This window comes from Odocoileus virginianus, chromosome 5 (genome assembly GCF_023699985.2).
Source record: "Odocoileus virginianus isolate 20LAN1187 ecotype Illinois chromosome 5, Ovbor_1.2, whole genome shotgun sequence".
Taxonomy (NCBI): Eukaryota; Metazoa; Chordata; class Mammalia; order Artiodactyla; family Cervidae; genus Odocoileus; species Odocoileus virginianus.
Genome location: NC_069678.1, coordinates 24,264,446 through 24,791,630, shown reverse-complemented (window position 1 = coordinate 24,791,630; position 527,185 = coordinate 24,264,446). Strand labels below are relative to the sequence as shown.

The window sequence follows — 527,185 nt, the reverse complement described above, 5'->3', positions numbered from 1 at the left end:
CATCCCGTAAGACCCAGTGGAGCTGTCTTCTGTTTGATGCCCCATTCCAATTATTTGCTGTGTACCAGCCACCCCAAAACTTACTGGAATAAAAGAAGGCCAACAAGGATGGCTTGTCCCTCCTCCACAATGTCTGGCATTCCAGCAAACGATTTGGAAGTCAGAGGCCTTTTAAAACCAAGTTTCAGAATGCTTATAGTGTTACTTTTGTCGCATTCTATCACTCAACACAGTCACAAGATTCAAGAGTGGACAGACTGTGCTTCTCATTGGAAAGTAAAGGTGTAATTTGCTCAGTCGTGTCAACTCTTTTGCGACCCCTTGCAGTGGCGCCTGCCAGGTTCCTCTGTCCATGGAATTCTCCAGGCAAAAATACTGGAGAGGGTAGCCATTGCCTTCTCCAAGGTATCTTCCTTGACTCAGGGATCAAACCTGGGTCTCCTGCGTTGCAGACAGATTCTTTACCATCTGAGCCAGCAGGTGGCAAAGAATTGGGAAGGTTCTTTTCCGACACAGAGAGGGTTGCACTTTCTCCTTTGCTCAGCCCTGTACCTTGGTTTCTCTACCTCCACCTGGTTCTGGCTGAACCGTGTGACTGTTTAACCCACTGGCTTCCACTCTACATCCTGCTCTGCCAGCAGCATTGTATTTACAAGGCCTGGCAAAGCTCACATCAGATATTATACAAGAAGTGCTTAATGAGCACTTCTCAAATGGAGGGGTCTGTTTTCAGTTAAATTTCAAACAAAAACTCTTCAACAAAGGTATATAACCCCTACCCCAAGCATAGCCCCCTATGCTGTGTGGAAGAGCAGTGTTTGTGAGCAGAGGGCATGGTGACCGGGAGAAGGTAGACTCAGACCTCTCAGTAAGAGGGACCACCAGAGGCCACAGGCCACAGTGTTTCCAGGGCGAGTAATCAGACAAATGCCAATAACGATCGGGCACCAACCTGGGCTATGGAAGGCTCAGGCCATCCTGCTGTCATTCTCCTCTGTTACTGCCATCTCAGCCTTTCCTGGAATCCAGTCACATGTGTCCAACAGCCTAAGGGACATCTACCTAGATGTCTAATAGATGCTCTACCCACGTGACTAAAATACCAAGAACTTAAGTGCCCCCCTCCTTCAGCCCCCATCTGCTCTTCATCGGCTTTCCTATCTCAGGCCGTGGTACCTCCTTGCCCCAGTTTCTCAAACCCCAAGCTTGTGATCTTCTCAGTCTATCCTGCATCCAGTCAGCAAGCCCTTCTGACTCCACCTTCAAGTTCCATTCCAGACTCAGCACCGATCCCGCCTGTTCTGTTGCATCCGTGTCCTTCCTGATTTCCTTTCTCCCAAGCTCACCTCTCTTCAGGTCTCCCCTCAGCAGTCAGAGGGATCCTTTAAATGAGGAAATATGGCCATGTTCCTGCTCTACTCAAACCCACTACTGGTATCTCCTCACATCGAAACTCCAAAGGAATTGCTGAAGCTCCCAAAGCCCTACATGGAGAGCCCACAGCCACATCTCTGCCCTAATTTCCCCCCGTACCATGCTCGCAGTTTCCACTTCAAATGCACTCTGCATTTCCCTCAAGCATATTCTGACTCAGACCTCTCCACTTGTTGCCTCCTCTTATTGGCATCTTCTTCCCTAGATATTCTTCATAATTCACTCAGGACTTGGCTCAAATGTCACTTCATTGGAGATGCCCTTCTTCCTGAGCAGTCACCTTCCATCCCTTCATCCTGCTTATTTGTCTTCCTACTACCTATCACCATCGAAGTTACATTATTTGTGTGTTTATTGTCTGTTTCCTTCCATGAGAATGTCTACCGTGTTTACTGCTACATTTCCAGCACTCAGAACAGTGTCTGGCATTATAGAAGGCACTAAATAAGTATTGGTGGAATTAATGAAGAAATTAATGATGCTCTTGGAAGACAAGGACCACAGTGCTCTTGCCTGTAGAACTCAGATGAGGTCTTAGGACCCCTCTGATCTGTGCTCCAAGTGACCACTAACAATCTAAAAGTATTTTGGTTCAAGAAATGAAAATGATATTCCATCCCTGAACTCAACTGTGGGATGCTTTTGGTTTGGTTTCGTTTCTTTACAACAAGAAACAAATTTTGTCTCCATATCCCCCATACCTAACAATGTCTGAAACTAACAGGTACCTGATAAGTGTTTACTGAACTCATGCTCAGTAAACTCAAAGTACGGAGGATGCCTTAATGACTAGTAAAAAATTAACTAGTGAACTAGTAGCCCCAGTTTGATTCTGCTAATACTACATTGACACCAAATATGTATCCAACATAATGCGTCAGGCATCATGTTTCTCCCCTGTCTTCTCCGTGGCTCAAGGATTTGAAAGAAACGAGGAGGAGGTCCTCATGGTTAACCAGCTGGCTCCAGGGAAAAGTGAACCTGGATCCTCTTACCTTCGTTAGCACAGCCCTTCCCCAGGCACAGACTGGAATGATGTGGAGGGTTACTCTATGCCCGGATCTCTCCCCGAATTGAATTGAGGGAGATAAGAAATAGTGCTGTCTTTATCCTGTGCTTGCATATGTAACTTCTAAGGAAATTAATGTTTGAGTTTGTCACAAAAGCCCTTAATCGACATTTGGCATCTCCTGTCTTCGGATGTTAACACTCAGTCACTCCGGTGGTGTGATCATTTGGGAGGCCCCAAGAGACTGCTTTCTGAGTTACTTTGCGCCAGAATGACCCTACTGATGCTAAATAAGAGCAAAGTGAAACAGGGAATGCTGCTTTGTGTTTGTAAAACTTCTTCCAACCCAGGTTTTCCAAGCATGGTGCAAACATTAAGAGAAGTTATTATCCCCACTCTACATAGAGAAACGTTTGATTTCTTTAGTAATAGCCTCTTATAGCAGTTTCCAGATGTAATTACATTGGTTAGAAATGCCAACTTGAGCAATGAAATTATCAGCACATTACATGAAACAAATAAAGGAAAACAATACTCCCTAGAACATACCAAGTACAAAAGGAGTGTCCTCCACATCCTGACTCCCACTCTAATGGGGGGTAAAACACCAGCATTGCTGTAATGAGAAAATTTGCTGCATCTTTTGTGGGTTATGATCGGATGTTTTAACATCACTTGAACACACATGAATAGGAGGCTCCCTCAGGAGTATGGAGAAGGCTGCCGCCTGCCCCTCAGACATTCATTCTCTGAGTGAAATAACGAGCAAATAAACTTTTACCAGGCACCACTCTGCTCCTGGTGCTAGATGCATTCACATACCCAATTTCCTTCAGTCACCATCACAATTCATTTTGGAGAACCCTGGAACTGTGACTTGATCTTGGACTCCAGGCTTGGTGTCCTTTCCACCGGCTGCAATGCCAAGGCCAGGACAGGACTCACTACCTTCCTCCCAAGCAAATCCAGTTCCTCATTTCTTCAGCATCCCCAGGGGGCAGAAAGCCAGCCCTCCAGGACTGCAAGGAGTCTGCCTGAGTCACTGACGTGCTCAGCTCATAAGAACATGCTGAGGGGTAGACATGACAGGCACCTCCTCACTGTCACAGGCCTTCAGCACCCATCTAGATTCCAGGATCTTTCCTTGCCTAGCAGAAGGGTTGGGAGTGTGGGCTAAGAGGTCCAGTTAGCCAGGTCTGAAGCCAGTTTATCCACTTACGAGCTGTGTAACCTTGGTCCCTGACTTAACCTTGTTGTGCCTCAGTTTCTTCACTGATGAATGGGTTTAATAATACCTACCTCACATTGTTGTTATAGGAATTGAATGTATCACTCGGTATTTGGTTACAGAGATGCTGTTCAATCAGAAGAAATATAACCAAAAGGATGACCTTGGAAAGGTTTCCAGTACTACCTAAATTTCCCAGTTATAGGCAGAGTTCAACATTCTAAATAAAGCCATAAGCAATGACTGGGTTCCTTTGCTTTCCACACCCTCCTTCTTTTTCCCAAGACCTTTTTCTCCTTGATGTATTAATAGCTGCCTACAGATAATATTAATAAACCAGTCATAGTCTCTAGATGCTATTCCATCCCTGACCTACTCCTGTCTCTATGAGATGGGAAATTGTTCTCTGAAGACAGAAATGTGCTTATGTAAGTGCATGTACACATTCTCATCCCCTTCGGCAATAATGCCTTAAGGAAAAAAAATGTGTTTTTCAAGATGTGGCCATAAAGCTATTTGGTAGGACCTTATAATCTCAGGGCCAGGAGAAAAAAGAAATAGCACACAAAGGGAAATTTCCACCACTGTTACAGAACCGCGGCAGCAAAGAAGCTGTTTCCCAAACAACATAATCACTAAGCCACGTGACCTTTGCTGCCATGTGACAAGCGAGAAATCCTCTAAATTAAATTGGTCGGAATGGCGAACCTGAGAGGCGCCCCCTGACTGAGACCTCCGGCGGCAGGGCAGAGGGCCAGGCTGGGAAATCAAGCAGAATTGAAGTTCCCCTGAGAGAGCAGTAAAGAATTGAATGGTTCGAATGGTAGGTGTTTATAAGTTTTGCCAAGTCTCCTCTTGCTGACAGACTGTGGCTTCTCAATTGAGTATTCCACTTATGTTCTGTGCTTCTGCTTCTGTGCTGTGGCCTTGCAAAATTGTAATGTAATCACAGTTTGTTTCCGTCCTCTGAACCTGTACCAGAAGGTAACTCCCAGCTGTATGTGTGTGTGTGTGTTGGGATTAAAGATAAAACAGGTTCAGAGGCTCATGATACTCAAGTGCACTTCTTTTAAAATAAGGCATTTGGGCAGAGCAGATCTGGGCTCCAGATGTAGCTGGGAAGAAGAATAGGTGACCCCTCTCTGACCTTATTTACATCTGGCCAAGCTGGAGCTCGGAGGCTGTTCACAAATGGTTTAAGAGGAGTGAGGCAATGTCCTCCATGCTTGTCCCTCCCCATCCCCATGTACCATTTTGAGTCTCCAATTTAGTAGAATACTGACTTGGAATGGATCACACCCAAAGTCAAATTCCAAGAAAGGACCACATAAGAGTGCATGAGAGGAACACAACTTTGGAGTCAGCGTCCCTGCCTAAGATGCAGGGGAGAGGATGGAGTCCAACTCGGCATCCCTCTTTGGGGGAATGGCTCTGGTATAGTCAGGGTTCCAACAAGAAACAGATGGCAATCTTAGTGGGGTAGTTGAGAAGAATCTATTGAAGGGACTGTGATCAAAGATGTGAGCGAAGTTAAGAGAAAAGAGGTGGTGAGGTATCTGGGCTTGGGTAAGCAGTGCCTCCCCTAGTCCAGAAGGGCAAAAGTAGTGAGCCTTCCGCAGAACCTAGGGAGACTGGTGACTTGGGGAGAGGGTGGGCTTTCATAGAGGAACCGGCCTCTGCCAACCTGCACGAGAGGATCCCAGGGGAAATTCCAGTTCTTCTCTGCCTTTGAGTCTCTGTCACGACCTCCCACTCACCAAACTCAGTAGGAATCAAGAGGGCAAAGGAGTCTGTATGATGCATGAAGGTTTATCCAAGACGAGTGGTGTGCGGGTCTACAGGGGCAAATGGAGACTATGGAGCATCATTCTTCTCCTTAAGGTCCTGGCCCATTGGGACAATCTGAGAATCCTCACTGAAGTCAAGTCAAGTAACTTGATTAGGCTCATCCCTGTGAGGCTATCAAGGGCTGTTCCGTCTTGTCTCACAGCCCACCAGAATGTTGACAAGTTTGTGGTTCCACCAGTAGCAACTGGGACATTTTGCAACACAGCAGCCAGTGCAGAAGGGGCAGTGAACACTGTGACCAGTAGGAGTGAATGATCCTGCTGGAGTGGCCTTCTGCAGGGCCAGCACTTTCTGAACCTGGCTACAAAGGACACATGCAATCTTCCAGGTCCCCAGAAAGGACATCTTTTGAGCAATGACCAGAACCGACATATACGTGCCCTAAAAGAACCTCTGACATTCTGGTGATGTGGGACTAGGACTCAGCGAACTTTCGTAAAGAGCCATGTGGTCATATTTTGTGCTTTGTGAGCTATATGTTCTCTATTGTAACTGTTCAGTTCTCTCATTGTAGCACAAAAACAGCTACAGACAAGTGAACAAATGAGCATGCTGTGTTCCGATAAAACTTTACAATAGGTGGTGGGCTGGATCTGACCTTCAAGTAATAGTTTGCTGACTACTGGCTGACTCTTCTGAGATTTAGGGGGCTCATATAATCCTGCCCTTATGGGTAACCACAAGATAGTGAGGTAGGGGTCATATCTGTTTTACATATTGGCATTTTTAAATTTCCTTTAGATTGTTACCAAATGAAAATGGGAGCCATGTCTTATTGCTCTATTTGTAAGGCTTCCTCAGACAGCCATTTTGCTTTTTTGCATTTCTTTTTCTTGGGAATGGTCTTGATCCCAGTCTCCTGTGCAATGTCATGAACCTCCATCCATAGTTTATCAGGCACTCTGTCTATCAAATCTAGTCCCTTAAATCTATTTCTCACTTCCACTGTATAATCATGAGGGATTTGATTTAGATCATACCTTAATGGTCTAGTGGTTTTCCCCACTTTCTTCAATTTAAGTCTGTATTTGGCAATCAAGAGTTCATGATCTGAGCCACAGTCAGCTCCCAGTCTTGTTTTTGCTGACTGTATAGAGCTTCTCCATCTTTGGCTGCAAAGAATATAATCAATCTGATTTCGCTGTTGACCATCTGGTGATGTCCATGTGTAGAGTCTTCTCTTGTGTTGTTGGAAGAGGGTATTTGCTATTACCAGTGTGTTCTCTTGGTGAAACTCTATTAGCATTTGCCCTGCTTCATTCTCTACTCCAAGGCCAGGTTTGCCTGTTATTCCAGGTGTTTCTTAACTTCCTACTTCTGCATCCCAGTCCGCTATAATGAAAAAGACATCTTTTTTGGGTGTTAGTTCTAAAAGGTCTTGTAGGTCTTCATAGAACCATTCAACTTCAGCTTCTTCAGTGTTACTGGTCGAGATATAGACTTGGATTACTGTGATACTGAATGGTTTGCCTTGGAAATGAACAGAGATCATTCTGTCGTTTTTGAGATTGTATCCAAGTACTGCGTTTCATACTCTTTTGTTGACTATGATGGCTACTCTATTTCTTCTAAGGGATTCCTGCCCACAGTAGTAGATATAATGCTCATCTGAGTTAAATTCACCATTCCAGTCCATCTTAGTTCGCTGATTCCTAGAATGTCGACATTCACTTTTGCCATCTCCTGTTTGACAACTTCCAATTTGCCTTGATTCATGGACCTAACATTCCAGGTTCCTACGCAATATTGCTCTTTACAGCTTCAGACCTTGCTTCTATCACCAGTCACATCCACAGCTGGGTGTTGTATTTGCTTTGCGCCATCCTTTCATTCTTTCTGGAGTTATTTCTCCACTGATCTCCACTAGCATATTGGTCACCTACTGACCTGGGGAGTTCAGCTTTCAGTATCCTATCTTTTTGCCTTTTCATGCTGTTCATAGGATTCTCAATGCAAGAATACTGAAGTGGTTTGCCATCCCCTTCTCCAGTGGACCACCTATGGTCAGACCTCTCCACCATGACTCATCCATCTTGAGCGGCCCCACACGACCCAGCTTAGTTTCACTGATTTAGACAAGGCTGTGGTCCGTGTGATCAGATTGGCTAGTTATCTGTGATCCTGGTTTCAGTCGGTCTGCCCTCTAATGCTATGAGAAGAAGAAAAGTGAAAAGCAAAGGAGAAAAGGAAAGATATACCCATTTGAATGCAGGGTTCCAGAGAATAGCAAGGAGAGATAAGAAAGCCTTCCTCATCAATCAATGCAAAGAAATAGAGGAAAACAATAGAATGGGAAAGACTAGAGATCTCTTCAAGAAAACTGGAGACACCAAGGGAACATTTCATGCAAAGATGGGCTCACTAAAGGACAGAAATGGTACGGACCTAACAGAAGCAGAAGATATTAAGAAGAAGTGGCAAGAATACACAGAAGAACTGTACAAAAAAAGTCTTCATGACCCAGATAATCATGATGGTGTCATCACTCATCTAGAACCAGCCATCCTGGAATGTGAAGTCAAGGGGGCCTTAGGAAGCATCACTACGAACAAAGCTAGTGGAGGTGATGGAATTCCAGTTGAGCTATTTCAAATCCTAGAAGATGATGCAGTGAAAGTGCTGCACTCAATAAGCCAGCAAATTTGGAAAACTCTGCAGTGGCCATGGGACTGGAAGAGGTCAGTTTTCATTCCAATCCCAAAGAAAGGCAATGCCAAAGAATGCTCAAACTACCGCACAATTGCACTCATCTCACATGCTAGTAAAGTAATGCTCAAAATTCACCAAGCCAGGCTTCAGCAATACATGAACTGTGAACTTCCAGATGTTCAAACTGGTTTTAGAAAAGGCAGAGGAACCAGAGATCGAATTGCCAACATCTGCTGGATCATCAAAAAAGTAAGAGAGTTCCAGAAAAACATCTATTTCTGCTTTATTGACTATGCCAAAGCCTTTGACTGTGTAGATCACAATATACTGTGGAAAATTCTGAAAGAGATGGGAATACCAGACCACCTGACCTACCTCTTGGGAAACCTGTATGCAGGCAGGAAGCAATAGTTAGAACTGGACATGGAAAAACAGACTGGTTCCAAATAGGAAAAGGAGTACTTCAAGGCTGTATATTGTCACCCTGCTTATTTAACTTCTATGCAGAGTACATCATGAGAAACACTGGGCTGGAAGAAGCACAAGCTGGAATCAAGATCGCCAGGAGAAATATCAATAACCTCAGATACGCAGATGACACCACCCTTATGGCAGAAGGTGAAGAAGAACTAAATAAAGAGCCTCTTGAAAGTGAGAGAGGAGAGTGAAAATGTTGGCTTAAAACTCAACATTCGGAGAACTAAGATCATGGCATCTGGTCCCATCACTTCATGGCAAATAGATGGGGAAACAGTGGAAACAGTGGCTGACTTTACTTTTGGGGGATCCAAAAGTCACGGCTGATGGTGACTGCAATCATGAAATTAAAAGACGCTTACCTGTTGGAAGGAAAGTTATGACCAACCTAGACAGCATATTAAAAAGCAGAGACATTACTTTGTCAGCAAAGGTCCGTCTAGTCAAAGCTATGGTTTATCCAGTAGTCATGTATGGATGTGAGAGTTGGACTATGAAGAAAACTGAGTGCGGAAGAATTGATGCTTTTGAACAGCGGTGTTGGAGAAGACTCTGGAGAGTCCGTTGGACTGCAAGGAGATCCAACCAGTCCATCCTAAGGGAGATCAGTCCTGGGTGTTCATTGGAAGGACTGAAGGTGAAGCTGAAACTCCAATACTTTGGCCACCTGATGTGAAGAGCTGACTCATTTGAAAAGACCCTGATGCTAGGAAAGATTGAGGGTGGGAGGAGAAGGGGATGGCAGAGGATGAGATCGTTGGATCACATCACCAACTCAATGGACATGAGTTTGGGTAAACTCCAGGAGTTGGACAGGGAGGCCTGGCATGCTGTGGTTCATGGGGTCCCAAAGAGTCGGACACGTCTGAGTGGCTGAACTGAACTGCACTGAATCAAACTACCATTTACTTAAGGAAAACACAAAAGCACCCTTCCACTGCTTTGTTGGCTGGATTCCCATCATCACAAAGACGCCTCAGGCTACGTGGAAGGCACTCGTGCTTTTGCTTTTCACTTGTAAAGGAGGGTAGTGGTCAAACTTTCTACCATGTGTGTCCTTTCTCAGTCACTCAGTCATGTCCAGCTTTTTGTGATCCAATGTACTGTAGCTCTCTAGGTTCCTCTGTCCATGGGATTCTCCAGACAAGAATACTGGAGTGGGTTGCCATTTCCTCCTCCAGGGGATCTTTCCAACCCAGGGATCAAACCCATATCTTCCAAGCCTCCTACATTGGCAGATGGATTCTTTACCACTGAAACTATTTGCTCTTTTCCTCTCCAGCTCTCTTCACCTTATGCAAATAGATTTATATAGTCCTGGATCTGCATTAGTGGTTGGGATGTGAAGACTAGTGTCTCACAGCCAATTGCAAAGTTATCTTTTATGAGAGCACTAATGATAGCAGGTGCACCATAAATACCCCGCAGGTGGGAGGGAGGGAAATAGAAAAGGAACTTATGCAAGATCATAAAAACAGAGTTGCTGATTCATTTTGCTGCACACCTGAAACTACACAACATTGTAAATCAACTATACTCCAGTAAAAATTTAAAATAACAAAACAGAGTTGCAAAAAAAATTTTTTTTCTGGAGTTTTTAAGGCCATATGTGACAAATAGAAAACCGAATACCCAACCCCATAAGTTGAGCATATGTTAGGAATAAACACCTAATTCACGTGTTGTGGTTAAACACTCATCCAGGGAGTCTCATTAGCAAACGCATTAATTAGGATCCTATTTACTTTCCTACTGTCAACAGTTGTTTGTTTGAGCTAACCTATTCTACCTTCATTAAGGTAAAGTAGTACCATTCAGTGCATGAAACTGTCTCAAGTTTATGAGAAATTTAAGACCCATACAGAGTTTCTGTTTCTCTACCTATCTTCTGATTAGTCAACATTTTACATATATGAACAAGGCAGGAGGTTCAACTTAATGTGAACTGCAATGGAACCTCAATGAAACTGCAATGTATCCTTCTGTGGCTACTCATTCATTCATTTATGTAATCCTGGGTATTAAGGATGCCCAGAACAATAAGTTCAGGTCAGTTCAGTCGCTCAGTCATGTCTGACTCTTTTAGACCCCATAAACTGCTGCATGCCAGGCCTCCTGTCCATCACCAACTCCGGGAGTTTACCCAAACTCATATCCATTGAGTCAGGGATGCCATCCAGCCATCTCATCCTCTGTTGTCCTCTTTTCCTGCCTTCAATGTTTCCCAACATCAGAGTCTTTTCCAATGAGTCAGTTCTTTGCATCAGGTGGCCAAAGTATTGGAGTTTCAGCTTCACTTTCAGTCCTTCCAATGAACACCCAGGACTGATCTCCCTTAGGATGGACTGGTTGGATCTCCTTGCAGTCCAACGGACTCTCCAGAGTCTTCTCCAACACCACCGTTCAAAAGCATCAATTCTTCCGCACTCAGTTTTCTTTATAGTCCAACTCTCACATCCATACATGACTACTGGATAAACCATAGCTTTGACTAGACGGACCTTTGCTGACAAAGTAATGTCTCTGCTTTTTAATATGCTGTCTAGGTTGGTCATAACTTTCCTTCCAACAGGTAAGCATCTTTTAATTTCATGGTTGCAGTCACCATCAGCCATGACTTTTGGATCCCCCAAAAGTAAAGTCAGCCACTGTTTCCACTGTTTCCCCATCTATTTGCCATGAAGTGATGGGACCAGATGCCATGATCTTAGTTCTCCGAATGTTGAGTTTTAAGCCAACATTTTCACTCACCTCTCTCACTTTCAAGAGGCTCTTTATTTAGTTCTTCTTCACCTTCTGCCATAAGGGTGGTGTCATCTGCGTATCTGAGGTTATTGATATTTCTCCTGGCAATCTTGATTCCAGCTTGTGCTTCTTCCAGCCCAGTGTTTCTCATGATGTACTCTGCATAGAAGTTAAATAAGCAGGGTGACAATATACAGCCTTGAAGTACTCCTTTTCCTATTTGGAACCAGTCTGTTTTTCCATGTCCAGTTCTAACTATTGCTTCCTGCCTGCATACAGGTTTCCCAAGAGGTAGGTCAGGTGGTCTGGTATTCCCATCTCTTTCAGAATTTTCCACAGTATATTGTGATCTACACAGTCAAAGGCTTTGGCATAGTCAATAAAGCAGAAATAGATGTTTTTCTGGAACTCTCTTACTTTTTTTGGTGATCCAGCAGATGTTGGCAATTCGATCTCTGGTTCCTCTGCCTTTTCTAAAACCAGTTTGAACATCTGGAAGTTCACAGTTCATGTATTGCTGAAGCCTGGCTTGGTGAATTTTGAGCATTACTTTACTAGCATGTGAGATGAGTGCAATTGTGTGGTAGTTTGAGCATTCTTTGGCATTGCCTTTCTTAGGGATTGGAATGAAAACTGACCTCTTCCAGTCCCATGGCCACTGCAGAGTTTTCCAAATTTGCTGGCATATTGAGTGCAGCACTTTCACTGCATCATCTTTTAGGATTTGAAATAGCTCAACTGGAATTCCATCACCTCCACTAGCTTTGTTCGTAGTGATGCTTCCTAAGGCCCCCTTGACTTCACATTCCAGGATGGCTGGTTCTAGATGAGTGATGACACCATCATGATTATCTGGGTCATGAAGACTTTTTTTGTACAGTTCTTCTGTGTATTCTTGCCACTTCTTCTTAATATCTTCTGCTTCTGTTAGGTCCGTACCATTTCTGTCCTTTAGTGAGCCCATCTTTGCATGAAATGTTCCCTTGGTGTCTCCAGTTTTCTTGAAGAGATCTCTAGTCTTTCCCATTCTATTGTTTTCCTCTATTTCTTTGCATTGATTGATGAGGAAGGCTTTCTTATCTCTCCTTGCTATTCTCTGGAACCCTGCATTCAAATGGGTATATCTTTCCTTTTCTTCTTTGCTTTTCACTTCTCTGCTTCTCACAGCTATTTGTAAGGCCTCCTCAGACAGCCATTTTGCCTTTTTGCATTTCTTTTTCTTGGGAATGGTCTTGATCCCTGTCTCCTGTGCAATGTCACGAACCTTCATCCATAGTTCATCAGGCACTCTGTCTATCAGATCTAGTCCCTTAAATCTATTTCTCACTTCCACTGTATAATCATAAGGGATTTGATTTAGGTCATACCTGAATGATCTAGTGGTTTTCCCCACTTTCTTCAATTTAAGTCTGCATTTGACAATAAGGAGTTCATGATCTGAGCCACAGTCAGCTCCCAGTCTTGTTTTTGCTGACTGTATAGAGCTTCTCCATCTTTGGCTGCAAAGAATATAATCAATCTGATTTCGTTGTTGACCATCTGGTGATGTCCATGTGTAGAGTCTTCTCTTGTGTTGGTGGAAGAGAGTGTTTACTATACATTTGACCATAAAATCTTAAAATGACAGAGTTCTTATCCTTCTTACAACAGAAACAAACTTATTGGGGATGGTGGAGTTTAGGGGGCCCAAAGATTCTAGCATATATTTCAGCACTAGTTGCTTGAAGTATCTATGATCGAGCATCACAAACAAGACATAACCTCCATTTCTAGGTCACTGAATTTATTCAGTAAATATATAGTGTGCATTCACTGAATACCCAGCAGAGGTGAATCCAAATCTGAATGCTGTTACTTCATCCAGTCCTTTTTGAGCCTTCCTGCAGATGGTTTTGCAAGCTTTTTAGAAGGTATGTATTTGATACTTGTTTGACAGTCCTCACAGAATCAGAAACAAGGTCCCCGAACACTGACACTCATCTGTCTGTGTTTGTGCCACATTTTGCCATGTCTTACTTTGACATGACTAGCCAAGAGGATGCAAAAAAGAAAAATTGTAGTTTATTGATAGGCAATTGATCAAATATTGTTCTCACTTTTAATTGCATCTTTTTATTTTTTAAAGGACAATATTTAATTCTTCATAAAGCCTGTGGTCCAAGTATTCCTATTGTGATAAATTATATCACAATATATCTCTTCTCTCACCTTTTTCTGCTGCTCTCTGGCATAACCTAGATCTTGCCTTCTGCCCTTGTGACCCCGGGTGTATGTCTGTTATTCAGAGCACTAAGTGAAGGTCAACAAGTTACTATAAAAAACCAGACAAATGAAAGAAAACCTTACTTTTTCTCAGTGATTTCTGGCCTGAAAGCACAGTGATTCATTTTACACTGGCAGAACAAATTACTGTATGTCAGCCTATGTATGGCAATATATACAATAAATGAGTCAGACTAACAGTAATATTAAATTGTTCAGGTGCAAGTATATTTAAAATTCTATGAAATAAAAAAGGCACAATCCTTGTTCTTCTGCTAAAATTAATTCTTATGAATAGTATAACATGAACACACACCATGAAAAATACTAGACTTTAGATCAAACAACTAATGTAACTATAATTGATAGGTGGCAGATAGTTATTGAAAAACAAATTACTTACTTTCGTGCTGTTTCTCAATTTCTCACTTACTTTGAAGAATACTGTTTTAGTTCTAAATGAGCTATGAGCATAAATATTAATAGTAGAAGATATTTTCAGCTGTGGGTCTTGAACTACCAATGAACAGTATTATTGATACCATCAGCTGTGAATTAAAAGCTCTTTTAGTAATAAAACTGGCAGATTTTCTGTTCAGACTGACACTATTCCAAGATTACAGGCATAAGTGACATCCCTTCAGTAACACTGTACTAAGATATATCATAGAATCTGAGAAAGCATCTGATAGTTAGAGGAAGCATTAAGTCAAACATGGAAAAAGTACATTCCAACTGCTACAGATGTCTTCAGCAAAACTGTACGGGATTTTCAGTTGATGGAAAATTCAGCATAAAAGGACCATTTGATGAATTAGATTGTCTCCTTAAAAAACATCAGCCAGGTTTCTGTGTGATGTGATTCTTTGTTTTGAACTTGCTAATAGGAGATGAGGTATCAATATCAGTCCTCATTCAGCTATTATTCCCCTCTCAGTCATCTTTAAGAGAATCCTGTGGGAGAGAAGGAGTTTTTAGATACCATTTTAAACTCTCTTTGGGAAGATGAGGCAGTGGGCTAAAGATATGGATCTGACAAAAGTGCTTGAGAATTAGAGAGCTCAAAATCTGATTCTATGATTGCATGAGCTCATTCTAGCCTGAGTGTGTGGCAGAATTAGCAATATTGAATAATATAGTTACACAGCACAAAAACTGTTTGATTTGGGTAGCAGGTTAAGACACTAGAGAACAGAACTCAGGTGATCAGTCAAGGGGCAAAGATTGCACTAGCAAATCCAGCACATGGAATGTGATTCCTAGTTGCCAAAAATAAGTAAATTAATAAACACCAAATCTGAAATTAAAAGTGTCAATAACTGAAAGAATGTTGGTTATATATCACCTCCAGTCCTTTTACCCTACATCCATTATTTTTGCAAATAAAGAGACCAAAGACAAAAGAGGAAAAGTGATTCCTCTGGTTGTATTGTTTTCATTCATTTGTTCATTCAATAATTACTTAATGAACGCCTATGATGAACAAGGTGGGATGCTAAATAGTAGGCAGAAGGAGATCTGTTACTGAATCAAACGGGTCCGCCTGTCTGCACACAGTAAAGCCGATCTACTGACACTGGATTGTGGTGAAGGAAAGGGCAGCCAGCATTTACTGGAGGGAACCAAGCAAGGAGCTCAGGACAGCTAGTGCTCAAAAGGCCTGAACTCCTCAATGGCTTTCAGGAAAAGGATTCTAAAAACAGAGAAAGGGAGAGGGCTGTGGGTGTATGATCAATCCATGAACATCCTTCTGTTGGCTGATGGTGAGGTAATTAGGAGTCAACTGTATCCAGTCTAGGGTCTACGTGCTTGTGGGCAGCATACAGTGCATTAACGTCTTCCACCTCGTGGGGGTTTCAGTCTCTGCAAAACAGTTGAGAGGATGTGGCTCAGGATATCACGTAGAGCCCCTGAGGAAACGTCTTTGACTGTTTAACGACTAAACTATTATTGTTTGTCTTGCTTGACTGTCTTCCTTTCTTTCTTCATTTTCTCACCCCTCTGATTAAATTTATTTTTGGAACTGGTTGATGGCCAAGGAGGCTAAACTTCAGACATGGGGGTATCTGGCCCAGAAAGGCCCTATAGGGTCCTGCTCGGCTACAGATTCAGCTTTGTGTATCCTGGAGCTTATATATTAATAGTTTTAAGAAAATAATGTAATATTAGGTCAAAAAGTAAGTACTTATGTAGAGTAAAAGATATTAAAGTGGACTTCCCAGGTAATGCTAGTGATAAAGACCCTGCCTGCCAATGCAGGAGATGCAAGAGATACGGGTTTGATCCCTGGGTCGGGAAGATCCCTTGGAGAAGGAAATGGTAACCCACTCTAGTATTCTTGCCTGGGAAATACCATGGACAGAGAAGCCTGGGGGGCTATAGTCCATGGAGTCTCAAAGAATGGACACAACTGAACAACTGAGCACACCCACACAATCAGTCATCATAAGCATCACAAAATCCAGAAAAATAGCATATCATTTCTATTAATTAACTGCCTATGACACTTTTATAGTATCTTCTGACAATTTTGGCTGCCTATTTGTCCATCACCTTTTCAATGACAATAATTTTACAGTATTTTCTGTAGGGAGGAGAAATATTAATATCTTAGGCTTTCCTTCAGCATCATTGATCAAAATCTGCTTCTGATAATTGGCAATTTGAAATTATTTTTTTCAGCTTCACAACTCATTATTAGCTATGTAATATATTAAATATCAGAATTATTATCAAATTTGGGAAAACATATATCAAGGAGAGACCTTCTCATTTGATTTAATTCCAGCAATGGGAACAAAACCCTCTATGATTTTATACAGCTAGTGATTGGAAGAATTTTTCATAACTAACTTCTGGCACTATATAGTTCAAACCTAGTTTCTTTTCTACTACCCCCTTACTTCCTCTGCTTGAAGCTGTAGTAACACACTCATTTCAAAACACACACTCTGGTCCTTCATCATTATATCCCAACTCTAGATGAGTGCACTCAGAAGGCAGTAGGATCCTGGCTAGAAGCTATTCTTAGACTGGATCAGCAAGCAATAACTTTGTGAGATAAAAAAGTGAATGTGAACCACATAAACATCTCTCATTAAACCAAAATTAAATATCTATGCAACTCAACTCTCCCTTGATAAACAAGAAAGATCAGCCCCAAATTATTTATCATCTGCCAAGCAAATTTTCCAAGAATTACAAGTTAGAGAACAGTATCTTGTCCTTTAGACAACTTCTGCACCCTCTGGAACCCTGTCACCCTTCTATAACCCACCTGTTACTGCCTTGTATTGATCACTCTCCATCAACAGGCTCTGGGCTAAGGGCTAAACATGGTGTGTTGCATTTCATCCATCTGACAACCTTCTTGTTTGAGATTCTCAATCTCTTTCCAAATGTGGGAAGTGATGCTTAAGGAAGTTTAAATGCTCTGTGGGATATACAGATATTAAGTAGTGAAATGGAATTTGCGATAAAGACTTTCTGACTTCAAAGCTTGTTTTGGACTTACTATGGGCTTCCCTCGTAGCTCAGTTGGTAAAGAATCTGCCTGCATTGCAGGAGACCTGGGTTCAATCCCTGGGTTGGGAAGATCCCCTGGAGAAGGGAAAGGCTACCGACTCCAGTATTCTGGCCTGGAGAATTCCATGGACTGTACAGTCCATGGGGTCGCAAAGAGTTGGACACGACTGAGCAACTTGCATTTTCACTTTTCATGTGTCAGGCACAGTTAAAGCTACAGGAGATGTATCAGTAAAGATGATACGGTTCCTGTCCTCACAAAAGAAAGGCTAGCAAGGAACAACAGCAAAACGCAGGCATGTCATCTATCATGGGTGGTGAGGGCTGTGAGAAACTGTTCATCCCCAGCTGTCACAGCCCCCATGAGCATTCTGATGCACTCTAGACTTTTTGTTACTTGAAAGTGAAAGTGTCAGTCACTCAGTTGTGCCCGACTCTTTGCGAACCCATGGACTGTAGCTCACCAGGCTCCTCTGTCCATGGAATTCTCCATGCAAGAATACTGAAATGGGTAGCCATTTCTTCGGGGGATCTTCCCATCCCAGGGATTGAACCCAGGTCTCCTGCATTGCAGGTGGATTCTTTACTGTCTGAGGCACGAGGTGTTCCCTCGTACACAAATATTCACATCTCAGGGCTTTTGTGTTTGATGTTTTCTTTCCCTTAGAACAATCTCCTCCTAGTTTCCATATAGTTTATTCCTTATCTTGCTGAGGTCTCTGCTCAGATATCCTTTCCTTAAAGAGAGCTTTGACCAACTGCCTGCCTTTTCACTATAATCTACCTCTGCTTTAGTTTTCTTCATATCACTGAGCACTGCCTGTGTGCATGAGTTTACATACACTTACTCATTGTTCAGCATTGACTTTCCCACCAGAATTTCTCCTTCATGAGATCAGGGTTTTGTTTTATTGTCTCTTCTGTCTCCAGTGCTCAGAACAACATCCTGGGCATTGTAAGTGACCAGTGAATATCTGAGAATAAATGGATGTGCCTCTTGTGTGGTCTGATGTCATGAATGGTCAGTGAGACAGGCTGTCCCTGAAAAGCAAAAGCAAAAGTAAAAGAAAGATACAAGTCTCTGTCAACCTGTCTTTCCACTAAAGTCTTTCCATCTACAGTCTGAGTTGTTAAGGGTCCCAGCGAAGCCTCCTGATTCTACAAGACAATATTCTTCTTCTTGGTCAGGTAAACTCTCTCCCTGTAAGAGGGCCAGATTTGAGACCCAAACTGGGATTCTCGGCAACACATTCGGTCCTCACACAGACTTTAGTCCTTTGCCGTAAGTCACACGTATCTCTTCTTGACAGCATCTGACTCTTAAGATACACTTATTGTGTTTCTCTGGGAAGCAGTTTGTGATATTTAGAACAACTTTATCTACCATGTAATAAAGTAGACATGTGCTATGGGAAAAAAGGCTAAGCTGGGTCATAAATGCCTACTGGAAGTGGGACTAAGGATTTACTTGACTAAAAAGCTGGCTTTGAAACTATTGTTTCTTGGGCCTTATAATGACATCCTCCTAGTAATAACACGTTTATCAAAGGGAATGTGTTCCAATGAAACCCTTAAAGACAACCATTCATCAGAGGAGTAATGATCTATAAAGTGGCAGGGAGTGATCCAGCGTTAGTGACTAGTAAGTCACTTCCATTTCCCGAAGTTCCCAAAGAGCAGAGTGGGTTCAGCGAGGCCCATGTAACAGAAGCACCGCTGAAGCTCCACTCCCCAGTTTAGGTCTCAGACTCATCCCCTACAGGCACGGCTGCCAAGAATCTGTGTTACAAAACAACAAAATGCCTTTACCTTTTGGAACAATGTTGTACTTCATAGATACTGAATGCTCCTGAAATTGTTATTGGTGAAATCTTATCTCTTGGCATTTGACCCAACCCTACTGGGAAAATGTATTTACATTGCATAGGCGTAGATACTGACTTAAAAGCTTCATTTGGGGGAAGGCTCTCCACCACCCCGCAGCACTACAGAAACCCTTCCATGCCCTGCAGTGGTCAGGTTCTGCCTTTACAAGCTCACAGGTAGAGCCCTTATCTCCCCGGGCTGCGCCACATTCAGTCATAAGGATGGGAACAGCTAGTGGTCCCTGTCTGCCCTCACCCTATTCTCATGGCTGGGCAAGGACTACCTTCTTGATAAATTCCCTGCATCTTCAGATGTTGCCTGTTCACCGTAACCTCAAATGTGTTTAGACATCAACTGGAATTGAATATTTGCCAAATTCTTTACCATCTAAGACTAGAAATTCTCTAGTGATGTGAAGTCGCTCAGTCGTGTCCGACTCTTTGCGGCCCCATGGACTAAAGCCGTGGGCTCCTCCATGCATGGAATTTTCCAGGCAAGAGTACTGGAGTGGGTTGCCATTTCCTTCTCCAGGATATCTTCCCAACCCAGGGCGCGAACCCAGGTCTCCCACATTGCAGGCAAACACTTTACCGCCTGAGCCGCCAGGGGAGTACCTTCAGCAGAGGAGCACTTCTCTAAGCCCACTCTAAACCCTGATCTTTATAGCGAAAGAGCTCTAAGCAACTCTTATTTACTGAGCCCTTTACCGTGTCCCAGAGAGGTTGGCGTAAAGCAGGCAAAGGACAGAAAGGTACCAAGTGAGGTCAAACAGGTGGTTAGGGGCCAGATCAAGAAGAAATTGATCATGAGGATTTGGGACATCTCCTTTTGCACTAGGTCACAAAACTGGTTATGGACAAAGCTGGGACTCAAATCCAGGCCCGTCTGACCCCACTGTCCAAACTTTTTAACAGTGATGATGTATCCCTAACTGTAGTAATTACACATTGGTCGCCGATAGACATTTCCAAGTTTTATTTGTACTTTATTCTTATTTTTATTCTTATTTCTGTTTCCAGTCTATTTTCTCATTTCTTTACATCCCTTCATTGACAGATTTCTTGAATATCTCTACCCATTGCTTCCCAATTCTCACCACCCTCTTGTTTGCTGTCTTTTTAAAATCTGTCCTCTAATCTCAACAATCTTTTATGAAACCCCTTTCTCAAAAAGTTCCAGTGTGATTATTGCACTTCAGCTCTGGTGGGATTTCTTAGTCCTCATTTTTCTGTGTCTCTACAGCATTTCATCCCCTTCCCTTGCAGAAAGTCTCTTCTCGTTTGGCTTCTATGACATGGCAACTCCCCCTCCTTTCGTCTGCTCTTCTGTTCTGCCCTTAAATGCATGACTGTTGGGTTCTCTTCCCAACACTCTTCTCTAGGTCATCATTTTCTTTACTTCGGCTACCACCAAGACGTAGATGATTCCTACTCTTTGAACTCTGTCCTGAATTCGTCAATTGTAATTGATCCCTGGACCAAATTCTCCTTTCCTTCCCAGTTCATTGTTCCACTACATTTCTTATTTCTACTAAAGGCAATGTAATTATTCTAGTGACTCAGGCTGGAAAACCTACTCATCTTAGACACTCTGCTCATTTCTCACAGCGAAACACTCATCAATGCTGTATCTGTCTATTTCTCTTATCATCTCTCTTTTATTCCACTGCAAGCATCCTAATTTTTATTCTCATTATCTCTCACCTGGCTTATTGAACATATTTTTCTGCTTTCCTATAAACTGACATGAGAGTAGTCTTTCAAATATTTAAGTGATGAGCACATATTCCACTCCCCTGAAAAGTGAAAGTGGAAATGTCTCAGTTGTGTCCAACTCTTTGTGACCCCACCAATTGTAGGACACCAGGCTCCTCTGTCCTTTGGGATTCTCTAGGCAAGAGTATTGGAGTGGGTTACCGTTTCCCTCTGCAGGAAATCTTCCCGACCCAGGGATCGAACCTGGGTCTTCCACATTGCAGGCAGATTCTTTACCATCTGAGCCACCAAGGAAGCCCCCACTCCCCTACTATAAAACAAACAAACACTCCAGTTCATCCTCACTGCCCTCATAACGAAATCTAGACTCTTAACTGATAATTTGTATAACAATCAGGACAGGCTGTAATCTACTAAAGTAATAAACAATCGCCAATGTCAGAGTACCTTAAAATAATGCATTTATTTCTCATTCATGCAGTTTGATATGGGTTCAAATGGCCCTACAAGAATGCTGACCTCCATGTGGTACCTCAGTGTTGAATTTTCATGTTAACACATATTTTTGTTTAAATTCTCAGGCTTCAGAGTTAAGGTCATCTATCCAATAAACCTTTTCTGACCCCTAAAGAATATGTTAGGTCCCCTGTAACATGTCTGCATAGACCCTGCATTTATTGTATTTCCATGAATTTTTCCTTTGGTACTATAATTGCTTTTTGCATTGTGATCTTACCCTCAGAAAACTGAAATTTCCTTGAAAGTTAATAGCATATCTTATTTATAGTGTCACCCATCTAATAGGTGCTCAGTAAAAATTGGTTCAATAACAGCATTGTCTAACAAATAAAGTGCAGGTTTTTGGCTTTACCATAATCTTGACTCCTACCACCTTATCAGAGTTGTTTGTTATGTGTCTTCATGAACCTTATTTTATCATATAATTCTGTTACTTAATATTTCCACTACATGCCCCACATTTTCCCATCCTTGTGTCTTTGTTTTCACTGCTTCCTTATCCTGGAAGCTTTCCTAACAACATTTTTAAAAATTTTCAAGTCCTACAGATATTTCAAAGACCAGCTCTAAAGACAATGCTCTTTGCATCCTGAAATAATGTCTTCCTACTCTGAATACCTGTCAAATTTTACTCATAGCCTATAATACCACTTTATCATACAAAGTGCTCAGTAAAGGTTTGTGGGATGAATGTTGAATGTTCTACAGAGTATAAAATCCTTTCCATTTCTTCCCCACCTCAGAAATAAAAAGTGAACATCAAAAATCTATGAAATATTCAATACTCTATTCAGTCCCTATTAACAAGCTGCTGGAACAGTGACCCTAGAGTGCAGAAATATCTGTGAAACTTTAAATGAATTATCAGCAATCAACATTTTGCCAAGGAAAACCAATAGGTATATCTATTTGTCGTTTTGCCTTATTCTTTCTTCTTGTTGGATTTATTAATGCCCATATCATCAGAGCTATAATAAGCCTTAAAATTAATGTCTGATGTCTTTTGTAGCTTAAGACTTAATTTATTCCTCAAGCCTTAGACTCTGGCACAATTAGGTTTTGATACATGGACATTTCTGCTTACTCGGGACTTAGTACTAAAGGACTCCACATTTTGAACGGCCTCATAAATATATATTGAATTTAATTTTCTAACATGCAAAACCCATTTTCCTGTTGTTTGGAGGTTTTTCAAGCTTGGGGTAGAGCAAGTTTCTATAAGTATTTTTGTTGTGTGCCATTAATTAGTTCATAAATCAACATGTCTTAGAATTGCACAGATTACCCTAAAGCCAATACACTTAGCATCGAAACATTCAACTGCATTCTTCAATCTCACCTAGGTCTTGAAAGGATTTTGTCCTAAGCAATTAAGATTGCTAGAGTCTCTTGGACATTAATAAGAAGTTAATGATACTACAACAGTTTTTTTACTGAATTTCTTTTTTTAATGTTACTATATTTTGTTTTTTGTTATAAAATTTTATTTATAAAATTATGAGCCACTAATTTTCCAGAGAGTAACAATCAAGTGTTACTATTGTAAGTTACACAATGACCTAAGTTTTCAAAAATAATCAGTGGAGAAAAATAGAGAAAATACTGATGAACTAAAAGATAAAAAGTTAATGTCTCCCAAGCTTCTCCTACCCAGAAACAGCCACAATTAAAATGCATATATTTTATTTCATCTCTTGGGCCTTTGTTTTTTCTCCCTTATTTTTGGTCTAAATGCCTTTGTGCTTTGTTACCCACACTCATGTGTTGGTCGTCATGCATATTTTTGATGAGACTGTGAAACTGTGAATTCTCTCACTAGGATCATAGAGGTGAGTTGGAGCGAGACATTCAGAGAATAAGAACTCTCTTACACTGGATAGTCTCCATCATCTCTAGTTTCACCCAACAACAAATGGGTCTGACTCCATCACATCCTTCCTGGGTGTAGCCCCTCTCCCCTCACCTGGGCACATGCGATGACTATGCACAGAGGCCATGCACACATCTCAGCCTTTCCTGGCCTGATTTTCACTTCTGAATTGATAGCTTCATTGCAAGTAGGTTAACCTGGAGACAGATTTCTTTCTTTTTCTTCACCTCCAGCTCCCAAGCTCTTAAAGCGTTAAATAAAACCAAAATGGTAATCACTGATTATCCTTCAGGGTGCTGGTCATTATAAACAAGTATGCATGTGTTCCACATATTGCGTCTGGTTAAATACCCCACCTCCCCCTCACCTGCCTTCCTGGAGTATGATTTGGGCCTGAAAAGCTCAATAATGCAAATCAGTTTAATAAAAGCATAGAAGATTAGGCCCATTCTCATTTAAGGTTATCCCCAAAATAGAGGCCCAAGTTTTCTTGACATCTAGGCCCACATAAAACTTGCTTTCTAATTTATGAAATAAATTCCCAAACTTATAAAACTGATTATTTTTCTTAGAGAAGGTAAAACTGATATTTTATCTTCAATCATCCACTAAGATATATTATTCTCATTAAAGATTAAAAACAAAAGGAAGCAGAAAACAGAAACATTTGAAATAAAGATTTGCCAAGTGTGAGCCAACAGAAACTTCTTCATGAGAGACACCAGCCAGGATGGCTGCAGTATGGGGTTGGTTGAAAGAGATTGACATGCAAGATGGAACAGGAGAAAGAAGAATGGGGGAGAATTGTAGGGGAGCAGAGCAAGGCATGTTTCGCAGTATTCAAACAGTTGGTTGAACAGAGAGATACATGAGAGTCTTCAGAAAAAAAAGCTGATAGACCATGGGAAGGCAAATATTATAGTGCAGGGTGCCATATGTCAATAATTAAAAGAAGAGGAGAAAGAAACTGAAGGGGCAGAGTGAAGAGACTGATGAAGAAGTAAAAGTGAGAGGCAGTAGATGGGGGAAATTCCCTAGCGTTATGTACACTTCTATACGTGAGAGCTGGCTTGGGATGCTGCCCTTCACATTCTTACCCAGGCCTTGAAAGAGGAACTTCATTAAGGAAGAAAAGCACTTGTCTTATCTTCAGTTCAGCTGGAAGTATAACTTTTCACTATGGCCTATGAGGAAACCCATGGTGCAGATGCTATAATATCTCCTCTTACATTTTCCCATATATTCAGCATCTTCTTTTTAAATATAATTCTCACTCTTTAGGTAAAAAAGAAATAATTTTCTAAGCCAGAGAGGCCTCCTTAAGTGACAGAGCCATATAAAATAAACAAGGGGAAAAAATTACTATGACCTGTGGGGAATCATGAATCCATTCAGCTAGGCAGCCACTCTTTATCTGTTCATTTATTGCCTGTTCTTTATTCTTTGTTGCTGTTGTTCAGTTACTAAGTCATGTCTGATTCTTTGCAACCCCATGGACTCCAGCATGCCAGGCTTCCCTGTCCTTTACCATCTCCTAGAGCTTGCTCAAACTTATGTCCATTGAGTTAGTGATGCTATCCAACCGTCTTTGTTCTTTATCAACTCTTACTTATTCATTCTTTTGTAAAATTAATTTTTATTTGAGTACAGTTGTGTTAGCTTCTGCTATACAGTAAAGTGAATCAGTTATACATGTACATATATTCCCTCTTTTTAAGATTCTTATCCCATATGCATCATTACAGAGTATTGAATAGAGTTCCCTGTGCTATATAGTAGTTCTTATTAGTTCTCTATTTCATGTATAGTAGTGTGTATATGTCAACCCCAATCTCCCAGTTTATTCCTCGCCCGCCCCCTGATTTTTCCCTTGGTAACCATAAATTTCCCTATTCCATAAAGGCACTGATATTAAGAATGAACCATCAAAGGATGAAGACTTTATCCTCAAGGATTTTACTCTCTAGAATATAATCACATTTCTATTCTGGTTAAAACAACAACAACACAAGTTCTTTGTTTTTATCTTAATCCTGAGGTTCCTAAGGTTATAAAACACACATGCATGCACGCACTCATATATACACACACACACCCCTCTTCTGAGCAATAATCTAATTACTTTTATCAATTTAAGAGGAAAAAATTACATTTGTACATTTTGCAGAGTTCAACAGGTTTTCTTTCACTAGAAGAAATTAATCATGCCCAGCTCCCAGCCTTGCATTGCCTGACATGCAGTGAGTAGCTGACTTTTATTCCCCTTTCTCTTCCCCCTTTAAGGACTGTCTTACAGGTGTTCACAGCCACCCACCCTGTGAGGTAAGCTGAATAGGGTTTGATCACTCTCAGTAACATGAATAAAAGTCTAAGACTAACCAAAGTAACAGAGTTGGCAAATCCATGACCATGGACTCCTAATCCAAGAACTCCTAATCCAGTATTCTTTATACTCAACATGTGAACACCTATTCCTAAGACTAATATGCGTATCTGCTCAGTCCTGTCCGACTGTTTGTGACCCCATGGACTGTAGCCCACCAGGCTCTTCTGTCCATCGAATTTTCCAGGGAGGAATACTGGAGTGGGTTGCCATTTCCTCCTCCAGGGGATCTTCCCGACCCAGGTATCAAGCCTAGTCTCTATTGGCAAGCAGCTTCTTTTATCACTGAGCTACCTGGGAAGCCTCAGGTTTGCAATGCAAAAGAAAATCCTGTTTGGAGTTGAATAGTTAGAACTGTTACATCACAGTGATTTTTCTGAGCCTGCTTCTGGATAACTGACCACTTTCAGCTCATGCTTATGTGATCTCTTTAGCACATTAGATCCTCTACTGTGACAGCAACAAGAACTTTGGTTTGCTGGCGTCTCAGAAATCCCTGTCATATTTAGGGAGTTTGGGATGGACATGTACACACTGCTATATTTAAAGTGGATTATCAACAAGCACCTCATGGAACTCTGGTCAATGTTATATGGCAGCCTAGGTGGGAGGGGAGTTTGGGGAGAATGGATACACAAGTATGACTGAGTCCCTTTGCTGTTTGACAGAAGCTATCACAAAATTGTTAATCATCTATACCCCAATACAAAATAAAAAGTTAAAAACAAAAAAGAAAGAAATCACATATCAGATGGAAAGGGAGCACTTTCTCAGTGACAACCATTGCCATAACTTTCTTATGCCATCAACATAAAAACCAAAGTTCTCAGTTCAGTTCAGTTTAGTCACTCAGTCACGTCCAACTCTTTGTGACCCCATGGACCACAGCACACCAGGCTTCCCTGTCCATCACCAACTCCTGGAGCTTGCTCAAACTCATGTCCATCGAGTTGGTGATACGATCCAGCCATGTCATCCTCTGTTGTCCTCCTCCTTTGCCTTCAATCTTTCCCAGCATCAGAGTCTTTTCCAGTGAGTCAGTTCTTCGCATCAGGTGGCCAAAGTATTGGAGTTTCAGCTTCACCTTCAGTCCTTCCCATGAGTATTCAGGACTGATTTCCTTTAGGATGGACTGGTTTGATCTTCTTGCAGTCCAAGTGACTCTCTAGAGTCTTCTCCAACACCACAGTTCTTCGGCACTTACCTTTCTTTATAGCCCAACTATCACTTCCATACATGACTACTGGAAAAACCATAGCTTTGACTAGACAGACCTTTGTTGGCAAAGTAATATCTCTGCTTTTTAATGTGGTATCTGAAAGTGAAAGTGAAAATGACGTCGCTCAGTCGTGTCTGACTCTTTGTGATCCCGTGGACTGTAGCCTACCAGGCTCCTCTGTCCATGGGATTCTCCAGGCAAGAATACTGGAGTGGGTTGCCATTTCCTTCTCCAGGGGATCTTCCCAACCCAGGGATCAAGCTTGGGTCTCCTGCATTTGGGTAGATGCTTTAACCTCTGAGCCACCAGGGAAGCCCTTAATGTGGTATCTAGGTTTTTTTTAATATGGTGTAGTAGCTTGTCTTCCAAGAAGCAAACATCTTTTAATTTCATGGCTGCAATCACCAACTGCAGTGATTTTGGAGCCCCCAAAAATAAAGTCTCTCACTGTTGTTTCCCCATCTATTTGCCATGAAGTGATGGGACCAGATGCCATGATCTTAGTTTTTTGAATGTGAAAACTCAAAGCCAGCTTCTTCACTCTCTTCTTTCACTTTCATCAAGAGGCTTTTTAGTTCCTCTTCACTTTCTGCCATAAGGATGGTGTCATCTGCGTATATGAGGTTATTGACATTTCTCCCAGCAATCTTGATTCCAGCTTGTGCTTCTTCCAGCCCAGCATTTCCCATGATGTACTCTGCATAGAAGTTAAATAAGCAGGATGACAATATACAGCCTTGACGTACTCCTTTCCCAATTTGGAACCAGTCTGTTATTCCATTATGAGGACCAAAGTTGTCATAATGGCTTAAGGTGAGATGCCACGAGGCCCTCAATCTTCTGCCATCCCCAACCCCCACTCTCTCTGTTCCAGGCACACAGGCCCCTTGCTGTTGTCCCTCAGAACAAGCTAGGCCTACTCTTGCATTCAAGCCTTTTCTCTGCTTTCTCTGCCTGGAACACTCCTTTTCCCAAATATTCACATGGACTCCTTCTACACTGCCTTTAAGTCGTTGCTTAAAGTCATTTTTTTCATAAGCCTCACCCTGTCCATTTTATCCTTTATACTTCAATGTCACTGAACCCACCCCTGCCATTCCCCTTATTCTATTTTTTTCCATAGTGCTTATCATCTTCCAAAGTATGTAGTTTGCTTATTTATTATATGTATGATTTATTAATATCATCTGTCCCCATCTCCTTTGCAGATCTTATTCAAAGACATGTCTAAAGTGGCACATAAGAAGTATTTATTAAGTTTTTGTTGAATGGATAAATGAACACATCCCTAAACAGAAGTCAGGTAGTAGATTAAGATGGATGCCTGTAGATATTGTTCATATACTCAGATTCAGAGGAGGACTTAAGTCTTTCAATCTGTACTTTTTATAACTATTAGAATTACTTAAATATCTTTGATTCCATGTTTTCCTTCATGAAAATAATTCCCAAAGGGAATCTGCATTCTCTTAGGCCCACGCTGTCTCCTGTAGGAGCCATTTCCCCAATGCTGTTGGCACTGTCAACGCAATCATTGCACTAATTGCACTCATTGGTGCTCATTCCTGCCCCGACCTGAGACAGCAAATGCCTTCAACCTACAGGCAGTCTCCCTGCAGATGTACTTCAGCGCTCAGTCAAAGCCACTACACCTGAGCTTGCCTTGCCAGCAGCATGTTTTGCTGTTCAATCCATGTTAACATTCAGCGCAAGCTTTCCTAACCGGCAAGATTCTGTCTGATAGACCTAGCCTTCCTCCTTCCGGCTTCTGTCTTCTTTTCTTTTATAGAAACATTACTTATTTATAACATATTGTAATAGACAACTATATAGCTAAAAGGGAAGCCTACTTCTTTCTCCCTAACAATCCTTACATAAGATATTAAGGGTGATACTTCCACTTGCAAGATATGACTGGGAAGACAGTGTAAGTTTGACAGGAACCAGAGCTGGAAGGGGAAGAGCTGGAGAACCTAGAAACCCCTCCATCAGGGTAGGTTTGCTAAGCTATCTCCCCGCAGAGCTGGCTCCGCATGCCTCAGCCTCCAAAACACTCAACTTGCTTCCTCTTTCATGTGACTGATGAACATTTGGAAGTGGAAAACACTGACCTCTCTGATCTGTTTGACTGTGCCATACCTCACCCTTGCTGGGAAAGGAGCAAAAAAAGCCTTTAATTTTCTTTAATTTGTCATGGTTTTCACTTCCATTTGAATGGTAGGTGTCAGAAGACCTCTGCGTGGTGAAATGTCTTACCCTTGTCATCACATCCTCTCCACAGTCAGCTTCATGTCCATGAACTACACTTTTATGTCACTCTGGCAGGAACCCATTCTTCTTGAACTGCCTGGAGATCACTTCCTAATTCACCTTTGTTAGCATTATTACAGAGCTCGCTTGTGAGCATTTTTAAGGGAGGGGACATGTGTTTTCAGGATGGTGCTTTGCTCGTCACACAATAAATAATTATTGACCAACTGCTTAACCACCTAAGTAAGACATTTGTAATCTTGCCACTATGTTGCATATCTAGAAGGCCACAGGATCCGAGACAGTGCGGTCTTTTTTTTTATATATATAGTGTTATTTAGTTAGTTTTGGCTGTGCTGGGTCTTCATTGCTATGAAGGCTTTTCTCTAGCTGCGGCGGTTGAGGGTTAGTCTCCAGTTGCAGTGTGCGGGCTTCTTATTTCGGTGGCTTCTGTTGTTGCCACGCACGGGCTCTAGGGCACACAGGCTTCGGTGGTTGTGGCACATGGGCTCAATAGTTGCGGCTCCCGAGCTCTAGAGCACAGGCTCAGCAGTTGTGGTGCATGGGCTTTATTGCTCCACTGCATGTGGGATCTTCCTGGATCAGGGATCAAAGCCGTGTCTCCTGCATTGGCAGGTGGATTCTTGGCCGCTGAGCCACCAGGGAAACTTGAGAGAATCCAGTCTTACTGAGCCAAACTCAGCTATGATCAGGAGCCAGAGAAGGATGCCAGCAGGATCTTTATTGCTCTCCTTGGGGTCAGAGGGAAGCCTGAATTTCTCTCCTTTTTCCTTTAGGTCTCTCTGCCCGCCCCCTCCCCCCACCCACCTATAGTCCTGGCTTCATCTAGATGTGGCTCCATGGTATGAATCTATGGGCAGCATTCCTAGCTTCATTTATAGAAGTGGAAACCTGGTAAATAAAGACACTCTTCAGCATAAACATCTGAAAGATGGACTTTCATTTGCTAATATCTATCATCTCTCAAGCATAATATTAAGAGCTATAAATCAATGGAGTTCTGATTATGTGCCAGGTACTGTGCTAAGCCCCTTACATGTATTATCTCATTTAAAGTTCATGAAACCTAAGAGTTGAATGCAATCATTTTTCTGATGATTTCTTAGACTAGGGGGATGAGATGTGAAGAGTTATACAGCTGAGTAGAGGAGAATTCAGAATCCAAACGCAAGCTGTCTAATTCAAGAGCTGGCCTGCAGTAGAGTCTAGAGCAGTAGAGAGATTAAAAGAGCCGACACAGGGAAAGCACTTAAAACATTGCCTGGAACATGGTGAGACTCAGTGTAAAGGTGTTGTCCCCATCAGGAAACAGAGCCAAATGGTAAACAAAGGTAAGGGGCAGGGGTGAGTGCTGCCACACACTCATTACTTGGAGAGTTTACGTAAAGAATGAAGATGAAAAAAGTTGCATTGGGAAGATTTCTTTCACTTATCAAATATGTATAGAATGACTACTGAGGGCCAGGCCCCATGCTATGTGGAAAGATTCAACCTAATTTTTGCCCCAAAAGAGAAGTAGGAAGACACTGCTAAATGGATAAGTCCATGAAGTGCTGTATGCCTTATTAGAGCAAGATTCATAGAGGAGTGGTTGATTCCCAGACAGGATTTCACATGAGTGCCATTGGCCAGAATAAGGACCTGCAATTTGTAATACAACTGCTGTAACAATAGGGGATGGAAATCAACATTTTCCTGAATTCCATCTGCCAAGCCTGGAAGCACCCAGAAGCCACTCACAGATGTCTGAAGGATATTCCTGGTCACATCCCCCCTCATCAGTACAGTGGGAAGCAGACGTTGTTCACTGCCATATGCTTAATGAAGTGTGGAGATTAAATCCAAACATAGTCACATACCTACTTCAGCTTCAATGACTAAATCATCTCTCTCTCTTTCTTTGTTCCAGAAAGGTCATGTTTGCTCTAGATATAAAGAGGGTGTTAGGCAGTGAACTTGGGTTTATATTTCAGTGTTATTTTGTGTGTGTGTGTGTGTGTGTGTATACACACCAAAAAAATATATAGCCCCCAAATTCTAGTAATTTTGTGTCATACACATGTTATCACATTTTCCTGCTGTCAGTGCACACTTGCTAAGTTGCTTCAGTCATGTCTGACTCTTTGTCAGTACACTAAGCTAAATTGACTATTTCCCTGTCTAAATTTATTATTAGCAGGGTTAGAATAAACTCAGGAAAATGTGACAGAGTAGAAACGATGCTGGACCTGGAGTTGGATGTTTTGGCATCCAGTCTCTCCTGTTCCATTACCAGCATCACTTTAATTTGGATTGCTTATCTATAAGATGGGTTTTATAATAGATACAGAGTGAGTTTCTGCTCTGGAGACTGGAGAGACATAAGATTGGCGTCTGAGAACTCAACTAGTATTGATAGAATTCCACACCATAGATGTGACAGGCACCTGTGGTAGCATCCAAAAGATTCTCTGTGACTTGTAGCTTTAGAAAGATCACAAATTCCAATCAGATTGCTCTCAGGGAGGATAAACTTGAACATAATTAAGATTTAGTAGTAGAAAAAAATCAATAATATTGAACTCTTTTTGGAGAAAGATTTTGTGAACAAAGAGATAATCTAGGGCAGGCTGTTTGTGTGTAGGGTGGGAGGAACGGGTCCGTCAAGTACGGCTCATGGACCAAATCCAGCTTATTGCTTGTTTTTGTAAATAAAGTTTTATTGGAACATTTGTTAACATATTGTGATTAGCACTTTTTTGTGTTATAATTACAGAGTTGAATAGTTATGTCAGAAATCATATGGTCCACCATACATAAAATATTTACCATCCGGCTTTTTACAGAAATATAACTTGCTTATCCCTGATATAAAAGGTCGGTCTTTGGTGGCTCAGTCTTTGATCTCTTCTGGCTCATCTCCATAATAATCTCTCACTGGTTCCCAAAATGGGGCTGTGAGGGGCCATCATTTCTTATCAAAATCCTCTTCTGTGGGGTATAATTATAAACATCACCTGGTGTGGGCATAGTGAGAGAAACTCCAGAGTTTCCAAGTTTGGAAATGTTTAGGACGAGATGCCTGATGAATCCAACATAAGAAGTTAGGGGACCTACTAGCCACATTCCCACCTTAGAGACAAATGCATCAAACTGTCAGAGCTTAACACCATTTAATATTCAAGTATATAATTTCTAGGTCTATTCCACATCCCTAAAGCAATCTTCTAATCATGTGCCTTCCCATGGAGAATGCTAATCAGAGAGCTGGTCAGGTTGACATCTTCCTGCTCGCCTGCGGCATTGCTCAGTACACGTGGCTAAATCGTTGTTCTGGCTTGTCTTTGTCAGTGGTTTTTGTGCCTCAGTCCCTGAGTGGGAGAAGGAAATGGCAACCCACTCCAGTATTCTTGCCTGGAGAATCCCGTGGACAGAGGACCCTGCTAGGCTACAGTCCCTGGGGTCGCAAAGAGTCAGACACGACTGAACAAGTTCACTTTCACTTTCCCTGAATGGGAGACATACTCTCAATGTACCAACAGATTCAGGGTTCCAAACTCACAAGGTTGTCATAGAGCTATATAAATAATGAACATGGACCCCAACTTGGTAAACTCTAAAGACCCACTGTGCTGCTTTGATTTCCCATGTGCATATTTAATAAAAGCTGGGGGAGGGAGAGGGGTGGGACCACTATCCTCTGTGGAAGAGACTTTGCTAATAGCAGAAATAATGTCCTATGGTTTGTTAACACCTTTTTATTGAGGTGGCTGGTAGAAACTCTTATCAACAAGTTTCAATTCTTGTTTAAATGGCTCTTGCATCTATTTTCCCCTCCCTGTTAGCCCCATTCCACCCCTCAGTGAAGCCCTCACTGTATTTGACCTGCACCTGTGACGCCTGCTCACCTCCGATCTAACCACACTGATTGACCACTCAACCACCGGGTACTAGATTGTTCTACTCAAACATGAAGCTCAGCATGTTGGCGTCATTCAACATTTTTCAGTAATGTACTTTTAAAAAATATTTATTTATTTTTGTCTGCTTTGGTTCTTTGTTGCTGTGTGGGGTTTTCTCTGGTTGTGGTGAGGGGGGCTACTCTCTAGTTGCGATGCATGGGCTTCTCATTGCAGTGGGTTCTCTTGTTGCAGAGCATGGGCTCTAGGGCGTGTGGGCTTCAGTAGTTGCAGCCCATGGGTTCAGTAGTTGTGGCTCCTGGACTCTACAGCCCAGGCTTAATAGTTGTGGCACAGGGAATTAGTTGCTCTGTGGCATGTGGGATCTTCCTAGACTAGGGATTGAACCCGTGTCTCCTGCATTGGCAGGCAGATTTCATTGCCACTGTGCCACCAGGGAAGCCCAATAATGTACTTTCAGACTCCATCACATCCTGGGCCCACCCCTGCAGACCCATCACCAGCCACACCAGCCATATACAGGTACCCTCCACCGTGTACAAATTCTGCAACTCAACATTCCCATTAACTCTTTGCTATGATAGGCTGCTGGTTATTCCCCACAGCTCATTCTTCCCTTTTTTATCTTATTAAAAATGCATTCCCCTTCCTCCCTCTCCCCCCTGCAGCTAGACGTGGTTGTATGTCTCTCCTGAAAGTCATTGAAATGTAGGAGGAAAAGTGGGCAGCTTCTGCCTCACTTGACTCAAATGAACTAGCTCACCCTGGATCCTCTTCTCTCCATCCTTCCTATGGTTGCACCTTGCCCTTAGCAGCAAGCCAGGTGATACTTCACTAATCCCAGAGGACTGTGGAGCTATGAGTAAGAAGGGTCTTGGTCCTTGAACGACCTGGTGGAGCAAACTGCCCCGTCTGAGTGGCCTTCCATCTCTAGACTGTGATGTGAGAGACACATGGGCATTTATTTCAAGTCGCTGTCTTATAGATCTTTGTTACAGCGGTCAGCCTTTACCCTATCACGTGCACACTTGCCTTCGTATATTCTAATTCCTCAGGAAGCCCCATTTCTGTTCACTTGGTAAGCTCTAGATCTTCCCTGTAGCTCAATTGGTAAAGTTTGCCTGCAATGCAGGAGACCGGAGTTTGATCCCTACGTCAGGAAGATCTCCTGGAGAAGGGAATGGCAACCCACTCCAGTATTCCCCTGGACAGAGGAGACTGGCAGGCTACAGTCCATGAGGTTGCAAAGAGTTGGACACGACTGGGCAACTAACACTACACTACTGGTAAGCTCTAGTTCAGCACTTTTGTGAAGAACCACGATGCCCTTGGGATGAAGCAGAATGAATTCTTCCTTGCCTATGTACTCCACGCAGCATTTACTTGATTTATACCACCAATACCCCCTGAAGGAGGGCACGTCAACCAATTCCAGTGTTCTTGTCTGGAGAATCCCATGGACAGAGGAGCCTGGTGGGTTATAGTCCATGGGTCACAAAGAGTTGGTTTGGACACGACTGAAGTGACTTAGCACACACTCATTCATCACCAATATCAGATGGCTGTAATTTGATTTTCTGTTTGTCTGTGCCGTAAACATACTGTCCTATCAGCAAGCTGAGCACCATATTTAGTCAACTTTGAATCTTTAGGCCAAAGTTTAGCATGTGGTAGGATGTTAATTGGGCTTCACAGGTGATACAGTGGTAGAGAATCTGCCTGCCAATGCAGGAGACACAGGTTCAATCCCTGGATCAGAAAGATCCCCTGGAGAAGGAAGGAAATGGCCACCCGCTCCAGTATTCTTGCCTGAAGAATCCCATGGACAGAGGAGCCTGGCAGGCTACACCCCACGAGGCTGCAGAAGAGCCAGACATGACTTGGCAACTAAACAGCAGCAAAGGAAGTTAATATATTTTGAAAGGTAAGTGAATAATGGCTCATCTCCTCATCTTATAGTTCAGCAGCAAGGAGCAGCTGAAGGGTTCAGAAGCAGAAGAATGAAAACTAGAGAAAGAGGGTAACTTAGAAGGAAGGAGGAAAGGGTGAGGCATGGACCCTGCCCCCTCCAGGTCTTCTGCATCCTCACCAGCACCTGGCCCTCTGTAGGACACAATAGCTACTTATTGATTGGACCCAACGTTTGCTTATCATTATTGCTTCCTTTTGTAGGATCCCAAGGAAGCTGTTATAGAAAGTCAGTCAGGAGACTAAAAGAATAGTGGGGGCAGGGTGTCAGATTGGCTGTTAATTAACACCCATCATTCAAATCATCGAGTAAACAAAGCTACCTTAGATGTATGCACATGTTTAGACATATGGCTTTACTTCAGTATCTTTCAGTGTTTAACATATTTGACAATTACATGAAAGTTATTAAAACCCATTTCTTTATGTCATTAGATTTTCAAACAGAAACTTTCAAAGGAGACTGCTTCTCTCACTGATTCTGTTTCTTTCCTGTAGTCACGTCCACTCATGGTAAATATGGCACATGTTTCTTAGGGTAACACAGGCTAGAGAAAGCGCTGAGAACTCAATGGCCTTTAATTATTCAGGATTTAATCGTGCAAGCATGTACAATCAATATTTGCTCATCTTAATCTGATTACCAGCTAGTGGTGTTCAGTGCCTCCATCAACAGGATAACAGTATGACACATCTCACAGACTTTCCCTGGACTCTTCTAACAAGCTGATTGGGAGGATTTTAATCAGTTAATGAACTCATCAATGGCATTTTCAGGAGCCAAGGCACCTTCCTGCACTTCCATCCCATGACCATATTTGCCTGACATCTTGTGGCTGCAAGGAACATGACAGTCTATAAACCCAACATCTGTACTCAGTGTGAACAGCATCTTTGAATACTAATGTCAGCATTACAATTAGAACAAATATGAAACTGCCTACAAGATGTGTGACATGTAATTATTTCATCTAATTAAAATGGAAACTAGCCTTTTCTTTTTATATTTATGAGGCAAGTTGGAATGTGTGGTTCAATTCTTCTAAGGGAAGGAATGGGGCATCTATCTGGGCTATGCAACATCTGGCTTGGATGTCAACTGCCTTGGCCACAGAACATTTCTGCTGTGAAAGGCCCACCAAAACAGAGTGTGGCACCCTGGGCTGAGGAAAGAAAGAATAACTCTGGTCAGCTCCTCTGGGAAAGAGGATTTCAAGCTGGGATTGCTGGAACAAAGAGTGAAGACTCGTCTGAAAGAGGGGACTGATAATAGGTTTTATTTTCAATACACATGGTGTAAATTTGTGGCTCACAAACTTTATTGTTTAACACCAGAAACATTTTGTTTAAAACCAAGATTAGGGCTTCCCCGGTGGCTCAGTGTTAAAGAATCTGCCTGCCAAAGAGACGCAGTTTCAACCCCTGGTCCGGGAAGATCCCACATGCCGCAGAGCAGCTTAGCCTGTGAGCCACACCTGTTGACCTGTGCTCCGGAGCCTGGGAACTCCAACTGCTGAGTCCACGTGCAGCGACTCCTGAAGCCCATGCTCGGTGAAGCCCGTGCTCCGACTAAGAGAAGCCACCGCAATGAGAAGCCTGCGCACGGCGACGAAGACTAGCCCCTGCTCACCACAACTAGAGAAAAGCCCTCACAGCAGCAAAGACCCAGAACAGCCAAAAAAAAAAAACAAAAAACACCACAGGTTTAGTGTGAGTTCTATAAAGTACAACTTGGAGGAAAAAAAAAAAAGGTGCCTGTTTGAATCTGGGGGTCTGAGCTCCACTGGTTTAGCTTCCTTTTGCCCACCAGAGAGACACTCCCAAACCCAGACCTTTGAGGGAATAGCTTGGAAACTAATGGAAAGATAGCAAGAGTTTAGATTTGAAGTCAGAACTCCTAGCTTTGTATCTCAACTCCATCCCTTAGTAGCTGGAGCATCATTTAATAAGTCATTAACCTTTCTAAACCTCAGGTTCTTCATCTGTAAAATAGAGGAAATAATATTTATTCCACAGGGTTATTGGGAACATTAAAAGAGGCAGTAAAAATGAAAGTGCTTTGTAATTACTAGACAAATGATCATGTTGTCATCATTAGGCAGCCGTAATGGGTAGTCACGCAACCAAGAGGAACGAGCGCCAGACAGTGCCTTGCATTGTCCCCTTGCCAAGTTCCCTGGAAATCCAGAGGAATCTATTGAAAGTCTTGATTAATGAATATGTCTCTGAATAGTTTAGAAGAGCTGAGACACAGTAGAATGCTCTACACGCTAAAATACAGGGTTTCCAAACACATGTTGGTTCGCTATCATCACCTTGCTTGTGAAAGACAACTTTGCCTGAATCTGTTACCCACTCCCACCTTACGTGATAATCAAGTCAGAAGATGTATACTTGTATGTCTACGAAGAAAGTACAGATACAGAGTCACAGACAGGCTATAACCTGTCTCTGAGCACACGGCAAGTTCATGACTGAGCTGGGACTAGATTCCATTTCTCTTGTCACTTCAGTGATCATCCAGCTGCCTAGGACAGCCTGTCTTATAAAGGATACTTGTCTATGTCAGCGATGGGAGGGAGGGGAGCTAGTCCTGCCCTGGAAAAATCCAGTGATGGGCAATTCCAGAGTGACTTCTAGGAGCTCGGAGCTGGCTGGGGACAGCAGGATAAAACAGTATAGAAACCTAGCATTTGCTTCCCTTGAGAATTTAATGAATGGGGAATGGAATCCATTCTCTCTGCTGGGAATAGGAGCAAGAGATATTTTCTTTTTCTTTTTTTTTTTTTAAGAGATATTTCTAAGTGTGTCCAAGAGAGGAACAATCTTCACTGATCAGCAGTAGGATATCAGCCCTTGGAGTCCATGACTCTGAACACCCACAGCCCCATGAGAGTGTGATACCAGGTGAGGAGGTGAATCAGGAAATGTTGCTACCATGACAGCCAGCAACTGGCTGTTACCGGTGAGCTAGGATACAGTCAAACACAGAAGACCAGGCTTATCCCACTCTGAACACAGAATAAATTCTCATGGAAAAGTGTTTCATTTCCAGTGGAGAACTTTAGAAATAAGCTGTCTGATGTGTGATCCTGACCCCCAAAAGAGGCTATAGGCAGAGTCAGCTTAACACCTTCTTTTTAAGCTGAAAATTATATGGTTGTATTGTGCCATTAAAGATAATTTAAGAGAAAGTGGATATTTAATTTAAAGATCCTTTCTGGCAAGGCTGAGCCCTATCTTAACCAGTATTTGAAGCCATTATATAAACCACCGAAATCAGAACCACAGCAATCTTGTCTATTAATGGTCCAGACTCTTGTGCCTTTTCTCTCATACTCTTTAATGTTTGCTATTTCCTTTATTTGAACAAAAAGGAGAAAAAGCTCAGTCACAGAAATAGACCATGTCACACTTGAATTCAGTAGACTTTTTTTTTTTAAAGAGAGACCCTTCCAAGGCAAAATGATAAATGGCTAATAAGAAATAGGGGTGCCTGGGGGCTGGTGAGGAGGGGCTAAGTCCACACTGGAGACTTCAGGATTTAGTGATAGGGAGCTGCTGTTTGTACCCTTGAAGAAGGAGCCAGCAGTTCCCCTTTAAGGAGAACAAGTTGGCTCCCGGTCACTGCTGAAGGTGGAGCTGCGGCTTCCCTAAACCTGCCACACCGAGTGACCTTTGCACGGAGCTATAGCAAGAACAATGGAGAGGCAACACTCCAAAATTAGTCACTGAGGCTGTTGGATTTGTTTCCAAGCCAGATGTTTTCTTGTTGATCCCTGCCTGGCCCATATGTCCTCCATGAGCAAGAGCACGCAGAGCCAGCGGCCAGCACTTCAGAAGCAGCCACCAGAGCCGCTGATGGAGTTCTTGGCAGGAGGTTACCGCCTGATTGGTTCTTTACCTTTTCTCTTAGAGATCAAGGGCATTATGCAGACAGCACACCTGCCCACTCCCAGGGCCAGGCTCAGGGCAGCCAGGAAGCCTCGACTCTCACTGAGCTCTGGTGAGCTCCAGAGAGCCCCTTAGCGGTGTCCCTGGCCCGCTCCCTCTTTTCATCTCCTTCCCAAGAGGCCCCTGTGGAATTTAGTAAACAGTCATTGCCACGTTCAAAGTGGGGCTCAATCTGGCCAGCAGGTGTCTGTTCTCAGAAGCAAGATCCATCTGTTGTGTGCTGAGCTGAGGTTGGGAGCAGGGGACTCTGCCATCCTCTGAGAGAAGGATGGAGGGCAGATTACCATTTCAAAGTGGCAGGTAGAGACAAGAGACTTGAGGGCTTGTTCATTTGGGGAGTTGACCAGGTTTGTCCTTTGTACCAACAAAAACTGCATTGTGGTTGTAAAAGGCGAATACACCTTCCCCAGCTTCTCACACAGCCGGTAAGGGACATCTCTTTTTTTCTGCCCGCATCATCCCCTTCATCTGGAATATCTGCCTCCCCCTGTTCTCGGGCACTTTTCTCATGCTGGACAATCAGAGAACTTCTCTGCAGTTTTCAAACCAAAACTGGGCCAAGAATCAGTCCTGCTCCAGGAGTGGGAGCTGTAGGATGTGGGTCTCATGGCAGAAGCCGGAGTGCCATGAGCGAGACTGGGTGGATACCAGCAGTGGGCCCGCCCACTCCAGGCCAGAGACTCCTGAGGCCCCAAGGCAGCTCTTGCCTTCCCGTTTAGCTCTCTGATCCTTCTTTCAATTACACAGGATATTCCCATATCCTTGCAGTAAATTACTATTTTTGCCAAAGCAATTTTGAGTTTCTGTCCTTGAAGAGTCCTGACAAATAAATAGTGTGTGTATGTGTTAGTCTTTCAGTCATGTCCAACTCTGTGCAACCCCATGGACTGTAGCCCGCCAGGCTCTTCTGTCCATGGAATTCTTCAGGCAAGAATACTGGAGTGAGTTGCCATTTCCTCCTCCAGGGGAGCTTCCTGACCCAGAGACTGAACCCGGGCCTCCTTTATTGCAGGCAGACTCTTTGTTTGAGCCACCAGGAAAGCCCCTGGATCACATCAAATGGAAACGGGACAGGACTCTTGAATTACCACACTTTCGAAAGCCAACTCTCTGATTAACCAATTTGCCAAAAATTAATTCCTCAAATAATCTGTTTGCTGGGAGACCTAGTCACAAAGCTGAGTCCAGACTTCGGTTTAGCAGTGGCTTCTCTGAGGCTGTCGCTTCAGCTCTTAGCTGTGATGTCGTTCAGACTCTTCTAAGTCTGAATGTCAGTCTCCTGTGGATTCACATCTTAAATGTCCAGGATGTTTGGAAGAGTAGTTTTATATAGGCAAATGAAATGTATCCCTTAAATATAATTTGCTACGTTTCTAATGTGAGACCTTATGCCTTATTTCTGCCCATTTCTTTTCTTCATTTTCTACTGCTCCTGCTTTGTACCCCATCTTTGTCCGACTGTGACAAACTGTTTGAGACCCTGTTGAAATCTATCTGATCAATTTTAGTAGTCTGATCATTCAGCATGTTAGACTTCAGGTGAATTGTGAATAATTTACTTTCAATGACTTGACCAAGATCCCAGTCAAATGCCTTACTTACCATCAACAATAGGCTAGAAAAAGGAAACCCAAGAAGAACCTACCTAATCTAGATTTTATTTGCTCCTTTACTCTTCCCGTTCAGTAGACTAGTTCATTTACCCTAGTAGGAGATCGCCCCAACCTCCAAGACAAATTCTGGGCCTCTGATCTGTAGGCTGTTTCTGTTGCTTTGAGAGGGCCATGGCTCCCACTGGGCTAGGCAAGGTGAGCGCATTGCCCATTCCCTCATTATAGCTGGTACTTCTCCTTCATGGTACATCAGTCAGCTGTATTAATTAATTCTTATTTATGGTTATGTATTTACTCTATCCTTCCCCATTAAACTGTAAATCCTTGAGTGCAGGAACCAATTCAACCTGGCATCATCACTGTATCCCAGGTACCTGGCCTGTCAATGGCACCATTTGGGGACCATCCTGTCTTCGTCTTCCTACACTGACTCTGTTGCTGCTCACTTGAACCTTCTGAGTCTTCAGAAGCCTAAGGACCAGACCCTAGTCATTCATGCCTTCTCTGGCAATTCTGGTTCTTCTGATGGCCATGTGATCGGAGAGCCTGGTCTCACCCGCTGGACAAGCCCAACCTTCTGCTTTCACTTATTTGACCTGAGCAACTGTTTCCTTCACCAGTCAGGTCTCTGTCTCAGGGCAAATCTTGTGACTTCTGGTCCAACCAAATGAGGAGGATAAGACACTGGACACCCGTGATCTGCTGTGACAAGAGAAGGGGACTCAGTGGGATGCTTCAGAAAGAGCAGGGACTGCTGCTATTGAGTGAATTGGGGTCAATTTCAGGTTATACCGTTTACTTGCTATGTGATGTGTTGTAAAGGAGAGTTAATAAGAACAACTGTTTCACAGGGGCTGTTGTGAAAATAAACACAGGAGCAAATAGAGAATGTCTGGCTCAGAGTAGATGCTCATTAGTATCCTCTCCCCCATGGCCCCTGGTGGGTCACATTTACCAGCTAGCTAAGGAGTTTTCACATTTAGAGTCTCTGCCTGAGTGACCTTGGCCCCTAGGACTTCCTACACTTCTCTTGCTTTAAGGAAAAAATTTAAAGCCCTGGAAAAGTGTGAAGGGTTTTTAAATTACCATCTAAAATTACCATATTCCCATCAGCCAAAATCAGGTTGAACCCACAAGTGCTGCCTACAGCTCTCTCCTTGGACCTGGTGAAAGCCGGTGTCCTGACTTCCTCACTGACCAAGGGGGCGCTGCAGCGCCGCAAAACAAGTCTATCTGCTGAGCAGGGCCCAGGCATCCTGTGCAGCCCCCCTTCTCCAGGCTGCTGCCCATCTGCTTTATCTGACCTTGACCTCTTAATGTAGGGTGGCCAAATTTAGCAAATAAAAATATATGCAGGGTATATATTTAAATTGCCGACAAACAACAAATACTTATTTCATGTAAGTATGTCCCAATTATATTCATTGTTTATCTGAAATTCACATTTAACTGGGTACCTTGCATTTTATCTGGCAATATTCGACTTTGCTTATTTCATTCTCTGATGTGGCTTCCTAACTACCCCCTCTCTTGCTCCTCCACCCCCACCACCATCTCTCTCTCTCTCTCACACACACCCATATGCACAAACACACACACACATGCACGCAGACAGGCACACTTTCTTAATCCAAGCAGAGCCATGGACAGAGCTTGATACAATTAATCCTCTCCCCACCCTCATCTGTCTGCTTCAGTCAGGAATTTCTAACCACAGTTCTGTTCTTACTTGTTTATCCCACTGCCAGCCTCAGTTTCACACGTCTGATCATTTACACTGAGTATTAGCCTGGCCCAGGCCCATAATAAACCATGCCCTTGGCTCCATACCAGCAGTTTCTGTAGCCAAAATGGGCACTGTTTTTGCTTATGCACTAAGATGTAAGAATGATAACTTAGCCCTTTCCATTCCAAGTCCCTGTTTGCATCTCCCTCTAAAAGAGTGGTTACCCAGTAAACAAGGAGTAATCCATCGTCTTGCATTGTTTCGTTTCCCCCCTCATTTCTAGGCACCAGAAAACTTCTCTGGCCCTCACTTTCCGTCTCTGCTGAACTCTTTGCACTCCTTTCTTAAGGTGTTTCTGTTGTTTTGGCTTGTTTCCTTGAGTCCACACTCTGGAGTGCCTCACAGAGGTGAGAATGAGAGGCAGGCTGTATTTGGAATTCTCAGGTTTGAGAATTGTAAGCCTTGGATCTCGGACCAGAAGAATGCTGAAGTCTGTTAATGTATCTCTTAGGGTATTCTTTCATTTAACTTCATGATTTCCAGAAGCCACAGATTTTCATCTGAGACTAGAAGAGCTACAGTTCAAATTGTCAGAGATCCCCAAAGCACCAAACAAGCCCCAGGCCCTAAGACCTCATGATTCTGAAGGGAAAGAGTGAGAAAAGATCAGAGAATCTGAGCCAGTGCAGCCTGCCAGATGTCAGAGAGAAAGAAACACCTGCTTGAACCACATTGAAGACGAAACGAAACAGTGCTCAAATTAGAGAAAGGAGGGAAACCTTTTGTCACCACACAGGAAATGTTTGGCAACTGAATGAACTTTTGCATCAAGCTCATTTCAGTGAGGGTTACAAATATACACATCAAAAGATTTTTTTTTCCAGAGAGCCCAAGAGAAAGCAGATGTTAATTAGAATGCAACTGTAGCAAGGTGGGCTGAATTTTGTTTTGTCCTGCTGTTGCCTTATTAGTTCAGCACATCCACTTAGTCAGCACTGCAACCTGTGCAGAAAAGACTCTGCAAATAGTCTGGTCTGTAGAAGCCATGATCAGAGTGTGGTCCTGGGCCACGGGCATTGGCACCATGGAGGAACCTGCTAGAAATGCAGGCCACGGGCATTGGCACCATGGAGGAACCTGCTAGAAATGCAGTTTTTGGGGTCCCCCTCCAGGCCTGCTGAACTCGAGCCCTGAACTCGTGGGGTTTCTGGTGTAGAGCAGCCACTCACACCACCTCCATGGTTCAGGGTGATTTATCAGAAGAGCTCATCCTCTCTAAGGCTTTTGGACAAAAAAAAAATGGATAGTAGATTGGTTTTATGTGGCAGGAGTCTGGCTTGGCCCCTTCCAAGTTAGATGTTGCTTGCATTAATATCGAGTACACGTGGTATTATTTCCAGATATAGAGTTATTTGCTGCTGCTGCTAAGTCGCTTCAGTTGTGTCCGACTCTGTGCGACCCCATAGAACAGCAGCCCACCAGACTCCCCTGTCCCTGGGATTCTCCAGGCAAGAACACCGGAGTGGGTTGCCATTTCCTTCTCCAATGCATGAAAGTGAAAAGTGAAAGTGAAGTCGCTCAGGCGTGTCCAACTCTTAGCTACCCCATGGACTGCAGCCCACCAGGCTTCCCCGTCCCTGGGATTCTCCAGGCAAGAACACCAGAGTGGGTTGCCATTTCCTTCTCCAGAGAGTTATTTAGTTACCCACAAATAATAAAAGCATTGTTTTCTTACTCCTTTCTCTTGTCTGGAGTTTTGGAGAGCGGGAACCAGGGGAGAGAGGGAGAGACTCAGATTCCTGTCAGTTGATACGGAGCAACAGTAAAAGAAAACAGGTCTCTTAGTGGTTGCTAAACTGCCTTTATGTATTTTCCCTGACCCTCAGTACAACTGACGTACCTGTCAGTTTACTTAAGAAAAGCAAAAGGGAGAGAGTGGAAGGACACCTGTGCTGTTCACAAGTTTTTAAAAACATTTATACTCCCCACTTGATGGCAAAAGAACTCTAGGTTTCTCTTGAGACGGATTGACATTCAATGTAAATTTGATAAAGTGCTTACGACTTCTATGCCATCTACTTTTCCCCTACAAACTTCACTATAATATTTCTGGAACACTCTTTACATTAGAAAAAAGATTTGAATTATGATTTTTCAAAGACTTTTTTTCAATTAGTGAAAATCACACACTTTTGAATGAGATTTATGCTGGCATTCTAGAATGTCTAAATGTCTGTTTTCACAGTGGGAGACTTGTGGCTTTGGTCTGTGCCTCAGAGGTAGAGAAGTGAGGATGAGGTTACTATGCTTGAGATCTGGTGCCTGGCTCATTGCCCGTGACTTGAGCCCCATCTCAGCACATACAGTTTCAATATAGATGACGTTTGCCCTGTTAGATGGCTCTTGATTAGAAGCCCATACATTAAAAAAAATTTTCTTAGGGTATAGCTGTTTTGCAGCATTGTGTTCGTTTCTGGTATATAGCACGGTGAATCATATACATACATCCCCTCTTTTGGGGATTCCCTTCCCATTTAGGTCACCAGAGGCAGTGAGGAGAGTTCCCTGTAATACTGCAGGTTCTTCTTAGTTATCTGTTTTATATATAGTACTTTGTATATGTCAATCCCAATCTCCCAATCATCCCACCTCCTCCTCTCCCCTCTTAGTGTCCATGCACTTGTTCTATATGTCTGTGTCTCTATTTCTGCTTTGCCAGTAAGATCATCTGTACCATTTTTCTAAATTTCATATGTAGGCATTGTTCTGTGCCTAGTTGCTCAGTTGTGTCCAACTCTTTTTGACACCATGAACTATACCCCACCAGGCTCCTCTGTCCATGGGGATTCTCCAGGCAAGAATACTGGAGTGGGTTGCATGCCCTCCTCCAGGGGATCTTCCCAACCCAGATCTCCCTCATTGCAGGTGGATTCTTTACCTTTTTAGCCACCAGGCAAACCCATATATAGTATACGATGTTTGATTTTCTCTTTTTGGCTTCTCTGTGTTTGACAGACTCTAGGTCCAGCCACATCTCTACAGATGACCTAGTTTTGCTCCTTTTCATGGCTGAGCAATATTCCATTTATATATGTACCATATCTTCTTTATCCATTCCTCTGTTGATGGACATCTAGGTTGAGAAGCCCATATATTTTTAAACCTTGGGTAACAGTATAGATCTTAAGCAACAATTCTTGGTAGGGGCCTGACAATGAATGAGTCATATCATACCTATGGCCTTCCCAAATATAACTTTGCATTAAAGTATGCTCTCAAGTTCCTAAACCTACGTACATTTATCAAATATTAAATAAACACACAATGATCCCTGAGATTTCGGTTTTTGTCAGTGAAATTGGTAAGACTTTGGTTTTCTGCTTTATACTTACTCTTGTGTCAGAATGTAGGTTCAGTCCCAACATTCTGATCCAAGATGTCCTGGAGAGAGAAATGGTTACCCACTCCAGTATTCTTGCCTGAAAAATCCCATGGACAGAGAAGCCTGGCAGGCTACAGTCCATGGAGTCTCAAAGAGTCAGACATGACTAAGAGAGACTCAGCATATTCAGGAGAAAAAAAATAGCTTTAATTTAAAAATAATAAAATTATTTGGCTTCAAAGTTACTTCCCCCAAATTTTTATTAATTTCTGAAGTGTTTTTAGCATATGTCCACAAATTCTTTGATATTCCTCCTTCCTCCTCCCCCCAGTGTGAACTGGAATTAATGTCTGTCTCAAAGAAATAAAGTAGGGAAAAGGAAGGACAGTAACTTTACCATGGAGAGTCCTAGAAAGAACCCCCTTAAGCAAGCCACAGTGAGCATCACCAGTAAGAAGTCATGATGATGCCATGGTGGAAATTTCATTTCACCTGAGTTGCATTCTTCTCTGAAATCCATAACCCAAGTCTAAACATGATAAAACATCAGACCACACAAAATACCTGACCAGCAGTGTTCAAAAGTACCAAGGTTGTAGAAAATAAGACTGAGAAAACACCACAGGCTGGAAAAGACTGGACAACTGAATGCAATGCTGCATCCTGAACAGGATCCTGGAACAGATAAAGGACATTAATGGAGACAGCAGTGGAATGTGAATAAAATCTGACCAGATGTGAATTTCTGTGCTTTGAAAAATGTATATGGGAACTCTCTGTACTGCCCTTACACCGCAAATGATTTCAAAATAAAAAGTTAAAAATATAACAAGGCTGGGGGCATTTATAAAAACACTATGCCAACCACAACTCATGTATCTAGGCAGCTATTATGTAAGGGCATCGCAGTCCGTCCTTACAGACACAAGAGCTCTCAAAACTTCAAGTATCATTTTTGACCATCTCCCACTGGAACATCACCTCCCAGGAAGATGTGAAATCGCCCTCTGCTTAAGGAACAGAGGTGCTGGAACAGGAATTCTGCTCTCAGGATTCCCGGCCTGGCTCCATTGTTGAGCCCGCCTCTCACTGACCATCCTGCTGTGGCATTCACTGCTCCTTTCTGGAGGCTGCCCTAGAAAAGAAAAGGTGCATCTGAATATTCAGCCATTTTACCTCTTCCAAGCAAACTCAACCAGCCAACCTGCTTAATTCTCTGTCATAAACACATGACAAGGACATTTTAAATCCCCCCCCTTTTTTTTCTGCTTGGTTTTGTTTTTTCCTCCCAGAATGAAAAGAGCTCTTTTACCTCTGAGGGTTTATGTTCCATTATTTCATTGGCATTGATTTCCTTGCCACAGAGCCCAGCTTATTTCAAACGCATGAAATCTGTCCTCACTACACATTGCCACTGGAGATTATTTTCTATCCTCATTCCCAGGCATAGCTTCTCTTTTTTGAAAAACAAAGGATCCTGCCAGTACAGCAACCTTGCTCACAACCTATTTCAGGATGACATCTGACCCGGGAGGTTTGCATTTTAGCTCAGCTCTTGCTTGCACTGTCATCACACAAAATTCCCCTCTGAGCAGAATCCCATCCCTCCCCCTGTGGATTGCGAAGGGTGTCACTGAATAGACAAGAACCGCAGCAATGGACATCCGGCGCAGGGCACTTTGGCTTTGGAAACCCCTGGCACTTCATCTTCATGATCATTTGCAAATATTCACTGAGGAGACTCTGATGAGGAGGTGGTGAAAACATAGAACCAAACAAAGAAGAACCTGTTTCATACATTTGGCCATGAATTCTTACTCCGTTTCTGAAGCAAGTCAGGGAGAGAGGAAAAGAGTGAGGTGAGATTAATCATGTGTTCGATCCCTTAGTCTCTAGGCTATGGGGACAAAAAAGGATCTGACCCTAAAAAACTGAATCCACAGGAACCTGGTGGACACACATGTGCTCCAAGGAGCTCTGACTTTTTTTTTTTTTTTTTTGGTGGAGACATTAGGATATGCTCAGAAACAGGACTCCTGAGTCATTGTGAGCTGGCCTGGAAGACGAGCTCTTTGCTGACAATATCCATTGAGCCATGTACAGCTATTGAACTCCATATCTCCAACTCAGAAAGATAGTGCCTATGATTATATACGATGGAAACTCATTCGCTTCAAAAACAAAACAAGAACAAAACCATATTTATCTTACTTGCTTGCATGCTTAGTTTACAAATAACATTTCAACATTTCAATTATGGTGTTTTTTTTAATTCCATCATTCAGCAAGGCAGTTCTTTGTTTGCCCAAGGGCTCTTCTAGGAGTTGTTCATGTATGATCATTTTTTACAAAACTATAATCATAGAATAAACAGATTTTTGAATTCTGTTGTTTAGTTTTAAATGACAGCATTTTTCTAACCTGCTATAAAATATCCATAATTACCATTTTTAGTAAATGTATAATATTCTATTTTGTTAGTATACTGTAATTTATTAAACTAGCCCTTCTTGTTCGGTATGAAATGTTTTCCAATATTTTGCTATTATAAACCAGAATTCGATGCATGCTGCTTTTTTCTTTTTTCTGGATAATTTATTTAGGATAACTTTCCAGAGGTTGAGTCTAGATGTTAAGGGACACCTTTTAACTTTCATTTTTATAACTCATAAGTAATTTAAGTTGCTCAGTAGTGTCTGACTCTTTGCGACCCCATGGACTACACAATCCATGGAATTTTCCAGGCCAGAATACTGGAGTGAGTAGCCTTTCCCTTCTCCAGGGGATCTTCCCAACTCAGGGATTGAACCCAGGTCTCCCACATTGCAGGCAAATTCTTTACCAGCTGAGCCACAAGAGAAGCCCAGTTTCCCAGAGGCATTATTTATATGTTTCTTTGTCTAAATAATGAGTCAAGAAGTCTGGAGATAAAAGTGGAGTATGTAGGCCATGTTTCTGTTGAGCACCAGAGCCATGTATCAAAGTGTCTACTGGACAGCTCCATTTGGATGTTTCATCAATATTTCAAATTCATCATTTCCACAGCTACAGTTGTCCAGTTCCTCCCGCCTCCCCAGACGTGCTCCTCCTCCAGTGAACCCCAGCTCAGTGAAGGGCATCGCCATCCAGCCACTGCTGAAGCCAGAAGCCTAAGACTCCTGCTTGCTTCCTTCTTTTCGGTCACCTCTCCCTCCATCTAATCACTCATGAAGTTCTGTGGGTTCTGTCTCCTGGGAATCCCTCGAACCTGGTCATTTCTTTAAATATCCATATATACTGTTCTAGTCCAAACTCCCGCTGTCTCTCACTTGGACCACTGCACTAGCCAAGTAACTAGACCCCATACCTCTGGTCTTCTACCCTTTTATTCATTCTCATTCTTGCTGCACACAGGCAGATCCTTCTGAAGTATTTCATTCTTGTGCTTAGAATTGTTTTCGCATTTTCCTTTGTTTGGTTTTAAGCCCCTCATCTGGATTACCGGGGTTTGTAGGATCTGACCCCTTTCATTCTCTCCAGTTTCATCATGAGGCATTCTCCTCTTGTTTTCTCTACACCAGTCATTCTTGTCTTATTTCTGTTCCTGAAATGTCCTTTGTTCCTTCTTGCCCTGGGGCTTACACTCATACCTTTCTCTCTTTTAAGAACTTCTGACCCCCACCTCCTAATCCTGCTAAATCCTGCCCACCATTTGTATCACGTCTCAAACGTGTCTTTCTCAGGGAGGGCCCTGGCATCTATCACTCCCACCACCAGGACTGTCATACTGAAGCAGTATGCTCTTGTAACACTCCACACCTCTCCTCCCACCGTGTTCATCTCACTCGTTCAGTTATCAAACATCTGTCTCCCCGCCCCCCCCCAGTTTGTTAACTCTATGAAGGCAAGAACTGGTTACTCTCTTGGTCACCACCGCGTCCTCAATGTTCAGCATGCATTTGAGGCATAGTAGGCACTCAGTCGGAGAAGGCAATGGCACCCCACTCCAGTGCTCTTGCCTGGAAAATCCCATGGACAGAGGAGCCTGGTGGGCTGCAGTCCATGAGGTCGCTAGGAGTCAGACACGACTGAGCGACTTCACTTTCACTTTTCACTTTCATGCATTGGAGAAGGAAATGGCAACCCACCCCAGTGTTCTTGCCTGGAGAATCCCAGGGACGGGGGAGCCTGGTGGGCTGCCGTCTATGGGGTCGCACAGAGTCGGACACGACTGAAGCGACTTAGCAGTAGCAGCAGCAAGCACTCAGTATATATTTGTTCAACGAATGAACAAATGAATGGATGGCCTAACCATATTCTCAGGCCCTGTTTTAAGATATTTCCCATCACATTAAGCAGGATATTCTGAGAATCCCACCCCCAAAGATATTGCTTATGATTCACACCTATGCATTTTATACTAAATGTGCACTAAGCTGTAAGAGGAATATTTTAACAGTTGCTTTTTCTCCTTGCAAGTGGATAGATTATTAGTACATCAGCAGACCAGTAACTAAGGGTAAGGCTAATCCTACATATTTTTTCCTCTGCCCTGCTTCGCAGACTTGTCTTTGGAGAGGAGTGATAAAGCAGATGGATTTAGTTTTTATGTCAGTCATCATCAGCTGAGTGGAGGCTTTCTGTGTGAAAGGAAAGGCTAGCATTAAATTGATTGATGGTTCATTTTTTCCTATTTGCTCCTTGGCCGTTGGAGTGACACCAGGAGGACTGTCTTGTTAGAGGGGTGTGAGACAATGGCTCTGACAAAGGCCGTTACACACACAGAATTCATTGCTTGCAATTGACCCCTGGAAATGAGCATGTTCATACATCGTCACTTGCATGTTGAACTGCTTGGAAAATCTATCCTGCACTTATCCAAGGGCTATAAGAGATTAACATTAGCATGTAGTCTCACAAGAAATATTTGGAATTGTATTTCTCTAACAAATGGGAGATGACAACTAATTCATATGAGTGTTAATGATTTTACCTTTGAGTTGTCTTCATTTCTGGTCACACACCAGGTGTACAAGATATGAAAATATGTGATTTCCATGCACTTCTGTGGTTATAGGCGGCACAGGTGTTGTGTCCTTGCAGTCTTCAGCCTTAGATCCTATGGCTGTTATCACTTCCCTTATTAAAACATCCATACTTTTTGCCCTAGAAGGTGAAGCTCCAGGCAGAAAGAAAAAATTCACCAAGTGGACCCAATATTGTCTACCAGGGTTTATGTCCCCCCTGGGACTTGCTCACAGAAAATTGCCCTGCCACCAACCTGCCACTGGACGTGGCTGCACCCTCTTGAATGTTCCTGCACCAGTGGGGACAAAATCTCCTGCCTCTGGCTGTCCTTAGCACAGCTAAGTAGGGCCCGTCTGGGCCTGTCCAAAAAAAAATAAATAAATAAGTAAATTACAAAAGAAGCACACAGGAGGGATAAACAATGAAAAGCAAGAATGATAAAATGTCCTGCTTAGAAAGTACAGATTTCTGAGCCTGGCTCGGTCACCTTGCTCTGGAGGCTCAAGGGCCCTTCTCTTTCTGTCATTTTCTCCTGAGGATGATATTATGCTTTAACCTGAAAAGGGAGCCGTGCACCTGACCTCCTGGCTTCTCGGAAACAGTGTCCCTAGCTAGAGATGAGCCTCCATCCACAGTCTGAGTTCTCCCTTTGTTCTACTCTTGCAGACAGTATCAAACATCTCATCTTTCTCCTTCCAGCAGGAAATGTGAGTATATGAATAAGCCCAACCATTTTTTTGGATTCTGTTTCTGGGTCCAGTATCATGATAAGTTTCTCAGGGTGAGAAGCAGGGGTACGGCAGAGAGGTAATAGGGGAGAGCTTGTTTTGTGACTTAAAGGAAAGTGAAAATTCACAAGAAATGTGGTGTGATTCTGTGGGAGCCTGGAGAGCTACAGTATATGGGGTCACAAAAGAGTTGACTATGACTTGGTGATTAAGCAACCAACCCTATCCAGCCACGAGGAGAAAGGTCAGTTATGTTCCTGCCTCCCATTCCCTCTTGTCTTCCTCCCGGGCATGACAACGTTCTCAGCGTGGCTGGGTCTAGAAGGTAATGGGGAAACCTCACATGGGGGTGAGATCTTTCCATCCTCTGGTTCAGGAAGGAAGGAGGGGGGCACCCTTTTCCCAGGAGCCTGAGGCAAGCACAAGATTGAGAAGGCAGAGCTGTAGTTACCCTGCCTTGCCTCTCCCTCCTCCAGGAAGAACAAGGTGTTGTGGGTTCCACTCCCGCTCCACTTCCACCCTGGCTCTGTCAGCTGCTGTCCACTCCAGAGGTCAGGCCCAAGGTCCACAGGTGACTGCAGAGTGCAATGATGCATGCTGATTAAACAACAAATTTGGCCATCTTCAGGGCCATCCTGAACCTGCACGGAGTCCATGGGTTTACTAGTTATCTGGAGATCACAATAACCCCAAGAGGTCTGCACAAATGACCCTCTCTCTGCCACTTCACTCCCAACCAGAAGCAACCAGAGAGTAAGACACGACTTCTCAGGGGACAAAGGTGAATTTGAGACATGCAAGACCAGACAGACCCTCGGGAAGTGCCATCATCGCTCCTGCTCAGGGCTGGTCCTTCAGCCTTAACTTGGCCTCTGGACTGAGAAGTTCCCAGGCTGCCGTGCAGGGAGGAGGGGGAGGGGATGCTGAGATGGAAGCTGGGCTGGAAGTGTTGAAGAGGAGCCAACAATGGGGGTGCCTGGATGCCCTGTGGGGAGAGTCTCCCTGGAGCCTTGGGGCTCTCAAAGAAAATCCAGCAAAAAGCAGTGTTTAAAGCTCTGCTTTCTCCTAAGAGTTCACCTACCCTGTAGCTCTCCTGCACCCCCACCTCTCCCCTGCCCCATGGCCTCACTGCACCCCGCTGTGTGGCCTCCAATCCTCCCCTGTGCTTTGCACCTGCTGCCCAGCAAAGTGATTATTGACAGCCTTAGGGTCCCCAAAGGGAGGCTCATCTTCCGTTTTATCTCTGTTTCTAGAACCTGCTGCATCATCATGGTGTAGGCCCAGAGCTGGTACCACACCTGGGGAAGCAGACCCGGTGGAAAGGTAGAGGATGCTGAGGATGGATTGTGGAGCATCCTTCTCTCTGGCTGGAGCCCCACCACCTCAGTTCTCACCTCGTGCCCTCTTGGGGGTGCTGAAACAAGGATGAAGATGGAGTGTGGTGGAAGACACACCCCTTCTCTGTGGGCTGCACAGTCATGGCCTCCTCTCAACCCAGATCCTGGACCCCCTTAGCCCTCGACCCTCAGACATCCAATGAGTCCCTGACGTCAAGACCTGCAGAGTGAAGTTCCTCCCTGTGGAAGAAAGGGTCCACCAAGGAGCTGGGAGGAGACAGAAACTCACCTCAACTGGCTGTCAAGGTCAGGGGCCCCACCTCTCCTTGTATTAAAGAGGAGACTCTGTAAGCAGAGGAGGGAAGCCAGACAAGTGACCCTTGAGTGGAAATCAGGACAGAAATCTTTTGCCACACAATCCCCATGGGAAATACGACAAAATTAGTAACGGGAATGAGGTCTCCCTCAGAGGATATGAGAATCACTGACTTGAAAATAACTGCAAGGTCATCTAGTCCAGCTGCCACCAACCGCCCGAAGTTTTCCAACAGATTTTTGGACAATCAGGCATCAAGCCTCACACAGCAGCTCAGTGCCCTGATTTCCAGCAGAGACCCTCGGTGAGTCAAGATTTCTTTACTTTGGACTATGTATTTGGCTGCTTTAGTGAACCATCTTTAAAACATTCCCCAGGACAGGTCATTCTTTTGTTGTTATGGGCTTTTATTCCTGTGAAAGCTTTGAGATCATAGATTTCAGAACTGGAAGGAACCTAGTCATCTAATCCAACCTCCTCGTTTGACTTATGAAAACTAAAAGGAGCCTTGGGCCTTGGGCTAGAATTCAGACAACATTCCCACTGTTGTCCCCCAGTACATCCTCTAGCTCTAGGACCCTCATGACAGGACTCAGTGGACTCCCTCGGTCTTCTGTTACCTGATCCCCTGCAGCCCTGGTCCTGCTGACTCTTCCCTTGTCTTCAAAACCCTCCTCTCCTGGTCTTTGCATCACCCTTCGTGGTTTCCACTCACCTTTCCAGCCTTCTCAGTTGGACATTTCTCTACCTGTCCTGTAAATAAATGCAGGTATTCCCTACAGCATGCACTGGGCCTAGCTCTCTCACTCCAAATATTCTGTTAGTTACAGTCACCTCCTGTGTATGGATAATTTATCAATATCCATCTTCAACAAACAGCTCTCTCCCCAGCTGGTACTTTAGAGCTATAGATCCAGCTATTGACTGATCATCTCCTTGTCAGTGTCTCATAAGGATCTCCACTCACTATGTTAAAGAATGAATGTAATTCACTATTTGCTCCCTCCAGCCCTGTTCCCCTCCTGCATTCCCTACCTCCCCCAAACATCCCTCTATCATAATAGTCAAACCCAGGAGTTATTCTAGACTCCTCTATTTCCCTCAACTCCTTCCTCCAATCTGTGCCTACCAGGAAGAAATGATGGAAGGAGTATAGCAAACAATCACACCAGGATTGAGGAAAGTGGCCTTGCCTCCCAAACTTAAGGGATGTCAAGAATGAAACAAAGAGCAGACTCTCCTGGTAAGATCAGCAGACACATCTGTGCCCTCATGAGTGGGACAGCCATGGCTTCAGCCTATCCTTAGATGCTTTCCTAGATTCACCTCATTAACGTAAATCCAGGTTTGTTATGAATAACAGGACATCTGTTTCACTTATATGGCTCTGAAGAGACTTCAGGAACTGAAGACAAGAAATCAAATGTTAGAACAAAAGATGCTCCCATTCCCCTTACTGCTCAGAAAGTTCCAATGGTTTTGGAAGTTGTGAGCCAGGTACCATGGAACCAATATCTATGAGAAATATATTTTGGTCATATGAATGACCAAATACATATTCTTATAAATCACAATATCTCAGGCTGCTGAGTCTATGCAGCCACTCCCTGATCACTGCCTCCTCCAAATGTTTTTTAGCCACTTAAGCTTTATTCACTTTAAAAATAATGTGCTCATATGGGCAGCTTTGCTGTACTGCCTGTGCCTTTCACAGCATTATACATCCTGATCTACCTTCTGCTCCTATGTCCTCACCTTCCCTTCTCTCATCACTGCCTTATCTATCTTAGGCTCCCTAAAACTGCTCTCACCGGTGGCCTCCATGCTCCTGATTAATTCCAATGTGTGCTTTTAGTCCCTGCCTTGCTTCATCTCTTAATAATAGTTGGCACAGCTGGCCATACCCTGCTCTGTGCCCTTGGCCTGCTTGACACAATGATTTTTCTCCTAACTTCATGGTAGGCTCTTTTGCCTACGTGACTGAGGCCTTGAAACACTGGAGTCAGGTGGCATTCTGTCCCAGCCCTCCTTCCTTATTCATCCTCAAGTCTTTCCTTGTGACCCCATCCACCCCAGTGACTTGGATCACCATCTGTCTGTAAACTAATGGCTCTTTAATCTGTGGCAGCTGCTCAGACTTGCTCCTAAGCAGAACTATCACCATGGGGATGTTGCCTGTGTGTACGTGACACTCGGCGTGTCAGAAGCTGACTCAGAGCCTGCTCCCCATTCTCACCCTCACCATCACATCACTCAGCATCCCAAACCCCACTTATTCCAACAAGCCTCCCAGAAATGGCATACACCGGCTGTTCAAGGCAGACACTGAAGTTCATTTTTTACCCCTCTCGCTTCCTAACCACCCAGATCCTATGCAAACAGGCTCTAAGTTCATGTCCTTCCCTCTAATGCAGGCTTCCCCAGGCTGTGACCTTCATTTCTCAGGTACACTCCAGAAAACACCTCTCATCACATCTCCCTGGGTCCACTCTTGACCCCTTCCAACCCATCCTCACACTGCAGCCAGAAAGGACTTTATAAAATGCACATGGGGCTGGGTCACTTGACTGCATAAAAGCCTTCGGTGGTTCCCATGGTTCAGATAATGCTCCAAACCTCAACATGGCTTGATTTCTGTCACACACTGGCACTTCTCAGACCCAACTCACCAGCTTAAGTCAACATTTTCACTTCTTCAAGTGCTTCAGCTCTTTCTAGTGTCTAATTAATTAATTAATATGCATTGGCCATTAGACATAAAGATCCACAAGGTCATGAGTCTTGTCTATTTTGTTCACCACTGTATATGTAGTAATAAGCACAGTGCCTGACACATATTTGGGAAATATATGATTTATTCATTCAGAAAATAGTCTTTAAGTGCCTAATGTGTGTCAAGTTTTATTATTGGTTCTTTGTGATACAGAAAGAATACTTTTTTAAAAGGGACAAAGTCCCTTGCCCTTAAGGAGTGTCTATTCTAGTCGAGAGAGAATAAACACAGTGGGAAAAGTATGTATCTGATGGTGATAAATGCCATAGGAAAAAAATAAGTGGGGAAGGAGGAGGGAAAGAGAAAGAAAGGAAGGGAGAGGGAACGAAAGAAGGGAGAGAGGGGTGAGGAGGGAGGGGGAGAGCCAGTGGGTATTTGGAGGACGAATGCTGCAACAACGGGAGCAGGCAAGTCCAAATGTCCTCGATGGGCGTACACCGTAAGAGTTCATGGGCCAAAAAGAAGGTCTGTGTGACTGGAGTGGAAAGAACCAGAGAGCAGTGAAAGATGAGTGCAGAGACACAAGAGACTCCATCATGCAGGGCCGGACAGCCTGAGGGAGCTCCATGAAGGTACCTAACGTGGAGCCACTGGGGTACCTTCAGTGAAAGTAAAAGTGAAGTCGCTCAGTCGTGTCTGACTCTTTGCAACCCCATGAACTATTGCCCACCCTCCATCCATGGGATTTTCCAGGCAAGAGTACTGGAGTGGGTTGCCATTTCCTTCTCCAGGGGATCTTGCCGATCCAGGGATTGAACCTGGGTCTCCCACATTGCAGGCAGACACTTTACCGTCTGAGCTACCAGGGAAGCACCTTCAGTGGAGGAGCACTAAGCTGGGACAGGGCTCTTACTCAAGATGCTATGTTGGTAACAGACTGAATGGGGGTAAAGATGGGAGCAAGAGCGCCAGGGAGGAGACTCCTGACACCATCCGCATGATAAACTATGACAGCTCCAACCAGGGTGTAGCAGAGAGTTTGAATGCCATACGGATTTTGAAGAATTGACAAGGTTTACTGATAAGTGGATGTTGCGTATGAGGGGAAGAGGAATCAAGAATGATTCTAATGGGTTTTGGCCTAAGCAAACAAAAAGGCAGAATGGCCGCTAAGATGGGGAAGTCTGTGGAAGGAGTCGGTTTGAACAAATTAATTTTAAGCAACCTATTAGATAATTGAGACATTTCGTGCTGCTCAGAGTTACATTTTTTTTTAATTAAAATATCACTTGTCAAAATGCCTCATACCTTTTAGCATGAGTCTCATATTTTTCAAGCCCAAGGCTCTGGCCCTACCCCAGACTTTATAGATGTCGTAAAGCTGTTCTAAGGGGATACATTAGTTCGGTACCGTCTGTGATGCCAGATCTCCAGAAGTGCTTCTGTCTAGATATTTACTCTGAGCATCGTTTTAAAAATTTAATAAGCAAAACATTCCTGGGTGTGCAGAAGGACTGGAGCTACTCTTCTCTCTAACACTTCCCAAACTCAGAGGTAATAGATGAGGTTTTCTTGGCCAGACCATGTGCCAGGTCCTCTGATAAACCATCTGCTAGGAATCTGTCCTTCCATAACACTGAGCCAAGCACTCCAGATGGGGTTGTGAAAGGACGCTAGTCTGGATAACGAAGGCGAAGGGAGAACCACAGGCATGTTTTCAAATCATTGCGCCTGGGCCATCAAGGACAACCTCAGATAATGTCCTTTCAGGCCTTCCTGGAGTAGTCAGATCACTGCTGGCCCAAGGATGGGATATTTAAGCCCAGCAAGCCCCTAAAAGAGCCTCTGTGAGTAAATTGGGGGCAGATGTTGCCCCCATGAGTAAAATTTAAAAAAAAAAAAAGATCACAGAACTCCAACCTGCTGAAAGACAAACATTTAACTGCAAATCTACAATATTAAATGAGTAGAGAGAACTTTCTTTTCTTAAAATAACTTGCTTGCTAAGGAAAAAGATGTGCACAGTTCTCAGACTCAAAAGTGCATCCAAGGAAAAAAGCCAGGTTCTACAGACAGTGCATAATCCACCTGCAGCCTCTTGTGACAGGCCTTCGGCGATTAAAATTTTAGTGTCTCTATTTGGAATGGGTTTTCCCATCTCAAAGAACTCAAGCAGCAAGGGGTCCAGCTGAGTTCCTAGGGTGGTTCTAGGCAGTGCCTCTTTTGCTTTTCTTATATCGAATGGAGGAACAGGAAGAACCTGATGACTGATTTAAGTGTGTGTATTCAGTGTCTCAGTAGTGTCCAACTCCTTGCAACCCCATGGGCTGTAACCCACCAGGCTCCTCTGTCCGTGGGATTTCCCAGGCAAGAATACTGGAACAGGTTCCCATTTCCTTCTCCAGAGGATCTTCCTGACCCAGGGATTGAACACACGTCTTCTATGTCTCTGGCTTGGCAGGCAGATTCTTTACTGCTGAGCCACCAGGGAAGCCTGCCCAGTGCAGGAATGGCCATCAAATAACAAGCCTGGTTTCTCTGAGAGTTAGTTCACAAGACTGATTAGCAACCAGATTTCCAAGCCCTTCAGGGCAAAAGGCAACAGCAATGAAATGAGGATAAAGCTCTTCAAAGGGTGGCTTTGAAGATGATAACATGCATTTGAACATTTAGGATCACTGTAAGTTTACTGTTTAAAACTTCTTTCATTTAGAATAGTTAAGTAATGCACTGGGTAAATAAGAATAGATGGAGTGGTTTTTATTATTAAATGTATTAAATAACATGATACTCTCTTCTACTTAAACCTCAAAAATCAATGTAAATAGTTCAGTTAGATTCTATTTTCAGCAGTATCTAGGGTAGGAGTTCAAGTGGGGAGCCCTCTAGAGCAATGCATAAAAATCTCAGAGGGAGTAGTTACTTGTAGAAACCATGCTTGTCCCTCCCAGCCTGGAAACTGATCCACTGCAAGTATAAGGCCCATACCTCTATACCCATAAAGATATCCAGGGGACCATGGGGATGCTCTAGCTTCACTGGTACAGATAAATGTTTTGAATGAATCGATGCATATCCATCATGAAGTACATTTGTAAATCTGTCTGTGATGGTAGGCGGCAATGACCCTGTCCTGAAAATTACTCTGGAATCATGCCCACAACACTGACATGCTAATCATGTGTTTGGGGGTCTAACCAGAGAGGCAGCAGGGCTTGAGGTTACAGGAGCCTGGGATCCCAGCTGGGTCACTTGCTAGCTGTGTGACCTTGAGCAAGTGAAGAAAACTTTATGTGCTTGATCTCTTCACTTATAAAGTGGGTAGTAATTGTATAGCTCTTGGAGGAAAGTAAAGATGGAATGGTTAGTATGTACAGAGCATTTTCTCCAGTTCCCAGCCCATAACAGGTGCTGTATAGTGTTTGCTCTCAATACCCCTGTCACTGTTGACAGAGATGAGGATTCTATACCGACTCTGGCAAGAGATGGATTAAAAGGATGCAGGCAGACAAGTTGCCGATAGTGTTCCGTATCCTCAAATGACATCACCGGAGGATGCAGGAGCCAGGGCAGAACAGGAAGTCAGAGAGCACAGCCTGGGCACTTTTAGATTCTGCTGTGCAGGAAGAATGAACTGGCCGAGCTTCATGGCTAGAGAACAAAGAGGGAGTTCAGAGGGCTTTTTGTCTTTTACAGGAGTTGAAACATGGCAGTATCATTCTCTCTTCCAGCATCCTCCACCAAAAAAGAAAACGACTCTAAGGATTTGTGGCACCAATGTGTAAAGTGTAGAAAAACATGAAATTATCAGCCTTTTCTTAATCTGCTGATGCTCAGGACAAACATAACACATTTAAAAATTTTGCATTTTAATGATCTTAGTAGTTTGAGCCATATAAAATTGCTGATTTGTGGATCAAAGAAGATAAACTATCAGCAGTTTTCATAGGGGTCAATTCATAATATGCCCAGGACATTGCTATTCTGTGCAGTACACTTTAATTGTTATTTTTTATGCTTTGTACTCAAGGGAAAATTTATTAAAGGGCGTGTTTAAAAAGATGCATATGAAATAAAAACATTTCAAGGCTGACCTTTGGCTACGTAAAGATTGAGTTTGCATAAAACTTCCAGCCATTTTGTCTAGCTAATATCTGAAACTTCTAAAATTGGAAGGGACTTTAGGGAATGAACACTTTTTCTAAACCTTTTTTTTTAATGAAGAATCTGAGGTCTGGGACTTCCCTGATGGTCCAGTGGTTAAGACTCCATGCTTCCAAAGCAGGGGGTGTGGGTTCAATCCCTGGTTGGGGAACTAAGATCCTGCATGCCTTGTGGCATGGCCAAAAAAGCACAGGAAAAAAAAAAAAGTAGGTATAGAGAGGATTTTCTCTTGTGAGCAAACTGAATCTCTATTGTCTGAGAATTTGTCAGGGTGTGTTCATAAAGAAACCACATTCATGGTGTGGATAACACAGGTCTGAGCAGATTTACTTTGACCTACCTTCTTTTTAGCCAGGTTCCTGATTCTGGGTATAATAAAGCTTGGGAGAAAAAGCCTTCTGTATCTAAGAATTCTCTGACCCCCTCAATCAAGTGACACTGCCAAGTTACAATCAAGTTACAATGTCCAGGAAAGAAATATTAAAAAAGAAGGTCCAGGGCATCTAGCTTGCTTCCATATTAGGTACCTGATGTTACCCCTGCTTTACAGGAAACAGGTTCAGAGAAGCTGCCTGCACCCACACTGTCTGTATTCAATTCAGTCACTCAGTCATGTCCCCATGCAACCCCATGGACCACAGCACGCCAGGCCTCCTTGTCCATCACCAACTCCCGGAGTTTACTCAAACTCATGTCCATTTAGTTGGTGATGCCATCCAACCATCTCATCCTCTGTTGTACCCTTCTCCTCCCGCCTTCAATCTTTCCCAGCATCAGGGTCTTTTCAAATGAGTCAGTTCTTTGCATCAGATGGCCAAAGTATTGGAGTTTCAGCTTCAACATCAGTCCTTCCATTGAATATTAAGGACTGATTTCATTTAGGATGGACTGGTTGGATATCCTTGCAGTCCAAGAGACTCTCAAGCGTCTTCTCCAACACCACAATTCAAAAGCATCAATTCTTTAGCACTCAGCTTTCCTTATAGTCCAACTCTCACATCCATACATGACTACTGGAAAAACTATAGCCTTGACTAGACAGACTTTTGTTGGCAGAGTGATGTCCATATTAGCTTAGAAAAAAGGTGCCACCTTCCTGAGAGCTTCCAGATCTCAACTGAGTGTATTTGATTGGGAGAATGGTCACAGGAGAAACCTGGTCTCAAGGAGTTTTGAAAATGCAGGGAGTTTTGAAAATCCATCTCCCGAACTGAAAAAGCACAAAATAGAAATCAAGGCAATCCTCGGAGGAGGCCCTGTAGAGAATGCGTTGTACTAATTGGTTTTGGCGTCTTTTCCTGGCCAATAACAGGGGCATAGCCCCATGGGCTTAAACCAGCCCTGGTTTATTTCTTCAACTGACAGTTTGGTCATTTCTTCAAGAGCAGTTGAGCCTTGAAAAACGTGATTTGAACTACAAGCCCACTTACATGTATATGTATATTTTTTCCAAAAAAATGCTTCCCTGGATTTCTCTAGTGGTCCAGTGGTCAAGAATCTGCCTTCCAATGCAGAGAACGCAGGTTCGATCTTTGGCTGGAGAGCTAAGATCCCACATGCCGAGGAGCAACTAATCCAGTACATTTCAACTACTGAACCCATGCACTCTGGAGCCTGTTTGCCACAACTAAGACCTGACATAGCCAAAAAAATTTAAATATATATATATACACCTAGGTAGATGGGGGGATATTTGTGACAATTTGAAAAAACTCGCAGACAAACCCTGTAGCCTGGAAATATTGAGAAAATTAAGAAAAAGTTATGTATGTGGGTGATATTTAACATAAAATTAATAATGTGTTAGTTTTCTTACTGTTTCGTAACTTTGCTTTCAGAAAATTACATTATCATGTGGTTTGCCTCTCTCATAATTGTGAGACTGAGGGTTAAATCCATGTCATCTGCCCTCACTAATCAAGGTGGTTTTAAGATTTGCATGCCCTCCTATGGGCACCATAATCCAAGCAATAAGATGTTTTCCTGGGGTTGTTTTCTAGTCACGTGGAGCCTGCTGCATCTGGTTGGAGCTGAACTGGTTAAGACTGGATAGGACCGCCCATCCTTCAACTGGGCATGTGCGAGTGACCTTTGCAGGCGCCCCACCTGTAGGCTGGTTGCGCCTGCGCAGAACCACCTGTTGCGTCACCTTTCTCAAATCACCATCCTCGCGTCCCCGCGGCGTCCCACTCCTCAGCCCGCAGTGCTGCTTGATTCCTCCCGCACTCCCTCACCTTTGGAGGAGAGGATTTGTTCTCCCATCTCATGGTTTCCCTGCCTTGTGAATAAACCCCCTCTTTGCTGCAAACCTTGGCATCTGGGCGTTTTTGGCTTGCTGCGCATCGGGCAAGTAGAACTTGGTTCTATAACAATTGAAGAAACTGTGTATCTTCACAGCTAAGTGTTTTTTGTTTAATATAACATGTTTCTAGTATGATATTATGAGTATGGCTATAATACTGCGTGCCTTAAAAATGTTATAAAGATTCATTCATTAGTATATAGGCTAGGCTATCGTAAAGCTAATCATATGAATTATACTAGGCTACCATAAAGCATGCTGCCATTTCTTCATTATCAATGTATGAATCATTACATCTGTAAATCCAAGTTTTTCACGTTATTTTTTTCATTTTTGATGCCTTACGTTAGTAATATATGTAACATTGACTATCTTTTGTATCACAAGACAGTCTTGATGTAGGTAATGACTATCCTTGTAAAGAGGTGACAAATCACAGTATTGATAAATAGAATACAGTTCTCATAAAATATTTTCTTATGGTTTTCTTAAAACATTTTCTCTGGTTTCATTGTAAGAATACAGTTTATAATACATGTAATATATAAAGTATGTGTTAACTGTTTTATCAGTAAGACTGCTGGTCAACAGACTACCACTAGTTTAGTTTTAAGGGAGTCAATTGACTGTGGGGGTTAGGGGGTTGGGTGAACTAATGTTCAAGGGAAAACTATGTATGAGTAGGTGCTGGGGTAGTTTTTAGGAAGAATACCCTAACAAAATCTGATTATTTTTAGGGGAAGTGGGTGCTGGGTACCTAGTACTGTAGTGCTTACTACTGTTGGACACCTATGTTCTGATTTTCCAGTCTTATAAGTTGTCTGTCTCCACCTTTGTTCACATCTGTGAGAGTTTTCCTGGAACAAATTCTTAATGTTGAGTTGCTGGGTCAAAGTAGATGAATGTTTGATTTGGTCTTGATGAGCTTTCTGGAAGGAAGTTTGTTTCCCACCAGCCAGTACCTCATAACCCTGGGAGCTGCAGTGTACACACACAATATGCAGGTGTGTTTTAAGCTTTGCTAATTTGATAGGTAAAGGCCTGTGCTTCTCAGATAATACATCACAGTGGTATGCTAGGGTATGTGAGGCCACAGAAAAAAGTTGTCACATCTTTGTGCAGCTGCAGTTCTTTCAGACTTACAGAAACTATTTTGTATTTCTTGATACTTGATACAAAATGAAAAATCCATACAAATTTTACTGATAAAACATGAATCTTCAAAGAAATTTCCTTTTACAATGGGATGCCCCTATCATCTCCTCCTCCCCAAGATTCTCCCGAATTCCAGAAATTCACTTTCCTCTGCATTAAGAGACCTTGGTAGAAATCTTGAAATAATTGCCCTTCACCGGGATTCTCTGATTATAGTCATTGATTAAATCTGTGAAGACGCAGATAATGCTGACCCTGAGTATAAAGGTCATATTCAGATGTAAGAAGTAGAAGAAAGAGCAAATGGAAAGAAGATGCTAAAACCTGACATCTGAGGACAAGTAGCTTCATCAAGGGCAAAGAAATTACTCCAGAGGTTTAACGATAGAACCATGGCCTACCGTTTCTAGAAACAGAATCCAAGGCATCTGCTTTTTTGCTACAGGAAATCCCAGCCTGCAGTTACCAGCAGATGGCAGGGAATTGAAGCCTGCCTACTGCATGTCCCACCACCATAGGGAAACCCTTGTTAAAACAAGCCGCAGTCTCTTTGTGATTGTTGAATGGTATTTGGTTAAAATGGTATAAATTGTCTTATTCATTAGAATCATGTGGTATTTGGAATACAGTGATATTCAATGAAAGCGCCAGTGGTAAATCGGGAAAAGGTAGTATCCAGTTAAACTCACTTAAAAAGACCAAGTGTCATTGTGAAGGCATCGTTGATGGGTATTGTGTGCTTCAATTATCCTAATGACTAAAATGAGTGTTTTCTGGTTTATTCTAAATGTAGGAGTCTCAAAACAATTCAATTTTATTTTTGATGCACTGCAGCTAAATTAAGTCTGTGTCCTCATAGCTCTTAAAGACAAAATACAAAAAAGACAGACATTCAAGCCAAGTGATTTTCACCTGAATGAATACTTAACACATCAGGGTTAGCAAGATAGTAACCAATAGAGCTTGCCTACATATTACTGAGTGAAGAGCACCCTTTCAGGTTTGTTTGTGCAGGAATATATCTCTAATAACATGTAATAGCATGGTGATTATGTCTGGGATATGATTAATTTTCTCCCCAGTAAACCTGGATTCGATAGTCTATGTGGACATTCTCTTTGCCTCTGGATCCACTTTTTACCTGCCCATAGGCAGCAGATCTTTATGGACAGCACTAAACAGAAGCCCTTGACCTCTGGCCTGTGATTGTTTGTGAGAGGCCCTGGAAGGGATGGGGGGTAGAAGACATTGAAGGCAAGGTATTTGTTCCCCAGATCTCTCCGATGGGTGTAGGTTGGCAGTGACTCGTCTCAGGCCCTCTCCCCAGCTTCCTCCAGCAGTTCAAGTTCCTGAAACCGCTCATTACTCTTGCTCCTCTGAGCCCTCTTCTGCATTGCTTCAAGTCCAACGGTGCTCCAGTGGTATCCTTTAACCCTGCCCCGGGCTCTGTAAACAGCCTCCCCGTTAGTCCTGTGCCTTAGGTTCCTTGCTGGGAGGGGACAAATGCAGCTCTTGTAGATTCTGTCAAGCAGCTTGAAAGGTAATTCCATGAAATGCACAGGAAAAGCTCTCGATTCCCCCAGCCTACACTCCGAGTAGAAATGAGCACTTGACCAACCAAGAATTTATTTGGGTTTTTGAAAATGTTTTTGCTTTCAGAGATGACTCCTTATAAAATGAGTCATCCTGTTCATGATTTGGTGTCCTTTCCAATTGTACCCTAAGAGTTTGATAATTAGCACTGATAACACAGACTTAATCTCTGAGGCCAATGGTACTGCTTTTATTGGAGGAGGTGGGAGGGGAAAAGGGAAGTGCCTGATAATAAGGGGGAAAAAATCTGACATTCAAGAATAAGTCTTAACACACATTCCATAAAGAACAATTAGTGTCACTACCACTACACTCCTAACTCTGATGCAATAAAACATTAAATCCTTGTCTATCCTTCTAATGTCTAGTAACTGAACATGAAAAATCCAAAGTTGCATGAAACTTTTACAACTAAATACAGTCCTTGCCTTTCTCATAATCAGTCTCAAGGAGCAAATTAAATGCTTTCAGATCCTTCTCATACGAGAACTTATAGAGCTACTATGAGAACATATAGATGGTCAGGGCATTGGATATTGGACATGGTGAAAGTTAGTCATGGAGAATTTTAGGTAGCCAATCTGCCAGTCAGAGAAGTGGAGTCACTATGAATACCATGAGATAAGAGCTTTATTATAGGAATTAGATCTCATACAACAGAAGTAAAGGCCTGGGAAGGAGAGTATAGGAACAGAAAATAAGTCACAAGCTACACCTTCTGAAGTGCTGGAATGGTAAGCAGGTCAGAGTTAGTAGGACTATGAGAAGCCAAGCACATCTAGCCACCGACCACAAAAAAAGATGGAAAAATCTGGGGATCTGTTGCCTCTGTATAGCTACCACCTTTGTGATTCCTGGGTCAAGCATCTGGTATGAGATCTAGCACTGCTGTTGGTCAACAAGGCCAAGCAATAGGAAGACGAGCTAGAGATACAGTGAAGGGGTGTCAGGAAAAACTGTAACCTCCCAGGTTCTCCTCTGCTTGCTCATGACTTCTGGGAGTAATGGCAGCTATTTTTTGTCTGTCTTCGAGATCTCAGGCAAGTTCCTTGGTTGACTATCACTTAGAACCATTCAGAAAAGGGGATTCGAGGCAATGTATTTCCCAAATTAGCCAAATCAATAAAGCATAATCCAGCACAGTTCACTCCTGTTCAACTATACATTCCTCATCACGCAAATTTAACTTCTAAATAAAGACAGGAGAGACAACAGCAAAACCGTGGTTCTGCCTAACGTGCTTCACATGGTACAGTCATCTGAAAGTGTTCAGTCTCCTCCAGAAAGGACACGTGCAAAACCTCCTATGCTGCTTTATCTGCCTTTGGTGACATTCATTCCTTCTAGCTGAGCCACTCCCACTCGGATAGCCTGTACCTTAAATATTGAGATGTGAGGTGAAGTGCTATGAATATATCTTATGTTAGGTAGTAGAAAAACTGGTTAAATATGTCTATCATCTATATGAATACACTTATATTAAAGCAACAGATTTATCAGTATTTTATTTCTTATTTCTACAACTGGTCATGTGATTATAACTGGTATTTCTAACTTCATCCACTATTAATTCCCTATTCATATAATTTTTCTTCTTAGCTGCTCATAGTTCCTTGCTGGGTAGGAGTCTCTAAACTTTATGCATGAAGGGTTTGAATATTTTATACTGTCCTGAGGTAGCTTTTCATTAATTTTTATCATAGGTTGTATGAATACCACATAGGTTGTATGAATAGCACTAATACACATCTCAGGCAAGCTCTGGTTCTTTTTTCTTTACCTTATTATTTTGTGTTGGGCTATAGCCGGTTTACAAACAATGCTGTGATAGTTTCAAGTTAACAGTAAAAGGATTCAACCACAGGAATACATGTATCTGTTCTCCCCCAAACACCCCTCCCATCCAGGCTGCCACATAACATTGAGCAAAGTTCCTTTTGCTATACAGTAGGTCCTTGTTGGTTATCCGCTTTAAATGTAGTAGTGTGTACATATCTGTCCTAAACTCTGTAACTATCCCTTCCCCCCATCCTTCTCCCTAGCAACCATAAGTTCATTCTCAAAGTCTGCAAGTCTGTTTCTGTTTTGTAAGTATATTTGTATCATTTTTTAGATTCCATATATAAAGGATGTCATATGATATTTCTTCTTCTCTGTCTGACTTCACTCAGTATGACACCCTCTAGATCCATCCATGTTCATGAAAATTGCATGAAAAATTGCATTATTTCAGTCAAATGGCTGAGCAATATTACATTGTATTAATATATATGTACCACATCTTCTTTATCCATTCCTCTGTCAATAGACGTTTAGGACATTTGCTTCCATGTCTTGACTATTGTAAACAGTGTTGCAATGAACACTGGGGTGCTTGTATCCTTCGGATCATGTTTTTCTCCAGATATATGCTTAGTAATGGGGATATGCATATATGCTTATGCAGGGTCATATGGTAGCTCTGTTTTTAATCTTTTAAGGAATCTCTATACTGGCTGTACCAATCTCCATAGTGGCTGTACCAATTTACATCCCCACCAACAGTGTAGGAGGGTTCCCTTCTCTCCATACCCTCTCCAGCATTTATTGTTTGTGGATTTTTTGATGATAGCCACTCTGGCTGGTGTGAGATTATATTTCATTATAGTTTTGATTTGCATTTCTCTAGTAATTAGCAATATTAACATCTTTTCATGTGCATGTTGGACATCTGTATGTCTTCTTTGAAGAAATGTCTGCTTTGGTGTTTAGCCCATTTTTTTTATTGGGTTGTTTGTTGTGATGCTGTTAAGTGTCATGAGCAGTTTGTAAATTTTGGAGACTAATCCCTTGTTGGTCACATTATTTGCAAATATTTTTTCCCAATTTGTGGGTTGTTTTTTCATTTTGTTTATTGTTTCCTTTGCTGTGCTTTTGAGTTTAAGTAGGTCCCATTTGTTTCCTTTTGTCTTTATTTCCATTATTCTGAGAGATGGATCAAAAAAAATTGCTACAATTTAAGTCAGAGAGTGTATTGCTTATGTTTTTCCTGTAGGAGTTTTATAGTATCTCTGATCTCACATTTAGGTCTTTAGCCCATTTTGAGCATATTTTTGTGTGTGGAGTTAAGGAATGATCTCACTTCTTTACATGTGACTGTCTAGTTTTCCCAGCACCATTTGTTGAAGAGACTGTCTTTTCAACATTGTATGCTGCTGCTGCTACTAAGTCACTTCAGTCCTGTGTGAGCCGACTGTGTGAGCCCATAGACGGCAGCACACCAGGCTCCTCCATCCCTGGGATTCTCTGGGCAAGAACACTGGAGTGGGTTGCCATTTCCTTCTCCAGTGCATGCATGCATGCTAAGTCACTTCAGTCGTGTCCGACTCTGTGTGACCGTATGGACAAGAGCCCACCAGGCTCCTCTGTACACAGGATTCTCCGGGCAAGAATACTGGAGTGGGTTGCCATTTCCTCCTCCATCCAACATTGTATAGTCTTGTCTCTTTCATCACAGATTAATTGACCATAAGTGCATGGGTTTATTTCTTGATTTTCTGTCCTGTTCCATTGATCTATATTTCTGTTTTTGTGCCAGGACCATATTGTTTTGATGAATGTACCTTTGTAGTATAGTCTAAAGTCAAGGAGCCTGATTCCTCCAGCTGTTTTACTTTCTCAAGATTGCTTTGGCTATTTGGGGTCTTTTATGTCTCCATACAAATTTTGAGGGTTTTTTTCTGTTCTAGTTCTGTGAAAAAATGCCATTGGTAATTTGATAGGGTTTGCATTGAATCTGTAAACTGCCTTGGGTGGTATAGTCATTTTGACAATACTGATTCTTCTAATACATGGACATAGTGTATCTATCCATCTGTTTGTGTTGTCTTCAATTTCTTTCAGCAGCATCTTGTAGTTTTTGAAGTGCAGGTTGTCTCCTTAGACACAAACCTAGAGTTATTCCTTTTTATTTTTATTATTTTTGATGTGATGATAAATGGAATTGCTTCTTGAATTGCTCTTTCTGGTCTTCCATTGTTGGTATTTAGGAATACAACAGATTTCTGTGTATTAATTTTGTAGGCTGCAACTTTACCAAATTTATTGAGTTCTAGTAGTTTTCTGGTAGCATCTTTGTATGTTGTATATATAGTATCATGTCATCTGCAGACAGTGGGAGTTTAATTCCTTTTCCAATTTGGATTCCCTTTGGTTCTTTTTCTTCTCAGATTGCTGTAGTTGGGATTTCCAAAACTATGTTGAATAAAAGTGCTGAGGGTGGACATCCTTGTCTTGTTTCTTATCTTAGAGGAAATAATTTCAGCTTTTCACCATTGAGTATGTTATTAGTTGTAGGTTTGTTATTGTAGATATTATGTTGAGGTATGCCCCCTCTATGCCCACTTTCTGGAAGGTTTTAATCATAAATAGTTACTGAATTTTGTCAAAAACTTTTTCTTCATTTATTGAGATGATCATGTGATTTTTATTTTTCAGTTTGTTGATGTTGTATGTTACGTTGATTTATGGGTATTGAAGAATTCTTGCATCCCTGGGATGACTTCTGCTTGATCATGTTGTTTGATCTTTTTAATGTTGTGTTGGATTTGGATTGATAGTATTTTGTTGAGGATTTTTGCATCTATGTTTGACCTGTAATTTTCTTTCTTTTTTTTTTTTTTATGGCACCTTTGTCTAGTTTGGTATCAGGGTGATGGTGGACTCATAGAATGAATTTGGACATTTTCCTTCTTCAACTTTTGGGAACAGTTTCAGAAGGATAGGTATTAACTCTTCTCTAATTGTTTGTTAGAATTTGCCTGTGAAGCCATAAGGCCCTGGACTTTTCTTTGTTGGGAGATTTTTTTTTTTTAAATCACAGTTTCAATTTTAGTGCTTGTAATTGGTCTGTTAATATTTTCTGTTTCTTCCTGGTTCAGTCATGGGAGGCTGTACCTTTTTAAGAAAATGTCTGTTTCTTCCAGATTGTCCACTTTATTGGCATACAGTTGCACATAGTAGTCTCTCATCTTTTGTATTTCTGTGGAGTCAGTTGTAACTTCTTTTCATTTCTAATTTCATTGGTTTGAGCACTCGCCTGTCTTTTCTTGGTGAGCCTGGCTAAAAGTTTATCAATTTTATTTTTTCAAAGAACCAGCTTTTAGTTTTGTTAATCTTCACAATTGTTTTCTTTGTCTCTAGTTCATTTATTTCTGCTCTGATCTACTAACTTTAGGTTTTTCTTGTTCTTCTTTCTCTAGTAGTTTTATGTGTAAGTTAGGTTGGTTGTTTGAGATTTTTCTTATTTTCTTGAGGCAAGATTGCATTGCTATAAACTTCCTCTTAGAACTGCTTTTGCTGCATCTCATAAGTTTGGAATTTTGTGCTTTCATCTTCATTTGTTTGTAGGTATTTTTTTAAAAATTTCTTCTTTGATTTCTTCAGTGGTCTATTGGTTATTTAGCAGCATATTGTTTAGGTACCATGTGTTTGTGGTTTTTTATAACCTTTTTCTTGTAGTTTATTTCTAATATCATGATGTTGTGATCAGAAAAGATACTTGATATGATTTCAGTTTTCTTAAATTTACCAAGGCTTGTCTTATGGCCCAGCATCCTGGAGACTGTTCTGTGTGCAGTTGAGAAGAATATGTAGTCTGCTGGTTTTGGATTGAATGCTCTATAAATATCAATTAAGTCCAGCTCGTCTAAAGTGTCATTTAAGACCTGTGTTTTCTTATTAATTTCCTATCTGGATGATCTGTCCATTGATGAAAGTAGGGTATTAAAGTCCCCCACTATTATTGTCAATTGTTACTGTCAATTTCTTCCTTTATGGTTGTTATTATTTACCTTACATAATGAAGTGCTAGAGTAGCTCTAATTCTAGATGTATTCTTCCCTGACCCATTGTGAAACAGCAACTTAACTTCCCCCTGGTAATCAAGTATCAGTGTAGTAACCTCCTTTTTGCCTGTTAGTTCAGTTGTTTGAAGAGCACAAAGTGGCCAAGCGGTAGCTTCAACTTCCATCTTAATGGATTTGTTGAATTCCAAGTGGAAGCATTCTGTCTTAAACTAAGAATGATTTTAGCCTGAAGCTAAAGGAATGGGAAGCAAAATTTCACTAAAGGGTAGTAAGGATAATTGTGAAAGTACTCACACTCATGACATTCCTTAATTGCCAGACATGAAAATCTTGACTATGGGAAAAACCATGTATATTGGTCTCTGATTTGAGGGTATATACTATATACTGGAGGATAGTACCCCAACTTTGTAGTATTGCTAGCCAGATGGATCCATAACAGAATCTTTAGTTCTGTCAGGTCAACTGCTTCAGTATGATGGGAAATATGGTAATACCAGTAAAGGCTGAGCATAGGACCATCACTGCACTTAATTTGCTACAAAATGAATTCTTTGATCTGAAGCAATGCTCTGTAGAGTAATGAATAAGGCAGTTTGCAATTCCATAGATAGTGATTTTGGCAAAAGCACTCTGGGCAATGAAGAAATCTGTACCCAGTGAAAGCATTTATTCCAATGAGAACAAAGCACTGCTATTCTATAATGGAAGCCATCCAGAGTAATCAAGTGACTGGCTGGTTCCCTTGGGGAATGGTACCGTATTTGGCACTCGGGGCTGCTCATTGTTGGTAGACTGAGAGTTCAGCACAGGCTGTGGTCAGATCAGCCTTGAAGAGTGGAATTCCATGTGGCTGAGCCCATGAATAATAATGCCAATAATCAAGATTTAATCAGGGAACTGGAGCCACTTTGACTGTTATTGGATTATTGTTGTTGTTGTTCAGTTGCTAAGACCTGTCCAACTCTTTGAGACCCCGTAAACTGTAGCCTGCCAGGCTTCTATATCCATGGCGTTCTGCAGGCAAGAATACTGGAGTGGGTTGCCAGTTCCTTCTCCAGGGGATCTTCCCAGACCAGGGATCGAACCCGTATTCCCTACTTAGCAGGCAGATTCTTTACCAGTGAGCCACCAGGGAAGCCCATGACTGTTATTGGACATCTTATATCAATACAACTGTGGCAAATACTAGACAAGTTACACCCTGAAGGGAATGTTGGAGGAACCAAGTTAGTCACCAACCTGTCCTCCTGAAACACAGGGGCAGGGTGGCAAAGTCCAGGCTTCCAGGGAAATCTAAGTGATCCTATAAGAACTTCAAAAGGGAAATTTTTGATAGTTCTGTGGGAAGCTGTGGTCTCTCTACTCCTGCCTCTGTGTATCCTCAGCCAAAACTCTGGTTTTGAATGTAGGAGTTAGGTCTAGTAGTTGGAAAGAAGATCTGGATAAACAGTAGAGAAGAAAGATGACAAGTGGTATCCCCTGGGCACTTCTGAATCTGTTCTTCTCCACATTCAGTAAGTTTCCTACATAAGAACGAGTCCCATTCCAAGAGCATGCTTGTGAGTCCAGTTTGTTTGTAAGCTAAACAAATTTAGCCTAGGTACTCAGCTAATACAATCAGCTATGTATAGTACTGAACTGTAATAGGTTTATAATACTTTTCAAACAAATAACACACAAAAAAGCAAAAAATAAAACTTTTAAAATTTATTTTTTAATTGGAGGAAAATTGTTTTTACAATGAGGTATTGGTTTCTCCCATACAACAACACAAATCAGCCATAATTATACATATATCACCTCCCTCCTGCCCCCAACCCCATCCCATTAGGTTATCACAGGGCACCAGGCTAGGCTCACTATGTTATATAGCAACTTCTCACCAGCTGTTTTACACATGGTATTGTATATGTGTTGATGCTACTTTTTCTGTTTGTCCCACTCTTTCTTCCCCTACTGTCCACAATTCCATTCTCTATATCTGCATCTTCATTCCTTCCATGAAATAGGTTCTTCGATACTAGTTTTCCAAATTCCATATATATGTGTTAATATACGATGTATGTTTTTCTGACTTACTTCAGTCTGTGTAACAGGCTCTAGGGTCATCCACCTCACTACAACTGACTCAAATTCATTCTTTTTAATTGCTGAGTAGTATTCCAGGTTCCTATGCAATGTTGTTCTTTACAGTATCAAACTTTACTTCCATCACCAGTCACATCCACAGCTGGGTGGTGTTTTTGCTTTGGCTCCATCTCTTCATTCTTTCTGGTGTTATTTCTCCACTCTTCTCCAGTAGCATATTGGGAACCTACCAACCTGGGGAGTTCATCTTTCAGTGTCATATCTTTTTTTCCTTTTCATACTGTTCATGGGGTGCTCAAGGCAGAAATACTGAAGTGGTTTGCCAGTGCATTCTCCAGTGCTGTAAAGGACAATATTTCTTTAGTTGTTCAGTATTTCTTTAATTGAAAAAATAAGCAGTTTTACTCCAATTAAAAAATAAATTTCAAAAGTTTTCTTTTTTTAATGTATTATTTATGTGAAAAGTACTATAAACCTATTATAATTCAGTTCAGATGCTGTAAAGAAATATAATGCATAGGAACCTGGAATGCTAGGTTCATGAATCATGGTAAATTGGAGTGGTCAAACAGGAGATGGCAGGAGTGAATTTTAGGAATCAGTGAACTAAAATGGACTGGAATGGGTGAATTTAACTCAGATGACCATTTGACTCAGGTGACCATTTAACTCACATGACCATTATTTCTACCACTGTGGGCAAGAATGCCTTAGAAGAAATGGAGTGGCTCTCATAGTCAACAAGAATCTGAAATGCAGTACTTGGGTGCAATCTCAAAAATGACAGAATGATCTCTCTTCGTTTCCAAGGCAAACCATTCAATATCACGGTAATACAAGTCTATGTCCAGACCAGTAGCACTGAAAAAGCTGAAGTTGAATGGCTCTATGAATACATACAAGACATTTTAGAACTAACATCCAAAAAAGATGTCCTTTTCATTAAAGGGGACTGGAATGCAAAAGTAGGAAGTCAAGAAACACCTGGAGTTACAGGCAAATTTGGCTTTGGAGTACAGAATGAACCAGGGCAAAGGCTAATAGAGTTTCACCAAGAGTATGCACTGGTAATAACAAACACCCTCTTCCAACAACACAGGAGAAGACTCTACACATGGACATCACCAGATGGTCAACACTGAAATCAGATTGATTATATTCTTTGCAGCCAAAGATGGAGAAGCTCTATACAGTCAGCAAAAACAAGACTGAGAGCTGACTGTGGCTCAGATCATGAACTCCTTACTGCCAAATTCAGACTTAAATTGAAGAAAGTAGGGAAAACCACTAGACCATTCAGGTATGACCTAAATCAAATCCCTTACATTTATACAGTGGAAGTGAGAAATAGATTTAAGGGACTAGATCTGATAGACCTCTGCCTGATAAACTATGGATGGAGGTTTATGACATTGTACAGGAGACAGGGATCAAGACCATCCCCAAGAGAAAGAAATGCAAAAAAGCAAAATGGCTGTCTGAGGAGGCCTTACAAATAGCTGTGAAAATAAGAGAAGTGAAAAGCAAAGGAGAAAAGGAAAGATATTCCCATTTGAATGAAGAGTTGCAAAGAATAGCAAGGAGAGATAAGAAAGCTTTCCTCAGTGATCAATGCAAAGAAATAAAGGAAAGTAATAGAATGGGAAAGACTAGAGCTCTCTTCAAGAAAACTGGAGACACCAAGGGAACATTTCATGCAAAGATGGGCTCACTAAAGGACAGAAATGGTATGGACCTAACAGAAGCAGAAGATATTAAGAAGAAGTGGCAAGAATACACAGAAGAACTGTACAAAAAAAGTCTTCATGACCCAGATAATCATGATGGTTTGATCACTCACCTAGAACCAGACATCCTAGAATGTGAAGTCAAGTGGGCCTTAGGAAGCATCACTATGAACAAAGCTAGTGGAGGTGATGGAATTCCAGTTGAGCTATTTCAAATCTTAAAAGATGATGCTGTGAAAGTGCTACACTCAATAAGTCAGCAAATTTGGAAAACTCAGCAGTGGCCATGGGACTGGAAAATGTCAGTTTTCATTACAATCCCATCACTTCATGGCAAGTAGATGGGGAACATGGAAACAACGACAGGCTTTATTTTCTTGGGCTCCGAAATCACTGCAAATGGTGACTGCAGCCATGAAATGAAAAGACACTTGCTCCTTGGAAGAAAAGCTATGACCAACCTAGACAGCATATTAAAAAGCAGAGACATTACTTTGCCAACAAAGGTCCGTCTAGTCAAAACTATGGTTTTTCCTGTAGTCATGTAAGGATGTGAGATTTGGACTATAAAGAAAGCTGAGCATCAAAGAATTGATGCTTTTGAACTGTGGTGTTGGAGAAGACTCCTGAGAGTCCCTTGGACAACAAGGAGAGCCAACCAGTCCATCCTAAAGGAAATCAGTCCTGGATATTTGTTGGAAGGACATGATGGTGAAGCTGAAACTCTAATACTTTGGCCACCTCATGCGAAGAGTTGACTCATTGGAAAAGACCCTGATGCTGGGAATTATTGAAGGTAGGAGAAGAAGTGGATGACAGAGGATAAGATGGTTGGATGGCATCACCGACTTGATGGACATGAGTTTGAGCAAGCTCCAGGAGTTGGTGATGGACAAGGAAGCTTGGCATGCTGCAGTCCATGGGGTCACAAAGAGTCGGACACAACTGAGAACTGAACTGAATGTTCCATTGTATATATGTACCATTCTTTATCCATTCTTTTCTCAACAGGCATCTTGAACACAAAAATAAAGCATTTTAATCTTACAGTACAGTACTTTGGAAAGTACAGTAGTACAGTAGAATAGTTGGCATACAGGAACTGGCATTGAATAAAAAGGCAGGAAGAGTTACTGACTAGGGGAGGTGGGAGATTGTAGAATTTAAGGATTGTCAGCAATAAAAGAGAGAGGTCGGGTTGCAATCTCACTCATGTTGATGATAGCATCTTTGAAAGTTCACAACTTGAAGTTGCTTCAAGTAATGTAGAAGACTTACTGTCTTTGACTGTGAGACCTTCTTCAAGTAATGCCTATTGCTTTACTTTTACTTTCCAAATCTTGTGCTAGTTCTTGTTTTGCAAAATTTACTCCAGGGAGACAAAGGGAATGGGATTCTGGGAAATGTAGTTCCATTTAACCAAGTTGATATGGCACAGTCCACCATAGCTCCAGAGGAAAAGATTAATTAATCATTCTTTGTTCATTAATTCAAGCAAGAACTTTATTGTGCCAGTGACACTCTAGTATTCATTTTTCAGGGCTTAAAACAGCCTTAATGAATGTGAATAGTGGGATATGTAAGTGAATTTCAAACACCTAAATCCATAATTATAAACATGATATTGTAATAATGGAAAATGAGCCCATGAGAGAAAATGAGAGGAAGAAAATTTAAATTCTCAGAAAATATTTTGCTAAAGAATGATATCTAACCTGAGACCTGGAAAAAAGTTCAAGACAATGTTTCAGAAAACAGAGAAAGATATTTCACAATGTCTTAAGAGGAGTTGATGACACTTGTTACAGCCTACTCTTCACCTGCCATTTTATTTAGAATCCCAGAATTTTAATTTAACCCTTCACTAAAACTTACGATGTCAGGGTTACCACCCAGCCTCTAATCCAAGCTTGAATCTAAACCAAGTCCAGTGGTTAATTCACAGTCCTCATCTTACTTGATCACTCAGCATTACTTGCGCAGCTGATCACCTCCATTTTGAACATTTTCTTCACCTGGCTTCCATTGTTTGTCTATCTGCTAGAATGCGCCATGCTCCATGATAGCAAGGGCTTTGGCCTGTTCACTGCCATATCTCTAGTGGCATGGACAATGGAAGTGGAGAGTAGACACTAAGTAACTAAGTACTTATTGAATTATACTATTTTTTTTTAATTCTCTCCCATTACATGTTACTATAAGATATTGAGTATAGTTCTCTGTGTTACATAATAGGTCCTTGTTGGTCATCTATTTTATATATTGGAGTGTGTATATTTTAATCTCAAATTCCTAATTTATCCCACTTGCCACCTCCCCTTTTGTAGCCGTAAGTTTGTTTTCTATGTTTGTGAATGTATTTCTGTTTTGTACATAGGTTCATTTGTACCGTTTTTTTGATTCCACATATAAGTGATAACATCATATTTGTCTTTCTCTGTCTGGCTTCTCTTAGTATGGTAATCTCTAATATGATAATTTGTTGCAAATAGCATTATTTCATTCTTTTTATGGCTGAGTAATATTCCTTTGTATGTAGGTACCACGTTTTCTTTATCCTTTCGTTTGTCGATGAGATGAACACTTAAAATACTTCCATATCTTGGCTATTGTAAATAGTGCTCCTATGAACATTAGGGTCCATATGTATGTTTGAATTATGTTTTTCTCTGGATCATATAATAGTTCTACTTTTAGCTTTTTAAGGAACCTCTGTACTGTTCTCCATAGTGACTATACCAATTTACATTCCCACCAACATTATAGGACGTTTCCCTTTTCCCCACACCCTCTCCAGCATTTATTATTTACAGATTTTTTTGATGTTGGCCATACTGACTGGTGTGAGATGACATCTCATGGTAGTTTTTATTTGCATTTCTGTAATAGTAACATTGAGCATCTTTTCATGTGTCTTTTGGTTATCTACATTTGTTCTTTGGAGAAATGTCTTTAGATCTTCTGCCTGTTTTTTGATTGGGTTATTTGCTTTTTTGATATTGAGGTATTTGTATATTTTATTTTACTTTTTATTGAAATATAGTTGATTTACAATGTTGTTAGTTTCAGATATACAGAAAAATGATTCAGTTTTTTATATATATATATATATATACTTTTTACATTCTCTTCCATTTCAGGTTACTATAAGATGTTGAGTATAATTACTTGTACTATACAGTAGATCTTTGTTGATTATTTATCTTATATATAGTAGTATGTATATTTTGATCTCAAACTCCTAGTATATTTTTCTCTTTTCTCTCCACATCCTTTCCAGTATTTGTAGTTTTTGCTGTTGGCTATTCTGACCGCTGTGAGGTGATATCTCATTGTAGTTTTGATTTGAATTTCTCTAATAATTAGCAGTGCTCAGCATCTTTTCATGTGGGTTTTTGCCATCTGTGTATATCTTCTTTGGTTAAATGTCTGTTTATATCTTCTGCCCATTTTTTGATTTTTTTTTACATATTAAGCTGAGCTGTTTATATATTTTGGAGACTAATCACTTGTCAGTCACATCATTTACAAATATTCTCTTTGATTCTGTAGGTTGTCTTTTTCTGGTTCCTTTGCTGTGTGAAACGTTTTATTTTAAATCTTAATTAGATCCCATTTATTTACTTTGATTTTTCTTTCCATTATTCTAGGAGATGACTGAAAAAGATGTTGCTGGCAATTTATGTCAAAGAGTGTTTTGCCTGTTTTCCTTTAAGAGTTTTATAGTATCCAGTCTTTTATTTAGATCTGAATTCCATTTTTGAGTTTAATTTTGTGTATGGTGCCAAGGAGTGTTCCAATTTCAGATTTTTGTTTTTACAAGTAGCTGTTCAGTTATCTCAGCACTATTTATTGAAGAGACTGCCTTTTCTCCATTGTATATTGTTGCTCCTTTTGTCATAGATTAATTGCACATGTGTGCAGGCTTATTCCTAGGCTTTCTGTTTCATTGATCTATATTTCTGTTTTTGTGCCAGTACCATACCACTTTGATGACTGTAGCTTTGTAGTATAATCTGAAGTCAGGGAGCCTGATTCCTCCAGCTCCATTTTTCTTTCTCAGATTGCTTTGGATATTTCAGGGTCCTTTGTGTTTCTATACAAATTAAAATTTTTTTTTTGTTCTAGTTCTGTGAAAAATGCCATTGGTAACTGAACAGAGATTGCATTGAATTTATAGATTTCCTTGGGTAGTATAGTCATTGTGACAGTAGTCTTCCATTCCAAGAATGTGGCATATCTTGTCATTTGTTTCATATCAGATTTCTTTCATCAGTGTCCTAGTTGTTGGAGTACAGGTCTTTTGCCTCCTTAGTAGGTATATTCCTAGGTATTTTACTCTCTGTTTTTTAATACTCTGGCTAGGTTTGTCATAGTTTTTCTTCCAAGGAGCAAATGTCTTTTAATTTCATGTCTGCAGTCACTATCTGCAGTGATTTTGGAGCCCCCCAAAATAAAGTCTGTCACTGTTTCCATTGTTTCCCCATCTATTTGCCATGAAGTGATGGGACCAGATGCCATGATCTTTAAGTTTTCTGAATGTTGAGTTTTAAGCCAACTTTTTCACTCTCCCCTTTCACTTTCATCAAGAGGCTCTTTAGTTCTTCTTCGCTTTCTGCCATAAGGGTGGTGTCATCTGCATATCTGAGATTATTGCTATTTCTCTTGGCAATCTTTTTTTTTTCTCTTGGCAATCTTAATTTCAGTTTGTTAGTCATCCAGCTCGGCATTTCACATGATATACTCTGCATGTAAGTTAAATAAGCAGGGTGACAATATACACCCTTGGGGTGGACGTACTCCTTTCCTTATTTGGAACCAGTCCATTGATCCATGTCTCAATGTAACAGTTGCTTCTTGACCTGTGTATAGGTTTCTCATGAGGCAGGTGCGGTGGTCTGGTATTCCTCTCTCTTGAAGAATTTTCCGCAGTTTGTTATGATCCATACAAAGACTTTAACATAGTCAATGACACAGAAGTCAATGTTTTTCTGGAATGCTTTTTCTATGATTCAGTGGATGTTGGCAATTTGATCTCTGGTACGTCTGCCATTTCTAAATCCAGCTTATACATCTGGAAGTTCTTGGTTCATGTATTGTTGAAGCCTTATTTGAAGGATTTTGAGAAGGAGAGTGAAAAAGTTGGCTTAAAGCTCAACATTCAGAAAACTAAGATCATGGCATCTGGTCGCTTCACCTCATGGGAAATAGATGGGTAGACAGTGGAAATAGTGTCAGACTTTATTTTTGGGGGCTCCAAAATCACTGCAGATGGTGACTGCAGCCATGAAATTAAAAGATGCTTACTCCTTGGAAGGAAAGTTATGACCAACCTAGATAGCATATTAAAAAGCAGAGGCATTACTTTGCCAACAAAGGTCCATCTGGTCAAGGCTATGGTTTTTCCAATGGTCATGTATGGATGTGAAAGTTGGACTGTGAAGAAAGCTGAGTGCCGAAAAATTGATGCTTTTGAACTGTGATGTTGGAGAAGACTCTGAGAGTCCCTAGGACTGCAAGGAGATCCAACCTAAGGAGAGTCCATCCTAAAGGAGGTCAGTCCTGAGTGTTCATTGGAAGGACTGATGTTGAAGCTGAAACTCCAATACTTTAACCACCTCATAAGAAGAGTTGACTCATTGGAAAAGATCCTAATTCTGGGAAGGATTGGGGGCAGGAGGAGAAAGGGACGACAGAGGATGAGATGGTTGGATGGGATCACCGACTCGATGGACATGGGTTTGGGCAGACTCTGGGAGTTGGTGATGGACAGGGAGGCCTGGCATGCTGCGATTCATGGGGTCACAAAGAGTCTGACACGACAGTGACCAAACTGAACTGAGCATTACCTTGCTAGCATGTGAAATGAGTGCAGTTGTGCAGTAGTTTAAAATTCTTTGGCATTGCCCTTCTTTGGGATTGAAATGAAAACTGACCTTTTCCAATCCTGTGGCCACTATTGAGTTTTCCAAATTTGCTGGCATAATGAATGCAGCATTTTCACAGCATCATCTTTTAGGGTTTGAAATAGCTTAGCTGGAATTCTATCACCTCCACTAGCTTTGCTCATAGTAATGCTTTCTAAGGCCCACTTGACTTCACACTGCAGGATGTCTGGCTTTAGATCAGTGACCTCACCGTCATGGTTTTCCAAGTCATTAGACATTTTTTTACAGTTCTTCTGTGTGTTATTGCCACCTCTTCTTAATATCTTCTGCTTCTGTTAGGACCATGCCATTTCTGTCCTTTATTCTGCTTATCTTTTCATGAAATGTTCCCTTTAATTTTCTTGAAGAAATCTCTGGTCTTTCCCATTCTATTGTTTTCCTCTATTTATTTATGTTGTTCACTTAAACTTTCTTATCTCTCCTTGATGTTCTTTGGAACTCTGCATTCAGACGGGTGTATCATTCCTTTGTCCTTTGCCTTTTACTTAATTTCTTTTCTCAGCTATTTGTAAGGCCTCCTCAGATGACCCTTTTGCCTTGTTTCATTTATTTTTCTTGGGGATGGTTTTGATCACTGCCTCCCATACAATGTTATGAACCTCTGTCCATAGTTCTTCAGGCACTCTGTCTATCAGATCTAATCCCTCGAATCTATTTGTCATTTCCATTGTACAATCTTAAGGGATTGATTTAGATCATACCTGAATGGTCTAGTGATTTTCCCTACTTTCTTCAAGTTAAGTCCTAATTTTGCAATAAGGAGTTCATGACCTGAGCCACAGTCAGATCAAAAACCAGTCTTGTTTTTGCTGACTGTATAGAGCTTATCCATCTTCAGCTGCAAAGAATATAATCAATCTGATTTCAGTATCGACCATGTGGTGATGTCCATGTGTAGAGTTGTCTCTTATGTTGTTGGAAGAGGGTGTTTGCTATGCCCAGTGCATTCTCTTGGTAAAACTGTGATAGCCATTGTCCTGCTTCATTTTGTACTCGAAGGCCAAACTTGCCTGTTACTCCAGGTATCTCTTGATTTCCTACTTTTGCATTCCAGTCTCCTAAGATGAAAAGTACATTTTTTTTCTTTTTTTGGTATTAGCTCTATAAGGTCTTTTAGGTTGGTTTAGTGTATGGTATGCAAGAGATCTGAGTATTAATTTTGCAGTCAGCAACTTTATCAAATTCGTTAATGAGCTCTACCAGCTTTCTGGTGGCATCTTTAGGATTTTCATGTAAACAGGGACAGTTTTACTGCTTTTCCGATTTGGATTCAGTTTATGTTTCTTCTCTTATTGCTATAGCTATGACTTCCAAAACTGTGTTGAATAAACATGGTGAGACGGGACATTCTTGTCTTGTTCCTTACCTTAGAGGAAATGCTTTCACCACTGAATATGATGTTAGCTGTGGGTTTGTCATATATGGCCTTTATTACATTGAAGTAGGTTCTCTCCTTGCCTACTTTCTGGAGTTTTTATCATAAATGGATGATGAATTTTATCAAAAGTTTTTTTTCTGCATCTGTTGAGATGATAATTTCATTTTTATTCGATTTGTTAATGTCGCATATCACACTGATTTGCAGATATTGAAATATCCTTACCACCCTAAGATAAATCCTCCTTGATCATGGCATGTGATCTTTTTAACGTATTGTTGGATTTGGTTTCCTAGTAATGTGGAAGATTTTAGAGGAAGTTTTGGTGGAGTCTTAAGGTCAAAGATCAGACTGGAGCAGGTTCAAGAGACACTGGAAGAATTATTAATGGTAGCAACTTAAACTGTTTTGAGGAACGTTGCTTTAGAGGAGACATAAAATGGACAGTAGCTAAAGGGAGATATGGGGTGCAAAGGAGCTTTATTTTTTTAAGAAGTTTATATCTTGTTGGGAAGGGTCTGATACAGAAATGAACCTGAATTTTCTGAATGGAGAGAGATAATCACTCAAGTGATGACTTTGAGGACAGGAGAGGAATGAGATTCCATGTGTAAGTGAATTGGTGGGCTTTGGACAGGAGCATGGATAGTTCATGTAATACCAAGAGGGAAGGATGTTGGTGCAGATGAGTAGTTGTGGAGAAATCAGTGAATGGGCTCCTGTGACTTATCTCCAATGCTGGTGTCTTTTCCACCCCACCTGCCCCAGGGCTCATTCATTGACTTGCTTCCCTACATTCGTTTGCTAAGATGATCTTATTAAGTCCCATGACTTCAAATATGCTGCTCATTTCCAAATATTTTTATCCTCGCCTAACTTCTCAAACCACAGACTCATACCCAGCTTCTCACCTGGTATCTATGCTTAGATGGTGATCAGGCATTTTAGATTTTATGTATCTCCAGGTGAGCAGTTGACTTCTCATCTCCCTTCCCAAATCAGCTGCTCACCCTTCACCATGTATGAATGACACCATGCACTTGCTTGAACACCATTTAAGCCAAAATGTTGACATCAGTCCTAATGATTCTGTTTTTCTTATCATTCCACGTTCACACTGTAAATAAGGCTAGCAGTGACTTCAAAATATATCCAAGATCCCAGTACTTCTTACACATCCTGTGACATCATCCCAGCATGAGCCCCCATTATTTCTCATCTGGGTTATATGATCATGCTTTTATGATCTCTCTGGTCTCTCTGCATCTACTTTTGTCTCTTTAGTAAAATTTCCACCAATAAGCCAGAATGACTCTTCAGAATGCCACTTTCCTGCCCAAATCTCTCCAATGGATTTAAAAAAAAAAAAAAATCTAAAGTTCTTTCCATTATCCACAAGGTCCTAGGTGATCTGGTTCAAGATTAGCTTTCTCTCCCATCATCTGCTCATCTTTCCCTTAGCTCACTTTGCTCTATAAACAGACCCACCTGCCAAACAGAGCACATCCCACCCCAGGATTCTGCGTTGGCTCTTCTCTCTGCCTGCCATGCATTGCCCTGATATTCACATGGCTCCCTCAGGTCTGTGTTCAGATACTCTCCAGAGGGGCCTTCCGTGGCTACCATGTCTAAAGTAACACTTTCTCTATCTCCTTCCTCTGCTCTGATTTTCTTTGCTGTATTTATCACTTCCTGAAATTTTCATATATATTCATCTGTCTTCTTGTTCTTCTCAATAAAAAGTTAGGCTCCACCAGAACTGAGAGTTGTGGTATCTTACCACCAGATACCTACAGTACCCATGCACATAGGTCAGTACTCAATACATGCGTTGAATGAATGGGAGCTGTTAAAATTTGAAAATAGAAATGAAGTGATATGATCAGGATTGGATGAAGGCAAAAATAGGAGGTGGCATTGCAGTTGGGGGCCGGGCTCTTAACAATAATCTCGGTGGGATAAGGTTGACTTTGTTGACTTGGGTAGAAGCAGTTGAGCTATTAAAAAGAGACTGATTTAAGTCTTCTCCCACTCAAAATTGTATACCCCAATTTTGTTCAAGCTTCACTTCTCTGACCCATTTACAGATTTGGTCTCCTGGCAAAATACTTGTCAAATGTCTTGGCACCTAATGAGAGAATGCTAAAACTGGAAGTAGGCACAGAAATCATTAAATTTGATGCCTTCCTCCTACAGATGAGAAAACTGAGCTCCAGAGAGATAGAGATTCCACTCAGAGTCTCTTGACTTGTTGGTGAAAGAAGCCAAGACTCAACCTGCTTTGCCTTATTCTTCTGTGCTCTTTCATTTCCCTACTCATTGTATTATAGAACTGTAAGAAAAAAATGCATATACTTTTTAACATCTTAAGGACTTTGAAACTGCTGTTTTAAAAATAACTTGCTATGTGATCACAAGTGCAAGTTTGGCTTTTTGCACAACTTTAATCGTATTTTGGGCTGTGCTAAGTCCCAAGAGAGTATATCAGGTTTTCACTGGACTCTTTCTGTTCAGTGGCTTCAGACAGTGGGGCAGCAGGCAAAGGCATCATTCCAAGGTTGATTCCCTGTTTGCTTCATGATCCTCCTGGCTAGCTACTTAATGTCATCTTTGAGGCAGGATCTCAAAAAGCGGGACTCTGTCCAATGTTTTAAGGAAAATGCAAAATAAATTGAGTAGTATCAGTAGACCAGCCTGAAGAAAAATAAAGAAAATAACTTTTCCACACTAATGCAGATTCATTTCAACACGTATCATTAATGTAAATTTTCACCTTCAAAGTGCCCAGGCAACAATATCTCAACATTAAGTTTAATAACTGCTGGGGGCACTTTCCCACCTCTCGATAAAACTGCAGCATGCTTTCCTTCCCTCCTTCATATATTCAGGTCTAATCTGCACAGGATTCAGAAGCACTTCACTCGTTCATGTAAATAGGCTGCTTGTTCTTGATGAGCTCATTGCACAAAAGCTCCTCAAGAGCTTTCCTCTCCTTGGCAAGGTGATGTGTGATCCTGACACACAGGCTGAGAAGAGAAAAGGGTCATTCACTTGGGACTGATGGCCTGAGAAGCTAAAGAATATGTGGGTAGAAGCAGGATTGTTTCTATTGGCAACTACTTTCATGTCTACTGAAGTTTGTCTTTGGTTTGTACCCCTTGAACCTGAGCAGTGCAGACTCTGAACAGGTTTGAGAGGTGTGGTTTGGGCCTCCCTTTGGTTCACTTTGGGCTTCTCTGGTGGGTCCGATGGTAAAGAATCTGCCTACAACCCAGGTGTCCTGGGTTTGATCCCCAGCTTGGGATGATTCCCTGGAGAAGGGAATGGCAACCCCCTCCAGTGTTCTTGCCTGGAAAATTCCATGGACAGAGGAGCCTGGCAGGCTACAGTCCATGGAGGGCTCACTTTTTCTTCCCATGCTGCATCCTCTCCCTGCCAGTCTCTACTGAGGCTGTTTATTTTCTAGGAATCTGAGAATATAAGGAAGAAAGCTGTTAGAGGTAGGATTGTCTCCTTCCAAAAATCATATATTGTAGTTCTAAACTCCCAATACCTCAAACTCTGACCTTATTTGGAAATAGGGTCCTTGCATAGGTAATTTAGTTGAGGTCATACTGCAGAAGGGTGGGACCCTAACTCACTATGACTAGTATCTTTATAAAGGGGAAATTTGGACACGTACAGGGAGAGTAGCATGTGGAAATTAGTGTCCCAATCTAAAGAACTACTATTAAACTCTGAGAGAGCCCTGGAACAGATCCTTCTCTAGGGCCTTCTGAGGGAACATGGCTCTGATCAGACTTGGATCTTGGATTTCTGCCTCTAGAACTGTAAGGACAAGACACTCCTATTGTGTAAGCAGCCCTAGCAAACTAATATAGGAGTTACTAATGGAGGAATTTGTTGTTGAGTTGCTAAGTCATGTCTAACTCTTTTGCGACCCCAGGGACTGTAGCCCACCAGGCTCCTCTGTTCATGGAATTTCCTAGGCAAGAGTGGGTTGCCTATTCCTTCTCCAGGGGATATTCCCAACCCGGGGATCGAACCTGTGTCTCCTTCTTTGGCAGGCAGATTATTTTTCACTGAGCCACCAGGGAAGCCCAGTGGAGGAATAGCAGAGTGTTCATTTCCCAGGTTTAGCTCTGTCTCAGGCTATAGCATCCTCTGTGAGCGTCTGAAATATACATAGGATCCTGTTTAAAGCCCTCCAATGGTCTCACCTCCCTCATTACTGGGTCTTCAAGACCAACCCAATCTGCCCCAAGAACCTCTCTGACATGATCTCCTATTACTCTTTTCCTTGTGACTCTCTGCAACCCCACTGCACCTTGCATGCGTACTCAGTCATGTCTGACTCTTTGCCACTCCATGGACTGTAACCTGTCAGGCTTCTCTGAGGGATTATCTCCACAAGAATACTGGACCTTTCCATTCTAAACTCTAAGCACATAGATATTCACACCTTTTTTTCCTCTCTCACTTAAATTTGGTTTTTGTCAAAAATGAATTTCCTTGACCACCCTATGAAGAATAACACTTATTTTGCTTTTTTCTTCTTCAATAACACCTCTCAGTACCTAATTCCATGTATCTCTTTATTGCTTGTCATCATCTGCAAGCATGTAAGCTTCTCAAGTGTAGGAACTGGTAGGTTTGTTGTTGTATCCTCAAAGCCTTTGAATGGTGGAATACATCTGAAGAGCTCAATGTATATTTCCTGAATGAATGGATGATTTGCCCGACACTTGGAGATATTATAATTTTAAAATTTCAACAGCTCTATTTCCACAGTATACTGGGTTGCTGCTTTCACTTTTCTGTTACTGTGAGATTGATTCCACTTCCCATGTGTCTGAAAACACTCCTCCTCCTCTCATCCTTTCCTAGCACAGACTCCCAGGAAGGGCATTTCCTAAATGAGAAAGGACAGAAAATGAGCAACTCTGAGGAGTCATTCCTCTTATTATTGCTTATATCCTCTGCAGAGTCTGGAACATGACAAATAATTGACTTAAGGAATCAACAGGAAATTATTATTTTTAATTTTTTTTTTTAAACAAAAAACTAAATTTTAATCAACTAAATTTCACCAAAAGTAACCTATGCTTTTCAGGCGAACTTCATACTTGGCTTAAAAGATCTTTCGGTTTACCCAGTTGCTAAGATGGTCCTCAGTGATGGCTTTGTCCAGGTATTCAGGCTGTGTACAATCCCTTCCTTCCCCTTGAATGTGAGGTGGTTTAGTAGCTCACTTTCTAAGGGGTCGAATAGATCAAGGTGATGGGCTGTTACTTCTGAGATTAAGTATAAAGAGACGAGCTTACACCTTACTCCCTCTTGGATGGTGCGATTTTGGGAAAAGCCAGCTGCCATCTTGTAAGTCAGTCATGTAGAAAAGGCCCACATGACTGAGTTTGAAAGCTGATTCTCCCCCACTGGAGCTGTGAGATGACTGCAGCCCTGGGTGACTGTTTTGAGGGCTTATGGGAGAGTCTGAGCCAGAAACCCCTACTAAGATATTCCCTGATTCCTGGCCCACAGAAACTGTGGGAAAATAGATGTTTGTTGTCCTCCATGGATAAGGGTTGGACTCATTTGCTACATGGAAGTAGACAACTAATATACCATGTGCTGTGTTTGATTTGTGGTCATCAGTTTTAAAGCACTGCTAATTTGAAAAGTTATCTTAAGATGATTCTTCCAAAGGCAAATATACATATATACAAGAGGTTTTTTTTTCACATCTGAATTTAGCCTGTAATGTTTATTTTTGTATATTAAATGGCCAAAATGCAAATATATGAAAGCTCTGTTTATACATGTTGCCCCATTTAGTCCTCATGAACACTCTGAAATAAGGTGCTTCATCACCCCATCTTAACTAAAGAGAAGCTGAGGAATAAGCAGCGTAAGCAGCTTGCCCAGGGTCATACAGCCAGTATGTGGTGGAGCCCGACAGTCCAGTTCTAAAGCTGAGGCCTTGACCATTAATCTGTGCTGTTGCTTAGACAAAAAGGTTGATTAGAATATTAAAATAGGTCAAATTGCTTTAAAAAACTAGTTCTAGCTCTTGTGTAGAAGAGTTATTCAACCAGAACGAGAGTTTTCATGATTCAAAGATGCAATGTTACCAACCTTTGAATTCTCACAATTAAATGAGATGAGATTTTTTAAAATATTCAAATGAGGAGACAAAACCTAAATTATCATTGGGAAAAACCAAAAAATTTACCCTCATGGAGGCAAGGTCATTCAAATCACTAGAAAATCCAAACGCATTTGCTGATCAGACTTTGTGACGTTATTAGATTTATTGACACATTTCAAACACATCAGTTTATGCTGACAGCAAGTATGAGGATTTTGACCTAGTTGTGCTGCCTCTTGACCTAGGACGTCAGCAAATGCCCAGTGTAGATAGAAGCTCCTCTGGAGAAAGGCCTTAGGAATTCTGAGAAATTGGAAGTTCCCATGCATTGTTGTTTTATAGATGAAGGTTGCCCTACCTGCCTTTCAGGGTTGTGCTGCTCCAGATTCAGTGAGATGAAATCTGAAAAGATTCCATGAGCTGTAGATCCCAAATGTAGGGATACTTATTTTTTTTATCATTGATAGAAGCAAAATGTACTAAATGCAGATTACGTGCATTGTTTCCTGTGGGCATGGAGCAGTAATAACTGAAAAGCATGCTGGGGCAGCCCAGGTGGTGTGATGTCCAGAGCACACATGCCCAAGCAGTTAATTCAGGAGAGGAAGGTGGCTGGTGTCATGACAGCAGCCAAGAGCTGGCCAGTCTCCAGTGCCACCTCAAGGAGCTGTGGTTTCTGAGGTTCAGTGGTAACCATCCACACAGAGCTCAACTGCTAGGGTCAAAGTCAGAGCACACTTAGCTTTTCAGCCACAGAACCTAGGCCAGTGCCTGCCCCCAGGTCCCCACACAGGAGCGCTTCCACGAACATTCCGCGGCTTCCAGCATGTGCCAGCGGATGGGTACTCAGGGTACCATGGTGCATACAGCAGACCCACAGATCTGCCCCTGTCTACTTACAGCCACGAAGTGATTGTGCAAAGAATTCTGAGTACAGCTGAACAGAGATTTGACTGTCCTAGTTAGTACTAGCATATTCTAAAACCTCTATACGTTGGGGAAGTTTTCTTGTTTCTTCTGTGGTTCAGAATAACTTCATAAAACCATGGAGCTTAGATAGAAATAATGGTTTTCAACTGGTTAACCCCTTCATTCTCAGAGACAAAGATTCAGGGGCTCTGTGTGCTTTCTCCAGGGTCACTCAGCTGGAGAGGGGGCCAGGACTGTGCCAGCAGAAGGGGGGTCCACTATTCCTGGGTTTACTCCTCACCCCCAGGCTCACCATGGACCCCAGTGTCCATTAGCAGACAGGGCGAGGAGTGATTTGTGTTCATTCTGTTTCTGCTCTGAGGTCTCTCAATGTCTGGGTCACTGTGATTGTACTGTGCCTAGAAATTCTGGAACTTCCTGACAGAGCCAGTCTAGAGTGCTTCAAGAGGAGTTGTTTTTCTGTCACTATTTCCCTGAATCCTGTCTAGCTGATGGCACCTAACTTGAGAAAGGATTTCTCCTGACCTCTTTTTAGGGACTTGTTCATTACTTACAATAAGATACCTTCCAAAGTCTGCCAGATGCTGGAGCATAACATTTCTGATCAGAGCTCAACCAATCCCAGAAAACTAGTTTCAGTGAAAAATGAAGTGACTAATAGACTAAGTCTAAATGATTGTGAGGTGGGTGATAATCCTATTTTCCTAGTCAAATAATGTAGAGCTGTTAAATGCAACTTCTGAGGTTGTTTGTGGTTTTGAATATTAATCTTCCTGAACACACACCTTTTTATTCCTTCTGTAATTTGAATGCTCAAAATGTAATCATGTGTAAGAAAACATGAGCTTTAGTATTTAAAATTAAAGCTTCCAGTTCATAATCTGGTCCCTAAGTATCTTAACAATTCATCAGGGGAAAGGGATCAACATTTCTTGAGTACCTACCATGTGCCAGGCTCTTTACTGGAATCTTTTTCTTCATATGTTATGGTTTATCCTTCAGCTCTCTCAGATACTTAAAATTATCCCTTTATTACAGAAGATGAAATTGGTGCCCAGAAAGCCATTGGTGGTGCTAGGGTTTGAACCCAGGTGCCACTGCCTAAAGTTCTACTTTCTATGATACCAAATGATTTAACATCATTCCTAGAAAGACTGATTGAGAATCTGTAGTTTTGCCCCTTAATCCAATAAGTGAGCCTGACTTACACTGAAGGAAATATAGCACTACCCAAATTTGACAGCAAATCCATCTGACAGTGACCGCCATAATGTCAGTGATAAAAATGGTTCAGTGTAAGCCAGACACAATTACACTTTATATGTACAGTCTCAGATGAATCCCACAATCATCCTATCAAGTATCTGCTGTTATTATATTGACTGGTTGAGCCCCTGTGTGGTGGGGATGGGATGGGAACCCAGAGATGCTTTCTTCACTCTTCTGTACAATTGTCAAATAGAACAAAGCAAGGCACCTAAAGACTAATTATCGATATATTTTACTTCAATTACTTGATGGAAGACAATATTTTAATGAGTTATAAGGGTTATTCCCATGTTAACTAATAAATAAAGAGGGAGTTCTTATCATGATTGGTAGTGGTAAGAGTGGTGATGATAAGATACAAGGTCTAAAGTCCCATCAGTGATAACATGTTGAAGAGAAATCCAAAGGAATCAGCCCTTCAAGTAGTGGGAGTCAGGACTGGGGTAACCCACCATACTATAATGAAATAGGGGAGATTTTGTGTTTCTGAGCACAGTGTGCTGGTGACATCAGACGCTGTTACCTTGGAACTGACCTTCCCCGCTCCTTAGAAGGAATGGGCTTCCCTGCTGTTCTGAGCCAGCCTCCCTCCACCACTGGGGACAACCCTCAGGCCTGTTCTGCCAAAGGAAACTTGCCTCCAAGTCTCTCTGGCTTAGCACTTCATCATTTTCTAGGGAAAGGTTGAATCAAAGTAGAAAAAGGTCAATCTCTGACACCTGTCTCTCTGGCAGTATCTATTTGAGGCTCTCTTTTAGGAGGCAGGAATAGGAGATGTTTCTGAATTGTGTTCCTCTTCAATCATTTAAACCACTCTTTTGTATCACAGCTGCTCGACTATGCAGTTTTACATCCCTAATCTCCCTTTTGCCCCTGTTGTTTTTATTTAGTTTCTAAGTCACATCTGACTCTCTGGGAAACTGTGGACTGTGGCCCACCAGGCTTCTCTGTCTAATGGGATCTCCCAGGCAAGAATATTGGAGTGGGTTCCCATTTCCACCTCAAGGGAATCTTCCTGATTCAGGGATCGAACCTGTCTCCTGCGTTGGCAGGTAGATTCTTTGCTGCTGAGTCACCAAGGAAACCCTTTTGCCCCTATTAAGTGTGGTGGTACAGTCTCTGGAGTCAGACCACCCAAGTTGGAACTACATCTCTGACACTTGCCAGCTCTGTAAGGTGGGTCAAGCTACAGCCTCTCAAAATGCCTGTTCCTTCATCTGAAAAGTGGAGATACTATGGGGTTATACCTCCTGGGGTTATTGTAAATTAGAGCACATAAAGCATTTAGAACTGTGTGGCACATGGTAAGCATGTCAATGATATATCATCTGCAACTATTGCAGATCACAGTTAGGGCTTCTATTCTTGTGTTTATGATGAGATCTGCACATGTTGAATTATGTATGGAACTGTTCGATGGAAAGACTTCAGCTCTCAATTGATGTAATGCAAGTAATAACTATTTATTATATTGACATATTTACAAAATATTACAAAGTGAAATACCACTCTAATTCACCATATTACACAGGGCTGCATACAGGCAAGACAAAGTATATGGAAAACATTTACTTCTGTCTTTGGTATTAGAAATCTACACAAATCCGCAGCATTTAAAGTTTCCAAGATGAAGTATTAAACATAGACAAAGATGTAAGTGGTGAGGTCATGAAAAGGGACGCTAATATCCTCTGCTGGGAAACCCCCAGGTCCATGAAATGCAGCAAGAGAGGGAGTCTGTTGGCTAAAATAACAACAAAAGAAACAGCACAAGCTACAGTACTTTACACAGGAGTGTTTCAGTTTGTATGAAGCTGCTCTCTCAGTAACATTTGGCAGACAGTAACAGACAAAACATTACCCAGACACAATGTTGCAGGTAAGACTTTACGGGAAAGAATCCACTCCAAGAGACACCTTGAGTGTGTAACTTCACTATACAGAACATCTTATAAAACTCAATTTCATGATCATTTACACATATACAAAAACTTAACTGGTTTTAGCAAGTAACTTTTCTAAAACACAATCACAGTTTACATAATTCTGAGGTAAAGGTCCTGAATCTATCCTATTTGAGAAGTCCTAGCCCACGAGGGTCTCTAAAGGATGAAGTATTCACCGAACATCAAGTTCTGGCCCTCAGTGGGTTGGGGAGAAGGCCAATCACACCCACCTCATTTTAAAGATGATCCAAGATTTCAGAACTAAATGTTCCTAATTTGGCTCTATGAAGTTAACGCTTCTAATGTTTTCTGCAGAGACACTGAGTCTTGTCAGAACATGATTTCTGCTATGGAGAAAATATTTCATCAGGAAAGGGCCAAGTTAGTGTCTTAACTTGATACTCTTGACTGGGCACTCTGTACATCCCAGGAAAAATGTACTTAGACTCCTCATATAAACAGTGAAGACTTGGTCAAATAAATGCACCGCAGACTTATCTTCCCACCAGTTAATACACACCCGGAAATGGACTCAGACGGGAAGAGCCACAGTGAGTGCTGGAAGCCCACAGTGGATAAGATCAGAAAAGTCTAGTGACCCTCCTTCATGTCCCTGAAATGCATAAAGGACCTTAATGTGCTTTCCTTCTCAAATCCTCAATGAGGCTGTTTGTGCTACTGTAAATACTCCAGGAGAATGTGGGAATCAGCAGGTATGTCCCAGGTCGTTTTCATTTGGGCAGGGGAATCAAGGAGGAAAAGGCATACGTTAATAATGTTGCTTCTCTGAAATGACTTAGTATAAATCATAGTCATTGGTCTGTTTATGTAAACAATGGCACCTTAACTCAGGTTACTTGTAACTACCTAAAAAAACATACACAGCCAAGATTATCTCATAAAGTGAAGTACTACATTTTCTAAAATAACCCTATGAAATCATGAAGGTTGTGAAGATTTAACATGAAGATACTCTTTTATCCACTTTTTGGGGTATGTCTTCTTATGAAAAAGTTTGCAAATATAATCAGGACTTCAAATGAATAATTAACTCCCCCCTCCCACATGTCACTTACTAAGCAAAGCTGAGCATTTGCCTCTTAAACTTTCACATGAGGAACATTGGTGGTAGTGGGGAGGTAAAAGTGTTTGCCAGGCAATGAGTCACCTTGCCGGGCAATTTAAGACAAGTAATGCTGGACCTTTTCAATAAGCTGCCCCAGTGGCAGAACTCCCATTTTTCTTCATGCTGGAGAAAGCAAAATTAAACTTCTGCTTCTTTGTACCATCAAAAATTCTGGAGAATGGCACATGAGAAGAAAGTAAATACACATTAAACGCTTACTAATGGCTGGCATTCATGGTGTCTGACTGGACAAAATAAAAAGAAACATGAACCAATATGCTTTCGGGGCTTTCTGGGGGAAGAAAAGCTTTTGGCTTTGCCCTGGTCCCTGACGATGACAGACGGGCAGGCTGTTTCTTGCACAGCTCTAGGCGAGCCATTAATCTGTCAGTACCAGCATCTTTAGAAATCCCAGCATTAAGACTTAGGAGGGGAAAGAGAGGGAAGATGTTGAATAGCCAGAAAGGCAGCTTTTTAAACACTTCAGTGAATTCATAATGCTGTACAGGCTGCTGTTAATCCCTTCTCTGAAATTCCTGGTGCAGTGCAATGCTGGACTGGAATTTATTCATCCTCTTCCACATACGTGGATGGAAACCAGCCCACCTAAAAAGGAAAAGCAACCAACACAGCAATGTGACTCTCTATCCAGCACTTCAAAAGGCTCTACAAACAGAACATTTCATTTTCATAACACCCAGAATTAAGCTGGGGTTTAATGCCCACTGCAGATGAAGAGGATTGGTTTAAACTGCTCCTAAAAGCCCAATAGAGTGAGTGGTAGAAACGGTGGAATAAAATACGCTTCAACAGTGTTCTAATCTGCCAGGACACAAATATGTAAATTAAGAGGTTCTACTACTTAATGCTCTCTCTTCCTGCTATAGAACAAGATATAAAGACAGAGGTCCTATGCCTGCTCTTTCTAATTTAGACCAGTGGCCCTCACAGATCTTTTGTGCTCCACAAAGTTGATGCTCTAGACTTAAAAAGAGGCTTACAGACTCAAAAGAACTGACATGCTCCTAAACCCTTTTCCCAGTAGGAAGCCATCAAATTTGCCTAAGTAAACTTTATTTATGTCAGTATCCTAGTCACACAGTGCATTTTCCTGGAGTCCCTGTTTTCAGTAAGGAGCACCACCCGTGTGGAGCCAGGCCTCTGTGGGGGCGACAGCTGTAAGGTAGTGTAGGGGTTCCCCCCCAGCCAGGGTGCCGGTGGCTGCCCAGCCCCCTTCATGCACATGATGAACACACTGAGAGGGACGCTCACCCTGCCATTTACTTCTCCTCTCCACCAGCCGTTCGCACTCATCTTTGTGTAAATCTTCACCACATCTCCTTTCAGCAGGGACAGTTCTCGCATATCTCTGGCACAGAAGTCATACCGAGCAATGGCGATGCCCAGCACCTTTGGACTTAACACTGTAAAGAAATGATGGGGCGTCAGAATGGATTTGCACTTTACCAACCATAAGAAGCTAATCAGATGGATGTTATAGATGCTATCAAGATGCACAGCCGTGATTTCATTACAGACTAGTGATGATGGCAGAGGGGCTTGAAAGCAGCAGAACTGCTGTTTCAATTCAATCAGCGGTAGTCAGGTTCACAACGTTTAAACACCCATTATTCGGTTTTCATGTTCTTCATAGGAACTTCCAAACAGGGACTAGTTTTTGTAGTTTGACGGGAAAAAAGGTTAATATCTAAGTTACTATCTAAGGTGACAGAATCTCAAATAACTAGCAAAAATTTCCTATTGATGGCATAGTAATCCATTTTTAACTAGACCCTCTATGGTAAAAGCTTCACATTTTTATCTTGTAAGCTTGTCAGCTAAGACTCAAAACAATCAACTTTTTTTGCTCTGAAAGGCTCCTACTAAATTCATGTCGTCACTTCTAGTCAAATGGCATCTCCTCCCTCCAGACAGCCTTTTTTAGTTAAAGCTATTTTAGAGACAGTTACTCTTTTATATATAATTTCACTTGTGAAGAAGCTTAAATCATGTTTCATGGAAAAAAATAATAAACGCCATCCATGTATCTTCTTTGTTTCATACAAATCTTATAGAACTTCCCTGGTGGCTCAGATGGTATAGAAAATCTTTACTGAAATACATAACCAAAAGTAAGATTCAGGGTGTTCGCCTCCTATACTTAGATTTTTTTTTAATGGTAGGAGAGGAGCTAACCTCTTCTTTGCCCTCACCTGCCTCTTCTGAAAGGAAAACTCAGTTCAAGCTGGACATCTGTTCCGTCTCTGGTGTTTCAGAGCACATTTCATATTAACATCTCTACCTGTTGCTCCTTGGGGTTATAAAGTATTTTCAATTATATTTTCAGTGGTTCTGAGAATCACTCATCTGGGAATGGTGGAACTTTATAAACCTTAAACAGTAGAGAAACTGAAGTATAAGAAAGGGAAAAAACCCATGGGAAATGCCATACATCATATTTTTAACAGTTCCCAGTGTCTAGGCAGCTACAATTATGTCTGTCACCCTGGAAAAGTGTGCCCTCTTGGAGACTGGGATCTCTGGCCTATTTTCCAGAGCTTTGCAATGATAGAAATTTTTTAGTCTCCCGGTGTCCATCATAAGATAAACGAATGGCAATGCTGTAGATTTCAGAACTGTAAAGGGAGCAAAAATAGGTCATTTTATTTTACTGTTCGGACACAAACCACTTTAATAGTTTCCTTACTGAAAACCATCCCATTACTGGGGCACTACTCAGAGCCGTGCACATAAAAACACCCCAGTGATGGAAAAACCCATCATCAACTTAACTGTGTGACCTTGTACAGTTCTCTTAACCCCTATGGGCCACATTCTTCTCACCTATAAAATGAAAGTTCTATACTAAATGACTTGTAAGGGTCTTCTAGTACTATATTTTATTATTCCATTGGGGCTTACAGGTTCATTTTTAAAAATCTGTAAGAAAACATACTTTATTCGGTCATCATGTACTCCTTACATGTCGCATAAATAGCCCTTACATTCTCTGGCTAATGACAGAAATTAAGGCCAGAATGCCCTGCACAAGCAGATGAACAGTCATCCTTCAAAGCAATATGAACTAAATTCTGTTCTCATATTTGGAGATAAAGTTGGGATTTTGTTCCTGTTTATTTTCTTAATGGAAAGACATGAACACTGGCTTTTCCCGACTAAAATTTCTGATCCTCAAAAAAACTAGTTTTATAAAGCACTTCATTCTCCCTTTATACTTTTGCCTCTCAACTCTTTCCAACTGATGAAAGAAAAAATGTCTTGCTGAAATACATAACATGAGCACACACATAAAACTAGAGGATTGGAATGTCAAGACAAACGATGACTTGATGACAGAGAAAAGGAAAGTGCATGGTGGGAATATGACTGGAGGGGCTGTTTGTGAGGAGATGTGTCTATATGAGAAGCCATACACAGAAGTCAAAATACTTGCAAACAAAAGCAAGTTGAAAAGACATATAAAAGCAGTAAAGCAGTACCTGACCAGAAAGGAGTGGAAGAAGGGGGGACAAAGCTGTAGTCTGGTGGAGTTACAAAAGAAAACCCACAGAACAGAGAAGGGGCTTAGAGAAGGAAAGAAAAAGAGAGAAGCAAAGAGCATTTAGGTGTTGGCAAAACATGTCTTGACACAGCTATTTCGTTGTCTATAACTTTAAGAAAATTGTCACATCAAAGTTGAAATATCAAGCTTCACTTTCACCCATTTGTCTCCTATCACCATTTCTAGATGAAGAACAGGCCAGATTTTTTACATTTTGGTTGACATTAATGCAATTCAGAGCGATCCATCCCTTTACAGGTGAACACAGCATACACCTCCATGCTGCCATCGTTGAGCCCTTCCACCCAAGGATGGCCTTCTCTTGGTGTGGTGCACAATTCCTACTTTCTCACATCAGTGAAGATGGGGATCATGTAAATTCTTAATGTAATACGCTTCACATTAAAACTGATATAAAGAAGTCAGTATAGGGTGGCATCAATGAAATATGCAGAACCCATTGAAAATTCAAGAAAATCACTCATAAAATTTGTTATGAACCACCCTCACCTTCCAAACAAGCATGTGCATGGTAGCTTATTTCCAAAAATAAAATATCTGGAAAAGAGAGTAAATATATCCCTCAGTTGTAGGAATATACAGAAAATATCTATGCATTTAGATGCTCAAAAACCTCTAACTTTACTTTTAATAATCAAGGCTAAAATTATCAAATGGTTTGAAAGTATCAGATGCCATACTCAGTGCTTTATATTCATTTAATTATCACAAAAACTCCGAGGAAGGTACCCATCATATTTCTTCTTCATATTTGAGAACAACTTAGATTCAAACCTAGGAAATGTGACTCAAGTCAAGGCTCTTCACTGCTGCTACTCTGCATCTATCCCTCTGCTTCAGGTACCACCTTAGACAGTTTTAAAACTCTCCCTGCTGATGCCAAGGTGCCATTGCAATAGAAAACAAAGTGTGATTGTAAACTTTCTCCCAATATTTATTCTCCCCTTGATCCATGTAATAAGTTATTTGGTTGAGCTATGTTTGCCTGGAGATTCTATTACTAAGTTCTTGCTACTGGGATGGGATGTAAGCAAAAGTATCATGAGGCATCTTTCCTGGGAAGGCAGCTGGCACACACCTTCTCCCTTCTCTTGTTCTTTATTCTACCCTGTTGTCTGGAATGCGATAGCTACCATCCTGGTTCTTGAGAAGGCAGACTTCACCTTAAGGATGAACTTGAAAGAATCTGGGTTATTAACATACTCTTGTACCTAAGAATAGCAGTAGCTCATTAAGGGGATGCTTAGATTCCAACCAAACAGACTGCGCAGAGGAACTGAAAGGAGGGGTTCAGTGATTCTTGGGTTCATATATAAATTGATGCATGCATGACACTTTTTTCATAAGGGGCCTCCCATATTTAACCTACCCTGAAGTGTATCCTTGTTGATAATCAAGGTTCTCTTCTAGCCCACTGCATGTTCCAAGTTACACTTTTTTTTTTAATGTAGCAGTATGTGCCCATACAACTAATTTTATAATCTGTGCAATTGACTTTGTATTGCCATGCAGTGTAACTGGTTTGTTTGATTTTCGAGGTCATGTTATATATATATGTTAAAGAGAGGAAAGGATGCCATCTCTAACTGAATGAGGAAAATGGCACCCTAACTACTATTGGCAGAAAATCTGGTGCCAAGACTCCTATCCCACGTTTGGGAGAACTCTTCATTCTACTCATTACTTCTGTGTAATGAGGAGAATTTGCTCCTCAAACTGTTTCCTAAGTGTTCATCCTTGATTCTCTCTATGGGACTATTTATCCATGGAGTAATAAAAAGAAGTGGTATTTCCCCATAATTTCTAATGAAGGTAATTCAAGTCAAGAGTCTGAAAGATAACAAAAGATAAGTTAACTCTAGAAGGAATAAATAAGAAATCAATGAAAACACAACTAAATGGTACTTAAATGGCAAATTTATGTAGATAGCTCCTCCTCCTATTCATTGAACTCATCTTTGCTCACTTAACTGCTCAAAGACTTCCAACAAAAACTGGCACAACACGAAAGAACATGAAATATGTTCATGTCTTGTTGCCCAGGATCCCTGAGAGCCATAATCTATCAGTGATATTCCTACAGCAACTATCACTTTTTTCTGAGATGCTGAACAGCTATTAAATACTGTATGTCTCATGGCATTAACCATACCATAGGCCCGAGGAATCTTCTCAGGTCAGGAGAGAAACTGATTAACCTCTTACATCCCAATATGTAGCTCTCAGCCAAACATTGTAAGTCCTGGTAAGATGCTTTCTAGTTTTCTACACATTGTAGCATGACTTATTGTTGTCACTCTTTCTACATATCAATTTTCACTGCCTTTGGGTCCTAAATTCTTGTAAGCTGGCAAAACGGTATTTGAATGCCTGGCACCTAAGGAGATAAGAGTGTAAAAGAATGTGTCTCCCTAGGAAAGTATGGACTTAAATCTAGATGTAAGCAATGTCAGAATAAAGTATTTGATAAAGATATTTTGTGAAATGGTTTAACCTATAAAACATTTATGCCCATAGAGAGACTATATCCACCTATTGCTACACACACATACAGACAGACGTTTTCTACATCATACTCCTCCAACTGTACTAAGATGCTAATATAAGAATTATTAGTAGGTGCATATCCTGAATGGAATAGAAACAGCTGAGTAACAGTGACACTCAAATGGGAACATTGAGGGATTATAACCTCCCATTCCTTTTACTTCCTGGCCTAAAATTCATTCACCACCTAGTACTATAGGAAGCCTGGTCTAGTACATCACCTTATTCCAGGAAGCTTTTTAAGAGAAAGAACTTTTATTCATATCTGCATCCACTGAGATAATATTAAATCTATGTTGAGTCCTTTTTCATTGAAAGAATCATTTGCAAACTGCATACCTTAGTTTAGGGCCTAACTTGCCTCCTTCCTCAAATACTTTCAACTCCTTATTAGCACAGATGGAGAACATTGCTCAGAGAGACCATCACAGCCAGGTAGGTCTCTCTGGTTAATTTCATATGATACCTAGCATTCAAATAGGCTAATGTTTATGGAACATTAGCAAATATGTGGCTCTTAGTCTAGTGACTTGATAGTTCTCATTAGGAGTTACTAAAGGTATAGTCAAATATTAACTCTTCCAAGTTAAAACTTGAAATACTGACATTTTCTAACAGAAACAGAAGCTATTGGCATAACCATTATAAACTGACTGGAAAATCACTACCGAATATTATTCAGTTCTGAGACTTGGCTGAGAGGACAGAGCCACAGAAGTATGTCAATTAAAAAAAGGCACTGGGAAGACCCAGAGGAATCAGGTGGAGAGGGAGGTGGGAGGGGGGATCGGGATGGGGAATACATGTAACTCCATGGCTGATTCATGTCAATGTATGACAAAACCCACTGAAATGCTGTGAAGTAATTAGCCTCCAACTAATAAAAATAAAGGAAAAAAAATTAAAAAAAAAATAAAAAAGGAACATAATGTTCACAGTAGAATAAAAAGTACTAGTGAACTGGTATCGACACATATATTTCTGTTGTCAAGGTTAACTTAGCATTGCTTTAAAATGTTATGCTCTGCCTTGATTAGGCTATTTATGTTCATGAGCAAATGAAAATCCACTCAATTTTCAATAACATTTGAAATTTGTACACTGCAGAGACCAAGCTCAATCAACACTTGTCCTTAAGGTATTGATATCAAATCAAAGTATTTTTGAACTACCACTTAATTATCCATCATTTGTATAACTGAAGATGAGGTTAAGCATTTGGTAATTATTCTCTGGGGCAGAAATTACCTAATGCTGAGCCTTTAGTTGTAACAACCACAGGTATTCACACTCATTTATGTTAAAAAAAAAAAGTTATCAGTACAAAATATCAGACAATTGTACCAATGGTACCATCATCCATACAGTTGTCCCTGAGTTTGGGCCCAGTAATGGCCTAGAGATTTTCCTGAAGAACTATGTTCCTGTGTGGACCCACTATGAAGGATCCAGGAATTCCTTTTACCAGGATCATCTACAGATGGCCTAGCAACAGAGAACATGTTGAGAATTTAATGAATGTTTAATTTAAATTTGTGATCCTTAACCTAGTTTTATTTTGGAACCTAGTCATGTCTTCTTAGACTTGCAGCAACATTCATAGACACAGTATCAAATATCTGTTCCCCTAATTTCTCTCAAATACACAGGGTTTATTGTGTATTTTATATATTGTCACTGAAGAAATGAATTCAGATTGGTTGAATTATGATGGTGACCCAGCAGGACATTCTGACACATCAGATGTGAGATAGAATAGCAAGAGAATATTCTAAAATGACTGTAAGGTTTTTGGCTTAAGCAACTGGAAGATTGGATTTTTTTTTTTAGCAAAGTACTCAAATGGAGCCTAAATTCTACTCACAGCACTAAGATGAGTGATTTCTGTATCTCAGTATCAACACTCTCTCTTCACTAATTATATAATATTGGTTTTATTTAATTGAATGCTAACATCTGGTAAATGGACAAATCTCCTCTAACCCAAAATTCAAAGATATGACAAGGAATACTTAGACTTATTGTGAATATAAACAGCTACTCGGTATTCAATACTGCACAATCTAAATATATAAAGCCATTAATGAGAAAAACTGAGTATAATAAGGCCTTATTGTTATGGAAAATGAGATCATTTGACATTTCAGGGGACTTCAGATTATTTATAGGCATCTAGTTTACCAAGATGTGAACTTTATTCTAAATGCTTACTCTTAAAGACAGAGCATCAGACTTCAAAAGAGCTTACAAATTAGTGAAGAAAGAGTTGATACTGAGATACAGAAATCACTCATCTTAGATAGTGTTGTGAGTAGAATTTAGGCTCCATGTAAGTACTTCCCTAAAAAAAAAAAAAAATCTCCAATCTTCTGGTTGCTTAAGCCCAAAACCTTACAGTCATCTTAGAATATTCCCTTGCTATTCTATCTCACATCTGATGTGTCAGAATGTCCCTCTGGGTCACCATCATAATACTGGGTTGGCCAAAAAGCTCTTTCAGGTTTTTCCATACGATATTATAGAAAAGCCTGAATGAACATTTTAGCCAACCCAGTATATCACCTGTCTGGCTGCATCTTGGTCCAGGCTGCCGAACTGCCGCATAAGCCCCCTGACTGGCCTTCCTGTTTCTACACTGTTGCTGTGCTCATGTGTTCAGTCTATTCTTGTCGATCCTATGGACTATAGCCAGCCAGGCTCCCTAGAACAATCCTATTACAGCCAGACCATGTTTCCCCTCTGTTTAAATCCTTCCAATGGCTTCCCGTTTCTTCCAGAGTAAAAGCTAAAGTCGTCCACAGCTGCACACAGGCTGATCTGCTCTCTGTCTCCATCTCTGCTGCTCTGTTCACACTGCACACCTCATGAATGTGCCTTCCTTTGCACTGGCTCCTCTGTGCATTTCCTTGAGTTTTTATTCAAGTTACTTTCACAATGAGGCCTACCCCAATGTCCCATAAAAAAGCCATGGACACATACCAGTTGTTGCATGTGGTACACAGAAAAACCTGAGATTATTGCGGAGGGTGGGATGGGGAGTGATATGCAAGCAAAGAAGTAGTTAGAGGGCACACAGTCCCTCAATTCCCACTGTCCTACTGCTGAGGATGAGTATGGAAGCTCTGCCCATGCCATGGTCAAAGTTCAGTAGCCTGCTCTTCAGATGGATCAGGGCATTTATGTGAGTTTATAATAGTAGAAACTCCCTGTTTACTATGGACCAGATATTTGTGACCCCCTCACCATCCCCCAGATTCATATGTTGAAACTTAATGCCTCATGTGATGGCGCTAGGAACTGAGGCTTTGTGGAGGTGCTTAGATCCTGAGAAGAAGCCCACATGAATGTGATTAGTGCTCTTATAAAAGCAATCCCACAGACCTTCCTCATTCCTTTCCACCAACTGAGGACACACGGCACCTCTGTGAACCAGAGAGCAGGTCATTACCAGATACCAAATCTGTCAGCACCATCACCTTGAACTTCCCAACATCCAGAAGCATGAGCCATACATTTCTAGGGTTTATAAGACACTTGGTCTATGGTATTTTGTTACAGCAGCCCAAAGAGACTACAACACTGGTCATCCAAGTGACCTTGTTAGAAACAGGAGCTTGTGAAGCCAGCAGCTGATATTAGCCTATTCTACTATGAAGAAAATTCAAAACTGCTGAACAAGCTCTCTACTAAACAACCAAAAGGAAGAAAAACAAATCTCTAGTTTTGTTCATCATATGACCACCTCAGTTAAAGTCATAAACCACTCGCAGAACGCCTGAGTAGCATTATACTGTTAAATTACTTTTCCAGGACACTCACCAACTTCTAGTATCAGTTCAGTTCAGTCACTCAGTCGTGTCCGACTCTTTGCGACCCCATAGACTGCAGCACACCAGGATTCCCTGTCCATCACCAACTCCTGGAGCTTGCTCAAACTCATGCCCATCAAGTTGGTGATGCCATCCAACCATCTCATCCTCTGTCATCCCCTTCTCCTCCTGCCTTCAACCTTTCCCAGCATCAGGGTCCTTTCCAATGAGTCAGTTCTTCGCATCAGGTGGCGAAAATATTGGAACTTCAGCTTCAATATCAGTCCTTCCAATGAATATTCAGGACTGATTTCTTTTTAGGATTGACTGGTTTGATCTCCTTGTAGTCCAAGGGACTCTCAAGAGTCTTCTCCAACACCACAGTTCAAAAGCATCAATTCTTCAGCGCTCAGCTTTCTTTATAGTCCAACTCTAACATCCATACATGCTGCTGCTGCTACTAAATTGCTTCAATCGTGTCCGACTCTGTGCGACCCTATAGACAGCAGCCCACCAGGCTCCCCCATCCCTGGGATTCTCCAGGCAAGAATACTAGAGTGGGTTGCCATTTCCTTCTCCAATGCATGAAAGTGAAAAGCGAAAGTGAAGTCGCTCAGTCATGTCCGACTCTTTGTGACCCCATGGACTACAGCCTACCAGGCTTCTCCATCCATGAGATTTTCCAGGTAAGAGTACTGGAGTGAGTTGCCATTGCCTTCTCCGCATCCATACACGAGTACTGGAAAAACCATAGCTTTGACTATACAGACACTTTGTCGGCAAAGTGATGTTTCTGGTTTTTAATATGCTGTCTAGGTTCATCACAGCTTTGCTTCCAAGAAGCAAGCATCTTTTAATTTCATGGCTGCAGTCTCCATCTGCAGTGATTTTGGAGCCCATGAAAATCAAGTCTATAACCATTACCATTGCTTCCCCATATATTTGCCAGAAGTGATGAGACTGTATGCCATGATCTTTGTTTTTTGAAAGTTGAGTTTTAAGCCAACTTTTTCTCTCTCCTTTTTCATTTTCAAGAGGCTCTTTTGTTCCCCTTTGCTTTCTGCCATAAGCATAGTGTCATGTGCATACCAAAGGTTATTGACATTTCTCCTGGCAGTCCTGATTCCAGCTTGCAGTTCATCCAGCACAGCATGATGTACTCTGCATGTAAGTTAGATAAGCAGGGTGACAATATACAGCCTTGACATACTCCTTTCCCAATTTGGAACCAGTCTGTTGTTCCATGTCCTGTTCTAACTGTTGCTTCTTGACCTGCATACAGATTTCTCAAGAGGCAGGTCAGGTGGTCTGGTATTCCCATCTTTTTCACAATTTTCCACAGTTTATGGTGATCCACACAGTCAAGGGCTTTGGTGTAGTCAATAAAGCAGAAGTAGATGTTTTTCTGGAATTCTCTGGCTTTTTCTATGATCCAGTGGATGTTGGCAATTTGATCTCTGGTTCCTCTGCCTTTTCTAAATCCAGCTTGAAGTTCTTGGTTCACACACTGTTGAAGTTTATATTGGAGAATGTGGGGCATTACTTTGCTAGCGTGTGAGATGAGTGCAATTGTGTGGTAGTTTGAGCATTCTTTGGCATTGCCTTTCTTTGGGATTGGAATGAAAACTGACCTTTTCCAGTCCTGTGGCCACTGCTGAGTTTTCCAAATTTGCTGACATATTGAGTGCAGCACTTTCACAGCATCATCATTTAGGATTTGAAATAGCTCATCTGGAATTCCATCACCTCCACTAGCTTTGTTCGTAGTGATGCTTCCTAAGGCCCACTTGACTTTGCATTCCAGGATGTCTGGCCCTAGGTGAGTGATCACACCATCATGGTTATCTGGGTCATGAAGATCTTTTTTGTATAGTTCTTCTGTGTATTCTTGCCACCTCTTCCTAATATCTTCTGCTTCTGTTAGGTCCCTACCATTTCTGTCCTTTATTGTGCCCATCTTTGCATGAAATGTTCCCTTGGTGTCTAATTTTCTTGAAGAGATCTCTAGTCTTTCCCATTCTATTGTTTTCCTCTATTTCTTTGCATTGATCACTTAGGAAGGCTTTCTTATCTGTCCTTGCTATTCTTTGAAACTCTGCATTGAGATGGGTATATCTTCCCTGTTCTCCTTTGCCTTTTGCTTCTCTTCTTTTCACAGCTATTTGTAAGGCCTCTTCAGACAGCCATTTTGCCTTTTTGGCCTTTCTTCTAGTACACTGTATAATTTATTTTTATCTATTATCCACTGTCCCCACTACCATGTGAGTTCCAGAAGGGCACAGACTTTTTTTTTTCACTGCTGTGTATCCCCAGTAATTTGAACAATGCTTATCCTGCAGCAGGCCCTCAATAAATACTGTTTTTTTTTTTTTCAAACTTATTTTTAATTGGAGGATAATTGCTTAAAACGCTGTGCTGGTTTCTGCCATGCAACAACATCAATCAGCCGTAAGTATACAGATGTCCCCTCTCTCGTACGTCTTCCGCCCAGCCCACCCCCACGTCCCACCCCTCTGGTGTTACCACCGCCCCTGGCGTCACAGAGCACCAGGCTGAGTCCCCTTGCTCTGCAGCGGCTTTCCACCGGCTATCTATTTTACATATGATAGTGCATATATGTCAGGGCTATTCTCTCAAATTTGTCCCACCCTCTTCTTCCCATGCTATATCCACAAGTCTGTCCTCTACGTCTGTGTCTATTCCTGTCCTGCAAATAGGTTCATCAGTACCATTTTTCTAGATTCCATATATATATGTTAAGATCTGTCGAATGAATGAATGTGGGGACCTGTGGGGATTATTGGTGAGACTGTAATAACTAAAGAAGAGGTGAGGAAATAAAGTTCTTAGAGAACTTCCCTATAGGGAAGAATGATGAAGAAAAAGAGGGAAAATTAACTGGGGAAGATGGAGCTTTGGATAGAAAGACAGAGCTCTGAATAGGAAAAGATTTGAATGAGCAAGTTAGCCAATCCTGAAATGCTTGTGCTCAACTCTTAAAAATTTGAGTGTGTTCATAGCAGGGTGGCCAAGATGGTGACAGATTTGGCAACCACATATATGACAAGGGATTGATAAATCTGAGTAGTCTATTGAAAAAGAAATACAGCAAGGAAGGGAACAAAACACATCATATGAAAGGTTTCCATGGTAGAGTGTGTATATAGTATATTTAACTTTGAGTAGCTTTGAAGAGGCAGGCTTCCCACGTGGCACTAGTGGTAAAGAATACGTGTACTAATTCAGGAGACACAAGTTCGATCTCTGGGTCAGGAAGGAGGGCTCTGGAGGAGAGCATGACAACCCACTCCAGTATTCTTGCCTGGAGAATTCCATGGACAGAGGAGCCTGGAGGGCTAAAGTTCATACGGTTTCAAGAGTCGAAGAGATAACTAATGATGGTAAATAGATACAATAAGTCAAGTTTCTAGAACAAAATAAGCATTTTAAAAATTTTGTACAAAAAATAATTAGGTGCTTTGTGTAGTTGTGGACATAAAGTCACCTGAGTATAAGTGAAACCTGAAGATGACCTCTCAGAAATGTCACAAAAGATATTTGCTTTAAAAAGCCTCTACCAGGGTTGACGTGAAGTCTGAGAAGCCTCAATCCTGGAATCCCCCTGCATTCCTGTTTGTTGTTCAGCTGTTAAGCTAGCATGTAACACCCAAGGGGTATGTGTGGTAGAGTGTCTGGTGCAAGTGGATTCTTAAAATACTGATTTCTTAAAGCTGTGAATAAAACGAAACCTTAGCCAAGTTTGTATTCAACTTCTCATGCCATTAGTAAAGGTGAGAGTTGCAGAGTTAACACCTGGTCCCTTATGCAGATCTGTAATTCAGCAGGGAAAGAAAGCTGGACACTGGTGGTATATATGAGGCAAAAAAGAGCTCTCAGCATTGTTCCTCAAAGCTAGGAGCCTAATCCAAATTTTAGCGAGGGGGAAAAGAAATAGAAAAGAATTCTTCTCAGTTTACGTTTGCTTTAGAGGAGAGAGAGACTAGAAAAACCAAAGCCTTGGGTCAGGCTGCCACATGAGGATACCACAGTCAGTTATGGAGCATTACACATACTGAGAGCAGTTTTAACTTTAGAAAATAAGGTTTATAGAAAGAACAGTATACAAAATGAGACATGTTAAAACATATAGACTGCTTTTTGAGCTGTGAAACATGAAAAAAGATAGCACTGAGTGAGGTTACTTGTATCTGTAGAATTTCAGTCTGTAAGCTATAGATTTCTGAAGTGGCCCTGGGTCCTGGCTACTAATTGTTAAAGCTATCAGTTCAGGATAAAAATGCCTTACAGTAGCTAGTAAAGCTCCTGATATAAGTAAATAAAAAAGGGAAGCCCAATATGACCTAATAATGAAGATGTGCTGCTCTAGTTGATCAGTTGCCCCAAGAACAGTAAATTCTGTGGACATGATAGACATCCTAAGGAAAAGAATATAAAAAATATCAGCAATATGTTAGAACCACCTTAGCCCAGGAAAAAAGTGTGTATTTTGCACTTCCCATGTGCCAGACATGGTTCTAAGTACATCACATATTTAACTCTCTTAAAGCACATAATGCAAACATTACATTTGTTGAGACACTATGAGACAGAGTTGCAGGATGAGCTAAACTACGGAAATTTGTCACTTTGCTGTATCATATAAGCAGCACTTCTGGTACATTTATTTAACCAATGAAACCTTCCCTGGATGCTTCTCATGGGGCTGGCAGTTCATGAAACACTGGGTTGGAGACATTAATATATGTGAAAGGTGTTTGAATAACAGTATTGTTAAAAATTGAATTATTAAATATCAGAATTACTAAGTTCTTATTCTGTATCAAGAATATTTTATAATATTCCAGACAATCACTCATGTAGGTTATTGGGGAAACTTTCATTGGCTAGAAGTACCCTCTCTCAGGAAGACCATGCATTTCATTGTAGGAAAGTTACAAGCCACTGAATATACTTTGCTGTGTTAAGGTAATGTTTCCCTTCTAATTCCCTATCCATTGACTACCTGTCTACCCTAACAATGCGCAGTCTTCTGATAACTCCAACAAAAAAAGAAAAGGATGGAAAAATTTGGAGAAAAATTTAAAATTAGTACTGTGAGATTATAGTGAGTTGAAGGGTGCCTCACCCCCACCCATCCCTCATCCCTCCACTGCCCTCAATCCCTGCAAAAGTTATGTCCAACTAAAATCTGTGAATGTGATCTTATTCGGAAAATAGGTTTTTGCAGATATAAGTTAAGGATCTCAAGATGAAATCATCGTGTGTTAGGATGAGCTGTAAATGAAATAAGTTTCTATATAAGAGAAGAGAAAGGGAGATGACACACAGAGGAAAAAGTGATGTGAAGACAAGGCAGAGATTGGGAGTGATGTCTATAAGCCGAGGGACACCAAGGACTGCCAGCAGCCATCCAGAAACTGGAAGGGAGGCATGCAGTGAATTTCCCTCAGAGACTCCAGCAGGAACCAACCCTGCCAACATTTTGATTTCAGACTTGTGGCCTCCAAAACAATAAGAGTAAATTTCTGTTGATATTAATCCCCTCAATTTATGATAATTTTTATGGCAGTTCAGGAAGCTATTTTATGAGATTAAAACAAATATTTAAATTACCAGCATAAAATTAGATTAAATCAAAGTCATATCCCAAATGACCAAGGAAAAAGAAGACGAAAGACTGAGGATAAAAGTAGGAGATCAGAATATGAGTGGATAAATATGGGTATGTTGAACTACAAGGGCAAGAAGTTAAAAACTCAGTGAATGTTTGACGAGTTTGTATAAAGGAGATAAATATTATCCACTATTAACACTGTGACAAAACTAATAAGTAGGCTAAGATATTATCAGGATATTTAAAGAATTTTAGGAATAAGCAAGTTATGTTACAGTGAGTTAAATAAATATGAATGATACAAATTCTCCAAGTTTCTAAAACACTGGCTAAGATGCAGTTTAAGTACCTTCAGATGGCTAATAGAATCACAGAGGTACCTGCGTGAAAGGAGAGCAACTGCACTAGGAAGAAACAGGCTTGGCTCTGGCTTTTACTTTCTCCTGCAAGGTCACCTGGACAGTCCCAAAGACCCAGGAAGCCTTTGTCAATTTTTGAAGAATTGCTGTAAGATTTGTCATAGCTTCAAAACGATCAAGCTGTTCTATATCTGTTTTCAAACCCACTCATCTTTCCCTGTTTTTTCAAATAACATAGTGCTTTAATACCTTCTATGTTTCCCAAAGACCTTAGGCTGTTACTTCACTCATTTAGCCCTTCCTAAACAGGTGTTTTATGAGAGGTGCTGTGCAAAGTACAATTTGAAAATAAGAAGCAAAGGAGCCTGGTTTCCAAGGCTTTGGGGAGCAATACATTTGAAGAAATTGCTAAACCTATATAAAAACAATACTATTAATATATATTCTTTGGAAACTGTGAAATGAAGGATGAATGATTCATAAAACTCTTATCTTCACCCCCAACCACTCTTCTTAGTATCAGCTGCCTACTGAACCATTGAGTATGCACAGATACTAAAAATCTGTGCAAAACTGAATATATTACCTTCTCCTTTGTATGTGTTATATCCCGTTTGTTTCTTGATCAGGCCATTGTTTCACCATTTGGGTCATCTAAGGCAGATACTTGTATATCACACATGTACTATTTCTACCTCAATTCCTGTATCCAGTCAATTCAGTCTCCAGATTATATCTAAATCAGCCCATCGTCTTGCTCTACTGTCTTTATTCAACTTGTGTCCAAACCTCCATCATCTCTCCCCTGGACATCCGTGGAATTTTCCTCACTCCTTTCTTGTGTCCATGCCTCTCTCCAAGCCATTCTCACAGAGTAGGCAGTGATCTTTCAAAACAATGTAAATCAGTTCATATCATTTTCTGCTTATAATGCTCCATTACATTTCTATTGTACATATTAGAATCCACTCACTATGTTCTAAACATTTGGCCCCCTTCTAATTCTTTAAATGTGTCAAGTTATTTCCTGTTAATGTCCTTCACACAAACTTCTTCACTCTGGTGTTTCCCTACCTTTCACTAACCCACACCCTGCCAATTGTCTGTAGATCTTGTAAATTTCACCTAGATGCCACTTCTTCAAAATGTCCTCCCCTGACCTTCCAGGTTAAACAGGTCTTTTGCCATACCCTTTCACCTGTGCACAAGACTTAGGAGAATTTGGTGGCTCAGATGGTGAAGGATCTGCCTGCAATGCAGGGAGACTGGGGTTTGATCCCTTGGTAGGGAAGATCCCTTGGAGAAGAGAATGGCAACCCACTCCAGTATTCTCGCCTGGAGAATCTCATGGGCAGAGGAGCCTGGCGGGCTAGGTAATGGCATCTCAGAGAGTGAGACACAACTGAGCCACTAACACACACACACGAAGTCATTTGTTTCGTTTGTTCAGTGGCACTAGTGGTAAAGAATCCATCTGCCAATACAGGAGACTTAAAGAGACACAGGTTCCATCCCGGGGTCAGGAAGATCCCCTGGAGGGAGGGCATGGCAGCCCACTCCAGTATTCTTGCCTGGAGAGTCCCAAGGACAGAGGAGCCGGGCGGGGCTATAGTCCATGGTGTTGCAGAGAGTCAGACATGACTGAAGCGACTTAGCAGCAGCACTGTCCATCTTATTCACTGTTATATTTAGCATCCAGAACAGAACTTGGCACATAGTGTTGAATATTTGTTGACTAAAAGAACAAATGAATGAATAAGTAAATACAATATGGTCACAGGTAAAGAAGAGATGGTTTCAAGTACAATGTACTCAGTACTCTACACATCCTAAAATCAGTGCACCAAACTCCCCCTGCTCCTGGAGCAGGCAGAAGAGGAGAATGCTGACATTTTCCTCCAATTCTGTTAGTTCTCTTCAGCTAAAGGCACCATCTCTAAATTTTATTACTTCTGAAATAACTCAGACGTAAAAATGGCAAGAATGGTATAAAGAATTCTAATATTTTTTTCACTCAAACTCCTCAGATGTTAATATTTTACATTTGTTTTATCAAGCTCTTTAGTTTTCCTGAACTATTTTATAATATGTTCCAGACATAATGCCTTTTATCTCTAAATATTTCACTGTTGTTTAATTGCTAAGTCCTGTCCGACTCTTTTAGCAAGGCTCATCTGTCCATGGGATTTCCCAGGCAAGAATACTGGAGTTGGTTGCCATTTCCTTCTCCAGGGGCTCTTCCGAACTCAGGGACTGAATCCACGTCTCTTGAGTCTCCTGCATCGGCAGGCGAATTCTCTACCTGCTGAGTCACTGGGGAAGACCATTTCGGCATGTCCTTTCTAAAATCAAAGGCATTTTCTTCTCTTACACATGAACAGTACACTTATCAAAAACACAAAATTACTAATCTAGAACCATTCAAAATGTGTTAATTGTCCCATGTGTGTCCCTTATAGTAAAAAAGAAAAAAAAGGAAAATAATTCCAGGTAGAAGATTCAACCTGTTGTGTCTAGCTGTCATGTTTCGTTAGTCTCCTTCAATCTAAAACAATTGTGCACTCTTTCTCTGTCTTTCATGACACCAATATTTTTGAAGAGTAGAGGCCAATTATTTTGTAGAATGTCATTGAATTTGTGTTTGTCTGATATTTCCTCATGATTAGATTCCAACCGTGGACCCTGGGGGGCAGGAATACCGCCCAAGTGGTGCTGCAGCCTTCTCAGAGCATCACATTAGGAGGTATATGATATCAAGTTGTCCCATCATTGGTGATGCTAATTTTGATGACTTTTATGGTTTTTCTACTGTCCCTTTTGTAATTAACAAGTTCTTGTGATGAGAAACTTTGAGATCACGTAAATATAGTGGTAACCAACAATTTTTTTTTTAAACATTAACCAACTCTGTGGCCCAACTAATTTTCCATTTACTTGAGAAAATACCTAAGGTCTATTAATAAGTTACGAAATAGCTAGTTGTGCAACTTTCCCAAGTATAATGGTCCATTACCATTCTACCTTACCTCCTTTTCTCACGTGTACAAAGAAAGAAACAGGAGCTGCTTTTGAAAGAACATAATAAAATATCTAATCTCATTCCTTATTCATCAGACAAGAGAGCTGGGGCCCAGACAGGCTAAGTGAGTTGCCTAAGGTCAGACAGCTTACTCAGTAGCAGCCCTGAAAATAATTAAGTGCTCACTGTAGAAGAAGAAAGGGAAAAGTCAACTCGGTGCCCTTCAAATACACAAGCCCTAAGGCTACACCTGCAGCAGTCTAAGGCAGTTTTTCTGTGACCGTTTTTGGAAAGGAATGAGATTCTTACAGAGATCCACAGGATAGGGCAGAACATCCTCCACGGGGCCACTGCAGTCTCCAGGAAGCACAAGAGCTCACTGCTGTGCCCGAGTTCTCTCTGTTCTCCTCCTTCCTCTCTCCATCTCTAGCAGAAACACTCAAGTCATTGCAAAGGCGAAAACAGTCTCACAGTCCTCGGACCGCATCGCCTACAGTGGGCTCCTCACCTGGAAATGCTGTGTGCTTCTTGTTCAATACTCTGGATATCTGCTTAATTCTAAGTAGTATCTTTATATATGTTTATTTTGAAATTACATGAGATAGGCCTGTTATAATCTTACCATATTTTACACATTTGAGAATAGTTTTTAATTTGCCTAAGAACATTCTAACCTAGGGGCTCTAAGATAAAGAACCTGGCTGCCAATGTAGGAGAAATAAGAGACATGAGTTTGATGCGTGGGTTGGGAAGATCCCCCAGAGGAGGGCATGGCCACCCACTCCACTATTCTTGCCTGAAAAATCCCATGGACAGAGGAGCCTGGAGGGCTATAGTCCATAGGGTTGCGAAGCATCAGGTATGACTGAAGCAACTTAGCACACACGCATGCATTCTAACCTAGACTAATACACAAGCAAGCAGCCTCTTCTACAATGCCCTGGGTCTTTCTTTTCCAAGCTGACTATGTATTTAAGAGAAAAATAATAATAAATAGCAGGCCTCGGGAGCTGGAACTCCAGTCTTACCCAGAACACAGGTGGTTCTTGTCTTTGGCTTCTCTGCTCTGCTTTCTCCGTTACTCAGAAGGAATGGAGACACCATGCCCTGTCCAAGCCAATGCCCCCCAGTATTTACTGCTTCTTCATAAAAATTATTCTGAGACGATATTTAGCAGTACACCCAAAGCTATGAACCAGAGGTAATGACTCTAAAGACATCCTACACAAACTTTCTATACAGAGTATGTAGAGTTTCCTCTTTACCACTTCTTGAGAGGCACATGCATAAAAACAGAAGCAATGCTTTAATTAAGAGTCAACCTTTAATCAGGACTTGACATAAAATGAGCAAGGGATATTTTAAAAAATCATAAAACAAAGATGTAAGTTGCTATGAGTTAGAACTAGTAATTCAACTATTAGAAATGCAGGAAAATGTGTGCTGTGTTAGAAGAGGAGGGACTAGTACTAGTAGGACTAGCAGCAGCCACAGAAGTGGTAGAATCGGCAGTAGCTCAGCTGACTTCCGCTGTGTGCTTACCACGTTATCAGCACTCTGCTCAGCACTTTATGTACAGCACCTCATTAATCCTCAGAATGATCTTAGTGTCCTCACTGCATACAAAGTTAGCAAGCAAATAAAACACTGGGATAATAGAAATCTAAGGTTATACTCCTGCTCTATGGTAACAACTGAATAATCCTGGAGTGTAAGATCCTGGAGACCATCAAGAAATTATCACTGATTGATGCACACCCTCACTTCTTTCTGGTCACTTTGGGAGTGGGATCTGTGCTGCTCATCCTATATAGAAACAGACTCCTAACCAGACTTGTCAGAGCCTCCTCATTAAAGTATAAGCTCCATAAAGTCAGGGACTTTGTATTCTCAACTACTATTCCCCATACCTAGAACACTGCCTTGTCTGTGTTAGGTAATTATTATATGTTGAAGGAATGAATAACTGAATAATAGGTGAACAAAGGCTAGCTATAACAAAGATTAAATTTTAAATGAATGATTTTCTTTTACTTCTCAATTATAAAAGGGTTCTTATATCATGACTTGCCAGAGTCTTAAAAAGACGGGGTTTACAATGTTTGAATTCATGACTCTCAAAATCTTCCTGTGGCTGGCATGGATGTTCAAAATCATGCAGTTGGATATGCTTTAAAAGAGAAGAAGAGTCTGTATCTCCATCCCTAGTGACTGAACAAGTTTGAGCATTACATATTTGGTTAAACACTAAACAAAAATTTAAACTAGGCAACTTCGTTTGCTGTTGAACACAACTTCGTTTGCTGTTGAACACTAATCTCTGAGCATCTACACGTGTGAAGCACAGGAAGTGCCAGTCCTTTGTCTGACTGCCAGCCCCTCACCTGGATGTTCTAAAACCAAGTGAGCAACTCAAACAGGATCTGTAGAGTAGCTCACCTCCTTGGCAACCTTTATCATCTTCTGCTACTGGGAAGGCAAACTAGAAGAACTGAAAATTATACTTTCCATGTAGGGAAAATGTAATAACCCTGGTAAATTTGTAAGGAATTTTGTAGAAAGTTTGTTTTTTGAGGGAAAGTTCCATTTTTGAATTAGCAAAAATTATGGCCTATATGAGTGTTTAAGATAATTGGGTAACAGAGGGCTAAAAGCATAGAAAGATAAATTTTAATGTATTTCCAGTTTCAACAAAAAAGTGTGCTCTGACTACTCTCATTGGACAAGCCTGTTCATTTATCACTGATCGCTGTGAAGAGAACAGCTACTAAGTTATTCAAATTAAAAAACCTGTCAGTTGATGTGACAAATTACTTGTATATTTACTTTATGGAAGTGCTATGAAATTTTACTGGTGGTGTTAGTGCCCTGAGCATTATTTGTTTCCCTTTCAGTTTCTGCTTTTAGGGGAAAAAAGGTAAAATTATATTACCTGATGCAAATTCTTTTTCAAACACTCTAGATATTCTCCTTTTGATTAGGCTAAACATTCTGAGGGCAATAAAATTGTGTTCGTTTTTCTCTAAAACAGTTTTATTAATAATTTTTAAGTGCTATTAAAATAAGGGAATGAAATCAGTTTATTCCCAGCATTTTTTCATCACAGTGTTCTCTTTATACACTGTATCTACTAACAGGAAGATTATATGACATTAAATGATGATGAGAAAAGTTTTTCACTTGAACTCACATTCAAATTATAATAGGGGACATATGTACAATTATGGCTGATTAGCATTGTTGTGTGGCAGAAACTGACACAACACCATTAGAGCAATTTTCCTTCAATTAAATTTAAAAATTATAACATGCTTTTGGTTTGTATGCTAATCTCTGTGATTATGTGTGGCACAGTGCTCATTCCAAAAGTGCCTAATGTATACCTTTAAATATTGAAATCAAAGGAAACATGCTTTTAGTTACTTCAAAGTTCCAAAAATAATCATTGAACTGGAATCAACAAGCAGACTTGGGGTGCGAGGTTAGATGAGAGAACTGTGCACCAGTCTTGCTTAAATCCTGTTAATCAAACAGGATTGTGACCATAAACATGTGTCAGTTAAAAAAAAGTTTGGCTAATATAAAAGTCATGGAAAAGTACAAAACTTACATATTAACATACCCTTCATTTCTGATGAATTTGACACAAACATCATTTTTAATTTGGCACAAAGAACTAAATCTAGGCATGTTCATAAACCTGCTGGTCCATCTGATTCTACTTTGCTCTGGAAAAAAAATTCCTTGTTAAATTCATCAGCATATAAATTGGCTCTGTTTCAAAATTTGGAATGAAGATGTTTAAGGTTATCATGCTTCAATCCTTAGGTGTCAGCAAATTGTATTCTAAATTACAATACTCACAGCTGATGCCTGGTCTATTACCCCTCTGTCCAGTTGAATGTTCTGGCTCCTTGTATGGAAACTGCAGAGTTGTATCCAAGGTTCTGAATCCTTCTTTAAGAGAATGATGCTTGTAGTACTCCACAAGTTCCTTTAGGAAAAAAGAATGAAACACACAAACTCCTTGACACATAATTATTTACAGTGAAGGGATAATCAATTTAATGCTAAATTTTCCATAAGCTCCCTGGTGCCTCAGTGGTAAGGAATGTGTCAGCCAAAGAGGGGGTGCAGGTTCAACTCTAGCCTGCCACCATCTTCCCTGGGTCACGAAGATCCCTTGGAGAAGAAAACAGCAACCCTTTCCAAGATTCTTGCCTGGAAAATCCCATGGACAGAGGAGCCTGGCAGGCCATCGTCCATGGGGTCGCAAAGAGTTGGACATGACTTAGTGACTAAACAACATGTTACAATAAATAAATGGTAACCTGTCCCTGCTTCCTGGATGTAGAAGACACCCAACTAGTATCTGTCCTTGTTACCCAGGCCGTTTATAATGTGAGTTACCCCACATTGTTACTCAATATCCTGTTAGTCTTCAGTCGGATGTAGTAAGTAAAAAGAAGCCATAATAAACCTCAAACTCAGAACAGAAATTCTTGTTCTTACTTATGAAATACTTTATTTTTGTTTAGGGAGGCAAGAGCTGTTTTAGGAATATATAGTAATCTATAGTTTCCTACATTTTCTTTTAACATAGCAGAAAAACAAACTTGATCCTAAATATGCTTTCCCACTGTAAACCAAAGTTGTTAAACCACAAATAGTGCTTACTTGACATTGTTTCTGGCTTTTGAGGAAGTGTTAGTGAACTTCTCTTAGCTCTGTATGTCACCTGGTACTCACAGAAGTCAATAATGTAGTTCTTTCCAATTTTCTCTTATACCTAATTTGCCTTAAATACATCCAAGCCTAATACAATAACTACCCACCATCTTTCATCTCATCATCTTTCATCACCACCATCTTTCATCTCATCATCTACAATCTCAGAATATTTCTTTTGTGATGTCAGTTTCACAGATTCTGCAGAAATCATAATCCCTCTACTTTAAACAGAAAATTAATAATGGTTAATTCATAATGGAAAATGGATATTATCACTAGATGAGTACCAGTTATGTTTCTTAGGAAAACCTGAAATGAAAATAAAAGCAAAATAATTTTTAACCTAATGATTCAGTGCTTCTTCTACAGCACTATTGTTTTAAACTGTATAAAAGCAAATCATTTCTTTTAAAAAAAAAATTACATTGTCATTAACTCAGCCCTTCCATTCAGTGCTTATGTTCAAAGCCCCCCAAACAAAATAATCGAATCAAAGATCACCTGAAAGAAGAGAAAGAGAATTTTCAATGATTTATTTATTATTTATGAAAACTCGGATGAGTTGTGGGATGCATGGTGTGGGGTGTTACAGGGATCACAGAGGTTATGAAGATAAGGTTCTGAGGCATACTCACCGTGGAAGGAAAGAGAAGGGTTATGGGAGTTTGGAGGCAAGAAGGAAAGTGAGCTTCCTTTTCAGAATCCAGAGAGGAAGAGGGAAGAGTTCATGAGGGGAGGTAGCTTGGTTTAAATTGAATAAAAGGGTAATTTCAAAAGCCAGGAAGGACAAAAGGATTATTTTAAGTAGAGCAGACAGGCTGGGAACAGACAAAGATAACAAAGACCATCTTCATAAACTAAAAGCAGCATGGTTTGGTTCAAGTACTGGATAAAGCAAATGGAGATTCTTCACCTTTCACATCTGTAAAATGGGGATAATAAACCATTTCACAGACTATAGCAAAGAAGGTATAAGGTACCTAGTACCTGTGACTAATCATGAGAACTGCCATGATCACATGTGCTACACAGTTTTATATACTATATGTAGTTTTATATAGTTATATAGTATATGTATAGTTTTATATAGTTTCTTACAGTCTTCAGACAAGAAACAAGAGATGGGTCTTTTCCCCAGTGATGTTCAAGGCTCAGTGAGATTAATCAGCTTGGGCAAGGTTGTAAAACTGGTGTCTGGCTCTGAAGTTTGTGTTCTCAACTACATTGTACTATTAGTAAATAGTACCTGGTAAATGTAAATATGCAAAAAGGGAAGCAAAGGGAAGGAGCATTTTCTAAGTATCTTCTTGTTTTCTTAGACCCAAGATGATATGGTTTTACACATGCTATAACTTAAATTTTTTTTTCTTCCATTCGTTTTTCCTTGCTTGGGCCTAGATTATAAGCATCCTTGCTGAAGCAAAGGAGTATCTGACCAACTTAAAAGAAAAAAAGCTAAAATATCAGAAGTTTTCAGTTCAGTTCAGTCACTCAGTTGTGTCCAACTCTTTGCGACCCCATGGACTGCAGCATGTCAGGCTTCCCTCTCCATCACCAACTCCTGGAATTTACTCAGACTCATGTCCATTGAGTCGGTAATGCCATCCAACCATCTCATCCTCCGTCGTCCTCTTCTCCTCCCACTTTCAATCTTTCCCAGCATCAGGGTCTTTTCAAATGAGTCAGTTCTTCGCATCAGGTGGCCAAATATTGGAGTTTCAGCTTCAGCATCAGTCCTTCCAACAAATATTCAGGACTGATTTCCTTTAGGATGGACTGGTTGGATCTTCTTGTAGTCCAAGGGACTCTCAAGAGTCTTCTCCAACACCACAGTTCAAAAACATCAATTCTTCAGTGCTTAGCTTTCTTTATAGTCCAACTCTCACATCCATACATGACTACTGGAAAAACCATAACTTTGAGTAGATGGACCTTTGTTGGCAAAGGAATGTCTCTGCTTTTTAATATGCTGTCTAGGTTGGTCATAACTTTTCTTCTGAGGAGCAAGGGTCTTTTAATTTCATGGCTGCAGTCACCATCTGTAGTGATTTTGGAGTCCCCCCAAAATAAAGTCTGTCACTGTTTCCATTGTTTCTCAGTCTATTTGCCATGAAATGATGGGACCAGATGCCATGATCTTAGTTTTCAGAATGAGTTGCTTTAAGCCAACTTTTTCACTCTCCTCTTTCACTTTCATCAAGAGGCTCTTAGTTCTTCTTCACTTTCTACCATAAGGGTGGTGTCATCTGCATATCTGAGGTTATTGATATTTCTCCCAGCAGTCTTGATTCCAGCTTGTGTTTCATCCAGCTTGGCATTTTGCGTGATGTACTCTGCATACAAGTTAAATAAGCAGGGTGACAATATACAGCCTTGACGTATTCCTTTCCCTATTTAGAACCAGTCTGTTGTTCCATGTCCAGTTCTAACTGTTGCTTCCTGACCTGCATACAGATTTCTCAAGAAGCAGGTCAGGTGGTCTGGTATTCCCATCTCTTGAAGAATTTTTCATAAGAGTTTGTTGTGACCCACACAGTCAAGGGCTGTGGCATAGTCAATAAAGCAGAAGTAGATGTTTTTCTGGAACTCTCTTGCTTTTTTGATGATCCAGCAGATGTTGGCAATTTGATCTTTGGTTCCTCTGCCTTTTCTAACCCAGCTTGAACATCTGGAAGTTCACGGTTCACATACTGTTGAAGCCTGGCTTGGAGAATTTTGAGCATTACTTTATTAGCATGTGAGATGAGTGCAATTGTGCGGTAGTTTGAGCATTCTTTGGCATTGCCTTTGTTTGGGATTGGAATGAAAACCTTTTCCAGTCCTGTGGCCACTGCTGAGTTTTCCAAATTTGCTGGCATATGGTGTGCAGCACTTTCACAGCATCATCTTTTAAGCTTTTAAACAGCTCAACTGGAATTCCATCACCTCCACTAGCTTTGTTCGTAATGATGCTTCCTAAGGCATCAGAAGTTTATATCCCCAAAATGGCTTCACTGATCAGAATACAGCATTTATATTATGGTGGTTTTAACATGATTTGCAAAGGCAAGGTCTGGAATTAAATTCTGCTCAGAGACCAATATTATCATTTAAGTTTTTTAAATGCAAAATTTTGTAAGGTCTCTGAAAGAATTGTACACTTTATCATTTGCATCAGCAACACTATATATATATATATATATATATATATATATATAAAACATTTCTCTTAGTTTTATCATTGAACTGAGTGAATGTGTTCTTTAGGAAAAAATGTGCAAATTAAGTAATCGTAAGCCAATAACTTTGAAGTTTAATGTAACTGAAATTGTTGTCAATGTTATAAGTAATTTGTTATAAGTAATATGAATTTTATGCATGATATATCATGAGTTAGTATGAATTAAAGTTTATGAGAAGTTGGCTAGAAAACACAGAATTATCATACTGAAAAGGACTTGTTAATCATTTAATACCTACCCACCTCCAGATTTTATGGTAGCAAAAAATGACTTTTCCAAGGCCTAGGGCTGTGTGGCTTGGTAAGCTGCAAAACACTTTATCATCACTTCAGTAAGCACGGAAGACATTTTAGCTCCATTTTTACCATCTTATGAGGGTAAATCTTCCTGCATGTTTCTAACTGGTAGAATTAAATAGTGCCACTGTGGATCTCTTCTAATTCATGCATTTCTGCTTTCTATATTTTAGTCTAATCCGCCCCCGCTTTAGCAGTCATTGACCTTCAGGTACTACAAGTAAATAAGAAGACACTAAACAAAAGAAATCGCTAAGCTTTCCTTATCTCACACTGACACAGTGGTGTCAACAATTCAAGTCTCTCTGAAAAATAATGAGTGAGAGCGAGTTATTCCAATTACCAAGGAAACGGGCAATGGAGATGATTTATAAACAGCATTTGGACATGGATTGTCTGGCATACATGAAAATTAGAACAAAATTAATGCCTTGTAATCTGGATACAGAAATTCATTTATAATTTAAATTTAATGACTAGAAAAACAAAGATTTCGATTAACCAAGCCATTGAAACTAGAGGAGGTAAAAAAAAAAAGGTTAGGTTATAACCACCTGAGGTCAATCTTCTTGAGAAACTGTCTAATTTAAAACAATTCTATATTTTGTTTGCATTTTACATCCTTTCCCAATTAAATTTAATCCTAGAGTGTCATTAGGTAAATGAATATTACATAGGTGATATAACGTTACCCGTCACGATTGGAGGAAACTAAACTATACTTAAGAAATAACTCAATTCCTAGACCAAGATATACTTATAATGGCAACTGGGTCATTTCACATCAGCATAAAAGGCATGACAAAAGGTAACTCCTTAAAGTTGCAGAGGGAAGCCCCTAGCTCCCAGAGAGAATGCCTATTAACCCTTTATCTTCCAGAGGGGCTGGTACTCAGATAGGAGCCATTCCTTCCGATCAGGTGTCCATGTGTGGCATTTCCTAGTTTAGGGTCCAAGTATAGAACTATTTGAGGTTTTGGTACAGATAGATTTACTAATTTGAGAATTTTTTCAGAACTGAGTCCTTTTAGAATTCTTCAGAATCACAGTGATTTCACACAGTGAGGACTCAATATAAATTTGTTCAAGAAATGAACAGAAACAAAGAAGAGATAGGCTCAGACGAGTTCAATGGTCTCTTCAGCAATTTTTTACAGTGATTTTTCTTCCTGAAAAAGTATTTTATCTAAGACTGAGATTTTTTAGCCCCTTGTCTGTCTTTTCACAATCATATCCATTTGCTTTTTTTTTTTTTTCGGTTTCATTGTAGTTTTGCAATCAATTCTTAATCCCCTCCCTTTAACTATCTGTATTATGTACTTCCTTACAAAAGATCCCCTGATATGGAGGGACAGAACACACTCATGTGTCTCCAGCAGTGACATTTCTGATGTATTACACACACCCTGTAATAAACTCTGTTAGCTTATGTGAGCTCTGTGACAACTACTTTTACTTCCCTTTCCAGAACTGAAAACACTTTTACCACTCTCTGATACAAATTACTTGAAATCTTGGTCTTTATGGCATATATTATAATCACAGCTTTCCATGCAGATAGGAACCTGAAGATCTATGTTCACTAATCCAGGTCATGGTGTTATTTACTGGCTTTTCACATCTAACCTCAGAGGATGAGGAACTTTCTTGAGTGGAATCCAGGTGACACAAAGTTGAACTGATTGGTTCTTGCCACAGATTACTGCTTTCATCCTCTTTGCTTATCTCCTGTGATGGGAGTCCCTTTTGTTGCTTTCAAAGTCAGCAAGGCTGGTAGTCAACTTTGGCCCTACAGCATTTTTTTGAAGTCTCATATTAACCATGATACCACAGAGCAGCCTCATTACCAAGCACCCTAAGTTCTGCAGGTGAGAATCAAGCTGGTGTGTCTTTGCAGTGATGTGGAGACACCCTGTGCATGCTTTTTTCATGTCTCAGCTGGGGCTGTCACTCATTATTTGCGCATCCACTTGCCACCTCCCTGCTAGGTTTTCCTTTCAGGAAGAAACCTCCTCAGGTTCCGTTCTCTCTGTGCACAGCTTGCTTGCTCCAGCAGAACGTAAGTCGCTGCCAGCAGGGAGGATGCCTGGATCTTGGTTGCCAATTTGACAGGGTTTGCATTTTCCAGGACACATCCTTAGGATGCTGCCCATCCTTAGCTTTTGAATTGGGAATCTGATATTTATGTCATGACAGGTTTTCTTACTTTTCTTTCAACTCAGTTCAATTCAGTTCAGTTGCTCAGTCACAAGATGCTTCAATTTTTTTAAAAGGCTGATTCCTCTCTTGATCCAGTTCTAAATTTTTGGATAAGACTTTTAAGCTGGCCTATTTTGTAAGGCTCTCTTACACTCAGTTTTAACTTTAGTGTTAACATCTGCAAAGTGCTTTGAGATGTTTTCTGGATGGATGCAGTATGTATCATTTGATTGATGGTTCAGTCAGTGAGTGATCCTTCCCAATGTTACTCAAAGTACTTAACAGAGCTCTACAAAGGCATCTTATGTCCTATATCCAAATTCTTCATTATCTTAAGAAACTCTCCAACATGAGAAACAGGCCTGAGATTACTTTTCAGGAAATAAGAACTTTTTTCTTTCCTGTTAGCAGTGCACATGTAATGATATATATGTATTGTTTATATGACAATACATAATATTCTTATATGCTAAGTTGCACTTTTTAAAATCAGAATTAATCATCTTTATATGAAGCAAGTTGGTAACAATATACTCTTTCAATTTAAATCTAAAATTGTTATGAAATCACTGTCATATGGTAAAAGTGTGATCTTGTCCAAGGTAATGAAGGAGAACTGTAGCACAAATGACTTAGACTAGAAAATACAAAAAGGTTTTCCATTTGACAGTATATTGTATTTTGCATGAAATGAACCTGAATGTGTCTATGGTTCTAAGAATCATATAGTGTGGACCCTGAAATATTATCTTAAACTTGCAAACTTAGTTTACAATGAAAAATATGTTTAGGGCAATATAAAACTTAACTAGAATTCTTAAAATTTTCAGGATTCTGCTGCAAAATTAAGATATTATTCTCTTTAAATGTTTCAGCAAGCAAAATTTCCAAGAAACTATAGAACTAAACTGACCTTTCCAATAAGAGAAAACTAAAGACCACAGATTGAAAAGAACTAATCAATGCTTACCATTAAACTTTTAAACTTTCTATTTTCCGCAATGTGAAAAAAGCCATCTCTTGTTAAAATCTTGATGTGCTTTGCTTCATTATTGTACCTGTGGGCAATGGATAACTTATGAATATAAATGTGTTTTTAATCAGTAGAAATCAATAATTACCAGAGGGCATGCCCCAATAACATTATAAGAATTAATTCTGAAGACAAAATATATACCTATGCCAATACACTGGTGACAGCTAATTAACAAAATATATTCACTAGACTGGTTGAAGATACAACCAATTTTTGAAGTGAGATTGGGGGGCAGTAGATTTGACCAATCATTCTGCCCAATTTATAAGATCAGTTTGAGAATACAGAAAAACAAAATAAAATCTAATAATTTATAATTCTTAGGATTTACTAGAAACATACACACATCAAATCACTGAAGCACAGTGTTATGAAAGAAATCTGGTATGCCAATTAGCAGCCTATAACACTTAATACCACTTTTTTCTAACAGATATTTTCAAGTATTAATGAACTGTCTAGAGAGATAATGCATTATTTCTGCTGCAATTAGAACCTTGGTTTTCAACTTCAGTGTTGTGCATGTCAGATGATCCATGCAATTATGAAAACAGGAAAGCTATTTCTTGTCCTACTTACTTAATGCTAATTGCGTATTCTCCTGACTCTCTGGTCCTGTGTCTCACAAGGTAAGTACTGTTTACCCTGTTAATAAGTTCAGTCTCTGCCTGCAGTCTTTCCATGGCTCCAGCATACCTGTGAGAAACAAGGACACAGAAAATTTGGGTAATACCTCAAAGAGCACAGAGGCTAAAAATGTGTCAGGATTTTAATTTAGTGGCAGATCTGAACTGTTTTTACTGCTATACTAATTATATTATTTCAAAAAATAATGTAGAAAAATGTCCTTTAAATACATTCAAAGATACTGTAATCTCTACAAAGATTACAACAGTGAACAGTGCCAAACACACTACATATTTATCAATAAATAAGTGGAACAAAGAGAGGAATTAGTGGGTATTGGATCAGAGAGAGAGAGAGCTGTGGAGAGTTTAGGGTCAAGAAGGAAAAAGACTTTGGGGAAGGATGGCCCATGTAAGACACACTCAGATATACACACACGTGTACACATATACACACATTCCTCCAAAATTTCACATTTTCTAGGTAAAACAGTATGAAATAAAATCTCTTTTGAGTATTAAGAAAATTTAGAGACAATTTAAATTATTTTTAAATAATTATTTTTTAGATATAAAATTCTTATAGTCCACAATTTTGATAACCAATTTTCTTAAGAAACTACTAGTAGCAAATAGAATTTTTAAAAGATATTTTCAAAACCAAAATTCTGTTGTTCCCAAACTCTGCTGGCTTAAGCATACAAAAATTCCATAACATTAAAAGGGACAAATTCAATGTTAAAATATTCTTTAATGACCCTTCACATTAAATACAGGTTTAGCTTTTACTGACGAAACATTTCGAGATTATGGGTAATAAAAGTTAAAGGAAAAAATTTTATGTTGAAGTTGGCTATCTTTCAAATCAATATTCTAGAAAATTTCTAATTTCTATAGATTCATGTAGCCCCAATGCAGTTGGGCTCCCCTAGAGACTCAGTGGTAAAGAATCCTCCTGCCAACACAAGGGATGTGGGTCCCAGGTCAGGAAGATTCCCTGGAGTAGGAAATGACAACCTGCTCCAGTATTCTTGCCTGGAACATTCCATAGACAGAGGAGCCTGGCAGGGTACAGTCCATGTGGTTGCAAAGCATTGGACACGACTGAGCAGGGCTGCCCGTTCCACACACACACACGCAAATACACACATTCCCTCTACTCCCACTTCCTGGTGAGTTTTTATCTTAAACGGGTGTTGGATTTTGTCAAAAGCTTTCTCTGCATCTATTGAGATGATTACATGGTTTTTATTCAACTTGTTAATGTGGTATATCACAGATTTGCACATATTACAAAATCCTTATATCCCTGGGATAAATTCCACTTGATTGTGGTGTATGATCTTTTAATGTATTGTTGGATTTAGTTTGCTAGTACTTTGTTGAGAATTTTTGTGTCTATATTCATCCATGATATTGGCCTGTAATTTTTTTTGTGTGTGTGGTATCTTTGTCTGGTTTTGATATCCGGGTGATGGTGGCTCACAGAATGAGTATGGAAGTGTTCTATCCTCTGAGATTTTTGGAAGAGTTTCAGAAGGATAGGTGTTAACTCTTCTCTAAATGTTTGATACGATTTGCCTGTGAAGTCATCTGGTCCTGGACTTGTTTGCTGGGAGTTTCTTAATCACAGTTTCCATTTCAGTACTTCTGATTGGTCTGTTCACATACTTTCCATTTATTCCTGGTTCAGTTTGAGGAGACTGAATTTGTTTTTGAAGATCTTTTTTCTTCCCCTCCTCTTTTGTTCTCTCCTCTTGTCATTTGATGTCTATCTTTAGTGATGTGTTTGGATTGCTTTGTTTTTTTAATTGTGTGTTTCAACCATAGATTTTTGCTTTGTTGGTTCCCAGGAATCTTTTTGAGTGGTAATGTAGTTTATTTTAAGTTAAAATATATGTTGTTATTCTTGTTTAGTTGCTAAGTTATGTCCAACTCTTTACAGCCTCATGGACTGTAGCCCACCAGGCTCTGCTGTCCATGGAATTTTCCAGGCAAGAATACTGGAGTGGGTTGCCATTTCCTTCTCCAGGGAATCTTTCTGATTCAGGGATCAAAGCTGCATTTCCTGCACTGGCAGGTGGACTCTTTACCTCTGAACCACCATGAATATAGCATTTAAAAATAATTTTCTTATTTTAAAATTATTTTATATTGGAGTATATTTGATTAACAATGTTGTGTTTCATCTGACAGCAGAGTGATTCAGTTATATATATATATATATGTATATATATATATATATATATATAAAAATATGTGTGTGTGTGTGTGTGTGTATGTATTGTTTCAAAATTATTTTCTCATTTAGGTTATTACAGAGATCAGAGTTCTCTATGCTATACCTTGTTCTCTATGCTATATCCTTGTTGATTATGTTTTCAATATAGCACTATGTGCATGTCAATCCCACACTCCCAATCTATCCCTCCTCCTGACCTTTCCCCTCAGTAACCATAAGTTCTCTAAGTCTGTGAGTCTGTTTGTTTTGTGAATAAGTTCATTTGTATTATTTAAGACTCTGTATATAAACTGATGTCATATATTTGTCTTCCTCTGTCTCATTTCACTTAGTATGATAATCTCCAAGTCTATCCATGCTGCTGCAAATAGCATTATTTCATTCCTTTTTTATGACTGAGTTATTTCATTCTTTTTATGGCTAAGTTATACCTTTTGTATATATGTACCACATCTTTATCCATTCATCCATCACTGGACTTTTAGGTTGCTTCTATGTTTTAGCTATTGTAAACAGCATGGCAATGAACATTGAGATGCATGTATCCTTTTGAACCATGGTTTTCTCCAAATATATGCCCAGGTGTGGGACTGCTGGATCATATGGTAGCTTTATTTTTAGTTTTGTAAGGAACCTAAATACCGTTCTTTATAGTGACTGCACCAATTTACATTCCCACCAACAGTGTAGGAGGGTTCACCTTTCTCTACACCATCTGGAGCAATTATTCTTTGTAGACTTTTTGATGATGGTCATAATGACTGGTGTGAGGTGATTCCTCATTGTAGTTTTGATTTGCATTTTTCTAATAATTAGCAGTGTTCAGCATCTTTTCATGAACCTTTTGGCTGTATTTCATGTGAATTCATGTCCTTCTACCCTGCCGTCGTGTCTTCTCCCATCTCCCATGACATTTTGATATAGCAGTCTACAAATGTACACAGTTGTTTTATGTTGCTGATCCCTTAATTTCAAGTTCATCTCCAGTATCTGGCATTTGTATTCTCCTCTTCTCAAAATTGCTGGTTTTGATATCATATTTGTATATGGATGATTTCCTATGTTTGTGTTTTCTCTTACCAGTGAGATTTTCCATTTGTAGTTTTCTTGATTCTAGCTGTGGCCTTTTCTTCTCCACCTACAGAAGTCCCTTTCGCATTTGTTGCAAAGGTGGTCTGGTGGTGCTGAATTCTCTTAGTTTTTGCTTATCTGTGAAACTTCTGATTTCTCCATTGAATCTGAATGAGAGCCTTGCTGGATAGAGTATTCTTGGTTGTAGGTTTTTCCCTTTCATCACATTAAATATGTTGTGCCACTCTAAAGACCATAAATGGTCTGCAGAATTTCTGCTTAAAAATCAGCAGATAACCTTATCAGGGTTCCCTTGTATGTTATTTGTTGCTTTTCCCTTGTTGATTTTAATATTTTTTTCGGTCTTTTATTTTTGTCTGTTTGATTAATACGTGTCTGAGCATGTTCCTCCTTGGTTTATCTTGTATGGAACTCTGCACTTCCTGGATTTGAGTGAATGTTTCCTTTCTCGTTAGGGAAGTATTTGGCTACAATCTTTTCAAATATTTTCTCAGGCCCTCCTTCTCTCTCTTTGCCTTCTGAGTTTTTATCAATTCAGATTTCAGGACAGAAAACCACTGTTTCTCTATTTATGCTCATGCCATCATAGTGCTGCCCCTCACTCTCCTTCCTGTAACTGCTCCAAAGCCTAGCCACCATCTGACCCAGTTTTGTCATGTTGTCACATTCAAAGAAACATCCGACATCAAAAAACAAGTCCTCAAGTTTTTGTTTGTTCAACCTTTGTTTCTACCCCAATTTTTTTCCCAAGTTCTCCAAATGAATTATAGACGCCCCAGCGATACCTGTTGAGCACCATGTACTGCACCTATTAATTCTTTCTATGGAGACATCCTTTTTTTCCAAACCCTGCACCCTCTTGGTCTAATCACCACTGCTTTCTCTCCAAGCCTGCTGAATTAGTGTAGTCCTGGAATCCCTTCACTCCCATTTCCTAGATTTTGTATCTCCCTCTTTCCTGGTTTACTAGCTAATTCCTCAGATTTCTATAAATGAATATATGGGATGTAATACTTAGAAGATCTCATATCTATGATATTTGTATTTTACTTACTAATCCTTAATTCACAATTTGGTTGGATAAATAGTTCTAGGTGACAAATCATTTGCTTCTCAAATTTTAAGGCACTGTTCTGCTGTTCTAACTTCCAGTTCAATGCCCATTCTGATTTCTGAGTCTTTGTAGGTCATCTTTTTTTTCCCCCTCTCTGGAAACTCAGATTCATTGCTCTATATAGCAGAGTTCATAATAATAAGCCTTCCGGTTATATGCTGTACTAAAAAGTTCAGTGTTGTCCTGGGCTTTCAGGAGCATCTTTGATATAGAGTCATATAGCCTTCAGTTCTGAAAAAGTTTTGGTTTTATCTTTTTTAATGTATATAATTTTTGTTAGTTTCTCTTTCTCAAGTTCCTATTAAATGAAGGCCAGACTTCTCAGGTCAGTTGTCCACTCTATCTTTTCTCTATTATCGCTCTTTGATTTTCTAGAGGATTTATTCAACTTTATTTTCCAATTTCTCTCCTCAACACCGAGAGAGCTCTTTCTCATTCTCAGTCTCTGTCTCTTTTATGAAACATCCAGCTCACTTATATGGATATACTGTTATCTCTTAATTCTGAGAATATAAATTAAAGGCTTCTCTCTTCTGCCCATGCTAATGTTTGTAATTCTTCCAAGGTTCTTTTTGACATTTCTTTTTTTCTCTACTTCAAGGCTTTTCTCAAATGTCTGGTTAATCTCTGTTGTCTGCTCATATTTTGCTGGATGGCTCAGGAAACTCAGACAGGGGCTCTGTATCAGCCTAGAGGGGTGGGGTGGGGAGGGAGGTGGGAGGGAGGTTCAGAAGGGTGGGGATATATGTATACCTATGGCTGATTCATGTTGAGGTTTGACAGAAAACAACAAAATTCTGTAAAGCAGTTTTCCTTCAATAAAAAAAGAGAGAAAGGCATCCAAGTACTGACTGGGAGTTCTGTGTGGGGGCAGTATGGGAGGCTCACTGGGTTGGAACTTGATCATTTGGGAAGAAGCTGATGATGGGGCTGGATTCTAGGCTTTTTAATTCTGAGTCTATTCCATTTCTTTAGAGAACAATCTTCCAAATTCCTATCTGGATGCAAGGAGAGGGTAGTCCATGTGTGTGAGACACAGCTGTCGCAGTACTGAAATTGAGCTATACAAAGGAACTGACGATCATCATCAGTCTGTATACTGACTTTCCTTAATTTGATTGATCTGTTTTCAGTATAGCATCTCTGCCAATTTTTTCTGGGCCTCCTCTTTCCAAGTCTAGGCCTCATATGGCTCAATTTTTCCAAGTAATATACCTTCTAATTCATGTCTCTTGCTAAGGGAGGGAAAGGTAAGTTGTCTGACTAGTTGGAGGATGAGGCAGGGACACTGGTATCTGCATCCTTTACTCCATAAGGATTTTCAGACAGTTCCTCAGATTTAAGCCCCATGTCCATCTCAGTCTTCATGACACCCAAAAACACAGACTGAAGATAATCACCTTGAACTCTGTTTTATTTCATGGCTTATGAAAGAGACAAAGTTTACCTTATGGGAACAGCTTTAAAATGCGAAAATAATAAGGATATTCAATTCCTTAGTGACTTGAGAAAGTGGAAGTCACTCATAGTGTCCAACTCTTTGTAACCCCATGGACTATACAGTTCATGTAATTCTTCAGGCCAGCATACTGGAGTGGGCAACCTTTCCTTCCTCCAGGGGATCTTCCCAACCCAGGGGTAGAATCCAGTTCTCCCGCACTGCAGGCGGATTCTTTACCAGCTCAGCCACACGGGAAGACCACAAATACTAGAGTAGGTAGTCTATCCCTTCTCCAGATCTTCCTGACCCAGGAATCCAGCTGGGGTCTCCTGCATTGCAGGCAGATTCTTTACCAGCTGAGACTAAGCCATCAGGGAAGCCCTCTTAATGACTTGAAAACCACAGTGTAATTTTTCGTTTTAATTTTTCTGAAACTGACGGTTTCCTTTTCTGATATAGTTGATCATTTTGTTCCTTAGCAGAAAGCATTTCACATGAAACTGCCTGTTTAGTGTGAAGAAACTGTCACAAGTTTCTTAAGAAAAGAAAAAGTAATTTTGAAATTCTATTGTCTTTATTTCTTACTGTTTTCAAGGGTGTTCCCTCATCTAAACATCTTGATTTTTTTTTTTATCATTAGGAGCAATACTATTTGGTCATAATTTAAATAGAATTTTACATATTGGCAAGGGTACATTTTAAAACAAAGGATTCAAAAGCTAATCTCCTGTGTTCTGAATGGTTCCCAGGTATCTAATCAGTTTATTTCATAAAATCCATCTTGTGCGTGGCATTCGTATTTCTCTAAAATCATTAGTTTTGTAACTATTATGCCTTCTTATATAGAAATAGTAAAAGAAAAGAGAAGGAAACTGTCATCACACTTTCATGATTTCACCAGTTCTTGATGTTTTACAGTTTGATCATCGATGCTATCAGTTCTGTTCTCCAAAATTAATTTGTCGGGGTTACAGTCTTTAATTCCATGAAAACTAAGACCTCAAATTTGTCAAAACAGGTAAACATATAGCAAAGATTTCCAGTTCTATCACAGACCTGCTATAATTTCTCAGCAGGCTCAGTGTTGAAGCCAGGGAAGGATGTCAGAGAAAACAGACAATGATTACACAAAGCAGATGTGGCTGGGGAGGGAGAGTAAGACTGCCCAGGAAAGGATCCCATACTATGGTCAATGTATTCCTACAGTAACCTGACATTTTTCATGCTTTGGTCATATAACAGAAAATGATCAGTTTAAAATATAAAAAAACTCAGGTGTTACCTATACTTGTAAACTGAACTAGTACTTACTATATACTCTCAGAATACCTCATTTATATCCATACCCTGATTTCTAATTTGTATGCACATATTTCAATATCAAGAAAATAAAAATAGATGCAGTCATTTTAAGAGGAGGTTAGTCATATCACTAACAGAAACAAGGAAACAATAGATAATAATTATTACGTTTTAGACATTGTGAGTTTAAGAGAAAATGACATCTTCAACCAGAAAAACTATTTAGAATAGTTATTATCAACATATGATGATAATTAACATATTTTGGGTACTTACTATGTACTTAGTATTATACACATTTTATTTCATCTTTCCAACATCTGTATAAGGAACAATGCAAAGAAATAGAGGAAAACAATAGAATGAGAAAGAATAGAGATCTCTTTAAGAAAATTGGAGATATCAAGGGACTATTTCATACAGGGATGGGCATGATAAAGGACAGAAATGATAAGGACCTAACAGAAGCATAAGAGATTAAGAAAAGGTGGCAAGAACACATAGAAGAATTATACAAAAAAGGTCTTAATGACCCAGATAACCACAATGGTGTGGTCACTCACCTATAGCCAGACATCCTAGAGTGTGAAGTCAAGTGGACCTAGGAAGCATTTCTACAAACAAAGCTAGTGGAGGTGATGGAATTCCAGCTGAGCTATCTCAAATCCTAAAACATGATGCTGTGAAAGTGCTGCACTCAATATGTCAGCAAATTTGGAAAATTCAGCAGTGGCCACAGGACTGGAAAAGGTCAGTTTTCATTCCAATCTCAAAGAAGGGCAATGCCAAAGTGTATTCAAACTACCTTAAAAATTACGCTCATTTCACAAGCTAGCAAGGTTATACTCTTATGCTCAAAATCCTTTAAGCTAGGCTTCAACAGTACATGAACCAAGAACTTCCAGATGTTCAAGCTGGATTTAGAAAAGGCAGAGGAACCATCGAATGCCAACATTCAATGGATCACAGAGAAAGCAAGGGAATTCCAGAAAAACATCTGCTTCATGGACTACACTAAAGCCTTTGATTGTGTAGATCACAACAAACTGTGAAAAGTTCTTAGAGATGGGAATACCAGACCACCTTACGCATCTCCTGAGAAACCTGTATGCAAGTCAAGAAGCAACAGTTAGAACTGGACATGTAACAATGTACTGGTTAAAAATTGGGAAAGGAGTACGTCAAAGCTGTATATTGTCACCCTGCTTATTTAACTTATATGTAGAGTACATCACATGAAATCTTGGGCTGCGTGAATCACAAGCCAGAATCAAGACTGCTGGGAGAAATATCAATAACTTCAGATATACAGATGCTACCACTCTAATGGCAGAAAGTGAAGAGGAACTGAAGAGCTTCTTGATGAGAGTGAGAGATGAGAGTGAAAAAACTGGCTTAATACTCAACATTCAAAAAACAAAGACCATGGCATCCGGTCCCATCATAGCAAATAGATGGAGAAAAAGTATAGTTAAAGCTATGGTTTTTCCAGTAGTCAGGTATGGATGTGAGAGTTGGACCATAAAGAAGGCTGAAAATTGAAGAATTGATGCTTTTGCATCGTGGTGCTGGAGAAGACTTTTGCGAGTCCCTTGGACTGAAAGCAGATCAAAACAGTCCATCCTAAAGGAAATTAACCCTAAATGTTCATTAGAAGGACTGATGATGGAGATGAAGCTCCAATATTCTGGCCACCTGATACAAAGAGCCAACTCATTGGCAAAGACCCTGATGCTGGGAAAGATTGAGAGCAGGAGGAGAAGGTGGCTACAGAGAATGAGGTGGTTGGATAGCATCACCGATTCAATGGACATGTATTTGAGCAAACTCTGGGAGATAATGAAGGACAGGGAAGCCTGGTGTGCTATAGTCCATGGGGTTGCAAAAGTCAGACATGACTTAGCAACTAGACAGCAACAATCCTTTCTAGGCTAAGTTTTTGTTTCAGACAATGGAATTATACTTTTTTCCCCCCTCAACTTCATGAAACCTATTCTTCTAAAATACAATATGCATATTTGCCCATGCCCCATTCCACTTTTGGCTATTATAAACTGGATTTACAGCCAAGTACTTGCGCTTGTACTCATATGCACCATTCTCTGATAAAGATATGGAAAAGGTCAGCAATATATAAATTCATTATGGTGTTCTGTTACATGTGAAAACACCTTTAGCCAGGACAAATGGAAATGGAATGTAGTTTACTACTCCCACGTTTAAGGCATCCTTGAGCTAAAGGTATGGTATTTCAACTCAGCGACATAAACATTTTTAATACTTACCAGGGTTGGCAAGAATAATCTACTGGTTTGGGCACCTAGGATATAAAAAGGCAAAAAATAGATTAATATTACTTAAGGGAAGCTTTTAGAAATCAATCATTAATTCAGTTCAGCTAACTCAGCTCTATAAAAGCCTAAATAGTATGGTCCTAGAACTATCATTGGCAATATTATACAGTGCGAATCATAGTATATTTCAGATAAGTAGAAAATAATTCATTTCACTTTAATTCTTTCATTCATTTTATTGCCACTTTACCTCTCAAGAAAGAGATAACAAGAAAATATGAATTGGAATCTTTTGGTATTAATTTTCAAGGCAGTTCAATCTTTTCATAGAAAATTAAAATGAAAATGTTAGGAAAACCTAATAGCACTCTGCTTTCCCAAGACATTGGAAAAACAGGCAAAATAAACAATATACACTAGATATAGACTGTTATTTTGTAACATAAATTTTAAACTCTGGTTTAGAAGTCTACCAACTGGAAGACCTTTTTTTTTTAAGAAATGTCATGGGAAATATTCATTTTTACTTTTTTTCCTATGGAGCTTTGCAAAAGAGAAAAACTACATTTTCTAAGCAAATAAAAAGAAAACTTCCAGTTGCTAACTGCAAGTAGAAAATGAACAAAGTCAAAGAAGGCACACTAATATTCATAAAATAACAAATATAAGCATACTACTTAATCTTTATGAATCACCTGACTCTTTGATGTATGTATTCTATAGTATTTACATTGAGCCTATTTACATTAGGTGATTAAAAATACTATTACTCTCATTTGTAACTGAAGTATGGTCAATATGAATATATCTATAGCTATGTCCATTTTCATAATGGGATATTACTATTTTAATCTTCCAGGTTAAGAGTTATAATTTAAAAACTGTCCTTCTGGTCATAACATCTCTAAAGTTATCAATATTTAAATATGTTATCCTATGGATTACATTTTAAGCTTCATCACCACAAAAGATCCAGATATACAGCAAATGATATTGAAAGTAAATGACACCATTCAAATTCTGTAAATATTTTCTTATACAATTTTATTTTCACAAATAGAAATCAATCTTACTTTCTGTTTTGATAAGATATAGATGGCCTCTAAAATCTGATGGGGAAAAAATTTTTTTCCCTCCTTCCCTCAACCTCTTTGTATTCTTTAAATGTTTGTTTCTTCCTAAAGCAATCTCTCTCTCTGGGAACAACAACAAAGAGAGAGAAAGAGGAGGGAGGAAGGAGATAAATAGCTTCAACATATTTTGGTTGTGGATTTTCTTGGCTGGGAAAGATCCATAAAAGTTAAGGGTAACATAAAATTCTAAAGCAGAATGGTATCTGATGCTCTTCAATCCTGATGTGTCCTTTTGGATCTTATTCTTTCTACAGTGAGTACATTCTGATGTCTGATGAGCCAGCTATGTGTTTCTCAGCTATGATCCCCATCATCAGAGTAGGATACTGTCCTTTTTCATCTCCCATGAGCCCTCCCCCATTCTTTCATGTGTACTTTGGGCCTTTGGGTGAATATCTCACATATGAAGCTATAAATAATTTTCTTGAATAGTTTTTCCCCAATGCCTTTTTCTGCCTTCATCATAGGCTGTTTCCATTGTTAAACTTCTGCTACAGATATAGAATTTTTTAAAAGTTTTGTTAGGAATACTGCATGCATGTGAAATTATATATAAGCTACACAATTCTTCCTAAGCACATCTTATAAAAGCTAGATGAGACAGAAGTGAACTTAATGTGTTTGTTAGGCTAGAGATGCCATTATTTCATCCTTATTGAAGAAAAACAGTTTTCTAGATAGATTAGATTTCTAATTTTCCTCAAAACTTTGAACATATTATTCTTACTGTTTCAAATATCAAAATTTCACTGTATAAAATTTCCATTTGTTTCTTTTTTATAGTTCCCGTTTGCTGAAGTTTCCTGTCCATTCATTACAACCATATAGTTAACCCTTGGACAGAATGAGTTTAAACTGCAGGGCTCCACTTATTTGTGCATTTTTTGCCAATAGTAAATACTACCATACTACATGATTTGCATTTGGTTGAATCTGTGAAGGCAGAACCACAGATATGGAGGAATTGTAGATATAGAGGGCTGACTATATATTATAGATGGATTTTCCACTGCTTGGAGGGTCAGGGCCCTAACCTCTGCATGTTTCTAGAGCCAACTCTATTTTCCTTTTTGTCTTTGAGTACAATTATAATAGTTACTTAAAAAATCCTTTCCTGCAGGTTCCATCATTTGGGACATCTGAGGGTTGTTATCCTTTAACTGCCTTTTCTGCTGAGTGTGGTTCATATTTTTCTGTTTGTTTGTGTACTCATTATTTAGTATCTTGGACAGTTTTAATGATAATGTAGAGGCTCTGAATTCGGTGGTGCTCTTACAAGGAGTGTGATTTTTCTTAAAGTAGGCAGTTAATTTGTTTGAACCCCAGCTGCAACCTCTGTCTCTCCTATCCTAAGATCACCTATCTCCCTTTCCAGTTTGTGTTTACTTCAAACTCTACATTCTGCCACTTTAAACCAGTCATACTGTGAGGTTTCTATCGTGTCTGAATTTTAACCGCCCTGCATGGTGCATATATACAGACACATGCACACAGATACATGTATGAGACTACAGAGTTTGCAGTTATTTTCTGTGGGAGGATTGATCCAATAGGAGCTACCTGACAATAGCTGGAACCGGAAGCTCTTACTTGTTCTGTCTAATCATCAACCCTTTATAGTTTTATTTCAGGTTGGTTTTAATATTTTCACTTTGTCTTTGATGTTCTGAAGTTTCACTAAAATGTATCTAGGTATTCATTAACTTTAATATATACTTCTTGACTATTAAGATTAATTTTATCATAAACTCTAGAAAATTCTCAGCCATCAGTTGAACATTGCTTTCCCACAATTATCTATATTCTTTCAATAAGATGCATTTGAACTTTATCACTCCATTATCTTACATTCTCCATATATTAATCTTTCTGGATTGTTCACTGAGAAATTTCTTCAAATTTTTCTTCTAATTTTCTACCCAGCTGAGTCTAGTAAATTTTGTAGTATTTCCATTAAGGTTCTCATTTCAATTACTGTACTTGATTCTTTTGAAGTATGCCCAAACATTAAATATCCTCTCAGACTTTTATTACCCCTTTAATTTCTTCAACCATATTAAATATACAGTTTTGAACTTAGTATCTGATAATTCAGTTATCTGCTATCCTTGTGAATATAATTCTGCATGTTATTGTTTTGTTGACTTTTCCTTAAGGTGGGTTTATTTCCTTGTAAATGTAATGATTCCAAATTGTGAATTTATAATCCTTGTAACTTTATCTGTAGAAATTCTTTGAGGTACCAATCTAGAGAGATGGGTACTTGCATTGAGAATACAAATCAATGTGGAATCATCTTATGTTTATTTAAAATTTTTATTTTATATTTGAGTATTGTTGATTAACAATGTTGTGCTAGTTTCATGTACAGCAAAGTGATTCAGTTATACATATACATGCATCTATTCTTTTTAAAGTTCTTTTTCCATTTAGGTTGTTAAGAGTATTGAGCAGAGTTTCCTGTGCTACACAGTAAAATCCTGTTGCTTATTTATTTTAAAAGTAACAGTGTGTATATATCGATTCCAAATTCCCAATTATGCCTCCCCATCCCACCCTTGCCCCTGGTAAGCTTGTTTTCTAATTCTGTGAGTCTTGTTTCTGTTTTGTAACTAAATTGTTTTTTTTTTTTTTCCTTAGAGTCTACATATAAGCGATATCATTGATATTTGTCTTTCTCTGTCTGACTTAGTATGATAATCTTCAGGTTGATCCATGTTGCTGTAAGTAGCATTATTACATTCTTTTTAATGACTAAGCAATATTCCATTGCATATATGTGCCACGTCTTCTTTATCCATTCCTCTGTCAGTGGACAGTTCGGTTGCTTCCATGTTCTGGCTCTTGCAAACAGTGCTGCAATGAACATTGGGATGCATGTATCTTTTTGAACCATGGTTTTCTCTGGATATATGCCCAGGAGTGGGATTGCTTGGTATAGTTAACTCTATTTTTAGTTTTTTAAGGAACCTCCATACTGTTTTCCATAGTGGCTGCAACAATACCAATAGTGTAGGAGGGTTTCCTTTTCTCTACACCCTCTCCAGCATTTATTATTTGTAGACCTTGATGGTAGCCATTCTTACTGGTGTGAGGTGATATCTCATTGTATGATAGTTTTGCATTCCTCTTAATAATTAGTGATATTGAGCATCTTTGATTTGTATTTCTCTAATAGTGATGCTGTGTCTTTGGGCCATCTATATGTCTTCTTTGCAGAAATGACTACTTAGATCTTCTGCTTATTGACAGATTGGGTTGTTGTTTGATATTGAGCTGCATGAACTATTTGTAAATTTTGGAGATTAATCCTTTGTCAGTCAAATCATTCGCAAACATTTTCTCCCATCCTGTGGGTCGTCTTCTCATTTTTTTTTTTTTAAGATTTCCTTTGCTGTGGAGAAGCTTTTGAGTTTAATTAGGTTCCATTTGCTTATTTTTGTTTCTATTTTCATTACTCTAAGAAGATCAAAAAAGTTATTGCTGTGATTTGTGCGAAGGAGTATTCTTCCTATGTTTTCCACTAAGAGTTTTATTCAGTCTTACATTTGAGTTTTAACCCATTTTAATTTATTTTTATGTATAGTTTAGAGAATATCCTAATTTCATTCTTTTACATGTAGCTTTCCAGTTTTCCCAGCACCACTTATTGAAGAGACTTTCTCCTCACCACTGACTATTCTGGTCTCCTTTGTCATAGAATAGGTGACCAGAGCTGAGTAGGGTTATCTCTGGACTTTATGTCCTGTTACAGTAATCTATAATTTTGTTTTTGTGCTTGTACCAATCTGTTCTGATTTCTGTAGCTTTATAGTAAATAGTCTGAAGTCAGGGAGCCTGATTCCTCTGACTTTTTCTTTATCAAGATTGCTTTAGCTATTCAGGGTTTTTTGTGTTTTCACACAAATTAAATTTTTTTTGTCCTACTTATATGAAAAATGCCATTGGTAATTTGATAGGGATTGCACTGAATCTGTAGATTGCCTTGAGTAGTATAGTCATTTTGACAATATTGATTATTTCAGTCTAAGAACATGGTATATCCTTCCATCTGTTTGTGTCATCTTTGATTTCTTTCATCAGGTCTTATAGTTTTTGGAGTATAGGTTTTTGCCTCCTTAGATATGTTTCTTCCAAAGTATTTTATTCTTTCTGATGCAATGGTAAATGGAACTGTTTCTTTAATTTCTCTTTCTATTCTTTTGTTATTAGTGTATAGAAATGCAATAGATTTCTGTGTATTAATTTTGTATCCTGCAACTTTACCAAATTCACTGATGAACTCTAGAAGTCTTCTGGTAGCATCATTAGCATTTTCTACATACAATATCATGTCATCTGCAAATAGTGACAATTTTATTTCTTCTTTTCCAATTTGGACTCCTTTTATTTCTTTTTCTTTTCTGACTGCTGTGGCTAGGACTTCCAAAACTGTGTTGAATAAAAGTGGCAAAAATGGATATCCTTGCCTTATTCCTGATCTTAGAGGAAAGGCTTTCAGTTTTTCCCCACTGAGTATGATGCTAGCTGCAGGTTTTTCATATATGGCCTTTATTATGTTGAGATATGTTCCATCAAAGACCACTTTCTGGAAAGTTTTTATCATAAATGGGTGTTGACTTTTTCAAAGGCCTTTTCTGCATCTATTGAGATGATCATATGGTGTTTATTCAATTTGTTGATGTCGTGCATCACACTGATTTGTGCATATTGGAAAATCCTTGCATTCCTGGGATTAATCCCATTTGATCATGCTATATGATCCTTCTAATGTATTATTGGAGTCAGTCTGCTAGTATTTTGTTGAGGAATTTTATGTCTGTGTTCATCAGTGGCATTGCCTCTTTTTGCAACATTTTTGTCTAACTTTATCAGGGTGATGGTGGCTTCACAGAATGAATTTGGGAGTATTCCTCCCTCTGCAATTTTTGGAAGGCTTTCAGAAGGATAGGTATTAACTCTTCTCTAAATGTTTGATAGGATTTGCCTGTGAAGCCATCTGTTCCTGGCCTTTTGTTTACTGGGAGTTTTGTTTTTGTTTTTTAAATCACAGTTTCAATTTCAGTACTTGTGATTTGTCTGTTCCTATTTTTTCTTTCCTCCTGGTTCAGTCTGAGGAGATTGTACCTTCCTAAGGATTTGTCCATTTCTTCTTGGTAGTCCATTTTGTTGGCATATTGTTGCTGGTCTTCTTGCTGTCTTTTACAATCCTTTGTATTTCTGTGATGTCTGTTGTAACTTCTTTTACATTTTTTTACATTTTAAATTTTATTGATTTGAGCCCTTCCCCATTTTTCTTGCTGAGTCTGGCTAGAGGTTTATTAATTTTGTTTATCTTTCTAAAGAGCAAGGTTTTAGTTTCATTGATCCTTTCTATTGTTTCTTCATCTCTCTTTCTTTCTACTCTGATATTTATTTTTTTCCTTCTAAAAGGAAACTTAGAGTTTTGTTTTTTCTTCTTTTCCTAGATGCTCTAGGTGTAAGATTAGGTTGTTTGAGAATTTTCTTGTTTCCTGAAGTAAGATTGTATTGCTATAAACTTTTGTATTAGGACTACTTTTGCTTTATCCCATATATTTTGAACATCATGCTTCCATTTTTGTTTGTCACTGGAAATTTTTATTTCCTCTTTAATTTCTTCAGAGATCCAATGGTTGTTTACCAGAATATTGTTTAGTTTCCAAGTGTTGTGTTTTTTATAGTTTTTTTCACCTGGTAATTTATTCCTTATCTTATAGTGCTGGGATCAGAAAAGATGCTTGATATGATTTCAATTTTCTTAAACTTACCTAGGCTCTCCTTGTGGCCCAGCATGTTATCAATATGGAAAATGTTCCGTGTGCACTTGAGAAGAATGTATATCCTAATGCTTTTAGATGGAATGCTCTGTAAAGTTAATTAAGTCCCTTGGTTGAATGTGTCATTTAAGACTTGTGCTTCCTTATTGATTTTCTGTCTGGATGATCTGTTCATTGATGAAAGTGGGGTGTGAAGTCCCCCACTATTAATCTGTTACTGTTGGTGTCTCCTTTTATGGCTGTTAGTATTTGCCTCATATGGTGACATCCTCCTATCCTGGGTGCATGTATATTTACAATTGTTATATCTTCTTGGATTGATCCTTGATCATTGTGTCCTTCTTTGCTATTGTAATAATCTTTATTTTCAAGCCTTATTTTGTTTGATATGAGTATAGCTACTCCAGTTTTCTTTTGATTCCCATTTGTATGGAATAAATATTTCCATCACCTTAATTTCAGTCTGTATGTGTCCCTAGATCTGAAGTGAGTCTTTTAAAGACAGCATGTATATGGGTTTTGTTTTTGTATCCATTCAGCCAGTCTACATCTTTTGGTTGGAATATTTAATCCATTTATGTTTAAATGTAATTATCAATAAATATGTATGTTCTGCTGTATCTAGCTTAGAATTATTTAGGTCACAAAGGTAGTATGACTTCCAGCCCCACACATGTGTGTCTTTGGATCTAAAGTTAAGAATTCTTAGAGGACAGTATGGTACTGGCACAAAAACAGAAACACAGACCAATAAAACAAGATATAAAGCCCAGAGATAAATCCATGCACCTATGGGCACCTTGTCTTTGACAAAGGAGGCAAGAATATATAATGGAGAAAAGACAGCCTCTTCAATAAGTGGTGATGGGAAAATTGCACAGCTACATGTAAAAGAATGAAATTAGAACACTTCCTAACATGATACACAAAGATAAACTCAAAATGGATTAAAGACCTAAATATAAAAATTCTTAGGGGAGAGAAAAAATTTTTTTTCCTTTCCAACCATATGCTTGCTTTTTCTTTCTAATCAAGGCCCAAGCAAAGATAGGCATATCATCTTCTGTAAGATAGTTTTCTTCTCATTCACCCACTGAAGGCTCTGGAATTCATAGAGATACCCAAGTCTACGTTGTGCTATAGCTCCAGGCTTTGTCTCCAAGTATCATACTGGCAGAAATAATAAACCTGTCTCTTTTATGTTCTTCCTGTGTTTTCCCTCCTTCTAAATATTTACCTTAATTTAACCTACAACCAACAAATGAAGCTATAATTTCTTAAGTAAAGCAGTAAAATTTTAATAGCTATTTATTAATTTTAAGCTATAAAAACAATTATATTTAGTTGGTAATCTGACTCATAATTATGTGTTCCTACAACTCTTTATCAGCTTAAAATCCTAAGCATATTTCTTATTCCAGTAAACAGTTCACCAAATACCATTCACTGTGATCCTACAAGCTGATTCAATTAGTATCTACCATTGATAACTACCTATATTTAGTTAGGGCCTTTTGTTTGTTTTTTCACTCCTTTGCTCATTCATACAACAAAAAATATGTTAAATACCTCTGTGCTAGACTATTCCTAAAATAAAACTTCAAATGCTCATTCTATGCTATATTCAATGAAATGCTTAACAGTTTTGATTTGATGTCTTTGCTGCTCAGTTGTGTCCAACTCTTTGCAACCCCATGGTCTGTAGCCCATCAGAGCTCTGTCCATGGGGATTCTCCTGGCAAGAATAATGGAGTGGGTTGCCCTGCCCTCTTCCAGGGGATCTTCCCAACCCAGGGATCGAACCAAGGTCTCCCACATTGCCGATGTATTCTTTACCATCTGAGGCACCAGGGAAGCCCAAGAATGCTGGAGTAGGTAGCCTATCCCTTCTCCAGGGGAACTTCCTGACCCAGGAATCAAACCAGGGTCTCCTGCATTGCAGGCAAATTCTTTACCAGCTGAGCTACCAGGGAAACCCAGTTGATATCTTTAGGTTTCCAAATCTTAATTTTCGGCCACATGCCTACATATAAGTATCACTTCTTTAAGCATAGGAAGCCTTAATGATGTTCATATAAATGACAGAAAACTGGCTAAATGATCACTTTTGCTTATCTAATTAAATGAATGGTATCAAGCTTCAACAACTTTTTCAAGATATAACAGGCTAAATAATATATGAAACTGGATCATAGAACCAACAGAAATAGCAAGAGCTTTTTTTATATTCATTTTGCTTTTGAAATTTAATTAATCTTGAATGAGTGGAGTAAATTATTCTTCAGATTACATCTGAGGTCAAGGATGGCAGACATTCCCATTATTAATTAATATTAAAAAGAATGTTCAGTTTAGAAATCTCAGAAGGACCAAAATTTGGCAAGCAAGATAGTTCAAGATTTTTATTCCCTCCAAATCATTAACTGCATTATGTTAGTATGAGGGAAAAAATTTCATTTACTTAGAGTTAAGAACTTAAAGTTTCATATAAAAATCTACTCTAAACATCAGATTAAATTATGATAATTAAATATTATGCTAAACAGAAATTTATAAATTTCAAGAAGCATTAGGGAGTACATTTTATGTGATATTCATCCATAATAATATTTGAGTAAATATTCACTCTTCTTTTATTTGCCCAATGTGTTTGATGTTTTCAGAAAATATCATTATGACACTAAATAAACAGTTATGACAAACTAAAGCACAGAAAAATGTATAATAAGATATTTGACTGGAGAATCTGTGGACTTTCATGCTTTCTAGCATGCTTTCAAACACACTAGTTGAAGTTCAATATCTCTGTAACTCAAAGTAACTGCAAATAGATCAGATCCTCACCTTGGCTTCCCTGATAGCTCAGTTGGTAAAGAGTCCACCTGCAATGCAGGAGACCCTGGTTCAATTCCTGGCTTGGAAAGATCCCCTGGAGAAGGGATAGGCTACCCACTCCAGTATTCTTGGGCTTCCCTTGTAGCTCAGCTGGTAAAAATATGGGAGACCTGGATTTGATCCCTGGGTTGGGAAGATCCTCTAGAGAAGGGAAAGGCTACTCACTCCAGTATTCTGGCCTGAAGAATTCCATGGACTATGTAGTCCATGGGGGTCGCAAAGAGTTGGACACAACTGAGTGACTTTCAGTTTTAATCCTTACCTCAGAGGGAAAAGGGAAATTAGTACAATATATCTGATAGGTAGCTTTAGTTTATTCCTTCTAAAACCTGGTAAAATTTTTAATTTTGTAAAAAAAAAAAAATTAAAATTTCCTCTTGCATATATTCCCTTAACATTTAAAAATGTTTTCTGATAATGGAGTCATGATTTTGGCATGTAATATTATTAATAAGAAAATATAAGTTAATGAGGGACCAGACCAAACTCCTTTGTACATTCTTGCATAATTAGCTACAGCATCACAAAATAAAGTAGAAAGAAATAAAATACTCATACTTACACATGGGCAAGGCTTGACAGCATCACTTGGAAAAAATCCAACCTCTCCAGATGTTAAATTTCTACCCTAAATTAGAAAAAAAATGCCAATGTTGAGAACAAATTTACCATAATGATAATCCTGTAATGGTAGATACATGATGCTATCGGTCAGAATCCTTAGAATTACTTTCACATTGTACGCAATCCTAGCATTAACTTACTATAGCTCAGAAAGGGAAACATAAGCAGAAAGGTTATTAGGTTTAACAATTTTAAAACCTAACTCTACACCTAAAGCAACTTGAAAAGAAGAAATGAAGCACCCCAGAGTTAGTAGAAGGAAAGAAATCATAAAAATTAGGGCAGAAATAAATGCAAAAGAAACAAAATAGACCATAGCCAAAATCAACAAGGTTAAAAGCTGGTTCTTTGAGAAGATAAATAAAACAGACAAACCATTAGCCAGACTCATCAAGAAACAAAGGGAGAAGAACCAAATCAACAAAATTAGAAATGAAACTGGAGAAATCACAACAGACAATACAGAAATACAAAGGATCATAAGAGACTACTATCAATAACTATATGCCAATAAAATGGACAACTTGGAAGAAATGGACAAATTCTTAGAAAAGTGTAACTTTCCATAACTGAACCAGGAAGAAACAGAAAATCTTAACAGACCCATCACAACCACAGAAATCGAAGCTGTAATCAGAAATCTTCCAGCAAACAAAAGCCCAGGACCAGACGGCTTCACAGCTGAATTCTACCAAAAACTTAGAGCTAACACCTATCCTACTTAAAGTCTTCCAGAAAATTGCAGAGTAGGGTAAACTTCCAACCTCATTCTATGAGGCCACCATCACCCTAATACCAAAACCAGACAAAGATGCCACACACAAAAAAAGAAAAACTAAAGGCCAATGTCACTGATGAACATAGATGCAAAAATCCTTAACAAAATTCTAGCAAACAGAATCCAACAACATATTAAAAAGATCATACACCATGACCAAGTGTGCTTTATCCCAGGGATGCAAGGATTCTTTGATATTTGCAAATCAATCAGTGTGATACACCACATTAACAAATTGAAAGATAAAAACCATATGATTATCTCAATAGATGCAGAGAAAGTCTTTGACAAAATTCAACATCCATTTATTATAAAAACCCTCCAAAAAGCAGACATAGAAAGAAGATAGCTCAACATAATAAAAGCCATATATGATAAATCCACAGGAAGCATTATCTTCAATGATGAAGAATTGAAAGCATTTTCCCTAAAGTCAGGAACAAGAAAAGGATACCCACTCTCACCACTACTATTGAACATAGCTTTGGAAGTTTTAGCCACAGCAATCAGAGAAGAAGAAAATAAAAGGAGTTCAGATTGGAAAAGAAGTAAAACTCTCACTGTTTGCAGATGACATGATCCTCTACATAGAAAACCCTAAAGACTCCACCAGAAAATTACTAGAGCTAATCAATGAATATAGTAAAGTTGCAGGATATAAAATTAACACACAGAAATCCCTTGCATTCCTATACACTAACAATGAGAAAACAGAAAAAGAAGTTAAGGAAACAATTCCATTCACCATTGCAATGAAAAGAATAAAATACTTAGGAATAAATCTACCTAAAGAAACAAAAGACCTATATATAGAAAACTATAAAACACTGGTGAAAGAAATTAAAGAGGACACAAATAGATGGAGAAATATACCATGTTCATGGATCAGAAGAATCAATATAGTGAAACTGAGTATACTACCCTAAGCAATCTATAGATTAAGTGCAATCCCTATCAAGCTACCAACGGTATTTTTCAGGGAACTAGAACAAATAATTTCACAATTTGTATGGAAATACAAAAAACCTCAAATAGCCAAAGCAATCTTGAGAAGGAAGAATGGAACTGGAGGACTCAACCTACCTGACTTCAGGCTATACTGCAAAGCAAAGTCATCAAGACAGCATGGTACTGGCACAAAGACAGAAATATAGATCAATGGAACAAAATGGAAAGCCCAGAGATAAATCCATGCCCCTATGAACACCTTATCTTTGACAAAGGAGGCAAGAATATACAATGGAGAAAAGACAATATCTTTAACACATGGTGCTGGGAAAACTGGTCAACCACGTGTAAAAGAATGAAACTAGAACACTTTCTAACACCATACACAAAAATAAACTCAAAATGGATTAAAGGTCTAAACATAAGACCAGAAACTATAAAACTCCTAGAGGAAAACATCGGCAAAACACTCTCTGACATAAATCACAGCAGGATCCTCTATGACCCACCTCCCAGAATAATGGAAATAAAAGCAAAAATAAACAAATGGGACCTAATTAAACTGAAAAGCTTTTGCGCAACAAAGGAAACTATAAGCCAGGTGAAAAGACAGCCTTCAGAATGGGAGAAAATAATAGAAAATGAAGCAACTGACAAAGAATTAATCTCAAAAATATACAAGCAACTCCTGCAGCTCAATTCCAGAAAAGTAAGCGACCCAATCAAAAAATGGGCCAAAGAACTAAACAGACATCTCTCCAAAGAAGACATATAGATGGCTAACAAACACATGAAAAGATGCTCAACATCAGTCATTATCAGAGAAATGCAAATCAAAACCACAATGAGGTACCATCTCACGCCGATCAGAATGGCTGCTATCCAAAAGTCTACAAGCAATAAATTCTGGACAGGGTGCAGAGAAAAGGCAACCCCCTTACACTGTTGGTGGGAATGCAAACTAGTACAGCCACTATGGAGAAGAGTGTGGAGATTCTTTAAAGAACTGGAAATAGAACTGACGCACTGCCCAGCAATCCCACTGTTGGGCATACACACCGAGGAAACCAGAATTGAAAGAGACATGTGTACCCTGATGTTCATCGCTGCACTATTTACAATAGCCAGGACATGGAAGCAACCTAGATGTCCCTCGGCAGATGAATGGATAAGATAGCCGTGGTACATATACACAATGGGATGTTACTCAGCCATTAAAAAGAATGCATTTGAATCAGTTCTAATGAGGTAGATGAAACTGGAGCCTATTATACAGAGTGAAGTAAGTCAGAAAGAAAAACACCAATACCGTATTCTAACGCATATGTATGGAATTTAGAAAGATGGTAACAATGACCCTATATGCAAGACAGCAAAAGAGACACAGATGTAAAGAACAGACTTTTGGACTCTGTGGGAGAAGGCAAGGGTGGGATGATTTGAGAGAATAGCACTGAAACATGTATATTATCATATGTGAAATAGATCTCCAGTCCAGGTTCAATGCATGAGACAGGGTGGTCAGGGCTGGTGCACTGGGATGACCCAGAGGGATGGGATGGGGAGGGAGGCAGGAGGGAGGGTTGGGATGGGGAACACATGTACACCAATGGCTGATTCATGTGACTGTATGGTAAAAACCACTACAATATTGTAAAGTAATTAGCCTCAAATTAAAATAAATTTAAATAAATAAATATGGTACCAATTAAAAAATAATAAAATTGTTAAACCTTATATGTGGCTTCAGATCATGATTATAAAAGAGGAATTCAAGTTTGACTTTCCAATCTACCATGCAGTTTTGTTAGCTTCACACCCCTCAATTCTACAATAGAGATAATATATGCATACTGTATCTTTCAAATTTACATTTGTAAATAAAGCAGATCACACTGGTTTTGTACAATAATTATTCATAATTAATTAGGAATTAGATTTCACTGGCATTTGTATCCCTAACAGAACTCATGGGAATGTTCCTCAAACAGGATGAGACATTGCAAGTCATGTGAAAATGGAAACAGATATGATGTTTTAGATGATTTTCAAATTTATGAGAAACAGGATACTGATTAAGGCAAGAGGATAGTTAAGATGTTGGAGGAAAGGATTGTAATTCAAAATAGCATTGTAAATAAGAAAGGAGACAAATTAACAATAAAAAAAGAATTTATTCTTGGAGGCCACTAGTCAAATTCCTCTTTAAAACAATCTCATGACACAGTTATTTCCCTTTTCTAGAAAAACAAACTATACTCAAAACATACTGTAGTAATCAGAACATGTAATAAAAAGTTCTTGTGAGATTATTTCTCCTTGTCCAGATATTGGGCTTCTTTTTATTTGCTATTTAGCAATTGCTTGCTTCTCAGTACCTCATATGAGTAAGTTGTGTTATAATCAGATGCTACATGCTCTATTATTTTTGACAAAGAAGAGTAACAAAAAACAATCAGAAAATCTCTCTTTCTTGAAGCAGTATCCCTTTGTTCTTACAGATCTTGGCAATGAGTTTGTAGAGAAAATTTTAAAAAGTAGGAACCCAGAATTAAAGACAATGATTGCTGGGTCATATGGCAGTTCTATTTCCAGCTTTTTAAGAAATCTCCACACTGTTTCTTAAAAAGCTGGAAATAGAACTGCCATATGACCCAGCAATCCCACTTCTGGGCATACACACCAAGGAAACCAGATCTGAAAGAGACACGTGCACCCCAATGTTCATCGCAGCACTGTTTATAATAGCCAGGACATGGAAGCAACCTAGATGCCCATCAGCAGATGAATGGATGAGGAAGCTGTGGTACATATACACCATGGAATATTACTCAGCCATTAAAAAGGATTCATTTGAATCAGTTCTAATGAAGTGGATGAAACTGGAGCCCATTATACAGAGCGAAGTAACCCAGAAAGATAAAGACCATTACAGTATACTAACACGTATATATGGAATTTAGAAAGATGGTAATGATAACCCTATATGCAAAACAGAAAAAGAGACTCAGATGTATAGAACAGACTTGTGGACTCTGGGAGAAGGCGAGGGTGGGATGTTTCGAGAGAACAGCATTGAAACATGTATATTATCTAGGGTGAAACAGATCACCAGCCCAGGTTGGGTGCATGAGACAAGTGCTCGGGCCTGGTGCACTGGGAAGACCCAGAGGGATCGGGTGGAGAGGGAGGTGGGAGGGGGGACCGGGATGGGGAATACATGTAAATCCATGGCTAATTCATTTCAATGTATGACAAAAACCACTGCAATGATGTAAAGTAATTAGCCTCCAACTAATAAAAATAAATGGAAAAAAAATTTTTAAATAAATACATAAATAAAAAGAAAAAGAAAAAGTACTGGAAATTAAAAAAAAAATAAAGACAATGATGAGGAGGAAGATGAAGAGAAAAGAGAAGATGAGGGAAGGAGAGTAGAAGGGAGAAAAGGTAAGTGGAGCAGAAAAAGGGGAATAGTTAGAGGTATGGGGAGAAAAGAGAAGAGGAAAGGGTTGGATTAAGATAGAGGGAGATGAATTACATAACCAAGCAAAGAGAAGATACTAGTTTTGGCAAGGTTCTCAAACCACAGTTGCACTTGCATATTAGCAAAAAGGTAAGTGAACACATGGAATATTTATTCATTTAGTCAACAAATACAGTATCTAATGTTTGGTTAGACCATGAGAAAAGTTCATAAGACAGTTTTTGTTTCCCCTATATTTTCAGAAACTATGTATACACATAATTATAATACAAAGTAGAAAGGGCTAAATTGGAGAAGGAAATGGCAACCCACTCTAGTACTCTTGCCTGGAAAATTCCATGGATGGAGGAGCCTGGTAGGCTACAGTCCATGGAGTCACATAGTTGGACACAACTGAGCAACTTCACTTTCTTTCTTTCTATAGTTCCTTTTGGAGAAGGAAACGGCAACCCACTCCAGTGTTCTTGCCTGGAGAATCCCATGGACAGAGGGGCCTGGTGGGCTGTGGTCTATGGGGTTGCAAAGAGTCGGATATGACTAAGCAACTAACACACATACACACACACACATAGAAAGGGCTAAATGCTGTTAAAAAGGTACAGGAGAGGCTATGGAAATTCAAAAGACATACTGAGTATTCAGGGTTTTCCTGAAAGCTACATGGAAAAGGGGACATAATGAATGTAAAATATGCAGGGTTTAAACAAACAGAGATGGAAATGGAGAATATTCTGAAAACAAAATACACCATGAGAAAGGCCTGGGGCTAAGAAATTATAACATGTGCACAGGAAATGCAAATCATTCCCTTTAAGCAGAGTCTAATAATGAGTAACACTTATTGTACCCCTACTGTATGCTAAACACTGATCTGAGTGTTTGATTTAGTCCTTAAAATACTCCTTTGTGGTAGGTCCAACTACTATCCCTATTTTAAAGGTGAGAGAAATGAGACACAGAGGAGTTAAATGATTCACTCATGATCATAGAGCTAGCAAGTGACAGAACCAGAATTCAAATTCAGATGTTCTAACTTCAGAGCTTTGCACTGCTTCTCCCTGCATCATAAGACTCACAAAGGGGCACAGTAGAAAGAAAGCTAAGGAACCAGCTTGACTATGATATCTGAAATTTATCACTGGCCACTGGGTCTCAGTAAAGGGATTATATATTTTAGAATAACTAATATGACATCAATATGCACCTGGCTTATAGATGGGCATGGCTTTGTAGGTGAGAATGTCATTAAAAAAAATGGTGTCATAGAAAGGAGACAGGCCTGCAGGAAGGTAACAGGTGCTAGCGATATCATTTAACTGCAGTGTTCAGGACTTGCCTGTGGTTTAGATAGGGGAAGAGTAGACAATGGGAGTTAAAGACTGGGGAGAAAGTCAAGGAGGTGATTATGTAATCCATATTATGTAACCCATCTGGATAACACAGAGTTAGTTAGATGGCAGTCATGCAGAGGGGAAACTTAAAATCACAGGAGCAAGAATGTTGTGGAAGAAAATGTAGAGAGAAGAAATCAGAGCTTATAGAAATCAATCTATAACTAAAAAGCAGGAAGGAACCACCAGGAGGGAGGAGATCAGAAAAAGAACAGAGCTTACTCTATTGATTGCAGAATTTAGAAAAAACAGTGATGTTCTGTGACAGTGCATTTAACACTATTGGAGATCTTCTTGGGGAAGGAATTTTTCACTAAGCAGACGACTAGGTCATTCTGAATTTTTCTCTTAATGGAATGTGCTAGCAGTACAGATTACATTTCCTTAATGGTCACAGGCATCCCTTCAATGAAAAAGAAGTGAGATAATTTAACACACCTTAACAGATGAATAAAGTTACATTTCCTCACTAATTTCTATGAGATGTCAGTTTTAGCTATGTGAAATAATATGTACTGTACTTAATGATTCTCTACTTATTAAGGGAGTAGCCATCCTAAAACATTTGGAAGACTGAAAAATAAAGTAGTGTGTAGGTGGGGTATTTTTGGTTCCCTGGTGGTTGTGTGTGGGCTGTACATTGATAATTCATTAATATTAATGGGCGGAGCAGCTGCCAATCCCCTACGCATGGCTGGAACTGAGGACTATAGCTATGAAATCAACCATTTTCAAAGCCATTGATTTTGTGCACTTTATGTAATGATCTACTTATGAAATTTTTACTAACCTCGATAAGAGACATGTAGCTGAATTTCCTCCTTCTTTTCCTGTGCGGGCATTTTATTCTGGGTCAGATAATTGACTTGTCATTCCTTTTATGCCTATTACAAATGCCAGAGATAGGGAGTCGTCTTCTAGTTAATCTCCTGTCTGGTATTTCGTGAGTTGTGGTGACTCCCTTAACATCTTCAAGGTCAGCTTGAAAACATTTACAGTTATATGTCATCTGATGTATCAAACAGTGCTATCTTTATATGCATTTATTCTACAGGGCAATCTCTGCATTATGTGATGGGACTTTTGTAAATCTAACAGTACACATTGGGCCATTCTAATGAAAATATTCTCTTTGAAAAGTACCTGAGAAAATAGGCTATGGCCTGTATATGGTAAGAAAAGAGGCACCTTTATAACTTTCATTATATAAATTGGTGCAGACACAAAACAATATTAAATTATGATTCATAAAATACACCTTTTCCTGAAAAACAAATTGCTTCCTGTATAAAAATGGATCAAAACTAAAATTGATGACTCTCTCTGATATGCCTGATCACAAGTATAAATGCATATTCAGAAGTTTATTCCTAACTGACTTTCACTTATAACTGTTTTTTTCATTTTACTTCAAAAGGAAACTACAGTGAATCATAATGAATTAAAACTACTTAGAAATGCTGGTAGAAGTGATATTTACAATCTACTTCTATGGAGAAAAGCGTTAATGTATGCTAGGATGGCAGAGCTAAAATTGCATTTTTTAACCTCATAGTCAAAATGGCTGAAAATGATAGAGAATATCCTCCAGAAGTCTTAATCGTAAATTGCTTGGCTCCTAACTTTGTACAAAGGAAAAAGAATCGCTTTAAGAAAAATACAGAGTGTATTTTCCCTGTGGTTCATTTATCCCCTTAATACCACCTGGATTGGAGCTTTAATGCACTCCTGGAAATAGCACTGAACAATTTGAAACAGATTTGGAAAGCTGAATGTAAAAGGGATAGATTAATAGTTATTTATGAAAGATTGGGATTTCTCCCAAGTTACAATGCCCTAAGCACTTTCAACGTATGCATGATGGTGGTGTGGAGATTACTAGGCAATTCATCACCCATGGATAAGGGCCAGAGCAACTGTCACCCTAGCCAGTCACTGTCAGAAATATACAGTCTGGTGGGGGTGGGGAGAGACATACAGGGTGGCCATGAATTATGGGAATACAGGTGAATATACAAATTAGTTTTTGATTGGATGGATAGCTTTTAGCAAGCACTATTTTGGGAATTATTCTGACAGGCTTTTTTTTTTTCCCTTCCCCTTCATTTTTTGAGTATCTGAGATGGAACTAAAGGACCAGAAAAGGAGAGAAGACCATGGCAAAGAACCTGTCTGAAGTTGGCCTTTGGTGAGACGCAATCTCTGATCCTAGCTGCTGCCACACCAGTGTTATCAGTTAAGATACACATCAGTGCAGAATCAGACAGCAGGGATGTGGCATCAGAAGAGCTCATTCTCATCCCAGTTCTGCTATATGAATCTGCCCAACTGCAGGCAAGGCTCAGTGATAAAACAAGGATGATGACAAACTCTGCCACACAGGCCTCACCAGGGTGTTCTAAGGTTCAAAGAACTAATGTTTGTGAAAGCACTTGGTAAGTGCTTAAAAAAAAAAAAATCCCTTTTTTTCCCTACAATATTGCTCTTTGATTTATCTCAATCTTTTTACTTCTAAATTTTCATTGTTTAGTTGACCTATTCACATTAAAACAGAAATGCCTGGTTCTGTGTATAACCCCATCTTCCTTATTTATATTTATGCAAATTTGCTAAGCCACAAGTGACACAGACTCCCATGTGTTTTACCTGAACAGGAAACAGTTACATTGCAGAGAATCCAGTTCTTTATCTCAATGCTTTCTTGCAATTATACACATTTTTTTCATTGTTAATTGCTTCTTCTTTGATGAGTAAGATAAGTTACACATTTTCCTACCAGTGATCACCTTGAAAATGTGCCAAACATAATTGCATTATGGTTATACTGAATGGTCATGATGTGAATTCCAAAATATTCATGCACACAACACAGAACAACAAAACCATAAACCATGTGCTTTTAAAATTTCTCAGTCAGAACAGGGTCTTTAACTTTTGTCCAATGTACAAACAGTAAAAATGAAGTTTTTCAGAAGGCTGTATGAAATTCACGTTCCTGGAATAGTTCATCTGTAGGTAAGTGGCTGTGATAGGCTTAGAATTCTCAATAACTCTAAAAAAACCCTTGCATCTTGATCTAGGATCTTTGAAATTAAATTTATCCTCAATTTGCAAGAGCTTATAATTGCATCAAGTCATCAAAATATATGACAAAGGCTTCTTTTAAATTTGATGGTTTTACCAGTGCACACAAAATTGCTTATGTTTACTATCTCTCTGAAATTTTGGCAGACAAAAGTGTCAAAAACTTTAAAAAGTTGTGAAATGTATGCTAAGAAAAAACTCACTAAAAAGCCATAAACTGTATTTCTAAACTTATTGAATGTAAGATGACTATAACAGCAGAATGAGACTTGAGACTGCAGTGCCTTTTTCTTGTTATCCAAAAGATGTATTTTCTGATGTTCCTGAATTCTGCCAGCAGGGAAGGGAACTCTCTAGTTATGGGTATCTTGAGTTGTTTTTTTTTCCCCCCCAAAGTATCACTGGGTAGCCTACACAGTGCAATCCTGAATCAAAATATTATAACTGATGAAAGAAAAATCAGCAAGCAAAAACTGATCTGCATGTAAGTCAGTAAAATCACAAGTAGTTACTCAATACAAAATCTGAAAAGAAAAGCAGGATTCTACCACATCCTGGAAGAAATCCTATTTGGGAGAGGCCACAGAGCCTCCCAAATAAATCAGCATTAGCAAGGTCCAAAATATAGAAATTTGTTTTTCTAATCCTAACAGATAACTGATGAATGTTTTCCTATCCTTGGTGATTACTTAAAATCACAAAAGAAGTATTCTCAGTAATAGCACCATACAGATTATATGCTCATGACAGCATTAGGCATCTTTAAAGAAATACTATTTTACAATGAACAGAATTAGTACTTTAGTGAAAAGTATACTGGCTTCTCAATATTTTAATCTATCAGGAGATTAAAAATGAATAATATGGCTACTGTCTCAAGGATCCCATTCAGGTTGTATCTTAACTAGCTTTTGATTTGGTTAATTCTATAGCATTTTGTAGAATTTGGGAACAGAAGAAATAAAACATTTACAGTAATAATTTGATAAAGAGTCAGGAGCCCAGTGTTCTCTTCCTGGCTTTCAGATCTTTGGTAAGTCATTTAATCATTCTTGGCTTCAATATTCTCACCTGTAAAATGACAGACTTTGACCCACGGATTTCTGAGGTCGCTTTTACTACCAAACATTTTTGTTTATATGATCACTTTTCCCAAGTCCTTGCAGTTTTCCAGTCAGTTGCTGTTACCAAGAGATTTCTGACCCACAAATTCTTAATTAGGGATACTATGTGTCAGTAATTTAATCTGGTTGTACTTATTTATACTTATACATAAGTTTTACTTATTTATACTTATAAATAAGTTTTATTTATTTAAGAAGCCAATATACTTTTCATTAAATTACTAATTCTGTTCATTGTAAAATACTATTTCTTTAAAGATACCTAATGCTGTCATGAGCATATAATCTGTACGGTGCTATTACTTAGAGTACTTGTTTTGTGATTTTAATTTTAAGTAATCACCAAGTTTTCAGTTTTCATTCCAGTCCCAAAGAAAGCCAATGCCAAAGAATGCTCAAACTACTGCACAACTGAACTCATCTCACATGCTAGCAAAGTAATGCTCAAAATTCTCCAAGCCAGGGTTCAACAGTATGTGAACTGTGAACTTCCAGATGTTCAAGCCAGATTTAGAAAACGCAGAGGAACCAGAGATCAAATTGCCAACCACCACTGGATCATCAAAAAGGCAAGAGAGTTTAAGAAAAACATCTATTTCTGCTTTATTGACTAGGCCAAAGCCTTTGACTGTGTGGATCACAACAAACTGTGGAAAATTCTGAAAGAGATGGGAATATCAGACTACCTGACCTGCCTCCTGAGAAATCTGTATGCAGGTCAAGAAGCAACAGTTAGAACTGGACATGGAACAAACAACAGACTGGTTCCAAATTGGGAAAGGAGTATATTGTCAACCTGCTTATTTAACTTATATGCAGAGTACATCATGAGAAATGCTGGGAGAAATATCAATAACCTCAGATATGCAGATGACACCACTCTTATGGTGGAACGTGAAGAAGAACTAAAGAGCCTCTTGATGAAAGTAAAAGAGGAGAGTGAAAAAGTTGGCTTAAAACTCAACATTCAGAAAATTTAAGATCATGGCATCTGGTCCCATCACTTCATGGGAAATAGATGGGGAAACAATGGAAACAATGAGAGACTTGATTTTTTGGGGCTCCAAAATCACTGCAGATGGTGACTGCAGCCATGAAATTAAAAGACGCTTGCTCCTTGGAAGAAAAGCTATGACCAATCTTGACAGCATATTAAAAAGCAGAGACGTTACTTTGCCAACAAAGGTCTGTCTAGTCAAAACTATGGTTTTTTCAGTAGTCATGTAAGGATGTGAAAGCTGGACTATAAAGAAAGCTGAGCACTGAAGAATTGATGCTTTTGAACTATGGTGTTGGAAAAGACTCCTGAGAGTCCCTTGGACAGCAAGGAGAGCCAACCAGTCCATCCTAAAGGAAATCAGTCCTGAATATTCGTTGGAAGGACTGATGCTGAAGCTGACATGCCAATACTTTGGCCACCTGATGTGAAGAACTGACTCATCTGAAAAGACCCTGATGCTGGGAAAGATTGAGGGCAGGAGGAGAAGGGGATGACAGAGGATGAGATGTTTGGATGGCATCACCGATTCAATGGACAGGGAGGCCTGGCGTGCTGCAGTCCATGGGGTTGTAAGGAGTCGGACACGACTGAGCGACTGAACTGAACTGAACTTATTTACAGAAGAGGAGGACAGTTCACGTCCAGTGACTTTGATTCTGACTCAGTTTGAAGTCCTCTGTTTTCTAGGGTACATAGGATTGACTCGTGAGAAATAACATTCCTTTATTCACATTATAATAAATAATTAAAGTTCAATATATGTTATAATTTGATAAATGGCCCAAAGCCTTAAGGGCTCACGGTATCAAATCAGTTGCAGACTGATGGCCCACTAAAGGTGTTCTGTTATTAACAGAAACTTGTAGTAATTATGACAGAGCATAGTTTCTATGATGGTAAAATAATGTAAAAAAGATTTTCTCAGACTTTTTCCTTAATAATGTTATTATCTATATGGAAAAGAAGCAGTAATACTTCACTGCTGGAACTTCTCCTTAGACAGTAGAGTCCTTATCTAGTTACATTATAACCTACATTGTGCCCTGTACCAAATGTAGGTTACACTGGAACTCATGGGAAAAGAACCAATAAGAACTCTTAACCAAAAGTACCCATCTTGACAGTTAACAATTAGAACCTCACCCACTTTGTCAGGAGGTTTGCCAGTTCCCACAATACAGTCTGTACACTTGGAAACATTCCTGCAAACTCAGTTTATGATCTATTCAATCAAAGCCAGTTGGCAGTCACCCAGGGAAAATGTTTCTTACAGCCCTTTACTAATGTCTATTATCTTCTATAATCATCTCTCCTGGGCCTCCCTTGTTTTATTACAGTCCCACTCTGCCTTTTTCTACTTTCCTGTAATTAGGGACCCTGACTTAACTCAATATTTTGAGGTAAACACCTGTCAAAATAAGGGTCTCATGATTGCAGGACATATTTCTACCAAATCAGCCTCTACTCATCACACAGCTTCAATCCCCACATCAAATTTCACTTCTGCCTTGGTTTCTCCTGGCTTTACACAACAGATGAGCAAGTGATAAGAGGCAGTGGAGAAGCAAAGCCAAGGCCACCTGAGGAGCACCCTGAAACTGCTCGAGTGCTGCCTAACAAGGTATCACTGCCATCTTTAAACCAAGTTTCAGATTCCACAAAGAAATGCCCTCGAGAAGGAATCTGACCTCAGAAAAGCAGTTCCCAGAGATGTTTACTCTCTGGTTCATAATGCCAAAGCAGTGAGTCTTTTGATGTTAGGATTCAACTTTTCTTAACAAAGGAGATTTGACTCTTTTAAAAAATACATTTTTTGTGCTCTGTTTGCCTCTGACTATGATCCAGCCTGACATTTCAATTTTGGATCAGGAGGGGAAAAATGCATAGTTTTAGAAAATTCTATTATAATTAATATTCTTGTGTGGTCTTAAAGGAATCAAAGTCTCTACCTAATTAAGGGCAAAGGAAAAGAATCTTTTGACATGATCTGACAACTAAAATTGCAGGCAGAGGTACTGGGAAGAAAGATCCACTAACTCCACTCCACTAACCTCCCTTCTTCAGACCTCAGAGGGTGTCTGGGTAAGGTTCTATGTTATAGGACAGATGGCTTAAGAACAAAAGGTCTATGGAAAACAGTGTGGAGATTCCTTAAAAAACTGGAAATAGAACTGGCATATGACCTAGCAATCCCACTGTTGGGCATACACACCAAGGAAACCAGAATTGAAAGAGACACGTGTACCCCAATGTTCATCGCAGCACTGTTTAGAATAGCCAGGACATGGAAGCAACCTAGATGACCATCGGCAGACAAATGGATAAGAAAGCTGTGGTACATATACACAATGGAATATTACTCAGCCATTAAAAAGAATGGATTTGAATCAGTTCTAATGAGGTGGATGAATCTGGAGCCTATTATACATAGCAAAGTCAGTCAGAAAGAAAAACACCAATGCAGCATACTAACACATATATATGGAATTTAGAAAGATGGTAATGATGACTCTATATGTAAGACAACAAGAGAGACACAGATGTAAAGAACAGACTTTTGGACTCTGTGGGAGAAGGCGAGGTGGGATGATTTGAGAGAATAGCATTGAAACATGTATATTGTCATATGTGAAACAGATTGCCAGTCCAGGTTCGATGCATGAGACAGGGCGCTCAGGGCTGGTGCACTGGGACGACCCAGAGGGATGGGATGGCGGGGTGGGACGAGGGTTCAGGACGGGGGAACCCATGGCTGATTCATGTGAATGTATGGCAAAAACCACTACAATATTGTAAAGTAATTAGCCTCCAATTAAATAAATTAATTTACCAAAAAAAAAAAAGAACAAAAGATCAACAGTTCCTACAGGTAAGCACACCATTCCCTAGGCAAAGTCTGTTTTCTTCCCACTCTCCTTGAGGTATCCAGGGCTTCCTGGTCCAAACCTGCTGTGAAGAAAGGGCTCATGATTTTATCCTGTTTACATCAGCTATCTCCTGCAGAATTTATCATTTGTGCTTTTGTCTAATTATGAAGTTAAACATTTAATATCTAATTAAAGACTTTCAAGAATTGGGTATCAAAATTGGGAGACCAGAGTGGTCTTCTATGAGCCTGTGTATATTAGGAGGACTCTTCATATTACATATGGGGAAGATGAAATTTTAAAAGTTTTAAAAAAACCAAACTGATAAGCATCTTTTCACTTCTGAAAAATGAAGCATATCTTTTAGAATCACTAACAATTATACAGAAATATACTTTTTTCCTTTTCAATTTTCTTTCAAAGTTCCTGTGATTTTTACAGTAGTATTACCTTTATAAATCACTTAAAGTATTAATATTCCCATTATTTAGATAAAAAATTTGAGGACACAAGGTTAAATAGTTTTATGACTATTCTGAGAACAAAGATAAATATAAATATGAAAAGATTATAAGATAAATATGAAAAGATGTTCAAATAACAATATAAAGTGTAATTTGAGCTAATAACATATGTACTATGGAAATACGAGCTCTAAACATTTATTCATTCTAAACCCATGGACTGAATACCTCTTTTATTTGAGGCACTAGAAATGAGAATATGAAAACCATGGTTCTTATCTTTCTGGGAGAGATCTATCTGGGCAGGGAGAAGGATAAATAAACCACTAGGATACGGTATGATGAGTTACAGGATAGAAGAAGCCCTTTTGGTTCAGAGAAGGTGACCCACCAAATTGAGTACTGATGGTAATGAAATATTATCTAAGAGAATGGGGGTAAAAAGGAAATTTCAGGCAGAAGGTAAAATATGACCAAAGGTTTGAGAAAGCATGTCTTCTATGAAAAGGATCCCTTCAACTGAACCCTCCATTTTTTTTTTTTCCAGGTTAGAACAAGAGAAAAATGAACTTGTGAAAAAAAATCGCCTGGATTGTTGTATGTTTGAACACTAAATATAGCAGCCATGTGGGAAGCAAAATTTCTTGACAAGGTAAACTAAGACAAGGGTCAAGGTAAGCTAAGACCAGGGTCAATGTGCTGCAGTCACACCCCTCTGTCTTGAGGGCTCAGAGCGGGGTGAAGGGGCATTTAACACCTGTTGCCCATAGCCAATCCCACTCCAGGCTCCTTGCCTCCAGCCTCAGTCTGAGTAGAAATGCTTCCGTCCTCTTGAGAATTTCCCGAAGCTCAACTTATTTTCTGACTTTTTATTCTTTCCTTTGAGGCGAAGAGCTAAAACAACTTAAAAAGCAAAAACTACATAGAGAAATGTTCTGTTTCCTGCTTGTTCTACCAAAACAGAACTAAACTGCCTTTAAAAAATGTGTTTTCCTTAAAGGTGTTAAAAATTACAAAGGACTCTCCTAAAACAAAGGATGGTCTAACATACAGAACTGAAGTAGCAGACCAAAAGTCTGGAAGAGAGTCTGATTTTAATTCTGCAAATGCCATCCTCAAAATGGATAATGAGTTTGGCCCTTTAAAAACCACAGTTAAAATTTACCTTCTTTATGCAGATTTCTGTGAATTAATCAGAATGCGTGTAAAAACATTTTCACTCCTTAGAATAAAGATCATGTAGATGCAAGATTTGTAAGTGTGAAGTATCACAACTATTTTCTAGGTTATTTAACTTTCATTGTGGATAAAAATATATATTTTTGGCACACCGATTACAGTTCTACTGCTTATAATTGCCTTTTGGTTCCAATTAGCTTACAGAATTCTCCCTGTGGAACACTTGGGTATTCATAAATGACAATGAAGCAAATAAAACCCCATGATATAGGACACAGAATAAAGCTTAAGAGACAATGAGAATCCTAAGAGGAAAACACATAAAAAGCACTGTATTGTAATGGATACCATAGATGGCATGGCAGGACTTTTATTTGCCTATTTCTCACTCTTGCCCTCTCTGATAAGTTCAATTTGTATCTTTTCTGGGAAACTGAAGTTCCCAATATGAAAAATCTCTTTCAGCCTGAAGGATGTGCTCAGTTATTAAGCCTTTATTATCACATACTGCAACAAGTTTATCGTCAGCCCAATGCCATGATCAGGATTGTTCCATATGTTACACTCAGTAAAAACTGTGCCTTACACCTGCACTAGAGAACATACCCTAAATGACCAACTTCCTATTTTATATTCACTTCACTTGACGATAATTTTATAGAACTTTCAAGGAAAGAAAAAGAGAAAAAAACAACAACAAAAAAGAAAAGGCTGTGAAAATGAATCCCTTCAATGCAAAGCTGAACAGAGAACATTTTTATAGCTCAACGGCAACTCATTGTTTGAAAGAAGTTATAATGAAAATGCCGATAGCCCACTCACTTCAATAGCACGAGAAATTACTGTTGTTATAATAATAATACAGACTAGACTAATAGCTATTCGAACAAAAAGTTCCTGATAGATAGTGGAGGATAATTTGTATTCTCTGGACATAGAGTATGTAGAAAACATGACAGTCTACAATAAAATCCAACTTTCTACACTAACAAGTAGAGTAACTCACTTGAAAAAAAGAAAGATGAAAAGACAGTTTAGAAAGCATAATTTCTTGAAGATTTCCAAATAAGCCAAAACACTTGGCTAGTGAAAAAAAAAAAAAAAAAGACATTTTGGGAATTCAAATGCAAAGCCAATGTAATATCCCAATAGACATTATAGATTAATATCCCCAGGTTTAACTCTAGACATATTTATAACAAAATGATTTAGTTCACAGAAACTTAAAAATGGAAACCGGCTACCTTACCTTATCCTCAGTTTTGATCATTATATAGATCACTAAGGACACAGGGTTAGAAACCAGGCATCTGTCAGACCCAACAGGAGGAAAGAGATTTTTTCAGAAATTTAAAACATATGTTACCCTAGATTCATGGCACTAAGTATACAATTCAGGCCAGTGTCCTACAGCACCTCTCACATGGAGAGCCTATAAAACAAAAGCTGATTTTATCATGACAGTCTTAAGGCATTGCAAGATCTGAAGTGCCTTCTGAATCAGAAAAATATATATAAAGTTAGAATGAAGGTTATGGCAAGTACATTTTCATAGTACACAAATTCTTTGAAACTACACCCTTCATTTGGTAACTGTCAGAGTCAAAACACTTGAGTTCATTTTAACACCATAATTTATAGTTAGTCTTAGGTAAGTTAGCTTATAAATGACCCAATAGTTCACTGGGGATAATACCCTAACTATCATAGAATCTTACCAATTAGGTCATCTGGTCAGTGGTTCATATTAAATTTATCTGGGATTCTACACAATGTATTCATGCCTGGGCTCAACCCAGACTATTACTGACGATTGTGTATTAGCTCAATACACACTTGGTGAACTGAACTAAATGGGCAATTGTTTTCTTCTGTTCTAGACATTAGGCTTTCTCATTACTGTCATATGTCCTCCCCTCAACAGATATACACACACATTTTGTCATCCAGTGGTTCTCATTTCTCCTGAGAGTTTCCAAGGCCATTACGCCATCACACTAGAAACCCTTAACGTGTCCAGGCTGCTGAAAGGAAATGACAATAATGCCTTTCTTATCATCTTCAGAGAACAACAGAAGGTAACACAACTTAGTAAAAGAACCCTGGGGCTTCCAGTTTGTCCCTGACAATAAAGAAGCTGGATGGGCTGAAAAATAAACAACTCTTCTTGAATCCTTAAGAGGGGGGAGGACAAAGGACAAGCCTTGGTCCCCAACACTAGAAAGACAGACAAGCAAATAAATGCAAGAAGTCACCACTTACAGGAGAGACTCAGCAGCAGAAACTACTCCAAGATCCAGTGCCAGGGCAGAAACACCTGCACTGTAGATGATAAATTCAGGCTTCCCAGGTGGCTCAGTGGTAGAGAATCCACTTCCCTACACAAGAGACGCAGGCTTGATCCCTGGGTCAGAAAGATAACCTGAAGTAGGCAATGGCAACCCGCTCCAATATTCTTACCTGGGAACTTCCACTGACAGAGGAGCCTGGTGGGCTGCAGTTCAAGGAGACACAAAAAGAGCTGGACACAACTGAGCGACTGAGCACATTTGACAAATTGCTGGCTCACTGTTGACAACCCTATGAGTTAAAAAGAAAACTCAAGGAGCCCAGTCACTGGGGTAACCCCATCATATTTTAAAACTTTAGGAAGCTCAACCAGATTCCCACAGAATTATGGGAGAAAAAAACCTCTTGGCTTTATGCAGAGGGAGGACAAGAGGCATTCCCCTCTTAACAATGCCTACCCTCAGAGGAAACTAGTCAACCAGCATACAACCTGCTAGGGTATTATCAGAGCCTAGCTGACCTGGGGAAGAAAAATACTCAACTCTCGTCCTCTATAGTCACTCTGTTCCACCTTAGCAGAGACAAAGAAACCTTATGAATGTGCATGCGTGCATATGCACACACATTTGTGAGGTTTATCATCCAGAGCAAAAGTCCACTAAAAAATGAGATCTAATCATAGGACTAAAGAATATTTCCCCTCCCTCCTCACCTCACAACTGCACTGAAGGCCTATTACAGCAGGTCCCTTCACCTGGTGCGTTACACTTGGCTACCCAAGAAAAAAACTGCAAGACCTACCACAAGGCTATTGAACCTCACAGTGTCTTAGTTCGCTCATTTATAAAATGGGGAAAATAATAGTATTTTATAGAATTTTTGTTCACACTGTATGTGTTAATATATGTAAAGTATGCTTAGAACTCTAAGTTTAACATTAAAAAAAAGGTATAATGAACATTAGTCATTAGTGCTATTGTTATCATTGTTATCGCAACAAGAGGGAATTCTGTCCAGGTCAGCTAGAAACAGAGCTAGGAGAACAAAGGTAGATGGGACCTGAAAACCTTCACAAAGAAGGCTCCTCGTGAGCTGAAGCAGTGGCAGGAAGGGATGCGCTGTAGGGACAGAGGGCACACAACACGTGGGCCACCATGAAAGATGAGATCAGAGAAGCAGGCCGGTACTGAACATGGATCCTCAGGTTCACAAACACTTCCATTCCAGCTAAGACATGTGGATCAGTATGGTCGAAGGAAGACACAGGAAGACTTTCACAAGGAATTATGTAAGTAACTGCATTTGAACTTTGCTGTGGTGGGAAGGGAACAGGAAGACAAATTCTGGAGGTGACAAGACTGGTTAGAAGGTGATCTCAGATGTCAGGCGACAGCTGATCGGACAGTAGAGAGTGACAGAGATGGAGAGAGGAAGAAATGCACTGAGAGCTAGTCAGGGGGTAAAATGAGGAGTATCTGATGACTAAACAGGTATGGAGTGGGGCAAGAGAAAGGAAGGAATAGAGAATATACCAAGACGCCAGACTTGAGTGTAGGATGGTGGATGGGTTGGATGGTTATGTCATCAGTCAATAAGGATATAGAACACTTGAACAACACTACCAATGACTTGGACTTAATTGGCATTTGTTGAACAGCCCACCCCAAAAGTAGAATACACTTTCTTTTCAGTTTTACACAGAACATCTCTTAAGATAGACCACTTTCTGGGCCATAAAATAATTCTTAATAAATTAAAAATTATTTAAGTCATACAAGCTATTTCCTCTTGCTGTTTAGTTGCTAAGTTGTGTCTGACTCTTTTGTGACTCCATGGACTGTGGTCCACCAGGCTCCTCTGTCCATGGGATTATCCTAGGCAAGAATACTAAAGTGGGTTGCCATTTCCTTCTCCAGGGCATCCTCCTGACCTAGGAATTGAACCATGTCTCCTGCACTGGCAGGCAGATTCTTTACTACTGAGCCACCAGGGAGGCCCCATTTTCTCTTATGATACAGAGTTAAATTAGAAATTAAAAACAAATGTATCTGGGAAATCCCAAATACCTGGAAACTAAATAATGCACCTCTAAATAACCCATAAAAAGAAAGTGAAAGTGAAATCAGAATATATTCTGAACTAATTCAAAATAAAAATACAAAATAAACATACCAAAATTTGGGGGCAGGCAGCAAAAGTAGTACTTAGAAAATTAAAGTGCTAAATGTCTGTATTAGGAAGTTATCAAATCAGTGAGCAAATATTCTATCTTAGGAAACTAGAAAATTAAAAGCAAATTAGATTCAAAATCATAAGAAGAAAAGATGTAATAGACTAGTTCCAGGTATGTTTGCTGTAAGCATTTTTGTTGTAAACATTTTTGCCACATAACTAACTGGTCATAAGGCAACTCTGCGACAAAGATAATGTAACTGGTCGACAGTTTTTGGTTTGACTGTTTCGTTTCAACTGGTTGAGATGTGTTAAGCTTTTCTAACACATCAGCAACTGTTAATGATGACCCTGTCCAGCTGACAGATGATGGCCATTTGCCCCAAGAGTTGTTTCCTATTTTGAAGCACACTACATTAGACGAGAAAGAGGCTGAGGATCTCAAAGGTAAACAGTTGAAACCACGTTTCCCCTAGAAATTTGGAATGTCTGCCAACAGACATGTGACAATATACCAAGACCCAGCAACAGTTCAGAAGCTTTCACAATACAATATAAACCTCAGGTATAAGAAACATGCATCCTATTGTTTGGAAACTGATCTCTTTCCTAATGAAGGAAGAAATTTATGTGAAAAAATAAAAGTGTGATGCCAAACAAGGGGACAAATCAATATATATATATACACACACATATATATATATACACATACACACACATATACATATACATGAATATAATGAACAAAAGAATGCAAGCAAGTGCTTCGGGACAGCTCACAACATAAAATCAGTTATTTGCATTGTACTGTCATGAGTCTACTACACACATTTTACTTTTCATTATTTCATGTTTTATAGCAAGAGTGCCTTATGGCCAATTCGTTATGAGGCAAAAATGATTGTGGCAAAGATGCTTAAGGCAAAAATACTAGACACAAACCAGACCAGAGCTGAAATCAATGAAATGGGAAACAGAAAAATAACAGAGAGAACCAGTGAAGCTAATTGCTGGTTCTATGAAAAGATCAACAGAATTCATAATAGTTACAGGCATATCTCATTATTGTACTTCACTTTATTGTGCTTTGCAGATACTGTGATTTTTTTACATATAGAAGGTTTGTAAATGGCAAAGGGTTGACATGGCAACCCTATGTCAAGCAATTCAGTCAGCACCATTTTTCCAACAGCATTTGCTCATTTCATGCATCTGTGTCACATTTTGATAATTCTCTCAATATTTCCAATTTTTCCATTATTATTAATCTGGTGATCTGTAATCAGTGACCTTTGATGTTACTACTGTGACTTACTGAAGGCTCAGATGATATCATTTTTTAGCAGTAAAATAATTAAGGTTTGATTAAGATGTGAACATTTTTTTAAACATAATGCTAATGCACACTTAACAGACTATAGTATTATATAAACATAACTTTTATATACACTGGGAAACTAAAACTTTGTGTGACTTGCTTTATCACAGTTGTCTGGAACCAAACCTGCAATATCTCCAAGGAATGCCTGTAGTTAGACTGACCAGAAATAAAGAAGTCACAAATTACCAATTGCAAAAATGAGAGAGATGACACCACATATTCTACACACAAAATACCAAAGCTCCCTCAGAATGAAATGTATAACCTAGAGAGACATGTATTTACTAAAGAAGTTGAATTTTTAATTTTTAAAAATCTTGGAGTTGAATTTGTAATAAAAAAAAAAAAATCTTCCTACAAAGGAAACTCCAGGCCTAGATAGTTTTCCTGGTAAATTCTATAAAACACTTCATGAAGAAATAACAGTAATGATTCTTTCAGAAAATTTAAGACAATAGTTCTCAATTCATTCTTTGAGTATTAAACTATTGCCAAACCCAGATAAAGACATTACCAAAACATAACAATAAAAAGGACAATATATCATTACTAACTGGGGTTTATCTCAGGAAAGCAAGATTAAGATCTGAAAACCAATGTAATTCACCACATTAATAAAAAAGAAGAAGTATAAAATCATTTCAGTTGATGCAGGAAGGGCATTTGACAAAATCTAACATCCAACTTACGCAGGACAACTATACAAAAAAGGTCTTAATGACTCGAATAACCCTGATGGTATGGTCACTCACCTAGAGCCAGAAATCCTAGAATGTGAAGACATCTGGGCCTTAGGAAGCATTACTACAAACAAAGCTAGTGGAGGTGACAGAATTCCAACTGACCTATTAAAATTTAAAATGCTAATAGATGATGCTGTTAAAGTGTTGCACTACATATGTCAGCAAATTTGGAAAACTCAGCAGTGGCCACAGGACTGGAAAAGGTCAGTTTTCATCCCAATCTCAAAGAAAGGCAATGCCTAACAATGTTCAGATTACCATACAATTTCACTCATTTAACATGCTAGCAAGGTTATGCTCAAAATCTTTCAAAGTAGGATTCAGCAGTACGTGAATCACGAACTTCCAGATGTACAAGCTGGATTTTGAAGAGGTAGACAAACCAGAGAACAAATTGCCAACCTTCACTGGATCATGGAGAAAGCAAAGGAATTCCAGAAAAACATCTATTTTTCCTTCATTGCCTATGCAAAAGCCTTTGACAGTGTGGACCACAACAAACTGTGCAAAATTCTTAGAGAGACTGGAATACCAGACCATGTTACCTGTCTCCCGAGAAACCTGTATGTGGGTGAAGAGGCAACAGTTAGAACCAGACATGGAACAACAGACTGGTTCAAAATTGGGAAAGGAGTATGTCAAGGCTATATATTATCATCCTACTTACTTAACTTATATGCAGAGTACATCGTGTGAAATGCCACCTGGTTGAATCACAAGCTGGAATTAAGATTTCCAGGAGAAATGTCATCAGCTTCAGGTATGCAGATGATATCAGTCTAAAGGCAGAAAGGGAAGAGGAACTAAAGAGCCTCTTGATGAGGGTGAAAGAGAAGAGAAAGTTAAAAAGCTGGCTTAAAATTCAGCAATCAAAAAATGAAGATCATAGCATCTAGCTCCAGCACTTCATGGCAAATAGAAGAGGAATAAGTGGAAGCAGTGACATTTTATTTTCTTGGGCTCCAAAATCACTGCAGACAGTCTGCAGCCATGAAATTAAATGACAACTGCTCCTTGGAAGAAAAGCTCTGACATAATGTATTAAAAAGCAGAGATATTACTTTGCCAACAAGGTCCACATAGTCAAAGCTATGATTTTTCCATTAGTCATGTATGGATGTGAGAGTTGGACCATGAAGAAGGCTGGGGGCCGAAGAATTGGTGTTTTTGAATTGAACTGTGGTGTTGGAAAAGACTCTTGAGAGTCCTGTGGACAGGAGATCAAACCAGTCAATCCTAAAGGAAATCAACTCTTAATATTCACTGGAAGGACTGATGCTGAAGCTCTAATACTTTGGCCATGATGCAGAGAGTCGACTCACTGGAAAAGACCCTGGTGCTGAGAAAGATTGAAGGCAAAAGAAGGATGTGGCAGAGGATGAGATGGTTGGATAGCATCACTGACTCGATAGACATGAATTTGAGGAAACTCCAGGGGAGTACAGAGGAGTCTGGCAGGCTACAATCCATGGGGTCTAAGAGAGTCAGACATGACTTAGTAACTGAACTGCAACAACAAACAACAACATCAAACATTCATTACTGATAAAAACTCTCAGCAAACCAGGACTAGAAGGAAATGTCCTCAACCTGATAAAGCGCATCTACAAAAACTGCAGATAACCCTATATCTAATGGTAAAGGACTTAATGCTTTCTTCCTAAGATAAAAAATAAAGCAAGGATGGGGACTTCCCTGGTGGTCCAGTGGCTAAGACTCTGCCTTCCAATGCAAGAGGCACAGGTTCAATCCATTATCAGGAAAGTAAGATCCCACATGCCACACAGTGCAGTAAATAAATAAATAGATAGAGAAATAAAGCAGGGATGCACTTTTTTAAAAAAACTACCTCCATTCAACACATGGCAGGAAGAAGACATAGAAGGTAGCCACATGGCAAAGGAAGAAAAACCTGTTTATTCATTTATAACCTGATTGTCTTTTTTAAAAAATCTTCTGGGATTTGTGATTCTTCACAAAGGAACAAATTAACAAATTGGGCAACATCAAAAGTAAACACTTCTGCTCTATGAATAACATTATAAAGGTAATAAAAAGGCAAGACACAGGGTAGGAGAAAATATATGAAAAGAATCTAATTTATCAAGGATTTGTATCCAAAATATATGAGACTCTCAAAATTCAATGATTAAAAGCACACAACTCATTAAAAAATTTGACAAAATATTAGAACATCAGTGAAGTTATATGTATGGTAGATAAGTACAGAGAAAGATGCTTATTATCAGTAGTCAGGGAAATGCTAATCAAAACAATAAGATACCACTACACATCTGTTACAACAGACAAATCTAGGAAGACTGACCATACACAACACTGGTGAGGATACACAGCACCTAGAAGTATCTTATACAGCTGGTGGAACTGTAACAGGATAAAGTCACTTAGAAAAACAGTTTGGTAGTCTCTTAAAAAAATTAAACATATATCTAATTATGATCTCCTTTCACTATTCAGTATCGTAGGGCTTGCCTGTGCTCAGATTATAAAGAATCTGCCTGCAGCTCAGGAGAACTGGGTCCCATCCCTGGGTCAGAAAGATCCCCTGGAGAAAGAAATGGCGACCCACTCCAGCATTCTTGCCTGAGAAATCCCATGGACAGAGGGGCCTGGTGGGCTACAATCCATGGGGTCGCAAAGAGTCGGTGACGACTGAGCGACTAACACTTTGACTTTCAGTATTTACCTAAGAAAAAAGAAAAGTATGTGTTCCTACAGAGACTTTTACTTAAATGTTCAAGCACCTTGTTTGCAACAGCCCCAAACAGTAATAACCTGAAAGCCCCTCAACAGGCTAATGGATAAATTGTGCTATACCCATACCTAGAATAATCAACAACAATAAAAAGAACTTATTTCACTTGGCGTTATGTCATTCAAGTTCTTCCATGTTTTTTCATATGGCAGCATTTCCCTCTTTTCAAAGACTGAATAGTATTGCCCTATGTTATATAACACATTTTAATTTATTCAGTCATCCATTGATGAATATTTGGGTTGCTTCTAAGTCTTGGCTATACTCACATAAGGAGCCAAAAATTGTAAAATTCATAGAAGCAGAGAGTAGGATAGAGGTAGCCAAAACCTGGGGGAATGAGGAAATGCAGAAGTAATCAAAGGATATAAGTTTCAGTTATGGAAGATGGGTAAGTCCTAGAGTTCTACTATACGACACAGAGTTTACAGTTAGTAATATTGTACTATATATTTAAATATTTCCTAAGAAGGTAGACCTTATATTAATGTTGTTAATCACAAAATAAATAAATAAGATAGGATAGGAGGAAACTTTTAGAAGTGATGGGTATGTTTATGGCATAAGTTGTGGCAATAGTTTCAAGAATATGTACTTATCTCCAAACTCAAGCTGCATGCATTGAACATGTACAGCTTTTTATATATTAATCAAACCACAATAAAGTGGTTTTAAAAAATGATAGACTATTGTGGCTTCCCTCATAGCTCGATTGGTAAAGAATCCGCCTGCAGTGCAGGAGACCCTGGTTCGACTGCTAGGTCGGGAAGATCCCCTGGAGAAGGGATAGGCTACCCGCTCCAGTATTCTTGGGCTTCCCTTGTGGCTCAGCGGGTACAGAGTTTGCCTGCAATGCGGGAGACCTGGCTTTGATTCCTGGGTTGGGAAGATCCCCTGGGGAAGGGAAAGGCTACGCAATGCAGTACTCTGGCCTGGAGAATTCCATGGACTGTATAGTCCATAGGGTCACAAAGAGTCAGAGGACTGAGTGACTTTCATTTCACTATTGTTAAACAAAGCAACATGGTTTAATCTCAAGATAATTATCTTAAGTAAAAGGAGCCATACAAAAAATAATATGTACTATACAATGTCTTATATAAAATTCTGAAAAATGCAAACTCATAGTCTGAAGGCAGAACTGTGGTTGCCTGGTGGGGTTAAGGAAGGGCAGGGGGGAGTAGGTTACAAAGGGCATCAGGGAGACCAGGTACGGGGGAGAGGTTACAGAGCAGCAAAAACTCTGGGGCTGATCTTATCACCTTGATTGTAACAATGCTTTCACTCATATGTACATTTGACAAAACTTATCAAATTCAATTGCACTTTAAATGTGTGCCTTTAATTATATATCTCAAAGTTGCTGTTTTTTAATGGCATTAGTAATCCAAGTAGGAATAGTTTGTGCAGGAAACTGCATTACAAATGGGACATAAGGAGGCAGAGACTGAGTGCAGACTACTTTCTCAAGAAGCTCATCAGCTTTGGGAACAGAAGATGAGAGGAAGTGGAAAACTGACATAACCAGACAAAAAGTGGAGTTACATGTGTTTTAAGCTGGGAGGAGCCTGAGCATATTTATAAGCTGTAGAAAAGGAGCCAGTGGAGAGAATGAAATTGAGAATGTAGTGGTCAAGAGCCAACTGGCGTAATGTGAGGATGGAATATCCAAGAAAAAGATAAGTCTTGAATAAGACCAATCTTATGTATACACAAGCAGGCATGTTTTGTGGTTGGGTTGGGAAATGCAGGAGTGGATAGAAGAGTTAAGAGTCTGAGTCTGTGATTCTCTTCCTTTTGGGGGGAAGAATTAGGTATGAGAAGTTTAGGATACTTAAGAAGGTTGCTAGAGCTCTAGAAAAGCTACTGGCTATGGAAACTGATATGTGGTTGGAGTTAACTGTTCAACTTAGGGGCATTCTTCTGTAACAAGATGGCAGACAATAAGATGCTTTTGTGCAAACAAAGTAGCTACCATTTACACATGTACATAATGGATTATTATCCAACAATCCTTTTCTGCTCTCTCTTTACCCCTAGAATACTTCACTCATGTGCTAAGCATTCTGTTGATCCTACTCTTTTCTCCCTCAATTCACCATAAACTTTTTTTTAAGCTCCTTAAGTTTGTTGGGAGGTATTTCTAACATATGCATGAAAATACAGAATAATTTAATGAACAGCAATGTTCTACCATCCAAACTTTGTTTGATCATTACACTCTACCATATTTACCTCATTTAACAAAACCCTTGAACCAAAGCAAGCTAACTGGACAAGAGAGATTTCATCACCAGCAAACATTAACATCCTCGCTCACCTGTCACAATTTACTTATTTTGTAAATAATACCCAGAGCACCTCTGATAATTTCAGGTATTACTGTGGGTAGATACAATTGGCCAGCAATGGCCTCTGGCAAGCTAGTTGGTAGTTCCCCCAAAGTAAAGCGCTAATATGTTAGAACTGTGTGAATTTGATCATACCCAAAGTCCTGGGTTTGGAAAAAATGCTGTCAACACATGAATTTTTAATACAAATGATAATTATGATTCAGAGCAATGATACTATTTTCTTTAGTGTTCTAACACTCATTGCCACTTCAGCATTGGTAAATTTGAGGGTGGTTAATAAAAAATATTTTTCCTCATGTCATGTAAAATTTCTGAAGCTGAAAGCATGCAATCAGTTCTAAACACAAGAGCTTTGGTCTCCAAGAAGTAATAAATCATCTGTTAAATCTAAAACACTGTAATGTGAACAGTACCTGCCAAAACAGACTGTGTGCATCTCCTCTCAGAAGTTCAACTGTATCCCCTGCCTGAATGTGTAATGGGGGTCCTTCATGAAGAGCGGGGGGCGGCGTTCCACTGTAGTTCCTAATAGCCTGCATCTTTGGTAAACCTGAAAATAAGCAACACAACTCTTAGGATTATGAAAATAATAAAGTGTGAAATCCAAATGTACTTCTAAAAGAAAAAACAAAGCCATTAGGAACATGAAAGAGTTTTAATAGCATCAAGCCCAAGGAAACATACGAGGTAACCACAATGGAATGCTTTTCAAGTTTCTCATTATTTGAGATGGTAATAAAATAAGACACATATTTATCCCCTGATTCCTTATACATTTTTCCTCTCCCTCACCATCAATCTCTTTTTAGTTGAAAAAATATTTCTCTTTCAGCTGATGTCTACTTCATAAAAAACACATCACGTACAGTTTAATGGAAAAGAATCAATTTTTTCATCAACTCTGTCCTTTCTGCCTATTACTTTCCTCTTGGGCATCGGCTGATTTCATCACTAAGGAAGCTCACCCTTTCTGTGTATGTATCACATTGCCCAGTATAAGGCTCATATCTTAAGGTTATCTTTGTAATTCAAAACAAAACGGTGATGGATGTGCCACTGCAATACTTAAGACATTTATATGGAGAAATTCTTCAGGCTCAAATTTAGGCTTGCAAAACAGACCCAATAAAGGGAATGTGTCTAAGCCAATAGTATCAACAGTACTTGAAATACTGATCCAGGCCTTTTCTTTCTATTTCTTGGAATGGGCAATGAAGGCCTCAGTTTGGAATTTCATTTTTGTGAACAGTAGCTTCAACTGCACCCAGGCCTGACTGCACCGACACGGCTTCCAAATGCACCACATTCCAGTCACCTTTTCATCTGGTGGTGAAACTGCTGCCAACAAGGCTGATTGCGCAAAACACGGCATCTGTTGCACACTGAAGGACTAAAGCTATTGCTTATTACACTTCAAGACTTTTTATTTTAATGCTTAAAAACAGTGACACTATAACTGGTTGAAATTGTTGCACTAAATAGAAGAGGGTGAATGACCGTCATTCAGTTCTAAGTGTCCAAGTTACCTCAAAAGGACCTCTGTGTCTATATGAAATACTCCAGCAAAAGGTTGAATAAAGTCCCCAAAATCATTTCTTAATAACCACCCAGCAGGGGATGAGGAGAAAACAAGTGTGGCTATAAACTAAACAGAAATGATAAGTTTTATTCAACACTTTCTTATCAGCCCAGTCAATCAGAAGACAGAAGGGCTGAAAAGCAACACGCCCTGCACCCCATTTAACGGCTGTAACTGCTGAGACGTGTTTTGAGTTGCCACATCTCCCCTTTGCTTCAGTTCTTGTGCCACAGAACCCCGAAGCGATAACTTTGATCCCACATCTCTCATGGAGTTTCCCCACCAGATGGTAGAAGGCGGTGGCACCCTTAAACAAACAGCAGACATTGTCTTTTCCAAAATGAGAGAACTCTTCTCGGTCAAGTGTTTATCAGACTCACTCTTAACATACTACACCTGAGTGTGTGTGTGTGTATTAGTCACTCAGTTGTGTTCAAACTTTGCGACCCCATAGACTGTAGCCCACCAGGATCCTCTGTCCATGGGATTCTCTAGACAAGAATACTGGAGTGGGTTGCCATGCCCTCCTCCAGGGGATTTTCCCAACCCAGGGATTAAACCCAGGTTTTCTGTATTACAGGCAAATTCTTTATCATCTGAGCCACCAGGGAAACCCATATTTCAGTACAGAAAGCTTATTTTACATTTTTTTTTTAAGATAATGTGGTTAACATAAAATGAGACCTAAACATCCCATGCACACCAAAACAGATTTAGAAGTTTAATAGGGGGGACTGGGATGGGGAATACATGTAAATCCATGGCTAATTCATTTCAATGTATAACAAAAACTACTGTAATGATGTAAAGTAATTAGCCTCTAACTAATAAAAATTAAAAAAATTAAAAATAAAAAAAAAATAAATAAAATCACCTTCATTTCACAAAAAAAAAAAAAAAAGAAGTTTAATAGATGGAAGAGGATGCTAAAATAGAATTTTTCTTTTTTTTTTTTTTTTTTTTATTTGTTGGAGGCTAATTATTCACAACATTGCAGTGGTTTTTGTCATACATTGAAATGAATTAGCCATGGATTTACATGTATTCCCCATCCCAGTCCCCCCTCCCACCTCCCTCTCCACCCCATCCCTCTGGGTCTTCCCAGTGCACCAGGCCTGAGCACTTGTCCCATGCATCCAACCTGGGCTGGTGATCTGTTTCACCCTAGATATACATGTTTCGATGCTGTTCTCTTGAAACATCCCACCCTCGCCTTCTCCCACAGAGTCCACAAGTCTGTTCTATACATCTGAGTCTCTTTTTTCTTTTTTTTTGCATATAAGGTTATCGTTACCATCTTTCTAGATTCCATATATATGTGTTAGTATACTGTAATGGTCTTTATCTTTCTGGCTTACTTCGCTCTGTATAATGGGTTCCAGTTTCACCCATCTCATTAGAACTGATTCAAATGAATTCTTTTTGATGGCTGAGTAATATTCCATGGTGTATATGTACCACAGCTTCCTCATCCATTCGTCTGCTGATGGGCATCTAGGTTGCTTCCATGACCTGGCTATTATAAACAGTGCTGCGATGAACATTGGGGTGCACGTGTCTCTTTCAGATCTGGTTTCCTCAGTGTGTATGCCTAGAAGTGGTATTGCTGGGTCATATGGCAGATCTATTTCCAGCTTTTTAAGGAATCTCCACACTGTTTTCCATAGTGGCTGTACTAATTTGCATTCCCACCAACAGTGTAAGAGGGTTCCCTTTTCTCCACACCCTCTCCAGCATTTATTGCTTGTAGACTTTTGGATAGCAGCCATCCTGACTGGTGTATAATGGTACCTCATTGTGGTTTTGATTTGCATTTCTCTGATAATGAGTGATGTTGAGCATCTTTTCATGTGTTTTTTTGCCATCCGTATGTCTTCCTTGGAGAAATGTCTGTTTAGTTCTTTGGCCCATTTTTTGATTGGGTCATTTATTTTTCTGGAGTTGAGCTGGAGGAGTTGCTTGTATATATTTGAGATTAATCCTTTGTCTGTTGCTTCATTTGCTATTATTTTCTCCCAATCTGAGGGCTGTCTTTTCACCTTGCTTATAGTATCCTTTGTTGTGCAAAAGCTTTTAAGTTTCATTAGGTCCCATTTGTTTATTTTTGCTTTTGTTTCTAAAATTCTGGGGTGTGGGTCATAGAGGATCCTGCTGTGATTTATGTCAGAGAGTGTTTTGCCTATGTTCTCCTCCAGGAGTTTTATAGTTTCTGGTCTTACATTTAGATCTTTAATCCATTTTGAGTTTATTTTTGTGTATGGTGTTAGAAAGTGTTCTAGTCTCATTCTTTTACAGGTGGTTGACCAGTTTTCCCAGCACCACTTGTTAAAGAGGTTGTCTTTTTTCCATTGTATATCCTTGCCTCCTTTGTCGAAGATAAGGTGACCATAGGTTCGCGGATTTATCTCTGGGCTTTCTATTCTGTTCCATTGATCTATATTTCTGTCTTTGTGCCAGTACCATACTGTCTTGATGACTGTGGCTTTGTAGTATAGTCCGAAGTCAGGCAGGTTGATTCCTCCAGTTCCATTCTTCTTTCTCAGGGTTACTTTGGCTATTCGAGGTTTTTTGTATTTCCATACAAACTGTGAAATTATTTGTTCTAGTTCTGTAAAAAATACCTTTGGTAGTTTGATAGGGATTGCATTGAATTTATAGATTGCTTTGGGTAGAATAGCCATTTTGACAATATTGATTCTTCCAATCCATGAACACGGTATATTTCTCCATCTGTTTGTGTCCTCTTTGATTTCTTTCATCAGTGTTTTATAGTTTTCTATGTATAGGTCTTTTGTTTCTTTAGGTAGATATATTCCCAAGTATTTTATTCTTTTGGTTGCAATGGTGAATGGTATCGATTCCTTAATTTCTCTTTCTGTTTTCTCATTGTTAGTGTATAGGAATGCAAGAGATTTCTGTGTGTTAATTTTATATCCTGCAACTTTACTGTATTCATTGATTAGCTCTAGTAATTTTCTGGTGGAGTCTTTAGGGTTTTCTATGTAGAGGATCATGTCATCTGCAAACAGCGAGAGTTTCACTTCTTCTTTTCCTATCTGGATTCCTTTTACTTCTTCTTCTGCCCTGATTGCTGTGGCCAGCACTTCCAAAACTATGTTGAATAGTAGTGGTGAGAGTGGGCACCCTTGTCTTGTTCCTGATTTCAGGGGAAATGCTTTCAATTTTTCACCATTGAGGGTGATGCTTGCTGTGGGTTTGTCGTATATAGCTTTTATTATGTTGAGGTATGTTCCTAAATAGAATTTTTCAAATGCAGCATGGTTTGCATGATAATTATTCCATGTTGAGGGGCCAGAGTAACCCTTGGTTTGCAGTAAGCCTCAGTTTTACGGAGCATTTCTAGGGCAAGAAAGGCATTTTTTTCAGTAGGCGCCCTTGATAATTTTGTTTTTAATAAAGGCTGAAGACAAAAAAGAAAACTTTTTAAACCTGAAAGAGTTGATGTGGCCTTAAATACTGGGATCAGTTGAATGACAGGAAGGGCCCTGGCCTTCACTGCAATTCTCTCTGTAGACAAAGATCCACAGGGACAAAAAGAAGCAGTGTCGTGTGACAAATGGTGGTAACAGCAATTCTCTTACTGCCGATGTGCCCAAGTTACTCATTCTCAAGAAGAAATGATTGAAAATGAAGAGACTTAAAAAAAATACGGAACACTTCATGAATTTGTGTGTCGTAAGAAAAAATTAAATTTCATGACACGTCACCAACCCTTTTGTATAGGTTATGGATTAAAATCCAGAATGCCCAGGCTATACAAAAAGGCTGTGGAAGAGGTGTGGAGCAATGTTGAATTATTTATGCTTTTCAATGGACTAGAATGCTGACAACATATGACCTAGTAAAATCATAATATTTAAAACTGAAAATAGTACATATATTAATATACTTCAGTCAAATAATGAGACCTAAGTACTAGTCTTAGGATTTACTTTGGACTAAGAGTTAGAACTGGACATGGAACAACAGACTGGTTCCAAATAGGAAAAGGAGTATGTCGAGGCTGCATATTATCACCCTGCTTATTTAACTTATATGCCGAGTACATCATGAGAAACGCTGGGCTGGAAGAAGCACAAGCTGGAATCAAGATTGCTGGAAGAAATATCAATAACCTCAGATATGCAGATGACACCACCCTTGTGGCAAAAAGTGAAGAGGAACTAAAAAGCCTCTGATGAAAGTGAAAGAGGAGAGTGAAAAAGTTGGCTTAACGCTCAACATTCAGAAAACTAAGATCATGGCATCTGGTCCCATCACTTCACGGCAAATAGATGTGGAAAGAGTGGAAGCAGTGTCAGACTTTATTTTTAGGGCTCCAAAATCACTGCAGATCTTGACTGCAGCCACGAAATTAAAAGACCTTTACTCCTTGGAAGGAAAGTTATGACCAACCTAGATAGCATATTAAAAAGCAGAGACATTACTTTGCCAACAAAGGTCCATCTAGTCAAGGCTATGGCTTTTCCAGTGTTCATGTATGGATGTGAGAGTTGGACTGTGAAGAAAGCTGAGTGCCAAAAAATTGATGCTTTTGAACTGTGGTGTTGGAGAAGACTCTAGAAAGTCCCTTGGACTGCAGGGAGATCCAACCAGTCCATCCTAAAGGAGATCAGTCCTGGGTGTTCACTGGTAGGACTGATGTTGAAGCTGAAACCCCAATCCTTTGGCCACCTGATGAGAAGAGTTGACTCATTGGAAAAGACTCTGATGCTGGGAGGGATTGGGGGCAGGAGGAGAAGGGGACGACAGAGGATGAGATGGCTGGTTGGCATCACCTACTCAATGGACATGAGTTTGAGTAAACTCTGGGAGGTGGTGATGGACAGGGAGGCCTGGTGTGCTGCAATTCATGGGGTGGCAAAGAGTCGGACACGACTGAGCGACTGAACTGAACTGAACTGAAGCAGTCTTTGGAATGATGGACTTGGTTTTCATGTCTTGTTTATTCCTGATTTTTTCACTTATTCTATTTTTTCTGCTATTACTTTCTTCTTGGTTATGAGCTTCATTTGGGGAGTTGATTGAGTAGCACACAAGCACAGGGTATGGTGCTTATCTCAATCCATTAAACAAAAGTTGTGTGACCCTTGCCAAGAATATGGTTGAGCCCAGGTAATAGTCAAAGGAGATTGCTACTAGCCTGAATTCAGCCATACCTGGTTTGCAAGATATGTTTACTTGACTCACATGCTTTTCAATGGGATGAGTTATAAATTTATAGTAGAATGGAATTTATATTTTTTGGCCACTTGTTAGGATCATCTTTGGCTATTTATTTCTCCTTGGTCAGCACATCCCGTTTCAGGGTGACCTGTCAGGGCTACAGGGCTATAGAGATTGAAAAGATAAAAGGAGTGAAGCCAGGGCACAGTGACACAATGAAATATGACAGTCTGCCCCTTGCCTCTGATGCCTGCATGAGGAGGGGTTCTGCAGTACTAGTGGGATGAACGGTTGCTTTCCAAAAGGCCCTTTTGTATTCCTTTCTTTTATTAAAAAACAAGACAGTGACATTGCTAAAAAGGCGAAAATAATCACATTAACTGATAGATAAAAATGAAATTAAAATAAGAGAGGGAGTGGGTTAAACTTCACATCAGCACCCAGCCATCAATATAATTGCTGACATAATCTACTGCAACAGCAGGCATTCACACCTCGTAAACGAGATCAAGAATGGAGGAGAAATTAGATTTACAGACGCTTATATTTTTTGAATAGTCATTTAGTGTTAATTTAGTATAGGTTTTCTTCTCCCCTTATAAAATATCCCTGACAGGTTTTAACTTCTGTTTAAAAATGTTCAGGACAGAACATTCACTACACGCGTCCCCGTGACAACTCAGTCATTATTGCATATAGTGTATTAACAAGCTCTATCTGAAACTTACTCAGAACTTTCTCTAACTTTTCTCCATTGACCTGCCTCCTTCCATCTGGAATTATGCTGCAGAAGGCAAATCTCCCTTTTATAGACTAGACTTTCAAAATTTGTTCAGGCTTAAAATCCCTAGTTTCTTATTTTTTTTTTAAAAAAAGAAATTCTTATTTTCCTTTGGTTATCCACACTTCAAGGGATTCTGAGATGCAAAATGGTATAAAACTACAAAAAGCAGAACTATAATTTCCCTCACTGATATGGACCCATCAGAAATAAGTAGCTAAATGTTATTCTAAAAAACTGATTAAAACATATAAATTCCATTATATGATAAACTTAAAACTCACTGCAGAAAGCTACTTTATTCTTCTCAGGTAAACATTGATGTAATAGTTGTTTACTTTCTTTCTATTCTAGAACTGAGTTTCTAATGGATATCTTGGTATAATTACAAGGCCGCTCATCAAAATCTGAAAAGTTATATTGAAACTACCTTCAGATATTAAATGCAAAATAATCATATATAATGCCAACATACACAGCTGAGCAATCGTGGGGTTTCCCAAAACTTTATATAATCAATAATCTTTATCCAAGGGGATATCATTAAAATGGCTGAGACAAAATAGACCTCCTTCCTAATGTTTAGTTATTTCAACTTGTTATATTCCCTTCAGCATATGCTTTGCTATATGGCTAACTGTGTCCTTAATATAATACATAACTTGTAGACAACTGTGCCCTTTAACTTTTGTTCATATTGGCAATTATGCTTAGTCTAAAATCAGACAAGGACCCCACATCATCCTATGCAAGAAGAATTAGCAAAGAGAAGAATCAGAAATATTAAAATGATGGTTTTACTCCAGTATCGTCATGGGGTTCTGGTTAAATAAAACTGAAGCCAATGTAATTATGTGGAACACTGCTGCTGCTGCTGCTAAGTCGCTTCAGTTGTGTCCGACTCTGTGCGACCCCATAGACGGCAGCCCACCAGGCTCCCGTCCCTGGGATTCTCCAGGCAAGAACACTGGAGTAGGTTGCCATTTCCTTCTCCAATGCATGGAAGTGAAAAGGGAAAGTAAAGTCGCTCAGTCGGGTCCTACTCCCAGTGACCCCATGGACTGCAGCCCACCAGGCTCTTCCGTCCATCGGATTTTCCAGGCAAGAGTGGGGTGTCATTGCCTTCTCTGATGTGGAACACTAGAGTTTTCTAAAACAATACAGAAGTATTTTTAAAATGGGGATCTGAAGCAAGGTTTCCTTTCAAATCTGAATTCAATACCAGTAAGAGTGACATATGCCAAGAAAGGATTTCAAGTGTACTTTTTTAAAAGGAGTTAATTCTAGGTAGAATTCTATTGGAAAGTTGCTAGATATAAACTATTTCACTGATAATTTTCACATAAAGCCTCAATGAAATTAGCCTACTGTACCTTTATCAGCCACTGTGGCTTCTGAGAAGAATGACTGTCACAGCAGTGATCAGTACCTACTCAGGAGGCTGATATTGTTCTAATGCAGTGGGCTTCCCCAGGGCAATAACTTAGAGCTGAGAGCTGTATGCTAGATAAATGAGCTGTCCATAATGTGCTGGCCTTTTACCTCTGAGGCCTAATTTAAAATGTAAACACTGGCACATTAAAAAAATAACTAGTTTTGCAAGATGTCAGAGGATATGGTTGGTTTATTCTGGGAAACTGATCACAAGCATAACATATTCATTCATTCCTAAATGTCTCAAGCACTCCTAAGTGCTGGGCATGGTGGTCTGAGAAGGGAGGAAGGCCAAGCTTCCCACCCACAAAAAGCCTATAGTTCACTGAATATACAGGTAAACTAACACAACAACACAATCAGGCAAAGGCTCTTAGTCAAGGGGAACTTTTTCCAAATATGCCTATTAATGAGATTTTGAGGGAATTGTTTTGGTAAGTCTTCAGTTGTTCTTGTTGTTGTTTAGTCACTAAGTTATGTCCAACTCTTTGTGACCCCATGGACTGTAGCCTGCCATGTTCCTCTGTCCGTGGGATTTCCCAGGCAAGAATACTGGAGTGGGTTGCCATTTGCTCCTCCAGCGGATTGTCCCAACCCAGGGATCGAACCCACATCTCCTACACTGGCAGGCAGATTCTTTCCCGCTGAGCCGAAGGACCCTGAAGTATGTATTTCATCTTTTCTGTAAGTGTCCTACGTGCAGTTTCCAAATCCTAGACAGGCGAGGGAATTACATTCTCCTGGGGACAGGCGCAAGCACCATGACTAACATCTGCGCTGTCTGGTATCTTGCCAACTAAATCCTCTTTACCATCTAGGCTCTTGCTGACACAAGTTTACAACCGACCAGCAGGTCTGATGATCAGATTGAGTCAACTGAGCCGCTGGCAAGTGAGGCAGACTGGACTGCTGGACTTCCCCGCCCATCACACCTTCCAGGGCTCTTCGCAGGGAAGCAATGCACTTTCATTCATTTACTGCTCTTTACGGAGGAACAAAAGGAGACTGATCACGGAAACCATCTGTTACAACAGAAGTAGATGATTTGGTGGGGGGGAAAAAAACTGGAAACTGGTCTAAAGAACTAATTGTTCACAGAGGGAACACTCCCCATCAATGATTTAAAAAATTTTCACTCAGAGAATCCTGCTTTACTTTTGTAAACAATGGTGAGTCAAATGAAGGAAGCAGCACTGTCACTGCTCATATGAAAACAAGCATCCAACAGGGAAACTTTCTTCCAACTTTATAAACACTGACTAGTCACTCTTTGGCACTATCTATTGAAGTATTAGTAAATGAAGGGTGAAAGATATAATAATGTCTTTTGGAAACCTCTTCCATTTATTAAAAAGATTTTAAAGCCTACCAATTAGAACAGGAAAATTTCATGTGTTATTTTAAAATCCATGCAAATTTAACACTCTGTTCTATTGAATCAGTATGTTTTAGCGACCAAAAAAATTAGGTTTCCCAAAAATCATTAAATAAAATCAAAGCTCTAAAAGCACATGCCATTTGTTAGACCCCTAGAAAACAATCACTAGTAGGTGTAGGAGGAGAGTCATTTGGGGAACACAGTCTCAGCCAGGTCAGGATCTTCTTTAAAAACAGAAAAAGAACACAGTTACATAACTTCAAACTAAGAGCTCTGTCACCTAAACCAACCACCTCAGTTTCTACCTTATAAAACTCTTAGACTGGCCTCCTAGTTCAGTCCTCTAGGCTGTAGCCAGTCATTCTCTTCAACCTACAGGTAACAAGACCATTCAGGTATGACCTAAATCAAACACCTTACGATTATACAGTGGAAGTGACAAACAGATTCAGGGATTAGATCTGATAGAGAGCATGAAGAACTATGGACAGAGGTTTGTGACATTGTATAGGAGGCAATGATCAAAATCATCCCCAAGAAGAAGAAATGCAAAAAGGCAAAATGGTTGTTTGAGGAGGTCTTACAAATAGAAGAGACGTGAAAGGCAAAGGAGAAAAGGAAAGATATATCCATCTGAATGCAGAGTTCCAAAGAATAGCAAGGAGAGATAAGAAAGCCTTGTTCAGTGATCAATGCAAAGAAATAGAGGAAAACAATAGAATGGGAAAGACTAGAGATATCTTCAAGAAAATTAGAGATACCAAGGGAACTTTTCATGCAAAGATGGGCACAATAAAGGACAGAAACAGTATGGACCTAACAGAAGCAGAAGATATTAAGAAGAGGTAGCAAGAATACACATAACTATACAAAAAAAGTCTTAGTGAACCCAGATAATCATGATGGTGTGATCACTCACCTAGAGCTGGACATCCTGGAATGTGAAGTCAAGTAGGCCTTAGGAAGCATCAGTACGAACAAAGCTAGTGGAGGTGATGGAATTTCAGTTGAGCTATTTCAAATCTTAAAAGATGATGCTGTGAAAGTGCTTAAGCTAGTATATATGTCAGCAAATTTGGGAAACTCAGCAGTGGCCACAGGACTGGAAAGGTCAGTTTTCATTCCAATACCAAAGAAAAGCAATGCCAAAAAATGTTCAAACTACTGCACAATTGCAGTCATCTCATACACTAGCAAAATAATGCCCTAAATTCTCCAAGCTAGGCTTCAACAATATGTGAACTGAGAACTTCCAGATGTTTAAGCTGGTTTTAGAAAAGGGAGAGGAACCAGAGATCAAATTCCCAACATCTGTTGGATCATAGAAAAAGCAAGAGAATTCTATAAAGACATCTACTACTGCCTCCTTGAGTACGCTAAAGCCTTTGTATGGATCACAACAAACTGTGGAAATTGCTTCAAGAGGTGAGAATACCAGACCACCTTACCTGCCTCCTGAGAAACCTATATGCAGATCAAAAAGCAATGGTTAAACCCAGACATGGAACAAAGTACTGGTTCAAAATTGGGAAAGGAGTATGTCAACTCTGTATTATTTTCACCCTGATTAGTTAACTTATATGCAGAATACATCATGTGAAATTCTGGGCTGGATGAAGCACAAGCTGGAATCAAGATTGCCAGGAGAAATATCAATTACCTCATATACGCAGATGACACCACCCTTATGGCACAAAGCGAAGAACTAAAGAGTCTCTTGATGAAGTGAAAGAGGAGAGTGAAAAAGTTGGCTTAAAACTCAACATTCAAAACACTAAGATCATGGCATCCGGTTCCATTACTTTGTGGCAAAGAGATGGGGAAACAATGGAAACAGTTTCAGACTTGATTTTCTTGGGTTCCAAAATCACTGCAGATGGTGACTGCAGCCATGAAATTAAGAGATGCTTCCTCCTTGGAAGAAAAATTATGACCAACCTAGATAGCATATTAAAAAGCTGAGACATTTCTTTGCCAACAAAGGTCCATATAGATAAGGTATAGTTTTTCCAGTAGTCAGGTATGATTGTGAGAGTTGGACCATAAAGAAAGCTGAGTGCCAAAGAACTGATGCTTTTCAACTGTGGTTTTAAAGAAGACTATTGAGTCCCTTGGACTGCAAGGAGATCAAACCAGTCAATCCTAAAGGAAATCAGTCTTGAATATTTATTGGAAGGACTGATGCTGAAGCTGAAGCTCCAATACTTTGGCAACCTGATGCAAAGAACTGACTCACTAGAAAAGACCCTGATGCTAGGAAATATTGAAGGCAGGAGGAGAAGGGGACTATAGAGGATGAGATGGTTGGATAGCATCACTGACTTGATGAACATGCGTTTGAGCAAGTTCTGGGAGTTGGTGATGGACAGTGAGGCCTGTGTGCTATAGTCCATGGGGTCGCCAGGAGTCAGACACAACTGAGCAACTGAAATGATGAACTGAGAGGATACGTCTTCTGATACCAGCTGATAGGTATTTGAGGTATTTGGGAATCATCTGAATCCCTGCTGGGTATAAAGTGTTCTCCTGAAGAGCAGAAAAAGAGGAGAGGAGCTCTCTTCAAGTAAGGAAAGACTGAGAGCTCCCAGTGGGGCTGGGTGTGTTGTTTTGTGCTGGGATGGGAGCCTGGTGAGCTGCCGTCTATGGGGTCACACAGAGTCGGACACGACTGACGTGACTTAGCAGCAGCAGCAGCAGCGGCTTTCATAGCTCAGTTGGTAAAGAATCACCTGCAATGCAGGAGACCCTGGTTTGATTCCTGGTTTGGGATGATCTGCTGGAGAATGGATAGGCTACCCACTCCAGTATTCTTGGGCTTCACTTGTGACTCAGCTGGTAAAGAATCTACCTGCAGTGCAGGAGACCTGGGTTCAGTCCCTGGGTGGGAAGATTCCCTGAAGAAGGGAAAGGCTACCCACTCCAGTATTCTGGCCTGGAGAATTCCACGGACTGTATAGCCCATGGGGTCACAAAGAGTCAGACACGACGGAGCAACGTGCACTTGCACAGCTTACCAATGGAGTTGAGATTTCAAACTGCCCCAGGCTCAGATTAATCTTATAATTTACTTGAGGACAAAACATGTATGCTTTTAAAAAAAAAAAAAAAGGTGTCTTCTAAGTAGCTCTTGTTTCCTTAGATGTGAAGCATGTTGTAAATTCTCAATATATGAAGATTTACAAACTGCATCCAGATACATATATTCATTGTATAAAAACTTTTATGCCAGATTTCCCTTAAATTAATACTTTCCCAGTATGCATTTTAATTGATTTGCAAGAGTTGGAATAATTAGTTACGACTTTGATATACTGAAAAACTGCTTCACTTGTATTCTGTACCTGGCTCCTTCACAGAGATTCCCAGAAGTCCTATGCAAATGACCTAGCAGTTTGCAGACCAGCAAACTACATTTTATTCTAAAAAATGTAGATATCTCTATAAAGAAGATATAAAGAAGGCTTCCCAGGTGACACTAGTGGTAAACAACCCCCTGCAGGATATGTAAACAACAATGCAGGATATGTAAGAGATGTACGTTCGATCCCTGGATCAGGAAGATCCCCTGGCGGGAGCATGGCAAACCACTCCAGTATTCTTGTGTGGAGAATGCCATGGATAGAGGAGCCTGGTGGGCTACAGTCCATGGCATCACAAAGAGTTGGACACCACTGAAGCCACTTAACACAGTACATATGGGAGCTCTCTAAGATTTACTAAATTCTAGGAAGCAAGTAGTAACTCCCACTATTGTAGGTGAAGACGGAGCCTTGAACTCAAAACAAAACAAAACAAAATTATCCTTGACAGACTGTGGAACTCCTAGTGCCTAACATGTCCCCATGCAGTTCTGTGGGTTTATGGACAAGTGGCCTCATGTAGTTCTTTCTACAGTAAGTTATTATCATATAAGCCACATCATTCTGCTATTCTGACCATACCTGAGTGGCTCAGGGATGGTGAATAAAGGCCAGGTTGCAATGAATAGAGTGAACAGGTGAGATACCAGTTGCTGAAAAGGAGGCTTGAAGGGAGACTATCCAAGGAGGCAGTCCTCAGTGGAGGATGAGAAACAAGACGGTCTATTTGCTCTTACAACACGAAAGCAGGAGACACATACAAGTCAGCAGGAAGCAATGGTTTCTGACTTCAGAGAAGAGGTGATTGGAATTACTAGTTTCCATAACTGTTGGTCCTGAGATTCTGACAAAGCCGGCTGTACTTTTCCCCTTTGTGGAAAGTACTGATATCTGGAGTGAGGCTCTCTTGGGCTGTTTTCTTAACCTCCAAGCAGAAACCTCCATCCCACGAACAACTCTGCATGTTTCTTTCTTGCAACCACATATACACTATCAAGTGTAAATAGTGAGCAGTTGCTGTATATCACAGGGAGCTCAGGCTGGTGCTCTGTGATGACCTAGAAGGGTGGGATGAGGGAGAGGCTCAAGACAGAGGGGATATAAATATATATAGTTATGACTGATTTGCACTGATGTACAGTAGAGACTACCACAACATTGTAAAGCAATTATCCTCCAATAAAACAAAAATCCAATCCTTAAAGATATCTAAGGAATAAGATAAAGTAAAAGTAAAAATGATTAAGGGCAGCTGCAATAACCTAGTTTCCATTCTTTGTTCTATGAGTTCATTCATTTATTCAACAAATATTTACAGTTTATTTATCATGTGCCGCTACTGGCTTAGCCACTGGGCTTGCAGCTATAAATAAGAATGAGCTCATAAAGCTCATATTTTAGTGGAAAAGATAAACATAAAAACCAATGAACAAATGAAATAATAACAGAGAAGTTTCATAAAGAAGAGTTTAGGGAAAAGTACTGGATTAGAGAGCGACAAAAGTCTGTGTGTGTGCAGGGAGGAGTCCATTTCTTTAGAAGGTGATCAGGACAAACATAAGACCTGAGGAAAAGGCAGTGATCTTTTGGTGCTGGGGTGAGTGGAGATGGTTAGAGTGTGGAAGGTAGTAATTTAACAATCAACTGAAACAATAAAGATGAAGACTCAGGAGTAAGCTTGAAGAGAAAGTGAAATGGCTAGTAACATTGCATGCAATCAACTGATAAAATTGATACATGCAGTCTTGAGGGTCTAGCCTGTTTCATCACTCCTTTCACACACACACATCCTGTTGAATTATTTGAAATTCATTAGATAGGTAAAGGGCTTACAACCTAGATAGCATATTGAAAAGGTCCGTCTGGTCAAGGCTATGGTATTTCCAGTGGTCATGTATAGATGTGAGAGTTGGACTGTGAAGAAAGCTGAGTGCCGAAAAATTGATGCTTTTGACTGTGGTGTTGGAGAAGACTCTTGAGAGTCCCTTGGACTGCAGGGAGATCCAACCAGTCCATCCTGAAGGAGATAAGTCCTGGGTGTTCATTGGAAGGACTGATGCTGAAGCTGAAACTCCAATACTTTGGCCACCTCATGAGAAGAGTTGACTCATTGGAAAAGACCCTGATGCTGGGAAGGATTGGGGGCAGGAGGAGAAGGGGACGACAGAGGATGAGATGGCTGGATGGCATCACCGACCTGATGGGCATGAGTTTGAGTAAACTCCGGGAGTTGGTGATGGACAGGGAGGCCTGGTGTGCTGCGATTCAGGGAGTCGCAAAGAGTCTGACACGACTGAGCGACTGAACTGAACTGAACTGAGATAGGTCAAGTTCTTATTAACACGCTGCCCTTTCTTCCTGGTATATACATTTTGTTGTCTGCATACCCATCTTACATCCCATGGTGGGTAGGAATGGGGGAATCTAACTTACTTCTCTCATTTTTTAAATATGACTCCTGCTAAGAAATGTACTAACAATCTCCCAAGTGTGACTTAAGTGCCCCAAACATATACTCCCTTAGACACTCAAGCTTTCTGCTTCAATACCACTTATTACACCAAAATTATTTATCTAGTTAGTATAAAATATAAATATTAGACAATAGCATCTTCCTGTGTACTGTTTTTGTAGAGTTTATGTATTAGACTATGATCACTTTGGTGATGAAGACTGTCTTCTTTATTTTGATGAACTCTTTTGGAAGAAAGAAGGAAAAAGTTAGCTATCCTCTCCCCAAAGCCACACTTCCGAATACACACACACACTGAATTATACCCCAAAACAGCTCTCTAGTCAGCCATTTCTTCCCATTTTATTTCTTCCTCCTATTTAAACCTAAGGTTTCAAGCTAGCCTTTCCTCACTTCCCACTGCACTCAGAATTAAATCTGACCTTCTGGCCTCTGCCCACAAAATCATGTATTTTGAGGCCACTGATATCTCTTCAATCTCATCCTGTTCCAACCTCATTCTCTTGCTCATTGTTTTCCATCTTGCTGACCTTTTTATAGTTACTTAAACACTCTGAGCAGTCAAGACAGTCTACATGAGGAACTCTAATTTGTATTTCTACAGCTATTTGTTTGTTGTATCTCTGCTCTCTTTTCATTTTATTTTTGTACTTGCCTGTTTGTATGATAAACATAATTTTCATAATATAATTTAGTTTTAATAATAAAGATATTCAATTTTATTGAATAACTACCAGTTAATCTTTACTTGTGACTTGATTTTAAATTGTATTTGTTTGTGCTTTTATCTATATCAATATGCTACCTATAACTGAAATTTTGCAGAAATAAAATGATTTTTAAGGTGAAAAACTGCTAAAAACTGCATTAAAAGTCCTTAATAATGACTCTCTTCATAATTCATAGTCATCCTGAGTATCTTTCAATTAGAGGACTTGCATCATTTATGGGAAAAAATACTTTTTATTCCTATGCTATCAATTGCTTAATCAGCATAAAAATAACACAATTTCTAACATAAAAAATAGCATATATTTTCTCAAATAGTCTGACCTAGTTTCTTCCTTCTTCAGTTCTTTTCCATTATTCTCTTTTCTCTTGACCTCCCACCTTCCTGCAATTCCTTTCTTGAGTAGTAGAGAGCATATTCAGTTGCATGCCCAAATATTCTGATGTGTGCAGACAGGGTTCATTGATTTATAAGTTAAAATGAAGAGCATGTACTTCCCGCATGAAGAGTGGAATTTCTGACTGCGAGTTTCAGAAAAAGCAAATGACTCCAGACCATCATTTCAATGTGCTGATTATCTCTTTAAGAGGTCAGGGGGCCCCAACAATCAACATAGATACATAAAAATGTACATAAATCGAACAATCTCTTTACCCTTCTTATTGACATTCTTGTGTAATAAATTAGTAAAATAAAGTAGGAAAAAGGACAATTACAGGAGCCATCTCCTCCTCCTAAAATGGCACTAAACTGAAATTAATAACTTGGAAGAACTTCTAATCTGCTAAGTCTTTATAAACTGTTCTGAGTCCATTTTCAAATTCTGAAAATCCACAGCCATGACAATATCTGACTGGGAACTCTGAGGTTTAGTCTCTCCCCTGTTGTATACCTTGATTTTTTTTCCTTTTAAAATTTCTCCTGAAATAAAATTCAGTTCAGATAGAAACATATTGTTACAATCATATGAATTCAGATGTGAACTGACTGAGTATAAATGTATCTTTGAAATCAAACGAAGAGATAATTATTACTTGAACCAGCAATGTTTCATAGAAGCAGGCTGGATTTGTACCTTCATTTTAATGTTGTAGAATTTCTTTTGTTTGGGCTTCCCTTGTGGCTCAGCTGGTAAAAAAATAAATCCGCTTGCAATGTGGAAGACCTGGGTTCGATCCCTGGGTTGGGAAGATCCCCTAGAGAAAGGAACAGCTACCCACTCCAGTATTCTGGCCTAGAGAATTCCATGGATTATAAAATCCATGGGGTCGCAAAGAATCGGACACAACTGAGCGACTTTTACTTCACTTTTGACTGGAGCTACAGATCAACAACTACCATAGTGGAGTGGGTTGCTATTTCTTTCTCCAGTATCTACATAAGAATGTAAATAAAATGAAACCATTGTCCCATTCTCAGGAACACTACTTAACACTATAGCAAGAGGAGAGGGCTTCCCTTGTAGCTCAGTCAGTAAAGAATCTGTCTGCAATGCAGGAGACCCGGGTTTGATTCCTGGGTCAGGAAGATCCCCTGGAGAAGAAAATGGCAACCCACTCTAGTACTTTTGCCTAGAGAATCCCAAGGACAGAAGATCCTGGCAGGCTACAGTCAGTGGTCTCTCAAGAGTTAGACACAACTTAATGACTAAACCACCATAACAAGGAGAGGGAAAGATAACAGAAACACAACAAGTTGTATATTCTTTTGAAATGATAATGTTCTAGCAGTGGAAACACTGCAAACTAGCAAGGGTTATTATTCTATCAAAGAAGGGTCATAGGATAATTCAGTGAAACATTTTCATTGACATATAAAACAACTCAAGTCCAGTTACTTATAGCTAGCTACAAGAAAAAAAAAAAAAATGGTGTTTTTTCCAACAGCAGTTTGTCACCCAGGGAAGGTGACTAAAAAAAAAAAAGGGAAGATTATGGAAGGGTCATATATGATTATTTCAGATTTCAATACTTGTAATTAATAAATCACTATCTTTTCCCAAGAAAGCTAGGAAAGAATCAGATTCAAAATGTTCCAATGAGAATGATAATTATGTGCAATAGAAGACCCTTCAAACTATTATAAGAAGTTCAGGGATTTCATTTAAAAATTTCGGTAGCCCAGAAGTTACCACACTGAGAGTATATATTCTGTCTCCTTCCTATAAATTGACAGAGAGTAATAAAAGAAATTAAGGTGTAAACTTTTATCTTCTATAATTTTTCTATTTAAAGTATTTCAAATACATGTAGAATACTGATTTTAGAAATACTGGGGTTTTTTTTTTGGCCCTTCAAAATCTTAGTTTTTTTTCTCCCTCTCCTGTCAAGTCAAAAGCCATCACTTCTCTTACCAGTCTTTATTTTCTTCTGTTCTTACTTTCCTTAGTCATATTCTCTCCTTAAATTTTTAGCTTCCTATCTTTTATCTCCTACATAAAGAGCTTCTTTCATCAACCATAAATACCAAAATTATGTTATGGTTTCAACTTGTTCAAATTAAGCATAATAAGCTATGTAGATAGTTAGACACCATTGCTTCTAATCATCTGAAAAAAATGGTAAAAATTAAATGAAACCTATATCCTAAGAGTATAATAAAAATATAAAAGTAATAATTATTAAAATGTAAACGGTGGACTACAGAGAAAAATATAAATGTTAAAATAATATTATGCTCCAAAGCTATGAATGAACTGGTAGGAAGTTACAGCTAAACAGAGGATTGTGCAAAGGAAAGACACATTGAGATAGAGTGTTTTGTTTTGCCCCACTTCTCAAAAGATCAGAGACACCAAACACAAAGCTCACATGCGGTTACAGTTCCCCCAAACACCTGCATACAGCATGTACTAATATGGCTCATAAACCTAAAACAAAACCACTGACCTCTCATTAACTTTATGTATCATGAGAAAATAAACTCCTAAAGATGACCCTCTCCTGAGTTCTTGGACACAGTCTTGATCGTTTCACTTCGATTTTTCTTGCTTCTCAATTAAGACAAACTCCTGCAGAATAATGAACAAAACTTTTCTTTCCTTGCCAATATCCCAGTGTTCATCCCAAGGTAGAAATGTGATATGCACTAGGTTGAGTCATAGGAATTGGCTCCTCTTGACTGTTAAAGTACAAAAAGGCAGTTTCCTATGGCTTAACCTAAATGTCCCAAAATGATTCTTTCAAGGCACATGTATTGACTATCTAATATTAATGGAGTTGCAGCAAAAAGCCCTGCTTAAGCTCAAATATGACTCAAAGCAGGCAGAATTTGGGGTAGAAAAAACACTTCATGAAAATTTATACTTGGGCATTGCCTCTGTGGAGTAACATTAATTAGTAACATTGTTCAATAAATTCAATAAACATTTGTTCAGACCCTTGTTCCCATCTATCCTGGAGTCATAATTCTTGAAAAACCTAGTTACAGGATTATGTTCAAGTTTCAAGAGTAAGGATATCCTACTTTGCCCTTTGAAGCTAGAGAGTATAATTTGAGACAGCACAGTCCCTATTTTTTCCTGCAAAAAAATTTTCCCTCTATATAGAAAAAAAATTTTTTTATCTATTACAAAACCAAAAAATAATTTGTCTTTAGAGCAGAGACTGCTTAAATCATTCATCCTGTTTTATTAACTTCAAGCACAGTGCTTGGCATGAGGTAAAAACTTGGTAATAAGTAATTTAATTTTCAGGAGAAATTCTTTTGTGTTAACTTTAAAACAGACATATATGGTAAAACCAAATTAATATTTCTTCTTCCTATTTTCTTCAAGGATTTAATAATTTATGATAGTTGTTCTTAAAATCACTTCGATTTAACTAAGAAATAGAAACTGTGGCAGTAATTTATGCATTTTAGTTATCAAATTTAGTTAAACATCCAAGGGCTTCCCAGGTGGTGCAGTAGTAAAGAATCTGCCTGCCAATGCAGGAGATACAGAGATGTGGGTTCGATCCTTGGGTGGGGAAGATTCCCTGGAATAGGAAAAGGCAACCTACTGCAGAATTCTTGCCTGGAAAATTCCATGGACAGAGAAGCCGGGTGGGCAACAGTCCATGGGGTCACAAGGAGTCAGACATGACTTAGCACACATATCTCTCTCTGTCTCTCTTAATTAAACATCCAAGAAGACATGGTAAACACAAAGCTAAAAAAAAAAAAAAATCCAGCATGTCCACCTGAGCAACTGAAACCAGTGCATTCCTTCTCAAATTCTAAGATTTCTCTAGGGACTATTTCATCAAACAAATAAACTCATAAGCTACTTCTCCAGAATACTAGGTATATTAAGCTTTCTGCCATCTTCCAAACTGTTTCCCCTTTCTCTAACTCCTAAATAGAAAGATTCTTATAGAACATATCTGTTTTTGTCAAATTTCACCAAGACTAAATAAAATGATTTCACACAAAAGTGAGAAAATAAGTTTAAAAATGCTTTGAAAAGTTACAAGTACTATTCCACATATACAGTACTTTGGAATCTACAGATATTTAAAATATATTCACTGACAAGTTTGGTAGATTGCCTGACTCACAGGTGGTCTCATTTAGTCATGAATGTGAGAGGCATTAGAGATTTAATAATGAATAAGGGATGAGGGTCCTTTCCTTGAGGAGTCTGACATCTTGTAGGGATAAGGAGGAACACATACCCTCCTACACAGAGTGACCTGCTGTGATTGTGACAGATGTATTGATATTGAAGTGCTCAGCAGAAGCACCTAAGCCAGAGAGAGTTCAGAAGATTTTAGTGGGGAGTAGACTCTAAGCTGAAATTAAAGTGTAAGTCGGCATCAGCCAGACACAAGAGGTGAGCGTATAAACCACACCCCATTTAAAGAGGCTCAAATGACTTTCTTCAACAGGACTTTTCAATTCAGCAACAGGAGCAAAGACAGGCTAATTCAGAAAATGGCACAAGAAGGGTTCAAACGTTGGACCATAGACACTAACCTGATCTGGCAAAGCAGGTAACACAGAAGGGGCTGATGATCAGATAGGTAACAGAGGGGCCAAGGGTTGAGTAGAAAGAATGAGATATTTGAATTTAATGTTTCAGAAATGGAACAACTCTGGGTGATGACAAGTCTCCAGGTGAGGCTGACATGGAGCAGGGGCAGAGGTCACTCAAGATGAAAAAAATAATGTCAGGTGAAGTGAGGAGGCTCAGGTTTGAATGAGTCATCTATCAATATACTGTGGGTCACTCAGGTTGAAGGTGATATGCTCTTTGTGTGTGTGTGAGATAAAATCATGGAGAGAAGCCCATAGGAGAACACAGTACATGTAATGGTCACAAACATAGACTTTTTAATAAACAAGTCTAAGGTTGAATGCCATACACGCTCCATTTCCAGGTCTGGGAAATGGTATATTGATACTTGCTCCTGCTACTGAGCTGTTCAGTCATGTCCAACTCTTTGTGACCCCGTGGACTACAGCCTGTCAGGGTCCTTTGTCCATGGAATTTTTCAGGCAAGAATACTGGAGTGGTTTGCCATTTCCTCTTCCAGTGGGTTTTCCTGACCCAGGGATCAAACCCAGGTCTCCTGCATTAGCAGGCAGATTCTCTACCACTGTGCCACCTGGGAAGCCCATACCACTAATGATCTTTGTGAAATAATTATTTCTTTGTGAAATAATTGCCAAATAGACAAATAGATTCATGGGATTCAAATGACAAATAGATAAAAGGGATTAGATCTGATAGAGTACCTGAAGAACTATTGATGTAGGTTCATGACATTGTACAGGAGGCAGTGATCAAGACCATCCCCAAGAAAAAGAAATGGAAAAAGGCAAAATGGTTGCCTGAGGAGGCCTTACACATACCTGAGAAGAGAAGAGATGCGAAAGGCTAAGGAGAAAAGGAAAGATATACCCATCTGAATGCAGAGTTCCAAAGAACGCTCTAACTTACCGCACAACTGCACTCATCTCACATGCTAGTAAAGTAATGCTCAAAATTCCCCAAGCCAGGCTTCAACAATACGAGAACCTGAACTGCCAGATATTCAAGCTGGATTTAGAAAAGGCAGAGGAACCAGAGATCAAATTCCCAACATCTGTTGGATCATTAAAAAAGCAAAAGAGTTCCAGAAAAACACCTGCTTTATTGACCTATGCCAAAGCCTTTGACTGTATGGATCACAACAAACTGTGGAAAATTCTTAAAGAGATGGGAATACCAGACCACTTGACCTGCCTCCTAAGAAATCTGTATGCAGGTCAAGAAGCAACAGTTAGAACTGGACATGGAACAACAGACTGGTTCCAAATGAGGAAAGGAGCACATCAAGGCTGTATATTGTCACCCTGCTTATTTAACTTATATGAAGAGTACATCATACACAATGCCAGGCTGGATGAAACACAAGCTGGAATCAAGATTGCCAGAAGAAATATCAATAACCTCAAATATGCAGATGACACCTCCCTTATGACAGAAAGCAAAGAGGAACTAAAGAGCCTCTTGATGAAAAGTGAAAAAGGAGAGTGAAAAAGTTGGCTTAAAGCTCAACATTCAGAAAACTAAAATCATGGCATCTGGTCCCATCACTTCATGGCAAATAGATGGGGAAACAATGGAAACAGTGACAGACTTGATTTTCTGGGGCCCCAAAATCACTGCAAATGGTGACTGCAGCCATGAAATTAAAAGACGCTTGCTCCTCAGAAGAAAAGTTATGACCAATCTTGACAGCATATTAAAAAGCAGAGACATCACTTCGCTGACAAAGGTCCACATAGTCAAAGCTATGGTTTTTCAAGTAGTCATGTATGGATGTGAGAGTTGGACTATAAAGAAAGTTGAGCACCGAAGAATTGATGCTTTTGAACTGTGGTGTTGGAGAAGACTCTTGAGAGCCCCTTGGACTGCAAGAAGATCCAACCAGTCCATCCTAGAGAAGATCAGTCCTGGGTGTTCACTGGAAGGACTGATGCTGAAGCTGAAACTCCAATACTTTGCCACCTAATGCAAAGAACTGACTCATCTGAAAAGACCCTGATGCTGGGAAATATTGAAGGTGGGAGGAGCAGGGGACAACAGAGGATGAGATGGTTGGATGGTATCACTGACTCAATGGACATGAGTTTGAGTAAGCTCCAGGAGTTGGTGATGGACAGGGAAGCCCAGTGTGCTGAAGTCCATGGGGTCGCAAAGAGTCAGACATGACTAAGTAACTGAACTGAGCACATTGCCTGCCACACGTCAATAGATGTTTGACCCTTAACTTGTCCTATGTAATCATTTTTCTGTAATAAATTTTTTCATTCAACCTAGTTTACCCACATAACTTACATCAAATATTCCTATGCCTCAAAATGTTGCAAAAGTAAGAAAATATATTTAATATTAACATCAAGCAATCTTCATGCAAAATACTTTTAATTTCAATGTAATTACTAAAAAGTACAGTAATTAAAATTTTGTGGTATTAGTGCAAGGATAGAGAAACAGGCAAGTGGAACCAAGTAAAGAGCCCAGAAACATGTCATCTATGTACCCAGAAGAAACAAAGATGAAGTATGACAAGCAAAACTGTAAAACTTTTAGAAGACAATATATTAAACCATTCTTATGACGTTACATAGAGAAGGGTTTCTTCTGCAAGACAGAAAAAGCACATAATGAAAGATCACTAAATTTGTTTTCACTAAAATTTAAAACTAAAATAGATACCACTAAAGAAACAGATGCATACAATTGATGTAACCAAAGGATTAGTAGCCCAAATATATAAAGAACTCCTAAAAATCAGAAGAAAGAATATAAGCGGCACAAAAAAATATGAAAAGACTATGAATAGGCAATTCTCAGACATGAAAAACTAAATTATCTTACACAGGTGATAAGATGGTTATTGTCAGGTTCAGGTAGTTATTTCAGGGGTGGGGATGCAAAATTTAAAACAATGAAGTAGCAATCTATACTCTCCATATTGGTAAAATCTTACAAATCATTAACATTAAGCATTGTTGAAGTTTAAGGAAATAGGAACTTTCTAAACAGGATTTAACAAATAGCAAAATGTTAACATTTATTTACTCTTAATAGTAAGTATATCTGCAGGTATCATATAATTTTTGGTATGTTTGAAACATTTCCCAAGTGCATTTTAAAATTTTATTTAAAGATCTTTGGTCTAATAAAATATTACTGTGAAGAGTTTCAAATGACCTTAAAAGTAGTTTATCCTGTATTTATCATGAATGCTCTAAGAAACACAGAGAAGAATAAAAAAAAAAAAAACCACTGTATTTTCGGTGACTATAAACTAGCAAACACAACTTGCAATGCACTGCAATAGCACTGTTGCTACTTTGAAGTTTAATAAATCTTTTTACCATCTGAACACATCTGCACTTGTTGAATACGACACTATGAATGACAGTATAAAGTACTAAAGCATTCCTGAATGGAGGTTCCTATCACACAGAAGTTATCAAACCTCCCTCCCTGCTCCAGCCGCAGTGCCTCTTCTCCTCTTTGCACCCTTTGCCTGCCTGTGACAATCCTTCAATAACGCTCTCAACAAGGGTCCCCAAAGAATAGAAGCTAAGGAAATGTTACCCCCAAATAGAAGCCTAACCTCCAGCCTCAGCATAACCTGTCACACATTGTTCAGAAAAGACCATTTCTATTTCCTGTATAATTAATGAAACAAAACAATCTAACAAAGGTCAGGTGAATACAGCAGAAAGGTGACATATATGAGTGAATTTCTCATCTATAAAGCCACAGCCAAAAAAGAATTTTTTTTTTTTTAAGCAGAATTTCAAATTTTGAAGGCTGTGCCCTCTTATTGTCCCTTTCTGGCTATCTCAGGTAGTAATGAATATTACAGAGAGGATGGCTAAGAAAGAATTGTCATACACAGGCCTAAATCCTTCTTGACATTTTGTCCTCAGACTGGCCTCTGGGCATATATTCTCTTTGACACCACAGTGGTTCCTATAACCTTGAACACATTACTTTTGATCTCACCATGACACTGCTCCAGAGGTCACCTGCAGCTCCACACAGCTACAAGAGGCTGCACAAAAAACAATTCAATGCAAAGACTGCAACAAAGACAGTGTTTGCTGGGAACCACAGAATACATCTAACGATGGAAGGTCTATTAACTGTAAACGTGGAAACAGAGCTGAAAATTAAAACGGCATTTTCACACTTGGTATTCAGTGATATTTGCAGGTGTTTCACAGGGACTATTGAAAATGTATGTCCAGCAACTTAAACACACGATGACTTTATTAGCACAGTCACACAAGAGAAATTGCTGACTGACTGCAATCAGTACAGCTATGCAGAAGAACCGTAACTGGAAAATCTATAGTTTGGGTCCTGATTTATATCCTGGAATAGAATTTATATGAGGATACAAAGATTTCATTAAATGTCATTTTCTCTCAGTTCTCCTATTTGGCACAATACTTCAACATGTCTTTTTAGTAGAAAAACACCCCTGTTCAAACAAATGGCTTCAATAAAGTTCCTAACATGTAAATATAGAACATAGCATAATAAACATACAGATAGAGAATAAAAAGTTTAATTTGTTACTTAAAAGCCATACATAGAAAATGTGAGTGGGAATTAGATAAATTCATCAAAGGAATTCACATAAATAACTGGTAACAGATGATCCTATCAAAAAGAAGAACCACTAACATTTCTAAGCATCCTACAGATTCCAATACTTTACAACATTCATAAGGAAAACCACTGGGGATTCAGAAGTTTCTTCTTTAAGTATTCAGGAGAACTGACAATGTGATTAATCTTTAATGAGGAAGCGTTTATTTTTTATGTAACTATAACTACATATAAGTACTAAATACAAACAATTTTTTTCTATTTCTCTATAACATTCTTGGAACCTATAGAAACTTATGTCAAATTAGTCTTTATTTTTTTAGTAAATACTTACTAAGTAACTACTATGTATCACCTCCTATGTAGGTCTTAAGGATACATGATTATCTGTTCTTTGTTTTCGGTTGAAGGTTTTCTTCATATATGAGTTTGAACATACAACTAGTTTTCTGTAAAGTATTTTGACTAGGAAATGAAGCCTCCACTGAGAGGGGGGGAGAAAGATCTGAACCAGACCTTTCCTATGGCCCATCTTCACAAACTGAACTGACAAATATCCAGAAAAACAAATTTAAAAGAGCAAACATTTATACTCTGTTCCCCACCTCCATACGAAGGAAAGCTTCTAAAATGCCACCATGTATGGGAGAAAGCTCTCCAACTGAATTAAAATTCCTTGGCATCTGAAAAGTATTCCCATAGATCATCTGATTCATCTTTAATTTACTCACTTCTTTCCCCACTCCATGTTTTATCTTCCTGTGTTTAATCTGTCTTTAATTTCAGGCCATAGCATGTTGAAAACTCTGCAATGCTTAGAAAGGGGTAATTCCTTTCCTTGAAGACCTCTTTCATGTAGCTGTTATTCTTTGAATAACAGCATTGATGGTGAACCTCACTTTCAAGTTGCTAAACTTAAAGATTTCTTTTTACTGGGCTGTTGTATAATTGTTATTTTCATGTTAATTATCTCCAGTGAATACGAAGGTATGTTGAGGTTAATCTCCCTTGGCTTTAAAACAAGGTAACCAGAAAAGGAAATAATGCATGTGCCAGTTTTTGTAGACATCCATCTTTCTCTTCACAAAAAGACAGAAATATACATCAGGTCACCACAGTGACCTGACTTTACAGCTTCCCTCTCTAACACACGGTGACTCTCACTTTACATCCACTACCCCTTTATGAAACACATCATTCACTATGACTATAAAGTGAAGGAGACATCAGGAGGTAATTTATTTGTCGGTACTTTGGCTTTTGGTTTCTGTTTGTTCATCTTTTCCTAAGGTATCCATTTATCCTTGTATTTATTAACTTAAAAAAAATTCCAAACGCTTACTTCATGTTTAGAATGGGAGTAATCAATAAGAGGGGAATGTCCTTCCCTTATAAAACTTGGAATCTAATAGGGAAAAAGATAATTATACAGTTATAAAACATTTTGAGTTTTATGCTAGAAAAATTGCAAAGACTATTGGAAAAGAGAAGAGGGTATTATCTCATCAGGGTTCAGAGCAGGAACCTATGATAGGAAAAAAGTCCCATTATTATGAGAGCTTGTCAGCAGGACTGTAGTTTATGTAATGTGATGCAGATAAAATGTTTTATATAATAAATGGGACTTTAAAGAGTGCTCTTATTAAAATTATAAAAATTTATAGAATTTTAAATAACAATTTAAAGTTCATTTCTAAAACATAATTAGCATTATCTTTCAAACATTCATTCCAGTACACTTAATGATATGAAAAAACTGGTAACAATCTAAATGAATAGCAATAGGGAATTGGTTAAATTAAATTTAGGGTACATCCATATAATTGAATAGCAAGCTTAAATTTTAAAATAATACTACAGATGACTGCCTAATGGTATTGAATCATGTTCAAATATGTGTTGAAAACACAGCAGGTTGCAAAATAGCAGTGTCATAGTAGACCTCATTTCTTTGACAGAAAAACAGTATAGAGGAGCACAGTAAAAAAGTCAACAAAGACACACACCACAATGTCAATAATATTTGTATTTGGATTAGACATATTTGAGAACTTATTGCTTATCTAAATTTTCTATAGTTAACATCTGTTTCTTGTATAATTTTTTTGTTAATTAAAGTTTTGTTGTTGTTCATGAAATCCTTCCATGAGACACCAGTTGCCTGAGAAATAAAGACCCAAACTTGTGGTGACCATAAACCCAGGCGCTCCCGGGTAGGTCCCTCCTACCCCGCTGTGCCAGTCGCCAGCCTCCAGGGCCACCGCAAGTCAATACTGCACCCACAACGGGACTCATGGCGAGCACCCTCTCAGCACGGGCTTGGCAGGCAGAGGGCACATTTGTACTTAGAAAAAGCTCTCCTGAGATGCTCTGGGAAGACACTTTCCCATGCCAGGACCTGCAAGACCCTGAGGAACGGGGGGCATGGAGTTCCCTTCATTACTAGGCACTTATAAGAAGTGTACCAAGGCCGTGCCACACTGTGTTCCCCACGACACACCCAAAGTGCACACGATTTCCTCAGACAAGTGGATCAGGCACTGTCACAATGTAGGTCCATGCTAACACTCCTGCGATCACTCTGATCCCCGTGGGTGCCAGCTCCAGGACACCTTCCTAGCCCTCCCCCGCCCCCGCCACTGGCAGTTAGATGCTCCCTTCTGTTTCACTGTGATTCCACCACTTTTTAAATTACTGTTACAGAAATGATTGCATTGAGTGTAAACTTCACATTATTGTTTTGTTTCATCACCAGTGGAATATATGTAGTAACCAGGTGGTTCAGTGGTAAAGAATCCACCTGCCAATGCAGGAGAGGCAGGCGACACAGATTCGATTCTTGGGTTGGGAAGATCACCTGGAGAAGGAAACGGCAACCCACTCCGGTATTCTTGCATGGTGAATCCCATTATCAGAGAAGACTGGTGGGCTATAGTCCATGGGGTCACAAGAGTCAGACACAACTGAGCATGCAGTGGAATATAAACTTCACAAGATCTGGGACCATGAATTATTAAGTTGTCTTTCCTTAGCATGGGGATTGGTGCTCAATAGTCTCTCAACAACTGTCTGATGAATAAATGAAAGGCTGTGTAAATGTTCACCATTAGAGAGAAAAATTAACAATAATTTTAATAGAAGTTTCAAAAGGTATTTCTTGACTAATTCTGCTTGTACAAACATAACAGCAACATAGGACCATTTAGTATGTACTATGTGTGCTGCCAAATTCTCTATTTCAACTGAGTCATGACTTGAGACTCTGAGAACTTAGAACAAAGATCATGAACCTAGAGTTCTAGTCTACATCTAACATACTCTGGGACTCAGCAACACCCTGTTTCTCCAGCTGGATCCACCAAGAAAAATAAAACTGGACCCCACACTGATTGGGAGAAATACTTCTTTCTCCTAAATGACAAATAATTGTTTAGATTTTCCAGTCATTATGTGTTTGTAAGCAAAAAATTAAATAGCTCTGAGAGCAAGTGAAATTATAACTTACAACGTGACTAACTGCTTAGATGGTGTGTGCTCAGACACTCAGTCGTGTCTGATTCTTTGTGACCTTATATACTGTAGCACCCAACCAGGCTCCTCTATCCATGGGATTCTCCCAGCCAAAATACTAGAATGGGATGCCATTTCCTTCTCCTGGGAATCTTCCTGACCCAGAAATTGAACCCACATCTCTTATGTCTGTTGCACTGGCTGGCAGATTCTTTACCACTAGCACCACTTGGGACAGACCTGAAATTTTAAAACCAGAGCACTGTGCTTAAAGTGATTGTGCCATTAAAAAAAAAAAAAAAAAAACTGCTTTTTTCCCCAACATTGAATCTACTTTGTAAAATGAGACTGTCAATGAATTTATATGCCCACAGCATCATCAATACAAATGCATCTGTTCCCTTTCTCCAATTAAAATTATATTTAAAAATATGACACAGGTTTTTTTTTTTTTTTTTTTTTTTTTTAAAGGTATTAAGGCCGAAACATTAGAGAAGCTCAGACATCAGGTACAGGAACATACCTTCTCAATTTTTACTCTGCTTGGTTTGGATTTTTCCTTAAAGAATTTCTGTAGGGGAAAAAAGCATCTGCCTGATATAGGAAGACAAGGTCAGTGGGGCATGTTATTTTAGACCCACACAGAGCATCTACAGAGCCTAAAAGTTGCTGTTCTTCAAATGATCAATGCTATGAATGGAGACCCGCCAGTTCTGTCTCCTACTTTATTCAAAGTACTGAGAGTTAGATGGATTTTATTCAAGGCCACTGGTCCTCAAGTTTCTTATATCCCCAATCCAACCAGACTGACAGGTTACATGACTAGGTTTTAGCAAGAACATTTACTAATCAAATGAAAGCTCTGCAATCTACTGTGCTTTAGAGAAAAATGCTAACAGAAGCATATTCTCTGTGAGTCCAATGGGTAGAAAAGACATATAAGTCATGAAAGCAATGGGAAAGGATATGAAGCTAAGTGTTTCTAACTCTATCCAATCCCTCTTTAAAATTCTGGCAGTTAAAAAGCACTTGGAGAATGGGATGGATGTCAGTCACAAAGCAGGAATTCCCCAACATGGAATGAGATACCCAATATTTGCAGCAATGTCCTACACATCTGCTTCTATCTGCTGAGGGTGGTTTGTCTTCCTGAAGCTTCCCTGGGTTTTTCAATCACTGTTCTTTATGAACCTAATCATATTTTAAATATGCCTAGGAATTCACGTTTTAATGAGATCTGTGGTAACTGGTGTATAAACCAGGGAATGCATTTATAATCAGGACGTGTGTTACTGCAGCTCAGTCAGTTAGGAGTCAGGAGAAGCCTCTGGGGAGGCGGTAATTACCTAATGCAAAGTTCACTCAATGACTTTAAAATATACTTTCCATTTATGCATATTCAAATAGCATTTTAATATATGAACTTTTATATTGTTGACTAGTCTTGTGTGAATTGGAGTTACAAAGAAACTTTTGTAATGAAAAGAAAGGTTGGGAAATGCATTGTCCTAAATCAAATATTTCTGGGAGATAAAATTCCTAACAAAATAAATATACATAATATTCCATTAGAGAGGTATTGAAAATAGCTTTGAATTTTTTTTTGATAACCTCTACAGGTTAAGCTTAAACTTTTCTCTAGGTTTTTGAACTTTAGGTGCATTTGGAATGAACATAAACATAGGGGGAAAAAAAAACACAATCGTATAAATTCCTCTTTCACCAAACTTATTAAACTTAGAAGAATGTGAGAAGCAAAATTACATGCAACTTGATTCAAGATAATTGCCAATAAAGTGGTCAGAGTTTCAAAAAATGCCAATTTGCAGAATGAAGAGTTTACTAGGATTTTATCTCTGCAGAAAAATTGGATTGTCTTGCTTTTCTGTACCAGCAAATTCCCTACTATAATTCTAGCAAATAATGCTATAGTGATATTCTATCACAGCTATTATGGACCCTAAATGAAACTCCTATTGTTTCAATTTGGCTCTGAGTGGTTGATATTAGAAACAAATGATTTCACTTGAAGACTCTTGTAAAACTTATCAAAATATCACTTTATACACAAGCCTATGTTCCATCAATATATTGCTATAGGTTTAGAATCTTTTATTCACTGTTTTTGTGGTCTGAAAAAAATATTTAACAGCTAGTGTAGACTCACTAATATTCAATATAATATTTTTTAATATTTACATACACTAATCTGAAAACTAAGCATTTAGTAAAAATAGGACTGCTGGCCTCAATGACAAACCATTGTTTTTAATTTCCAAAGTGTACATCAATATTAAAGAAAGAACATACACCACTTTGCCAAAGAGGTTAGAGAATCTGCACACCAGAAATCAGTGTTCCCTTTCATAAAGTTGAGCATACAATTCAGTTCAACATAGTTTTACTGAACATCAACTATGTTCCAGATACTATGGGTATAAGTATGAAAAAGATGAAGTTATCTAGTAATAGCTATGAATTAGGGCATTTATGAAAATTTTAGAAAGTAGACACATACCCAGAGAATTTCCAAAAACTTTAAAAGTACCATGGCAGGGTCATCACGGGAGAGGAACCCATGGAGCACATCAGCTGTGAGATACTGCTAGAGGAGCTTCTTGGATTGAGTTTCGGTAGATAAACAAAATAAAGATGAATAAGACTGAACCAGACAGAGAAGAGGGGTAAGGTTATTTTGGCCAGAAGCAACAGCAGGAGCCAAGGTACAGAGGCAAGAAAGGATTCTGTGCAGGTAGAAAATGACCACATAGATCTCTTGCTACTGCCAAAGAGAAGAGGAGAAGGAAGGAGCTCAGTAGGAAGCAGGCCTTGGGAGGCTTGCACACTTGGTATTTTGTAGGCTGGCTCTGAATGTGCTGAAGCAGGGGGCCATGCTCTCCTCTAGGTTAATCATTTTTCTGATAGTACGGAGGAGGCAAAAAAGGAAATTAGGATTAAAAGCAAGAGGAGCAGCTAAGAAACTATTACAACAGTTAATAAACTGATTAATGAGTTACAAAATACCTGTGGGGGTGTGTCTGGGGAAGGTTGCAGGAAAGTTGGGAGGTTGAGAATACTTCACACCAGGTCACCCAATAAGGGGCAGGGTGGGGAGGAGCATTGTCTAAGGAGAATTTTAAAACTGTAATAAAACTGACTAAAAGTCTGTTTGATTTTTCTTATCACCACGAGCCAGTAATTCTAAGCAAAGTCAGTGATAAAATATTCCTCCCGCCTCTGGGGGGACCATTCCCACAGCATCAGCCTCCTTGGTGCATCACAGCTAAACACATCTGTGCAAGGGTTCCTGCACTAAAACTCCCTGGGAGCTGGAAAGATAAAGACCAGGTACTCGCAAGAAAGAACTATCAGTCTAGCAGGGCAGAGAAGGCGCATACCCTGAGAACCATAACCCACAGACTTTCTATAAATCAGCGCCTCTCCAGTCACACCACAGGATCATGGTGGGAGCCAAGCCCATCTCCTATCCCCTGCCTGCACCTGGCCATCCCTGCTGAGCGCAGGGCCCATGTCTTCCAGTTCACCTCTGAGACCCCGGTGTCCTGACCTGATCCAGTGGGAGAGTGCAATCCTTGTTTTCTTGCCTTAGTGAGCACTGCAGGGTAGAGAGCAAAGGCTTTCGGAAATCACTGATTCTCCCAGACCTTTGTAAAACCTAACTTACTGAAGAGATGATGCTAGGTGTGTTCCAGAGGGGAGGAGAAGGAAGGGTCAGCTTTTGAGAATACCAACAGAGGAAGGAGGAAGTTCCCCAGATGGAAATGGGGACGGACGTGTGTGGATTCCAGAGCACCCAGGAAATGCTAACTGCTCTGTGGTTTCTCCAAGGAGAAAGAAAGCTGCATGCACGCCTACAAAGGTTGGCCCTAAGCCTCAGACACCCGCTAGATCAGGAGTAGGCAGTCTTCAAACATCAAAAACACTAATAAGGGTTTAAGGCTGGAATTAAGCCTATTTTAAGGGGGAAAAAAAAATGTTTTTAATGGTGTCATCTCTTACACTCTTAAATTTATGGACTAGATTTTTCCACCAGCTACCTTGATACGTATGTCTTTCTAGACACATAGAAGAGTACCCAGTGCCCTTTAAGACAGTTGACTATACCCAGTTTCTTATCCTGAAAATGTTGCACTACCTGCCTGGTACTGCCAGCTCTCTAAATATCAATCTACAGCCTTTTAAATACTATAATTAACTCTACATATGATATACTTCTACCATTATCTCCTGGTAACTGAAGAATCTCTTACTTTTAAAAATAATACATAGTACTTACCATGTGTTAGGCCCTAAGAGCTTAATACATATTAACTCATTTAAGTCTCAAGATAATGCAAAGAAGTGAGTCTTATTATGATCCTCGTTTTAAAGAGGAGGAAATGAAGGCCCAGAGGGGTTAAGTGACTTGAGCAAGGTCACAGAGCTGATACATGGTGGATTCTGCATCAAAACCCAGGTAGACGAGCTCTGTAGTCTGTGTACCATTAATTTCCCTCAGAGCATGATAAACCAGACATGTGGGAGCAGGCAGCATCTACTGCTGCCTGCTCTCATGGGACTGGATTCTCAAAAGCAGAACAAACAAGACCACAGCATCGCCACCAGCCTCAGGAATCTGAAGCCTGGGCCCTGCCTCTACAGGACCCAGCTCGCCTTCCCCACCTGCCCCGATCCGCATCCTGAAGGCAGTGGTGATGACAATGGTGATGATTTACGCACTGCACACAGAGAACCTGACACTGGGCTGATGCCCTGCACATCCGTCCTCACAGTTAATCCACGTAGAGCAATTCAGCAGGGTGGATCCCAGCACTACCCCTGCTTGACAGAAGACGGAATGAGCAAAGGAGGTTGAGCGGCGCTCCAAAGGTGCAGTGCTAAGTGGCAGAGCTAAGCCCTGAGCCCAGAGTAACGTCAACAACAAAGCCTAATCTCTTAGCCACTTATACTGTCTGGCCTCCCACACACTGCACTTAAGAGCATGTCTGTAATGGAGCAACCACATGGGAAATACCATCCAACAAGGTCTCCATATTTGCCTGGGAAATGAGATGCAATATCTGCCCAAAATAGTGTAAACAGACTTATTATAAGTAATATTACCATAATTGAAGAGTGAGACCCTTGATTGATGATAGTTTAAGATTAAACACACACACAGACATGACAAACAATAAAGCACAAGATGGAAAAACATAATCAACCTCTATAAATTATGTAAAATACCCCAGTCCTATTTTCTACACAAAAACTAATGAAGATATTAAGGGAAAAGGCAGTATGTATAGAGAATAAACAGAAGCAGCATTTATTATATTTGTTTGGGGTCATTTCCTGACATTTTGCTATGATTTTATTATCTAATCCTATTAAAATCAAAGCAAAGTCACACTAATGAAAGTTCTAGAATGCTGTAGGGAGTGAACTCTCCTCCCTGTCTGGAAATGTAGTGACCTTAGGTTGGCAGAGAACTGAGGGGCTATCCATGTGCCTCCCTGCCTTGCTCATCCTCACCCAGCTGGTGGTCCTCTTCCATCTAGGACCCAAACTTTATCCATGCAACACCAAAATTCCCCTTACCTAGACGCCCTCATATCAAGGTCATACTCCTCCTTCCTCTTTGAAATTAGCTAGTCAGAGTGCATATCCTGCATTCTGGCCACCATTCTGCTCTCAGCCTACTTCGTTCCTCCTCTGAGAGCTGGGTATGATCCATGGCTGAGGCCATCCTGGCCTCATAAATCTTGAAAAAAAGTATACGGAACGTCTCCCCCACACTATCCCCTGCTTCCCACAACAAGAATCCTAGTATTTAAAAATATTTAATGGTTTTACTGGTTATGAAAACACATATGTAACAATTTCATAAAACAGTGACTGAAAGCTCAGTTTTAATCTTTATGTTTAATTTGTGTAAACTTGAAACCATGCCTTAAACTCTCAGGGCAGCTTCCTCATCTGTAAAATGGGCATAAAATCTACCTTACAGGTTTTGTTGTAAGATAAAATATATAAAAATTCTAGCACATGAACAAATATCACAACATTCACCCCATGGTGCAAGTATGTATCATATATGTAAAGTTATGGTGTACAATAACTTTACAGCACGAAAAATTGGAAGCAAGGTCCTGGAATCTACATTTGTGCAGATTGGACAAGAGGAAAGTAACTGTTCTAGAAAAAATTTACTCTCAAAGGAAGGTAGGTGGTTCTGTAGGAATTTCTAAGGTTTAATATTAACTTTATATTTTTAAGTAAAGCCTACAATTGGGCATGCTACACAGGAAATGGAATTTCTGGCTTTTAGCTGGCAGTGCCTTATTCTGGAAGCATCCTGTAACAGTTAGTTCCCAAGCTCCTTATTGCAACATGTTTATTTGAATTCTCTTCAACTCTTTTGTAATAAGGGTGTGGCATTCAGGATTTCTGCAGGAGTCAGTGCTGACTATGCAGAGAAAATCTCCCAGAGAGAAGAGTCCAGAGCTGATAAGAAGGTCAAGAAGAACAAAGGGAAAAAAAGAAGAGTGAAGCTGGTACACTTTAAAACTGAAGACAGAAAGCTTCTTGCCTATAACTTAATTCTACTTCGCCTTACAAAAACCTCCTGCTATTCCACTCTGCTCAACCTCTTCTATCCAAACTACTTTAATTTCAAAAATGAACTAAGCCTTGCTATGTGTCCATATGATTACTTCTTGATCCTTGACTGTTTTATGGGGATAAAAAGAGCTACCCCGGCTATTGCTGCTGGACACTACCCTTCCTCTCTCCTGGGGTTTTCCAAAGTCTCATGGCTGCATCTTCAACCATAACTTTAGAATGCCTTGTCTTCTTTCAGCTTTTAACAATGCTTCCAATAGCAGGGGCATAGAAATGAACAAGAAAGGGCAAATCTTCTGACAGGGACAAGTAAGGAAACAACTTGTTTTCTGCAGTATCTGAAAACTTCACCATCCATCCATTCCTATCCCCTGACACTTGGTAGCCAAGGGGCTGTAAATGAAAGTAGGCAGGAGCCACTTTTTCTTCCATGTAAGCTTTTTTTTTTTTTTCTATTTATGACTGTTTGAATTAGTGTGTTTGTCTTCTCACATGCGGTTTGTATTACTCCTTTATTTTTTTAAAAAAGATTGTCATCATTTTCATCTTCTAGCTAAGTATACTGTACTCAATTTTTCTTAATTATAAATAATTTTTTTAATTAAGAGACTGGAAAAAATAAAGATGTAAAGACATACTAACAAAGAAAATTTCCAGTAAATGGTGATTTTAAAATTGCACAGAGAAAGAAATAACTACATGGCTGATCCCAAAATTCCATCAAAATTACTAATCAGATACATGATCCTAACACTGAGAGACTGAACTATATGGCCAAATAATGAAGATTTCACTACTTGGCACTTATTTTTTGTTTTACTTAAAAAGTTTGCATGCTATGATTAGGTTCAATTTTCTATCTTGATTAGGGCATTATCTCATTTGTGGCAATTGATAAACCTGTGATATATATAAGGCAACTACTTCTACCCCCAATTTACAGATGAAAAAACTGAAGTTATTCTCTTGCCCACCAAAGATTTCCACCAAAGCCTGGATTGAAATCCATCTTTTCAAACTTCAAGGTCATACTGGTTCCTACTAGTGATAGTAAGAATTTCTGTCACTGTGGTTATTGGCCAGTTAACCTGTGCCAAGCACTGTGACTGAAGTGCTTTGCATGTTACAACCACATAGGCAGGAATTAATAGAGCCAGGAATCTGTATGCAGATGTCTCTGATTCAGAACCCTAGACTCAATCAATATACTTCACTGCTATATACTACGCATGGGCATCCTCAAAGCACGTTAAATTTATATAACATTATCACAAATTAAATAACAGCCAAATGAAAACCTTTTAAAAATGAAGATTAAAAAATAGAAAAATAGAGGAATTTTTTTGCCTTTCAGAAATGTTATTGAAAAAATTGGCAAGAGACATGAAGTATGTTTGTTCTTATGCTTCGATGATGATTAATGAACTCTGTTTTGGAGAGGCAAGATCTGCACTTGGCATCAATATTACAAAGTTTTCTCATCCCAGTAGTTTCTTTTTAGGTGGGAAAATTGGTTACATAAGGCAGTGATTAATGAGATACCACAAATGTTGACTTAGTCCCAGATAGGGATTTTTTTCTCTCTCAAATCTAAATGCTTCACCAAAATTAATTTTAAGCCACACTACAAATATGAGTAAAGTGCGGATTCAAGTTGGAAATACATCATATGTTCAACCTGAGTCCATATGCTTTTTTCCAATTTCTTCCTGTTTTGCTAGGGGAAAAAAAAGCATCTTTGAACAGTCTGAGATTCCAAGGTGTTGCCATTTTGTTTTTTCAAAACCATTGGCCAGATTCTGTTCTTGAATACTGTTTGAATTTAAATGGGAGATTCATAACTTCAAAATATGAGATCCCTAAAGCATGGCAATATAGTTTTTAAATGGTGAGTTTCTTCTTCTGGGAGTTAACAGTTATAATATTAGCAACATGATAATAGGTGAATTGGGGAAACACATGAATACTTTCATTATTCATCCATTTAATCCTTACAATGTGCTCTAAATCAAGTGAAGGAATAATTCTTAATCCCAAGAAGTAAAGTTCTGCCTGAATAAAGGCATCACATGATTCCTATGGCCCATTTGAACTAGTAAGAAGTTACGAGCAAAACTTCTGGTATCTGGACATCCACAGGCATGCTTCCTGAACAGATCATTGGAAGCAACATGCCAGGTAGGAAATTGAAGTCATTATTCTACTTGCTTACAACTGGGCCCCCCAAGAAAGGCTATTTATTAAACACCTAATTTTTCATGGCAACATATAAAACTTCCTAAATTCTCTAAAACAAAGAATTTCTACACTGTTTTGGAAATGGTGATATATCTATGACATTTTTCAAACTAAGCAGAAGTGAATTTTTCTTACTTTGATGATAAATTATTAAAACTAAAGATCTTTTAAAATAATAGGTTTATTAGGCGTAGCCCCAGAAGTCACTGTGTAAATTAAGATGAGAAAAACTGCAAAATTAAGGAGAATATATTTACAAGGAGAAAAAAAATCAATGGAAGGTGGGAGAAACTCTGAACTCAATAGCCATGAAATACTTTTTCCTTTTACTTCGAAAGAAAGTTTAAGAGAGGCAATCCTCGTCTGTAATCCAACAAAAAAACCTAAATTATCTCAACATTATTTCTGTATTTCTTCAAAATATTATTCCCTTATTACATATACAGAGTATATACCGTGACAAACTTTGTACAATACAACTTATGATCTGAGGCTTAACTTCTGCTAAGGGTTCTTCTGGTGCTAACTTTTAATCGTCCAAATTAATTGAAATACTGTAGCAATTTCAGATTAACATTTTATATGTATAAAAAGTAAATAATGCAATATAGTTGTTTGGCAACTTAAATTTTGTAAAATACTGTACTGTAAATCCTTAAAAATATTTTGATGTATGTCTTGAAACTCCACACAGAATTTTCATTTATTACTTAAATAAAAATAAGTTAAATAATGTTACATAAATTAAACAATAAGATGAAGTAAATATTTAACAAAATTCAGAATGGGAGAATTTTCTAAGCATAAAAGCAACAAAAAAAAACCATAAATAAAATATCATATGACAACATGAAAATTTTAAACTTTATACAGAAAGAATAAGTTGGAAAAAGTTGGATAAATATGACCTTTGCTGGAGCAACCTTTTTGTATCCATTCATGTTCTGTCGCCACCCCCACTTCCTCCCCGCAAGTACTCATATCCTGGGTTTCAGTTTAGACTCCACTTCCTGATGTTCACGTGTCTAAGGTATGTGTCCCTTTAAGCATAGGCCCTGATCTCAAATCATACCCTATTATCTTTGCTCCATGACACGGTGCTTTGTGTGTGGGAAAATACATCCTGTTCATCCTTGTAAACTTCACACCAAGCCTGTATACTTGTCAAATGGTTGAACGAACAAATGAATAAACAAATGTGCTCATGAAACAAAGTCAAGTGATAAAAACAGGACACTAAGTTGAAAATACAGAAATTTTATAAACATATGGCAACACACAAAGAAAATCAGTATTAGAAAAAGTGTATATTCGGGTGGAGAGGGAGGTGGGAGGGGGGACTGGGATGGGGAATACATGTAAATCCATGGCTGATTCATTTCAATGTATGACAAAAACTACTGTAATGATGTAATTAGCCTATTAAAAAAAAAAAGAGGAAAAAAGAAAGAAAAAAAAAAGAGGAGAAAAAGTGTATAATGAAACAAAAGTGTGAAGGGTCATTACCTAAGTGAGGGGATTACAGGCAATTTGTCCAGGAAACTCTTCTATGCCTCCTTATGTTTTCTGAACTTTTGAAGAATAAAGTTTTCAAAGTGTAAAACTCTTTCAATTGAAGAATAGTTCCTTTATATTAACATAATCATTTCATTTGTATATCACTGTGATTCAGTATTTTTATAGGTTACACTTGATTAAAATTGCTATAAAATAATGGCTATAACTCCCTATGCTACATAGTATATTTTTGTTGCTTACCTATTTTATATATAGTAGTTTGTATTTCTAAATCCCATACCCCTAATTTGTTCATCTCCCCTTCCCTATCACCTTTGGTTACCACTATATCTGTGAGTCTACTCTGATTTGTGTATACATCCATTTACATATATTTTTTACATTCCACATATCAGTGATATCATACAGTATTTGCCTTTGCCTGACTTATTTCACTAAGCTTAATATCCTCTAGGTCCATCCATGTTGCTGCAAGTGGCAGAATTTCATTCTTTTTTAAGGTCAAATAATATTCATTTATATGCTGCAGGCTGATTCTTTACCATCTGGGCCACCAGGGAAGCCCAGGTTAATATCACTGCTTCCTTTTCCATTCATCAGTTGATAAGTACTTGAGTTGACTCGATATTCTGGCTATTGTAAATGGTGCTTCTGTGAACACTGGGGTGCATGCACCTTTTCAAATTAGTGTTTTTGTTTCCCAAGCACTGGGACTGCTGGATCATATGGTAGCTCTATTTTTAGTTTTTAAGGCACCTCCATACTGTTTGCCATAGTGGTTGCACCAATTTACATTCCCAACAACAGTGTACAAGGGTTAGAACTCCGATTTACCTAAGTTTGAGTGTCATCAAAAAAATAAACAAAGCATGTGCTACCTCACCTTTAAATTTAAAAATCATCCAGTCAATATATATAAGAAGTATGAAGTATCATGACATGAAAAACATGATTTGTCACTACTACAGTACAATACAAAAGACAACCTTCCAAAATAATGTGAATGCAGTTTTTCAGAATTGCATGCTATTAAAAAAATCACACATCAAGTTACACAGTTAACTTCTTAAAATGGCTGTCTTAAAAAAATCAATTGCATTCCAGTTTAATATTTAGACTGCCAGAACTCATTCTTTCCATTTCAAAACTGTGAAGCAGAGTGAATTCTGCTGGGTGTCATCCACCCAGCCTGTTTCAGTGCCAGTGACTACAGCTGTTTGTTTCAGAATCTCTAATTAGCTGCCTTATCTTCTGCTAAGGATTCTTCTGGTGCTAACTTTTAATCGTCCAAATTAATTGAAATACTGTAGCAATTTCAGATTAACATTTTCAAAATTAACAATGCAGAAAATAAAATCACCCATAAATCTGCTTTGTAACAGCAGCCACTAATGAACTCTGCAAAACAGACCAGATCACATTGCTAATTTGCACTGTACTACATGGCTAAACTTCAGGAAATAAGCTTTTCCCTGTCCAAAGGTTGGCATAAACAGGATACCCAGAAGATCTCCAGAAGAATGAGGTCTCTGGACCCAAACTGCAATTACATCCTGGTACCAGGAAATGGCAACAAACTCCAGTACTCTTGCCTAGAAAATCCCATGGACAGAGGAGCCTGGTGCAGGCTATTGTCCATTGGGTCACAAAGAGTTGGATACGACTGAGCGATTTTACTTTTCACCAGCCAGGTCCTGTGTGGCCTTGGGTAAATTACTTAACCTCTCAGAGCTTTGGTTCTGTCCACCGTTAAATAACAGTATCTCCTTCCTAGAATTTGTAAAACTCCAAGATGAATCCCAACAATTCTTGCCTCTTTGTATTCACATGCTTGTTTAATACCCTCCCCTGAAAGTAGGCAAAACCTGCGATTTGCCTCTGGCTGACAGAAAGGTGATGGGATGTCATTTCCATGATCATGTCCTATAAGACTTAATTTTCCATATGTCTTGGAGACTCCATCACTTTACTGGCTTACACACTTTGAGGAAATAAGCAGCCATACTGGGGAGGCCTGTGGGCTAAGAACTGAGGACAGTCTCTGGCCAACAGCAAGCTGGGGGCTGAAGATGTCAGTTCTAGAGCCCACAGGGACCTGAATCCTGCCAACAAGTACATAAGAAAGCTGGGACTGACTTGAGCCTTCAGATGAGATATTGCCCTAGCTAACATCCTGAGTGAGGTCTTATTAGAAAGTCTGACGCAGAGGACCCAGTAAAACCATGCCCAGACTTCTGACCCATAGAAAGTATGGAATTAAATAAACATGTGCTATTTGTAAGGTAATTTGTTACACAGCAATAGAAAATCAATACTTTTGATTAGGGAAGCCCAATATGAAGATGGAGTGTTTAAGTATTAGTAACAACTACCACCACCACTATCACTTACAGAGCACTTACTATGTGCTAAATCCTATTGATAAATATCTTACCTATTTTCTCATTTAATCTTTACAATGACCATAGGAGTTGTTACTATTACCCCTACATTTTAGAGATGATAAAACAGGTTTATGGGTCCAAGATTAAACGACTAGTAAGTGGAGGGACAGGACACAAACCCACATCTATGCCTCTGCAGAGTGCTCAGACTAAACGGTGGCACAGGGCTACCTCTGAAGATGAGACATGCTCATGTGAGTAAAAGCCCGCAATACAGTCAGCCTCCCCATCTGTGGGTGCAGAACCCACAGGTAGGCAGTGCCGACTGTGCTACACTATTTTCTAGAAGGGACTTGAGCATGCACAGGCTTTAGTTATCTGTGGAGGATCCCAGAACCAATCCCCTGTGGATACCAAGGGACATGACTGTACAGACAAAACTAGAAAAGAGTCTTCCTTCTCCTTCCTTCCCCATAACCCCTTATTCCCAGAGAGCCGAGTTATGGCCTAAACTTAATGCCTCAAGGACTGCATTCTCTGACTCTCTAGCACTCTCATCCTGACCCTCCAGGGTGAAGAGGACCTTTCATCTCACCTGCCTCCACAAAACATGCCATGTAAGATCTTGTTTCCTTAGTTCTCTATAATTTGATGAGCCAATCTACACTAACATGTACATAGGTAATAGTGGAACAAAGGATTATCTCCTTATGGAAACAGAGTTTCTCTATCTAAAGGAGAATATCACCTCGATATTTTAGGTATAAAGTCAGGGTTATAAGAAGATACTATGATGCAAGAACACTTTTGTTATTCTTGAAAACTAAAGCTATGAGTAGTAGTAGTTAAGTCACTCAGTTGTGTCTGACTCTTTGCGACCCCCATGGACTGTAGCCCACCAGGTTCCTCTGTCCATGAGATTTTCCAGGCAAGAATACTAGAGCAGGTTGTCATTCCCTTCTCAAGGGGATCTTCCCGACCCAGGAATCAAACCCAGGTCTCCTCCATTGCAGGCAGATTCTTTACTGTCTGAGCTACAGGGAAGCCCAATATGAAGATGGAGGTACTGGGGATTGAACCCAGGGCTTCATGCATGCTGAGCATGCACTCTACCACTGACCTATTCCCCTAGGAATGAGGCTTTTTAAAAAATGTCCAGTTTGCATTTTAGGTACATTCCTCAGGGTTTATTTTGTCTGATACTATTGATAAAAATCAGTCAAATAGAAGAGGCTAGAAATGGAAAAAGGCCAAGGCAGGATAGGTGGAAAAGCCAGCTACAATATGCCCAATGAGGAAAATGTCTGAAATTCAAAATAACAGACCCACATTACAATCAGCTCAAACAAAGCTTCTCGCCTTTCCTTCCCCCACTCTTCTGTAAGCATAACTGTTCTTTCTTACTTAAATTCATGTGAACAGACTGGGTCAGCCTCTCTCCCCAGGCTGGAGGTACACACAGAAGCCTGATGGCTCATCACAGGTACCCTGGCCGCAGCCATGGCCTCAGAGATGAACCGAGATCTGGGCCAAACCAGTTAAAGACACCTTGGGAATTTTGTTAGATTTATTGGGGGAAAGGTATTCCATTTTTTCTGGGATTACTAGCTGTGGGGAACGAAGAATTGCTAGGGCCAACTTTGCTTCCAAATGAGACAAACCTGCCTGAGGTGCCTGACAACAGAAAATCAACAGAGAAAAAAGGAAAACAGATACAAGGAGAAATGAAACTTGATGATATCATTTGAGCCCCTGGATCTAACTCTACCTGAAGCCAAAACACTCAACTTTAGTTACTGAAGTCAGTAAATCCTCCACTCGTTTTTGTCCCTTAAACCAGAGCTCCTTCTCTTATGACTGGCTCACATCCTGATAAACCCACTGTAAGCTGAAAACATCATAAGTTGAAATGCATTTAATACACCTAACTATTGAACATCATAGGTTAGTCTAGCCTACCTTAAATGTGCTCGGAATATTTACATTAGCCTATATTTTGGCAAAATCATCTAACACAAAACCTATTTCACAATAACGTGTTAACATCTCATGTAATTCATTGAAAACTGTACTGCAAGTGAAACAGAATAGTGTAAGTGTCTCAGCTGTTCACTCTGTGATCATGTGGCTGTCCGGGAGTTGAGCTCACTGCCTCTGCCCAGCATCACTGACAGTATCACGGCGCACATCACTAGCTGGGTAAAGAACAAAATTCAACATTGGAAGTATGGTTTCTACTGAATGCATGACAGTTTCACATCACTGTTGTAAAGTCAAAAAATTATAAGTAGACTATCTTATTATGTATATAGTCTACAATGAGTTTATTCCAGTTGACAAATGAGCACACTGAGTGGTAGAGCATTGAGGTCAGCATTTGAGAATATCAAACCTACTAAGGGACTGAGAGCTTTATTTAAATATCTGTAGTTCTACATAAATGCACTTTGATTGATGTACTTGTCAGTTATCTTGTCTCCGTGTCTTGTGCCCTTCTTTATTCTACAATGTGTTTCCCCTATCTTGCCATTCTGGTCAATAAGACCATTTATAACCAGCCACATCCACTTTGGTGGGTTCTCATATACCACACAATATTACTGTTCAACAGGTATGTTTGTATGGCCTATCTCTTCAACAAAATTTCAAGGTCCTCAAAAACAGGAAAATTTCCATATATTTCTAATATTGCTGCAGAAAAAAATGAATCTCAAAAGAAAAGGTATCTGTAAAAAAATTTTTAAACCTAACATAAGCTTTTTTTTTATTCAAATTAAAAATTTAAAAATTGACTTGATTGGGATACACAAAAAGGTAAATAACTGCCAATATGAGTCATTTGGATAGAAATTCCACAAATTGCATTCCAGTGTTCTAATTAATGTGCTAACCATTCTCACTATTTGTGTTTAGAAGGACTATAAGATTATAAATGATTATGATACTAAGGATTCCTTTATCAATGTCCTCTTTCCTTATATCAGGCAGATATTACTTGTATCAAATATTACTATTTGAAGCCAATACTTTTGACTCAACTGCTTCCTTTCATTTACCTTACTTCAGACTAAAGTTCTGGAACAAGATTATCTGGTTCTCAGAAGTTGCTGGCTCATAAGGAATTTGTGATGTTTCTTTGCCTACTTAGCATTACATGGCCTGTTCTTTTGCTTCTGAAATGACTACGAGGGCCACAGGTTCACCAAGAAAGTTCAGACCATACCTGATCTTCTAAGTAAAGAATGATTTATCAATGATAAATGTTAAAAAGCAGATCACACAGGTTCAACACTTCCTTTTCAGAATATTTTTCTAAATATGTGCTAGATACACACTTTATTTTCTAGGACATAACTACTATCATAAGGCTTCCCTGGTGGTTCAGACAGTAAAGCGTCTGCCTGAAATGTGGGAGACCTGGGTTCAATCCCTGGGTTGGGATGATCCCCTGGAGAAGGAAATGGCAACCCACTCCAGTACTCTTGCCTGGAAATTCCATGGATGGAAGAACCTGGTAGGCTACAGTCCATGGGACTGCAAGGAGTCACATACGACTGAGCAACCTCACTTCAACTGCTATCGTAATAGAAATTATGAGTTAGAAGTGCATAAATGATCCAGAAGTAGGTTCTATATATAACACTCCAAATGTTTTGTAATTTCAATAATCACATAACTAATGCTGTATTACCCACCTAAAGCTCCCTGTAAAAATCTTCAAGTATTCACTGTGCCCTTTTTTCCTTCGCTGGAGGTACCTGAGCCATGGAAATGACTGGGCTTTGGCCTTGCCCAAAGGTGTGGGCAAACCTGCCAGATAACAGCATTCATGACCCTTTGTGAGTTTGGAATGAGCTTTCAAAGGGAAAAATAAGTCCTCCCCAAACCAAAAAAAGATGTGAGGAAGGGACTGTGATATACATTTTAGAAAAATGTCATCATGGTAAAGAGAATTAGAAAGGCAGTCCCGAAAATAACTACAAGGGGATCAAATGCCTTGTGCAAAACTAGTCTTATTGTCTGTGGTTTAATAGAAGCATGAGAAAATCAGCTATTTTAAAAACCAGAGCAGGCTCCCCAGCACTCGTGCACAGTTTGGATTTCTCATGTCTCTGCAGTGAATCTTAATCACCGGGTTCTATTGTCCCAGTTTTTTCTCAAGTTCATTTTTTCAATGTAAAATATATTTTTACACATTTACAATTATGCTCCTGATATTTAGATGAGGATTTATGTTTGATGAGAAATTCTTTTTAGAGGTGACAGAAAAGACAGAAGTGGGTATGACTGATTATTATGGAAATATAGTAATCTACAGACATTTTATTACTTATTTACTATAGACAAATGCTTCCCTGGAGGCTCAGCTGGTAAAGCTGTCTGCAAAGCGGGAGACCTGGGTTCAGTCCCTGGGTTGGGAAGATCCCCTGGAGGAAGGCATGGCAACCCACTCTAGTATTCTTGCCTGGAGAATTCCCATGGACAGAGGAGCCTGGCAGGCTGCAGTCCACCGGGTTGGAAAGAGTCGGACATGACTGAGCGACTAAGCGCACAAACACAAATTTCACTTAAAACCTTTAACAGTATACATTTGTTTCCCTCCCAAAAAAAGAAAAATGCATTTTTTAGATTAGTACTTAAAAAAAAAACCCTGGGCTGCTATTTTTCTCATCAGTGTTTTCTATTTGGTAATTAAGAAGATAAAATTTCTCTATTGAGCAAATTGGCATCATGTTTAAAAGCAAATCTAAAGGGAATCAACAATTATGTTTAGATTTGAAATGAGTTTACCAATACTTTGAAATTAAAACATTAACAGAAAATGTATTAAATTGTAATTCACAATGTTGTACGGTGATTAGCCTCCAACTAATGAAAATAAATAGAGAAAATAAATAAATAAATAAATTGTAAGTCAATGAAAAAGACCAGCATGAAAAAAATTTTATATAAATGAAAACATATATAGACAACTCAGCTCAAAAGCAATCTTAGCCTATATTTTCTCCTTTCTTTTCCAGTTCTTTTTGCTTTCTGGCACCTATGACATAATTAGATCTTTTTATATGTTTACCAGACTATTTCCTAATTGTTTTAATGACACTATGCCATACTGTAATGAATCAGAGTATAAAAAAGATATTAAAATATTATATATATACACTCTCATCTGCATGCATTTATGCAATCAAGACTTTGTGCCTGTATCTATTCCTTCCTTAGGCAGAATATAAATTGTGGGAGGGGCCATGTTTTATAATCAATGATATGGCTGGTGTTTATCGTTGTATAAGACACAAAGTTGGTTATATAAAAAAGATTTCTTGAATTCCTTTCTTCATACAGGAACAAATTGGAATGGCATTATTTATCAATCTTACTATAAGAGAAACTGACCATCTTTGGAGATGTCTGCTCAGAAGCAGTAAAACATCTCTTCAGTGAATAAGAAAAGACAATGTTTCTAAGCCATTTTTCCCTCTTTGTAATTAAGAGGTTAACAATGAGTGTATGAGATTCAAGAGTTCTCAGAAAGAACTCTATTCATTTACTATTCAAGGCTATCACAAATTATATAAGTAACTTAAGATCAGAAGGAAAATGCTATCCCTAAACAAAGCTATGATTATTCCAGTAGTCATGTATGGATGTGAGAGTTGGACTATGAAGAAAGCTAAGTGCCAAAGAATTGATGCTTTTGAACTGTGGTGTTGGAGACAACTCTTAAGAGTCCCTTGGACTACAAGGAGATCCAACCAGTACATCCTAAAGGAACTCAGTTATATGTCTTCTTTGGAGAAATGTCTGTTTAGTTCTTTGGCCCATTTTTTGATTGGGTCATTTATTTTTCTGGAATTGAGCTGCAGGAGTTGCTTGTATATTTTTGAGATTAATCCTTTGTCTGTTGCTTCATTTTCTATTATTTTCTCCCATTCTGAAGGCTGTTGTTTCACCTTGCGTCTAGTTAGTCCTGAATATTCATTGGAAGGACTGATGCTGAAGCTGAATCTCCAACACTGTGGCCACCTGATGTGAAGACCTGACTCATTGGAAAACACCCTGATGCTGGGAAAAATTGAAGGCAGGAGGAGAAAGGGATGATAGAAGATGAGATGGTTGGATGGCGTCACCAACGCGATGGACATGAGTTTGAGTAGGCTTCTGGAGTTGGTGACGGACAGGGAAGCCTAGTGTACTGCAGTCCATGGGGTCGTAAAAAGTCAGATACAACTGAGCGACTGAACTGAACTGAAACATTTCCCATCTCCCTCTAATCTTTAGGCAGTGTGACAAAGAACAAAGGCCTGACTTTTTAAAATGCTAATGACTGTGGACTTAAGTGTAAGATGCTATGAGTTCCACAAATATGAGATAATTTTGCAATAGTCTAAAACTATGGAGTTGATTAAAGGAACACATGTCCTGGTATAGAGTCACCACATGCAAACTAAAATAAATTTTTATCTTCTATACTCAAAAGGGAATTTTAAAGCTCAGTATTAAAATTTAATTGGTAACTCTGACCTTGGGTGCCACTTTAGGAGAAAAATATTACACCAGTGCTCAGATTTTCTTAAGATTTATGATCTCATGTTCTTGAAAAAGCCTAGCACCTCCGTGTTCCTGAAATAATTGATCTGTCTCTTACAAGTGCTATGTTCCTGAAACCAACATCTGTCTCAGGAAGAAAAGTACAATCTGATGAAAATACTCTGCTATATTTAAAAAACCAAAGAGCTACCAGAATCTGCATCTAATGCATTACTATATTTATAAACGCAGTCAAGATCATAAATTGATAAAATTTCTTAGCACATAATAAGAAAAAGTAAACTAAACTGCAAAGCCATATCTGTAAATACTACCTGTAAAATTAACTATAATAATAAAAAGTGAATATTTTAAATGTGCAAAAAAGACACAATGCAAATCTGTACCTCACATCTTTCATTGTTTGAACAGAACTCCACCTCAGCAGGTAAAGACCTGCCTGCCAATGCAGGAGACATGAGTTCCATTCCTGGGTTGGGAAGATCCCCTGGAGGAGGAAACGGCAACCCATTCCAGTATTCTTGCTGAAAAATTCTATGGACAGAGGAGCCTGGTGGGCTACAGTCCAAAGAGTCAAAAAGAGTTGGACATGACAGCACAGCACCACAATATACACCATTAACCTAGCGAGTTTTTCTTTCTTTTTTATTACAGTCACAAACATTACTAACTTCACCATCAATCTCTCAACTACCACTGCTGATTGTGTCTCTTATTAAAGATAAGCAAAATATCATGGAAGCCATCAGGTAAGTAGGCAATGATAGCAAATCTGAAAATGACTGTGACAAAGTAACTTCTAGCTTCACTGAGGATCCAACATAAAATTCTGGATTTCTTTATAAAGAAATAACTGGCAAATACTTTTGATTCTCCTACACATGACAAAATGTTCAATATTAAATAACACACTCTAACACAAAGTCATCTTTTAGCAATACTTTTCATGTATATAGTAAAATGTACACAACATTTTATTACAATGTAAAGCTCACAACAACTATTATCAATCTCCTTTTACAGATCAGTAAATTACAGCACAGAGAAAAACCAAATTGCCAAACATCAACAGCAAGTAAACAGCTAAGCTTGGGCCCCACCCTAGGCAATGTGGCTCAGGGCCATGCTTCCTATCACTGGACTATTCCATATTCTTTGGGATATTGGTCCAATTTATCAGCAGGAGGAATTTTTTTTTAACATGTTCATAGCAACTTTATGTGTAAGAATGAAAACTAAGAGAAACCCAAATGCCATCAATAGGAGAATGGATAAACACAATAAACACACTGTGTTATATCAATACACATGGAACATAAAGGAATAAACTTTTGATCAAAATACAGATGAACTCCAAAGTAATCAGTCTAAGTGACAGAAACAAGACAAAACAGAGTACATACTATATAATTCCATTTATACAAAAATTTTCTAATGTGAACAAGTCAATAAAAAAGAAAACAGATTCTTATTGTCATGGTATAGAGGAGAACAGGAAGCACAGGAATAAAGAAAGAGTAAAGAGGTATTAGGAAATTTTGGTGGGCAGGAGGAATTTAAAAAACAAAAGAGTTGGTGCCTGCAGGGGAAGTATATAGTCATTCATTAATTCATTTAACAAATGAATTACCTACTAAGAATTACCTACTAAAAGAATTACCTACCTAAAAGAATTACCTACTAAGAAAAATACCTACTAAGCACCTCCTAAAACTACAAGCAAGCCCCTGTGTCCTTATGCTTTGACGTAAAAGGCTTTTGCTTTAGTTTCCCAGGCCTCCTCTGAATCTCAAAGGCTGGCTCAACAGTTAATGATTAGGAAATGTGAAGGTGTAGAAACAAAGAATAGCTGTTGGGTTGGGGAACTGCTAACAATTTGGACTATAAATCTGCCACATGACAGAATCTCTGAACTCAAAGTTCTCTGAAAGATACAGAAAAAGGCCTGACACATATTTCTAAGTTGTTTTTATAGGAAGCAGACACCCTCCAGATGAAAACACTGACCACAAGAACATAGATCCTACACTGATTAAATCAGAAGGCTGATGATATTTGAAACTTCACCTTGATGCCAACCAATCCGAGAATTATAAACAAGCTGATCACACACTCTGCAGCCTCCTCCCTCACAACTGCTTTTAATATCCCTTTCCTGAAAGCCATTTGGGAGTTCGGGTCTTTTGAGCATGAGATGCCTGTTATCCTTGCTTGGTGTCTGCCATAAACACTGGACCTTACTTCCACAGAGTCTGGTGTCAGCAGATTGGCTTTAACACTCTAGGGTGAGTGGACTAAAGTTGGGTACGTAAGACTACTATCCAAAGAACTAAGGCATTAAGTTCCTTTCCAAAACAAACGGTCTATGAAGAAGAAATCTGGATCTGGTGAAGTGGTTACATCTGTCCTCCAAAAATTTTTAACCATTTTTTCCTACAAGTCACCCTAAGTGAGTCCCTGGAAAGCAGTCTATGTGCAAACCCTTTGGAAAATAAAATAGCTAAAAGACAAAAGATAAAAGAACCTTTCAGTCCTTTTACCTATCAGTAAAAACACTGATAGCAAATAATGCTCTTGGGAAGCAGTTTTTCCATGCTTAGGAAATCTCGATCTTATTGAACCCTTGTTTAAATATCCCACAGTGGAATATCTTCCACACAACTGTGAAAATCTTCTTAACAATAGTTACATAAGGATCAACTCAGAGTAAGACAGCTTGATAATTGTCAAACTAGGGTTTATTTTGAGCAAAAAGGCTTTCCAACTTGCCAACAGAAAGTAATAAACATAAAGAAACAGAAAGAGCAAGGATACAAAAGACAACCAACTTATAAACACATAATTCAAGCCCAACATCAAAAGACACCTTACAGGGAGAAATGATTATTACATTAGTATCTACAACAGGGAAGATCATCAACTATTTGCTTTCTTTTCAAAAGTGAGAAAAAATGAGAAAGCAGTCAAATATACCTAATGGACAGCTATATAAATATATTTTTTTCCCCAAAAAAACATAGCACATGGCACCATTTCTTTTGTGTTTGTTAAGTTTATTCTTCATGACGTTCTAAAAACTTTGGACAAATAAAAATACCAGAAGAGTTATACCTACAGAAAGCCATCACCTTTAGGATTAAGTAAGATACTTTACTATTGATCCACTTTGCCATATTTATAATCAGTAAATTCATTACACCTACCTTTGAGTAATTTAAGGGCTCCTAAAAATTTTAGCTATAAAGCACATTGTTAATAGTCAAAAATGTGTTCCTACTGACACACTATAAATGTAGAAGTGCATTTCGTTGGGGAAAACAGATTAGATAAAAATGCCCATAGAAGAAAAGGAAATATTTTAAAATAATATTTATAAAGTTTAGATAACTTACAGAAACAGAAATACTATAGCTTGTACAACATAAAGAAAAATATTATGTTCACAGTCATATACTACTAAATTGAGCAAAAGTCACTTTAAAATATTATTGCTGAGTCTTCTCTACAAAGAGTATTGTCTTGGGAAAGTCAGAACCAATAAAAAAAAGTAAGCCAGATCCCCTATTTTTTTAAATGGCCTTAATTTTGTTCTGTACTTAAAAAGATTTAAACTGATCTCAGGACACAAGTGAGGCAATTTCTAGCCAGAGGCAACAAAGCTCCTATAAACCTTTTCAAACAGCTCATAAACTGGCATGGCTACCAGGGGTGTGGTTTCAGTTAAAAGCTATAATGCTTGAAAGCTAAACTTTATAACTAGGTGAACACTGTTTACAATGGGGAAACAAAACACATAATCTAGATTATTTTCCAGCAAGAAAGACTACTCTGTATTTCATGTTCCACTTGATTTATTATCAAGTTCATTTATTGGAAATCCTTTAGCCATGAACACCTTTTACGCACAATAATATGACCATATCTTTGATAACTAAACTCTGGAAGGCACTGCTTAATGGATGAAAAATAATTATATGAAAATAATGACAGGATCAATCTCATGATACTAAACGAGAAACAACTGAATGCTCTCTGCAGACAAAAAATGGGTCTCCGGAGAAGACACTTGTTCACAAAGTCCTTAAACTCATTCTTCTATGATAAAATAGTATAGATACAGAATAAAGAAAAGTATTTTCCCAAATGGGGAGAGTACCAAGTTGGCTAGTTTATAACCTCCCTCACCTCCTCAGAACAAGCTGTTTTTTTAAGTGCCAGTTTGCTGGTTGATTTTTTTCCAGGTTTGGGAGGAAACAGGGAAAGGGTGTTGGAACTTTGAGCATTAACCAAGTACCCTGAGGCTGTTCAGTAAGCAAATAACCAGCTCAACTGCTGACTGTGGAAAGACTGTGGTACTGATGGTTACTCATCACATGACACTGTCTTAGGTAAATGATTTACAAAGTAGACGGTCACCTCCTGGTCACACATTATATACCAAGCTGCAAAGAACAAAGGCCAACAATCTGTCTGACTTTCTACTGCAATTCCCATACACTTTCACAATCACTTAACTAAATAAGTAATTATAGATGTTTAATCACACACCTGGATCCACCGGTCTGGGGGTTCTTCGGAGTCCATTGGTCCGTTTCTGTGCAGAAAGGCAAAACAAAGACTTTGTGTTATCAAATTGTATTATTTTGCGACACTCTGGAAGTCCATTGAATGTTGCACTACCTCCATTTAACACTACTGTAAAATAGGTAACTAATAAGGACCTACTGCATAACACAAGGAACTCAATCCTCTGTAATGCCCTATACGGGAAAAGAATCTAAATAAGAGTGAATATCTGTTAGCAGAAACTAACACAACATTGTAAATCAACTATCCTCCATTATAAATTAAACAAAGCAAGAATATTACTAAAGTTGATCAAAACACTCAGTTCCAGTTTTGTTTTTTTTTTTTTTACAATTTTTGTTTCTCTAATGTCTTCCACTTGCTAAATCATTGATATGACACTATGGGAAAGAAATACTTCTTATTCACCATCTCCGAGGATTATGACTCACTTTTTAAAGTCATAATATAGGAATTATGAAAACAAAGCCTAGGTAGCCATTTTTTGCTTAGAAAATGCTCCCAGCAAAGAGTTTTGATCTCCAAAACTCTAATGCAGCTTTTTTAAAGCCTGACAGACCAGAGACTGGAGAGTATACATCCTCCAAACAAAGATCTCAAGCTCTGATTTTGAGCTTGGTATGGTAGTTTAATTATGAGATTTATGGCAGTTTAATTATGGATCAGTGATATCTGAATACTTTAAGAAACAAAATAGACATGCAGCTTGTAAACCATGAAAGTAAATTCTTACTACAGAAAAGGAACCCATAAGAAAAATTGTGATTATAAAAATTCTAGATAAGATGAAAAACAAAAGAGGTTTTAAATCTTTGAAACTTTGTGGTTATGCATTTGATTTTATAAGCATTAAATTCATTCCTACCCAATAACTACTGCAATCTCACTAATTAATAAGAACTTCATTTTCACTTTTGTTATATAACTGAGTGCAATGCTCAGTCTATAATTACAATATAATTCAGATTTTCACAAGAGCAATTTTCTTTCTACATGTGTTGGGGTTTGTGCCTGTGTATGGAGCCCCGGTTTCATTCAGAGCAGAATTGGTTTTGCCAAGTTCACATTAACTATGGGTTTTTCTTAGGGTTCCCCCTGTTGTTTTTGTTCATAAGTTAAATGGGCCTCAAAGGAGCTGCCAAGGTTTCTCAGGCAAAAGCAAATTGGAGAATTACTAAAAATATAAACTTTGCTTTTAACCCAACTACTTTTAAAATGCATTTGTTATAGCCTAATATGATCATTAAGTCAGCATCAAAGCTTCACTGAACAAGCTGGATGGCTGTACTGGGGGGAAAAAAAACTAGTATAAAGAGAGCCTCTCCTTACTCATTGTGAGTGAGAAGAAAATACCACACTGGGCTTCTTAATACCAAACACAAAAAGGGAAAACATGGTAAGTTACAGGTTTATATCCAACAACTTGGAAGAAAACTGCCTTCAAAAAAACTTCTAAAATTTTATAAAATATTTGGAGCTCTCTATATAAATAACTATATTTTAAACAGGAAAATATATATTGATGAATGTCTTATGGCTGTTTACTGTCTACATTTCCCTTCATTTCCTTAATGTACAACAGACACTGTCTTTCGACTACTCTTACTCTTCCTACTACCAAAGTGCTTGGAAGGCAAGAAAGGAATTCACTCTTTGGGTCTTATTCCTACTATCCCTAAGCTAGAACTAAAAAATATTAACTTAGAAAGTGAAAAAGAGAACTTGAGCTCAAGAGCAACTCTGTAGGACCCTGAAGTTAAGATTAAAATAGGGAACATGGCCATGGCACAATTATTTAGAGTATGGATTCTAGAATCTGACTGCCTAAGTTCAAATTCAGACCCTCCCTGTCACTTGGCATCTGATTGGAGCAAGTTAGTGAAAGTCTCTGTGCCTGTTTCTTCATCTATAAAATGGGGATATGAATACCACCTACTTCATAGCATTTGTGGTGAGAAACATGTTAATTCATGTTAAGTGCTTGGAACAGTTCCTGACACACAGTAAGGACTATTAAGTCATAGCTTATTATTATTGTCATTATTATTAATTTCATGATATTTTGAATGTTTAAGCTCAGGTAAATGATAAATTTTTTCTACTAAAGTACTGCACTACTACTATATTTTAGATTTTTCCTCCTGCAAGTCACTGGAAACCAGTGACCCTGAAAGCAAACTTTTCTACAGAAAAAGTAGGCAGTTGAACAAAACTATGATTTTGTGCATTGAAAAAAGAAAAGAGAACGAGAAAATTTCAGCAACTTAGATCAAGTGCATTTTAAGAGTTTGAGATTTATTACAGTTTAAAAGCACCTAAAATATTTTATATATTCTAAAAAATTTTGAGATGTTTAGAACACATTTACACAATTTCAAAATGCAAATTTCAATTGTTCTTCTGTCATATCCCATGCAAAATACTCCTCTCCCCAACATATATTCTCAAAACCCTATATTCTCAAAAGCATGAGACAGAGCTGGTTAAGACCCATCCCAGGAGGAAGAGAGGGGTCCATCAAGTAGCCACCCTAGGCGCTCTCGGTGATCCCCCTCCCCTATGAGACCAGGATGGTCAGTCTTCAGAACATTCGCAAACTTCTTTTGATTTACCAAGAAGTGGGAGCTGGGAGGGAGGGGACAAGAAACCAATGTAATTTTATTTCTAGCTTCATTATCTATTACCTTGCCTTTCTCTAAAAGAAATATCTGTATTGCCCAAGAACCTCTCTTGTCTCTTTTGGGAGAAACCTAATTCTCTCTGTTGATTTTACCAACAATACAAGGAAAGATTCATTTGCTATATGAAACTGGCTTTGGTTCCTCTACTTAAAAGGCAGAAAAACCTACATTAAGGAATAGATCGGAAGTATATATACACACGCTAAATACTGATAGATATGTAATGACAACCTTGCTTTCTGGAGCTGGAAGTTGCTTCTGAAAGTCCACTCCAAAATGGGAATCTGGAAGAACATCCCAGGTTAGGAAGATGGATCCTGTGGCTACTGAAAACTGACCTACCTTAAGAATGAAGTGTAAATTAAAAACTCATACTCATGGTTATTAGGTAAGAGAATAGGGCAAATTGGTCCATGGAGGAAAAAGAAGACCTCCAACAGAAAGGGGGCAATCACAGAGTCTACAAAAGGGCTTCACTGTTTACTTTCGGAAAGACTCCCAGACATCACATAAGCATTTGTGCTAAGAGTGAATACACCTTTCACAAAGTTGTAGTGGGGAGGTATGGAGTGACAGATGTTTCTTAACATTCTTTTGCTACAGTTCTTCCTTATGCTAAGCTAAAGTTTCCAAATAGGTTGACCAGTATAAGATTTCACTGTAATTATCCATTCAAAGTAGAGATTATTAGCAGAATCACACATTAAATAAAAATTACACTTATTATAATCAAAAGTTAAGCAAGTCACTAAAACACAGATGCCACATTTAAAAAAAATCAATGTGAAAATGAATTCTTTTCATAATAGGCTTAATGTGTAATTTTTAAGAGTATTAAGTGCCTGGAGAGCATTTTTTTCATATCATTATTTTGTACCAGTGTGAAAATTATTAACCACTTATTATTAGCACACTTTCTTTTCTGTAAATACACCCATTTCTCATTACTTAAATAAAATCAAGTGAAATCATCTTCCCTGGGGGAAACAAATAGATGTAGCTAACAGTATAAATGTAAAGTAATATTGAGTTACAGTTCAAAGCTCTACAAGGATATCTGTCTCAATAATCTAATAATAGCACGAGAGAAGAAAAAGAAGGCTACTTTCTAAGATCTTTACTCGCACTGCTGGAAGAATCCTTACAGTCCTGATGAAAAATCTTACCTGTCAACTAAACACACAAAAAAGTTTACATTAATTATTTTAGCCCTAGCAGAACTTGCATGACCTATTTTTAAAATATTATTATCCTGTTATGTATTCCTTGAGCTAGATTCTAAAGTCTAAAATACAGCCGATGGATAACACTGAAAGGGTACACGTGAATTTTCTCACATCACATTCTTGGTTCCCAGTATGCACAAATTATGTGCTGATGCAAAAAAGTGAAAGCAGTTACCTCTTGTTTGACTTCTTGCTGTACTTTTCATTATTTTTAGCAACTATGTAAATATCAGCCTATTAAAAACATACTAATATTATACCACCCTTAATCAGATATAATTGTATATGCTAAAATAATTTGATAAAGAATGTACTTGTCTTTAACCTGAAATTCTCAGATTATTGTATTTCAGGTTCATATTACTAATCACAGACCTTTTACATTTTAGTTTTCTTTGTTATGACTTTTGGGGGAGGTCAGGTAAGAAATATATTATTTTTGGTTGAAGGCCAAGGCATTAGTTGCCTATAATCTGCCTAAATCTCTTTTCTATTTTCTTAAAAGTGCTTTATTCTGAGAGGTGACAGGGATCTCATACTTCTAAGCCATCAAATCTCAGAATCTGTTAAACCAAAGGAAATGTTATCAGATTCTGATTTGATCAAGAAGACATGATACAAATCATGATTTTGCTCAGGTGGAAAACTGGCAGAAACATACATGCACATCCTTAGAAGAATGCTAGAACTTCTTAGTACTAGTGAATGTCAGGCACTGACATTGTTTTATCCTAGGATGAGGGCCACCTTTTCTCCTCTCCCAGCAGGATCAAAAAGATTTATTCCAAGGGAATGCCTTCAGATGCATTAAGCTTTATAAGCCTCAGGGTTTGTGGAATTCTGTAGCTGGAAACAAGGGAAAGGCATCTCCACCAGATTAGTGCTACAACATTGCTACAGTATTTATTTGAATTTAGCTGAATAAATTAAGTACCTAAGATTCTGAAATGCGCATCTTACCCACATTCTTAGATGAAATATTCACATTTTCCCTCTACCTAAGATCTTCAGATGGTATCTGAAAACTCCTCTTATTTAACCTGCGCATTTCACTCAAAAGCACTTGATTAGTCACTCTAGCTCTGTTTCTATCCATTTTAAAAGGTACATTTAACATTTCAGGGGTTTGAGCCTGCTTAAGTTAGCAAACAATCTGAAATGCACAAGTTACATAAGAAAAACGTAAACTTTAATCTTACCTCCGATGGTTTGAGCGTCCCTTGTTCTGAAACAAATGTAAAAATTGGCATTGTCAGTGAAGTTGTTTTGTTTAGTTAGCAACCTTAGCTTGTTCTCTGCAGCGTGGCAGAACACTACTGCTTTGTTTTCCTAATGATACCTGTTAATATATTTCCAAGGTCGCTCAGGCTGGGCTAGTAATTGTTTTGCAACCAGGTTCTCTTGCCTTATTGGCTGTCAGGGAAGTGACTCATAGTACTAAATGACTTCTAGGTTAAGCTTAACTTTTTCAATTGTTTATTAAGCAATTTCAATCCAACCACATAAAGCTCCTTGAGACAGGGACTTGCACCAAGTTTATGTACATAAGAGAAAGCTAGATGGGAGCCTTTCTTTCAACATACCCAGTTTTAAGAATCTAAACACAACATGGTACAAACATATTACAATTGCCTATATTACAACTACTATAATAACTGCAAATTTAACACATGCAATTTGCATATGAATTTTGCATGAAGTGGCTGTTTCTTTTAGTTTTATCTGGGGGGAGGGACACAGATTGATTTAAAGATGGAAATTAAAAATGGACAAGATTCAATCCCAATGCTAATTTTCTTTTCATCCCAATTTACCTGTTTAGAAATAGAAATGACAAACTCCATTACATTTCAGTTCCTGAAAATAACTAACAGTTAGGAAGGGCCCTGAGATATGCAAGACAGTAACTTGGCAGAGGGCAAAGGTTATCTCTGAGAGGAAAGACATACTGCACATGGAAAAGCTGGTGGGAAATATTTTTGTTTCCTTCCTCCATATCCAGGAGTACTTATGCATATTATAATTTCTCCAGACTGCAGAAAAACATCTCATCATTTTGAGCCTATGCTATATTTTTGCCAACCAAAATGATCCTCTGAAGAAGGATCTGAGAAGAGAAGACATTGATGAGAAAACATCAGGAGAGAAAGGGTAGTTCTAAAAGGGGGCTCTGTAGCCTAAATGAACCTCTGACAGAGGTTCCAAGAAGCCTCAGAACCAGAGCTCAAGGGGAAAAGTACCAGAACACCTGAGTAGCTGTCAGATCGCTTTACACGGGAAGACGGCCTGGGGCATGGAACAGGTTTGGGGCCTTTCTGATTTTTAAAGGACTATACCTGATTAATGGAACTGAAGATGCATGAGCAAAATGACACCTTTCTGCAGAAAAGCAAAGCCTGCATTTCTTTTTCAGTGTCAACCCTATCATCCTAACTTTCCTACATAACTACTATGAAGGCATCTTTGCCAGGTCTGAAGTTGGCCTTTACAAAGGACCAAAAGCTATTTCCCTTCTCCTTCCCGCTAGAAATAGGGAAAGTTTCAGAAGAAAGATTGTCTAAGGGAAGTTGTGTAGGGTGAGGGTCTATGAAAGTGCCATTTGGCTGGACACTGTGCCCAAACTGAGAACCCAGGTTAGGTGAACTCAGGTTCCTAACAGACAAGTTGTGATACCTGTTACACTGGTTTAACCAGAAAGACCTATAAGCCAGAAAAGCCCTACACTACTTTCTTCTTCTGTGAGTTAGAGAAAGAGCCTGAACTGGAAATCACAGATAGCAAGAAACACCAAACAGGAGGAGAGTTTAAATTTTCCATCCAAGCAGGCTGAGGAAAGCTTTGATATTTCCAGATGACCTCTCAATGGGAAAATCCCCTATCTTTCAGGGTCGGAGTTTAAAATTGAGAGCGCATCTTAATTTTAATTCAGAAATATTTTTTTTTCTGACACTGCACAGAATTGTTGTTATGCCCTGGTGAAGTTGATCTGTTACAATATGTTTAAATATATTTTATTTTTAGCATAAAACCTAGGGCAGCGCACATGGCAGTAGTTGGCACATCATGGGCCAGCAGTGCTCTGGGTTTCCTCAGGAAGAGAAAGCGGCTGTATCTAAGGTGATGATCTAGCTATGCATATGCCTGCACATCTTTACCTAGAAAACAGATCCAGGGAACAGAAGCTCCTCATTTACAGGCCCTCCCTGTCTTGCTGCTCGGTTCAAGCCAGCCAGCTGCAGGCATGAGTGAGCACCGAGCACAAAACAAAAAGCAGGGAAGGTCCCGGCAAGGGATGAATGGGACCGGTCAAGTAAGGAAGACACTGGACTTGGCTGACCTCCACACCCAACGCTCCCTCCTGAATTCTCCTGCCGCCTACTGTCTCCTGCTTCCCTCCTTTGATCTCATCAAGCTTTCCTCCTAATTCTTATTGAACGTACCTGCTATTCACAAAGGCTCCTCTGTGTAACGCAGATTGGAAAATGGACAAGGGGCTCTGTGCTGGATACAATTCTAACTCTGAGGGCCTGAGTCCTTAATGGGGGCTTATCCTTCCCTTGCCCCCACACCCTGTCCTCCTGGCCATCACAGCACCGCCACCCTCCCCACTGCCATCCAGAAAAGAGGCTCATTTCTTCCAGGGACTTGGCATAGAGCAGTTCACACTGTGATCTGCTCATGCTGGGCAGAGCACATAAATAGTGGCTCTTAAAAGTCTGAGGTTTTATTTAGTCATATTTCATGGCAGGGTTCTGTAAATATTCTGAGAGAGGGCAAAAGCCAAAGGACTAGAAATAACTCTTAGAATCTGTTCTGAGTTCAGAAATTCTTAACCAGGCTCCGTTATTTATACTTTTGTACTTGTTCCAGTGGTTGTGCCATCAGACTGATTGGCCCCTTTACAAACATGATCTAAATTCTGATAACGGTATCAACGCAGCAGCTATAATTTTTACAAAAATAACAGTGACGAGGGAGCAGAAAACCCAACTGCAACACACTGTTTCATACATGTTTAAAGTAAAAGTCAATTCTGGATGGGAAAATAGAATAACAACCTCTTCTGACGATGTATTCTAAGGAAAAGTTGCTCTGATTTTGAAATCTACAACACCATCCTTCATTTCCTCTTGATATTTACCCAAAGCTACTTTGGCGGGCACTCGAAGCTCTAAAACATTCTCTGTGCATCACAGTTCCACATCAGGATGAGGATAATGAGAGCTGATGACTATCAAATTTATTTGGCTGAATTCTGACCAAATAGAAAGGTGGGTGATTGAGATATGACAAAAGATCTCTCTTTTACTGTCTCTTTTTCTTCTGGAAATTTCCTTAGAATGGTCATTCAATTCTTCTAGTTTCCAAAAGTTTTTAATCCTCAACTTGCCCTTACCTTGCAGCCGATTTCTCGGGCTCCTATTGATCAAACTATAAAATGTTCTTACCCTTTCAAGACCTTTCTAGATGGTGACTCACAGGCCCTCAAGGGGTTTATACCTTGCGTTCTTTCATCATGTCCCAACTGGCTTAATGTAATTCAGAGAAGTGCTATTACTGAGGTGCTTGGAGCCTGAGCAGAACTCCATCTTCAACGGCAGCACAGTGCACGCATTTGTGTAAGACAAATGATTTTCACTGAGACTTTAGACTCATATCATTCATTTATTTAAACATACACTTCAGTCCTATTATATTTGTTTTCCAATACAAGTGGCTCTCAATGCATGCATTATTACACAACCAGCTTTGTCTCTTGTCTGAAGTTCTATTTCTTAAGACTAAACAAATTGCTGCCCAGTAAGATCATTTGTCTCAAAAGGGATCACAGGAAAGTAATTACCAGGAGAGCCTTTGAAGGTTCTTCATCATCATGGCTAATATTCTATTTTTATGAAACATTAAAACTGAAAGGCAGTAGGACTGATCAAATTTTGGAGGAAGTTGCACAAACCCTATTTTCACCACTCAGATCTATAGCAATATTCTGAAAAAACAAAAGCATAACTAATACTTGGAAAGAGGCTTTGATTTCAAGTCTTTTCAGGAGCTCTAACAAGGATCCAACCATATAAGGGTTTTCAGTTCACTCTAACAATTATTAATGTAAGATTGGTGGTGGTGGTTTAGTCGCTAAATCATGTCTGACTCTTACAACCTCACGGATTGTAGCCTGTCAGGCTCCTCTGTCCATGGAATTTCCCAGGCAAGAATACCAGAATAGGTTTCCATTTCTATCATTAAATTGACCCAAATAATTAAATGGAAGGAATAATAACTACTCTAGAATATAAAATTGTCTCAGTAAGTTAAAAAAGATAACTCATTTATATAAGACTTTAAATAATGTTAAATAGAACCAAAGTCATTTTTTGATTATGAAATCAATGATTAAACTTCAGTTTATGTAAAAGTCATGTGATAAAATGCCTAGTGGTAGAAGGATAAAATAAAATTATATTCTACAAGTTTATCTCTTATGATAAAACACTGCGATGTGCTGTGCTATGCTTAGTCGCTCAGTTGTGCCCAACTCTTTGTGACCCCATGGACTGTAGCCCACCAGGCTCCTCTGTCCGTGGGGATTCTCTAGGCAAGAATACTAGAGTGGGTTGCCATGTCCTCTTCCAGGGGATCTTCACAACCCAGGGATCGAACCCAGGTCTGCCACATCACAGGCAGATTCTTTACCATCTGAACCACCAGGGATGCCCAAGAACACTGGAGCTTACCCCTTTTCTCCAGGGTATCTTCCTGACCCAGGAAACAAACTGGGGTCTCCTACACTGCCGCAGATTCTTTACCAGCTGAGTTAGCAGGGAAGCCCAAATACTGCAATACTACTTATAACAGAGCTATTTCAGATGGCAATTTGGGGTGCAGGTTCTAGGTAGCAATCTTGCAGGTTTAAGCCATGATGACACAAAGGCTACTTTCAGGAGTGGCTGCAGCAGCAGCAGCAGCAGCAGCAGCAACCTGGCCTAGATAAAAAAGTGATTAAACAGATAAGCAAATGGGGACCTGTTTCAGTTAAATATTAGAGCAGCTGAGGCTTGTACTCCCCCTAAAGGAAAAGACAAATTAAACCAAAGTCATCTGCTCCAGCAATATTTGCCTTCCAATGTTACTTTCTTGTTTAAAACAAGAGAATGTAAAGCAAGCTATGTTGATCAAGGGGACAGAGGAGTTTAGTCATATATTGCAACAAGGAAAAAAAAAAAACAAAAATGCCCCCAAAGGTTGTAGTCTAGGGCTAGACCTCCATGGTGGCATACTGTGAGAAAGAAACACCACTCTAGAATTACATCAGTTTTGCAGTGACTTGTTGAGAAAGTCTCACATAATGGAGTTCATACCTATTCATTATTAAGGTAGGAAAGTTTTGGCAGCACATCTCAGAATCCATGTACATGTTGATCACTGAGGTTGCCATGGTGAATGTGAAGAAGTCAACTCAAGTTAAGCAAAAAAGAGATTAGAACTGCCTTCTCTTTATAGCTATACAAATCCTCAAATATTAAGACATAAACTAATCACCCAACCTTCAAATTTGTTTCCAAGTTGTATACCTTGTCTTAAAAAACAAAATAAACTTAAAAATCCCTTTTAAGCACTTGAAATGTACTTGAGTTAATAATCTATCATAGTCAAATATTAATATGAATGAATTACTTTTAGAAATGAACTGCATTTTTGCCAACTAATTATTATTTTGAGGATGAATGAAGACTAGACAAATTCAAGGTATATAGAGCGTGAAATATAAAAGGTTTCTGAACCCAGGGAAGACAACATCCAAAGAAGACATAATTTCCACAAAAAAAGAAGCATCTAAGAGCTATTTCAAATGCTTAATGGTTAGTATCTTTACCACATCCAACACTATCAAGGATTGTAGTTGGGTTGAAATATTCCTATTTAGGAAGAAGGGGTAACAACTTGATGATCAACACCTTGACTTTGGACTGGATATTAAAGGATAGATAGAAAAGATGAGAAACACATTCCCTATGGTGAAGGAGCATATACTCTACTAAAGGAAATAAAAAGTGGCAGAGGGAATTCTCTGACAGTCCAGTGGTTAGGACACCACACATTTACTGCCGAGGGTCTGGGAACTAAGATCCCATAAGCCACATGATGTGGTAAAAATAAAATAAAATGCTACAAACTTCCATTAAAAAATAAAGGCTGATTAGAGGATGGGTACTGTCTAGTCAAGGCTATGGTTTTTCCAGTGGTCATGTATGGATGTGAGCTGGACTGTGAAGAAAGCTGAGGGCCGAAGAATTAATGCTTTTGAACTGTGGTGTTGGAGATGACTCTGGAGAGTCTCTTGGACTGCAAGGAGATCCAACCAGTCCATCTTAAAGGAGATCAGTCCTGGTGTTCATTGGAAGGACTGATGTTGAAGCTGAAACTCCAATACTTTGGCCACCTCATGAGAAGAGTTGACTCATTGGAAAAGACCCTGATGCTGGGAGGGATTGGGGGCAGGAGGAGAAGGGGATGACAGAGGATGAGATGGCTGGATGGCATCACCAACTCGATGGACATGAGTTTGAGTAAACTCTGGGAGTTGGTGATGGACAGGGAGGCCTGGTGTGCTGCAATTCATGGGGTGGCAAAGAGTCAGACATGACTGAGCAACTGAACTGAACTCATTGTGAAAAACTCTTAAAAAATAAAATTAAAATTAAAGAGGTCAGAGACAGTAGTGCTCACCAAAAAGTCCATGGGTTCCACTACTTGTCCAGCTTCCCTTGTAATCAAGTTGAGGCCATGTGACTGGTTTTAACCAATGGACTTCTGATGCTAAAAAACAGAATTTCTCACTTCCAGTTCAAAGGTCTTAAGAGAAGCAAGCCCAGGAGTTACATGTTGAATTCACAGTCATAAGATGGAACTAGCTTGGATCCCTAAGCCATTACTTATAAGGCCAGAACCCACAATAAATACTATGCGTGTGAAAAACAAACTTTTATGTGTTAAAACCACTGGGATTTGGGGTTTTCTAGTTACCATGATACAGCCTAACCTTGGCAAAGACATAAAACTGACACACAAACTAATTAGAGAACAATTTTTTTTTTAAGGTAAGAGAACAATTTAATGCAGACTACTGTTAGATGGCAGGCAGGAGATTGAGGGCAGGAGGAGAAGGGGATGACAGAGGATGAGATGGTTGAATGCACACTGGCACATGGGTTTGGGTGGACTCTGGGAGTTGGTGATGGACAGGGAGGCCTGGTGTGCTGCAGTTCATGGGGTCGCAAAGAATCGAACATGACTGAGTGACTGAACTGAACTATTAGATGGGCAGAGTAAGGTTAAAAGATTGGCAAAGAGATTGGAGAGGAAGTAATAATAAAAGAGAGTAATCTTGGAACTGTAGGAAGAAAATGGAGCATATTTCAGAGAGAGAAAACACTAAGAGCCAAGCAAAAATTCTAAAAAATGGGACCAAATGGAACAGGAAGTAGATTCCCCCAGCAATAGAGATATTTGTGTCATTAGGTGTCCCACGAGCCAGGTCATTTTCTTGCTACTTATTAACCTAACCCAAGTGTCCCTTGTCAAAGGCTGAGTGATCAATGCTCAGGGTGTGAAGTTTAACTTGAATAAATACTATAAAGGAATGCAAAAGTCTACTCAGTTTTCCATCTTTCATACTTAAGAGTACCAGCCAGGGATTCAGATCAGGTTTTCATTCCACTTCTCAAGCTCCAGTCTCTCCAAGGGTAGAACCAGGAATTGTCCAATCCCCCACAGCCTCCTACTTCTGCTTCCAAGACCACAGTGATTTTCAGGGCCCAGAAATCTTGGTGTACTACAGTTCTACTCATTATTCTATCTATCTGTTGGTCTACCCACATACTCATCTATTCATCATGGTCTCCTAGAGGTCAGAACATCAATTCAGCATGGTTCTTATCAGCGAGAGGCTCACTGTCTAATTTAATTTTGAACATTATTCTGTGAGGAACAGAAGATATACTGAGAAAATGACAGATACATCAGACTTGATTTTAATAAAGATCACATTGAAAAGTGTATAGTGAAAGGAAAACTAAGCAGGGAGGAGATTTTTGTAGTTAATCTATGGCAATACCATATACACAGATTCTTGACAGACTTATGAGGAAAACTAACAAGAATAGGTAAAGTGAAGGAAGATGAGAGAGGCTGTTAAGCCAAGACTGACTCCCAGGTTTGGGTGACTGTATAAGTGGTGGATCTTTAAGACAAAAAATAGGAGGAAGCTAGCGGTGATGACTACTGAGGTTGGTTTTAGATATCTGAAACTGGAGGTCACTGAAGGATACCTGAAAAGGGATACATTAGAAGAGGAAGATTTGGAATTCAAAGCTCAGGAGAGAGGCCTTAAGTGGAAATGGAGCCTTATCTACCTGGGTTGCAGATTATGGGTAATGCCAGAAAAATTAATCAGATATACAAAGGATGACCTGAGGGGATGCGAAGGAGAATGATTAACAGCGACAGATGATATAGAAGAATCAAGTTGAATAAGGCCAGCAATGCGATGACCAGTGGAAATGACAATTGCAAGGTGGAAGACTCTTTAGCCTTCATTTACACCCTGGTTCTAAATAGGAAAAGGAGTATGTCAAGGCTGTATATTGTCACCCTGCTTATTTAACTTATATGCAGAGTACATCATGAGAATTGCTGGGCTGGAAGAAACATAAGCTGGAATCAAGATTGCCAGGAAAAATAATAACCTCAGATATGCAGATGACACCACCCTAATGGCAGAAAGTCAAGAGGAACTAAAGAGCCTCTTGATGAAAGTGAAAGAGGAGAGTGAAAAAGTTGGCTTAAAGTCAACATTCAGAAAACTAAGATCATGGCATCTGGTCCCATCACTTCATGGCAAATAGATGGGAAAACAGTGGAAACAGTGTCAGACTTTATTTTTTTGGGCTCCAAAATCACTGCAGATGGTGATTGTAGCCATGAAATTAAAAGACGCTTACTCCTTAGAAGGAAAGTTATGACCAACCTAGACAGCATATTAAAAAGCAAAGACATTACTTTGCCAGCAAAGGTCGGTCTAGACAAGGTTATGGTTTTTCCAGTGGTCATGTATGGATGTGAGAGTTGGACTGTGAAGAAAGCTGAGTGCCGAAGAACTGATGCTTTAGAACTGTGGTGTTGAAGAAGACTATGGAGAGTCCCTTGGACTGCAAGGAGATTCAACCAGTCCATCCTAAGGGAGATCAGTCCTGGGTGTTCATTGGAAGGACTGATGCTGAAGCTGAAACTCCAATACTTTGGCCACCTCATGAGAAGAGTTGACTCATTGGAAAAGACCTTGATGCTGGGAGGGATTGGGGGCAGGAGGAGAAGGGGACGACAGAGGATGAGATGGCTGGATGTCATCACCGACTGGATGGACATGAGTTTGAGTAAACTCCAGGGAGTTGGTGATGCACAGGGAGGCCTGGCGTGCTGTGATTCATGGAGTCACAAAGAGTTGAAATGACTGAGCGATTGAACTGAACTGAACTGAGGCCCTGGGTTGTTTTGTACAACTTGTAACTCTTTTCCAACTGACCACTCCCTTAGCTATAAAAATGCCCAGTGTTGAATGAAAGGTTCCACTTTTTGAAACTGTCTTCCAACCCAACTATATCCAACTTGTTTACAACAAGTTAGCCATTCCTACTAGCCATGCCTTTCTGAACCACAAGTGGATTCTTGAGTATAACACTGAGCTAAGTAGAATCTCTTTTTGTCTCCTGAAGAGAATATGGACTATTAACCAATGAAGCCATAAAGGTCTATAAAACTGGGGGTCATCTCAAGTCACCTATGATTTATTTTACAGAGAGACTTGGAATCTTTAAGTTTGCTTTAAATCAATACTACTCATTTGCTTTAAATTTGGTTGTTGGGATTTCTCCCAGTCAAGCTCTCTCCTCCATACAAAAGCCCCATTCAAGTAAACCATGTCTCCAGCCTCTGATATATCTCGTCCTGCCTCCTGCCCTTCTCCCATACACCCGTTTTCTCCAATCACATCACTCATGGAAAATTAACTGTACTCATGGAAAATTAATTGCAAGCAATTAGTCCTGGCTGTCAAAACAAAGAACTGTGCAAAAACTTAAACCAATATTGGGAACTGGGATTCTCTGCAGACTAGGAAACAGCCCATAAAGTCTAGTTTGCCCGTGTCCTCAAAATACCACCTATTTTACTAAACACAGATCTGCCAAGCTCAAACTTACAATCTACCCATGACTACTGCCTACACCAGAACAGGAAGGAAGGAGTGAGACTGAGGAAAGGATGTCAGGAGACTTCCAACTTTCATAGGGTATCTATTTGGCAGTGAGGAAGAAAAGGCTGCTAATAGAGCTATAATGGAAATTCCTCTTCGCTCTGAGAACAGATTCCTTTATTTCTAAGGACTACCCAGCAAATCCTAATCTGAAGGCAAAGAAAGGGAAGACTCCTTCATAACACTAGCTAACTGACTATGGGCATTCAATGCCATCAGTCTCTTAAAAACCTTGGACAGGAAAGGACAGAAAGAGGAGAGAAAAAGAATGAGGACATAATGTGGAAAACAGAAGGATAATGGAGGGCAATTTAAGGATGCAGACAAAGAATCAAGAGAGCATAGGACTTAAGTTCAAAACTCAAAGAAGTGGTATTTCCTGGTGGTCCAGTGGTTAAGAATCCACCATTCAATGCAGGGGTATGCATTCTTTTCCAAAAAATAGTTTATCATAACACCTTGGATGAAAATACTGAGTTTTCATTGTGTCCAGGCACTTTGCTATGCATCATTATTTCATATGACCCTCACAATAATCCTTTAATTTCATTTTTACAGATGAATAAATGAGATGTTTACATACTTTCCCCAAGTTCATGCAGCTAGTTAAGAGCTAAGCCAGATTTTTAATTATCTCTGCTTGACTCACAACCACTTTCCCACACTATTCCCTTTAGGTTCCAAGAACCTTGCCAACTATGGGATCACTTTCTACTCCTCACAGACTGAAACTCAGAAGACAGGGCTATGGGACTGACAAAAATCCAGTCACCTACTGTGAGCAAATAACATGCTAATTGTCTTCAAAGGGGATAAAGGACAGAACACATAAAGATGAAACCACAGAAATATTAAGTGATAAATTGCATCAGGTAGGCAATTAAATAGTAATAATGTGCTGGTGTGCTGTGCGCACTGCCCTCAGCCGTGTCTGAGTCTCTGCAACCCCATGGACTGTAGCCCACCAGGTGCCTCTGTCCATGGAATTTTCCAGGCAAGAATACTGGAGTGGGTCACCATTTCCTCTCCAGGGGATCTTTCTGACCCAGGGACTGAACCCCTGTCTCCCATGCATCTCCTGCATGGCAGGCAGAATCTTTAAAGGACAGGACAGATAAAGATTGACCCACACACAAATATAAGTCATAAATTGCATCAGGTAGGCAATTAAAGGGTTTCCCTGGTAGCTCAGCTGGTAAAGAATCTGCCTGCCATGCAGGAGACCCTGGTTCAATTTCTGGGTCAGGAAGATTCCCTGGAGAAAGGATAGGCTAACCACTCCAGTATTCTAGGACTTCCCTGGTGGCTCAGATGGTAAATAATACACCTGCAATATGGGAGACCTGGGTTCAGTCCCTGGGTTGGGAAAATCTCCTGGAGGAGGGCATGGCAACACACCCAGCATTCTTGCCTGGAGAATCCCCATGGACAGAGGAGCCTGGCGGCCTACAGACCATGGGGTCTCATAAAGTTGGACACAACTGAGCAACTAAGGACAGCACAGGCAATTAAACAATAATAAAAGTATGTACTATTTCTATTTTATACCTTTGTAAACTGTTTCTGACCTTCAGAAACATTAGCGGGTGCTAATCTCATCTCTTTTACCTACAGACCTTGAGCCAATTAACTGCATAAGCATAGTGACTCCCATCAGCAACTGGGCACTGCTCTTCTGAGGACAGAATCAGTCCAAGCAGGCAGAGCAGGCACAGTGCAGGTGCTCAACTAATGCCAGGCTCTTTCTCCAAGCACTGCCCAAACCTGGCATCGAGAGTGGCTCGAGGAGCCCTGCAAATACGTCTACGGAAGGAGCCGAATGAGAGGAATGCACCGTGATCTCCGTCTTCTAATAGGATTCACAAGTTTTGTACGATTGTATTTTCTGAACTTGGCTCTGAAATGAGCTATTATTCTCTGTTTCACTCTTCTTCACATTATCCAAAATAATTCAATGTCCACCTTTCCCTTTGGGAAAATCAAAGGTTGACACAGCTACCTTTTGAACTCAAGCTGTTAAAGATCCCTTTCTTCTGTTCAAAAAGTTTTACTGATTTTGAAAGGTCTTAGTGATAAAACACAGAGAAACTCAGGGGAAAAGGACAAAGAGAAAGAAGAAGAAAGAGAAAGAATAAAGAGGCCAGAAAAGAAAGAGAAGGAAAAGAGCCCAAGAGGGGCAGAGAGAGGCAAAAGGCTACTGAATGCATAATTGCCAACAGACTTAGAAACTGGCTCAGGTTACAATCATGGAGCATTATTTTTAAAAACCAAGGGGAAAACATTTACACAAAATCCAAAGGATATACATTCTTTGTTAAAGGCTGGAAAATGACAATGTATTCAATTCATTAATTCATGAATTAGTCTGTGCGATGTTTACTCCTGGCAGCGTTAGCCTTTCAGAGATGAATATTTAAGAGAAAAGGGGAGAAATTCAAAAACCAAAGACAGAAAAAGAACCATTTTTTCCTGTTTTGTTTTCTGACTCTATTTGTGTGCTGCAGCTATATTTGTATAGTGTTGGCGAGATTTAGGGGAAGGGGGTGAATGAAACGGGTGGTAGGGAACCTCCCAAGTCCCTCTTGAAGCCCTCCGTCTCCCAGCTAGGTATAAAAGTCACAAGAATTTCAAACCATTTTCTAATTGTGCTCATAAACAATAGTTTCAAAAGCTGATATGTTATAATAAACACATATTTAGAGTAAATTAGGCCTTAATTATGTTGAGCAAGTTTTATGTTCCCATTAAAAGCCGAATCACAACAATAAACATGACTTACCAGCGGAATTAACTCTGCTGCAATGGTCTACTCTTCCCAAACACTCTTTGTGTGCTCTGGCACCACACTTAACACATAAATAACCTTGAAAAAATGTTCCCCTGCAAGGGAAAATCAGAGAGTGAGAGGTTAAAAGGTGCAAAATTCTGCCTCTAGGAAACCATTAGCGCCAGGAAGCAGAACAAGAGAACACAGCACTATGCAGAGTCCCCTTAAAGCCAATGGAGAGAACATTCCTAGGTTATGAAGGAAAGGTCCAGGCACAAGGCCAAGGAATGATCTGATGGATCCAAATTGGTAAGGCAATATACCCATTAGAAAACATTCTGCCTGGGACCTTAGGAAAGCCGAAACATTTGGCAGTGACACCAGTTCCTTTAAACTGAAAACCAAGACCACGCCAACTGACCTCAGGAGCATCTGGCAGACTCTGCAGGATGTAACCCGGTTGAAGGTGTGCATCTTGAACTCATGGAAGTTGGAGTCTGCATAGTCTGGCCTTATGTTAGATCTAGACAAAAGGAAAAAGGTAACATCCTCAAGAAAGCTTCACAATACAGCATCAGTCTAAGTTCATCAGTTTTACACTGGGTAGAGAAGTGATTCAGGCAAATAGGCTATTAAACACACAATGTTTTCTAAGCCAAATGCTTTGCATTGAAATGCATTAATGCAGATGGGGAACACATGTAAATCCATGGCTGATTCATGTCAGTGTATGGCAAAAACCACTACAATATTGTAAAGTAATTAGCCTCCAACTAATAAAAATAAATGGAAAAAAAAATAAAATGCATTAATGCTTTGCATTAAAATATGCACCAAAATCCGACTGTGTGAGAACCAGCAACATATAAAGACTGAAGCAACCAAATCTAGCTCAGAATTGCATGTTCCCAGGGAACTTTACAGACTGGCCACGTAGGTCAACCTGCCAGGAAAAACACAAAGCCTGAGGGATATTCATGCTGTGTGATGATTTCTTTTTTCTCTAGCCACATCACCAAAATAGAAACTAGCTGCAAGGGGTGGGAGGGAGGGGAAAGGGGTACTGCATTTCCACAGGGTTCCTGTCGAAATAGGTATGTGGATTATGTAACGATCTATAAAAGTGAATACGAATTTCCCAAAAGAATTGAAACAAAGCATCAGTCTGATCATTAAAAATGTCCTCCTTAAAAACAACCCAGTTTTCTGGCAATCTAAATAAAAGGTAAACAAAATTACTTTATCATTTATATTTTCTTTATATTATACACATATGCAAAAAAAAAATACTAAGCATACTGCAAAATGACATGCACTGTGCATTTACTCTGTGCTGACACTGTGGTAAAACACAATGTGCTCATTACACCTCACTTAACCTTCACACCAATCCTAACTGTGAGGCACTAATCAATTCACTAGTTTACAAACAGGGAAATAGAAGCTTGCATGTGTGTATCCTAAGTCACTTCAGTCGTGTGTGACACTTTGCAACTCCATGGACTGTAGCCTGCCAAACTCCTCTGTCCATAGGATTCTCCAGGTAAGAATACTGGAGTGGGTTGCCTTGCTCTCCTCCAGGGAATCTTTCCAATCCAAGGACTGAACTCATGTCTTTTATGTCTCCTGTACAGGCAAGCAGGTTCTTAACCACTAGCACCACATGGGAAGCCCCGTCAAAAGTTTACATTAAAGGACAAGGCCGAGCTGGGAACTCCAACCCAGGTCTGTGCTCTGAGCCACCAAAGTTGCAGTGCAAGGAGGAATTCAACAGTATTCACCTTCATATAATTAGATTTTTGTGTTTATAAGTATATGGGAAACTATTAAGTTTAGTCATTTCCAGAGGGCTTTTTACGTTATTCTTAATTTGTCCATGTTACCAAAGAAAGCAGAAAAATTATGCAAGGATAAATTAAAAATGAATACAGATAGAGGGACACCTAGAAAGCTAAGATGAGGCTCTCTGAGATGTTACAAGTGATCCGCGAGACTGTAAGAAAAGTTTGAGGTGAGCCAGGATTTCCCCTTTTATAGCACACAGCGACTCTCAAGCACACCCAGCCTTGGCATAATGAAGCATAGTGCAGGCGGGCAACCAGGCATCAATCTCTGAGGTACCAGGAGAAGCCTTATGAAAAAACATTCACAAAGGCAATTGGAGTAGCAGGCAGTGATGCAGAAGTGTCAGCAAGGTCAGCCTTGCAATCCATCTGCTGAATATAACCGTGCTAAAAATGAAATCAAATATTAGCGCCATCTGGGATTTCTCTGCTCTGTGCTTCTGGCGACCTCACTTTTTAGGAAAATGCACCACTGCGTGCTGAAAAGGACGGCCATTTCCATGGAGGCATTTTTCTGTTGCTGATTAAAAATTACCGACTGTTTCTTCAGGAAGGGAAAAGTTGAAGAAAAGATAGTGATCTAGAAACAAAACGTGTTTTCACGTTGTTAAAAACATTTGATTCTCGAGTCCATACAGCCAGGCATGGATGTGAGCATGGAAACCCATTTCCTCAGCCAGGAAGGCCCATTGTTCAACTCTCTCTGAGCATCAAGGTGACACAGTGAGAGAACTGTCAAACAGCACCTTCGTTCTGGCAAACAAAGAATTCATCAGCCTGGAGTTTCAGAATAAAAGTAGGTCTCCCTCAGGCAAGAACTCAAGTAAATAGATACAAAATAGGTAAGAATTTAATTAATTTTAGAAGTCTACCTAGAACATCTTTCTCTTAGGGTCAGCCCAAGTTATGTGTGTGTGCTGTGTGTGTGTGTGTGTTTACCATTTGTATTTAACATTTTCACCAACTAACTAGGAATAAGCTGACATTTCAGAAGACAAAAGCTGAGTGCAAGATTACACTGAAAGGTTAAAAAGAAAAATCTTACATAAAGAAAAAAAATGGAAAATATTGCTGACAGTAGTTGCCATAAGTTAACTGAGACCTGAAGATGTAGGGTAGAATGGTGGTAGAAAGGGACAGTTGGAAATTTGGGGCTAGTTTTTAACTTAACTGCATATTATTTTAAAAATTTTAAATCAAACACTAAAGAATAAAAGTTAACTCTATGACCCTGCTACTGAGGCACTACAGAATATAAAAGCATGGTTGAAAGCAGGAATCTGAAATCAGACCACCTGGGCTTACATCCTAACATGCAAATCACTAACAGGGTGACCTTGGGCAAGTTAATAAGTACAAAACAGGAATACTAATAAAATCAAACTCAGAAAGGAAGGTAACTTATGTAAAGTGCTTAGGACGATGCCTAGCCCAGAGTTAGTGTTCAATAAGTCTTGGCATTGCTGATTCTAATTACACATAATAATGAAGTGATCAGGATAATGCTTTTATGAGTGGTGAAGAGTCCCTTGGTAGTCTTGGGACTGAATCTCTAGAGGGTCCCCATTCTCCCAGGAATTTCACTGCAGGAAGGTTCTTGCAGGTTCAGTGTCCTTGGGACCAGGAATCCATATGTAATGATTTAAGTACATTAAGAAATAGGGTTACTCAGGGAAAGATATGTATGCAAAAAGTCCGGGGAATTAGATGAAGTCCTATCAATCACCAACAAAAGATAAGAGAGATGTCAGTACACATGGGGATGCAGAAACCAAAGACAGTAAGTTGGCTGAATGGGAAGAGCTGGAAAGGCAGGCTGAAGCAGAAGAGGATAAAGAAGCATCAGGTTTATAGATTTGATCACACAAGGACAGAAATGATCAAAAGCAGACTTTATTACACACCTCTAATGTACCAGGCACATTAACTGACTCTTCATATATTTTTTCACATTTACTTCCCATAATAAACCTATAAGGTAGAGTGATTCATTCACTTCAGCCTTATTAAGCACCTACATGTAGACAGCCCCTGAAGCAGGAACAGAAAGAAGAGTCCTTGAGTGGAGACCAGCGGGTGAAAAGTGGGGGATGTAGGAGATGAGTAAGAGCGGCTGGCAGGGCCAAGGAAAGAGCTGATGTCTTCAACAGGGACTGACATCACGTTTTCACTAAGTCACTTCAGCCATGTCTGACTCTTTGTGACCTTATGAACTGTAGCTCATCAGGCTCCTCTGTCCATGGGGATTCTTCAGGCAAGCATACTACAGTGGGTTGCCATTTCCTTCTCCAGACATCACATTTAGTTGACCCCTCAAAATCTCTATGACTGCTATGTAGAGAATTCCTTGCAGCGCAGCAAAACTGGATAGAGCAAGACCAAATATGGGGTTGAGCTGACTGCAGATGAGAACTGGACCTGTTATGGGTCAGCTCACTTGCCTGGTCATACAGCTATAGAAAAAGGATTCCATTTAAGTAACCTGCTTTGATATACTACAGTTTACTTATGAGAACTTGGGTGAAATCTTACAGATCCCATTTCTTTTGCTTCATTTAGGGCCCATTATTAATACAAGTAGGCTACCCTTGTTTAATCAGCCAATCAAATATTTATAGAGCAAGGCATACTGATGCTCTTGGGGTTTCTATAACCTTTCATGATCTTCTCTGATTGTCATCTTGTCCTCTGGCTCCATGTGGGAGTCAAGTTGAGGACCATACACCTTGCCTAGCCTGGGCAATCCTCTCCATCCTGCAGATCTGCATTTCAACCACTCCTCAGGCATCTCAAAATGCAGCACATACAAAACTCAACCCCTCACCTTTCCTAACATACCTGATTCTTTAAAAAAAAAAAAATACAAAGCCTTGTGTGGAGGGCTGATCTTTAATAGACAACAGCAATTGAGCTGTTAAGTATGAAATCCTGATGCAACACATCTGATTCTAATCAAATTCTGATTTCAATCTATTACCATACACTCCTTCTAGGAGAGAAACACAAAGAGGCATGATGAATTTTTCCCTTTACCTGACATTCTCTACATACTCATTTTCTCTTAACCTCTCCTCTGCTCCAATTTCTTCTTCCCTGAGACCATGACCAACTTGTACTGATTCAATCTTTAAAATACCTCCTCTAAAATGCAGGTTCCATTCTCTCTTCTCACTTCCTAATTCAAATCCTCAGTATCTCCCAACTAAATTGTGACAATGACCTTCTTAATTATTCCATCTCCTACTTTCTCTAAGGCCATCTTTCCTACTATTTCCAGAATCACTTTTAAGAATGAAAACATAATATGTCACTCCCTCCTTTGAATATGTCTACTGATTACTAACGCCTATGGAGATAAAGATAAATCTTCTAGCAATGGCATGAAGAGTTTTTAAGCTCTAGCTTTAGCTACCACTCACCTGCCCCTTCTTTCCCAAACACTCACAAGCCATACACTATAAACATGCAGATCTTATCACATTTCTCAAGCATATTCTTCTTGTCTATAATCCTGGGTTTTATAATCCATTCACTCTAAATGTTTCCCCTAACTTATAACTGCTAATTTACCTGGTTACTCACTTAGGACCAGATTTTAAAAGATGAGACTCCTTTGAATATTTTCTTTGGGTCCGCATGATTAAGATAGTGATTATCAGTATCATTTGGATTCTCAAAGTACTTTTTTGGTCTTCTGGTACAATACTACCTTGTACCGGAACCACTATCTTATCTGCTTCCAACAACCAGAAACCTGTTCTATGCTATTTATGTCTATATTACCAAGACTTAGCTCAATGTTTCCTATCTATATATATTAAGCTTATAGTATTGAATAAATTAACAAATATTCCTATCTATAACATTAAGTATTCTGCTACTTAAAGGAGAAAGAACTAAAAAAAGAAAAAGCTTAGTCGTCATACCCTCAGAAAGAAGTACACTGAGTTTGAGAAACAAAAACTCATATCCATGAAATAACAAAACTTATAATATAATTAAGGATCAAAGAAATAAAATGGGAAATCAATTAGTGGCTAAACAATAAGAGAAAGTCAGTGGTGTTTCGTAGATAAAGGAAAGGGAGAAAGTGGCATAATTTTGGAGAGAAAATAAGATTTAACACCCAAAATTGAATATCAAGTGTTCATAGGATAATAGACATCCCATCTATGACATTGTAATAGTTAATATTATGTCTCAACCTGACTGGTCCATGGGTTGCCTAAATTTTTGGTCAAACATCATCCTGGGTGAAGATATTTTTGGACAAAATTAACACTTAAGTCTAAGACTGCATAAAGCAGTTGCCCTCCCTAGTGAGAGTGGGCCTCATCCAATAAGTTAAAGGCCCGAATAAAATAAAAAGGCTGACCCTCCCGCAAGTGAGAATTTTTGCTGCCTGACTACCTTTCAATTGGGACATAGACACTTTTGCCTTCAGACTCAAACCTAAACAACGGCTTGGTCTTGGTCTCAAGTCTTCAGGTCATAGGAAAGACCCATGCCATCAGCTCTGCTGCTGGCTTCTGAAGTCATACTGGACAATACATTTTCGGCTCTCCTGAGTCTCCAGCTTGCTGACTCACCCTAGATATCTTGGGGCTTGCCAACCTCCCCACATGCACGAGCCAACTCCTTATGACATATAATACATATGCGCGCACACACACACACACACCCCATTTGTTTCGTTTCTATGAAGAAATTAATACAGAGACACTAGAAAGTAACATTAGATAGTACTGCTGTTCTTGTTGTTCAATTGCTAAATTGTGTCCAACTCTGTGTGACTCCACGAACTGAAGCACATCAGGCTCCTCTGTCCTCACTATCTCCCAGAGTTTGCTCAAATTTAGGTCCATTGAGTCAGTGATGCTATCCAATCATCTCATCCTCTGCCGTCCCCTTCTCCTTCTGCCTTCAATCTTTCCAAGCATCAGGGTCTTTACCACTGAGTTGGCTCTTTGCATCAGGCAGCCAAAGTATTGGAGCTTCAGCTTCAGCATTGGTTCTTCCAGTGAATTCAGGGTTCATTTCCTTTAGAGTTGACGGGTTTCTAAGTACAAGAGACATGGACTTGCAGTCCAAGAGATTCTCAAGAGCCTTCTCCAGCACCAGAATTCAAAAGCATCAATTCTTCAGTGCTCAATCTTTTTCAGGTCCAACTCTCACATCTGTACATGACTACTGGAAAAACCATCGCTTTGTCACAAAGTGATGTCTCTGCTTTTTAATACACTATCTAGGATCGTCATGGCTTTCCTTCCAAGGAACAAGTGTCTTTTAATTTCATGACTGAGGTCACCATCTGCAGTGATTTTGGAGCCCAGGAAAATAAAGTCTGTCACTGCTTCCACTTTTTCCCCTTCTATTTGTCAAGAAGTGATGGAACTGGATGTCATAGTTTTAGTTTTTAAAATGTTGAGTTTCAAACCAGTTTTTTCACTTTCTTCTTTGACCCCCCTCAGGAGGCTCTTTAGTTCCTCTTCATTTTCTGACATTAAAGTGGTATCATCTGCATATCTCAGGTGGTAGATAGGATTACTGGGGCCAATTACCAAAGTAGGGAATAGAAGCAATACTAAAGTTCAAATTTGTCAGCCTCCATAATATTTTCCTTGACATCCCTAAGCCAACTTAATATGAACCACCTAGGCTTTCACTAATTTTGTGCAACCCCTAAGAGAAATCACCACATAGCATAAAAATTGCTTGTCTGCAGGTCCATCTTCCTGCTGGCCTATGGGTGCTTGAAAGCAGGGGGCTTGGCTTCTCCTTTTTAACTTGTCTCCCCTTTATAGTTACCAAACATTCGACTAGGAAAATGAACTGCCAGGCATTTATGATCGATGAAAATCAGAAAAATATGCTTTTCCTATAGCATTTACTTTACTTTTCAGAAAGCTGCCTTTGCCGCAGTGTCAGATGGAAATTTGGACAGGGTACAGTAGATATAAAGACATTTTTACTATGCCAAAAAATTTTATCTCCCATATAAAATAAAGCTGAAGAAAAACATAATGCTTAACTGAATTTCACTTAAATGCTATAATTTATGTTTATTCACCTACAACCTCTCCTTTGTGAGAAAACAACATTTAATCTTATATACAAATATATTTCAGTAGAAAAGTATGACAGTGGAATTAGTAATATCAGTTCAGTTGAGTCACTCAGTCATGTCTGATACTTTGTGACCCCATGGACTACATCACGCCAGGCTTCCTGTCCATCACCAACTCCCAGATCTTGCTCAAACTCATGTCCATCGAACTGATGATGCCATCCAACCATCTCATCCTCTGTTGTTCCCTTCTCCTCCCACCTTCAATCTTTCCCAGCATCAGGGTCTTTTCCAATGAGTCAGTTCTTCCCATCAGGGGCCATACTAGAACTTCAACTTCAGCATCAGTCCTTCCAAAGAATATTCAGGACTGATTTCCTTTGGGATTGACTGGTTGGATCTCCTTGCAGTCCAAGGGACTTGCAAGAGTCCTCTCCAACACCACAGTTCAAAAGCATCAATTCTTCAGCTCTCAGCTTTTTTTATGGTCCAACTTCCACATCCATACGTGACTACTGGAAAAATCATAGCTTTGACTAGACAGACCTTTGTTGGTAAAGTAATGTCTCTGCTTTTTATTTATTTTTTTATTTTTTGCTTTTTAATATGCTGTCTAGGTTGGTCATAGCTTTACTTACAGGGAGTAAGCGTCTTTTAATTTCATAGCTGCAGTCACCATCTGCAGTGATTTTGGAGCCCCCCAAAATAAAGTCTGTCGCTGTTTCCATAGTTTCCCCATCTATTTGCCATGAAGTGATGGGACCAGATGCCATGATCTTAGTTTTCTGAATGGTGAGTTTTAAGTAGCTTTTTCACTTTCTTCATTCACTTTCATCAAGAGACTCTTTAGTTCCTCTTCACTTTCTGCCATTAGGGTGGTGTCATCTGCGTATCTGAGGTTATTGATATTTCTCCAGGCAATCTTGAGTCCAGTTTGTGGTTCATCCAGCCAGGCATTTCGCATGATGTACTCTGCATAGAAGTTAAATAAGCAGGGTGACAATATATAGCCTTGATGTATTCCTTTCCCAATTAGGAACCAGTCTGTTGTTCCATGTCCAGTTCTAACAGTTGCTTCTTGACCTGCACACAGATTTCTCAGGAGGCAAGTAGGGTGGTCTGGTATTCCCATCTCTTGAAGGATTTTCCACAGTTTGCTGTGATCTACACAGTCAAAGGCTTTGGTGTAGTCAATGAGGCAGAAGCAGTAATATATTAGTAATACAGCCAGCTATTACTATAGAATTAGTAATACAGCCAGCTATTATTTTAAAATTTTATATATTTAAACAATATTTTTCTCAATTTTAACTATAAACTATTACCTTTTAGTAATCTAGTTTTAGAACACAGGAAGTAAATATGGCAAAATGAAATAGTTTACAAAGATCCTGAGTAATTAGAGAGGAAGATGAGAATCATCTTATCACATCATTCTCTCTCATGCCTTGTCAGTATTACCATATGAAGTATTCAGTTAGCATCTGGGTACCGTCTCCAAATGAAAAATAAAAAAAACCACCATTACAGGCACTGTGACAGTTATGTAAAACACAAAATAGATTATTTTATCATACTGTATTAAACATTGAAAAAAATAAATAACAGTTGAGCAAGAGAGCTGGAAATATAAGTTAATACTTTGAAAAATACTTGTCTGAATGTAGCAGGCATTTCTGTGTACCAAAAATACATAGAAAAGTAAAAATATATACAAACTTAGCTACATGTGGCAATATTGCTGAAATTCAGAAAATACACATTTTGATAAATAAATGCCAGGCATAAATTACACTGTAAATGTCCTATAAGAAAATGCTGAACAACACACTGAGGAAACCAGATCTGAAAGAGACACGTGCACCCCAATGTTCATCGCAGCACTGTTTATAATAGCCAGGACATGGAAGCAACCTAGATGCCCATCAGCAGATGAATGGATGAGGAAGCTGTGGTACATATACACCATGGAATATTACTCAGCCATTAAAAAGAATTCATTTGAAGCAGTTCTAATGAGATGGATGAAACTGGAGCCCATTATACAGAGTGAAGTAAGCCAGAAAGATAAAGAACATTACAGCATACTAACACATATATATGGAATTTAGAAAGATGGTAATGATAACCCTATATGCAAAACAGAAAAAGAGACACAGATGTACAGAACAGACTTTTGGACTCTGTGGGAGAAGGCGAGGGTGGGATGTTTCTAAAGAATAGCATGTATATTATCTATAGTGAAACAGATCACCAGCCCAGGTGGGATGCATGAGACAAGTGCTCGGGCCTGGTGCACTGGGAAGACCCAGAGGAATCGGGTGGAGAGGGAGATGGGAGGGGGGATCGGGATGGGGAATACATGTAACTCCATGCCTGATTCATGTCAATGTATGACAAAACCCACTGAAATGTTGTGAAGTAATTAGCCTCCAACTAATAAAAGTAAATGAAAAAAAAAAAAAAAAAGAAAATGCTGAACAATCTTAATTATTCCATGTATTATTCTACCAAATTATTTTCTGACATCACAAGATGACATATTGCATCATACATCATTCTATTAACCTTTATTACTTTAATTAATAAATTAAGAGATTTATTTATAATTTAATACATTTAAGTAAATTAAATTATTAAAGGCAATAATTTACTGTTTTCTAAATTTTAAAAAATTATATATATAACATATATATAAAACAATTTCTCTGATTACTAAACAACTGAAAAAGCAATAGACCATCTCAATGGATGTCAAAAAAAGGCTTTAATAAAATGTATCATGAACTTCTTATGAAACTCTATATGAACCAGATGCTAAACTAGATGTTAAGGGATAACTTCATAACATAAAAAATTTAACACTAAGACAATTGAAAACATATGCAAAATGCTACCACAATCACTAAAGGTTCCTGAAGTCAACTGTACTACTCAACACTAGTCTAGAAGATCTGATCAATATGACAAAAATAATAAACATGAGAGATAAATATTGTAAAAAAAATACACAGAATTATCATTTGAAGGTGATATTATTCAGACTACTAGGAAAAGCCAAGAGAAGAAACTGAAATCTAATGACACTAATAAGAGAAAAAGACATACTAGATGGTATCTGAAGAAATTCATCTGTAAGATTCCAGTGCTGTCCACCAGTAAAATGCAGTAAAGTGTGTAGTGTTTTTACCTGCCAAAATTCCTCAAGTCTCATAGTTCAAGGATTTTGGGGGGCTGGTCCCACAGGAACTGAATGCCAGCAAAGTCAATCACAATCACTAAAAATTCCCTGAAGGAAAGTAGGTGCTCATCACAAACCACATGGATTGTTTCTATAAAAGAAGTTTAGACAGCCTAGCACAATGAAATTCAGTACCTCTGACAAACCAAATAACCTTACCACTTAGCACCACAGGGACAGGGAACATTTCAAAACCCAAAAACATTTCAAAAGTTTCCAGATGCCAGTCAAGGTCTAAGCCTGAAAGCAAACCCTTTAAAAGATATCAAACTCAAGCCTGCCATGTTAAATCTTTCCTGAACAAAAATGTCTGAGAAAAATCACAGCATAAAATGTTCAGGTTCTGGATGAATAAAATTTAAAAATTAACTGAGGGAAATAAAAAAAATTCAAGGAAATAAAAGCTACATACCAAATTCCTGAATAAGAACCTTGCATATTTTATTATAAATACACTTTCCTCAAGTTAATTTATAAATTTAAAACAATTCCTTTCTCTCAAAACAACACATTGACACACACACAAACACAAATATACAATGAGAATTTTCTGAACTTGACAAATGATTATAAAATTCAACTGGAAGAATAAATGTGTGAGACTAGTTGGGAAAGTTTCAAAACTAAAATGTTATTTTTACAGGTTATGTGGAAAGCCATCATTCCCTAAGAGATATTAAAATTTTTAAAGCTGTTATTAAATCTGTAAGGAACTGATAACAGAACAGAAAGATCAATAATAAAGTCTTCAAGGCAATCATGCACGTGCAAAAACTCAGTATGCAATTTTTGTAGCAGGCTGTTCATTTATTTGTCTATTCAAAACAAATAAATAAATAAAACTTAGAATCTGATACCAGGTGGTGGGATACAATGGTAAGTAAAAAAGAGTAAAGTCTCTGCCTGTTTGGGGAAAAGAAATAACTAAATAACTCTACAAACAATTGTGAAACAGCAAGAATAACAAGTGCCACAAGTTAGGAAAACAGTGTTAGGAAAACTTACAACTTGGAATGTGACCTTGTCAAAAGATTATCACAGAGGGCTTTCTTACAGAAGCAATGCTTGAGCTGACATCTAAAGGTGATGGAGAGTTCAGATGATGAAAAGGAAAAAGAAGAATGTTCCAGACAGAGAAAATCTAACACTAGAAGTATGTTTCAGAAAATATATTTACAGCTTTTTAAAAATGTTAAGGAAAGACATTTCTATCACCCATTTTATAATGAAATAAAGTTTAGGCAATTCAAGAGTTATATTATTTATTTGATAAATGTGTATTATATGCCTGTGATGAGCTGTGAATACAGTCAGCAATAAGAAATAATAACATAGTGAGCTGCCCTCATGGAGCTTATTTAAGTGTCAAGTATATCCGTAAGTCTATATTTTAATGTAAAATTTAGAGAGAAACCTGAAATTTGTTCTAAGCAAAAAAAAAAAAAAAAAAAGTACTTGAAAATATTGATGACTACTTACAGAGTCAGTCTTTAAAGGTAGAAAATAAAGATGGCAGGATTTGTTTATTTGTAAAACTCAAAACTTTTCCTTGAGTAAACAACAAAAATTAAAAGAAAAAGCAAGTAAATATCTGTAATTTGCATGATAAAAGATTAACATCCTTGCAATATATAAGAGCCCTTGAAACCTATAAGAAAAAAAATGAACATTCCAATTGAAAAATTAGCAAAGAGATTAATAGGAAGATTTATTTTAAAAGAAATTAAAACAATCAAATACATGAAACATGTTTAAGCTACTAGTGACCAAAAGAAATGCAAGTTTAAGTAAGATATCATTTCACATATCAAACTGGCAAAAAAGAAAAAGAAAAAAGATAACACCCATCATGCATGAAGCTACAGAAATATCTGAAAACTTACAGATGTATTAATCTTCTGACATAAAATTCTGCTTATTAGAAATAATCAGGAAGGGCTCCCTAGAACATATTTAATAATTAAAATTGGCATTGATTTAACAAAAAATAATGAAATAGGTAAATCATAGCATATCTATAGATGGAATATTACACAACAATTAGAAATGATAAAGTGGACATAAATATTAACCAAGAAAGATATCTGCAATATATTAAAGGAGAACAACTTGATACCAGATATATCCAGAATCATGATTAAGACATAACTGCTCACTAACATACATATGTGAAAATATAAACAAAGAGAGGTATTAGGAATTATAAATGATTTTTTAAATTTTAGAATATCTGTGTTATCTAAATACTTTACAATGAACACACATTGTCCAATTTATTCCATCTCCTCTTTCCAGAGACAAAAAGAACAAATACAACCACAACAGCCCATACAAGCTTTAAAACAGGTTAAGCAACCTGACTCAAATACACAGGTAATAAGTCAGTGAACAGAATCTGGTTCTAAGATTTGTCTCAAAGCCTGTGATCTGTGTTTAATCACTATGCTAAAAATATCACAAGACAATTGAAAAGTAAAGACCAACTGAACTGAATTAAATGCTTTCAGCATATATGAAAATATTTTTGATACAAAAGAAGCCATTACAAATGAATGATAATACAACAATAAACTGATTCATAGAAAACTTGACAAAAGATATGAACAAGGAATTCATAAAGAAAAACAATTCGTTGACAAGCCTGTGACAAACGGTTCAGCCTCAGTAGTAAATGCAGAGTGATGCATGTTCTAGAACATGGGAAGGCTACAGCAGATACACTGCTCAGAAGCCATCATCCCCGGACACTGATTGCCTTGTTCTCCCCTACTCGCCCCTCTTAGGGATGTGATCTTTCTGATGCTGCATTCACTCTAAGAACCAACAAACTCATCATTTTTAAACACTCCCATGAATAGGCGCACACAGACTCAGTGCTTCAGCGTGGAAGGTAGCCCCAAGTATAGAAGGCTAGAACTGCAGCATGACTGGAAGGTCCTGCAATCAGCAAGATGCTGCCCCACACAGGTGAAGAGAGTTACAGTTGTGGGCACAAGAAAAGCTAGCTGAACTATGGTACATTTCTTCCTGCTCTAACTTCTGTCAGTAAGATCTTCTATCTTTGATTAATTACAAAGGATTCTATTTTTTGTTTGTTTGTTTTGTTTTTGGCTAAAACAGAGCCCATGAGAAAAGTTTGGTTTAAAAAAAAAGAGAAAATTAAAGCAAGATTATTTTTTACAATAAAAACTGTTAACAAGCAATGCCCAAAGATAAGGTACTAGGTAAATATATTGTGATACTTTCAAATAATGGAAAAATAGCCATTTAATCATTTTAGAGAAGCATTTTCACAAGAAAACATAAGCACAGATGTATTCTAGTGTACATGTACATATGTGTGTGTATCTGTATGTATGGATTTGTTACCATAAAAAAACAATATAACACATATAGGAAAAGAGGAATTAGAACCAAAATAGCCTTATAGCATCATGTAATGTTCCTTCATTGTACTTGTAACAATTTCCATTTTTACATTTCTTCGTGTGATTGGTTGATTACCGCTTATCTCTGCCCACCCCCCAACCCCCCGCAAATATTTTTAAGCTCCGTGGGGCTGGGGCTGTCAGATTGTGCTTATCACTGTACTCTGGCATCATGTGCATTGCCTAACATAAACAGGCATTCAACAAATGTGTCAATGTTTAGTGGAGTATCTAAAGCAAAATAAAGTTAGTATACACATGTATCCCAAAATATAATTGATTAATTGTTACACATGTTACAAGACTAGTTCTATTTTTCCTAGCAACCAAAGAGGAAAACAGAATCTCTTGAAAGATAATTGTATAAATTTTCCTGGCACCAAAGTGTAAGAAAAATTTCTCTGATATGTTTTTATAAAAGGGATGCTGTGTGAGATACATAGACAATGTCTTCAATAACACCATTATAAATACAGTTGTATACCTGCTCCTTTAGCCCTCCCTGATATGAGTCACGGGCATAATGCAGAAATACTGCTCAGTAGAAGCAATTTTACAAGGGGCCTTTCAGGACCTATTCTATCTGTGTATCATCACTTAACAGCCATCATCTCCCCTAAAGTCAGATACCAACTTTGGCTAACCAAATATCTTTCAAATTTGAGTTAATAACTCCGAACATAAAAATTATCTGTAGATAAAACAAACATTTATGCCGAATATTCGAATACTAGACCTGGAGGGGTAATAGTCCTCATCATTTGGAAGAAATGTCTAAAATAGATGAAAGGCTGTTATCTTAATTGATACTTGTTTACATAAATCAATTCTCCATGAGGAATTAAGGCTGGTTGGATATAAAATACACAAATCCTAGAGTTCAAAAAAGACTATAGAGTTCTGTGAAATAGAAACACCATCCCTCACAAGCAGGAAGTATCCGTCATCTCCCTGGACATAGCATCTCATGTGATGACGTGTCTCATTCACCCTTAGAATCACCCATTAAACACTCAAGAATGTTCCAGTAGTGCATCCAGGTTGTATGTGGCTTTTTTTTAAACCAAGTTTCAAGCACTTTCTGAGGTCTCCAGTTTTGAATAAGCATACTTCAACCAAGTAAAGTCTTAGCCTAAAATAAAAATAAGATCAATCCTTTTTTACCTCAAATTTAGGCTTTCCTATAAGATATAACTTTAAAAATCTCATTAAACTGTTTTTTCCCTTTGTTAATGTGAAAAAAATTCAGAATAAAATCCAAATTTTATTTTTAAAATAGTCTACAATGTGAAATTAAGTCCACAAAATAGGTAATGGATAAATACAAAAGGCATTATTCATACAATCTTTCAATAACTATTATAAATCTTTACCTGTTTGTTAACAATTTGTCCTCACGACACAGTACCATACTAATGACACCTCTGGCTATTTGAAAAGGGAAAAAGAAAAAGAAAAACAGATCCTTCAAAAAACAATGTAAAAAAAAGCAGAGTCCAGAAGGAACATCTTCGCCTACTCCTTAGGATTCAGAAAAGTAACAAAAACAAAAAAAGAGATTTATAAATCGCATCCAAATCTTATTCTTTGTATTCCAAATCACATACAGTCTTTTATCTAGGGAAATGAATAAATACTTTCAAAATACCAATAAAAATAAGATAATGCTTGGCTCTGAAAAATAGTATTTTCTTATCTAATATAAATAGCACTTCTTTATTTCATTCAATGTTGATTTTATAATAATTTTAAATATGCATCCATCACTGAATTTCTGTGACATCTCAAAGAAATTATTGAATGAAATATAAAGTCAGTTAAATCCATAATAAATTTAAAGTGGGAAAAATGTCAGACTACATATAATTTTGTCTTTGTTATAAACTTGATGTGTGGCTTATGGCACATAACACCTCTTTCTATTTTTAGTCTCCTCACCAATCAAAGAACTCTATCATCCTTGTTACAGAAGGAAGGCCACGGTGCAGGAGTAGGGGAAGGAAGAGGGTCACCATTTGTTGGACCTTGTTTCATTGAAAACTCAGCTTTGTTCTGAAAATAAAGTGAAAGCACATGTATGTACATCTTACTAAATTTTACTTATTAAATAGTGAAAAGCATTATTTAAATGCTAGAGGTTACATCTACTATTAGCATTAGTATTGTCATAAGTAACAAAGATACAGCAGGAAACCCTGAGGTCTCATAAAGATAGAACAAAAAATGATGATCCTACCCATCACCATATCCCAAATCAAGGAGAATAAAGCTCTTCTTGTTATAGACAGTTAATAAGCATTAAAACTTATTTGTTCATATAGTCAACAAATTAACTGAATACCTATGACATGCCAGGCACTTTTTAACACTGGGCACACAACAGTAAATTTATGTGACCCCTACAATCATGGAAATGGCACCCCACTCCAATACTCTTGCCTGGAAAATCCCATGGATGGAGGAGCCTGGTAGGCTACAGTCCATGGGGTCGCAAAGAGTTGGACACGACTGAGCGACTTCACTTCACTTACAATCATGTACCTGCAGTTAATTTGGATTGCCTTGCCTTACTTCAATTTTTCCATAAAAATAGATTGTTTATACTCTTGAGGGAGGGGGAGAGAGAGAGAGAAAGGAGAACAGCCAAGCATCTCCCACTGTTAGCTATTCCATGCAAGGGGTAGGCCATAGAGAATTAGGATTTTCTCATTCTCTGGTCCCGTAGGTCTATAACATAATACAAAGATTCAAGATAACATCTATTAAGAATGCTGGTGGGCACAGTAAATTTAAGTTCTTGTAGCACATTTTACATTAAGTCTGATAATACAAGTCTGTTGCTGAACTAACATGTTTTAGAAACATATGGTGATGGAGATGATACCGCTATGAAGTGGTATTCAGAAACAATAGAAAGAAATTGAAAAGGTATCACAAGAACTTGCCCTACAAATTCTATGATGATTGTATATTAAAAAAATTTTTTTTAATCAACACTATATCCTGTGCATACAAAGTTTCTGTTTTTCAATAAACTCCATGTGTGGAAGTTCAGCATAAATTGAGCAGGACTTCAGTATAAATTTTGCATGAATTGAGGCTACTATCTTTATCAAAACTAAAATTATTAATCAACAAAAGGGCTCTAAAATGTTAAATACACCTATTAAAGAAGAAGATTATTAACATTACTGTGACATAACAGACAACTAAAAGAGATTTTTTTTAAAGTGGTTGGTAATATTCTAGGTCTGTGGGACACACAGGTTACGAAGACACACACCATCTCCAAGCTTGCCATAAGGTTGTAGAGAAAGACTCTCACACACTGACTTGTAAAGCTGGGAAGAACTTGATCAAGGGGTTTCCCTGGTGGCTCAGTGGTAAAGAATCTGCCTGCCAGTGCAGGAGACATGAGTTTGATCCCTGATCTGGGAAGATCCCACACGCCATGAAGCAACTAAGCCGGGGCACCACAAATACTGAGGCTGTGCTCGAGCGCCCAGGAGCCACAACTGCTGAGCCCTCATGCAGCAGCCACTGAAGTCTGAGCCTGACATCAAACTACACAAATAAAGGAGGAACCTCAAGCTAATTCTCAGCATCACCCAGCCACAGAGCAGCTGAGGGCTACTGCTTATGCAACCTGTTCTATGACTCTAAGTAGTTTGGTGGTGTGTATATGTGTGCACACGTGTGCTAAGTCACTTCAATCGTGTCTGACTCTTTGCAACCCCATAAATTCAAGCCCACCAGGCTTCTCTGTCTGGGATTCTCCAGGCAAGAATCCTGGAGGGGTTTGTCATGATGTCTTCCAGGGGATCTTCCCGACCTAGGGATCGAACCTGCAATTCTTGTGTCTCCTGCACTGGCAGGCGGGTTCTTTATCACGAGGCACCACCTGGGAAATCCCAGTTTGGTGGTGGTGTTTCCCAAATGTTTCTGGAAAAAAAAAAAAAAAAAAAAAAAACAAATCCTACCCTGAGATTACTATCTGGGTGTCTAAAAGAAATGACAGTGAAAAAGGGTTTTGAGATAAGCCTGTTGCTGTTTTCAGGTGTGCTTAGAATATGCAGTGTAGTCTGAACCCAGCCTCATTCTCTCCACTGTGAAGTATTAGATTAATCCTCCATTCCTGACTTTCTGTTGAATGTTGGTTTTTTTTTTTCCTTCAAAACTAATTACAATAGAGAAACTAGAGTAAAATATTCTGCAAAGCACACCTTTCTGACTATCCTTGTCAATGGACTTCAAATTGTCCTGTGATTTGGGATTCTCAGTCCAACAATCCCTATCCATTGTAAAATAATTTAAACTCCCAAATGAGGCCCAAAGCACACAGAACAGTAAAACTCAAGTGGCTACTTCCCAAACAAAAATTGGAACAGTTTCCTGGCTGGAAATAAATGAATGCGCTGGTCTAGCTCAAAAAAAGAAAGACATAAATAACCACCCTCCAAAAAATATCAAGACACTTTGGCAAATGAATTCAATGTTAAAAAAACAAACAAACAAAAAAACATTTGGGGGCTACCATGCTCTGGACAATGTGTAATAAAAATACAGTTAAACCCTAGAACTTAGGGTTGCTCTGAGGATAAAAGAGGACCTGCCTAAGCCAAAGGAGCCCTCCAAGCCCCAGCACTGGGTGAAGAGCCAAGGTTCACAGAAGCATCGCACACAATTTCTTCCCATAGACTCCCCCAGTGGGCCTTGCCTCGGCTCCCAGCCACAAGCATCACGGGCCCAAATTACTGCCATCCCCTCCAACTCAGACTTGTGTCTATGCCCTTCAGGGCTCTCTCCCCACACAGACTGGCAGAGGTGAGCACCCTAAACGCTTCAGCCTCAGCTCAGCCTGCAAGTCAGTCTTCGCTGTGTGCCACCATCCTCCACTTGGACCCCTCCTGCTTGTGTTGGTGTGCACCTAGATTCTCCCTTTGGGCCTGATCCCTCCACAGACTGCCAGCTCAGTGAGACAGTTAACTTGGTTTTGGTTTCTTTATACTCCCAGAGATTGCCTTTTAGCCTCATGCATGAAAACCTGTGGGAAGTAACCAATCAGGCTCTCAGCCACTGTATGCCACCTTGAGCCAGAACCCTAGCCTGTGTTCATCTGGGAGGAAAAAATCAAAACTATCAGCATCAGCAACTTCTTAGGATCTGGAGCATCATGATAGCTGCTTTCAACATATTTTCTCATTTAAAGTCACAACAACTCTATGAAATAAGCACTATTAACTCCATTTGTAGATTATGAAACAGGTTCAGAGAGCTTAAATAACTTTTTGAGGGTCACCTAACGAGAAAAGTGGCATGATTTAAATGTTGTCCAGTGATTTCCAAAATTAACACTTCCAACTTCTCATTTGTATGACTTTCAGTTCAACATAAGAGACCAATTTTAGGAGCCTTGGTCTCTGGGGAACTTGCATGTGGCCCATCCCTGGGATCACAATCAGAAAGGAAGCACCAGTCTATTAGGTGTTTTCAGCAGGGCACAGCCCTCAGCTTAAGCTTGTAGTCACACCAAATCCCCTTAGCTCAGAGCTCCAGCCATGGAACATCTGCATTTACCACCCCACCCTATGTCCCATGCCAGTTCCCAGGAGGCATTCAGTATCACAAGTGGTTTCAGGGTAATGTCTCCAGTTTGCAAGCCAAAGCTTTGTTAGACCACACAGGGCACCAAGCAGCTTGGCAGGCCAGCCTACAATTTAGTAGACCTAACTCTCCCTTGAATATGAGGGTACACTGGTACAATTAAACACCATTGTCAGTCACTCTATACAGTGAAGTTGCTCAGTCGTATCTGATTCTGCAACCCATGGACTGCAGCCCACCAGGCTCCTCTGTCCATGGGATTTTCCAGTCAAGGATACTGGAGTGCTTTGCCATTTCCTTCTCCAGGGGATCTTCCCAACCCAGGGACCAAACCCAGGTCTCCTATACTGCAGGCAGACTCTTTACAGAGAGGGGCTTATTCCTTTCCCATCCCTAAAAGAATTTGGGGTCATGTGTCCCATTTTTCCATCTTTCTGTTTGTGACATCATGATGTTTATGGATAAACCATAGTGGAAAGGAATATATTAAAAAAGAAGATAAATATATTTGTATATATCTTCTTTAGTTTTTAACATTACACACACATACATATATATATAACTGAATCACTTTGCTATACAACAGAAAGTAACACAACATTGTAAATCAACTATACTCCCAACACTCTGAAGTGTTTATTGTAACAGTTAAATAAAGTAACAGTATTTACCATTTTATGATTTCCTAATTGAGATTCAGAAAAGTTAAAGAACTTGGTCAAGCTCATGAAACTACTAATGGGCTGAGTTCTGATTTGGCTTATAAAAACTACCCAACACTAAAGGATTTAAAAATTACCACGTAGGTCGACTGAAATATCTTACATCAGAAAATAACATCTCCAGAAGTACTGTCCCATCATAAGTTCAAAGGAAGCTATCTCATGTCAGTCTCAGTTCTAAACCATCCTTCCTGGTCGTGAATATCCTTACTTCTTCCCTCCACTCCAAACACTGTCTACCGCTATGACTTGGTCCTCACCTTTTAAGACCTTCCCTGATCAGAGAAGCCTTACATGATCTGTCCTTTATCTAAAATCATGGGGAACTTACTCTTTTATTTTTACTCTGATGATCCAGTCATTCTTTTATTCAACAACTATTTATTAAATGCTTAATGTATTCAAAGAACTATGTAAGGTAAAAAAAAAAAAAAAAAAAAGGTGCATGGCCCCTGGCCTAAAGGTCCTTTCAAACTAGGATGAAGATAAAGCCATTAAAAGAAGCAGAACTAATAAAGCATTCCCCAAAGGCACAAGATATGGTGGAGAATAAAGGAGAGATTAGTTAACCCTAGTACAGGTTGGGATGAGAGAGGGCATGAAAAGAGAGCAACTGCCTTAGATCTGAGTCTTGAAAGATGAAAAGGGGTCCCCTGGCAGAGTTCAGGAGGAAATAGGTCCCAGGCCAGTAAAGAACACTGTGATCAAAGGCCCAGAGGAACAAAGGAGCTGAGCATGTTCTGGCAGCTCCCTGGAACTCATCCTGGTTGCAGCACTGGATATGGTCAAAAGGAGGCTGAACCTGGGCATGAGCCAGATTGCAGATGCCCCATCTGTGCCTTCTCCAGGAATCTGATCTTATTTTGTGGGCATTGAGAGACCACTAAAGGACTGCACATAGACAACCAGATTACGTTATCTGCACATTAGAAAGAAAACCAGCATCCAGGTGGTGGAGAGGGTGAGACCAAAGGCAGAGAGACACCTTCGGTAGAAGAATCTGAAGACCTAAGCTAAGACGACGACGTCAGAGTGAAAACGGGAATCAAATGAAAGGTAATTCCAACAGTAGAAAAGCATGCTACATTGGAAATGGGCAAGCTACAAAGGTTACCCTTGCAAAGCCCACTGGGCACTTTAGAGGCTGTGCTAGAAACTGGGAGACCAGTTAAGAGGCTAACGGTAGCTTAAGAGATGTGATCAAGACTTTGCCATATTTTCTCTCCTCTTGCTTCCACATTAGTGGTGTCATCACTGGGCAGGGTCTTAAACTCACAAATGTTTTTCTCAGTCAAAGACTGCTGATACCTAAACTGAGCTTTTCTTAAGCTCAGCTGGTGAAAAGTAAACTAAGTAAACAGCATAAAGTGAAGAAAAGCAGGGGAGGAAGACTGGAAGGGGTGGACAAGATCCTCAGGGTTGACTGACCAGACCAAACTTTAAGAACGCTGGTCATACTGGGCAGATTTCAACAGCTCCTCAGAGCCTGCTTCAACTATCTGATTATCATACAGGAATGTATTCAGTCAATGACAGTTTTTATTGACACACCATTCCTTTTCCTTATATCAAGCAACAAGATAACTATATTATCCTGAGAATTATGTACTCTTAAATAGCAATTCTGATAGATGAAGGCAAATACAAAACTCCTGTGAATTTAGGTTGTGCTGGACAGAACAAAACAAATACTCAAATGAAAGATTTTAATATTATGCTATCAATATCCCTCTCTCAGAAATAAATGATGATGTGTGACAGACTACCTTCAGGGCAGTTGGAAAAAAAAAAAATCAATGATCTTTTTAAAATCTGAGCTCTGATATTTGCAAAGTGCTTTTGGTTCAGATGAGAAAAAGCATTAGAGGAATACACCAACAGATAAATAAATCAATCTATTAAAAAAAAGAAGAAGAAATTGCTCACAGAAGATAAACAAATCACTCCAAAGCAGAATTTTATTAAACTCTACTCAGATCCGATCCTTACACGAGCCACATTTCTCCCAGAAAATCTCTCTGAGGTCGGATTGTAAAGATGCACACACATCCTTCCCACGGAGCAGTGCTGACCACTAACGGCCAGTTGGCTCACTTCAGTTTCCCCAGTCATATTTCAGAATTGCCTTTGAAGAAGTCATTGATTAAAGTAATCAATCAATTCTCTACATAATAATGCTCTGGCTTCTTGTGCTTTTAATATCAAAAAGCCTTCCTCACTAAAAATGAGGAGTAATCAAGATTCTTGATCACATACTATCTGTGCTTTTTGATCAAGGCTTCACAGATATTTCTTTGACTTTGTGAGATGATATTTTCTTCTGAATCAGCACGACTATCAACTTCATTTCTTTATTGAGATTTTGAATGTAAGCAATGCCTTCATTTATAATTAAACTAATTACACTACTTTTGAGTATTACTTGATCATCATTATAGTTCCATAGATGGAACAAAGCCCACTTAGCAAATTTTCCTGATGGTTCACATGATAAGCACACAGAATTTAAAGCATATCATCACCATGAGGGCATGAAAGCACCAATCTTCCCAGAGTGACCACATTATCATTGTCCAGTATGTACCTCCACACACGTTCTTGTAAATACCCAGACACTCACAGAGCAGCAACTGTCTGATGCAGTTTGGAGAAGAAAAAGAGAACAAGTACAAGAGAAAAATGTCATAATTGTTGCATAGTTGTGTAGAAATAAAATGAGATTCCACTATTATTTCTGTATCACAATTAGCCTTCACACTTCCCACCTTCTTTTGCCCTTCACAAGCCTTCAACATACTCAACAAAGAAGCTGTACAGAGTCACACATAGAGGAAATTTTCTGACAATGCAGGAAAATAATAGATCATAAATGTTCCTGTCTCCCCTTTAACTAGTGAATGAATTATGTCCCACAAAAGGAAAGAGTCCTGCCTGGGTCCCTTGGCAAAGTCAGGTCCCGCCTTATCTATTTTCTCTTTGTCCAGCACTCTCTGAATTCCACTTAAATATCTTCCCCATTTGGTTTCCTATTCTGTTTCTAGGATGATTAATATGGTCTCCAACTTAATTCTCAGAATCTTTAAGCCTTCTTTACTATTCATCATCAACATTTTCCTCAGATGCCTTACCTTTCCTCCAAATTATTAAAAAACATTACTAAAGCATAAATTAATCATTCAGCACTTAACCTCTAAACACCTTTATGAAATCTGGTTTATTGGCAATTTTTTTTACATAAATGTGAATTCTCACTTTCCAAATGAATTTTAAAACCAATGGCAAACAGTCTACTAACAAACAATTAAAATTAATATTTGACTATTTCCCCAGCGAGCCAGATATTCAGATTGTCAACCTATCTAGCACATTCAAAATGGCCAGCTAGCCATATTTTAAATTAAACATAAGCCCACAGGATTTAGCCTTTGTGGGCTTTGCACGTTTAGATTTATGTCAATATCAAGAGTCAATACAAACCTAATACTAAAACACTCAATCTCTTATGTTGAAATTTTATAAAACCAAAGATTCTCTTAAAGCAGCAATACCCTTTTAGAATCATTTTTTACACCCCAAATAAACTTAATCTAAGGGGAGTTTCATTATAATTGAATATGGACTTGCAAGTTGGACTGCGCAACATATTAAACAATTAAACAAGCAAGAAGTTTAATTAAATTTCTAATTCACTTTGGGTTTTGCTCTATCCTGCAATTATAAGGTTTCATACTGGTGTCAAAGGTTCAGGAGTCAGGAGCCCTGCTCAAAGTAAATCTGCAGTGTCAGTGGTGAGCAGTGTATTAATGCCAAAGAGACAGTAGGATAGTGGGTCCCATGCTGATACCCCTGGAGGCTGGCTGAATTTTCTCCCCTACCCCAGGTCCACAGGTCCCTACACAGGGGACTGGCAGTTTTTCATGACACAGATATTGGAGAAAGAGGAATTGTATGAAAAAGGAACCTATAGATGAAAGGCTTACCTTGGAAGAAAAATCACCAGGAATTAAAGGAACTGGGGTCTAGTCTAGTTCCTCTATTTGCTATTCCTGTGGTTTGGGGCAAGTTTCTCTACAGGCAAAGTTACTCTGGGTCCAAATGGGTACAAAATCTAAAGCCACCCAGTACATAGATAGTAAGAGGGGAGAAAAATCTGTTAACTGCTCTCTCTAAAATGACTGAGGTTATAGGGAATGGCTGTTGTTCCTGACCTTGTGCCTCCAAATATAAGGCTCTTTATTACACTGCCCTAAAGAAAAACCTTTGCAAAGAGAGTCTCATATATGTGTGTTACATGTTGTACATAAATATGTATATGGAGAAATGTGCATGGGAGGAAAGCACAGAACATCCCCGAATCAGCTGCACTGAGGGAACGGCTTAGCACAGAACTACTTATCAATTTGTACAAGTCTCATGCCACAAGCAAGAGGAGGCTTAGCTATATAACCAGATTAAAAAGTGTCTGAAAAAAAAGATACACCGATGTAAGCCTAGGGTTCAACACACAGAATCATCACTGTCACTAAGCATCATTTTAATCTTGGTACGTCCTATCTTGAAGGGGCTAGAATAGTTTCTAATTCATCATTTCCGGTTTCCAGGGTAAGTGGAAAATCTATTAGGTTGCTCAATAGTGTTTCTTCCAATAAATCTAAGCCCTGCAAAACAGTGGAGTTTTTCCTCAATCTGAGAGATGATGCTATGATAATTGGAAAATGCAATTCAAACTCCTATCACAATTAAACAGGCCAGGAATAGTTTTGCCTTAGTAAACTACATATGACCTCAGGTCTATTTTGTTATATATGAAACAGTATTTTCAAGCTATCTAGTTTTTAAAATGCACTGACAGCAACAGCTTTAATTTAAAATGCCAGTGTTCAATATGTCAAAACTCAAATATTCTCTGAGAAGGAGCTTTAATGTACATATATTATTAATGCACTATCAGAGAACAGATCCCTGAGTTGATTCTGACCAATGAGTCATTAGTCAAAGACTACATAAAGCAAATTTGGTGTATGATAGTAGATGAGAGAATTTTATTTCTTGTTGCTCTTACTATCCAAGGAGAAAAGAAACAAGGAAAGATATAGGAATTCTGCAATTGAAGGTTGGGAGATAGAAAAACTGGGTTTAATAAAACATTAGGTTTATTCTGAACTAGCCACTGGGTGAGAAACGCTTTGGAGAAAAGAATGGGAGAAAGCAGGTCCTTGGACATGGACCTGCTGGGCTCAAAGGAATACGGCTGGATCTTGGCCTCCATCACAAGCTGTGTGGCTCAGGCAGGTTACTCTTTAGTTTCCTTACTTATACGGAGATAACTGTTCTCCTCATGAGTTTTGGGAAGATTTATGAGGCAAATGCCAAAACCATAGCATTGTGCTTGGAATAGAATGTTAATATCAGCAAATGTTAATTCTCTTCTGGAATTGACGCAAAGAAAGGCTGAAAGAATAATAAATACAGAACTTTTTTGTTTGTTTACTATAACAAAACTTTATTAATAATACAGTATTATTTTTATGAATTTTAAAATTTATAAGACTCATTACTTTAGAGCATTGGTGACTTTTGAAATTATTTTCCTTTTCTCAAAGGGCTGGATGCTTTGTACAGACAGTGATGTTGCAAATATAAAAATGCAGATAGGACTAAACAATTAAACTAAACCCACTGACCACTAGAATAATCACTCCTGAGGCAGATAATCTGAGCTCCCAAATTTCAGTGTTTTCTTGGAGAAAGATGTATAAAAGAAAGCCCACTATTCTAATAAGCAACAGACAGGTCAAACACAGGATTCAGATAACTTCAAATTTGGCTCTCCCCAGGAATAAGAAGCTATTCAATGTTAGTCCAAAGTTTATCCTGAAGGAGAAAAATGACAGTGTTTTCACACTGCGCTGATACCTCCAGTGACTTACGTAATTCATAGCCAGTGTTACCTAGGTACCAGACAAACACACACACACATATTGATTTAGAACTCAACTTAATCCACCCTGATAACTAGCCAGAGTTTAGTCTCAGACCATGAGCCTTCTCCTTCCCAATTCCTTTACCTCTAAAAAGGGGATTTAAACTTTGAGACTACAATCACGTTATTTACATTATTTTTAAACACCATCAAATAGAATAAAGGCTCTGTCTAAATTTACTAGGCTCAATTCTATAATACGGTGACCAAAAATCTTGCTATTAATTAACCCATAAATCAAAACAATTTATTTTACTCTAAGGAAATTCTTTGAAGCCCAAATCATCCTTACTAACTGCTAATAATATTCAATGTTGTTTTTTATTTGATTCTGCCAATTCTTATCTAATGGCATCAGTAGAAAGTAAGTAGAAAGTAATTGAGTTCTAAATCATATTTTTCGTCAAGTGCATGAATATACTACACAAGACTACCTCTTGTCTATAAAACAAACTGATGGAAAGTTTCATCTTTGGAGAACACCAGTACGTATTCTTACTATCAAAGAGACAGCATGGTGCAGGGGGAAAGCTCTGGACTGAGATTCAAGACCAGTCTCTGCCACTTACTAACTGAAAAAGCACACACAAAATACTTAATCTCTTCTCTATTTTCTGTCTCTATTTTAAAGATAATACCTTCCTGGCTATCTTACAAAACTCCTTAAGGATCAAATGAGGTATTATCCAAAACACTTTGGGAACTATAGAGCACCATGTAAGAGTAAAGAATTATCCCTCTGTGCTACCAGGCTCTAAATGGCCTAACATGAAGGTATTAAAACCTGAAATCTTCCTTATAAAACTCAGAGTAAAAAAAAAAAAAAAATTGCCAAGCATAATTCAATCAGAAGTCCCTGAATTGATTTCTAAACACCTTGAAAATTAAAATTGTCTCATTTACCTTTTTGTGGGCATATTAGCAGCTAGTGTCATACCTCGCTCATAATATTAGATTGAAATTAAACATTAGATTCAGGGTATCCCAGGGAGCACTAGTGGTAAAAAACCCACCTGCCAATGCAGGAGACATAAGAGACGTGGGTTTGATCCCTGGGTCAGGAAGATCCCCTGGAGGAGGGCATGGCAACCCACTCCAGTATTCTTCCCTGGAGAATCCCATGGACAGAGGAGCCTGGTGGGCTACAGCCCATAGACTCACAAAGAGCCAGACACAACTGAAGTGACTTAGTATGCACACAAACATTCAGTTTACACACACCTTTACCTAATCAGATTAGCATTCTACTAACTAGTGAAATAACTTCCCCAAATTAAATTTCTTTTCATTTATTCAAAGGGAAAGTATATTTAAAACATGGACTTGGTGAACAGACATATTTCAATTCATTATAAAAAAGAAGTCTCTACAGTCAAAGTTAAATGAAGGTAGAGCAAATATTTCTACAGGTAGTAAGTTCCTCATCACAATTAGAAACGTTGTAGGAAAGGCTGAGGTGTCGGAATAAAGGAATATTAAACACCTCTTCAGAGTGTTTATGAGTTCATAAAATGTTATGTTTTTTTTAAGATCATGACTATTACAAACTGGTATTTAGGATAAATAGGAGAAAAATCATCCGGAACAAATTATTTTTTCTAAATTATGTACCAGTGGTAAATGGTATTCTTCCTAATTATTTTAAGCAAAAAATGCACATACTTAACCTAAAACAGCTTACTCTTCCTAAATTAAAAGGAAAAATCTTCAGTTGCAAATGCCTTCCTTATATCCCCAGAGGGCCAATAATGCTTTCAAAATTTGCCTGAGAGCATCACATGGACTGGATTTTTCTGTGTTCAAATGTCTAATCTCATTCTTCTCACATCAAAATAATGTGTATAAACTCTTTCATGTACCTTGCAATTTATCACTGCTTTGCATTGACATTATAATGCTGACTTGAAAATATCAACTTTGCTAGAATAAAAACTCAATGAGAGAAAAGAGTTTGTCTTACTCATCACTACATTCTTGGTGCCTAGAATAGTTTCTGGGCATGTATGGGATGCTCAATAAATACATGAAAAAAATGAATGAATACAGATATATAGCATTCAGTCTCACTCAGTAATTGTTTCAAGCATGACTATCTCTCCAACTAGACTGCTACTGCTTACTATTCCATGAAGAGAAAAACTGAAGTTTCTCTCATGGCTCATTGTGAGGATGGCCAGCCATCAACGGCAACTTATTTTGTATTATGTAGTCCCAAGTAATAATGCCTATGATCTAACAATCTCTTGTCAAGAAATATCTTAAAAGCAGCAGAGGATCTTCCTGACCTAGGGATTGAACTTGGGCCTCCTGCTTTGCAGGTGGATTCTATACTGTCTGAGGCACCAGAGAAGCCCTCAAAAGTAGCACACGTGACATAACTGTACTATTAGGTTTAGACTTATAAGTTAAAGCTTGCTTACCATTACAGAATTCACTGATTATGGTATTTTCTTAGAGGAAGCTATGTACAAGCTGACTCATTACAACAAACGGTTCCAAAACAAACTATTCTTTGTGTTAATTTCTATTTAACCCAGACAATCTGGAGACAGTAGTGACCACCAGCGCCCAGTTAAACTCTCCTGCTTGTAGTGGTATTGTTCTCATATACAAAGAAGAAAACACACACATACACAATAGATCAAAGGCTCTGTTATAAAAGCTCAAGGACACCAACACAGTAATTCAGCTTAATTTTATTTGCATTTAGTTTTAACCAGAGTAATGTTTACTTGTTGATGGAAATGTTGGCATCTATCCTTCATTCTTCCTTCTGCCTATGGCTTCTCCTTCCTTATAAGCATGCTCAGGAATGCCAGAAAAATGTCAAGTAAGTATTAAATATAAGCAGAGAAGAAGGAGAGAGGCTGGTCTCCACGAGGTAATAACAGAACAAGAATATTATTTAATATTTACTAATGCTTTGTCATGCATGAAATGTCTCTGCATGTTTCTGGGTCCAACAGGCTACTGAAAAAGACTCCATTTTATGACAGCTGTGATTTTTCTGAGCACTGTCCCATGTCCTACTTCCTTTTTATTGCTGTCAGGAAGCTGCGGTTTAGCTCCCTATACTGACTTAACTGCCAATTTTGAAAGGTTATAGACAATACATTAGATTCAGTGAGAGCTGTGCTGCCTTCAACTTGGGAGATTAATGTGAATAGGTCAGTAGCAGGGGGCTCAGCACAGCCTGGGGACGATGGATCATGTCAGCGTGGATTTCATATTCATAGACAAATTCTTCATATTAAAAACTGGTAACAAAAGCCTTTTAAGAAGAAAGAATAAAAGGTTGTTTTTAGAGTGAATAATTTCTCCAGAGACCAAAAAAGCATGTGAGCAGACAAATTTAGAGATGCTTATAAGTATCAGCTTATAAGCTGACACTTTGGTAATTGTGCTTGTAAGGTTGTGTACCTGCTCAGCTGCTCAATCATGTCTGACTCTGTGACTCCCATGGACTGTGGCCGGCCAGCGACCTCTGCCCACGGAATTTTCCAGGCAAGAATGCTAGAGTGGCTTGCCATTTCCTCTTCCAGGGGGTCTTCCCGACCCAGGGATCAAACCTGTGTCTCCTGTATTGGCAGGCGGATTCTTTACCACTGAGCCACCTGGGAAGTGTCATGCCTGTAAGGTTACCAGTCTCCAAATAGAGAGAGGTGGGATTTAAACACCAAGAAAATGCCAAAGCAGCTGTTATCATAGTCAAGTGTCACCCCTACACACAGCTCGCCCGGAGGACTCACCCTTGGGTCAACTCTTGACATCACCACAGCTTTCCTTCACACCTGCTCATCTTCCTCAGTGAGCTCTCCAAAGAGGGGATTTTGGAATAAACAACAGGCACAAGTGGCGCTCCTAGTAAGAAGAAAATGCTCCAAGAGCACAAAGAATCATCACTGACTAGAAGATTATCCTTGCTGATGGGGTCGACTACCGAGTAAAGACCAGCTCACCGTGTTGCTGCTACTGGCCTGGATTCTTGGGATCTCACAGTCCTTTCCAACAAACCACATAATACAGCTTAATGAAACCAGATACCTGAAGAGCACTTTTGATATTCAATTGAACAGTACAAAATAATGCCAAATATATATTAATAGAATTCATCCAGGTGTTTTTGTTCTGGTTATGGTGGGGTAGAGAATATTTTGTAGCTAAATCGTCATGATGACCTAAACAAGAATTAGTTCTACTAGAAAATCATACTTCTACAAAAAGGCCACGGTGCGGCACCAACACAGCCAAGATCTTTTTGTGGCAACACATACTCACTGCATGCCCTCGGCCTAAATATCATCACCTGTGTGCTGTAAGACAAGGATCACTAACTACAGCCCATGACTGCTCTTGCTGGAATACACCACACTCATTCACTTATGTATTATCTATGGCTGCGTTATTACTACAGTGATGGAACTGAGGAGTTGTGACAGATACCACATGGTCCACAAAGCTGAAAATATTTACCTTCTGGCCCCTATTCCAAGCGATGAAATCCACAGTCTCAAGAGACAATTATTTATATATTTAAGAAGAACCCAACAGACCTCTTAATGGAGAACAAAGAAGAGGAGGGAGAGGAAAGGAAAGGAAGAAGAGAGAGAACCAGTATTGTTATTATCCTAGTAATGAGGTAATGATGATGTAGTAGTAATAGTGGCCATAGCAGCAGCAGTTTGCACTTGCTATAGAATTCTCCTGTTTAGCTTTGTGCAGATATTGGAGGAATCGTCAATGGACAAAAATATAAACAAAGTCAGTCTTTTGTATTTGCACAACAGAATGTCAAATCTGCTGCCAAACCTTTGATATTCTAAACATGGGCCTCTCATCAATCAACAACAAAGGCCACTTCTCTTGGGACACTCACCAGATCTCTTAATCCTGAACTGACGTGCAAAGTACAGTTTTATTCCTCCAAATCCTGCAATGGTTAGGGGAGGGCTCGCTCTGACCTGTAGCCACTCCTCACAGGAGAAGCAGTGAAGTCAGGCATCATGGTCCATTGTGGGGAGCAGCATATTGTGGGGAGGGTCACACTCCAGGTGCCACTGAGGGGGTTAAAGAGACCAGGGAAATGGCAGAGGGAACAGGCACATGAAAAGAGTCCCCCTTGTGATACCCATCAGGATCATGAAATGCAGGTGGGGCCTGGACTTCAGGTGCAAAATGGAAAAAGAGTGAAGTCTCTCTTCTGAGTCTGACAGGTGGAAAAAATGTGTGCAGGTCACAAGGAATCAGGAGTAGGGACAGAGAGAAATACAAGGAAGTGGCTGGCTTTGAGCACCTCAGATCTTAAAACTGGTTCAAGTTCTATACCCCCTGTGTCTCCTAGAGGCAAGGAGGCCTCCAATAGCATATGACTTGCTTATTGTTCTGCAGTTTTTAGCAGAAGTATAGATCAGATCAATATTACTTGAAAGAATATAGGTGTTGTGAAAATCAGCCATTCTGCTTGGCTCTCTAAGTTCCATTCAAGCATTGAGTCAGACTAGCAAAAAGACACATATCCAGAAGGACAAAAAGAAACAGTTTGGAGGCATCAAGTTAGGTGTCTATACAAATGCCTTCAAAAAACAGTAACCTCATTTCTGAAGGCTTACTTAAGAAAAAAATGATATATGACATCAACTTCTAGAACTTCAAAAACTCTAATGCTACTGGTAGAGAACATGTTTTTCAGTGTCTCTTTACCTAAGAATCCACATTGGAATTATCATACTAGTAACTTTAGAATTATCATACTAGAAAAGCTTTACCTTTACTAGGACGATAATTCTAATAGTCAATTCTACTAGTGAAGACTATTAAAGTCTTAACATATTAGTAAAAGTTTCTTTCCCTTGAGGACTGTTATGATATTTTGTTGGACAGTAAGAATTTCCTAATTCATCAAGTCTTTGTGTGTTTTTTTTTAATTGCCTCTGTTCTCAGGAAACTTAGTAAAATTTCAGATTTACAATGAGAACTATGATTATCCACCATGTGCCAGGCATGACCATGGGTGAGAATAACAATGACAAGATCCCTGCCCTCCTGGTATTTTTAGTCCACTAGAAGAACATCTGTGAAATACACAGATTTAATAGTAATGCCATGAATCCAAGGGCCCAGGCAATTCAGCCTTGAGACATTAAATATAAACACAGGGCAACCAAAATAGAGCAATGGCAATTTCATACTTTTCTTAACATTTCAAAGAACACCAAAAGGACTATGATTCACAGTCTATGGAAATGCATTTCAAAAGTCCCCTTTCCCCCTCACCAAAACCCTCAGACCCCATAGCCATTCCAGAGCCTCACTTACCCAAAACCTAAAACTTTCCATTCCCAGACCCATGAAGCTTTCTTTTCCCCTTCTCCCAGCATTATCCACTGTAATTCATTTTAGCTTCTCTTCTAATAAGCAATAAAAAATCCTTACTCTTTAGGAGGAGAAAACATAGGCAAAATAGGGCAGGGAGGTAATAGACATCTTTAACAAGGACTACACTTGGATAGTTTTCGTCTGGCCATATAATTACAATTGTGAGAGAAGACTAGTGGGGGTAAGGCTACTCATTTAGCATAGTGGTCAAAGAGATCTCTCTCACAAAGTGATATTTATAGCCAAGATTGGTAGGATAAAGCAGCAGCTACTTAAGTAGCTAGAGGAAAGACTATCCTGGTAAGGAAACCTCACAGTTGAATGCCTGAGGTCTGTGCATATTCTCCAAAAACTGAAACACACTCAATCTGGCTACAGGAAACAGGTGTGAGCTGTGGCTGAAGAGATGGGTGGTATAAAACACCATGCAGGGCCTTCTGAGGTCCTGGCAAAAATTTTGATAGTATACAAAGTGCCATAAATAGCTAACAATCGGTCTTAAGTAGGGCAGGACACAGCAGATTACCCTGGAAGCTTCTTGAAAAATGGACTGATAAGGAGCTGTCAGGGAATGCAGAAGCTAATCAGGGACATGGAAGGCTTAAACCACAGAGGTGAGTGTGAAGACTAAAAGCAAGAGGTCAACTTTCATCTGCAGAGACTGGTGAGAAATTGACTACATGTGGAGGGGAAAGGCAAATCTTGACCTTCCATCTAATTATACATGAATAGATCGGATTGGGAGGAAGAGACTATTTGGATAGAAATATCAAGAGTTCGGTCTTGAAATTCAATCCATTATATATTAACTGAACATTATTGCATTTAGAAGCTGCAGTAATTAAATTAAACTGCAATAGCTCTCTCAGTGCTATATGTCCAAGGTTTCCAATGGTGTCTGGCAACAAGGCAAAGTGCTCAATAAATATTTGGAGAATAAATGCAATTTCCTTTGATAATTACCCCTCTGGTATTCAGAATATCTGAGCAATACCTTTAGATTAAAACAAATTATATGCGATAAAATATAATTTTCTACTTAAAATGTGAAAAACATATGCATTGCTTTCATAGTCAAACTCCAAAAGGTGAATTTCAAGAAAATGTTCTTGTTTAGTGGAGCCAGAATTTGAGGAAAATGCTTTGAAACACTGTTCTGTATGACCTCTGATTATTTAAATTTTTCTTTTTAATTCCATGGCATGTGTGCTTTTTATGGTGAGTGACCTCAAATTCCTTCTGGAAGTAAATGGGGAATAAATTAGAAGGACACACTGTGGCTCAGATTAAACTCGACTGGTGGAGTTTCGTGGATGGAGTTCCACCCCTGCTCCCAGCCCACACAGGCAGAACACTGCCTTTCAGGGGTGCATCCTGGGAAACGAAACTTGGAGGCTGTCCCCCACAGATGACATTGACACCTGGTCCCAGAGCCCCACCCCAGCTCCGGAATTTCCATACGCCCTCTTCCCTTCCTTCATTTTCCCTCCCAATAGTCTTAGCATTTAACAGATATATACCGTGGGCTCATGTACTAGCAGACATTACTGGTCCCTATGCTATTTTTCCTTAGATGAACCATGTGGCACTCGTGCCTGGCATATGGCACACATTGAATAAATCTTAGACACTATGGTGATCATGACATATGGACTTCCCCGGTGGCTCAGACGGTAAAGTGTCTGCCTACAACGTGGGAGGCCCAGGTTCAATCCCTGGGTCAGGAAGATCTCCGGGAGAAGGCAATGGCAACCCACTCCAGTATTCTTGCCTGGAAAATCCCATGGACAGAAAAGCCTGGTAGGCTATAGTCCATGGGGTCGCAAGGAGTCAGACACGACTGAGCGACTTCACTTTCACTTTTTCATGACATACGCATCTTCCAGGGGGCTTTCCTTATTCAAGGGAGTAAACATAAATTGCTAGAATTTCAAAATTGGGTCAAGTCAGAAGAAATTGCAGGCAAAAGGACCTTTCAGTTCCTTTCAATTAAACACTACAGAGGCTAGTTCAGAATCTACCACTTGCTACCATATGCAATGCACTTTCCCTCATTCTACTTTTTCTTTCTTTAACTCTTCCTTTTAAAAGTCTTCTTATTCTATTATTGAATTCTTTTATATCATATTTTACCCAACTTGGACTTATTTCTGGAACATGTAAGGACACCGTCTGATCCTCCGATTCCTAGTCACAGTGAAAAAGAAAAAAGAAAAAAAAGAAAGAAACCTGGCTCCAGTTTTAGATAACAGGATTTGAGTCCGGGTGCTTATTTTAGCACTTCCTGGATAAAGAAAATGCTGTGAACTAAGATCCTGAACCCTATTGTAAATGATATAGCATTGAACTTGTACAAATGTGCTGAAATACTCCAGCGATTGCTCGTTTCCTGAGCTACAAAATGAGTATGACAGGGTTTATTAATGTAAATCTAACAGGAGAAAACATTAAAAACATTTAAGGGATTTGGGGAAAACATGTCCAGGGCTTCCTAACAACTTTTATTTATTTATTCACTTATTTACGGCTGTGCTAGGTCTTCGTTGCTGTGCACGGTCTATCTAGTTGCAGGGCACCGGCTTCTCACTGCAGTGGCTCCTCGTTGGGGAACACAGTCTCTAGAGCACTGGGCTTAGGAGTTGTCGTGCACGGGTTTAGGTGCCCCATGGCATGTGGGGTCTTCCCGGACCAGGGATCGAATCATTGTCCTCTCTATTGGCAGGTGGATTCTTTACCAGTGCATCACCAAGCAAGTCCAGCTTTCTAACAATATTTTTAACATGGCCATGGGCAGTGTTCACATCCGCACTTACCAACATTATTAGGAAAACTAGCTTAAGCTAATAAATACATTTGCCATCCTCTTGCACACATAACTAAATGGAATTTGCAAGAGAGTGAGAGAAAGCCCTTTTGGAAATAAGAATAAATAGTGTATCAATCAGGCTTTTAAAGATCTAAATGTATTTTTTAGAGTGGGATCCCAAGAACTATAGCTCTGGAACATTATTTGACTCAAAAACTGTTTCACCAATCTCAAGAGCAATCAGTCCTGCTACCACTTCTCACAGGAAAAAAAAAGAAAAAAAGATTTCCTTCTTCCTGCCCTATCCAAGTGGGTCACTGCTGCTTTTCTCTCTGTGAAGTCTTTCTTCCAGAGGTTTGCCAAGTTCTGCTGTGGTCCACTGCGTATTTTAAATGTTGGAAGTGGCTATGGCCAAAGGTCAGAAAATATGACTTCTGAGTGGGCTTGGGGGAATGCTAGGGAAAGACAGATGCTGTGATTTAGGTCAGCTCTGGGGAGATGATTTGTGTTTTCCAGATACTTACTGTTTATTGGTGTTCATGCTTTTCTATGATCCTTTTTAATATTCTAAATTAAGAGCAGTATTTTAAACTCCCTAAAGGTGATTTGCAATTTTTTTAAATAAAAATGATCCAATCATCCTATAAACAGCAGAACTGCCATCTTCTGTAAATAGAACTGGCAAGAATCTCATCAGTCTTAAAATATCACCTCCTTTGATTTCCTGCAACCCTCCCACCAACGCCTCCCTCCCCCAAGTTCCTTAAAACAACACTCCAGAATGCTGTATGGGGACTTACAGGACCCCTGTTAATGCCAAAGATACTTGAAGAAATGGTCTGCGTCAAGTCACAAGGCTTGCTGTTTATCATGTATTATCAGGAAGGCTGCAGGACTTCTTAAGTTTTCTTTTAGTCTCCATGGCTTACAGAATAAGAGTACTAGAACTTTAGATAATGGGTAAAACAGAAAAATTTGAGCCATAAGCAAAATTTTAAGCCCAGACTTACCTAGATTATTCTTTGTTTCTGAACACAAGACAAACAAGACCTTTCTTACAAAGCTGGAAGCAGGGCTTTCCTGCATAACAAGCGTCAAAAGAGAAGGGAGGAAATAAAATAATGGAACATTCTGATGCTCGAATAAAACCCGAGTTTTATTTTGCTTAATTTTAATTCACATGCCATATGCGGCATAATCTCTGCTTAAGGAAGCCCTCAACTTTGAGCAATTCTCAAGAAAAGGTATCATCTGCATGGGCAGCCAGGGGTACTCTGAAATGCAAATAGTCACGATGGATGTTTAATTACATTGCTGAGGTGCTTGGATGAGGCTCCCAATAAAGACTTCCACCTAGCTTCCCTGTGTGTGATGCAGCCATCTTGCTTGTGGTAGAACAATTTAAACCTCCCCATACTCTTCCTGCATGTATACACCTTAAAGGTAGGGACTGAGAGTCGCCTACAAGTACCCACTTCTCCTTACTTTCATAATAGGAGAACCTTGATTCATAACCAAGCATACTCCTGTCCAGAATGAAGACTGCATTTTCTAGACTCCCTTGTCAGATATGGCCACACGACTAAGTTCTGGTCAGTATTATGTAACAGAAGTTTGTGTTATTTCTTCACAGGATTTCTTCACAGGATCCTTGAAAGTGAGGATCACCTTTTGCTGCCTAGAATGCAAATTTTATAGCTGCAGCTCCAGCTATCTTGGACAACAAGGTGCAAACATTGAGGACAAAAGCAGAACAGGAAGTTCAGAGCCTGGCTTCCCGACAATACCCAGAGAGCCAGTATCCCACCCCTGTCGACCTACCCCAGATTCCCTTCCATGAAAAACAGAAATAAGCATCCGTCTTGTTGAGTCTCTTGTATCCAGAGTTTAGCTGTCTGATTTATGGCAAGTGAACAAAATATTAAGTAATATACCTATCAATACAGTCCAAGGAGCCTGCCAACTCTGGATAACAAATTTAACTTTTCTTCTCTGCAGAAATTCCTTCACTCATGCAAAGATTAAACAAGCAGAACCCATAAGAAGATACCAACAGAGCATCCTTCCCACAAGAGCAAAGGGGTGTTAAGGTCAACTCTGCCTTTGCACATAATTAGCAACCCCACATCTTGTCACCCCAGTCCCAACTGCTCAAGTCCAGATGCTGCCTATCACTTGAAACCTCTATAAAACAGCACACTTGGTTTACGAAGTATCCCACAGCTCATCAGAGAATGGGTGGAGGTCACCAATTACATCATTTGTGCCCCGAACGAGAGAGGTCCCTATACAATAGTCATTTTATAGATGCATGCAAATACTAAGCTCTTTTCATTACTATAATCAATAACAATACATTTTAAAAAACTATAATAGTATACTGAAAGATGTATTCTGATTTTGTTAGTCCCTAGGGGTACTAGCATCTGAAGTACAAAGCAATATTAAATAACAGTGATAACAACAGATAATGCTTGCTATTCACACCATATCCTGCTGTTGTACTATCTGGCCACCATACTACTTGACACATAGTATCTGGAATTCAAAATATCATTATTCTTATTTTACCAAGGAGGAAACTGAGGCTCTGAGAGGTTAAATAAATTGGCTAAGACTATGCAGCCAGTTCCTGGCAAGGGTTATTGCTGAACCCAGAGCAGTTCCTGACAAGGGTTATTGCTGAACCCAGAATTGCCTATAAGGTTTAAATTATTTTAGCTGCACAATCTTATCTTTCAGAATTTTAGAGAAAATAATCCAAGGAAAATTTCTAGTTTTCTCACTTAAGAACTTCAATAAAATATTCTAATCTTATCTCCATTTTATATCAATATAAGCATTTCCAAAAACAAAGCAAAGGAAAAAGCAAACAAAAAATCCAATAGAATTTGTCTGCAAAAGGTAAATTATGTTAGAATACAAATGAAGCAAATCACAAAAGTGCTTTTCTTTAATTTCACCTTCTGCTACCAGTTTCAGTTTCAGGGTGACCTATATGTTTCCATAACAAGGGTCATTATACACATTTTAATCCATGAACCTTAAAACTGAAAAAAAAAAAACTCCTATAATGACATATTCTTGTATAATTACATCTCTGTATACCATTCCCTTTGAAACAGGTCTGATTTATTTCCTACCTCTTTGTTGAGTCTCCACTTTAATAAAAGGAAAAAGCACTGAGAGAAATTAGGCCCTGAAAGCATTCATTGAATATGTCAAGCAATTTACCCAGAATTCAAAAAAGAAATGAGTTAAAAACAAACAGGAGGAACAAACTAATCTGTTTAAAATGAGATTTTTGCATGTATGAATATGTGCGTGTGTGTATGTGTATGTGTGTATCTGTGGGTATTTCTACTTAAAGACATATACAAAACATGGCAATTACATTAAAAGTTTATCAGTAGAATAATTAAAATTTTCAGAAACTGCTGAAAGCTAAAGAATTAAAATACACCCATGAGAAGAAAGTCAAACAGAAGGCTGGAGCTCCCTCTTTCTTTTCTTTGAAGAAATTCACCAAGACATCTCTCCTAGGAGAGAGACCAAAGTTACCAAGCTGACAGCCCAGTAGCATCACACTCATGCTCAGCGTTTTCACAACCTCCGTACACACGCTACACACATGACAGTACATTTACTGGTAGTTCATTGTTCATAAGAGACTTATGCAGTAGAAAAAAAGCACTTTTAAAAGTAGAAATACTCACAAAGCCATTTCAAACTGTTCCAGCCATTTTTTCTTTAAATCTTTTGTTTTGCAATAAAATTCTAACCCATTTTGTCCTTGGATATGGATGAGGTAGAAGCCATAAGACCACTGTTAAAATTAATATTCCTCAGGTTAATAGGTATCATTCATTAATAACACTGTGTTTTCAAATCACTAAAACACCACCATGATCATCCACAAAACCTCTCATAACATCATCATCAAACTGTGAAAATCAAGATTACTGTAGTCAGCTTCCTATCTATAACAACGGCTATACCAAGTGCATTTTGTTGCCATGTTGATCAAGGCATTAGAGAGGATCATATCACCTGTGGCACTGTCTAATTATTTCTCACAGAGGCTTGTCTCTAATTAATCTCTAGAAAGAAACTAACAGACCTGGATCAATGAGCTGCCTCTCACATTACTGTAGCTCAGTTAGTAAAGAATCCACCTGTAATGCAGGAGACCCCAGTTCAATTTGTAGGTCAGGAAGATCCCCTGGAGAAGGGACAGGCTACCCACTCCAGTATTCTTGGGCTTCCCTTGTGACTCAGCTGGTAAAGAATCCGCCTGCAATGCGGGTGACCTGGGTTCGATCCCTGGATTGGGAAGATCCCCTGCAGAAGGGAAAGGCTACCCACTCCAGTATTCTGGCCTGGAGAATTCCATAGATTGTATAGCCCATGGGGTCGCAAAGAGTCGGACATGACCGAGCGACTTTCACTTTCACATTACTGTATTAGCATATGTTCCTTGAATAGTCAAAGTAACAGTAAATTACAGTTGTTCATTTCCAAGAATTTACCTTTTTATTTTCTTTATCAGTTGTAGGATTGTTGGCTATTTTGTACTGCTGAAGATCTATTATTTCCTTCATTTCATAGTTATCACCTTTCCTTTTACATACAATCACTGCCAAATCAAATAAGAAGATATGCCTGAAAGAGAAAGAGCAAGAGAGATTGATTATTTAAATAGCTTGGAAGAACGTGTGTTAACTCGTCCCAGGTAAAATTTTATTTATCCCATGAGTTAAAGAGAAAGACAATGTTGCAGACTGAAAGAATGAGCCGCATGTCCTGGCACTTCCCTTTACTAAATGAATAACCCTGCTGTACGTCAGTTTCCACAGTTAAAAAACAGGCCAAATTATAGCAAGAATAATATGCACACTGCAGGACTGCTGCCAGGAATGATTAAGTCATAAAGCACTGTTCATGAACCAGTACTTTTTTCTTCCAGTTTAAAAGATAAACACCTATGGGAAAATATTAACTATGACAATAGCGATTAATGTCTACCCTTGTTACTTGGAGTGGGCTAGACTGCCTTGAGAAGCATTCATCCCTTCCACAAAGGTGACTCACTCAATTTAAATCCCCAGGACCATCTCCTGAGGTAGGTATTATCAACAATGTCATTTTGCTGAGGAGGAAGCCAAGGCTCGGAGAAGTTGGATAACGTTCTCAGGGTCACACTGCTAGTGGCTGCAAAGCACAGCTCACTCCTGGGTCTACTTGTGGAACCTCAGCTTTGCCCTGTATACTGCTCCCATGTTTTAACGGACAACTTGAAATGCAAACTGAGTGGTGCATGACCCCAGTGTGAGGTACGGAAATCGTGGTTAAATTTACACCTTGATATTTCTCTTCTATCTTATTAGAAGCAATGCAATTGAGGGAGAAAACAAATCTTATCAATCCTATCATCCAATACTAACACTTGAATCTTTTTGAAAACTCTGAGTCAGTGATTAACACATATACATTGTGATAATGAGACATTCACACAGCCTTATTACTTGCATCACTTTCAAAGCCTATTTTCTGGGAGAGGCTAAAAGGATGTCTCTCCTGGGACCTACCTTTTGAGCCTGGGTGTCAAGGTGGACGCAAGAGTGATGCTGCCCCCTACTGGTTAACTTTCTATTCTCCTAACGTTCCAGAAAATTCAACCATTTCAACCAAATACATCCGTTTAACCACCACATATATATACACAATTAGGGACACCAGGCAAGCTGACTAATCTTTAAGGAATACACCTACATACTTCCCTCAAGAAAATCTCACTAAATCGCCCTTATTTGGACTTCATTCTTAAGACATGTTGTATTACTTTTAGTTCTTTTATAATGCATACCAAAAAGTAAAATTAAATAATTGCATTTTTATGGTATCTATTATTGCTTTATTGCTACCCTCATTTTAATGTGTACTTTTTTACTGTAGCTGACATTCTAGATTTTTCTTTTCCTTCTGAAGAACTCAAACTTAGGGAAATCAACAGATACCAGAACAAAGAAGGGCATACCTAACATGTCCATAGAAATTAAAATGCCATAGATTGGTCTCTTCCCTTATTTTTGTTCCTTTATTTCATTCCTTTATCCAAAAGGAAACGTCCTTAAGATTTTCTCAATCTCCTGATACTAATAACTTGTTTTGAAAATAAGTACTGATACTTCTCACCTTTCTTGTTTTGTATGTTTGTCTAGAGTGGTTATTCGAATTTCACCATCTCCCTGAGGTCGTCCAAAAAGCAAAACAGGTTGGTTCTAAAACAGAAAATGTACATGTCTCAGTTTTTAATAATCACATAAAGACAGAAATAAATATTAGTGAGGATATTTTCTAGGTACAACTTCCTTAGAGCAAATTTTATCATTTTACCTTTTTAGCACATTTACTCTAAAAAGCTCAGGTCTGTATGATACACTTTCAAAAACAACCTGTCCATGTTCATCCCAGCAGGCATATTGAGGACATTAATTAATTTTACTTACAACCCTAATGGAGAAGTTAGCTACCAAAAGAGAGAATTAATTAGAATAATGAAAATCACAAGAAAGTTACAACTGATAGTTACTGAGCATCCACTGTGTGCTAGCCACTGTAATAAGTACAGGACAGAATGATATAGACCCTGCCCTCATGAAACATACTGCCCATGGGGTGACAAATATTCACCAAAGTATATAATCACAAACGTGTGATTGCATGAAGGAAGAGAAGAAGAAGCATGCGCAGCTGGAGGACCTAATTTGGTCTGGGGAGTCAAGGATGGCTTCCTTGAGGCTAAGATCTCAAAACTGAAAAGTCCTGACTTAATGATTAAAAATAATAAGCCATTTCCCCAAAGGCAGACAATAAGAAGTTTTAAGTATTTATGAGCACCTAAACTACAAGGTGCTGAAGGATAAAAGAACTGACTGAAAATATCAGTAACATCTATGAGATTACATTCTAATAAAAAGATATGTAATTAACTGTACTACAAAAAAGTATAAAGATATATGTTTCCTATGAAAATTCCAGTTGTTGGTTTTTTTTTTGCAGAAACAGAAAATTCCATCTTAAAATTCATATGAAATCACAAAGGATCCTTAATAGGTAAAACACTCATAAAAAAGGTCAAAGTTAGGGTCTCATACTTCCTGATTTCAAAACTTATTACAAAACTATGGTAATCCAAACAGTGTGGAACTGGCATAAACACAGACATCTCAACCAATGTAATACAACCAAACGTCCAGAAATAAGGCCTCATAAAAAGGTCAAATGATTTTTGACAAAAGTGCCAACACCATTTGGTGGGAGATAGAAGAGCCTTTTCAATAAACAGTACTGGGGAAACTGGATATGCACAGGCAGAAGAATGAAGCTGGGCCCTTATACTGTTTCCAAAAACTAACTCAAAATGAATCAAAGAGCTAAAAATACAAGACTTAAAGAAAAAACATAGGGGAAAAGGTTTATGACATTGGATTTAGTAATGACTTCTTAGGACACCAGAAGCACAGGCAACAAAAGAAAAGGTGGACTTCATCAAAATTTAAAATTTTGTGTAAATAACACTATTAACAGAGTAAAAAGGCAACCCACAGAATCAGAGAAAATATTTGCAAACAAAAGTGTGGTAAGTATTGAGTATTGATGTTCAGTAATTCATAAAAACAGAAAGTAGAATGGTGGTTGCCCAGGGCTTGGAGGAAGGCAGGATGAAGAACTAGTGTACAATTTAAAAGGGCAAATTTAATATATTTTACCATAATGAAAACAGCTATCCGGGCAATGTGCTATGGAATTACAAAGGGGAAATGGCAGATAGGGAGAGAATCTTTTTTTTTTTTTTAAATTGAACATCGAAGAAATTTGATAGGAAATTATGAAAAAAGATATTCTGGGCTTTGACAACATTATAATAAAGGCATAACTATAAAAATGTATGGCAGGGACTTCTCAGGCAGTCCAGAGGTTAAGACTACACCCTTCCAATACACGTGGCACAGGTTCAATCCCTGGTCGGGAACTATTAGTAAGATCCCACATGCCGTGTCACCACACACACACACACACACACACACACACACACGAAATGAAAACAAAAAACAAGGTGGGGCAGATCAGAGCCCTTACAACGCAGCAGAACAGCTGCAACGTAAAGCATGTGCGCAGTTATTAGCTGGATACGTTCAGCAATACAGATTAAGGCCAAATCATTGAGGACCTTAAATATCCATGTTAAGGAATGTTGACAGAATCCTGAAGGTAACAGAATTCTGACAAGTTTGGGAAAGAAAGCAAATGGAGAAATCTACATTTTGGAGACACAGTTATGTGAAGAGGTAATTAGAGGCTACTGTGATTGGAAAGGTGGCAGATGGAGTCCTGAAAAGAGGGAAGGGCTGTATATGTGGAAAGACACAGACCAAAGCTGTTTCAGAAAAAGAAGCAATAAAACTGCCCTACCAAGAAAAGTATCTTAAATCCATTCATTTATCTGTTTTCTCTACTCACAGCCTAAACCAGGCTTCCATCATCTCTCTCTTGAAAGCCCCTCAACAACATGCTGACTGGTCTGCCTGATGAAAGAGTTTTCTTGACACATCAATCAGAAGGTGAAACCCTCTGGTAAGAACCTTTCACTGGCTTCCTGCTGCAACGCCTCAGGGCCCTGTCCTCCAAGGTTGCAGGTGCAGTTCTCCTGTCCTCCTCCCTCGCTTCAGGGCCCATCCTTCTTCCTTTCACTCTCAATCTCCAACCTCTCTTGTCTTGCAGCAGCAGCTTCTTTTTTTAAATTTTTACCTTTTGGCTATGCCACACAGCATGTGGGGTCTTCGTTCCCCACCCCCTGTACTGAAGGACTGAACCCGTACCCCCTGTATTGAAAACACAGAGTCTTAACCACTGGACCACTAGGAAAGTCTCCTGGCTCTTGCCCATTTCACTTGCCATGGCTCCTGCCTGGAATCCTCTCTCCACAGACCTTCATGCCACTGGCTTCTTCTCATCCTTCATGCTCAAAGGACAAATGCCTCAGAAGGACTTTTCCTGAGCATCTTATGTAAACTAGGACTCCCCTCACTAGCCTCTGCTACAGCAACCTGTTCACAGCATTCATCTTAATAGAGCAGTTTAAACTCTTTTTTACTGTCTCCTCACCCTTGAGATCATGTTGCTCATAGTTATAGTCCCAGCCTCCAGCAAAACAGCTGGCACACAGCAGTCACCCAGTAAATAGACATAAAATGAATATGTTAACAGGGCTCTACCACGAGTATGTATGGGGGTGAGGATAGATGAGAAAAAAATGGATCCAGGGTTTAGAGTTGGGACTATGAAGGGCAGAGGTATCACAATGTGATCAGGGACAAGTGATGGCAGAAGGTCCCTGGCAGCAATGTGTCACAGGTGCCACCGAACATTCATCTCCGTGGACTCTGTCAAACAGAAGTCAGAAAAATCCTAGAACAACAGAAACTTGAAGGTAAACTATTTTTTCTTCCAAAACAACTCCTAGAATGTCCCCCAAGCTGTGGGTTAGAGAAGCTGGATGGAATGATAATTACATACCAAATTTTCTATAGATAGCTGAAACTGTTTAATTTCACGAAGGGTCTCATTATCTCTTTTCACTTCATTCACATATTGTGCCAAGTCCTAAAGAATAAAGAGAAGGGGAGAAAAAGAAGGCACGATAAGATCAGACAAGAGATGAGCACTGTTTGAAAAGAAACACATCATTAATTTCATTAGTGATAAAAGTTACCGCCATAACTTTTCAACGACAATGAAATGAAAGCCCAGTCAATCAAAGCTGCATCTCAAAAGCAATTTAAAACTGTCTGCAGCACAGCTGGGAAGACTGAAGCCTTGTCCTTTACCACACCCTTGAGAAGAGTGAAGATCAAACACTAAACAAACAAAATACCCCGCCATGCGGAACAACAAAAACGAAACCAGGTCGGGAGCATGTAAATTCCAAATGCTGACCTTGAGGGAATCACACTTGTACTTGGGTTAGAATGAGGACAATCTCGTGAAGGATTAGACAGGACAGGAAAGTAACTAAAAGTGAGACAATGAATCCAGCAGGGCTGTTGCCTGTAACCAATTAAGTGTCTTAGTTCTGGGGAGCATTCAGTTGGGGCCCAGGTCAATTTCAAAGAGTTAATAACGGGGAAGGAAAGAAGAGAGAAAACCAGGGAGTGAGAAAATGAAGAAAGAGCACAACACTGGCCTTGCATTTCCATGCGCCTTTGCTGATTTTGAAACATCTTTTCTCATATTTGAGGAAACATTAGCTAATCTTTCCATACTGTAACCAGCTATTTTTATTACAGGTGCTCCAGATTTTTCCTGTTTTCTGGGTTCTTTTTCTTTTTCTCCCCTACCCTCTTACATTCATCTGCAACAGCAGGAACAGAACTCAGACAAAAAGCAGTTCCTAACTTTGTTCTAAATGAAAGCCCGCTTTTTCATAGAATATCTCTATAAGAGATTTCCTTAAAAAACTGGAAACTTGGTATCATTTTTTAAATAATAATAAGTAATTGTGTGCTGCTTCCTGGCATGGTATTCCAGTCAGCTAACACAGATTTGCACAGGGACACGGGTAAGCATTACGCATTGCTCTGAGTAGAGTCATGTTGGCATTTTGTCTCCAGAACAAATACTTGGGTATGTTTTAAGTTGGGGCAAATATTTCTTTCAAAGTCTAAGTCCAGCATAGCATGGAAATTGGGGTTTTATGCATTGCCCAATATGTTCAAAATGCCTGTCTTTATCTACTTGTATCGACAGTTCTTAATTTTCAGATTTACCAGAAATAGAAACCCAGATTGATCCACTTTACTGATGTACAGCATCCATGAAGATAAACCTGGCAGACATCCTCACTTGAGTAAAACAAGTCATACCCATGTTCTAAAGTCATCAGCGCCAACAATTTTCTACCAGTAGCCATAAAAAGAATGCGAAATAAAACCTTTCTATTTAATCATTCCTGGTGGTTATGGAAGGGGACATGCTTTCATAAATAACAAAAGTTATTTTAATATACCTCTTGGTTTTAGTTTTTGTCCAATAATTAAATCCATGCAAGGATATCAATTTCAGTTAAAAATACCCAGCTCTCCCCACTAACAATAAAACTACATAAATACTTATAGATAGTATAACATCTATTAGCATATCATACATATGTATTAGCACTTTGTAGTCACTGCTTTCTAGTAAGAATGAGAAACACAAACAAGTTAATGATGATCTGTCTTACCTTCATTGCATCAAGAGCCAGTTTCAGATTTGCCTTCTCCATAGGATCAGTGGTATGTTTGACAAGCTCCTATTTGGAAGATATGGTTTAGTACTACTTTCACCAATTAAAACAAAAACTAAAGAAAACATTTTACAAATAAACCATTTTATCACTATTTGCACCATAAAGTGATAAATCTGACATAACCAGGCTCTGTTTTCATCATAAATTTCAAACTGTAAGAAGATCAACTAGACACCAGAAGAACATGAGACGACGGTCAGAAAGTTTTCCTTTCAAAGTTGAACTCGAATTCTATCCCCCACTATCACACTGACACTCTTGCCAGATGGTAGGAAAGATCCCCTCCTGACAACTGACAGATGCTTTTCATTCATTGTCAAACGTGCCTTCATTACTACTTTTAATGCTGACGGCTACATCTCTCCTACATGGATGTAGGCCATTATGTCTCAGGGGCATTACGCTCTTCTGTTTGCTGCCATTACTGTTACTTGTTAGTTCATCTTAAATGTCAGCCTATTCATCAGTCTTTCAACTTTCTTCTTTCTTTGTCTGCACCATAGAAATCAGTTATTATTCCCTAGATTTTTCACCTTAGTCTTTTATTATTCTTAACTTTACATACTCTATGAATTCTATCACAACCATTGCCATAGCATCACCTACTACCTAGCGGGACAGTTCACTCTCAAATGAATGTGCTCAACCCAGAATTCACGCCTGAGTCCCAGACTCAAATGTCCTATTAAATAGTTCTACCTGGTATCTCACAAGACCCTTAAGTTCAGCATGTCCAAATATAATGAACCTTCACCCACATTCCTACTCCTGTTCCTATTTATGTTTTACTGAATGATGGAACCTTTATCACTTAAGCCAAAACCTAACAGGTACCCCTGACTCTTCCCTCTCTCTCTCTATGTTCTGTAGATGCTAACTTTATCCTTCTCCTTGCAACCACTCCCACTACCACCACCTTGGTTCAAGTCACTGCTCTTTTTCAAATAGGTTTCTGTTTCATCTTCCACCTTGCAGTCTTTCCTCACAACTCTATTCACCATTGACTATTCCATTATTTCCTCACTATCTATTCACTTTACTGACATCAGAGTTAAATCTCTAAATGTAAGTTAGATCCTGTTATTTGAACTTCTGGGAAACCCACAAAAGCTTCAGGCTGTCATCCATTCTTCATAGATGCCTCATGATCTGAATTCTATAAACCTCCCTCAACTTCTCTCTTCACTTCCATTCAAACCAGCTATGTCCTATTTCCGCTAAATTAATTGCAATTCTCAAAACACGTTCTAATATCTGATCCCATTAGGCATGGTGTTTTCTCTCCTTGAAAGCCCTTTCTCTCTAATCCACCTGTCAAACCATTATTCTTCCTTCAAAGCTCAACTCCAGAATAGCTCCTCTGTGAAGCTTTCTATGACAGAGGCCTCTATTCAAGCCATAATTAACTAGGTCTTTATTTGTACCACTTTTGTACCTTTGGCATACTTATCACATTGTATTGTATTTGGCAAATTACTTTTCATTTTCCCTATCTAAACAGTGAGATTTGTCAGTGTGAGGAGGGCAGTTTTATATTGTTGAGAGTCTCACACTATAATGTGGAACATGGAAGCCATTCAGAAGCCTGCTTAAGTCAAAACCATTAGTGTTTCTAGTAAACAGAACCTACAAACATCAAATCTGTTAAGTATAATAAAGTATAATAAACTTGTTAGAGTTGTATTCATTTCTATTTTTACTTTTCCTCTATTAAATAATAAAAGTAAAGTATTCTCAAAGTTTCAAATCCCACTACATAATATTTTAATTTTATAAATCCGTGATTGCAAATCATAAGGCATTTCAAAAATTATTTACCCACTAAAAAAAAGTAGTAAGTAGAAAATGTTCAATTCACACCACATGTATTCAACATATTTCTAAACAGTAGACAAATTAATTCTACTCTACATTATTTTCAGATGGAAAAACATTTCTAGAATTTTTATCTAAGTGTGGTATCCCAGATAAAACTTTCCCTACTTAAAAAAAACCATCATGGAACTAAATATACTTTTGAAATTTAAAATATCAAACAACTCAAGAGAAATTAGGGGGAAAAAAGTTCGCTGATTTTCTAAAAGTTATGGTCATATTTTACACTTTTATAAGTCTAAAATCTTTTAAGTGACCAAAATAGGTTATTTCTTTAAAACTGCACCTTTTAAATTCTTCAATCAATATTTGACTATCCCAAAGTTAAAAAATAAATTATCATCTTCTTCTGTGATATGTTTTTAGTTTCATATCTCAGAAACTGACTGCCTAAGTCTTCCTTATTATTTTTTCATAAAATGCAATCTGATTAAGTTTCTTTGAGTTTAGGTCTCATAAATGTTTTAATGCATTTTTAAGGAATAATCAGGATTGGAATTTTTTTTGATTTCTCAGTAGAACAAAAATAGAAATGACTAATAATTTTGCAGCTACAGTTCAAGAAATTTAATATACAAGATGTATAAAGCACAGCAAATTCAGAATTATATTCACATACAGGTAGTAGATCTTTTTAAAATGACATTTCACAAGCATCAGCAGAGCTGACAGACTAATACAGTAAGACATTTCTTTGGAGCAGAACTAATGAGTCTCCTGGTACAGCTATCAAATTAAATTTATAAGACTCTCCACCCTCATTAGAAAACTAACCGTGGAAACCATAAGCTTTGGGGTTATAACAAGAATCACTTCAAAATAAATGTAGTCTTATTATAATTTAGTATAGCAGAAAGCAACACAGAATGTGACACAATTCTCTTTCATTTATGGTTATAACGCACAAGTTCTAACACAATTAACCTGCCAAAACTCAAGTGTATCACAACATTGAGATTCTAATCAATGATTACTGCTAATGACAGAAGACTTGGTTGTTGAAGAGATATTTGTATTTGTTTTGCATGTCTTTAAATTTAAAAAAATTTTTGGAGCCACTTCTGTTTGCAAGACATAAAACATAGCTTTATGAAGGATACAGAATTACCTTCACATAAGAGGAGGAAAAATTTTCCAGCTGTTCTATTATTTCCCATTTAGCCATCCTCATAATTGAAAAATGTAACGGGAAGGGGCTCCAAATATCAAGTTTCTGAGCAGAGTTGATGTTTCATTAATATTTGCTTAATTAATGAATGAACAAACAATTGTAAGTTACATACCTGAAGGAGAAGGTGATACTTCAAAACACGCTGCATAGGAACCACAAGCAAATCTCGAAGAGTAAATTTCCCATTGTTTGCTCTTTTAGAACATTCCTAATGAAATATATTTTTTTAATTTAACTTTGTTAGTTTTATCAAGGGAAGTCATAATACAAACATTAAAAGATGCAAAAGCCATAAGCACAACTGCTATTATACAATAAACATTTTGCTCTTTTCCTTAGTGATCCCCCTTTCTTAAAAAGAGGAAGTATCATCAAAGAAAAACCAAAACAAACAAAGCTTGCAGCATTTCAGATCTACATAAGAATAAATACACAGACCTATTCTACACGTAAAAATTATTTTCTCTAGTGGTCCTTCAGCATCTTCTTCCACTCAGCACTTAACCTTTCACCAGTCTCTCCAAGCAGGCCTATGGACCAGGAATCAAGAACAAGTCCCATTCATCAGATCCATTATGTGCCTTCCCCACCATCATGACTTCGGTTCTCACCAACTGCCATGTGCTTTCTCTAATTTCAAGCAAAATTCATCACCCTCTTGAAGAGCTTTACTTCTAGGCTGTTAGTAATAGTCCCAAGCAAAATTGTTCTATCTCTCTGTGCTTTGTGGGTCTTTTCATTATTGTCATAAATATATATGTATAATATCTTTCCTAATATATTTTTATATAGGAGAGATAAGAAAGCCTTCCTCAGTGAGGAAGAAATAGAGGAAAACAATAGAATGGGAAAGACTAGAGATCTCCTCAAGAAAATTAGAGATACCAAGGGAAATTTTCATGCAAAGATGGGCACAATAAAGGACAGAAATGGTATGGACCAAAGAGGTGGCAAGAATACACAGAAGAACTATACAAAAAAGATATTCACAACCCAGATAATCACAGTGGTGTGATCACTCACCTAGAGCCAGATATCCTGGAATGTGAAGTCAAGTGGGCTTTAGGAAGCATCACTACAAACAGAACTACTGGAGGTGATGGAATTCCAATTGAGCTATTTCAAATCCTAAAAGATGATGCTGTGACAGTGCTTCAATCAATATGCCAGAAAATTTGTAAACTCAGCAGTGACCAGAGGACTGGAAAAGGTCAGTTTTCATTCCAATCCCAAAGAAAGGCAATCCCAAAGAATGCTCAAGCTACTGCACAACTGCAGTGATCTCACACACTAGCAAAATAATGTTCAAAATTCTCCAGGCCAGGCTTTAACAGTGTATGAACCATGAACTTCCAGATGTTCAAGCTGGATTTAGAAAAGGCAGAGGAACCACAGATCAAATTCCCAACATCTGTTGGATCATCAAAAAAGCAAGAGAGTTCCAGAAAAACATCTACCTGCTTTATTGACTATGCCAAAGCCTTTGACTGTGTGGATCACAATAAACTGTGGAAAATTCTGAAAGAGATGGGAATACCAGACCACCTGACCTGCATCCTGAGAAATCTGTATGCAGGTCAAGAAGCAACAGTTACAACTGGACATGTAACAAACAACAGACTGGTACCAAATCAGGAAAGGACTACAGCAAGGCTGTATACTGTCACCCTGCATATTTAACATGTATGTAAGTACATCATGAGAAATGCTGAACTGGATGAAGCACTAGCTGGAATCAAGATTGCTGGGAGAAATATCAATAACCTCAGATATGCAGATGACACCACCCTTATGGCAGAAAGCGAAGAACTAAAGAGCCTCTTGATTAAAGTGAAAGAGGAGAGTGAAGAAGTTGGTTTAAAATTCAACATTCAGAAAACTAAGATCATGGCATCTGGTCCCATCACTTCATAGCAAATTAATGGGGAAACAATGGAAATGGTGACAGACTTATTTTTGGGGGCTCTAGCATCACTGCAGAAGTTTACTGCAGCCATGAAATTAAAAGATGTTTGTTCCTTGGAAGAAAAACTATGACCAACCTAGACAGCTTATTAAAAAGCAGAGACATTACTTTGACAACAGAGGTCCATCTAGTCAAATCTATGGTTTTACCAGTGGTCATGTATGGATGTGAGAGTTGGACCATAAAGAAAGCTGAAGCACTGAAGAATTGATGCTTTTGAACTGTGGTATTGGAGAGGACTCTTGAGAGTCCCCTGGACTGCAAGGAGATCCAACCAGTCCATCCTAAAGGAAATCAGTCCTGAATATTCATTGGAAGAACTGATGCTGAAGCTGAAATTCCAATACTTTGGCCACCTGATGCAAAGAACTGACTCATTTGAAAAGACCCTGATGCTGGGAAAGATTGAAGGTGGGAGGAGAAGTGGATGACAGAGGATGAGATGGTTTGATGGCATTACCAACTCAATGGACATGAGTCTGAGTACCTCTGGGAGTTAGCAATGGACAGGGAAGCCTGGCATGCTGCAGTCCATGGGTTTGCAAAGAGTCAGACATGACTGAGTGACTAAACTTAATATATTTTTATACCTCTTAAGAATTTGTTAGTTGAAATGAATGAAATGGAATGACTGACTCAAAAAATTTGCTAAAATATAAACCCACTACTGAAATCAAAGTTTTTAAAGCCTCCAGTATTATTTTTTTTTAATCTCACACTCTACTTTCTTAAAAGTTTACTGAAAAGTAGTATTAACTGGTTCACTCTTTTGATGTTAACTACAACTTTGAGGAGAGTACTTTCAATTTGTAGTGTCAAAGCCTGAATTTAAATCAAGTTTGGGAACTCTTGGCTGTATGACCTTGAATGGGTTGATTTTCTGATTTTACTATTGCTTACATATTCATGAGTTCATTCAAAAAAAAAAAAAAAACAAGGTGCCATAAAAATATTTTTATTTGTGAGCAACCTAGTAAGTCCAAAATCCTCAGACAATTACATAACCAAGACCAAGGAATTTTCCAGTTCATGGAAGGAGTTGTATTCAAGAAAATACTCTTCTGTTTCCATTTTGCCCATACTTAGCTTTTCCAGAACATGGAAGATATATTATCAGGACTATAGAAACAAATACCATTAGCTCCAATGACCATATTGAGTTAGTGAGTGTTTGACTAGAGCTCTCAGGCAAGAACTGGGGACACATCCTGACATGTTAGTTTATGTCTTGTAAATTGCTGCAGTTCACTGGATGGATAACTATTTCAACTGATTTCTTGCTTCCATAGCTTGTAGCAAGTTATGGATCATGGGTCTCAACTAGGAGGTCAAACTGCTAATATTATTGTAATGAATGGGTCTCATTTTGCCAGCTGCATTTTAAGTTCCTCGGAAACTGAGGTTGTATCTTACACGTGTTATGTTATGCCATCATAACACAACATTAAGAACAAAAATGTTATACATTTAAAACTCACTTTATGTATGGAAATCAGTTTAAAACTTTTGGGGTAAAATTAATTCAAGTTCTAAGTTATAGGCTCAAGAAGTAAAGAATCTAACACACTGCTGGCATTAACTACAGTTGGGGGGCTGAGATCTCCTAAAGGTAAAATGCTTATTAGTATTGAAAGTAAATAAAGGGTAGAAATGATTCTTCCACAACATTCAGTCAAGTGCTTAGCCTCAACTCTTAACCCTAATTGAAAAGAAATTGGAACAGTGGTGAGCCACCTTTTAGAGTAAGGTAAAGGGACTCCATTACCCTTTACCCCATGTTACTGTGGTTCTACAATAAGGGTGAAAAAAAAGCAGAAATCGTCAAGAATAAAAATAACCACAAAACAGAAGACATGAGGAAGGCAGGAAGAAACCATCTATATGGCAGCTTTGCCTCTACCATGCTGAGACTTGCAGAAGACAGTTTTAGCAAAGACTATGTTTTGAAGGCTTATAGTAAGTATTTGATTAAATATTTCCAAATCAGGCCCATGGTTAGAAATAGGGACATTTCAGCTAGAGAACAGACAACCAGCATCACCTCACACTCAGCCTTCAAACTCAGTCTGAGGGTCTCTCTTTCCCTAAGATTTACAATGACTACAGAAACTATAACTCTAGAGATTGAAGGTGTGCTTATTGGGCAGGATTTTGACAGTGACTCTGAAAAGAAGGGGGAGTAACATTCAAAAATAATGTTGAGAATATAATGAAGGTTTGATTGACCACTTGCTGACTCTTCTCTTGAATGAGAATTATGTATCTTTATTTTTAAAATACTGCCTTACTGGTAGCTTTATTAGGTAATCACTGTGTAAGCTGTAAAGTTTTAACTTGAGTCATATTTTAATTTGACTCAAGATGTCCTACAGTTTTGAACTTAGGAGGCTCAGTTCTCTAAAGAGGAGCAGAAGCCCTTTCAGCAAATAAGGTGGTAAGGATGTCATTCAGTGGTGACTTAAATCATCTCCAGACACAAGATCCACATCATCAAGGGATTGTAAGAGGTAAGAAAGAAGGATCTATGATATAAAATTAGTACAGTTACTTAGTAGCCTGTTGATGTGCAAACTTTCTCACCAACAGTTCCCCTTTGTGGGAATTATGAGTTAGGAAATCAGACCAGATATGCAAATCCTCTACCTATTTTTCCTTGTTTATCACCTGACCTTGTGGTGAAACCCAACAATCAGCAGCAAAGAGGGTATGAGAAGGCCAACCAAGCCACCCACAGTCACCTAGGAGTGGATTATATATCTCTACCTGAACTTTAAGAAGATCCAAACATATGGATAATATATTTGAAATGACAATTCATATAACACACAAATAATCATTTTTCAAAAGTTTTTTGAAAGTGTAAACTCTTCTTATGGGGAAAAAAAAGATGTACAAAAAAAAAAAAAAATGACAACACAGTTTCCAGACTTATTTTCCATTGTTACCAGGTGCTTTGCTCATACTAATCTACTTGCCATTTCTCAACCTTTCCTGACTCTTCTGGTCAAGACATACCAATTCTTACAGAATTTCCTACAAGGAATCTCATCTATCAAGACCTACCCCATTCTTTAGTGACCTAACTCAAATGCCACCTCTTTAGATAAATCTTCTATAGTCTAACCATACTGAAGTAATTACTCAGTCTTACTCATGGAGCCCTGGCAAAGAGTGCTTACTACTTAATCTCATCATATGTGTATGTATCTTGTCTTACTTCTTATGGGCAATATCCATGCCCTTTTTATACATCTGCCCCTAAATATCTTATACTTTCAATAAATAACTTAAATCTATATATAGGTTATCTCACATATAGCTTACTCATCCTGTACCTTTTACTTCCCTGGGTAAATTACTCATAATCTCTCTGAACCTTGGCTTTCTTATCCATAAAATAAGAAAATTAATTGTATGTATTTGACAAAGTCATGAGGGCCTAATGAAATAATCCATGTAAAAAGGCCATAAATATTCTATTTTACTACTGTCATTACTGCCACATTATTATTTTAGAGGGCTATCTAATATTTTATGAAATCACACTTAGAATCCATGGAAATTTACAGTTGCATTGATCATGAGAATAAATATATTGTTTCAGTTTATATTACTCTATGACACATACAAACAAAAAATAAACAGGCACCTCTAATTTCAGTTTGACATCTTCTTTTGTCTTAGAAATGTAGTCCAAACTAGAGATGGCCAACTCTACTCCACTGCAGTACTGCCCGTAAATAACCAACCTGAAAGGGAAAGAGAAAGAAAGCTGAGGACAAAAAGGCAAGATTAAAGTAGAAGAGGAAATCCATCTACTTAAATCCACAGTTAGATATAACCAAAGCAAATCTCACTCATCCTGCACTTCTTACTTTCTAGGTAACCCTGGACAGATTACTCAGAACCTCAGTTTTCTCATTTCTTTGAACACACACCACACTTACAGTATTCTTACCTGGAAAATCTTATGGACAGATGAGCCTGCGGGCTAAGTTGATGGGGTCACAAAGAGTCAGACACAACTTAGCGGCTGAGCACACACATACTTACAGTCCCAGAATTAGGGTCATCATATTTATGGTATTAAAAATGACTATTTTTAATTTCCAAATTTGAACGGAATTGATTCCATGTACATTTTTATAGCAGGCAGATTTTACAATCAAATTTAATGACTGTTAATATTGTTGGAGTGGGCTTCCCAGGTGGTGCTAGTGGTAAAGAAACTGCCTGCCAATGCAGGAGACACAAGAGACTCAGGTTCTATCCCTGGTCAGGAAGATCTCCTGGAGTAGCAAATGGGGATCCACTCCAGTATTCCTGTCTGGAGGATTCCATGGACAGAGGAGCCTGGAGGGCTACAGTCCATGGGGTTGCAAAGAGTCGGACACTTAGCATGCACACACACACATTGTTGGAGTACATGTATACATCAAAAATAAAATTAAAATTTCTGTTCAAGTTTCTGTTAGAGATCAACTTGTATACTGTTTATACTCACTCAGGAACAGTTTTATTTTCTATTACAATTTCACTGTAATCACCAGTTACAACTCCACTCATTAATAAAACTTCCTACTCCTTCCCACTTTTTAATTAAGAAAAATACATTATCTGAAAAGTGGGAATGAGAGGCCTGAGCTGTGCTGGATAGGAGATCATTCATACTGCATGGGGTCTGAGTCTACTTTAGGAAGGGTATCTCTGGAGTGACACCAATTTTTGCAGAGAGTCTGGTTAATTTATTGTTTCTTTTAGCTCTCTGGTGGAAGAAATACTACTATATTAATATTTATCTAATGTTGACACAAAGCAATTAATTAGGCACTTCTGGGTACTATGAACTATAGGGCTTGATTTAAAAAGAGAGTGCTATATTTTAAGCAAAATTCCTTGGTACTTCTAATTCATGTGAAAGTTTCAGAAGATTTTTTTCAAACTCCGAAAGAGAAATTGACTTTGCCTGTGAATCTAATCCTCCAAAATAGAGAATTATAAGCTATTAGAGTTGGAAAAAGCAGTAAGTACCAACTAATGTACCCCTAACATTTACAGACAAAGAAAAGGAGGCTCAGAGAATTAAGATGACCTCTTGAAGTCTATGTATAGGACTCAAGAGTGATAGGTCTGTACAAGAACCTACACTTTCTGGTGTTCAGGGCAAAACTTGGAACTCTTTTTTTTTTCTTTTTTCCTGGTATATATATATATATATAGCTCAACCACCATCCTGAGATTAACTGTCCCATGTTCTAATTACTTCCCAGGTAGTATCTTAATGAACCGTATTTACAGCTATTTATGAGACATTTTAATACTAACCCTCACTGTAATTACAAATTAATAGCCACGAAGTTTAAAATGCAAAAGTTACCTTTCCTTGTAGTTAATGAAAACTTGATACAAGTTCTGGTCATTTTTATTCACAATGGAATCATGAATCTCTTGCATTAGGTTCCGATGAACTTTCACAAGTTCCTTAGAAAAGAAAACAATGGCAAGAGAAATTAGGAATCAAAACAACAACAACAACAAAAAACCCATCACCTGGAGCTCAGCATCCCTACTGCTGCCAGACTTGCCATTCAAAGATCTGCTGAATGCCCTCAATATATAAACCTGCTCCCATCAGTGAAAAAGCGGAAGAGGAGGAGGGGAAGAAAGGGGAGGGGAAGGAGAGAAGAGAAAGAAAAGACAAGGGGAAAGGAAAGGAGGGGAGGAGAAGAGGAGAGGGGAAGGGAGGGAGAGAGGCCATGTACATGGAAATAGCCATTTCAGATCTGACTCAAAATGTCAGTATCCTGTGGAAAGAGAAATTATCTCACTAGTTATTAAAGGGTAATTTACTCCTTGTAAAAAAATATGTACAGTTCATTTTCATTTTATAATCACTTTAAATTTTTAAATAAAACTACCCAAATGCATAATGTTTTATTGACAGGATAAAGTAATGATTCATGTCCTTGGGACATGAACATGTAGATTTGTACTTGGGTCCATTAGTGGTGTCCTGGAGCTACACTAACAATCATCAGACTAAATTACTTGAAACCAGACAACTAATGGCATAAATAAGCAGCAAATAAATTGTAGTAGGCCGTTTAATAGGGCAACTCAAAACTCAAGGATTTCACATTTTTCCTGATAAGCAAGTCATTTTCAGTCAGACGGTAAAACACATACCACAGCTGGGAAACGACGAGACTCAAGTCAAAGTGTCAATTCTCCGACTACCTCTTCCCCTGTACCTTGCAGCATATACGGACTGCGGGGCTTACCTGTCCTCAGCAGGTGTAAGTAAAACACAAGTATGTTGGCCCTATCACTATTTTTTTCCTCTATCACTTTTTTTTTCTCTATCACTTTTTTGAGGAGCATGGAAAAGCCATTAGAGTAAGGACTGTCAAACAGGTCCTAAGTTACGGTGACCATATATAACTGGTTTGATGCTTATCTTCCTAGAATGTGTGGCTTGTTTTTTTTTAATTTGTTTTTTATTGAAGTATAGTTGATTTCCAATGTTGTGTTAGTTTTAGGTATACAGCACAGTGATTCAGTTATATACACACACACATACATATATATATATTCTTTTTCAGATTCTTTTCCCTTACAGATTATCCCAAAATATTGAATAGAGTTCTCTGTGCTATACAGTAGGTCCTTGTTGGTTATCTGTTTTCTTTTTATTTTTAATTTATTTATTTTAGTTGGAGGCTAATTACTTTACAATATTGTAGTGGTTTTGTCATACATTGACATGAATCAGCCATGGGTGTACCTGTGTTCCCCATTCTGAACCCCCCCTCCCACCTCCCTCCCCATCCCATCCCTCTGGGTCATCCCAGTGCACCAGCCCTGACCACCCTGTCTCATGCATTAAACCTGGACTGGCGATCTGTTTCATATATGATAATATACATGTTTCAACGCTATTCTCTCAGATCATCCCACCCTCGCCTTCTCCCACAGAGTCCAAAAGACTTCTATACATCTGTGTCTCTTTTGCTGTCTCACATATAGGATTATCGTTACCATCTTTCTAAATTCCATATATATGTGTTAGTATACTGTATTGGTGATTTTTTTTCTGGCTTACTTCACTCTGTATAATAGGCTCCAGTTTCATCCATCTCATTAGAACTGATTCAAATGTATTCTTTTTCATGGCTGAGTAATATTCCATGGTGTATATGTACCACAGCTTTCTTATCCATTCGTCTGCTGATGGACATCTAGGTTGCTTCCATGTCCTGGCTATTATAAACAGTGCTGTGATGAACACTGGGGTACATGTGTCTCTTTCAATTCTGGTTTCCTCAGTGTGTATGCCGAGCAGTGGGATTGCTGGGTCATATGGCAGTTCTATTTCCAGATTTTTAAGGAATCTCCTGTGTGGCTTGTTTTATGCTAAACATTCATTTGATAATTGCGAGCTTTTTCTTCTTTCTGTTACAAATCAATAAGAATGTCTTCATTTGGCCATAATCAGGAAACAAGGACAACATGCCACAGGTCATCAATTCGTGCACAGCAACACTAAATATAAAGGAATCATAATAGTAGGGACCTCACAGGGGACACAAGCAAGCCTGTACATCAAAGCTTATATACTGTATATAAAAGCTATATCTTAAAACCGAGGCCAATTCCAGAGGACTAAGAAGTTGAATCTTGCCTAGCAAGACTGTACACAGTATTGCACTTGGCTTGCTTCTAGGCTTCTTAGTAAATATTCTTTTAGGATTATAAGGTACCCTGAAATTTGTAATGACTGTATAAATGTGAAGAAAAGTTCTTCACATCTTATTAAAATAGATAGTTTTATCAGAAGGAAACAGTGTATTTCAGAAATGGAAGTTTATTATGTTATAACCAGAAGTAAAAAACACCAAAAAGCAGAAGGGAACTTCAGGAATGACAGTAAGTGGAAGAGAGGGATGAAGCCAGGACAGTGTCTGTAAGATGGGGTCGAGAACAAGATGGGGCTGGAGAACAGAGAGCAAGGAGTCGGGCAGAAGGGAACTCCCCTGAGACAAAGAGACTGTAACACCAGGGATTAACTGGGGCTACCTTGTCATGACAAACAATTACATACATGAGTCTTATCCATTTGTGTTCAGCATACATTTTGATTGATTTTTGGTTGACAATATGACATGGCAGTTATTTCCAGAAAATAAGACTATAAGAACTCAGGAGGCAGAAAATTGGGTTAAATTTCTTAGAGAATATGATGTTCAAGTAGAGAACCACTAAGTAAATAAAGATTTTATAGAAGTGTAGCTCAATTTTTACTAGTGATTTTTACTTACAGGAATGTTGATGAATACTGAATCAAATTCTGCTGCTGTCAGAAATCTTTTCAATGGTGCCATGAAATACTACCAGGAGAGAAGAGAGGGGTAATAATTAATCACAACTTATCCTAATCCATATGACAGTTTTTCATCAAGGAGCAATAAATATTTATTGAAAATTAATCAGTTTTATGAATACCAAGAAAAAAGCAGAAACTATTTTCTCTGTCATAAAGATTCAATACTTGAACAGAGATATAAGACATAAATACAGGTTAATAGATTTAAAATATGAAATAAAAGATTTGGCCTATAAGTGCTTCTAAAATTAAGAAAAGAAAAAAAAAAGAGAGAGAATGCCATTGGCTGAATTGGCAAACAATGGCAACATTTTGGAGATATATTTAAGGACTAATATAAAATATCCCTCACATGCTTTGTGGAGATTCTAGATCTCTGAGATAAATAATCTGCTTATGCAATTTAGGGATCACTCCCTTTCATTCCTTGAGAATTCTAGTTCCTGGCCTATCATATCTCTTGTTCATTACTACCCCATCTTTCTTGTTGACCATTTCAGTAACTATGTAGATGATCCTTCCAATATCCTGGCCTCTTATTTCCTTGAACTCCAACAATCTGTGCCCCATTCTAGCTGAGCTCCTCTTGTGATCATAGCCCAAGACCCTGTCATTACCAACCACTGCATGTGCTCCAGAGAATTAATTTGAAGCTGACCTCTACCCTCCTACCTTTACAGCTCTTCCTACAAAGACCTCTCCAACCTACTGGGTCTGCCCGTCCCCTGATCATCCCACAGTCCCTCATATCCTCACTTCCCTTCTTACCCAGTGTACATTCCACTAGTCATCATCAGAATCACTGCCCTGCAAATACCCTTACTCTTTTTTTTTTTCTGGAAAAATGAAAAGCTGGTTAAATCTAGCTTTCCATATATTTTGTGCCTGTACCTAAGAAGTTAAACAGAAGCTATACTGATAGCTAGTTCAAAAAATAATCACAGAACTCAACTGAACCTTCACACTATATAATCCCAGTACATTCACCCTCTCATTGTCTTAAACAATTCTTTCACACCTTCATCTATTTTTTTAAACTTGAAAAACTGTCTGCTGGTTCTCATTCTCCCAGCCTCCAAATGTGGAAGTCACCAGAAGTGATCTTAAACCTCTTCTCTATCAGCATTTGGTGGTTTCCTCTAGTGCCAAGGCCTTAAACACCATTGCATAATGATAAAGGCCCAATTTATACATCAATTCAACTTTTCCACCAAATGTCAGACACATATATCTAACTTCCTCCTCAACACATCCCGATAATAGGTATTGCAAATGTAGCAGGTCCCAGCAGACTCATGATCACACACCTATCCTTTCCCATCTCAGTCACCATTGTCATAAAAACCTAGTGTTCTTGATTGCTCTTGTTCACACATCATTTACCTAATTCATCATCAAATCCACTAGGCTCTACTTTCAAAGCTTATTCAGAATCTGACTACTCTCTACCACCTTTACCAATACTATCACTTTCTGTCAACTTTATTACTGCAATGTTCTTCTAATATTTTCCCCCATTTCCACCCTTGCCTGACAAGAGGCAGAATGAGCTGCTAAAAACTTACATCAGATCCCATTACTTTTGCTACTCACGACACTTCGGCTTTGAGCCAGGTGTTCCCACATGCCCCCTGTGCCTCGGGGGCTCCGCAGGCTTCCCATCTCAGTCTCCCCTGCACACAGTCTGCCTCCCATCTCAGCCTCCCCTGCACACAGTCTGCCTCAGCCTCCGGGCCTGCTCTGTTCACTGAAGCGCACTGAACACTGTCCCACGTGAGGGCCCTTCTCCCAGGGATCGTCCACTCTGGGATATTCACGTGGCTCGCTCCTCAATTCACTCAGCTGTCTGCTTACATATGACCTGACCATAGAGGCTTTCCGTTACCACTCTACATAAGATAACACCAGCTTCCCCCATCACTCACTATCCCCTTCCTCTGCCGTATTTTTCTTCAGAGGACTTATCACCACCTGACATACTTACTTGCTCAGATTATAAACCCTCCCATCAGAGTCAGGAGAACTATTGAGTTTAGTTGTGTTGGTGGCTATACCCTCAGTCCCTAAATTAGGGCCATTCAGACACTAAGAAATCAATAAATCGTTATGGGATTGTGGGACGAATAAATCTGCTTTGAGATCTTTAAATCCAAAATTATACTGAATATCAGAATACACAGACACTGCAGAAACATTGAGCCTAATGCATCAACTATAAAGGCAGTACAGCAAGTCCCTGACAGACAAATGCGCTCCATTCTGAAAGCGCATGAGGAAATTCAAGTTCAACAGTTAGTCTAGGTACCCACTTAACACGATCAACTATATAGTACTTTACTGTAACAGGTTTATAATACCTTTCACACAAATAATATACACATTAAAAAATATATATTTTTAATCTTATAGTACAGTACCTCAAAAAGTACAGTACAATAGCTGGCATATAGGGACTGTCACATACATTCACATCTTTGAAAGTTCACAACATAGAGGTTCGTATGTAGGTGACTTACTGTGTGTGAAAATCGAGAATACCTAATGACTTACTTTTTCTATTGACTCCAGGGTTTCCGTATATTTTTCTTCTGTCTGCTTAATTTCTGCTAGGCAGCAACTTCGTATATCATTTTCTGGACATTTCTACAATTAGAATTTTCAAATTAAAATTATTTGATCAAATTCATATGTTAATCTCTTCAGTAGAAGATAGAAATAAAAATTATTTCATTTTTAAGCATTCCATTCTAACACCATGATTTCCTTTCTGTTTGTTTCTGTTCTTTTGTTTTGTTTTGGCCATGCTGCATAGCTTGTGGGATCTTAATTATCTGATCATGGATGGAACCCGTGCACCCTGCAGTGGAAGCATGGAGTTCTAACCACTGGACCACCAGGGAATTCCCAGGCCTTCCATTCTAATAACACAAATAACTTAAAGATACATTGAACTGCATTTGTGAAGGATCTTTGCTTTTAAAGGGCTTCCCTGGTGGCTCAGATGGTAAAGAACCTGCCTGCAATGCAGGAGACCCAGCTTCAATCTCTGGGTCAGGAAGATCCCCTGGAGGAGGGCATGGCAACCCACTCCAGTATTCTTGCCTGGAGAATCCCATGGACAGAGGAGCCTGATGGGCTGCGTGGTGTCACAAAAAGTTGGACACGACTGAATGACTAACACACTTTGCTTTTTAAAAAAATGTGAACAATGTAAATGCAAAGGTTTGAGATAATTAAAAATATACTATGAGTATACTCTCTTTAAACTGAAGCATCTATTTTATTATAACTCAATCTGGAAACATTATGAATGGTCTAATACCATTTTCTCAATGTACAGCATACAAGTGCTATAGAAATAACTGCAAAAAATCATAAAAGGATATTTGATAAGTAAAAAAATCTTAAAATATTTTTTCAGGAGTTAACATCTTGATGTTTGGTTTTTACTAAGTGTTTAAGACTACAGGCAGAAGAACATGGTAAGAAGACCAAAGGTTTGGGGACCAGACAGAATTGGGTTCAAGGACCAGTTTTACTGTCATTTAGCTTGTCATTGTGAAGAAGTTACCTAATTTCTCTGTCTCAATTTTCTCATCTATAAAACAAAATTACAGTACCCAGCCCAAGGATCTGTAAATGAGATAACCCATGTGGTGCGCCTAACACCCTGAGGAGTGGACTAGAAGTGCCGTATGCATTCTGTCATCATCACTGCTCACCCTGGGCCACATGGACAGCCCAGCATCGTCAGCTCAGTGAAGACAGTCCTTGGGAAAGACAGTGAAGAATCTGCTGGTGCCCAAAGCAGCTGATAGTTTAAGGGGGCACAGACAATACTTTGTCACCTAAAACACTTAAAATGCTGCCACAGGTGTCCAATCAGCTGGTGCAGCAAGTTAAAGCACACATTTATGACATTTACCAAACACAGGCCAGCCAATCTGTTTTCATCCCACAGAAGCTGCTGCTCCCTACCTGGACATCAGACAACTTGCCAGCCTTTTATTAAATGCAAGAGGTCAAAGAGAGCTGAGAGAATTCATCAAAGTACTGAAGAAACCTAAACTACACCTAGCTCATGAAGAAAGGCTTTTGTGTAAAAAAAGACTATGTTAATAGAAGTTTAAGCAACTGACTTTTTTCTTTTTCTTTTCTATTTCAAATTACAGATGAGAAAATCATTGAAAGTAATTCTGAATGCTTTACATATTTTCATGCAGATAGTTTTGTGGGCTCATATTGACTATGGTAATATCTGAAACTAGGTTTATAAAATAGCAAAAAGATGCTAGGAGACCTATAATGAAACAAAAGAAAGGAAAATACCTTATATCAACTCCTAACAAACAGGAAGAAATATTCTTTAACATATATTTTATGCCACATCAAATTTAAAGTAGATTTATCTGCTTTGTAAGAGATTTCCTTTCATAACAGTATAATTTTATGATTCCCTGAAATTATGCTCTATTGCCGCTCTGCTTTATTTAGCTGGGTGGCATGCCCTTTACCTCTCAGACTTGATTTTTCTACTAGTAAAATGAAAGGATTAGACCAGAGATTCCCTATGGATGTTCTGAACTGCACAATGTCACATTTTGTGCACTTCAGTTGTGTCCAACACTTTGCAACTCTACGGACTGTAGCCCACCAGGCTCCTCTGTCCATGGGATTCTCCAGGCAACAATGCTGGAATGGGTTGCCACGCCCTTCTCCAGGGCATCTTACAGACCCAGGGATTAAACTCACATCTCTTGTGTCTACTGCTTGGGCAGACAGGTTCTTTACCACTAGCATAACGTGGGAAGCCCAACATCATGTTCATATGCCTCCAAATGCAACAACATGTCATGGTTATACAATTATACATAAAAAGGGATGGCTTTGATGGTAAAGCATCTGCCTGTAATGTGGGAGACCTGGATTCAATTGCTAGGTCAGGAAGATCCCCTGGAGAAGGGAATGGCTACTCACTCCAGTATTCCTGCCTGGAGAATTTCATGGACAGAGGAGCCTGACAGGCTACATTCCATGGGGTCACAAAGAGTATGACATGACTGAGCGACTAACATTTTTCAAACATTAAAAAGAAAACAAAAAATGATTCCAGCAGAAGTTACCTAAATAATTTTAACTATTATATTAATTACAATCATTTCATTACAATTGCAATTAATATACTTATTACATGAATATTACTTTATTTTATTAATTATAATTATCATATTAGTTAGCCATTCAAATAATCACTTTCCTAATAAAATAATTAAGACTAACAAGTCATGGTTATACAGTTAAAAGCAAGATAAGAAAACAAAAGGCGACTCGAGCAGAAATTAAACAACTAATTATAACTATTGTATTTATTATAATGTTAATTATAGCATAAATATTGTATTAATTATAATTATTATATTAATTAGTCCTTCAAGTAATCACTTTCCTTATAAAACACTCAGTAACTTAGAAACGTCCTAGCCAGGTCAAAATCCTACCGACTGCTGAGCTTCCTCCGCCTTCATCAGGTCCTCGTATACCTCGCCACCTTCATCCTCCCCATACACACAGTCATATAGACCCTCTTCATCTTCCACGTGGGTTTCACTGAAACAAAGGGTACGACATAAATGTCATTTCTGTCATGCAGTAAACACAATAGTGAGAAACAGGTTACTGGATTTTAGCACAAAATACAGATCAACTAGAGTGGGATGAGTGAAAGGCTCACATTCCAGCTCTGTCCCTCCTGATAAGAACGATGACAAACAACAGAATCCGACAGTGACAGCAGTGAGCTAACCCTCACTGGGCATTTACTGCATCACTCTGCATGGATTGCCCTCGTTTGCCCATTTACTGTGTTAACAGGTAGGCATGCCGTTTGGTCAGTCATAGTGACAAGGATTTTGAGAGAGAAAAAGATTCTTTGACTTGCCCAGAATGACACAGCTCATCCAAGGGCAAAGCCAGGATTTAAAATTCAGGCTACCTTACACTCTGAGTATTTTAACTGCTCTATTATCATGCTTGTTGTTCAGTTCTTAAGTCGTATCCGACTCTGTGGATCCATGGACTGCAGCACACCAAGTTCCTCTGTCCTCCATGATCTCCCAGCATTTGCTCAAATTCATGTCCACTGAGTGGGTGATGCTATCTAACTATCCTCCTCTCTTCCTGCTCTATTTCACGGCCTCCCACTTTTCATATGTCAAGGCCTCATGGGAATTCCCTGGTGGTCCAGTGGTTAGGACCAGGCATTTCCACCACCCTGGCCCCAGATTCATTTCCTGGTTGGGATATTAAGATCTCACATGCCTTGGCCAAAAAAAATAAAAGTGCCAGTTTCATCATCTGTATGAAAGGATATACTATGGAGAAGACAGAGGAGTTGGGAAGGAGTTACTATTTATAAATAATCCTTTTAAAACTTTAATTTCTGTTGATTATAATCATCAATATCTAGCACAATAGTTTTCAAACCATGTTCCTTCAAGGCCACTCAAAGGATACCCATAGGTTCCCTTTGAGTCAGGTTCCTTTTTTATCTGTTTTATTTGTATTTTGCTTAAAGAAAAGGTCCCAAGGCCACAAAACATTTGTAAAAGCCTTTTAAATTCTTCTGCTAGTCTCCCAGCAATGGAAAATAATCTCTATTTTTAAAGCTTCCATGAATGCTTCCACAGTGACTGATTGATGTATCATCCCTAAACTCTTCATGTGAGACAGTAAACCTGTTCAGTCAAAGTAGAAACAGCCGCTCCTACCTATCACCCATTCTATCACTACTTGAGTTTTTCCTTTCCATTCAAGAGTTCCATAAATAGCTTCTACTAACAAATAATGCCAAAGAACTGAGATTAATAAATTAAGGTGTGTTAAAAAGAAGCAGAAAAGAAATTCCACTCCTCCAATACTGCCAGCCCTTAGCATTTCTCTTGGGCCTGTGCAGATAGAACATTATAAATTGATATGTACAAAAATAAAAACATTGTAAGTATAAATGTCACTCTGCAACTCGGAGCATTTTTCAAAGTAGGGGCAATCACAAGGTTGTCTACGTTTATCAGGAAGAGTTATTTGGAGGCACTTGACAGAAAGGAACTGTCAAACACCCAGAAGAAAGAAAGGTGCCTTAAGGCAGAGCAATCTAGTGCTAAGACAAGCTACAGAGAACTCTGCTCTGAGAAAACTCATTCCAAGATGACTTGTCCTCCTGTCTACCCACCTACCTGATTTTTACTAAGAACCTACTGATTGCCAGATCCAGAAGAATGCCTAGATCCAGAAGATCCAAGGGCTCTCCCATAGTCTAATGTGGAAAACAGCACAGAAACACAGAATTCTATGATGCAGAGGAAAGAGTAAGCAATACTCTGACTAAGGAAGTCAGGGAAGGCTTCACAGAAGATATTACATCCGAACTGGATCTGCAGTGTATTTATTGAGTCAACATGTATTTGGTGAATAAATACCATGATCCAGGAGATATAGCCGCAGATGAGGCAGACACAGTTGCTGCCCTCAGGGATGACACATTGAATGAGAAGACGGGATGAGTATTCAGACAAAGGACACCAAGCTGTGAGAAGGAAGGCAGGTGTGCAGAGCCTGGCAATGTGAAGGCTGGAGTCCCGTCCAGGTGAGTGAGGGGAGATCCAGAGAAGAGCTAACCAATCTGAGAAGAGCCTTGTCCTCTGTAAGCTGAACTTTACCTGGGCAACTGGGGACCACGGAGGGGTTATAGAGGGGTAATGTGGAGAGTGAAGAAGTCAGACAGGGAGATGGGGTGGGAGGTAATGAACACCATAACTAGGGTAAAAGAAGGTGAGGAGAACAATGTAAAGACTGTGTGAAGTCCAACCAACCAGACTCGGGGACCCGTCTGGATTAGGGGGAGGGAGGGAGGAAGGAGTGAAGGATGCTTCTCAGCTTTCTACTCTGGAAAACTAGGGACATGGTGAGTCATATTGGCAGTTCCAGAATTTCCATACTGAGGGGCTTAGGCAGGCACTGTTCTCCTCTGAGAACAGTGGGGCAGTTCAACTAGTTTGAGTACTTTCCATAACCCATCAAAGGATAAGAAGGTTTGATGAGGTCATGAAGGAACTGAGATTTAAAAAAAAAAGATAAAGGAGTAGGTTCTATATCAAAGGGGATCCTGTTCAGAAGGAAGACAGGCTGTGAAATCCATTTCCTACCTCAGACGCCCCAACTCGCCCTCCACCAAACAACAACAACAAAACAAAAAGCAAACAAACAAAAATGACATCATCTTGCTTAATTCTTGCTATTGACTATTTCCCACAAGAGCAGAGGCATATATGTATAAATACACACAGATTTTTCTCTAAGAACTGCAGGAGGGACACACATGTATCCACACACGTTGCAACTGGACTAGAACAGTTTGGGTTTTATTATTCAATCCCAGAGTAAAACTGTTTCTTGCTAACAGTTTGGTCAATAGTTTCTGATTTGTATAAAATGAAGAGGGGAGAGGAAGGAAGGAGCTGTGATTTTTCAAATGGTCAATAGATCAACAGCCATCCATATTAGCTTTCCTGTGTCCAGGCCATCAATATATGGTTACATCTGACACTCTGGTCACGAAGGCTGGAGGAGAAAGGACACTGTACAGTTTAGCCATCTCACATGCTCTCCGCGCCATCCTGCATTAGCTTCTCTCCACATCAGGAGAGAATGTTTCCCCCTGCAGTGCAGAGCAGAGTAGACCACTGTTTCTTCCGGGGGCCTCCCTTCAGACAATTCACCCCCAAAGGTGACAGTGAAGTATGTGAAGCCACAGAGCTCATCACAAAGCCAAGACTGAAGATCAAGACCTTACGGCATCTGCAGAAAACACAAGCATTTGGACCTCCAACTCCAGGTGGAGAGGTGAAACTGACTTCAAATGCAAGCATCTGCAGGAAACACAAGACATCTGGACCTCCAACTCCAGGTGGAGAGGTGAAACTGACTGCATCTCCCAGGGCAGCCAGGCTGGGGACCCGGATTTTCTCCAAACTTGCATCCTCACAGACAAATTCTGACATCAACAGAACAAGATGAGCAAGACTATAGGAACGAGTAAGTATAAGTGACAAATGGTGGAGGTTAAAAAATGTCATCATAGCACTGGAAATAATAATATTTTTTAAGACTACAAAGAATTTAATTATATTACCAGTAATCTTATAGTCACTTGATGAAGACTATAGCCAATTCAATGAGATGCTCAGTAATGACTTTACTGAAGATTAGTAAATTCTAGGAGATTTTAAATAGAATTAAGAAATCCTTCTTTTTTTTTTTTTTTTTTTTTGGCTGTTCCAGGTCTAAGTTGCAGCATAACATGAGGGATCTAGTTTCCTGACCAGGGATCAAACCCAGGCCCCCTGAAATGGTAGCACAGAATCTTAACCACTGGACTGCCAGGGAAGTCCCAATAAGAAACCATTCTTGATGGACATTTGAAATATTAGACTTTGTGGCCCATCCATATGCAGCCTACTCCAGGAGGGCTGCTGGCCGGCCCTATGGCTCCTATCACAGAGCTCTCCGGCTGAAAGTTCTTGGAGGAGCAAGGCAGGGTGCTTGTGGGAGTCAACGCAGTGAGCTAGAATAAGAACTGCATGGGTTCAAACCCAAAGACTACTATTTACTAGCAATACGATCTTTAGCAAGTTACTGAGCTTTTCAAGGCTCAGTTTTCTCATTTGTAAACTGTGGTGATACTAGTAACAACTTCATAATGTGGTGTTACATGAGAGAGTGTGTGGAAACATGGTTAGCACAGGATCCTAGGAACTGATAGATGTCTCCTAATGGACAGCTCAAGCCTGAAATATCGCTCCTGGAAGAGGTAGATGCTCAATGCAGCTTTGGCCTATTTATTCAGAACACAGATATTTATGGAGGGCCTACTAGATACTAGACACCGTTTGAAGTGCTAGGAAAATAGCCAAGAACAAACTAAAGTCCCTGATCTCGTGAAGTCGGTCTTCTAATGAGGATGGACAGTACATGAAGCAAACCGAGACTACCTCAGGCAGAGGCGAGTACCATCAAAAGACAGGGCAAGGGAAGCGGGGTGACCATTTCAGGTCAGGCAGTCAGGAAGGCTTCACTGGGAGGGCCATCTGAGTGAAAACTTGAATGGTGAGGGGTCAGCCACAAGAGCGGAACGCACAGCAAGTGTAGAAGTCCTAGGGTAGGAACAAGCTCCCTATGCTGGGGTTGTCAGGATGGATAAGTGGATGAATTTCCTTAGGACCTGAATCTCTCCTGGAGCAGAATCTATGTCTTATTACAATTCTCTGCAAACACACCTGATCTTTGGCATCAGTTCCCTGAGGGGTGAGGATCACATTTCATATTTATTTGTAATCTGCACAAGTCACTCAATCAGCAGGAGATAATCAGCTGCAAAGACCTTTAGCCTCTCCTGGCTATTTAACAATATGGCCCCAAAAGATTCTCTGTTCAGAATCAACACCATCTGATGAAACACCCCTGAATAACCCCCACCCACAATAATCTTGTCTACCCTTGAACTTGCACAGCAAGCATTATCTGTCCTCCAAGTCTAATGGTAGATTCTACTTCTCTCTCTGGTTGTTTCTTACTTTTCTGATTCCAGGTTCATCTACAATGCCTCTACAATGCCTTTGAGAAACTTCCAAATGTTAACTTCATTGCCGTCTGTTTCTTTACTCTCCATAGAGACTAACACAATGCAAGATACACAACAGGAATTAAAAGTCACTTGAAGTACATTTTCTTGTGAACATTTCCATCAGGAGTTTGAGGTTAATTCTTACATATCTTAATCACTAAGCCACAATTCCCCTTTAGATAGCTATTTTAACACCTATGGTTAAAATTCACAAAGGATGCAAAAATCGGCAGTGGTGTTAATTTTGCTGAAATTTTGCTGAAAACGCTCAACATACTCGATTAAATCAGGCAGGCCTTTGTAGATGTCATCATCATTAACGCTTTCTTCTGTCGGGAAGGGCCTAGGAGGGAGCGGAAAAAACAGTGAATGAGCAACAACGAGGCTGGACATTTGCCACTCACTAAACACAAAAGTTCAGCCGCAGCCAAAGTGGTCAGGTCAGTCACCATGCTTCACATGACATCTGGGGTTTCTCCCAAAGTGTGGGACTCTGTGGCTGTGTCAGGGTCCCCCAGGAAGGCTGTGGCACCTGCTACCCCAAAACCCCTGCAGCAATCACTGCTGGTCACTACAGTCATGTGAGTGGATGTAGATGTGCTAAGGTGCTCACCAGTTCCCACCAGCCACACATTTGCAGGCTCACCTCACCGCTCACTGCAGCTTCCCGGTTCAGAGTGGGCCCTTATCTTCCACATTGTCTCTTTGCACTTAGAGAATCTGATCTGACAAATAATTTGGTAACAATCCTCCAAGCATGACTCGGTTTACTAGTATCAATAAAAAAATTAGAAGTAAAAACTGTCATGTCCTCTATATATGATCATTGACTCTGATATAATTTTCTACTCAGACCATAAACTATATGTCATATTTTTAAATTTTCATCTATTGGACAAATGAGTCAAACAGGCCTCATGGAGAATATGGTGTTTTCTTTGTCCCCTGGTCAAAGAAAATCACTTTAATTTATGCCCTGTTCCTAGCCATTGACTCCCGTTTGCCTCACGCTTTGACCTTTGTTCATAACAACAACATAATGCCCTAAATTTACATCTGACAAAATCACAGTGATTATACTATGGTGTCAAAAGTTTTACCCTTTCTTTACATACAGCCAGCATGTCATATGTTTCATAAAAACAAGAGGACCCATCAAAATAACAAATAAGCACTAAATAATTATATTTAGCATAGGGAAAATATTTCACATTGGTTTACAGATTAACTTAATACTTATGACATTTAAGGAACATACATTTTTCAAATAAATTAAAAAGTATGAGAAATGCCAGTTTCAAAATCCTTTTTTAAAATAAGTATCTTGACACATTTTATTATATTCTTATATACAAGTTCATCGTAGTAAAAACTGAAATTATAAATAAGAGTAATTTAAAAGGAAAAAAAAACTCCTATGTATCCTTTCAGAATTAACCATATATAAACACATAAAAATAAAAACATGCTATTTCAAAATGTTCTGCTAGCTTATAACAAAATATAAGCTGACACGGAAAGAGAATCATAAACTGAAGAGGTGATGACAGGGTATGCAACATTTATCCAACCTATAGACTCCCTCTGTAGAAAGCTGCCAAATTCCTGGTCCGTTTCTGAGAAAGGGTCTGCGGGGCATCCTCCCCAAGGTCACTATGCTTTGTACCCAAGGACTGGGCTGCCCAGCCACAGCTGATTAAAGCTGTAGACATGCTTACATCCTCTCATTTGGAATCTGAATGTGAACAGAAAATTGGAAGCAACAGAAGACGAGACAGAGGTTCACAGAGCCCCATAACAGCTAGAGACAGTTATAGACCCCTGAGGAAATCACATGAGAAATGAGATCCATTCCATTTCCATGTGGCTGGTTGTGTGACTGCTGAAACTGCTTTTCTGTATTTCTAACATCATTAACAATACAACTTTCTAACTGAACTCAGTTGGATATGCCGTATTTTAAACAGAAAAGGTCCAACACAACATATGTATCTCCATTTCCATACTTACTGACTGCATAATGCTTCACTGCCTGGAAAAAGTAGAATTTAACCAATTTACAGTTGACCATTGAACAAGATGGTCTGACCTCCACAGGTCCACTTATAAACTGACTTTTTTCAGTAGTACATACTACACAATCCATGGTTGGTTGAAACCGCTGACGCAGAGGAACAGCGGATGCAAAGTATCAACTGTAAGTTATGCTCAAATTTTCAAATGTGTGGGCAGTGGGTGCCCCTAATGCCCACACTATTCAAGGGTCAACTATAATTCCAAGATTTCATTTGGTACCAAACCTTCAGTAAATCTCCTTGTACATATATCATTTTGGTTGTCTGATTAATTCTTAAAATGCCTGAAAGTTGTGGCTTCTTGTTATGGCTTATAGGATATAAATGTACTACAACATTTTTTAAAATATTTATTTAATTAAGCATTGTCTTAATGAATCACCTGTACAAAAATGTTAGAAGAAGTTAAAAACAAAATAAACATATCAGTGATTGTCACCAGTAAATTGAGAACAATGTTTACCCAAGGTGTTTTATTCAACTCTATAAATAAGTTCTTACTTGCTCAACAAATTTCAAATGTCTATTGAGTACTTATGTACTAGGCATTCTGAGTGAATGAGATGCAGTCCCTGTGTGCAAAGTGCTTTACAAACAGTAACTATTTGATAAACAATCAGTTCACTGAACAGGACACACGAACCATAGAGAAACCAGCTTACCTGATCCCTGTGGCCAACGCGATAGGTGTGCGAGAAAGTCGCGATAACGTTTCTATTACCTAAGAAAAGAGGACGGGGTTTATTAGACAAGCATTTCATTAAAAAAATTAGTTTCAAAAACTAGTTTTACTAGCTAATATTAACAATAGCAGCAAAAATGTAAATTTATAGATACCACAAAAGGGCAGAATGGGAAGAGCTATAACTGAGAGGTATAAACATTTGGGTTGTAATTTTGTCCCTTGCCTTAACTTCATGATGCTAAGCAAATGACTAGCCATCTGGTTTGCCGTTTCTTAACCAGCAAAAACAAGGAGTTGGGCAAGGGAGTCCTAAAGGTCTCATATTCCCACTTCTACATGATCTGAAAGACCCTGCGTCCTCTTGCACTGTCCAAAACAGTAGCCACTAGACACAGAGAGGCTGTTTAAATTTAAATGAATTCACATTTTTAAAACAAAAAATCAAGTTCCTTAGTTGGACTAGCTTCATTGAAAGTGCTCCGCAGCCCATGCGCCGAGTGGCTACTGCACTGGAGGACACAGACGTGAAGCGCTTCCACTGAGACAGAAGTTCACTGGCCAGCACTGCCGGTAGCACGCTAGTTCACGGGGAAGACTCTCCAGCCAGCCCATGTGAGTGCTAATCCTGACTTCACCATCTATGGGCCATGTATCCTTAGACAAACTACTTAAATACTTTGGGTTTCCGTTTTCTCATGTGGATACTGCTTATAATAATTTAGATTATTAATAATCCTTACCTTATTATAAGAATTAAAAAGATAACGCATGTAAAGTATTTATAGGGTGGCTATTTTTACAAACGCCAACTTTAAGAAAATTATCTTATTCTGATTCTAGAAAAAGATTTTCCTACATTACCTTAATTATCTGTATCTGTTTCAAAAATTCTTTATAAAGATCTTCAGTACTTCACCCTCCATGTGCTCTGACAGCGCTTTAGCATTAGCACCTAGAAAGTGTACCTTCCTTCCCACGTTTGTACCAAATAGCATCTCTTTCAAAAACTTAGTAAGGAAGTCAGTGAGCTAAAATGTATTTTTCTCATGAAACCAGAGAAAACATAAATTGTTTTAAATTTATGTTTAAATTTAAACATAAATGGAAAGATAATAAATTGTCTTAACTCTCTAAACAAAATGTGAACAGGTTCTACTATACAGTCTGTTCACAATGAGGGGGGAAAAAAGGAGAAAAGGTAAAAATGTTATCTCTAGGTTGAGGTAATCTTTGAATTCCTCAGTTAAAACATGGAAACGTAAAGTTTCCAGTACCAGGCTATTCATAAGGGCATTAGCCACATATCCACTTCTGTATCACCTACTTCAGGAGGCAGAATGTTGCCGTGGTTACAAACTGTGAGCTGAGAACACGTGGAGGGTTTAGGCCCCCACCTTTATCGTATGGATAATAACAACCTGTCTCACAGAATTACTGAAAATTAAATGAGACAATGCCTATCAAATGCCTGACACAATAAATGTGAACTGTTAATAATACACAAAATAAACTTATTATATACAAATGAAATTTAATCAAAACCTTTTATGCAATTTCTTCCTGGTTTAACTGCTGAAACAAATATAAAAATAAAACACCTAGGTAACACTTGATATCATTAATAAATATTCCAGGATAAAGATAAAGCATCTTCAGTGAGCCTATAAGTTCGGAAGACCATAAACAAATAATAAATTTATCACAAAAAACTGATTTCATGATAAAAAGTCATTTGCTAAATTTCCAAAAATATGTATTATTTAGGGAAAAGGCTAGCTGTTGGAGAATTCCAGGATAATCTGTGAAGTAATATTGAGACTCATGAATTAACTACATTGGTGAATTTTAGCATGAGCCTTATGATGTGGTATTGTTCTAAAGTTATGGGGTGAAGTCAGCTTCAAATTTGTTTTTTTAACAGCAGTATCACTACTCAATAACAAGAGAAATAGCAACAGCATTGGTATAGCTATGTGTTTTACTACTTCTGTTATTTATTTTAACGCAAATGGTAAAACACCAAATTTACAGCCTGTTCCCATCACACAAGACTATATGTAGTTTGATTTTTTTCATACAATTGTCCACCAGAGGGAGCCAAACGATAGTCTATCATTTCACTGAGGCATTGAATGTTAAGTATAAACATTTCTGAAAATTAACAAGCTGAAACCAATTCCTGTTATTTACTTAGAAGGACTACTTATTGCTATTCAAGGATAGAAAAATAACAAATATATAATGTCAGTGGATGAGACAGAAGGATAATATGTATCATGTCTTAAAGAGACTCTCGGAGGACTATCACGCAGTTTTGTGTCTATCCTTATACATCAGGTCAATCCACCAACTCTAAGTTTAGGCAAAGCAAATAATGATTGGTCAATGTAGTGTTTTTAGAACAGTGTGTATTATATAAAGGTGGGGTGTATCTGGATTTGGAGTAGACAAATACACAAATTAATGCCAGATCCTCAAGCCGTCCATGTGGAGAATGACCTGCTGTTAGAAACATCCATTCAAGTATACTTACAAAAGAAAATATCCCCTAGGACAGTAAGAAGACTGCCCTTGAAATGTCTTAATTTCTAAACTGTTACTTCAAATAGTGTGACATATGGACATTAATTCTCAGAAAGGAGGTGTAACAAGTTAGAATATTTGCAGGTTAATAGGCTGACAACCAACTATTAAATCCACATTCTGGATTTTCTTTCCCTACCTAAATCCATCCTTTGTTTGATAAGAAGAAGAGCATTTATAAAGAAAAGAAAAAAATTCGAGATAATAGGAATAAGAGTGACATGTGAGGAAGGTGGGAGAGGTGGGCAGGGCTTCTGTGTGTATGCTTTAAAAGGGTGAGCTAGATTCCAAAATCCATGAAGGATCATTGGACAAGTTTGAGGAGGAGAGCAGGGTCCAAACTGCATTTTTGGAAGGTCATTCAGCAATGGGAAGGACAGACTGGAGTAGGAGGACACTGGATAGAGACAGGGGCCAGGAGATCCACCAAGGGGAGGGCTCTCAATCATCCAGGGAGAGATGAGAGGTCTCAGCTAAGACAGCAGTAGGGCAGCTAGAGAAGAGGTGGAAATGGTGAGGAACAGAGGCTGATGCTCTGGGGCAGCTGAAGGAGGAGGAAGCAGCCAGGACCATCTGGACTGGCTGCTACAGTGTGGAGGGGCCAGCTCCACCACTGCCCACCCGAAAGCTCCAGGATACTCCAGAGCAGGAAGTTCTTGCTCTCTGTTCCCTCCAAACACCTGACTACGTTCATCCTGAACTCGGCCTGGCTGATTCCCACCCAGAGCCTTCTCTGACCATCTCCCTGCTCCAGACTGGGTTCTTTGTGTCCACACAGGACCCTGGACATCACTCTGCCCTAGCACCTCTCATTTTGTTTAAAAATTTATCTAGTATTTAAAATATTTCAGAAGGACTCATATTTATCTTATCAGATGAAATAATACAGAAATACATAAAAGTTGCACCCCTCACCCATACACACACACACACACACAGGTCTCTCATTTTCTGCCTAAAGGAAACCCGAGGTAAGAATCTGGTGTGACTCCTGAAGAATTTTTTTTTTGACTATTATTTTAGCTAATGTGTTTCTATTATACAGATGTTTCTACAAACATGCTTTTGTCATTTAACAAAATATCACAGATAGTGGTGTCAACACATACAGATCTTCTTTATTCATTTTAATGCTGTACCACATTCCAATGTGATGTAACATAATGTCTTAACCATTCCCTTGCTGGTGAGTTTTTTCAGCATTTTGCTACATCAATGCTACAATTAGCATTCTTGCCAAATACCTTGTCAATTGTGTGCAGGTATTTCTAAAGGAAGGATTCCAAGATGGGACAGACTAAGGTATAACCATCACTCTTCAAAAAATTTGCACAAACTCACATCACACCTGAAGAGTGTGTAAGAATATAACAAGGTAGGGACTTCCCTGGTGATCCAGTGGTTAAGAACCTGCCTGCAATGCAGGGGATGCAGGTCAGATCCCTGTTTCAGGACATCCCACATGCTGTGGAGCAACTAAGCCTTAGCACCACAACTACTGAGCCTGAGTACCACAACTACTGACCCTGAGCACCACATCTACTAAGCCCAAGCACCACAACTATTGAGCCCACACACTATAACTAAGACCCAAATAAATATTTTTTAAAAAGAACATAACAAGGCATTCAAATGACCTGTTCATTTGTCGGTCTTTCCCATCCAACAATGGAGAATACTTAAGGGCAAGGAAGTTGCTTCTTCACTGTTCTATTCCCATCACTGAGGTCACAGCCAGGTTCCTACAACCACTTAACACAAAAATATTTGTTGTTGAAACGAATGACTAATACTTACCTTGCAAAACTGTTGTGAGGATTAGGGGTAATATGTGTAAAGATATGTAAAGAGATTAGCCTGCCACAAGTGAGGAATGAATGAATAATTGAAGAAGAGGTCCATTATGAAAATTAAATATTAAGTATGAGAAAGAGTTGCTTATCTTCTCAAACCTAGAGACAACATATACAGTGGCACTCCCCCATCAAAATTTCCCCCTAATGATAATTTTTATCTAGCTTGAGCTCTTTATTTTTTCCATCCATCCCCATTAGTCAGTTTAAAAGCTGTGAAATAAAAAGTCTATAAAAACAGAATGGCAACACTGTACACTAATAAGGCTACACATTTTAACTCCTCTTCATGAGACCTTCTGGCTAATTCTCACCCTCTGCTAATCTAGCACATTTAGCACTGTTGATATTGTAATTTGTGAGGAAAACAAGTCAACGTGCAGAACCAGTTTGTCATAGCTCCTTTCAAAGTCCTCTCAAAGTCCTGAGTTAAGGAAGCCATGGACATAGAAGAACAAGAGGAGCCACGGGGACCAGCACACGGGTCTGCCAAGAAATGCAAATTAATTATGGATTTACCTCCTTCAGTTATCTACCCTGAACCTTGCTCTCTTAACTCTCTCCCAGAGCAATGAGAAGGCTCTGAAGATTCCTGAACAGGGAGCTGGATGCAACGGGAATTCCTGGAGAAGTGTTCCTTCCAGGTAGGGAGGTTCTGAAAGGGCAGTCAGGTGGCTGCAGGCTTGAACCCCATGTAGCAGACAAGCTTGGCAGTCCCAGAAGGTTCTGCAGCCTTGCAGTCGAAGCCACAGATAGGGACGCTGCACCATGGTTCCTACAGGCTCAGAGCAAGTGCCCTGTGGGGTCAAGGAGGAAAGACCCAGGCCCCAGAGGACACAATTGGGAGTGTGGGCCTGGTCGTGCTTAGCTGGGTAATTCAAACAGAAAGACAGGCCTGTAGACTAGCTCAGGGCAACCAGAAGCAGCCCGGAGATCTGGTTTTACCCAAGCACACTATTCTCTGACCATGAAGCCTTACTCTAAACCCAAGCAGACGCTGAGTTTCAGAATAACAAAATATCTCACCTTCTCCTAAGAAATCAACAGAACTCATTACCTTAATTTTCTTTGCATTTCTAATCTCATACAGTAAATTACCCCATTAGGATAGAGTGTGGCTTAGGGCCATTTCCAGCAACATGTTTACATCTTTCTTTCCTAAAATACCTAGTTGTTGCTTTGAATACCATAATTACTGAGCACTTTTTCTGTGGGGAAAGCAAAGCAGTACAACCAGATAAAATGAACAAAATATTATTTCTGTATCAAGAAAATTACGAACTATGGGAACTACACCTGCATTTTTTCGAAAGAGTAGAGTATCTATACGGGTTCAAGTGGGTCCAAATTATCTTGTGCAGGTCTTAATACTAATCATAAATGCAAGAATTATTCTATATACGTTATTCTCAGGTCTCAAAAGTGCTATAGAGAAAAGGAACTTCTCTTTAGAAAAGCAATATACTAGACTGGCTACAATGCAAGCCTAAGACTCATTTTCTGGATTCTAAATCCCAGCTCCACCTCTCACTAGCTGAGCATCCACTTAGGACCATCCCATACTTTTACTGCTATTTCCTAATGCCATTGTTGCCACCATCATCATTGGTGAAGTAAGATTTGATCTTTGCAAAGCACTTTTGAAAATTAAATGTGATATCTTCCTCAAGTTATTATATGATACAAAAGAAAACTTTCCAAAGGCTGGGAATATATTTAATAAATTATGCTGTACATTCCAGTACATGATAGCCAATGTTTGTTAATAGCTGCCAACAGTTGCTAAACTGGTCTAATTATAACACTTTCCTCTTTAAAAATGAGGGCTGTGGATGTAAATGTTTTTCTTTTATTTAGTGTACATTTTCTGCTTCTGTGTAATTAATGTTTAATCAAAATAATCAAATAAAAATACCAACTCCCGTCATACGGAAGTATTTCTAAGCGCCTGAAAACAACTGCATTTGACCTTGCTACAGTGAATTTTAGTAAAAAGCAAACAAACAAATGTTCCCGCCCAGTCTGTTCATGAAACACTAACAAGGACCAGAATCACATACAGCTCATATGGAATTAAAACAGCTCATATAGAATTAAAACAGCTCATATGGAATTAAAACAGCTCTAAGAATTGACAGTATGGAGGGAGAGGCTCACTGCCTCAAATAAATATAAATACCTATAAAACTCTTAGAGAAAAACACAGGCTGAACACTCTGTGACACAAAGATGACAGCAAGATCCTCTATGACCCACCTCCCAGGGTAATGACAATAAAAATAAACAAACAAGTGGGACCTAATTAAAGTTAAAAGCTTTTGCACAGCAAAGGAAACTATAAACAAGGTAAAGAATAACCCTCAGAATGGGAGAAAATATTAGCAAATTAAACAACTGACAAAGGATTACTTTCCAAAATATATAAGCAGCTCTTGCAACTTGATGCCAGAAAAACAACCCAATCAAAAAGTGGGCAGAAGACCTAAACAACATTTCTCCAAAGAAGACATGACTATCGAACACATGAAAAGATGCTCAATACCGCTCATTATTAGAGAAATGCAAATCAAAACTACAATGAGCTATCACCTGACACTGGTCAGAATGGCTATCAAAGAAAAATCTGGAGAGGGTGTAGAGAAAAGGGAATATGTTCTGAAGAGGGCATGGAGAAAGCGGAACCCTCTTTCACTGTTGGTGGGAATGTAAACTGATAGAGCCACTACAGAAAACAGTATGGAGATTCCTTTAAAAAAAAAAAAAAGGAATAAAACTACCATATGACCCAGCAATCCCACAACTGGGCACATACCCAGAGGAAACTGTAATTGAAAAAAAACACAAGCACCCCAAGGTTAATTGCAGCATTATTTACAATAGCTAGGACATGAAAGCAACCTAGATGTCCATCCACAGATGAATGGATAAAGAAGCTGTGGTACATATATACAACGGAATGTTACTTAGCCATAAAAATGAATGCATTTGAGTCAGTTCTAATGAGGTGGATGAACCTAGAGCCTATTATACAGAGTGAAGTAATTCAGAAAGTGAAAAACAAATATTGTCTATTAATGCATATATAGAGAGCCTAGAAAGATGGTACGGATGAACCTATTTGCAGGGCAGCAATGGAGAGAGATGCAGACATAGAGAACAGACTTGTGGATGCGGAGGGGTGGGGGTTCCGGGGAGGAGCTGGGGGGACGAATGGAGTGGAATGGATGGAGAGAGCAGCATGGAAACATATACACCACCATACGTAAGAAGGATAGCCAGTGGGAACTCGCTGTATGACTCACGAGAATTCAAACTGGGGCTCTGTGACAACCTGGAAGCGTGGGATGGGGCGGCAGGGAGGTTTGTATATATACGGTTCATATATACATGGCTGATTCATGTTGATGTATGGCAAAAACCAACACAACATTGTAAAGCAATTATCCTTCAATTAAAAATAATTTAAAAAAAAAATCCATGTAACTAGAGTGCATCTGTCATTTAATCACAATTTCAGGACAAGTCCTTTGGCTGGATTGCCACCCCCAACCATATGGCAATCCTCCCAACTCCATCGTACAGAGAAATTCTAGAGCCATCATCACAGTTTATTCAAGTGATCCTTAAATACTTTTAAGTCACAAACTGCTTGGAGAGTTGATGAAAGTTCTTGGTTCTTTCCTGGGGTTGGAGGGGTGGGGGGACCCTAAATACAAATTTACACATACACATTAAATATATGTCTACCAAATTCTGAAATCCAGGTCTTGAAGACCATTCAAGAATTTCCTAGATTTTCACTCAAATTCCTTCTTTGCCTATAAGAAAACCAAAGTGTAGAAAAATTAACTAGCTTGTCCAAGGTCAAAGAACCAATAGCAGCAGAACCCAGGTCCCTTATTCTCTACCCAGGCTACTGATTTTTCCAATTCACCCTCCTGTCTATGAATCTCCTGCATTTACTCCATGAACATCTATAGAATACTCACTATGAGCTAGACACCCAATCCATTCTGAATACTGAGGATAACAAGATGGAGATAATTCCTACTCTCAGAAAACCCAGCAGCTGTTGGCAAAGACCACAAGGATGATTAGTGAGAACAAAGACCTAGTGTTTCAAAGTACATCCACAACCCAGAGGAGAGAGAGGTCAGCTCTCCCCTTCAACCTGAAGGATAAAGTCAAGGAGGCTCAAAAGGTGACCCTAAAAGAGGGGACCCTAGGCTGAAACTTGAAAGACAAAAGAGAATTTCTTGGACTGTCTGCATGTTAAGTGAGGCATGGTGGGTGAGAAACACCACCCTCTGACCCCATCCCCTCCATCATCACCTGTTCCAATGAGAACATTTGCCCCTTACCCTCTGAGCAGATCTTAGTAGCTGCCATTTCCTGAATCATAGTTTCCTTATCTGGTTGATAGGGAATAGTTTTCAGGTTCTAAGGGACAAGGTCACCACGCAATTTTTTTTCTAAACCAAACAGACCAGCTCTTGTCGTGGGAGGCATTTCCACACCGCTGTCATCTTGCTGTCTCTGCAGTCTCGGCCTCCATGCTCTGTATCAGAAGACCCAGCAGAGCGTCTTCTCTCCAAGCCTGTTTCTGCTCCCTATTCCCAAGGAGCCCACAGTCTCACTCCTCTCCCGCACCTACCCAGACACCAGGAAACTCTCCAGGCTGACACTTCTCCTAAACACCCTATCCTAGCAATTCACCCTTTTAAATGTCTCTCAGCCCAACTCCTTGTCTCTCCCAGTGCTCCTGCCTTAGTCCAGGCCCTATTTCTTGCCTTGATTATTGGAAAAGCCTTCCAGTTTGTCTCCATGTCTTCAACTTCACTCCCTTCAAATTCATCTTCTGCTTGGCGACCATAGAGGCTGTATGAGTTTCAGAACTGTCCATCTGAGTGCACCACCATCACCACTATTCACACCTTAGAATTCTTGAATGTGAGCCCTCATGCAGAGATTGACTCATTTAGCTGCACACTCAGCAAACTTCACTTGAGCTGGTCTGCTCCCTTTCAGCCTTATTCTGCCTATTCTCCTCATACTTCCTGTTCAGCCCTGTCCAATCACTTTGCCTGCTGTGCTCTAGATAGATTCCAGAACCACACACATAAATTCTAGCAGGTCATAAAATTCACTTTACTGTAATTCACAGAGATAGTTTCAAAATGAACACTTTCAAACTCAAGGGCTGGCAGAAGAAATGCAAACTGGTACCAGCCATGCTAACTTTCTCACATCAAGTAAAGAGAATTTACAACTTTTCTTACACACTGTTCTAACCATCCCCTGGGTCCAAATACCAAAGCAGATGAAACCTGAAATTCATCAGTACAGAGTTAGGAGTCTGGAAGTACAACTCTCTAGTTAGACGCAAACATAAATACTGCTTCTCCTATATTTACAGTGGTTTGTTAGGATGTATTGAACTTGGTATGCAAATAATAAAGAATTCAAATATTTGTATGCAACTAAAAAATACTTTGGTTTTGAAAACATAATTGTATTTGCAAATCATTTCTTGCCTTAACACAGAGATACAATCTACAAAGATTGTGTGACACTTTTAACATGTTCACTACCACAACAGAGAGTTTAGTTGTGGACCCTGTAGGTAAACACTGATTACTCACTGCACAATTATAGTTATGACTCTAGTTCAGCAGTTGAGGTTGTAGCAGTGTCATTACCAGTTCACTGAGAACCCTCTGTGGCTTTCACACAACTCACTTTAAACAGACGTGTCCTATGTGTTAATATCAGGCCGGAGAAGTTGTTTATGTGATCAGAAATAGACTGGGAGAGTTCTATGTTACTTAAGGGATTTGGAAATAGAATGAATTTTCAAAACTGCTCACAAATCATTCAGCTGGGTCAAAGTTAACATATTTTCCAAACCCGGCTCACTTTCAAAGTCACGCAGAGATCCCTGCTCTTTGGCTTCCTGCTTCCAGCATGCTGCCCACACGGCTATTCCTTCTTTAGAGGATGAAACTGATGGCCTGGAGCACGGAACAAACAGGCAACGCCGCCAGGATGACAGGTCTGACTGCGGAGTAGAACATATCCCTTTCTGCCAGCCTGGAGATGCCTCATCTTTAGTCCCAGACCCAGGTCTGCTCCAGAAATGTCTGCAAAAGTTATCCTCATATTTCAAATCACCTAAGAGAAACTGCACCTCTGCCTACAGGGCTATGTGAACAAAACAACAGTCCTTAAATGTGGCTTTGTTCTGGCTGGTTTGGTAACACTGGTCATTTCATACTGCTTAGGAGTACTTGTTTTCATATGCACTTGAACTGTTAAAAAGCAGGTAAACTCATTCTTTATTATGTTATAAATAGTTTTTCTAACCAGAGGTGATAAACAGAAATATGTGAGCCACATAAATAACTTTAAAAGTCTAAGAAACTGCATTAGAAAAAATTAAAAAGAACACAGCAATATGTAATCAAGCCAAAAAAAAAAAAGACTTTTGTATTTTTTTTTATTCTAAATTTTCAAAATCTGGAATGTATCTTACAGTTAGGCATATATAATTCAACCAAGGCATATTTGAGTGCCCAAGAGTCAGATGTGGTTAATGGCTGTAGACAAGTGTTAGCTGCTCAATCATGTGTGACTCTTTGCAACTCCATGGACTATATAGTCCACCAAGCTCCTCTGTCCATGGAATTCTCCAGGCAAGAATACTGGAGTAGGCAGCCATTCCCTCCTCCAGAGGATCTTCCTGACCCAGAGATTGAACCCATGTCTCCTTTGTCTCCTGCATTGCAAGCAGATTCTTTATAGTCTGAACCACCAGGAAAGCCCAATGGCTATAGACAAGTCCAGACAAAAACCTTCTGAGTGCTCACAATATAAAGGAGAAGGAGTAAAATCCATAGCAAAGAAAAGGACGGGCCAAACCTTTCACTTTACAGATGCAGCTGGTAACTATGAGTGATACAGCCCCTTCGGACTCCCCAGCTTGACGTGCTCAAAACACAGCCAGAGCCTACACTTCCGGAGGCCCAGGGCCCATTTTAACAGGAGGAGGAGAGTGCTAAAGAGACCAGGAAAGGGAGTGGGGAGCGCTGGGGGAGGAGGAAATTGCTCCTCCACGAAAGCCTTCTCTAGTTCACACTTTCCTGCCATCTCTAAGTGCCAGTGGTTAATCATTCTGTCCACCTGTCAATCTGACAGTCACCCATCAGGACATTCATCACCTACCCCAGACTCCGCCCCATGAGACTCACTGAAAGCTGGGCAAGTCCTCTGCCCACAGTTTGCTCACAGTAGGGTTGGGAGTCAGAGAAGCAAACAATCAGAGAGATGCAGATAAACCATCACACAGCTGATAAGAGTTGTGGAGGGATGGTGCACAGCGCCAGACTCCAGGGGCGGCTTCTTTTAGGAACAGACATAGGAGTTGAGATCTGAATTTCTAATAAGTTTGCTTTTAATGTTTATTGGAGTATAGTTGATTTACAACATTGTGTTAGTTTCAGGTGTACAATAAAGTGAATCGGTTACACCTATACATATATCTACTCTTTTTTAGATTATTTTGAGCAGACACTTCATTCTAGCATTTTTCATGCAAAAGCATTAATGTTATCAGTGTGTGTGATAGCCTAAATGTTTGCATCCCCCCCAAATTAATATTTTTAAAACGAATCCCCAATGTGATGGTACTGGGCAATGGGGCCTCTGGAAAGTGAGTGGGTCCTGAAGGCTAATGGGATTGGTGCCCTTATAAAAAATACCCCAGAGAGCTCACACTCCTCTTCCTCCACATGAGGACACGGCAAAAAGATGTCTATGAACCAGGAAACAAGCCTCACCAGACACTGAATCAGCTGGCACCTTGCTCTTGAATTTCTCAGCCTCCAGAACCATGAGAAATTTCTGTTGTTTAAAGCAGAAATTTAAACAGGTCTATGGCATATGGTCACAGCATCCCAGATGGACTAAGAAAATGTCTAACATCTTCCCTTCTTTCCATTTATTTTTCTTTCTCATGAACAGGGAAGACAGTGAGTTCCAGAGATCCATAAATTTACCAGTTTGTGAGTCAGTCCGCACTGTGGTAACAATCGGCCACCAAATGTCTGCCTCCAACAGGAACTTCTCCCATACAAGCAAATGCTCAACATTCTCCAAGCTAGGCTTCAACAGTACATGAACCAAGAACTTCCAGATGTTCAAGCTGGATTTAGAAAAGGCAGAGGAACCAGAGATCAAATTGCCAACATCCATTGGATCATCGAAAAAGCAACAGTTCCAGAAAAACATCTACTTCTGCTTCATTGACTAGGCTAAAGCCTATGACTATGTGGATCACAAAAAACTGCAGAAAATTCTTAAAGAGATGGGAATACCAGACCACCTTACCTGCATCCTGAGAAATCTGTATGCAGGTCAAGAAGTAACAGATAAAACCATACATGGAACAACAGACTGGTTCCAAATTGGGAAAAGAGTACATCAAGGCTGTATATTGTCACCCTGCTTATTTAACACATATGCAGAGTACATCATGCAAAATACTAGACTGGATGAAGCACAAGCTAAAATCAAGATTGCAGGAAGAAATATCAATAACCTCACATATGGAGATGACACCAACCTTATGTCAGAAAGCAAAGAGGAACTAAAGAGCCTCTTGATGAAAGTGAAAGAGGAGAGTGAAAAAGCTGACTTAAAACTCACCATTCAAAAAACTAAGATCACGGCATCCAGTCCCATCACTTCATGGCAAATTGATAGGGAAACAAGGGAAACAGTGACAGACTTTATTTTCTTGGGCTCCAAAATCACTGCAGATGGTAACTGCAGCAATGAAATGAAAAGATGCTTGCTCCTTGGAAGAAAAACTTTGACCAACCTAGACAGCATACTAAAAAGCAGAGACATTCCTTTGCCAACAAAGGTCCTCCATAGAGTCAAGCTATGATTTTACAGTAGTCATGTATGGATATGAGAGTGGGACCATAAAGAAAGCTGAGTGCCAAAGAATTGATGTTTATGAACTGTGGTGTTGGAGAAGACTCTTGAGAGTCCCTTGGACAGTAAGGAGATCAAACAGTCAATCCTAAGGAAATCAGTACTGAATATTAATTGGAAGGACTGATGCTGAAGCAGAAGCTCCAATACTTTGGCCACCAAAGTGATGTGAAGAACTGACTCAATGGAAAAGACCCTGATGCTGGGAAAGATTGAAGGCAGGATTCATTGTCCTGATGAAGGGGACGACAGAGGATGAGATGGTTGGATGGCATCACTGATCAATGGACATGAGTTTGAGTAAGCTCTGGGAGTTGGTGATGGACAGGGAAGCCTTGCGTGCTGCAGTCCATGGGGTCACAAAGAGTCAAACAGTTGACTGAGTGACTGAACTCAACTGAATCAGACTTGACAAATTACAGTGCAATTTCCCTTGCATCCTTAGGTGGGTTAGATCCAGACTGCCAACGGCCACAGAGAAGTCAGAACTCCATCTGACAGGTCAGAGAGTTAGGCAAGTTGTTTGAGCAGTGTAGTAATGTTTGGATTTGCTTTCTAGGATAATGTGTTGGCAGTTCCACAGATTAAAAGAGAAACATACTGCTGGAGTAGAGACTAGAGAAGGGAGACAACTTAGGTGACAAAGCACATAGCAAGGCCCAGGGCACTTAGCTGTGGAGGAGGGAATACATTCAAGGGTATCCCAGAATACACCCAAGTAAGGTAAGAGAGCTACACAAATGAGGTTCTCAGATAGCTCAGATCCATGTTTCTCAACACCGGCTGAAAGTCAGAAACACCTGAAGAGCTTTTGAAAAACACCCATATCCAGACCTCAGTTTCATAAAATATGACTCCAACAGCCTGCGATGGGGCTCCAGCATTCTAAAAAACTTCCCAAGTGATTACAATATATGTGCATGCTAAGTCGCTTCAGCCATGTCCAAGTCTTTTGTGACCCTATGGACTGTAACCCACCAGGCTCCTCTGTCCATGGGATTCTCCAGGCATGAATACTGGAGTGGATTGCCATTTTCTACTCCAGGGGATTTTCCTGGACCCAGGGATTGAACCTGCGTCTCTTAAACCTCTTCCATTGCCAGGAGGGTTCTTTACCTCTAGCACTACCCGGGAAGGCTGGTATGAAAACCACTCACTTGGATAAAGGATACCTTTTTAAATCCCTAAAGTCAAACAGAAACAGTAATTTTTTAACCTTTAATTTAGCAAATAAATATTTTTTGTAATTTCTATTGAGTTATAATTTACATAACAATTGTTCTACTTGGACAATTTAAAGATTTTTGGTATATTTACAGAGAGTTGTGTAACTGTGACCACAAGCCATAGAGGTTTTATTTATTTTTTGGCCACAAGGCCCGTGGGATCTTAGTTCCCTGACCAGGGACTGAACCTGTGCCCCCTACACTGGAAGTGCAGAAACTTAACTGCTGGAGAGGCAGGGAAGTCCCTAACAAATAAGCAGTAAGTGCCTAAAACAGGCACTAAATTTAGTGCTTAGTTTCATTTGCTCTCGTAAAATCTATGAGTTCTGTGACATTCTAATGTTAATAAAATAGGAACTCTCTAAGGGTCAGAGGTAGAATGATTTCTAAGACTATGACAAGCCAATAGCAGAACCTAGATGGAAACCCAGATCTGAACACTCAGATCTGCTGAAAGTGGATGATGCTGCCGGTACCTCTAGAGTTGGACCTTTGATTGTGATAGGTTTCTTAATTCTCATGCATCTTGATCCCCAAGGAGGGTGACCACCTCAGAAGCTAAACGTTGCTCCATGTTCCACTGAACCCTCGGCTGTGTCTAACACCATGTGAACAACGGTAGCATCAAAACTCACCTTATACTAAATTCACCATCACACTGCTGAAGCAAAGGTGGGCTACCTTTTCCACATTTTGTTGAAATATTTAGAAACCTTGACGTTTCTACAGAAAACATTTTTCAAGGTAACTAAGTACTATGGAAATATAAACCTTGCATATTTACAGCGTAAAACAATTCTTTTAATAGTACAGTTCAAATTCATATGAAAATATAAATATGTCATAACTGTAACTTCCTGGGTCTTTTTGCTTGAACAATAAACAAACAGGAAATATACTATTAACATAACCTCTTATGAAAGCCCATGTAAATTTCAACAAGTAACAAAGATATTAATATTTACTAAACCAGGACTACTTTATTATGCAGTCATGCCAATGGTTTATGAAAATTTATTAGTATGTTTGCTCTATAACATTTGGATACAAATTTATATATAATAAAGTGTCCATGAAAATATGTATGATCCTAATTAATTCTAACTTATTTCCACATCTCATTTGTTTGAAACTCAGAGCACAGTGTTCAGCTACATAAATAATTAATTTATATGTAAAATCTTCTTGTACCATCAACTTGAATACAAGAGGAACAGTTAACAGAACCCATGTATGACTGTTCAAAACTAGAGCGCATCAGCTTATGTTACTCCATCTGGCTGGCAATTAAGTAGACCATAAGGAAACATAGTATTCTAATTTCTTTAAGGGTTATTTCTCTGTTTAGAAGTATAAATATTTATATGGATTTAAAGTTAACCTTGGCCAAAAAAAAAACAGTGGTAAACAACTGAGTACTATTATATATATTCAAGCGCATACATGCACACCCAGGCATGCCATGCCAATCTCTGTACAGAGCACTTCATTAAATGCTCACGACAGCTTTATGAGGAAGATAATGTCATCAATTTCATTTTAGAGACAGCTAAACTGAGGAACAGAGAGGCTAAAGAGACCACACTCCAGAGGCTGCAAGCAGTAAAGCCAACACTTGCACAAGTGACCTGACCTAGAATGTGTGCTCTCTTGACCACCACATGCGCTGCCTCCCATATAAAAGCCCTGACGCGACAAGGTTTGAGAGCAACAGAGAGATCAAAGACATGGTCCTTAGGGTCTAGAAGCAACAGCCCTGCCTGGTGAAACTAAGGAAGCCCACATAGACTCAGACCTACATGCTGGAAATTAAAAACCATGAAAATCAAGGCAGCTCATGATTCAGTTCAGTTCAGTTCAGTCGCTCACGGTTACTGCTAGATAAATCGCAGAGCCAACTAAGGACGGTGCCTGTGCTATAACTCACTACCCTTTTCATATTTGTCATAGCTTCTCACATTTGAAATATTATGTATCTTTTATTATTTGTCTCCCTGAACTACAGTGTAAGGTCCATTAGAGCAGTGGGTCTGTCAGCCCTGTTCACTGCAGTATCTACAGCACCTAAAAAGCACACTGATGCTCAAAAACAATATCTGAACAAGGGAACGACTGAGGTGCATCACCAATAGAAGAAAATATTTGGAGATGGATTCAAGATGAGGGATTTTGAAACAGCACTGAAGAGGCTAGCTGGAGGAAGACAGTATTAAATGCTCGGCCAAGGAGGCAGTTTATTTATGGGAAGCTAATAAAGGTTACTGAGCTGGAGAATGAACTGTCAAAAAACAGTGTGTTAACAATACTGATCTGGGAGCTGCACAAGACAGCTCAGAGGAAGAAGCCTGAACCTAGCAAGCTGTTTCAACACTCGCCCAGCTCAGAACTGATGAGCTTGGGAGATGGCAGGGGGAATGGATATAGTAAGCATCATGCAGACAGGATCTACCTGACTTGTACACTACTGGATACACAGAATCCCAGAGCAGCAGCTCCAGCCAGAGCAAACCTCAGAAAATCTTATCTGACTCTAGTTATTACAGTATAGAAGATGCACTGGAGACAGGGTTAAATCCAGGCATTTTTTTAGAAATACAATTCTGTTCCACTGGTTTTGACAAAGGCTAAAATAGCTGACCCAGAACTGTCTTGAATCTCAGAGACCCATGTGACCGGAACATTTCATATCAGGGCTGCTGACCTGGACCTGTGTCAGGCTGGATTCACAAATCTCAGGCTGGCTCAGAAACAGACTCCTACTGAGGGATTTGCAACTACTTGTGGGGTATGTACGCGTGCATGTGTGTGTGTGATCACACATGGACCAGTACTAATAAAGGAAGATTTTTAAGGAAATTTGATTCATAGCCTCCCCCCCCTTATTGCTTTTCATTTTCAGCCTTTGCTGAGGATCAAGTGCAATCACCATACGTTAAGTTCTCCTTCCCACCTAAATCATGCTGAATTTAATCAGCTCTTTGAAAATTCACTTGATTATGATTTAAGAAGAAAAAAGCTGAAGATTAACTTGTGCTTTTATTATTTAATTTCTCTTTGAGATTCCTTCTCTATTTCATTCCAGGTGCTTACTGATGTTTTCTTTAGGAGTAACTTTAGCTGAATTACCTAAATAGCTATTTTTGAAGCAGTACAACAGTATCTGCTGCTTTAGAACTCTGATGTCTGTGGCCTTTAAGTCCTGAAAGGGATTTCACCTTAGGAGTCTTGAAAGATTTCTCTTTCTGGAACTGGGATACTTTACAATGAGCAAGAAGTACTTTTTAGTCATTAGTGCCTCTGAGCTATGTGGTCAATCCCGGATAATCTGAATTTCCCTCAGAGTCTGAGTACTTACTAAGAACTGGCAGAAAGAAAATCATCCTCTCAAAGGCAGTGGAAGCAGAGTTCTGCCCTGGTGGGCAAAATTACACCATGAGCATGCAGGCCATACTCTAGTGCTCCCAGCCCCACATTTTCCTCTGACGCAGTTTTTCATTCGATATTTTGTTTCCGCTTAACTTCAGATAAACCTGAAAGAATGGGTATGGTTTGCTTACAGGACAAAAAGAGAGGAAGAAAGTCAATAAAGTTCACAACTCTCTCACCAGAGTTCTTTGGGAGTCATCAGTCCTCTCTTCTGAAGCTGTTGCTCAGTTATTCTTTCCAGCCAACCTTTGAAAACAGACTCAGACACGGGATATACCAGATACGCTCTGCCTAGCAGCTGGACAGTGCTTGGTTTCACCTGCCAAGCAGATTTGCCTCCTGGCAGTCCCCAGGAATGGGAAAGAACTTCCAAATAAGAAAATATTTATACAGAGAGGAAATTATTGAGATAACTCATGTCTAAATAACTTCATAAATATCTTTTAAGCCCTGCCACGATAGCATCCTTAACATATCCACCGTGCTGGACCAAAATTCCTATGCCAAATTAATGCAATTTCTTGGATAGAACCAGGCAGGCTGAATCTACCCTATACTGGCTTCCTGCAACGATGAGTGTACTCTAACAGAATGTTTATGTCTTAATATTGCTGTCTTTTTCATTTTATAATATTCTGTCTTAAACACCACCCCCAAATGAATATCCAGTCAAAATACGGCATATTTAAGAGGTTTGAAAATCTGGATCATCTTTTAAGGTTATTCCCCAGAGAATACGTGACAGCACCCTGAATTAAGAGAATAAAACTCTAGAGTGGCAGCCCAGACTCAAATATTTATATCCAGTTATAAAAACTTGCTAAGTCGTGGGTCTTTTAACACTACATAGAGAGGAAACGTGAGCTGATACAAAGAGCCCTAAATGAAGTAGAACATTACACTTTGTCCAAACGGGCATTTTAAATTGGATGTTTCAAAGCAGCTATTCTGACAAGGCCAGATCAAAAGAGCTGTGCTTATTAGGAAGCAATGAACAGAAAGATACTCCTGATGCCTGATCAAATCCTTGATTCCTGCACTGATCCTCACCTCATTCCCAACTCCCATCTCATCAAATCCTAATTCTCAGAATTGAAGACAGGGTAAAAGTTCAAGAATGAGGCAACTGATCACTTGATTCAAAACAAAACAGGACAGCTTCATGTTATTTTTTTCAGGCCATATCCAAAAATCCCTGGCATCAAATGGTTTATCAAAGTGGCTCCTACACAGTGGCTTTGGTAATATGACTGCCTGAAAACATTATGCCAAGGGAATGGGACTCCACAGAGATTTTGTGACTTGATGTGAGACCATGGACAGACCAAGTGGTTTCTCTGGACCCTAGGGTCTCATCACTAAAATGATGGGCTAGTTGGATTTCTGGCCTCAACTCTACCCATCTAAGCTGCCACACCCTACCTCCTAAATAGTAAGCTGACAGTGGCACAGTCTTGCCACTTTTTTTTTTTTTTTAAGTATGGTTGATTTACAATAGTATCTTAGTTTTAGGTATATTGCAAAGTGATTCAGTTTTGGTTTTTTCAGATTATTTCCATCATAGGTTATTACAAGATATTCAGTATAGTTCCTTAGGCTATATCAGTTCAGTTCAGTTCAGTCACTCAGTCGTGTCTGACTCTTTGCGATTCCATGAATCGCAGCACGCCAGGCCTCCCTGTCCATCACCAAATCCCGGAGTTTACTCAAACTCATGCCCATCGAGTTGGTGATGCCATCCAGCCATCTCATCCTTTGTCATCCCCTTCTTCTCCCACCTTTAATCTTTCTCAGCATCAGGGTCTTTTCCAATGAGCCAGCTCTTCGCAAGAGGTGGCCAAAGTACTGGAGTTTCAGCTTCAGCATCAGTCCTTCCAATGAACACCCAGGACTGATCTCCTTTAGGATGGACTGATTGGATCTCCTTGCAGTCCAAGGGACTCTCAAGAGTCTTCTCCAACACCACAGTTCAAAAGCATCAATTTTTTGGCACTCAGCTTTCTTCACAGTCCAACTCTCACATCCATACATGACCACTGAAAAAACCATAGCCTTGACCAGACAGACCTTTGTTGGCAAAGTAATGTCTCTCCTTTTTAATATGCTATCTAGGTTGGTCATAACTTTCCTTCCAAGGAATAAGCATCTTTTAATTTCATGGCTGCAGTCACCATCCACAGTGATTTTGGAGCCCAAAAAACTGAAGTCTGACACTGTTTCCACTGTCTCCCCATCTATTTCCCATGAGGTGATGGGACCAGATGCCATGATCTTAGTTTTCTGAATGTTAAGCTTTAAGCCAACTTTTTCACTCTCCTCTTTCACTTTCTTCAAGAGGCTTTTTAGTTCCTCTTCACTCTCTGCCATAAGGGTGGTGTCATCTGCTTATCTGAGGTTATTGATATTTCTCCCAGCAATCTTGATTCCAGCTTGTGCTTCTTCCAGTCCAGCGCTTCTCATGATGTACTCTGCATATAAGTTAAATAAGCAGGGTGACAATATACAGCCTTGATGTGCTCCTTTTCCTATTTGGAACCAGTCTGTTGTTCCATATCCAGTTCTAAGTGTTGCTTCCTGACCTGCATACAGGTTTCTCAAGAGGCAGGTCAGGTGGCCTGGTATTTCCATCTCTTTCAGAATTTTCCACAGTTTACTGTGATCCACACAGTTGAAGGCTTTCGCATCATCAATAAAGCAGAAATAGATGTTTCTCTGGAACTCTCTTGCTTTTTCAATGATCCAGCGGATACTGGCAATTTGATCTCTGGTTCCTCGGCCTTTTCTAAAACCAGCTTGAACATCTGGAAGTTCTCGGTTCACGTATTGCTGAAGCCTGGCTTGGAGAATTTTGAGCATTACTTTACTAGCATGTGAGATGAGTGCAATTGTGCGGTAGATTGAGCATTCTTTGGGATTGCCTTGCTTTGGGATTGGAATGAAAACTGACCCTTTCCAGTCCAGTGGCCACTGCTGAGTTTTCCAAATTTGCTGGCAAACTGAGTGTAGCACTTTAACAGCATCATCTTTCAGGATTTGAAATAGCTCAACTGGAATTCCATCACCTCCACTAGCTTTGTTCGTAGTGATGCTTTCTAAGGCCCACTTGACTTCACATTCCAGGATGTCTGGCTCTAGGTGAGTGATCACACCACTGTGATTATCTGGGTCATGAAGATCTTTTTTGTACAGTTCTTCTGTGTATTCTTGCCACCTCTTCTTAATATCTTCTGCTTGATAGGTCCATACCATTTCGGTCCTTTATTGAGCCCATCTTTGCCTGAAATGTTCCCTTGATATCTCTAATTTTCTTGAAGAGATCTCTAGTCTTTCTCATTCTGTTGTTTTCCTCTATTTCTTTGCATTGATCACTGACTAAGGCTTTCTTATCTCTCCTGGCTATTCTTTGGAACTCTGCATTCAAATGGGAGTATCTTTCCTTTTCTCCTTTGCTTTTCGCTTCTCTTCTTTTCACAGCTATTTGTAAGGCCTCCTCAGACAACCATTTTGCCTTTCTGCATTTCTTTTTCTTGGGGATGGTCTTGATACCTGTCTCCTGTACAATGTCACGAACCTCCGTCCATAGTTCATCAGGCTCTCTATCAGATCTAGTCCCTTAAATCTGTTTCCTACTTCCACTGTATAGTCATAAGGGATTTATTTAGGTCATACCTGAATGGTCTAGCGGTTTTCCCTACTTTCTTCAGTTTAAGTCTAAATTTGGCAATAAGGAGTTCATGATCTGAGCCACAGTCAGCTTCTGGTCTTGTTTTTGCTGACTGTATAGAGCTTCTCCATCTTTGGCTGCAAAGAATATAATCAATCTGATTTCAGTGTTGACCATCTGGTGATGTCCATGTGTAGAGTCTTCTCTTGTGTTGTTGGAAGAGGGTGTTTGCTATGACCAGTGCATTCTCTTGGCAAAACTCTATTAGCCTTTGCCCTGCTTCATTCCGTACTCCAAGGCCAAATTTGCCTGTTACCCCAGGTGTTTCTTGACTTCCTACTTTTGCATTCCAGTCCCCTATAATGAAAAGGAGATCTTTTTTGGGTGTTAGTTCTAAAAGGTCTTGTAGGTCTTCATAGAACCATTCAACTTCAGCTTCTTCAGTGTTACTGGTTGGGGCATAGGCTTGGATTACTGTGATATTGAATGGTTTGCCTTTGAAACGAACAGAGATCATTTTGTCGTTTTGATGCATCCAAGTACTGCATTTCGGACTCTCTTGTTGACCATGATGGCTACTCCATTTCTTCTCAGGGATTCCTGCCCACAGTAGTAGATACAATGGTCATCTGAGTTAAATTCACCCATTCCAGTCCATTTTAGCTCGCTGATTCCTAGAATGTCAACATTCACTCTTACCATCTCCTATTTGACCACTTCCAATTTGCCTTGATTCATGGACCTAACATTCCAGGTTCCTAAGAAATATTGCTCTTTACAGCATTGGACCTTGCTTCTATCACCAGCCCCATCCACAACTGGGTGTTGTTTTTGCTTTGGCTCCATCCCTTCCTTCTTTCTGGAGTTGTTTCTCCACTGATCTCCAGTAGCATATTTGGCACCTACCGACCTAGGGAGTTCATCTTTCAGTGTTCTATCTTTTTGCTACCCCACATCCAAGGTCAGGGGCGGCGGCCGAGAGGAGCAACCCCAGCTCCAAGGAGCGGCTGCTGCAGGGCGCAGGAGGGCGGAGAGGAGCTACTCCACGTTCTAGGTCAGAAGAGGCGGCCGTGAGAAGATACCCCTTGTCCAAGGTAAGGAGCAGCGGCTGCGTTTTGCTGGAGCAGCTGTGAAGAGATACCCCACGTCCGAGGTAAGAGAAACCCAAGTGAGACGGTAGGTGTTGCGAGAGGGTATCAGAGCGCAGACCCACTTATGCTATATAGTAAATCCTATTTTATAAACAGTGTGTATCTGGTAATCCTATATTCCGAATCTATCCCTCCTCACCTCCCTCACACCTTTGGTAACCATAAGTTTGTTTTCTATGTCTGCTGTCACTTATTTTTAATGGATCAATTCTCTTAGAAACAAGACATGTATACTCATGCCAGTGTACTGGACTGTTCACACATGTTACATAATTTGACGCAAATGAGTCAGTGCAAAGACTCTATTTTTTCTACTAAAATATAAATATCAGAATCCCTCAATATAAGATGGGTATAATTTTTTGAACACTCAATTCATTTAAAGAGCATATGAATCTGGTCTTGGTCTAAATTAGGATCAAAGATTTATAAGAGCACATTATGTTTCCAGGTGAATGGAGAAAAGCACTTTACAAAATAAATTCCTAGGAATCATGGCAGAGTCAGTAATTTTTGTAGTAGTCTGATTAGTGCAGTTTGAAAAATAGATGTATATTGTTGTGGTTTTTTAAGTATATTATACAAATTTACAATACAGCTGCTGCTGCTGCTGCTGCTAAGTCGCTTCAGTCGTGTCCGACTCTGTGCGACCCCATAGACGGCAGTCCACCAGGCTCCCCCGTCCCTGGGATTCTCCAGGCAAGAACACTGGAGTGGGTTGCCACTTCCTCCTCCAATGCATGAAAGTGAAAGGTGAAAGTGAAGTCGCTCAGTCGTGTCCGACTTTTAGACTTTTAGCAACCCCATGGACTGCAGCCTACCAGGCTCCTCCGTCCATGCAAGAGTTCTGGAGTGGGGTGCCATTGCCTTCTCCATACCACACAGCAGCCTTCCTTATAAGTGGACACTGATTAGACATTTTTGCCACCAATATATTTGATTCATATCTCTTACCTTCTCTCCACAAAATATTAAATAGTTCGATTCAATCACATTTATCTGCTCTTTGGGTCTGATGAGTAAAACAACTTTAAAAGATTATTATTAGCTACCACTTTTCAGAGCTAACTGTGTACCAGGAACTCTACAAAATAAACTGTGAGGTGGGAATCATGCTAACTTTACACAGTGGGAAACAGCATCAGAGAAATTACGTACACAGTGTAACAACCAGTGGAATTCACATCCAGCACTTCAACTCTCTTGTATAATAACACCAGATTGCCCTATAGTAATTCTCAAGCTTGAAGAAGCTACTGTTTTGTTAGTTTTCATTTCATCCTTCACTTAACACATATATTGAACATCTGCACATGCCACAAATTCCAGTAAGTGTCAGGGATAAAAAGGAGTGATACATCTCTTTTCTCAAGGAATTCCCAATAATGTGGAAGAGAGACAGGCACGCCAACACTGCAATCAAATGTTAAGCTCTGTGAACAAGGTACTCACAGGGCTCAAAAAGCACAACAGTCAAGACCACTTGGATCAGAAGAGGCATTGGTCAGGGGAGGTATTCCAGTGAGTTACACTGGAACAGAGTTTTTAAAAATGATTATAGAGATTTGATACATGAAAATGACATTAAGACCAAAAAACAGCAGAGACAGTAAAGAGCACAGAACTTAGGAAAATGATGTTATGCCTCAGTGACAGCACTGTTTCCAGGTTGGGGTAAAAGTGAATGGAGAACAAGAAGGGAAATACCATGTTAAAAAGAATTTTAAATCTTAGCTTTTATGTAGAGCTGAAGTTGCCATACCTTATCCTGCATCAGTGTTACATGGAGGACTTGTTAAAACACAGATGCTAAGCCTCACCTCTGGAGTTTCCATTTCAGCAGACCTGGGTGACGCCTGAAAATTTGCATTTCTGATAAGTTCTAAGATGTCTGAGACTAAGGATCACACTTTAAGAACCACTGATAATAGAGGCTGAAGCCATGGAGAGATTAATACCAGAATACAGTTCTAAAGTTATTCCCCAAAACTCTTTCTCTGCTTTCCCCTAAATGTTAATCTAGAAAAGTTCTTGATTTAAATACAAGTCTATTTGATGTAAACATTACTGTGGAAGGAACACAAACCAACAGAGGAATATGGAACGCATTTTTTAGTGTTCACTCCCATTCTACCTTCTAAGAAAAGTGAGGTTGTATAAAGAGATCTCTTGCCTTCCCACTGCTTAAGCAAGAGTAAGAAGCCTAGGTAGAAATAGGAAAGGGTCCTCTGAGACTTAGCTACTGCATCAAGGTGGGCCCCTGCTCCCACGCATCCCACGCAACCCCCGGCCAGAGGATACCCATGTGCCCTGTAAACAGGATATTCAAGAGCACACACTAAACTGTCAGTTTAACAGTGACTCGCTGGCAAGTGGAGCTGTTATACATTTCACTTTTGCTTTTATTTTTTAACACTTCTACATGGTTGAAGGTTTACTAATAGGTGGACATCAACTTTTATTTGAAAAAAATTTTTAATGCAAAGATGCTTTCAGAATAATACAACAAACAGAAACGGTTTTCAAACTCTCTTAAACTCTCTGGTCAACTCTCAAACTTTCAAACTCTCTGGTCTGTAGTGCCTGCTTTTGGCTCAATAAAATGTTATCAGAAGCTCAAAACTTAAAACTGATGAAAGAAGAGCTGGCCAGGAAAGTGTGATATGCCAGAGATCCAAAACTTCTTTGAATAACAGCAACTTTACTATTTCTTGAGATAATTACAGTATTTTGAAAGTACTTTGACTTAGGATTGGATTTTACTTTAATTTTTCCCTGTAAGTCATACCTGTACCTTATACATATTAGCATATGTTGAAAAATCAATTAATTGTGCAAAATTTCCTGATTGAAAATCAGTTTATTTGCCTTTTCCGTTGCTGATGTTCACTCAACAAAAAGAAAACAAACATGTCAGGTTCTGTTAGACTGAAAAAATCTAAAACTGTAATAACACAAATACAACTTTCATTGTTCTCCATTTAATTTTTTAGATCCAAATTTGTTACATTGGTATCTGAACTAAGTATAAAACAAGCCACGTACACACACACACACACAAATGTGGGGGAAAACTGTCTGGCACAAATATGGACTAATTTGTAAAGTAATATCGTTATTTATTTTCCACTAATAATAGCTTCTATTACTTTCAGCACTTGAAGATAGGAACATATTTTGGAATATTTGGTAGTTTTCCTTGCTGTGAAAATACCAATTTTTTAATTTGAATCTTAAATTATAAGGGGTGGGAAACAATTCTAACTATTCACTGTATTTTTTTCTCCAAATCAGGTTTTATTCATTCTAACACTGTACAGCAAACCTGATATAACCACAAATGTGATGAAACATAGTGGATTTTTTTTTCTACTGCTCAGCAGTGTCACTCAAAAAAGCACTACTTTAAAGCCACTGAAACTCTTGGTTTCTAGGTGTCAAAATGATCAATTCAAATCAGAGTGCTTTTCCAAGAGAGATTTATTTCAAAAGTGCAAATGCTAATGCTTTCTTCTCTATCCTTTCTCAAACAGATATTTGGAAGGGGAGAGCTAGAAACTCCAGTAACTTTCTTTCCATTACAGTCAGACTCAAGAGTTTAGAACTTAACTCTGCGGTTTCTTTCTTACATAGTGGAGGCTGTTATTAATTCCTATACTAAAACACAATCTGATATGTCTTCTGCTCTTATACATTGAAGCAGGGTTGTGAAGAGAATCACATGAGGTCTGATTATGTAGTGCAGAGATCTGATTACCCATAACACCCCTGCTCCTCCAAGAGGCAAGCCAGAAAGGACCCTTCTGGCCAGAGAAGCAGCCAGAAGGATAATGGGGCTGGAGGGCCACTGCATAGGGCCTTGTAAACAGTGTAGGCAGCAAACCAAGAAGGGCGCCCCCTCGCAACGAACAGGGCACAACTGGCTTGACAGCCTAGCCCCACTCTTCATGCCCACTCTACAACTAACTGCCTGCCTAAGCTCTGCGAAAGGCAGAGACCAACGCCGGTAAGTGGGAACAGTTGCTTAGTGGTGTCCAACTCTTTGCTACCCCATGTACTGTACCCAAGTAAATCCTCGGCCTTTTGACTTTGCCTTGAAAAAGCATTAAATGTAACTTAGGTGTAAAAAAATGCTTCTTTAAAACGAATTAAAAATGCTTGTTGGGTTTTCTTTTCCCTCTTTTGTTAGGGAATGTACAATATATTTCAGTGTCTGAGTCCAGAACCTAGAGGAACAGAAACTGAGAAATGTTATGGTTCCCTTAAAGAAATTTATATATTTACCAAAATAAGGAGTGTCAGGATTTAATAATTGACATAAATGTAGTGCTCAGATGATCAGGCAAGACATAATGTGGGCTATTTTCACACACTTGAACGATGATGATTGATTTCAGAATCCAAATGCTTGTTTAGAAAAATGCTTTCACCATACATATTTAATTAGGTCTCAAAATGGAGATAATTTACACAGTGTCCTGGGAGGCTTAGCTGACACAGGATTTCTGAAAGTTTTGATGCTAAAATGTCCATCTTTAGTAGAAATATGGAAGACAGATGGGCTAAGCAACACTAATGCTTAGATAATGCTCATGAACGAGGGCCATTATTGAACACAGGAATCACAGACATGAATAACAAGAACATGCACAGGAGGTTATTAGACCTATGAAGAGAGAAGGTGCTTTTAATGAAAAGTGATGAGAAAAAAAAAAGAAAAGTGATTAGAAGAGACAAAAGCAGTGATGCACAGAAGATAGAAAATTCCAAACAGCCACATCCTTTTTCAAATTACTTTTAAAACTCTAAACATTATTTTCTTACAATATAGTATTTTTGTTAGCATATTTCTTTCATGACTATTGGGAAAAGGAAATTATACTAAGTGTAAAACTAAGAAATACTCTGTCATTTTAATGAAGTTGGAGGTTACTTTTGGCTCTGGCTCTCACACCTTACAGTGAGGGCAATTCAGGATCCAAATCAGCTGCCCCTTGGAGTTCCCTGGTGGTTCAGTGGCTAGAAATCCATCGGCCAACGCAGGGGACACAGGTTCAACCCCTGGTCCGGGAAGATTCCACATGCTGCGGAGCAACTAAGTCCTTGCACCACAATTACTGAGCTGCATGCCCTAAAATCCATGCTCCACAACAAGAGAAGTCACCACAATGAGAAGCCCACACACTGCAACTAGAGAAGAGCCCCTGCCCACTGCAATTAGAGAAAGCCCACATGCAGCAAAGAAAACCCAGTACAGCAAAAAAAAATTCACTAATTAATTAAAGAAAACCAGCTGCCTCTATAAGTCACCCACAAATCCAAATTACTATGACGTAGGACTTCCCTGCTGGTACAGTGGATAAGAATATACCTGACACTGCAGGAGATATGGGTTGCCCTGGTGAGGGAAGATTCCAGATGCCACGGAGCTAGGAAGCCTGTGCACCACAATGACTGAATCTGGGCTCTGCAACTTCTGAGCCCGCGTGCTAGAGCCTGTGAGTCCCAACTACCGAAGCTTCAACTACTGAAGCCCATGTGCCCAGGGCCCGTGCTCTGCAACTGGAGAAGCTTTTGTTCATCACAACTGAAGAAAACCTGCTTGCAACAACGAAGATCCAGTGCTATCAAAAATAAAAATTAATTAAAAAAACTATGACATAGGGCACAAGAAACTCTAGATCTATTCTAATTTCAGATGTCACTTCAATGACCCACAGCATACTTTGTATTTTTAAACATGTATATGTAAAATGATATACACATTTTATATATATGTGTGTGTGTGTGTGTGTGTGTGTGTGTGTATACACATGATTGTTTTAGGGCTACACAGTACTCTATAGAGGAAGGGCTCATAATATATTTACTCAACATCCTATTGTTGAACACATGAGGCTTTACCCCAACTTATCACAATTATAAAACAATGATTAAAAAAATGAATACATTTGAATCTAAATATTTGTCCATTTGTCTACTTATTTCCTGGCAATTATTCCTAGAAGTGAAGCTTCTGGGCCAAAGGCTATGAATATTTACTTTTAAAGTCCGAGATGTCTTATACTGATAAACCATGGAAGATTTCTTTCTTTGCAGTGTCCCTACAAATAAGTTATTCAAACTGCTCACACAGATGAGTAGAACTTGCCCAAAGAGAAGGAGAGTGTTGTATTATCCAATTGTGCCTTTGATCCCTAAGAAGCATTCTGAGGTGCTCCTGTGATTTTTTTTGCCCCTTAAAGCCATTCTTGTGTTATTCTTGGCAACTGAAAAAATAAGCGACACCATACAATCCCTTTCTTAGAACTATTTCCTGAAGGTTTCCTTTGTCCACTGTCAATTCAGCAATGTTCTGTGGTGGGGTCATTACTATAATTAGACACAAGCTAAGAGTCTGGGAAATGAACACTACCTCACTTCCAAGGAAAAGATATTTAACACATTCAACAAGGGCGATCACATTTCTAGGCAGTAAACAGCTCTGTTGTATCAGCACCAGGTTTTTTAAGTGCCTGAATGATAACATGGCACAGGCATGATCTGGCTCCTTGGGGTCCTTAATACATCTTTAATTTATAGACAAGTCAATCACAAGTATTTTATGAGCATTTACAATATGCAAGACCTTATTTCTAACAAATATTATAAAGGAAACAAAAAAAAATCTATAAACCAAGGAGCTTATAAATTAGGGTAAGGGACCAGAAAAACATTCAAAATTCATTAAAAGAGGGGAGAAGATATTTAAACATTCCAAAACAATAATATAAAAGTCATTAAGCAAAGGCGCTGATTTGTGCAATTACTATAGATTACAATCATTTTGTGGACACATCTTGTTTTTTTCTTATAACTTAGAACACCAAATTTGCAATTGGGTTGCAATTCTTTCCCAAATAACCCCAACATTATGAAACTGAGAATGACAGAAACAATTTACCAAACATCTTTTTATACATTAGAGCAAATAAAACTATTTGTAAAGTATTCGATGATTTCAATTTCCTAAAGAAACACTACTAGAAAGATTTTAAGAACACTGGTTGCAGCATAATTTATCGTTACTAGAAAATGACCTGTCACAGTAAAAACAACACCTTTTCAATTGCTAAACGTTTCTAGAAGGTTCTTTTTTTAAAAATAAAGACTGTATTTTCTGTCATAAGCTCTCCCCTTTCAGCAAACATTTTGTCACACAAGAAAAAGGTGATACAATTATGCAGATAAATTGCTGCTGACAGGACAAACTAGAGAACAGCCTGGACCAGGATCCTCAGCCCTTCCCTAAGCTGCAGACCCTGCAGGGAGTCTGGGAGCAGCCACTACAGAAAGACGGGCGGTCCTGCTCTTACGGGAGAGCTCATGGCTCTCCTCAGCCCACTTCCTACCCCTTCAGAGCAACGGCAGAACAGAATAGAAATACACAGAAAAGGGTGGCAGCGAAGCTGTGTGTCTTCTCAGAACCAGAAGAAAACGACATTCTTACACAGAGAACTAAGCCAGTCAGACTTTCCAGTCATACTTTCAATTTCACATACTCTTATTTGCACCTCTAACTAAAGAAATTAGGATCGTCATGTACCTGGTATAACCCAAGGAAATTTTATGATTTCACGAAAATTCATAAGTCTCCTTTGAATGCTGCTTCAATCATGGTATTTATACGACAATACTAAAATATATTTTCTTACACTTTTATGCTTTTTCAGTTAGTGAATCTATGGGATAGTTTATATTCTTTTCCTCAGTACTTCGGCTGGACAATTTATCTTTCTGTCATCAAATAGGCAATCACGTTATAGCAAAGGGCCCAAACACATTTTTTCCATTCATCCGGATGTCCTGAGATCATCCCACAATGTGCAGTAAGAATACAGCAAGAAAAATGGGTGAAAAACAGGAATATTAGTCAGGGAAGGAAGATGAACAATGAGGGAAAGGCAGCATGAGAACCACAGGACAGAAAAAAAACTTCAAGAAAAAAAAAAAAAGGAAACGTAAAAAGCCCAAAAGTAATTTTAAGAAACAGGAAATCAATTAGAAAAAAACAGTATTCTCAAAACGGTCTTTCCATTTCAGGGATATGTATATAATTCAACTTTTAAAAGCCCCCAGTGCTGTCTGAATTAACAGATAATTTAATTTTCTTATAAGACAGACAGTGAAGGCCACATAAAGAAGCTGAAAGAAATAAAACTGACAAGGTTTGTGGTTTGTTTTTTGTTTTTTCTTCCTTTTTAAATCTCATTTCATGTTCAGGAAGCAAGGTCTTAATCATTCTAAAGCTGTTCAGAAGATGAACAAATATCTTGAAATGATGCCCTAAGGCTCCTTCTCTGCTTTATATTCACAGATGACCTGGACAAAGGAGCAGAGGCCTGGCAGTCAGACCCACATAGGATCTGGTTCTGAGCCTGACGACTCACCTGCACAAATGAAGAAGTAGGCTGACATTTTATTTAAAAATAGGATGATACTTTGGCAAAGTCTCATATAGAAAGCAAAGTAGACAAAAATCTGACCAGGCACAAACACTCAATAAGAGAGAACTGGCTAAATATGATCTGTTTTTAAAAAATCAATTACTTCCTCACCATACACCAGAGAAATCCTAGGTCATTAAAGATTTTCAGAAATGTTTACCATAAGATCAAAAATATCTCATGATGGAGAGAAATCACAATGGAACATTTCAACAGATTAGGATTCATAAAAACGTAAAACTATCACAATAACAAAATAATCACAAACAAAATCAAACATATAAAAGACAGTTAATGCTTTTGCTATCCAAACAACTCTCACATATCAATTAGAATACTATTAACAACCACAAGGAAAAATGAAAAACAGCAAGTCTAAAGAGAAGAAATTTATGATGGCTGTTAACATACTATGAATCAGGGCTCCTCTGAAAAATGTCTTCTGACTTCTAAAACAGATTTCCATGAAACAAGGATAATTCACAGATTAAATAATATGGACTGAAATTTTTATTTTTTTAAGGTTTTTTCAAGTTGCAATAAGAAGACATGAGTGCACATCATCATTTTCTATAAGTAGATAGATAGATCCAACCACCATGCTACACCTCATACCAAGATGCTTCCCATTACAGAAGCCATTGTTACCTCTTCCCCTAGAAGCAAACACAAAATTTAAAAATGGCAAGTATAAAATTAAACAAATTCACATATTCTTAGAATATTACATTTAAAAAGGAATATTAGGCTCCCAAGGTGGCTTAGTGGTAAACAATCCACCTGCCAATGCAGGAGATAAGGGTTCGACCTCTGGTCCAGGAAGATCCCCACATGCCACAAAGCAACTAAGACCGTGTACAGCAACTATTGAGGCTGTGCTCAAGAGCCTGGGAACCACCAACTACTGAAGCCCTTGGGCCTGGAGCCGATGCTCTGAAACAAGAAAAGTCACTGTAGTAAGAAGCCTGCATATCTCAACTAGAGAGTAGACATCGCTCTCTGCATAGAGAAAGCCACAGAGCAACAGAGACCCAGCACAGCCAAAAATGAGTAAAGTGTTTAAAAATGAAAAGAAATATTAAAATAGTATCATTAACAAAAGTTTAGAGGAAGGCACAGTTCTAGAAGTTTTGACTTGCAGGAAGTTACTTAGCACAATAGCTGAATACACTAAATTACAGTTCTGTTCGATGCTGCTGGCAAAGATGACACTCTGGTGCATAAACAGGATCTGTGCACAGTGAGTAAGAATCTCAATGTAAAGGTGCCACAATGAAATATAGAAAGTGGGAAATCCTCTAATAGATACAAAGAAAAATCCTAGGAAAAATAACCTGTCAACTCTTTTTTGTGTTACATGTATTTTATTACTTAAAATATTCTGATAACTGTTGTACTTTTTCTTTATTATTTCTTATATGGATTTCCAAAGAACAGGAATAGTGGACAATAATTTTATGTACCTAGTCAATATTCGACATGAAGAGTTGCAGCTCAGGTTATACAAATAGCATTATTTTTTAGGTACTCAGTGTAAACTTCCATATGGAGAATAACACACACAGAGCTCAAAAGTCCAAGCATTGATTAATCCAGAGATGCTAAATCAGATTCCTTTCCTGCAGTATTATTAAAATATATAACACTAACTAGAACATACATCCAAGGCTATATTTTCCATTCAATTAATAATAGTTAAGAATCTATTATGACTCTAAGACCAAGAATAGAATAAATATAAATAAATACATGTCATGATTCTTCACCTTAAGGACTTGGGGTAGGGGGGCATGGAGGGATATATGAATATGAGAATTAAAACACCTGATGGAATTAGACAACATCAATAAATAATTAACCGAGAGTACTGCTTATAAATAGGTGTGCTCATTTGCTCAGTCATGTCCAACTCTTCATGACCCCATGGACTGTAGCCCACCAGGCTCCTCTGTCCATGGGATTCTCCAGGAAAGAATACTGGAGTGGGTTGCCATTTCCTACTGTAGAGTATCTTCCTGAACCAGGGATCAAACCCACATTTCTTGTGTGGAAAGAATACTGGAGTGGGTTGCCATTTCCTACTCCAGGGTATCTTCCTGAAACAGGGATCAAACCCACATTTCTTGTGTCTTCTGCATTGGTAGGTAGATCCTTTACAAATATGCCACGTGGGAATTCTAACATATAATAGTAAAAAAAAAAAAAAAGAAAGAAAGATCAATAAGAAAGTCTAGAATGATATGGGGACTTCATAGAAAAGGGGAGATAAACTACACTCCAGGAAAGGCAGAATCTAGATGTTTGAAAGAACAGGGATCACAATCTAGACAGGAGACAGCACCAGCAAGAGCAAACTCCCTCCCTGATACTCTTTCATCAGCCACAAACAGGATCCAAGTTGGCTAATCACTTATTAAAGGTCACTGACTCCTGAATCAGCCAATGGTTAACCATAATTATTTTGAGCAATGAATAGGAATGAAGAAAACAGCACTATGAAATAGTATTCTGGTAGGAATCTGCAGGAAGGATCCAAGAGAAGAAACTGGCACTGGAGAGACAGGGGAAAGAAATTATGGATAAAATTCATCCTTAAGGTCCTGAAGACTCACACTTGGGTGATGCCCCAGTAATGGAGAAAAGTAGTAGACCTGAACTTGAGTTAAAGCATCAGTAGAATTTGGTGATAATTGTTTCCAGATGATGAATGAGAGAGAATGCCAAAGTTTCTATCCCCAGGAGAATGAAAAATCCTATCTGTTTTCTTACTATAAAGAGAAAACACTCAATAAATTATCATCTGAACATGATAAGATGCTACAGTGTTTATCTGTCATTCTGTTCAGCTATTGTTTTTTTCAGATTGTATTTTATTTTCCCAATTATTTTTATTAGTTGGAGGCTAATGACGATATTGTAGAGATTTTGCCATACATTTTTCCAACATTATTAGTTGGAGGCTAATTACTTTACAATATTGTAGTGGTTTTTGCCATACATTGCTTTGCCATACACTTGTTCGGCTATTGTGTATCTGAATCACCTTCCTACATCTGAAGAATGCCTGCCTGTCTTAGGAGGAAGATCCCACCTTCTACTTGATTAATAAAAATGTCCCAGATGCACATCTCAGCCTCCGCTGCAACTATGGCCTAGGCTGATGACCTACTTTCTGCCAATCAGGTACACCAGCCCCAGACTCTGACTAGAAAGTAGAAAAATAAAAAAAGCAAGGCATGTAGACACACCATCATGCCAATTGGTGGAAGAATCTAAATCAGGGCTCCAACAGCAATGGATGGAGTCAAGGACAAGCATCAAGTTGCATGGACAGTGCCCACACCCCGGCCCCAAGCTCATCACCAGGCAAGTTCAATGGTGTTATTTTAGGTACAAATCCTGGCTGTCTGCTTCTAAGGCCCTCCCAGAGATTCTGTGAACAACTCAAAGTGCTTTAACTGACTTTCTTTTCTATTTGTCATCCAGAGTCTGTGGCTTACAACTCAGAGTCCTGATTGACAGAGGTGCTACCAAAAATAGCCTGTGAAAGAGTAGTAAAAGTACTTTTAAGAAGATGAGATATTCATAATGAAGTTCAAGTACTGCCTACAAATAATCAGGGCACTATCTATTTAAGATACAAAATACAAAGATACCTCCAAAACCCTGGCTTCTTCCACAGGCGTAACATGCACTTATTCCATTGGCTGACAGGCAATAAGATGTACTGACAAAAAGATTGTGGGCTTTAGAATCTGATGATGCTCAATTAATGACTTGAAATTTTACTGACAGAGTGACTTTGGGCAAGTAATTTCCCTTCTCTGAGACTGTTTTTCTCATATTTAAAGTTAAAATAACCATGTCAATTCTGCAAAGTGGTTGCTGGGATTAAATGAAATAGCTGATACATCTGGTGCCAAGTATATAGTGGTATTCAATTTAAAAACTGTCAGTCTCTTAACTGACTTATGCTGGCCACACACAGTCTTGGAGTTTTCACCCTCCTGCCCTGACCCAGGTTATACAATCTCGTCTCTACTCCTGATTCTGCAGACCTCCCAACACTGTAACATCAGTCACTTCAAAACTTCACTCCAGTATCAAATGGGCCTGCCTACAGAAACTCTTTGACATTTAGGCCTAATGCTTTCTCTTTTAACTCTTTTACTTTGGCCTGCTTTGAGGCATAAGAGCATCAACCTGACAGTTCAAGTGTTTAATATATTCTCATTTTAGATAATTTGGAAAGCATAGAAAAGTGTACAAAAGAAGAAATATCATGACATTTTACATTTGGAAGAAATCTAAATGAATGACTATTCATTCAAACACTCTCATTTTTGAAATTAGGAAAGTGAAGCACAAAGAGGGTCAGAGATGGTTCCGAGCCCCCAGGGATGGTTTCAAACATAAACCACCTACGCTGAGCATCCACAGGGGGCAGCACCAGTGAACAGAGCCAGTGCCATCTTCAGCCAGCTCTCCTGGCTCCAGTGCAATATCCACTCCACTCCACGTCCAGAGGCTGATGCTTCCTACCTCCCACCAAAACCCCACAGCAACAGCCTTTCAATAAGAGGTGCTAAATCCTGAAGAGAAAAGTACGAGCTTCTAGGGCAGGGACGGGCATTTGGCACAACCAGAGGCAGGAGGCGCACCAGTGTACAGCCAGTCTGCGGACAGTGAACCATCAGCCATAGAAAGGCCCGAGTGGCGGAAAATACAAGGCGTGGAAATAGGCAAGCCAAGGAGGACCAAACTATGAGGACCCTTCAAGGATGCTTTAGGGACTGTGAGGCTTTTGCTCTGTAGCAGGAGGAGACATCAAAGGCTCATGCAGAGCAGAGGAGGGGCAGGATCAGAACTGAGTTTCAAAATTACACCAACTGGAGGGGAGACAGAAGAAAGGAAGGTGAGGTGAGTGACCACTGGTGGCTGAGGCTGAGGAGATGAAGACAGGAAGGAGAGAGTGGCTGGCGGAACCCAAGGTGGCACTGAAAACGGGACAGTGCCATTTCTCTCAGAGCGACCAGGCATCCACACCTGTGCTGAGGCCACACGCGAAAGATAAAGAACAGGAAGGAAAAAAAAAGATGAAAAACTCAGATTAGCAAGTGGCTCTTCAAGAAGAAAAGAGCAGTTTACTGCTCTGAGCTTATGTTCTGGACTCAACATTGCAATTTTATCTAGCAACTAATGATTTAGGAGACCAGATCCCCAAGGGTCACCCCCACACGCTCCAGACAGTGTTCACATGGAGGCAATTAATTCAGAAAGGATAACAAGGAGCACGCTAGTCATTAAACGGCACAGGGGGACTCCTGACCAGGCCAACGGCTCTGATGAGGCTGCCACCTGGACCACGCTTTAGAAGATGAGGGCAGCAGGGCAGGCTCATCTGGATCTTGCGATGGAAGCAACCCTCTCACAGAACTGATGTGAAAGCCATGACGATTTAGTAGACCATAAAAACACCCAAAGGCACTCCCACGGGAAAGTATATCTGCCTCCCTGTTTAATCTTGTAGTCTCCAAGGACCCACCACCAATCAATCAGGATCCATCTGGAATGCGGTTGCATTCTCTTGGACCTCAATTAACTACAGCGGAATTGCATCCAGAACATGTTGTGCCATAAAATGCTGATCGTGCTTTCAGTAATAACTAGCCAGGAATCACACAGACACAAGTTTATTTGCTTCCTTTAAAGGATTAAGACTAGATAAGCAACATGACAAGTCCTATATTGGTATCATCTAGAACAGTTAACCTAATGTACTAGAACTATATATACCACCATAGATTCATCTCAAAAACATTTTTTCAAAAAAGCGGCATCATGTCATTTATGTAAATAATGTATGTATGTAAAACACAGAAGTAGCATAGAAAGTATTTATAAGTACACACACAAGTAGTAAAAATAAAAGTACAGGATAAAATCACATAGATGAAGGCTGAGGACATTCCATGAAGCCAGGTCCCCAGGCAGCTGACTAGTTAGTTTCCCTCTAAATCTCTTACTCTTGTCATTTCACTTTCATCTTTAGGTAAAAAGTTAAAAAGGTGTTTACTCCATAGACCTCCACTCAAGTGTCTAACTTATCTAAGAAATTTGAATCTTTTAGTGAAAATATGTATGGAGTTTTGTTCAATCAAATTTTACAATATCAGAATTTTTAAAAATCACTCATTAATGTGTAGATTATATTCTGTTATATTAGTGATTTTTATTGAAATGAAACTGATTTACAATATTATATTAGTTTCCGGTCTACAGCATAACAATTCAATATTTATAGAATATATTACACTTAGGGTATATTACATTTAAAGTTATTAAAAAATAATGGTTATATTTCCCTGTGCTGTAAAATAAGACTCCAGTGACCTCTGTTTTTAACTCAAACTTCAGGGGAAAAAAATAGCCTATAAAGTTTTCTGAACCTTTGATACAGACCTCCAGCTGAAAGAGCAAAACATACTTCATCAAGAAGCTAAATATTTTGTTTTTAACAATTTTTCTTTCTCCTTCAAAATGTATTACTATTAACTTCTTACAAACACAGACTACTACTTCTCTTAGTATCACACAAATTGACTATATATAAATACTTAACTTCAGTGTATCTATACATTCCAAATGACTAATTTATTCTTCTTTTGAGAAAAAAAAAAATCATAGGCAGTATGGAAATTCTAGCTGTATATGTAGCATTTTTATACAAAAAAAAAAAAAGAAAATGATATGATAAAATATAACAGAATGTAATGTTTCTTAAATCTTGATGATGAGACTATGGGTGCCTCAAATTGTATTTTTCAAAGTAATGGAAACATTATTTTTAAGTTTTAAGTGGAAAAATATGAGGGTGGGGGAATTTGTTAAGCAGCTTTTTGCAGTACCTTTAAAAATATGTATACTGCCCAAAGACTTCCTCCAAACTGTCTTATCATCATATAAGTATGACGAGTATAGGATTAAACTCTATGTCAACACTCACAACAACAACTGCCTTGTCCTTTTCTCAAGTCTGGGGTGGCCAAATCTAACCTTCATTTCTCTGATAGCCAATTTTTAAAAATCTTTCTAATCCAATACACTTAGAAGAAAAAACTGTAGTTTAGGCCCTTTCTCATTTACAATGAGGAGACAATGTTCCTTAACAGAAGGAAAATAATGCAAACTTCCTAATGACCTAGATGACTAAAAGAATAAAAAACCAGTTAGCATAAATCTACTATCTATAAGTCATTCTTTGGGAGGTACCTCTTTAGCTCATAAGCTGTCTCTGGAGAAACACAACGTAAAGAAACAAATTTCTACTTTAGACTTCTATGGATGAAGATCTAACAATAGCATTACCAATCACAGCATTCAAATTTCCTAAAATAATCACTTCCGATACAAATCAAAACTACGATGAAGTATTACTCATACCAGTCAGAACGGCCATTACCAAAAAGTCTACAAACAATAATCGCTGGAGAGAGGGCGGAGGAAGGGGCCCTTCTGGACTGCTGGCCTGCCAGTCAGAACAGCCACTGCGGAGCCACGCCAGTCAGCGCGGCCGCTGCGGAGCCACGCCGGTCAGCGCGGCCGCTGAGGAGCCGCGCCGGTCAGCGCGGCCGCTGAGGAGCCCCGCCGGTCAGCGCGGCCGCTGCGGAGCCGCGCCGGTCAGCGCGGCCGCTGAGGAGCCCCGCCGGTCAGCGCGGCCGCTGAGGAGCCGCGCCGGTCAGCGCGGCCGCTGAGGAGCCCCGCCGGTCAGCGCGGCCGCTGAGGAGCCACGCCGGTCAGCGCGGCCGCTGAGGAGCCCTGCCGGTCAGCGCGGCCGCTGAGGAGCCACGCCGGTCAGCGCGGCCGCTGAGGAGCCACGCCGGTCAGCGCGGCCACTGCGGAGCCAGTGTGGAGCTGCGTAATGAAGAACAGGCACCACATGGCCCAGAAGTCTCACTCCCGGGCATACACCTGGAGAAGACTCTAGTCTGAAAAGACACATGCTCCCCAGTGTTCACAGCAGCATTATTCATCATTGCCAAGACATGGAAGCTACCTCAATGTTCATCAACAGATGAATGAATAAAAAAGATGTGGTGTGTGTGTGTGTGTGTGTGTGTGTGTGTGTGTGTGTGCACGCACACACATATACACAGTGGAATACTACTCAGTCATAGAAAATGAAATAATGCCATGTGCAGCAATGTGATGGACCTAGAGATTATCATACTAAGTGAAGTCAGACAGAGTGAAGTCAGACAAATATCACTTATATATGGAATCTGAAAAATTATACAAATTGAATTACTTACACAACAGACTCACAGAAGGAGCAAATAAACTTATGATTACCAAAGAGGAAAGAGTCGGGGGGATAAATTACTAATTTATATACACATTACTACATATAAAATAAACAATGACAGTCTACTATGTAGCAGAGGAAACTATGTTCAATATTTTGTAATAATCTAAAATGGAAAAGAATCTGTGAAAGAATATATGTGAATCACTTTTCTGTACATGCAAAACTAATACAAAATTGTAAATCAATTATAGTTCAATAAAAAATGATAATCATTTGTTATTACACTCTTAGAATATAAAGTTCTGAAGACCAAGAGCTTTCAGACATCTGAAGAGAAATAAAAATGTTATATAGCATGTGTATTCACTGATGTGGCAAATAAGCATAAATTGTGAGGAAATGTGATGGACATTAAAATTTGATGAAGAATAAGAAAGACAGTGTTCCATTCTAATGAGCCAACATGGGAAGGAAAGATAATAAAGAAAAATATAAAACAAAATTATAGACAGGTGCTACAAAGAAACTTTTCTTGATGCGAGGTCAATGAAGTATAAAAAACCCATCTAAGACAGACAGGGCCTCTCGGAGGAGGTGACATTTGAACAGTGACATAAGTTTCGAGAAGGGGCCATCCAGGTAAAGATCGAAAAGGGATGCTCCAGGAAGAGGACCAGCAAGTGGAAAGACCCAGAGTTGGGAGAATGCCATTGATGTATTCCAAGAGATAGCAAGACAGTTTACGTGTCTGCAGACTGGATGAGAGGAAGTGAGATGAGGTTGAAGAGATATACAGGGGACAGTTCATCCACAGAGGAGACACTGGAGGGCCTCCAGCCAGGGAGAGCACAGCCTGAGATACAGTTCTAGAAGATCATGTTGGCTGTCTATGGAAATGGACTGGAGGAAGCAGGAGCAGAAGTGGGGAATGCAAAGTTAAGAGGCTACTGTAATAGTCCAGGCAAAAGATGGTATTAGTGTGGAGCCGCTGGTAGTAAAAGAGACTCATTCCTCCTACAGTAAGTATTTTTTGAACACCTACTATGTAGTAGACACTGTTTGAAGTGGTAGAGATATAGTGAACTGCTAGGCTAACAAGGTCTTTGTTCTTGTTAAGATGATATTCTCAAAGAAGACAAAAAATAACTAAATAAACCACAAATTGTTAGATGGTAGGATGTTTTGAAGACAAAAAAAAAAAAAAAAACAGTGGAAGTTATAGGAAGGACTATGGGAATGAGGCTCCATAGAGACTATTCAGTCTAGGAAGTCAGAAAAGGTCACCTTTTACTGAGATCTGATTGAAGAGAAAGTGCCTAGAAGTACAAAGGAGATGGAAAAGGTGTGTGGACAGGAATACTTCCTGACATTCCAGTAAACACTGCAGCCACTCACATCCCCACCCTGAAGGGAAACCAGGCTAGAGAAATCAGTTAACATTACTTCAACTACTGGCCCTAAGTAGGTAAGATCCACATCTATGAAATAATTTTAGTGACTCAGCATCTGGCACCTTCCCATTCAAAGAAAAGCCTCCCTGATGGCTCAGAGGGTAAAGAATCCTCCTGCAATGCAGGAGACCCTGGTTCGATTCCTCGCTTGGGAAGATCTGCTGAGAAGGGAGAGGTTGCCCACTCCAGTATTCTTGGGCTTCCCTTGTGCCTCAGCTGGTAAAGAATCTGCCTGCAATGCGGGAAATCTGGGTTCGATCCCTAGGTTGGAAAGATCCCCTGGAGAAGGGAACAGCTACCCACTCCAGTATTCTGGATTAGAAAATTCCATGGACTGTATAGACCACAGGGTCACAAAGAGTCAGACATGACTGAGCGACTTTGACTGACTGACACTGACATACACAGAAAAAAACTAATCAACTTGAGATGTCTGGTGTTGCCATCAGCAGTAATCTTTTGATGTTCAACTACATGTTGTTTTTCCCACCAAAGAAAAACAAACAAAAAACTCTCCTACACAGGCTGTCTCCTCCCTTACCTCTTTATAGCAGTTTCCCAGAGCTATCTGAGAGGCTGTCTGACACTGGGCTATATAGTCCTCAGTAAGGTCCCCGAATAAAACTTAGCTCATAGTTTTTGGGCTTCCCTGGCGGCTCAGATGGTAAAGAATCTGGCTGCCAAGCAGGAGACCTGGATTCGATCCCCGGGTTGGAAAGATCCTTGGAGAAGTGACTGGCTACCCACTCCAGTATTCCTGCCTGGAGAATTCCATGGACAGAGGAGCCTGGCAGGCTAGAGTCCATAGTGTCTCAAAGAGTCGGACACGACTGAGTGACTAACACTTGCTTTCACTTTCATAGATTTTAGGCTGTGAGGTTATTTCCTTCAGCCAACAGGTGGAACAGATTTTTGATGAATCTTGCATACAGAATCAGCCACACTGGCTTACATGAGTAGTGAGAGAAACAAAGGAATCAGAATACTAATGCCCAGGATTATGATGTGAGAAACTGCCAACGATGGTGCCCTTTTACAAATGATATATTGGGGGAAAGTATCCACACGAATTTAGGAAAATCTTTATAGAGATGGTAAGCAAAGCCATGGGAATAGATAAAATTGCCCAAGTGCCCTGTGCAGCATGAAAGAAGGATAGGGATTAGAAGAAGGTCTGAAGTCTCCAAATTTCAAGGAACAAGTAGTGGAAGAGAGTCCCTTGATGAGGGTAAAAAAGAGAGTGAAAAAGCTGACTTAAAACTCAACATTCAAAAAACTAAGATCATGGCATCTGGTCCCATCAGTTCACAGAAAATAGATGGAGAACAAGTGGAAACAATGACAGATTTTATTTTCTTGAGCTCCAAAATCACTGCAGATGGTAACTGCAGTCATAAAATTAAAATATACTTGCTCCTTTTAAGTAAAGCTAGGGCAAGGCTCGACAGCATATTAAAAAGCAGAGACATTATTTTGCCGACAAAGATCCATATAGTCAGAGCTATGGCTTTTCCAGTAGTCATGTGTGGATGTGAGAGTTGGACCACAAAGAAGGCTGAGTACCAAAGAATTCATGACTTTATTTATTTTTTGGGCTCCAAAATCACTGCAGATGGTGACTGCAGCCATGAAATTAAAAGACGCTTACTCCTTGGGAGAAAAGTTATGACCAACCTAGACAGCATATTAAAAAGCAGAGATGTTACTTTGCCAACAAAGGTCCGTCTAGTCAAGGCTATGGTTTTTCCAGTGGTCATGTATGGATGTGAGAGTTGGACCATAAAGAAAGCTGAGGGCCGAAGAATTGATGCTTTTGAACTGTGGTGTTGGAGAAGACTCTTGAGAGTCCCTTGGACTGCAAGGAGATCCAACCAGTCCATCCTAAAGGAAATCAGTCCTGAATATTCACTGGAAGGACTGATGCTGAAGCTGAAACTCCAATACTTTGGCCACCTGATGTGAGGAACTGACTCATTCGAAAAGACCCTCATACTGGGAAAGATTGAAGGCAGCAGGAGAAGGGGACAACAGAGGATGAGATGGTTGTATGGCATCACCAACTCAATGGACATGAGTTTGAGTAAGCTCCAGGAGATGGTGATGGACAGGAGAGCCTGGTGTGCTGCAGTCCATGGGGTCGCAAAGAGTCAGACACAACTTAGCAACTGAACAACAAGAAGTAGAAGAGAAACCAAGAAAGAGGCAGAGGGATGGCTGGTGGGGCATAACAAAAACCAATAGAATGTCTGTTATAGACTGTTTCTCCTCAAAACCCTTATTTTGAAGCTCTAACTACCAACATGGCTGTGTGAAAGTATTTGGAGATAGGGTCTCAGAATCAGTAATTAAGGGTAAATGAAGTCCTATGTCAGTAATTAAGGTTAAATAAAGACCCACAGTCAGTCTCTCCCATCAGGAAGCTTCCATAAGCCTCTAATCCATATCTCTGAGAGAGCAGACAGAATGAAAAACACAATCACAGAAAACTAATCTAACTGATCACATAGATCACAGTCTTGTCTAACTCAATGAAACTATGAGCCACGCCCTGTAGGGCCACCCAAGACAGATGGGTCATGGTGGAGACTTCTGACAAAACGTGGTCCACTGGAGAAGGGAATGGCAAACCACTTCAGTATTCTTGCCTTGACAGCCCCATGAACAGTATGAAAACGCAAAAAGATATGACACTGAAAGATGAACTCCTCAGGTCAGTAGGTGCCCAATATGCTACTGGAGAAGAGTGGAAAAATAATACCAGAAAAAATGAAGAGACAGAGCCAAAGCAAAAACAACACCCAGTTGTGGATGTGATGGTGATGGAAGTAAAGTCCGACGCTATGAAGAGCAATATTGCATAGAAACCTGGAATATTAGGTCCACGAAACAAGGTAAACTGGAGGTGGTCAAACAGGAGATGGCAAGAGTGAACATCGACATTTTAGGAATCAGGGAGCTAAAATGGACTGGAATTGGGCAAATTTAACTCAGATGACCATTATATCTACTACTGTGGGCAAGAATCCCTCAGAAAAAATGGTGTGGCCATCATAGTCAACAAAAGAGTCTGAAATGCAGTAGATGGGTACAATCTCATAAATGACAGAATGATCGCTGTTTGTTTCCAAGGCAAACCATTCAATATCACAGTAATCCAAGTCTACGCCCCAACGAGTAATGCTGAAGAAGCTGATGTTGAACGGTTCTATGAAGACAAGACCTTCTAGAACTAACATCCAAAAAAGACATCCTTTTCATCACAGGGGACTGGAATGCAAAAATAGAAAGTCAAGAAACACCTGGAGTAACAGGCAAATTTGGCTTTGGAGTTCAAAATGAAGCAAGGCAAAGGCTAATAGAGTTTTGCCAAGAGAACCCACTGGTCATAGCAAACACCTTCTTCCAACAACACAAGAGTAGACTCTACACATGGACATCACCAGAGGGTCAATACCAAAATCAGATTGATTATATTCTTTGCAGTCCAAAATGGAGAAGTTCTATACAGTCAGCAAGAATAAAACTCAGTGCTGAATGTGGCTCAGATCATGAACACCTTATTACAAAATTCAGACTTAAATTGAAGAAAGTAGGGAAAACCACTAGACCATTCAAGTGCGACCTAAATCAAATTCCTTATGATTATACAGTGGAAGCAACAAATAGATTCAAGGGATTAGACCTGATAGAGTGCCTGAAGAACTATGGATGGAGTTTTGTGACATTGTACAGGAGGCAGTGATCAAGACCATTCCCAAGAAAAAGAAATACAGAAAGGCAAAATGGTTGTCTGAAGAAGCCTTACAAATAGCTGAGAAAAGAAGAGAAGCAAAAGGCAAAGGAGAAAAGGAAAGATATACCCATTTGCATACAGAGTTCCAAAGAGAAGCAAGGAAAGATAAGAAAGCCTTCCTCAGTGATCAATGCAAAGAGATAGAGGAAAACAATAAAATGGGAAAGACTAGAGATCTCTTCAAGAAAATTAGTGATACCAAGGGAATATTTCATTCAAAGATGGGCACAATAAAGGACAGAAATGGTATGGACCTAACAGAAGCAGAAGATACTAAGAGCAGTTGGCAAGAATACACAGAAGAACTGTACAAAAAAGATCTTAATGATCCAGATAACCACAGTGGTGTGATCACTCACCTACAGCCAGACATCCTGGAATGCAAAGTCAAGTGGGCCTCAGAAGCATCACTACGAACAAAGCTAGTGGAGGTGATGGAATTCCAGTTGAGCTATTTCAGATCTTAAAAGATGAGGCAGTGAAAGTGCTGCACTCAATAAGCCAGCAAATCTGGAAAACTCAGCAGTGGCCACAGGACTGGAAAAGGTCAGTTTTCATTCCAATCCCAAAGAAGGCAATCCCAAAGAATGCTCAAACTACTGCACAATTGCACTCATCTCACACACTAGCAAAGTAATGCTCAAAATTTTCCAAGCCAGGCTTCAACAATACGTGAAACAAGAACTTCCAGATGTTCAAGCTGAATTTAGAAAAGGCAGAGGAACCAGAGATCAAATTGCCAACATCTGTTGGATCATCACAGAAGCAAGTTACAGAAGAACATCTACTTCTGCTTTATTGCCAAAGCCTTTGACTCTGTGAATCACAGCAAACTGGAAAATTCTTAAAGAAATGGGAATACCAGACCACCTTACCTGCCTCCTGAGAAACCTGTATGCAGGTCAAGAAGCAACAGTTAGAACTGTACATGGAACAACAGACTGCTTCCAAATAGAGAAAGGAGTATGTCAAGGTTGCATGTTGTCACCTGCTTCTTTAACTTATATGCAGAGTACATCATGCAAAATGCCAGACTGGATGAAGCACAAGCTGGAATCAAGATTGTCAGGGGAACTATCAATAACCTCAGATATGCAGATGACGCCACCCTTATGGCAGAAAGTGAAGAAGAACTCAAGAGTCTCTTGATAAAAGTGAAAGAGGAGAGTGAAAAAGTTGGCTTAAAACTCAACATTCAAAAAACTAAGATCATGGCATCTGGTCCATCACTTCATGACAAATAGACGGGGAAACAAGGGAAACAATGGCTGACTTTATTTTTCTGGGCTCCAAAATCACTGCAGATGGTGACTGCAGCCATGAAATTAAAAGACACTTAATCCTTGGAAGAAAAGTTATACCCAGCATAGACAGCATATTAAAAAGCAGAGACATAACTTTGCCAACAAAGGTCCATCTAGTCAAAGCTATGACTTTTCTAGTAGTCATGTATGGATGTGAGTGTTGACTGTAAAGAAAACTGAGCACCAAAGAATTGATGCTTTTGAACTATGGTGTTGGAGAAGACACTTGAGAATCCACTGGACTGCAAGGAGATCCAACCAGTCCATCCTAAAGGATATCAGTCCTGAATATTCATTGGAAGGACTGATGCTGAAGCTGAAACTCCAATACTTTGGTCTACTGTCCTACACACCCAAACATAATTCACTTATCTTCCACCAAAATAAAATACCTTCTCTCAAAATGTCACAGGTCTAAATCTTTGTCAACTTTCAAAGCTCACTTAAATGTCACCTGCTATTGAATCTCTCTTCCTGTTCCTGGCCAAGGCTGACTCTCCCTTCTGGAACTTACGTTATGCCTTTCTCAGGACACTTATCAAACATTGCTTTATAATGCTGTCAATTATGTCTAATCCTATACAACCAGGTTAGGCAAGCTAGACGGAAGGAATCTTTTCTTGTAATCATTCTATCCATTACAGCAACAATAGTAAGTGATATGCTAAAGGGATATTTCTTGTTAATTAAACGTAAGGCTAACGGTAACAAGATCTCAAACTATAAATATTTACCTTGCTATTGTCTTAAAGTTAGTAGGTGTAACCTGATGAGTTTCATTCATGTGAAATGTTAGGTATTTTCAAATGTAATTGTAATGTATGTGTGCGTATGTGTGAATGCATGTGCTCAGTCATGTCTGACTCTGTGACTCCATGGACTGTAGCCTGCCAGGTCCCTCTGTCCATGGGATTTCCCAGGCAAGAATATTGGAGTGGGTTGCCATTTCCTATTCCAGGGGATCTTCCAGACCCAGGGATCGAGCCTGCATCTCCTGTGTCTCCTGCATTGGCAAGTGGATTCTTTACCACTGCACCACCTGGGATGCCAATACACATGTTTAAAGCTAAATACTTATTTCTCTTTATACCACTGCTTACTAGCTTTATAAAGTCATTAACCCTTCTCAGTTTTAGTGGTAAACAGAGATAATACAAATATGAGCCCGTCTGCCTAATAGTTTATAGTAGGGCTCAATGCAGTAATTGAAGTATAAGTGTTCAGAGAAACTGAAAACACCCTATAAGATATAAGGATGTTTTTTCATTATTGCTCTAGTGTGCTGCAACTCTGCAAACAGCCTGCTGATTGATGTTAATGTGAATGCTTCTCAGGAAGAATCTCATTCCAATCTCGGTGAGAAATCAAAGGCTTTTCTGGGCACTTAAGCTTTCTGATACTCAACAGACAGGTCAACTGATCACTATAGTCAAAGAGCTCTCACAAAAGGCCTTGTTACAGAGGCTGTGAAGGTGAAGTCTTTGAGATAACGTCTTCATCAATCAAATCAATTTTCCTGATAAGATATGAAACCAATATTAATATAAAAAAGGAAGCAGATGGAAAATAAATGTCACAGTGCTAGCCTGGTCTATTTTTTTTTTGGGTAATTAATAGCATCTAAGCACAAAATATTCACAGTTTTCTAGTTTTTTGTATTAAAAGTGTTAGTTTTCATTGCAACTATGATTTGCTCTATAAATAGTATATCTTTAGAAAAATGAACATATTAATGACCTAAAAGTCTACTATAATTTCTCATATACAACCCCTCATAATATTTTTGTCTTCTCTCTAATATTTTAACATAAATGCAGTTTTAGTTTTATCTATTTTTTTCCTATTATGAATCATTCATGATGACATTCAGTCAAGGCTTCTCTAATCAAAATAAAATTTTCTGTGACTAAGTGAAAAGACGAAAACTTCTTGGCAGGAAAACCATGACAAACCTAGACAGTGTGTTAAAAAGCAGAGACATCACTCTGCCAACAAAGGTCCACAGAGTCAAGGCTGTGGTCATGTATGGTTGTGAGAGGTGGACTGTAAAGAAGGCAGAGCACCAAAGAATTGATGCCTTAGAACTGTGGTGCTGGAGAAGACTCTGAGAGTCCCTTGGACAGCATGGAGATCAAACCGGCCAATCTTAAGGGAAATCAACCGTGAATACTCATTGGAAGGACTGATGCTGAAGCTCCAATACTTTGGCCACCTGATGCAAACAGCCAACTCATTGGAAAAGTCCCTGATGCTGGGAAAGACAGAGGGCAGAAGGAGAAGAGAGCATCAGAAGATGAGATGGGTGGATGGCATCACCAGTGCAATAGACATGAACTTGGGCAAACTTCAGGAAATGATGAGGGACACAGAGGTCTGCTGTGCTGCAGTCCATGGGGTCACGACTGGGCGGCTGGACAACAACAAGCCGGAGATAAAATGAAAGAACTGCCTGCTGTAGAAGAAATGGAAAGGAAAGCACTATGTGACACTTACTCTTCTTGCCTTCCTTTAAACTCCTCTCTCTGTTCCCCAGATGTGAGTTTATAGAAATAACCTACAAATGAAGTTACCATCCCTGCACTACACATTTTCAACTTATCAACATACTGATCATTTCTACCCAATGAAGGAATGGGATCCAGTACATTCTGTAGGATTTACAACTGGCTGAAAAATCACACTTGAGAAATAATGATTAAAGGATTGATATATGGAGAGAAATCTCTAGAAAGTAGATCACCATTGCCACAGTTGCCCAAATCAGTCAGGATCAAAGAACTCTTCTTACGTGATCTAGGTCATAGCCACAGAATCCTATTCATCAATGTTCCATAGAACTCTTATCAACAGATCCTACCTGGCAGATAAGTTGAAACATATTTGAAGTCCCTGGATTAGATTTTCTGAGGGATACATCCTTGCCCTCATCCAATCTTAGATTTCATTTGATTTAAAATCAAAGCACTGATTTTATTTGAGATACCCTTATAATTTCTGTCAAGACTAATTTTTTTTAAAGTGTCTTAGTGGAAAATCAGAATAAAAATATTTTTTTAAACCTCAAAAGAAAAAAAAATGTTAATACCTTGATTTATTCAAGGCCAGTACTGTTCTAGACTAACTGAGGCCTTTAGATTAAATTGGAAAGGTTATATGAATAGGTGTATTGTCTGGGATATGAGAGTCAAGAAAGAACTAGATTGGACATACCCAAGACAGCCAGTCACAAAGTTCTGGGTACTCTGGGCAGAGTTTTATATACTCCTGAGTCAAAATGGTTCTGGTCAGTTTGAAGAACTAAACAGTGCAGTAAGATTGATCCTGCCATTTAGCTTTTCTCTGGAACACCTAGTACTTGAAAATTAGTCCTCAAACTCTTTCTGAGGGCTTCCATTCACCCATCCCTGGGTTACTTTTGGGTTATTCTTGGGAAGGAACAGCAAAGTGGTTTCTGTCTTCCAGGAGTACGATTCGGTGATATAGTGGCCACATACCATCTGAGTAAATACCTAGTCTATAAAGCAGAAGGTCTGGGATCTAAACCTGGTTGCATCCCTAACTGGGTGAGTATATCAGTTTTCTGTGACTGTTATAACAAATAACCACACATGGAGTGACTTAAATCAGTTAATGTTTATTATCTTACATCTCTGACCCATGTTGGTGGGTTTCACTGGACTGTTGAAGGTGTCAACAGGGCAGTGGCCTTTTTTAGAGGCTCTAGTGAAGAACCCATTTCTTCATCATTTCCAGCTTTACTGACTCAAGGCCCTCTTCTTACATCTTCAAAGTCAGCGATGTTGCATCTCTCTCTGACTCAGATGGGAAAGGTTCTTTGCTTTTAAGAAGCCACGTGATTATCTTGGGCCACCTAAATAATGCAAAATATCTCCCCACCTCAAGGTACTTAATCATATCTGCAAAATCCCTTTGGCTGTGTAAGAGAACGTATTCACGGTTTCCAGGAACTAGGACATGGACCACTTTAAGTGGCCATAATTCTGCCTACCACTCCCTGAGCAGCCTTGAAAACACAAGTTTACCCCCTCAGTGATAGGCCCGCAGAATGAGAAGTGTGAACTATATCAGATCCAAAGCCCCTTTCAGCCCTACTTTAAAACACAGGCATGTCCATATGAAGAATCAAAACAGGCAGCTTCTCTCATCACAAATTATAGACGCTGGGGAGCAGCAGACACCGCCCTCCCTTCTAGTCATGATCCATCTGCCCTGATGAGCTAATTACACAGTGAAGCTTAGTAAAACAGACTAAATGATTTGTGAAAAGAATGACAACAGGACATTCGCTGCTTTCATTTGCGACTCTCCAGAGCAAATGGAAGAGAGTGACAGTGACGCTGACTCCAACACTATTGTGTTTTAAATCAGGGTTGACTTCTTGTGTGATACTGTCAAAGTCAAAACGATTGTCCCTCAACCATCTGTTCCATTATTTACATGGAGCTTTCTGTGGTCTGCCCTCCTAAGCTGCGTTCTGCTAGCCAGCCACAGAAAAATGCAAAGTCACTTCATGCTTTACATTAAAGTGCTTTAGAAGTAATTCTGAGCATAAAATCTAGGAGTAAGGTTTATTTATAACAACCCATTTTTACCTCAAGTACGAAGCACACCATTAAGGACTAACAGCATTTTAGTTTCTCTGTGGGCATTTCCTTTACAGAAACCGCAGTCCTGTACAGTATTTCCTGTAAAAGAACCACATCTTTCTTTCTTCTCAAAGTGGGGACAGCTGGCAGCTGAAGTTGCAATTAACCTACTGAAGTTTTTCTATTTACTGTGGCCCTATATACTCACCCAAACATCAACTACCCATATGAGAACAAAATGAGAAATTTTAAAACCTTGATTTTTAAATCTTAAAAATTTTTAAATCTTAAAAAGATTTTCATAATGCCAAAGTATGGCTTATAATGTTTCTCTCATATAGTTATGGAATGTGCTTACTGTCCACATAGATCATGTTCTTTCTCCATGTCATTTAATCAGAACAAACGAAGGGCCCGTCATGCAACCCTTTCTGAAGGAGATTTAAGGATCTCAGAGTTATGAGATCTGCTATTTCACACACTCTGTACAGGTCTTGTTTCATTTAAAGGATAAAAACTTAAGTGCAACCGTGTATGGAAGCACTCCTTGTTAATGTAGCAGAACTACTTTTAACTCCTTCACCAAAGATGACAGCTTCCTTTCAAGGTAAGTGTCGCAGTCCGGGCGTGGGTTGGAAAAGAATTTCCAGCTATGAGACAGAATGAGAGGGAAATAAAGTTTATTAGAGTGGGAGATGCTGTTAGAAGAGTGGGCCAGCTCAAGAGAGAACCGACACTGAACAGGGGCCCTTAGTCCACTTTTATACCCAGGTACAAGGAGTGGGAGAGGGGTCTCGCAGGTCATTTGCTGATTGAATGAGGCACATAGAGTGGGTGGGGAGTATACTCCTGTGTGGACTAGGACAGGAGACAGGTTATACTGCCCAGGAGGACCTGAAATCTGTTAATAGTTACAGTGTGGGGGAGGGAAGGATGATAAGGGTCTGGTTTTTCTGTTCCTGCCTTCTAAGACCTTCCTTGGTTTTATCTCCTCTTTCGTCCTTGGGTCACCACAGGAGGTAAGGTCCTCTTGACAGTGGACACAGCTTCAAGAGGACCATTCTAAGGATAGGAATGTACAGCCACGTAAGGCCAGACAGCCCTCACATTCAAAATAAATTAAGATCATTACTTCTCACCATCTTCTACATTTCATTATATAGACTCACCTGTAAGGTGGCTAAAACAGCTCCAGACACAAATTTAAAACATATGTATATCTATGACTGATTCATGTTGATGTTTGACAGAAAACAATAACTTTCTGTAAAGCAATTATCCCTCAATTAAAAAATAAATACATTTTAAAAATATATATGTGAACATACTTAAGTTTCAAGTATCAACCAGAAAATAGCTAATCAGATAATCCTTGATAGATTTTTTTAAAAGCAAAGGGAAAGAAAAAATAAAAGCTGTACCCACCCAAATATCAAGAGAGGGAAGGCACAGGAGTACTAAAAGGATAAAGGCAAGACTGTATTTAGGAAGAGTTAATCAAGAGTGGCTTTCTTCCATAACATGGAGAAAATATCTAGAATTCAAGAGAAACAATGACTGTAGGACTGGGGGGATTTCCCAGATCTTATCTTAAACTTCAAACTTCACAGTTCATTATTTTTGGAGTGGGTTAAATTTAGTATTAAAATGTCCCTTTTTCTAATAAGCTAGACTAGTGTGGCTTCTGTTCCTTTCATCTGTTAAAACCATGGTCAGAGAAACCTGACAAGCATAAACTCCAGAACCCAAAGTTTCTCAAGCACAGGAAAACATTCACTATTCTGTAAATAAGATCAAATTAAATAAACACTCCTTTAAGTAGTCTAAAAAAATTGCAAATTCAAGCAAGGAAGGCTTTCTCTGTATACAAGGTTGTATCTTTTTAAATTCAAAACTAGGTTATCTCAAAGTAAGTGGTAGTAACTTTAACTTGAAATCTTTACTCAATGGAGAGGGAGGTGGGAGGGGGGATCGGGATGGGGAATACTTGTAAATCCATGGCTGATTCACATCAATGTATGACAAAAACCACTACAATATTGTAAAATAATTAGCCTCCAACTAATAAAAATAAGTGAAAAAAAAAATCTTTACTCAAGAGAAGGAATGCTCAGATGTAGGGACTGACCACAAATATTTCTAATAAGAACTTACTAAAATAGTGGATAGATGGCAGAGAAAATTTAGGTGTTCTTTTTGTTGTTGTTGCTGTTGTTAAAAGACCACTAGGACTTCTTTTCAGTATATAGGCTTTTAAATCATTCTTATCTGGAATACAATATGAGGAAAATAGTACTTTAAAAATGTATTGAAATCCTTCTCAATAAATAATACCAATTTGATATTACCAACTTGAAATGAACAGAATTGAGTGAATTGAAACTGTTTTAGCATGATTTATGAGAAAAACAGTAGTTATAAAAACTGAAATGCAACAGAGCAAACATAAGCAGAGCTCACATGTAAATAAACATTAATAAGTATAAATTATCTTTCCATATACATTACAAAGTTTATTCTCAATATTTTCCTTTCAGATCAGTCTTTTCTTTCCCTATTCCAAATCATATCCGACCTTAATAGCTTATCTCAAGCTTTGCTCCTTCTTACACAGTTTACTCCCCACCCCGCTTTGTTTTCAGCCCTTTGGGTCATACTATTCATTGGGGTACTTGGTTATATTTTTCCTTACATACTTATGGGCATGTTTCATCCACAATGAGAACTGAAACTTGTTCAGAGCAGATCTTACACTTTAAATCTCTATTTTTAGGGTATTCTAGCCCCCAACATCATGATGGTATAGTTGGCCCTAGTACACTCCAAACAGATTCAGAAATATTGGTTTTAGAAATATTTCAACCACAGTTTCAACCAAAATTTTATTCACAACTCAGTGGGTGGTTTTGCTGAGTTTAAGTATATAAAATTCCCCCTCAGTTGGAAAAACTCCTAGAGGAACCGTGACCCAGCACTGATATGAAATCTAAACCAGAGCCTGGCCTATAACATCTATTCAGTCCTGAGGAGCTTGTTAAATCGGATCAGAGGACTGGATTAAAAACAACCAGATGAGGCCAGAGGCAGTCATCCAAGTATAAAGTAAAGTGCTTTGATCTGGCAAGTAGCCATGAAAGTGGGGGTGAAGGGGCAACAAGGGTACTGACTAAATCCAGAGGTAAGAGTGTGATGTTGTGATATAAAAATAAATATATATTTGAACCTCATTCCCAGCTCATGGCACAGAGCTCTTAAAACCCTTGTAATTTTCTGAGTGAAAGGGATGCAAGGAACATCTTTTGTTATAATATTTGGTCTTTGACCCCTGGCCCTGACGGAGCTTCTTAAGCCCTTGGATCTCAAATGTGACAAAATCACCTTCTGTGCTAAATTAAGTAACTCCTTTTGGGATCCTAGACAACTTCAGAATGGGGGCTGGTGGCCAGAAAGACCAAATTTTGATTAGAAAATCAAAATTTCAACTCTACCCTCAACCTTAAAGGGAGAAGGCTGAAGACTGGGTTATTACTCAATCATGCCTACATGATGAGATGTCCATAAAAAGTCCTAATGGTAGGGCTCAAAGAGTCCTGGGTTGGTGAACGCATCCACATATCAGAAGGCGGCATACCCCACTGCACAGAAACAGAAGCTCCCGTACTCAGGACGATCAGACCTCACCCTGTATACTTCTCATCTGGTGGTGCATCTGTCATGCATCCTTCAGAATAATCTCTATAATAAGGCAGCAGCAGTAAATACAGTGTTTCCCTGAATTTGTATCTAGAAAACTGTCCAACTTGAGGAGGGAGTTGTGGAAACCCTCGATTTTGTAGTCAAACTGGACAGGAGTGTGGCCATCCAATCTTGCCACATACTTGAAGTGGGAGCAGTCCTGAGGGCCTGAGTCCTTAAGTTGTGGAGTCTGGACTAACTCCTAGTAGTTAGTGTTGGAAGTGAGCTGAATTGTCCAACATTCAGTTGGTGTCAAGAGTAAATGAATTTGTTGGTGTGGTGCGGGAAGAAAAGAGAAACATACCTGAGGTCAGAAGTGCTCAGAGTGAAAACAACTCACAGAAACAAAGAATGGACAGGGGAGAGTTATCAACTCTCTCTGGACAGTTCCCTCCTTTGGAAAATGACATCAGAATTTTAAGATATCTCAGGTCTCCATCAGCTTCTAAATTCAGTGCCTGAGGAGGCAGAGACACTCTCTGAGAGCACGTAGGTGCTGAGAGTGTCACCAGAGCATCAACAGAGCGGTATGAATTTGAACAACAGAAGCACTTCAAAGGTGATGGGAACCCACAGGTCTGGTCATCAATCTATGAAAATCAACTAGTAACTGAGTGGCAATCTGAGAGGCAGTCTTACCAAGGACCTTCTCTTTTATCATGACGTCATTTTCAACTTTATAATATTTCATTTCTATCTGAATTTTTATACACAAGAATTTACAAAGCAAACCTTAACTAACAAAGGTTTTTTTTAAACAAACTCTTTCAACTGACCAATCCACAGGATGTAACACATTGAGTGTCTTTTAACACCTTGCTAGAAATAGCTCTCTTTGTCTCTATCATCTAACTAATTTATATTTTTTAGAAGGTGTTTTATGGTCCAACCATTCATAGTTAAGCCACAGCAACTTCAAAAAAAAATCACAGAAAATATACGACCCTGAAATTATACTGAGAAAATAATGAAGTTATATGAATGCACTCATGTCCTTTTTCTGATTTACAGAGGTATATCAACTATTTTCAGCATTCACAGAAAGTTTTTAGTTAAATAATTACTAAGAATACATGATGTCTTCAGTTCAGTTACTCAGTCGTGTCCAACTCTTTGCAACCCCATGGACTGCAGCACGCCAGGCTTCCCTGTCCATCACCAACTCCTGGTGCTTACTCAAATTCATGTCTGTCAAGTCAGTGATGCCATCCAACCATCTCATCCTCTGTCATCCCCTTCTCCTGCCTTCAATCTTTCCCAGCATCAGGGTATTCTCCAATGAGTCAGTTCTTCACATTCTCTTGGCTTTCGTTCTGCCCCACCAGCCATCCCTCTGCCTCTTTTCTTGGTTTCTCTTCTACTTCTTGTTGTTCAGTTGCTAAGTTGTATCTGACTCTTTGCAACCCCACAGACTGCAGCACGCCAGGCTCCCCTGTCCAATCACCATCTCCTGGAGCTTACTCAAACTCATGTCCATTGAGTCGGTGATGCCATCCAACCATCTCATCCTCTGTCGTCCCCTTCATCAGGACAATGAATCCTGCCTTCAATCTTTCCCAGCATCAGGGTCTTTTCAAATGAGTCAGTTCCTCACATCAGGTGGCCCAAGCATTGGAGTTTCAGCTTTAGCATCAATCTTTCCAATGAACATTCAGGACTGATGTCCTTTAGGATGGACTGTTTGGATCTCCTTGCAGTCCAAGGGACTCTCAAGAGTCTTCTCCAACACCACAGTTAAAAAGCATCAATTCTTCAGTGCTCAGCTTTCTTTATGGTCCAACTTTCACATCCATACTAAAAATAAAAACTAAAAAACCTTTTCCAAATCTAAAATGTTATGGTTCTATGATCAGACCTGAAGGCTCGCTTTAAAAGAAATAGCTCAATTCCTGATTACATATGCCTGACTACTCAACAGAAAATACAAACAAAAGTGTTGAAAGCGTTAGTCACTCAGTCATGTCTGACTCTTAGCAACCTCATGGAGCCCACTAGCCTCCTCTGTCCAGGGGATTCTCCATTCAAGAATACTGGAGTGGGTAGCCATTCCCTTCTCCAGGAGATCTTTCCATTACAGAGCTTGAACCCAGGTCTCCTTCCCTGCAGGCAGATTCCTTACCAACTGAGCCATCAGGAAAACACAAATAAACACAAACTGACACGCTTTTCATTCAATTACTATTAACAGAGCCAGCAGCTTCCAAAAGCTGAGTTTATGATGGTCACTGCTAGATGATGGATATCTGCCATATTTTGTCAGCTTGTAATTTTCACTATTAAAAGGTTTTTAAAACTTTGATATGAAAGTGAAAACCTAATGAGAAATGCACAGAACTCTTAAGCATCTAGAAAATCATAGAAAAAAATCATGTAGATGAAAGAATTATGTGCATCAAGCATTAGCATTTACATTAGCAGGGCCTACCATGGGCAGGTAAGAATACAAGAAAGATTAGAGACCCTCTACATTATTTAAAATTATTTTAATTATCAAATTAATATGCAAATTGGCTTACAACAATGACACTTGGCAGAAAACCAAGAAGGTAGAGAAAGAGCTAGAATATGATCAAAGTTAACTGATTGTCATTAATGGAAATAAAATATAATTCCAATTGCATATTAGGTTTCTGATACTATAAATTAAGTCATTTGATTAACTTACACAGAATGAAAAACTTTCAAATAATTATTTAAAACAAAAACATTCCAAAATTCCTAGGTTGGAGAAAAGGAAGCAACTTTTGCCCTTGAATAGCCTAAGATACAATCTGCTTAATAGTTGGAAGAAACCTGAAAACAGACAAAAAAAATCCCTAGTAAACTTCCAATCTCTTGGACAACTACACATTACAAACTCCTGTTCATCAGAAACTAAACTCAGACCCAAAAAGCACTTTCTCTTATCAATTTAGCACAACACATTTAGTGCCAATTATATTCCAGGCACCACATTAAGTACAAGGATGAATTTAAGACCCTGGAGGAACTGGAGTTTGTTGCTGATGATATTTATATCTGTGCCATGTCTGACTTTGGCTGGACCTTCAGCAGCATGATTCAAGGTTGACTTATTTGTAGGTCTGTTTATATAATATACAGTTAGCACAATACTACTTAAAATGGTGCTTTATGAGCATTCATACTGCTATGAAATCAAGATAAGGGTTCAGCTTAGGTTCAACACATCTGCACTATGAACCTATGGCACATTCAACTCTGTTGATGTGCAGAACACAAAAGGAAAAAAGGTGAGGTACTTTTCCTCTGCCAATCCCAGTGCCATTAAAGCTCTCCCAGTTTTGCCTATCTGGACCATTCCTACCTGCTTTAGAGCTCATTTCTAGCATTAACTAGCCTGGTAATTCCTTGGAGCCAAATATAGTAAGCCCTACCTCCTTTTGGATTCCTTCAGTTCAGTTCAGTTGCTCAGTCATGTCTGACTCTTTGTGACCCCATGAACTACAGCACAGCAGGCTTCCCTGTCCATCACCAACTCCCAGAGTTTGTTCAAACTCATGCCCATGGAGTCGTTGATGCCATCCAACTATGACATCCTCTGCCGTCCCCTTCTCCTCCTGCCTTCCATCTTTCCCAGGGTCTTTTCTAAGAATCAATTCTTTGCATCAGGTGGCCAAAGTATGGGAGCTTTAGCATCAGTCCTTCCAGTGAACACCCAGGACTGACCTCCTTTAGGATGGACTGGTTAGATCTCCTTGCAGTCCAAGGGACTCTCAAAAGTCTTGTCCAAAACCACAATTCAAAAGCATCAATTCTTTGGTGCTCAGCTTTCTTTATAGACCAACTCTCACATCCATATATGCTGCTGCTGCTAAGTCTCTTCAGTCGTATCCGACTCTGTGTGACCCCACAGACAGCAGCCCACCAGGCTTCCCAGTCTCTGGGATTCTCCAGGCAAGAACACTGGAGTGGGTTGCCATTTCCTTCTCCAATGCATGAAAGTGAAAAGTGAAAGTGAAGTCGTTCAGTCGTGTCTGACTCTTTGCGACCCCATGGACCTCAGTCTACCAGGTTCCTCCATCCATGGGATTTTTCAGGCAAGAGTACTGGAGTGGGGTGCCATGGAGAAACCATAGCTTTGACTAGATGGACCTTTGTCGGCAAAGGAATGTCTCTGCTTTTAATATGCTGTCTAGGTTGGTCATAGCTTTTCCTCCAAGGAGCAAGCATCTTTTAATTTAATGGCTGCAGTCACTATCTTCAGTGATTTTGAAGCCTAAGAAAATAAAGCATTTTGTAAATCTTTTACCACTTTTGCATCTTCTCTTTCATAGAGAAGATCTTGACTTCCTCAAGAACAGAAACTGACTCTTCATTATATTTCATCAATATCTGGTACTAAACTCAAAACTAGGGAGCCCTCAATACTGAGAGAAAAGATAAACCAATTAATTAGGGTTTTTCATAGCTGTGACAGTATTTGGACACTATAATTACTAAGGAAATATTATCCATTACAAAATATTTAATACTATTATAGTATCACCATTTTACATACGGATAACAGCATAAAAACACTACCACTTTAATCTTAAGAAGAAATAAAGCTCCATGGGAAAGAAAGAGAGAACATGAAAAACATAAGAAAGTTAAATTCCTAGTTATTACATTAGTCAACAGGTCTTTTTAAATTAGTAACTTTAAAATAATAATATATTAAAGACACATTGGTAAAAAAAATGCATAGGTAAAAATTATTAAAAGTAGTTACTTCTGAGGAAGTAGGATAAGGTGACAGAGTGACACAAAGGATTACTGTTTTCCAAGTTTTTGAGTTTTTTAAAATATAATAGGTACCATGCAGTTCAAATTCCTCTCGATACATAAAACACAAACTGTAGTACCTTAAATATAGTCTACCATTTCAGATTTATTATTTATTAAGGCTGTCTTGCCCTCTTCCCATTGATAATCATAAGCATTAAAAATTAACCCTGAACCTACTATATTCAATAGCTTAACTCCTGAGTAGATTCTAGGATGCCTAGAATTAATTTCATAGTAAGCTTAGTGCTTACCAATTAAGTAATTCATATGAAAGTCTATTATAAAATATTAAAGGAAAATAATGAAGAGGATAATTTCTGAGTTCACCCAATCAGTTGAAATTCCCTGCTGTTCTTAATGTCTGATCAAACATGAAACCAGGTAATAAAACCCAACAATGCATGACAGCATTTCCTTGTCTGTTAAAGAAACACAATGTTTAGACTCCAGGGATGTTTCTGACAACACAGGGAATCTATGAAATTTAATATTTGATAAATTTTTAAACACACTCCATGTACATAGTACATGCCAGATATCAGGGGAAATTTCAAAACTGGAGTTGGACCAATACTACTATGTGGTTGCCTTTATCTCTTTTCCTACACTTCTCACTTATAACTGAAGCCAGGAAATTTTAAAGCTTTATTTACATATGACTATTACTTAATTACCAATATTCTATATTTATTCACTCCAAAAGCTCACACTTTTGCAAAATAAATCAAGTTCTGAAAATTCAGGAATCAACTATGGAATGTATTTATTACTTGTAGTCTGTGCCCATTACCTGGCCAGCATTTTGCAGCCCCATCAAGCCATAACAGTGAGAGTGAAAGTCACTCAGCCGTGTCCAACTCTGCGACTCCGTGGATATACAGTCCATGGAATTCTCTAGGCCAGGATACTGGATTGGGTAGCCTTTCCCTTCTCTAGGGGATGTTCCCAACCCAGGGACCAAACCCACGTCTCCTGCACTGCAGGTGGACTCTTTACTGAAATTTAAATCATTCCACTGTCTTGAAACTAACAAAGGTATGGTATGTGAGCAGATCAGATGACAATGATGGTTTCAAAAGAGGGTGCTGGAATTATCAGTGGATTTTAATGAATTGTTCCATTCCAGCTCTTCTCTGACTACAGTGAATGATGAAACACTGGCTATGACAACGCTTACTTGCAAGCATTTTATTCATCAAGTTCACACCTCAGGTTCATTTCACACGTGACACAATATCCGATTTCAACAAACTATAATGAACGTTTGGTTCTTTTTCAAAAGTAAAACAGTAGTGTGGAGATTTTAAAACTATAGGAAAATGTAATGAAGAACACTTTTTAAACACTTGTAATACCATAGCCCCAGGGTTATAATTATAGTCAACATTTAGAGTAAATTCTTCTTGTCCTTTCACTATGCATTTGTGTGTGGGCATGTATAAACCCATTTTAAAATAGCATCATTATGCACACATTCAAAACAAGTAGCTTTTAAAGGAAATTAAAGGCATGTCACACCCATCTATGATTCAAACACCACATATTCACACTGTAAATGTCTTTCATATGCATTGCTTCTGATGTTATCAAGTCAAAAATTACCCTCTTTAGGGAATGATTCTCACACCACCGGATTCCATGTAATGCTCTAAAGCAGCAATTTTAAAAGTGTTCCATTGCAGAAAATCAGTAAGGACATGGTACTAACAAATAGCTTTCACCTATAGACATTTATAAAATATCCAACCAATGACAGTAGAATATACATTATTCCCAAGTTCACCTGGAGCTGGAGTTCACATTGTGAGCCATGAAACATACTTTAAATTTTAAAGAAAAGAAAGTATACAAAATAAGTTCTCAGATAACATGGTAATTTTAACAGAAAGATAGCTGGAAAACTCCCAGATACCTGGCAATCTGACAGCAATAAGTAACCTGTGGATCAAAGAAGTCTCTCAAGTAATATTTAAATATTTTAACTACACGATGATGAAACCATAACATCAAGAATTGTGGAACGGAGCAAATATAGGCTTAAAGGGAAATGTTATCCATGGAATGCATGTATTAGAAGAAAAGAAAGATCTAAAATAAAAAACCTAAGCTTTCACCTTAGGAATGAGGGAAAGAAGAAAAGTTTACTCCTGAGCAAACAAACGAAGAGATATAACAAAAATTAGAGCAGAAATCAATGACATCAAAAACAGAAAATTAACAGAGAAAAACAACAAAACCGAAAGCTGGTTCTTTGAAAAGCTCAACAGAATTGATAAACCTCTAGCTAGGCTAGCCAAAAAGAGAGAGAGAGATGATACAAATTAACAATACCAGAAAAGAAGGAGAGGTCACTACCAGCGATCTGATGAACATTAAGAGCATAATAAAGGAATACCATAAACAATGGTATACCCATAGATTTGACCATTTAAACCTAAGGGACCAAATCTTGGAAAGGCATAAATGCCAAAACTTACAGCTATAGAACGCTGTAAATGTTTTGCTATTCAGGAAGTGGATGTAATTGTTTTACATTGAATCTATGAAAAGCTGCTGCTTCAGTACACTAGAAGGCACTGGGGTTATTTTCTGCTTCCTATGAAATTGTGTATATTTTAAGGAAGTTGTACAAGGACCATTTTTGATTGGGAGCACTTAAAGATATTGAAAGACTAGACGATCAAAGAATAACACCATGCCCTTTTTCTCTCTAGTTCCTGTACTTTGACAGATACTCATTTTTCTCTAAACCATAAATGCTGCTGCTTTCCAGGGTACTTGACCATTGGCACATAGGCCAAGTGTCTCGCTTTGATGACATTTCATTGTCTATTCATATTTCATAGAATTTCTATAATCCATCAGTGAAATGCTCCTAAGTTAAAATTCTTTACAACATTGTCCCAAGGAGAGTTTAAAAAGTAGCTAAAGTTGAGTCAGGGGTTTTGGTCAAGGCAGAGGAGGAAAAGGGAATCCAGGAATAGAGAATAACACGTACAGAGAAATAGAAGAGGAGAAAGCACTGAACATATTTTTTTTAAAAATCAAACCGGGCAGTTGGTAACAGCACAGGATACAAATATGACACATTACAGATATCCCAAAAAGCCACAGTGAAGGAACTGAAAATTCTGAGCAAGGAACTAACATGTTCAGAGGTGCTTTTTAACATTCGTGGTGGCAGTCATTTGTTAAAGCGACTTGAAGAGAAAGGCTAGAGGCAGAGAAACGATGACAAAGCTACCATCGTAGTCCTGACTATCAGAACTGAAAGCTAGAGTAACTCTGATGGCAGTGTGATGGGGAAGAGTGTGGGTACCAAAGGAAGACCATACAGGATGATGATGATAATGGGAGTATCTGTGTATACGGCAGCAGTGAATTCCATGTGTCTGAAATCTTTCATTCACACTGTCAGAAAATACTAGGCACCTTCTATATGCCAGGGAATGTTCTAAGATCTAGTAACATAGCAGTGAATACAATAAAGCTCTTGCCCTAAAAGAGGAAACATTCTTGTGTGTGTGTGTGTGTGTGTGTGTGTGTGTGTGTGAGAGAGAGAGAGAGAGAGAGAGAGAGAGAGAGAGAGTGTGTTAGGGAAAAGGAGTGACAAATAAAGACAATTTTTAAAGTATATATGATACATCAGATGTAACGAATTATTGAGATGGCTACAGCAATATAAAAGGCAAACGAATTGTCAGAGGGGTAAGGGGAAATGGTAGAGGTTGCTATTTTGTTTCAAATGTTCACAGGAGGCAACAGTAATGAGGACATTTAAACAGAGACCTAAAGTGAGAGAATGACAGTCTTCCACTACACCCCTATTGTGGTAAATTTACTTCAGAAATAAAAGTATCAGTAAGGTTTGCTACAGACTAAACTGTAATTATGCTCCAATTTAAAATAGATACTATTAACATACAAGATCACAAAATAAAAGCATTAAATAGGACATATTTCATCTGGGCCAAGAGGTATAAATATATTGCCACATACAGAAATACATTTTAGGTGTTAGATATTATTTTCATCCATTACCCTAAAATGACAAGATGACTATCCCTTTCTCTAAATCTGAACCAGCTAATATTACTGAACACTTGAAATGAAGCTAGGCTAAACTGAGACATGCTGTTAAGTATAAATGCAAACAGAACAAGGAAAAAAAGAATATAAAATATCTCATTAATACTTTCTGTATGATTTTATGTTGAAATAATACTTGGATGGAGTTAATAAAATATATTATTGACTCATTTATTTGCTTTTTTAATGTGATGACTAGAAAATTTAAAACTACATGCACAGCTTGCATTTGTGGCTCATATTTCTGTCAGATAGCCCTGTTCCAGACAGTTTCATTACTTATTAATCAACTTTTCTATACTTACACTCATGCTGCAAATCACTTAAAAACAAACATCCATTTCTCAAGAATATGAAATCAGAGAACACTGAAAAACAATTTCTAGAAAATGTTTTTTCTTAATGTGCGTATTGTCTACCCAATACCTCCCTCTTCTTCCAAAAACAGAGTGCCTCTTCTTTCAGACACTATTTAGTCCAGAAGAAGCTATCAAGAAAAACCGGGTACCTTCTAAGTGCCAGGGACTGTTCTAAGATGCAGGGATACAGCAACCAAGAGAAAATGCCCAAGTTCTAATGAGTCCACCAGCCTGGACATAGATGAGTAGCCAAAAAAAGGAGTGGGGGATAGGGTGGCTGAACCAAAGCACCCCTCACTGTTGGCCAGATCTGCACGGTCTGGTCAGAGAGCTGACCCAAACTGGGTCAATTACAACCTTTCCACTGATTTTACTCTCTGAATCACTGTTTTAGATGTGCCTCTGGTAGACAGCATACATTTGGGTCTTTCCCTGAGAATTGAATTGAAAATATTTTCAGTATTTTTACCCAGAGGGTAGACTTTCTCTTTTGACAGTAGTTTCACATTAACCTCGGACCCAATCTTCTCTCCTACATTGTTTTTTAAACCATTCTTATCAATGGTAACGGTTTGAGGCAAGAGTATGAGACATAGCTTAATGAGATTCTGGTGAGTGGTTTTTTTTTCCCCTCTTTCACTTAAGAGTTAATTTGAGATTTGGGTATCCTCAATCATTGTGTTTTTACTTTTTTCTTCTTGTTGCTCTGTATTGTTTGGAAGACATACTGGGAGAAAGCACAGATTCAGGCAGCTGGTATTATCTGTGTATCTACAAGTTTTTCCCAATGATTTTTTTTTTAATTAACAACTGCCGCTGTAAAAAAGTCTTCCAAAGGGAGAAGCTGTGAAATACCCAGGTAAAGATCTACTAGTGGCCATCCACCATGTTGAAGAATCGAGTTAACCATGAGAGCCAAAGCCAGCACACTGAGGAAAAAACTGTGAGGCAGGGAATTCCCGGGCTGTCCAGCGTTAGGATCCCTTGCTTCCCCTGCAGAGTGTCCAAGTTCACCCCCTGGTTGGGAAACTAAGATCCCACATGCTACACACATGGCCAAAGGAAAAAAAAAAAAAAAGACAGTGAGCGAGAGATAATGGTATTTGAATTCTTGGTTCCAGCTGTTCCTGAAGCCTGGGTCTACACTGTATTTCCCAATAGCTTGGTTGTTGTAATTTACAGTGGAATCTATGAGGCAATAAATTCTCCAAATTGTGCCTATCCTAGGGCATAATGCTCTGGAGTCAGCAATTTGGATTCTAATCCTGGCTCTAAAACGTGCAATTCTAAGTAAGTTGCCTTTAACCTCTTTGTGCCTCAGTTTTGTCATATATAAAATGGGAACAATAAAAGTACCTACCTAATAAAGCTGTTATCAGAATTTGACAGGATAATACATGTGAATTATTAAAGTAATACAACTGCATAGTTAACATTTGACAAATGTTAACTCTTAGTACTAGCAGTAACACAAATTAGATTTCTATCATTTACAACTTTAACAGTCCTCCCTAATACAATACAGAGCTAGATCACTGTCCTTCAGAAATATTTTTTAGTATGGGAAAAAGACACATTTGTGTATATATATGTTTGGGGGGAGGTGGTTTCATTAATCAGTGATCTGCTGCAAGAGTGAAGAGGCATATTTGCAGCAACATGGACGGACCTAGTGATTGTCACACTGAGTGAAGTCAGAGAGAGAAAGACAAATATCATATGGTATCACTCGTATGTGGAATCTTAAAAAAGGCTACAAATGAACTTACCTACAAAACACAAAGAGAGATAAAGATGTATAAAAAAAACTTATGGCTGAAAGTGAAAAGTGAAAGTCACGTCACTCAGTCGTGTCCAACTCTTTGCGACCTCATGGACAATAGTTTATCAGGCTCCTGGGTGGGCTATGGCTACTGGGGGGTAAAGGGAAGAAGGAATAAATTGGAAGACTGGAACTGACACAAACACAACACTATATACATAAAATAGGTAACTAATAAGGACCTACTATATAGCACAGGGAACTCTACTCAATACTCTGTTAAGGCCTATATGGGAAAAGAATCTAAAAAAGAGTAGATTTATGTATATGGAAAACAGATTCACTTGGCCGTATACCTGAAACTAATACAACATTGTAAATCAACTATACCCAATAAAAAAAATTTTTTATAAAGAAGAATGAAGAAGCATATCCAAAACTCTGCACTAGCCAGGAGATACAGAAGGGTTTGGGACATAGAAAGCCAAGCCTCATCCCACACTGTCTGCACCAAATTTCTTCACCCATCTCTCTCCCCACAATTGATAAACTATGAAATGATAAATTCAGACACCAGGAAACATATTGTCAGAGGAGTCTTGTGTCCTGTGAATTGTGGTAAATAATCTTAGGGTGAAACATATCCCCACAGAAGGCAGCGATTTCTCCTGTGGAGGTTGAAAGAAGAGGATTCTTCCTGGAAGAGGGAGAAGAGAAAGAACTTTAACAAAGGAACAGGCTGGAAACTGAGGCGTATTTGTGATGGCACTGTCCTTTAAAAAGGTTTCAATTTTTATTAAAGCTTTCTTTTTCTGAACTCGGAGAATTATCAGATTAATCAACTATTTTTGTAAGGTTTTGCTTCCTAACTACAATTCCTTCCTGTTATCTACCAGCATCTAACAAAGTCTATCACAAAGGTATTTCTTTTTGGATAGCCGCATGGTAGAAGACCAGGTCAACATGCCCTTGGCATCCACAGCAGCAGAACCTGGAGAGTTCTCCTGGAACTCTAGGTGGTGACCAGTAGCACAAGCAGAAAGGGCCCAGTGTGCAGCTGGGAACAAGGCAGAGCTGGATGAAGTGCAGAGAAGCAGCTGTCACGTGGAAACTGAAAGACCTGCACTCCCAAAGTGGAAGGCAACGGGAAAGGAAGTAAGGGGGAAGGGGTTGGCTTGGCTTCCATGCATTTTCGATCATCAGTGTAAATCTGGCCTCAAATAGATTTTTCTAAACTGCTCACTCCCATATTTACTCAGTTTTAATTCAATCATAACAACTAGCCCACTCTGACTAGGAGAACACTAAGGGGGGAAAAAGCCAGTTTTATATTTCAGTAGTGAATTTTTACTTTGTCTTTAATTTTAAATGTTCTTGACAATTAACCGAGAATGAATTTAATGTATTTTAGATTTAGGCTCTGGGGAAGATATTTATTTACATGAGGGAAAAAAGTCACAAAAGCCCCTTACATTTGTTAAGAGTTCTTTAAATAAACAGGAAGTCAAAGGAAAACAGAAGTGCTCCCACAGGATGCTATCCCTAAAGGGAACGGGCTCTGAAAGATAATTCCTCCCAAACCAAGATGTTCCAGGAACTAAACAGATAATAGATGACTTTTTTTTTTAATGCATCCAGTGTCACCATCAGGTAACATCAGCTAAATGTCTTTCAACAAATACATGAATCCACCCACTTAATAAATGAAATGTGTAATCAAATCAATATAGTATTTTTCTACAATACTCAGAGAAATATGAACAAATTGCTTCCATTTTATTTACTTTTAAAAAAACATTTTCTAATAGTTTCAGATTTAACTAGATATAATGAAACAGAAATATAATATTCAATTACACTAGAGTGATTTTTTTCCTTTTAATTTGTAACTCTCAATGAGGTAGAGCTAACTGCTGGAGGGCCATGCCTGAGGGGCACAAATGAATTATTATACCTCCAACTAGGGATTCTGGTGCTAGGCAACTTATGCCAGGGGAATGACTTCCAGAGGTGTGAACTATTTATTAAAATTAAACTGAGATTGCACCTATACCTTTAATACAAAGTTCTGACAGAAGTATAGGGAGTGTTTCACCCCATAGGAATAATGAAATTCTGATTTTGTACTTCTCTTTGTTTTTTATTCCTAAGAATGCACCATCTTCAAAAAGTAATTTTAATTCAGTTATATTTCTGAAAGACTTTCCGAAATCTTCCCCTATTTTGGAAATAAAATTCCTTTCTTATTAAAAAAGAAAAAAAAAAATTCCAAGGTTTTGTACATACCATGAGAAATCCTGACCCAAAAATGATGCACCAGAAACCACTTAAGACATGACAGAACAAAAGAATATTTTGACTCCAGGACAAGATGGTGACACAGGAGTCTCCTGAATATCCCTTCTCCCACAGATACACCAAATATAGAGCTATATATGGAGAAACTCCCTCTAAGAGCAATCCAGAGAAGAGTTGAGTGATTCCTATATACTGGGTGACTGATAAAACATAAACAAGTAGAAAAGGCTGAGAAACACTCTGATCATAAATCTCACCATTGACATAGCACCACACAATCAGAAAGAAACCCCCACCCCATTCTCCCTGAGGAGTGAAGGCCTCATATCTAGTAACCAATTTTTAAGGAATGCTCTCCAAATCATCCAGCTGTGAAAGCCAATAAGACTTGTGTTCATGAATTTCACAGAACCACAGCAGACAAAATAGCAGTCGTTAATAAGTACACCAGTATTTGCCACAGCCATCCTCCCAGGACTCAGCACAAAGCAAGCAGGCAAAAGATGCCCATCGCCAAGTCTTTGTCTGAAAGAAGTCTGACTGCATACTTTACAAGCTGCTGAATCAGGGTCTAACTTCTCAGTAGCACTCATCCAGGTGCCATCCTTGCTAAAGCCCAAAAGCAATAGCAGACACCTCCCCCATGTTCTCCCTCTAACTCACTGCAACAGTAAATCCAAGTCACCAGTGCCTCAATGGAGGGAGCTTATGCAAACATCTACCACCCCAGCTTTTACAGCTGCCACCCAAGACACAGGCCCCCAAATCACCTAGCTCTGACAGCCAACAGGGCTTGGAGTCACAAGTCCCACAGGACTATACAGCACTCAAAGCAGACTTTATTTTTTTAAGGCACAAAAATATCACCCCTGGCTATACATGCCAGCTCAGCACAGAGGAGGAAAGCAAAAATGCCCGTCTCATAATTTCTCCCTGAAAGGGGCTTGACTGCATTCTTTCCAACTGTAGCCTGAGGATTTAGCTTCTAATCAGCCTGCATCCCGGTGCTGTGATCCTCCCCCTTTGGGACAACGACAGACCTTACAACACCCTCAACTACTGTGAGCCACCTAAGAACAAGACAGTGACTTGGACAATCACCAAAGTCTGACAGGCAACCAGATGCTTTGGTGAGGCTGATGGATGAGGTTAGTCTCCTAAATGAGCCCTCACCTTGAAAAGGAGGCTCTTTTGTCTACTGTGCAGAAACCAACACAGAGAGTCAAGAAAAGTAGACGAGGGACTATGTTCCAAACAACAGAATAAAATAAAAATCCAGAAATTGATCTTGATTAAAAAAGAAATAAGTGATTTATCTGATAAATATTTCAAAATAAAAGTCCAGAGGGTGCTGCGACCCTATGGATGGCAGCACGCCAGGCCTCCCTGTCCATCACCAAATCCTGGCGTTTACTCAAACTCATGACCATTGAGTTAGTGATGCCATCCAGCCATCTCATCCTCTGTCGTCCCCTTCTACTCCTGCCTTCAATCTTTCCCAGCATCAGGGTCTTTTGCAGTGAGTCAGTTCTTCCCATCAGGTGGCCAAAGTATTAGAGCTTTAGCTTCAGTGTCACTCCTTCCAATGAATATTCAGAACTGATTTCCTTTAGGATGGACTGGTTGAATCTCCTTGCAGTCCAAGGGACTCTCAAGAGTCTTCTCCAACACCATAGTTCAAAAGCATCAATTCTTCAGAACTCAGCCATCTTTATGGTCAAACTCTCACATCCATACATGACTACTGGAAAAACCATAGCTTTGACTACATGGACCTTTGTTGGCAAAGTAATGTCTCCGCTTTTTAATATGCTATCTAGGTTGGTCATAGCTTTTCTTCCAAGGAGCAAGCATCTTTTAATTTCATGGGTACAGACCCAATCTGCAGTGATTTTGGAGCCCAAGAAAATATAATCTGTTACTGTTTCTATGTTTCCTCATCTACTTGCCATGAAGTGATGGGATCGGATGCCATGATCTTAGTTTTCTGAATGTTGAGTTTTAAGCCAATTTTGTCACTCTCTTCTTTCACTTTCTTTCACTTTGTACCCCTTTACCAGCTTCTGTGTCCCCCACTAACTCCACTCCCTGTTAAACAACTATTCTACTCTGATTCCATAAGTTTGACTTTTTATTTTCACTTCCCCCTGCTCCTTTTTTAAGTTTGAAAAATATTCCATTCTCTCTGAACCTCTACCCCATCTCTCTTATTTATTTTATATATATATATATATATAATACATATTTATGTGTATAAAGAGTGTGTGTGTGTGTTACAGAGAGAGAGAGAGATTGATGTAATCCCACATGTTTATTTTTAGTTTTGTTCCTTTTGACATCATTCCAAAAAATTGTTGCCAAGACTAATGTTGATGAGGTTCTTCCCTATGCTTTCTTCTAGGAGTTTTGTGATATCAGGTCTATGTTCAAGTCCTTAATCCATTCTGAGTTAATTTTTGTGAATGGTGTAAGATGGGGGTCCAGTTTTATTCTTTTGCATGTGGATATCCCATTTCCCCAGCATTGTTTATTGAAGATACTACCTTTTCTCCATTTAACATTCTTGACTCCTTTGTTGAAAATTAATCAACCAAATATCTGTAGGTTTATTTCTCATCTCTCTGTTCTATTCCACTGATTTTTATGTCTGTTTTTATGCCAGTACCATTTTGTTTTTGTTGTTGTTGTTGTTTTATTTTTTTTTTTATTAGTTGGAGGCTAATTACTTTACAATATTGTAGTGGTTTTTGTCATACATTGACATGAATCAGCTATTGTTTTGATTATTGTAATATAGTTCAAAATGAGGAAGAGTTATGTCCCCAGGTTTTTCCTTCTGTCTAAAGGCTGCATTGATTATTTAGAGTCTTTTGTATCAGTAGTTCCATATAAATTTTAGGATTAAAAATTTTCTTAAAAAATGCCATGTGTATTTTGTTAGGAATTGTATTGGCTACATAGATTGCTTTGGATAGTGTGTACATTTTAACAATATTTTTCTAATTTTTGAACATATATATTTTAAATTTATTTTTCATTTTTTTCACCAATATTTTACATTTTTCAGTTGTATAGCTCTTTTACCTCACTGGGTAAATTTATCCTTAACTATTTCATTTTTTTAGTGCAATTGTAAATGGGATTTTTCAAACTTTATCTTTTCAGTGGTTCATTGCTAGTGTATAAAAATGCAATTGATTTTTCTGTATATTGATTTTGTATCCTGCAACTCTGTATTCATGTATTAGTTCTAACAGTTTTTTATTAGAGTTTTTAGTATTTTCTACATGTAATACTTTGTCATCTGCAAACAGATTTAGTTCTTCCTTTCTAATTTGGATGCCTTTCATTTCTTTTTCTTGACTGATTAGTAATATTGACTGACTTTCAGTAGTATTTTGAATACAAATTGTGAGAGTGGTCATTCTTTTCTTGTTCCTGATCTTGATGAACTTTGGATATAAACTACATGTTAAATCAATGAAACTGACAGATGCATACAGAACATTTCATTCAACAGTGACACAATACACATTCTTTTGTTGGGATGATATATTCATTGAAAGTGAATATTGAAATTCCTTATACTATTGTTGTATTGCTGTTTGTTTCTCCCTACAGATCTGTTAATACTTAGTTTATATATTTAGGTGTTCCAGTGTTGGGTACATAAATCAATTTATCATATATCCTTTGATAAATCGATCCCTTTATCAAATAGTGGCTTTGTTTGTCTCTTGTCACAGTTTTTGACTGAAAGTCTATCTTGTCTGATAAAAGTATATCTACTTCAACTTTCTTTTATTAGTTTGGTACAAAGATCTGGTTTTGGACTTTGAATTTTAAATCATTATAACTATGCTTAAACACATTTTTCTTAATCACAATGGGAGCCATTAAAATCAACATATTTTTGCCAATGAAAAATAAGTTTATTTATTCCTGTAGCATGAAAATCCATGCTTCAGGATTCAACAAACTCCTGGAAAGCATTTTATTCCTCCTGTTGGTTGTGGAAGTGTTTTCCTGCAAAAAGTTGTCGAGATACCTGAAGAAGTGCTAGTCAGTTGGCAAGAGGTCAGGTGAATATGATGAATGAGGCAAAACTTTGTAGCAGTTCATTCAACTTTTGAAATGTTGGTTTTGCAATGTGTGGTTGGGCGTCATCATGGAGAAGAACTGCCCATTCTGTTGATCAATACTGGCTGCAGGTATTGCAGTTTTTGGTTCATCTCATTGATTTGCTGAGTATACTTCTCAGACATAATGGTTTCACCAAGATTCAGAAAACTGTAGTGGATTGGATGGGTAGCAAACCACCAAACAGTTACTGTGACCTTTTTTGGTGCGAGTTTGGCTTTGAGAAGTGCTTTGGTGCTTCTTCTCAATCCAGCCACTGAGCTGGGATTTGCTGGTTGTTGTATAAAATCCACTTTTCATCACATGTCACAATCCGATTGAAAAATAGTTCATTGTTGTTGCATAGAATAAGATGACACTTCAAAACAGTGATTTTTTTAAATTTGTGGTCAGCTCATAAGGCACCCACTTATTGAGGTTTTCACCTTTCCACTTTGCTTCAATTGCTAAATGACCGTGGAATGGTTGACATTGAGGTCTTCAGCAACTTCTCATGTATTTGTAAGAGGATCAGCTTCAATGATGGCCATTTTCAAGTTTGTTGTCAACTTCTGACGGTGAGCCACCATGCTCCGCATCTTCAAGGCTCTTGTCTCCTTTGCAAAATTTCCTGAACCACCACTGCACTGTACATTTGTTGGCAGTTACAGGGCCAAATGCGTTGTTGATGTTGTGAGTTGTCACTAATGCTTTATGACCCATATTGAACTGGAATAAAAACACTGCTTGAATTTGCTTTTCGTCTAATACCATTTCTATAATCTAAAATAAATATGAATAGCAAGTAATGTCATTAGCAAAAACAAAACCATAAAGTGAGAAATGCTCGTTAAAATGATGTATACCATAACCACATTTATTTAAGAATGTATTCCAATATGAAATGACAAAGTTCAACAATGCAAATGCTCAGTTATTTTTGCACTAATCTAAGAGTTTTTATTTGCATGTAATATCTTTTTCCATCTCTTCATATTCAGTCTACATGTGTTCTTAAAGCTGAAGTGAGTCTCTTGTAGGCAGCATATAGTTGGGTCTACATGCTTTTTTAATTCATTTAACCACTCTCTTTTTTAATATTTATGTTTATTTATTTGGCTGCACCAAGTCTTAGCTGCGGCATGAAGAATCTTGGATCTTTGTTATGACTCGTGGGCTCTTTAGTAGCAGCGTGGGCGTACAAATTCTTAGTTGTGATGGTGAAGGGAAGCCTGGAGTGCTGCAGTCCATGGAGTCGCCGCAGAGTCGGACATGACTGAGCAACTGAACGGAACTGAAAGGGGTACAAATTCAGTCATCAGAAGAATTAAATTAGGTGTAAGGCTCCAGTGCATGACACAGTGATTACAAATTTTATAACTTAAATGTGCTGAGAGTAAAACGTAAGTATTTTCACCAAAAATAACATAACATAAAATAAATATGTGTGGCAAAGATGTGTTTACTTGATGGTGGGCATACACATATATAAAATCATAATGTTGTACACTTTAAATATATTACAATTTTATTTGCCAGCTATATCTCATTTTTTAAAAAAGAATACACATCACCATACAAATGCTATGAGGAAGGCACTGGATCACTAATATTTCATTCCAACTTTATCAAATTTCAGCATTTTCACTTGGAACTAAAGGTTTAGTAATCTCATGGACAAAAATTAATCCTTGTAGTTTGTTCTTCAAATTTGTGTTTGTTTTTCCCATCACTTTCAATGACTTTCAGGATTTTTACTGGTCATTTGTATTAAAAACTGTATGTAAGTGTATGTACATTAGTGTGGTTCTATGTGGGTGAGAATTGGCTGAGTCCTTGGAGCATTCTTTTAACTTTTTCATCTGTGAACTGCAGAAAGTAGTGGTTAAGAGCTTGTGTTCTGAAATGTGACCACGTGTATTGAAATCCCTGCTTGTGTGGCCATGGCAAGTTACCCAATCATCATTTGTAAAACTGAAATAATATCTAGTAGTATTAAATTCAACAACCAGAAACATGTTTCCTAATGTAATCAAATTTACTCTTTATGGAAAATAAAACTTTTTAACACTGTATTTGCCCTAAGTATCACATTTTGTCAGAGTCTGCAATATGCCTTTTATTGAGGGGTGCTTTTGAGGTTCATAGGTTTTCCTAAATTATATAGGAAAACCTACCAACATTTTTTCTGAGTTCTTGTTATTACATTTAGAAAGTTCTTTACCATCCTTACATGCAAAAAGAAAATCATCTATATTGAAGCTAGTTCTTTTAATACATCATTGTTTTAAAAAACCACAGTTATTCTTTATGACAAAGAAGACACAAACCATCCAAGAGAAGCTAGAGAAACAAACAAAAAAAACTTACTAATCAGGAGCAATGGAAGTTATGCAATATTCTTATTCTTAAATATAATCCTATATTAGGGCTAATTCTACAACCAGGTTAAAGTAAAAGGAAAAACAATCTTTAAAATCCCTCATTAAAAAGTAACTAAACATTCCACAGAAGCATCAGTAACTTACATAGTAAATTTCCATGTGATCAACAGCTACTCTTGTACTCAGACAAGGCTGTAAAGTGGGGAGGGGTGGGGGAAACTGTATAACATGTTTATCCAAAGTAGACTACTGCCAAGAGTGAAAAGGCACTATCAATAATGATGCTGGGTCAAATGCATAAACCAAGTTCACCCTGGGCAAAGACAGATGTATGATTACCAACCACTATGTCAAAGAAGATCCTCACCTTCAGATCTTTCAACAAATGGCTTCAACAATAAACAATTCTTTTGTTTTCCATGAGTTTTACAATCCTACGGTTGTGTTGCCAGAATCTATGGCAGTCAGTACATTCACTCATTGTCTCCAAGAGCTCATCTACCACTCACTTTTCATCTACCTGCAGTTTTGTCTCCTGCCACCCCACTCTGCTGAAACTGTCCTAAAAGTGGTCTGTGTTGTGTTGTGTGTTTCAGTTGCTAAGTCGTGTCCGACTCTTGCGATCCCATGGACTGTGACTGCCAGGCTCCTCTGTCCATGGGATTCTCCAGGCAAGAATACTGGAGTGGGTTGCCATTTCCTTCTCCAGGGGATCTTCCCAACCCAGGAATCGATCCTGGGTCTCCTGCATTGCAGGCAGATGATTTACCAACTGAGCTGTGAAGTTACTCCTAAATCTAATGGCATTTCTCTGCAATTTTCCTGCAACATGTCATTATAGTGACTTCTCTGCCACCTTGAAAGTATCTTCCCCCTGCCACGTGAATTGTGAATACTGATGTGGCTCATCTCTCAGGTATGTGGGATGAAAAGTGTTGAAACCCACTGAAAAACTGACGTAAAAGGGTAACACTAGTTTCTGTAACAAGCAAACCCCCAAACTTCAAGGTTTTAACATATTAAGAGTTTATTTTTGTTCACATAGTAATTTAATGAATTTTCCTGGTCGGCAGGCAACCTTCCCCTACATAGTGATTCAGGGACCCTGAAGCCATCCGTTCTGTAGCTTCCCCATCCTCTAAGGCCTCAAGGACATTTGTATTCAGTTGGTGGAAAGGAAATAACAAACACACGTGGAGGACATCAGTTAGAAGGTTCTATGGGCCAGGCCAGGCCTGTATGTAGAAATATTCTACATACAGACATGTAGTCACATGGACATACTGAACTGCAAGAGAGGTTGGGAAATGCCATCTAGATATGTTCCCAAAAGAAGAAGAAATAGGTTTGGTGAACAGCATGACAGTGTCTGTCACAAACAAGGCTTTTCGTGAAATCCACGGTATTTTAAAACTCAATTTACATGGGAAAAAAAATCCTTAAAAGCAGGAGCAGGAATTGTGTTATTGCTAGAACCTACACCAAATCCTTGTGTTTCAACCATGCCTGACTCCTCTGTTACGACTGGTAGGTGACTCACCATAAGTCTAACTGCATCAAGGGCTAAGGAACCTAAAGAAAAATAATTCATCTCAATGACCATAAAACCAGAAAGGAAAACAAAGAAGACTCAAGAGCAAGTTTCCCAGGGACTTCTCTGCTGGTCCAGTGGCTAAGACTCTGCACTCCCAATGCAGGGGGCCCAGGTTCCATCCCTGTGAAGGGAATTAGATCCTGAATGCCACAAATAAGAGCCCACATACACAACTAAAGATCCTGCATGCTGCAACTAAGACCCGGCACAGCCAAATGAAAACAAAAAAAAACAAAAAAAACCAAAACACAGCAAGTGTCTCACACACAGAGGGAGGAGGTCCCAAATAGCATAAAGTGCTTACTTGTTCCTTTGATTCTAGGGGCACCTGTTGAGCCCAGAGAGGGCACAGGTTATAAGAGAGGGGGAAAGCGCTGAGAGCATGAAGAAGAGCAGTCTCCGTCCACTTCTGCCCACAGCACAGTGCGACTCTGCTGCCCTGAGAGCTGCAGATGACTCAGCTGGGCCTCAAAGGCTTCACTGGTGGTATCCATCAGCCTTTCCTGATTGGGGTCACAGAAGCACCTAGGGAGCAATGGACAAACAATCTGGAGCATCAGCCTATCCTGAGCACATGCACAAGCAAGCTCACAGCTGACAGTGATGATACCCAGTAGAGCAGGTAAAGAGCAAGATGACAGATGGACATAGAAAACCTTGTAATCAACTACCAGAATGGCCATGAATTCTGCCCCATGTTTTGATATCAACAAACAGTTTCAGATGTATCTTTTTGAAAAACATATGCTAAGGTGACAGGACTACTAACTAAAATATTCAACAATCTGAACAAGATTAGCCCAGCTGATTTTGTTTAATAGGGAACAACTATCACTTTCAAATTTTCTGCATGATTAAGGGAAATAGAATTAAGCACAGGGAACATCTATAAACTTATGTCATCATTATCCCCATGAGCAGCCATGAGGTTTATCTTCAAAAAATAATAAATCATCACTTGATTTGTTTTTAATAGATCTGCTCAAAGACTGACACAAGTACATGAAAAGGAAAGCTATAAATTCATTTGCATGTGATTTTTAAATATCTGCATAAGATTTCAAAGACCTATAACATATTCTTTATTGACTTTCAGGGTTTGTTTCACCACCACCCTTTGTAACAGAGTATGTCTTGATACTTGCAAAATGAAATGTGCTATAAAAAAGAATGCCAGATATGGAATACTTTGGGTGTTACCAATGGTCAACATGGGGAACAGCAAAAAGTTCTTATCCTAAATTCCTATATTAGAATATTTTTTCTCTTCAAGGAAAAAAAAAAAAGCCTAGAAAAAAATTGAATTCCCTATCATTGACATCACAAATCATTATTCTTGAAGAAACTAAAATCTGATAGGGCAGACATAATATTAAGCAATAATTACAAATGTATATTCATTTATCAACATAGCAATACAATTTCACAAAGAATCAGGGAGATGAGTACAGACCTTATGTTAATTAACACACATACCTACTTAAAAGGAAGCCTAATTCATGGTTTTTGGATTTCCAGGTAAAGAATCAACACTGAATTTTTTCTAGGCAAAAAATAATTTAACAAATGAGAAGGAAAACAATCACAAGAGACAAAACTGGGGAACTCTTTATTACGCCAAACCCAGATCTCCTGACTAATTCCAAGAATTTTCTTTTTCTATCACAGAAAGAGAAGCAATGCTGTTACTGTTTCCAAGTTCCCCTTTGTGTAAAAAAACAACCACACTCCCCACAACATATACTCATTGGGTTCCAGTTTTACCAAAAAAATTAAAAGAGGCCACATAAAAAATATGAACTCCATCATCTACATTGACAGTTCTCATTTTAAAATAATCGTCTTTTCTTCATAAGCCATCCAGAGTCAAAATATTACGTTTAAACCACACAAACTGTAAGTTTTGTCATATACCAGCAATTTCATATGGTTCAGCTTATATGTAATATGGGTTTTCCAGGTGGTACTAACGATAAAGAACCTTCCCCCCAATGTAGGAGACATAAGAGACACAGGTTCAATCCCTGGGTTGAGAAGATCCCCTGGAGGAGGGCATGACAACCCACTCCAGTATTCTTGCCTGGAGAATCCCATGGACAGTGGAGACTTGCAGGCTACAGTCCATAGGGTTGCAAAGAGTTGGACACAACTGAAGTGACTTCGCACATATATAATATAGTTCAAGATAGGTCATGAATTATGGCCACTGATAAATACTGAGCAATCAGTAGTAAATGTTTTATGCACTTTACATTTCATCACTCCGGTATTTGGTTCCTCAGAAGATTAAATGTATAACTTAGATCTCAAATTGATACAAATTGTACTGAAAAGAGAGCTTTCATTTAAGGAAAAACGAACAATATGTAAACAAACAAAAATAAAGGCTTCTGTTCAATTATGTTTAAACAGGTATTTCATCAGCTAACATTTTTCGAGCACACATTCACATGTCAGGCACTATAGTGAAGGTCTTACATACAACATTACCTATTTTCAACTCCTCAGAAACTATACAAAACAAATAGGTTTTCTTGATTAATTAGCTGATGATGTTGACATATTGCCTGACTTCATATTTTAATCACCCAGATGTCTATGTTCACTTGGATCAAATTCATAGAATAAACTCTCATATATATAAATAAATGCACTAAAGAGAAGCTATATACAAAGATAAAGACTGCCTTGTTATTATTAAATTGCTAATGTGTTACTTTTATTCTTTTCTCACACACGTCCAAAAAGTCCATCTCCTTTGGCATGTGATAATAATTTAGTATCATTCCTTTTTTTTTTTTTTTTTACTATTCTTATTAGGAATCCTAAATAACAATCCCTAAACTAGGAATTTTGAATTTTATTGAATCTTTTAAAAGTTAGTAACATATTTTCCATCATAATGAATAGTACAGGTTCAGGAAGAGTAGAAGATAGTAAGTATAGAAGAGACATTTTAGTACTTTTCAAACTGCTGTTTCATTGTTGTAAGCCTTCTTGTGAATATTTTGAAGGCTATTCTTTTTTAATTTTTTGCAGGGAGAGGTTTGTTTCTTTGTTTTGTTGTTGTTCTGATTTTTCATTTGTGTTTTTGGCAAATCTGGGCATTTTTTTTTTTTCTGCAACAAAACTAAAAGCTTTTTTCATTAAATATTCAGAAAGAATGCAGAATATAATGGGGGGGGTTGGAATTATTAACTAACTGTGCCTGATTCTTGTCTCAAAAAATCTTTGCCAAATACTATGCTGCACTTCCTAAAGATAGAATGAAGAATGCTTTCCAGATTCCTTTTAGATCAGCTGGTGCTAGAGAAAGAAAGAACGTGAAACAAGGTTGTATGGATTACATAGGAAATTTGACATTGAAAAGGAAAGGATACAACTATTACCTTATATTCTTAACAAGACCCAAATTAGGAACAGGTTTTATGTATTTAACAAATGACATGTAATAACACAGGGAGAGAAAGAGTTATCCTGAACAAATCACAGGCACACTGGCCCTATAGTGAAGAACGTAAGGCTTAGAAAACTTTTACATTTAGGGAATTCTTGTCAATGCAGTAACTCACTCTTAATATTAAAGACATAACAATAATAAAATTTAAATTAAAGGGGGGAAACCCATTCAGTTATGAGAAAATCCCCTTGTTTCCATTTCTTTGCTATTGCAGGTATAAAACTTAAACATATCTTTATTTTGAGACTGATATATGATACCATTAAAACATAGGATCTTTTAAAAAATATTCTCTTTTCCTCTAATCTATTCCCCAAAATTATTGCTTTTGAAGTTTTAACTAATATATTCTTTAAAACCAAAATCCAAGAATAATTTATATATAATACCATGCAAGGAGAAGAAAAAAAAATGAAATCTCTAGATCAGAACATCCTGGAAATGTGAGTCATACCTAATAATATTTGGGTCAACTCTCTGTGGAAATAAAATCCCATGGGCAGGAATATGACATCTAACTCTCTAAATGTTCTTGAAATTATAGGCTTATTTCATCACACAGGACTGTATCAAAATGCAGATATTTTCAACAGAGTCTAAATGGCTTAAATGTTTCCTAGATAATATTTTTTGAGCCAGATGAAAATCATAGAACTCAAGCACCTATGAGTCTCTCTCAAGGATTCTTGAGTCTCTTGACAAAACAGCATGTTTACTGATCGATCAATTTGTCTACAAGAATATATTCAGTGTGCTGAAACTCTATATAAAATCATACTGAATAATTCCGGATGGCTGTTTCAGAGTTTGGTACATAATAGTCCTAAAATACTTACAAGTTGTTTAACATTATTAGTCCTAAGCTATTTGATTCTTTCAAAAACATTTACTGAGCCCCTCCTTTAATGAATGCAGTCAAGGCTTTTTAAAGTGCCCTAAATTACAGAAAACTCCAGCCTGTCTCTAAACTCAAAAAATAAAAAACCACAGTAGTTTTAGTCCAATAAAAATCCACCATAAATGATCATCAGCTTTAGTAAGTTATCAAGAAATTAAACACAAAATATGCATAAAACATTTTTCTTTAAAAGACAACAATCAAATACACTGATTCAATCCTGGTTCAAAAAACAACCAGCTATAAGACATTATTTCAGGGATAACTTGAAATTTGAGTATAGTCCAGACATAATGAGAGATATGGTCTAGTGGCATTAGGCAAGTATTATTTATATTATGTGTGATAAAGATGATTATGGACATATAGGAAAATAGCCTTATCCTGGGGAGCTATAAGGGCTTCCCTCATAGCTCAGTTGGTAAAGAATCAGCCTGGAATACAGGAGACCCAGATTTGATTCCTGGGTCATGAAGATCCCCTGCAGAAGGAAATAGCAACCCACTCCAGTATTCTTGCCTGGAGAATCCCATGGACAGAAGAGCCTGGCAGGCTATAGTCCATGGGGTCGAAAGAGTCAGATATGACTTAGCAACTAAAGAGAGAGGGAGCTATAAAATGAAGTGTTTAGGAAACAAATGAATGACGTTTACCTATAATTTACTTCAAAATGTTTCAGGAAAAATAGCAAATTCTGTACATATAACAATACTAGATAAAGCAAATATGGTCAAATGTTAACAACTTTTGAATAGTGGATATATGAGTGGTTACTGTCGTGGTCTTTCTACATTTCTGTATGAATGATTATTTCTATATATTTTTTTAATTTGTGGGCTTTTTTCTTTTACCCAAATTCCACCAGGCATAAAGTTTTAAGGCTAATTCAAAAGCTCACTTTTCTGTTTTGCATATAGGGTTATCGTTACCATCTTTCTAAATTCCATATATATGTGTTAGTATACTGTAGAGACACAGATGTATAGAACAGACTTTTGGACTCTGTGGGAGAAGGCGAGGGTGGGACGTTTCAAGAGAACAGCATCGAAACATGTATATTATCTAGGGTGAAACAGATCACCAGCCCAGGTTGGATGCATGAGACAAGTGCTCGGGCCTGGTGCACTGGGAAGAGCCAAAGAGATTGGGTCGAGAGGGAGCTGGGAGGGGGGATCAGGATGGGGAATACATGTAAATCCATGGCTAATTCATTTCAATGTATGACAAAAACCACTACAATATTGTAAAGTAATTAGCCTCCAACTAATAAAAATAAATGAAAAAAAAAAGCTCACTTTTTTAATTAATTGGATTTTTTTTTCTTGACTTCAGGATAGCTGAGAGATAAATGTAATCCTCAAACTAGTTAGTATGATGATAGTGTTCCTGCCTCAAAACAGCTTCTAATCTCTTTCAACTTTCAATGTTTTAATCTTTAACTGCTCTGTTTTATAGCTGTTGTCATGGTAAGATGTCCCAAATTATTCTTAAACATGAGCAAGTTTTAAACCAAAAGGAAGGACTTGAGGATATTATGTTTATTTTGTTTTAAAAAGAAAAGAGAGGAGCATGAAAACAGTCTTCACATATTTGAAGGATTTTTCTACATAACATTTATAAGTTAATTCTATGCTGCTCCAGGATCAATGACTAGAAAATCTAGGAAGATAATGATTTATCATTAGTGATGATTTTCTAAATAGTTCATTATCTGTAACTGGAACTATCGCCACTTAGGCAATTTCTAGAAAGGAATAAATGTATAGAAGAAAGGAATAATCTATAGAACGGAGTAAAACTGTAGGCCGAGAACAGAACAGGAAAAAGGAGATTATATATATGTGTGTTTGATTGCTTACTTATCTACCTAAATACCTATTTACTTATGAAAATCTTAGGGGCAGTCTACTGACCAAAATCCAAGTTACAACAAATGAGAAAAAGCATTAGTGATTTTTTTAAAACAAATGCTTACTAATATCATCTCCCTTTTATCATACTTCATAGTAGTTACACTACAATGCTCCTAAATTTTCAAGGTCCCTAAGAAATTGTATTTTATCATCTAGAAGTAATAAACATTTTTCAGAAATTTACCCAATCCAATTGGATTTACCCAATTCAATGACAATGCTATCAATCATCAAAACTTGACCTAGACTGACCACTACAAATGGTACACTATATCCTCCCATATCATAATAAAACCACTCTAAAGTGATCAACGTCTAAGATGAATTATGAGTAGGCAACTACTTTAAAAGACAACCTCAAGAGTAGAAATTATCTATAAGGTACCTGCCCACTCAGAAGCAGCAAGCATCATTCTATACCATTTACACAGAAACATAGGATGAAAGTAGCAAGATAAGGCCTGCCGAGGGTCACCAAGTATATTTAGAGAAAAAGATTGTGTGACCCATGCACAAAGTACCAGGGAGAATGCTGCAGAAGATTTAAACACCATTCATTCTTTCGAACATGATGCTGCTTGACTGCTCTATGCATTGGCGTATCCCAACCCCTGTGTGCATGTATATGATCAGTCGTGTCTGACTCTGCAGCCCCACGGATTGCAGCCCACCAGGCTCCTCTGTCCATGGAATTTTCCAGGCAAGAATTCTGAAGTGGGTTGCCATTTCCTACTCCAGGGGATCTTCTCCTCAAACACTACATTGATTCAGATGATTTTCCCATCCAGAGGGAACTATAACTGAGGCAAACCAGAGAAAGGCCTACGTTCCATTAATATTTCTCCAGTGCAGTCCTCCAAAGACACGGGTGCTTTAGATGGAAAACAAGTGACTCAGAAACTGAACCATCCAGAGGAAGCTTGCATGGCTGGGCTCCACACAGCTGCAAGCCCTGTTTCCTGCAGTCTTCTGGTGTTCATCACGCTCCCGAGGCACACTTCCTCTGCTAATCCTGTGCAGATGAGAGCAATCATCCCGCCATCCTCCCCCCACCCACCCCCCTGCACTCCACTCACTGAGCAGGGAAAGCTCACTTCTACAGACGTGCACAAGCCATTAAAAAAACTTGGAGAAATCAAGATGGAAAGTGACATTCTCCTTTCCTAGAGGATCCCATTTATAGGAGCTATGTGGACTCAATAGTTAAGGACTAAAGGCCAAGAGTTTTGCATCACTGCTGCTTGTATAGACCAGTAAATTGGCTATTTTAACATCAAGCACTGGGGTTAACCAATTCTCCTTGTGGATTTCTCAACTGTAATACTCACAATAACAATTTCTTGAAAGCAAACTTAGACTCAACGAACTCCATATATAACTTGCAAAAACTGTTCCTGACCTCTAAACCAACGTGACAGGGTTAAGGATCTCGGAATACAAATGAGACAGGATATGGCCCAATAGCTAAGCTAAGAATAGGAATGTGAAAATGTGAATATGAATCAGCATGCATTTGCCATAGCCTTGGAAATACACTTTTCCACGGAAGTTTATTACAAAAAAAATAAACTTAATATTTAAAAGAAATCATGACCTAGCTATTGTAAAAAGTTCTGCAACCGACACTAGGGTACACACATCTCTTGTAATCATGATTTTCTCAAGGTATATGCCCAGTAATGGGATTCTTGGGTCATATGGTAGTTCTATCCCTAATTTTTTAAGGAATCTCCATACTGTCTTCCATAGTGGCTGTATCAACTTACAGTACCACCAACAATGCAAGAGGGTTTCCTTTTCTCCACATCCTCTCCAGCATTTACTATTTGTAGATTTTTAGATCTACAAATGACCATTCTGACCAGTGTGAGGTGATATCTCATCATAGTTCTGACTTGCATTTCTTTAGTGAACAATGTTCCAATTTTAGTATATGTGCTGTCGAAGCGAGCACTTTAGTGAGCAATGTTGAGTATCTTTTCACATGTTTGTTGGTCACTTGCATGTATTCTTTGGAGAAATGTCTGTTTCAATCTTCTGTCCATTTTTTAATTGGATTGCTTGTTTTTCTGCTATTGAGCTGCATGAGCGGCTTGTATATTCTGGAGATTAATTGTCAGTTGTTTCAATTGTAATTATTTTCTCCCATTCTGAGGCTTGTTTTTTAATCCTGACTATTAAAAAAAAATCGGTGTAAAAGCTTTTAAGTCCCATTTGTTTACTTTTGTTTTTATCTCCATTACTCTAGGAGGTGTGAGTCAAAGAGGATCTTACTGTGATGTATGTCAAAAAGTGTACTACCTAGGTTTTCCTCTAAGAGTTTTATAGTTTCTGACCTTAGATTTAAATCTTTCATCCATTCTGAGTTTATTTTTTTGTATGGTGTTAGAAAGTGTTCTAGTTTCATTCTTTTATATGGAAGCAACCTAGGTGTCCATTAACAGATGAATGGATACAGAAATTGTGGTACATATATATAATGGAATATTATTCAGCTGCAAAAAAAGAATGCATTTGAGTCAGTCCTAATGAGGTAGATGAACCGTGAGTCTATTGTACACAATAAAGTCAGAAAGAGAAAGACAAATATCATACATTAATGTATATACATGGAATCTAGAGATAGTACTAATGAACCTATTTGTAGGGCAGCAACTGAGATGCAGATAAAGAGAACAGACACGTGAACAGAGTAGAAAGAGAGGGTGGATGAATTGAAAGAGTAGTGTGGAAACACACACATCACCACATAGAAAATAGATAGACATAGAACACAGGGAGCTCAACCCAGGGCTCTGTGACAACCTAGAGGAGTGGGATGGGGTGGGAGATGGGAGAAAGCTTCAAGAGGGAGGGGACATATGCACACCTGTGGCTGACTCATGTTGATGGATGGCAGAAACCAGCACAACATTGTAAAGCAATTATTCTCCAATAAAAAAATTTTTTTTAAACAGAAAGAAATCATGATACCATAAAAGGTTTTTAAATGTTCTACTAGAGACTAAACCTCCACACAAAATCAAAAGTGGAATATAGGGAAAATTAAAAATGGTCAACTACAGTAAAAACCTTTGGAAAATAAGACACACAAAATACCTGCTGGCTTACAAAATATATCCACAGAAAGTTAGTCAGAAATGGCATTAGACTTGTAATATTTCATAGTAAATATAAATCGAGTATGATTTTTAAAATTTGTAAATCACGATGTTGTACACCTGAAACTTACACAATATCACAAATCAACTATACCTCAAAAGAACAAAAATTTAAAAATAAAGAAATTCCATTAGAATTCTCTTGCATTAAACCCACATCACACAGTAAGTTGCACCTGCTCCTGCTCCATTATTTCCCTCTTGCAAAGAATTCTACTTCCTCTCCAGTCATCCAGGAGCAGCTCTCAGGAGTCTCTCTTCTCTATCCTTACCCTTACTGAAATTAAAGTAGACCTTAACAAAAACCAAAAACCTAAGCCTAGGTGTTTTCAGAGAGGATTACACAACTGAGAATCATCAAAGCGAAACATTACTTTATGAAATACTGTGTATACATATTTATTTACCAATAAATGGCATTTTAGAATTAGAGGGAGTTTAGATTTGAGGAAAGGTTAAGTTAAAGGAACCACTGGAAGGGGACTAGAATCCAGTTAAAATGTGCTTTATAAGTTATAAAACTCAGTGTGAACAACTGGTATTCTTCTCCCAGAGGGTCTCCAGTGTTTCAAAGAGGTTCTTCTTTCTGTCCTATCTAATGTAGCTTTGTAACAAAGCAAGACCCTACGTGGCTTTCCTGGGACAGATCCCTACCCTCATCCTCTGCTTTAGCTCCTCTCTGAAGTACCTAGATAACAGTATCTGATGCATATTTCCTGAGTTGTTTTACAGATGCAAAAATCTCCACCAAATGGAAGACAGTAACTACTCCAGGAACTTGAGCATGCAGCCCCCAGGGCTACTGAAGTCTAATGAGTAATGATGTCAAACCCTGTGACACCACCCTATTACCTCACCATCAACCAATCAGAGAATTGTGCACAGCCCTGGGACTCCCCTCCCTCACTATGCACTTAAAAAACACTTTGCTGAAACCTATTGAGGAATTCAGAGTGTTTTGACCACTAGCTGCCTGGACTCCTTGCTTGACAACCTGCAATAAATGCTGCACTTTCCTCCACCACAACTCCCTGTCAGTAGACTGGCTCAAGGACAGGTGAGCAGACCCAAGTTTGGTTCTCCTTTGGTTCATAACAGCTTCCTCCAATGGTCCATCATTTCACTCTGTTTATCTCCTAATGGCACTTGTCTTTGGGTATAGTTATCTTGTTTATTCATGCTTTACTTGTTTTCTGAACTCAAATAGCATCTTCAGGGAAGGGAACCACCTGTCCATACTGGTTAAGCAGCACTGGCCATGAAACCACAAACTTGCCTCAAGACGTAATGAAACTCAAGTTCTTTATGTCTCAGCACAAAAGGAATTATGTGAGAGGAAAAGTGACAGAGAGAAGTAGATTTATTAATATCTTTTGTAAAGAGTTTGCAATAAAATGAGGCATGAGAGAATGATCATGTTCCAGGTCCCAGAACATAAGACCTTGGGATGGATACCAAGTGAGGGTCCTTGGCTTCACCTAGGAAAGAAATCAAGAGTAAGCCACAGTGAAGTGAAAGCAGAGACACACATTCTGTAGACAGAACGGGATCTGTTTCAGGAGGCAAGAGCGCCCTGAGGTGTAGATGTGTTTAGTTTTTATGGGCTGGGTAATTTCAAAGCCAGAGTGGGAAAATTTTCCAGCTACTTGGGGAAAAGGTAGGGATTTCTAGGAGTTAGGTTACCACCAATTTTGGGCCTTTTATGGTCTGTCATAAGTGTCCTGGTACCTGTGGTGTCTATGACACAACTAATATATTACAGTGAGCAAATAATGAGGCTCAAGATCCACTGAAAGTCGAATCTTTACCACCTTGGGCCTGGTAGGTTCTAATACGTTTCTGTTGTCCTCAATGGCTGTGTCAGTCTTTCAGTGGCTGTGCCCTGCCCCCTTCCCTCCTGTCTTAGACACATGTGGGCAGAGAAAGTATGCAGTTATTTGCAGAATGAAGGAATGATGGGTGAATTGCTCAGAAGTTTTTTGAGCCTCTGCCTGACACTGTGCCAACTGCCTACCACAGACTCTGACTCACACTCCTCACTACAATCCTGTGAGGTAGGGATCACCATCTGGGCCATTGTATAGATCAAAACATGGAGCCTCTGAAAAGCTGAGCAACCTTTTCACAGTGGGAGCTGCGGGTGGGGAGGGTAAAATCCAGCTTTACTTGATTTCAAAGTCTCAGGAGCTAAGGAGGAGAATATATTTCATGTGCCAAGGCCACATTTCTTTAGGACAGAAAAGGAGGATGAAGGTCCAGCTGGAATGGAGGGAATGGGTAGGAGCAAATCAGCAGTCAGCCCAGGAGCACTCAGTACATCCAAGAATCAACAAAAGTCCAAGGTCTGGATAAAGCAGTGTGTGTGTGATTTTGAACTGTCACTGGAGATGAGGGGTGAGGGAAATGAGGAGAAAGGGGCATCCAGGCAAAAAGAATAGTGTTAATAAGTATTAATTTGGAAAATGACAGCAACTTAGATAATTTGGTGGGACTGAAACAAGGAGGTTAATGGGACTAGGAAAGCAAGAAATAAGGTTAGAAAAGCAGATAAGGGACCTGACATGAATGTCCTTGTGTGGCTCCTAAAGGGGTTTTGCATTTTACCCTGTTACAAGCAACAGAGACCCACTCTCCAGTTTTAAACCCCTGAGCAACAAGATCAGCTTTGCATGTTTGTAATATTACTCTGAAAATGAGTTGTAGTGATTCAAACCTAAAGGCAGGTCTCGGAGACTATTTCAATAATCCCTGTAATGAGGGCCTTAGCTGTTTATTTCCTGGCAGAGTGAACAAAGGAATAGCTTTATCCAAATAGAAATGGGTTAGAAGAGGGAAGAAAAGTAGTCCAGTTTAAACACAGTGAATTTGATACGATCATAAGATACCTCAAGTGCTACCTACATACACATTTGAGAAATCCTAAGTTAAAGTTTTAACTGTTTTCCTCACTTTAGGACATTTCAGGGCCTCCACTATGCTATATCCCACATGGAGAGGGAGGATGTAAGATGCAGTGTTTACCACACTCAATCAAACAAGAATATTTACCCCAGCCTCTTAACAGTTCTCAGGACAACAGGGTTGCTTGGAAAATGCTGTTCTAGAAGTTTCCAACTATATTAAGGTTAAAAGTCAATGAAGAGTTTTTTGAACTGGCTCAAAAGCAATTAGAAAGCAGACCAAAAAAAAAAAAAAAAATGAAGTCTGAATAATCACTAAGGTGTAAAGAATAAGCCTTGCATGGCTCAGGTTCTTTACAGATCATAAGAATGGGGAAACCTGCCTAGTATTATGGACCCCTGTGAAATATACTATCAAAGTGAAATAGATAGGTTGAAGTTGCTTAAAAAGTCAGCTCTATCCAAAAACAAAGGACAAAAATACTGCAAATGATGCAGAAATTGTGTTAATAGCCAATCAGACATACATATTAGGCAAGGCTAAAAGCTGTTTCCTCATCTCTGCTTAAGTAGACCCAAAGGAGGCTCTTGAACAAGCTTTCTTTGTTCAGGAAGGAATCACTGGAGAACTCTCCCTTCATCATGTAATACAGGCAAGCCACCTACTGAAGGGGGTAAAAGGAGGTCTTTGTGGGTGGACAGAGGTTGACTCTTCACAGTATCCCTGCTAGGCTGAGTTCGCTGGAGGCTGGCTGATTTTCAGGAAAAAGTCCAGGTCCACCTTGGAGGACAGAGACCAGAGATCCTGAATGCTGTTCTGAGGACGAAAGTTGGTACCCCCGCTGGGGCTGAATAAGGCAGCCCTAACCCAAAGACTACTAACAGGAAAGGGTATCAGGAGCTCTTGGACAGAACTCACTGCACAGATAGGGAAATCTGGCCTGGCCAGGCTCAATGCAGAGATAAGAATGCTGGGGGGCAGCTGGAAGCAGGTTTGGGAGGGGGGAGCTGAGCAGGGCATGCCAGCATCAGAGCTGAGAAAAGCACCACACAGGGCCTGTCTTCACTAGTGCCAGGCTGGCGGGCCATCGACTGGAGGTCGAGTTTCTCATGGTGATTCAAAGCAATACTGAATAGGGCCCAATGGCCCACAAAAGCCCCAGAGACTCCTGAATAATTTAAGATGGGAAATACTTCAAGAGAGAAATGTCAAACTTTTAATACAAGCAGGAGTTAAAAAAAATTAATTTAAAAAGAGAGATTGTAATTAAATACCAAAATGAATCATGCTGGGTACATAGGGATATGAGAAAAAATGTTTCTAGTTGTTGATCAACATGGATGCACTAGCCAGCCAATAAGGATCTTTCAAACCATACCAAGGTGAGGTCCCCGAGGCCACCCACACTCAAGAAAAGCTCAGGAGACTTTGGAAAGGTTTTCTTATTGGGAAAACCAAAAGATATACAGGTGGTAGACAACCATTACGGATATTCAAGTATCAGGTTTAATTGTGTTGAGATGCAATGAAACCAGATTGTGAAGGGTGAGGTTCCCAACACACACACACACAGGACTGAAGAGGGAAAGCAGGATGTGGAGGTTAACCAGTCATCCAGGCACAGTGCTGAAAGTTGGCCTGGAGTGTCAGTACAGACTGAGCAAGAAGAGGTCCTTGTACCTTTCCTTCTATACACACTCTGAAGTATACAAGTCAGGATGGGAAGGTTGAAAAAGTAAAAACACACAAACTTACAGGACACAGCCTGAGAAAATACTCTCATGAGTATAAAGACATGATAAGGCATTACAGATGGGACAGAAATTTGAGCTCACGATACAAACACAGTGTGATGGCAGCAGGACTTTGCTAATAACCTATGGGGATGGGAGTGTATAATAAACCCTCCTGAAGCAGACAGTAGAGGGCCAATTTCTATGAGACCAATAATTTTAAAGCCATTTCCCATCAAGTTAGCTATGTATTCCTTGGTTTTCTCAGTAAGCTCAAATTTATTTTTAAATGGCAATGTGTTTAAAGTGCTGAAGAACCAAATCACTTCATAACCTAAACCTGACATAGCTGCTAATTGGATTTATATCATAGAGAAGAAGGGGAAAAAAAATGTGATGAGTGTTATGGTATCAACTACCTTCAGTGAAAGTGTCATTGCAGATCTCTCAACTAACTCTATGCATAAACACACACCACACACATAAGAAACATATTCATAGAACAAAACTCCAGGAAAATGTAAGGTATAAATAACCATATGTGTGCATACACACTCACATATGTATATTATAATTCGAGCCAGAAAGAACCAAGCTAGAGTTTCAATAAAATGCCGCTAGACTCATCTTTTTGACTTTACACATATCCACAACCAGAACTGTGAATGATCTATGATCTATCCAAACTACCAGTTTCAGAATGGATTGACATTCATTCAACTGATCATTTTGAAAAACATGCCAGACATTTTACACCAATTAACCCTACTCTCACAATAATTCTGTTTGATAGAAATGACCCCATTTATAGATGAGGAAACTGAAGATTAGAAGAATGAAGTGATATCTAAGTGGTCACACAGAATCCTACAGGGCTTGACTTCCTAGACTAGCTTGTTTTTTCTTTTTTAAAATTAATAATTATCTCTAAGCCCTATTCACTTCCAGGTGAAGGATTTCACAACCTCTTTAAGTCTTTATTACCCTGATGTTTTAAGCTTATCTTCAAATCATTCTGTAGGGTCCAAATATATATATATACTCAGCTGGGGGATGAGAGTTCTCGTCTGCAGAGGCATCATGCCTATTTTCTTGACCTTGTAAAGTACAGACAAACATTGGAAGGATGTCTGAAGACTCAGAGCCTCTTCCAAACCTGAGGAGTATCTATGATACTCCTTGGATCACTGGTAAGGAAAAGAAGGCATTAACCACAACGTTGGGACAGTCCTTCTGTTTAATTATTTACATGCTGAAAAACAGAGATGTTCTAGGACTGTCTGCATATCTCCCTTCTGTATATGAGAGAAGATGCAGACACCACAGAATGGTTTCCAAGTTGTGTGGGATGCTGGTAGCAGAAGAAAGGGTAAACTATCAACACAATGGAAATCATGTGTCAAACAAAACCAGCTGATATCGTTGTTGTCCAGTCACTCAGTCCTTTCCGACTCTTCAGGACCCCATGGCATGCAGCAAGCCAGGCTTTCCTGTCCTTCACTACGTCTCAGAGATTGCTCAGACTTAGGTCTATTGAGTCGGTGATGCCATTCAACCATGTTATCCTCTGTTACCCCCTTCTTCTCCTGCCCTCAATCCTTCCCAGCATCAGGATCTTTTCCAATGAGCATGCTCTTCACATCAGGTGGCCAAAGCATTGGAGCTTCAGCATCAGTAAATGAACATTCATGTTTGATTTCCTTTAGGAATGACTGGTTTGATCTCCTTGCAGTCCAAGGGCATCTCAAGCATCTTCTCCAGCACCACAGTTTGAAAGCATCAATTCTTCGGCACTCAGCCTTCTTTATGGTCCAATTCTCACTTCTGTACGTGACTTTTGGAAAAACCACAGCTTTGACTATATGGATCTTTGTCAGCCATAGGTACACCCATGTGAATGTTGAGTTTTAGGCCAGTTTTTTCACTCTTCTCTTTCACTTTCAAGAGGCTTTTTAGTTCCTCTTTGTTTTCTGCCATAAAGTGGTGTTATATGCATATCTGACATTATTGATATTTCTCCAAAAAATCTTGATTCCAGCTTGTGCTTCATCCAGGCTGGCATTTCATATTATGTACTCTGCATATAAAGTTAAATAAGCAGGATGACAATATACAGCCTTGACGCACTCCTTTCCCAATTTGGAACCAGTCCATTGTTTCATGTCCGGTTCTGTTACTTCTTGACCTGCATACACGATTTTCAAGAGGCAAGTAAGGTGGTCTGGTATTCCCATCTCTTTAAGAATTTTCCACAGTTTGTTGTGACCCACACAGTCAACGACTTTGGCACAGTCAAAGAAGCAGACATGGATGTTTTTCTAGAATTCTCTTGCTTTTTCTATGATCCAACAGATGTTGGCAATTTGATCTCTGATGCTTCTGCCTTTCCTAAATCTAACTTGAGCATCTGGAAGCTCTCGGTTCACGTACTGTTGAGCCTAGCTTGAAGGACTTTGATCATTACCTTGCTAGCAAGTGAGAAGAATACAATTGTGTGGTAGTTAGAGTATATTTCTCTCACTGCTGGTTGAAAGAACTAAAGAAAGCAGGCCTGAGAAATTTAAAAAAAAAAAAAAAAAAGGAAGACTGTTTTGGCTCATGTCACAGAAAAATCCAGATACACGTATTTGTCTTTGGGTACAGCATGAGTGCAATCTCACATGATGCCACTAGTATCCTCCTTAGCTCTGCTCTCTCTGAACTGGGTTTGTTTTGAAAGTTCATGTGGTTCACAGATGGCTGCGCCTCCTCCAAGTCTCGTATCCACACTTTTCTGTGACAGGCAGAGAGCAAAACAAAGCTGGTCCTGCCAATGTCTCAACACAACACATGATATAGGTCTAAACTGAGTGACTTGCCCCAACCCTGAACTCATCACTATGGCCAAAAGGATGGGATATTCTAACTGATTAAACCACTCAAGCTACATGATCAGAAAAGGAGAAAGGGTGGTTTCTCAAATGAGATCCAACGCCACAGAAGGAGGGAGAAAGACAGCCAACAGGATGAAACTGATTAACACTATACCACAGTAGAAAGAACAGAGTTTATTTACTAATATTGCTCCTCCAACATCATTGATACCTGCATTCACAATTCCAACCTAGAGTGCAGATATGGGGTGAGAGGTGGGAGGGAGGTGTTATAGGGAGGGGACATATGTACACCTATGGTTGATTCATGCTGATGTATGGCGGAAACCAACACAACATTGTAAGCAATTGTCCTTCAAATTAAAACAAGTATGTTTTTTTAAAAAAACATTAAAAAAAATTCCATCCCTGTGTCTACTACTGAAGCTGAAACTTATTAACACTTAGTAATGATAGTTGTAACAATAGTAACAATAAGAGTAAGAACAGCTAATATTTACTGAGTACTGCATACTTTGGACCTAGACACTGTTTTTAAGCACTTTACATATATCATTTCACTTCTCACCTAAACTCAATTTATAGATCAGGAAGTTCAGCTCAGTTCATTCACTCAGTTGTGTCCGACTCTTTGTGACCCCATGGACTGCAGCATGCTAGGCTTCCCTGTCCATCACCAACTCCTGGAGCTTGCTCAAACTCATGTCCATTGAGTCAGTGATGCCATCCAACAATCTCATCCTCTGTTGTCCCCTTCTCCCACCTTCAATCTTTCCCAGCATCAGTCTTTTCCATTGAGTCAGTTCTTTGCATCAGGTGGCCAAGTATTGGAGCTTCAGCTTCCAATGAATATTCAGGACTGATTTCCCTTAGGATGGACTGCTTGGATATCCTTGAAGACCAAGGGACTCTCAAGAGTCCTCTGCAATACCACAGTTCAAAAGCATCAGTTCTTCGGCACTCAGCTTTCTTTATAGTCCAACTCTCACATCCATACATGACTACAAGAAAAACTATACCTTTGACTAGATGGACATTTGTTGGCAAAATAATGTCTCTGCTTTTTAAAAGCTGCCTAGGTTAGCCATAGCTTTTCTTCAAAGAAGCAGGCATCTTTTAATTTCATGGCTGCAATCACCATCTGCAGTGATCTGGAAGCCCAAAATTATAAAGTCTCTCATTGTTTCCATTGTTTCCCCATCTATTTGTCATGAAGTGATGGGACCAGATGCCATGATCTTAGTTTTCTGAATGTTGAGTTTTAAGCCAACTTTTTCACTCCCCTCTTTCACTTTCATCAAGAGGCTCTTTAGTTCTTCTTTGCTTTCTGACATAAGGGTGGTGTCATCTGCATATCTGAGGTTATTGATGTTTCTCCCAGCAATGTTGATTCCAGCTTGTGCTTCATCCAGCCCGGCATTTCACATGATGTACTCTCCATATAAGTTAATACTCACAGTGACAATATATGCGGCCTTGACATACTCCTTTCCGGATTTGGAACCAGTCTGTTGTTCCATGTCCAGTTCTAACTGTTGCTTCTTGACCTGCATACAGATTTCTCAAGAGGCAGGTAAGGACTGGGGAAACAGACTCTTAGAGGGTACAAACAAAACCTCATGCACACCAGGACTCAGGAGAAAGGATCAGTGATCCCACAAGAGACTGACCCAGACTTGCCTGTGACTGTCCAGGAGTCTCTGGCAGAGGCATGGGCCAGCGGTGGCCTGGTGCAGGGTTAGGGGCAATTGAGTGCAGCAGTGCATGCACGGGACCTTTTGGAGGAGGTCACCATTATCTTCACAGATAAGGAAACTGAAGCTCAAATAGGTTAAGTAGTCTTGCACAAGATCATATATTATACAGAATGTAACCAGAATACAAACTGCAATCCGATTCAGAAACGACATTCTCCTACAAAACTATGACACTACCTTTTCTCAATAACTTTTAAACCTGAATTCCCATCCCACCCTTAAGTTAATGCTCTGAATTCCTATAGAAGGTGCCTGTCCTAAACTTGAACATATAGAAACTATCCTATCACTATTAAAATCAACTGGAACTATGTTCAGCCAGGTGTGATTCTGTGATTCAAGAAAACATATCACCTTACACTTGCCAGGTGCTTTATAACACTTGAAACAACAGACGTTGACTGTGGGTAGAGGGAAGCAGGCCCTTATATCCACCCAGAGCCGTCAAGGGAAGGAACTGACTTCATCACTCATGTGGACAGCAGCAGTCGCCTGATTTCTGTTACTCACTAGAAATGGTCTCATTAAAGAAAAATCCCATGTGTTTCCGCACTGTAAATGTGCCAACAGACAGCTCAGTAGGAGATATTTCCAAACAACAAAAGTGTTCATCAGACAATGACAATCTGAACAGAGGAACTGAAAATCTGTTATATGCAGCATGAAAGTGAGCCAATTTATAGATCTTGTTGCAATGTAAAAAGTAATATAATTAATAATTTCTAACATTCCTGGGGAGAAAGGATTTTTTAAATTACATTTCTGAAGCAAAGGTGTCAACTAACAAAATTTACTTTTTTTTTTCTTGTTGTTACTAGAAAGCCAGGGAAGGATCCAATCTTTCTGAAAAGACTTTTCACAACAACACAAAAACATAGGCAGAAAGAGGTGGTGAAAAGTGAAAGTGTGAGTCGCTCAGTCGTGTCCAACTTTTAGTGACCCCACGGACTGCAGCCCACTGGGCTCCTCTGTCCCTGGAATTCTCTAGGCAAGAATACTGAAGAGGGTTGCCATTTCCTTCTCCAGGGGATATTCCTGACTCAGGGATTGAACCCGGGTCTCCCTCACTGCAGGCAGATTCTTTAGTCTCTGAACCACCAGGGCACATAAGCTCCACCAACCTGAGAGCAGAGGGAAGACTCAGCAGGCTCAGGCCAGGACTCTACCTCTGGCAGGAACCTTGTTCAGCACAGCTGACCCTTGAACAACAGTGGGGAGGGGGTTGTCAGGGCATGGACCCTCTCCACAGTTGAAAATCTGAGTATAATTTACAGTCAGCCCTCCGTATACACGTTTCCTCCATATCCACAATTCTGCACCTGTGGATTCAACCAACACAGATCTGTAGTACTTACTGAAAAAAATCTGCTGTGAGTGGACCCAAGTAGTTCAAACCCCTGTTATTCAAGAGCCAACTATATTTAATTACCCTCAAAGTCAGAATAAACTTTAAGACCTCTCTCTGCTGACTCATGAATGAGTTCAAATTACTCAACTCATTCTACAACCCTGTTTGATTTTATAACCAATGTACTGAAAGTGTTGAGAACTTATTTTAATTTTTGTTGACATGTGAGTTTGAACTAATACTGTATTTTCAGAGAGTTAAGAGCTCAATACTAGAAATTAAAGGTGACACTGAAAGGCTAAATTATCATAAGCCCTTCTAGAGTACCCAAACTGTATGCCCTTCACTATCTCATAAGCAAAAAGGAAAATTACTTATTCATGTGAACACACGCAGTATCCTAAATCTAATTCATGCAGTATCTTAAATCTTTCCTCTCTTTCTGAAGATAAAGCATAATTAATTCCAAGTGAAAAACTGCTTATTCTTTTTTATTTAATATATTCCTTTGGTTTTTCTCCTGTGAGTTCATCCTTTTCCTTAGGCAAGCATCAGCACAGCACTGAGGCCCAAGATATAGGCACAAACAAGAAAAGCAGAAGGCTGGGAAGTCAGAATTCTGAGCTCCAGATCTTGCTTGATCTCCAAGTAAAGCGACCTTGAAGTCACCATTTAACCCCGCCCCGGTTTCCTCATTGGAAAAGCTGGAACACTTGCTTCCTTCCTTCACCAAGACTAATATGAGAATCAAATAAGCTCAGTGATCTAAAGCAATCTCCAAGCTTTAAAATGCTATTTAGAAAAAATATGTACTGTTATTGCAATTGATACATTTCTAGGTGAAAAGGTACCAAACATACATGGATCCTACATTCACTATTTGTATGAACGAAGGTAGACGGGGAGCACACAGAAAGAGATTTTTTAAGTTAGTGAAAAATTTTAATTACACTTCAAGGAACAGGGAGACACAAACTAACCCGTCTACATCCTGTTAAAATTGATAACCACAATACCAGAAATTACTGTGTCTCTAAATTAACATTCTATTCATGTTTCTTAACATGATGGTAAACTTCATCAACTGTCCAAGTTTCACCACTTACAATCTAGGATCTGCAAATGGGTACAGTAATAGGACCTTCATATTTATTGTGTGCTTAGTCACTCAGTTGTGCCTGACTCTTTGGGAACCTTTGGACTATAGCCCGCCAGGCTCCTCTGTCCATGTGATTTTTCAGGCAAGAATATTGGAGTGGGTTGCCATTTCTTCCTCAAGGGATCTTCCCGACCCAGGGATCAAACCTATGTCTCCTATGTCTTCTGCATTGCTGGCAGATTATTTACCCACTGAGCCATTGGGAAAGCCCTGTATTTTCACAGCAGGATTGCCATGAGAATTGAGTTTATGCTTACAAAGCACTTAGGACAGTGCTGGCCAAGGCAAACCTACTCCTGTGCAGCAGTGGAGAACCATTCATATCTGGGGTCAAACCACTGCTCCAATCTCTACTAGATGAAATGCAGATTTCAGACACAGGTTTGCTCATCTGTACAAGGAGGAAAATAGTACAGGTACTTACACCTCATATAAAGATTAAAAAATATATTTGAAGATTGGAAAGATACCTGCTACAACCAAAGCATTCAGTAAATGGTGGCAGTGGTGGTTTTGCTTAGAATAATAATGTTTAATAGTAGTAATACTGGTAAATTATTGAACAACCCCTTAAATTCTTTAACTTTCAGTAATTTATTTAGCTTAAATACAGTTCTGAAACAATAGTTGCACGAATCTTGGCCGTAGCAAAATTGTATGTGATTTTAAAATGTTAACATAGGAATAAGTTCTCATCTGCAACCTCAAGTTTAATTCTGCTTCAGATTTACCACTGCCAAAATACTTTAAAAAGTCAGAACTACAATAATGCTTGAGAAACATATGGTTAATTCCTTTACATTTAACTTTCTATAACCTTAACTCTCCTACAAAGCTTGCATTGTCTAATTAATCTAGTGTGCAACATTATTCCACTAAAACAAAGCCATGCATTTCTAAACAATTTTTATGACTTCCCAGTCTTTGTTAACACCATTTTTGTTTGTGCAAATGCCCCCAAAAAAAAAAAAGACGAACTTTCTGAAAATCTTTTAGAAGTCAAGACTTTTCTTTCATTTTTCATTTCCCCAATTCATTTTCATTTTTCATTTCCCCCAAAAAGAGGAAGAAAATAAAGGACAACGGAAGAAGATTTAAAAAAAAATAAAGAGGAAACGTTAAAGAATAGCAAAAGATATCTTTCTAAACTGATAAGGCATTTTTGTGGGGCGAACAAACTAGAGAACTACCCACTTCACCACGGATTCTATCTGATTTCTCTCCATCTTCACGGCTCCACTTCATGGCCAAAGACAAACATGCCACCACCTCTTTACAAAAGGAGCCTTTGCTTTCAGTTCCTTGTAATTGTCATCATACGTTATCCTCCAACACATTGCTGGACCTCAAGACAACTAAATCACAGCTGGCCAGAGAAAAGAGGAATTCTAGAAACCGTGTCCTTATACCTATTTCCTTTTGCACAGACTACTAAGTGGGCAGGTGGTCTGATGATGGAGGAGACTGCTGATGTTCAGAAGATCACAAAGTGGCCAAGAGCAAACCCAAGCCTTCTCTCTCCCTGGACAGGGGGGCTTTCCCATGTTTGTTGCATGTCAGCATTAAATTTCTTACATTTCTGTTTCAACTTTGTACTATTTATTCCCATTGCCAAGCAAACCAATCCACTGCTTGGTTTTTATTTTATAATCAAATATTACATGGTAAAAATCAAATGAAGTATCACTCTCAAACAGCCTTTTGATGAGATACTAGCATGTCAATTATCAGAGTAAGAGCAAATTTCTCAGTATTGTTTAGGTTTTTCCCTGCTTCTGTATCTTCATAATGCAATTACATCAACAGGGGTTACCTAACTGCCCGTATGCTTAATCACTTCAAAATAAATGAATGTAACTTTTGATTACATTTTGATAGGATGATTCCTATCCTTTTCCTTTCCATTCTTTTGAAAGGTTGTCAACTATTATACACCAATGCTTGGTGTACATCCAATATGAGCAAATATTAAAACCAATTTACACCTAGTAGAGAATGGACTTGTGGACACAGTGGGGGAAGGTAAGTGTGGGAAGAACCAAGCAAAGTAGCACTGACATATGTGCACTATCACGTATAAAATAGTTATTGGGAAGTTGCTGTGTACCCCAGGGAGCCCAGCCTGACACTCTGATGACCTAGAAGGGTGGGGGGGGGGGCGGCTCAGAAACAAGGGAATATATGGATGATTACGACTGACTTGCACGCTGTATAGCAGGAATCAACACAACATTGTAAAGCAACTTTCCACCAATTAGAAAAGAAAAAGAAAAAAGAACCAATTTATACATGACAAAAACCACTGAAATCTAAAAATCTAACATGTATCTGCTGAAATCAAGACAACAACAGTTATTCAACAGCCTCACACATTTCAGTAATTTCATGTCCTCTGCAAGTCACTGAGCCAAATGTCAAAACAGAAAACAGAACATTCTCAGCTTCCAAATATTAGGTGTCCTTCAGTTTTGGAGAAGTCTGGAAGGAAAGAATACTGGTCCTCAGTTATGACAGCCCAATAAACTATCTAAAAGAAGGAAAACAGTAGTCCTGCTTTCTGAGATAACCAACAGGAAAAGTTATATCTGGATAAAAGATTCCCCTTATACTGCTTTAAATAAAAAATAATAATAACAATAATTCTACTGTCATTTGTACTTTTTTTTTTTTACTAAGCCACCTATATGTAAAATTTAATTAACTACATAATGCACGCACCACTTCAGTCACATGTCCTACTTCAAGATAAACAACAGTATTTGATAAAGTGTTCTCAAATTTAAAAATACATTAAGAAATAAAAAGTAATTACCTTTCCGAAGTCACGGACATCAAACAGGTCAAATGCTTCGAACAGTTCGCTCTTTCTCATTCCAAATGTCTCACAACAGGCCGTGAGGAATGTCCTTATGTTCTTCAAACAGAGAAACTAAGGAATGAGAAATAGCTATTAGTATATAGTGAATCATTCTAAATGCTACCTATCCTCTCTCACACCCAGAATGCTGAGAAAATGCCAAGGAAGAATCCATCTGCTCTTGAGGGTGTTTTCCATTACCCTGCCAGCAATATTTAACGATTACCCACTCTCTCCCAGGCACCGTGACACAGGGGTGAACAAGGCAGACAAAAGTCTGCCCCCATGATACTTACAGTCTCATAAGAGGAGACAAACAGGAACCAACTCAGCAGCAAAAACAAAAAAGTAACTCTTTCTATTTTTGTACGGTGGTAAGTGCAATAGAGAAAACTAAAGCCAGGAGAAGGGATCAGGAGTCCTGGGGTGGGTGGAGGGAGCCTCAGTGAGATGGTTAGAGAAGGAGTCGGAGGGAAGAGGACAGATAAGCAGGGAAGCTGTGACGGTGGGGAAGGAGCCACCATGCAGAATTACAGGACAGAGTATTCAGCATTAAGTAGCATCCTATGTCAAGGTCCTGAGGTGGAAGCTTCTGAGGTTATGTCTGAGGAAGGGGCCAAGATGGACAGAGCAGAATGGATGACAAAGAGAAAGGTAGGAGATGAGCTGGAAAGGCTGTGAAGTTAGATGAGAAAGAACCCTGCTGGACAGGCTTTTGCTCTGACTGAGATGGAAAGTCACTGGATACCTTGGGACAGAACTGGGATATGATCTGATATTTTAAAGGGTTTTTTTTTTCTTTCTTTCAAAAAAATTTTATTGAAGCATAATTAATTAACAATATTATATTAGTTTTCAGGTATATAACACTGATTCAATCTTTTTTATAGATTACACTCTATTTAAAGTTAAAATTTATTGGCTATATTCTGTGTTCTGTACAATATATCCTTGTAGCTTATTTTTTTTAATAATACTTAACTCTATATTAAAAATACTAATACTACTATTCAACAAATGATCAATATAAAACATTTATATAAAATTAGTTTTGGTAGTTTTGGTGCTAAGTCTTTGAAAACTAATATGCTTTGTACATTTACAGCATATCTCAATTCAGTTGTTATTTTTTGTAGGGGGAAGGGTTGTGCTACACGGTTTGTGGGATCTTAGTTCCCCAAAAAGGGATTGAACCCATAGTCTTGGCAGTGAAAGCATCCTAACCACTGGACCACCAGGGAATTCCCAGCATATCTCAGTTCAGACTAGCCCCATTTCAAGTGCTCCATAGCCATATGTGGTTAACTGCTGTATAATGAACAGCATGGTGCTAAAGTTTCAGGCGCAGGTTTGTAAACAGGCCCCTCTCTCTTACTCAAAATATGCACAGACTATTAAGCTTTTAAGGTTCTCTGTCATGTGCCCCACCATGCAGTCAGGCTGGTCTCCTCCTGGCTCATTACTCCATGCTCACTCCTGCCTCTGTGCTCGGACTTTACCTCTCCTCTACCCAATGACCCTCTCTCTTTGCCCTTCTCTGTTCTAACACCCAGCCCAGCTCTGTTCCATCTCCTCCTGGACTACAGCAGCTCCTACTGCTCTTTGTTCAGAGTGTGTGTGTGTGTGTATGTGTGTATATATATATATATATATATACACACACACACATATATATGTATATACATATATACATACACATATATACATATACATACATATATATACATATATACACAGATCAAAAGGGGTTGGAGCAAGGTTAGAGAGGGTAACACTGGATAGGAAGCTATTACAATAATCCAGGTGAGAGACAGCCATGGGAAGATGAGGTGTTCAATTTTGACTCTTAATTGGAGATGCCTATTAGCCAACCAGTCCATCCTAAAGGAGATCAGTCCTGGTGTTCATTGGAAGGACTGATGCTGAAGCTGAAACTCCAGTACTTTGGCCACCTCATGCGAAGAGCTGACTCACTGGAAAAGACTCTGATGCTGGGAGGGATTGGGGGCAGGAGGAGAAGGGGACGACAGAGGATGAGATGGCTGGATGGCATCACCGACTCGATGGACATGGGTTTGAGTAAGCTCCGGGAGTTGGTGATAGACAGGAAGGCCTGGCGTGCTGCAGTCCATGGGGTCACACAAAGAGTCGGACACGACTGAGCAACTGAACTGAACTGAATTAGTCATCTATGGGACATGGGACAGCAGACAACTGGATATATGAATCTGGAGTTCAGGGCACAAGTGTGTACTCCAGACATAAACCTGAGTCTTCGGGGTATACAAAACATTTTTAAACCATGATATTATCTGAGACGACTTTGAGAGAAAGGAGAAGAGAGGAGAGAATCTGGGGTCAGGTCACCTTAAATCAGGAAAAGAAAAGGAGCCTGCAAAGGGGCTGAGGAAGAGGGACCCGGTGATGAAGGAGAACAACCAAGTGAAGAGGCTTTCCCTGAAGCCAAGTAAGGAAGCTGTTTCTAGAAATAAGGAGTGATAATCTGTGTCAGATGCTACTGCTACTCAAATAAGATTTGACCTGGTGTTTTCCTTGAAATCTGGCTGTATGATGGTAATAGGTGCACCCTGACAAAAGCAGGTTCCATGTAGAGGATAGGGGTGGAAAAATGTTGTATGGAGCAGCTTCAAGACACAATAGGAAGCCAGAAAGTAAAGACAGAATATATCAATAGATTCTGAGGAGTTTTGCTGCAAAAGGAAACAGAGGATTGAGGAGGTCGTAAGCAAGAAAGAGAGGTCAAGGAAGGGCTTTTTAACAATGGAAGCTGTTTACAACGTGTTTCTAGCAAGGGAGAAGCACAGTCACCCAAATGAAGTCCTTGAGTGGGCAAAGGAAAAAGGTCTGATGATCAGGCACAGAAGCTGACCCTGGAGAGCACACTCAGGTCATCCACACCAACAGGGACAAGAGGTAAGGCAGCCGCCATCACAACTTAACCAACAGAATTTACTTTCAGCATCTAAGCTTCAGATCCAACTAAGCAAAGGGCACACATACTCCAAAAGTGAATTTCAGAAATAGTTGGAATGGCACACATTAAAAATAAAGTTATTAACCTCCAATAGGTGAGAAATCTATTATCGCAACTTTGTTTTTTAAAAAAAAAAAAAAAAACCAGTCAACATTTTATTTTGTTGTTGTTTTCCATCTTGGTTTGTTTTTTAATTTGCAGAAAGCACATTTTACTTTTTCCACTTTGGAAACATTCAGGTTGTGCATGGGCTTAACCCAAACATAGTTTTACCCTTTACAGGAATCCTTCTTGAGGCTTAAATATTTCAGGAGGGGTTAAAACCACAGGGGAAACATCATAAACCCTTTGAAGCACAAAAGCAGCAGCTGATTCTGCACATACAGTTACTGCTTTCATTTTTAAAAATTCATAAGAGACCTTTATGACACAGAATCACTCTGCATGTAGCTCTTCCACATAGAACTGCTTATTTACAGATTAAAAGCCTTGCATTCTGCCAAGATAGACAATAATTACTCTCTTGGGGATTATGCAACGGCGCTCTTGCAATATTTTTTACATAATTAAGTGCCCAACTCATAGCTCACCAAGGAACAAAGCATAATTGCACATGCTACCCTCTGAAGATTTCACACCAAACTCAAATTTTCCCCCGTGTCGGAAAAACTACAGTAGAGTTCCATTCAAGGGCTTTGATCATTAATTCAGAAAAGTATTACCGAAAGCAAAAAAAAAAAAAGAAAAAAAATACAGTCATCAATGAATGCATTACAAGAGATCATTTAAAAACAGAACTTTCCCTAACTTCTGAAATCAATCTTAACCTTATTTGCCCCTTAAATAATTCAATTCCACAAATATTTACTGAATTTGAAGAAAATCACTGGTACGCTCTGCATTTCCAGGCAGTCATCAAGTTTGGTCACCCTTTTATTTATGTATTTTTTCAGTCAACAGTTTTTGAATGCCTACAATGTTCCAGACACTGGGGATACTGCAAATGAATAAAACAAGTTTCTCTATTAATCACGGCTGGAGATTTTCATAGTTACCCCCAAACTGGCTAGTAACGCTAGGATCACACTTCCGCTAATGGCTCTGTGCAAGCGCAGAATAAAGTTGAGGGATGGAGGAAGCAGACCCTGTCATCACAGAAGCCCTGGATAGAGCTGGGCCTGCCAGCCCACCCACCCCAGGCTTTTGCTATGCTGAATTCTTTCCTTTTCCAGTTTTTTTTTCCCAAACCAAAAGAAAAATTGAAAGACTAGTACAATGAACATTTCATTTACTCAACAACAATAACATACTGCCATAGGGGCTTTTGTGTGCCAGTCATTTCTCTATTTATTCATAAAAATTTGAATGTGAAAGTAAGTTCAGACATCATGGCACTTCACTGCTCAATAACCCTACATGCATTTCCTAGGAATAAGGACACTTTCCTAAATATGTACAATACCATTACGGACCTCAGAAAATTAACAATAATTCCATGTTATTCCATATCCATCCCATATCCAAATTTTATCAATTGCCCACCCAATGTCTTTTTAAACTGCTTCCCCCAACCCACACCCAGTCTAGGATCCAATTCAATTTTATCCATTATGCTTTATTTTTTGCAGTATTTTTAATCTAAAAATTTTTTCTTTTTTTTTTTCCATGACACTGATTTTAGAAGAGTACAGACCCAGATATGTTATAGAATGTCCTGCATTCTGGATGTGTCTAATTATTTCTTCATGGTATCATTGAATTAGTTCCCCCATCACTTATATCTCCTATGAACCAAAGCTACATCAAGATACAAGTTAAACAGTTTTGGAAAAAATATCTTATACTGTGAACTTCCTATTTCATCATATCAAGAGACACAAAATGTTAGGGTAACCCATTATTATTGACACTAGGCTTGATCACTTGGTTAAGATGGTTATTGCCACATGTATCTTTTATAAAGGTACAGGTTATCTTCTATATTAATAAATCCTGAGAGCAATAATTTGCTACCATGCAGCTGTTCTTTTTCCCAATAATTTTTCACCACTTTTCATCCACTGATAACCCTTGCTTTAATTACTCCATTTGGGACAGCAAAATTCTATCTTTCCTTCCACACTTATTGGCTGGTATTCTCACTGAAAAACAAGCTTCCCCTGCCCTCTTCCCTTCCTTTTTTTTGAAATCTTTGCGTGTGTAATAATTAATTGCAATCATTATTCTTTTGGATGTTCAGACTGTCCTGAATTTGGCCACTGGGGGTCTCTTCAAATTGGCTTCTGTGACCTTTTGACATGACTCCATTAGTCTTTGCTTTATTATATCAAACTCTCCTAGGCCCACCTCATGTTTTCTCTGCCCAAGTTCTATAATCAGCCACTTCTCCAAACAGTTACTTTTCAAGTTTTATAGTAAATGGTATTTAGAGAACAAGTCTGAGCATCAGGCTGTTCCCAAATTACAGGAACGAATTACATCAAAAGAACCTGTAACTCCACCCTTTGCTGAAGCAATGTATCACCAGCAACGGGAAGAGTTAATGTAAACAAATCCCATCATTTTCTTTGTGGCACGCCTAATAAGCCAACTCTTATCTCACACTGTTAAGAAAGAAAAAACTTGAGTTCACTGGAGACCAGTGAACACAAGAGTTTCTTTATGCTTAGAGATGTTACTGGTCTTCGAAACACTGACACTTTGTATTTAGCAGCTCAAAACCTCTACCTTCAGACCTGGTGTATGATGGGCAAAGACAAATACATTTCATTATTTCATTTCATAACCATATTTTATGTTTGACCAAAAATTACATAACTCTGCTAAGTTTTTAGTACAAGTATTAGTCCCTCAGTCATGTTCGACTCTTTGTGACTCCATGGACTCACTGTAGCCCGCCAGGCTCCTACATCCATGGAATTCACCAGGCAAGAATACTAGAGTGAGTAGACATTCCCTTCTCCAGGGGATCTTCCAACCCAGAGATCAAACTCAGGTCTCCTGCACTGCAGGCAGATTCTTTACCATCTGAGCCACCAGGAAAGCCCATAAAAGAGAACTTTACGACTTTTCAGAATTTAGGATGAGGACTCTTAACACCAGAATTAAATAACTCTAGGATTTTGAAAATACTAAATATATCCACGCATGATCATTACAGAAATCAAGGATAAGCAAAAGGTTTCAATAGCACTTTATCATTTAACACATATTAATGAGGTGACTTTTATGTACTAGGCACCATAAAACTTCATAAAATGCCCCCCAGTTGGGTACTTATTTATTAAACACATATTAATTGAATGAAATTGCCAAGAACTGAGTATTTTTTAAAAAGCAAGTACGATCCAAACTCTGCCACCACGAGAGACCAGGCACAGCATACAGACAAGGAAACATGTAGTTACATGACAACATGGCAAATGCCATGAAGAAGTTACTCAGAGGCCCCGCAGGAGCCCTGGAGTATCAGAGGCAGCCTTCTGGAGTAAGCGATCCATGAGACCCTGCAGGGTGAGTGGGCGTCAGTCACAAAGAGAGAAGGCGTGCTCAGTGTTCAGGCAGGGGAAGGGAACCTGCCAGACTCAGAGTGTGAGGATGTCGAGGTAAACACACAGGATGGGATGAGTATGAGATAAGACAAAGAATGGACTGGTGAGGACAGCGGAAGGGGTTCAGAATGGACACAACGCTCTAGGGAGCAGTGAGAGCGGGGCTGGACAGAGGAGCCGGGACTCACTGAGCAAGCCCAAAGGATGCAGGCTTTCTCTGGAAGAAACGTCGAGGTTTTACATAGGCAAGTGCAATCCTCAGTTATTTTTGAGTGTTTGCTATATACCAAGTTCTATGCTAAATGCTTACACCTTCTAATCTTCACATTAACTCAATCAGAGAAGTTTTTTTTCCTTTCATATATACTGAGGCTTAGACATTTAAACAAGTTTATGTAACTGCATGTGCCAAAGTAATGCAGTTGTAACTCAAAACCAGACATTCTGGCTACAGAGCCTATATCCTTCACTGCTTTGTTATACTAGCTTCATCGTGCAGTGTGGAGAATTAACTGGTTTTGTTTTCTCTTTATTAGGGAGATTATGTGAGGCAGATGAGATAAGAACAGGATGGTCTCATGTTCATATAAGGAAAAAATCATGGTGATTTGGATTAGAAGAGTATAAGAAGAAAGGGAAACAACCCTAGAAGGTAATATGGAAAGGAAATACCTGGTAATTGAGTGAATGTAGGTGGGATGGAAAGAGTGAAGGAGAAAAGAATTCAGATTCATAACCATAGCTCCATTCTGGGAATTGCAAAGACAGAGAAGGGATTCAATGAACAAGGAAACCAGATCTGAAAGAGACACATGCACCCCAATGTTCATCGCAGCACTGTTTATAATAGCGAGGACATGGAAGCAACCCAGATGCCCATCAGCAGACGAATGGATGAGGAAGCTGTGGTACATATACACCATGGAATATTACTCAGCCATTAAAAAGAATTCATTTGAATCAGTTCTAATGAGATGGATGAAACTGGAGCCCATTATACAGAGCGAAGTAACCCAGAAAGATAAAGACCATTACAGTATACTAACACATATATATGGACTTTAGAAAGATGGTAACGATAACCCTATATGCAAAACAGAAAAAGAGACTCAGATGTATAGAGCAGACTTGTGGACTCTGGGAGAAGGCGAGGGTGGGATGTTTCAAGAGAACAGCATTGAAACATGTATATTATCTAGGGTGAAACAGATAACCAGCACAGGTTGGGTACATGAGACAAGTGCTCGGGCCTGGTGCACTGGGAAGACCCAGAGGGATCGGGTGGAGAGGGAGGTGGGAGGGGGGACTGGGATGGGGAGTACATGTAAATCCATGGCTAATTCATTTCAATGTATAACAAAAACTACTGTAATGATGTAAAGTAATTAGCCTCCAACTAATAAAAATAAATGGAAAAAAAGAAAAAAAAAAAGAAAATGGTAACTTAGAAAATTACGGAATAGGAAACAGGTGCCAAAAATTGAGTCAATTAATTCTTATTTTAATCTGGGAAGTCCTGGTATGGAGATATTTCACAGCCCCTCTCTCTGGTATATTCTGTGACAAGTGACACATTCTAATGACAATCCCTGGTCTTCAGCCACGATGCTCACCCCCTCTTCAAAAACACATCAACAGCTTGCTTATTTACTACAGGTTGACAAGCACTCAATAAAGATGCAGAAAACCCTTAGAGAGGAAAACTTAAGACCATCCATGTCTAAGACACCCTGAAAATTATACATCAGGCCAGAGCTCTCGAGATTAGACAGTTTCCTAACCAACAGCTATCACAACAGATGAAGCTAAGTGGCTTTTTACCTTTGTGGCTCTTGTTACCACTTCAATGCTATCGATACTGATGTTACAGAAAGAAAACATTTAAAGGTCACGCTGCTAAAATTCACAGTAAAACGCTTCAAGACTCTCTTTTCCCTCTACTCTTTTTATAAAGTGTATGGTTTCCTTTTCCTCTATGTATGTAGAAACCACTTTGACTCTTCTCAATGAGACAAATGCAAACAGGATTGCTTCCCTTTTTCTTATCTGAAAGAATAAGCACGTACTTCTCTAAAATTGTTAGCAATATTGGACTAGTGTTAACTGAGGCTGCGTAACAGGAAAAGCCTCCACAGTTTATTATGAAATGAGTTATTTCAATCTCAACTGAGAAATGGTATCTTGTGGGAAGGTCAACAATTTCTAACACAGCTTCATAAACATGCAGACATGCTGACATATTGTAATATTCATAGGAACCATCAGTAGACAGGTCGTCAGATAAAGTAAGAAGTTTCCAGGGTCTCATTTCTTTGTGAGACACTCATTACCTCATTTGAAGGAAAGTCTGAATTTGAGCATTTGGCCTAACGTGAATTATGAGTGGTCCTTAACAGGCTGATGGGTAGTTCTGAAGGCACAAGAGAGACCACTATGAAGCCCATCCACAAATATTAAGGTAAAAGCAGAGTTTTCCTTCTGGGCTGTCTCAGCTTAGACTTAGCCAAGTCTCTGCCTAGTACCCCTCTCATTCTAATTCCTCCCAAGTCCCCCCCTTTTGGAGAACTGCAGGCTGGAAGGCATGGAAGGGAAACCGTAATAACTCGTTTCTCTCCTATTGGGGTTTTCTATTTCTGTCTGTTTTACCATATCCTCTCCTCTCTCCCGCTACATCTGTCTTTTAAGATTAGGTCAACTAAATCTTACATCTTCTGGAAATCTTTTTTAATGAGGACTTTATCCCTTTTGCTTGTGAGTCAGTAGGTCCCCACAGAAGGGGCATCATTCCCACTGTTCTTTGAAGACCATACTTACAGATGCCTTCTGAATAATTATTAAATAATTACACTGCACTTGGCATCAGTTCAGGACTGCACAATATCGTCCATTTTCCTCTTGGTTCTATTATTACAAATAAATGAAAACCCTAAAGGACACTCAGGAAGAAGGCCAAAAATGGAGGAGGGCCATTTCTCATCTCCAGTTTTGTGTTCAAATCTCTAAACTAAAACTGCCCTGTTTTCAGTAAACTAAAAGCCAATTATTTCTGTTTTGATTATATGCTAGGCTGCAATTCATTTTTAGAAAATGTTTTTTAATTGCTTAATCACAAATATAGTAATTTAGGGACATTGAAAGTTACAGAGTTTTTTTTTTAATTGTCTCCATGATGAGGCACTTTAATGGATTATATATAAGTACTGAAATGATAAAGTTCATATGTGTAGGGCTAAGTTGTAAAAACATGTACATCCTACATATTCTGTAGCACCAGGCTCATACCTGTGATAATAACTATCTGGACTATATCTGTTTGCCCAACCAGTGATACATGAGAGAACATTTTTGAGAGCAGAGACTACATTTATTTCATCTATGTATCTCCATAGCTTTTTTTCTTTCAGTGTTTTTAATTGGAGGATAATTGCTTTACAATGTTGTGTTGGCTTCTGCCATACATCAGTATGAATTGGTCACAGGTATACATATGTCCCTCCTGAATCCCCCTCCGATCTCCCACCCTATCCTTTCCACCTCATCTCCCACCTCTAGGTTGTCACAGACCACTGCATTGAGCACCCTGGGTCACACTGCAAATTCCCACTTGTGATCTGTTTTACATATGGCAATGTATATGTTTCCATGCTATTCTCTCAGATCATTCTACCCTCTCCTTCCCCCACTGTTCTCTATGTATGCATCTCCACTGCTGCCCTGCAAATAGGTTCATCAATACTATCTTTCTAGATTTCATACACATGCATTAATATACAATATTTGTCTTTCCCTTTCTGACTTACTTCTCTCGGTATAATAGGCTCTAGGTTCATCACCTCATGAGTACTGACTCAAATGCATTCTTTTTTCTAGCTGAGTAATATTCCATTATATATATATATATAGACAATTTCTGTATCCATTTACCTGTCGATGGACACCTAGGTTACTTCCATATCCTGCTGCTACTGCTAAGTCGCTTTAGTCATGTCTGACTCTGTGTGACCCCACAGCCAGCAGCCCACCAAGCTCCTCTGTCCCTGGGATTCTCCAGGCAAGAATACTGAAGTGGGTTGTCATTTCCCTCTCCAATGCATGCATGCATGCATGCATACAAAGTCACTTCAGTCGTGTCCAACTCTGTGTGACCCCGTGGACAGCAGCCCACCAGGCTCCTCTGTCCATATCCTAGCTATTGTAAAAAGTGCTGCAATGAACATTGGGGTACAAGGGTCTCTTTCAATTATGGTTTTCTCAGGGTATATGCCTGGTAGTGGGATTACTGAGTTGTATGATAGTTCTATTCCTAGTTTTCTAAAGAATCTCCATACTGTTCTCCATAGTGGCTGTATCCATCTACATTCTCACCAATAATGCAAGAGGGTTCCCTTTTCTCCAAATCCTCTCCAGCATTTATTGCTTATAGATTTTTTAATGATGGCCATTCTGACCGGTGTGAGGTGATAGCTCATTGTAGTTTTGATTTGCACTTCTCTCATAATAATCAACATTGAGCAACTTTTCACGTGTTCATTGGCTATCTCCATGTCTTCTTTGGTCTGTTTGGGTCTTTGGCCCATTTTTTTGATGGGGTTGTTTGTTTTTCTGGTATTGAGCTACATGAACTGCTTGTATATTTTGGAAATTAATTCTTTGTCAGTTGTTTCATTTGCAATTATTTTCTCCCATTCTGAGAGTTGTCTTTTAATCTTGTTTATAGTTTCCTTTGGTGTGCAGAAGCTTTTAACTTTAATTAATTGTCCCATTTGTTTACTTTTGTTTTTATTTCCATTACTCTAAGAGATCCTCACTTTTATAATGAACATATTTCTTAATAAATTGATGAATATATGATGATGCAATTTATCTGCATAAAAGAATAAATAATCATCATTCCTTGGTAACCAATGAACTCATATGGAAATTTACATTAAATTGTCACCATATCCTCTTACTTATGTTAATGTATTGATGTCTTCATTATTAAATTACCCCAAAAGTCTTTTTAGAAGTTGGTGATTTTAATAAATATAAATCAATTGAAGACTTTAAATTAGTAAGCAGTTATGCTCATAAGCATCATCTGGGTTGCCAGCCCAGATGATGGTGTGTATTCAGTGGTGGTCTGCTAACTAGTTTTCAGGGTCCCTGGCCAGCTGTCACCATCACACACAGACAGACACACAAGCCCTCTGCTGCTTTCAACAGCTTGTCTTCATCAGAAGAGGCACTGTATCCCTCTCCTTTGGCAGGAACTTAGACTTTTAGTTTCAAAGGCTTACTGTCAACCCTAGCATTAGTCTTTGAACCCAGAAACAAAAAGGTTACTAAACAGCATCTTTAATCCTCCTTATGTGTTTCTAGTCTTTGCACTAGAAAACCACGGCCGGGATGTGCAGAGGTCAAAATTAGCCTATTTTACTATGTCCATTAACCTGCTAATGAAAGCAGTACACGCTATTGCCTCTAATGAGAAAAAGTAACCCCCAATCACATTTTCACCTGGAACACATCTAGCCTGAAGCACACAATGAATGGTCCAGTCTGCATTCCAGAGAAGCCTGGCTTGCAAGGTTTCTTATTACGGGTACAGAAAAATAGGCATTTCCTTCTGCACAGGCCATTGAGGGACAGTAGCTATAAATCAGGATTTTTATATCGGCGTGAGCAGTCATAGCAATAGCAACAGGGGCAGCAATACCAGTAGAATGGAAGCCGTGGTTGTGGTGCAAGTGGCAGTGGCAACAGATTCAGCTGAACAGCCAAGAGAGTCCCGCCCAGGGAAGCAGGAAGTGACAGCCACCGTGCCTGGGTTACACCAGAAGGCTGGCAGCCAAGGTGGGTGCTGAATGAAAACAACATTCATAAATGAGGGAAAGTCTTGGGGTGACACAAATTAGCGTTGCATTTAGCGATGAGCCTTGGAAATCCATTAACCCAAGAGAATGGAAACTCAGTTTAGTGTGGGTCTGATTGAAATGAAAAAGTTGTATGCAAACAGAAACAAGGATGTCTAACTGCAAGCACCACCCCATATAGCCAACCAGCTGGGATGCAACCACAGAACCCTCCACACTTCACCCAAGCACGACTGAGAAGTCCCCACGGACCCCCCAGCTCTCCACCCGCTCCCTGGCATGGCCAAAACAGGAGTGAGGAGCCAGAGATGCCACAGGGAAGGAAAGAGTGGAAAGGCGACTAAGCCTACAGCTCTCCCTCCTGACTCACTCTACCCTGGACTCTTTGCACTGGGTACTGTCATAATTGCGGCTAACAGATGCAGCTACTGAGGCTCAGGGAGTGAAATAATGGCCTCTAAGTCCGTCCCATGGTCAGTAAGTCAGAGAGAAGATTTCACAGCCAGGTTGTGGCTCCAAAGACCATGCCTCTAGCAACTATGATCTTCTGTCATAGCAGACTCTGCTCCAAGTCAGGGAACAGGGAGCCACGGCTCCAGCCCTCCAAGAGAAGACAGTCCTGTGAAGCAGAAAAACAAATGCACAAAAAGTGTACTGTAGCCCTCAACAGTTAAGTCCAGGGGCAAGCATTGGCTTAGTAAGAGCACAAGGGAAGCGCTCCATTCCACGAAGGGGGCAAGCTGAGATTCATTCCTCCAAGGAAGTGGCTGAATTGAGTGTCAGAGAAGGAAAACAAAGTCTTGAGAAATGGTATGGTTAGAAGCAAAGGCCTGGCCTCTTGGAAGAAATGCAGAAAAATCACATCTCTTGCAAGCAAGAGAGCACCAGGGATGAATGAGACTGGGAAAGTCGGTCAAGGCCAGATCCCAACTGGGTCTCGGAACTCATTTCTCCAAAAGAACATGGCAATGCCTCATAATAATGCGTATAATTCTACAGTGAGTAAAATTATATGTCCCAGGTATAGCACGAAGCACATCCATGAAGAATCTTAGTTAATACACAGCAAGGGGCTTCCCAGGTGGTACAGTGCTAAGAACCCACCTGCCAATACAGGAGATGCAAGAAACTCAGGTTCAATCCCTGGGTCAGGAAGATCCCCTAGAGAAGGAAATGGTGAGCCACTCCAATATTCTTGCCTAGGAAATTCCATGGACAGAGGAACCTGGCAGGCTACAATACACAGGGTCACAAAGAGTCAGACAAGACTGAGCATGCATACGTGCATATAGTCCTGTGAGGAAAACACTGTATTTCATTTATCCATAAGAAATTGAGACAAAATAATCTAAGGTCCTGGTAGCTAACAAGTAACAGAACCATATCCGAGCACCGTCAAGACTCTTCCCTGGACACAGTGTGGCCTCTATATTGCTCGTGGTGTGAGGCTCTACAGGAAGGTGAAGACCTGACTACAGGCCCCTAGACAGGAGAAGGAAATGGCAACCTACTCCAGTGTTCCTGCCTAGGAAATCTCATGGACGGAGGAGCCTAGTGGGCTACACTCCATGGGGTTGCAAGAGTTGGACATGACTTAGCAACTAAACCATCACCACCACAGGCCCATACGACTTAAACAGACTTGGGTCTGCTCCAAAGAAAGCCTAGGAGGACATTACCCCACAAGAAAGTATTACAGGCACTTCAACTGTTGGACTTCCTTCATCCTCCTTTGCCCCCAAAGTTTTAAGAAATGTAAGAGGAAGACTGAGTTGGGTTCTGCACAGTGGATGATTCTGAGGATGGGTTCTGTACAGTGGGTGATTTCCAAAAATGCTTCTGTCTTCCTACAAATCTCATTCATCTTAGTTTCTATAGTCTTGTACTTTCTCCCTTCAATTCTGCCCATGCTGGAAATTCTGTCACACTGTTTCCCAGAGTTCACATCCCCCTAACACACATCCCAGACATCACACTTTTATATCTGCCACTGCACTGCACCAGTATTCAGTATAAACTAAAAAAAAAAAACAAAAAAACAAAAAAAAAACCTATTCTTGGGGAAAACTTTTTAAAAAATGAGAATTTTTAAAAAAACAACAAAAATATACCTGAAAGCATTACATTAATAAATGTACTACCAGTTATATTTTTTCAAAAGCAAGAAAATAAGCTCAAGTTACCTTCCTTAAATACAATCTATTAAGTTAAAAAAGAAACAGATGGCATATTTGTGATTTTTCCCCGCCTTGGCTGTGACCAGGGATTGAACCTGGGCCATGGCAATGAAACTGCCAAATCCTAACCATTAGGCCACCAGGGAACTCCTGTTAGTGCTTTTTCCTGAGTGTAAGAAAACTTTCCCTGCAGGAGCACCCACAATGCAAGGCTCTGGACCAAATCCACACTTGGTCGAGGTCAGAGCAGCAGCCTGGGGCCCCGCACTTCCGTGTGGGGGCTCTACTAGCCCAGCCTGTGAGCAGCAGTCACAGTGCCTGCCAGGTGACATAGTTCAGGAAAGCTGTGAGAAGCTGATTTCTAACTGATCACTTCAATCACGGGCTGAATTTAGTACAGATGACCCTTGAGCAACACAGGTTTGAAGCGCATGGGTCCACTTATACAGGGATTTTTTTCTTAACAGTAAAAACTGCAGTTTCATGAATGGCTGGTTGAACCTGAGGGTGGGGAGGACCCCAGACACAGAGGAATACCCAAGGATAACAAGGAAACGCCCATAAGGAGGAACCTTGGATAAGCAGAGCCAACTAGAAGTCACATATGGATTTGACAGCAGGGAGGGTCAGTGTCCCGATCCCTGAATTGTTTAACAGCCAACTGAATATTTTTTTGACTATACTGACCTACCAAGTGAAAGTTGTTAAAACAGAAATATCAAGTACACTCTTACAAAAGCTAGTGGAGGTGATGGAATTCCACTTCAGCTATTTCAAATCCTGGAAGATGATGTTGCAGTGCTGCACTCAATATGCCAGCAAATTTGAAAAACTCAGCAGAGCCCACAGGACTGGAAAAGGTCAGTTTTCATTCCAATCCCAAAGAAAGGCAATGCCAAAGAATGCTCAATCTACTGCACAATTGCACTCATCTCACACGCTAGTAAAGTAATGCTCAAAATTCTCCAAGCCAGGCTTCACCAATACGTGAACTGTGAACTTCCAGATGTTCAAGTTGGTTTTAGAAAAGGCAGAAGAACCAGAGATCAAATTGCCAACATCCGCTGGATCATCAAAAAAGAGAGTTCCATAAAAACATCTATTTCTGCTTTATTGACTATGCCAAAGCCTTTGACTGTGTGGATCACAATAAACTGTGGAAAATTCTGAAGGAGATGGGAATACCAGACCACCTGACCTGCCTCTTGAGAAACCTGTATGCAGGTCAGGAAGCAACAGTTACAACTGGACATGGAACAACAGACTGGTTCCAAACAGGAAAAGGAGTACATCGAGGCTGTATACTGTCACCCTGCTTCTTTAACTTATATGCAGAGTACATCATGAGAAATGCTGGGCTGGAGGAAGCACAAGCTGGAATCAAGATTGCCGGGAGAAATATCAATAACCTCAGATATGCAGATGACACCACTCTAATGGCAGAAAGCGAAGAACTAAAGAGCCTCTTGATGAGTGAAAGAGGAGAGTGAAAAAGTTGGCTTAAAGCTCAACATTCAGAAAACTAAGGTCATGGCATCTGATCCCATCACTTCATGGCAAATAGATGGGGAAACAGTGGAAACAGTGGCTGACTTTATTTTTCTGGGCTGCAAAATCACTGCAGATGGTGATTGGAGCCATGAAATTAAAAGACATTTACTCCTTGGAAGAAAGTTATGACCAACCTAGACAGCATATTAAAAAGCAGAGACACTACTTTGTCAACAAAGGTTCATCTAGTCAAGGTTATGGTTTTTCCAGTGGTCATGTATGGATGTGAGAGTTGGACTATAAAGAAAGCTGAGCACTGAAGAATTGATGCTTTTGAACTGTGGTGTTGGAGAAGACTCTTGAGAGTCCCTTGGACTGCAAGGAGATCCAACCAGTCCATCCTAAAGGAGATCAGTCCTGGGTGTTCACTGGTAGGACTGATGCTGAAGCTGAAACTCCAATACTTTGGCCACCTCATGCAAAGAGTTGACTCATTGGAAAAGACCCTGATGCTGGGAGGGATTGGGGACAGGAGGAGAAGGGGACGACAGAGGATGAGATGGCTGGATGGCATCACCGATGCAATGGATATGGGTTTGTGTGGACTCCAGGAGTTGGTGATGGACAGGAAGGCCTGGCATGCTGTGGTTCATGGGGTTGCAAAGAGTCAGACATGACTGAGTGACTGGAGTGAACTGAACTTACAAATTTAGTTTGAAAAAGCCTAAACTCACATTTTGTTCTTCCAATGCCACAATGCTGTTGCTCAGTCCTTAAGTTGTGTCCAAGTCTTTGCAACCCAATAGATTGTGGCACACCAGGCTTCCCTGTTCATCATTATCTTCTGGAGTTTGTTCAAACTCTTGTCCGTTGAGTCAGTGATGCCATCCAACCATCTCATTCTCTGTTGCTTCCTTCTCCTCCTGCCCTCAATCCTTCCCAGCATCAGGGTCTTTTCCAATGAGTCTGCTCTTCATAACAGGTGGCCAAAATATTGGAACTTCAGCATCAGTCCTTCCAGTGATTATTCAGGGTTGATTTCCTTTAGGATTGACTGGTTTGATCTCCTTGCAGTCCAAGGGACTCTCAAGAGTCTTCTCCAGCACTACAATTTGAAAGGATCAATTCTTCAGCACTCAGTCTTTTTTACAGTCCAACTCTCACAATCATGACTGTAAAAACCATAGCTTTGACTAGACAGACCTTTGTTGGCAGATTAATGTCTTTGTTTCTAGGTTTGTTAGAACTTTCCTTCCAAGAAGCAATCATCTTCTAATTTCATGGCTGTAGTCACCATCCACAGTGATCCTGGATCCCAAGAAAAGAAAATCTGTCATTACTTCTATTTTTTCCCCTTCTATTTGCCATGAAGTGATAGGACTGCATGCCATTATCTTAGTTTTTTGAATGTTGAATGTTAAGCCAGGTTTTTCACTTTCCTCTTTCATCCTCAAGAGGCTCTTCAGTTCTTCCACTTTCTGCCAATATACTGGTATCATCTGCATATCTCCCAGGAACCTTGACTCCAGCTTGTGACTCACTGCCACATTAAATGCCTCCCAAATCCCCATATTTGAGTATCCAAACTATATCTGTCATTTGCCTTTCACACGGAAAATTATTTTTAATATTTTACCAGGCTCAAGTCTCAATTTTCATTTCAAAACCCTTGCTGTTCAGAAGAAGCTGGGGGCACAAGATACTCCAAAGCACACACCACCCAAAGCTTACTCAACTTTCTGATGTCTCATGATCCCCACTTTTCTTGACCTTATTATCAGAATGATAAACATTTTAATTTTTCCAACACATTTTTAATTTTTTTCAGTTCATTTTCTATTTTGTCATTTCTCTGTGTTAACAATGAAGTGGGAAAGCCATATTGTTAAATTTGAAACAATTACTAATTTTATAAAATCAGATTATCTGGGCTCTAGTCAGTCTGTTAACTTCAAAATTTTCAGAGGCTTTTTTTTTTTGGCAAAATATCTTTAGGAGTATATTTAAGAACTGTGCTAATTTCTACACATTAAGTACATATAATTCCTGTATATAAAATATAATGATTAATGGTCACTTTATAATTTTGTGTGTTATTCACTCAATCATGTCTGACTCTGCAGCCCCACAGACTGTAGCCCACCAGGCTCCTCAGTCCATGGAATTCTCCAGACAAGAATACTGGACTGGGTAGACATTCCCTTCTGCATAGAATCTTCTCGACCCAGAGACTGAACCCAGGTCTCCTGAATTTCAGGCAGATTCTTTACTGTCTGAGCCACGAGGGAAGCCCATATAATCCCAGCAACATTATTATACCTCCTGGCATAACAAAGTAACATGGAAAACACTGTTATTAACCATACAGCGTCATACTGACTTCGTTGAAATTAGACATCTATAGTGCAACTAAAAATGAAGGGTGACACATTTCCCCAAGTAATTTCAACTTCAGAAAAGAGACATTTTCTCTAAAATTAACCCCCAAAATGTTTAAACTGCCATTCAGATCAGCAGCTTATTTAGCTCTAGACTAAGCAACCTACTCCCCTTCCTCCTTCCCTCACTCCAGAGGATAACAGCACTTTCATTTTTCTGAATGTCTTTCAGCAGGCTTCTTCCGCACACTGAACAGCTTAAAACAAATCTGAAAAACTGAATAACCTTGAAACAAAATTATTCTCATATAGATCACTGGGTTGTTTTGGTTTTTTGCTTAATTACATTCTATTTTCTGTCCACATTTCTAACCTAATTGTTCTTCTATTTGCACCCACACCCCTTCCAATTTAGCATCACCCCTAAATTCTGTGTCACTTTTAATTTTATTACCTGACAGAGAGACATCTTTATGCTCCAGATTTTGGCTCTTCCCATGATTTCACCGTAATTTTTATTAAAATAAATTTGTAGCTTTTTCCAAGTTAAATAAGAATACATAGACTCTGCACTAAAATCATCATATTATCAAGAACTGAATTACAAGTCAGATCAAATCTGACCTATATATGTTATCTGTATGTTTACATATATGCATGTGCATATGTGATTTTTTTTTCAATAAATAGCACTGCTTCGATATAATATTTCATTCTGGAAATATTAACCAAGCAGAAATACATCCTAATTAGGTGCAGAAAATGTTCCTTGGTCTTTCCCTTTTCCCACCTTTTTTTAGCCTCCCAGTAAACTCTGTTATCTCTAAATCCAAGAGACTTGTACTCTGTTTAGAAAACCTGTTAACAACCAATCACCAGCACTTCTCACCACACCTTTCTTGAATTCCATATCAAATTAACAGTGTTTTATTACCAGGGTCAATACAAAAATCTGAAAGGAAAAAAATTAATGCATGTGGTAACCTAGTTGTTAATACCCACAGCTGGATACCTTTAGTCTTCTTTGAGTCAAGTCTCCCAGTGAACTTAACTTCTGCAAACTCAAATCTGCTCCCAACTTAGCCTTTTTTCTACCAAAGATTTAAAAATACTTTCAGGTCACACAATTTAAAGAGACTGTACTACATCATTCTAGAACTGTCGTCTCTCTAAGAAAATGTTCATAGGTTGTTTCTTCAGCAGAAGTTATCCACTGCCACCCTAATCCTACAAGGAAGTTGTGGACTGGGTGTTTTGTTTTGTTTTTTTTTAATATAACACCAGTTGAAATGCTATTGTATGATTTTTGAACAGTTATTTGTAAACATAGTTCCCCCTACCTAAAATGGCATTTCCATGAAGGACCACTGTCCTGATTTACTATGGATGATCTTTAAGTCCTATTGTCCTGCTTTAATTATTGACTATGTTCCTGTCATTTAAAAAAAGTTGTTTGTACAATAAATTACATCATCATTTTTCTTCCTCTTCCTAGAACATCTCTCACTCTTTACAATACCACACTTATGTGTTAAGGCTTCCCTGGCAACTCCAGGTAGAGCTAGTCATTCTCTCCTCTTGTTACATCACTTTAATCATATATCTTTCATAAAATGTACCATATTGTATAGTAAGAAGATTTTTTTATTATTATTTCCCAAACACAGACTAATACAACACACACACACATATATACATATACAGGAATGCACACATTCAGTCATACACACAATACGCACTATATACAAAGGGTAATAATACTGGATACTAAAAGGAATAAGAACTAGGAACAGAAGACCTGGGTGTAAATCCTGGCCCTGTCATCAAGAATTATGTGATTGTGCAGACTTCACATATTTATCATTATTAAGCAACCCCTTAACCCATATGAGTCTTGGTTTCTCCATTTATAAAATGGGGATAATCATACTTCCCTATAGGTCTGCTGTATAAGGTGTGATAATCTATGAGAAATCTAAGTTCATTAGTTCATTTCATCTATGAAGCACAAACTGAGTGCCCATTAAGTGCGAGGCAGCATCAAGGACAGGCTGATGCCAAAGACACAAGGCTGCTATAAGGATAGATGACAAAATAGAAGAGAATATAGACGAGCCCCTTTTCCCAGGGAGTTCATAGTCCAGAGATTAGCACTTAACCGTAAGGAGTTATAGAAATGTAAGCATCATTGCTATTCTCTTCACCTTCCTATAAACTTACTTTCTCTGATGTTTCTCTCTTGCTTGCTCGTTCTCTCTCCAATTTCTTTGACCAACTTCTCTTGCTATCTGAATTTAGGCAGTATTTAAAGTATTACTTATGTTAAAAAAAAAAGACAAAAAGTGAGTTATGAAAGCAGTAGGGGACAGGCTACTATCTATACATATATAAAGAATGAAATAAAGGCACTGAATATGGATTCATTAAAAATTATAAGGATCCCATGAGATTCTTTTGTGAGTGATTATTTTTTCCTTGAATTTCTGCAAATCAAGTATTAGGCTTTTCATTTTATACTCAAGCTCTTGAGTTTACAGAAGACAAAGATAATCTTTTCTCAGCCTAGTCTTTCCCCATTTTGTTTTTCCAGATTTATTAGGATATAATTGACATAACTTATTTAAGTCGAAGGTGTACAATGTTTGTCAATTTGAAACACTTTACACATTGTAAAATGATTACCACCACCATAGAGTTAGCTACCACCTCCACCATGTCACATAATTACCATTTCTTTTTTTGTCTTATATCCACTTTTTAACAGTCACCATTAGTATTTCAAGGTTAGTTTTACTTATCTCTTTCCCAGGTACCTGCCTACATGTGGTTTAGAATCAGGCTAAATGCCATCTGGTCTCCAGTCCATGGCTAATAAAAAGGATCTTCCAGGTGATTCTGGATGGAAACTAGGATAGTTCAATCAAAACCAGGAAGTGCAAAATTTTTTTGATGTATTTATAGGGAAAAAAAAAAAAAAAACTTGGTCAAGTTGCTAAAAGCTCTAGCATCACCTTGCAAATAATACTTATGACTCAGATATCTATACTGTCGGTTATCCTGTCACTGAACATTTTCATTTTTAGCACTAATTTATTTTAGAATTTACTCCATTTGCAAGAGTCTATAAAAATTTTAAATAATTTTTCTATGACATTTTTTACTAAATTTTAAATGTTGGCTTTTTAAAATTTGATTTTTATATGTCTAGAAAAACACTTCCCAGGAGTACTCATCTCCAGCTTTATAATAAAAATCGAAGGATAAAAGTGTTTGCTTAACAGTAATCTCTTTCTGCAAACCATGTGTTCTTCTGAGCAAGGTTATCTGGAACATCTTTATTAAAAACATCAAATGCCAAATACAGCTTTCTTCTTATTCACCATATTCACCTTTTTCCCTAAGTGGGTGTCGCTCTTCATTATATCCCCCACAAGATCACAAAATGACAAAGTTCCCACATGAGGTAAATGTCAAGACTGCCTCCTGCAAGAATAGCACATCACGATTTACCAAGAACACACATCAGTTCCTATACAGGAAGTCTCCAGCCCCACGAAGGGAAGGAGCAGCAAAGCCAGTCAACACACAGGTGGAACGGCTGCTGACACAGTCCTTCAACAGCGCTCACGTGAAGAGCCAAACTATTTTCTGTAAATGATCAGATATGGTCATTCCTTAACATTTTAGGCAGAAATAGTCACTAGACCCTATACTCCAAATAATAATATATTAAACGTTTGTTCCTTCAAAGAAAATTTGACACAGAGATAATTCTGAAGAAAAATCCCAGTTAGTAGATCTTACTGCAGAATGAATTTGAAAATTATAAAAATGTGTAGAACTTAAAGGAAAAAAAAAACTAGAAGGAAAAAAAGACTAATTTAAACTGGCACCAATTTATTAAGTAAAATGTCCTCTTATGATAAGTTTCCCGCGCCCCCCTCCCCACTGGCCTTGGCTGCAGAAAATTTCAGTATAAGTTCTCAGACATCCTAACTAATACAAGCTTAAATCTCATTATAAGCAAATTGACACAAATCTCATCACATAAGAAGATTTATTATAATGAAATTAAGTGTTTAGAACAACAAAGTGATTCCTAGAGCTTTTCAGGTGGCCCACAAGAAAAGGGGAAGGGGAAAAAGAAAAAGTCAAGGGAGGGAGAAGAGGGGGAAATCTGGTTACATTATTATTTATATAATTAAAAATTATGGACAATAAATGCTTCCTATTAACTGCACATTTTTTAAATGACAGATGTCAAACACTACATGGTTTTACCAGCAAACTACATAATAGTGATGATAGACATCTTTAATTTCAAACAATTCACTCATAATTTAACAGTTATCAAATGTACCTTCTCAAAAATCCCTCATTGTAATATAACTCATATTCCTCGTGTTCTAGTTGCCTGAAGCTGCCCAGTCCACTACACACCCAGAATATGTCAGTTGTAAATTTTACCTTCTAGCCCACAAGACAGTTATATTTGTTCCAATACAGAAGATGTTTCATTTACATTATTAAATTCTTTTAATTTATTTACCACTGATTCAAGTGTCTTTCCCCCTCCATAGCCCAAACCTCCCATAAGGTTACCACCAACCCAAATGCCTAGGGGTGGTGGGGGCAGAATCAAGAGGAAGGGACTGAGTTGACCCAGTCAGTTTAAAACATGTAGAAAAAAAAAAACGAGCTATGGAGACGCAGGGGAAGCAGATACTTGAACACAGGTCCAGAGTGACTTACAACTTAAAGCTCATCAGCAAACATTATCCTCAATGGTGAAAAATTAAAAGCATTTCCCCTAAAGTCAGGAACAAAACAAGGGTGCCCACTCTCACCACTACTATTCAACATAGTTGTGGAAGTTTTGGCCACAGCAATCAGAGCAGAAAAAGAAATAAAAGGAATCCAGACTGGAAAAGAAGAAGTGAAACTCTCACTGTTTGCAGATGACATGATCCTCTACATAGAAAACCCTAAAGACTCCACCAGAAAAATACTAGAGCTAATCAATGAATATAGTAAAGTTGAAGGATATAAAATTAACACACAGAAATCCCTTGCATTCCTATACACTAACAATGAGAAAACAGAAAATTAAGGAAACAACCCCATTCACCATTGCAATGAAAAGAATAAAATACTTAGGATTATATCTACCTAAAGAAACAAAAGACCTATATATATAGAAAACTATTAACACTGATGACAGAAATCAGAGGACATAAATAGATGGAGAAATATACCATGTTCATGGATTAGAAGAATCAATATGGTGAAAATGAGTATACTACCCAAAGCAATTGATAGATTCAATGCAATCCCTATCAAGCTACCAACGGTATTTTTCAGAGAACCAGAACAAATAATTTCACAATTTGTATGGAAATACAAAAAAAACATCAAATAGCCAAAGCAATCTTGAGAAAGAAGAATGGAACTGGAGGAATCAACCTGTCTGACTTTAGGTTCTACTACAAAGCTACAGTCATCAAGGCAGTATGGAACTGGCACAAAGACAGAACTATAGATCAATGGAACAAAATAGAAAGCCCAGAGATAAATCCACGCACCTATGGACACCTTATCTTTGACAAAGGAGGCAAGAATATACAATGGAAAAAAGGCAATCTCTTTAACACGTGGTGCTGGGAAAACTGGTCAACCACTTGTAAAAGAATGAAATTAGAACACTTTCTAACACCATACACAAAAATAAACTCAAAATGTAAGACCAGAAACTATAAAACTTCTAGAGGAAAACATAAGCAAAACACTCTCTGACATAAATAAAAGCAGGATCCTCTTTGACCTACCTCCCAGTGTATTGGAAATAAGAGCAAAAATAAACAAATGGGACCTAATTAAACTTAAAAGCTTTTGCACAACAAAGGAAACTATAAACAAGGTAAAAAGACAGCCTTCAGAATGGGAGAAAATAATAGCAAATGAAGCAACTGACAAAGAATTAATCTCAAAAATATACAAGCAACCTCTGCCACTCAATTCAAAAAAAATAAGTGACCCAATCAAAAAATGGGCCAAAGAACTAAACAGACAGTTCTGCAAAGAAGACATACAGATGGCTAACAAACACATGGAAAGATGTTCAACATCACTCATCAGAGAAATGCAAATCAAAACCACAATGAGGTACCATCTCATGCCAGTCATAATGGCTGCTATCCAAAAGTCTACAAACAATAAATGCTAGAGAGGGTGTGGAGAAAAGGGAACCCTCTTATGCTGTTGGTGGGAATGCAAACTAGTATAGCCACTATGGAGAACAATGTAGAGATTCCTTGAAAAATTGGAAATAGAACTTCCATGACCCAGCAATCCCACTCCTGGATGTACACACCGAGGAAACCAGAACTTAAAGAGACACATGTACCCCAATGTTCATTGCAGCATTGTTTATAATAGCCAGGACATGGAAGCAACCTAGATGTCTATCAGCAAATGAATGGATAAGAAAGCTGTGGTACATATACACAATGGAATATTACTCAGCCATGAAAAAGAATGCGTTTGAATCCATTCTAATGAGGTGGATGAAACCGGAGCCTATTATACAGAGTGAAGTAAGCCAGAAAAAAAAAAGACCAATACAGTATACTAACACATATATATGGAATTTAGAAAGATGGTAACAATAACCCTATATGCGAGACAGCAAAAGAGACACAGATGCATAGAACAGTCTTTTGGACTCTGTGGGAGAAGGTGAGGGTGGGATGATCTGAAAGAACAGCATTGAAACATGTATACTATCATGCATGAGACAGATCGCCAGTCCAGGTTCGATGCATGAGACAGGGTGCTCAGTGCTGGTGCACTGGGATGACACAAAGGGATGGGATGGGGAGGGAGGTGGGAGTGGGGTTCAGGATGGGGAACACATGTAAACCCATGGCTGGTTCATATGAATGTATGGCAAAAACCACTACAATATTATAAAGTAATTAGCCTCCAACTAAAATAAATAAATTTTTAAAAAAGAAAAAGGACTTAAGGCTCCAAGATTTCAGAGACTTAAGTAGACCCTGCAGTTTTACTCTCAGGATGCAAGCTGGGAGCTAAAGCCAATCTTATTTCCTCAAAAGCAAAGAAGACCACAGCTAACATCTGCTTTCTACCTATACTATACCTATAAAAGTATTTTGTTCACATGGCTTATCATCGATCACTGTAAAAATAACACAAGAATAATATGAGTATAATTAACATTTATACAGGTCTATGTGCCAGGCACTATTCTAAGCATCAGTGTGTGTACACACATACACACACATGCACACTCATTCAATCCTCCCAGCAAACCTTTCAGTTAACTACCTCCATTTTACAGATGAAGAAACAGAGGCAGATAAAGGTTAAACTCTTGTCCCAGGCTGACACACAGACAATACGTAGAGAGCAAGGGTTCAAACTTAGGCACCATGGCTTCAAAATTACTATTCTTAACTACCACATTATTCTAACAGAACAGGAAAGAAAGCTTCAGGTGCTTGCCTACTTCACTGACTGCTGTATACTTCTCAAAGATCATAAAAGAGTAACATTATTTACATTTTATTAAATAGTAATCTCATTGATCATATATCCTATTTGCTCAAAAATGAATTAACAAAAGACTTGTGCACAATTGCTAAATATTATATCTGATAAATATGAATCACATGGAGATATACAAACTATTATTACAGTGCATATGAAGCTCACAGCAATTTACCCACAAAGTGATTCAGCAGAGAAGTGCTACTACATAGAGAGATGTGTAGAGAGGTGACACTGGAAACACCATGCATTTGCTCCTTTGGGGATCGAACTCACCTGGGACTCCAGACAGGAAGTGGGTCTCCCTGCCAGAGCAGGGGCCTCACACTCCCCCATGGCCACAGCACACCCAAGATTCTGAGTCCACCTGGACAGCACAGGCATATAATGTTCAGGTCAGAGAGCCAGAGAACTACAAACTCAGAGCCATTTCTACAGACTCTTAGAAGGCAACCTGCATTCGGCAGAATGTACCAGATATAATTCAAGTATTAAAAAGAAGCTGATTGCTAAAGCTCTCTCTCCACTTAGAGACTGAGACTTCATTTGAAGAGGTCCTGAAGAACTGGCCTTTGGAAAAAGACAAGCATGCAGAGTGCCCCCATCCCTCTCTCTACTCAAAAACTATGCTTCTGTCAAGATTACCACTGTCTTCACTCAAATTAACTGCACAGCAGCCCATATTACCGCCTTGATGTCTGATACACTGGATATAGTCTATTTAGTGTGCTGCACTGCTTTTATTGTTCAGTGTTAGTCAATGAAAAAAAGGTTCATAAACTTTAAGCTACTTGCTCACAAATTTGCTCCCACATAATCTTTATCTACTATAAAGTCCTTTAGTTCCTTAAGTATAAAATCTCCTACCACAGAGAAACCTGTAAACCCCAGCCTAACATTTGAGAATGGAGGAGGAGGTAATGGGGGCATGAGCTTCTATTTGGTGTCTATAATCTTATCTTTAAAAAGGCTGGTATTCAGTTATTAGTCAGGGATACAACCTCTAAAAAACTGTGTTTATAAGAATGTCAGATTCTATGTATAACATGTTTCCAGATCTATTGTATAACCCATTGTTTGCATTAAGTATTAGAGAGGGACTCATGCATTTGCAATGTAGTCTACCATTTAGGCCATATGGGACTAAAGAATGTCTCGCTTTTTCAAGTTCGACTCTAAACACTGATCAGATCTTCAAAAAGTCCCTCCCCAGAAATAGACAGGAAAAGAGATTCACTCTGTTCAAGTGCTTGGCACTCAACAAATATAGGGGCAGAAAAACAGCCTGACCCAAAGAAATCTAAAACCTGTAGTAAAGTTTAAGTCAGTACACAAAGGGCCATAACACAAGGAACAGGAAGCAGCTGTGACAACTGCCCCAAAGTGCTAAAGACCCAAAGCCACCACAGAAGTGCTGAGAGCTCTCATAGCAGGGGCTGGGGCTGTTTTTGCATCTCTGTTGCCTAGACAGACACAGTGATAAATACATGTTTAATGAGCTAAATTAATAAATCCCTTTGAATATTTCACCACCAACATAAGGAAATGCGACTGTCTTAAAAGATTAGATTTTCTTTGCACGGGAAGCCCTACGAACTGGAAAAACAGAGAAAGGGTGAAGGCAAAGAGAAAGGAGAAGAGGAGGCAAATGTGAGAAGAAAGAGGGAGGGGGCAGCAGCAATGTGGACAAGGGATGGTAGGCGGCATGTGGAAAGCTGAGAAAGCCAAGGAAAGGGAGGAGGTGTGGCAGGAAGGGGCTGCTGGCACCCTGGTGAAAATCCCACAGCCCCAGCTAAGTTTGGAGGCCTTTATCCTACGGGACAGCGAGTCACATCATCTGACCTCATGCCCCACATCATGTGCACACATCCTGCTTATTGCACAACAGCTCAGTAAATGCAAATCATGGTGGTTCCTCAGAACTGCTTATCTAAGCCCTCCTGGTGGTACTTCTAGCATTCAGAATTACATACTTCCCACACTGATGCTGGGAGAATCAGTCCTCTCTATTACGAAATGAACGTGACAGAAGACATTTTCGATGACTATACGACAGCCCTTCCTTTCTAGAATTGTCCCCAAGCATTTTCCCACACTGGTCAATAAAATTCGAAATCTCAGACTATTTTTTCTAAAATACCACATTTTAGATTTTTTTCACTAAAAAGAAAAAAAAAAGTTTAAAATATGAGTAAATAAACCCTTACCTAACTTGGAATCTATGAAGTATTATGTTTAATTTTTTTTTATTTTTAATTTTGGCTGTGTTGCGTCTTTGCTGCTGCACGGGCTTTGGTCTAGCGGTGGCAAGCAGAGGCTGCTGCTCTCCGGGGGCAGTGCACAGGTTACTAACTGCAGATGCTTCTCCTGTTGTGAGGCATGGGCTCCAGGGCATGTGGGCTCAGGATTTGCGGCTCCCCGGCTCTAGAGCACAGGCTCAGTAATTATGATGCACGGGCTTAGCTGCTCCGCTGTGTGTGGGAGCTTCCTGGACCAGGGATCAAACCTGTGTCTCTCTCCTGCATTGGCAGGCAGATTCTTTACCACTGAGTCAACAGGGAAGATCTCAAGTGATTTTTAGATAAAAGAGATTTTATTACGCTTATGAATAAAAATGTCAGTGCACTGCAATGCTGTGAAGTGATTAGCCTCCAACTAATAAAATAAATAAATAAATAAATAAAAATAATAAAATAAAATAATTATATCAATATTTTTAAAAAAAGCAGATAAAGCTCAATACCTGTAGAATGACCTCATTTGTAAAATATGTGTGGGAGGATGTGAGCATGTGAACACATATATACATAACACATGTATATATATATATATATACATGTATACTTGTATCAATAAATTTGATAATGGCTATCTCTGGTAGTGAGATTTCAACTTATCTCCACTTTCCTCTATAAATAACTTTTATAAGCAGATGCATTCTTCATCTATAAGTTTGAAAAATAAAGCTGATTTAACTTTGGAAAAATAAATGAGAAAAAATAATATGAGAAAATAATATTTATCATCAACTCCTTGAAAAAATAATGAGTTTCCACCATCACCAGTGACCTTCTGAGTAAACTATTGTTCTCCCCTGCCAACCCCATACACAAGCCTGGTAGACAGGGATCTCTTTATATGTACATTTAGTACATCAGTTTATACTAATAATGTAAACATGGTTTTTCCTAAGAAAAGATTTCAACTTCTAGGGTCCCTCCAGGGCAATAGGAAATAGTCAGTTGATTCCTGGCTTATTATGTTTTATTATACTTAACAACTCAGATACTTCACAGCACTGCAAATTTTGTCGGTATCTAAAACATATTTCCGTAGAATACATCTACAGAAAATACATCTTCCATAAACTAACTAAATGTGCATGTACTAGATTATATATGAATATAAATAACTGAATGTTACATTTGGACATGTCCCATAATAAAGAAACAGGCACAAAACACCTTTCAAGCTGTTCTACACAGTGTAGATCAATTTAAAAACCATCCTTAGTAATGGGAAGATTCTTCATCCTAACAGAAAATTAGTATATCAACATTTCAATGCAAGAAAGGACTACACTCAGGCCACGTGTCAACAAATGCCCTCTAAGTATAAACTGAGGATACAGAGATGAATGAGATGCAAGGCCTACCCTCAAAAAGCTTATTATCCATCAGGGAAACAAATACACCAACAAATACAAGTTCACTAAGACAGTTCAAGTAATATGATGACGATGATGGAAGGATGTACATGGTTCTCTAAGGGCACAGGGAATACAACGGTTATTCCATCTAGACGGGTGGGGTTGGGAAAGTTTCCTAGGGAATTTTTTTCAATCCAATTATTATTTTTAACAAATGAATTACAAGGACATCAATTTCTTTCACTATGGACTCAGAAAGACAGAGTGTCAACAGCACAGCCACAAAGATAAATTAAGACAACCTAGAGGTGAGCTGACAGAGGTAAGCAGCCATCCAGTCACATCAAACACTGCATATCATTCTTCAGCACTTAAGTTTTGTGACAGTCCTAAGTAAGGCATAGTTCCCTCCCTGAGAACTGTATAGCCCACTGGAAGAGAGACACAGGGACAAATCATTACAACACAATTTGCTGATGGCTATAAGAGTGGTGTGTCTCAGCCATGGGAACAGTTAACAGTTGATGACACAACTACACAGTGAGAGTTCGGGGAAGGTTGAAGAAACAAGGAGCCATGTGTGAGCTCAGAGGACAGGGGAGTTCACTAGATGAGCGTTCTGAGGCAGTAGGATGTTTCTGGGCTCAACAGGATCCTTTGTGCTGTTACTCACCATCCTTAGCTCATTCTATAAAACAGGTATTGTTCCCATTTTCTAGCTAAGGTACATGTGGTTAAACAGGCGAAATAACTTGTCCAAAGCCAAACTAATAATAACGCATGAAGTTGGGTTATGAAAGCAGACCAAAAGTTCCACTTGTCTCCTTTGGCTTTTCCCAGACAGCTAAGCACAAAACACAAGGCTTACTTTGATCCGTATCCTGACTGGTTTCAACCTGATTTCTTCAGGAGTCTTCTTTAGATCTTTCCAACAGTTCAGTCTCCATAAAATTTCTATTTCTTCTACAGATTCATACATTCTCAGCATGCTTATTATATATCAGCAGGCACTTGTGGCTCACTAAAATTATCCCTGGGCTGAAAGAAGCATAAGCTGGAATCAAGATTGCCAGGAGAAATACCAATAACTTCAGATATGCAGATGACACCACCCTTATGGCAGAAAGTGAAGAGGAACTAAAAAGCCTCTTGATGAAAGTGAAAGAGGAGAGTGAAAAAGTTGGCTTAAAGCTCAACATTCAGAAAACTAAGATCATGGGATCCAGTCCCATCACTTCATGGCAAATAGATGGGGAAACAGTGGAAACACTGTCAGACTTTATTTTTGGGGGGCTCCAAAATCATTCCAGATGGTGATTGCAGCCATGAAATTAAAAGACACTTACTCCTTGCAAGGAAAGTTATGACCAACCTAGACAGCATATTAAAAAGCAGAGACATTACTTTGCCAACAAAGGTCCACCTTGTCAAGGCTATGGTTTTTCCAGTGGTCATGTATGGATGTGAGAGTTGGACTGTGAAGAAAGCTGAGCGCCAAAAAATTGATGCTTTTGAACTGTGGTGTTGGAGAAGACTCTTGAGAGTCCCTTGGACTGCAAGGAGATCCAACCACTCCATCCTAAAAGAGATCAGTCCTGGGTGTTCATTGGAAGGACTGATGCTCAAGGTGAAACTCCAGTACTTTGGCCACCTCATGTGAAGAGTTGACTCATTGGAAAAGACCCTGATGCTGGGAGGGATTGGGGGCAGGAGGAGAAGGGGATGACAGAGGATGAGATGTCTGGATGGTGTCACAGACTCAATGAACTTGAGTTTGAGTAAATTCCAAGAGTTGGTGATGGACAGGGAGGCCTGGCATGCTGCGATTCATGGGCTCACAAAGAGTTGGGCATGACTGAGTGAACTGAACTGAACTGAAAATTATCCCTACTTCCTCCACTTTTCAAGAAACTTCAACCTGCTGTGGACACACTACAAAGTAAAACTCAACTCTTGATATTTCCAGTAATTGAAACAAACATTTATCTATGAATAGACATCCATTTGTTACACAGTATGTAAGCTAAGGTACTTAGGCAACCCACTAAAAATGAACAGGGTGTACAAAGTGAAAATATGATACAGTGTAGTCACAAAGTAACACTAGCTACAATTTACGGAAGAGATAAAAGTTACCCAAACTTGCCCACCATTGCATACAAATTTAATATCTTTCCTACATTCTTCTGGAAAAAATGTCTTTGCTAATGGTTGAAAGTCATCAGTGCAGCATCTAAAAGCTGGTTTTAGGTCATCACCGTTAATAGATAGAGGTGAAAAGTTTTCTTTTCGACACAAACAGTGAAATGTCACACCTTATAAAGCCCTCACATTGAGGGAGCCACACTGTATCAGACCCACATCCAATCTGTTGTCAAGACAAGTCTCTAAACTGGGAGAGCATAAGAGTCGATGAGTACAGTCTTGTTACAGAAAGACCAGTGCCTCTAAACCACAAAGACTGCTAACAGATGCAGTGTGATTGACACCATTTTTCTAAATGACCTTATAAATGATCTGCTGCAACAGCTATCTTCACCATGACATAAAGAAGAGATGGCTCAGTTAACAAAGGTTACAATATCACAGTTGGGATATGATTTTGTGGCCTCTGTTAACTTATCAGTCTTATATCTCACACGCAGCTATTTATGGTGGTGGTGTGCGATTAAAACTCCCAGGAAAATTGTCCAGAAGTTTTCCATTCATTCAGTCTTACGTTATTAATAAATGTTTTCTGTCTTGTGTTTTATGTAAATGCAATTTCTATAAAGCCATCCAGTTTGCAGCGGAGACTCAGTAATAACTGTCACCCACTTACACATAAAATCAACCAATTTCCAATAAAATTAGTGATGCTGTACTTAGTAAAGGTTATGAGACTATAAATACACATAAGTCAGACCATCAGAGGAAAATACAGCTATAAAAACTGATGATATGATAAGGGAAACATCATTTATATTGCTGGGTGCCCAGGCAATGTAGCTGACAATTTACCTAGGTAAAGTAAGTTACCAAGGGCAAGTAATTTACCGAGGGCAAGTAATTTACCGAGGGCAAGTAATTTACCAAGGGCAAGTAATTTCCAGTCTTTCTCTCATGATCTATTAACTGTAAGACTATTAAAATAATCTACGGTTCCCAGGATATTTCAAATTTTTAAAAAATCACAGGAATACTCCACGTCTGTTAGACACTGCCTGAACTACTGTCTCAAATTAGTATGCAGTTCCATTAGATCACACTGCATTCCTTTCAATGATACACCTTTTCAGCAGTCACTGTGATTTAAAAAAAATAATACAGTTGCCCCTTGAACTGGAGAAGGAAATGGCAACCCACTCCAGTATTCTTGCTTAGAGAATCCCAGGGATGGAGGAGCCTGGTGGGCTGCCGTCTATGGGGTTGCAGAGAGTCGGACACAACTGAAGCGACTTAGCAGCAGCAGCCGAAGCCCCTTGAACAAAGTAAGGGTTAGGGGCATGGCCCCTCAGTGCAGCGGAAGTCAGATTATCACTTTACAGGCAGCCCTCTGTGTCCATGGTTCCGTATCCATGGACTCAACCAACCATGGATTGTGTAGTACTGTAGCACATATTTGGTGAAAAAAGATCTGCACATAAGTGGTCTCACACAATGCAAACCTGTGTTGTTCAAAGGCAACTGTGCAGCACATCAATCAGTATGGAACAGGAAATGAGGATATGGGGATGCAAAACTTTACTCTAAGATCTGAGAAACTATGGAGTGGCCAGCAGGCATATATATCGCATTAGCAAGTAGTTGTAAGTATACAAGAAATAAAAATAAAATTTATCTTTCCTTTCCATTTATGTGTATCCTTTCACCCCACCCAAACAACTATTATGTTGTCTAGAGCTAAATACTTTAAAACAAAAATGCTAAGGTTGTTTTTTTGTTTTGTTTTTGTTTTGTTTAGCAAAAACAAAATCGGTGGGGGAGGGGCGTGTGAATCCAAGGGGGGGTGGGGAATCATAGATACTTGGATGTGTTGCAAACTGAATCTCAGAACCTCTGTTCCTCTGTTGTAGATGGATTCTTACCTTCCAAGTCAACGAACAGGAGGCTGAATTGAAGGTCTCTAGGGGTTTCACCTAGTTTTCTAAGCTAAGTTTCTAAAATGATTGATAGGGAATCCCCTGCCAGTTCAGTGATAAGGACTGTGCTTTCACTACTGAGACAGCAGGTTCAATCCCTGGTTAAGGTACTAAGATCCCATAAGCCACAAAGCATGGCCCAAAAATACATAAATTTTTAAAGTAAAGGATAAAATGATTGCTAAAAAGGTCACTTGTGACTGAATATATGCCATCATTTTACATTATCAGTATAACAGAAGGCAATTTAACTGTTACCATACTTCCCACCCTTACAATGATTTTTGCTCATTGTCCATTCTGTGCCATTTGTCTAAATATGATGATTAATATGATGTATAATTTTTATTTCACTTTCAAAAAGAATAAATTATGTTCTTTTTGGTAACACCCTCCCTCCTGCCTTTTCAACAACTGCCAGGTATAGAAGTACTACCGAGATAACAGTTACACAAAGGGGTAGATGAATTTGCTCTATAATATGCATTCAGTCTGTAGGTAGACTGTTAAGACTGGCTTCTGTTTCCTGCACATTTGAGAATAACCTGAGGTCCTACATGTTCAAACCGTGAAGAAAATATTTATGCAATTATGCTAAAAAACTTATGAAATTAAACCAAGTATATATCACCTGCCATGAGATTATAAATCTTATTATACAGAAGGCAGTAGGATGCCAATGAAATTAAAATTAAGAAAACAACCTTCACCAACACATTTATAGAATCTCCTGAAATGAGGCAACTTGTCTATGTATAGCCATGATCGTGTTTACCCTACCAAATAAAAAACTTAATAATAACTTCCCAGCCCTAGATACTGATATTATTGTACCAAGAGATAAATCCCAATGGCTAACATGACTGCATTAGTAAACCAGTCTTACTGGTTTACATTTTTAACCAGGTTAAAAATGTAAAAGCAGAACCAAAATGATATCATCTACTGGTGTGAAATAGTTTCACTGACAAGGCAAAGCTTGAGGTGATGGCCTTCCTTCTCAGCAGAATCAAGTAATACACAAAAAGGAAAGATAAATCAAAATTAAGGTATGGAAATGTGCTGCTAAGAAAAAAAGAGAGGTAGCAGGATATTTGATCTAAAAACTATCTGAACAGTTGGCCTATAAGAAAAAGATCTCAGGTCTTTCAGAAGAATCTGCAGCTGTATCAAAGGTGTGATCAAAGTGGACCAAATCATGTTTGAAGTAATGAATGGAAAACAAAGTCTGAAAAACAAATACCATATTTGCCAGAGGTGCGTATTCACTCCCTAATCAGTCCCAATGTGATGGTCAGGGATGACAGCAGGAAGGAATATGGGTTAATAGTGAGGGCTTGAGAGGCATAAAGATGCTAGTATGACCCCCCCACCACTGTTGCTTGTAAGTTGTGGGATGCCAGGAAAATGACAGTCTCTCTCTCTAACCTCTAATGGAAATGCTAACACCACCAGTCTCACAGTGGTGTGAAGAAGGCAATCACCTCATCACAGAGGCTAAAGCAGAGCCTGCATCCTTATGACCATGTCAGAGCTTCAGCTAGAAACTGACAAAGCTGATTCCTCTCCTTTGTGGGCTTCCCAGGTGGCGCTAGTGGTAAAGAACTCACCTGCCAATGCAGGAGACATAAGAGACGTGGGTTCGATACCCAGGTCAGGAAGATTCTTCAACTTTAAGTTTGTGCAAAACCTCCCTCTATCTACCAAATATTCCTATCTTAACTTCCCCCAGCTGTCTCAAACAAAGCATAGTGAAAACATAACTCATATTTCATGAGAAAACTTTGTGTTAAAGAAGAAAATTAACTTGCCTCATCCTCCCATTCTTATGACCTTAAAATCATTCTTGACCTCCTTGTTCTCTCAGACATGCTCAAGCCATCACCTGGCTCTCCCAACCCTTTGCATCTGCCTCCTCTGACTCCTTCGCTTTCCACCAACACTCATCAGCTGGATACTCCACTCCTTTCATCATCAGCCTCTGCCTTAGGCTTCTTCTCAGCTAACCTATCTTAACTGGAACTGTAGATAACATCTTTCTCCTCATCACTTTCTGCAATGTGGGAGACCTGAGTTTGATCCCTGGGTTGGGAAGATACCCTGGAAAAGGGAATGGCAACCCATTCCAGTATTCATGCCTGGAGAATTCCATGGACAGAAGAACCTGGCACACTATGGTCTATGGGGTTGCAAAGAGTCAGACACGACCAAGCAACTAACACACAAAATTTGGGCTTCTTCTTAGCTAACCTATCTTAACCTGAACTGTAGATAACATCTTTCTCCTATCACTTTCTGTCACTAAAACTTCCCTCTTTCTTCAACATCAAAACTTGTGGTACTGTCTCCACTCAGAGCCACTGAGTGGACAATGCCCACCCACGAGGCCCCTTTGTGTAAATCAGAAGAGGCACTCCTCCTTCCTCATGATACTTTATTTCCATCTTCTAGGAAAATTAGCTAAAGTACTGATTTCATTTAAGAATGCCAGATGACTGCTGTACTCCAAGATGTTGCTCTAAATAAGTACTAAAGTGTGATGCAATTGAGCGATGAGCAGCAGGTGTGGCAGCCACCATCCACAATCACACACAAGGTGGTGTCTTCACTTCCTTATTCTTTTCCAGTACTGAACCCCCCACCCCAAGTCATCCACACTCTCCAGCTGAAACAAAAACCACCAGTGATACCCCAATTGCCAAAGCAGATGGCTGAATTTTTATTTCTTGTCTTATTTGACTGCTGTATGATTCTGCATTGTGATCACTATATTCTTGCATGGTTCAAGGACAATATACTCCTGGATTTCTTCATAACCCTCTGACAATTCTGTCACAGTGTTACTTACTGTCTTCTGCCCTTTCTGCTGTGTAAACATCTCATCTCTGGGTTCCATCTTTGCCCTTCCTTTTTATCATGAACACAATCTTGGTCAAGACTTCAGTGACTCCCAAATAAGCCCAGATGTCCCACCTATATTCCCTACTGATACTACTTAATATTATAATCTCCCTCTAATATATACCAAACTGAAATTCATATTTTAAAACAGATACAATATCCCCCAGTATCACAAAAAAAGGGGGGGGAACTTCTCATAACCTTAGATAATGGAGTCACTATTCTTGACCTCTCCTAAGCTAGAAAGATCAGAGACAATTCAACTTCATTCTGCACTCATTCATTGAATAAATATCTAAGTGTGTACTGTGTACCAAGATGATGTCCCAGGAACTTCAGATAGATATATCAGTGAAAAAAAAATGGATAGAAGAAAAATTTATCATCTTGAAACTGTAATTTTACCAGGGAGGTAGAAAATAGAAGCAGACAATAATAAACTTACTAATTAAATGCAATACAGTTATTCAGTATAGTATTTATAGATAATCTTACAGAATGGTAATATGGGGGCAAAGGAAACTATTGCTTTACACAGGGTGAACAGAATGAGCCTCATCATAGAGATGATATCTGAGCAAAGGCTTCAAGTGGGCAAAAGAGGTGACCCCATGGATATCTGGGAAACATGCATTCCAAGAAGAAGGAACAGCCAGAGCAAAAGCCTTTTCCTTAAGGCAGAAATTAAGGAACCAGAGCACATAGATAGGCATAAACAAGACTATCTATCTAAAAACTGTGAAAAATGTGAACAAATCTGTAACGTCTGTGATGGGAATAAGCCCCTTGAAATGGTGCGCCTTGTGCACTGTCAGCCTCGCCCCAAACTCCTCCTCTGCCTTGTGCGTCTCACTTTATGTGCCACTTTCTCAGTAAAGGGTTCCCACACCACATCATGGCCAGCAGGAAATCCTCTACACTCCTGTTTGCACACAGTCAACTACTGGCATATGCGACCATATATTTACATGTGCTTTTTCTTTCTAGATACAGCCTTGATTATATTTCTAACTAGACTGAAAACTGCTCTAGAGTAATACCTACCAAAATGCCTTATATATAGTAGCCTCATGATAACTGTTCATTGAGACTGCAAAAGGTCTCTGACATTTAAAAATAAAATTCAAGAGACCTTTTTGGATAAATCAAACTTTACATCAAACCCAGACAGCAATCCACTGAGCCAAGATATTTACCACAATGATAAATAAAAAAACTTTAAAAGGCATATTTATAAAGCACATTGATTTTTTTCTGTTGATTCCATTTTATTGATTTTCTGAAATAACTTAATCACTCATACTTCATTTCAGGTAATAAATGTTTTTAATATTGCCTTCTAAGATACAAAATCTTTAATCTTCTAATAAAATTAAATCTTTTTAAAAACACAGGAAAAGTATTCCCTTCTAGTAAGGAAATATTAAAGATATGCATACATGTAACAACCAAAAGCCTAGTGAATATATTCAAATGTAGATTTCAATCTTTGTTTTAAAATATTTTGAAATGACTAATCTATCTATTTTTGTAAACAACTAGATAAAGGCTGGTATTGTAGAGCTGATTTAAACACACATGAAGAATCTACTGAAGACCAGGGTTCCACCAGAATGTTGAGATTACCAATTCAATTTTGTGACACAATTTTATGATACTCTTTCTATATATCATAAAAGGGAATCCCCTATAACAGAACCTGACCATTTTCTAATCACCTGAAGTCTCAACACCAATGATGAAGAGCTTATTCCTAGTGGATCCACTGAATCCCCCAGAAAGTCTGGGAAAGAGACTTTCCCGCAACCCCTGCCCATCAAAGCCACTTCCAAAAATGCAATGGCTTGTAATTACAGCCAGAAGTCAGAACAACTCAGCCAAGGCTTTTCTTTTTTTTAAGCTGAGGTACAATAGCTTTACAACATTGTTTTGGCTTCTGCAAAAGTGAAGCCAATTTGCTTCACAATAGCAAAGTGAATCAACCACACATATACATATATTCCCTTTCTTGGATTTCCTTCCCCTTTAGATCACTACAGTGCATTGAATGGAGTTCTCATTTGTTATCTATGTTATAAAAAGAACAAACTTGGGCCATTTGCAGAGATGTGGATGGATCTAGAGAGTGTTATATGCAGTGAAGTAAGTCAGAAATGTTAAGGCTTCTTAATCACAGGATGGCTTTCTAAGGCCTCCTTTCTTGCTGCTGAGAATGGTCAGCAAGGAACACACGTCAATGTGAGCTCTACAAGTTGGAAGTCTCATCTACAATGCCTGAGGTCATGTCTAAATACTCAGCACCCATCTCAGACCCCTAAGAAATGCCTTTTGTTTGTTGGTTGGTTTTTAATGACCCCAAAAGAAAGGGCAGAGGGAGGGAGGAAGACAAAGGCAGAAAGACCCAAATATATGACACGATGTCTATGGTCTTTCCTAGTGGCTCAAGAAGTAAAGAATCCACCTGCCAATGCAGAAGACATGAGTCCAATCCCTGGGTTGGGAACAGGCCCTGGAGAAGGAAATGGCAACCTGTTCTAGTCTTCTTGCCTGGAAAATCCCATGGACAGAGGAGCCTGGTGGGCTACAGTCCATGGGGTCGCAAAAGAGTCAGACATGACTAACTGACTAAACAGCAACAACTATCGTCTATGGAAACTACTTAGAAGCACTTCTCATTACATTCCTGAGAGGAGCCTCAGTAATTATTATAGTAGGAATTATTGTAATCAGAACTTTAAACTGCTATTTAAATGACAAACATACTACATATCACTTTAAAAAAATATAAGACGTGCAGATATGATTTCTCAGTTTGTGCAAAATATGATATCTATCAAAGTGAAGTGACAAGCCGGAGGCTTCTAAATAATCCCCCCAAAAAAAATTCTGTTAAAAAAATTTTTAAGGAAACTATCAATATTGCTGTCTACCACTGGGCAGGTCTATGCAGCTATTCAAAACTAACTGGTGCTTATTTATGTTTATGCTATTTAAACAAAATATTATCTGAACAATGTGAGCTCTTTCCTAGCTTATCGACTTTAGCAATTTCCTAATTTAAAGTCTAAATCAATTCTGCTACAGTTAAAAAATGATTTCTTATTCTAATGATATGATAGAGAAGCACTATTAATTTTTGTATAAGTATCAAGCTTTAATATTCTTTAAAATTATTATGTGATTTCATTCTTTACTTAAAAGGTCTTCTGCTCTGTACCTTAAAACACTTTTGTGCTTTCTCAGCACTCACATAAGCAAATAACATACCATGTTGGGATCAACACTTTCTCATCACACACACACACACACACACACTCTTTCAGGACTGCATTATGTAACCAAAGTCATGCAGTAATAAACATCAATGTAGTTCTCTGAGAGCCAAGAAAATTCACAATTAGAAAATGTTGGTATTCACTCTCTATAATTAACATTTATAAAATACTTTAGTAAGCTCAGACTTCAAATGTAATTCATAGAAGGGAAAGTTATCATTATCACCAATCAAATAGAGAATTCCACACTAGATGTGCCATTCCAGGAGTCCTTGTCCATTCCAATCTCTCTGAGGCAGAAAAAGAGCAAACCTGAACCTACTTCCTTGGCCTAGCATAAGCCAAGGCGGAGAACACTCTCAAAGAACGCAGTGAGCACCATGATGAGTCACGTGCCACACCCATAACTCCTTAGTCAGCCTTTGCGTGCTTTATGTCAGATAACCTAAGTAGATATTCACAGTAACTTTATGAGGAAGATAACATTTTCCCCATTTGATGGATAAGGGAACTAAAGCTCAGAGAATGAGGGAACCAACTCAAGGTCACATAGCATTCGGACAGTGCTGAGATTTGAAACTTCAGAATCTGGTTTTATTTGCAGTTTCATTTTTGTTGTTTCTTTAAACAAATCATCAATGGTATAAAACTGTAGAACAGAATCTTCAACCTCAGAGCACTTTTCCATTTAATCCTGCTCTTAACCACCATACATATTCCCTATCTCTGCCCTTGAAATGCTCAGAGGACCATCCTGTTAGGAGCCATGAACACAATGCCCGGGGCCAGTGAACTGATCAAGAGCCTATAGAAAATATGAGGCTGAAAGGTGAAAAAGAAGTAGTGCTTCAAAATGATTGAAAGAAAATTTCTAAATTGAAGTTAATAAGAGTTTACCTTAAATGTCACATGTATCATAGAATCTAATGACAACTGCTCAAGTGAGCAGTCAAGAAAGTTTAGTTATACGTGAAAACAGTTTTTAAATTAAACTTTTCTTTCTCTAACAGAATCCCCAATATACATAACAGTTATAGAGAATTATAGACAACTGTAAATTAAATGTGCTATTTATAGCCAAATAAATAATCAAACCCACAATTTTTATGATTATTGTGAACATTTATTGAGCAATTACCATGTACAAGCACTATACTCAGCACATTACATGAATTCTTTAATTTAATCCTCATAATTCCATGATGAAAGCTCAATTATACTCATTTAACAGATGAGGAAATGAACTTGGAGAGATTAAACGGAATGCCCAAGATCACACAGCTATTAAGTGATGTCAGTGGAATTTACATCCAGGCCTATCTAATTCCATAGCCTTACCAATAACCAATCTAAATCTTTCTATGCACAGTTAAGAAACAGGCAAAGATCAACATCCTCCCTGGGTCATCAGCTATTAATTCACTTACAGGAAAATAAGTAACAAAGCCCCCTCTTCTCAGGTGTTGAGGAAGGCAAGGGCATACATTCTACTCCAAGAAGAAAGCTTTCAAACTGTCCTTCAGAATTGTTAGTCAATCCATACAAAATGTTACACACATGTAATGTAAATCCATGGCTAATTCATTTCAATGTATGACAAAAACCACTGCAATGATGTAAAGTAATTAGCCTCCAACTAATAAAAATAAATGGAAAAAAAAAACAAAACAAAACATTACACACTATTTGTTTTTAAAGCAAAGAAGAACTAAAGAGCCTCTTGATGAGAGTGAAAGAGGAGAGTGAAAAATTTGGCTTAAAACTCAACATTCAGAAAACTAAGATCATGGCATCTGGTCCCATCACTTCACGGCAAATAGATGAGGAAACAATGGAACCAGTGACAGACTTTATTTTGCAAAATCACTGCAGATGGTGACTGCAGCCATGAAATTCAAGGACGTTTGCTCCCTGGAAGAAAAGTTATGGCCAATCTAGACAGTATATTAAAAAGCAGAGACATTACTTTGCCAACAAAGGTCCCTGTAGTCAAAGCTATGGTTTTACCAGTAGTCATGTATGGATATGAGAGTCGGGTTATAAAGAAAGCTGAGCGCCAAAGAATTGATGCTTTTGAACTGTGGTATTGGAGAGGACTCTTGAGAGTCCCTTGGACAGCAAGGAGATCCAACCAGTTCATCCTAAAGGAAATCAGTCCTGAATATTCATTGGAAGGACTGATGTTGAAACTCCAATAACTTTGTCCACTTGATGCGAAGAACTGGATCATTTGACAAGACCCTGATGCTGGGAAAGATTGAAGGCGGGAGGAGAAGGGGATGACAATGGATGAGATGGTTGGATGGCATCACCGACTCAATGGACAAGAGTTTGAGTAAACTCTGGGAGTTGGTGATGGACAGGGGGGCCTAAGGTGCTTCAGTCCATGGGGTTGCAAAGAGTTGGACATGACTCAGCGACTGGACTGAACTGAACTGAAGCTACATGATTAGAAGCCCCAGATTAGCACTGTGGTAGTGGGTCTCCCTGGTGGCTCAGATGGTAAAGCATCTGCCTGCAATGCAGGAGACCTGAGTTCAATCCCAATCCCTGCACTGGGAAGATCCCCTGGAGGAGGGAATGGTGACCCACTCCAATATTCCTGCCTGGAGAATCCCATGGACAGAGGAGTCTTGTGGGCTACAGTCCATGGAGTCGCAAAGAGTTGGACATGACTGAGCAACTAACTTTCACAGTGGCAGCTGACAGCAAGGGAAAAGTAAGAACTACAGTAGTTGAAGGTCACAGTACTGACCCTGATTGCAGAAAAAAGTCAAACTCAATTCAGTATATGATCTTTAAATCACAATAAATTTAAATATATGCAATATTAAAAAGTATTTATCTCAAGTTAGAAAAAATTTTAATTTTGACTTTTGAAGGGTAGGCTTGAGTCACACGAAGTCTTCTAAGGCAGAATCTGACAACTTAACCCCAAGCAAATACAAGGTTACTCAATTGCTTATTGCCCTAAACAGATCTCTTCTTCTCCCAACTTCTACAACACAGTGGGGCAGCACACAAAACTATAATTCATCATAATTAGTCAGAGTGAAGGTTTTTAACAGATTTTTCTGATTATAAAAGGAATATGAGTAAAGCATATAAAAATTCAAAAATATAAAGAAATGGAAATTAGAAAATAAAATTACCTATAATCCTACTAACATTAACATCTATATCTATATATTGTATTTTTTTAGTTTGTTTTATTGTTCTTATGAGCTATATATAAAACATAAGTTTAACAGAAGTAACTTGCAGACAAAGAAATAAGGAGTTGAACACAAGGGGAAAATTGAAGATTACAGTGGATCAGCCAAGTAGAAATTTCTAATGGAATAAAAATGCTGTGCCTCACAGGAACACCACTGCAGGACAAGAGACTCTGAAGGCTCTGTAACAAGGATACTGTACTCTCTGAAAACTGCTTCAACTAACTTAAAATCCTCAAAATGCTTAAGATAAATAAAACCTATATCTCATAATTTAAAGGTTCATTTGGTTTCTTCACTAGATTTTAAGGAGAAAATGTTCTGAGTCTCAGAACAACAGGGTTCCATAGAGATAGCTGCTGCACACTCAGCTTGCTGAAAATTAACTGCTAGTCGACTGGTCAAGTGAGTGTGAGAGGGTTCTGTTACAGTCAACCAGGAGAGATGCAACACCAAGGATGGAATGAAACAAAACCTATCAGCCTGAGTTTAAACACTCTCTAACCCACAAATTTAGCAGACAACTGGACAGGCCCTTTGGAGTCCTCTTTTCTTCAGTATATTGTCTAGAAGCAAATGCTACATATTTGCTGCAAATGACACTAGTTTAGACAAAAATGTAGTAAAACTTGAATGTTGGTAAGAGCTATCAAGTGCCATTACAGAATACTAAGATAAGACAGCCTCACTGGGACTAAACAGTTTGGGAGTTTAGAAGTTGTTTTGCTTTGTTTTCCATTTTTCTATGAAGAATGAAGGCTTAGTGAAATCTGTGGAATATACTGAAAACATACCTAAAACTATGTTTGAAAAAGCAAATGTTTCACAAAAATCTATTTTTTCCACAGAAATAACAACCTCAAGTACAGACTGATATTTTCAAAGAAGAATCAATCCATCAACTTAAATAAATAAATAAAACTGTTGATTTTTTTGTTTTGTTTTCTAATTCTCTTAAAACCTCAGGTTTTAAGGAATTATCTAGTAGTCCAGAGTTAGGATTCCAAGCCTCCACTGCAGCAGGCACAGTTGGGCATGATTCCTGGTCAGGGGAACAAGAACCCACAAGGAACAGCCAAAAACAAAACAAAACACACACACACACACACACACACACACACACCAAAAAAAAAAAAACAGTACAAAAAGCACCTTGGGCTTTAAAAATGCATAAGGATATACCACCAAGGGCAGATAGTGACTAATGTTTAATATCTGCATCACCGACATTTTTCCCCAAACAACGCTGTATCTAAAACTTGAGTTTGTCCCCTTATTTTCCAATAGGTCTTAGAAGTTAAAATCCCAAAAAGCACATGTTGACAGTGAACAGGACCTTGGGACTCTGACCTGTTGGGATAAACTGTAGAGAGAAAGATCAAAATAGGCTCCTACTGAGGTTGTTTCTGAACCAATCTTTCTAGCTGTAGAACCTCCACTACCCTCCTCCCTGTCTCACATGATGAACAGTAACCACCACAGACCTTAGATCAAATTCTTATTTTGCTAAAATTTTATCCTCCCCAAATATCCACTAGCTCCTCCAGGCAGAGACTAGAGATCTGCATCCACACTGAGAAAGACATCATAGGGTCCCTCCCAAAATACCAAGTCCACACAAGGCAACTGCAAACTTGATTGACCCTCAGGAGCTGAGTTTCTTTAGCAAACTCCTTTGTGAAAAGGTTGTCTCAAGCACTCAGCTCTACATGAACTGAGAAATCTCAGCCACACTTTCCACTTGGTAAAGTGGCATTATGCTTAGAATCAAGTCAACATGTCTCTTTCTCGTTTCTCTCCAGGGATAAAATTAAGACTTTAGTCTCATCTTTGTCCACCTCTAAGCTAGCCTATTACAATTTCTTCTCCTGTAGGTTTTTTGTTGTTGTTCAGTTGTTCAGTCATGTCTAATTCTTTGCAGCCCCATGGACTGCAACATGCCAGGCTTCCATGTGCTTCACTATCTCCCCGAGTTTACTCAAACTCATGTCCATTGAGTCAGCGATGCCATCCAACCATCTCATCCTCTGTTGCCCTCTTCTCCTCTTGCCCTCAATCTTTCCCAGCATCAGGGTCTTTTCAAGTGAGTTGGCTCTTCGCAGCACATGGCCAAAGTATTTGAGCTTTAGCAACACTTAAAATCTATAAATAAATTATACCCCTCAAGAACACAGGACTTCCCACCCACTAGTGGTAGAGAATCTGCCTGCCAATGAAAGAGATGCAAGAGACATGGCTTCTATTGTTGGGTCAGGAAGATCCCCTGGAGTAGGAAACGGCAACCCACTCCAGTATTCTTGCCTGGAAAATTCCATGGACAGAGGAGCTTGGTGGGCTTCTGTCCATGAGGCTACTGAGCATGCACAAGAACACAAACATTAAGACTGCCTTTTCTTGGCACAGTGTATACATACTGTCTACAGAAATCCATGTCTATTTTTAATATTTTAAAACCCTAATCATTTTAAAAATGCTTTTGGCATCTGACTGTACAAACCCAAAGCAAAGGCTATGTTTAAGATGAATTTCACAAGCTGTATGTCCCTACAGAGACGTCAGAGGGCCACAGATCAGCTTCAGTGTCAACTATCCAGCTTGATGGTCCTTTGCCATTTCCTTGTGCCCAGGTGTACAAAAAAATCAAGAGTATAAAAGTGAAATAACACTGCCAACCATTAACAGAAATGGCAAAAAAGAAGAAAATTTAATGCTACAAATTTTAATCAGATAACTAGGGGAAAAAAAAAGTTTCCTAACCTGTAGCAAAAATTCAACCCATGGGCCAAAAAAGAGGAAGTGCACTTGATCTTAAAAAGTCCTCCAAGATTTTCAAGGCTAGATCTCAAAGATGATCAAGGTTTGTTTGTTTATCATTCATGAAATACATGACAGCACAAAAGGATCTCTCTTTCTCAAAATGATATATGAATTCTCTAGCCCTAAGCTGTCAACGTGGTTATCCGCCAACCTATTCACAATAACCCTTAACCCAAGGAGAACAGAAACTGAAGGATGCACTAACAAAACCTTTGTAACTGCCACAGCTTCATTTTTTCCCACGTAATTTTTAAGACTTCAGATTGTTTCATAAACAACTATAAATGGCATCTGGTACCATCACTTTATAGCAAACAGATGGGGAAAAGCAGAAAAAGTGGCAGATTGTATATTCTTGGGCTCCAAAATCACTGAGGACTGTGACTGCAGCCACGAAATTAAAAGATGCTTGCTACTAGCAAGAAAAGCTATGACAAACCTAGACAGTGTATTAAAAATCAGAGACATCACTTTGCCAACAAAGATCCATATGGTCAAAGCTATGGTTTTTCCAGTAGTCATGTATGGATGTACCATAAAGAAGGCTGAGCACCAAACAATTGATGCTTTTGAACTGTAGTGTTGGAGAAGACTCTTGAGAGTCCCTTGGACTGCAAGGAGATCAAACCAGTCAATCATAAAGGAAATCAACCTGGAATATTCATTGGAAGGACTGATACTGAAGCTGAAGCTTCAATGACTTTGGCCACCTGATGTGAAGAGCCAAATCACTGGAAAAGACCCTAATGATGGGAAAGATTGAAGGCAAAAGGAGAAGAGGGTAACAAAGGATGAGATGGATGGAAGGCATCACCAACTGAATGGACATAAGTTTGAACAAACTCTGGGAGACAGTTAAGGACAGGGAAGGCTTGTGTGCTGCAGCTCAAGGGGTCATCCAAGAGACAGACATGACTTAGCAACTAAACAATAACAAATGTCTATACACGTACAGAGAGATGGTGATGACATGATGAAGATGATGATGATGGAGGAAGAGAAGGAAAGATAAATACAAATACTGATGATTTTTCTAGTTACCATAAATACTGGTAATTTTATGATTACCAAATAGCTAATTGGTAGTGAAATTCTAGAAGCAGAAAACCAGTCTGACTGCGCAGGCAGAGCCAGACATATCAGAAGTGCATGCTGGGCAAGATTCAAAGGGCAGCTGACACAAAAACCTCAATTTTATGTTGCAATAGTGATGTGCAATCAACATTCCTGGGCCCTGCCCTCTGGAGCTTGCAGCCCAGTTGCTTCAGTCCCTCCTGTGTGCACTGGGCTCACATGAGCTGTCTTTGGGTCCCAGTTCCAGCTATCTGCTGCAGAAGCAAAATATTTGAGCCCCAGTGTCATCACTCCACAATAAGGATAAAATGATTCCTCTCCCATAAAATTATTGTGAGGATGAAGTGTGCTAATAGGTACATGAAAACACTCTGTAACCCTTCATGCACAACACTAATGGGATGTGTCTCTGTTTTACTAGGGAAGACTGTCCCCTCCAGCCACCTTTCTCCAGGATGTCAAAGTGTTTGGATAGTGCTGAGACTTTCAGATATAACCAGGAAGTACAAACTATAATTAAAGTTACTTCAACCAACATCTGAGCACTTAGTAAGCACAGTCGTATGTTCAGCACTGTACAAGACACTGTGGGAGACAGAAAAAAAAAGAAATAAGATTTAGTCCTTTAATTCCAGAAATTAAGTTTCACTAGTGAAATAAAACCAGTACATGTGAAATAGCAACAAGGCGTAGAGGCCAGCACGTGACTAAGGGACTAAACTTGTAGACAGTACTTACTTTAGAACCCAAAAGGAAGGGAAATGTTTTTAATTTTAATTGACCAAAGGTTACAGAAGGTGTTTCAGCAGGGAGATAGAGTTCAAATACAGATACAAAGGCAGGAATGTATCTGTGAGTCTGATTATAGAGATTATCTCAAGTAGCAAGTGGTAAAGAAGAAAAAATTCTTCAGAGTATAGGGAACTTAAACACCAAGAAAAAATTCCAAATATAATTCAACAGGCCTAAAATGAAGACTAAATAGATCTAGAGGACACAGAAAAATATCACTATGAAAATTTCTGCCAAGGGGAAGAGTTGCAAAAGCAAAGAAGCTGAGGCTGATCAGGAAAGTTTAATGAGATGCAAAACCTCCATCCACAATAGGTTTATTTGCAAATCTAAATTCCTTGGTCCAATTTTTAAATGCAAACTCCAAACACTAGAGTGGGAAGAAACAGATATAATTTCTGATAAGCCAGGATAGATGGAAGGTATGACTGTCTTGCATGCAGCTTACCAGACTGGAGGCAGCACGTATTTCAGAAGGATCTGGAGATAAGATAGACACAGGTTCCAATCCTTTGTGAACCTGAATTAATTACTGGGTCTCTGATCCTCAGTTCCCTCATCTACAGGGTGAAACAGCACATATTCCAGAGTTATTGCGAGGTTCAAAGTTAGAAAAAAAATTCTGGAAACTTTCAGCAGTATCTAAATGTTAATTCAATAAGAATAAAATTGAGCACATTCTGTCACTGACAAGGACTCAGGACAAGGGCTGCGTTGTATCCTCCAGCGCAAACCTAAAACCCAGCTCAGCCTCTCCCAGCTACAGGATGGCAGCACATCTCAAGTAACTGAATGAGTGTCCAATTTCACGTGATGTATTTCTGGAGAGCACCCGCTATGTTCTGTGCCCCAAGCAGGTCCTGGGTCTAGTGCACGTGTGCGCTCAGTCGCGTCTGGCCCCATGGACTGTAGCCCACCAGGCTCCTCTGTCCACAGGATTTTCCGGGCAAGAATACTGGAGTGAGTTGCCATTTCCTTCTCCAGGGGATCTTCCCGATCCAGGGATCAAACCCAGGTCTCCTACACTGCAGGTGGATTTTTTACCACTGAGCCGCCAGAGAAGTCCTCAATTACAACTATAGAAGAAGTAAAAAAGGAAAGCACAGGGCCGGGGAAGTCCAGAGCAAGGAGGGGAGCATTAACCTAGTATACATGCTCAGAGAGGAGCAAGCAACAGTCATCAATTACTTCTATAATTTCCCAGGAACAAAAGCTATTAAAATTTAACTGCCTATTGATTTAAATACAGATTTTTTTTCAAATATGGATTTGGACATCACATTAAAGGGAGGAGGGCAGAGGGAGGCTGCACAAAAAAAGTCAGATGGAAGAAAAAGTTTTTCGGGTAAGTTCAAGCAACATCAATGTATCCCACCTACAATATGCAAAAGTAACGGAAGCATGGTGTTTACCCACAATCAACATTTTACCAAAAAACCCACAATTACTCTAAGTAATCTGCCTCTGTACCTATAGATTTTTCTTAAAAGGGCACTTGTCCCTAAAGCATAAAGATATATGAACCTCTCTTATTTCAAATACATTCCAAGTAATGCTTCTGATTTTGAAGCTATAGTTTTAAAACTCAAGCCACGAGTGTGAACTTCCAAAAATTAATAAGTATCTGAGTTCCTCCTCTCTGAAAAACATCAATAAGCCATTGAAGAAAATGCCTTAAAATAATATCCAACATCCAATATACAATATCAAAAAACTTACAATCCATATAGGAAAAAAAATAGGAGTTCAATAAATAAATGCAAACTACAAAGATATCACGAGACACAATCCCCTGTCTATTCTGATACAAGCCCTAGTTTCAGGCAGTCTTTGCCTTTTTCAAAAAAAACTTTATTTATTTATGCTACTCTACTCTTACTTGTGGACTTCCCTGGTGGGTCACATGGTAAAGAATCCGCCTGCAATATGGGAGACCTGGGTTCAATCCCTAGGTTGGAAGATCCCCTGGAGAAGGGCATGGCAACCCACTCCAATATTCTTGCCTGGAGAAGCCCCATGGACAGAGGAGCCAGGTGGGCCACAGTCCACGGGGCTGCAAAGAGTTGGACATGACTGAGCACAGCACATTCTTAGTTGTGGCACGTGTGCTTTCTAGTTGTGGGGCATGGGCTCAGCAGTTGTGGTGGGCGGGCCCAGTTGCCTGGTGGCAGGTAATATCTTTGTCCCACAACCAGGGACTAAACCCGAGTCCCCTGCATTGCAAGGCAGATTCTTAACCAGTGATCCACCAGGGAAGTCTCATCTTTGTCTTTTTAGTTCACTTGTGCAAGTGTCTGTAACAGCATCTGTCTCAGCAGGCAGCGAGTGAGTGAGTGAATGAAATTCACACTTTGAGCCGGGAGAGCAATGTCACAACAAAGGGTTCAGGAAAATTTTCATGGAAAAAAAGAATCAGGGGCCTAAAATGATAGAATCTAGACAATAAAGTAAAGGTGGGCGGGGGCGGGGAGCAGGTGGACAAGAATATTCGGCATTACGACAAGTTGAGGAGCTGGAAAGTGCAAATGTGACTAGAAATTCATGCAGAACACCCCCAGGCTAGAAATGTTGGCAAGGATAAGACTGTCCAAAAAGTTAAATGTCAAATTGAAGTGCACAGACCTGACCACTTTAGCTACAGAAAATCATCACAGTTTCTTGAGAGAAGGACGGTGTGGTCAACCCCTACCCACTGGTAGAGTCTTGTGCGGCTAGCAGTACAGAGCAATGCTGCCATCATTCACAAAAGAGCTGAGAACGCAGACCAGTGAGGGCAGAAGTAGCCTGGATGGAAACAATGGGAAAGCTCAAAACTGCTAACAATCCTCCCATGACTCACTGGAAATCACAACCTTTGGGAGACAACTTACTCAACATTTACCATGTGCCATATGTACCACACTAAACACTTTTATGCATATTTTGACATAATTCTCAAAAATAACTCCAAAATAATAAGATTTTTCTGATAAAACTGAGATTCAAGGAAATTAAGTAACTGCAAGGAGTCCAGCTGTAGTCTGACTCAGAGCTCAGTGATCTGAACCACTGCAGTCTAAGTTAGAAAGGGGCCCAGAGATTTTTTAAAATTACGAGGTATTGTTTTTAAATACAAGTGAAAAAGGAGAAAGATGATACCATCGATAAAAATAGAGAACACAAGAAAGACACAGATTCAGACATCATGTTTGGGGTCACAATACACAGCTAAGGAGAATTGTCTAGCAGGCACTTGGGAATGAAGAAGTCCAAGATCAAAAGTGGAATATGTATTAGGGTTAGGATGTATAGACAGACCCAGGAATTAACTTTTAAAAGATAAAAACAGAATAATATTGAATTATTTTATCAACAAATATTTTGTGAGCATCTTTCCTATGCCAAGCATAAGGCTAACTTTGGGAGGTAAGTAAAACCAAAAGTTTCTGCTTTCATGTAGTTTAAATGGCTGAAAGATGGGAGCTAATAAACGCTGAATATACACAGTATAAATCACCTTTTACTTGATTAAATATGATTAAATATCTACATGCAGGAATAAGAAAACACAGGAAGAAAAGGACACCAGACTGGAAAGTAAAATAGTACAAAGTAAAATAAAAAAAAAAAGAACCAACAATCCTATGATTTCAACAAAGCAATTGAAATAGAAGCCACAGTGTGGGTTATAATGATTTAAGTAACAGCAGACCTGGTAAATGGGACTGACCTGGTAAATGTGACTATGAAACTCAGAAGGTCTCTTCACCAATCTGAGTGGACCTAAACAAATCCTGAGCTTTCTGTGAGGATATAATGTTTCAAAAATGTAAGCCTAGACTGTTACAGACCAAACCAAAGTAAACAAAGAAGAGGAAGTTAAGGATAAAAGATATAAGATACAGGAGAAACAAAGTATATTTCTGTACATCCTATTTCAGAAGTATTTTCTCAGTGTATCTGAATTACAGTAACTGGATATTTTGATAGAAAAAAGAAACTACTACAGGAAAACAAACCATAAAGTAGAAAGTTATTTCAAGTATACTTGTAAATGTACTTCTACTGTTACATATGCCATATGAAGAAATATCAAAATAACAAAAATATAAAAGTATCCATGTATATTAATGAACTGGATAGTTTAACTCAAGTTATTCTCCAGTTTATGTTTTAGTTAAAATTTATAGAAATAATAAACCATTAGATATTGGCTATAACAAAATATTTATATTCAAGTAAAAACAAATCACTGACTTGAAATATACTCTGTATTTGTCCTAAAAGTGAAACTTACATTTACCTTCAGATGACAATATATTAAATTTTCATTGGACAGTAATGTATTTTTGTAGAGAAAATTTAATATAACTATTGCTCAAATCAAATTCACTGTGGAATTATTATTCTACTCATCAATTTAGGCATGCAATTTCATTACTAGAGGCAAGGAATATAAAACATATCAAATCTATACTAATTCTATTACGTGGTCCAATGAATCTATTTTAATGCTATTTCCATGTAGCAGATCAACTCTAAAAGTTTATCTTTTAGCCTATTCTTAATATAAATTAGGTAGTTGTCTATAATCCTGGGTAAATCAGACATCTTTAAGGATGAAGTGCCTAAAAAATTATCTTTTCTGGTCCCACTGTGTTAAAGATGGGAAACCAAGACTAGAGGAGGTTAAATGGCTTTCTCACGTTGACAAATCTCATTTTAAATAGATGGATGGGGGAAGATGTACATTATGCATTTCCTCCAACTATTATAACATACTTTATATGCATATGTTAAAACAGTTATACATGCAAACATAGTTATTAACATATTTATACAAAGACATATAGAATGTTTATCTCCATAAATGCGTGAAACAGCTTATTAACATTTAAATCAGTTTATGAACCACATTAAACCATGTGGTACCTTAATGAGAACAGACATAAAATTAAGAGAAACAGAATCAGTGTCCCAGAAACAGAACTCAGAACACACAAATATGTGATACATAATAAGGGTAATCAAAAAAGGGGGGAAAAGTCAATGAGGGAAGAAATTGATCCTGGTTTTAATCAGATGGCTTATTTATGAAATAATTTCTTAAAATCACTTGAATAAAAGGGGAGAGGGTTCAGTGATAATCTTTTCTTTAATAATGGCTGGTCTTATCTCCATATTGCAGAAGCAGTCTTAAGGTCTTTAGCAGGCGTTTAAACCAAACAGAAAACTGCCATGCTTTCTTTTCAGAACACTTTGTATAAACTTCAAGATCTACAGCAAAGGCAGAGGGGACTCCCTGCTGAATCAGGCTCAGGCATGTGATAAAACAGTAACAGCACTGGTACAGTGTTAGCATTATAGGAATTCAACTGATGCCCATTTAACAGATGAGATGCTAGATAAAATGCACAGGAGTTCAATGCTACCACCAAAAACATAGGTATAAACATGGCCCTCCACTATGAAAACTCTAGGACAAACAGACACAAAATTCTTCCCCACTAAGTAATGAGCAAAAAAGAGCTATTAAAAGATAAATGAAAAAGCCATACCTGGGAGAACAGTCAGTTATAAATTAACAATGCCCTTGCTACCAGTTGTCCACCAACTATTGACTTGGAAGGAGAGAGAGCATTTTGCGCAAATGCTATAAATGGTAGCTATGACATGGTGACCTTTAAAAACTGATATATCTCTGGATAATCTACTATTAAAACAGAAAAAATTCTGTCCAATTAGTTGAACTTTCCAATCTATTTCTCTTTAAGAAGCTCCCCACCTACTCTTTACACTTTCCTGTAAAATTACTTTATGTATTTTTTTTAAATATATTTTTTAAAAATTTTAAATGAATGCAAAGAAAATGCAAACATTTCCCTCTCGGCTAGTCAGAAGAAATCCATCTTTTACTGAATTTCCTCACAAGTTGTCTGTACTTCTTAGGGTGATGATCATGTGTTCCCTTCATGATTATGTCTGTGTGTGCATGTGTGTGCCTTATTTCACTTCCAGCTTTTAAACTAGCTGAGAACAGATAAGAGACTTATCTACATTTTCTTCTCCACACAATATCTTATATTGCATTTTACATGCATATAAATAGCATAAAATGCTTATATCTTTGAAGTATTACTTTATTTCATACAGATACCATCAAACCCCATTATTGCTGGCTTCCCTCTCCACTGCAATTCACCTTCACACTGTTCTTTAGAGGATTATTATAAAACAAAACTCCAATTATATTATTCCCTTCCTTAAGATCCTTCAGAGGCATCTTACTTCCCAAAGGATCAAGTTCATAGGCATGCCACATATGGCTATTATAATCCCATCTCCTCTCTTATCACTGCCACAAACCCACAGTCAGGTTTCAGGAAGCCTGCGTTGTTCCTCCATGTCTTTGCTCTCTCTTCCTGGTCTACCAGGCACATTCCTACATGCAGTACTCAACTCCACAGTCTTCAGACTTCACCATGCACTTTCCTCAAACACATTGCATACTACTATGCATATGCCTGTCTTATGGCACTTATTATTACAAAGGGCAGGGAGCTGGGAAGGTAAATATGGCTTTTCTCCCCCTCTAAGTTGTAAAAGCATCATTAGGTGAGAAAAAGCTAGAAACCACCTCCAAGAATGTTTGCTAAATCCCAGAACTTAGACTAAGACCTGGCACCAATGAAGTCCTAGAAGACAGTAGAAAAGTTTTTTCTACTCAAGCATGAAGCCTGCCTGACAACTGACCACCACACTATAGCCAATCATCCTTAGGGATGCACTTAATTTCAACAAAGCACTTGGGGGGAAAGCTCTTAAATAGAGGATGAAGCACAAGCTGGAATCAAGAGTGCTGGGAGAAATATCAATAACCTCAGATATGCAGATGGCACCACCCTTATGGAAGAAAGCAAAGAGAAACTAAAGAGCGTCTTGATGAAAGAGGAGAATGAAAAAGTTGGCTTAAAACTCAACATTCAGAATACAAAGATCATGGTATCCAGTCCCATCACTTCATGGCAAATAGATGGGGAAACAATGGAAACAGTGACAGACTTTATTTTGGGGGGCTTAAAAATCACTGCAGATGGTGACTGCAGCCATGAAATTAAAAGAGATGCTTGCTCCTTGGAAGAAAAGTTATGACCAATCTAGACAGCTTATTAAAAAGCAGAGACACTACTTTGCCAACAAAGCTCCATCTAGTCAAAGCTATGGTTTTTCCAGTAGTCATGTATGGATGTGAGAGTTGGGCTATAAAGAAAGCCGAGTGCTCAGGAATTGATGCTTTTGAACTGCGGTGTTGGAGAAGACTCTTGAGAATCCCTTGGACAGCAAGGAGATCCAACCAGAACCAGTCCATCCTAAAGAAAATCAGTCCTGAATATTCATTGGAAGAACTGATGCTGAAGCTGAAACTCCAATATGTTGGCCACCTGATGTGAAGAGCTGACTCACTAGAAAAGACCCTGATGCTGGGAAAGATTGAAGGCGGGAAGAGAAGGGGACGACAGAGGATGAGATGGTTTGATGGCATCACTGACTCAATGGACATGAGTTTGTGTAAGCTCCAGGAGTTGGTGATGGACAGGGAAGCCTGGAGTTCTGCAGTCCATGGGGCTGCAAAGAGTTGGACATGACTGAGCAACTGAACTGATGAAAAACCATAGCCTTAACTAGACGGACCTTTGTTGGTAAAGTAATGTCTCTGCTTTTTAATATGCTATCTAGGTTGGTCATAACTTTTCTTCCAAAGAGCAAGCTTCTTTTAACTTCATGGCTGCAGTCACCATCTGCAGTGATTTTGGAGCCCCCAAAAATAAAGTCTGCCACTGTTTCCACTCTTTCCCCATCTATTTGCCATGAAGTGATGGGACCAGATACCATGATCTTTTTGTTTTCTGAATGCTGAGCTTTCAATCAACTTTTTCACTCTCCTCTTTCACTTTCATCAAGAGGCTCTTCAGTTCGTCTTCACTTTCTGCCATAAGGGTGGTGTCATCTGCATATCTGAGGTTATTGATCTTTCTCCCAGCAATCTTGATTTCAGCTTGTGCTTCATTCAGTCCAGCGTTTCTCATGATGTACTCTGCATATAAATTAAATAAGCAGAGTGACAATATACAGCCTCGACATACTCCTTTTCCTATTTGGAACCACTCTGTTGTTTCATGTCCAGTTCTAATTGTTGTTTCCTGATCTGCATACAGATTTCTCAGGAGGCAAATCAGGTGGTCTGGTATTCTCATCTCTTTCAGAATTTTCCACAGTCATCAATGCCATTTTTCTAGATTCCATATATATATACACACACACACACATATATATATATCTCCAAGGGCTTCCCTTGTGGCTCAGCTCGTAAAGAAATCTGCCTGCAATCTGGGAGACCTGAGTTTGATCTCTGAATTGGGAAGATCCCCTGGAGAAGGGAAAGGCCACCCACTCCAATGTTCTGGCCTATAGAATTCCATGGATTGTATAGTCCATGGGGTCACAAAGAGTCTGACACAACTGAGCGACTTTTACTACACTACAATATATATATATATATGTTAATATATGTTATTTGCTTTTCTTTCTGACTTACTTTATATATAACAGGCTCTAGGTTCATCCACCTCACTAGAACTGGCTCAAATTTATTCTTTTTATGGCTGAGTGATATTCCATTGTATTTATGAACCACATCTTCTTTATCCATTCATCTATCAACAGACATCAGGTTGCTTCCATGTGTTTGCTATTGTAAATGGTGCTGCAAGAAAATCATGATTTTCTAAGCATCACTGGCAACTCAGTTTTTAAGACCTTTTAGAAAAATTTTATAAAAATTTTTTTAAAATTCAGTATAGGAACTGAATTTAAATCAGTTCCTATACTGATTTAATACCCATGACTAAATAACAAATGAACTATTAAAAATTCTAACCACATAGAGAATTTTGAGGGAATTCCCTGGTGCTCCAGTGATTAGGACTCTGAGCTTTCACTGCTGAGGGCCCAGGTTCAATCCCTGGTGGTAGAACTAAGATCTCACAAGCACAAAGCAAGGCCAAAAAAAAAAAAAAAAAAAAAGAATTTTCACAGTTACTAAAAGATACATATCAGCTTGATAACCAATTTTACCTTCCAGTCAATATTATGTCAAAAACTATTAACTAATAAAGCTTTTTTTAATGCTGATTCTCTGGATGGCTAACAGGTCTCTAAGATGGCATAAAAGTTGCCTTATCAGCAAAATAGGAATTTTGTCTCCTGGCTATCTCTCAGCTTCTGCCATCTTAACATACTACCACCAAAACAGATCATGCATGTACTATATACACTAAGCAAATTTAAGAAGCTGTAAAAGCTTATATATGACCACATTCATTTTATTGACAGTAGCTATAAATACTGCCTGCATACGTATTTGGAAAGTTGAGGCTATGATGAAACTGTTGATTCTGTTCCTTTACAGGTTCCATGAGGGTGGGAGGAATAGGGCCACATGTTCCTTAAGAATACTTATTGTATTAATTATTAAATAGTATTTAATAATGGAAGGAAATTGAGAAGAACAGTTGGAGAAACTCTTGGCAATACTGTGTGAGACAGTAATAGACCTAGAGTTATAGGACAAAGCCACTCTTAATTCCATACCAAACAGAAAGATGTACATATGTCCACTAAATTACATGTACTGATATTCAAAGCCATATTAGTAACACCAAAAATTGTTAATAGTAAAATAGATACATTGTGGTATATTCATAATATGAAAAAAATATATACTATTTTAAGAAACAGTGTGGATAAACCTCAAAACATAATATTGAGTGAAGATGCCAAACACAAAATAGTACATTATGTATGATTCTATTTATATAAAGTTTAAAATAAGAAACAAGAAAAACTACAATGTTGAAGATGACATTAGAATTATCTTTGAAGACTAGAGAGACAAAAGAGGGATTTGGGGGTGCTGGTAATATTATAATACAGGTGAGTTTGTAAAAATTTAGTGAACTCTATACTTATATACAGAAAAGTGTACAAATCATATTATGCTGTAATTAAAAAAACTAAATTTGTACTCCCATGTTCATAGCAGTATTATTTGCAATGGTCAAAAAGTAAAAACAACCCAAGCGTCTATCAGCAAATAGATGGATAAACAAAATGTGGTATATATATTCATAACTAAATATTATTTAGTCTTAGAAAAATGAAATTCTGACACACGCTACCTGTGGATATAACTTTCAAGGCTAAGTGAAATAAGCTAATCACAAAAGGACAACTATTGTATTATTCCACTAATGTGGGGCACCTCAAGTAGTCAAATTCAAAGGGAGAAAAAATAGAAAGGTAGTTTCCACGGTGGGGGGGATGAGGGGACTTTGTCTCATGAGTACAAAGTTTCGGTGCTGAAAGATGAAAAGAGTTACAGAGATGCACGGTGGCCGTGAGAGTTGCATGACAATACAGATACAGTCAATGCCACAGAACTGTACACTTACAAACAGTTAAAATGGTAAGCTTTATGTTATGCATCTTTTACCAATATTTTTAAAGACTGATGTAAAAAAATAGTTCCTGGAATCACTAAGGGATTCCCACTGGTCAAACATAGGACAGTTAAGAGGGCCAAAAAGAGTCACGACTACATTAATGAAGACATGTTTAATGTATAAAAACTCACTAATTCAGAATGAGACAACAGAATAGAAAGACGCCTCACCTCCCACTTCCATGCCAAAAAGAATGCATTGGTCATTACTTGAAATAACTAGGGCATCAACTCCTTACTCTGGAAATTGGAAATCAAAGGGAAAGAACCATTTTTCCTGTACTTTCCCATATAAATTACCCTTCGGAGTTACCAAATACCTAAGATAAAGAATATTCTTCTTTCTTTACTGAAATACCCCAGTCAAAAAATGTGGAAGAAATAATGACAATTTTTAAAAAACACAACTTTGCAAATCAATAAAAACAATTGTTTTGGGCAAAGATTAATAATCAGTGACACAACTGATGAAAAGGTGATCAAAAACTTCACAATAAAGGAATGAGACTGCCATCACCTGAATCCATTGATCAGTCTTAGCATGTCTGTGAGTGGCACAACTAGACATGATTTGTCTGAGTTGATTTTAAATGAAGTGCACTGCACTATCGTTGCAAAAACAGGGAAATGAATCTATTCAAATCATTGAAGCTAATGCTCAGTTTAAAAGAATTCTATATTGTAATTAGCCTCCAATTAAAATAAATAAATTTTAAAAAAAGAATTCTAGTCAATAGAGGAACAAGTCAACACCACCAAGAAGAAGCAAAACAAACCAGAATGAGGGATATTCTACAAGACAAGTGACCACATTTATTTATCATGTCGCCTACTTGAAGAAGGGGACTGCTCTTGACTAAGAGACTTAGGACAAGTAAAATCCAAATGCAAAGTACAGGTTGTACTTGAACTCTTATTTGGACTATTTTTTAAAAAATGAGACAATATAAGAAGTCTGAATGTAGACCGTACTTGAGACTATAAAAAAGCACTGTTCTTTTTGCAAGATGTGATCATGGCATTCTGGTTCGTTATGAAAATGCACAAACATTTAAAAATGTCAAAGCTTGAAATGAGTGTCTCAGGCAATAGAAAATAACAACAAAAAAGACATATCCCTGAAGAATATATGGGTACTTCGAGGATTCCCCTGGTGGTCCAGTGGTTAAGAATCCACCTGCCAACCCAATGGACACCGGCTCAATCCCTGGCCCAGGAAGATCCCACATGCCACAGGGCACTGAGCCTGTGCGCAACGACTACTGAAGCCAACACATTCCAGAGCCTCTGTTCTGCAACAAGAGACGCTACTGTAATGAGAAGCCTGTGCACTGCGACAAAGACCCAGCGCAGCCACGACTTCACTCACTTTTTAAAAAGAACACAGGGCAACTTTAATAACTGCTGAATTCAAGTGATGTGATTTGCGAGATCATGTGCTCTCTCTGAAGTTTCTCATTAGAAATAATTTTAGATTATTCAGTTGATACAGACTATGCTAATACATACATCAGATTGTCCATCAACATTAAAAGAAAAAATTAGTCTAATAAACATTAAAAAGATTAAATCTAATAAACATTAAAACAAAAAATTAAAATATTCTAATAAGAATTACAGTCAGATACTTCTTCATTTCATAAATAAGCAAACTGAAGCCCAGTGAGCCTCACTGGTCTGCTGGAAATCCTACAACTATCAGTAACAATCAGCACCTGAACAACTAACACTGCACCATGGAAACCTAAATTCCATGCCTCAGATTTGGGGGTTTGGTAAAGGAAAAAGGGGATGAATTCTCAGTAATTTAACTCTCATACTATTTTATTTCAAATATGAACTTCTGAACAGTAGGCACTCTCCATGTGCAACTCATTTGAGAAACAGCTCTGTTTATATATTAATATTTATCTATTTACATATTAATACTATAAATCTATCACATGCTTAAATATTTTTCTTACAGCCAGCCGGTACAGCACATGGAAGACTGTGATGCTCACTTAGGCAATGAGAGTCTATGTGGCTCATGGCTCTGGGCATTCCTGGTGCTTAAACTGTGTTTTCCTTGGTTTCAGTGACCTATGCCACAGTGACCTCTGGTTCATTTACTCTACCTGCTATTATGTTATGTGTTAGCAACGATTGTAATGCATCATAACAACTAACAAAGATATGCAAACCGTAGTACTAGGAATGCCCCACAAGTACCAAAGTAGATGTTAAGAGATAACTTTTCAGCGTTCAAAGCAAATGACAATGCAGCTGAAGAAACCGATATGGTGAGTTGGGCAGCATCACGGAGGGACTGGCAGAAGGTCTCTGACTGGGAGGAAGGGAAGGAGGGGAGGGAGGGAGAGGGGAGAGAGGAAGCGGAGGAGTGAGGGAGGGGAGGACAGTCATCTGCACAGACAGAACCCGAAAAATATGCAAAGACATGGCTGATTTGAGGTGATTTGAAAGGAAACAAAACAGTAACCATGAAGCATGCTTTGGGAAACCCAGTTCTATGAGGACTGTGCTATGAAGACTGGTAAAGTACTCTGAGGTAGAGCTGAATGATGGCCCCCAAAGACACCCACACCCTAATTTCTAGAACCTATGAACATGACCTTGTGGAAAAAGGAATTTTGCAGATGTGATTAAATAAAGGATCTTTAGTTGGTGAAATCATCTTGGACTAGCCGAGTGGGTCCTAAATGCAATTAGGAGAAGGGGACAGCACAGGATGAGATGGTTAGGTGGCATCACCTACTGGATGGACATGAATTTGAGGAAACTCCTGGAGATCGAGGAGGACAGAGGAACCTGGTATGCTGCAGTCCATGGGGTCACAAAGAGTCAGACACAACTTAGCAACTGAACAATAACAACAAATGCAATTACAAGTGTTCTTATAAACCACAGAAGAGAAGGGAATGTGAAGACAGAAGCAGACACTGAAATGATGTGCTTTGAAGGTGGAGAAGGGGGCCACAGGGCAAAGAATATAGGCAGCCACTGGAAATTGAAGAAGGCAGGGAAATGGATTCTGCCCTTGAAGCCTCTAGAAAGAATTAGCCCTAATGACATCTTGCCTTTAGCCCAGTGAAACTGATCCCGGACTTCCGCTCTTCAGAACTGCAAGATGGTAAGTTTGGGTTGTTTTAAGCCAATAAATTTGCAGTAATTTGTTAGAGCAGCAACAGGAAGCTAACATATACTTCAACGACGAGGAACACATCCCCACAATAAAGAGAATGACTGTATAAAAGAAACTTACAACAAAGTAATGAAAAGCATATGAATATATTTTAAAAGCTCTTAACATTTTTAGGCTTAAATAAAAATAGTATCAACAGTTTTTTCCCAGCATGTTTATTTGGGGTGGGACGATGTGTTTTGTTCATCTCGATTTGTTGGTCCTACTCACACTTGAGAGGGCGTAAGAGGTTTGTTTTGTTGGTCGTGGTATAGCAGTGATACTTCCCTAAAAGAGTCTCTCTCCAGAAACTACCTGGTTATCCTCTACCTTCATCAGCATAGAACATCTTAGGCCCATGGTTCTTTAAAATCTACTCGTTTCAAATTCTAAATACAAATGTCCTCAGAGTCAGTTCCATTAATTAGCTCACTTCCAAATGTAGAGATTATTAAGAGGAAGGGAGAAAATGAGGGCTCATCTACCCATTCCCACAACCATATTTGCAACACTTCAGATTTTAACTGAAGCATAAAATTTGAATCTCATTACTTAATAAATACAGGGGGAAAATAAAATATACTATCAGTAAATAAAGAAATGTTCCTGGACACACTGCTACATTTAAAATACATCAAGGACCTTCTGTATAGCACAGGGAACTCTGTTCAATACTCTGTAATAACCTAAATGGGAAAAGAATTTGAAAAAGAATATATACATGTATATGTATAACTGAATCACTTTGCTGAACACCTGAAATTAATACAACATGTTAATCAACTATACTCCAATATAAAATTTTTAAAAATTTTATTTTTTTCAAGGCACTTCCCTGGCAGTCCAGTGGTTAAGATTTCGCCTTTCACTTGCAGGGAGAACAGGTTCAATCCCTGTTTAGGGAGCTAAGTGCCTCATGGCCAAAAAACATAAAACAGAAACATAATATAACAAATTCAATAAAGACTTCAAAAATGGTCTACATTTTTTAAAAATCTTTTAAAAAATTTTAAGTAAAAAAATTTTTGTAAATGTTCTTTTAGTCATAGGTAAAGAGGAATGTTGCATTTTCTTCCTTGGCCTTTAGCATAAGCCTGGCTCACACAACGATCAGATTAAAATCTGACAGCTCCACCACTGGTCTCAGGGTTGTCTTGTTTGAATGGCAAATACAAAACAGTTTTGACCATTATCTTTATGACCATACTCAGAACCCTCCACTTCTTAATTTCAATTCAAGAAACTTTGATTTCCTCAAGGAAACTTAAAAAGGGGCTTATATGCTTATCTTGGGGTAGTAACAACTCCATAGTTTATTTCATTTAAAAATATGTTAAAAAAAAAAAAAGTTTAGTCACTCAGTCATGTCTTTTCACAACCCCATGGACTGTAGCCTGCCAGGCTCCTCTGTCCATGGAATTTTCCAGGCAAGAAAACTAGAGTGGGTAGCCATTCCCTTCTCCAGGTGATCTTCCTGAGCCAAGGATCAAACCCAGGTCTCCTGCATTGCAGATTCTTTATCATCTGAGCCATCACAGATACCTTTTAATACTGGTAAGGATAAACTCTTTAAAGTTATTCTGTAAAATGGCTACATATAAATGCTACAAAAACTTTAGACTTTCTTAGATGTCATTCCTAGAATAGAAACAAATATACCTCTACTGAGCTTAAAGTTAAACATTCTTTAAGGTGATAGGAAAGAATACTGAGAAAAAGGTTGATCTGAGAACAGAATATTTTCCCACTCTTTCCTGCCCTAAAACACACACAGAACTAAACAGATTCTGTATCTTTGAAGTGTGGAATTATTTTTCTGAGCCATTACTAGTGAATCATAGAAATGGTTACTTAAGAATTTCTAATTATTTCAGGCAAAGAAAAGGCCTCAGGAGGAATGGTTCCTAAGAAAAGTAAACTTCTAAGAAAAAGTCAAAAACAGAAAGCTTTGTTAAAAATAATACCCATGTTACACACAGACAGACACACACACACACAACCTGCATTCTCAAATAAAGAAAACCTGCATTCCCAAAACAAGTTGTGACAAAAACTTAACCACTTAAATTATGTGCTGTTTTTAGAATTTCCAAATATTACATTCAGGAAATTTCAGACTTAGTACATCCTCTTTGAGGAATTTTATAAATCATTATATTATTAAGATAAAAACATACACTAAGCAAAATATAGTCGTGCACCAAGGCATATGAGAGGAGAAATATTGCAAGGAAGAAACTCCTATAAAAAACCTAACTACAAGAATGTCTATAGCTTTGAATAGATCACAGGAGGGTGACAACTTTTCAGGGCACTTGAAAGTTTGTCTAAGATCCCATTGAGTACTAGTAATAATAGCTTCTAAATTTCCTCCATCCCTTTCCTCCATACAATATATTCACCTCTCATAAATTAAGCTAACTGATGGAGCCAGGTTACAGTTGGCAAATATCTGTATGAGCCAACTAGTCAATGAGATGGTTGGAAAAAATCTACTTTTAAGATAATTCCCTAAGGTTTTCTCCATGGGCAATAACAGCTGCACAATTCAAGACTCCTACAGCTCTCCAAAGCAAAGCAATTACTTGTAATTCATTCATTCATTTTAAAGCAATTATCTCAAACGTGATTTAATTCCATTCAAGTCAAACACTGAGCCCTTCCTAAGGAAAAAAACCTAGAAAAGCAAAGAACATATACTTCAAGCAACAGTTAAAATGCAGAGCAATGAGGCTTCAGTTCAGTTTCAGTTCAGTTCAGTCACTCAGTCATGTCCAACTCCTTGCAGCCCCATGGACTGCAGCATGCCAGGCTTCCCTGTCCATTACCAACTCCCAGAGCTTACTCAAACTCATGTCCATTGACTTGGTGATGCCATCCAACCATCTCATCCTCTGCTGTCCCCTTCTCTTCCTGCCTTCAATCTTTCCCAGCATCAGGGTCTTTTCAAATGAATCAGTTCTTTATATCAGGTGGCAAAAGTATTGGAGTTTCAGCTTCAACATCAGTCCTTCCAATGAATATTCAGGACTGATTCCCTTTAGGATGAACTGGTTGGATCTCCTTGCTGTCCAGGGGATTCTCAAGAGTCTTCTCCAACACCACAGTTCAAAAGCATCAGTTCTTCGGCACTCAGCTTTCTTTATAATTCAACTCTCATATCCATACATTACTACTGGAAAAACCGTAACTTTGGCTAGAGGGACCGTTGTTGGCAAAGTAATGTCTCTGCTTTTTAATATGCTTTCTAGGTTGGTCATAACTTTTCTTCCATGGAGCAAGCATCTTTTAATTTCACGGCTGCAGCCACCATCTGTAGTGATTCTAGAGCCCAAAAAAATAAAGTCTGTCACTGTTTCCATTGTTTCCCCATCTATTTGTCATGAAGTGATGGGACGGGATGTCATGATCTTAGTTATCTGAATGTTGAACTTTAAGCCAACTTTTTCACTCTCCTCTTTTCACTTTCACCAAGAGGTTCTCTAGTTCTTCTTCACGTTCTGCCATAAGGGTGGTGTCATCTGCATATCTGAGGTTATTGATATTTTTCCCGGCAATCTTGATTCCAGCATGTGTTTCATCCAGCCTGGCATTTCACATGATGTCCTCTGTACATAAGTTAAATAAACAGGGTGACAATATACAGCTTGATGTACTCCTTTCCCAATTTGGAACCAGTCTGTTCTTCCATGTCCAGTTCTAACTGTTGCTTTTTGACCTGCATACAGATTTCTCAGGAGGCAGGTCTGATCGTCTGGTATTCCTATCTCTTTAAGGATTTTCCACAGTTTGTTGTGATCCACAGAGTTAAAGGCTTTGGCATAGTCAATGAGGCTTAGGAAAGAGGTAAAACATAACTCTTCCCTGGTGGCTCAGTGGTTAAGAACCTGCCTGCCAATGCAGGAGATGCGGATTCAATCCCTGAGTCTGGAAGATCCCCTGGAGAAGGAAATGGCAATCCACTCCAGTATTCTGGCCTGGGAAATGACATGGACAGAGGAGCCTGGTGGGCAACAGTCCAGGGGGTCACAGAAGAGTCAGACATGACTTAGCAACTAAACAACAACAACAAACATATTTTTACAGAAGTTAAGCAGCAGCATCCACTGTGCAAAGACCACTGTGGTCTCTCCTACAATGTTCGGGGCAGCAAGACACTCAAGGAACAAGGGAAACAGAGAAGGAAGTGTGTGACAATCACATAAAGCTGGTCCTCATTCACAGAAATTAGGGATATATTTCCACAACAGAATAACGAGGACAAGCATTTTTTCCATTCATTCACTCAAGTTACCAAAATGAATAAGAAATCATCTGTTCATTGAAGAGGTTCATAGACCAACTGTGGAGAGACAGGGGACAGTGGGGCCTGTTAAGTGCTACGACAAAGGTAAGCTAGTGAAGCAGAGAAGAGGCATCTAAAACTGTGTGACATCAGCCAAGGCCATCACCCGTGTGAGTTCTGAAGTCATCTGGGAGTCAACCAGCAGATCTGATGGAGAAGATGTGCCTTTCCTAAGAGTGGCAGATGCAGGGACAAGGAGATGAAGGATAACATGGCCTGTTCAGGCCAAGGTCTGATGGAAAGGACAGGGGTCGGGAAGGAGACGAGTGATGAAGCCAACACTGTGGGCAGGACTTTGTTGAATTAAAATATTTGGGATTTTTATCCTGAAGATATTGAAAGATTTCACTCAAGAAATCTCAAAAACCATAAATATTTTAAGAAAAGACAATGTACCCAGAGGCTATAGAACCAAGAAGCAAGAAGACCCCATGAGAAAAGAAACAAGTCTCTGAAACTACAGCAACATCAGAGAAGCAAAGACATCAAAAAGGTGAAAATATCTGAACTCCGCTGTTGCTAAATCTGAAGCAAGTTGACAGATAAAGGAGAGTTTTGTTTTTTTAATACGGAGGGGGGAAGTCTATGATTTGGGGGCGGAGGGAAGTCCCCAAAATTGAAGTCCCTAGAGTGGAAAAACTTTTTAAATGTGAACTGCTGTCAAAAATATCCTGAAAGCATACAATGTTTAAATACCTGAAAAATAATCTAAATAATCAACAAATGCCTTAATGCAACTTACATTTCTGAATGCTAATGGGAAACCTCTACGACTTAAATTTGAGGAAACTGCATTTGGCCAATGATAAATTCTGTATTTAATGTATGGGTGAACTGTGCGTTGGATTAGAAATAGAAGAGGATTAGCTTAGAATCAAAAGGTAAATCAGATTCCAGGTCTAATTTTTAGACTATAAATCAGAGATCTAGATTCTAACACTAACCAATTTTTCTTAGAGAATTTTTCAAAACAAGACAATCAGGAGAAACAGCAGTGACACTATATGCAAATTCATTCATTAGCTCTGCTTTGCAACTTGTGCTTTGGGTTGTTTCATTCATTTGCTTAATTGACTGTAAGGAAACCAAAACCGGCCAAATGAGTCATGAATGAGTCACAGCTCACCTCCTGGAGCAGCCACAAGCCTGACTACAGCTCACTGCACCAAGCCTGAATTTCAAGTTGAAGAAGAATGTTGGGGAGGGGGCTGGAGGGAGCTATGGCTGTGGAGGATGTCAAAGAAATTGTTGGGGGAACAGGACATTTTCAGAGCAGGCTTCCCTGCACATCCTTTCCAGGTTGGAATTTATGGGCTTACATCTCATCCCTAATCACAGATGAAATACACCTGCATCCAACCTGATCGTTTTCCAACTGATACTGTGACACACAGTCATTTGTTAAAAAGGAAGGGACAACTCAAAGTGCATCTCTGATGCTGCCTTCAGACTTTCAAACACTGTGTGAAATGGGAGGACCAGAGTGACTAGCCAGATTGCCACGCCTTAGAAACGGATAGGGAGAAGACACGCAGCAAGGGGGACACAGAGTCCTTACATCCTCTCTCCCGCCCTGAAAAAAAGCTCCATCATTCATACTATAATCCTGTTTTAGTAAATAACATACAGGTGACCCACAAAATCACAGTATCTGGATATTTGAAAAACAGATATCACAAAATATATATAATGATTTTTTTCTTTTTAAATGAAAAAAAACAAACACGAGGTGTTGCTTCCTACAGGCAGGGATGAAATCAGTGCGTGACCCACTGTTTCCTGCCACACTGACTTAGGAATGCTCGTGCCTTTGCTAGTGAGTGTGGCCAGTGACTGCAGCAGATGTAAACATCAACACAGAAGCTGTTCTTCACACTTCCATCTCTGCTTGCCAAATACTAACGTCATTTCCTTCCTGCTGGACTCGACATTTTCTTCTTGAGGAAAAGGACCATATAAGTCTTAACACTGCTGGTATCCTCTACCATTTGAGCTAAGCAAAACGCATCCAAGAGATGTATGTCAAATGAGAAATGAGTAGGAAAAACCTACAACTATTTCCCAGCTGTTTACACCTCCCGATCACCACACTAATAATGCTGCTGCTGCCGCTGCTCACTCACTCAGTTGTGTCCGACTCTTTGCGACCCCATGGACTGCAGCATGCCACACTTCCCTGTCTTTCACCATCTCCTGGAGCTTGCTCAAACTCATATCCATTGAATGGGTCATGCCACCCAAACACTTCATTCTCTGTTGCCCCTTTCTCCTCCTGCCTTCTATCTTTCCCAGTATCAGGATCTTTTCCAATGAGCCGGCTCTTCACATCAGGTGGCCAAGGTATTGAAGCTTCAGCATGAGTCCTTCCAATGAATCCTCGGGGTTGAATTCCTTTAGGATTGACTGGTTTGATCTCTTTGCAGACCAAGGGACACTAAGGAGTCTTCATCAACACCACAGTTCAAAAGTATCAATTCTTTGGCACTCAGCTTTCTTTATGGTCCAGCTCTCACATCTATATATGACTACTGGAAAAACCATAGCTTCACTAGATGGACCTTTGTCGGCAAAATAAAGCCTATGCTTTGTAATACATTGTCTAGGTTTGTCATAGCTTTTCTTCTAAGGAGCAAGCATCTTTTAATTTCATGGCTGCAGTCACCATCCACATATATATCATTTTCCTACTTTAAAGCATTATAGCCAAAATGCTCTTCAATTTCACCAGAAGGTTTTCAGGGGCCAATAAAACAATTTCACAAAATGTAAAGAGATTCATGTTTTTAAAATACCTATATTTTACTAACACCCATATAGGTAAGCCTCAATTTACTAAAAACTTTTAATAAAAGTTAAAGTTTCTAGTCTTTAGAATTTAGGATACATTTTCCCAATAAGGCTAAGTTGGTAACGCTCTTAGGCCAGCAGCCAGGAGCTCTCACTTCAAAATAAACAAACTGAAAGTAAAATCATTTTGGCATTACTTCCTTGCTTTCAACATGACAGAATGCATTTATCATATCAGATCACGGCTACCATTTTCTTGACATTTCTGGTGTGGAGCTAAGCCCTAAGCCTCATGGGAAGCCAAGGGCTACAACTGTTCCAGACCCCTCAAATATGAAGGGACTGGGAAAAGAAAGAGAAGAATGGAAACAGGGAAATAACAATACTAAAGAACAGGGAGAGGGGCTTCCCCAGCAGTCCAGTGGTTAAGTATCTACCTGCTAATGCAAGGGACTCGGGTTCAATCCCTGATCCGGGAGAACTCCACACGCCTCGGAGCAACTAAGACCGTGCACCTAGACAGAGCTTATGCTCTGCAAGAAGAGAAGCCACCGCAACAATTAGCCAGTGTTGCAATGAAGAGTTGGCTCCTGCTCGCCACAACCAGAGAAAGTCCACCTGCAGCAATGAGGACCCAATGCAACCAAAAATTTAAAACGTATAAGCAAATTATTTTTAAAAAAGAAGGAGAGATCCGTGAGCCAGAAGAACAGCCAATCAACTTAAAGCAACACCTCTCCGTTCTATCCTTCAGACCCAGGGCCAAGGGAACCCCTGCCAAGGGAGGCTGAGGAGGGAAAGAGCTGCCAGAAAGTACCACAAAGGCCAGAGGCCCTCTGGAATCTACTAAGGGAGCATACTAAATCATCAGGGATAGTTGGGGAGACAGAGGGTCAATTCCCAAAAGACTGAAGTACCTGTTCCCTGCACAAGCAGGGGTGTAGATAGAAAAGGGAAGGAACAGGAGAGAGGGAAGAAGGGCCACGGCCTTCTTCTAGATGGCCACTGCCTTCTAGAAATGTGCAATGGTGGCAGCCCCAGGCCCCTCAGGCCCTAACTGTGGAGCCTTTCTTTCCCAACCTGCAAAGGCAAAGCCTCTTAGCTGCAGCGGCTCTTTGAGTTCCACGTTTCTGGCACTCACTCACTCACATACCGAACGAACGTGGGCCCTGCCTAGGACAGTCGGCCACCTCCACAGTCTTTCATAAGCAGGAATGTTTTGTCTTGAGCCCTAGTATCTGTAGCAACTGCCTCTTCAGTGGTCATTGCTTCCGGCTGTGAGAAGCGCTTTCTTAGGAAAATCATGTTGGTCCCCACATTTCTTCCAACTCAACTTCAGCAGATTCCAACGCTGTTTCCACTGTTTCAGAAGCCACATCCCTGGAGTTCTGAGGACTGGCATCTAGAGGCACTAGAGAGGTCCCTACCCATTTTAATGACCAGGTCCTCAGTATCTTTCTCTTTCTTTCTTTCCCTTTTTTTTTTTTTTTTTTTTGGCCACAAGTTAGGCGTCATCAATGCAATGAACATGAACTTGGGCAAACTCCGGGAGATGGTGAGGGACAGGGAGGCCTGGCGTGCTGCAGTCCATGGGGTCGCAAAGAGTCAGACACGACTCGGCAACTGAACAACGAACAATAACAGGCCTCATACTCAATTTTTCTCTGCTGATTCCATTTTCTTTTGAGAAAGATTCAGAGGCCCCTGACTTTCTTTCTCTTCCACTTTAGAGCTATCACTGTTGGGCAGAAATGAACAGTTTACTTCCCAAATCAGATACTCCTATCGGCCACCTCCAGCCAGGTCTGGGCTGGCTCCTAAAACACACCTCATCTTCCCTGTGCCTTCCCTTAGAGTCCTAACTCCATAAAGAACCCGAGCAGAAGCCTTCAGGGTGTAAGTGATCCTTGCAGGCTCAATTAAACTTGGCTCCTTCACCTTGAGACTCTCACTGAACTCTTCAGTACATGGTACCTCTCTCTCAAAGGCAAACTTGCTGTAACCACTTAGTATTACTATTCCAGAGCCGTCTCAAGCCAAAGGGCAGAAGAATGCTTTACATGCCTCAGAAGGTGCCCCTTCTTGGGCACAAGTAAAGCCTGGCTTGGATCCACCAGGAAAACAAAGTCAGTTGCATTTCAACCTCTGCTGGCGAAAATCTTTATGCAGTACACAAAACCACACCCAGCTCTGAGCTATGAAAATCTACTTTCCAACTGCTCCTGTTTCAGACTCTAGCTGAATCCTTAAAAGGGCACTTTGCGTTATTTTCTGAATCTTTGTGAAAACCTTTCAGAAATTGTTCCATTCTTCTTTTTTTTCCTCTTTTTAAACTATATTTCTACAGGCCCACTACCCTTTCTAATTTGTGCTATTAGGAGTAATCTCCTTTCCTTTATGTATCTGTCTATCCTAAGGTAAGACCTCCATTTTCCCTTCATATCTCTCACAAGATGTGAAGCTTTCGCCTAGCTTACTTAGTCCTTTGAGTCTACCACTGTTCCTTTTCTGACGACTGAAGTTACAGTCAGCTCAGATCTGTCCAACTCTTTGTGACTCCATGGACTGTAATCTGCCAGGCTCCTCTGTCCATAGAATTCTTCAGGCAAGAACACTGAAGTGGGTTGCCAGATGATACCAAAGCATATTTTTTCAAACCACTCTAGTTCCTCCTTGATTCTCTAAGAAAACCTAATCTCTTGAACCTGAGTGTCACAGGCACAGGCCTTTGTAATCATCATCTTAACGTCTGGGTTTGCAATAATTTCACTGACTCACTGGTCTGTCTAAACCCAAGAATGCAGAACATACTTCCTAAGTAAGGATATTCCGCTTCCTTTGTGTTCACTTCTTATGAAATTCTTTAACTCTTCTATAAGTGAAGCCATAGTTCTATGAGCCAATGGTAGGAACTTAAGTAACAAACCGAAGTCATATTTGACAGAGCAGAGGAACTTGTTAAAGTGTCAGAACACTGCTCCTGTCCCGCTGAGTACCACGTGCCTCAGCTCCCTCTGAGGCTGTCTCTGCAGCCTGGAGCCTGCCCCACTGCAGAGATGGTGCTTTCCTGGTCTGCTTGAGGTGTGTGTGTGTGGTGGGGGGGGGGGGGGGGGGGGTGAGGGGGTGGGGCTTGAGGTTGGTCATATGATGGTGTTGGTGGTGGTTTAATTGCTAAATCATGTCCGACTCTTTGTGACCCCATGGACTGTAGCCCCACCAGGCTTCTCTGTCTATGGGAATTCTCCAGGCAAGAATTCTGGAGTGGGTTGCCATTTCCTTCTCCAGGGGATCTTCCAGATCCAGGGTCAAATCCAGGTCTCCTGGCTGCAGGTGGTCTCCTGCATTGCAGGCAGATTCTTCACTAATTGAGCTGCCAGGGAAGCCCATGGTCATATGATGATAGGCGGTCTATTAAGATCTTGGATAAACTGCAAAATTACCTTAGTCTCTCCAGAGCCCTCCTCTGTTTGTCCTGGAATGAAATTAACTAAATGTGGTGAGGCCACTTTATCACTTCCTACCTTGGCCTCATTCTCACAGTTTAAAGGAGGAAGCTCACACAGTAGCACTCGTGAAACTTCATCACTACTGCAGTCTGAAGTACTGGCCTGCAGTTTTGACTGAAACACAGCGAAAGCAGCAAATGCTATTCTGCCCCAAATAACTAAAAAGATCCAACCCCTCCCCCGGCCTCACCTGCAACTAAAGTCCAAGCTGAACCCACAAAACCCAAGTGCTACATACAAGTGCCTCAGCTCACCCACAGAGCCCAGTGAGGACCATGCAACCTGCACTTGGTGAGGTCTAAGCCCCATCACCAATAGCTGAGTCTGGTGAAGTCACTGGTCTATGGGCTGAGCCATCATAAGCTTCACAGTCCCCCAAGGGCAAAGCAATAAATGTTCCCCTTTCTACTGACAGAGAAACTTAATGAGCAGTAGATACCACAGAAACAGAAATAAAATGTAAATGGGAACTATTCATTGATAAAAGCTAATATACACGGGAAAGTGTGGCTGAAGCATGCAAGTTCTCCTGTTCCCCTCCACCTCCAAAAAATACTGTAAGCCTCCCCACCTTGAGGCCAGCACCTGCTCTGTTCAGTCTCCCCAGTATATGAAAGGACAACAGAAAACCACCACCCTCTCTGCAAGTTAGCAGGTCTCAAAGAGAAGACCCAGAAGAAGCTGAGTCACACAGACCCAGGTGTTCCTCTAACACGTTAACAGAAGTTCTTCCACAGGGAAACAACGTATAGGAAGGGAGACGATCTTGCAATATAGATCCCTCCTATTACTCGAGCTGTTTGTTAAACCTTCCGCGCCTAATCAGAGTTTGAATATCGTATGAGTTCAATCAACTGACAGAATGAACTCTGCTTCTGAATGAACAAAATATGGCTTTACACTTGCAGAAGTTAACAGCATCATATTAAACAGCTTGCACTCCTAAGAGATACAAGCCAAAACGGTCAGAGGTCTCAATTGCAAGGAAACAGACCGAGTATAATCCAATCTCTTAGGAACGTTCATCTTCGGCATCAAGTCCTTCTGCTGTTTGGCTCAGGATGGTTCTGTGCCAAGCCTCCCAGAAGGCTCAGGTAATGCTATTACAGGTCTTGGATGAAGATGTCGGCAAAGATGAAAGACTGCTGGATGCTAAACTAAATTTGACACAAGAATGTGCCCTCTTCTCTTCGGACTTGCCCTCACTGACATGAAAGATTATATAAGAAAAAAAGCAAGCACGATCTTAATTACAAGATACATGTGAGTTTTATAAAGGCCCTTGGAAAAACCCTAGACATTTAATTTCACAGAGCAATCTGAAATCACAAACGCTTTTAACAAATTAGACCTAAGATTCTTCTCTGTTGCGGTTATTGCTAATAATAAGTTACTATTATACATTCTTAAAGATTTACTGAGTGCTCCATGCTGGGCTCTGTGCTGGTCCCCAGGAATTTGGCAGTGAATAAAATCTCACTGGGCCCTGCCATCACAAGGCTTAGGTCTACTGGGGGGAAGAAAAAATCAGTCTTTAAGCAAAGATGATGAGCTTGCACAAGGAAAACTTAAAAACCAAGAAACAAGACAAATGGCAAGTTTCAAATCTAAAAGAAAAGGAAGTGATGACAAATTCTGGTAGTGGAAAAATACTTACCAACATGGCTGTAGCAGAATGAGCAAAAAAGAGGGAAACTGAGGCTGGAGAGGATGGAGGGGAAGGTCACAGGGGGCCCCATTCAGGATTCTGGACTTCACCCTCAGAGCATGGGAAGCTTTCTAAGAGTGATGAAAGGGTTCATGTGATCAGACTTAAGTATCCTTTTTTCAAGGCTGAAGACAGTAGGAGGATGCACTGGCCTACAGGGAGACCACCAGAGTGTACGCCAACTTGGGGGAGGCAGAGGGCCAAGTGAGAGCTGATGGGAGTCGGGGAGGAGCACACGTGAAGTCAGCACAGACGGTGAAGGGCGAGCCCTCAACACCTCCCACAGGCAAAGTGCTGACAGTTACCGTGAGCGAGCTACCTATCGGGGCTTCCCAGGTGGCGCTAGCAATGAGGAACCCACCTGCCAATGCAGGAGACACGAGACGTGGGTTTGATCCCGAGGTCAGGAAGATCCCTGGAGGGCAGCACGGCAAGCCACTCCAGTATCCTCGTCTGGAGAATCTCACGGGCAGAGGAGACTGGCGGGCTACAGTCCATGGGATCGCCAAGAGCTGGACATGACGACTTAGCACTCATCACCCATTTTACAGGTGAAAAAACAGATTTAGTAAGTCATTTGCTCACTTAGCAATAAGCAGCTGATGTATGAATCAACTCTAAATGACACCAAAGTCCTTGTTTTCAACCAAGACTTTGAAGTCTTGCCCTTTTTTTGTCCATTAGAAATATTTCTCTACAAACCATCTGACAGTATGTTAACAAGAACTGCAAGTATGTTTATATCCTTTGACCTGAAAACTTCAGTTTGGAAAATAAAGCTGAAGGAAATAATCCAAGCGGGGAAGGAGGAATAATCTGTACAAGGGCATTTATAATCATGCCATTTATAAAAGAAAAGAACTGGAATTATAGCCAAGCTCCCAGGATAAACTGTAATGGAAAAGAATATTTAAAAAAGAATGCTTATGTGTAAAACTAAGTCACTTTGTTATATAGCATGTTAGCACAACACTGGCAAATCAACTGTACTTCAATAAAAAAATAAATTTAAAAACAAAGATGAAACTAAGAGAGAGATCTGTAAGTAACCCAAGTGACAATTATGAAAACAGGGGAGGACCAATCATCATGTTCACAGCTACATACTACTCCATTATTACTTTCTATGTGATCCTGAAAAATGATTCAGTCTTTGCTAAAGTTCTTCTTTATGATTAAAGAATGTAATGATTCTTTAATGATTAAGTTCTCTTAATGAATTTCTCAAGCATCTAGGGAAACTGGCATTAATAATACCAACCATAACTGTATTTAGTGGAAGAACTGTTACTACCGCTCTCTAATGTGCAAAGCTCTGAGGAAGGAACCTGTCATATATCATCTCCTAACAAATACTCTAACAACATACAGAGAAGACGGTGCTATTCTTTACAGGCAGTTGAGAGAATAGAGAGGCCAAAGAGCTGCCCTAGACCATACAGCTAATCAGTACCATGTGGATCCAAAATCAGGACTCTAAAACCCACGTTCTCTTCACTATAAATGACACTCCCCGATTATCAGAGAAAATGGAGGTTCAGAGAAATTGAGCAATCTGGGACTCAGAGATCACAAAGCTGGTTAGTAACAGCATGAGAATTTCAATGAAGGTCTCCCAATGTCACTATAGGCCTCTTGTTATATCACAGTTGTCATATAAGAACTCACTGATAAAACTATAAAACTATACACATTAAATCACGTTTAAGCCACAATATTCTAAAGCTTGGATTCAACTGATCTCAAGAAAACATCTGCAGAAAGACAGAGTACAACAGAAAAGAAAAATTTGCCAAAGGCCAACAAAAGGTTATCCATCTAATAAACTGTAGGAAAAGCCCTGTATCATGAAAAGATTAGATAGGGTGGGAGACAGAGGACCTCCCATTATTACTAAGTGCCTACTATGTCCTAGTACTGTGCTGGCTATTTTGCCCAACAGAATTTACTTGCTCTTTGCACCACTCTGCAGGAAGAATCCTATTTCACAAGCAAGACAACTAAGATGGTGAGAGATTAAGGGATTTGCCCATTGTCACAGCCCACGTGGTATGATGTGAACCCAGGCCAATCTGACACTACAGTTCATATTTTTTTCAATAAACCACACTGCAACACAATTGGTAGAATTATATTTTTTTGCACTCTGTGATTAAAATGAAGGACAGAATAATATCTGGCATTCTTGTCCAAGCAATATTAAGGCTGTTACTAAAGTCATGCCACAGCCATTCATAGAAGCACTCACTCTGTGCCATGTATGACTTGGAAACATAAAGTTGAACAAATGGTCCCCAATCCCATGGAACTCAAGAGTCTAGGAGAAATAATGCTTTTGTGTCACCATTAATGAATATCCATTGGCAATGGGGGACACATCTGTGATATCTCTTTTGAAATGGCAAAAGCTCAGCTCTCTTAGGAGCTGAGTAATTCTGGATGGCTGGATAGCTGAGAATTTTCTCTTTGAAGCATGAGATCTTGGACTTCACAACTTTTCCTATTTAATCATTTCTCAATGCTTTTGTCAATTCTCTCAGGACATTCTGAGTTCCAAAGCCTGAGCTCTTGTGTTCCCCATTCTCACTGATTCCCCTTTACTATTCTGTCCAGTGAATGGATTGATAGATGGACAGGAGTGAATAAGATCTTCATAATAAGTACCTCACATTAGAAATTCTGAACTCCATCACTTTCCAATCTGAGAGAGTTTTTCTGGTTTGTTTTTAAGAAATAATATGATTTAAACTTTTCTTGAAGTTCTGGGTCATTATTAGCATTGTGATTTGAGAAAAAAAATAACGTGCTATGATTAAAGAAACCAAGTAAACTTGGGAAAATTGATGCATATATTAGGGGTCTACAATTATCTCTGAGGCGTCTTCCAGCTTCACAACTGTATAACTCTTTGAAAAATAAAATCAGTTACTATAATGTTCGATTCAAACAGAACCATCCTTCCCCAGAGCCTTATGCAGGATGTGAATTAGTTTGGCTGCATTCTCCACAGTCCAAGATGAACATGGTTTTTGAGCTCCTGAGTCCATGATTTATAGTTTTGACTACTGGCAACCTAACTTTCAGTCCTCCCTCTTTTCTCATTTTAACTTGCAACCTGTAATTTTCTTAAACTTGGAGGGGAAAGAAAAAAAAAAGGCTTAATGAAAGGAATGGAATCTACACTTATTGAGTATCTTCCAAGTGCCAAATAAAATATGCATGACTTTAATTAATTTAATCCTTACAACACTGCAAATAGGTATTATCTCTATTTAATAAATGTGGAAACCCAAGATCAGAGTTATTAAGTTGCCCAAGGTTGTAAGTGGCATAGCTGGGGTTCAAAGCCAGGCTGATGTCTCCAAGGCCCACGTGCTTTCTACTACACAATGCCATGTATTAGAATAGGGAGTAAATTAAACATCCTCAGCCTTGAAGTCAGAATCTAGGAACTCTCCCTAATGATTACCTAAATTACATTTAGCTTATTGAAAGCACATGGAGTTTAAGAAATTCATTTTCTCTCATCTTCTGTAGAGAAGTAAGGGCTTTATTAATATTCTTTATTATTTTTTTTAAGTGCACTTTTTTTACTTAGCTTATTTTATATAAAACCCAGGAGGGCTTTAGGTAGTTATCAAATGAGCAAGGGTACCAAAAAGCTTAGTGCTAGCTAGGTGAGAATTTATATGTATCATTAAAACTGGTGAATCATTTACTAAACATTGAAGGGAAAAATTAAATCCTTTATCAAATTTTACTATTTTTCTCTTAACTAAGGTCATTAAGTATAACTATATATTTGAAAAGATTAAAAACTCAAAGCTTTACTATCAGGACTGCTGCATAAATATGCTCAAGAATCCAGCTTCATGTTCTAGAATTTATCAGGATGAAGCTGATAAACAATAATTATATCACATTCTTTCCTTAAACACTATCTCTGGAGGCACCCAAATCTTTCATGGAGGTGCTCATCCTGAGCTCCAGAAATCTCAGTTCCTGCTTCCTCTTCACTGTAGATGAATGCCTTATATTTTACTGACTCTCCAAGTATAGTTTATGGGCAAATGCAAGGTTCTATTTCCAAGTACTCTGTCATTATTAAAAAGTTGAAGTCAAGCATTTCTTGTGTGACTGACTATGAACTAAGCTAACAAACTTTAACTAGACAACAAGTGCTTTTTCACATTTGCAAGTCAAATGCCAGGGAATTTAATAATCATCTGCTAAATCTGCACTCTGGAGTATCAGTAAGTGATCAATAATTCTACATCTACTTTCCTTTGTTAGGCACCACATATGTGATTAAGTGAAAGTTGCACTAATTCAAAGATAACATTACCATAAAAAAAAAAGGCTTACTAAAACAAGCAGACACTGTGAGCTGTTTGCAAGGGGGGACATGCAGCCTCAGTCCTGCTGGGAAATGACAAAAATGACTTGGGAGCTTCTGGTTTGTTGGTCAATGTTCACTCAAACACATCACTGGGTTCTGCAGACCACAAACCAAAAGAAGTACCGTTCATGCAAAATGTTGAACTTCTCAAAGTTTTCATAACACCTGGTTCCCTCTGGGATTTTCATTGATTAAATATTCCCTTCGAGACCCAAAGAAACTGTACACATGTACTTGGAAAGTTCGTGACAATGACTCCCTCTCATAACAGTAATAATGGCCACCATTATTATCTCATCACAGGGACTGGATGAGATGGACTGGGCAAGGACAAATTCAGGAGGGCTGGGTGGTCATGGTGAGGGCCAGGTAAACTTGCAGGGACTGGGGGAGAGGTGGGGACTCAGGGAGTCTGTCTTTAGCAAACTGGAGTCTGAAGTGGGAATGAGAGGAAGCCAGAACATAAGGTATTCCAAAGTGGTGAGAAAGACAGCAGGAGGCCGCAGTGAAGCTGGACAGTGGACGCAGCCGGCAGTGCTGGCTTCAGCAGCTCTCTTCAGCTCACAGGCGAGAACAGGAAAGCCTGCGGAGCAGGGGGCTCCAGGAAGGCCCCTCTGAGGTCACAGAAGGCGAAGGGAGTGTGGGTGAAAGTGGCTGGCTGCAGATCCAGACCGGACTGAGGAGTACAGAGCCAGGGGCAATGGACCAGGGAAGGAGGAGTGGTCAATCACCTAAAGAGCACAGGCAGGATGAGGAAGGGTTCAGACAGGTGTGAGCGAGGGAGAGGTGGCCAGCCAGGAGGTTAGCGGGAGGGCTTGCAGGCCTCCACATCCTCTCTCTCACACACGCACCCCACCCAGCTTTCTTTCACAAACCTTCTTCCTCTCTAGTAACCACTCACGTCTGTCCTCTTCCTGGTCTCGTCTCTCTCATCCAGTTGCATGCACTTTTGCACTGACCTTCTGGCATTCAGGGACTTAACCTTCTTTCTGCATTTTTGCAAAGGCCTCCCTCCAAGGACAAACCTGCTTTCTCCCAGCCCCTCAAAACCAGAAACTCCCTATGATTTACCTTTACGCCTTCAGTGCCCTGCACACAGGGGGAGGCACTAGACAAATGTCTATGGAAAGAAATACCAGGAGCCAGGCACACACGCAATCCACTTTGTGCCATTAGTGCCAGGCCCTGCACATCAGCAAATTAACAGTGCATCCAAAAGAGCATCACTCACCTACCAAATATTTGCCATGTCCATCATTCTAACTCAAGTCTCCCTTCCCATCCCCCTGTCTTATAAGGGCACGTCTGAGGTAAAATCCACGCTCTAGACTGAAAGCAACACAGGGTCAGGGACTGAGTTTTATTCACCTTCGAATCCTAAGCATCTACTACAAAGCCCAATATTCAGCAGACAAATGGATAATTTGATTCATCAATCAGTCATATGTAGAAATTCCCATGAAAACAGAACCAAACAGAAAGCAGAAGAGCTCTGAAATTACCAAAAAGCAAATAATCCACAGACTAGATAATCAGACTCTAAAATGACTAAAAACTGCTTTTATTTTAAAAGCTTCTATTTTAAAGACAAAACTTCAGTACCAACATAATAATGTCACTTTACATTTTCAGAGTAGGTCTTGCTTTCTCCAAGCTCCTGCAATTCACCATCCATCAGCTAAGCTAGGTACCAGGAATGGGAAACTTCACTGAATTTGGAATTAGGACAGCTGGACTCAAGTCCTGACTTTACCACTTCCTGTCCGTGACCTTGAGAAAGGTCCTTCAGCCACTGCACATCTCAATTTCCTTCTCTGCAGAGCAGAGATAAGATCGTGTTCTTCCTGCCTCTTAGACCTAAGAGGATCAAGGAGGTACGGGGAGGAGGGAGGAAATAAAATCTTGCTGAATACCTACTATACCCAGACATTTTACATACATTACTGAATTCTCACCACAATCCTGCAAAGTAGATTTTTACTATTTCTAGCCTCTTATAGGAGGAAATTGAGACTCAGCAAGGAAACTAACAATTTTATGAACTTGGGAAAAGTTAAGTGCCAGAGCTGGGATACAAATATTTCTGGCTGGTCCCAAAGCTCTCCTCATGAAAGATGAAATGAAATCTAAATATGTGTAAAAAAATTTAGCTGCTTTTTTGCAAACTATCATATCTGTAAGTATTTTCTATCATTGCTTTAAGTATGGAAGGTGGAGACAAAGAGAAGCAGCTATTTGCTAAGGCCACATGTCAGAGACAGAGATGGGGCCAGAACCTGGGTCTCCTGACTTCTGGCCTGAAGTCTTTTCATTAAACCACACCACCCCACACCCCCAGGAAAAGGCTCCTGACATTACTGGGTACAGAGGCATGATGCTTGTTTTTTCAGACCAGCTGTTACAGATCTATTTTAGGACAAGCACTTTGAAAATCATGGAAGGTGAGTATCAAGTGTTTCATTAAATATTCCATATTAATTGACCCTTTAGAGAACTCCCATGTGAGCAGCATATGCTGCCGGCTTCCTGTTAAGCAAGCCACTGAGAAGCTGACTACACTTCTTGCAACACATATTTTGAAAGCACATTCAGACAGCAGCACAAAGTACAATTCGAAAATAGTTTTCCATGAAAATCAGAAGTAGCTACTATTTCTCTGGCTGTGCTTCTGTCCATTAAATGCTCATGACTGGGGAAAGGCAGAATGTAAATTTGTGACTGTCCTTAATTCCAAGCAGGGTTTGTGTTAATAGGGGGAAAAGAAAAAAAGAGTGGAATATTCCAAATAACAGCTAACAATAGATGTCTTTGAATTTATAAGGAGAATGGTTATAATATGGGGAGCTGGGGGGAGGAATAATCATGTGAAAACATGCCATGTAAACAATGGTATTCTGCCCAGGGAAATGTGAGCAGTCCTGACCCCACTCAAGAGCAGGGCATTAAACTACGTCCTGGAGACCAGCTGTCACAAGGCATGGTGTTAAAAGGCCAAAAAGGACCTGCTATACACTCACTGTCTCCTTTCCCCTTGTTACCTTTCCTCAGTTTTTCTGCCTTTATTTCCTTTCCCCATCACATACCTGTCAAAAGCCTCTCTCCCATTTTACACTGATACATGTGATAAATATGGATAAAACCATCCAGCTAATACATTCAATTGTTGTTTAGTCACTAAGTCCTGTCTGACTCTCTTGCAACTCCATGGACTATAGACTGCCAGGCTCCTCTGTCCATAGGATTTCCTAAGCAAGAATACTAGAGCGGGTTACCATTTCCTTCTCCAGGAGACCTTCCAGACCCAGGGATCAAACTTGCATCTCCCACACTGGTAGCTGGATTCTTTACCGTTGACCCACCAGGGAACCCTGATTCAATACCCTAATCCAAAGTTGCTATTCAACATGCAACTTCATATGGAGGTGCTATGTTCAAGAGCCACAAAACCAATCAGTACATTTTTCTGCAGGAATGCCACAAGAGCAAAACACAGAGGAACAAAGAAAAATTCCTCATAGCTCACTTTCAGATTTGCCAAAAGCCTTGCAATTGAGATCTCAGTTCACTTTAAATGTTTTCATTCTAATCTTGCCTCCATCATGAACTACTTGTTAGGACAAGTTACTAACTCTTCTTAGCCTTGAAGAGTATCACGAGGATGAACAGCAGTGTCCCCCTCCTGGTGCTGTGATGACTGGCTGAGATAATGTGAGCAAAGTGTTGCCACATTGCCTGGCATGTTTCTGCAAAAGCAGTAGTAATAATCATCGTAAAAGTAGTTAACATTTATTGAGCAGTTGTTATGTGCCAAACACAGGGATAATTAGTTCACTTGGTCCTTTCAACCACTCTAGAAGGTAGGTTCTTTTGTTAAGTCTGTTTTGAGATGAAGAAGTTGAAAGACAGACAAGTTCAGGCACTTGCTGGCAGTCACTCGGGGGGAAAGCAGCAGTACGTAGCAGAGTAACGTTATCTGCTATTGTTAGTAATGCTGCTTAAGGAACAGATGTTTCTGGTTTTTAATGGCATAGTGCTCAGCACATATTATTAAATTTTATATAGGTGTGTTTGACAAGGTAGTAAAGAGTTATTTTCATAAATACATCAATAAGTTTCACTAATGCCTACTTATGTATGAGTCCCCGGCTCAAATTCTAGAGATGTATATACATGAAAAAGCCTACGATAGCCTCAAGCAGGCTCACAGCATGGAAGGGATAAAGATAAGAAAAAGATTGCAAAACAATGCAAGGAATGCTGCCTGCACCCTTGTACACTGTACAGTGAGGCACGACGCAGTAAGGGATCAGCCACACACAGGGAGGGGTAGGGTGACCCTCACTGCAAAGGGCCCTTGAGCCCAAATCTTCACTCAGACTAATGAGAAAGGGCATTTCACGTGGAGAAATGGGCAAACGCAATAGCAGAGAGACATTTAACAGCACAGTTCATTTGAGAAGCCACAGAAAGGTCAGGAGCAGAGTTGAGAAAGCTTTCAGACATGAAGCAGTACCAGCCCATGGGCCCCTGAGTGCTACTATGGAGCTTGGATTTTACCCCATGGTCCATAGGAAACCACGAAACAGTTATAAGGGGGTAGACGGCACACCTGCCCCAGTAGTTCAGGTTAAGCTTTAGGAGACCTTACTCATTCTCCATCACTCCTGATGGTCATCGGCAAGTCGGTGTGTCTCTATCTTGAAAATGTATCCTGTGCGTGCTAACAGGAAGAGCCAGGAGACAATAAAAGACATAGGAAAGCACAGAGATAGAGGGGAGGGCTGGCCTTTGCTAGGAGCACTGATAATTCACCCACAGAACACGAGAGAAAGCATCGTCTATGGGTTAGATGCAGGAAGGTGGGAGCCTGAAGAAACTCTCCTCTGACTGTGTCTGTTTTCTCAGAGGAATAGGAAGCAAGATCACCAAGTTGAGAGGAAGAATGGAAATGGAAGTTCAAGAAGAAAAAGTACCAAATAGGCATCTGGGAGAGTCACAGACTGAACAGTCTAGGGAAGTTTTCCAACTGGTCTCCGTGCCCCTTTACACTCCTAAAAAAATAATTATGGAGAATCCTCGGCAGCTTTCGTGTTTGGGAGTCTATCTATCAACACTGAACACATTGGAACTTTAAAACGGGGAAATCTTTAACATATACACAAACATGCAACCACAGCAATGACATCAGCAGCGTGTAGCTTGGGGAAAACTCCACTATACACCTGTGAGAAAATGGGAGTGAGAAAAGGCAAATAATATCTTAATATTATTTTTAAAAGTTTGACCTTATAGAACAACTAGAAGCATTTGAGGGGCTGTCAGAAGTCTCCCTCGTAACTGAGTCGGTAAAGAATCCACCTGCAATGCAGGAGACCCCGGTTCAATTCCTAGGTTGGGAAGATCCCCTGGAGAAGGGATAGGCTACCCACTCCAGTATTCTTGGGCTTCCCTTGTGACTCAGCCGGTAAAGAATCCACCTGCAATGCAGGAGACCTGGGTTTGATCCCTGGTTTGGGAAGATCCCCTGGAGAAGGGAAAGGCTACCCACTCCAGTATTCTGGCCTGGAGAATTCCATGGACTGTATAGGGTCACAAAGAGTCGGACACAACTGAGTGACTTTAACTTTCAAAGTGACTTTAACTTTCAAAGTGACTTTAACTTTCACAGAAGTCTCCAGATCATACTTTAAGAATGTGTGGTCTAGAGAAATGTAATCAGATGGCTGAGTCACCTGAGGCACCTACCTGAGGACAGGGATGTTGAATTTAAAGTGAGTGCACGTAGGAGGCATAGGTGTTCCTCCACTGGGTTCAGCAGCTGAGCTGCAGGCAGAAATTGAAGAGCTGGATTTAACCAGGGTTGTATTTTAAACAGATTGAATATCACTACCCAAGAGAAGCTAAGGAAGCAGCTACAATGGCCATGGTATTTAAGATGAGTAGGAAGGAAATGAAGACATGAAGGCAGTGAAGAGGTGGTGGGACCAAGAGTTCAAAAGATTGCTGAATTTTAGGTATTAGTAGAATAATCCAAAAAGGAAGGATTAGTAAGAGAGTAGGATGCTTGAAACAGAATACGGAAGGTAGCTGGTAACAACTTCAAACTCAACATCCAAAACTGTCTATATGCCCTTCTCTCTGAAATCTGCACCTCCTCTCTATCCCCCTAGTCACCCAAGCCTAAAACCTGAGGCTCATCCTGGATACTTTCCACTCTCACTGCATCTTAAGTGGTCCCAAATCTGATCCATTACAACTCTTCATCATCTCTCATCTTTCTTGCTCCTCCCTGCGCCTCCACTCCAGCCCCTTCTCTGGCTGTGCATCCAGCGGCCTCATCTACGCTTGACTGAACTTCAGCAGGAGTCTTTCTCATACCCAGCTCCATCCTGCCCAATTCACCCTTCACTGTGCTGTGGAAGGACTTTCCATGGTGAACTCTGATCATATGATCTTCATGCATGCATCCATTCATGAAGAAACTATAACCCCAGAGATGGGGACATAAAATAGGCAGATATAGGCTATCATCATGAACACGGAGTCCATCAGAGCATGAAAAGGAGGTAATGCCACAGTGTCATGAAATAATACAGGGCGGAGGACACACACAAAAAAGGCAGCAAAGTAGAAAACTCAAAAACTCTCAAGGTGTTTACAGAGACGCCAACGAAAAAAGTTAAGAAAGAACATAAAAAAATATAAGAGAACCAGAACAGTGTAGCATGGTGAGAATTAGAATTTCAGGGCAGAAGGAAAGTCAATAATACAAACTGCCACTGCAGGTTTAAGAAAAAAAAAAAGAGCATGTTGTATTTGAAACTTAGGATCCTATCAGTGGTGATCTACACTGGATCAATCCTATTTGCATTACAAATATGATATAATTTTCTCCATCTTAGAAAAAAAAAAAAAGGCACTGTCTCATTTTCATCACCCTGACAGACACAGGATTGTACCTCACCAGTAAAGTTTTGGCACTCCAATCCTTTATCCCAGGCTCTGGTTCCTAGAGAGTCCAGGTTAAGCCATCAAGTATGCAGACAGACCAAGTGCTTAAGATGCCTGAGCTACTTAACATGAAAAGATCTTGATTGGTGTCAAAATATAAAATTATGCTGGCCAAGAGAATAAGCCAACAAATGGCAAAGAGGTTACTGACTCCTGAGAAGAAAGACTAAATAATGACATTATTCTGAACTGACTGGCTAAAAATGTAACTGCCACACCACTCTTTTTGGACAAGGATAGCCTTTTTTCCCCCCTCAACCATATAACCCAGTAATCTTCACACAGCAGTACCTGGCGGTAGGGATGCAGATTTGCATTTGGAAAGCACATCTTAAAGTTAAAACTAATATAATTATGGTTTTCAAACAATGTAGTTATGTATAGCAGAAATAAGCTTCTCTTTAAGCATTAACAGCGATAAAAACCCAACTGTGTAGGTGAAAGAGACAATCATTGTAATATCAGTTGTAAATAAACAAAATACTAATTGAAAAAAAAAAAAAAAAAACCAATTGTGTGTTAGGAGCTTTGAAGGAACTCCTGGGGACAAGAGTAGTGAATTCTTTAGGAAATGCTGCATCACCAACGCTTAGTACTCGGTGAAAAATATTATGTTGGGGAAAAAAACACAGACACCAATGATTGAATTAAAATAGTATTCAGTTTTAGAAACAAAAGCAAAAATAAACAAATGGGACCTAATGAAACTTAAAAGCTTTTGCACAACAAAGGAAACTATAAGCAAGGTGAAAAGACAGCCCTCAGATTGGAAGAAGATAATAGCAAACGAAGCAACAGACAAAGGATTAATCTCAAAAATATACAAGCAACTCCTCCAGCTCAACTCCAGAAAAATAAATGACCCAATCAAAAAATGGGCCAAAGAACTCAACAGACATTTCTCCAAGGAAGACATACAGATGGCAAAAAAACACATGAAAAGATGCTCAACATCACTCATTATCAGAGAAATGCAAATCAAAACCACAGTGAGGTACCATTACACGCCAGTCAGGATGGCTGCTATCCAAAAGTCTACAAGCAATAAATGCTGGAGAGGGTGTGGAGAAAAGGGAACCCTCTTACACTGTTGGTGGGAAATGCAAACTAGTACAGCCGCTATGGAAAACAGTGTGGAGATTTCTTAAAAAACTGGAAATAGAACTGCCATATGACCCAGCAATACCACTTCTGGGCATACACACCAAGGAAACCAGATCTGAAAGAGACACGTGCACCCCAATGTTCATCGCAGCACTGTTTATAATAGCCAGGGCATGGAAGCAACCTAGATGCCCATCAGCAGACGAATGGATGAGGAAGCTGTGGTACATATACACCATGGAATATTACTCAGCCATTAAAAAGAATTCATTTGAATCAGTTCTAATGAGATGGATGAAACTGGAGCCCATTATACAGAGCGAAGTAAGCCAGAAAGATAAAGACCATTACAGTATACTAACACATATATATGGACTTTAGAAAGATGGTAACGATAAGCCTATATGCAAAACAGAAAAAGAGACTCAGAAGTATAGAACAGACTTGTGGACTCTGTGGGAGAAGGCGAGGGTGGGATGTTTCAAGAGAACAGCATCGAAACATGTATATTATCTAAGGTGAAACAGGTCACCAGCCCAGGTTGGATGCATGAGACAAGTGCTCAGGCCTGGTGCACTGGGAAGACCCAGAGGGATCAGGTGGAGAGTGAGGTGGGAGGGGGGACCGGGATGGGGAATACATGTAAATCCATGGCTAATTCATTTCAATGTATGACAAAAACCACTGCAATGCTGTAAAGTAATTAGCCTCCAACTAATAAAAATAAATGGAAAAATAAAATAAAATAAAAAATAAAATAAAATGGTATTCAGCAGAGTAGCCATCAGAATGAAAAGTTTTAGGAACACATTAAATATATTTCATATATGTGTATGTGTTAGTCGCTTAGTTGTGTCTGACTCTTTGTGATCCCAAGGACTGTAGCCCGCCAGGCTCCTCTGTCCATTTCTCCAGGCAAGAATAATGGAGTGGGCTACCATCCCCTTCTCCAGGGAGATCTTCCTGACCCAGGGATCGAATCAGGTCTCCCACACAGTGGGCAGATTTATTACAATCTGAGCCACCGTGGTGTAATGGCAACCCACTCCATTTTTCTTACCTGGAAAATTTCATGGAGAGAGAAGCCTGGTAGGCCACAGTCCATGGGGTCACAAAGAGTCGAACATGACTGAACGACCAACACTTTCTGGTTAAATATATTTCACTTATATTTTTTTATATACATACATATCTTTTCCACACATACACATATATACAACTGTGCCATATGATAACGTTTGTCAAAATCTAAAAGAGCTCTGGTAATTGGTATTACATAAAAATTCTATATGATAAGAAAATAACCCTTTTGATCTTTTTTCCCCTACTAGCCACTATCCCATTTATCTGCTCTCTCTGCAGCAAAATTACCCCCAAACACATGACTATGCTTGTGGTCTAGATCCCCTCCTATTTGCCCTTCTTCTCCAGTGGAGTGTTTGCCCATCACACCCCAAATCTGTTTCTACCAAGGTCACTCAAGAATTTCATATTGCTTAATACAATAGTCCATCTTCAATCCTGTTTTCACTTGAACAACATTTAACATGTCTAATCAATCCTCCTAGAAACACTTTATTCACCTGATTTACTCAAACCACATTCTGCTAGCTTCCCCTCCTACCCCGTAGCCATTTTCTCTCAACTCCAGTGCAGGGTCTCATCTCTGTACCCTTGACACATGGGCAAGCCCCAGGGCTCACACCTCTGACCTTTTCTTTGGACACTACCTACGTGATACCACACACTGCCAGGATTTTAAATACCATCTATATCTGATGCCTCTGAACTTTATCTCTCCATCTCCAACTTCTGTAGTTGCCTGCTCAGCATCTACAGGCCTGATAGGCATTTCAGACAGAACTAACTCCACATCGTCCTCCCCCTCTCTCCACCTTCCATCTTCTCCATCTCAGTCAATGAAGACTCCATCAGTTCAGTTCCTCAGGCCAGAAACCCTGGAGTCATTCTTGGCTCCTCTCACCCCTGTCACCTGATGCTGTTGATAAGTCTTTGCTGGCTCCACCTTCAAAATATACCTAAGGCTGGATTCTTTCCCATCACCTGCCCTGCAATCACCCTGGTCAGAGCCACCATCATCACTGCCGGAATGACTGCCTGAGCCTGACTCTTCCATCCTGGCTGCTCTGCCATCTACTCTCAACACAGCAGCCAGAATGACCCTATTGAAATTAAGTCAGGCCACTTGATTCCTATTTTACTCAGGGTGAAAGTCTTAAGTCCTCCACAGTTCACAAGTGCTAAAAATCTAGTTCCCATCTTCTCTCTGATCTCATCCCTGCCACTCCTTCCCATACTCACTCTCCTCTAGCCATTGACCTTCTGGTTGTTCCTCCAGTTTACCTGCCATTTAAATACCTCTCATGACCTTAGCACTTGGGTGTTTCTTCTGCCAGGAACTTGCTTCTTCCAAACATCCACATTCCTGCCTTCTCGCACTCCCTTCAGGTCCTGCTCAGTTGTCAAATCCTCGGAGGAAGCCTTTCTTGACTACCTTCCATAAAATCAAATCACATTTCCCTCTAGACCCTTAACCCAAGCTCACATCTCTTCAGAGCCCATCACATTATATAGCCATTTATTTATTGTTCCTCACTAAAATATAAATCCTTTTAGGGCAGGGCCTCTATTGAGTTTACTGCTCCAAGCCAGTAGCTAAAACAGTGTCTGGCACATAGTAGGAACAAACTATTTGTTGAAGGAATCCTTGAAAACTGAATAAGTCATTTTAAGACAATTCAAAGTTTACCTATATTGTACAGAGTGGTCAGTAAATTTATCAAATGTGTTATTACCATCCTAAGACAAAGCAAAATTACAGAATAATAAGATTAGAGAAACTGTCTGCAATGCAGGAGAACTGGGTTCAATTCCTGTGTTGGGAAGATCCCCTGGAGAAGGAAATGGCAACCCACTCCAGGATTCTGGCCTGGAGAATGCCATGGACAGAGGAGCCTGATGAGCTACAGGCCATGCGGTCACAAAGAGTCAGACACAACTGAGTGACTAACACAAAGATTAAGACAATTTCATTGACAATACATCCGTGGCTGATTACAGGCATTTATGGAGACCATCTTAACCACCAAAAGTGACATCAAGCCCAACCTAGTCTTCCACAAAGCACCTCCGCAGTACAAATAGAACAGGAAGGCTCTTCTCTTCCAGAATCATGTATATGCTTGGTATCCTATCTAGAACACTGCTTTGGATGAAAAGTAAATCTGTCTAGTATATACAGAGATCAGATTTCACAGATTGTGTGGATTTTCATGGATCATCTGGGTTTTATTTAACTTTTATTCTTTATAATAAAAGGAATATGTTTAATGTGTAACTAAATGGGATTAATATTTAGCACCTTAACTAATAAAATAAAATCTAAATCAGGGTTTAAAAAAAAAAAAGAACCTATATTGAACTGAAGAATATTCTCCTTCTTTCAATATAAGACTTCCAAAAGGCCGATGTCCACAGCCAAAAACAACAATTACTAAGTAAGAGAATCTAGATTCCATTTATAATTTTATTTTGGAGGACAGATGATTAAGACCCCAAGATTCAAACCTAAAATTGTCTAATTATTTGAGGGTTATCATTTTTTCACACAAATAAGGTAGAAGACTAAACAAGAAGAATGGAAGAAACCCCACTCATTGGAGATAAACATTATTAAAAGAGGTTACTCATTTCAGCCTCTTCCTGAAAAATTAAAAACAATAAGCAAGATACTGATACACTAGAATTCCTGGTGTCAATATCTGTTCATAACAGTCTCAAATACCACAAAACTCTGAACTGTGAGTCTCCAGTTATTTCCTGGCCTAGAAGATCAGGTGCTATAAAGAGTCTATTTCAAATTAATATCTTCAACAAAACTTAAGCCAGGTGGACAGAATGGGTCTGAGACACAGCAAAGGCCACAAGAACTAATAATAGCAACTCTAAATTCAGAAGAGTAAGGTCTGCTGGGACATATGTCAGAGTTTCACTGGGTTATTAGATTATTCACTATAATGCATGAATTGAGCTGACAGATGAGGAGCCTGATAACCAGAAGCAGACAGATCCTTCAGTAAGAGGCAGAGATGTCAGCCCAAAGGAACTTGTAGACTTTGCAATTGATGTTTAGAATTTTGATTGTAACCTTTTACTCTTAATGTGACAATAGCCAAAAAAAAAAAAAAAAAAAGTTTTAAGTAATTTTGCTAAAAGTGAACACCTATTAAGTGCATAGTATCTGCCAGGCACAGAAGGTGTGTTAAATATGTCAATGAATTATTTAATGAAAACATTACTAAGTTGCATTTAAGGACAACTTACATAATACACGATCACCTGTGTAGAACTCAGCTGTTCAGCAACATTCTCTCTGCAATGGAGCCAAGAATCAAGAAGACAGCAAAAAGAGACATCACTGTATTCAGGTACTAGCCTTCCACAGTTCATTTTTGGAAGAGGTCCACACTCACAGAAAACTGTTGTTTAGTCGCTAAGTCATGTTCATAGAAAATTACTGCAGAGAATTTGGAACCAGGAAGTTCAGGGTTAAGAACCCCAAAGCACAACAGTCTAAGGAAGGTCATTCAACTGTTCAGCTCATTATAACATGGTGACTTATCTGACAGAATAGTGTAGTAATTCCTTTAGGGCAAGGATCCTGAGGTGTTCACCGTGGTATTCCCAGTAGGGAATAGAATTCTTAGAGCAGCGTACGAGCTCAATTTTCATTAATGATGCTTATAATGAAGATTCTTTGTTGTCAAAAATATTAAATTACATCTACTATACTCTACAAGGAGAACAAAGAGCAAAAACACATTTGAAAAAATTTTCACTCATTCTTAACACTGAAGTAAAGGTTAGAAAGTTGAAAGAGAACCTCGGCTGTCAAAAGCACTTGATTATTGAGAACCACTTAATGAACAACCCCCAAGTGTTCAAGTGTTCAGGATACGCACAGTACCATACTACCTGCTGGTGGACCAAATCATCCTAAGGCCATAGGTCAGGTGGAAAATGGGGATCTGCAGACTGGATGATCAGCTGCAGCTTCCTAGAGAACTCTGAGCAAAGCAGCAACTTCCAGCTTAATGGAAAAGTCTGTTAAATCCTTGGACAGGATATTCCGAACTGCGACAACTCTTAAGGGGTCCATGGAGTTAGCCAACACCACCCCGGAATATGGGATAGTATGAAATAAATTAACTCACTTCTAAAACTGTATGGTTCTCACCACTTATAAGCCTGTTCTTTCTTGGGAACCACTAACCAGCAGGTTGAAGGTAGACGGGCAAGGTATGCAGAACTGGAGGTGCAGACGGGCCCTGATAAAACGCTGACATCCAGAAGAGAGGAATGTGTGTGCTCTAACTTTAAAAACATAATTATTACATTATCTCGAGTCTGCATTATATAAAGTTCTGCTGTAAAAGGCACTGTTCTGGTTGCTAAGTAGCTGAGGCTCTGTATCATTCAGGATTAGTGCTGCTTAAAGTGTATCTTGTAGGGAACTGTTTCCTCTCCCTTTCAAGCTGAAAGTGGTTTTTTACTCTGAAAGTGGCTTTTTCTCTAAAAGAGAAAACAGATGTACTGAGTTGTGTTTAACACCTTTCTGCATAAAAACTTTCTGACAGGACCAAGAAGCTACCATTCCACTGTGTAGCGACTTACGAGTTTAGGATGCACACAGCCTTCCAGAGTTGGATTTTTTTTTTTTTTTTTTAACTCCTCAAAGAGGCACCTCCAGGAAGGGCTCCAGCCACAGAAGCCAAGAGTGCACCATACCACCTGAGCAAGCACTGAATGAAGGCAGGCGGAATCTGGAGCGAAACTTCTCGTTTCCTGCTGCTGTTGAGAGAGGTTGGACTGGCTCCTTCTCACATGGCTTAAGACGAGCTATAAACACAACCATGAAGCTTGCCAGCTGGCCCCAAGCTCAGGGGGCTTTCAGGGCAGCCGCTACGTTGTGCTCCCTTTTCCGCCCTTTGGCAGTGTCAATCCCGTACAGATAACTGTACCGGAACGCCCTCCACTTCCTAGAGTCCTCCTTTATGTCATGCTTCCTCTTTCAAGAAAACATGGGGACGAAATGCAAGCATTGAACTAAAGGCATAATTACCCCCATCAGCTCCTTCCATGCCTGCCCATCGTTATTAAAAAAGAGCTGGACCAAACTCTTTTTGTTGCCACACACACACACACACACACACACACACACACACACCCAGCCACCCACCCCCAGTAGGTGAAGGGCACCTTAGGATAGCTTGTTCTTTCCCGCCTCACAGAAAGCCCTTAAGAAATCCTCATACCATCTTAGGACACAGGGCTCTAGCATTCAACTAAAGAGCTAAACCACGTAAAGCCAAGGTACAAGAAGCCGAAGCGGTCCGCACAGCAGAAGGCAGGGCAAACAGAGAGTACCTAGATGTTTGCATTTACACAAAGACATTAGCCGGCTGATTAATGGGAGATGCCGGCTGGAGGCGGAGGCGACCGCGCCGGCCTCGTTACCTGGGACATCTGCGGCCTCAGGTTGATCTCCTTCAGGTTGATGGAGTGCGCCCGGAGGTTGTTGAGCAGTTGGCAGAGCAGGACTCCATCGCGGAGGGTCTGGGCCAGGTCGAACACCTGCGCCGAGTCCCAGGTCACCCGGTGGTTGGCGGGTAGCACCTTGCAGTGGATGAGCCACTGCGCGCATTGCTTCCACGGCTCCATGCCCGACGGCTCCTGGACGCTGCCCGGCCGGGGCAGGCAGCGGAGATGCGGCGGTGGCCGCCAACGCCGCCGCCGCCGTTCCTCGGCTCCGCCGACGCCAGCCGCGGCCGGCCCCTTGCCTGCGAGGGTGCGACGGTGCGAAGGAGCAGGCGCCGCGGCGGGCGGATCCCGGGCCCCGCGCCGGGCTCGGCTCCGATCCCGGCCCGGGTCCGCCGCCTCCTGGCCGCCGCCGCAGCGAGTCCCGCGCGCTCTTGGTGCGCTCCAGCCGGCTCGGCGGCGGCGGTCCCGCACAAGCTTCCGACTTGCGAGCCCGGCGCCGGGCGACTGAGCATGCCCAGCGCGCGGGCCGCTCTCGCTGCCGTCTGCGAGTCCCCAGAGGCGCGGGTGGGAGAGCTCGCGCCGCCCTGGCCCGGGGTCGACGGCCCGGGCGGGGAGGGGAAGGGAGGGGAGCGGGGCGGCCAAGGGGATCCCTCAAGGCGCCCCCGCCCCCCACCAACCCTCAGGTCGGCGGAGCTCGCACAGCCCCAAGCGTCCGGGGATCTCCTGCTTGGGGAGAGTGTGTCTAAACAGTGTGATTCGGTGGGGGCTTCTATTAGGACCTCCTAAACACAATTTTTAAAGGGTTCCAGAGGAGCGAAGGATTAATTGGGGCATCCGGACTCCCCAAAGAAATGAAAGGGGGAAAAAAAAAGGCACAGGGCATCTTGAGAACGCAACGCTGAAAGTTACAGAGATCGTTACCCCTCACCCCTTCCACCTTCTAAATTCTCTTCCTACAGATAACTCCTGTCCCTCCAAGTTAGTTGCTTGTGAAGATGTTTTTCCACAATAAAAGCGTGTATCTGGAGACGCCTGCCGAACCTACCCCCACCCCTTCCCGCAGCTTATTTCAACGCGTGTGTTTTTCACGTATAGATGGTTTCCCTCTGCCGTCTTGGGCTCGGAATTGTTTGGCGTCGCAGTCCCGGCCCTTTCACTAAAAGCCCAAAACCTGCGGGAGAGAAATAGGCCTGTGAAACGCCCACCGAGCCACGGCGGCCGCATTGCGCATGCGTCGGCGACGGGCCGGTTTTGAGCGCGTAGAACTCTAGTTCTCAGCGGCACCGGTTGGGCTAAGTTTTGAGACCCTTCGTGAAAGCTGGAACGTGACCCCAGAACTCGATTGCTGGCTGAGCAGTGCATTCGCATTTCTTAAATCTGGGGGGATTCCTAACTGCCCCCTTTTACTCCTCTTGCCCCTCAAAATAAAAAAGTGTTTAAATGATTTATAATTTATTACCACTTGAACTCTTGCACTTCTGCGTAAATGTGGTCCTGGATCTCTGTTTCGAGATATATTCTAAACATTTTTTAAAATAAAAATAAAATATGAAAATCGGTGGGATTTTTAGATCATTTTTTATTTTACTATTATATTTCTGTAGCTCAGATGTTCTATTATGAACCAAATTAATTTAATAAGCAGGTCAAAATGTTATTCTTAAAAGTGTATCTGCTCTGTTAAGGACAAGCACTCCTTTTCCACTAGCCTGTGACAAACAGCACACTGTACACTGAGCGTTAAACAATAAATCGGCCTGAGGATTTCCTTTCCTCACATGCATCCTTTCCCAGCAACTTCCTCTTGTGTTCAAATCAGATTGCATCAACGGTACAGTGTTTCCTAACCTGTAATCTTGGCAAATAAATCATACAAAAGTTTTTTGCTTCACACCTGAAACTAACACAGCATGGTAAGTCAATTATGCTAAATGTTAAAAAAAAATGTTTTTTAATAAACCTTGCATATCATCTTTAGAAACAAAATCCAGCACATCTGAATCATTCTGTAACAAAAGGTCCAGCATAAGCAGAAATTTAAACTAGAAAGGAAGTGTCGTTAAAAAAGGAAGAAATAGTTAACAAAAGTATAAACTTTGTTTCAGGTAGCATCAGATCAACTTTGGGTGTTGTAGGACATTTTCAAAGCCCAAAGCATATGTATCAGGAAGCAGAACTGGGTTCTGCACTGCTAGCAGTGCTAGTTTCTAGCATTATGCCCTTGGGAAAATGGTCTAATTCCTCCACATCTGTAAAATGGGGAAAATAATATTCAGCTCACTGTCTGGTCATCTGGATCAAATGATACAATGCCTTGCTATTCAAGATGCAGTCTATGGACCAACAGCATCACCCAGGAGCTTATTAGAAATGTAGACTCTTGGGCCCTACTCCCACACTGAATGAATCAGAACTTATATTTTAGAAAGATCTCCAGGTGACATATATTTACATTAAAATCTGAGAAGCACTGATACAATGCCTAAGACATGTGAGGCCTAACAGTAAGAACTCTATAAGCATTAACTAATAGCTCTTAGGTCACAAAAAGGCAGCAATGACCTAATAAATTCTATTAAACTTTTATAATTATGTATACATATGTATTCATGTATACATATTAGTATACATATGTATATATTAAAAATATGACTTTGAAACATTCATTGTTGTTGTTCATGTGCCAAGTCATATCTGACTCTTTGCAACCCCATGGACTGTAGCCCACCAGGCTCCTCTGTCCACGGGATTCTCTAGGCAAGAATACTGGAGTCAGTTGCTGTGACCCCCGTCAGGGGATCTTCCCAACCCAGGGATCAAACCCAGGTCTCTTAGTCTCCTGCATTGGCAGATGGGTTCTTTACCATTAGCACCACCTGGGAAGCCCGAGATATTAATAATATCTCTCAAATACAGTAAACCAGATATTGGAGAGAAGGGCAAGAAGAAAATATACTGAAGGCCTAGAAAAGAGAGGCTAGTGGAAGTGCAAGGTCCTTCCAGTAAACAAGGAGCTCAGTAGAAAAAGATGAGTCATGTGGGAGACGTTAGTATCAGAAACTTGGATGAAAACAAAAATGGCAATGGGGTTTTTTGAGCTGTCAGTTTTGGTCCCTGAGCTGAGTGTAGAAGACTAAAATCTGTCAGTGGCATCTCCTTGTCAGTTTAGGGCCCCAGTATTCCAATGAAAGCCATTCTTGCACCGGTGACATGAGACTCAGGATTCAGTGGTCCCATTGCCCTGCAGGCTACCTGCGAACCTGAAGCTCGTCCACACGCTACTGAATGCCAGGCCCTCTATTGTGCACTTCACATATGTTATCTGCAAGTTAGAGGAAATCACCACCACCACCAGCACTGGTGAAGAACCAAGATCAAAGGCATTTACCACCTTGCTCCTGGTTACAAATCTCAGAAAGAGCCCGAGGTTGGCTTCCACAACTATGATGTTTCTATTCGAAGCTATTTCCCACTGTAATATTAATATTTAGTGAGTTTAATTACTGGTTTAAATGTGTTTCCCCTGCTAGACTGAAACACCTTGAAGGCAAGAGTGATAACTTATCCCAGAATCCACCTTTGTGCTTGGTACACCACAAGCACTCAATAAATATGAGTTGAGTAAATGAATGAGCTATGTTGCACTTTTTTAACTCCCTGGGCTCTCTCTTCCTGGTAGAGCAAAAAGATTAGGAAGTATTCACCCTGGTGTTAGTTTCACCAGATATCAGGGCCCCATAAAGGGAAGGTCCACTCCTTCTGATAGGGACAGAGTAAAAGGATAAAGCAGGTGATTAAGCAGTTAATTCCACTAGGGGATTGTAAGTAAAAATATATGGGAGACCTCTGTAAATTAATGATTACTCGAGAAAGCAAGTCTGCTTAGCAACACAACCAAGTAGCAGAGGCAGAAGACATGCCCCCAAACAATAAAACAATGGTGGCATGAGACCCACATCCTGCCCAGGGAGCTCAGTAAGTTCATGGTCCCTAGAACATGCTCTCTGCACACATAAAAAACAATAATTTGTGGACCTAGCTTGACCATGTAGAGACAAGAAAATCCCCCTGCTCAACCTGGAGAGGGAACTGACGATGGAGGCAGGATGTCTGACTAAGAGAGGCAAAGTATTTCTCCCCCTCCCCACTTTTCCTTTATTTAACTATAGCTCAGTAAGTTCTCAAGTGTGGCATTTCTTGCCCACCTACTTGTAAACCTAATAGCTTTACAATCTATCCAACCTGCAGAGGCATGCAGGAGAATAGTAGGTCTGCTATGCGGGAGGGTCCAGAAACAGCGGCAAGACCCACAGGCTAAGAAACCATTTGGTGTCATTTTAGGGACTCTAAAGAGCTGCGGTACCATAGACCTTTAAGTCTCAACAGAGACAAGATTTGTAACCAGGAGCAAGGTGATAAACGCCTTTGATCTTGGTTCTTCATCAGTGATGGTGGTGGTAGTGATTTCCTCTAACTTGCAGATAATGTATGTAAAGTGTGCAATAGAGGGCCTGGCATTCAGTAGCATGTGGATGAGCTTCAGGTACCTACAAATAGGCATCCTATTCTAATAAATCACTTCTCATCTATCACTTTGTCTCTCGCTGAATTCTTGTCTCTGTTGAGACATAAAGGACTATGGTACTGGAGCTCTTTAGAGTCCCTAAAATGACACCAAATGGCTTCACTGCCTGTGGGTCTTGCCACTGTTTCTGGACCCTCCCGCATAGCAGACCTACTCTTCTCCTGCATGCCTCTGCGGTTTGGATCTTTGCCTTGGTGCGATGCTTTATACAAGTGGGAAATGGGACAAGTGGATTTCTGAGCTCTAGGAAAGATAAGACAATAAATGGTGGATACCACATTCTAGGTCTTGTCCCATGTTCAAAATTACACCATAATCGGAAAAGGATTAGAGAATTCACTGGTTTATGCCTCAGTCCTAGTGTATCAAACGACTTAAGGAAAGCTGGTGAGAGCCACATAAATCCACTGCTTGCTAGAATTGGTGCTATCACTCAATCTTTACCATTTTTTCTTCTTATTCTTTCAACCTAAGTTTAGAAAAGCACTAAGAGCTAGCTACCACCAAGAAATTCAGAAACCCAAATTTCTTATTCCTTATTTATTTCTTACTTTATGACACAAAAGAAATATGTCATTTTGAAGCTTATTGAAGATAAATCAGTTCTAGGAAAGAACTTTTTTTAGGAAATAATTTAAAAAGCAAACATGTAAGTATTGTATACTGCAAACTGAAATATAGCCTGTTAGGTTAATTTTCTTCAACTACAATCAAATGTTGATTGGTTTCACATAAACATTAGGGATGCAGGCTTTACGTTTCTAGTAATTTGATACTGTTTTAAAAATAAATACCAGAAAGCCATTGTGAAGATAGGATGGTGGTAGAGTGGGACTTCTCTAACAATCTTTTTTTTAAATAAATGTTCCCAAATCAGTGTGAATTTAAAGATTTTTAGGTACAACTGAGCAGGATCTTGTTAGGATCTCAGGATTTTCTCTCTTTTGACATGTTTAAGTCTTGATAATGCTAACAACAACAATGACAATAATGGCCCTTTTTCAAAATGTCACTTAGCATCTAACAAAAGAAATTCACTAGAAATAATTTATGACACAAGTAGCTTCCAAAGAAGAAGCTTAAAAAGGAGGGTAAGAACATGACTGTCATTGTGTTACAAGGGATGAGCTAATAGCTAACCAATGTGCAAATAAATGAAATTTATTTCATGTGTAAAATTGTTCCCCCTTTCTCTGTAGGGAAAACACACACACACACACACACACACACACACACACACACATGTTTAATTCACCACATTAATTGCCCCTCAGCTGGGTCTTCTCAGAATCTGGTTCACATTAAACATGCTGTACCCCTCAAGCCCTGCTTAGACATTCGTCCATTGTCAGACAATAGCTGTGACTCATGTATACATTATGTTTTAAAGATGACTGAGACAGTCAGACTTAGAGGGAAAAGCTAAATAGTTATGTATTCCTGTGAGCAACTAAATCTAATTTGTGAAACACTCCCATTTTATTTGCTGTTGGTATAAACAAACTGTGGAAGAGGGAGCTCTTCACAATGCAATGGTGAATGTTAAAATCCATAAGGAAACTTGTGTGGGAAGTCCTTGCTGCTCCTGTTTCCACAGAATTCTACGCATATCTCAAACATTATACTAAGATCCTTGTAGAAAAATTATCTCTTTGACACCAAAACCACTGCCATCTTCCCAGTACCCCCGCTATGACCTTCTGTGGGCTCCTTGGGAACAGAGACTGTAACTAATTCATGTCACATCTTCAATGTCTAGCACCTAGTAGGAGATAAAGGGAGGGAAGGAGGGATAAATGAAATGAAGAAGATGCAAATCATGGGATGACAGTAATCCTGGGAGAGAAGAGGAGCAAGGCTTAAGTTCCCATTACCATTTCCACATTTCACTCAAATTTATTCCTGCCACCAACAGTGTCCTTAGGAAAATAAACCAATGCTGCCAAACTGATTGGCTTTATCTATGTGAAGAAAGTGCAGGAGTTTTAAAAAGTCAACTGATTTTCATTTAAATTTTCTTTAACAATTGAAATCCATTATAAAAATAATAATAATAATAATTGAGCTTGCCTGGTGGCTCAGACAGTAAAGAATCTGCCTGCAATGTGAGATACCTGGGTTCAATCGCTGGATTGGAAATATCCCAGGGAGGAGAGCTGGCAACTCACTCTAGTATTCTTGCCTGGAGAATCCCCACAGACACCTGGCGGGCTACAGTCCGTGGGGTCGCAGAGTCGGACATGACTGAGCGACTAAGCACATCCCAAAATTGGGAACTGCCTGGAAAAGGTAACATTTAGTTCAGTTGATACCTCATGTCTGATATAAGATAGTGACGACAGCTGTTATCTGTTGAGAACTTATTGTGAGCACTAACAGGCAGCTATTGAACTTTCTACGCATTTTATTTGATTCGCATAACCTCTCTGAGAGGTAAGTACAATTATTTTCCTCATTTTATGGATGAGGAAACTGAGACTAAGAAAACTCAGCTTTCCTAAATGCAAGCAGCTGCTAAGCAGCAGAACCAACATTGAAGCCCAAACATCCTAATGCCTAGATCCACCTGGGAGCCATACAACCACATGTGATGCCACTCTGCCTCCCTGGAGATTTAGAGAGAGATTCCCAAGGGCAGACTGCAACAAGACGACTTTACATAACCAGCTTTAAATGCTCCACACCTGTGCAAGCTGATGAATAAATACAGTTTTAATAGTTACGTGAATGACATTCCTCCCTACTGCTGCTCACCTATCAGGAAAAGAATCTAAATCTGTTTGGTAAAGCAATATTTTTTTAACTCTTTATTTTTATTCTTAAATATTCCTTTTAAAGGGGTTTCCCTTGTGGGTCAGTCAGTAAAGAATCCACCTGAAATGCAGGAGATCTGGGTTCAATCCCTGGGTCAGGAAGATGCCCTGGAGAAGGAAATGGCAACCTACTCCAGTATTCTTGCCTGCAGAATCCCATAAATAGAGGAGCCTGGTGGGCTGCAGTCCATAGGGTCACAAGAGTCAGACACAGCTTAAAGACAAAACCACCACCATTCCCTTAAAAAAATGTTTTTAATGTTAAGCATTCCAGTTATTCTTTTCTGATATAACACTTTTGTTTTATTTTGTTGTGTCTTGTTATGTTTCAGACTAACATGAGGTTTTAAAATGCTGTGCTTTAGAAATCTTGCAGATATCTTTTTTGATCATTAGACTCATTCTGACAACATGGGAGTGATTTCATAAAAAATGTAAACCAGCTTTTCTGGGAAGTGACAGGAGAAATCTAAAAAGCACCAACATGGAAACAATGTGCCTTATTCACCTTCCTCATGTGCACACACAGGCAGAAAGGTATTCTCACATTCCTGTATTTGTAGACCATTTAGGTTCCATCCTGTCACTGTGGCATTAGGTTACCTATAAAATCTTAACCGGGTGTTTATTGCTCAAACACAACAGGGAGACACTGGCAGCACTAAAAGAATGCTGTACGTATCTGGTCAGAATGAAAACACAGTAATAATTTCTGTTTCAGACTATTTGGTTTGTTGCTGGCTGTAACTTTTAAGTTGTTCTTACAGAAATTTCCTAGATTTTGGAAATAACTCATGTGTCCTGCTAACTTTGTTTCCCTCCTCCTGTCCACTGATATTTTTCAGGAACTAAAATTCAGGGCTCTTTAGATCAGAGTATAGTGTTAGGGTATAAGAAAGAGCTAAGTCTACAGAGGGTGGCTCTGAGAGAACAGGAATAATTCAGATTATTTTAGAGAAGAGGATGAAATTGGTAGACCTGAAGAAAATAGGATAGTTACTTTTTATACACACACACACGCACACACACACACACACACACAAATATGAAGGAGAAGGAAATGGCAACCCACTCCAGTATTCTTGCCTGGAAATCCCATGGATAGGGGAGCCTGGTGGGCTACAGTCCACACGGTTGCAGAGTCAGACACTATAGAGTGAGTGAAGTGAAAGTCACTCAGTCTATACATATATACACATACATATATACATACATGTATACATACATATTCACTATATATGCACATGCACATATTCTATATATACACATAATACATATGTATGTGTGTGTGTGTGTGTGTATATATATATATATATATATATTACCCCCACTTTGGCTGCACCACACAGCATGTGGGATCTTTTTTTTTTTTCTTTTTCATTTATTTTTATTAGTTGGAGGCTAATTACTTTACAATATTGTAGTGGGTTTTGTCATACATTGACATGAATCAGCCATGGATTTACATGTATTCCCCATCCCAGTCCTCCCTCCCACCTCCCTCTCCACCCGATCCCTCTGGGTCTTCCCAGTGCACCAGGCCCGAGCACTTGTCTCATGCATCCAACCTGGGCTGGTGATCTGTTTCACCCTAGGTAATATACATGTTTCGATGCTGTTCTCTTGAAACATCCCACCCTCGCCTTCTCCCACAGAGTCCAAAAGTCTGTTCTATACATCTGAGTCTCTTTTTCTGTTTTGCATATAGGGTTATCATTACCATCTTTCTAAATTCCATATATATGTGTTAGTATGCTGTAATGGTCTTTATCTTTCTGGGTTACTTCACTCTGTATAATGGGCTCCAGTTTCATCCATCTCATTAGAACTGATTCAAATGAATTCCTTTTAATGGCTGAGTAATATTCCATGGTGTATATGTACCACAGCTTCCTCATCCATTCGTCTGCTGATGGACATCTAGGTTGCTTCCATGTCCTGGCTATTATAAACAGTGCTGTGATGAACACGGGTGCATGTGTCTCTTTCAGATCTGGTTTCCTCGGTGTGTATGCCCAGAAGTGGGATTGCTGGGTCATATGGCAGTTCTATTTCCAGTTTTTTAAGAAATCTCCACACTGTTCTCCATAGCGGCTGTACTAGTTTGCATTCCCACCAACAGTGTAAGAGGGTTCCCTTTTCTCCACACCCTCTCCAGCATTTATTGCTTGTAGACTTTTGGATAGCAGCCATCCTGACTGTCATGTAATGGTACCTCATTGTGGTTTTGATTTGCATTTCTCTGATAATGAGTGATGTTGAGCATCTTTTCATGTGTTTTTTAGCCATCTGTATGTCTTCCTTAGAGAAATGTCTGTTTAGTTCTTTGGCCCATTTTTTGATTGGGTCATTTATTTTTCTGGAATTGAGCTGCAGGAGTTGCTTGTATATTTTTGAGATTAATCCTTTGTCTGTTGCTTCGTTTGCTATTATTTTCTCCCAGTCTGAGGGCTGTCTTTTCACCTTGCTTATAGTTTCCTTTGTTGTGCAAAAGCTTTTAAGTTTAATTACATCCCATTTGTTTATTTTTGCTTTTGTTTCTAATATTCTTGGATGTGGGTCATAGAAGATCCTGCTGTGATTTATGTCGGAGAGTGTTTTGCCTATGTTCTCCTCTAGGAGTTTTATAGTTTCTGGTCTTATGTTTAGGTCTTTAATCCATTTTGAGTTTATTTTTGTGTATGGTGTTAGAAAGTGTTCTAGTTTCATTCTTTTACAGGTGGTTGACCAATTTTCCCAGCACCACTTGTTAAAGAGGTTGTCTTTTTTGCATTGTATATCCTTGCCTCCTTTGTCAAAGATAAGGTGACCATAGGTTCGTGGATTTATCTCTGGGCTTTCTATTCTATTCCATTGATCTATATTTCTGTCTTTGTGCCAGTACCATACTGTCTTGATGACTGTGGCTTTGTAGTAGAGTCTGAAGTCAGGCAGGTTGATTCCTCCAGTTCCATTCTTCTTTCTCACGATTACTTTGGCTATTCGAGGCTTTTTGTATTTCCATACAAATTGTGAAATTATTTGTTCTAATTCTGTGAAAAATACCGTTGGTAGCTTGATAGGGATTGCATTGAATCTATAGATTGCTTTGGGTAGTATAGCCATTTTGACAATATTGATTCTTCCAATCCATGAACATGGTATATTTCTCCATCTGTTTGTGTCCTCTTTGATTTCTTTCATCAGTGATTTATAGTTTTCTATGTATAAGTCTTTTGTTTCTTTAGGTAGATATACTCCTAAGTATTTTATTCTTTTTGTTGCAATGGTGAATGGTATTGTTTCCTTAATTTCTCTGTTTTCTCATTGTTAGTGTATAGGAATGCAAGAGATTTCTGTGTGTTAATTTTATATCCTGCAACTTTACTATATTCGTTGATTAGCTCTAGTAATTTTCTGGTAGAGTCTTTAGGGTTTTCTATGTAGAGGATCATGTCATCTGCAAACAGAGAGTTTCACTTCTTCTTTTCCTATCTGGATTCCTTTTACTCAGCATGTGGGATCTTATTTCCCTAACCCACAAACTCTACATCAGAAGGGGGATTCTTAACCACTAGACCACCAGGAAAGTCCTTACTTTTTGTACATTTTAAATGTCATTACAACATATGAAGAACAATCATTTCAAAAAAGGGAGCAGGGGAGTTTATTATCCATTAAAAAATAAATCTGCCAATATATCAAAGCTGATTTACCTACTGCATGAAATAAATACTTAGCATTTTCTAAGTGCAAAGGCACTCTGTTGAATTTTATGTGAGGTTACAGAATAAAAGTGACACAGGATTCCATCCTAAATCTCTGAAAAGTTAGCCAACACTGCAAGGCAAGGATGAAAGATGGCACAAAGACCTTAGATTTTTCTGCGTGGTGCAGTTTTTATATTGAATGTCAACTGCTTATAGAGGTTGAAACTAGAGTAAACTTATGAACAGCACTGAGATAGAAGGATTGCTAGATAAAACAAACATACAGCACCTTTTTCTTGATGTCTGCCATAGGCCTAGAAGAGCAGCCAGCTAAATGAAGTCTATTATCTTCTAGAATCCTGATCTCTCCACATTCATGTCCCTTTCCCTCTGTCTTCTTAATCACTTTAATTATCAGGAACCAGGAATAGCTTCTGGATGCCCCCAGGCCCAAAAATGTTCACATTGATGCCATTCAAAGAAGCAAAAAGAGTTGACAGCATTAATTAAAAACTCATAAGTGCCAAAACTTCTGACTAATGGAGGTAAATCATAACAAAACCCCCTTCCTCCCGTATCAGCACATATCTCCCAAGCTATCCTGCCTCAGCACTAAATGGTTCAGCTTTCTCAGAATACAATGGGACAGGGGCTGCTCCTGGCCGCTGGGGAACACAGGTGATCAATACCAGCACAAGGGCTTGGTCACCCAGCCTCTCTTCCTCCCACTGATGGGGAATTGAGTTACTTGAATCAAAGTGAATGAGATTTTGCTGCTGACTGTCTATCAGTGCCTTTCATTTTGATCTCTTATTTTAAAGTGCATGGGAGGATGTGGCTGCTGGCTGAAATTTCTCTTTACAGCTGCATGCTGTGATCTGCATGTGGATGGTGGATAACTGCGGCCCCATATCTCCATTGAAGCTACCAGTTGAATTTTTGGAAAAGGAAAAGGAGATGGATGCTCCTGACCTAAAGCCAGTGGGTCTCCAGCACTAGAACGAGGATGAACAGAAAGGTCTTTCCTCGGTACCGCATCTGGTTCAGACATTTTATGGCAGATACATGCCTCATCATTGCTTTTTCAGTCTCATAACATCTCTCACATTTGGAGATTAAAAGTTCTTTAGTAACATCTTCCAGAGTGTATACAAAAGTGGTAGTAGTTTATAGATTAAAAAGTGTTTTATCTCTAAAGAACCAGAAACTGGTATCAGTGAGGAAAAAACTCATACATCTTTTACATTATAATCTAATTATTTTTGAAGTCAGCTTTAACTACCCTTTTCCATTTCTCTGCATTTAAAGACAGAGATAATATTTTGCTGTTTACAAAAACAGATTCAAAGCAGACACAAGTTTAAAGATGTTGTCTGTGTGTGATCTGTTTCTCCCCCTTCTAGATTTTCTACCCAAAAGTTCTCTACAATATTCTCAGACTCTGCAGATACACTGGAGACAATCCAAGCCCTGAATTCCACTTTTTCAAAGGATCTTTCAGGAATGAGCTAAGCAGTGGTCCGTCTGCAGCTGGATCAAAAACTAAACTGGCATCTCATTCAAATTACATACTGTGGCAAATGAGAGCAGCTGTTAAACTAGTGTTGTCTGTGGGCTCAGTTCCTACATCAGCCGTGCAAGCTTCGCTATGCTCCATGGCCACAAAACGTGGTTCTAAACAAAGCCAGATCTGTACCTGATGCATGTGGTGAGTGAGTGAAAGGATCCAGCTAGGTTGAAGCATCTCCTTCTGCCCACTTTAGACTCTCGCAAGCCTAGGTAAAGGCCACCTCCTTGGGAGGTCCTTCCCTGATAATGAAAGAAAACCTCATCCTTGCCTCACCACCACTGCCATTCACCCATCCCCACCTGTGTTATTTCTACCTTGTCTTATAGTTGTCCTCAAGAGGAGTGCTTAAGGAAAAACAGTGTCTAGATCATCCAGGAATTTCCAAAACTCACTAAGTATTTATTGAATGAATGAATAAATGAATGAGTGGTCTAAGACCTATTCCTATAGACAATACTGCCTCTAGTCATAAGCTACAAAAAGTTTGCATATTATTTCCAGCATTCTTGTGCATATTTAACATTCTGTTGCCTAGGTTTTACATTATTTAAACAGTTTTCTCTAAAAAATTTGGAAAATAGTATAAGAAGCAATCTAAGCAGTGTAAGAAGGAGTGAAGAGAAAGTTTTAGGAAGTAGTGGTGGCTGAAGACAGAGGACAAATATAACCTAGAAATGAGCCATCCAATTAAAAAGCAAAACTACTCCAAAAGTGCTAAAGAAGACAAAATATTTAGTGCAACTCTGGTGGTAAATGTTATCTAATTACTTAAGCAATTACTATAAATAAAATGTCATTAAAATAAATATATGTCTAATAGAAGTCTCAGAATTTTTTCAATAAGCCTAAATCATACTTCACTCTAAAACATACTTCACATAGAAAGTGTTGTTTCTCAAAGTGATTTTATCCATAATATCTGAACTATACAAAATCTGCGTGAGACAGATAAGCCCTTCCAGCTGTGAAATTAGCTTAGTCACTAGTCTAGTGAGCCCATCCATGAAATACCCTGGTTATTGGCAATTTGTCATCTCTGAGCTATTTAAATTAAATATGGTTACAGTTCATTCCCAGAAGAGGTCAAATCACTTAGCAGAACATAAAAAAAAAAAAAAAAAAAAAGAGGATGTGTCAGTACTATCCTTAATCAAATTCTTTCACTTTTTAAATTCTTTTTTACTCTTGGCCTTGGTTACCTAAATTCATCTTCAGGGTTATAAATGGCCTCTGGCCATTTATCAGAGCAGGAGTCTCTCCTGAAGGGTGTAGGCATCTGTTAATTTAAACATATACTGGGCTTCGATTTTGAGCCAGGAGCTGAACTACATGCCTTTACACATCTTATTTCATACACAATAGACCTATGGAGATTTTGTGTCCCAATTTTGCAGGTTAGGAAGAAGGTTTCAAGAGGTAAAACCATGATTATATCAATCTGCTATTAAAAAAAAAAAACACCACAAACAAGATTCCTGAATCCACCTCAAGCCACTAAATTAGAATGTATGAGGTCAACATAGGAATCTATTTAATCAAAATTCTTGCATTTTTTTTAAACTAGTGCTCTAGAGTGAGGATGATGACCTTTTATTATGAAAATGTTCAAACTTAGAAAGAACTTTTACTAAATCCCCATGCACCCATCATCCAGTTTCAACAGTTATCAATACCAAAGGAATGGGTATATTTTTAATTGTTCAGACTTTGCCCTGTGATGCTATAATTTCCATGTTCATTGCATGAAATATCCATGTGATCCTTTAAAATAAAATTTGAGAACCAGAGGGGTTTCATGACCTTCTCATTGTCACTTAGCTGGGGAGCAGCAGAGCTGAGAAGCAAATCTAAATGATATAACTTCAAATAGGGTTTGCTTTCCTCCATTAAACTATAGCTGGTATGCATCAAGTCCCCAAATATTTATCAACCTCCTTTATACTCATATAGCACTGGATTGAGGACTAAAATGTGTCTAAAGAAATAAAAACATATTATTGTTTTTAAAATATGTATAGTGGAGATTAAATAGACATACTTAACAGTTAAATTCTATTTCAAAATGTTCTGTAACCAAAAATAATGATGTAGATAATAAGCATTTTAACATTATCAGAAAGTGGAAGATGAAAGAAGAATGAAATCATTTAAAAGTCTTTACAGAAGAGATTAAGACTTGGACCTGAACATTTATCAAGAAAAGACTTCACAAGTAAAGAGTAACATGTGAAAAACACAGCATTCAAAACAAACAAATTATTTTTGGAAGACTAAGGAATTAAAAAAAAGGCTGGCTGGACCAGAGGGATCACATCAGGAAGTTGTACTGGATTATCTGAGTAGCCAGATCACGGAGGTTCTCAAAGGTAAGACAGAAAAGAAGTAACAGGAAGCCACTGAGAATTTTTGAATAGGAGAGAAATACAATCAAAGTGATAATTCAGAAAGAAAACTCTAGCCACAGTATGTTTGGAAAAGATAAAGTTGGGAGTTCGAGGTGACTAGAGAAGAAGTTATTGCACTGAATTAGGCACAAGATGAAAAGGATCAAGACTTGAGAGATGGCTATGGAGAATTTTATGGAGTCAGCTGAACTTGGTGGGGACAACAGGGAGGCAAGAGTTAAGAATGACTCTGAGATTTTGTAACTGAGTCATTTAGAAGAACTAAGGAATATCAGAATGAGTTTTACTGAAGACATCAGAGACAGGAGATTACTGTTTGGGTCAGAATGAGGGTGGGAAGGCTAGGCTTGAGCATAGGGAATGGTTGAAACAGTGATAAATAGGAAATCAAAGGAAAGGCTCATTGGAAACCAATAGTGAGATTCAGGGATCAGCTCAGAGTGAGGGAACAAGAGGAAAAGAAGAGCCAGAGAAGAAATGGTTAGTAGCACTATGGACATCCCAGTGACCTGTCATTGAATTACCCCAGTCCAAAGCGTCTGCCTACAAGGCAGGAGACCCAGGTTCAATCCCTGGGTTGGGAAGATCTCCT

The 527,185-nt window shown here is 39.3% G+C and overlaps 1 protein-coding gene across 3 annotated transcripts; it reads right to left on the bottom strand.

The window, feature by feature from the left end:
- Positions 1 to 72,418: 72,418 nt before the first annotated feature.
- On the bottom strand, positions 72,419 to 511,801 carry VAV3 (vav guanine nucleotide exchange factor 3). Of its 3 annotated transcripts, XM_070467720.1 has the most exons (28): positions 511,508 to 511,801; positions 418,485 to 418,601; positions 318,470 to 318,528; positions 316,010 to 316,075; positions 310,553 to 310,661; positions 307,605 to 307,697; positions 304,990 to 305,058; positions 302,049 to 302,152; positions 300,321 to 300,420; positions 294,818 to 294,913; positions 291,594 to 291,662; positions 289,889 to 289,975; positions 286,505 to 286,590; positions 284,839 to 284,971; positions 284,026 to 284,135; positions 244,661 to 244,762; positions 244,252 to 244,352; positions 231,364 to 231,389; positions 226,219 to 226,264; positions 172,733 to 172,869; positions 144,221 to 144,286; positions 133,824 to 133,858; positions 124,301 to 124,417; positions 123,656 to 123,743; positions 116,103 to 116,232; positions 96,787 to 96,870; positions 94,559 to 94,710; positions 91,657 to 93,892 (listed from the first exon to the last, which is right to left on the bottom strand). In XM_070467720.1, the coding sequence occupies exons 1-28, from the start codon at positions 511,709 to 511,711 to the stop codon at positions 93,851 to 93,853; spliced, it is 2,628 nt and encodes an 875-aa protein (XP_070323821.1). In that variant the 5' UTR covers positions 511,712 to 511,801; the 3' UTR covers positions 91,657 to 93,850. The 3 variants fall into 3 exon arrangements, with proteins under 3 accessions (XP_070323822.1, XP_070323821.1, XP_020725245.2); XM_070467721.1 differs by lacking the exons at positions 91,657 to 93,892; positions 96,787 to 96,870 and adding an exon at positions 72,419 to 73,154; XM_020869586.2 differs by lacking the exon at positions 96,787 to 96,870.
- Between the last annotated feature and the right edge of the window lie 15,384 nt (positions 511,802 to 527,185).

Bases quoted from the DNA above. Each gene is read 5' to 3' on its own strand.
- VAV3 (XM_070467720.1), bottom strand. From the start codon at position 511,711: ATGGAGCCGTGGAAGCAATGCGCGCAGTGGCTCATCCACTGCAAGGTG. The intron at 291,663-294,817 runs GTATGTAACTTA...TCTTCCAAATAG, and splicing joins AGTATCACCTTCTCCTTCAG to GAGCTTGTCAAACATACCAC. The intron at 244,763-284,025 runs GTGAGTATTTCT...CCTTTTGTCTAG, and splicing joins GAACAGTTTGAAATGGCTTT to ATCTAACATAAGGCCAGACT.